At 45.6% G+C, this 559897-nt stretch overlaps 13 protein-coding genes and 6 long non-coding RNA genes across 33 annotated transcripts; 8 read left to right on the top strand and 11 right to left on the bottom strand.

Annotated features, from left to right (window-relative positions):
• Positions 1-13012: 13012 nt before the first annotated feature.
• On the bottom strand, positions 13013-16826 carry LOC310700366. Its single transcript, XR_014522581.1, has 2 exons — positions 16713-16826; positions 13013-14177 (listed from the first exon to the last, which is right to left on the bottom strand). It is a non-coding gene; the product is annotated as an uncharacterized lncRNA (long non-coding RNA).
• Positions 16827-17426: 600 nt separating this feature from the next.
• Positions 17427-56772, top strand: PBX4 (PBX homeobox 4). Of its 4 annotated transcripts, XM_083486721.1 has the most exons (10): positions 17427-17635; positions 30813-30886; positions 47434-47675; positions 48360-48550; positions 49792-49927; positions 52404-52560; positions 53811-53917; positions 54976-55062; positions 55649-55822; positions 55947-56772. In XM_083486721.1, the coding sequence occupies exons 1-9, from the start codon at positions 17442-17444 to the stop codon at positions 55655-55657; spliced, it is 1197 nt and encodes a 398-aa protein (XP_083342847.1). In that variant the 5' UTR covers positions 17427-17441; the 3' UTR covers positions 55658-55822; positions 55947-56772. The 4 variants fall into 4 exon arrangements, with proteins under 4 accessions (XP_083342847.1, XP_083342846.1, XP_083342849.1 ...); XM_083486720.1 differs by lacking the exon at positions 55649-55822; XM_083486723.1 differs by lacking the exon at positions 53811-53917.
• LOC310699161 lies at positions 55907-64288 on the bottom strand. The gene is made up of 2 exons (XR_014521951.1): positions 64107-64288; positions 55907-58524 (listed from the first exon to the last, which is right to left on the bottom strand). It is a non-coding gene; the product is annotated as an uncharacterized lncRNA (long non-coding RNA).
• Positions 64289-64490: 202 nt separating this feature from the next.
• On the top strand, positions 64491-83216 carry DSN1 (DSN1 component of MIS12 kinetochore complex). Of its 2 annotated transcripts, none has more exons than XM_083486727.1 (12): positions 64491-64590; positions 65572-65608; positions 66952-67009; positions 68187-68549; positions 70026-70099; positions 75677-75749; positions 76878-76965; positions 77517-77576; positions 79356-79427; positions 80083-80230; positions 80702-80789; positions 81759-83216. In XM_083486727.1, exons 1-12 carry the CDS (start codon positions 64565-64567, stop codon positions 81854-81856), a joined length of 1185 nt encoding a protein of 394 aa, XP_083342853.1. In that variant the 5' UTR covers positions 64491-64564; the 3' UTR covers positions 81857-83216. The 2 variants fall into 2 exon arrangements, with proteins under 2 accessions (XP_083342853.1, XP_083342854.1); XM_083486728.1 differs by having other exon boundaries at positions 64528-64799.
• A 4331-nt stretch (positions 83217-87547) lies between these two features.
• On the bottom strand, positions 87548-89207 carry LOC310699167. 2 transcript variants are annotated; one of them, XR_014521957.1, is made up of 3 exons: positions 89117-89207; positions 88676-88762; positions 87548-87638 (listed from the first exon to the last, which is right to left on the bottom strand). It is a non-coding gene; the product is annotated as an uncharacterized lncRNA (long non-coding RNA). The 2 variants fall into 2 exon arrangements; XR_014521958.1 differs by having other exon boundaries at positions 87556-87676.
• Positions 89208-89356: 149 nt separating this feature from the next.
• MVB12A (multivesicular body subunit 12A) lies at positions 89357-103177 on the top strand. Its single transcript, XM_083486763.1, has 9 exons — positions 89357-89732; positions 91015-91113; positions 91634-91730; positions 95497-95623; positions 95710-95826; positions 101602-101711; positions 101981-102045; positions 102254-102310; positions 102449-103177. The coding sequence occupies exons 1-9, from the start codon at positions 89667-89669 to the stop codon at positions 102509-102511; spliced, it is 801 nt and encodes a 266-aa protein (XP_083342889.1). The 5' UTR covers positions 89357-89666; the 3' UTR covers positions 102512-103177.
• ATP13A1 (ATPase 13A1) lies at positions 102938-133649 on the bottom strand. 2 transcript variants are annotated; one of them, XM_083486200.1, is made up of 27 exons: positions 133587-133649; positions 133309-133409; positions 128837-128926; positions 127978-128168; positions 125879-125951; positions 123944-124099; positions 123098-123167; positions 122763-122869; positions 121052-121181; positions 119006-119061; positions 118233-118359; positions 117661-117798; positions 116436-116556; positions 115805-115962; positions 115276-115451; positions 114333-114443; positions 113098-113223; positions 111784-111892; positions 111107-111306; positions 110332-110428; positions 109734-109921; positions 109249-109363; positions 108563-108759; positions 106585-106727; positions 105093-105204; positions 103908-104051; positions 102938-103331 (listed from the first exon to the last, which is right to left on the bottom strand). In XM_083486200.1, exons 1-27 carry the CDS (start codon positions 133624-133626, stop codon positions 103221-103223), a joined length of 3387 nt encoding a protein of 1128 aa, XP_083342326.1. In that variant the 5' UTR covers positions 133627-133649; the 3' UTR covers positions 102938-103220. The 2 variants fall into 2 exon arrangements, with proteins under 2 accessions (XP_083342326.1, XP_083342325.1); XM_083486199.1 differs by having other exon boundaries at positions 133309-133641.
• A 153-nt stretch (positions 133650-133802) lies between these two features.
• CHCHD5 (coiled-coil-helix-coiled-coil-helix domain containing 5) lies at positions 133803-138453 on the top strand. Its single transcript, XM_083486804.1, has 4 exons — positions 133803-133917; positions 134742-134882; positions 137108-137259; positions 138130-138453. The coding sequence occupies exons 1-3, from the start codon at positions 133844-133846 to the stop codon at positions 137256-137258; spliced, it is 366 nt and encodes a 121-aa protein (XP_083342930.1). The 5' UTR covers positions 133803-133843; the 3' UTR covers position 137259; positions 138130-138453.
• Positions 138454-141003: 2550 nt separating this feature from the next.
• On the bottom strand, positions 141004-228363 carry LOC310699117 (LIM homeobox transcription factor 1-alpha-like). 2 transcript variants are annotated; one of them, XM_083486729.1, is made up of 9 exons: positions 228335-228363; positions 220020-220106; positions 213762-213948; positions 154991-155223; positions 153051-153208; positions 149893-149970; positions 148372-148522; positions 146966-147124; positions 141004-144556 (listed from the first exon to the last, which is right to left on the bottom strand). In XM_083486729.1, exons 2-9 carry the CDS (start codon positions 220075-220077, stop codon positions 144402-144404), a joined length of 1179 nt encoding a protein of 392 aa, XP_083342855.1. In that variant the 5' UTR covers positions 220078-220106; positions 228335-228363; the 3' UTR covers positions 141004-144401. The 2 variants fall into 2 exon arrangements, with proteins under 2 accessions (XP_083342855.1, XP_083342856.1); XM_083486730.1 differs by lacking the exons at positions 213762-213948; positions 220020-220106; positions 228335-228363 and adding an exon at positions 202284-202579.
• Positions 208230-210559, top strand: LOC310699166. The gene is made up of 2 exons (XR_014521956.1): positions 208230-208494; positions 210398-210559. It is a non-coding gene; the product is annotated as an uncharacterized lncRNA (long non-coding RNA).
• Positions 228364-241572: 13209 nt separating the features above from the next.
• Positions 241573-248948, bottom strand: LOC310699138 (hepatic lectin-like). Of its 2 annotated transcripts, XM_083486771.1 has the most exons (6): positions 248790-248948; positions 246342-246449; positions 245668-245727; positions 244812-244963; positions 243335-243447; positions 241573-242193 (listed from the first exon to the last, which is right to left on the bottom strand). In XM_083486771.1, exons 1-6 carry the CDS (start codon positions 248878-248880, stop codon positions 242058-242060), a joined length of 660 nt encoding a protein of 219 aa, XP_083342897.1. In that variant the 5' UTR covers positions 248881-248948; the 3' UTR covers positions 241573-242057. The 2 variants fall into 2 exon arrangements, with proteins under 2 accessions (XP_083342897.1, XP_083342898.1); XM_083486772.1 differs by lacking the exon at positions 245668-245727.
• Positions 248949-253311: 4363 nt separating this feature from the next.
• LOC310699137 (hepatic lectin-like) lies at positions 253312-265778 on the bottom strand. The gene is made up of 7 exons (XM_083486770.1): positions 262941-265778; positions 261321-261736; positions 259231-259338; positions 258042-258101; positions 257186-257337; positions 254989-255101; positions 253312-253650 (listed from the first exon to the last, which is right to left on the bottom strand). The coding sequence occupies exons 2-7, from the start codon at positions 261409-261411 to the stop codon at positions 253515-253517; spliced, it is 660 nt and encodes a 219-aa protein (XP_083342896.1). The 5' UTR covers positions 261412-261736; positions 262941-265778; the 3' UTR covers positions 253312-253514.
• LOC310700888 (uncharacterized protein) lies at positions 265291-298704 on the bottom strand. The gene is made up of 13 exons (XM_083490843.1): positions 298560-298704; positions 294633-294731; positions 291432-291506; positions 289746-289897; positions 289254-289366; positions 288554-288715; positions 287863-287917; positions 283571-283769; positions 281968-282075; positions 269885-269959; positions 268087-268238; positions 266509-266621; positions 265291-265778 (listed from the first exon to the last, which is right to left on the bottom strand). The coding sequence occupies exons 1-13, from the start codon at positions 298600-298602 to the stop codon at positions 265625-265627; spliced, it is 1500 nt and encodes a 499-aa protein (XP_083346969.1). The 5' UTR covers positions 298603-298704; the 3' UTR covers positions 265291-265624.
• A 2289-nt stretch (positions 298705-300993) lies between these two features.
• FBXL12 (F-box and leucine rich repeat protein 12) lies at positions 300994-304768 on the bottom strand. 2 transcript variants are annotated; one of them, XM_083486753.1, is made up of 3 exons: positions 304644-304768; positions 303496-303568; positions 300994-302142 (listed from the first exon to the last, which is right to left on the bottom strand). In XM_083486753.1, exons 1-3 carry the CDS (start codon positions 304733-304735, stop codon positions 301324-301326), a joined length of 984 nt encoding a protein of 327 aa, XP_083342879.1. In that variant the 5' UTR covers positions 304736-304768; the 3' UTR covers positions 300994-301323. The 2 variants fall into 2 exon arrangements, with proteins under 2 accessions (XP_083342879.1, XP_083342880.1); XM_083486754.1 differs by lacking the exon at positions 304644-304768 and adding an exon at positions 304372-304542.
• UBL5 (ubiquitin like 5) lies at positions 304769-310927 on the top strand. Of its 3 annotated transcripts, none has more exons than XM_083486797.1 (5): positions 304769-304886; positions 305718-305846; positions 309009-309092; positions 309909-309946; positions 310655-310927. In XM_083486797.1, the coding sequence occupies exons 2-5, from the start codon at positions 305791-305793 to the stop codon at positions 310696-310698; spliced, it is 222 nt and encodes a 73-aa protein (XP_083342923.1). In that variant the 5' UTR covers positions 304769-304886; positions 305718-305790; the 3' UTR covers positions 310699-310927. The 3 variants fall into 3 exon arrangements, with proteins under 3 accessions (XP_083342923.1, XP_083342922.1, XP_083342924.1); XM_083486796.1 differs by having other exon boundaries at positions 304885-305124; XM_083486798.1 differs by lacking the exon at positions 304769-304886 and adding an exon at positions 305171-305287.
• Positions 310928-311629: 702 nt separating this feature from the next.
• Positions 311630-348802, top strand: PIN1 (peptidylprolyl cis/trans isomerase, NIMA-interacting 1). 2 transcript variants are annotated; one of them, XM_083486799.1, is made up of 4 exons: positions 311630-311774; positions 324871-325071; positions 338960-339067; positions 347279-348802. In XM_083486799.1, exons 1-4 carry the CDS (start codon positions 311717-311719, stop codon positions 347386-347388), a joined length of 477 nt encoding a protein of 158 aa, XP_083342925.1. In that variant the 5' UTR covers positions 311630-311716; the 3' UTR covers positions 347389-348802. The 2 variants fall into 2 exon arrangements, with proteins under 2 accessions (XP_083342925.1, XP_083342926.1); XM_083486800.1 differs by lacking the exon at positions 311630-311774 and adding an exon at positions 315955-315991.
• A 68396-nt stretch (positions 348803-417198) lies between these two features.
• LOC310699177 lies at positions 417199-419107 on the top strand. The gene is made up of 2 exons (XR_014521970.1): positions 417199-417479; positions 418877-419107. It is a non-coding gene; the product is annotated as an uncharacterized lncRNA (long non-coding RNA).
• A 17454-nt stretch (positions 419108-436561) lies between these two features.
• Positions 436562-440016, bottom strand: LOC310699148 (microtubule-associated protein 1 light chain 3 gamma-like). 2 transcript variants are annotated; one of them, XM_083486802.1, is made up of 4 exons: positions 439945-440016; positions 438171-438226; positions 437469-437575; positions 436562-437289 (listed from the first exon to the last, which is right to left on the bottom strand). In XM_083486802.1, the coding sequence occupies exons 2-4, from the start codon at positions 438216-438218 to the stop codon at positions 437118-437120; spliced, it is 327 nt and encodes a 108-aa protein (XP_083342928.1). In that variant the 5' UTR covers positions 438219-438226; positions 439945-440016; the 3' UTR covers positions 436562-437117. The 2 variants fall into 2 exon arrangements, with proteins under 2 accessions (XP_083342928.1, XP_083342927.1); XM_083486801.1 differs by lacking the exon at positions 439945-440016 and adding an exon at positions 438606-438688.
• Positions 440017-484795: 44779 nt separating this feature from the next.
• LOC310699156 lies at positions 484796-493354 on the bottom strand. 2 transcript variants are annotated; one of them, XR_014521944.1, is made up of 4 exons: positions 493256-493354; positions 485335-485452; positions 485126-485234; positions 484796-484979 (listed from the first exon to the last, which is right to left on the bottom strand). It is a non-coding gene; the product is annotated as an uncharacterized lncRNA (long non-coding RNA). The 2 variants fall into 2 exon arrangements; XR_014521945.1 differs by having other exon boundaries at positions 493148-493335.
• Positions 493355-559897: the final 66543 nt, after the last annotated feature.

Raw genomic sequence — 559897 nt, forward strand, 5'->3', positions numbered from 1 at the left:
TGCCAGTCCTCCAGTGTGGGTAAATCTTGTGTCTTCCAGTGCTTTGCGATAAGAATTCTTGCTGCTGTAGTTGTATACATAAACAAGGTTCTATCCTTTTTTAACACCTTCCGGTCCACCATGCCCAGGAGGAAGGCCTCCGGTTTCTTGGGAAAGGTATATTTAAATACCTTTTTCAATTCATTATATATCATTTCCCAGAAGGCCTTCACTTTCGGGCAGGTCCACCAGAGGTGAAAGAATGTCCCTTCTGCCTCCTTACATTTCCAACATTTATTGTCAGACAGGTGGTATATCTTAGCTAACTTGACTGGGGTCATGTACCACCGGTATACCATTTTCATAATGTTCTCTTTCAGGGCAGTACATGCCGTAAACTTCATACCGGTGTTCCACAACCTTTCCCAGTCCTCAGACATAATGTTATGTCCAACATCCTGTGCCCATTTTATCATAGCAGATTTAACTGTTTCATCCTGTGTATTCCATTTAAGCAGCAAGTTATACATTCTCGAAAGTACCTTGGTCTTTGGTTCTAGCAATTCCGTCTCCAATTTCGATTTTTCCACCTGAAAACCAACTTTTTTGTCCATTTTAAAAACCTCTTGAATTTGAGCATAATGTAGCCAGTCTCGCACCTTGCTTTTTAATTTATCCTGGCTCTGCAGCTTCCAATTATCTCCAGATCTCTCAATTAATTCCCAATATTTTGGCCAGTAGGCCTCCATATTGGGTCTTTTTTTTGGAGCCTTGGCTTCCATCGGTGATAACCACCTCGGGGTCTTGCCTTCTAGTAAATCCTTATACTTCAACCAGACGGCAAAAATTGTTTTCCTGACAATATGGTTTTTGAACAGTTTATGAACTTTCGCCTTGTCATACCACAAATATGCATGCCAACCAAAGGCATTGTCAAACCCTTCCAGATCTAGGACATCAGTGTTCTCCAACCGGAACCAATCCTTCAACCAACAGAAGGCTGCAGCTTCATAATACAACCTCAAGTCCGGCAGGGCAAACCCCCCTCTTTCTTTCGAGTCAGTTAGTATTTTAAATTTTATTCGGGGCTTTTTGCCCTGCCAGACAAACCTAGATATGTCCTTCTGCCACTTTCCAAAGCATTCCACTCTGTCCACGATCTGTAGGGTTTGAAACAAGAATAACATTTTCGGCAAGACACACATCTTTATAGCTGCAATTCGACCTGACAAGGTAAGTTTCAATCTTGACCAAATTTCCAAGTCCTTTTTAATTTCCAACCAACATTTTTCATAATTATCTTTAAATAGATTCAAGTTTTTGGTGGACAAAAATACCCCCAGGTATCTCACTTTTTTAACCACACTTAATTCTGTTTCTTTCTGGTACCCATCTGTTTCTGTAGATGTCAAATTTTTAACCAAAACCTTAGTTTTTTGCTTATTTAACTTAAATCCCGCCACCCGACCAAACTCCGAGATAAGTTCGAGCACTCTTTTTGTACTAGATTCTGGCTCCTGTAATGTTAAAACTAGGTCATCTGCAAAAGCTTTCAGTTTATATTGTTTTACTCCGACCTCCTCAGCCAGCTGCTTTATGCCTGGCATGAAACATACAAACATTTGCAAATACAGTATATCTTTAAGCTCATTTTAAAATACAGGCCTTGATCAGATGCCTCAAGCTCAGCATGCAGAAGGTCCCAGGTTCAGTCTCTGGAGATTCCAGGTAGGAGTTGGGCGAGGCCCCTGCCTGAATCTATGGAAAGCCACTACCAGTCAGAGTAGGCAGTACTGACCTAGATGGACAATCTCAGGCCCCATCTGCACTGTACAGTTAAAGCAGTATTATACAGTGGTACTTCCGGTTGCAGATGGGATCCCTTCCAGAGGTCCAGCCGGATCCTGGAGAGACTGCTTCTGTGCACGCATGCACGCACAGCGGTAGAGTGCTTCTGCACATGCATGTGCGGCAAAAACCTGGAAATATACTTCCGGGTTTGCGGCTTACATATCCCAAAGTTTATGTAACCAAGGAGGTACGACTGTACTGCTTTAAGCAGCCATCATGGCTTCCCCCCAAAGATCCTGGGAACTGTGGTTGTTTGTTAAGGTTGTTGAGAGTCGCTAGGAGGACCCCTCGCCATTCCCCTCACATTTCCAGAGTGGTTTAACCATCTGTCCCCAGCAAACTCTGAGAGATAAAGCTGTATGAGGAGAATAAGCATCTCATAACAATTCTCAGCAACACTTTCACAAACTGCAGTTCCCAGGAAGCCATGGGTGTTAAAATGGGATAATAGTGCTTTAAATGTCACATGCAGATGTGGCCAGATGGATAACAATATTCAAGAACTACATACGCCAGAGATGTAATGGAACAATTTTATCTCATTTGGTGTTCGATAGAAAGGGCGGCCCAATGGAGCAGTCTAAGCCTGTCCGATGAATGTGTTTCTGTGCAATTATAGAATCATAGAATCATAGAATCATAGAGTTGGAGGAGACCACAAGGGCCATCGAGTCCAACCCCCTGCCAAGCAGGAAACACCATCAGAGCACTCCTGACATATGGTTGTCAAGCCTCTGCTTAAAGACCTCCAAAGAAGGAGACTCCACCACACTCCTTGGCAGCAAATTCCACTGTCGAACAGCTCTTACGGTCAGGAAGGAATGTGGATTCCTTCCATCCACATCTCAGATGGAGGGAGGCTTTGCAAAAATGACTCTCCAACTGATCTAAGACACCTCAGCCGTTCTGTTCACCCCACAGAAGGGGTGGGGAGGTCTCCACCCTATGCCCAGTACCTGGCTAGTTTTCCAGCACCAAACTGCAATTCACTGATGCTGTCAACAGCTTCACAACAGCTGCCCTGAAATGGATGCATCTCAGTTTAGCTGCAGCTTCCAAAGTGGTACTACTCTGTACGCAGCCACACTGGATGGGCAGAATCCTAAGGGAGGAGACGATTCTTTAACAATCCTGTTCCTAAACAGCATTTTGAATTGAGCCTGGAAACAATCCAACATCCAGTGGTGTTGGTATAAAAGAGGAGTAGCTCCATTCAGAACTATATATATATAACTTAACCTCCATTTATGAGAGCAAGGATGGCCAAAATTAGTACAGCATAGGCCTAACTAGCCATTACGGGGAAATGCGTGGCTTCCGCTGCCCTGCATGTCTTCTGCATGGTCCCTTGGCAATGTCTAGTGAAATAATCATGTGCTATATGACACAGCAAGGCATCTTGTATTTCCCTTGCCCTGTGCAAGTGGGAAGCCATGAACTGGAGTCAAGAAATGCAAAACACAATGACATCACAGCATGCATTTTTGTTGCTAGACTTATTGAGGAGGCGCTGCTCCTTGTCAGCCATGTCTGTCCCCATAACATTTTGTTAGCCTCTAGGAGTGTGTGCCATGGACGAGGAAGTCCTCAAATATCACCTCTGTCATGAATGAAATAAGTCGCCTTAGGCAAGCTAGTATCCTATCACACTTCCACCTGCAATAATGGCAATAATAAGACCAACCTACTTTGCATTGCTGCTGTAAGGAATAGGGAGATAATGACCATGCTCACACACCGTGAGGTGTCCGCTCCAGTCAGTCTGTGCCCTAAGCTTAAACACTCCCACTTTGCTCCTTCCTCCAGCAGGACAATTCGCAAAGTGTCTAGCTTGGTGTCGCATCCAAGCTCCTGATTTGTTTCTCCCAAACCTTGGCTCCAGTTCATGGTTTGTTTGATATGAAACTGTCTCAAATTCTACAATATAGTCGGTGTTGCTTAGCTGGAAGAGTATTACAGTTCAGTAAGCATATGAATTTGGCCACAAAGAGAGATGCACCACTAATTTGGAATATCTTCAGCTATCAACTTTTGCAAAATGGTTTTTTTATTCGAAGTAAAGCTGAAACAGACATTTTTATTTAAACAAAACAAAGCTGTAGGCAAACGTTAATGTTGATTACAATTTGGAAGGATTGCCAGAGGCTGGGCAAATTTGCTTCATGGGCTGGATCCAGCCTGCATTCACCCTGCTGGCCTTCCCTGTGCTAGCATCTAAGCATGCATAGTAGTAAACAAGAACTATAATACCAGTTGGGGGAACAATTACTTTTGGCAGCTGTTATCTTTCCATACTTTATGGGGAACGTAATGATACCCTGTTGGTAGATAAGGTAGTCAAGTACTGTTGAACTATAAACCAGAGGCAGCTGCCTTTATTCTCTCAGGGTGGATAGGATAGATTAGAAACAATGTTTAGGATTTGCTCTCCTTTACTTTTGGTCATAATAATCCATTCTTGCTCCAGTAGCAGGTGGATAACCATAGTGCCAAATGGAAGAGTCACACAATACAAGTCTCTCAGTTTTTTCCAAAATTGAAAATGTAAACCTTAAATTCAGATTTCTCTTCAGGTAGCTTCAGTTCCCCCGATTGCAAAATCTGCATTTCATTGGGAAGGATTACATAACTACATTTTGGATGGATGATAGTAAAGCTTGCTTTTATGCATTGTTTGACTTGCAGGATAAAAATTTATGATCCAATTCATTGTTTCTCCAAATTCAGTTTCGGTTCTACTTCACATATCGATTCCAGATTAAGACTTGGGGTTGAATCCAGCACTGCCCATGTGCAAGTGCAATGTACCTTTCTTTGTGTGACACAACTATCCCTTCTTGCCCCCGCCCCGTGCACCCACAAATTTGGTCCTCCAACCCTCCAGATCAGATTTTGGGGGCACAGAGGAGGAATTCATGAGGAAGTGAAGAGGAAGATCCATTGCACTTGGAAATGTTTCCCAGTTGTGTGTGGCCCCAGGTAATTGCAGTGTTGCTAGTCTAGGGGTGGGGAACCACCAGATGTTGCTGGACCACTAGTTGTGACTCTGAAAAAGTGTAAATACTTCACTTAATTTTTCTCATCTTACAGCAACTACCAATGCAGGGGTGTCTGCCATATTTTTAGGGACAAGCTGGGGACTAGTTTGTGGGAGTGAAGCAGAGGGTAAAGACTATTATTAGGGGAGTAAATTCATTCAGGGGTGCATGGAATGTTAGCAGAGGGGACAGGCAGTACCTTTGGTGGGGGGCACATTGTGCTCCTTCTGGGGCAGTTTGTCTGACTTTGGTACTCCCCGCCCTGCACTCAGCTCTCACCTGTCAGCATGAGATAGCAGCCACAGTTCCGGGAAATGGCTTTGACTGGCTGGCTAAACCAGGTTAGGGTAGCCAATGGGTCTGAAACCCTCAGTGAGTTAGGGACGTTTCCTGTGTGCAAAGACAAGCTCTGGCGGTCTGAGCAGATGAGACCAAGAGTGGGTCCAAGGGTCAAGAAGGCGGTTTCTGCACTTGCTGTAGAGGGAAGTGAGGGGCACATGGGGTTCATGAAGCTGGGAAGGCAGCCCGTCTAGGAGAAGGAAAACTCTGATCCTAAACCTCTGCTGCCTTGTGGGACATCTTCAGGAGAAGAAAAGACTAACCTACACATATCCAGGGTGGAGTCCCTAAGGCGGTTGGGTGACACCTTGTGTGCCTCCTTCTGGCAACTCCTGCAGCCAAGCTGGTGCCCAACATCTTGCTTTGCTTTCCTCTGGACCACATTTAGGAGGCCAAGAGGAGAGCCTTGTCGTTTAGGCGGCCCACGAGCTCCATACACACTGCCCAGGTTTGTGCCCCAGGGCAGTCACTTTGGTGCTGCTAACATAGCAGTTCAACTTCACCCCCAGAGTGTGATGGCCTGGGAATCTGATTCGGAGGCTGAACCTGAGGAATCCCAGCCTGCACAGGATTCCCCACCTCCAGAACCAGCTGAGCCGGGGCTGGGGCATGAGCCTGAAGGGTCCTCACCTGTGCTGGATCCTCAGGTGCAGGCACCAGCTGAGTCTGCTCTGGCTCCTGAGGGGATGGAGGACCCATTGCCTGCAGGTTCTCCACCCTCAGCCCTGTCAGAGGAAGTTGAGGTTGCCTCTGGGTCTAGTAACCCTCCAGCCTCTCCTGAGCTGCAGAGGCTCAAGGCAGAGAGGCGGAGGGAGCTAAGTTCCCGCAGGAGGAGTGCTCGCCTCCAGGCCAGGGGAGGCGAGTCACCTGAGGATCGGGTCCGCCCTATGCCTCGGGGGAGATAAAAGCCAGCCAGCCCCAGTCCCAAGTTGTGGGCAACATCGTTGGTTGTTGGTTCCAGCCTGATCCCTGACTTGCTTCCCTGCCGGAGCTCCTGACCTCACCCGACACCCTGCCCTGCACCCAGCTTCAACTTCTACAGACTGCCTTCATATTGCACCATCAACCTCGGACTGGACTCGGACCTCGCCTCTCGGTTAGCCCCCAGGACCAGCACACAGAGGCTCACTCCACTGTTTGTCGAGACAGACAGATACCAACATCAACATTCAATATTGCTTGACTGAAAGCTAGGGTGGCAAATTGGGTGGTGGGTCTCCTGTGGGGACACTCCTCCTCTCTGCCTCCTGGAGCCATCTCTGTCCCTCAGTCTCCTCACGTAAATAGCTTGGAAGGGATCATTAAGTATATTCTTTTATTCTGAGCTCAAAGTCTCCAGCTTGTTTCGCGCATGCATCTGGAAACCTCTGACTTCAAAGCTGCAAACCAGGCAGTATTTTTTCTGTGCAATCAGTTCTATTTGCTAGCCAGTGCTGGGATCTGAAAAGCCAGGAAGCTCCACCCTGACTTCCCAGATTGTGCTGGGCTCCACCCCCAGGTTCTCCCCATTTCTGCCCTCAACCCACCAGATTCCATATTGGCTTCACCTGACTTGACAGGTTCTGGGCACTTCCAGGACTGTTGGTATTTCGGGTGGGATTCAATCACATACTGTACTGGTACGTTCAGGTTGCACAGCTGAAAGTAGTTTGGGCACAACAAGCAAACACAACTTTTTCCAATGAGAAAGTGAGGGGCCAAAGCACTGAAAGCTACAGGATAACAACTGGGTGACACAGCATCGTAATGGCTCTCCTCAAACAAATCAGTAATCAGGCTGCAGCATCAACCTCCCTGCAAACATTGTGTAAATAATTAAATGCGAAGCCTCAGTAAACAGGTCATCTGGAGGCTATCTCAGTTATACTTCTTCCTGTCCTTTCTCTGCCTCCAGTTCCTGCCTAAGGGACAGTGTTTTTCGCATCAAATGTTGGCAGTTCTGCTCTGGGCAGCTATGACTGGACCAGTTCAGGGTATGATGGCTTTAGATCATAGAATTTTCTGGTGAATGTGTGTTTCTTCTTTTGCTGTCTTGCCAGTGATTGTCCCTAACCCATCCCCTGTTAAGAAACAGAGAAGTTGAAGCTAAGAGCTGTCGTGCATTACTTAAAATAAAAATAAAAATCCTTTGACCTTACTTGATTTTTCTTTCAATAAATGACGCTTTTGTCTTACCATAATCTGGGAAGGGCACACAGAACTAGATTTCTTTGCTTCTAAAGCCAGACACTCATCCAGTAATTAAAGAGAGTTTGTGGATGCTTTAGCTGAACCCTTCATCACATTCTTGAGGATGAGTACATGGGAAAGATGTGGTCATTCTTTTATCAGTTCTGGGCACCAAAGCGAAGGATCCATAGAGCCTTCCCAGAGGATTGCTTTCTAACCGTTGTCCCCGTTATGCTGCGATAGTGCTACCCCTGATTCTGCAACATGAGTTTGAAAACCCTGCAAACATTGTCACAGTGGGGATGGCATCTTGGCCCTTTAGGAACTATCTGTATACAGAAAGTCCCAAGCTCAGCTCCTGACATCTTCAGTTAAAAGGACCAGGTAGTATGAAAGGTGGTATGAAAGACCTCTCGCAGAAACCTTTGAGAGTCGCTGCCAAGACAGAGCAGACAATATTGGACGAGATGAAGAACTATAGGCTGACTTGGTATAAGGCAGCTTCAGATAGGTTCAGCCCTAAAGGTAGAGAGAAGAAGTCCCCCCAAGAAAGTCTGAACACACAACGCACATTTAAAGTACATGGGGATGGGGTCAACTACTTAGTCCTGCCAACAGAAGCCCATGCAAGGACTTCTGCTAGTGCACAGCACCTTTCCCCATTTCCCCGTGCACATCTCCCAAATTGGCTCTGGAAGGGGTCAACAGAACAAGGGAGGAGAAGGCAGATTTTTTTTGTCAGGCGAGCAGAAATGATTGCGCTGATGGGGCCATCTGCTGAGCGCTACATTGAACTCCCCCCATGAATTTCTCCAAATAATCCTGACAGAGGTTAAGGGTGCTGGAAATTGTAACTCTGTGAGGGGAAAACTAGAGTTACCAGGATTCTTGGAGGAAATAATTTGCTTTAAACGTATGCCGTGTACACTTTGTAATGTAAGAAAAGTTTATTTGAATAGTTAAGCATTGTCATTGTGGGAATATGTCGGCTTTAAAGTTCTGGATCTTATTTTATTTTTTAGTTTCATGAACATTCTCAAAAGCACAGGTATTCCTGCTTTGCTGAATTTCACTCTCTCTGTGCTTTGATCCACCTCTAGTTGCAAGTTGTTGCAGGCACCTAGTGGCCTTGAATGGGAAATGACAAGCCCATCTGCATCCAATGTGCTCATTACGTCCAGTGGGATTGGATGAGCATTAATTTATGCAGCTGCATCTGATCAGATATGTCTGGTATCTTCCTTAGCCAGACGGGGAGAGACATTTTCAGAAGACATTCCCAAACTGCCCAGGGAGCTCCTGCATCCCATCATCTCTGATGATGTTAAGCCCCTATTCAATAGTGACACTAACACTGCCTGCGTGGAACAGGAGCATACAAAAGGAACTAGAGAAAGTGGGCAATTAAGCAGCAGGTAGTATTTATTTATTTTTTAAAAAATAAGAATGAGTCCCATGGCCCAGCACAAAGCCATGGACTACTGGAATAATCCAAGTACACTCATTTTCTGCATCAAAAATCAGTACATGTGAAAAGGATCTAGGAGTCTTGGTTGACCACAAACTTGACATGAGCCAACAGTGTGACGCGGCAGCTAAAAAAGCCAATGCAATTCTGGGCTGCATCAATAGGAGTATAGCATCTAGATCAAGGGAAGTAATAGTGCCACTGTATTCTGCTGTGGTCATGTTATGTACTAAAGTTTCACCCTGGGCCAGTTTTCACTCAGGTCCACGTCAGTTATTTTAGGCGGGAAACCCTGGGTGGTTGTTGCTACAATGTTGACAGCCGGCTGCCTATAAAAGCAGGCCGGCTGAGCTGTTTGCTGTTCAGTTCTGTCCAGCTTACAATAAAGAGCTCCTCTGGAGAAATCACTGTGTCATCTGCTATGTTCGCCCACAACTTAACAGGTCAGACCTCACCTGGAGTACTGTGTCCAGTTCTGGGCACCACAGTACAAGAAGGACACTGACAAACTGGAACGTGTCCAGAGGAGGGCAACCAAAATGGTCAAAGGCCTGGAAACGATGCCTTATGAGGAACGGCTAAGGGAGCTGGACATGTTTAGCCTGGAGAAGAGGAGGTTAAGGGGTGATATGATAGCCATGTTCAAATATATAAAAGGATGTCACATAAGAGGAGGGAGAAAGGTTGTTTTCTGCTGCTCCAGAGAAGCGGACACCGAGCAATGGATCCAAACTACAAGAAAGAAGATTCCACCTAAACATTAGGAAGAACTTCCTGACAGTAATAATAATAATAATAATAATAATAATAATAATAATAAATTTTATTTATATCCCGCCCTCCCCAGCCGAAGCTGGGCTCAGGGCGGCTAACAACAATCAAAATAGTCCAACATTCTAAAACATTCATTATAAAATTAATTAAATCAAATTAAAATCAAATTAATGGCAACCAAATTAAAATCAAATTAATGGCAACCATCAAGCAAAATTTTGTGCAGATTGCCAGAGGAGGGGGTCAGGCTGCGCCCTGACAAAAGGCCTGGTGGAACAGCTCTGTCTTGCAGGCCCTGCGGAAGGATGTCAGGTCCTGCAGGGCCCTAGTCTCTTGTGACAGAGCGTTCCACCAGATTGGAGCCGCGGCCGAGAAAGCCCTGGCTCTAGTTGAGGCCAACCTAACCTCTCTGTGGCCTGGGATCTTTAGGGTGTTTTTATTTGCAGACCGTAAATTTCTCTGTGGGACATACCAGGAGAGGCGGTCCCGTAGGTACGAGGGTCCTAGGCCGTATAGGGCTTTAAAGGTTAAAACCAGCACCTTAAACCTGATCCTGTACTCCACCGGGAGCCAGTGCAGCTGGTATAATACCGGATGGATATGATCTCGCAGCGAAGACCCCATAAGGAGTCTCGCTGCAGCATTCTGCACCCGCTGGAGTTTCTGGGTCAGTCTCAAGGGCAGCCCCACGTAGAGTGAGTTACAATAATCCAGTCTGGAGGTGACCGTCGCGTGGATCACAGTGGCTAGGTCAGGGCGAGAGAGATAAGGAGCCAACTGCTTAGCTTGGCGGAGATGAAAAAATGCCGCCTTTGTTATAGCTGTAATCTGCGCCTCCATAGAGAGGGAGGTATCGAAGATTACACCCAAACTCTTAACGGACGATGCTGGCACTAATTGCACCCCCGCAAGAGATGGGAGTTGCCCCCTCAATCCCATATCGCTCCGTCCCAGCCAGAGGACCTCTGTCTTCGAAGGATTTAACTTCAACCGGCTCCCACGTAACCATCCAGCCACAGCTTCCAGACATCTGGTCAGTGTATCTGGGGCCGAGTCAGGATGGCCATCCATCAACAGATAGAGTTGGGTGTCATCGGCATACTGATGGCAACCCAGCCCAAAACTCCGGACAAGCTGGGCGAGGGGGCGCATAAAGATGTTAAAAAGCATCGGGGAGAGAATCGCACCCTGAGGCACTCCACACACCAAGGAGTGGTGCGATGACAATTCCCCCCCAAGCGCCACCCTCTGTCCCCGACCGGAGAGAAACGAGTGCAGCCATTGAAGGACTGTGCCCTGGATCCCCACGTCGGCTGTTTGACAGTGGAATTTGCTGCCAAGGAGTGTGGTGGAGTCTCCTTCTTTGGAGGTCTTTAAGCAGAGGCTTGACAACCATATGTCAGGAGTGCTCTGATGGTGTTTCCTGCTTGGCAGGGGGTTGAACTCGATGGCCCTTGTAGTCTCTTCCAACTCTATGATTCTATGATTCTAAATATTAATTCAATTTATAGAGGTTTTTGGAGGAAAGGTGTGGTCCCACAAGGAAAGAGGGTGGATCTGCATTCAAGATGTACAGGTTTGTGTACTTCGGTCAGTTGCCTGCTTCCGGCTTCAGCTTGAGAATGAACTTTCTTCTGTTGTGCTGACATGCAAGAATTCACTTGTTAATTATACCCCTGTCCATTTTGTATAAGCGCAGGTGATTCATCACAGGACTAGAAGATAGGTCTCCCTGCTCCCTCAGCAGTATCCATGTGAACTAGTGCCCTACAATTTAATTCCTTTTCATTTCATTATCCAGTAGAGACATGATTATCTGTGAGCAGGGAAAAGGTGGTTTATGTATATCATCCCCACTCCACTATGTGAAAAGGGTATAGCATTTAAAAAAATATGAAAAAACTGCTGCACTTATTTAAAAGGAAATGTTATATGAGTGTAGACAAAATGTTACTGGACCAGGAAAGGGACTAAGTACTTGGCCATCTTGGGGAGTGTGCCTGTATCTCCCTCTTTTCTGAGTCTGCACGCCCCCCCCGATCCTCTGGGGTCCATGCAGCCTGCTCACAGGAACCCCCACTGTCACAGAGCCAGCAATAAATCACACCGCTCAAAGTTGGACTCAACTCTTTATTAGCAAAACCAGGATCTTCACAGATTTTGCAGAGTGACAGGCCTAATGAGCATAGCAGCTCATCCCTGGTAGGTCTTACTCCATGCATCAGTTGCTGAGACTAAAAGTCGCTGCCTCTGCACAGCTGCCTAAGTCCCCTCCTCTCCAGAGCTTTTTCCAAGCGATTGGAGACTGTGTCTGTGTTCAGCCTGTCATTGCTCCGCTCATTTCAGCTCTCTTCTGGTTCTGGGAGACAGGGCAAGGGGCACTTGTCACAGTAGGAGGTGGAGACACCTGTGACTCTTCCCCAGCCAGACTCATCTCTGCCTCTTGACCTCCCTCCTCTCCTGCTTCAGCTTTTGCCTCTGAGTCTGAACTTCTCTCTGCCAGTCTCTCCAGCTCATTAAGGCCTGTTCACTCTTCAGCTTCTGACACTGTCTCTTCCCAGTCTTCTCCCTCTTTTCCCTCTGGCCACTCATTATTGTCCCACCATCACTCCCTGGGCTCTGAACCTTCTTACCTTAGAGGAGGTTATGATACATTTTAACAGAGCAAGTCATTGCTGCAATCAAGTTTTGATCTTCCGCTTAACAGTGTGCTGTTCTGTTAGATGTGAAAACAGCTAGATTTTTTCTTCCCCTCCCTCCCTAGCCCAAGGGTAGGAATGGGCTCACAGCCTGCATGGGTTTCTGAAATATCTACACAGAGTTCATAGGATCAGATATCTGTGCTGGCACAGCAGCGGGTGCTCAGGCAATGTGCCAGCAACCTCCCCCAACCACAGCAATCTGGTTGAAACCTAAAATGTATTGCTTCATGCTCTCCCCCCCCCGGCCCCAGCGACTTCCCCCAAGTGTTAAGAAGAGGCAGGGTAGAGCAGCCTTCTTCTTGCCAGCTAGCTCCAAAACCTCCTGGTTCTTTCTCTCGCTCTCCCTGGCCAGATTCTTCTTCCATGGACACATCCAGGCAGGCAGGGCCGGATTTAGGTTTGATGAGGGCCTAAGCCAGGCTTCCTCAACCTCAGCCCTCCAGGTGTTTTGAGACTACAATTCCCATCATCCCTGACCACTGGTCCTGCTAGCTAGGGATCATGGGAGTTGTAGGCCAAAAACATCTGGAGGGCCGAGGTTGAGGAAGCCTGCTTCAGCTACTGAAGGTAATGGGGCCCTTTATATGTCCAGCTGTCCTTTATCAACAACAAACCAGCGGTATTTTAGGGAGCCGGCTAGCAGGTGGGGCCCATTACTTACATCACAGGAGCCTACACAACACAAAACACTGTTGCTGTATGTAGGTTTTATTTTATTTTTATCTCATATTTTGGAAATGTACATCCAGTTTTGTTTTCTTTTCTGAGTTTTTTGGGGGGGCCCAAGTGAGTGGGGCCCTAAGCTATAGCTTGTTTAGCTTATCCGTAAATCTGGTATTGCAGGCAGGCAGGTGTCTTTGTGGGTCTAGCACAGCCTTCTCCAGCCTGGTGACCTCTCTCTCTCTCTCTCTCTCTCTCTCTCTCACACACACACACACACACAGCATTGGCCATGCTGGCTGGGACAGATGAGAGTTGTAGTCCAACAATATCTGGAAGGCACCAGGTTGGGGAAGGCAGGGCATGGACTGATCACCAGTGAGCATTATGTATCCTCAGCTATCCAAAATATAGAGAGCAGGTCCTATTTTCACTTGCAGAATATTATTCTCCCAAACAACAGGCAAGCAGCTTCTGATCTAGAAATGGTTTCAGCATAGGTATTATATAAATGAACCTTTTGGCATTTTTAACATTGACTGTCCAGCCTGTCATCAAGCTTACGAAACATCTTTGAAGAATATACTTTTAAGAGTTGTTCTGTGACAGAACCCATCTGATTACCCCTATCAGACAGCTAAACACCCTGCCTGGTTCACGATTCCTGTATCTCTTGGCAGTGTTGCGGCTGCTACTTCATATTGCCTTAATATCAGGTGCTGTAATGCACAGAGGAGTGTCAGGTTCTCTGCTTATATCCAGTGAGCACAACTGAATATATACATTTAGTTTGAAATTATGGCTATTGCTCTCTCTCCTCCTCCCATGTAAAAAGCAATTTAACTCAGAATGTTTCCTCTTTGTGATACTCATAAATCTTATATATGGAGTACTTTTGCTGAATCACTGTAACATTCATTGTCTAAATATGAACACAGCCTTCTTAACTTCCATTTTCAGTGGGATGTCAGCAGCCTGTGTGCAGGACTGCCGCTGTGGCCTTTACCATTTTGAGCTAAAAATCTGTGAATATTCATCTGTGGAAATTTCAAGGAATCAGCAGATGCAGTTGTTGAGCGAGTTCCCAGCACTCCCCAGGCTTCCTTGCAGAGGATAATGTTTGGTTTCCAGGCAGAGCGCTGTGCCTTCCTATTAATATTGGTGCATTTATTGATTGAACTGACTCAAGCTTCAAATCTACAGGGAAAACAATAACCACAAGTAATGTTCTCAATCAATCAAACCTTCATGTATGTAGTAGTTAGCTTTTTCCATTTCTACTATAATAACTGGGTCTGAGTTGGTATGAATGGATAGGAAAACGAGCAAGCTTCTGTGTATTTATAAATGGGGATGGGGGACTGAATTCAAATGTTACTGAACCACACTGAACAGCAAAATGTACAAAATTTAATTCAGCACAGAATTAATAGGTTGAAAATCGTGAGAGCTGTAAAACATGGTTCAAATTTGCACCGACTAGGCAAAATGGAGGAAGGGAAGAAAGAGAGGAAACAAGAAGACAGAAGTTGAGAGTCAATGAAAACAAGCAAGCCTTCATTGGAACTACAAAGAGCAGCACATTAATAAATAATGGTACTAGAAAATCTTTACAATTCTATATTTGTATAATTTTGCTTCTTTATGAAAATAAAAATTATCCCACCTCTGCTGCCCAAATATGACACTCAAATGACTTACAACAGGTATCTGAAGAAGTGTGTATGTACACAAAAGCTTATACCAGAACAAACTTAGTTGGTCTATAAGGAGCTACTAACTGGACAATTTATTATTATTATTTTATTTTTATTTCAACCATAACAATATGCTAAAATAATTGAACAAAATGAACTAACGGCTCAAATCTTCCATTCTTGGGCAAGGTGATTGAGCGGGTGGTTGCTGAACCGGCGGGTGGTTGCTCATACCTGGAGGATGTGGACCATTTGGATCCCTTCTAATCAGGATTCAGGCCTCACTATGGGACTGAAACTGCCTTGGTCGCGCTGGTCGATGATCTTCGGTGGGCTAGGGACAAAGATGAAAGCTGTTTCCTAGTTCTGCAAGATCTCTCAGCAACTTTTGATACCATCAACCATGACATCCTTCTGGACTGTCTAGAGGGGCTGAGGACACTGTTATATAGTGGTTCTGCTCCTTCCTCCTGGGCCGTGTTCAGAAAGTGGTATTGGGGGATGAGTGTTCAGACTCCTGGGCTCTCACTTGTGGGGTGCCTCAGGGTTCTGTCCTCCCCCTGAGCCATTGGGGTGGCTAAAGCTGCAGAAGACAGAATCAGAATTCAAAATGACCTTAACAGATTGGAGAACTGGGCTCAGGCTAACAAAATGCATTTCTGAAGGGACAAATGTCAGGTTCTGCGCAAATGTAAAATGGGGGACACCTGGCTTACTAGCAGTACATGTGAAAAGGATCTAGAGGTCTTGGTGGACCACAAGCTTAACATGAGTCAACAGCAGGGGTAGGCAACCTAAGGCCCATGGGCCACAAGCGGCCCATGGGGGTCATTTAACTGGCCCACACGCCACCCCCAAACCTCCCTCTTGGCGAGGTCCCACATGGTATGCTAAACCGGCACAGCGCGGCACAGGGACTTGCTTCCGCAGTGCCGGAAATCGTGTCTGCGCAGACGCAGTTGCTGGAAATCGGGGGCATGCACGCGCATGATCCGGCCCACGGAGGGATCTCCGCTGAAGTGAATTGGCCCAGGCGAGGTAAGCCTTGCCAACCCCTGGTTAACAGTGTGATGCAGCAGCAAAAAAAGCCAATGCTGTTCTAGGCTGCATCAACAGAAGTCTAGTGTCCAGATCAAGGGAAGTCATAGAACTGCTCTCTTCTGCCTGGGTCAGACCACACTTGGAACACTGTGTCCAAATCTGGGCACCACAATTTAAGAGGGATGTTGACAGGTTGGAAAGTGTAAATAGGGCAACCAAGATGATCAAAGGTCTGGAAACTAAGTCTTATGAGGAGCCCTTGAAGGAGCTGGGTATGTTTAGCCCAGAAAAGAGGAGACTGGGCGGAGATATGATGGTCATCTTCAGATATCTTAAGGGCTCTCACATGGGGGAGGGAGCATGCTTGTTTTCTCCTGCTCTGGAAGGTAGGATTCGAACCAATGGCTTCAAGTTGCAAGGAGATTCTGACTAAATGTTTGGAAAAAACTTTCTGACTCTAAGAGTTATTCAGCAGTGGAACAGATTCCCATGAGAGGGGGTGGACTCTCCTTCCTTGGAGGTTTTTAAGCAGAGGTTGGATGGTCACTTTAGCTCAGATCCCTGCATTGCAGGGGGTTGGGCTAGATGACCCTTGGGGTCCCTTCCAACTTGAAGATTCAATGTTTCTGTGACCAGCATGGGAGGTGAAATACCATGTGCAGAGAAGAATGTAACTGAAGCTTAGAATGATGGAAACTCTGTATGTGTTTTGTGAATAAAGGCAGAGAGAAAAATGTGGTGCATGGGTCAAAGCATGGATTCCCAGAATCTATATGCATGCACACAAATGCTGACTTTATTTATTTTAGGGAGCACAACTTCCATTGTGATGGTCACAACCTGGTTGCAGAAGTGGTTGCATGAATCTCTGTGATTGTGCAAGAGATGCTAAGACGGGCCACGATGGCTTTCTTCTGTGGAGCCACCTGTCACAGGGCGAGGAAGGCAGAGTAATAGAGAGGGAGTATCAAATCATCCAGAATGTGGCACATGCCTATCAAACATCTTCCATTATGAGGAGCATTTCCCATTTGTTTTCATTTTCAAAAAGTTACCCTGCCTTCCCTCACTGGGCACGGAAAGTTCTCTCATTCGTGCAGAGTTCTGGAGGAGGACAGGAGAGCAGCGTCCTGCCTGGATCGGCGCCTTCGGGCCAGGCGGAGCGAGGGCTGGCTCGGCCTCCCGCCGCCAGGGACTTCGGGGCCGCTGCTTCCCCTCCTCGCTCGCCCGCCCGCCGGCCGCCTCCACGAAGCACAGGCCGGAGACCAGCCGGGCGGAGAAGCGCCCGAGGGAGGGCCAAGACGGGCGGGGGCGGGGCCGCGGGGGGGCGGGCAGCCAGTCAGCGACGGCGTCTTGGGCGCGGCCCCGCCCCTTCTCCCTGGGAGGCGGCGATGGCGCTGCGGCCGCCGAGAGACTGGCTTTGTCCCCGAAGGGGGCGGGACGCGCGAGGGGAGGGGGAGGGGGCGCGGGAGGAGGCGCCGCTGCCGCTGCTGCTGCTGGGGCTGCTGGGGCTGCCGCTTGGCGGGGCGACGGGCGAGGCGGAGGCGGCGGAGGCGGAGCCCGTGCGCGGCGGGGCGGGGCGCGCGCCAGGAGCCAGGGTCGCGGGGCCTGCTCGACGCCAGTCGCGCGTCCGCCAGAGCCAGCGCCGCCGCCGCCGCCGGGGGGGACCGGGCCGCGCTACCGCCGGCCTGAGGCGCCTGCGCTCGCCGCCCGCCCGCCGGCCATGGAGGAGGCGTCGCGGCTCCTGGCGGGTCTGCAGCCCCCTCCGGGAGGCGCCGGAGAGCCCCCTCCGCACCGGCTGCCCGCCCCGCCGGGCCCGCCCCCGCCGCAGGCGCCCCCGGGGCTCCAGGACACGGGCGACATCTTGCAGCAGATCATGGCCATCACCGACCAGAGCCTGGACGAGGCGCAGGCCAGGTGAGCGGGGGGGGGGGGGGCGCCGCCGCCTTGGCCTGAGGGAAGAAGGATTGCCGGGCTTGGGACGGGCGCCGGGGGGGGGGGCGCGGGAGATGGGGCGGGCCCAGGCCGGGGGGGGGGAGCGAGGCGGAAACTTTGCCTTTGCGCGAGGACCCCCTCGAGATCCAGCGGGGAATCCATAGACAAAAGGGCTGGGAAGCCCCCCTCCCGGCGGGGGGGGAAAGGTTATGGCAGGAGCACCTGAGCTCCGAGGAAAGCAGGAGAAGCCCCGCGGCCCCGAAGCCCCCCAACTCCTCGGGCAGCTTGTGTCTCCGCCTGTTCCGTTCCTGCTCTGCATCTGTAGGTGCCCACCTGAAAATGTCTTGGGCTGCTGACTAGCCGGGTCTGGTGACAGATGGCCTTTCCCTTGGGATCTGGTCAAGGATCCCATAATCTGTGATGGTCTCCCATGGTAGGTTGATCACCAGGTGACCTAAGAGCCCCAGTGCCCCGAACAATGTGTAAATGAGTTTCCCAGGCAAGATGGGAACTAAATGGGACTTGGCAAAATGGTATAAGAGAGAGAGAATAATTCTTTGTCGGGGAAGAGTGTAGTCTAGTTAGGGAGGAGTCAGACCCCAAGTTACAGAGGATTGGTGCTATTTCTCCATTGCTCACTAAGGCAGAAGCAATTCTAGCATAATATATTGCGGTGGGGGAAGAGAGTTTTGCTATTTAAACGGTACCATGGTCAGTACCTGCAGTGGGCAGGCCATGAGGCATCACAGCAAAGGCTAATAGTGAACTTGTAGCAAGTCTGGGCAGGTCTGCAAGGAACAGGGACTCTGTGTAAGTGCAAACAAGCCTATGGTATGTTCAAGAAGGAAAAGATTGATAGCTTTGGTATCTTTGGATCAGATCCTTATATTGTGCTTCTTACTTGAGATATCCGCTAATGAAAAATCTGGTCAGGGATTTGATGCAGCCTACTGGTTGCATTTATTTTGTTGTTCTTTTTGCCTTTGTTGAGTGAGGAACCAAAATAAGATGGTGGATTATCTGTGGCCCCACATTTGTGAAGAATTTGTGGCCAGACAGCTATTAATTGGCAACTTGTTGAAGAGTCATCCCAGGAGAATGGTTTTTACTTAGTTAATGCCTGTGGTGCATTGATATTGAGGAACATACTGTATTTGCATCCATTTTACAGATTACCTGCATTTTTTTGCAAATGGCTGGCAGTATAAGGTAGGGAGAATAGTGACTGATTTCTTTTTATACCTATGTTTATTTCAATACGTTACTTTGATTTCTGCATTGGTCATGTAGGTCATGTGCTGGGGTGCTGCACAGGACCATGAAGTTGTGTGGTCTTTGCCTTAAGAGTTTGCAGAAAATTATTTTGCAGTTCCATTGATTTAAGTGAAATTTATGTCTAATAATGAGTTTAAAAACATAAATTATAATTTTTCTGCTTAGTAAAGACACACAAATAGACTGGTCTGAAAGAGGAGAGGGAGGAACCCTTGCATCTTCTTGGACTCCTGCTTAGTTCCTCTGTGCAGTGTTTGATCTGTAACCCCAAGCAAAATTGTGGCTCTTAAACACAAACATTGCTCCACTCTGCTAAGACCCACTTCATGTAGCCAACTTGGCGCATTGAGAATGTGAATTGGGTAGAACTATACAGCTGCCTTGCAAGTAAGTTTACAAAAGTTACTAGGCTCAAAACATGTTTACTAACTTCCTTGTCTGCACTTGCCTATGTGAGTCATTTGTGGCCAAATGGCAACAAGAAACAGCTTCTCATCCTGGTAGCCTGCAGTTGATTCTTAACTTGCTGTAGGTGACTGGGCAAGTGGCTACTTACAAGTGCTGTAAAGTGGCATCTGCTGACTATCAACTATTTGTCCATCCTGGATTGAGTTGTGGCATTGTAAATGTGGGTTGAGTTGTAACCATGTACAATTCATTCAGTGCATATAAAAGTCAGCAATCCACTTTTGTCTGTCAGAATTGGTCTTCTCTGTGGTGGCAATTCATATAAATTGTCCTGCAGCTTCAAAAGAACATTTTTGCCCCATCATGTGTTTCCTTGCAATTTGATACAAATACCAAATTCCTGTTTACTCACCACAGAAAATGCTGTGGGGGCTAAAATAAGCATATTGCTAAGTTATACCTAACATTTTTACTTTGAAACAGCAATTCACAATTCCTTCAGGTGGCCCATATTTGTTGGACAGTTTTAGCAATGTACATTCAATAGGACAAACTCATAATACAGTTTTATCTTGCATTAGTTTTGTTGACAGAGAAATTAAAAGAAATCAGGGAGCAGGACTGCAAGCTGCTATTTATATAGGTGTGCACCTGCCCTCCACTCCTGGCTATTCCAGGATGAAACTCTTTACCCAAGAGTTGGTTTGTAAGTGCTGTAGCTACTTCCTTGGTAGCCTTTGGTGAGTCAGATTAATCTTCTAACAAGACTAAACTGAACATCTCCCTTGCGGGGGGGGGGAGTGGAGGGTGTACTTCTGTATATGAAGATCATATAAACAATACAAAAGTAAGGCACTTGTTCCTTAGTTATTCCTAGAGAACTACCTAAACCTATCTGCTCACGGGAACATCACCCTTAAAGTCACTGGCTACAAGCCAGCACAGAATTAGTTGCCCTTAAGCTATCTGAGATTGATGAGCTTAAGGCTGAATCCCTAAGAACACTTACTAGGATGTGAGCGCAATGGAAGAGGGCAACACACTTTGGAATAAACACACACAGGACTGAGCTTAAAGGTAAAGGGACCCCTGACCATTAGGTCCAGTCGTGGCTGACTCTGGGGTTGCGGCGCTCATCTCGCTTTATTTATTGGCCAAGGGAGCCGGCGTACAGCTTCCGGGTCATGTGGCCAGCAGGACTAAGCCGCTTCTGGCGAACCAGAGCAGCGCAAGGAAATGCCGTTTACCTTCCCGGCGGAGCGGTACCTATTTATCTACTTGCACTTTGATGTGCTTTCGAACTGCTAGGTTGGCAGGAGCTGTAAGTGTGTCTAATTCTGTGTTGAATTGAGGCATTAATGGCCAACAGAGACATGAGGTACATATAAAAATCTCAACGGCTGCCCTATAGAAGAGGGAGCCAGCTTGTTTTCTCCTGCTCTGGAGGGTAGGACCTGAACCAATGGCTTCAAGTTTCAAGAAAGGAGATTCCAACTAAACTTTAGGAAGAACTTTCTGACAGTAAGAGCTGCTGGACAGTGGAAGGGACTCCCTCGGGAGGTGATGGATACGCCTTCCTTGGAAGTTTTTAAGCAGAGGTTGGTTGGCCATCTGTCAGGGATGCTTTAGTTGAGATTCTTGCATTGTGGACTAGATGGCCCTTAGGGATCCCTTCCAGTTCTATGGTTCTAAGCATTTATGCCACTGAATTTTCAACAGAATGCCATGTTCTGCAATAATGGTCTAGTATTGTTATCCCTCTAAGTCAGTGGTAGGCAACCTAAGGCCCGTGGGCCAGATGCGGCCCAATCGCCTTCTCAACCCGGCCCGCGGACGGTCCAGGAATCAGCGTGTTTTTACATGAGTAGAATGCGTCCTTTTATTTAAAATGCCTCTCTGGGTTATTTGTGGGGCCTGCCTGGTGTTTTGACATGAGTAGAATGTGTGCTTTTATTTAAAATGCATCTCTGGGTTATTTGTAGGGCATAGGAATTTGTTCATTCCCTCCTAAAAAAATATAGTCCAGCCCACCACATGGTCTGAGGGACGGTGGACCGGCCCACGGCTGAAAAAGGTTGCTGACCCCTGCTCTAAATAGTAATATAGGGCTGGATTACTGCATTACTGCTTAGAACCTATTGTCTTTACTCATGCCATTGTTATGAACACAAGAAAACCAAGGTGATTCTGTTTAATGAGATGCTGGCTTGAGAATCCTTTTTAGGAGCGCAGTGGCCTCTCTTGTGTTTTTCTCATGGGACTAAAATTAATTATGGGAGGCAACAAGCTTGATATAGGAAGAGCACAGCAAAAGGAATTAGCATCATTCCAGTTACTCACTCTGCCCTGATGCTGCATGTGATTTGGTAGTAATTCTTCTGCATTGATAATAAAATAGAATACATTAATTATTTAAGCAAAAGGTGCCAAAATTCCAATTGAGTTTGAGAGTTTGCTGCAAGAAACATCAGTGCATAAGAAGCAAAATATTTGCTCTATGCAGTGTGCAGCTCCATCATGAATTGAATTCTGTGGAAGTGTGTTGCTTGAACCCAAGAATAAATTCCCATCCTGTTGATGTGGTGGAATCATCCAATGATAGGAGGACCCATAAACAAAAACGCATACATTCAACTGTGGACCCAGGCTGGGTTAGGATGCCTAGGTGTATATATGTGTGTACATCTCCGTGTGTAATTTGTTCTTTTGGTGTAACCCTCTGCCATGCTTACTCAGAAGTAAACTATTGAACTTAGTATGCCTTATGGCCTAATAAGTGGCCTTAGGACTGAAGCCTTTATGCATTTGCAGCAGTAGCTCTGGGGTAATGCCAGTGTACAGCAGATACATTTGAGGTATAAGTATTGGCTTATGTTAATATTTCCGTTCATGTAGAAACATGAAAAGAGAACCTCTAAGGTACACTAAATTTTAATTTATTCATATTGACACCTTAGAATCTTCGTTGTGGCACCGTAAAACAAAGTAGCACTCTGTATATTTGCTCTCTCAAACGATTTCCCAGTTTACATTCTAAATTATCCGTGGATACATATTTAGATGTTCTCTCCTCCTTCGTGCAGTGCTGTGTTCCTTCTTTTTCTCCTCATTTCATTCATGTGCCAGTTTCCACATTCCTTTGATTTGCTGTGCATGGCGAAATGCAGAAAGGATTAACTGCAAGGTGCAGCACCATGAGTCGTAGTCTACACTTGTGCAGCAACACACCAGGATGCTCAACTAGTGCAGTAACTTGGAAAGCTACATGAGCAGGTGCATGCGGACAGGTACCTGTCCTCAAGGATTGCTTTTAAAGATTTTTACAGGCATATACTTTATTCTTAGTTGTGCAAGGAAAACTTCAGCCTGGCTGGTCAAAGGAGAGCCATGTACTGGCCTGAAGTTTGCAGTGCTGGGCGTAAAGGGTACCTATGGAACAAAATCCAAGCACTCTATGTAATGTGGGCTGACCACACTACTACAAGTCTCAGTGTTACTAGAACACTCCAGTGCTGCTATATCTCATAACAGTTTGTTACTGTTCCCTATGAAGTATTGTGAGTACAGTGGTATCTTGGGTTAAGTACTTAATTCATTCCTGAGGTCCGTTCTTAACCTGAAACTGTTCTTAACCTGAAGCACCACTTTAGCTAATGGGGCCTCCTGCTGCCGCCGCGCCGCCGGAACACGATTTCTGTTCTTATCCTGAAGCAAAGTTTTTAACCTGAAGCACTATTTCTGGGTTAGCAGAGTCTGTAACCTGAAGCGTATGTAACCTGAAGCGTATGTAACCCGAGGTGCCACTGTATTAGCAATAAGAAATTCAGCACTTAAAACAAAGCAAGAAATCTACTGTTATTGGTTCTTGCACTTCCTGGTCAGTAGCAACTCTCCTACTTGGGGGGGGGGGCATCTTTATGTTCCACTTGGCAGCCTTATTGCCTCTTTGACAGCAGTCAAGGCCAGTCTTATTAATCTGAGTCTTGGAGCGAACCTTGCTTGGTAGCAGTCTGAACCCTCTGCTTGTATTCAGAATGTTGCTGCTTGTGTTGCCCTTGGAGACCTGCACTTTGCCAGAGGAAGTAAAGTTATGTTGTGTACTTGGATCTTTGCATTTGACTTTTTGTGCAATCACAAACTACTACCTTTCGTGTTCAGCAGGGTGCCACCTCTTTGAGGAACAGAATGTCAATAGAAGCAGGCAATTTGTGCCATGTTTTGTTAAGTCTGTTAGGTTAAACTGGGCTGGATGACTGCTGTGAGCTGTGGAATGTTGAATGAATTTACTCTAATGTAAGGTTCTTTCTTTTTCTTGTTTAAAGAGTCTGCCTTCCAGGGTGGCAGATACCTAAGTATTCTGGTGTATAATATTTTAAAAAACATCATTAAATTTCAAAAGTCCCTATACACAAAAATCAAGCATGGATTTGACATTGAACTAAAGCTTAGGTGGCTGTTGCCCCCCCCCCCCCCCGTTGCAACGTGCATTTGTTTAAAATGTTTAAAATCTGTTGATTAAGAAGCCTAACTTACTCAACCGTTTAAAGAAAATAGTAGGACAGGTTTCAGAAGAAGGGCAGATAAAACCACAATAAAGCAATAAACTCTAAAAGCAGTAGATAAAAAGACCAGCATAAAACCAATAATCAGGGGTACAGTTTCACATTTGAAAGACCTGTGAAAATAAAAAGATATTCAGTGCAGAAATTATATCAAGGTAGGTGTCAGTCAAACCTCCCTGGTTGAGGTGGTCCCTGCTTGCAAGTGCTGCAGAAGGGTCCCAAAATATCAGTCATTGTACTGTATCAGCAGACTTGGCTGGAGATACAGTGGTACCTCGGGTTACAGACGCTTCAGGTTACAGACTCCGCTAACCCAGAAATAAGAACTTTGCTTCAGGATGAGAACAGAAATCGTGTGGCGGTGGCGCAGCGGCAGCGGGAGGCCCCATTAGCTAAAGTGGTACCTCAGGTTAAGAACAGTTTCAGGTTCAGAACAGACCTCCAGAACGAATTAAGTTCTTAATCCGAGGTACCACTGTAGATGATTCTTCTGTAGTCCTAAACCATGAAGGCCTTAAAAGCTAAGAACTGGCATCATGGATTGTGCCTAGAACTGAGTTGGAAGCCAATGCAGCTGTTTAATCACTAATGAGAGATGTTCTGCCGCCTAATTCCAGTTGACAGTCTTGCAGCTGTGTTTTGAATTAACTGTAGTTTGCAGACGATCTTCGAAAGCAGCCCTGCATGCAGTGCATTTAGAAATTTTGAACAGGAGTAAGTGGGCTGGCTTCTATAGAGTCTTTCTGCTATGGAAATTGTAGAACTATGGGATTAATGTAGAAGTCCTGAAAGAGTATTGTCCCAAGAATGAGTAATGAACTTTGGCTACCATTGAGTATTTAAGCAAGTTCTGGAGAGTTTAATTTATGAGCTCAATATTATTCATTGACGGATCTCTATACTGAGTTTGAACTTTATGAAATCTGATAGCGATGGTTTATTTGTATTTGTCATTGCTTGCTAAGGCAACATTTAATGTCATAATTTTATTTAGCCAAATGATTTTGGGGATGGACCATGTAGCATGAAGGCCCACTGTTTCTCCTTTGTATTTTCAAAGTGAAATTCTATACATGTCTGCTCAGAAGAAGCCCCCATTGAGTTGAGTTCAGTAGGACTTGCTTCCAGATAAGTGTGTATAAGATTGCAGCCTCAGCTGCTCTGACTGTTGTGTCTCTTCTTCCAAGAGTCTTGGGGCCAATTTATATATTCAGAGTGTTGGTGGAGGGGTACCTGCTTAAATGCCCCCACTTTCCCTATCTTCTGTACATATAGAAATAAATCCTAGAGAAAGCTTTGCTGAATCCATCCTCCTGGCATGCTAGATTTGTTTGTATAGGAAGCTCTTGGGAGGGGGACATGAAAAACACAAATTTCAGCCTGAAGTAGTGCTGCCCATGAAAAGTATCAGCATATGATTTTGTTAAATATATCCACACTGGTGGTACAACTGGACTCCACCACTTCAAACTTTCTATGTAAGAAGCTCCCTGCCAATGGGGAACTACTAGACCAAGGAGAGGAATTCTACGCTAAAACATTCTCACTGCTGTGCTAGTTTCCCATACAGAGAACATACTCTACATGAGAAACTTCAGAAATATCACTCCCTTGCTCTTCTGCAGTCTCATGTGGTGCAGTCTGAAATTCTTACCCTGCATAAAAGAGAGGCTGGCTTTCAATTGCATTGATTTTGGTGCATTGTCACTGATCTGCTGTGACTGCTCCAACTTGGGAAATTTTTTAATGAGATGCGCAAGGCTGCACTTAGAGCTACAATCTGACATATCCTGAAGGTTGTGGTGCCAGTTAAATATTAATCCTCCCACCCCATGACGACCCGCTTCCTGGTTTGAAAATGTATGATGTATTCTAAGTGCAAGGAGATTTGGAGCAGAACAGCTAGACTGGGACATAGTAACACCCCTTGCTTATTCAGTATGAATGGTGCCCACCTGAAGTGGTGCTTAAAACAAAAGGGCTGTCAGGCAGCAGACTACATCTGCTTGTATTTGCACATGATATATAGTTTTGGCCTTAATAGAAAAGCAATATAAAAATAAGGTGGTGTATTGCCGTTTGTTGCATTATTATATTCATGGAATATGGTGAAGCCCAATATTTAATGTAGTAGTAGTAGTAGTAGTAATAATAATAATAATAATAATAATAATAATAATAATATTTTCCCCTGTCCATCTGGCTGGGTTTCCCCAGCCACTCCCCATGTCCATCAATTAGGTTAGGCAATTTAATTATCATAGATAATATTTGCTACCTGTTCTTCACAAAAAGTCCCAGAGTGTTGTGCAATAAGAATACAAACGTACCGGTTTCTAAAACCAAAAAGCATGAAATACCAAGCAAAAGTAAAGAATGCAACATCAGATAACAGAAGAGAAACCTCACATTCCATCCACGAGAGCCTGGAGATTAAGTTAGATTCTTAGCAGAAATAGCTACAGTGGTACCTCAGGTTACATACACTTCAGATTACATACGCTTCAGGTTACAGACTCCGCTAACCCGGAAATAGTACCTCAGGTTAAGATCTTTGCTTCAGGATGAGAACAGAAATCATGCTGTGGCGGCAGCGGGAGGCCCCATTAGCTAAAGTGGTACTTCCGGTTAAGAAAAGTTTCAGGTTAAGAACATACCTCTGGAACGAATTAAGTACTTCATCCGAGGTACCACTGTGCAGTCTGTGGACAAGACAGTATGATGAAGGTGACCCTAAATGCACTGGATTCTTGGGGGCTGGACATTACTGACAGCGAAGCAGCAGAAGAGCCACAGCCACATGTGCCTCTGAGTGCTCGTGGTATTCCAAATCTAAAATTGTGATGGCAGTATAATTTTATTATTATGAGCTACTTTGAGAATCCGCATGATTGAAAAGTAGTCCACAAATATTGTATAGCAAAATAAAAATTGACCTGTTTGTTCTGTAGCATTATATTTTAAAGCCCTCTCTGCTGGCTTACTGTTGGAGATAAGACATTTAGCAGTGGGCTGTTGGTTTGACCTGAAATTTGTGTACCCAATAATCCAGTGATTTTCAAACTGTTTTCTGGGCAACCTTGAGATTTCTTTTCCAGAATCTTATCTGGGGTTCCTCAATGAAATGTTCAGTAACAGAAAAGACAGTTTGCCCATCGCTAATGTTTCCCTGTAATTAAGGGTCGGTTACGGAGCATGCACTTGCTCTGGAGGTGACCATGAGGCCCCATGGACTTGGCCGGTATCTCAGAAGCAATGTCTGCCCTAGGAAATGTCCCAGAATCCTCTGCAAGTGTAGTGGTTAGGCAGACCATGGCAGAAATGTGGAGTTCTTTGACAGACAAGCTGTTTCTTGAAAGTTTGAAAACACTGCAGTAAGCTATTGCCTGTTTCCCACATGCCAATAGATAACAAGATTCCAGGAGCCTGTGAGGTCTGGCCAATGACCAGGGCAGGAAGTTGTATTTATCACCCATGCAAATGGAGCACCTGCAGTTTCTCTGGGGACTCTGGTGTTCCAAGGAAATGAAACTCCTGCTTGCTGGTCTGTGGAGTTGACCTCAAAAGAGAGCTGCTTTGAGCTGATGCTGAAGTTGCCAGGTACCAGGTGGAGCGAGGTGCTTTGTGAAGCATTTGTCAAAAAATGGCACATACAGGGTATGAGAAAGGGCATTTTAATATGGGGGAAGCACTTTTGTAACCATCAGAGACCAATCAATTGCTTGTCTGTCCTCTTGGCTGCTTTTGTTCTTGCGTGGCTTTTGCATGGGGAATGAATCTTTGGAGAAAACATTACAATGCTAACTTGTATCTAGAGATGTGAAGGCCTGGGGAAAACAGGAAACCCCCCCCCCATTTTTTCTAGATTTTCCCCTCCCCCCTAGGTCTTCACATGTCTATTTGTAACTCTTGGATACTCTGTTTTGAAGGAACGTGATCCATGTACAGTTTAATTTTGTATTTGAAGAAATTTTTCATAGCTTGTGCTTAGACAGGTGGTTGTTTCATTAGAATCCATGTCTTCTCACCTTGCCTATGGATATAAATAGAAGTACCTGTATATGCCATGACTAATATATAAAAAGCCTCCATTTATATCTTAGGATGTTGTATATTGATATGAATGCAGAAGTTCCTGCAGCCAGGAGCTCAGCTGTAGTGATGGTAGATATCATCAGAACAGTGCGTTTTGGTTTCTGATTTCTTTGTCCAGGGAAGCGGAAAGCAAATATTAATGATTGCTTCAGAAGAAAACTTGCATTTGGATGTAGCTTAAGACAGTGATGGGAAACTGGTTGCCACATGCTGCTGGACCACAACTCCCATAATCCCTAAGCATTGACCATGCTGTCTGGGACTGGTGGTAGCTGTAGTACAACAACCTTTAAATGGCTACAGGTTCCTCGTTTCTGTTGGGCAGATAAGGGTGGTGGCAGCGTTCAAAACCAACCAGGCGCCAGTCACATTTCATGACCGGCAATTGGCCTTTTGCAAGCAAGTGGAGTTGTCTGGTAGCACCTAACATCTCCATCTGGCAGGCTGGCACTGCTGTGATGCCGAAGACATGCCTCTTTTGCTGCTGCTCTGCCCCATGAATCAGCTGAGTCATGCAGCAGCAGAAGACGCTCACATGTACAGAAGCTGTTTGCTGGCTGCTTCCTTCCACGGGCTGCTTTGCCTCCCCTTCCCACCCCAAACATGTAAGTTCTTATCTAGCACACTACTTTGCATAACAGATTTATTATTCTTTCTTATTTCTTTCTTTTTTTTAAATAGTGTTACCAGCTGGGTGGATCAGGGGAATGCTGTGGACATAGTGTACCTTGATTTCAGTAAGGATTTTGACGAAGTCCGCCATGATATTCTTGTGAGGATGCTGGTAAAATGTGGGTTGAAAGAGGTAACGGTTAGGTGAATTTGTAGCTGACCCAACCCAAAGAGGACTCATTAATGGTTCCTTGTCACCCTGGAAAAAAGTGACAAGTGGGGTGCCACAGGGTTCAGTCCTGGGCCTGTTGTTGTTCAACATCTTTATAAATGACTTGGATGAAGGAATTGAGGGGATGCTAATCAACTTTGCAGATGACACCAATCTGGGAGGGGTGGCTTATGCTGCAGAAGATAGAATCAGAATTCAAAATGACCTAAACAGACTGGAGAACTGGGCTCAGGCTAACAAAATGAATTTCAGTAGGGACAAATGTACGGTTCTGCGCTTAGGCAGAAAGAACCAGATGCACAAATATAGGATAGGGGACACTTGGTTTAGCAGCAGTACATGTGAGAAGGATCTAGGGGTCTTGGTGGACTACAAGCTTAACATGAGTCAGCTGTGTGATGCAGCAGCAAAAAAAGAGCTAACACTATTCTAGGCAGCATCAACAGAAGTCTAGTGTCCACATCAAGGGAAGTCATAGTCCCACTCTCTTCTGCCATGGTCAGACCACACTTGGAATACTGTGTCCAATTCTGGGCACCACAATTTAAGAGGGATGTTGACAAGCTGGAAGGTGTGCAGAGGAGAGCAAACAAAATGATTAAGGCTTATGAGGAACAGTTGAGGGAGCTGGATATGTTTAGCCTGTATAAGAGGAGACTGAGAGGAGATATGAGAGCCATTTTTCAATATCTGAAGGGCTGTTCACATGGAGGCGGGAAAATGCTTGTTTTCTTCAGCTCTGGATAGGAGGACCCAAACCAATGGAGTCAAGTTGCAAGAAAGGAGATTCCGACTAAACACCAGGAATAACTTTCTGACAGTAAGAGCTATTTGACAATGGAACAGACTACCACAAGAGGCAGTGAACCCTCCTTTCTTGGGGGTTTATAGCAGTGGTTGGATGGTCATCTGTCATGGATGATGTAGATAAGATTCCTGCATTGCAGGGCATTGGGCTACATGACCTTTGTTTTTTTGCCAGTGTGGTGGTTGAGTGAGTTATTTTGTAGTTTGTGTATGAGCGTCAGCTCAGAGACATCGTCAGGCCCTTCAGAGACTAACAGTGCAGGAGGCCACCACTTCATAAGAGCCTGTGCCTGGTGATAGGTGCTTACATCCTTGTTTAATAGAAAACACTTTGCAGGTAAGAAGGCTGTTCATAGCCCAATGGTCTGACTCCATGTAAGACAGTTTCATATATTCATTTGCTCCTGGGGTCTCCAGGACACAGCATGGCAAAATAGAACACCTTTGTGCTCTCATATTCAGGTTATAAATGCTGTGTAAGTTGCCAGAACTGCTGACACAACTTCTGATTTTACTGATTTTGGTGAAGAACATTGGTGAAATTGGGGACTCGGGTGGAAGTGACATTTATTAGTGAAGAACTAATAGCAGGCCTCCTGGGCACCCCCTGAACGTGGAATTTGTCCCCCCTGCCCATTGAATTTGACACCCTTGAGTTAGAGGGTCTGTGAAGACTTTAGCCGCTGTATATCAATTGTAGTGTTTGTTTTTAAGACTGGTAGAGCGATCTTTCACTCTTGTGTTTTGTGAGTGAATAATAGATTGGGATTCTGACAGTTCTGTGGCTTTGCTGGTGCAGAGTTAAGCAGCAGGATGCTTAAATATTCCTTTTGTGGTTTTACATAGCGTTCCTCATTTTGAAGCAGGCTGCCTTGTTAAAGGAAGTGCAAGAATGCTAATGTGGAATACAGCCTTGAGGCTTCCCATATGCTCTTAAAATACACAAGCATCTGTATAATTATGCAAGTTTAACTTTCCTTGTGCTTAGCTAGTATAGGCAATAGGGCATTTCAGACTGTAAATGAACCTTGCAGAGCAATTTTCTGGTGCAATGTGGACTGTGGCTTTTGAATGGAATGTTTTGCCTGTTTCTTTGTTATACCTTTTTCTTTTTCTTATCTGTTATATTCCTTTGCCATTCATCCTGTTTCCCCCTCCTCCTTTTCAGGAAACATGCCTTGAATTGCCACCGAATGAAACCTGCTCTCTTCAGCGTGCTATGCGATATTAAAGAAAAAACAGGTGTGTTGGTATTTTTATACAAAATTCATTTCTGAAAAGTAATCTTTCTGGCACATGGGCTGCTGCAACTGTCTTTAAGTGCTAAATTTACCATTAATGCACTGTAGCCTTCCAGCCACAAGCTGATATCAGTGAGACTTCAGGGTACATGTCCTTTCTTTATGGAAAGATAAAAAATACATAATTACAAGTGCACAGTGTTAAGATGACACACAAATAAGAAGAAAAGAGAAAAGAAATAGGAGCAATTTAGAAAACAAAACAGAACAGACTTTGGGGTACATTTCTTCAGAGAGTCGCTGTTTAAACCCATTGGCTTCATTAGGATTTTAGCAGCCAAACTTTCTGTGTAGGCTTGTGACCTAAATTAGTAAATTGAAAATATCCAGGCATTCTTGTAAAATACTTGTATGTTGTTTGAACTAGTGTATGTACTAAAAAAAGATGAAGGATGGCTGTTTGACTATTTAAACACATACACCCCCCATGCTACATGTATGCTACATTTCTCATTAGCCAAGATATCAAGGGCTAACATCATCCTCCCTTCATGCTAACTTTCTAGAAGTGAATGGCTTTTGCTTGAAGCCACCCAGTGTTATCAGCTATTTGGTGACAAACACCATTCATTTCTCAATATTTCTTTCTACTTTGATGACCTCCGTATTGCATTTATTCTTCCGAGTTGATTGTAGACAAACCTCTTTTATGGGATAGGCAACTTGTTGAACACGGAAGACCACAGTGGAAATGTCTTGCTCTAGAGAGCTGTGGCTAATTTGTATAATTTAATTTCTGCATAATGAATGTAATTTGCATAATATTCAGAATAACATAATCAGCTTGGTAATGGCAGGTGATGCTTTTTATGCTGGGTCTGGCATGCAACCATTACAGCAATCGTAGATGTCATGACACAAAGATCTGTGAATGGCAGATAATGTTGACTGTCAGCCTGGACTGGCGGGCAGTCTTCTAAAATTCATGTGAACTATACACTGTTCTTTGCCTTTTCAGTAAATAATTCATGCATGCTTGCAGATGAGTACAACATATTTTCCAGCCTGTCTCCATATTCCTGTATGCCAGAGCGAGGCATGAGCAGTAGATCTGGCAAACTCTTCACCTAGAAGAAATTTTTGTTTGCCCGCAAGCAAGTGGCTACCTGCAGGGTTAGGACTGTGGTTGGGATCGTCTCCCATCTGTACAGGATTAACATGCAAGTGATCTTGGTATATGGACCAAATGCAAAAGTAGCCAGGGCTTCTTTACTTCAAATAATTGTGTCGAAGAGGGGATGTTAGCAGGAGCGTTTAGTAAAGCAGGAGTGAGAGAAGCTGTACCTTCTGAAACTCTCACTTTTGCACAATGGCCAAAGGTACAGGGCCTTTGTCCTTCTTTGCACCTGCTCACCCAATAATGGATATAGTTTCTGATTTTGACTCTTTAGTCTCTTGGACCCACAGACACTACATCCTTGTGTTTCAGTGTTGCACAAGCCTCCCTCAGATGAACAGGAGTGGTATCCTTACCTGGCAGGGGAGCTTCCTTGATCATGAAGGAGGTTTTCCCAGGGTGAGGCTCCTCCACTGCACTGTGGGTGTGCTGACCCCTGCGATTTCCCCAAATGCGGGAAACTCGACTGCCTTTATTTGTGGGGAGTGGTGAAAGGGTATGGCTGAGCTCTTCTTGCTCAGGCGCTGTTCATTTCAGTGTAATTTGCATGGGTGCAAACTGATGGTGCCTAGTGGGTCAGCTCTCTCTGTCTCACACTCTGTCACACTCAGTGAATCCCCAAATGGGTTGTCTCAGGCGATTGTCTTGTGGTCATGATGGGGTTGTGCTGTCTGGTTGTGTTTTGAGATTTTTTTTACAATCAAAGCAAAGGAGAGGATTAGGTGGAAAGTTCTGTGGGAAGGCAGAAGTCTGTGATAATCTCCACTCAATGGTGACAGTTTTACTGCCCAGTTTAACCATTTCTTTGTCCACACACCTTTTTTTAGTTGAAGTGGGGAAGCTTTTCCTTTCTTCAGTGCAGCTTAAAGTTCGATGAAGCCACACCTATTTACATGATAATAGTGGAGAAAACAATAATAAAGACATAATATTTAAAGAGGTCTTTCCCTAACAATAATTAATAATAGCACTGTGTTCATTCTACATTACACGGTAATTCATTAATCCTTACACAAGCTACGTAAAGTAAGCCAGCCTTATTATCCCTATATTACAGAGGCTGTGAGAGAGAGTAACTTGCCTGATACTGTTGACTCCGGCTGGGGTGAGATGGGACACAGCAGCTTCTCAGCTGACAGTTTATTCTTTTAGGCTGGAGTGTATGTGTTAGTTGTATTATTCCCTCTGTTAGAACACTCATCCTTCTGTCCTCCCAGTTGATAGGTTTTGCAGGTTGTTTAAGTTCTTCAAAGCCTGTTTGACCATAGACAGCAAGGGGATAAAAGAAAACAGTGTAATGGAAAATGAAGAATTATACCTCCTTCAGCCCTTTTGAAAGCTAGTGTCTGTCTCTATCCTTGGTTACATTTGCTTTCTGTATATGATACGAATTAGAAACACATCCCTGATGCTCAGAAATCAATTGCTCATTCAAGGTTTTAGTGACTAGATTTTCAGTAACTTAAGATTTTTTATTTTTTTTATGTCGCATAACCCAGGCCTGTAACTATACGTGTTCAAAGTAATGGAAAGACTAGGAGAAGAGGCTGCTCTTTGTGGGTTTTACTCTAGTAACTACAGATATATGCTATTGGTTACAGTGATATTTCCTGGGCTAGAAAAGGCTTAGGAAACATTGCAAAGAGCAACCTGGGCACGCTTGCTCTATGGGTAGCATATTCTGTTTTCTTTTAACAGCAGTTGGCCTTTATTGTAACATAGCTTTACAGAACTGGGAGAATGCTGCCTGTTTTATCTTTTACTGGGTTTGTTCTCTCCCTTTCTGCAGCTGAAAGAGCATGGATTCGCAAACTCTGCTTAATGAAATGTGTTTCCTGGTGGGATTTGCCTTTCTGGGTGTGCAGTTTGCATCTTTTAAAATGTGCAAGTTGAAATTCATTTCAAGTTGAACATATTTGTACCAAGGGATTGCAGCCCCATAGTTACGTCGGATTTATTTAGGTCTCATAGGTTTTTGAATGTCTGATGGCCTGTCTGTTCCTTATTTAAATTATGGGGAGCAGATGTTACTGCTTCAAGCAAACAAAGACCTGGTCATTGTGTAGCATCAGGGTTGAGGCTCTGTTTTAACGATCAAGGGTCACAAGCTTGTTCTCAGTTCTGAATTAGTTTCAAATATTGGACCTTCTGTTTGTGCTCTCCTCTTCCCTTTTCTCTTCAGTCAAGTGCCCGCATGCTTGCAAGAACCAATGGTAAACTATGAGAAAAACTGGTGTTTCTCTCACTAAATGTGGTGATTCTCTGCCACTATGTGCAGAGTATATATTCTAGTATATATTCTAGGCCACCTCTTGTGTTTTGACTTTTTTCTAATTTTAAGACAGACTGCTGATCAACAAGGGCACTTGACATTATTCACGTTTGTTGGAGGGGTCCTAAGAGTGCCCTGATCCTTGAATATAAAGGTTCTTGGCATCCCCCTTTGCCCTCAGACCACTGCCTTTATTGAAGAGGAAGAGTTCTGGAATAATTGCAGAAGTTGGTGCTAAGGCAGAAATGGCAACATGAACCTTACCAGAACTACTGGGTTTTAAACCAAGTACTGTATGGTAATGTTTGTCATTGGTTTAGAATCATAGAATCATAGAGTTGGAAGAGACCACAAGGGCCATCGAGTCCAACCCCCTGCCAAGCAGGAAACACCATCAGAGCACTCCTGACATATGGTTGTCAAGCCTCTGCTTAAAGACCTCCAAAGAAGGAGACTCCACCACACTCCTTGGCAGCAAATTCCATGTTTAGGTGGAATCTTCTTTCTTGCAGTTTGGATCCATTGCTCCGTGTCCGCTTCTCTGGAGCAGCAGAAAACAACCTTTCTCCCTCCTCTATATGACATCCTTTTATATATTTGAACATGGCTATCATATCACCCCTTAACCTCCACTTCTCCAGGCTAAACATGCCCAGCTCCCTTAGCCGTTCCTCATAAGGCATCGTTTCCAGGCCTTTTACCATTTTGGTTGCCCTCCTCTGGACACGTTCCAGTTTGTCAGTGTCCTTCTTGAACTGTGGTGCCCAGAACTGGACACAGTACTCCAGGTGAGGTCTGACCAGAGCAGAATACAGTGGCACTATTACTTCCCTTGATCTAGATGCTATACTCTTATTGATGCAGCCCGGAATTGCATTGGCTTTTTTAGCTGCCGCGTCACACTGTTGGCTCATGTCAAGTTTGTGGTCAACCAAGACTCCTAGATCCTTTTCACATGTCAGTCATCTCAAAAAAGGTTAACTTCAAGATACTATAGATCTTTGAAAAACTGGATAATACAACCACTAAAGGAAGTTTGTAATGAAATTTTGGAAGGGAAAAAAGCACCAGAGTCGGGGGAAGAAGCTTACATTACACTTATACCGAAAACTGAGTCTGAGAAGACACAGCTTAAGAATTACCGCCCCATAGCTCTACTTAATGTGGATTATAAAATTTTTGCAGATCTTTTGGCTAAAAGGTTAAAAAAAGTACTAGTGGAAGAGATACATAAAGATAAAGCAGGCTTTCTCCCGGGTAGACACTTGTCTGATAATACGAGAAATATAATTAAAATTTTAGAAAAATTACAAGTGAATATTAATACCAAGGCAGTTTTGATATTTGTGGACGCGGAGAAAGCTTTTGACAGTATTTCCTGGAGTTTTATGAATAAGAACCTACAGGGGATGGGGGTTGGTCAAGGTTTTGGAAATGGTATAAGTGCAATATATTCTGAACAAAAGGCCACACTAATTGTTAACAATGTGGTGATGGAGGAATTTAAGATAGAGAAAGGGACACGACAAGGTTGCCCAATTTCCCCATTGCTTTTTATATCGGTCCTGGAGGTCCTCTTAAATATGATTAGAAGGGACCAATTGGTTAAGGGTATACAAGTCGGAGCCAAACAGTACAAATTGAAAGCATTTGCAGACTGACTTAGTATTGAGCCAGAATCTAGTACTAAAAGAGTATTGGAACTGATTCAAGAATTTGGTCAGGTCGCAGGATTTAAGCTGAATAAGTTAAAAACCAAGGTTTTAGAGAAAAATCTAATAGTGATTGAGAGAGAGAGGTTTCAGAAGGAGACAGGTTTAACATTGGTTAAGAAAGTGAAATACCTGGGGGTTAATATGACAGCTAAGAATGTGAATTTATTTAAAGATAACTGAAAAAGGCTGGACGGAAGTGAAAAAAGATTTAGAAATTTGGTCAAATTTGAAGCTTTCATTGCTAGGCCGTATCACTGCGATAAAAATGAATGTATTGCCAAGAATGTTGCTTTTGTTTCAAACACTGCAAACTTTGGATAAAATGGACTGTTTCAAGAAGTGGCAGAGAGATATTTCTAGATTTGTCTGGCAGGGCAAGAAGCCTAGAATAAAATTTAAAATACTAACGGATGCAAAAGAAAGAGGTGGATTTGCCCTGCCAGACCTTAAACTTTATTATGAATCAGCAGCGTTTTGCTGGCTGAGAGAATGGGTACTTCTTGAAAACACAGACATTTTGAATCTAAAAGGTTTCAACAATGTATTTGGGTGGCATGCATATTTGTGGTATGATAAGGTCAAAGCACATAAAGCATTTAAAAACCATATTGTCAGGAAAGTATTGTTTAATGTCTGGATAAGATATAAGGACCTACTTGAAAATAAAACCCCAAGGTGGTTGTCACCGATGGAAGTGAAGGCTCAGAAAAAGCTCAATATGGAGGCCAAATGGCCGAAATATTGGGAAATTCTGGAACAAGAGGGAGATAAATTGAAATTGCAGAGCTTTGAAAAACTAAAAAACAAAGTGCGAGATTGGCTTCATTATTATCAAATAATGGAGGCATACAATTTGGACAAGAAAATTGGCTTCCAGGTGGAAAAATCAAAATTGGAAACAGAACTGTTAGATCCCAAAACTAAGACTCTGTCAAAGATGTATAACTTTCTGTTGAAATGGAATACTCAGGATGAAACAGTGAAATCTGCTATGATTAAATGGGCACAAGATGTTGGACATAACATTATGATGGCTGACTGGGAACGGTTATGGACCACAGGTATGAAGTTCACGGCATGTAATGCCTTAAGAGAGAATATTATGAAAATGATTTACAGGTGGTACATGACACCAGTCAAGCTTGCAAAAATCTATCATTTGCCCGATAATAAATGTTGGAAATGTAAAGAAACTGAAGGTACATTCCTTCACCTTTGGTGGACGTGCCCAAATATTGAGGCTTTCTGGGAGATGATCTATAATGAAATGAAAAAGGTATTTAAATATACCTTTCTGAAGAAACCAGAGGCCTTTCTCCTGGGCATGGTCGGCCAATTGGTGCCAAAGAAGGATACAGTGGTGCCTCGCAAGACGAAATTAATTCGTTCCGCAAGTTTTTTCTTCTTGCGAGTTTTTCGTCTTGCGATGCACAGTTTCCCATAGGAATGCATTGAAAATCAATTAATGCGTTCCTAGGGAAACCGACTTCAGACCAGGTCCAGGGACAGTCTGTCCCCCGACCTCTTCTGAAGGCTGGGGGGGGGCAAGGGCTTTTCTTCCCACCCCCAGCATTTTAAAAAACCCCGGGACAGCGGAGGGCTTCTCCGCTGTCCGGGGCTATCTTAAAATGCTGGCGGGCGGCATTTTAAAATCGCCCCGGGACAGCGGAGGACTTCTCCGCTGTCCAGGGCGATTTAAAAGCCACTGGGAAGGCAGGCAGGGGGGACAAAGACTTTTGCCCCCCGCCAGCCTTCAGAAGAGGTCCTGGACCTCTTCTGAAGGCTGGCGGGGGCGAAAGTCTTTGCTCCCCCCCGCCTGTCTTCAAAAGCTGTCCGGCCAAGGCTTCGCGGACCTCTCCGCCAGCAGCGGCAGCGCTGCCGCTGCTGGCGGAGAGTTGCCGGCACGCCGAAGCCTGCGCGCGCTGACATCAGCGCGCCCAGGCTTCGCGGATCTCTCCTGCCTTCAAAAGCCGTCCGGGATAGCGGGAAGCGCTTCCCTGCTATCCCGGACTGCTTTTAAAATGCTGGCGCTGGGGAGCAAAGCCTTTCGGCCCCCGCCAGCCTTCCTGGACCTCTTCTGAAGGCCGGAGGGGGGGGAAAGGCTTTGCTCCCCACCGCTAGCATTTAAAAGAGGTCCCCGGAGATTTCCCTATGAGCTTTCGTCTTGCGAAGCAAGCCCATAGGGAAATTCGTTTTGCGAAGCGCCTCCAAAACGGAAAACCCTTTCGTCTAGCGGGTTTTCCGTCTTGCGAGGCGTTCGTCTTGCGGGGTACCACTGTAGAACTTTCTTTATGTATGCTACAACAGCAGCAAGAATACTTATTGCAAAGTATTGGAAGACACAGGATCTACCCACCCTGGAAGAATGGCAGATGAAGGTGATGGACTATATGGAACTGGCGGAAATGACTGGCAGAATCTGAGACCAGGGAGAAGAGTTGGTGGAAGAAGATTGGAAGAAATTTAAAGACTATTTACAGAAATACTGCAAAATTAATGAATGTTAAAATGATGTCGGAATGTAGTTAAGTGGTTTTAGTAGCAATGTTACAAAGGAGTATGTAAAAATGGATTGTTAACAAGTGAGAATCTAAAGTTATAATATATTAAGATAAAGGATTAAGATAAAAACAAAGAGGGAAAGGATTTGATGAATTAACTAACTGAACTGGAATACAAAAAAGGGAGTTGTGAGGAGGTCAGGGAAACAAGTAAATGAAAGACAAGACATGGAAAGATTGATTTGTTTTAATTGTTTTTATTTTTCTGTATTTTGTATTTTCTCTTTTCTTTTTCTTATTTTTGTAACCTTTTCTGAAACTTTAATAAATATCATTTAAAAAATAATAATCAATAACTAATGGTACGGAGATGGGTCAGGGATTTTCAGTAATTATTGCTATGTTCAATAGTGTGCCCCTTTTGAAATTCTGCTCCATTTTTAATTGCAGTGGTGTAGGTAATGTTTTTCCTTGACATAAAATGTGCATTAGCAGAAAATTTGTCAAAGCAGTGTAACAATGCTTTTAGCTGCCCGCCCCCTGTCCCCCCAAAACAGTACTTCTGTCTTGTCAGGATTCATCCTCAATCTGTTAGCCGCCATCCATCCTCCAACTGCCTCCAGGCACTCACACAGGACATTCACCGCCTTCACTGGTTCTGATTTAAAAGAGAGATAGAGCTGGGTGTCATCTGCATACTGATGAACACCCAGCCCAAACCCCCTGATGATCTCTCCCAGCAGCTTCATATAGATATTAAAAAGCATGGGGGAGAGGACTGAGCCCTGAGGCACCCCAGAAGTGAGAGCCCAGGGGTCTGAACACTCATCCCCCAACACCACTTTCTGGACATGGCCCAGGAGGAAGGAGCGGAACCACTGTATGACAGTGCCCCCAGCTCCCAGCCCCTCTAGACAGTCCAGAAGGATGTTATGGTTGATGGTGTCAAAGGCTGCTGAGAGATCCAGCAGAACTAGGAAACAGCTTTCACCTTTGTCCCTAGCCCACCGGAGATCATCAACCAGCGCAACCAAGGTAGTTTCAGTCCCATGGTGAGGCCTGAATCCCGATTGGAAGGGATCCAAGTGGTCTGCATCCTCCAGGCATGCTTGGAGTTGTTCAGCAACCACCCGCTCAATCACCTTGCCCAAGAATGGTAGATTTGAGACTGGACGATAGTTGGCCATATTGGCCGGATCTAAAGATGTTTTTTAAGAAGCTGTTTAATGACCGCCTCTTTCAGCGGGTCTGGGAAGTCTCCCTCGCAGAGGGAAGCATTCACCACCCCGCAGAGCCCATTGCCCAGCCCTCCCCAGCTCGCTTTTATTACCCAGGATGGGCAAGGATTAAGGAGACAGATGGTTGGTTTCACTTGTCCAAGCAAGCCTGTCCACATCCTCGGAGGTGACAGATTGGAATTGATCCCATGTAACATGACTAGAAGGGACACGGGTGGCGCTGTGGGTTAAACCACAGAGGCTAGGACTTGCCGATCAGAAGGTTAGCGGTTCGAATCCCCGCAACGGGATGAGCTCCCATTGCTTGGTCCCTGCTCCTGCCAACCTAGCAGTTTGAAAGCATGTTAAAGTACAAGTAGATAAATAGGTACCACTTCAGCGGGAAGGTAAACGGCGTCTCCATGCGCTGCTCTGGTTCGCCAGAAGCGGCTTAGTCATGCTGACCACATGACCTGGAAGCTGTATGCCAGCTCCCTCGGCCAATAAAGCGAGATGAGCGCCGCAACCCCAGAGTCGGCCATGACTGGACCTAACGGTCAGGGGTCCCTTTACCTTTAACATGACTAGTCAGGATTCTAGCACTCTTCCGCCCCGGCCCTGCTCCCACAGTGGAGTCTACCTCCTTCTGAATCCGAGCGACTTGATATCTGCAAAAAACTTTGCAAAAGCATTGCAGGAGATCTTGGGGTCCCTACCAGGCCCCGGTGACGAAGGTGGTTCCGATAGATTTCGAACCACCTGAAAGAGTCTCCTGCTGCTGTTTTCTGCAGATGCAATGGAGGCGGTGAAGAAGGTCTTCTTCGCCGGTGCCATTGCCACTTGGTAGACTTGACATTGAGCTCTAGCCCATGCCCAGTCCAATTCGGAATGAGTTTTCCACCACCGGTGCTCTAGCCATCTCAACTATTGTTTCATCACCCTCGGCTCCAGGGAAACCATGGGGCTGTCCAGGCCCCATGCAACCGGAGAGGGCGCTTCGGAGCCAGATAGTCAATAGCCCTGGTTAACTCCGCATTCCAGCGGGAATCAGCTGAAAGGCCATCAACTTGGGATAAAACATCCCCTACCACTCTCTGGAAGCCAATTGGATCCATTAAGTGGCGGGGCCGACCATCCGAATCGGTCCCACCTCCCTGCAGAGGGGAAGGGTCGCAGAGAAGTTTAGAACTTGTTTTGTACACATTAGCAATTTTACTCGGTGTTAGATACCAACGATATATCATTTTCATATTACTTTCTTTCAACGAACAGCATGTAGTAAATTTTATTTCCTCTTTCTGTAACTTTTCCCAGGATGAAAGTTGGATATTATATCCAAAGTCTCTAGCCGAATGTATCATCACTGGCTTAACTTCTTCATCTTTTTTTATTCCATTCTAAAATTAATTTGTACATTTTTGATAAAACTTTCACATTATTTTCCAACAGATCTATTTCAAACCTCGATCTCGTATTGAAACCTTTTTTTGTCAACCTTGAAAACATCATTTAATTGATGATACTGCATCCAGTTGTTAACAATTCACTAATATCCTATTTTTTTCAATTTTAATTGGTCTCCTGCCTCTTTTAACAAGTCTTTATAGGTGGCCCACTTGCTTCTCATATTTACTTTTTTAACTGAGATTGCTTCCAATGGAGAAATCCACCATGGTGTTCTTTGTTCTAATATATTCTTGTACCTATCCCATACCTCGTAGATTGACTTTCTTATCAAATGGTTAAATAATTTCTAAACTGCAATCAATAAAACAATGGCAAGCCACAGTGCATAAAATAATACAATACAAATTGAGAAGCAGAGACTGGAGGGTGGAGCAAGGCAGGTGGAAGAAGGCCTTGCCTGATGAAGTCTCTCCCCTCACATTCATTTTTGCAGCAGATATTCTACCCCAAAATGATAATTTCATCCTTCCCCATACTTCAAAATCCTTCTTAATTTCTTTCCATGTAGGTATGTAATAGTCTTTGAATACATTTATATTTTTGGCAGTTAACCATACCCTAAATATTCAATTTTCTTCCCCACACGTATTTCTGTGATCTGTAGTAATTTTTCTTTTAATTGTACATTCATATTTTTCACCGACATTTTAGTTTTTACTTTATTGAGTTTAAAACGAGCCACTTGGTTTTATACTTTTATACTTTCCTCTGCTCTTATAATGTTCACCAGAACTTCAAGGAACCAGTATAAACAATAATGGTGACAGGGGACATCCCTGTCTTGTTCCTTTTGTAACATCATACTTTTCAGCTACAATTCCCAACACTGGTTGCGTTGTGGTCTAAACCTCTGAGCCTCTTGGGCTTGCTGGTCAGAAGGTCAGCAGTTTGAATCCCCACGATGGGGTGAACTCCTCTTTCTCTGTCCCACCTCCTTCCAATCTAGCCATTCGAAAGCACACCAGTGAAAGTAGATAAATAGGTACCACTGCAGCAGGAAGGTAAACGACATTTCTGTGGACAAACAGGGAGATGAGCGCCGCAACCCCAGAGTCGCCTTTGACTGGGCTTAACCGTCCAGGGCTCCTTTACCTTTACCTTTTACCTACAATTCCCAGCACCATTAACTACAATTCCCAGGGTTCTTTGGGGGAAGTCACGTGCTTTAACTGTATTGTGTGTTTGCATTCTAGATTTGACCTGAGAGCATCTTTCTGTTCTTCTTTTTTTAATGCTGAAAGTATCTTTGAACGTATGCCCATGCACTTTGAGGAGCAGCAGCACATATTAGTGTTTCTAGTTGCTTTTGCATGTGCAGCCTGATCCTATGCTTTCTTACTCCCAAGCAAGTAGGCATAGGAATATATTCCAGTAAAATCTTAGTTGGCAGCTCCTTTAGCTGTGGTCATATTCTGAACTGAGCCAGGACAACACTGAGTCATTGGATGGAGCCAGAATACTTGAGCTGCTGATATGGAAATTAGCTCATTAAACTGTCTTCTTCTCAGTGTTAATAGCAGCAGCTGAGGTTTATAAGGAAGGGAAGACTCTGCCAAAGCTGCTGCTGCTGCTGCTGCTGCTGCTTAGTAGCACTAAGGATGAGGAATCAGAAGGGATGCTTCCCTGTCTCTCATCCTCCTTGATTTTAATGGAGTTGCATGGCCAAAATATTTCATCTTGCATCTGAGGGTAGATTATAAGGTCCTTGGGATCAGAGGGTGTGTTGCGGTGCAAAGTAAGTGGGGTTGGGCGCTCAGGCCTGTAGAGGCCTCGACTTGTTCTACATGAGCAAATTAAGGATTGCCATTCAAATACTTAGATCAGGCTTCCTCAGCCTTGGCCCTCCAGATGTTTTGAGACTACAATTCCCATCATCCCTGACCACTGGTCCTGCCAGCTAGGGATCATGGGAGTTGTAGGCCAAAAACATCTGGAGGGCCGAGGTTGAGGAAGCCTGACTTAAATATTAGCATTGTCACTTAAGCTCAACCGCTGAGCTCCCTCTCTCCTTCCAGTTTCTCTTGAGTGAAACCTTTAACCACTGTTTGCCAGTGCTGCTGTTTTTGTTGACATTTGTTGCCTTTTCCCTAACACTAGTTGAACTTTATCTTCCTTGGTCCCTGAAGAGAACTGGACATTTCAGCCGAGGCTTAACTTCAGTTGGCTGAATCAGCTTGATCATCCTCTGTCTGCTTCTTGAATATTTCAGTTAATCAATAGATATGTTTTTCCTCTCTAGTAGCACAAATGTTCCATCATAAGAGAGGACTATGAGCCCTGCTGCTCTGTTGCTACATGGAAGAGAAAAATCTGGATTGGAAAACAAGCCTAACAAATGGCATATCATTCTTGTTTTGGCACCGGTGCTCTCGTACAGTTCATTACAGCACCGCAGCATGTTAATTAATGATATGTAAATATATTGCAATGATTGCATTTGCATATTGAGTGAGGCCTCAGTACCTTAGGTTGTGATGTGTTTTAATTAAGGGCTAATTAGAAATGATGGGAATTTCACTTGGCTCAGTCTAATTATTTTCCATTTTGATGAATATGTAGAGAGTGTTATGATTAGCTATCAGAACAAACCATGGCATGTTAGTGGATGTGGCTGCCCAGGTTCTCAGGGGTTTATGGGGCTGAGAATTGTCCATTAAAAGCATTCATAAAAATTAGGGCTGCCAACCAATGGAAAGGTTTCTTTTAGTCAATTTATTGTTGTACTATTACTCATTTAATTGATTAATTAACTGATAAATATTAAAGTAATTTGGTTCAAGTGATTTTTTGAGGCTATTTAATGAAGATAACAGTTCTCTCAGCTAATTAACAGAGACAAATCCATTCTTTCCTTGGAAAATAAAGTGCTTTGTCTGAATGAAGGAAGCTCTTTTACATGGGAACTTAAGTTACCATGCAATTAAAAGCCCACACTATAACCTGTGACTAATTTTTGAATCCTGTTAAATCTTTTGGATTTAATAAAAATTATTTATGAGTTTCTGAGAGCTTCTTTCAGGTCTGGTGAGATGAATTTAGCATTTAGGATGCAGGTGTGTACACACTGGGTGCTTTGCTGCAACAGGTGGCATTGCAAATGCTCACAGCCATTCAACTCCTACAACCTGCCAGTTGATGTTCTGGGCAGAGCTATTCCTGAGTCCCAGGTGATCTGCATTATCTGAGATCCTGTCATTGCTCAGCCGCTGTGCTCTGCTCTGCCTGGGCTAGGAAAGATGGATTGTGGAAAAGGCGGGAAGTGTGTTGAGGCCCTGCCTCTCTTGCAGCCCAATTCCACCTCCCAGAGAGTAAGGGTGGGAAGTGTGTGGGGCTGCAGGAGAGGCATAGGGACTAAATGAGAAATATGAAGCAGCAACCTTGGCCTGCACACACATGAAAGAAAGCAACCAATGTGGGATGACGCTTTTTCAAACCTCTGTCCTTTTTTTAGTAACATTTTATTAATTTTCCAAAAATAACAGACATAAAAAACAGTAACAATACAAAAACAAAACAAATTAACTTCCCTCTAATCCCTTCCTTGGTTCAATTATTTATCAAAATACTGCATGTCCATTATTAAGTTTCTAACATATTTAAATCATCTATTATCCATTTATTACAATATTACAAGTATTCTTAAAACCCTGCTAACATTAACCTGTGTACATTGCTTCTGTATAGATGCAATAAACATCTTCCATTTTTCCTTAAATTCATTATCGTCTCTTCCTCTTAATTTCATCGTCATTTTTGCCATTTCAGCATATTCCATTAGTTTAACATGCCAATCTTCTTTAGATGGGACACCTTCTTCTTTCCAATGTTGGGCTAGTAAAATTTGTGTGGCCGTTGTTGGATACGTAAACAGATTCTTTTGTGCTCTTGGTAGATCCACTCCTATTATAACTATTAAAAAAGCTTCTGGCTTTTTAAATAAAGGTTATCCTAAACATTTTCTTCATTTCATTATAAATCATTTCCCAATATTTCTTTATAATATAGTAATTAAAAAATGTCCCCTCTGCTACTTTACATTTGTAACACTTGCTTTCCTTAGTTTTATACGTTTTTTGCTAATTTAACTTGAGTTAGATACCATCTATACATCATTTTCATGTAATTTTCTTTAACCGCCACACATGCTGTAAATTTTATATCATTCTTCCATAATTTTTCCCATTCCATCATCTGACTATTATGTCCCACACCTTGTGCCCATTTAATCATGACTGACTTAACCTCTTCATCCTTCGTTTCCCATTCCAACAACAGATTTCACATTTTAGAAATTAATTTCATTTCATTTTCTATTATTTCTCTCTGAAAAGTTGAGATTTCATACGCAAATCCTATCTTTTTATCATTGTTAAACATTTCATTTAACTGAAAATATTGCAACTAATCTGTTACATTCTCTCAGATTTCATTAAAGTATTTCCATTTTAATTGGTTCTCTGTTTCCATTAACAACTCTCTGTTGGGTCACCTTAGACCAGGCATAGGCAAACTCAGCCCTCCAGATGTTTTGAGACTATAATTCCCATCATCCCTGACCACTGGTCCTGTTAGCTAGGGATGATGGGAGTTGTAGTCCCAAAACATCTGGAGGGCTGAGTTTGCCTATGCCTGCCTTAAACTACTGAAGATAAATTGGAACGAGGGAGAATCTTGTATACTACTTGGAGGAAAGGGGCAATGAAAATGTAACCCCTTCCCCCTCCTCAGCATCTACCATATTTTTCGCTCCATAAGACACACCTGACCATAAGACGCACCTAGTTTTTAGAGGGGGAATGCAAGAAAAAAAAATATTCTTTAAAGGGAGCGCTGAGCAGAGCCTGCATGCATCCCGGAGCGTGTGTGTGGCGCTCCCTTTCACGAGCCGCTTAGAGCGTGTGCTTAGAGCGCTTGCAGGCTTTTCTCCAAGGAGGGAGAAGGGCAGCCCGTCAGTGACGGTTGCCCTTCTCCCTCCTCGGGGAAAAGCCCCCAAGAGCTGCACACATGCGCCGCTCTTTAAAGGGAGCGTGGTTCTTGGGGGCTTTTCCGGGAGGTGGGGCTAAGCCAGAAGCTAGAGCTGCGCAGCGATTCCTCTTGCTGTTCTGGCTTCTGCGATAGCTGCGCAGCCTGCATTCGCTCCATAAGACGCACACACATTTCCCCTTACTTTTTAGGAGGGGAAAAGTGCGCCTTATAGAGTGAAAAATACGGTATTTTCCAGGCTCATTTTTTTAAAGGCTCCAGGGTCTACTGGGCATATGGGTTTTTCCACCCATGGAAGAAGCTGTCAGTTTGTACTACATAGCAGTCAACGGCTGCTACAGGTTTCTTCTGGCCGAGGAAATGGCACAAAACTGCTCTACACCACTTCCATTTTAAAAAGTGAACCTCTGAGACACTTGGCTTTAGAGAGGACTTCAGATATCAAGAAGGAAGCTTAGGAAGGAGTTCCAAATGACAATATAAAATAGTCAAGAATTTGTTGCACATGCTGAAGTTTGCATTAATGCTCTCCCTTGGCCTTTGAATGTGTTCGATGTGTGCTTCTGTATGGAAAATGCAAATAGTTTGGGATGCTATTGACCATATGTGTCTTCCTGCTTTTTTGTTGTTTTTCTGGAGATGTGCCATCACTTCTGTAGCCTCAGCTCGCTCCTTTGAGTGCAATTGCATATGAAGCATAAATAAATTATTCAATCTTTGTTAGCCTTTTGTTTGGGTGCTATGCATTCTGAGGTCATGGTTGTTACTGTATGTGCAAAGAGATCATGGGGCAAATAAACTCCTACAGTGGTGCCTCGCAAGACGAAATTAATTCGTTCCGCGAGTTTTTTCGTCTAGCGAATTTTTCGTCTTGCGAAGCACGGTGTCGGAAAAGTTTTGGAAAAGCTTCAAAAATCACCAAAAAGCTCAAAAAAGGCTACCACACCGTGTTCTGTGAGTTGCTCCTCGAAGTCAAGTCGCAACTGTATTAACGGTGTTAAGAAAAAGGAAACAAACTTGCAAAAAACGCAAGACGTTTTCGTCTTGCGAAGCAAGCCCATAGGGAAATTTGTCTTGCGAAGCAGCTCAAAAACCGCAAAACCCTTTCGTCTAGCAAGTTTTTCGTCTTGCGAGGCATTCGTCTTGCAGGGCACCACTGTACTTTGTTTTCTCTGCTTCTGAAATAATCCTCTGCTCCCTATTTATATTTATCCAGTGTTAAGTATACGCGGTATTCAGGAAGAAGATCCCCCTGATGCTCAGCTAATGAGACTTGATAACATGTTGCTGGCAGAGGGTGTCTCCGGGCCGGAGAAGCGGGGAAGAGGAGGACCTGCGGCCATAGCAGCAACTTCAGGTGGCTGTCCAAATGACAATAGCATTGAGCACTCTGACTACAGGGCCAAGCTGTCACAGATCCGACAGATATACCACTCTGAGCTAGAGAAATATGAACAGGTGATCTTTCTGCATGGAAGAGTTTTTATCCTCTCAGTTAAAAACAATTGTTTTTCCTTTGCGATCACAGAGCAGGGAGTATACACCCAACTTTTGACTGGGCTGAAGTAAAAGTAGACTATGGAGAATAGACTGATATGTAGTTGTAAATATTGGTACAAGGAACCATGTAGGGGATGGAGGGAAGTCTGGAGATTCAGAGAATCTCAGAGTATGGTTAGTTAAACAATTTTGTTATAAATTTGTACTTGTAAAAACAAATAAAAATATTAGATGGGGAGGAAAGAAGAAGTAAAAGTGTTTGGGGGCATAAATTCATTTAGGCTGCAGTCTTGTGTCCTTTTGTGAGCTTTTATGTAGCTTCAGGATTATGACCTTTTCTAGTTCTTGGTTGCATTAAATGTGGCTGAGTCTATAGCGTTGGGTGGGCATTCCTCTTTGCCACAGACCAGTGTAACATAGACTACAGAATATGCTGTTTCTACATATTAAATCTCACAAAGACACTTAAAGTATATTTTTACATATTATAATCTTGTATTAATATTTAGACTGCATGTGATGCCAAGTTATCTGCCCCTTGTCTAGTCTGTTGTGTAATTATCACTCCCATTTATTTATAAGTTTTGAATTAAATGTGACCGTTGCTTGAGTACAATATGCCTCTCTGCTTCTTATTTCCAGGCTTGCAGTGAGTTCACCACCCATGTGATGAACCTGCTCCGAGAACAGAGCAGGACGAGGCCAATTTCACCCAAAGAAATTGAGCGCATGGTGAATATAATTCATGGAAAGTTCAGCACCATTCAGATGCAGCTGAAACAGAGCACTTGTGAGGCTGTGATGATCCTGCGCTCACGGTTTCTGGATGCAAGGTAATACATGATCAAGCCTCAAGGGAGAGCCTTCTTTTGTCCAGGGTCTTGGTGGCATAGAAGGCTGTACAAAGTGTGACACTGGGCACAATGGGAAAATACAATATTGAACCTGATACAATGCGTAGACAATAAACACTGGCAGCTATTAGCATCTATGGTTTAGGTAAAGGTAAAAAGGTAAAGGACTCCTGGACGGTAGAGTCAAAGGTTATGGGGCTGTGGCGCCTATCTTGCTTCAGGCTGAGGGAGCTGGCGTGTGTCCACCCACAGTTTTCCAGGTCATGTGGTCAGCATCGCTAAACCACTTCTGGCGCAGTGGGACACCGTGACAGAAACCAGAGTGCATGGAAACACTGTTTACCTTCCTGCCACAGCGGTACCTATTTATCTACTTGCACTGGCATGCTTTCGAACTGCTAGGTTGGCAGGTGCTGGGACATCTATGGTTTAACAATATCCTGTTTGGGGTGCAATCCAGCAAATTCACCCATGAACTGTGGTGTTTGCTATTTTTAATTATGCGAGTTGCATTTATATACCTTGCATTGGAAACATCAAGTTTAGGCCCAGTTTTATGATTTCCTGGGATCTGCCTCCTGTATGGAGAGCCACCTTTTGCCAGATGCTTCTGCAGTAGGAAGAGTCATCCTCTTTCTCCAGACTGACCCATCTAACCCAGCATTATCTATTTTAGTAGCAGATTTCCACGGTCTTCGTTGGGGCCATTTCTCAGCACCAGTTAACTGATTGTTTTCACTGCCACCCTGGGAGTTTTATTCAAGGGTAGAATCGAAATAAATAAACTGGAATTGCGAGGGCCAGAGCCTAGGAACTTCTGTATGTAAAGGATGTGTTCGGCCACTGAGATATGGTTCCTTGTTCTTTGTGTATTCCTGCTCTCAAATGTATTATCTGTTATCTGAAAATTTTCTGTCTTGAATTTCAGGAAAGTGTGCTTTAGGTTTGGGGGGTAATCAGTGATTTAATCTGTCATATCACTTTGTAAGTATTTTTAATTGTATTTAGAGCAGTCTACTTAATCTTGGCTGCCCTTTCAGTCCAGATATAGATATATATACACACACACCTCATGCCATGCTCACTCCGTCTTCCCATTTGGATAAAATCTTTCCACCGTGTGCTTTCCTGCAGCCCTCCTTGGCTCTTCCTTAAGCCCTTGGGCCAGCACACAGTGTGCTCTGACATCAACTGTATGAATAATTTCAATGTGTTCCCAGGCGTAAGCGGCGGAACTTCAGCAAGCAGGCAACAGAAGTCTTGAATGAGTATTTTTATTCTCACCTGAGTAACCCTTACCCCAGTGAAGAAGCCAAAGAAGAACTAGCAAAGAAAGGAGGCATCACAGTCTCACAGGTGGGTGGTCCATCTCCAGTGAATGTGGTTGCCTGTTTTTCAAACATTTGTGTAGGCAGATGCTTGTTTCTGACCATTGCATCCTGTAGACTTTAAACAAAGGTTTTCAAAATTTTGCAGAATTCCATGTAAGTTTTCTTCTTTTTGAAAACGTTTAATCATTGTATAAAAGACTAAAACAACAGTTAAAAATTGTAAAAAACCATGGTCTAGATTCAAGTAACCCAGTGCACTACCAGAAGCCAGTGCAAGGGCTTCCTCTTGCCGCCCCACCCCTAAATCCACTCAGGGGTGGGGGGTGGGGGTGGGAGAACCTTGAACATGGTGCCAGGGAGGAAAGGGGAGATTGTTCCATCAGGGATGCATTTCTGCTTGCCAGATAGAACAGTCATGCTGGCACAATGTTGAGTTCCACCCTACATGGAATGTACCTATGAAGTGTAAATTCTATTTGTAAAGCAATATATTTAATTACCTAATATAGGTAATTAGTTTGATTTTTGTTTTCATTTAAAGAAATATCTGATGTAAACACCGGAAGCTTGATTTTGTAAGTCTTTTCTCTTGGTGTTAGGCTTTAATTCTTGATTAAATCATATTGATTTAAATCAATTCACTGTTGACAGAAGAAATCCTTAAAATCTCTTAGTGAGCAAAATAAAACTTTGGATTCCCTTTCAGTCATTCTTACAGTATTACCAAATCCAGTTCTTTCAAGCCTTTTCTGTTTTCTTTTTTTACTTTAATGAAAAATCAAACCTGACCAGGATGTTTTTATAGAGTCAGTCTTTGCCACTCAACCTTCTGTCCTTTGGAAATTTTCTTCTGCTCTGGCCGGCTATCCTGTAGTTTCACCATTTTGCAAAGCTTGGTAGCAGCATGCAGACTGAGTCAATCTCTGCTTGACATCCATCAGGTTTCAGGGTTGAAATTTTCTGCCACAAAAATTAAGCTGTATTTGGTTAAGAACAACTTTTGGAGCCTATACAGATTGAAATAAAAATTGTTGGCTTACAGAGTGACCTATGCCAATCATTTGTCATTTCGGTTAGTAGGAAAGTTTTTCTTAAAAGATTTTATTAAGACTTTTCATAATACTTTACAATAAAAGAACAAACTAATCTAAACAAAAACAAAGAATCAAAAGAGAAAGAGAGGAAAATAATAATATAAAGTCTTCCTTCTTAGGTTGTTCTACCCAGAGAAAGGTGAGCCCTCCCAGCTCTCACCTGGGAGCTTTCCTTTCTTCTCCCACCCTGAGAGATCTTCCCTTCTCTGCCAGATATAAATGTATCAAATAAAATAAGTAAACTTGCCAAAGAAGTTGGCTGCCTCAGCTTTTAGCATCCGATTCCACAAAGGAATTGTATAAAACAGTGTTTCTCTACCTTGGGTCTCCAGCTGTTTTTGGACTACAACTTCCATCATCCCAAGCTAGCAGGACCAGTGCTCAGGGATGATGGGAATTGTAGTCCAAAAACAGCTGTAGATCCAAGGCTGGGAAACACTGGTATAAAGCACTATTCGTGCTGGTCCCAAAGTATTTGCAATTCTGCAGATGGACCAATGTCAGCAGCTGGTGTGGGCACCCAGAGACTGGAATTATGGCTTTATTTTGAGTTACAGATAGGTAGCCGTGTTGGTCTGCCATAGTCAAAACAAAAAAAAATCCTTCCAGTGGCACCTTAAAGACCAACTAAGTTAGTTCTTGGTATGAGCTTTTGTGTGCAAGCACACTTCTTCAGATACACTGAAACAGAAGTTGCCAGATCCTTCTATATAGTGAGAAGGTGGGGAGGGGTATTACTCAGAAGGGTGGTGGGAATGGGTGATTGGCAGACAGCTGAGATGAGCCTGTTGACGACTCTTAACGACTGCAATAGGTCTTACAGGAAAAAGCAAGGGGTGAGAAGGTGAGAAATGGCTTTGTCATGTATAATGAGATAAGAACCCAATGTCTTTGTTCAGGCCAGGTCTCTCCATGGTTTTAAGTTTGGTAATGAGTTGTAATTCAGCAGCTTCTCTTGAATTACAACTCATTACCAAACTTAAAACCATGGAGAGACCTGGCCTGAACAAAGACATTGGGTTCTTATCTCATTATACATGACAAAGCCATTTCTCACCTTCTCACCCCTTGCTTTTTCCTGTAAGACCTATTGCAGTCGTTAAGAGTCGTCAACAGGTTCATCTCAGCTGTCTGCCAATCACCACCCTTCTGAGTAATACCCCTCCCCACCTTCTCACTATATAGAAGGATCTGGCAACTTCTGTTTCAGTGTATCTGAAGAAGTGTGCATGCACACGAAAGCTCATACCAAGAACTAACTTAGTTGGTCTTTAAGGTGCCACTGGAAGGATTTTTTTTGTTTTGGCTTTATTTGGCACACTCTGGGAACAATCTTTGTCTCCTCTCTTCTGTTGATAGCTGCCTATACACTAATTTGTTCACACATTAACTTAGTTATTGTTGCAGGTCTCAAACTGGTTTGGTAACAAGAGAATCCGGTACAAGAAAAACATGGGGAAGTTCCAGGAGGAGGCTAACATTTATGCAGCCAAGACAGCGGTGGATGCAACCAATGTGGTGGCCCAGGGCAACCAGACAAGTTCTCCACCCACCCCAAATTCTGGTAAGTGCAGAAAGCCTGCCTCTAGAACAGGATTTCCCTGGACACCTGCCTGGGAAACATGTGTGCAGTTGGAAGAGCCTCTTCTGTGCTGTTCTGAAGTAAAAAAAAGCTACAGAAACGTGAATAGACCTCATTGGCCTTGTTTGGAAAGTTGCTTAGAACTGCAGTGCATGTCTAAATCCTTTGGGTCCCCCCCCCACAAGTTTTGCCTTTTCCTGCCTTCCAAGAACCATTCAGGGTGCTATATATAAGTGCAACTTCTTGAATAGCAGTAAACTTCTGAGTGAACCAAGATGGACTGGAGCATTTCCAGTTCCCAATATGTTTTGATCCAGTTGTTCTTCAGGTTGTGTTACAAATAGAAAGCGCTAGAGAAAATACTTAACAAGCATTTCTGTTTCTTCTTTGACAAGCTTGATTGCCATCTAGACACAATAAGGCTTGTCAAAGGGCAAGTCAATGTATTTTTAGAGTTATTTTTGCTCACTGAAGAACAACTTGTTTGAAGCATCTTGGGAACTGGAATAGCTTCATGAAATCTTCGTACACCCACTGGGTTGTTTGAGGAGTTGTCTGCACATTGCTCTGTATTACATTTAATTTCACTTCAGTTTTGTCCCTCATCATCCCAGTACTAATTTTCATGTCTTTCCCATGCCTGCCCCTGAATTGTAGCCAGTCTACCTTTCTGGATGAGACAGCCACATTTCTAGGTGGTCCTTCAAAGAAATAAATGGGAAAGCAATGATTTCTTCAGAACCACCATAAACATATAAGTGTCAGTTCACCAAGTCCAAGACCGTGTCACATTTTCTATCTAATAGTAAAGTTCATAAATTGTTAGTAGCACAAGCATATATATGAATCATGTTGTGGGTGTGTGGTATTTGTTAGGAGAACAGTGCGGGGGGAACTCTCCCTCCCTTCATTCTGTGGTTCCAATCTGAAATGGAAAGGATGCTTGGGCTGCCTGCTATATCTTTGTCCAAACAAGGTTAGTTTATGGGGAGAGGGTTCTCTACCACAGTTTGTGTAGGGAGATCTTTGCTTTTGCCAGTCAGGGTTTTACGTGTTTGATGGACTGTTTCCATCTGTATGTGTGCAGTCACCCTTTTCTATCCCTGGGGATAGAAAGTTAATCATGGGATCAGGTGCAAAACATAGCAGCTCCTTGTGCTAATGTCTTGATAAAATTGCGCAAAAATGAGCAGGTGCAGACATACCATTAGGTAACTTCTTTTCCTCTTCAGGTTCCTCTGGGTCATTTAAAATGACAAATTCTGGAGATTCCTTTATAAACCTGCAATCACTCACTTCCTACCAGAACTCGCCAGTGGGAGCCAATGTGCAGTCACAGGTGGGTGTGCAGAGAAAACTGTGTGACAAATCCCCTGCGGTCTTCAGCAGGCAGACACTTACATCTAAGTGCTCAAAGCACCACATTTATGAATTACTGGATTTTAAGATCTCCTGGGAATTTTGCAATAATATGGTCTCCTGTAGAAGTGACTTAATAGGAGAAAGATTATTTCATAAAAATTTTTTTTGCTCCTTGGGCCAAGTCTATTTTTTCCAGTCTTTGCTAAGGCAAGGAAAGATTTGCTTGTTCTGTTCTAAGATGGAGTCGGCAACATGAGCTCCGATAGTGGGGCAGAAGGGGTTGGGTTGGGATTGGCCCATAGTATATGTAGGAATGTCATGCATGAGAGGGTAGGGCTAGTCACACACACATTTGTACAGGAGGACTTGCATGTAAAGCTTAGAAAGACTTGAGCAGAACTTTTTTTGTGCAGCAGAGTTGAAAAATACTTGAATATAGCACATTCCTGCTTTGGGACTATTGTATCTGAACAGAGGTGAAGCCAAACAGCTGCCAAGAAATGATGGTACTCTGTAACATCACCGGTAGCATGTGTGGCAGGAGAGTAACAGTACTTCCAGATAGTTCACTACTATAATTATACACACCCTGGGTTTAGAGCTCCTAATAAATTAGATTTGAGATTAAAAGGCAGCACTCATGTAATGCAAGTGTGAGGTACTTTGTGAGGCTGTGTCATACATTTCTAGAGCAGGGGCACTGGAGGACTTGAGTCCCGGGCCCAGAGGTTCATCCATCATCATTTTTTTTATCTGCCCAGTCTGAAAGCAGTCTCCGTGCTCTGAGCATAGCACACAATTGTGTCACAGTGCTGGAGAGATGACATCTGCTGCAGAAGGTGGACACAAATAAAGTTAGAAACAGAGATTTAACTTGCAGCCATTGCCCCAGCTGGATATGGTAACATTTCAAGCATTCCATTGGAGGCCACATAAATGGCGTTGGGATGGTGGTGCTTTAGGTGGCGACTGAAGTATCTGCATAACTGTTTGAGCTATTTTATCTCTTTTGCCAAATTGGTTGTATTGTTACAGATGGATTCCTTACACCATGTCATACATCAGGCAGGAAGATATGACAGCATTGTGGGGAACCCTCTATATTCAACGCAGCGTATTGATGTAAGGAACTTCTGATTTTGAAAGTGAATATCTTAAGCTTCAGAAGTCTGACTGGGCAACGAAGGGTAATGTGCCCAGCTCTGCAGGTGTATTTAAAATAATACTGTACTTTGCTGAGACCTTAACCATGGTGTTGCTAACACCCTGCCACAATGCAGTACTGCTCCAAAGAGAAGCGGAAACAGGTAGCCTCCTTCCAGTCCTTGTCCAGCCCTTGTCATTCAGGGGATCGGGGGGGACGGGACCTGCCCCTTTTTTATTTTATCCCGTTTCTGTGTCATTCATGGTACAGTGAAGACCAGGATCCCAAGTGGTATGGGGATGGTCAGAGAGAGAAGATGGCTTACCTACCAAGCCAGATTGTCCCAGTGGATTAGAAGACCCATGTCCCCTCCCATTGGAAGAGAGAGCTGTCAGTTGGAGGAAGAGACTGCAAGCGACAGTGAACTCCACCCTTGGCCATGGATTGCTTCTGCTTGTGGGAACGGAAATGTGGGAGTGGCTGTCACTGCACATAATGTTCCAACCTTTGCTCTGAATTCTGTTTGATAATACAGTCATAAGCAGTAAAATTTTATCCATTTAGGTAAGTTAGCTGGAGAAGTTGAGCAAGAGCAAAGGAATCCCATTTGGGGAACAGGAAAAGCCGTGAAACAAATGCAGCGGAAGCAGCATTCACACAGTACTTTGCCTTCTGTGCTCCAGAAAGTGAACTGCAGTGTCAAGACTTCTGTTCTGAGGTTAAGTCTTATGGAACAAAGTATGTGTCTTGTACATGGCACAGTGATCTCCCACTGTGATGTGGGAAATCAGAATCAGAATGGTTTAGGATGCAAGTAACACCTTGTGGACTTAACAACAAAATGCATTTATTCCCTCTTCAGGCTAATGGCAGCTGGCAGGATGCTACTACCCCTTCATCAATCACTTCACCTGCTGGAGATCCCGGAAGCATTAATTCAGATGCGTCTAATTAAATTTTTTAGGACCTGTTGAGGAGAGGAAAGAGGTCGTTAGTGTAACTTGTCAATGTTGCTCTTTTTTTGCCAATACTTTTGATTCTACAACTTGACACACACAGCTAATTACCTCAGACAAAAGAAAAAGAAAAAAGAAAACCAATAGAAGATTGTGATTATATATGGACACCTCTCTACCTCTCGGCATGATGTGCTTGAGTCTTCTGGCTTCTGCCCTTTGGATTTTAAAGGAACTGGCTTCATTTACCAAACCAAATTCCTTTTTTAAAAAGAAATATCACTTTTATGCTTACAAGTCTGAAAGTGTTTCTCCAATGAACTTTGGAATTTGTCTCCATTTTTCCAATTTAAAAAAATAGCAACTGATTTTAATTTCTATGTGTTTTTATTATAAAAATTCTGTTCTAGATGCTAGTTACTAACAAATAGCCCCTCTTGTATTGTAATTGTATGCGTTCTCTGTATTGTAATTTTGTATAGGAAGGCTTTTTCTTTGAACTCATTAACCAGGACAGGCCATTGCTTTACCAAAATGATTGTTGGACTTTGCTCTCGAATAGAAATTTCATCTTCTGTGTCACTCTCATGTAGTTCTAATTTAATGTCTTAGAGTAAACACAGACTTCCTTGTGAATAGATTTTTGTGCATTTAGAAAAATGTTAATAGCAAAGTCCACCACTTTCAGTTGAAATTTTATCAAAGAATAAACTTCCAAAGTCCTTTTTTTCCTTTCTGCCTCTTTCGAAGCCTTCCTTCATGTTTGTCAGCTAACAGCTTCCTGGCAGGTGGATGAAGAAAAGAAGGAAATATTTTGCCCTATAAACAAATATAGTTACCTATGAAGGTGCTTGGACAGATGAAGGTACCGTTGTTCCTGTGTTGTGACATATGGGCGAAGACAGAAGCAACATTTGGTAGAGCAGTAGAGCGTTTGCTTCAAACCTCTCTTTCTTTTGGAAACTGAGCTCTCGGGGTGCTTGTGGGGAAATGATTCTGATTCTGTAGCAGAAGCTCACTGGATGGTGCTGTTTAGCTGGCACCCAGAAGCCTCCCCTATATCTGTAGCAGAATCCTGCATGTAACTTTATAAAGAGATGTTTTATGAATGTGATGAAAGCCTAGATAAACATCTCTGCGATGATTAAAAAAATTAAGAGCCAGTCTGCCTAAAACTAGTAATCATGGTTTTCTAGTTAGGCCAAAATGGGAAAACGTGGTTAATTAGGTAACTTCCTGGTTTAATCATGAGTCATACAAAGGCTCTCACTCAGTTTGCAGGTAAAAGGCTTGTTCATATCTCTACTTACTAAGCTGAGATATGATTGTCCAGACTGCAGACTATATATGACACCCATTTTTACCCTATGACCAGTCAGTCTTAAAAGAAGCATATGCTACCAGGGAGAGACTAAATTGTTATGTCTTCATGTGATGTTTTATTGTTACTGTTCATTGTGTTTCTTAAAACACCTTATGCTAAGGCAGCTTGCAGAAAATAATGCAAAATTTAAAATGCAGAAACAAGGAACAACGTAATAGTAAAAAAGCATCCATCCCATAAATGCCTATATCTCGGCACAGCAGCCAGCCAACAGTGCCAAACAGAAAGATAACACATAAAAGCCAACAGATACTGTCATGTTTCGTCAAATGCCTGGGACCAGAGAAAGGTCTTGTATCTGCACCCAAAAGTTGTTAACGCTGGTGCCAGACAGCCTCACCATGGCAAGCGTTCCATAGAGTGCACCACCAAAAGAGCTCTTCTCCCTTGTCACCTCCCTGTGAGCATCTCTTAGGACACTCAGAGGCTCTTTCTTGGCTGACCACTGCAAGGCTACATGTAGGATCATATCTGGAGAGGTGCTCCAGGAAACACGGAGGGCCTGAGCCATGCAAGTTTCTCCCAAGTTAAAATCAGCACATTGAATTAGGCCTGGAAACATGTGCAGAGCTAGTGCAGCCGGACCAGAGCCAGGGTAACATGATCATACTATTTGGCCCCTGCATTCTGCACTAGCTGCGGTTTCTGAATTCTTCAGAGGCAGCTCCAGACATGGTGCATTGTAGAAGTTACTAGAGAGTAATCATTGAAATCCAGTTATCCTTAAGAGACTAACTGGACCACCAGCTGAAGCGTGTGGGATGCATTCTACATTGTGAAGCTGCCTGTATCTTCGTTGACAACCTTGGATTTAGGAGAACTCCCAAGCCATGAACACCTTTCTTTCAAGGTAGTGCAACCCCATCAGGAAGTGGCTGATGTTAAAGTATGTCTTGCCCCACCCCTGAAGTAGCTCCCTGCAAATGGGAGGGTGCTGAGTCTCAGCAAATGTATAGTCCTCAGCCTCAGAAGTTGAACTACCTGGACCAGTTGTCAATCACAAAGGTGCTTAAGGTGGAGCAGAAGCAAGATGGAATTCAGGTCACAGAATCATAGAATTGCAGAGTTGCAAGGGACCCAGGGGTCATCTCAGCTTTCCTCTAAGGGGCACAAAAAAGATACAAGTTTGATTGGGATTGTACTTCAATTGCAACAAAATGTTTTCTTTCAGGGATTGGCTTTTTGTTTGCGTGCTCAATTAGAATCTTGATCTCTTAAAATTTTCTTGAAAACTGGGTGTGGCAGAAAGCCTGTGTTTTCATCTTGTTAAAACATATTTGTTCTACAGGACTCTCTGATGTTGTGCATCTTGATCTCCTCTACAGCCAGTGTGGTGTAGTGGTTAAGAGCGGTAGACTCCTAATCTGGTGAACTGGGTTTGCTTCCCCGCTCCTCCACATGCAGCTGCTGGGTGACCTTGGGCCAGTCACACTTCTCTGAAGTCTCTCAGCCCCACTCACCTCACAGGGTGTTTGTTGTGGGGGAGGAAGGGAAAGGAGATTGTTAGCCGCTTTGAGACTCCTTAGGGTAGTGATAAAGCGGGATATCAAATCCAAACTCCTCCTCCTCCTCTTCTTCTTCTTCTTCTTCGCATGTGATAGTTGTCATACAGGTCATGGTTACGTTTTAGGATTACATGGACTTACATCTTTCAAGGCTACGACCAGCAGAGATTCCTTCATCCATAGAATGTGTTGCAACTACACAGCCTCCAACAGGCCCCATGGACCAGATATATAGACTAGATGCATCTAGTCACTGATGCCAATCTATAGCTACTGGGACATGGAGATATGAAAATGTTTCTTTACTGCATAAGCTTCTAATGAGAAGCTAATGAGAAAAATGAAAATTGGATGAAGGAAATCTTAATTGTTTTCTGACCCTGAGTCCTATAAGTTTAAACTCTTAGGGTAGCTGTTTCTTTCTTTGAGTCATATTTAGTTTCTTATTACAAAGAGCTCTTTTAATACATCCTTCAAAATACAGAATACACTGATGATTGATTAAAAAGATGCCCAAGAACAGCTGTGAATACAGCTCATATTGCAGTTGTGAAATTATTTTAAAATCAAGCATGAGTGTAAGCTGTGTGATCTGATATACTTGGAAACTGCCACCTTAATTTCAAGGAGGGGTTCTTAGCTAGCTGAAAGTGGATTTTCAATTGTGTAAAAGCCAGGATGTATTATTTAACACTGTGTTTGGCATTGTTTATAGAGACAGACAAGCAATATTTTAGAACTGGAAGTATTCCAATATTATAATTGCATTAACCCCTTTATACCTAGAAACCGCCCGACACAACAGGACAACTTCAAAGCTATCCAAATCAACAAAATATATTGGTGACATGTTTCTAGATGAAATTTATGTAGAAAGTCCAGAGTCTATGTTCTGATACCACTTTCAGAAAAATGGCCTGGAGTACCAACTTCTGAGATTTCCAGACCATCCAAATTCACTAGCCATGCAAAGCTAGATTGGATTGAAGCACTAAATGATATAACTCTCACATAAACCTTGTTCCAGGAAATTTATATTTACAGAAAAATGGCCCAGAAAGCTAACTTCCAAGCTATCAAAATGAACCCAATTGAAATCACATTGGACCAGATGGGAGTGATGTAGTAAGCCACAAAATCTACAGAAACCATGTTCTGTTTCCAGGCAAATAGTGTATTTCAGGAAAGGAACCTGGAATGCAAATTTACAAGCCATTCAAATAACTCTTACGTTGGAGCAAGTGGGGATGATGCAAATCCCGCAAAACTTCAACAGAATCCACATTCAAGCACCTATTCCAGGCAATAAACTTTTTGATTATGGCTGCAACCCCAACTTCTGAGCTAACCCTGCCAACCCATTTGAGACATCACAGCTGTGAAGCTCCCTGGGTGACCTTGGGCTGGTCACTCACTCTTAGCCTAGCCTACCTCACAGAGTTGTTGCAAGGATGAAATGGAGAGGGGACACTCTAAGCCACGGGTGTCAAACACAAGGCCCGCGGGCCGAATCATGTGGCCCGTGTAGCCGCTGGCGGCCGCCAGCCTTCACCTTTTATTCTCGCTTTTTTTTATTGACACAAGAAAGCCGCCTCTTCAGCGCATGCACGGCAGCCTACAAGCCAGAGAACGTCTGCCCTCTAGCGGCTGATACGGCCCCCGATGAATTTGACACCCCTGCTCTAAGCCATCTTGAGCGCCTTGCAGGAAAAGGTGGGATACAAAGACAGACAAGAATACAGTGGTCCCTTGGTTCTCAAACGCCTTGGTACTCAAACAATGAGGAACCCAAACTCTGCAAACTGTAAGTGTTCTGGTTTACGAACTTTTTTTCAGAAGCCGAACATGCTCCGTTTTGAGTGCCACACTTCCAGTTTGAGTGTTACGCTTCTGATTTGAGTGCCATGCTTCCATTTTGAGAGTTGCGCTGAGGTCTGTCTGTCTTTGCTATTTATTTTGCATTTTTATTTCTGCGGCTCTTTTTGTTTTTGTGACACTGTGGAGCCCAGTTCAACTACTGATTGATTGATTGTGTGACTGTATTACACAATCAATCAATGTATTATTGCTTTAATTTTATGGATCAGTGGTCTCATTAGATAGTAAAATTCATGTTAAATTGCTGTTTTAGGAGTTGTCTTTAAAAGTCTGGAACTGGTTAATCCATTTTGCATTACTTTCTATGGGAAAGCACGCCTTGGTTTTGGAACGGACTTGTGGAATGGATTAAGTCTGAGAACCAAGGTACCACTGTAGCTGGTGGGATTGGTGCAGTAAGATCCCAAACTTTCACAAAATCCAGGCTTGCTATCCATTGTAGTTAAAGGATGAATCCAGAAAAATTGGCCAAAACAACAATGTGACTTGAATTTGGGGCGGTATTCTGCTAACAAGCTATGCTACTGAATGACCTTTACCTGCGTAATGTGATTTACGCAGCCTCTCCCTGCGTCCCTCCTGAGGGTTGGGGGGATCCCCCTCCAGGCGCACAAGGCAGGGAAGTTACATTGTGCAGCTGAAAGCTGCACTGTTATAATTCATTAGGAATAGCACCCTGGTTTGGGTTTCTTAGATGTTGCCATTCCAGGCATTTCCCCCGGAAAAACCTTTAGGCCCAGAACAGGTATTGGAATGTGGTTTTTGTGGAAGTTTTGTGGTTCACTGCATCCATCCTGGCCAGTGATGTGTGGCTGGTGAACTTGGCTGGTTTGGATAGCACCAAAATAGGCAGGCTGGACCCAGGAGGCAAACTGAGGCAGCTGCCTCAGGTGGCGGAATCCAAGGGGGTCCTGCTACCATGGATGAACAGAGATATCTGGGGAGATTTCTCAGGGCTCTCTCAAGATCTCCTCTGAACCTGGAAGGTGCAGTGGAAGCTGCACAACCCAGGTAAGTGAGGGGGGTGGTACCCTTTCACCTCAGGTGGTGAAATGGGACACCCTGTCCCTGGCCAGGCCCTTCTGCTCTGTTCTGGTTCAGCTCGGGTGTGATGGAGTTGATAAAAGAATACTGGAATGGTTCAGATTTAGGCTGAGAGGGAAGTGTAAGTAGATCAACCTGAGGTGTGTTTTATATGAGAGCCTCAACCATTCCTCTAACCTGTACAGTGGTACCTCTGGTTATGAACTTAATTTGTTCTGGAGGTCCGTTCTTCACCTGAAACCGTTCTTAACTTAGAATCATAGAGTTGGAAGAGACCACAAGGGCCATTGAGTCCAACCCCCTGCCAAGCAGGAAACACCATCAGAGCACTCCTGACATAAGGTTGTCAAGCCTCTGCTTAAAGACCTCCAAAGCAGGAGACTCCACCACACTCCTTGACAGCAAATTCCACTGTCAAACAGCTCTTACTGTCAGGAAGTTCTTCCTAATGTTTAGGTGGAATCTTCTTTCTTGTAGTTTGGATCCATTGCTCCGTGTCCGCTTCTCTGGAGCAGCAGAAAACAACCTTTCTCCCTCCTCTATGTGACATCCTTTTATATATTTGAACATGGCTATCATATCACCCCTTAACCTCCTCTTCTCCAGGCTAAACATGCCCAGCTCCCTTAGCCGTTCCTCATAAGGCATTGTTTCCAGGCCTTTGACCATTTTGGTTGCCCTCCTCTGGACACGTTCCAGTTTGTCAGTGTCCTTCTTGAATTGTGGTGCCCAGAACTGGACACAGTACTCCAGGTGAGGTCTGACCAGAGCAGAATATCAGTGGCACTATTACTTCCCTTGATCTAGATGCTATACTCCTATTGATGAGGCCCAGAATTGCATTGGCTTTTTTAGCAGCCGCGTCACTCTGTTGGCTCATGTCAGGTTTGTGGTCAACCAAGACTCCTAGATCCTTTTCACATGTACTGCTCTCAAGCCAGGTGTCCCCCATCTTGTATTTGTGCCTCTCATTTTTTTTTGCCCAAGTGCAATACTTTACATTTCTCCTTGTTAAAATTCATCTTGCTTGTTTTTGCCCAGTTCTCTAATCTGTCAAGGTCGTTTTGAAGTGTGATCCTGTCCTCTGGGGTGTTAGCCACCCCTCCCAGTTTGGTGTCATCTGCAAATTTGATCAGGATGCCCTTGAGTCCATCGTCCAAGTCGTTGATAAAGATGTTGAATAAGACCGGGCCCAAGACAGAACCCTGTGGCACCCCACAATTTGTGCATTTAGTTGCTTCAATTTCCTGCCGAGAGCCTCGTAGTCTCTTTTGATCTTCTGGAGGCTATTGCTTGCAGTGTCATTGGTTCCCACATGAACCAAGAAGAAGGGGTATTTGTCAGTGGGTTTTATGATTCCTTGCAGTCGTTCAGTTACATCTTGGATCTTAGCCCCGGGGAGACAGCACACCTCCCACTTGAGGCACCACTTTATCTAATGGGGCCTCCCGCTGCTGCTGTGCCGCCGCCACCGCACGATTTCTGTTCTCATCTGAGGTAAAGTTCTTAATCCGAGGTACTACTTCCGGGTTGGCGGAGTCTCTAACCTGAGGTGTTTGTAACCTGAGGTACCACTGTACTGTTCATGATTGGCTGCGGTGATCTTTGTTTTCGTGTGAGCAAACAATCACACCCTAGGCCAACCCCAACCTCTCTCACTACCAAAGGAACACAAGTGAACAACACAAGCACGCTGACACCAAACTCTACATACATTAAACATAATAGAAACACCGCCACCCAATCCCACCCTTATCCATCTTCCCTCTCTCCACCCCCCTCTCTTTTTTCTCTCCTTTTTTATTTTTATTTTTATTTTCTTCTCCCCCTAATGCCTCAACAAATGAAACGGATTTGTAAAAATGTTACATGGGGAAAAAATATATATGAGGCACTACACTTCTGTAAAACAAGAAAATCCTTAATAAAATATTTAAAAAAAAAAAAAACCACTGTACTGTTCATATTGGAATGCACTGCAAGGCTGTTGTCTTTCCCTTAAATTCTGACCACTTCTGTGTCTGTTGCTCTGTTTTGTTTCTGGGGGTGGGGGCAGGGGAGGAAGGGCAACGTGCATGACAACTACACTGACACCCTCAATTTCTCATTTTCTGTTGGGAGCTCTTTATTTCCTCTGTTGGGCAAAGTGTTGACTTGTGGGGCACTTTGCAAGACACTCTGTTGGCAGAAGGGGGAAAAGGTCGCCCAAAGTCATCCTGCTGTCAGTTGATTGACAGGTCTGCTGCTTTGCCCACCTGTCAAACTTCGGGTGCCCACCTGGCTCCCGGCTGCCGGAAGTTCCTTTGCCCTGGGCGCGTCTGCCAGAGGCGGCGTGCGAACCTGCGCCTCGTGGGGCTGCACAGCCCTGGCCTCCGGGGGGCCGGGGGGCGCCTGAGACTGTCTGGGAGCCCGGAGGCTCCTCTCCCTCCTCTGCCGCTCAGTCGGGGGGGCGGGCTAGATGCCCCGGGCTCGGCGACTGATTCCACTGGAGCCCAGGCCCCGCCCCCTGCTGGCGGGGGCCCCGCCTCCTCTCGCCTCGCCGCGCCTCGCGCCTTTCTAGCTCTACGAGGGGGCGGGGAAGAGGAAGAGGCGCATGCGTCGGGGTAAGCCAACAGCACCTTCCCAGAAGGCTCTGAGGCCGAGGGCGGGCGGGCGCCGGCGCGCATGCGTGGCGGCGGGCTACTTTGATTCTGGCGGCAGCGGAGACGTCGAAATGGCGGCGGCGCCTCGTCCCGGCAGGTGACGGAAGGCAGCGCGAGGGAGCCCGGCCGGGGGCAGCTTCTGCGCCTCGGTCTTTCGGGCGGCGGGGGCGGGGCGCTGTTCGACGGAGTCAATCCCCGGGCGGCGAAGGCCGTGGCCTCTCAGGGCAAAGCCCGCCGCGCCTTTCGGGGGGGGATCCCAGAAGGTCATCCAGCCCAACCCCGAGCGATGCAGAGGGAGGCGCACAAGTAGGCAGGCGAAGCAGAGAAACGGGCGGGGCGCCATTCTGTACTTGCCGCTGCTGTTCTGAGTGAAGCCGGTTATGACCCTCTTTCTTTGGGAAATGTTCCATTTTAAGCAAGGGTTTGCTTGGGGCCTCGATTGCGAGCGCTGCTCTTGGCGTTCTTGCTTTTCTTGATGCTGTTTTTAATTCTGTTTGTGTTATTTTATCTACAAATGTAGATAAAACCTACACTTTCATAGATATATTGTATAGCAAGATGGGCTACAACACAAATAATAAAAACAACAGCAGTCGCCTTAAAAGCAAAATAAAAGCATCAATAAATACTGATTGGATTTTTTAAAAAAACAAAAAACCACCCATATTGTAAAAACCTGTCTAAACAAAAAAAAGTTTTCAAGGGGATGATTCCTGCGGAACTGCTACTGGTAAGGAATTGCAGAGGACAGGGCTTGCCACGGGAAAGGGTCGCTCCCAACCTCAGGGGTTGCATTGCTGCTGTTTTTTGTTTCCTTGGCTTTATAAGGTGCTGACCATCCTTTTGGAGGGGAAGAATGGGGTTGAATAATTAAAAATAAAATTTACTACAGGAAATGCTAATGATAACACAGGTGTGTAACATGTAGGTGCTTTGCAAAAGTTAAGTGGAAGGTGAATTGGTCCTAGTTGTGGGAGAAGAATGGGGTGTGGGAGAAACGCAAGGTGCAGTGCATGAGGTATTGGAGCAATGGGGTAGCAGCCCAAGGCTTAATTTTTGTTGTTGTTGAACTTTTCAGTACAGAAGACCGTCTTCCAAAGGGCATCACCCAACAGGTAACACAAGTGTTCTTTACCAGCTATAAAGTGCATAAAACTTAATGCCGCAATAACAAATTCCAAGCAATCCATACTTAGGGTTGCTACCTTGCTTTCCTGATGAATTATTCGTTTAAATAGTTGCAAGAAAATTGGAAACCCAACAGGCACAGCATTTTTGAGAATGCTGCACCTGTTCAGTTGCTGCAGCTGTTAAAAGACATTAAGCTATGCTAAAAACATACACGGTGGCAGTCCGATTTCTACTATAATAATAGGCCAATGTGTGAGAGCCAGTTAATAAAATAAGTATCTGTACATGACAAAAAGACAATACTGTGCCCATTTCTTTGTAGCAGAAAAGTGGGGTGTTTAGTGTGAAGTATATCTGTAACACAAGTGACGGGTCTGGCTATGCATTTCCCTTTTTTGAAAAAAAAAAAGCATGGCCTAATACCTTCTAGAGCAATTGGGTACATGTGTATATTATGTGAAATTGGGGCACTAATCATGTTTGAGGTCACGACTGATTTTGGACAGTGTTGCAGGGAGGCATTTCTAATCTTTTCTTCAAGGGTAGCCTTACTTTTCTTTTTTAACTTATAGTGGGTATTTCCTATTATTTGAGGTAATTTTAAAATGCTCACTTTTTGCTCCAGATGTGGATCACATTACAGAATGTAGTTTAATGGGAATGTGATGCATTTATAACCATACTGGAATATAAACACTGTTTGAAACACTGTGTTTCTTTTCTAGTTTCTTGTCACAATGGCTGCCTAAATCTCCAGGCATTGGTTATTTTTTCCATAGGTATGGATTATTAGCTGCTGTTTGTTACTGGTTTTTGCTTTTTTCAGTGGATGGATCATTGTTGCTTTTGGATTTGCCTTCACATTTGTAAACCATAATCTGAGGCTTTAATTCTGTGCAAATTTTACTGGGTTGTATCCAGTGAATTTGTCCCATAAGGACTTCATTTTACACAATGGGACTTACCTCTCTCTCCTCTCCCCACCCTCCCATTCTGTTTTGCCCCTGCCCGGGAGGAGATTTTGGAGCTGTGGACATGCAAGGAAAGGAAGTCATGTTGCTCAGAGGAAGGGAGGCCCTTGCACTAATGGGACGTCATCGGATACAACACACTGAATTTGATGGGACTGCTTCCATGTAAAAAGTGTGCAGGATTAGGCTTTAAATGATTTAACAAGTTATTACATTGAGCATTGAAGGTTGGGCTGAAATTTAGGAAGAAAATAATAAATCTTGCAAGATTACATCATTGCAAAACCTGTAGAATCCTGTGAGGAGGAAAAAAATGTCTGATAACATGTAATGAGAAATATTCATTTTTTGTTTAGAACTCTTCTAAAGAAAATCAGCCTGGCTTTGAAGATAGAAAAAATGTTGCAACATTAGGTAAAGGAATTGATAGTTTTTGAATTGTTTTACATGGTTAATGTATGCATGGATGCTCTGTTGCCGAGGCAGGAGAAACTGAACAGTTCATTTCCAGTTATTAAAAAATAAAATTGTGATTGAAGGGGGAAATGTAATATTTTGATAGCTCAAAAGTATGCCAACTAAACTCTGCTAACAGGTAAGAAGCTTTAATCTATGCAGCGAATTCATACTTCCCATCTGTATCCTCTGTATACACCACAGGACTTCTTAGAATCTCACTGCCCTTGAATTGCAGTTTAGGTTGCAGTCCTCTGCAACCTAGGAATAAACTCCACTGATGGTAATGGGGAGATCAGTAAATAAAAACAAATAAATTGATGATTGAAATTGTTTGCCTTAAACTTGTACAGCTTCAGCTCATAAGCATTGCTTTCCCAGTTGAGGCTCTTCCCTCAACTGGGATGCTTTGGAATTAAAAGCACTAAACCAGACAACAATGCTGTCAGGATGGTAATCTGACAGGTTACTATTAAGCAAGCAGGGATACCATTTAGTGATTTTTATTTTCCAACCTCCCATCTTCCTGGGGAGGCCCACCTGGCCATTCCATAGAGTCCTTTTGCAAACCCTTTTTTGTACACCTAGACATTTACAACTGTAGGTTCATTTTACATAGCCATTGCTGCTGCTGATCCTGCAATTCTATTTTTAGAAAAAGTTGTTTTGGCTTTTTAAATCTGATACATAGTTTTGATTGGGTTGCCTTTGCATTGTATTCTCTTGTGAGCTGCCTTCACTGCCCCTGGTAGGTTGAAAGGCATGTTCTATTTGCAGTAATAAATTTGATGTGCCTGTGGAAGAAGGAACTAGAACTAGTGTGCCTACACATTACATGCCATGGTGCTACAACATGAACTTTGGCACCGATTGGCTTAGAAGCTGTTCTCAGGTAGTCGAAGTTCTCCTCTTCACCCTCTTGATCATTCAAACTGGTGGATCCACAGTGTATTCCTATGGCACCTTCAAGCCCTTTGTTATGCAAAATAAATTCATGCATTTATTAAATTCATGCATTAATTTAAATGTCAACTGCCATTGTTGTATACTTTGTTGCCATTGTGTATACTTGGATCTGCACTTCATAGTATTTCAAGTTTTTTGTTTAGTGTTTCCTCTTTTCCCTTCTTTCTAGAAAATGTGTGCAGTCAGGAGAAAACGGAGGCAGGATGTTCTTCTGAGCCAGATAACATTAGATTCAGCTGTGGTATCCAGAGTGACCCAGGAGCCAGTCACACTCAGGTGTTAGCAGAAATTGGCAAGAGAAAATGCAATCTAAGCCCCAGTCCAAACGAAGGGGATGCCCACGGCCCCAGCCCTAAGAAAGGACCTCTGCAGAATCTTGGTCCTGGATCAGGACAGGCTTCTACTTCATTTAACCAATCCTTTGGCCATCTCCCTAACCCACGAGTCATGCGTCATTCCTTGAATCGCTACAGTTTGAAGCTGGGCACTAATCGCCGGAAGTCTTTGCCTCCTCTCCACATGGATGTTTCTGGTATGTTTTCAGCATAATGTCACGACTAAGCTGGGGCTAGGTTAATAATAATAATAATAATAATAATAATATATTTGTACCCCGCCCGTCTGGCTGGGCTCTCCCTGTCACTCTGGGCGGCTTCCAACAAAGATTAAAAATACATTAAAATGTCACTCATAAACAGGGCTGCCTTCAGATGTCTTCTGAATGTCAGGTAGTTGTTTATCTCTTTGACATCTGATGGGAGGGCGTTCCACAGGGCGGACTCCATTACCGAGAATTCCCTCTGCCTGGTTCCCTGTAGCTTTGCTTCTCACAGTGAGGGAACCGCTAGAAGGCCCTCAGAGCTGGACCTCAGCATCCGGGCAGAATGATGGAGGTGGACCTCTGTGGAATGATTTCCCTTCCTCCTTCCTGGTGTTTATAATGGTTTTATGTTACATGTGTACTATTGCAAACAATACTTAACAAACCAGGTCCCCAGAAGGCACAACCACTTCAAATCATGGTTTCATTTGATCTCAGGAAAATCTGGCTTGCAGTGGTGCACTTGGGCTTCCACTGTAGGTGACTCATAGGGACACACTGCCCATTGTTGATCTTTATTTACTTCCTAGATGAGTATTGTAGTTTTTCCTTAAAAATCCATGATATTGTGGAGGTGTGCCCCCCCTCCCGAAAAACAGGAGAAAAAAAATAATATTTTGTAGGTTTTGACTGAAGATAGTGGATTGTGTGCAGTTGATGACCATTTCGCGTGAGGATTCTGTTCCCTGTCACCTCACACGTTGGTGGAACACACATACATCTTACCCTGCCCCATTACGCCCTTTTAATGACATTTTTGGTGACGTTTACGGCCACTTCCGGGTTCAGTGCTGCACGTGATTGTGAGTCTTTTGGACTGGCATTAATCGGTTATCACTTGTAGTGTGTTCTGGATGGTAGCTGGAAGTGGCTTGTTTCTCCATAAGGTGGTGGTTATGGATGCACTGTGATGTCCAAAAAGTGCACTTCCTGCATGGACTAGTAGAGACTTGTGTTAATGGCAGGATGAAATCCATTGTGGGAAATCTCTTTCAGGCCTCCTCCTCATTGGTCCAGAAGATGATTCAGTTTCTCTAATTTGTGTTAAGGAAAGGCATATGTGTTACTCTTAATGGTGCAATGCTATTATACGCGTCTGGAAGTAAGTATACCTGTGATTACTCCCAGGCAAGTGTGTGTAGGATTGCAGGCCAGGTCAGTCACAAATGTTGGGCATAATGGGGAGCCAGATATCTGTAGTAGTGTTATTGATGTGAAGAAACAATCTGTATCCACGTATGATAAAATTGTGGTGGATGGCAAATGGTTACAGCTTAGCAATCAGGTATGCTTTCATTACACAACTATTTAATGTACTGTACAGTACTGAAAAGATGTTAAAAATGCACAATTGAATTATCTGGCTAGTGTTATTGGACTTTAAGTGGTATTGTGCTTAACTTTCAGAACTGAGTAAAGCAATCAGCCTGGACTTGCCAGAGACAGACAGAATGGTGCAACTTCTCCACTCCAGCTTCCGGGTAAGGCTGTCTGTCTCACAAAAACGCTCTCCTTTCTACTCTTTATTAGTTCTTGTTGCTGACCTTTAAAGCCCTAAACAGCCTCAGCCTTGTGTACCTGAAGGAGTGTCTCCACTCTGGACACCGGGGTCCATCTCCCGAGGGCCTTCTGGTGGTTCCCTCACTGCGAGAAGCGAAGTTACAGAGAACCAGGCAGAGGGCCTTCTCGGTAGTGGCACCCACACCGAAGGCAACCCTGTTTAGGGAAGCCTTTTAATGTGTAATGTTTATTATTCTTTTATATTTGTTGTAAGTATTAATAATAATAATTTATTATTCAAACCCCGTCCATCTGGGTGGGTTTCTCCAGCCCAACAGAATTGATGATGATGATGATAATGATAATAATAAGCGATCAAACATCAGACATTAAAAACTTCCCTAAACAGGGCTGCCTTCATGTGTCTTCTGAAAGTCAGATAGTTGTTTATTTCCTTGACATCTGATGGGAGGGCATCTCACAGGGCGGGTGCAGCCTAGTTCGCTGTAACCTCACATTTTGTAGTGAGGGACCTGCCAGAAGGCCCTCAGCACTGTACTGGGCTGAACGATGGGAATGGAGATGCTTCTTCAGGTATACTTGGCTGAAGCCGTTTAGAGCTTTGAAGGTCAGTACCAATACTTGAATTGTGCTCAGAAACATACTATGAGCCAATGAAAGTCTTTCAGGACCGGTGTTACGTGGCCTCGGCGGCCACTCCCAGTCACAAGTCTAGCTGCCACATTCTGGATTAGTTGTAGTTTCTGGGTCATCTTCAGAGGTAGCCCCACGTAGAGCGCCTTGCAGTAGTCCAAGCGGGAGATAACCAGAGCATGTTCCACTCTGGTAAGACAGTCTGCGGGGAGGTAGGGTCTCAGCCTGTGTACCAGATGGAGCTAGTAGCAGCCCTGAACATACGCCTCCATGGATAACTGAGTCCAAAATGACTCCTAGGCTGCGTACCTGGTCCTTCAGAGACACAGTTACTCCATTCAGAACCAGGGAGTCCTCCACACCTGCTTGTCCCCTGTCCCCAAAAAACAGTACTTCTGTCTTGTCAGGATTCAACCTCAATCTGTTAGCCATCATCCATCCTCCAACTGCCTCCAGGCACTCACACAGGACATTCACCGCCTTCACTGGTTCTGATTTAAAAGAGAGGTAGAGCTGGGTATCATCCGCATATTGATGAACACCCAGCCCAAACCCCTGATGATCTCTCCCAGAGGCTTCATATAGTTAGATAGGCAGGGCACAAAGAGTAAAAATGTCATTATTATATTCTGCAACATGTTTCTGTAGCTTCCCCAGCTTAAAACCAAACTACCATATTTTTCGCCCTATAGGACGCACTTTTTCCCTTCCAAAAATGAAGGGGAAATGTGTGTGCGTCCTATGGGGCGAATGCAGGCTTTCGCTGAAGCCTGGAGAGTGAGCCCCACAAGCTCGGGGGGCCACCCCGCTATTCCCCGACCTGATCTGGAGGCTGGCGGGGGGGAGAAGCAAGCTTACTTCTCCCCCCCACCAGCCCCACAAACTCGGGGGATAGCGGGGTGGCGGAGCGCCGCCACCCCGCTATTCCCCGACCTGATCTGGAGGCTGGGGGGGGGGGGGGAGAAGCAAGCTTGCTTCTCCCCTCGCCAGCCCCACAAACTCAGGGGACAGCGGGGCAAGCTGTCCTTGAAGGCAGAAGAGGGAGACGGAGCGCTCCGTCTCCCTCTTCCTCTTCTAGCTTGGGGATGGCTGTGCAAACCTGGGGGGGAAATAAAAAATTTCCCCTTGAATTCCCCCCCAAAAAACTAGGTGCGTCCTATGGGCCGGTGTGTCCTATAGGGCGAAAAATACGGTAATGTGTGTGAAACTGCATTCCGCAGTCACACGTACTGTTACGACACACACTACATGGAATGCTCTCCCTAGAGAGGCTAACCTGACACCCACTTTACTGTATTTTTGGCATCAGGTGAAGATCTTGTAACATTGCTGATACTATTTTATTATTGTCTCTGCAAAATAAGAGTAGTTTGGCAGTTCTTCAGCTTTTATGCCTGGGTTTTAGTTTCCATCTTGTCTATCTATACCCAGCCAGAGGGTGGGGTATAAATAATAAATTATAATTAAATTATTTTTATTATTTTACAGATGGATTTGATCTATTGCTGGCTTTTAGTTATTTATAGTTTTGCTGAGTCATGATTTTAAATTTGCCTGTTTTACTGTCTGTCACAGAAAAAATTAGGTGACCCAAATTGCATAGAATAAAATTGGCTTTATTACTGTTTATTCATTTTTATGTTAGTGTATGAGGCTTTAATTTTGGCTTTACAGGACTTCTGGGTTAGTGCCTCCGGTAATGGCTGAATTCCTCTGATCGGGAGGAATTCGCTTCGTGGAAATTAGGGTCTGGCCGCCACGGCAAAGGCAGGGACCCACAAAAAATCACAGGCGGGAGAAGCCTGTGAACGTGGGATTCGGCTGCCACCTTCTGCGCCTCCCCTACTCGCGGGGAAACCGGGTTTCGGGGATCCAGAGTGACGGGTGAGTGGCGCGGTGCTTTGAATTGACTGCTTCTTTCACGGAGTGAAGCCGCATTGCTGTTGCCGGAGAGCGCTGACTTTTTCCTGTGGACAATTTGATTTTAAAACAACTACCCGTGAGTAGAACGGAAAATTGGATTTTTAAACATCTTAATTTGGTACCGAAACGGGGAGGTTTCAAACAGGAAGTCCACCTTCCCCTTTTGTAAATAGACTGAAGCAAAAAAGGCTGCAAGCTAAAGTCTTGGAAAGCTTTTCATAAAGGACTAAACTTCCATCGGCTAAAATCATCAAACCCCCCTTGGAAGCAGGAGGAGAGGGGGGAATTTTTAGACCTCGTAAGCCTACAGGAAAGAGTGAAGAAAGTCAAATTACCACCGCTCTGAACCTGGAAACGGGCTGCTAGTAAGACTGAAGTTTTGGATATGCTCATTGACTGTGAATAGATCGTTTGTTGACAGTAAGTTAAAGAAGAGAAATACATTGTTTCCATTGTCTCCTTCTGCGTTTAAAAAGGAGTAAATGTAATTGAAAATTGAAACTAGCTTTATTGTTGAAACTGTGCTTAAAAGAAATTGTTGCCCCCTAGAGGAAGCCTTTGAAATTGTTACATGAGTGGAGCTGGGGGAATTTCCAGCTGTAAGACAAGACCGTGAGAATCTAGGATTGACCTTGGACCGTTAAGAATGTTGACAGAAGAAGCCTTAGTTGGTTGCATTATGTAAGATTAATGACTCACTGGAACAGCTCCATAGGAAGACGGATGTGATGATTATAAAAATTGATAACTTGGAACAAAAAGTGAATATTAATACAGAAACTACTCAGGAATCGATACAGGGATCTACTTTGACATGGCAAATTGAGGAGAAGGTGGGGGAGAAAGTTGTTAGAGCCCCAGCCTCGCGTATGCAATTTGATGACTATAGGTTGATGCCTGTTACAACTGAATTTAGAGAAAGCCAGACTGTGAGGATTGGAGCCCCGCTTGGACTGGAGAAGGAAAGTTGGATAGATCCCTTCATGCAGGGATTTATTGACCTTTGGGACCTGGACTTGGGTCAGGAGGAGACTGGAGTTGTGGGGACTGCCAGACTTGGAGGAACTTTGAAATACGACTGGAAATATCTTGTGAATTTTACTTTTAACTATGGAGATTTGGCTGATTTGTTGAGAAGGAATAAAAACATTGTCAGGTGGGAATTTCCCCAAGATTTACCTTTCAGCATCAAAGGAAGGAAAATAAGAACAAGATCAGGAGAAGACAAAGTAAAGTGCATGTATAAACATGAAGAAGACTCACAGAAGGGACTTGGAAAAGAGTTAAGAGCCTCGGACAGAAGATCACCAGGTTGATGGACTATATGGAATTGACGGAAAGGACTGGCAGAATCCGAGACCAGGGAGAAGAGACGGTGGAAGAATATTGGAAAAAGTTCAAAATTTATATATGGAAATAATGTAAAATTAATGAGTGTTAGAAAAATGTTGGAAGGAAATTTTATGGCTTAAGTAGAAATGTTTTAAGGAATTAAGCATAAATAAGTATTATAGTTTTAATGGAAAATAAGGTTAAAATATGTTAAGATAACCATATGACAGAAAATAGAGAAAGATGGAAAGGATTTGCTGAAATAATTAATAGAAATGGAATACAAAAAGGGAGGTGAGAGGAGGTCAATGAAACAAGGGAATGAAAGAGAGGATATTGAGATGGTATGATGTGTGTTTTTTGAACTGTTTTTGCTTTTGTTTTGTTTAATGTGTTAATGTTGTGTTGTGTATTGTTTATATATTGTACTGTATGTTTTTTCTTCTTTTTTTTGCTTTTCTTCTTTTTGTAAGGTTTAAAAGTAATAAATATTATTTTTTATTAAAAAAAATTAATTGTGGCTTTACAGTGTCGTTTTTACCATATCTACTCAGAAGTGAGTCCTATTTAATTTAGTGGATTTTCTCCCAGATAAGGGATTTTAAGTTTGCAGTTGTAAGCTGCTCTGTATTTTTGGTGGGATGACTTAAGAAAAGCAGTAAACTAAAAAATCACTGGTCTTATTCATTCCTTGCCCCCACCCCCTTTCAATGTCTTTCAGTCTACCTTGTGGTCTCCACTCCCAAATTTTAGATTGTAAGATTCCTGGGACACAAACGTAGCTGTTGTGTTGTGCCTGTCTTTTTTGCCACTGCTGTAAATGCCATGTATGTTGCTGATGTTGTCCTAATTATCCATTTCTGTCATGCTTTCCCCCCATCATTGGAGTGGATTTCCTCTTCCAACTGGCAGGTGCAATGTATTAAAATTAGCTTTAGAGCCTCGGTCTCCGCAGTTGGAGGCTCCAACTGCCCTCTTAAAGTTCTTTGACCTGTCACTTCATATGCCTGTGGAGCTCTGGCTCAGATCCCAACTTCACTTGAGTTTCTACACCCAAACTTGGGCACTGTGAACTCTTTAGAGCTTGGCATTCCTTGCATCTGAAAGCTTTTTGTCTGCTGTCTCATATTTTTTAAAAATTGCCCAGTAATGTGCTGAGTGTGGTGCCTCAGCCAGCAGTCTTCATCTGAGGCTTGGTGGAAATGCAGCAGCAGGTAGAGGCAGGGTCAGAGCCCCAGAGAGAGATGTGCCAGACACAGGAGCTGTTACCTAGCATTGACTAAGAAGGCTAACTTGCTTGAGGGCCTCCAAACCAATTTTATGTGGGTCCTCATGGCCCAACTGATGTTTTATCTTAACAAAAAAACACTCTAAGCAGTTTGCAACAGTATCAGCATGCAACACCATCTGGAGAATCACAGGTTGCTCATTCCTGGTATAGAGAATAAAAGGGCATTTGTGAGTAAAGACGCTGCCTTGGCCACAATACTGAAAAGCCTGCATTGATTTTTTTGCTTGTGGCTCCTCTTTTCTTGTGCTATTTGATATCTGCCTTGTTCCCTTCTAGTAGTTCTCTATCTGAATGCTATGAACACTATGGAAGCAAATGCCCCCCGCTTACAAATATTTTTCTTTCCCCTCCTTCCTAGTACTCTGCCCGGAAACTTGAGTGCTCATTAAAGCAGACTGAAGGTTTTGATCCTGAAACATTTGAACAGAAAGGTGGGTCTTAACATCAGTTGACTTAAACAAAGAAGAAGTGTGGCATAACTGAAGGATGCATGGAAGTCAGTTGTATTGAGGGCCTAAAAATTATTCATGACTGCCTCGGAACTGAAGTAGCTTTGCAAAAGACGCAGGCCAGTAATACACTGTTGCTGTTATACACCTTTGCTTTCCCTATAACCCCATTGCTTTAAATTGTTGAGCTTCAATTCTGGTGAAGTAATTGCGAAAGCTAGGACCATCTGTTAAGGATCTACCATAGGTGCAAAAGAAATCCTGTGCAATACACTAAGTCCACAACTTATGTGCATTTAGCTTGGGTGCATTCAGCTTTAGCTCTGTGGCAAAAAAGAAAAAAAGGGGGCAGGCTTCTGGGAAGAATGACTTTGGCAACCCACCTGCCATTGAACCCATTGAGTTTTGACTATACATGATTTTGGCTTTAGGTGTGATCCTTGGAACCTAACCCCCATGTTGTTGTAGGCTTACTGTACTCCCATGTCAGTCTTTAGAATGCACTGGCTATCTTACTCTTCACCTTCAGTGAACACTTTTCCATGTTGACCTGTCTGTGGAGAAAAGCCTCAAGAGAAAAGGCCCTGACTCCGAGGGAGAGGCCCTGCTTGGCATGCAGAAGGTCTAAGTCTCAATCCCCAACGGGGAGAGATGCCAGAAACTTTCTGTATTCCTGTGTGCCTTGGAACCTCTGTTCATTGCAGGGAATTCTGAGGTATATTCTGGGGTGCATAACTGGTTCACACAATGCTCTAGCTAGGAATATGAAATGAACTTAAGCTAGGTGACCATGGTTCCGTTTGCCTGGTACTGTTTACTCCAGGGGTGGGGAGCCTTCAGCACTCTGTAAGTTGCTGAACTACAACACCCATCAGCCTCAGCCAGTAGGGCCATATAAGGCTGATAGGAGTTGTAGTCATGCAAGGAGAGAGAGCCAGAGGTTCAAATTGAGCTATTGACCCTGCTGTCACATTATGTGAACATAGAACATAGAACACACTGACTTGCTCCCTGGAACAGAGATGAAAAACAACTGTTTCAGCCCATATTAAGTTGGCACATCACATGGAATTTTTGTTTACTATGATTTCTCTTTATCTCTACCTTCAGTGAACCTACTTTTGGAAGATCTGAACCACTGTACAAAGAAACTCAAACTAGATGGAACTCTGCAAAAATGCCTTGAGGACTCCCAGGGGTAATGGCTACTTGCCCTTCGTCCCAATCGTGCACTTAACACAATCCTGGGTTGATTGCCTTCTTGGTTTTCACCTCATCACATGAAGCTGTCACTCAGGCTAGTAAAATCTCAGCTAAGCTTCAGGCAATGGCCTGTGAGCAGCACCAGAAACTGCTTTTTTAAACAGGAGAGCGAGATACAGTAAACCCACAATTTGCACACATTTAATTTGTGTGCATTCAGCTTTACACACATGGTAATCATCAAACTTTATGAAGGTTGCAGACCAGCATAAGATAAAAACATGTGAATAAAATACGCACATGGTAATTAAAAACAACAACAAAAATAGAAAGGGAGCAGGCTTCCAGGAAAAATGACTTTGGCAATGCTACCCTTCATTGAACCCAATGGGTTTTGACTAAACATGATTTTGACTTGAGGTGCGATCCCCGGAACGTAACCCTCGCGTTAGTTGTGGGCCCACAGTACAACACCGCAGAATTACACTGAAGTTACGAGGAGTCCCTCTGCCACACTTCATAACCATTTAAGTCTTTCTACTTTAGGGGCTTAGCAGATCCAGTGCTGAATTCCATGGTGGCTGCCTTAAAGGAGACGACAGTCAGGTAAGACCTATCTAGGCTGGGGGCTATGATTTTATTTTGAATATTTTATTCATATATCTTGGAACTTCTCAATAACTTGTGGAGGAGTATAATTTATGTGCAATCTTGTCCCATCAGAGCAAAGCTACTCAGTCCTGCCCTGCTTGTGGGGCGTACTAGAGGCTGAATAAAAGAAAGTCCTTCACACGGCACATAGTTAAAATATGCAGCTCTCTTCCGCTGGAGGCAGTGATGGCCGCTCACTCAGAGGGCTTTGAAAGAGGATTACCATATTTTTCGCTCGATAACACGCACCTGACCATAACATGCACATAGTTTTTAGAGGAGGAAAACAAGAAAAAAAATTCTGAATGAAACAGTGGATGTATCATTTTTGTGCTTCATGCTGTGGCCACAGACATGTGATTTGACGGTGAGTTTGGGGAAGCCCAATGCAAAAATCCTGAGAATCCATGTGGATCCATGCTTTGTAACCACGTTTTTGAACCATTGCAACCCCAGGCAACAGTGGGTACGTGATTTTTTTGGTGCAGGCTGTAGCCATGGATATACTATGTGATCTGATGGCGAATTTGGGGTGACCCAATGCAAAGATCCTGAGGATCCATGTGGATCCGTGTGGATCCCCACGTTTAAGTGGGGAGGGAAGGAAAAACATAGAAGGGACAAGGAGCACCGAGAGGCAGCTGGCTAATAATGCAGGAGAGGGGTTTTACCGGAGGGAGGAAAGGAAGGCAAAAGTTCCCCCACCCACCCACCCACCCAAGAGAACCAGCCAGCTCTCTCTCTCTCTCTCACCTGCATGTTGCCTGCAAGTCCCTAGACGCAGCAGCAGCAGCACTGGAGCATGGAGAGGAATTAGAAGGAAGGACGCTCTGCTTTCCCCTCTGCTTGCCTGGAGGGGAGGGGTTTTCTCTGCTCTTTGTTCCGTTTGAGCAAACACAGTAACGAAACAGAAGAGGGTGGGCAGTAAGACCCTGAGGCAGAATGCAGGAAAGCAACAGCTTTCTCGGGAGGCTTGAAGGCACGTGTGGCTGCCTGCAATCAGTTTACCACACCAAGAATGAAGATAAACTGGTAAAATAAGGGAGCTGGGTTAAAGCTAAAGGGAAAACCTCAAAGATCCCTCAAGAACAAGGCAGGGGTTCAGGGCTCCCAAAACCGAGCTGCAGCCTTAGAAGGGAAAAATGGGGCTTTCGGAGGTGGTTTTTACTGCCCCGCTGCTTCCAATTTTTTAAAAGGCAAATTGCAGAAGAAGATGCAGCAGTCAGTCACTCTCTCACTCCCTCCAAGCACCCACGCTAGCGAACAAACACACAGGCAACCACACACTCACAAAGCACACACACTAGCAAACACACAGTCGCGCTGCATACACAATCAAGCGATCAGAGTGGCCAAACCTCCTAGCAAGCACTTCCCTGGCTTCTGCTGACCGCAACGAAGACGACCCTCGAAGAAAATGTGTGATGCACTCGGGCCAGTCGGCTCCAGGGACCACACATTCGCTCAATAACACGCATAGACATTTCCCCTTACTTTTTTGGAGAAAAAATCTGTGTGTTATACAGGGAAAAATACGGTAGATCTATGAAAGAGGTTGTGTTCTGCCTTCACGGACTGGAGGCAATGTTCTTCCTCCACAGTTGGAAGAAGTGTGCTTCTGAATATTAGTTGCTGGAAACCACAGGAGGGGGAGGGCAGGGCAGGGCAGGGCTCTTGTGCTCAGGCCTTGGCATTAAAGGAAACAGTCTGTTGTCTTTTCTCTTCATTCTCCAGGTTCTCTGCAGAGGATCAAGCCTGGGAGGAACTGCTTCTGTCTTACCAGAAAAATGCAGAGGATATATCCAGGTTAGAGCGACCATCTTCCCTTTGACAAGGAACTGGAGGTGGTCACTAAATTGAACGTTGAGCAGAGCACAAGTAACCCAGAGGCTGTAAAATTAACTCAGTGAAAAGAAACTTGAGAAGCTTAAGGGGTGTGTGTGCAAAAAGAGAACTAAATACGGACAGAGGTCCACAATATATGCCTGACTTTGGTACCCAGGTCAAATTTTGTGGTTGCCAGGGCCCTGACTCTCTAGTTGTTCCTGACCTTATGCCTCCTTGCTTCATTTCCTAGTTCCAAGTTTGTAGCTAGAAAAAGGTGGTGGGGAGGCAGGGGAGGTACAGGACAATTATAGTGCCTCAGCAACACTCTGACCAAGCAATTCAGCTGTGAAGCCAGCGAAGGGGCAGGGATTATCATGCAATTGCATGGACTATTCTTACCATGATGAAAGCAGGCTCATCATGTTTGCCAGAAGGCAGTTACACACTTATATATGTGAACTTCTCAGCATGCTCACAGTGCTAATACAAATGTGGATGCTAGATCAGTCTATTGGGCTGTATTGTCTTGCCTTGCCTGTATTGCCTTGCCCCCAGATATGAGCCTATAAACTTGCTTCCTGATGTTAGTATGCTGGATGGCATCAGCTATTAAGCACTGAAACTTGACTTTTAGGCAACTACAGGAGTACAAGTTGAAGCAAGTGCCAGAGGAGCCTTATAGCTATACTGGGACATCCCAGGCCCATGTACTTCAAACCAAGCCAGACTACCAGAAAATACTGGATTCTCAAGGAGAGGTCTTTGACTACATGGAGCTAGTGGTGAGTCATGTTTGAAGATCCAGGGCAAACAAAAGGAAGACCTTGTTCACAGTTAAATCATGGAAATTGTCACCACAAGCTGTAGTGATGGCCATAACGGGGATTAGCAGAATTCACAGAGGATAAGGCTATCCGTGGCTCCTAGCCCCAATTACTGTGGTGGTGTTATAGTTATATATTTATTTTATATATTTATTTATACCCCGCCCTTTTTCCTGACAGGGCTCAAGGCAGCTTAAAGGTAAAAACTGCTAAAAACATAGTCAGATAGAATTAAGGTTTAAATGGAGCAGAAGGTGACAGGGTCCAATCGCCATTGAAAGGTGGCTTCTGATTTCTGTTGCTTAATAGATCTGGATGTTCTTATGAAAAGCAAATCCTAGGAATATCCAGATGAAACTGAAGGGGAAGGCTGTCCTTTCTTGGGATCCCATTGTTGGGTTCTGACCTTTAAAATGTTTGTTTCCTTAGTTGGATGAAGTCCATCAGATGGTGAAGGTTTGTCAAAGTTATATAGAAGACGTTACATGGTATCTTCAGAAGCTATCAGTGCAACTTGGTAAGCATTTATTTTTAGCCATGCATTGATTATGGCTGCTTAACCAGCAAATGTAAAATAGTGCCTTAAAAAAACCCTCTTCTCCCCATTAAGAGCATGTTCACTCGGCATTTTTCTGATGCATGGGGGTGCACCCCCCTTCCATTAGAGAGTTGTGCAAGGGTGTATTTTGCTACATCTGCAGCATTTGGAAGACACTGCATATCCTATGTGAACTTTGTCTCAATTCCTGGATAAGTAGAAAACTGAAAGTGATAATTTGTTCTCACATCTTACAAATTCAGTTCAGATTTGATCTTTTCAGCCCTACCTGTAGTTGTTTATTACTGGGGTTTTTTAAATATCCCTGGCTTGTAGGTCTGTTCTAATTAATATTTTTGAAGTTGCCAGGATTGTTGGATCTATGTAATAAAGGTCTCTCATTTTCCTAAGGTGCTAATGCAGAGTCCTGGGCTGTTCTTTCCTATACTGCGAATTTCCATGTGCTTACACATCCCCTAATTTTCAAAGCTGATAGCTATTTGTCTTACACATGAAATGGTGTAATGCTCCTTGACCATTATTTTTTAATGTATATTTTAATTGCTATTTTTATTTTGTATATTTAGGTAAGCTGTATTTTAATTTTTGACTTTAACGGTTTTTATGATTAGGTGCTTTACAGACTCTGATAAATAGAAGTCTAGAAGGCAAATTATATTTGGGAGAGACTGAATACATTATTTGTCCAATTTACAGAAACAGATAATTGGGGCTGAGGAGAGAGAGGATTTTGACTTAATCCGCAGAGACTATGTGGCAGTTCCCACAACTTAGGCTAGTCAAAAAGCTAGTTATTCCTCTTACAAACATGAAGCCTTGCAAATAAATAATTAGCCATAAATGTGCAATCTGATGGTCTCTGTTTTTGCTGTATTCTAACCATGAGAAGCATCTGGAGGCAACTAAGGATTCTTGTTTCAATTTCAGCATCAGGGACTTTCCAGAACTTAGAAAATTCACCAGCCCGGAAACTGCTCAGACTTCCCCCAACAATCCCATCTGTGATCCAGCCTCCAGAGGGGTAGAGCTGCATTCTTCTTCCATTTGCAAGCTTGGGGTGCAACTCCGCAGCTGCCCACGTCTCAGCACTATGGCCCGCTTTGGGTTTGATCTACACTTTAGGGACGGTGGCATTCTTGCCCTGCAGCGCAAAAGGATGGGGCAGATGAAAATAATGTTCTATCCTATTGGACAGATCCTTGCTGGACAGTAATACTTCCATTCTTCCAACTAAATAAGAAAATGCTCCCCACCCCCAATTGCATTGAAGCACAGGACACTCATCGTTCCACAAACTTAAAAGAAGATGACAATGGATTTTCTAATCACAATCCTAACTGCAGCTGTAAAATGGTACTGGCTTTTATTTTATCTTTTCTAACTCACAGGTTTGACCTGATAGGTAATAGGAGTCTAGCTTGAAACACTTGGTAATGGCTGCAGATCACAGCTTCGTGTGTGTGTGTATAATATGATGCCAAGGTTTTAGTCACAGAGCTAAAATCAGATAAAACTGTCCAGTGCTCTTTCCCTCTCCATTCAGTTTTTTAAATCCACAGGTGCAAGTATATATGTAGTCCATAACCAGCAGGGGCGTCTTACCCATAGAGGCTAGTGTCGCGGGGCCCAAGGCACCAAGTTCTGAAGGGCGCCAGGGAAGAGGTGGAGGCTAGACGCAGTTACCACCCAGCATCAGCTCGCTGCCCTCGCCTGCTTCTGCCATGCCAAAGCAGTGCCGCACCCAGAGCCTCCATCTGCTGTGGCCACCGCAGCACGAAGCGGCCAGCTGAGCCAGGGGGCACCGCGTCCAGCCTCCGCCTCTTCCCCACCGGAGGAACCGACCTCCAGCCGCTGCCCGCCTCCTCCAGCAGTGCCGTCCTCCCTAAAAGAAGGTGGACAACTCTGGGAAATGGGTGTGTGTGTGTGCCGGAGGGACCACGGCGCCGGATATACTTAAGATGGCCCTGATGACCAGCGCCAACTTAAAAATTTGTCCTAGGTCATAAGTTGCTGAGGACTGCAGGAAAATTTCTCCTCCTGTGTATACTGGTGATAGGAAAGAAGAGAAGAACAAACACACAGCGGCAATAGGACCTTTTCTCTGCATTTGGGGCTGAAGTTGGCTCCCATGCTTTGTAAACATTTTTGCACCTTTGTCTAATTCCACTCTCTTGAGGTATTGATTTGCTATTGCCTGGTAGCTGGTCTTTTACAGCCTTGTCCAGTTATTCTAGCACTTAAGTAAACAGGCTGACTGTATATCCTTGAATTGCTAGTATTGTCAGTGGCTTGTCATGCAGAGTATGATTTCCTTTTATTTGTTTATTTTTAAAGGAATGAAACTGATAAACAGTTTTCTCAGTTACAATTAAAAATGGAGCAAAACCCTTTGGTGCAAAGATAATATGAAATATTTTGCAGATCTATCCATAGCTCTTAGAAGCTATGCTTTTATAGTGTTGCTCTTTTGTCTCAAGCATTTTTTAAATATATTTTTTATTAACAAACCAATCAAATCACATTAATTCCAAATTACAAAGCCAATTTTTTTAAATTTTTGTTGGGGGTACCCATACTTCAAGCTCAGAAAGGGATCCAAACATCTCTCTTGCTGCTGCTTTAATATTCACAATTCTGTCCAAATAGTATTCACAGTTCTGTCCAATCTTCTCTTTATTATTTTCCTCACCTTCTTGTTGTTATCATATATTCCTTTCTTTGTGACCTCTGATAGTCTCCACAAGCGGGTTAAAAACAAACGTTGTTATATCCTGTGTGAATTTTCCATTCCTCCAAGAGTCATATTCAAACAGACAGACGCCATTTCAGCACTTCCGTACAAAACATTCTTAAAGTCTGCCCATTAATACTTGCAGGCCTGTCACTCTCTTCTTAGGGGGTTCTACCAGGTCAAACTCACAGTCCGATATAATAACAAAGCCATGGTCTCCTCCCCCTCGATCGTAAATCCTGCCACCAGGCCTGCTTCCTAACGAGTCCCTTTTTGTAACTGCGTCATTCCAAAGGCCTTTCATTCCTTTCCAAATATTCCACAAGCCAAGTCTTTGATTAGTAATTCATTTCCACACAGTTCTTAATTCTCCCGCTTATAATTATTAATTGCAACGATTCTTCCGGGGGGGGGGATTGTTAGGTAATCACATAAGATAAAAAAAGAAAAGCCCCCCCCCATTCCGTCCCATTCCAGCATACCAACCCTTTGATGTGTCTTCTTCTTGCTTTATTTTCCTGTTGAATCCAACCCGTTGCTCCACTTCACAGAGGTCACTTCAATTAGCAATCTTAACTCCCGTTCTTCACTCGAAATATGTGCATTTGCTTCTCTCTAATTGTTTATTTTGAGCTGCTGCAACCAGGCCGCGCGATAAGAGACAGCGTCCGGGAGAGCCATCCCACACGAGTGCTGTGTGCCTTGTGCCCTCACCCCCTTCTTTCGAACTCGGGGGTGATTTATGGCAACCGCAGGCTAGGCAGTGTTCCCCATTCCCTTGAGGTAACAAGGGAGGCTGCATACTCCCATATCAGCCTCTTAATTACCTCGTGTGAGCCAGAGAGATGGTATTGTCGACCATCTTCCAATGCACCCCTAGCGGGCCCCCCTGTCTCAAGCATTTTGTTTGGTGTTCTAGCTGCTATTTAAAAATGCTCACTCACTGGATCATCACCTTGTCATGGTGAGTGGGCTTGCATGTTCCTATGATCCTGTATGGGATAATTATTCCAGAACAATTTTGAGTAGACAGGAGGAGTTGACCATGTCAGATCACTGTCTATCTCTTCCTGGCTCTGCTTATCTATGTTTTATTACTTTCTCTATCCATTGTAAAAACACCATCACTGGACCCAACAACATCAAACATACCATCTCTGGACTATTTAATTGCTCATCTTCTAACAATGTGTATGCTATCAAATGCCAGCAGTGCCCTTCAGCTCTCTATATTAGACAAACAGACCAAACCCTACGCCAAGGATAAATGGACATAAACCTGACATCAGGAATCACTAGACAGAGAAACCAGTAGGAGAACACTTCAATCTCCAAGGACATTCTATACAAGATCTCAAAGTAGCTGTCATATTACAAAAGAATTTCAGAAATAGACTGGAAAGAAGTTGCTGAATTACAACTTATTACCAAACTTAAAACCATGGAGAGATCTGATCTGAATAGAGACATTAGATTCTTATTTCATTATACATGATAAAGCTATTTTTGGCCATCTCATCCCTTGCTTTTTTCCTGTAAGACCAACTGCAGTTGTTAACAGTCAACAGGTTTACCACACCTATTAGCCAATCACTCATTCCCACCACCCTTCTGAGTAATATCCCTCCCCACCCTCTCACTACATATAAAGGTCTGGTGACTTCTGTTTCAGTTGTTGTAAACAAAATCTGCCCTTCCTGTCAGGACTGGTCGTTGTCCTCTTCAGATCACCACACAAACGCTACTTGTTCTTTTATAACTTTTTATTGTGTATTAACAAAAAAACTTTTAAACGCTCCTTATCTTTAACTATTCTTCCTCAGAGTCACTTATTTCAGCTACCTTCTGAGCTCTGCTTCTTGGTGACCAGCCACTCTCAAAATGGCGAAGGTGCCCTTTCCTTCGCTTTCCTGCTCTTTTTCCTACCCTCCTGGCTAGAGCTGGCTTGTATCTCCCCTCATCCCAATCTGAGCTAGAACTGAACCCTTGCCTTTCCTGGGAACAGCCGGTCCCTCCCTGTTGTTCCTCTTGCTCTCTTCTATTAGATTCACTGCTCTCCTTCCCCCCTTGGGGAATGCTTTCTCCCTCTGAGAAACTGGAAACTTCTAACTCTTCCCTGACACTTCCCTTATGGGGTATCCAAGAGCCTGTATAGAGTCCTTAAGTGGGTTCTCTATCGGTAAGAGAAAATAACAGAGGCCAACCAGAGAATATTGAGAAGCAAAGCAGCTAGTAAGTCTGATCTTTATTAAAGCTGTTGCAACAGGGTGCTCCCCTCACACGCAGGAAAGGTGGAGGACCCAGAACAAAGGGGTGCCTGCCTTTATATAGATATTTTTAATTCCCTGCCCTGGAGCTCAAGACCACTCCTCCATACATCATACATACATCACAGAAGGGGTGTAACCCAAGACTAGCCCCCACAAAAATACCTACAACACAGAAAAGGCGGTCTACAACAGAAATTTGAATGTTGTTGTTTTTCCTGTCTGCCAGGTTTTCTGATAATGTGTTATCTGATTGCCTTTCCTGGTAGTCTGGCCATTCCTTTGAAATGGTGATTACTAAATTCCTGAGACAAAGGGAAGCTTCCCTCACCCCCTCCCTCCTTGGGGAGAAAACATTTGGTCAGTTTGGGAGTCAAAATGGTTTCAGGACAGTCTTCCTGTCCTGCTCCAGACATGTGGTCCACATATCTGTACGTGCTTGGTGGGTACATTTATGAACATTTATTATATATATAAGACCTTTGATTTTTTATTACACAGTGTATCTGAAGAAGTGCATGCACATGAAAGCTCATACCAAAAACAAACTTAGTTTGTCTCTAAGGTGCTACTGGACAATTTCTTTCTTTCTCTTTTTCTTTCTTTCTTTCTACATTGTAAAAAAGGTCTGACACTGGAACTTGGAAGTGGAGCCCAGTGAGCTTGCCCAGGGGTGAGATCCTGGCGGGGGGGGGGGGGACTCAGAAGTGGAGCCCAGTGAGCCTGTTCAGGGAAGATCTGTTGGGGGAAAGTGTTGTTTTAAAAAGGCAGCTAGGTGATGTGCAGGAAGATGGGGCTGCCAGACCCCCAGCATGTGCTGCGAGGGGGAAAAGAGAGCAAGCAAGCTCTTGGAATTTAGAGCAGAAGGTGAACAGGAGGCAGATGAATTAATTGCTAGGGGTGGGGGTGCCAAAAGTAGAGACAGAAGGCATTTCCACTGAAGAGGTGTTTAAGCTTTGGAAAAAGGAGTGTGCTAACAGCAAAGAAGAGGAAGGGGGCTTCCCCCACAGCACTCCCATCACATCACTGTATCCCTCATTGCGACACTTTGGGGCAGTGATTGGAAAATTCCCCAGCAAACAGATGGGGGGGGGGAGGCATAGCTCCAGAGGTGAGGCTACTGAAGACAGCTATCTCTGTAAACCACTGCCCATGTCTGTCACCGACTATTTTGCATGGAAATGTTCAGAGAGTTTTGAATTTGCTATATAATGAATCTGAAGGGTCATGGAGTGTTGAATGTAATTGGGACACTGCAAGCCCCCACCTCTGAGGAGGCTCAGCAGTTAGTGGGGCCAGTGGGCTTTTGGAAGCAGCACATAACCCATCTAGCCCAGATCCTGAGACCAATCTATCAGGTTATCAGAAACAAAACACAGTTTGGGTGGGGGGGAGCAGCAACCAAAAGTGTTATCTGAGGCTAAATCTGTTGCAGCTGCACCTATGCCTTTTGGACCTTACATCAAAGAACAGCCTTTTGAGTTACAAGTGTCTGCAAATGAGGAAGGGGCTGTTTGGAGTTTGCAGCAAAAGGGACCTACAGGGAAAAGAGTGTGTCTGCCTAACACAGAGTACTCTCCATTTGAGAGGCAGCTTTTGGCATGTTACTGGGCTCCAGTTGGAGAATAGCCTTTACCAAAGGTGTCATGGACATTGAAGATGCTCAAACACAGGATGAAAAAGAGAAACGTGTTAAGAGGAAGGTACACTTGGCAAACTCACCAGGATCAACTTCTGCCCGGAAACCTATTTCCCCACTGGAAGGATGTGTGGATCCAGAATTAGCCTCCACAGTCACTCATGGATTCACTGTTAAGACCACGTTCATGGAAACAAATCTTACTTGGCTACAGGTGATCGTCAAAGAAGAAAAAAGATTTAACTTTCTTTTTCTTTTTCTGCAGATGTTGTTAAGCTTTCAGCTGGGTTGCATCCTGGCCTTTCTTAAAGTGCTAGAAACAGCCTTGTTTGCTTAATTGGAAAACAGAGCTCCGGAGAGGGGCTGCTTCAAATGGTGGTCGCTCAAGTGCTGCTGCTGCTGCTCCTGGCACCGACAAAGCCCAGCCCCCTTCCTCCTCTAGTCAGGGCGGGGAGAAGCCAGGAGGGAGGGAGGAGGCGCTGCTGCCGCCACTGTGTGAGGGAGAGGGAAAGAACACGCGCACTGGCAATCCACACGGCGATTCCCGGACTGTCTGCGGGCCAGATCCAGAAGGCAATTGGGCCTGATCCACCCCAGGGCCTTAGTTTACTGACCCATGGCTTAATTGATAGACTCGCACAGCCTGACTTGGGTATGTGCCAGTGATCTAGGAAGGCCATGTGCCCTACTTTACGAAAGACAGTCCTCTGTTAAAAGGGCTGCCCAGACCTAGTCTTAACATCAGAGGCATGGTTGGTGGTGACAGAAGAAAGAGCTTTCTTGGTGGCTGCTCCCATATTGTGGAATTTCTTCCTTTTTGTCTTTCCACTAAGACTTTCCTATTCAGATAGGCCTTTGAAAACTGTGTGAAGACAATGTGGAGCAATCAGTATTTTACTGCTGGTTCTAAATGTGTTTTAGCTGTTATTCTTAACTAGTTTGTTTTTATTGCTTTGTATTTTAGAATGATGCTTTTAAAATGTTGTAGGCTGCCTTGAATCCCAGCTTGAGAGGATATAGATACACTAAGTAATAAACCTTACAGATTTAGAACTGGGAGAAGAGGCCCTGAGCTGGCTCGTGCATAGTTGGCACTTGAAGAATGAGCAGGCACATGGGTCAAACTCCCCTCCCCCCCCCCACTGTATTTATTTGTTTGCATTACAGCCAGTGCTTTTCTTCTAGAAAAAGAGGTTTGAGTACTCACCACGAAGTTGTTAACAGGAAGTTGCCACATTTTAACCAGTGCTTTTCTTGGGGGTGGAAAGCTGGTGCTGCATGCTTTAAATACCCCCTGAAAAAAAGCACTGATTACTGCCATAATTTATAAATGCATCTATACATATCAATTAGCATATGCAGTTTTTTCTTTTTATTGTTGATGTGCAAGTGGCCACCCTACAACTATATATATGTGTGTGTGTGTGTGTGTGCGCGTGCAAGGCTGCAACTGAGTACCCTGGACTCTTCAAAATAATTCTTAACAGTTTGAATGACGTAACTTTATCTGTGTAAAAATACATTAAAACCACAATATTCTATTTTAAAGTACGGCTATTTAAAAAGGTAACCAACTCTATGAGGTGACTATTAATAGTTTGAAGAATGGAAGCGAGTCACGTGCATGTGAAAACCTCACATTCCCCACCTCCACAGCTGCTCCTCGGCGAAGGCGCTGCCCAGCTCTGGCTCCGGGAGTTTGCTCATTTAGTTATTTCATAAAACTTAGGCGCCGCTTGATTGTAACAAACAAACTAACTTACTTCCAAGCGGCTGACAAAAAGTTCTCTGCGCCGGGATGGGCGGAGCTGCCTCTCATTGGCTGGCCGTGACTCCTCCTCCCGGGACGGGGGACGAGGAGGCAGGGCGCCTGCGCGCTTCTTCCCCCTTTCCCGAAATGTCCGGAGGAGAGCGAACTTTCCATTGGCTGCGCCAAGGCGTCCAATCGGAAGAGGCCCGCTGTGAGCGAACCGGCGGACGAGCCAACGGCTTTTTCTTTTGAATCGGGGGGGGGGGGCAGAGCGAGAGGCGCCTCCCGGGACGGACGGACAGACAGACAGACGCCCTTGCGCTCGCTCGCTCGCTCTCCAGCGGACGCCCGCGCGGGAGTTGGCGCGCCTCTCTTCCGTTCTACCGAAGGCCGTCGCCGCCGCCGCCTCGCCCTCCGGGGCGGAAGAGCGTCCGAGGCCGCGGGCGCCATGAGCCCTCCGCTCACCGGCCTGGGGTGGAGCTCCGCCGCCGCGGCCCCCGCGGGATGGACTCCGGTGAGGGACGAGACCCCCAGGGCGGCCCCGGGTGACCCCGTCCCCCCCCCCCGCGCGCGCGCTTCCTCGGGGCTCACTCCGTCGCTGCCTCAGAGGGGCCGCCCTTCGCCTTCCCGGCGCGTCCCGAAAGGACGTCGAAGCAGAAGGGAGGGAAAACCACCCTAACGCGCCTTTTATTTTTACCTCCATCTTGAGGTTGGTTAATTCTAGCTAGAGACGCGCCCAAATTTTCACTACCAGGTGAGCTAGAAGGAAGAGGAAATGCAGAAGGAGCGACAGAAGATGGAGCGCCGCCCGCCTGTTGGGCGTCGAGGGAGCCAGGCATGGGGGGCGGGGAACAGCCCAAGCCCTCTTGGTTTGAGAGATTAAGCTCTGCGTCTTTAGGGAAGAGATAATAGTGGCCTGCTTTGCAGGGCTGTTGTGAGGACCATTCATAATAAAATTCGATCCGAAGTGCTTTTGAACAGGAATTCAAAATATTATTGTTCTGCTGGGGGCATCTGGAGGAGCCCAGGGCTGAATGGAGCTTTGGAGTGGGCAGCTGCTAGAGGCCGTACTTAGACGTGACAGTGCTGCTATACTATTTTATACCAATGAATTGCTAGGTCCTCTGGTATTTTAGACTGAATAAGAACCTGAGGCTCCACTATCGGACATTATAGCCCCTCTTTCTAGCATATGTATAGTTCTCTTCTGCATCTCTGCTGGCTATCTCGCAGCCCTGAATACAAAGACCAGGTGAACATAGCTCACCTGTCAACCAAGCTAAGCAGATGATAATTAAAGGTCATCTGACAGTTTGGCAACAGATTCCTGACTTGGTTTCAGTTAGTCAGCAACATGTATGTGCCCTTCAGCATTGTTGCAGTGTTGACGTTTCACTCCACGCACATTAAACTGGTTTGGCTACAGTGTGGCCTGGCTTGTTCATTCAGTAACTTCTTGCTTCCTGGTGTTCTGAGCTGTAGTCCAAAGGTTACAAAACCATGGACTGGTTTGCTTTCTGCCCCACCCACGCCACTGTGTCCATCCTTCACACCTGCTTGTGTTATTGTTCTATTTAATGAGCAGCACCTGTTCTGCAGGAGAGTTCCTGTGGCACAATTTCTTTAAAACATGGCTTTTTAAGACTCTGTAGATTTATTATTATTGTTATAAGGCTCTGTGGATATTAACTTGCAAAATCTATTTTCTCCCTGTGACCCTTTGTCAAGCAAATAGATCAAGACGGTCCTTTTGCCTGTCGCTTCATAGATGTTTTGATCTCTCCTGCTGTCTCTAGATCACATCCACTGTAGAAGGAGCACCTGCAAACTTTGGAAAGGGATTTGCACAGAAATCTGGTTACTTCCTATGCTCTACATCAGCTATAAACAGTGAGGTAAGGAGGATGCCAGGGTTGCGGAGAGAAGCTTGGTGCCAGTAATGTCAGGACTGGTCATTGTCCGCTTCCGATCACCACACAAACGCTTCTTGTTCTTTTATAACTTTTTATTGTGTATTAACAAACAAACTTTTAAACGCTCCTTATCTTTAATTATTCTTCCTCAGAGTCACTTATTTCAGATACCTTCTGAGCTCTGCTTCTCCATGACCAGCCACCTTCAAAATGGCGAAGGTGCCCTTCCCTTCGCTTTCCTGCTCTTTTTCCTACCCTCCTGGCTAGAGCTGGCTTGTATCTCCCCTCCTCCCAGTCTGAGCTAGAACTGAACCCTTGCCTTTCCTGGGAACAGCCGGTCCCTCCCTCTTGTTCCTCTTGCTCTCTTCTGTTAGATTCACTGCTCTCCCCCCCCCCTTGGGGAAAACATTCTCCCTCTGGGAAACTGGAAATTTTTAACTCTAACTCTTCCCTGACAAGTAACTCAGTGCTGGTGGACTTTATGAATTCTGCTTCTTTTCAGAACCCCACAGGAGATGTACTTTATGATGTCATAATCCTGAGTGAGAAAACCCCACTGCCTTACGGATACACTTACGCTAAGGAATTTTTGGATCCCAGTAAGTCTGCCTATTCATTGATACTGTTTTGGTATAAATCTGTTTATAACAACAGGTCTTCAGCACAAACTAACCATGAATAGCTTACATTTCCATGTATGTACCTAAGATACTTTGTGGTCCTGGGCTACAACAGCTATCCTGTAGGGTTAGCTTGTATCCCTTTGACCAGGCATAGGCAAGCTCAGGCCCTCCAGATGTTTGGGATTACAATTCCCATCATCCCTGACCACTGGTCCTGTTAGCTAGGGATGATGGGAATTGTAGTCCCAAACATCTGGAGAGCTGGAGTTTGCCTATGCCTGCCTATGACTTATTACATAAGTGTGTGTTGCTGTTATAACAGTGTAACAAAACCTTTGTTGCTTCCCTCTGTGAAGGAGCCTTCCCAGACCTGCTGAAAGGCAGTTATTTAAACTGCTTTAAACAACATATTTGGACCTGGCCAATATGGCCAACTATTGCCCAGTCTCAAATCTTCCATTCTTGGGCAAGGTGATTGAGCAAGTGGTTGCTGAACAACTCCAGGCACACCTGCAGGATGTGGGCCATTTGGATCCCTTCCAGTGCGGATTCAGGCCTCATCATGGGACTGAAACCGCCTTGGTCGACGATCTCTGGCAGGCTAGGGACAAAGGTGAAAGCTGTTTCCTAGTTCTTCTGGTTTTCTGAGCGGCCTTTAATACCATTGACCATGACATCCTTCTGGACCATGTAGAGGAGCTGGGGGCACTGTTATACAGTGATTCCGCTCCTTCCTCCTGGGCCGTGTTCAGAAAGTGGTGTGGGGGATGAGTGTTCAGACCCTTGGGCTCTCACTTGTGGGGTGCCTCAGGATTCCGTCCTATCCCCCATGCTTTTTAACATCTACATGCAGCCGCTGGGAGAGATTATCAGGGGGTTTGGGCTGGGTGTTCATCAATATGCAGATGATACCCAGTTTTACCTTTCTTTTAAATTGGAACCAGTGAAGGCGGTGAAGGTCCTGTGTGAGTGTCTGGAGGCGGTTGGAGGATGGATGGCGGCTAACAGATTGAGGTTAAATCCAGACAAGACAGAAGTACTGTTTTGCGGGGACAGGAGGCGGGCTGGTGTGGAGGACTCCCTGGTCCTGAATGGGGTAACTGTGCCCCTGAAGGACCAGGTGCGTAGCATGGGAGTCATTCTGGACTCACAGCTGTCCACGGAGGCGCGGGTCAATTCTGTGTCCAGGGCAGTTGTCTTCCAGCTCCATCTGGTTTGCAGGCTGAAACCCTATCTGCCCGCGGACTGTCTCACCAGAGTGGTGCATGCTCTAGTTATCTCCTGCTTGGAGTACTGCAATGCGTTCTATGTGGGGCTACCTTTGAAGGTGACCCAGAAACTACAACTAATCCAGAATGTGGCAGCTAGACTGGTGACTGGGAGTGGCTGCCGAGATCATATAACACCGGTCTTGAAAGACCTACATTGGCTCCCAGTACATTTCTGGGCACATTTCAAAGTGTTGGTGCTGACCTTTAAAGCCCCAAATGGCCTTGGTCCAGTATACCTGAAGGAGCATCTCCACCTCCATCGTTCTGCCCAGAGACTGAGGTCCAGCTCCGTGGGCCTTCTGGCGGTTCCTTCGCAACGAGAAGCCAGGTTACAGGGAACCAGGCAGAGGGCCTTCTCGGTAGTGGCACCTGCCTTGTGGAACGCCCTCCCACCAGATGTCAAAGAGAAAAACATCTACCAAACTTTTAGAAGGCAGCCCTGTTTAGGGAAGCTTTTAATGTTTAAGTGGCTTTCTGATTGTTGAAGCTATTTTTCTACATCTCTTTTTAAAGCTATTAAGACTTCTGTCTCTTAACAGCTTTGGTCACTTTAGCAGTATCACAGCTTACAGCTTTGAGATAACAAAATTCCATTCCTGTGGATACAGTGTCAGCTAGCAAAGTAGCTTTTAATTTCTTATACACATTTTTGTCAAAGGGGGGAAAATCCACTTAAAGCTTCACAGAGGTTCCCCTTGTCTGTTTAAAACTTTCTCATTTCACACCATAAATCCTGCTTTTTGTCACTTTTTCTCAACGCCTTAAACAGTAGCTTTCTTTCCTTTATTATGAAAAGCAGTTAACTCACCAGGTGTCAGTTTTCACTGACAGACACAGAAACTCTTTTAGGTTGTAAATTATCCCATTCTGAAGAAAATTAGGAAAGGGAGGCATTTGTATGGCTTTGTAGTGTGGTTTGGGCAAGATGATGGTCCTCTGCTTCCAGTCACTTGACCCACAGGGCAGGAAAACAACCCTCTGGCAGAGAGGAAAAACTTTTCAAAGCAAGAGGGTAATCCCTTTATTTCAACTTTTCGGAGGGAAAGCTGCCAGCCAAATGTGTGTGCAATACCTATCTCCATAGGTAAGGAGCCAATGAAAGACCTTCAATCCACCATGAAGAGGAGGTTAAGGGGTGATATGATAGCCATGTTCAAATATATAAAAGGATGTCACATAGAGGAGGGAGAAAGGTTGTTTTCTGCTGCTCCAGAGAAGCGGACACGGAGCAATGGATCCAAACTACAAGAAAGAAGATTCCACCTAAACATTAGGAAGAACTTCCTGACAGTAAGAGCTGTTCGACAGTGGAATTTGCTGCCAAGGAGTGTGGTGGAGTCTCCTACTTTGGAGGTCTTTAAGCAGAGGCTTGACAACCATATGTCAGGAGTGCTCTGATGGTGTTTCCTGCTTGGCAGGGGGTTGGACTCGATGGCCCTTGTGGTCTCTTCCAACTCTATGATTCCTTCCTTGGAAGTCCATTCTTGTTACAGCTTTGGTTGGTCATTTAGTGCTTTTCTTGATCCTCCATGGGGGTACTTTGTACTGCCTCTCATTTTTTAATTGGTTATGATGATAAGGGATAATGGAACAATTAACCTACTTCTTGAGGATATTTTTCTTTTTTGCCCTCGGGCACAGATGAACTTTACACATGTAAATGGGAACCAAATCATTTTCTCATGTTCCACATGGCCTTGTGACTTGGAAAAGGCAGAACTGTGCAAGTTTGTTCAGCTTAGTTTTGACTCATATATAGCTGCCCAAACTCAAAACTACTGCATTTGTGAACCTATTATTTATTTAACAATATTTGAATACTGTTTCCTTAGGCTAAGTGGCTCCTATACCTGAAGTATCCCTTAAAGATGCTGACCTTTCTGCTGAGGCAGAAGATGCTATAAAGATATTTGATCATAATCTTTGTATATTTCTTTATAAACCCTAATAAAAACATATTTATTTATTTTAAATAATCTAAAAGAAGACACACAGGAAAAGGGAGGAAGAATGTTCATCTCATAATCGAGATATATCAAAAGTTAGGTCTGAGGACAGAATCTGTTCTAAGTTTATTTTGTAATTATTGAAAGTAACTGATTTCCAGCAGATTAAATTACTACAGCATGTTTACCCATGAGCAGGTATTTCAGGCATCATAAAACTAGCCAAGCACTGTTGTGCGAGAAAGCAAACGGAGCCTGATTTTTCTGATCCTGGAATCTGTGGCTCTTGTCTTAACTGTGAGAACAAATATGGAAAAACACCTGCTCCACATAAGAACAGTGTTCAAATAAAATCAAGTCGTAATTGAATCTCTCTCTGTGGGGAAGGACTTCTATATGCAATTTGCATAGTCTTTTACTTCCCCTCCACCTTTGGATGCATAAGCCCATCTAAGGAAGGCAAGGTGTTGGTGTTATTCTGATGTCATTTGGGTGTAATCTCCTCTTCCTGCTTCCCTGCTGCAGAAACCTCCCTCTCCAAGAAGAAGAGACTGTGCGTCAAGCTGATTCCATTGACTGCAGCTGAAACAGCTGTGTTTGACATCTTGCTGAGTAGCAAAAATAAAGTGATCCCAAATTATATGCGGATAGGGTGAGGCACTCAATCTATAGTCATTGTTCTCATGTTGTAGCTCCTGGGAGACATACTTTTGTTCTAACCATATTCTTCTCATCTAGGGAAATGAGTGGATTTGCACTTTGGTGTAAAAAGGAGCACATTCTCAAGCCCAAGCCCCTTCCCAAGCCACGGAAAGTGAGCCTAGAAATGAAGCGCCTTTCATTAGAACCAGATGGGTAAGTTTTGGACTTGCTGTAGATTATGTCCAACTTTTGTCACAAGCACATCATTCTTGATGTTATGTGAGCCACCATGATTTCCCATCTTCACTGGGATAGGCTCTATCCTATAGAAAGTAAAGCGCTAGGCCAGATTCTTGAACCATCCAAATGCTAATTGTTCTCACCTGCTTTTCTCAGTTTATTCATTCACAAAAAGAGATCAACTAAATTGCCAGACCAGATTGCCACCTGTTGGTTCAGGGTGTTTGAGCTTTCAGCACATGCGTTCCAGCTTCCAGGCTTCTGTGGGAGGCAAATTGCTGGTGAGGATAAGCATGAACTGTGGGGCAGAGAGCCTGTTACCTCTTGTCCCCTTTATTTGCATAGGGTGGGCAGCAGATGGAAATTTTACCAGCACCATAACAACTGTCTTAATGTTTCTAAAACTGGATGTATGGCTTCTTTTATTAACAACAAAAAATAATCTCTGGAAGGAGAGGTGTAGCTGTTAATCTAGTTTTGTGTGTAAACTAAATTGAAACCCCTAATTTACTCATCTTACCATTACAGCTGTCATGAATCTTTGCCAATAAGTACACGGCACCACTGAATTAGTGGGGCAGACCAGTGACCAATGCTATTTGTTATCCTTTTTTAAGTAGAGCTGATTTATGGTGGTAGAGGCAGGACTATGATGATGTTGATGGTGATAATATTTATGTAACCCATCTGGCTGGGTTTCCCAACATTGGCTTTTCATCCCACTTTAGCTCATTGACTAAAAATAGTTGGGTGCACTTAGCTTCTGCCCTTATAAATTTATACCCCCGTTTCATTTTGCATTATTACTTTGTTTTTGTTTTTTATAATATTTTTATTAAGTTTTCAACAAAAGTAACAAAAAATAAAAATAAAACACAAACAGTAACAAATGCAATAACATCCATAAACAAAGAAAATTATACAACAACAACAACAATCTTTATTACGGTCCAGAGACCCAACAAAACATTACAAATCATTACAGAGTTCATACAGCCTACCTCCAGGTTAATTAAGCATTTTGTTTAGAATATAGGGCTCGTTTGTTCTTGCAACCACCGATAAAAACTTTGCCACTGCCAACGTTCTAGCTTTTGTCCGGTCTTCCAGTAGGAACCTGACATAGTGAGCCTCTGATTTTCCTGGGAAAGGCACCAGCAAGGGTAGTATCAGTTCAGCCCTGGCCTGCTCATACTTCGCACAATGCAACAAAATATGATTTATGGAATCGATGTCTTGAGCACACGAGCAAAGTCTGTCCCGGTCTTGGCCTTTTGGCTAAGATCAAGTGTAGAAAATTATACATAAAACCATATCAATTCCATAAAGTGGGATTCTCTGAATCCCCTGCCTCCCCTCCCCTCCCCCATTCCTCGTTCGCTACATTTCTTATCAACTATATTTCATTTCTACTCCAATTTTTTTCTAGCCTCAAATTTCCCATACTATTTCTAAAATTACAAGTGTTCTTAAAATCCTGACAATGTATTTATCAGTTTACAATACTTTTGCAATACAAAATAAACATTTCCCATTATTTTTTAAATTTCCTGTCATCTTGATTTCTGAAGCTTTCCAGTTAGTTTCGCCATTTCAGCATAATCTATTAACTTGGTTTGCCACTCTTCTTTAGATGGGACTGCTCCTTCTTTCCATCTTTGGGCTAACAGCATTTGAGCAGCCTTTCATAGCATACATAAACAATTTTTTTCTGATCTTTTGAAATTTCTGCTCCTACAATACCTAATAGAAAGGCTTCTGGTTTTTTTAATAAAGGTTATTCTAAACATTTTTTTTCATTTCATTATATATCATTTCCCCAAAATTTTTAACCTTCCTACATTCCCACATCTGATAAAACGTACCCTCTTTTTCTTTACATTTCCAACACTTACTAGATCCTGTTCTTTTCATTGCATATTAACAACCAATCTTATAAATGGTTCTATTATTCCTCAGAAGGGACGTGGGCTAAACCACAGAGCCTAGGACGTGGGTTAAACCACAGAGCCTAGGACTTGCCGATCTGAAGGTTGGCGGTTCGAATCCCCCCGACGGGGTGAGCTCCCGTTGCTCGGTCCCTGCTCCTGCCAACCTAGCAGTTCGAAAGCATGTCAAAGTGCAAGTAGATAAATAGGTACCGCTCCAGCGGGAAGGTAAACGACGTTTCCATGCGCTGCTCTGGTTCACCAGAAGCAGCTTAGTCCTGCTGGCCACATGACCCAGAAGCTGTACGCAGGCTCCCTCGGCCAGTAAAGCAAGATGAGTGCCGCAACCCCAGAGTCGGCCACGCCTGGACCTAATGGTCAGGGGTCCCTTTACCTTTACCTTTTTATTCTTCCTCAGAGTCACTTATTTCAGATACCTTCTGAGCTCTGCTTCTCCGTGACCAGCCACCTTCAAAATGGCGAAGGTGCCCTTTCCTTCGCTTTCCTGCTCTTTTTCCTACCCTCCTGGCTAGAGCTGGCTTGTACCTCCCCTCATCCCAATCTGAGCTAGAACTGAACCCTTTCCTTTCCTGGGAACAGCTGGTCCCTCCCTGTTGTTCCTCTTGCTCTCTTCTGTTAGATTCACTGCTTTCCTCCCCCCCCCCCCGGGGAAAACATTCTCCCTCTGGGAAACTGGAAACTTCTAACTCTAACTCTTCCCTGACATGACCTTCCAGATCCAACAGGTCATCATTTTTTAAAATTATCCAATCCCAGCTCCAGGAAATGCAGGATGCCTCCTCTGTCTTTAACATCTATCAATAATTTATGTTTTATTCTTTCTTCCCTCTCCAGATGAATCTTGAAATATGTCTTTGCCATTCTTTGTAGCAGCTCACATTGCTTATCACCAGGACTATAAATAAATAAATGAAATAAAAACAGCAATTTTGGCAATACGTTCATCTTGATCACTGATATTCTGCCTAGTAATGACAAATTAATCTTTCCCCAGATTTCCATTTTCCTTTTTATTTCTTTCCATAATTTTTCATAATTATCTTTAAATATATTCTTAGCTGTCAACTGTATTCCCAGGTATTTGACTTTTTAACATATATTTATCTCTGTCTTCTGCTGTATCTCCTTTTTATGTTGTTCTGAAACATTCTTCACAAAGAGTTTGGTCTTATTCTTACTCAGTTTAAAACCTGATAATTGTACAAATTCCTGTATTTTTTCTAATACTTTCAATAATGAATTTATGGGGCCCTCAACCATTATTACAAGGTCACCTGCAAATGCTTTCAACTTGTATGCTTTATTTCCTACTGTTATTCCTCTTATAGTTTCATCTTCTCTTACGTTTCTCACCAGGACTTCCAATATTAAAATAAACGAAAATGGTGACAAGGGGCACCCTTGTTTTGTCCCTTTCATGATACTACATTTTTCAGTAGTAACATTATTCACAATCTTGCTTGTTGCTCTGAGTAAATTGCATCTATTCCTCTTCTAACCCTTTCTTCTAATTCCATCTTTTCTAAAACCTTATGCATAAATGACCAAGAAATATTATCAAATGCCTTTTTGGCATCAATAAACATGAATGTTGCTTGTTTTTCATTTCTTACTTCCAGGTATTCTGTGACATCAATCATATTCCTTATATTATCCTTCATCTGACTTCCTGGAAGAAATCCTGCCTGGTCATATATAACAAGATTCCTTTCAATCTATTGGCCATAATATTTTACAAATAATTTATAATCGTTATTTAATAATGAAATTGACCTATAATTCTTAGTTAATAACAAATCAGTCTCTTGCTTCAGAATTAATGTAATAAAGGCCTCTTTCCAAGTCTCTGATACTTTTCCTACTTTTAAAATTCTGTTCATTAAATTTGGCAATGGTTGCAATAAACAATCCTGTAATTTTTTATAATATTTTGATGTTAATCCATTCTGTCCTGGTGACTTCCCTATATTTGCTTATTTGATTGCATCGGCTACCTCAGAGATATTTAATATAATTTTGGTTTAATACAGTGGTACCTCGGGTTACAAACACCTCTGGTTACAAACACTTCATGTTATAGACTCTGCTAACCTGGAAGTAGTACCTCAGGTTGAGAACTTTGCCCCAGGATGAGAACAGAAATCATGTGCTGGCAGCGCGGCAGCAGCAGGAGGCCCCATTAGCTAAAGTGGTACCTCAGGTTAAGAACGGACCTCCAGAACGAATTAAGTTCGTAACCAGAGGCATCACTGTATATAAAACCACTCCTCACTTCTTAGTTTTGTCTGAAGTTATAAATTCCATTCCAATTCTTTTATTTATCAAGACCCTTCTATGTCTCTTGGCCACATGAGTTTCTTGTCAACAAACTATATCTAGATTTTGTTTCAGTATTACGTGTTCAATTTTATTCCTTTTTACTTTGCTATTTAATCCATTTACATTCCAGTTTAATATCTTCCTATCAGCCATTTTAATTGTCAATTATTAACGCCTTGTTTTTTCTTTTCTTTCTTCTTGCTTATCTATACTATGCTTTTCTTCCTCACCTCCTACCACTCCCTCTGGTTCTGTCAACGGTTTAGTCTCTCCTAACTCCTTTCACTATGTCCTCAAAAATTTCTGGGCCTCCTCTATGTCAGTGAATCTACATTTCTTGTTTTTGTATGTGAAGGAAATCCCTTCTGGAAATTTCCATCGATACGGTATTATGTAGTTTCTCAGGGCATGTCAGAAATGTATAATTATTGTGTTTTTTTAAGAAGGCATGCAGGACTTTCCTTCAGGATAATAACATTTTTACCTCCAATTTGCAATCTGTTCATATAATTGGTTTGTATTATTCTATCCTTAATAGATCTTGAGTTAAAGGTCACCAGACAATCTCCTGGCAATTTTTTAATCTGCAAATTTTGAATTCACCTGTCAATTGAACCATCCAAGAATTCTTGTTCAATTTGTAGCCATATTGCTAACACCTCAGTTAAATATTCTCTTAAATCCTGTTTGCCTTCTTCTGGGACACCTCCCAGCCTAAGAACCAATTCCCTCTGTTTCATTTCCAAATTGATTTTTTGCAGGTTTGCATTATCACTGTGTAACAATTTCCTCTGATTGCCATATTGATTTTAACTGTATTTGAATATTTCAAAATATTGATGGTTTTTATAAAGGAACAATAGTAATGCCAGTCAGAAAATTTTAGATGACTAGGTGGAAGCTGACTGCATCGCCACCCCCAAGTTAAGGCAAAGAAGTTGTTTCCCATTCCCTGGAGCCTTCTGTAGGTATATGGTTGTATCCGTTGCTACTTCAGCTCAAAAAATCAGGTCCATTAATTTCACTGGGTTTACGCTGAGTTTTTAAGTTAGTTTGCTACAACCCTTAGCCTTTTGTTGTATTAGCCAGTCAGAGCTGGTGACACCCCCCCCCCCCCGTTTCCGGATGGTGAGCAGTAGCCTTGATTATGACATGCTGTGCTTTGAAGAAGCTGCAGGTATCGCCAAGGCTCAGGACGACAAAGAACCAACCCATGGTCTCATTAGCTGTGGATGGGGGCACATCCTATCATACTGAGTCACTGAGTGAGTGAATCTTGCCAGAATAAAAAAAAAAAGTAATTTGCTGTCTGCATTTGTTCAGAACATGCAACCCCAAACAAATTGGAAAAATACTACAGAGAAAGCTAGCATAGAAGATGAGAAATCCATTGTGTGGCACTTTTGAGAGAGTCTGGCTTGTAATTTATCAGGAGTCTTTATAAGATTGCTGTGAACAACTTTCTAATCTAATCCTGCAGTGTAGTCCTTCCATCAGAAAAGCCTGTGGTTCCACCTGGTCCCAAAAGGCAACCTACCCTGAAGCGGCATGAGTCTATATATGACACTTCAAACGTCTATGGCATCTCAGGTAGGTATCCAGAATTCTAGGGGCTGAGGCACTAAAACTGAGTTTGCTTTGTGTGAGTTGCTTTTTCCTTGAGAGCTCTCTCGCTACTTTGCTTAGGAGCAGAGATTGCTACTTTTTCAGACTCTTGGGCTGCTCTTGCTTTCATAGGAAAATGGCAAAACAGCATTGTGATTGAGTGGAGCATTTTGCCCTGTAGATGAGGGGTGGCAAATGTTTCCTTGGCCTTTACGCTGTCACATGAATAACCTAACTCTTTTTCTCCCTCTTAGCCATGGATGGAGTGCCCTTCACCCTGCATCCCAAGTTTGAGAGCAGCATCTCCAAGGGCACAAATGTAAGAATTAGTCTCGATTCCAAGTGTGTTGTCAGTACTGTAGGATCTGCCTTTAAGGGAAGATGGGGATGGTAATCAGAACTTGTTTTCCAGAGGGAATGGTGGTAAGAGTTTTTAGTTGTGCCAATATTGGTTTTGAGGTGAGGTCTTGGGAAATTAAGATGTGGTGAGGCAAAAATAATTGCTTTGTTTGCTCTTTATTTTCTAGGCCTATTCTCTCTTTAAAAGCTTGCATATCAAATCTCTTGCCGATATTGAGAAAGAGGTAAGCAGCAGTTGAGGCTTTTCAATGTACTTATTAAGCTGTCCTTAAGAGAAATTTTGAGACTATCATTCCTGTGTTGTCTACTCTAGATAGAGTTGTGTGATGTGATTTATAAAGGCTGTTTTGTTTTGCTTTCAGTACAACTATGGCTTTGTCGTCGAAAGAACTGCTGCTGCTAGACTCCCCCCCAGCATCTCCTAGCATCAGTAATTTGTTTGACAGTGTGCCTTTTTGCTATCGGGACTCCTAGCCCATTCACCACATAGGTGTTCTTTAAAAGATTACTTTAGCAGCTCAAGTTTGTAAATATAATCTTGCCTGATGGCAGCTAATGCTACCCCCTGCACTGTATTTCTTGCTGATAAGTATCAAACTTCTGTACAGTGTATATGTTTTACTTTCTATGCAAAGCACTACTTTTATGAGCAGATTTTAGCTTTACCTTTAAAAATATTAATGGCCTTTCTGAGTAGGCTGCCTCGTATATAATGAAAGTATGACTTCCATAGAAATACAACACTAATTTTAACTGAAAGTGAAATGAGAAGACTTCCAGCCCCAAACTCCCAGGATGTTGAATTGGGCACAATAGGAAAGGATTTTACCACAAAGAAAACTCCAGCCATATTTCAAAATGCATTGATTGCCATTTAATTACCAAATCCCATGACCACCTTTTGAGGAGTGTAGGGGTAGTATAAAAGTCAGCAGGTGCTGTCATGTCTGGGAAACAGATGGAGCTTGGTGTAGCCCCCGGGGCATCGCCTTTGTTGTGGTTTCCAAAACAGCACAATGGGGAAGTCGCCTGCCAGTACCAAACTGGAGTAAGAGAGGGCTGTCCAAAGAATAAATATTCTTCTTGCAAAACTGTACAGTGGCTGTTCCTTTTTTGGCCAGGGATCTGTTCATCTCAAGAAGGCACTCTGAGCTTTGTGCTGCCAAGAAGAAACTGTAGGATTCTGTCTACAAGTAGGGCAGTGACAAAGTTTGCCAGAAGAACTTGAGTGATCACCATCTTGAACTACAATAGAAGGATAAAAAACCATGAATGTTCCCCAATAGCAACATTTATTCCACTACACTTTTTGGTGACTCGCCAAAAATAATTATCTTGAGCTGAACTGAAATTGTGCCATTATCACAGTAACGTAAGGAAGCAACTTAAATGAGCTGGATTTGTGAACATATTCGTGACTGGTTGGAAATATTGCATTGAGACCAAGTACAAAGTACATGTTTGCCACTTAATAGCTCACAATAGGGACACCAGTTCTTCAGCTATTGCTGAACTACAACACTGCCAACATCACTATTTTGCGGGGGGGGGGGCACAAAAAGGTACATGTTCAGTTCTAGTTGTTATTCCTTTTGAGTACAGTTACCAGAGATCACATTTTAAGATATATGCATTTCCTTGAGTCACTCAGGGATGATGAGAGTTGCAGCCCAAACATCCGGAGGGCACCAGGTCAGAGAAGGCTGATCTGGGCTCTCCCGGGTTAAGATGCACACTGCTACTTGCCAGCTGAACACACATTTCTGAAACCCCTAAACACATTCCCCAAGTAAAGACCGAGGAAGGCTCCTGCCTACTCACCTCTGTTGGGATGTCTACCAGTCCAAACTGTTCATTGAACTCGGGAGAGGAACCTGTCAAAAGGGCTACAATGGCCAGCCCAGAGAGAATGATGCTCCACAGCAGAGGTTTGTTTTCCCGCAGGCTTTCCATGAATGGATGGCCCTTGAGCAACAAAGACAAGGATGGAAAGGGCAGTCAAGAACCAGATTGCAGGTATCACCAACCCAAATACTATCACCCCAAATAGTCCTTTTTTGTCTTCATCATACATGCATCTGGAGACTGGTTGCATGTTGCAGGCCAAAATATCAATGTCTATTGGCTAGCCATTTATTTCTTTAGCAAGATTTTTGTGAGGCTGAAGTTGATTGTAATCTCTCCTAGGCTGAGTGGTGGTGGGATTGGAACCAAAGACATGGTCTGCTCAATCCAGTGCCCTGCAGATGGTGGGTAGAAGAGCACTTGCACGCCTGTTCTTTTTTTTAAAAAAAAAAACACAACAGCAACCACAACTATTTCCCTCTCATCAGGGAGGAAAATGAATGGTAATAATGCTAGCTCCTGGGCTGAGTTTATTTCTTGCTCCAGGGGCATGTTGGAAGACTGGGAAGGCAATAGATCCTTTGGATTCATTGCCTCCCCCTGGTACATCCACTTTTATTTCCAGGGACAAGAGGGTTGCAGGAAATATGTGTATGTCAGAAAGCAGTCCTGGTATTTATTGGAACACACAGTCGATCTCAAGTAATTGATTTCACAGGACTTAAATGCCAATTTTTGGCTTAAGTAGTTTCCTTTGTACTCAAGCTTATCCCAGCCATATGAGCAATTGCCAAAAAAGGTCTGGCTCTCTTTGAACCTCTCTTCTGCCCCCACCAATAAAATGAAAACATTTAGTACTTCTCATAGTAGGGCACCCTGAAGAACTCAAATTAGAGCATCAGCTCATCTAATCCGCTTGCAACATGCAGACTATTCAAACTAATCTACACAGACAAAGAGTTTCAGTACTTGGCCTGGCAAAACTTTCTAGCACTCCTTGTTCCACATGGCTTCACACTCCCTTTGAGATCCCTGGCCACCAGCATCTTGCAGAATGGCCTTCAAATGGAGAATTAGGCTCTAGCACGACAGGTACCAAGTGAAGCAGGGAAATAAATTACAGCACACCCTAGAGAGCTAAAAAAACTGAGCACACCTCACCTTATAGTTGATGGCAAATGTTGCCATCTGCATGGCCATGGACATGATGTAAACCGTGCTGTTCACCAAACTGGGTTCAAACTCTTTATAGAGATCTACAAAATCATCTTTCCTTAAAAGAAACAGAGAAAGGCCCTTGACAATTTGACTCCTTAAAATTCAAGTTATTGTCCTAGGAAGTGTAGGGTCACATGGTAAACCAAACAGCAGCACCAGCTGGCTACTGAGCCTCCACCTCCCATTTCCTTCCCTGCCTTGACTTGGGACACAGTATTTCTACACTTCTGCTTCTCATTTCCTTGGCTTTTCATTCTTATTTTGTCAGCTCTTGGGTTTCTTGCTATTCCGTTTTCGTCTCCAAACAGAACTATTCTGTCCTTTCTCCCTCTGGTGTGTTGGATGCTGTTCATGGGAAAGACTTGTGGGAGGAGAAGACCACCATTGTTAGAAATAAAACAGAGACCAGCTCCCAGGCCTTCCTCAGCAGCCTCCTTCGCCAATTCCCCAGCAGAACAGGTGACTTTGCCCTTTGCCCCCTGAGCGCGCCTGGGCATGCAGCACATCCCCATTTTTAAAACATGTCCTGTCTGACAGTGGCTATGGCACTGACTCTCTTGGGGAAGGGGAGCGTCCCTATACAGTGCCACTTGATACACAGAGAGGTTTGTGGCAAGTCTGGGGAGGGAGTGGCTATTCTGTAACCATTTTCTGTGTGCCAACAATACACGCCTCCATCGTGGATGAACTATTTACTGGCACCTCCTGCCACCAGAGGGTGCAGCTGTGGCCCACCTCCGAAAGTGCTCAAGAGTTGAGCAACAGTTGGGCCCAGACCTAGAAGGCTGTTCCTAAGCCTGACAGCTGTTCACCCAACAACGCAGTCATCCTTACTGGCGCACAGAGATAGGTGCCAGTTTTATCTTCATCAAGGAGTTTTGGTCCACTTCAGCCCTACATCTGTCCACTCAGACCAGAGGGGTAAACAAGCTCATGAGTTGGCATCCCACCCCCCACCCCCTGCCACTCTAAAAAAAACCAAGGAAAACAAAAACCTGCTTTGTGTAGTAAGACACCTACAAGCATGCTACAAGTCCCAGAACTATCTGGCCACTCCTCAGGAGACTTAATGGAGGACTCCCCTAACCCTCGTGTTCTCCCAGGGGCCGGTTGTGCAAGGTGGAAGGACTGGGGCTGATGGAACCCTTTGGCTATCTCTCCTCCTCCTTTACAGGACCCTTTTCCAGGGCTTCTCTGAGGAAGGACCATGGATGGATGCAAGGGGACAGCTCTGATTGTCCTAGGACAGTGATCGTGTTAACCCACAGTTTCATGGATGTCTCTTGCATTCACACCTGCCCTGGGAAGAGTGTTCATGTTAAGGGAGCAACATTCCTTCTGGCCCATATATTCCAGCCTGCCGATACCAATTCCACTGTGAGCAATATCCTTTCACATTTTCATAGTTCCAAGCTTAAATCCAAGCAGCACTCACTTGGGGTCACTGCGGGCCTGTGCACCTCGATACAGATAAACCAAGCTGACAAAGTGAACCATGAACTGCAGCAGCACTGTAAGAACTGTGTAGAGGTTGAAGATATTAGGGAGTGGACGCTCCCGGGAGAGGGTCTTCAGAGGCTGGAAATAGGAAGAAAAGGGGTAAGGACCAGGCAGCCACAAGCCGCCCCGAACGGCTGGGGCAACCCAATCAGAAGGGTGGGGTACAAATAATAAATGTTATTAGCAGCAGCAGCTGTCCTGGGTTTGTGAGCCAGCTGCATTCTCTTGCAAATATTTGGGAAGCAGTCCATGTTGAACCCTGCACACACCAACCGCTTTGGAAAGTGGTCTCAAAGAAAGAAAAAAGTATGTCAATGTGGCAAGGCAGACCAATTTTGAAAGTTGCTTTAAAACAGGGGTGTCAAACTCAAATTCATCGGGGGCCGCATCAGCAGTTTGGTCACCCTCAAAGGGCCGGTTGTATCTGTAGGGAGGGCTGTAGAGCGAGTTTTTCTTTGCTTTGAACTAAAGACACCCTTTATCAAAGTTATTTTTCCTTAGGCACTGGTGTGTGTTGTCTTGAACCTATACACTATTTAATATACCTATTCCAGTACGATTTTAAATAAGAATAGAAGAAATAATAATGATTTTTTAAAAAGATGACGAGAAGGGCTTCCAGGCAGACTGGAGCTCCAATGGGGAGGAGACAGGAGCCTGTCCCAACAGAGCAGAGCAGAAGCAAATGTTGCCTCCTCCTGCCCTGCCGCCGCACTCAGGAGTCGGAGGATACGGAGCTGCAGTTTGGACAGCAGCAGTTTCTTCCTTGCAAGGGAGCCCCAGCGGCACTGTGGGCGCGGGCGGCCAGGATGTCCTGCTGGGGCCCCGAGCTGCTGCAGTTGCTCCGGGGGGGGGGGCTATCCGCCAAGTCCTCCGGCCCGGAGAAATCCGAAGTTTTGGCGTGGGGAGGGGGGCGGTGTTTTGTAGCCAGGCTCCCACAGCCAAGTTGCTGGCAGGCTCCCACTTTGCTGCAGTCACCCAGATGCCGGCGCGGTCCTCTTCGGGGTGGGAGGCGCCCCTGCTTTGCGGTGTGGCACACCGCCCGCCCAGCTCCCTCCACCCCACTCTGCGCAGCTGAACCAGCAGCAGCTTCGCCTCTCCCAGCCCAGCCAGGGTGCACCGCCTGCGGCAGGACCTGCGCCGGGTCCCCACTCTCCACTCGCCTCCGCCGTTCCCTTCCCCGCCTGCTGGCCCCGCTACTTACCCACCAGGGTGACCCCCAGCCAGCCCCTGGCCCCGCACCCCTGGCCATCTCCTCGCCAGCTGCAGCGCCGCAGTGGCCTCTTCTTGCGGCCCGAGCGAGTGAGTGAGCGGCGCCCCAAGCGTGGCTCTCGCTCCCTGCCCTCGCTGCCAGACTCCACGGCTCTCTCGGGCTCCAAAAGTTGCCGCATGTGCGACCCGCCCCATCGAGCAGCCGCGCCTGGGAGGCTCCGAGGGGCGGAGGCAGACGGCTTGGAGCTCGGCTTTGCGGGACCGCCTCCTCCGCAGCGAGCCCCGGACTGGACCGAGCGAGCAGAAAGCCTCTTTGCCCGGCCCGTGAGGCAGGCGAAAGTTGCGGGACTGGCCGGTAGGCAGCGCCGACGGGGCGCGTCGGTTGGAGCCCTGTCTGCAAGCAGGCAGGGAAGGCTGTTCGCGTGGGTCACTTTTTAGAAAGGCAGAGAGCCTCCGCCGGAGTGCGGACCCTAAAATCTGGGTCGGGACCAGTAAAAAGGACGAGAAGTTTGCTTCCTCGCCCTTGATGCCACGGGCCACATGACGAGGTCTGGCAGGCCGGATTCGGCCCGCGGGCCTTGTGTTTGACACCCGTGCTTTAAAACATGGAAGGGCTGTAAGGAAAGAGTGCAAATGATGAACAGGGTAGAACGGCCTTTTCTGGGCAGAGGAAGTGATGGTCACCTCATCACCTTTCTTACCTTCGACCGGGAGATGAAAAGGAAGCAGCCAGCCAGCAGCAGCCCCTGCAATGTAGCCTGGAAATCACTGAACTTGACCCCTTCCAAGTAAAGGACACTCTGGCTGTAGGCCAAGATTAGTGCGTTCAGAGCCAAGATCTTGAACATCTGGAGCGTGGTGACCAGAGTGCAGCGGCCCTGCTTGATCACATGGCAGACTGGAGGAGCAAATAACATTTTGCTTGCATGAGATGTACTAGTTGCCCTTCCCTCTTTAGATCTACACGGCTGGAGTATCTGTGAAGGAAAAGCCCAGAAAGGCTGGCAGAAGGCCAGTTCCAGCCCTGCTCTGGGCACTCAGTCAATGAAACCTTCTCTAGTGGATTGGCTTGGGTTGCTCTGGAGGCCACAAACTGGAAATCAAATTAAAAAACTGGGTGGGGCAGGACTCAGAAGAGCTGTTTCATGCTTTCCCAGCCCCTTCCCATACACAGTGCCAGACTAATATTGCACTTCACCTCTTACAGTGCAAACATAAAACGTGCATAGTTTAAAGATTCCAAGTTAGTCACATGCATACAAACAGTGCAAAAAAAGAGGCTCAATGGTTGCATTTACATGCAAAACATGCCTGGAGGTGTCCCCATCCTTCAGAGTTGGTCCAAGTACTTCCTTGCCCAAACAAGTTCTCTCCCCTCCCTACTTACTGCACTGAATTGAGGACAGCTTGGAAGTGAAAGGAGCCGCAATGCTGGCATCACCCAACTTCACAATGGGGACTTGCTCCTCCTCCAGATCCTTCAGCACCTGGCTAATTCTCTCCTGTTAGGAAGAAGGGGGGGGGGGGGGACAGAAGACATGCGGTTTAATCCACAGCAAAGCTATCCTCAGAGATACATTCCAAATGCCAACCTTACAAAGCCAGTCACTAGGAAAAGGAAAGAGGACACGAAGAGGACAGAGTTGCTTGGTTCATGGTCACTGGAATTTCATTATTTTTAAAATCTAGGTCAGACTTAAGGACAAGGCCAGCTTCCATTCACCCTAGTGACTTTTCTTCCAGCATACAATGGGTGCAGGAGCAGAGCCAAGTGTGTCTCTCCCTGTAACCTCTTGGAATTTCACAAAGGAAAAGGTCCTGAAGCACAAGGGAGTCCAATATGGGGGGAGGAAGGAGAACCCAGCAACTTACCCGCTGCATGGCAAGCTGCTCTTCTCTGTGCAACATAACCCTGTGCTTGGCAGCCCGGGAGGTGGGCCTCATGTTGCTCCCAACCAGGGAGGGGGGCAAAGCAGGTCTCCCGTCAGCAGGGCCATCGCGGGGCGGCCTCTTCCTGCGCTCAGGAATTCGTTCAGGTGCATTGGCCAGGAGAGCCACTCCTGCAAGAACAAGTCAGATCACAGAAGATATTGGGAGGTGTCTGGCAAGCTGCTTTCAGAACAGAAAAGTTTAGGCAGTTCCCTTGTTCCGCATCCCAACTGGATAGGAAGGCGGCTTTTTAGAGGAGAGGGTAGCAAGAAAAGTTTTACTATGACACCTGCAAAATTGATCAGTAGGCTGAGTATATGTTGCTCAAAGCACACAGAAGCTGTAAGATGAAGAGGTAGCCAGAGTACAGGAAAAACTTGTTAAAGAGGCATTTTCTTTTGTAAGAGGTGGGAGAAATGCCTCATAAACTGAAGATTGCCATCCATGCCTGGCTTATGTAAGCTTGCCCATTAAATATTCATTTTTAAAAATCCAAAATTCAATTAATCAGTGGCACTTTTTGAACAGAATAAAGACTCACCCACATCAGCATGCTTCAGAGCTCCCACATCATTGGTCCCATCCCCACACATCAGCGTCACGTAGCCAAGCCCCTTCAGTGTTGTGATAACAAACTCCTGCAATGAGAAAACAGAGTGAGGAAGAGGGCCTGCCACCCTCTGCTCAAATTGCTTCTCTTCACCCAAACATGTAGACTCTTGTGAGTTGACTACATGTCAGCATCCTCATTCAATGGGAAGGGAAGGGAGCCCATTTGGCAGCAGACAAAATCCTTTCCATGACTCCACTAAGCTTATGCATTTGATGGCAAGAGTCAAGTGATAAAAAACAAGTACAGGGACACCTGGTGCTTGTGGTAAAAGAGGCAGCCCACTTCTAGTTAGACCAAAGAGGCAAGTGAAAGTCTGCATGTTCTTATACTAGCAGAAGTTGCTCTGATAAAAGGATATTATTATTTCCATTTAATTTTTTATCTGTACAGCTGTGCCCAGGATTTTGACTCCAAGGCACTTGCTACTCCTGCAACATTCCACCTCTGAGGTAGATTTGACTGTGACTGGGCTCCAGGCCACTCCAAGAGCACAATGGCAGACACAGGATGCAGCAAACTCTTCAAAGATGGTGCTATGTGCCAGATTGTAGGCTGTCCATTTGTTCCACTGAGCCAGGGACAACCCAAACACCTGCTGCTCTTTTACTACTAGTGGATGAGAGAAACATGCCCCCCCCCCGGACCCTTGGGCTCGCTGGCCACAAGGGCCTGAAGAACGTTGCGGTGAGGAAGCACCTCTCACCTTCTGCTTGGGTGCAACTCGCGCGAAGACCTGCACATGTGGAATGAGCCGAAGCAGCAGCTGGGCATCTGTGGCCTGCAGCTGAGAGAGCCCCTCTCCTGTGACACACAGGTTGTGGTCCCTGGTCAGCTCCTGTAGGGAATCTGGGACGATGGGGAGAGTGACGGTGCCGCTGATGGACTGCCACTGCCAGCTGCAATCTGGAACAGAGGGTTTGATTAAGGGGGAGGCAAGCATGGTTTGATTAAGGGGGAGCATGAGGAGGGGCTGCCTGCTTTGCAGAACCAGCCCAGGGAAGAGAGCTATCCTGGGCTCCACCATCCCAAATTCCCCCCCTCCATGTACACTCAACAAGCCTCCCCCCCCCCGCACACGTCCCTTCCACTCCCTATCAACCATTTGCAGCTGCTTCCAGAGTCTCCATCACATTTCTCACACTGCATTTCTACACCATACATAGCTCGTAGTAGTAAACTGACCCCCCTGTGCTAACCAGGGCAAGACCTTTCACCAGCACCTTCAGAAAGCTGAATTATACACTGTGTACCATGTTCTGTACTATTCCTATGCTTTTGCAGCATCACAGAATCCTAGCCATGTGCTGCTGCCTTGTGGGGCTCTGGATGATTATCTGCTCCACCCTGACCACGTCCACCTGCCTCCCTCAGCCTCTCTACCTTTGTCACAGGGCGGCTGCAGGATGAGTGTCTGCTCCTTCTGGGTGAAGTGCAGCTCTTGGGCCACGTGGCAGGCAGTCAAGGGGTTGTCGCCTGTTATCATCACTACCTGAGAAAAGTAAATGGCAGCATCAAGGGACATTTTCCTAAGCAGGGACTGGAGATGCAATGCACATGTGCCACACAGACCTGGATCAGAGGGGCTGGAAAAAGCTTTAGAAAACTGTTTTGCATATCACAAAATTAGTGCTACATTGTACCTCAAAGCATGTTCTCTTCTAAAATGTCTGTGCGTGTGTGGTTTCTGAAACATCTTTTGCTGGAGGAAACAAACCTCCAGCAAAATATGGAGGAAACAAATATTTTGCTGGAGGAAAGAAACCTCTTTCTGTACAATAGGGAAGATCATAGCACATTCCCTTGTCTTGGCCAACTTTCCACCACCAGCAATATCGCAAGCTCAACAACCGTTACAATAAGAGCCATTTGACACATCCCTCCATGTTTCAAACCTCTCCACTGTCCCCCTCAGCCCCAATAATTATCTCTATTCCATCCCCAGAAGTGCAGTATACCTTCCCACCTGATGGGGGTGGGTTGGGGAATACTTCATTTGCATGAACGCCTCTCTAGCCTACCCCCTCCCCCAAAACACAGTGGGGAGCTCTCTCATCCTGGAATGGTCCTTTAGCTACAAGCACTAAATGAAACCTTCCAGGATGTCTTGGGGAGCAACTGGCAGGGGTGTCTCCTGCCATCTCAGCCAGCCTAGAGGGGTGCCAGAGGCATCTAAGAGGCTCAGGTGAAACAGGATGCTGCGCTAGTCAGGCTTTTGATCTAACCCACCCAGGCTCTTATTGTGTTTCAGATTCTTATCTTTTCTGCAGCAGTGCCTCTCTGGAGCACCATCCTAGCTTATCAACTTATGTGAACATGAGTGTGAAGAGTTTTCCCCCCTGCAAGCATAGGACATCTCCAATCTCCCAAGCAGAGGATTCTTAAAGAGTGTGGAGGAGGGAAACATCATTCTTGTACACCTTGGCATTATGCTCAAATCTTTGCCTTGGGATTTGCTGTGCATGGGGAAGGGCTGATCACAATGAGACAAGAGGACTTTTGTTCAAAACGGCAGCAAATGGGAAACAAAGACTCTGGACAAGTGGGGGGAGGAGGAGGAGGAGGAGGAGGAGGAGGGGGGGGGACAGAAATAGGAAAGCAGGTGGGACTGTGCAGGCCAGTTCCTCAGCTTGCCTAGGACTCCCATGTCTCCGTCTTCCACTACATCTCAGCCAGCAGGCATGCTTTTTCACTCACATGATGCGAGGCATTGAGGATTTCACGGATGACGGGCTTGGAGTCCACTTTAAGGGGGCACGAGACCACGATGAAGCCCATGAATCGCAGGTCACACTCAAGCAACTCTCGTTTCATCTCTCGTGCCTTCAGATGAGAGGGAGAACAAAGATCAGCGCTTTGTCCAACCGAATATTTAGATGCCCCACATGAAGAATCTCCCACAGAAATTCACACCCTGATTCTAGGGGCAACCCTCAGACTGCGGACAACATTGGGATTGCTTGGTAAACTTTCTAGTCCATACCTCACATGGCAATCCGACATGTCAAGGAGCATCCAGGTCTCACCTGGAATCCTGCTTTGCGAAGGTGGTGTGCTGGAGACCATTGACTAAGTTTGTGCTAAGTCAGAAATCCTTGCCCACTTAAATAGCACCTGCTCTGGCACAGATGAGCGTCATGGAAAATCCAGTCCCCCTGCCCAGGGCAGCCCATTCCAACCAACTTGCCAACCAGTCAGCAGACTTCCTTTTCCACTGGGCTTGATCAGTTTACTCCGCCCAAATCTTTTTGCTCACCCCTTCTCACTCTGCATAACCACAAACTCTCCAGTCCAATCGTCATCTTCTCTCACATCAACTCTCTCCACCACACACAGAAACTCATTCATTGTCCACCAACTCCCTGAGTTCCTTCCCATCTCTCTGCCTTCTGCCCTGGTGGCCAGCTATGCCCCTTCCTCTAAAGTCATAAAGGCTTTTCCCTTCCACATTGCAGTTACTGGGCTGGGGGGGTGTCTTTGCTAAAAAACCCACATTGACATGGCCTTCCACTCATCCTCATCTGTCAGTTTCTAACTTCTCCCTCTAGGCTGCCTTGTGCATTTATTTTGGACTGTAAACCCTTTGGCCAGGTCACTTGTGCACTCAGAACAGTGTGGCAGCTGCCACACTTCAGAAGCAGACTTCTAGCCAGGCTGCACAGATTGACCTTGCCATGTGAAAATCAACCCTCTTGTGCTTTGTCGGAACTCTGAATGCTCCTCTCTACCCCGCAAAAGGAAGGAAGAGGCGTTCAAGGCCAACCATGAGCAAGGGGCCAGTGTGGGCTGGTTTTATCCTTCAGTTTATCTCTAGCACAACTAACTTTACCCATAAGAGAGGCCACAATCTGGCACATACAGAGGCACCTCCCACAGCCAGAGGGTTCCGACACAGCATGTGGAAGGTGTTGCCTGTGCAGGCCAAAGCCTACCTGCTGATGCGTGAGGTGTCCCAATTCCTTGTAGCCGAGTGCCAGGACCCTGGCTCCCTCGCGTGAGATCTCTGTGTGGATACTGTTGTAGCTACTGGGGCACTGAGAGAACTGCACGAGAAAAGAGAGGGGCAAAGAGGGACAGTCACAAAAGAATGTGAAGGCAGAGGAAAGAAGCCCCCCGCCCTGAGCATGTCTCCTTGTGAGCCACAAAGCACCAGAACAGCAGAGGCTCTGGCAGCCTTGGAGGGTGAAGCTGAAGGTTACCAGGTCCAGGAGAGACATTGCATTCATTCCCACAAGCTGTAGTAGAGGCTGCCAACTCAGACGGCTTCAACAGAGCCTTAGCTACATGCAGGTAAGGCTGCTAGTTATGGTGGCTCAGCATATCAGTTGCTGGGGAACCTAAGTGGGAACAGCACAGCTGCACTCATCCTGCCCTGCTTGCCATCTTCCCAGAGGCATCTGGTTCGCCAAGGTGAACACAGAATGCGGGACTAGATGGGCTTTTTGACTGATCCAGAAGGGTTCTTATGTTCTAGCAAAAAAACCCCAACTAAAGTTTAACAACAGCATTGTCAAGCTGCCAAAGATTGTTTTGATAATAGAGCACTTCACGAAATCAAAGGCACTCTGGGTATCACGCTTTCAGCTCTGGCCATTTGGCTCCCCACCCCCGACCCCGCTTAGCTGCATGGGCCTTGCTGCCACGCCCTCCTATCTTTGGCATGTTATCTGGCCTCCCCACAGTCCAGGGCATAAAATGCTCATCTGCCACTAGGCCAATGTGTGGAAGATTCAAGTACTTCTTTGGGGAAGGTCTTCCAGTCTGTGTCCAATCCTGCTCAGTTCCTAAGCATTCCCTGCCTTGGCACCAGCCCATTTCATGGCTATAACAATAAACCAAGAGATGAAGTCACACCCATCTCCCTTTGCTCCTCACCATTTTGTGCAGCGTCTCCGGGGCCCCCTTCACAGTTGCAATGTAACACAGATCAGTGGAGCCGACCTTCTCGTAGGAAGCCAAGACCGACATTCTTTTCAGGGCACTGGCAAAATGAAAGCGCTGGTGAATTTTCAGTCCCTGAGTTTTAATACTTCGGGAGAAAACTTTCTCATCTGGAAACAAAGAGATCGGGAAATCCTGAAAGGGTTCAACAGCACCACAAGCAGTAACCCTCCCCTTGGGCTCCTGGGAGTTGACAAAGGGGCCCTGAGCCCACAGGATGCATTCCTCAGCAGACCAAGGAAGCCCTGGCTCCCCCAGCGCACAGTCACAGAACACAAAAGGGGTTTCTGGAAACACTGAAGCAGCCTCAGAGTCAGACCGGCTGGCTAGTCAGATGCTGATTCACACCTAGTTCCAAATATTGTAAAAGAAAGTTGCAGGCAAGCTTCGCTCACTCTAGTAGAATTGAAAGGTAAGGGAGCCATGGAAAAAGGCAGGCAGCTCAGAAATGAAGCAAGCCTACCTTTGGTCAGAGTCCATTCCACAGCCGTTAGCATGGCTTTCTCCAGAGGGTCACCCACCAGAGTCCCATCATCCAGCTGCATAAGGGAGTGGCATGTGGCGATGACTCGATGTGTTTCAATAGGAATGTCAGACACAGGGGTCACCTCTTTCCCATCTCTGCAATAGTGGAGATTACACAGAGATCAATTACTCCAGCTGAAGGACAACTACTGACATTAGTATGACAGAGGACTTGAGAAGGATGCAGATTATTATTACAGTGAACATATAGCAGTTCCAATAACCAATGTGGAAATGAGAATTTGCTAGCGGCTACATGCAAACATTACTTTTACAATCTTCTCTGCCAGGGATGGGGAAGCTGTGGCCCTCCCATCAGCCCAAGCCCGAATGACCAATGGTCAGGGGGCTTGGAAGCGAAGCTGAAGGTAGATATCCTGGCTGGATAACTCTATTATTGCCTGAGAATACAGGTGAGGCTTTTGTTTGTTTGTAAGTCTCTTTGGGTGGCCCTGGGCAAGATAAAGTGACTCACAAACAAAATAAAATAATAGTAATAATTTAAAAAGTGAAGAGATCCCATGATAGCTCTGAACAGCCTCCTTTGGCTTACCCCACCAAGGACCTACCTGAGCCCAGCCACACCTCTCACCACTAGGCTGTCACTGGTCAGGGTGCCCGTTTTATCAAAGCAGCAAATCTGGACCTTCCCTGCAAAGGGGATGCGGAATGGCTCGGTGCAGTAAACATCTTCAAGAAAAGAAAGAGAGAGGGAGAGGTCAGCGATCACTACCCCCCTTTTTTCTACTGGGCCCCACTCATGGTGGTCAGAAATTTAAAATAGACCTTCCTTTTTGTGTGAAGGCCTCCTCCATCACTGCCCTCTCTCCACGCAGAGGAGGAGGAGGAGGCATGTGTGCACGCTCCTGCACACACATTCACAATTCAAGTGAGGAAAACGACACGGGGGTCTGTACCCAGTGAAGTCACTTTGCTTGTGCAACAGAACTTCCCCTCTCCTTGCATGCCCACTGCCAAATCTGTTCTGGAGGCTTGAGAAAACCCCAAAAACAGTTCTGGGGGGGCATATGGGGGGGAGGAGAGGGATGGGCAATTCTGTTGCACAAGCATAAGTCTTTGTGGCTACTACCCAGTAAGTTTAACAAAAGGACAAACTTGCTTGTGTTCATTTGCTATGCAATTACAAGATAAAGGGTATACCCACCTCTCAGATGGTAAACATGAAACAGTTCTGTTTGGGCATGGACTGAGTGGCCACGGAAGAGAAAGGGTTTATTTTAGTAATGAGTTTTTACAAATGCATCCTTCTAGGAGGAATAGGGCAACAAAGCCAGTGGTTCTAAGAACTATGGGCTGCTTCACCATGGCAAGAGGGATTCTGCTCTCGGGCCAATGGTCCCAGACATCTCATAGGAGGACACTCAAGTCCATGAGACAGGGTGGTAGGCATTCTAAATCAAAACGTGGGGATGGAAACTTATGGTGGGGAGGGGGGAGAGAAGGGAAAGATTAAGCCCCTTGTTCATGTGACCTGAGGTCTATGGGAATCTGAGGGGGGATAAGTGCTGGACAAGACCCCTACATCTAGCCAACTATTATATAAGCAACTTCTTATGTTGCGCTTTGTTTATAAGGCCATAATAGTCAAATATTGTAGAACACAGTATCCTGCAATAAAAATAAAGTTAGCAAACTGCTCAGAACCTGAGGGTAGAACAAGTTGTGAAATAAATAAAACAGGGACACTTCCTAGAAATGCAGTCAGGTCAGCAGTTTCACCCCCTGCAATTTCAAAGCCTGCAGCTTCATTTCTTGGTGAGGCTTGGTACTTACACAATTTGGCGAGAGCAATGAGTGAGGTGTTGACGGCCAGAGAGAGCTCGATGGGGAGTTCAGGTGGGACAACTGAGGTGAGGATTAAAGTGCATTCCAGAAAGAGCTTGTAACGGTTCCTGCTGGGGTCCTTGGTGCCTTGGGAAGGGGAGCAGACACATATTTATGCCATTTTACTGCTGCAAAGTCCACCAATACAATCCGAACAATGTTTCCCAAACCACATGCTGCGGAATGCCTATGGGCTACAAGAGAACTGCTAGTGTGCCAAGAGAAATGATTTCTTTTTTTTTAAAAAAAAAAGAGAGTTAAGTTTCTTGTGATCTCAGCATCTCCACCCACAGAAAAGGCTGCCAAATCATGTGTACAGGATTTACTGTTCTAGGGGGCAATGGATACATAGCAGGACAGCCCATCATCAAGGAAAAAACCATCTAGGTGAGGCTGCATCCCCGTCAACACTCAGGCAGCCGTATCAAATGTATGCTCCTTCTATGAAACCCCAACCTGTGCCCTTACTGATACTACTTTCTGATCTGTAAGAAACATAGGTTCCAGAAATAAAAAATCACCTTCAACCCACACATACGCTGCCGCTGCAATGGCAAAGACGAGCAGGAAGAGGATGAAGATGAAGGTCTCCAAGTTGTTGGCTGTCACCCGCTTCACACCAAACAGGATGGTACGCAGAAGCTTCCCCTGGGAGGGAGGAAGAGTTGTCAGGGGGAGGCAGCAATAACCTCCCTCAGGAGAAGTGGCAGGAAATGTTTTTAGTTAACTTGAGACTAGGGGCAGTGAGAGAGCAATAAAACAAGACTTTTAAGAACTTCTTATTGAGATTCACCTGCCCACTGCAGTTCAGTAAGAAGGACCCTGCTGGCTAAACAGTTTACTCCCTGAAAAATCAGACTGATATATAAAACAGTTGTAGCAAGACTGAAAGCGCCATCTGCTCTTAGGACAGTAGCAAATGGTTCCCAGGGCTTGCTTCCAAGATTAGCTCTCCTAAGTCCTCAGCTCAACACAACCCCCAGTTTACTTAGGAGAGCTTCAAGGGTTATCAGAAGCTTCAGGAAGGCAAACAGAAGTCCCTTGATAATCAAGGGCTCCTGAAGGTGGAGCTAAATATCCAGACAAGTCTTTGTCTCTTTACGTGCCAAGTCAGGTGGATTACTCCCAAGGGTAAAATAAACATGAAAACAGGTTTCTACTATCTCATGTTAAGTACAGTGGTCTGCCCCCTCCTCCCTCGAAGTGTTGTTCTGAGAGTTCTCCTGACACAAAACCCAAACCAATTTTGGGTGACAGTTGTGCAAGCAGAAGCCCAGTGGGTCTCGTTTCTTACCTGAGATGTATTGAAGCCTGTCCTTAGAACATAGGCCACACACCCGTTATCAACCGCTGTGAAGAGGTATAAAGGAAATGGATTACGCAACATGTTGGTATGAAAAAATGAGCAGATGAATAGGTCAAGTTGTGCAGTTCTTCCAAAGAAGTCCTTCGGACATGAAGACTTTGGCTTCAGCTGCTACATGGCGCCAGGACAGACCATCAAGAAATGCAGAAGAGCTAAAGCGAAGGAAGGAAGCTGCAACATGCAGAAACCAGTCTAAGCGTACACAGCGCAGAAGACGCAAAGGTGTTGGTAGATCTGTGGTGAATCATAGTGCCTCTCCCTCTCTTCCAGGCTCAGGCAGTTTCTCTTGGATCATGTTTTGAAGGAGTTGTATCTGACTTATAGGGACGCAGGTGGTGCTGTGGGTTAAACCACAGAGCCTAGGACTTGCCGATCAGAAGGTTGGTGGTACGAATCCCCGCGACGGGGTGAGCTCCCGTTGCTCAGTCCTAGCTCCTGCCAACCTAGCAGCGGGAAGGTAAACGGTGTTTCCGTGCGTTGCTCTGGTTTGCCAGAAGCGGCTTAGTCATGCTGGCCACATGACCCGGAAGCTGTACGCTGGCTCCCTCGGCCAACAAAGCGAGATGAGCGCCGCAACCCCAGAGTCGGTCACGACTGGACCTAATGGTCAGGAGTCCCTTTACCTTTACCTGACTTATAGCATTTTCAGCAAACGTTTCCACTGTCTCCCTTTGAAATTGTGTTTTTTAAAAGAATTTTTTATTTATTCTATATTTTTAAATGCCTTCCCAATCTGCATCATACTATAATGAAATCCTATTATTGTCAGAAATGCATATTATTCAAAAGGAATAAATAATATACAATTCTGTAATTAAGGAGTATTTGAGCTACCCCTAATTGTGTAATTTATCCAAGCTTGGCTCTTTTGCCTGTATGCTTTTTTATAATGCAAGTTTAATTCTGTCACGTGAATCACTCAGGAAGCTTCTGTTGGAGAAACTGGACCCTTTTGCTTTTTTCTAGCACTAGCTGCTTCACTACCAATGTCTGCATGTCTACTTGATCTCAAAGTTTCACAGTTTCTGAACAGGTATATATCCTCATCTCACAGCTAAAAGTGACGACTTTAAATTCTGCCAGAGAAAAAAGGGGAAAGGACAGGTTTCCATGGGTCTTTCCTACTGAGAGATTACCGTATATACTCAGGTATAAGCCAACTTTTTCACCACATTTTTTACGCTGAAAAAGCCCCCTTCAGTTTATACTTGAGTGAGGTGGGCAGCGCGACGGAGGGACGAGCAATCCAAAAGGAGCCCTTTCTCGCTGCTGGTCCCACCGCCGCCGCCTGCCTCTTGCCAGGGCGGGCACAGGAGCCGCAGTTGGGAGAGGCGCTGCACTGCGCCTCTCCCAACTGAAGCTCCTATGCCTGCTCTTGCGAGCAGCGGAGGGACGAGCGGCCCAAAAGGAGCCCTTTTGGGCTGCTCCTTCCTCTTCCTCCGCCTTTGCCACTGTCGGCGGAGGAGGAACGAGCAGCCCAAAAGCAGCCCTTTTGGGCTGCTTGTTCTCCCTCCACTGCTGCTGCCACCACCAGGTTTGTGGTGTGGTGAACCAGGTTATACTCGAGTCAATAATGCGATGAGGCTACATTGTAATATTTTAATGTTTCAATATTTTAATGTTGTATTTTAATTTTGTTTTTAAGTTGTAATCATTCAACTTGTTTTTATTATTGCTTGTAAGCCGCCCTGAGCCCGGCCTTGGCTAGGGAGGGCGGGGTATAAATAAAAATTATTATTATTATTATTATTATTATTATTATTATTATTATTATTAAGTTTTCCCTTTTTTGTGCTAAAATTAGGTGCCTTGGCTTATATTCGGGTCTGCTTATACTCAAGTATATACGGTACCCTTAGTGCCAAAGTTAGCGGGTTTATTATATCAGCAATCAAGCAGCAACTAAACTGTTCAGGGAATGACATTTTAAGAGCTTCCCTGCCATTGATTCAAGCTAGATAGGCATGTACATACGTTTCAGGCCTGTGCTTGCTTTTTGCGGTGGGATGTGCTGTACAACTTTCGTTCCCCCAAAAATTATGTGCAATCTGGAATCGGCCTTCATGTCCAAGACATATTCTGGGTCTAACTCTTCGATTGGCTCCTACAATAAAAGAAGAAAAAAGCACATTTGGGAACTGATAACAGATGTCCAATATGCCTGGCCCAACTATTCCGCCTACATTAGGCAGGTACAAATGTAGTCAGACATCAACAACCTGCTCTGCACCTGCCTGCATTCTTGGTCACAAGGGAGCAAGCTATATGTAGTGATTTTTTAACACAAAAGACTCTAAAATCCAGGGACTGAGAATCTCCCTCATTCCTCAACTTTGGAAATCAGCAGCTGCTTCTACAGTTGGAGGGAGCACATCAGGTATGTGATTCAGAACTGCTTCCCATATTTTGTCTGAGGGCTTCCTTGTGGGCTTCCCATAGGGGCATCTGATTGGCCACTGTGAGAACAGAATGACGGGTGCTCTTATGTTCTTAATATAATTTAAAATAAAATATAAAGCATCTAAAAACAGTATTTTTCGGTGTGAAGTTGACATTCCTCTACTCCCAGATATTTGATGGGATGAGTTTTATATCAGCCTTTGGCCGCCCCTGATGTTTCATTATACTGTTGGGGGAGTGCAGTTTTACTATTTTATGGTGACTGTTTCTATTGTTTCATTTTATATAAATGTTTGTATATTTTAACTGCTCCAAGACAACTTGAGTCTTCTTTTAGAAAAATGCATCTAATAAATTCAACAAACAAAACTAAGTGTTGTTGTGCTTTGATGCTTTGTATAACTGGATTGCTTTGCCAGTTTGTTTTTAAATAAATATAAGCATTGTGCTATTTGCAATTTGAATTTGGAACTACAAAAGCACCACCAGCATAAAACAAGACACTTCCTGTTCCTTCTCTTGTTCAGTAAGTCAGAGGACTCCACACTGGGGACCATGGGAGGGAGCACCACCCATTACCAAGGCAAGGGATCCAACAAGCTGTGCTGGATACACACACAAGCTGCCCTTGTTTTGGGGTGGTTGTTTTTTTAGATTCATTAACCAACCAAAACCAGTGAATCCTGAACTCAGCTGGAGTTCACTCTGCTACCTAAAGCCAATGACTTCCCACAGATGAAGCTGCCTTGCCAGATCAGGCCAAATTGATCTAGTCCAGCAACGGCCACTCACAGGACACTGGCAGCAAGCAGGCAGAATGAGATGGTCCCACTACCCGAGGCTCTAAAATGCGCCACCTCTGAATATGGAGGTTCCATATTGCTCATAGTAATTGCCAAACCTCTCCTCCAAAATTTTGGCTTTGCCTCTTGTTGCCATGGCAATCTCTCCCTCTGCATAAGCGAACACATCCCTGCCATTCCCCCCCCCCCCCCGCCGTCAGCTTCATGTTTCTCTTCCTTATTATTCAAAGCTACACGTCCTCTCTCCTTGTCCTCCTTCACTTTCACTCCTTACTCCCCAGGGGTCCCCTTTTGATCCCTTCCACTATGTCGACTTTCATGCAGCCCCACCCCGCAGCATCTATATGGCCCGTTTCCCCATTTCACATTCACTGTGTCCGTTTTCCTGGGTCAGCACTGTCTTCTGCAGATTGTATAGCTGCCAAGCATCCTGCTAACACTAAATAAATTGTGACTAAATTAGCAGAAGTCATCAGGCAAACCTTCATTTGAGGCACTGACTCTCCAGTCAACATGGCTTCATCTACGATGCACCTTCCCCGCAGCAGCAGCACATCGCACGGCACAAGGTTCTCATGGGGGGAGCGGCCTGGAAGTGAGAGTTGGATGCTCAGAAGGACTGGGGGGAAGGTGGGGCCTTTGCTCATAAGGTCTCAGGACTCTTGAAAGAGGGACTGTGTCAGGTATGGAAAAGACTCAGGTTTCAGGCCCATTGACACAAAGTTGCATGAAATATGCACATGCTAATTTATACACATAGTTGAGCCAATTAAGACTGTGGGTGGCAGGGCTCTCACCAGCGCAACACTGATCTTACCAATGGACACAATGTCCCCCGGAATTATCTCGTCGCTGGAAATTGGACGCCACTTCCTGTTTCTGTAAACCTGCAAGAGGAAGAGATATTATTAGTACTATTGTTCTTTATTAATTTAATCTTTATCCACAGATCTCAGGGTGGTTCACAGAAGGGTGGCATTTAGGATGCTAGAGGAAGAGGAGCTGGAGCTGTCCACAGACCAACTTCCCCAAATTCACCTAGTCATACCTGCAACTCATATCAGCGTGGGCTCAAGGACTCCTGAATGGAGACGGTTGGACCAAATATCCATCACAGGTTAATCTATCAAACAGCAACCCTGGTCTAATACTTTGGAAACTCAGGCCTGGTCAGGTCAAGAGCCTCCTGCACTCCCTTGATCAACTACAGCACCACCTGACAGAATGATACAGACAACTGTCTTCCCAATGCCCTTGCATGAACAGGGGAGATGGGGAAGCCATGGGGATTGGTGCAAGAGAAGAATCGCCATGGGTTTGGGAGTATTGTTGATAACAAACCCTGTAGGCAGGTGAGGAGCAGCTGAATGACAAGATAATTCTCCTAACTCCCATCTGGGGCTGGCACAATCCCTGCGGCTCTGGCAGCACCTCCAAGTTCACCCCAACAGCCTTGGCTTTATTCTCCTGACTGCTCTCCTTCCAGCAACTGCCATTACTGTTCCCTTCTGCATTCTACATTCTACACAGTGATCAGCCCTCTAGGGTCACCCTGAGCAATGGGGATTCAGCGTTCCGGAATCCATGCACCTCATCAGATTGTCTCCAAGTGGGAAGGACCAGTGACTCACAGCATAGCTCACCACTTCCTGCCTTGGCTCACCTGGATCATGTAGGGTTTGTTGCCCATTTTTCGAATCTCTGACATGTTCCTCATTTGCTGCTGGACAAGAGATGCTTCAAAAGCCACCAGCATGGAAAGGGTGAAGACACTGTAATACCAGTATTCATCCAGGCACCACAACCCCACGCAGAAGACCTACATGTAGGAAACAGACACAAAGCACTCCCAATACTGGTACAGAGCAACAATCCCATTTGGGCCTATGACGAAGACTTGGTTAGCACAGTGGCTAAAAGCATTTAAGTTTCACCTCAGCCTCAAATGCATGAGGTAGCCTTGGACAAGCTTCTAGCCTTGCTGCTTGGTCTGCAACAGAGGGATAAATAATACTGGACCATCTTATAAGATTGTTGCAACGGTTGCTGAAATAGTGGCCAAGTTCCAAAGAACCATGGAAACCAGTTCTGGGCACCCAAGTGGACTTTAGCTTTGTTTTTCTTGAACCACAAATTATTGTGTGGTTTGAAAGCATTTTGAAACGGGTGTGTGTTAAATGACCGAAGAGAGAAGACAAAAACTGCAACAGCCTAACGCAAACCTTTTGTTACTAGACTCATCAGGCCCTCCAAGAACGTCCATGTGGGACACGAGGGTAGAGGCTGGGCCTGTATAAATTTGTTATTCACATAAACATCTGATATTTTATACACACTGAAAACTTTTAAGAAAACATTGCAGTGCTGCCCCGCAAGACGAATGCCTCGCAAGACGGAAAACTCGCTAGACGAAAGAGTTTTCCGTTTTGGAGGTGCTTCGCAAAACGAATTTCCTATGGGCTTGCTTGGCAAGATGACAATGTCTTGCGAGTTCCTGCTGTTTTTTCCCCTCCCCCCCTTTTCTAAGCCGCTAAGCCGCTTATCAGCTGATCCGATCAGCAGATAAGCCGCTAAAAGCGCTAATCCGTCAATGGGCTTGCTTCGCAAGAGGAAAAAACTGCTAGACGAAGAGAATCACAGAAGGGATTCTTTTCGTCTTGCGAGGCACCACTGTGATTTTAACTTAAGAACAGTAAGCTGAATCAGGCCAATGCCCCATCTGGTCCAGCGCCCTGTTCTCATAGTGGCCACCCAGAGGACCGTAGGGGGAAGCCCTCTTGCCGGCTGCAGTTTCAGCGGCTGGTAATCCGAAGAGAACTGCTTCCAGCTGTGGAGGCAGAGCACAGCAACCACAGCAGGCGGCCCCAGATACCCTTATCCTCCATGATGAAGACAAGAGGTCTGTCTAATCTGCTTCTAAAGTCAGCTAAGCTGGTGGCTGTGACTGCCTCTGAGGGGAGCAAGTTCCAGAGTTTAAGTATGTGCAGCATGAAGAAGTCCTGAATCTTCCAATATTCAGTTTCACTGGATGTCCACGAGTTCTAGCATTATGAGGGCAGGAAATTTTTCCTCTTTCTCCATGTCATGCATAATTTGACAAACGTCTATCATGTCGACTCTTAGCACCTTTTCTGTAAACTCAAATATTCCCAAATGCTGCAACCTTTCTTTCTAGCTTCTGTGCCAAGAATGGCTGAGCAGCATCTAAGTCCATACCAGCCTGGTAAATATGTATGGCAGGAGTGTGTGGTTCAAAGTACAGTGGTACCTCGGGTTACACACGCTTCAGGTTACAGACTCCGCTAACCCAGAAATAGTACCTCAGGTTAAGAACTTTGCTTCAGGATGAGAACAGAAATCGTGCTCCACTGGCGCGGCAGCAGCAGCAGCAGGAGCAGGAGGCCCCATTAGCTAAAGTGGTGCTTCAGGTTAAGAACAGTTTCAGGTTAAGAACGAATTAAGTACTTAACCTGAGGTGCCACTGTACAATAGAAGGTGACAATTTTTAAATATACGTAAGAGATTTTGCCTGTGGAATTCTGGGTTTAAGGAACAGAAACTCAAAAAGAGGCTGATGCTGCATATCCTTTTTGATTACCTGAAAGACGAAGAAAGGGGCAGTGGCTCTTTCTTTGAAGAGTTCGAGGAATTCTGGCACAACCATCTCTGCCCTGTGTGAAAAACAGAACCCTGATTTATTTTGGCATTGTGTTGTGACATTCTATCCTGCTTGCAATCCCTAAAACCCTGGAGGTTTGATTCCACACACACACACACACACACACACACACACCAATCCCACATGAGACACCTCACCATCTTTCTGCTTGCTGTTTCCACTTGGAAACACTTTTGCAATGTTTGTTTCCAAGTGGAAACAAAGCCGGATGCTCTAAGACATTGCAAAAGTGCTTGTTCTGAGAAGTTGGCGGGTAGCAATCCCTCAGACAAAGCTCTTCATAAAACAGGGCTTATGTGGAAGGTTTCAAAATCTTGGATTCCATTGTCTGTCCTAGAGTTACTTCAACTGTGTATATTTAATAACTAGAGAAACAAGAATTACCATTGCAGCCATTGTCATTTTTATGAAAGTGAACCTCTAACATTTGGCTGAAAACTGGAGAGTGAAAACTCTCTCTTGCTGGTTGACATGATTTGCTTGTTCTTCCAGATACTGTTAGAGAAGCTGCAGCTATTAACTTGGGTTTTCATTGTGTTGCCCACCTTTCCTGATAGTTCTGCTGTCATCTTACAGGCCCTAAAATTTTATCAGGCCTTTAAGACAAAGTTGCATTATTCAAGGGGGTATTCTGTTCCTTCAGACACAATTGCAGTAGATGCCTGCATCTTTCGTGGTTGATCTATCACTTTGAAGGCTACATAACTTTGCCTCAAAACACTAAGAGTTTAAGACTGAGAAGCTTAGGTGGGTGGACGATGGGAGAAGAAAAGAATTCTCCCCCCACCATAATTGCCCAAGAATAAATAGGAGCTGGGGCAGTGATGGCTAGAATGTGAGTGAAAGGAGAGGCCATGAAAAATGTGTGCAATCTGATGCATGTGTTGAGTCTTAATTGTGTTCCTTGTTGCAGACAGCATCCTTCTGGGATGGAAGCCAGAACAAGGGTTTAGAGCTAGGAAGTTGTATTTCAACTGTGAAGAAGAGAGGAAGGTGTTGAGTAGGTTAATCTTCCTTGCCTCCACTTGCTGGCTCAATCCTGGAGGCCCTTCAGTTAAGGGCTAAGAGAGGTACCAGAGAGATTTGGGTCAGGGCTTGAATTCAGGTGATGACTGTAAAAAGGGAGGGGCTGTTTGCTCTACTATCCCTACCCCTAAATGCATGTGGAAAGACTGCAGTGCTCAGCCTAGGACACAGGACTGATCTAGGTAGGGGATTTTCTAGATGTGCCCTATGAGTTTTCAGCTTCCATTAATGAGCAATGTGCAGGCAACATGGGCACAAAAGTTGTAGAACAATGACCAAAGAACCCCTACTTTTATTCAAAAAGGTCTGGAGATTTATGCTTTCCTCTACCCATATCTACTTAGAAGTAAGCCCTATTGATGCATACAGTGCATACTCAGGAGCCAAATCAGAATAAAATTGCTTGCCTGTGGAAGGACAGAATCACCAGGTAGTAAACTGTAAAAAATAGTTACACAGAAATGAGAAACCATTTCTGTAAAATTCTTCCTATAGTTACTCATTAACCTGATAGTACTACCCATCCATTGCTCTGCTTTCCTTTGCACCACACCAGGGAGGCAGGCAGGTGTGCGTCTTGTGGTCTGGGCAGCCCAGGACTGCTATACACACTGCCGAGGCTCGCACCCTGGGAGGCCACTTCGGTGCTGGTAATGCGGCAGTTTGACTTCACCTCAAGAGGCACACTCCATTGTCTCTCGAGGCAGGTGGATGCTGCCAACACCTACCTACCCACAGGTGGCTTGACCCACACTGAGCACAGCGCATGACACTAAGCACTATGTTTTGTCAGCGGTTATTTTTTGCTAGAGTATCCCCCAGAGAACCCTTAACTCATACTATGTTACCCCACATGCTGGATTCAAAGTACTGCCAACTAATAGTTGTAAGTTAATTAGTCATGAATTCAGGCATCCTGTGGGCTGAAGTCTGAGTGCTCCAATTCCTGGAAATGCCCCCAAAGCAGCTGGATCCAAGTTTGCCCCACTTACTTGTTGGTGCCATAGGTCTTCTCTGCTGCTTTGATCTCCTTGTCTTCCTGGTAGCCACGTGCATTCTGATAAAATTGCAATGGATGTTCCACAGGGAATAGCACAGGAAGGAATTTTTTTCTCTCATTTAGCTCGTAGAAATATTTGATTTTCTGAAATTCGAAGGAAAGGACCTCCTGTCCATCCTCCCCCTAGAAGAAATAAAGAAAGCTACAGCAAACAGGTTTCCACATGCAAGAGGCAAGCTTAGCAAGTAAAATTTTAGAGACTTCCACTGTCATGTTTAAAAGGACTCCCTGCCACAAGGTAGGCGCAATCACCAGCCCCTCCACCCCAACAGGGAAGGGCCAAAGCTCAGTGGCAAAGCGGTTGCTTGGCATGCAGAAGGTCCCAGATCCTATCCCTGGCATCTCCAGGTAGGGCTGGGACAGGATCCTGTCTGATACCCCGGAGAGCAGCTGCCAATCAGTGTCAACAATACTGAGCTAAATGAACCAGTAGCCCAACTCAGAATAAGGCAGTTTCCTGTGTTCCAAACTGAACAAAGTAAACCCAAGCATCAATAAAGTACCACAATAAAAGGACAGCTCCAAAGCTGTAAGTCACAATATGCAAAAAAATGTCTGAAGTAGACAAGAGTCACAAATCAATTTAACCCACCCTCTCGAACATGCGCTGCCTGCATGCTTCCTACCTTTATTTGGCTGCCAAGTCTGCTTTTCTGTGGCTTTTTACAAGGTGCCAAATCAATAGGCCAGATCCAGACTTAGTCAAAAGTGCCACTGAAGCAACAAGTCAAGTCATGACTAGCGTAGTCACATGGGGGAGCTGCTGTGAACCACAGCCATGAATTTCTTACCTGGTCTCGATGGATGGGCACCAATTCTGCAGAGCCGTTATTGGGGGTTGGCACAACTTTAGCCAATGTTGCTTTCCTTGGACTGCGCACCTGAAGACACACAATTAGGGAAGAAAACAGTCTTTAGAGTTAGGACCAAAAGAGCCGGCATAGCATTACGTCTGAATCTGAGCTTTTGGTTTGTCTTTCCTAAATCAACCAAGAGTAGTAAACCAAGGCTTGCGGTTGTGATCTTTGCTCTGGAAATTCACATCTGCTTAGCATTATGTACAAACCAGGTCAGCATCTGAGATGGATACACAGCTAGCCTCTGTTCCTTTGAACCTTTTGTACAGGACTGACCCTACTATGAGACAGAATACAGTGGCTGCCTCAAGCAGCTAATTTTGAGTATGATTAACAGGTGGCAAAACACGAACAACTGATGGTAAATAACTATCAGTTACTTAAATTAATTCACTATTAAGAGCTTTAACAAGTAAGTTTTAAAATAAATATTGTCTGTGCCCTTCCACTGTATTCTCTAAAACAGTGGTTCTCAACCTTCCTAATGCCGTGACCCTTTAATACAGTTCCTCATGTTGTGGTGACCCCCAACCATAAAACTATTTTCGCTGCTACTTCATAACTGTAATTTTGCTACTGTTATGAATCGTAATGTAAATATCTGATAGGCAGGATGTATTTTCATTGTTACAAATTGAACATAATTAAAGCATAGTGATTAATCACAAAAACAATATGTAATTATATATTGCAAAATATTTATTTCTAATTACAAATAAATGAAATTTTGTCATGAAGCATGGTGTAGCATGGGTAACAGTCTTAATATAACAACAGTAAACTACATTGCTCCATTTTGCAACAGTATGCGTAAAAAGCCAAAGTCAGCGTGAAGGTCGAGATTGCTTCTTTCTCACCAGATCAGAAATTCTTGGGGCAGTCTTTGTAAGAGCACAACGAAGATCATCTTCTACAACAAGTCTACTTCTGTAGACCTGATAACCAACAAGCTGGAAAACTCTGTTTCACAAAGATATGTTGTTGGAAATGGAAGAAGAAGGCACAACACATTCTCAGACAGAACAGGATATGAGTGCAAACACTTGATCCAGAATTTTGTAACTGGCCTTGTAATCAGTTCTCGCTGCATCACTGTTAATAAATTCAATGAACTCCTCTTGTGCTGTCTCAGGAACATCTTCAACTTTGACTGTGAATGGGCTTCTGGCAAGTGCAAATGGGGTGTCAGGTAGATTTGGAAAGTATGATGAAATTTCGCCTGCAATCATGTGCAAGTGTTCTTTCACAGAAATTATCATGGCAATCCTTTGGTCTGGTTCAATGTCATGTTCCTCAAAGAAAGCACATAAGGGAGGCAACACCTAAATTTTACAGTGGTACCTCGGGTTACATACGCTTCAAGTTACATACGCTTCAGGTTACAGACTCCGGCTAATCCAGAAATTGTGCTTCAGGTTAAGAACTTTGCTTCAGGATGAGAAAAGAAATCGTGTTCCGGTGGCGCGGTGGCATTAGCTAAAGTGGTGCTTCAGGTTAAGAACAGTTTCAGGCTAAGTACGGACCTCCGGAACAAATTAAGTACTTAACCCGAGGTACCACTGTATTTTGATCCAATTTTTTTTGCCAAAGCTGAAGTTTCATTTGGAATGATCGAATCTTTTCAGACAAATCAAGACATGTTGCATTTGGTCCTTGCAGTGATAAATTTAACCATTCAAGATGGCAAAGATGTCAATCAAGTAAGCTATTTTCTGCAGTTCACTTTTATTGCTGAAAAGTGCTTCAAACTGCGGTCTTGTTTTCTGATTAAAAAAGGTTTTGAGTTCATCACGAAACTCAAAAAGACATTTTAAAACTTCTCTAGACAACCATCTCACTTCAGTGTGAAATAGCAGAGCATTGTTCAGCGCATCCAACTTGTTGCACACTTGCAAAAACAGGCGACTGTTTAAAGTGCTCGCCTTTACAAAATTGACAGAATTTATGACGCTTTCCCCCGCTGACATTTCCCCCCCTCTCCCTCACCGCGGTGGAACCTCCCCCTCCTCCCAGTGTAGCAAATCGCCAGCCAAGGTTTGAGGCCCTGGCCAATGGGCAAGCGGCGGCTGCGCGTGGCTGAGAGGGAGGAAGGGGGCTGGGTTGAGCTGGCCGAGCGCATTTCCAGCAGTCCCTCATCTGAGCAAGCTGTTTGCTGCCACTGCTCATACTGCCGCTGCCACCCTGCTAAGCGCGGCTCCTGTGCCTGCCCTTGCGAGAGGCAGAGGCTGTCATCAGCGGAGGAGCCCACCCCCCAAAAGCTTGCTGACCTCTGGTCTTAGGTGACCCCTGTGAAAGGGTCGTTCAACCCCCCAAAGGGGTCGCGACCCACAGGTTGAGAACTGCTGCTCTAAAACAAAGATAAACACACACACACCTTTGCTTCCCCCTTCCCTGTCATGCGATGGTTAAACACAGAAGTAGAAAGCTTGAATCAAGCTAGTGTCTTCCATATTGACACTGGGGCTTGTGCTTAGTGTCATAAAGAATTCTACACCTAATGGTTTGGATTCTCTCTGTGGGAGTCTCTCCATAAAATCAGGAGGGATGGGGCATGAAATCACCAAAAACTGGGCAGAGGGTATGGAAAACTCTTCTTCCCCAAGCTTCCTTAAGTCACCTGACCTTAGGATCCAAGCCACTGCTTGCCACATTCTAACCATATTTGCTCAGAGGTAAGAAAGATCCTCCAACTACATTGGGATTTACTTTTCAGTAAGTTTAGTTATGACAGCAGCTTAGATTTATAGTCCAGCCCCTAAATTTTACATACACTTGCCTTTTGTGTAGCAGGAAGAGAAGATTATTTTTGTATGTAAGAAACTTCCTTATACTGCTGTCAGACCGCTGGTCCATCTAGCCCACAGTACTGTCTACTCTGACTGGCTGTAGCACCCCTCAACAGTTTCAGAAAGAGCTCTCACTTAGCACTGCTACCGGCAGTCGTTTAACTGGGAGTTGAACCTGGGACCTTCTTCATGCAGATCATGTGCTCCCCTCAACTATGCTTATTACTTGCTTGAAAGGGAGCAAAGGAAATGAAGCTTATGCAATTAAAGTTTAGGAATCTAAAAAGACAAAAAAACAACAACCCCAAAACATTTTCTTGCATTTTAGAGAAATGAGGAAGCCCAGTGGTTTAAAGAAAGCAAACTTAGCAGGGGTTAAATGTAGCTGTGAGAACCAGACAGCCTGCCATTTTCAAGGCCTTGGAAAGAGACGACTGAGCAAAGGTCACCAGATTACCACCCTTCCAACAAAGTTTTGACGCTGTGCCCAACAATACCACAAGCAGCAAAAAGTTATTTACAGCTTTGTCTCCCAGCTTAAAAATATGAAATAAAAAAGGATAAGTATTTTGATTTTCTTCTTCATCACCAGCATCCTAACTGAGACATACAGGTATGGCTGACAGAGGCTGTTGTTGGTCTCAGTCTGTGGTACTCAAATCAAGCAAGTCCCAACCAACATTGATTCTTGAGGAAGTGCATACAGAATATCCTGATGCAGCTTGCCCTACTGGTGACAGACACAGGACAATCCTAGAAGTGTCACCATTGCCCAGAAACCAGTGTGCCATTGCAAGGAGAAAGCCTGGCCACTTCATAAAAACTTCAGGGCAGCAAAAATATTCAGAGTGGATCATTATACATTTACTTATTTGCTATTGCCCACCTTTGAAATCAGCCAGACTTAACAATTAACAGATAAATACACGCCACTCCAGAGCCTGCATATCAAACTGCAAGTTTTGAAATAAGGGAACATCCTGTCCTCCAGCTGTCTGAGTACCTCAACTGTGACAGTAACACATGTGGATCCAACTTGCATGCAGGGTAGATGTATGTTGGTAACATGTACATCACCATGTTACATGTATTTCATCATGCATGCAGTTTTTGTCATGGTGAAAAACTGAAAGTGGCCTTGACTGTCCAAATAATCACACACCAATTAAATTAATGGTCTATTTTGTCATGCAGCCAATTTTGCAAGCACAAATATTTTTCCTGCAAAACAGGTTCGATTACAAATTTTCTGTGCAACAGGGATACTCATGTAGGAAATTGTTTCTTTCAAGACACCCCTAACTATGACCTGGAATAAGCACAATCCACCATGTATGGCAGTATAACAAAGGGCAGGTTTTTAGACCGACCAACCAACCACTTTAAAATTAGACAGCTGCCAGCCCTAGCTTAAATACCCCCCAATTTACAGCAGAGCCTCCAAACACAGATTCTGGTCTGGTAAAATGAAACGTGCGTGAAGAGGATATAGACTTCCAACTGGTCCCATGAACAGCCTCGCCCCCGGTCCCCCCCCCGGTTCCCCCCCTTCATTCCCGCCTCGAGGTCTCCTCGCTCCCTCCGCCAGGAGTTCCGGGGCCCTGGGGAGGCCCGACTCACCGCGCAGCAGTAGAGCAGGCAGTGGACGTGGACGCTCCAGAGGCCGGCCAGGGCGGTGAGCAGGTGGGCGGCGCCGATGGCGGCCAGGTAGAGCAGCGCGGCTTCGGGCGCCTCGGCGGCGGCGGCGGCGCCCCAGGCCCAGTCGCGGGCGCTGCGCCCCCAGAACCACAGCCAGAGCGGGTAGAGCACGCAGAAGGGCAGCACCGTCCCCCACAGCAGCCGAGAGCGGCGCCGGTACGGAACCACGTCCTGCACCAGCTCGTCCCCGGGGCCCGGACCGGACCCCGCCGCACCCGCCGCACCCGCCGCCGCCGCCATCCTTCTCCCAGGACCCCGCGCCGCCACCGGCCAGCTCCGCGCGCGCCGCTTCCGCTTCCGGGGCAGCCGGCCCCGCCGCGAGCCCGGCAGGCGCGCAGCCCCCGCGCGTGCGCAGACCCTCCCGCGGCGGTGGCGGGGCAGCGATACAACGTGGTCTTAGCGCGTCTTACGCCTCCAGTGTCATGGCTGCCCGAGAGAGCCGGGCACGCATGCGCAGATGGGGACACTCCCTCGGGAGGGAGCATGCGCGCCAGAGGTCGGGATCCGGCCTCGGCGCTGCAGGAGCGACATGTGAGTGGGGCGTCTGAGCGGTGGGAGGGAGGGAGGGAGAGCGCGGCCTAGTGGCTAGGGCGCTTGGCTTGGGAGACCCCCAGGGCTCCAACACAAAGGCATCTTGCGTCTTGATGCGGTGACATTTTTATGCCCCGAGACTACGGACAATTAAGACATTAAACAAACAAGCCCACGGTCTGGTTGAAGAAGAATCTTTTCGCCTGGCACCTAAAGGCGTGTAATGGAGGTGCCAGGCAAGTCTCCCTGGGGAGAGCATTTCGCAAAGGGGGGGCCAGCACAGAGAAGGCCCGTTCTCCTGCTGCCACCCCCCAGGCCTCACAAAGAAGGATGGTCAGAGGGGGACCTCAGGGTCTAGGTAGGCTCATATGGGGCAGTCCTTGAGGTATTGCGGTCCTGAGCCATTTATAATTCTGTGGTAAGCCAAGTTATGCACTTCATGTTTCTAATGTTACAAAATGACTTGTAAAGAGCACTTAAAAAGAAAAGAGCATTGCATTTCCCCCATTTTCGAAAAAAATTCTAGAAATTTTACATTTACATCCTGATGTTAGCAATGCACTCCAAAGCAGTTCTTCCTACGTGTTGGGTGTGATTTTGCCAGGAGCATGTGGAATAATGGCAAAGTCTGTGCATGGGAGAATGCACAGAGGGCCTCCAGCGATAACCACGAATGTCTGTCAGGGATTAGGGAGCATGACTAATCTTTGAGGAGGGGGCAGAGACTCTGTAAATTACAGGGCTCTCCATGTACCTGCACTGGAATCCTACCCATGTTGGATCAGATGACTCTAATGAATGCTGTTGTGCTTCCATCCCGACAGGCAGGCGGCCCTGGAGGTGACCGCCCGGCATTGCCGAAAAGAAGCAGAGCAGTATGGCCAGTGTGTGGCTGCCAACCCTTCCTCCTGGCAGCAGGACTGTCACCAGCTCAAGCTTGAAATGGCCAAGTGCACGTCATCCCAGTAAGTTTCCAAGCAGGGCACCATTCCGTAGTTGATGCGTCCTTGTTGGGGGGGCCCTCTGATGCGTGTCCCCCCCCCCCCCTGCTTGGGGTTCTACTTTCAAAGCAATGACTGAATGGCTGGATTTATACAGGATGCATAACACCAGGAAAGCCTGACTTTGAATGCCGTGCTTAAATCACACATTAAACTGATGTGACTAGTAGCCTTCTAAGCATGGCTTTTTCTAGTTCTGGCTCCTCTCAGGGGGGCACCATTGCCTTTGTAAGAGAACGAGGCGAGTTCCGGCACCTCTTTTTCTAGAAAAATAGCACTGCTTCTAAGCCACTGTGTGAGGGGGCCAGTGCATGTTGGAAGCCTACACAGGTAATAATTTATCTGTGGTCTGCATTGTGTATAAATTACCGTATTTTTTGCTCTATAAGACTCACTTTTTCCCTCCTAAAAAGTAAGGGGAAATGTGTGTGCGTCTTATGGGGCGAATGCAGGCTGCGCAGCTATCCCAGAAGCCAGAACAGCAAGAGGGATTGCTGCTTTTGCTGCACAGCGATCCCTCTTGCTGTTCTGGCTTCTGAGATTCAGAATATTTTTTTTCTTGTTTTCCTCCTCCAAAAACTAGGTGCATCTTGTGGTCTGGTGCGTCTTATAGAGCGAAAAATACGGTAGGCCTGTGTCTGGGGAATGTCTATCCTGTACTCTGCCCCCAGCTAGAGAAAGGAAGTGATGTCTAAATTACTCCAATAATCCTCCTGTGGTTCTAATGTAGACACTGGGAACCTCAGGCCTCCAGATCTCACCCCCCACTGGATCTGGTCTATGCCATATTTGCTTTTGCCTGGATTTAATGTGTTCTTAATTGTGATATTGCAGAGGATGTAGTAGCCTATGGCTTTGTTGAAAGGGTAAGCTCCACCCACTTTTGCTTCTGGCCCTGCCCACTACTTGCATGCAGCCCCTGGAAGGTTCCCCATGAGGGAGCATGTATTTCAGGACTACCTTTTGTTTGCAAGCCTTCTAGGATGGATGAGCTATTTCTGCACTTGTACTGGTCAGGCAGAGTGCTTTTGAGTTACAAGAAGGGGCCAAAGTGTTGGCAAAGGGCTAAAGAAGATGAGTGGAAATGAGCTCGTAGGAAACTTGGGAGAGCTCTATGAGTTCAGGGGAAACCATAATGGGAGTTGGGGGGAATTATTGAAGACATGTCTAGTGACAGAATGGATAGGAGGCATTTGTGGAGGGGATCTGGGTCCATGACAATGTCCAAAGTGCTCAGTGTTCATTATCCCAGTAATCCATAAGTATAATTCATATTATCCCCATTTTGCAAGTGTGGGGACAAAGACTGAGATAAAGTAGTTTGCCAAAGGCTACTAAGTAAGTTGGGACGCGGGTGGCGCTGTGGGTAAAACCTCAGCGCCTAGGACTTGCCGATCGTATGGTCGGCGGTTCGAATCCCCATGGCGGGGTGAGCTCCCGTCATTCGGTCCCAGCTCCTGCCCACCTAGCAGTTCGAAAGCACTCCTAAGTGCAAGTAGATAAATAGGTACCACTTTCTAGTGGGAAGGTAAACGGTGTTTCCGTGTGCTGCGCTGGTGCAGGCTCGCCAGAGCAGCTTCGTCACGCTGGCCACGTGACCCGGAAGTGTCTCCGGACAGCGCTGGCCCCCGGCCTCTTAAGCGACATGGGCGCGCAACCCCAGAGTCGGTCACGACTGGCCCATACGGGCAGGGGTACCTTTACCTTTACCTTACTAAGTAAGTTCAGGGCCAAGTGAGAATTGAAGATGTTTTGGCTCACTCTCTTAGCAACTACAATGCACTAGCACTCAGAGACGCAGCTTGAGTGACACGCTAGGTGCACCATGAATGAACAAGCATACTGGTGCATTCTGCTACAGTGGTGCCTGCCTGTCCCTCTCTTTGCAAAGCTGGAAGGGAACAAACTCAAGTACTGGCTTAGTGTGACCCGATGGTCATGGTTTGCTTCTCTCTGAACAAATCATGAGCAGAAGCCACAAGTGCTGCTTGCTAATTGCTAATGCTAATTCTGTGCTTTGCTTTCTCTCAGCTTTGGGAAGGAGGGGAAGGCATGATTTTAGCACACTTGCTTATGAATGGTACAGCTGAACTTACTGCGATGTATGTGCCAGGCCAAAGTGAGATCTTTCTCCCACCATTCAAACAAGAGTATCTGTCAACTTCTCACCTGTGCGGCTTCCATTGCAGCCCAATTGTACAGAAAATCCGCCACGATTGCGCTGAACCATTTGCTGCATTCGAACAGTGTCTTAAACTGAACCAGACATCTGTAGTCAACTGCACTGAACATGTCCAGAAATTCCTGCTCTGTGCTGACCAGGTGAAACTGGCTACATAAGGTTGGTGTCCCAAACTGATATGTAAGAGGGCGCCCCCCCCCCCGCTCTCCATGTGCATGCGTGTGTCATTCTTGGGAGGCCACTCTTATTTCCCCAGCAGTGATCCAGGAGTGTGTTTTGCCAAACAAGCTAACCCACTAATCCAGTTGTGGCCATTGTTAGAGTAAACACGTCTCTGTTTAAGCCATGCATGCTCGAGCCTGGAACTACAAAAATACACTTACATAGCTGTTCTTTAGAAACAATTCCAAAGGGGGAAATATATCTCTCACTTGAGCCTTTGTTCTTCCTCTCCTATAAGCAGCACTCAATTACTGCTTAGTCGGCCTGCCAGGGACCAGATAAAATTGCACTGGCAGGGACTTCTTCTCACCTCTCGGTTGCCAAACAGCTCTCCTGTCCTAAGTTAGGCTTGGTAACAGTGTGCAAGCCTCCATCAGCCTTGAAAATAGAGAGTCCCCTGAGGCCTCCTGTTCCCCTGCTGTCTCCATCTTCTCTTCTAGGCACATATTTGGAAAACAGGCAGCCAGGATGTTTGCTGCCATTCTATTTCCAAGGAGTCTTGTGGCACTGTAAAAGATGAACCACTTTATGATGGACTACACTTGCTCCACTTCCACAATGCATTTGTTAGCCTCCTCCACACCCATTAAATCTGCTCTGGAGGGTTGGAGGGATCTCCAGAACAGTTTAGGGGGCATGTGGTGGAGAGGAGAGGGAGGGAAAGTCTCATTGTGCAAATGGACCTCCTTCCAGGGACACATCCCCCATTTTGCACTACGTTGAATTCCACCTGTTGTGATGTACTGTTTTGATAGGCCTTTCATTTGTGCTGTGTTTGTTCTTTGTCCCTCTCTCCTTCTCCTTCAGTACCAAAAAAGGTGATCCACTGGATTAAAGGTTCCTGGTTCCAGGAATGGCAACAACGTCATCCTCAAGATCTACTAGGTCACAAGAATTGCTTCCCGGTCCTGGAAGTCCATTTCTGCAGCCATGCCTGCCAATGCCATCTCAGTGTGGCACATTGAAGTGCAGCTTCTGATCAATAAACCATGGGAAGCACATAGGCATGGCCATGGTAGTCTCAGCTCCATCTGCAAAGCCAGCCCTGCCTCTTGGAGCCCAGTGTGTGTGTTTTCCTGAGCCTGGAGCTCATCCAGGCACAGTGCAATAAACTGCAGTCAAAGACCAGAACAGTCTCTTGTGGTTCTTTCAGTCTAATCGTCCAGTTTAGCAGCTGGTGCATGAAGTCTACCTACACATAACCTGAACCAGTTTCAAGGTGATCAGCAGGAGTTTGCAGGGAAAATACATGGATGGGAACAGAAAGGAGTCTGGTTTTCTGCTTGTGGATCTTCCCTGCAAAATCCATGCAGCCTAAATTGTCATTTCTCCTTGAGCAGGGGACAGGAGGTAGATGTTTGCATTGTGTTTGCCCAGAGCCAGTAGAGGGCACTATCTCAGCAGGAGAACCATCTTGGTTCATGTGAAATAACTACCACCTTCTGGGTGGATTAGCATCCCCACTGCACCTATAACCAGGCTGGAACAAGAGGAAAACAATCCCCTCTTTAGTCAAACGCATTGCATGACCTGCATGGCTTGCTTCTCCTGTGCTGGGGGTGTACCATCAAGATTGCAAACAAAAGCACTTCCTGGCCAGAACAATCTGGTGTGCCAGGGAAAATCATTCCCTTCCTTGCCTAGAGTCTGATGTGGTTCAGCTGAAACAAAGGTTGACTGTGTCCCTACGAACTAAGTTATGGTTAAAGGGTGCTGGTTAAAAGATTTTGAGTGTGACAGGTGCTACCATTGCTTGATGCTGTTGCAAGTTTGTTTGTTGGCAAAATGTGGGTAGGGGAGCCGGTAGTGATAAAAGGAAAGTGTGCTTGTTTTCAGAGGAATGGATCAGAGTCTAAGCTTAGAATAACAATAGAAGGGTCCAAAGTCTTCTCCCCCCACTAGGAAGGGGGCTGGGAGCAGGGGCTTCGAGGATATTCTCCCAGCTCTCTGAGCATTTTAGGAAGACCACACTGCTTTCCTAAGGGTCTGGAAGCTGACTTTTCCATTTTCTTTTGAGAAAATTATTTTCCCACTTCTAACTGGGACTGGCTATAATATTGCTGATCACATAAGTGGTTGCATAGTGCAAGGTGCTTAAGTCGTATTTTGCTTGCAACATTTCTTCCAGGTGGCCACTCCGAGTTCTGTTTAAGAGGATGTGATGACCAAAATCCAGAGCTGGCAACAGACACAGGAGTTGGCATGTTTAAATTACCAGCATAGTCTGCTAACTACCTTAGTGCTGTAGTGCTAAATTGGGGCAATTTGCATCAAAGGTGAGATTTGTCCAGTGTGGAAGTGGTCCACAATTCCTTGATCAGACTGTGCTTTTACCCTGATTCTTTCTAGCCTACCATGATCAAGAACAGATCAGCAGCGTCCCTGTGCAGCTTTCAGGCATCAGCACGTTGAACACTAAAAATATACCAACCTCCATTTTGAAGCACCCTCGTCTAAGATGATTTCCTCTTGGGTTGCATTGGAGGTAATTGCTTCAGTCTACAGGAAATTAGCTGTACAAATTGCAACTTCATGTTGACTTATAACTAGCTTGTTCTGTTCTGTTGATTTCCACGGGGCACGAGAAACCATCTCTGGACTGGCTTCATTTAGTGTTCAAAAGTTCTGGAAAGAAGCCATACAGAAATGTTCTAAGGGCTACAAAAGGTCTTTGGGTTGTTGTTTTGCCTCTGTTTTCTCCTTTGTGTGACATAAATAATAGTTTTGTTTCCCCAGAGCAGTGAAATGAAAGGTAATTTGTTTTTTAAAAAAACAGAACTCGGTGGTGTGATTCTTGCACTTGCATATGCAGTCATGTATGTCAATCCCACTCCCTTCTGCCCCAAAATTTCAGCCCCCCATCCCTTCTGCCCCAAAGTTGTGGAGTCAGACTGGATGAGAACATGGCACCAAGCGGCTTTGTCAGTTGTCACCTCTTCCCCGAGTGGAACTTTGCATGCAGACGCAGCCCAGATCAGAGTAAGTTCATGGCCAGCTCTGCCTTTAATTCCTCATCCAGAAAAATGTCCTCATTTTACACCCCGCTTCTCGCTCGCTATTGAGCATGCCCATTAATCAGCACCACAGCCTTTGGTGTCGACGGGCTCCTCGGGGGAGATGAATGCCTCTCTGTGAGACGGGCCCAGGGCGCTGGGGGAACGGCATTCCATGCACGTTGGTTTTGACTGGCTGACGTCCAGCCAAAAGCAAGACAAGGCTCTTGGGTGTGAGCGTAGGAGAGCGGAGGAGCTGGACAGAGCAAAGAATCAAAGCCAGGAGTTCCAAGATGTTTCCCGAGGATGAAATTTATCGGGGGGTTGTGGGCTGCTCACACTCTTACCTAGCCTAATCAATGATCCACTCTGAGGATCCTGCACAACTTGTGCCTCATCAAGGCAAGTGCAGCCGTATGATGCAGCTGGCTGGGGGCCTGTCAACTCCCCTGTGGTACTGCCTCACCTTTTAAAAGCAGGTCCCTGGAGGGCAACCATTGTTGCCTGGTGGCCTGCAGTCGGCTTTCTGGGACCCAGGTTGTGCAGGCCGGATCTGAGGGAAAGAGCTTAGATGGGGCATCATCTCTGTGTTTTAGTAGGCTGGCCCATGCCAGTGAGATAGCGCAACAAGTACGGTCGTTGAAGAGCACAATTATTTGTTCTTTTACACACACACACACACACACACACACACACACACACACACCCCCCTGGGATTTCACCAATTGGCTTGAATCTCAAAAGAGCTGAAAGTGCAGACAGTTTATGTAGGCAAGCTTGGCTTTGAGTTTTTGTTCTTGTTTAATTTCCAAATGCACATGCAAAGACACCCGCACAGCACAACACAACACTAGATTACAACGGGTATGAAAATGTAAGGGTCTCCCCTATCCCTCCCCAACCAGGCCTTGTATATGGAGAACACTGGCCAATGTGTGCTTTGGATGGATAGAAACTCTTTCAAAAGCTCATTCTGGACCCAAAATCTAGAGCAAATGCCTCTGCTGGAGGGGAACACTACAGAGAGGGTGTCACTCAGCAGGGTGTTCTGTGTTGACCTTCAACCATTCATTCTGGTGGGGTTTGCAAGGCTCTCCTGCTGCCCCACTGGATTGTGGCCCTGCAAATGTTGCTGGACTCTCAACTCCCATCAGCTCCAGCCAGCATGGTCATTGGTGACAGGGATAATGGGAGTTGTAGTCCACCTGGAGGTCCACAGCTTCCTGACCCATGAAAGAAAGCTTTCTGTTTTGGTTACACCATGTGTGCTGCAACCCTGCAACTTCCATTGAAGACAGGGAGACCACTGTGTGTAACAGGATGCAAACTGCAACTTTAGCACACGTCCAAGCAGAAATAATTAGATTGTGGGCTGCAGAATGGAACCACAGTTAGGCAACAGGTTCTGAGAAGCTCTTCTGTGGCTCCCAGCCGCAGTTAGAGCCTTTCTGGAGGGATTAATTGTCCTGGGCCTCACAGTTGGTGGGGGCACATCAAGCAGCGCATGAACTCAACTGAGCAGGGAGTGGGGACTCCAAGGAACCTCTGGCTTCCAGTTTTTAAAAGGCCCTTGCTCAAGCACTGTCAGTACAAGGTCTCTCTGCCCAAAGACAAAATAGAATATGTAGAGCGCAGTAGGGCCCATCTGGAAGTGTTATCGCCACATTCATGCTAAATGTGCTGGTTGTTTCTGCAGTTAGGCTTTGGGGGTAAATGTTCTGGAAGTTTCCAGCAGAAGCTTGCTGTGCGATCTCAAAACCCCACTTGCACTTGCAGTTTTTGCAACAGATTTTGCAACTTTTCAAACAAGATGATGATGGAAGGTGTAAATACATGAATTAATTAAAACAAAACACCAAGAATGTGGTCAGACTGCTGGAAGCGTTGGGAGATGGTCAAAACAGGCAGCTGAGCTGGCATTTGGTGAGCCAAAATGCACATCTTGGTGGCGAAGCTAGGCTCCCCAGGCAGCCCAGGGACAGGCTAGGAGCCCTCTTTCTCTGTAGTCTCCCTCTCAAGCTCAACTTAGAGTAATGTGTGACAAGTGGTGGTTCAACAAGTAGATATATTCAGAGCTCACAACAACCAAATTGCTTTTCCCACTGTCCATTGGGAGCACAATCCTACATCTTGGCTACAGTGAACCATTACAGATTGAACTGCTGTCCTGGACACACCTGAAGGAAAGCCCATTTAGCTCAGTGGCTAATACACTGCACAGGATTCACTCACTCAGAGGACCAGGGGTGCCTGGGAGAATGAAGTTGTGCTTCCACCCCCCACCCCACTTCCACCCTGCACATAACAACCACACACTTTCTGTTGTGGGCGGGGGGTGGGGATGGAAGCCCTTCCAACATGCCCACGCATAGGTCACTCAGACTGGGGAACGTTCCTTCTCCCAAAACCCTCCCCCCTCGTCAAAATGTATTTAAACCAGGGCTGATTACTTGCATTTAAATGGGCACCTGCCTTAAAAAAACAACCAGATGACTTTGACAGAAGATCATCTCAGCGGCCACTGCATGTCTAATGATGCTCTTTTCACCTTTGTTTTTGTTGAAACACTGATCTGCAGATAAATATGAACTATATACATAGACCTGTTTATAAAGCAGCATTGATGTTGGTGGCCAGTCTAGAAGAGAGGTCTGGTTTTGTACTGGACATTTCTATACAAGATCATTTGCCTCCTGGCACATTCCAGATATTTGCTTTGCCCTGGCACATCACAGGTCATCTGCAACAAAAGGGGCTTCCCTCCATATAATGATTTTGTAACCTGCAATGGATCATCGTGAATCACAGAGGAGATACATGGGGCATCTTCAAATATCTAAAGGACTGCCACAGGGAAGAAGAGCAATCTTGTTTTCTCCTGCTCTGGATTCAAGGTACAAGAAAGGAGATTTCTACTAAACATCAAGAAGAACTTTCTGACAGTCAGAGCTGTTCAACAGTGGGACAGTCTCCCTTGGGAGGTGGTAGACTTTCCTTCCTTGGAGGTTTTTAAACAGGACAAGAGGATCCAGATTTTTTTTGCTGCTATGATGATGGAAGGAACTGTTCTGAGGTCTGCTGTGCTGCCTTGGCTAATGAAACCACCCTGCAGGGAATATATTGTGTGAAATCTCCAGCAAGCATCAAGTGGCCAATGGAAAGTATTTGGGGCAGAGCTTAAAGAGAAGATGGAGGTGTTCAAGAGCAAGGGAGTCGAAGGATGAACAGAGAGCAAAACTGCCTTCCATCTACAGCAAGGTTGGGGAACTAGTGGCTCTCCGGCAATTGCTGGATTCTGGCTGCCATCATCCTTGATCATTGGGCCATGCTGGCAAGAGCTGATGAGAATTGCAGCCTGGCAGCCTCTGAAGGGCCACAGATTCCCCACCCCTGCTCTAGACCCTCTCTGAGATGCTTGGAACACTTTGAATCTAAGAGCATGTTTTCACTATAATCATATCTAGTTTAACATTCATTTCCCCTCTCTGGAGGGGGGTTTAAGTAGCTCTAGTGGGGAACTCTCAGGACCTTCTGCAAACTACATTTCCCATAATTCTTTAGAGTGGCATAATAGTTAAAGTATAAAACTAACCTAATGTTTCTAAAGCACCTCTCAGACTCCTCATGTTCCTGAAAAGGAAGCTCTTAGTTGTGCCAAGGTTGCAGAGTATTAACAAGGAACAACAAGCTGGATGAAAAGCAGCCCAGTGGCCCTGGAAACCTTGTTCCCAGCATGAGCCAGGTCTCCCGTCCCTGCTGGTGATGCATCAAATTAGCCTTAATGCCCTAAACAGATTAAGCACAAAAACACACTGCTAGAAATACAAGCTACACAATGTGAAATTGTCCATCTCTAGGACTCTGGGTGAAGGGCAAGGGGAGAGGCAGTGCAGCAAAGTCCTCTGAGACTCAACTTCAGCACCTAAGGCTTGGCCCTCAAATGCCCGGCAGCCTTGCATGCCTCCTTCACTTTGCAGGGTCCAAAGAGTCCTTCCAAATGCAACGGGCTTGCTCCTCCGTGCCGTTCCACACTTCTAAGCCCAGAGTGGCATACATCAGGTGGAAGAGCCAGGAACGTCCCCACGGTCAGGAGGTGAAATAGGAGCTTTGCATGGAGTAGAGCCGGTCAATGGGGTTGCCCACTCGGGTCTGCAGGAGGTTGGCTTCAGCCGCTGACAGCAGGCAGTCACCCAAATGGCCAATGGTGTCACTGTCCATGTCATGGAAGACGCCTTCTGAATCTAGGGTGCGGAAAGAGAAGGAAAGTTGCTTATGAGCATTTCACAAGGAAGCGGGCAGAGGGCTTGCGGCAAAAGGCCAGCCTCCTCTCCCTTCGGTGGGGGGGGGGGAAAGATGCCACAAAAACAGGAACTATTCTGGATTTTGGTGTGTCTTTGGGACCTGCACCCCAGTGGGCCTCTGGGTCAGATGGTAAATGAACCAGCCATCTATGGGCAAAGAAGGGGGAAGGAGACCCCCTCCCCTTTGGCAGTGGCCATGGTCGTGGGGCTGCTACCACCTCTTCCTGCTGGTACCAACTGAGCCCACAGAGAGAGGAGGATTAAATTTCTACGCCACATTTCCTCCCAAAAGAGCCCAGGATGACAAACATCAGCAAGTTAAAGCAATATACCGTATTTTTCGCTCTATAACACGCACCAGACCATAACACGCACATAGTTTTTAGAGGAGGAAAACAAGAAAAAAAATATTCTAAACGAAATAGTGGATATATGATTTTTGTGGTTCATGCTGTGGCCACAGACATGTGATCTGACAGTGAGTTTGGAGTAGCCCAATGCAAAAATCCTGAGGATTCATGTGGATCCATGCTTTGTAACCACGGAGGAGGGAAGGAAGGGGAACCATGGATCCTCTGCTCACGACTGCAGCAGATCCCCCCCCCCCCCGCCACCTGCAGGCATTCGCTCCATAACACGCACAGACATTTCCCATTACTTTCTAGGAGGAAAAAAGTGACTGTTATGGTGCAAAAAATACGGTAATTGAATATATATATTTAAAGATATTTTAAAGACCAACTAAAACATGTCAAAACACCCAGCACATCTAAAAACATTTCTAAGCAATATGAGCAAAAGGTCCAGTCAAAAGCCTTGTGATTATCTGTACACTCTTCTCGCTCCTCTAAAACCATTATGGCTTTGCCTGTTGGCTAATTTATTCCTCAGCTCCCCTTTCACAGGCAAACGCCAATGGCAAACAAAGCACAGCGGCATTTACACCATCACCATCAATCCCATTTAACGCCACCACTGGAATGAACCAGGATATAACTTGAAACAAAATGTGTGTTGGTTATTTTGAAAGCCACATGGACATCATTCGGTGAATGGCGACATTCTCACAAAAATGGTAAGTAGAAACAAGAGGCCAACACTCAGTTTGGCCCTCAGGGAATCTTACTTTGGCCCCATCACTTTTAAAGAGGCACTTTAAGCCGTCATGGATTTCCCCAAAGGCCACATCTGCAATATACCTTTAAAGCAGTATCACGCCACTTTAAACAGACATGGCCTTCCCCAAAGAATTCTGGGAACTGGAGTTTGCTAAGAGTTGTTAGGAGACCCCTTTTCTCCTCACAGAGCTACAGTTCTCAGAGTGGTTGAAAAATCAATCTCTCTTCCCAGGGGAACTCTGGAAATTGTAGCTCTGTGAGGGGAAAAGGGGTCTCCTAATAACTCTTGGCAAACTCCAGTTCCCAGAATTCTCTGGGGAAGGCCATGACTGTTTAAAGTGGCATGATACTGTTTTAAATGTCTGGTGTGGCCTTCGGAAGCAAGAAAGATGAGGAACAGCAACAGGCACAGCCAGGGCCATTTCCATCTTTGGTCTTTCATTTTGAGGGCCACTGTAAAAATAATTATTTAACTTTCACAGGTCACATACACCCTGTGTCATGAACATCCTGTGGGATAACCAGCCTCATATAACCAACATGTTTAATGCAAGAAAGGGCTAGGACTATAGAGTAAGCTGCCCTGACAGGCTTAGCTCACCTTAGGAGGAACTAAGTGTCAAGCCTTTGTTCCCTTCCATCTACCTAAGAAGCTCAGTGTGCGAGGAGGTCTGAGCTGGTTGTTGCAGCTCAGACCACATGGCTCTTACAAGCCTCTCTTGAGTTCCTATACCCAATAATTTAGGAACTTTCACCACTGTAACTAAACTAAGTTTTACTGCCTGTGCAACTTTTTTTGAATGCTGTATGGAAAAGAACATGAATATGACCTTTGGAGAGTTTGTAAGTAAACCATTTTTCACTTACCAAATGTGTGTGTTTTTTAATCTATGCTAGGGGAAGAAGGAAGCTTTGGAACTTCTAAGGGCTTATTTTAAAGGTCTAACAGTCTATATTCCCATGCTTTGCTGCATATTTTGTGATTTTAAATTTCTGCCTAGGTTCTCTCATCAAAGAGTACTTGCCCCAGACTTGGATCTTGGCATCCAGGGAATTCTCCTTTTATGCCTATTCTTTTCCTTGCCACCAACATCTATGGAGGGAGATTTTTACTTCTGCTATGCACCCACTGGCAGAAAAAACTGTGCAGGAGCATTATGTCTCTGTAGGAAAAGTGTGACAGAGGGGTCTGGTGCACATGCTCATAGCAGATTCCTCTGGAGAAGCTCACCATAGGGGTGGAGATGGTCCCCTGGCAGCTGGGGTGGGGTGAGTCCTTGCCGGTACAAGTCTGTGCTGTAGCTGTTCTGATCCAGGGGAAGCAGCTGCTGTTGGGCAATCCTGGAGTATGGCACCATCAGACCCTCGATTCCATGCACACTGGCACCATCTGTTGAAGCAAAGAAGGGGGAAGCCTATCAGCGAACACTTTGGATTTAGTAATAACACTCTCTGTGTGTTTAAGTAACAACTAAGTTACTGAAACTACTCTGTCCTCTCAAAAGCTGTTTTATTTTTGAAATACTTGGCTCTCACATCCTCTCTGAAACAGCACTTAAAACAGCCAAGCCTGGGGAAAAGACAGACATTGGGGAATGCAAGTTTGCTGCTATGATCAATAATTGCTGTTCCAGGCATATCTTTGTTGTGAATAGACAACTTGGAAGGCCATGTATAGCCATCTCCTGATAACCAGTATTTCATTTTAATTTATTTTAAAACAAGTTTCTGTTCCTCACAGCTGCAGAGTGTGAGTGGAGACTGCTGATTCCTCAGAAGTCAAATGAAGCTTTTGACAGGACTTCAGAGCTCTGTGTGCCTGTCCACACTTTACTTTCACTCCAGGGAATCTTAGGGATTGTAGCTCTCTCTAACACTGGGGTGGGTGGGGGAGGAACCACTGACCCTCGGGTGCTGTGGGACTCTAACTTCCATCAGCACCGGCCACCAGCAGGGCCAGCAGAAAGATGATGGGATGCAGTCAGGGATGCAGTTCACCAACATCTGAAGGGCCACAGATTCTCCTGAGGCGCCAGTATCCTCACAATGCCACACTCACAATCCCAAATGTAAACTGGTGAGTTAAAGCCGTTTCTATTTTGTGCACAGACTCCTACTCTTCTACAGTAACCCAATCCTGGGGTGGGGGTGGGGTGGCGGACGGGACGGGACCCAGAGCTGTTTAATTACAATACACTATTTTGATGGCATAATCCAGGACCAAAATATAGACTGCAAGTTACAAAAATGGTATGTTTGCTCTCCCACTGAATGTGCAACAAAGGTTACTGTTCTGTAACTGAGCAGATGCACACAGAGGCACTCACCTGTTCATGGTCTCATGGTGAGATGCACTGTATTTCTCTTTCGTTTATAGTAATTACTAACGGAGCCTTTGGCTGCTGGGGAAGGAGCCTCAGAGAGGGAAGGCAGGGACCTTCAGTCCTTGCAATGGCTTCTTTGGGGCAAGACCTGCTGGGAAGCGTTGCTGTGACCACTAGCCCTGAGATGTTTTGTTTCTTTGAGTTAACTTCACCGACATCGGTGCTTTATTGTTTTGTTGCTGACCTCCGCCTGACTCCAGCTCCTGACACCAAGGGACTCAGGTGCCCTCGAGTTTCCGCCAGAGATTCTCACCTTCGCTGTCTTCATTGCTTTGCCTGCTGCTCCTTCCGGTCCCCCTTCCGGTGCCCAGGCGTGGATTGCCCAGCTGCTCCTGCTCCTGCTGCTGCTGCTGCTGTTGCCTGCGGGCGATCTTCTTCATCTGCAAGGAGGAGGACGGATGCTCCTGGGCAGGGGTGCAACAAAAGGGGGAAGGGAGGACAGAATCCCCCTCCTAAATTGGGGCGAGGGGGTCTGTCCCCTTCCGAGGCCAGTGCCACACACCTGCCCCTGCCTTGCATCGGGTGCTCTCCTCCCCTCCTGCCACTGCTGCACCAACTAAGGTTGCCAGCTGACAAGAAGAAAAGGAAGGAAGGAAGGAAGGAAGGAAGGAAGGAAGGAAGGAAGGAAGGAAGGAAGAAAGACGGCCCCTTAAGATAGACTACTTAAGTTTTAACCGTGGTTTAAGCTGAGGAAGTCAGCAGGCATGATGCTGCTCTGTAAAGTTGCTCAGAGAACTTTGGCTGAAGTGTAATGAATTATCTTCGATAATAGCAAAAGATGTGGTTTTCCACAACAGGGAGATAAATATTGTTCTCTGGCTACTTCCTGCAGACCAGAAACCACAGCTCAAGGCATTGCTGCTGGGCCAGTGAATAAAACTGGCACTGATTCATATTGCGCCCACATTTAAAAGCAACTCTAAAACACCAGACTCAGCAAGGGTTGCCACTTCTTTTTTGCTGGGTTTTTGTACAGTTCCTGTGCCCTTAATAGCTTCATGACAGGCAGAAATTCAACAAGTGCAGGAATCCCAGCTTGAATAAGTAGGAATGCTGAGAGGAAGACCTGGTGAATTTCTGCCTGGCACAGGAGCCCTGCCAAGGCAAAAGCATAGGCAGTTCTGCTCTGGGAATGGAGAGAGCTCAGATGCAATTGCCAAAAGTGTGTGCTCTTGGTTTGTTTCAGCATTTATAGCCCACCTTGCTAAACGTTTAGGGGCCTATTTGGGATAAGAGCCAGAATTTGCCAGCCAAAGGTGTTCCTCCTCTCAATAATGGTCAGGGATTGTGTGTTGCTCAGAAGCCTGAGAGTTCCAGCCTCACAGCCCTGGATAACTTTGGCCAGCGGCGGAGCAAGCCGATCGGGCGCCTGGGAGGCGTGCCCTGTGCCCAGGGGCGGGACAAGCTGCCCACGGGGGCAGGGCGAGCTGGGGCAGGACGCTCCAAGGGGTCTGCCTGCCTCCTCCCACTCGGCCGCCCTACAGCTGTGGGGGAGGCGCCGTCAGACCGTTTGGGGTAGCATGGAGCCTGCGGGCGCCCAAGCCACTGTGTCACCCCCAGGAGAGACGCATGGCTTGGGTGCACTGCAGGCCCCGCGGTGAGTGCTGCCCGACATTTTGTCACCCCCTTCAGTGGTGACACCTGGGGTGGCCCGTCCCCACTGCACCCCCTTCCCCTGCCCGACTCTGGCAGAGAGAGATGCCCCTTCTCCTTCCTCCTGTTTAGTCAGAGATAGGTTGCCACTCAAATGTAAAGCTCTGAGGCCGTCACTCACCTTGGCTCTTTGATTCTGGAACCAAACTTGCACCACCCGAACAGTCAAGCCTGTTTCAGCTGCCAACGTCTCCCTCACCTGCCCAGCGTGGAGAGTGGAAAAGCGTCTGGTTAAAAAGAGTTCCATCCCTCTCAGGTTGGGGCTAAGAGACGCTATGCGCTGCCAAAGGATTTGCAGGTTCTCCTCTCCCCACACCTGAGTGCTAAAAGAAAGCAATCTACCCGCCTCCAACTCCTCAGGGCTGAAAGTGGGGCTTGTTCAGCCTACAACAGGGGTCAGCAAACTTTTTCAGCAGGGGCTGGTCCACTGTCCCTCTGACCTTGTGGGGGGCCGGACTATATTTTGAAGAAGAAAAATGCATGAATTCCTATGCCCCACAAATAACCCAGAGATGCATTTTAAATACATAAAAGCACACATTCTACTCATGTAAAAACATGCTGATTCCCGGACCGTCCACAGGCTGGATTTAAAAGGTGATTGGGCTGGATCAGGCCCCCGATCCTTAGTTTGCCTACCCATGGCCTACAACATTGTCTGTGAGTAGGGATCGACAAAACTAATGTTGATCTCTCACCCTTTATTTTTATCTTCCAGTCTTAAATTCAGTTCTCCACATTTCCAGCTTGTGATTTGTTTAAAAATGCACAAAGTTCCCATGAAATTTTGATGAATAGCTGCATTTCAGTTCATGTAATATTTTGCATTAAAATGAGGTTTGCATTAAAAGATAGGTTGATATCAAAATGTGAACTAAAAAAAAAAGGGACACGACAAGGCTGTCCAATTTCCCCATTGCTTTTTATTTCGGTCCTGGAGGTTCTGCTAAACATGATCAGAAGGGACCGTTTGATCAAAGGCATACAGGTCGGAGCCAAACAGTACAAATTGAAAGCTTTTGCAGATGACTTAGTATTGAAGTTACAGGAGCCAGAATCTAGTACTAAAAGAGTATTAGAATTGATTCAGGAATTTGGTCATGTGGCAGGATTCAAGTTGAACAAGTTAAAAACTAAGGTGCTTGAGAAAAATTTAGCACCGATTGAGAAAGAGAGGTTTCAGAAGGAGACAGGTTTAACATTGGTCAATAAAGTAAAATACCTGGGAGTTAATATGACCGCTAAGAACTTAAACCTATTTAAAGACAATTATGAGAAATGTTGGTCAGAAGTGAAAAAGGACTTAGAGATATGGTCAAATTTGAAGCTTTCCTTGTTAGGTCGAATTGCTGTTATAAAGATGAATGTATTGCCAAGAATGTTATTTCTGTTTCAATCATTGCAAATTTTGGACAAAATGGACTGTTTCAAGAAGTGGCAGAGAAACATTTCTAGATTTGTCTGGCAGGGCAAGAAGCCCAGAATAAAATTTAAAATATTAACTGATGCAAAGGACAGAGGTGGATTTGCCCTGCCAGACCTTAAACTTTACCATGAATCAGCAGCATTTTGCTGGCTGAAAGAATGGCTGCTTCTTGAGAACACAGACATTTTGGATTTAGAAGGTTTTAATAATGTTTTTGGTTGGCATGCATATTTGTTGTATGACAAGGTTAAAGCACATAAAGCATTCAAAAACCATATTGTCAGAAGAGCATTGTTTAATGTTTGGACAAGATATAAAGACTTACTTGAAAACAAAACCCCAAGGTGGCTATCACCGATGGAGGCGAAGGCTCAGAAAAAACTTAACATGGAGGCTAAATGGCCAAAATATTGGGAAATTTTGGAACAAGAAGGAGATAAATTGAAATTGCAGAGTTTTGAGAAATTAAAAGATAAAGTGCGAGACTGGCTACATTACTATCAGATAATGGAGGCATATAACTTGGATAAGAAAATTGGCTTCCAGGTGGAAAAATCAAAATTAGAAACAGAACTGTTAGAACCCAAAACTAAGATTTTGTCAAAGATGTGTAACTTGCTGTTGAAATGGAATACTCAGGATGAAACGGTGAAATCTGCTATGATTAAATGGGCACAAGATGTTGGACATAACATTATGTTTGATGACTGGGAACAGTTGTGGACCACAGGTATGAAATTTACGGCATGTAATGCCCTAAGAGAGAATATTATGAAAATGATATACAGGTGGTACATGACACCAGTCAAGCTTGCAAAAATCTATCATTTGCCCGATAATAAATGTTGGAAATGTAAAGAAACTGAAGGTACATTCTTTCACCTTTGGTGGACGTGCCCAAGGATTAAGGCTTTCTGGGAGATGATATATAATGAATTGAAAAAGGTATTTAAATATACCTTCTTGAAGAAACCAGAGGCCTTTCTCCTGGGCATAGTCGGCCAATTGGTGCCAAAGAAAGATAGAACTTTTTTATGTATGCCACAACAGCAGCAAGAATACTCATTGCAAAGTATTGGAAGACACAAGATCTACCCACCCTGGAAGAATGGCAGATGAAGGTGATGGACTATATGGAACTGGCGGAAATGACTGGCAGAATCCGAGACCAGGGAGAAGAGTCGGTGGAAGAAGATTGGAAGAAATTTAAAGACTATCTACAGAAATATTGTAAAATTAATGAATGTTAGAATGATGTTGGATAGAAACTAAGTGGTCTTTAGCTGTAATGCTATAAGAGAATATGAGAAAATGGTTATTAATAGGTAAAAACTTAATGTTATAATATTTTAAAATTGAAGATTAAGATGATTGAAGAGGGGAGGGATTTGCTGAATTAACAATTTGAATTGGAACACAGAAAAGGGAGGCGTGAGGAGGTCCGGGAAATAAGCAAATGAAAAATATGTGACGGAAAGACTGAATTGTTTTTAACTATTTTTATTTTGTATTTTTATTTTGTATTTTTCTTTTTCTTTTGTAATTTTTTGAAAATCTCAATAAATATTTTATTAAAAAACAAAAAAACAAAAACAAAATGTGAACTAAAATTAATCTCTCCCCAAGCCTATGGGAAGAATTCAGGATATTGCTAAGCCACTTTTTCCATCAGTGCAAACATCACTGCTTGCCTAAGGCAACAATCTGCCGTCTTCTCCCCTGACCCCCCCCCCGCCCCGGATTTTCTGGGGGTTCTCCCACCCCCAACAGCCAATGGGGAGGAGGGACAGGAGGAGAGGGTGGGGAAACTCTCTTATCCCCCCCCCACAAAGGGGTCTTCTGTGATACTGGACCTTCCGGCAGGGCTTGGAGGAGACTTCGAAGGAGGCCTTGAAGGCCCGGCGCTGCTGTGTGGTGAGGATGGTCCGTGGCCGCTTGGAGCGCTTGTGGTCCTTGGCTTCCTCGCTGCCTTTGCCCTGCGGGTGGCTCCCATCCTCATCCTCACTCTTCACTATGAAGGGAAATGGAAAACACCGGACTCAGGATCCCCCCACATTGGGTGCCCAGTGGGAGACAGCTTCTCTGTCCTGCAGGCGCTCCTCATGGTCACTTCTCTCATGGGAGCCCCTGCCACAGGGATCTGTGCTGTGGACGCGGAACCTGCATCTCCCCAGTTGTTGCCAAAATATGTCTCCCCTTATCCTTCGGTTGGCCAAGCTGGGTGGGACTGAAGGGAGTTGGAGTCCAACAACATCTGGAAGCCCCCCAGGGAAAATATACCGGTAAATTAGCATTGCTAGCACGTATACTGGCTAGGTCTCCTGTTTCTTTCATCTTAATGAGAAGCCTTACAAATGAGAATTAAGACGGCACCTTAAATGCCACCAGCCTTTGTGGACCAGAGTCTATTCCATCAGATGCTGCAAAAGCTTATGGCATTAAAAAACTGATTCATCTTTAAGGGGCCGCAAGCCTTTTTGTTGCTTTTGCTGCAACGAACAAGCATGGCCTCTTTGGGGCACAAACCTGGGCAGTGTGGATGGAGGTCTTGGACTGTCCAGATGACAAGACCCCCTCTTGGCCTTGCTGAGGTGGTCCAAAGGAAAGCAGGGCAACACATTTGGCACCAGCTTGGTGGCAGGAGTTGCCGGAAGGGACTCCACTCCAGATTGGTGTCAGGTTTACTCCTGAGCCTTCTCCTGAAGATGTCAGGCTGAGGTGGCATTGAGCTCACAGAAGCGCTGGGTTGGCAGCCTTGAGCCAGCTGCTGCCACCAGAGGCTCAATGTTGCATTTTGCTACTTGTGGCCAAAGGGGAACATGCTGCCCCACTGCAGCTCTGCAACTGCCCCCCCCCCGCCGAAGCCTGCCTTGCCTGGGTTGCATGGCAGCAACTGCAAAACAGCCGTGCCTGCTTCTAGTGAGAGCTCACAAAAATCTCACGACATCCCATGCTCTGCACAAGATCTCATGAGATTTCAGAGCACTCTTTTGAGATCTCACCAAACTCTGCTGCCACTGTTGGTTCTGCTTCCCTGGCGGGTGTGTTTGTGCCGGGGGACACTGCCTGGTGGGCTTCTGCTGCCTGAGGCAGTCGGTTCACCTTGGCTCATTGGAGGGTCGGCTGCGACAGCCCCCTTGCCCCATTCTGAGGAGCTGAGCACTGCCTCCACTGGGAGGATGCCACGGCCCCTGCCTCTCCTGTGAGCCAGTGCTGCATGCAAGCAGTGAGATGGGTGCAGAGATGGTGCAGCGGAGGAGGCCTGGACCGAGTGCGAGTGGAGACACGGCATGCCCCTCAGGCTCCTGCTGCATGGATAGGAATATGTTAGAACATAGGTTCATTCATTTCAGTGGGTCTACTCTAAGTAGGACTAGCTCTGGGTACAACCCTCTGTCTTTTAAGGTTGCACCTGTTCATTCTAGCCCCTTATCTAAGGTCAGCAGCTTCACAGGAGGATGCCACAAAGCCTTGTTGTTCCTGGTTGAAACAGGAACTTGTGCATTGCATTCTTAAGCATGGCTATTCAGAAGTAAATCATCCTGAATTTGTTGGGTTTCCCCTGCCCTGCCCCACAGAAGTGTGATTTGGATTGCAGATGGGGGCTCTGTGGATGGCAGATTTGGAACTAGAGTGGGAGGGCATGGTATCCATTTTCCTACATAGGACTGTGCTTATGTGGCCTCAGATGCCCGAGAGCTGGTGATAGGACTCTGGAGTGGTGACTCTGCCCATGCTCAGAGACATTTGCCTCCATCCCTACAAAGAAGGTCTCACTGCTCTTGTCTCTCACCTGACTCGGTGGGAGCGGGGCTGATGGCACTCAGCATGTCTCTCTCCTTCTCATAGTCACTGCGGCAAAGCAGCTGCCCTTCTTTGAGTACAAACTCATCACCACGCTGCAGCCGCCTCTCGCACTCACAGCAGGAGAAACAGTGGACGTGATAGACGTTTTCCAGCACCCGCATGATGAACTCTGAGGGAGCCACTGCTTTGAGGCAACCACTGCATTTAGTCTGGAAGAGCCTGAGAAAAAAGGGGAGCCAGACATTGAGGCAAAGCAAATATGGTGGAAAGAGACCACCCTTGCAAGGAAGTCCACCTAAGTCACTAGTCCATTTTTGCTAGGCTTGGTGTACCTACCTGTGTGCAGCTACATTTGCTTGGTGAACCTACATACATTCCTGGGTGTGTTAATAAGGTGTGGCACGTCAGCAGCCTGGAATCTGGAACTCTTTTCCAATTTATGAAGATTTTCCTATCTGATCAGCCATGAGTGAGTCTGACTTACCTCAAGCCAGACGGACAGACTTGGCCATTTGTTAAGGAAGGATCTCGGGTGATAGATGTCAACTCAGCCTGGCCAACTACCAGGAAGGCAAGAGGCAAAGCTAGTTCCTGCTTCCCCACCACTCTCTGCTGGGGTGGCTTTGCCCCCAGAGCCTGCAAACATACCAACCATTTTGTTTTCATGGTTCATTCAGATGTGCCAGGTCTGTTCTCCCAGGTGGACAACAAGGCTATGCAAGCCCTCAGCCAAAAAGAAAAAGAAATCCAAATCCCAAGCTAGGATTTACCTGCCCTGCTCTTCGTCTAAGAAGCTCAGAGCTGCTTATATATATTTCCCCCCAGAGCGTCTCTCATCCATTGTGACCACAAGATGCTGGATTAGATCCCGTAGGGCTCTTTGTACCACTTCCATGGGTTTGTAGGGGAGAATCAGCAAGAAAGCAATGGGCTGACCATCTTCCCTGCCAGCTGATTCTCTTGAGCAGATGCTTCATCCATACTCACACCTGTTATCTCAGCAAACACAGGTGTGGGGAAATACATTTGCCAAGGCAACTTCTTGTTCCATCTTTACTTCACTGTAAGGTGGCAAGGCCTATGGCTTTCCCTTTATTTTACTTTGATTTATCTGTATGTTTTAGAAATAATAAATAGTTAACTGTTTATTGTTGGCTTTTGCTTTGATTTAGGCAAATCCAGATTGCTGGACACATAATAATTTTCTTACTGAGGTTCCTAAACATAAACAAAAACAAATCCTGATTGACGATTATGAGAGAAATGATGGGGCAAGTTCTCTGCTTGGAACTCCTTGCAAGGGTTTAGCTCCTCCAATTTAAGGGAAGTGTAACACTGGGCAACAATTTTTTACTTTTTGAATGTTGTCTAGATTTCTACAACTGATTTAGGGTATTTTTGCACTGCTGAATCAGGAAATGGCATCCGTTTCTCGCCATCAGGTCAGGTTTACTGTAAACTGAATGGTGGGCATTGATAAAGATAAGTACACGTAAATTGCATGTTGCTTCACCATTTTTCAAACTTCAGGGCTTGAACTTGAGCTAGCAGGGCAGCAGTTGAAGAAGGAGCAAAAAGGGTTTTCTCTTGTGTGTTTGTGTTTCTTTGTGGCTGATTAGCTGTTCTCCCGGTGCAAAGGTCAGAGGGGGCAAGGTTTCTGTTGAGGCAGGGGATTAGCTGTGGGAGGAGCTTATCAGAGCTAGCAGGGCAGCGGGGCACAGTTTGATCCAACTTTTAGATTTAGGGGAGCAAGTCTCAAACGTTTGTTGGGGGAGACCTAGGTTTTTTGTGCGGGGAGTTATTTGTCCTGTCTTCACGCTTTTTATGATGGAGGACCGCTGTAGCCACCCCCAATGACACATTCTCAAGATGGAGGGGGAGGGAACAGCTGCTGTCGCCTGCGGTTCCTGCGCAATGTTTGCCATCTTGCCAAAGGTTGCAGGCAGCTTTACCTGCAGCAATTGCATGTTGATTGCCCTTTTAAAAGACAAAGTCCAGCAACTGGAGGAACGTGTAGCTACGCTCCAAAGAATTAGAGAGCTGGAGCTCTTCTTGGAAGCAACAGACCACACCGTCTCCATCAAGGAGGAGACAGGGGAGTCCCCTGAGAAGGAGGCTAGTTCACCAACACAGGAGCCAGATATATGGAGAAACGTGACTCAAAGAAGTAGGAGGCCCAGGGTTCGTTCTGATTGTTTAGAATTACACAATCGCTTTGAGGTCCTCTCCCCTAGCATGGAAGACGAAGAGCAGACTCCATTTGAGGATCTCTCCCTCATTTCATTCGATCAGGTAAATGAAGACGAGCAGCAAAGTCAGTCCTCAGGGAATGTGCAGGCGACCTTGGAACGGACAGCTCACGGAAGAACCCCGACCAAACCTAAGAGGAGGCGTGTAGTGGTGATAGGGGATTCCCTACTGAGGGGAACAGAAGCAGTGATTTGTGGGCCTGACAAGATGTCTCGGGAAGTGTGCTGTCTCCCCGGGGTTAAGATCCAAGATGTAACTGAACGACTGCAAGGAATCATAAAACCCACTGACAAATACCCCTTCCTCTTGGTTCATGTGGGAACCAATGACACTGCAAGCAATAGCCTCCAGAAGATCAAAAGAGACTACGAGGCTCTCGGCAGAAAATTGAAGCAACTAAATGCACAAATTGTCATCTCATCTGTCCTCCCAGTTGAACGACGTGGCCCAGGGAGAGAGGGAAAAATAGTGGAAGTGAACAGCTGGCTTCGCAGATGGTGTAAACAGGAACGGTTTGGATTCTTAGATCACGGACTGCAGTTTCTTGAAGATGGACTTCTGGCAAGCGATGGGCTGCACCTCACAACGGTTGGGAGAAATGTTTTTGCCAAAAATCTCAGAAACCTCATCAGGAGGGCTTTAAACTGACTAATGTGGGGGAGGGAGACAGTGCTCCTGAAGGTAGGAGCCTATCAACTGATGAAGATGATCATCCAAATGTCATAGACCAAATGGAGCAAACAGCACGCAGACCTAGTGGTGGGAGGAAAAAATCCTTAAATAAGAGACACGGGGGAATGATTAATGGACTTCAATGTCTGTACACTAATACACAAAGCATGGGAAATAAACAAGATGAGCTTGAGCTCTTGGTACAGCAAACTAAATATGACATAATAGGCATCACTGAAACCTGGTGGGATAAGTCCCACGATTGGAATGTGTTAGGGATTGATTAGCTGCTTGTGCGTAAAACGTGCTCCCTCAGAGTTTGTGCGACCCCACAAACCTCCGTGTGTGACGGAGCTCCTCAGACATGTCTGCTCTAGTCACTAGTAGAGTCCGACAGTGGCTGTCTGCGGAAGCGTTTCCAGCAAAGGAGCTCCTTAACGGAAACGCGTCTCCTGGACTCACGGCGTGACAGTTTCCGGCGAGGTGTGGGTCTCCCTATGGGAGACTCAGATACCTCCCCACTGTTCTCGCTGGAAGCGTCCCTGAGCCCTCCCTCCTGCTCGCATTCCCTCAGAGATCCACTCCTCCCCCTGCTGGTCCCTGCTTCAGCTGTTGAGTCTCTTTCTTCCTCCCTGAGCCCCTCCACCACCTGATGCTCCGATGGCAGTTCCCTGACATCCACCTCCCCTCCAGGGCCCCCCTCACCCCCTCCCATTTCCTCTCCCCTGGGAGGTGAAGGGCTAAAACCCCGAAAAGAATCTTCCTCCTCTTCCGACGTCTCGAACAATTCCCTCCATCGATCGTCGTCCTGGCTCGCTGAATCCTCTTCCTCTTCAGAATCTGGGAACCCCTCCAACTCCTCTTCCTCGTCGGTGGTGGCAAAGTATTCCCTTCGGAACCTCGCTACAGGCTGAGGTTTACGTGGGAACCTCTGATGAAAAGTCTCTATTAAAACTTCGTCATTGACATCCTCTGCCCTAACCCAGGTGTTTTCCGACTCCGGTTCCCCTTCCCACATTACCAAATACTCTACTTGATCTCCCTTCCACCTGGAATCGAGGATCTCCGCTACATAGTAGCTGTGTTCCTTCTCCTCCATTGCTGGTCCCCTAGTGACCCTCCCTTCACTGTCTCCTCTATACGGTGACAGCAACGACCTGTGAAAAACTGGGTGCAGCTTCATGTGGTTCGGTAACCGGAGCCTGAAAGCCACTGGATTGACCTGCTGCATGACTTCAAACGGACCCAGCCTTTTGGGTCTTAATTTCTTACAACCTCCTTTGAACGGCAACCCTTGGGTTGACAGCCACACCTGGTCCCCCACCCTGATGCTTTCACCTTCCCTTCTGTTTTTGTCTGCCTGCCTCTTATATTCCTCCTTAGCCCTGTTTAAGTTGAGTTGGAGCTGGCGATGGATCGCTTCCATTTCTTCAACGAACTGTTCAGCAGCTGGAACGCTCCAGTTCTCCCCCTCCCCCCCTGGGAAGGCTCTGGGATGGCACCCGTGATTAGCCAAAAAGGGGCTCATCCCCGTGGACACGTTCTCTGCATTGTTGTAGGCAAATTCTGCCAACGCCAGCTTCTCCACCCAATCATTCTCTCTGTCATTAACATAACACCGCAAATATTGTTGGAGAACCCCATTTGCTCTTTCCGCCTGCCCGTTGGTTTCTGGATGACGGGCCGTTGAAAAATTAACCTCTACATGCAGTAAGCTCATGAGCTTCCTCCAGAACCTGGAAGTAAATTGTTTCCCTCGGTCTGAAACCACCCTCAAGGGGGCGCCATGCAACCGAAACACATTCTCTACAAACAATTTGGCTGTTTCTTCTGCTGTGACCGCATGTGAGCAGGCTATAAAGTGGGCCATTTTAGTTAACAGGTCTACTACAACCATGATGGCTGTTTTCCCTCTAGACCTTGGCAGATCAGTCATGAAATCTATTGCCACTGCTTCCCACGGTCTTTCAGGTGTGGGCAGTGGTTCTAATAAACCAGCCGGCGCCCGCCTCTCCCCCTTGGCTCTTTGGCATTGTTCACACCCTCTCACATACTCCCGCACATCTTCCCTGACCTTGGGCCACCAAAATTCCCTGGTAACCAGCCACATGGTCTTGTGTTGCCCAAAATGCCCTGCTGTGGGGCTATCGTGCAGCTGCTTGAGTACCTTCTCCCTCAATTCCCCTTCAGGTATATATAACGCTCCCTTATAATACAATGTCCCGTTTCTCTCCTCAAAACCACCGGATTTGTCTTCCTCCCTCCTGAGAACCCTGAGTTTGTCCTGGGCGTATGCATCATGCACCGTACCCTCTACCAATTCCCTTTGCCCCACCAAAGTCGCCCCACACACCCAGCGGTCCTCTGGAATGATATGGGTTTCTTCGGGTGCTCCCTCCCCCTCCAAATATTCAGGTTTGCGTGAGAGAGCGTCCGCCCTAACATTCTCTGGGCCTGGCACGTAACAAATCTCAAAGTTAAATTTGGAGAACTCCTGGGCCCATCTCAACTGCCTTTGGTTGAGCACTCGCGCAGTTCTCCAGTACTCTAGATTTTTATGGTCCGTGCACACTTGCACCTTATGTTGTGCACCAACTAGCAGATGCCTCCATCTCCGGAACGCCTCATGAATAGCAAGAAGTTCTCGGTCGTACACCGTGTAGTTCCTCTCGGATTTGTTCAGCTTTCGCGAAAAGAAGGCACACGGTCGCCACTCTGACTCCTCCTTCCCCGGCTGCAGAAGAAGCACCGCCCCTATGGCTCTGTCAGATGCGTCTGTTTCAACCCTTAGCTTCTTTCGTAAATCCACATGCAGAAGTTGTTCTTCAGAGGCGAAGGCCCTTTTCAGCTCCTCAAACGCTCGCTCCGCCTCCGCCGTCCATACAAACTTCTTTTTACTGCTGAGACAGTCAGTGATGGGCGCCGTCAGATGGGCGAAGTTGCGGATGAACTTACGATAAAAGTTTCCAAACCCTAGGAACCTCTGCACATCCTTCTTGGTTTTGGGTGTTTTCCATTCCAGCACTGCCTGTACCTTGCCGGGATCCATGGCCAATCCCTTGTCTGACAGGCGGTACCCCAGGAATTCCACCTCCTTGGTATGGAACCGACACTTCTCCAGTTTCACCCACAGCCTGTTGGCTTGCAGTCTGCTCAACACTTCTCTGACGTCTCTCACATGTTGCTCCTCATTCTCCGAATACACCAACACATCATCTAGGAAAGCAACGCAATTCTTGTAGAGCAAAGGGCCCAGTACGTGGTTCATAAAAGATTGAAAACACGCTGAGCCTGCTTGTAATCCAAATGGCATAACGAGGTATTCAAATGCCCCCAAAGGGGTAAACATGGTGGTTTTCCATTCATCCCCTTTCCTTATGCGTATCAGGTTGTACGCCCCCCTTAGATCCAGCTTTGTAAAAATCTTTCCCTTCCTCACCCTGGTCAAAATATCATCAATCCTGGGCATAGGGAAAGCCACTGGTTCAGTCACTGCATTTAACCTCCTAAAATCACATACAAGTCTCGGCTTGTCCGCGTTTTTTTTGTCCACAAAAAACACTGGGCTACCCCCTGCTGCTTTGGACTCTCTGATGAAGCCTCTCTTCAGGTTCTTGTCAATAAACCCTCGCAACTCCTGCATTTCTCTGTCTGACATGGCATACAACTTGCCCACGGGAAGCTGTGCTCCAGGGAGTAAATTGATCTGGCAATCAAAGGGCCTATGAGGTGGTAGTTGGTCAGCTTCCTTCTCGCTGAACACGTCGCTGAGATCTGCATACTGTGGTGGTACCTTCACCTTCTCCATTACTTCCGTCCCTGCTAGGGTGGCTTGGGCCCCTGCTGAACCCTTTTCCCCTTTGCAGTGTTCTAAGCAATGTGCTGAACCAAAGGACACCACTCTTTGATGCCAGCCCACCAGCGGATCATGTAGAGCTAGCCAGCTCATTCCCAAAATAATGGGAGCGCCTCCCAGGGTGGCCACATTAAACGCTATCAGTTCTGTGTGCCTTGCCACCCTCATTATCATTGGGACAGTCTGCAAGCTGACTCCTCCTCCCAACAACTCCCTGCCATCGATCGTGGTCACCTGCAGGGGGTTGCTTAAAGGGATAGTCTGTATCTGGTGTTCAGCAGCAAACTCCTTGCTCATAAAATTGCAGGAGCTGCCTGAGTCCAATAGCGCCTTTATTTTTAGGGGGTGCCCATTTTGCAGCTCTAGCGACACTTCAATCACTAGAGCAGGTCGAGGAGCTTCTGGTACGGGCACTTTCACTGCTCTTTGGCCTGGCTGCAGTGCCCCGATTGTGGCAACCAGGCGTTGGCTTTTACCTGCTCCGTTCCCCCCTGTTCTCCCCCCTCAACAGCTCCCACCATCCCTTGCCATTCCTTCCTCTGGGGGCAGACTCTGGCAAAGTGGCCTGGCTGTTGGCAGAGATAGCATTTCCGGGCGCCCTTTCCCTCCTTCTTAGCCCCCTCGCTGGTTTTTGAAAATGCGCGCGCGCGCGCTGTTCCGATTTCCATCGGCTCTGCCGGCGGGAAAGCTGGCTCAGGAATGTCTGGAATGCGGAACTCCTTCCAACGTTCCCCTCTCCCTTCCCGCCTCTCCAAGGCTCTTGCCTCCTGCCGCGCTCCTATGGTCAGCGCAGATTTGGTCAGCTGATCCATAGACCCCGCCCTGGGGCTCCGTGACAGCTCGTCTTTCACCGCCGAAGAAAGACCTTCCTCAAATAGCATCTGAATGGGTGGCGCCGATAAATCCCAACCCAGTCTGTGAATCAGCATGGTAAACTCAGTCCAGTACTCACGGACAGATCGACTTCCCTGCTTGCAAGCCATTAGCTGTCTGCGCACCACCCCTTCCTCAATATCGCTGGAAAACATGATATCCATTGCCCGAAAGAACTTCATCGTGTCCTTTAGTACGTCATTGTGCGTTGCCATTAGGGGTCGAACCCAGTCTCTCGCCCCTTTCTCAAGATGCCCAATTACGAAAGCAACTCGCGATTCCTCATCAGGGAACTCATCGAACTGCACATTAATGGCATATTGCATCTCTGTCCTAAAGGCATGGTAATCCTTGGGGTCCCCCCCAAATTTCTGCACCAATCCTGGTACCTTTCTGGGGAACTGAGTGGCTCTCCCCTTCTTGTCTGCATCCTGAGCCCTTCTCTCCTCCAGCCTCGCCGTCTGCAGCGCCAGTTGGACCTCCAACGCTCGGTATCTATATTCCAAGCTTGGACCAGCTCCAGCCCCCGCTCCTCCGGTTCCGGTTGGTTCGCTCATGATGCTTTCTCTTGCACAGGCAGCGTACAGAGACTGTCGGACTGCTGTTAGGGATTGATTAGCTGCTTGTGCGTAAAACGTGCTCCCTCAGAGTTTGTGCGACCCCACAAACCTCCGTGTGTGACGGAGCTCCTCAGACATGTCTGCTCTAGTCACTAGTAGAGTCCGACAGTGGCTGTCTGCGGAAGCGTTTCCAGCAAAGGAGCTCCTTAACGGAAACGCGTCTCCTGGACTCACGGCGTGACAGTTTCCGGCGAGGTGTGGGTCTCCCTATGGGAGACTCAGATACCTCCCCACTGTTCTCGCTGGAAGCGTCCCTGAGCCCTCCCTCCTGCTCGCATTCCCTCAGAGATCCACTCCTCCCCCTGCTGGTCCCTGCTTCAGCTGTTGAGTCTCTTTCTTCCTCCCTGAGCCCCTCCACCACCTGATGCTCCGATGGCAGTTCCCTGACAGAATGTAATAATGGGGGGATACAATCTATTTCAGAGAAACAGACCAGACAAGAAAGGAGGAGGAGTGGCGTTATATGTCAAGGATGTGTATACCTGTGAAGAGATCCAAGATTTAGAACCTCAAAGCCAAAGTGAGAGCATTTGGGTCAAAATTAAGGGAGAGAAGAATAACAGAGATCTCATTGTGGGAGTTTACTATAGATCCCCAAGCCAAACGGAGGACATAGATGATGCCTTCCTGGAACAGATGGCCAAGCATGCAAAAGGAAGGGTGATAGTAGTAATGGGGGACTTCAATTACCCGGATATTTGTTGGATGTCAAACTCAGCCAAGAGCATAAGGTCAAACAGATTCCTTACTGGCCTTGCAGACAACTTCATTGTCCAGAAAGTGGGAGAAGCAACAAGAGGAACAGCCATTTTAGATCTGGTCCTAACCAATGTTGATGATCTGGTTAGTGGGGTAGAAGTGGAAGGATCATTAGGCGCGAGTGATCATGCTCTTCTGAAGTTTACTATACAGCGGAAAGGAGCAGCCAAGCATACTAGGACTCAATTTCTTGACTTTAAGAAAGCCGACTTCATAAAACTTAGGGAAGTGCTGGGTGAGATCCCATGGACAGTAATACTAAAAGGAAAGGGAGTTCATGATGGCTGGGAGTTTGTTAAGAGGGAGATAGTAAAAGCACAACGTCAGGCAATACCAATGAGACGGAAACATGGAAGGTGGCTAAAGAAGCCAGGGTGGCTATGTAAAGAACTTTTAACTGAGTTAAGATTAAAAAAGGATGTGTACAAAAAATGGAAAAGGGGGGGAAACCACCAAAGAGGAATTCAAACAAATAGCCAGCACGTGTAGACACAAAGTCAGAAAAGCTAAAGCACAGAATGAACTCAGGCTTGCTAGAGAGGTTAAAAGCAACAAAAAAGGCTTTTATGGGTATGTTCGTAGCAAAAGGAAGAACAAAGAAACAGTGGGGTCACTCAGAGGAGAAGATGGTGAAATGCAAACAGGGGACACAGAAAGGGCTGAACTCCTCAATGCCTTCTTTGCCTCAGTCTTCTCCGATAAGGAAAACAATGCCCGACCTGAAGAATTTGGAGCAAATGATTCCGCAAAGGAAACACAGCCCAGAATAAGTAAGGAGATAGTACAAGAATACTTGGCCAGTTTAGATGTATTCAAGTCTCCAGGGCCAGATGAACTGCATCCAAGAGTATTAAAACAACTGGCAGATGTGATCTCAGAACTACTGGCAGTCATCTTTGAGAATTCCTGGAGAACAGGCGAAGTCCCGGCAGACTGGAGGAGGGCAAATGTTGTCCCTATTTTCAAAAAGGGGAAAAGAGAGGACCCAAATAATTACCGCCCAGTCAGTCTGACATCAATACCAGGGAAGATTCTGGAGCAGATCATTAAGCAAACAGTCTGTGCGCACCTAGAAAGGAATGCTGTGATCACCAATAGTCAGCATGGATTTCTGAAAAATAAGTCATGTCAGACTAACCTGATCTCGTTTTTTGACAGAATTACAAGCCTGGTAGATGAAGGGAACGCAGTGGATGTAGCCTACCTTGATTTCAGCAAGGCATTTGACAAGGTGCCCCATGATATTCTTGTAAAGAAACTGGTAAAATGTGGTCTTGACTATGCTACCACTCAGTGGATTTGTAACTGGCTGACTGACCGAACCCAAAGGGTGCTCATCAATGGTTCCTCTTCATCCTGGAGAAGAGTGACTAGTGGGGTGCCACAGGGTTCTGTCTTGGGCCCGGTCTTATTCAACATCTTTATCAACGACTTGGATGATGGACTCAAGGGCATCCTGATCAAATTTGCAGATGACACCAAACTGGGAGGGGTGGCTAACACCCCAGAGGACAGGATCACACTTCAAAACGACCTTGACAGATTAGAGAACTGGGCCAAAACAAACAAGATGAATTTTAACAGGGAGAAATGTAAAGTATTGCACTTGGGCAAAAAAAATGAGAGGCACAAATACAAGATGGGTGACACCTGGCTTGAGAGCAGTACATGTGAAAAGGATCTAGGAGTCTTGGTTGACCACAAACTTGACATGAGCCAACAGTGTGATGCGGCAGCTAAAAAAGCGAATGCAATTCTGGGCTGCATCAATAGGAGTATAGCATCTAGATCAAGGGAAGTAATAGTGCCACTGTATTCTGCTCTGGTCAGACCTCACCTGGAGTACTGTGTCCAGTTCTGGGCACCACAATTCAAGAAGGACACTGACAAACTGGAACGTGTCCAGAGGAGGGCAACCAAAATGGTCAAAGGCCTGGAAACGATGCCTTATGAGGAATGGTTAAGGGAGCTGGGCATGTTTAGCCTGGAGAAGAGGAGGTTAAGGGGTGATATGATAGCCATGTTCAAATATATAAAAGGATGTCACATAGAGGAGGGAGAAAGGTTGTTTTCTGCTGCTCCAGAGAAGCGGACACGGAGCAATGGAGCCAAACTACAAGAAAGAAGATTCCACCTTAACATCAGGAAGAACTTCCTGACAGTTAGAGCTGTTCGACAGTGGAATTTGCTGCCAAGGAGTGTGGTGGAGTCTCCTTCTTTGGAGGTCTTTAAGCAGAGGCTTGACAACCATATGTCAGGAGTGCTCTGATGGTGTTTCCTGCTTGGCAGGGGGTTGGACTCGATGGCCCTTGTGGTCTCTTCCAACTCTATGATTCTATGATTCTATTCTATGATTCTATGAACTTCCGTTTCTTGGAACTCCTGGAATGCTCAGCAGCAGGGAGGTCTCTCTTCAGAGTCCAACAGTAGTCAGCCATCATGACTGCATCCCAGCGACCCTGATACCTGGTCTCCATCTCTTTCATGTCCTGATGGAATCTCTCCCCCTGCTCGTCACTCATTGAACCCAGGTTCTCAGGAAACCGGTCCATATGTGAAAATAGGTAGTGCATCTTGACGCTCATGTTGCAGCCCAGGTTTCTGAAAGCAGTCAGCATGTTGTTGACAAGTTCTGCGTAGTTTCTGGCCTTATTGTTGCCAAGAAAGTTCTTCACTACCAGAACAAATGCCTTCCACGCTTCCAGTTTCACTTCGTTCATTGACTATCTGAACTCTAGATCTCTGATGAGCTGACAGATCTGAGGACCGTCAAAGATGCCAGCTTTCAACTTCTCCATGGTCAATCCTGGAAAAGCCTGGCACAAGTAAGTGAAGCAGTCACCATCCTTGTCCAGAGCCTTGGTGAACTGCTTGATTAAGCCGAGCTTGATGTGCAGCGGTGGGAAGAGTATTCTGTCTCTGTCCACCAGAGGGTCGTTGATGACGTTCCTTTTTTTGAAAGGCACCAATTCCTCCTGCACAGGCCAGTCCTTCTTCGTGTAAGGCTGAGCACGGTCCCTACTATCCCACATGCACAGAAAACATGGGTACTTGGTGAAGCCAGACTGTTGTCCCAACAAAAAGTTCACCATCTTCAGGTCAACACAAATAACCACTTATGCTGATCATAACCAATTTTCTCCAGCACATACTTCACCGCTTCATAGTTCTCCTTCAGTGTACTCGAGTGAGCCAGGGGTTTAGAGGCAAACTGGTTGCCGTTGTGTAGCAGAACACATTTCAGTGATCGCTTGCTGCTGTCAATGAACAGTCTCCAATCTTTGGGTTCATACTGTGGCACTCCAAGCTTGAGCAGAAGCTGTGCAATATCTGCACAGTACACCAAGTCCTTCTCTTCCGAGAAAAAACGGAGGTACTCTTGATGCCTGTTGAAGAAGCTGATGCGAGCACTGTCAGAGAGCAGGTTTTTTCCTTCAATCTGGATGCCAACAGTTTGGCAGAGTCCTTTAACAAGCTGAGGTCATGAACTAGATCATTCAACTCCTATTGGGAAAATGGATGTGGAGCATCATCTTCAAGAACCACTTCTTCTTCATGTCCTTCAACACTGGAGGCATCTTCGTCACTAATGTCAGGAAGTTCTCCGAAGATAGGCACTGGAATTTCATCACAATGAGCTACAGGACGACGTGCTGATTGAAGATCAGGATATTTGAGGCTGCTCCGGTTCTTTCTGTTGATCCCAGCCGCACCAATTTATGGAAGATTTCGAGGTTTTATGACTTCAAACTGATCCCTTTTCGACATAATCACCCAGAACTATCGGACCTGAATACTTCTTGTCATTAAAATGATCATTTCCAATCAAAACAATTATTCAACATGGCATTTTACCCCCACAAACTTCTTCTAAAATGCTCCACACAAGCGTACATGTGAACAAAAACGTTTAAAAACGACATGTGGCCATAGCTCAAAAACTTGACCTGATTGAGCAATACCAATGTGATTTTTTGATTCAGCGCATCAGATTCATCCTAAATCAACTGAAAAAACACAGACAACAAATTTGTGTTGACCAGTGTAATGCCCTCCATAAAATGATGGTGGCATTATGGCATTTCACCCTGACCAACAGGAGGGCAAGCCCTGGGCAGAGAAGGAGGAATGTTGAGGAATTCTAAGCAAACTCAGGGCAGCAATGGGGCACAGCAGATTACCCCAAACAGCAGGGGATGAGAAACAAATAGAGGGATGGGAACAGTTTGCCTCTTGGATTTCTGGAGGTTGGGCTGCTGTTACAGGCACAGGAGCAGAGCCTTTAGAAAAAGCTGGCAAACCTAGGTATCACTTGCATCATCAGGCGGTGGTGGGGAGGACAAAAGGCAAGGAATGGATCTCTCTAGCTGGCACACCAATTCTGATGGAACAGGTTAGAAATGGAAAAGTACCAGAGCTCAGATTTCCCCTCCCAAGAGTCAGAAGCCTTTTTCTAACCTTCCAGCTAGGTGCAGCATCTCACTAAGATCTCACTTTGAAACAGTGAGAGGAACTCCTTGAGTATTTTGTACTTTCACAGTGTGGAAAGCAACATTTTAAATGTGCAAATTATTTTTCAGTCAGGGATGGGGAGCCTGTGGCCCTACAAGTGTTGCTAAACTGCAGCCCCCATCAGCCCCCATCTGCATGATCAGTATTAGGGTGATGGGAGTCGTAGTTCAGCAATGGCTGGGGTGGGGCAAGCTCCCCATCCCAGTTTGAAATGCCAATTAATTTTTAATGTGTGTTTTGTTGTTATGTCTGTGGGTCCCCCCCTTGTAAGCTGCTTGGGGGGGAATAGTTTTTTTAAATGGGGTGTAAATTATTCAAAATAAATGACATCTAATTATTATTACAGTTGAATCAGCATGAAGCAACACATTGTAGAAGAACAAGAGGCTACCATGGAAAACTGCACCCCAATGCCATATTATTTGTGACACAGAGTTTCACGTACCCTGCAATGGGATGATGCTATACTGAAAGTTTCTGCCCTGCCAGACCACATCCTGGCCTCTAACAGAAAGAAGCAGGAGTTGGAGAACCACATACAACACACGAGAGAGCCAGAAAGGTGTCGTGGGTAGAGAACTGCACTCCAAACTGATGAAATCCACGTTCAATTCCTCACTCAGTCATGAAGATCAGTGGGTGAACTTATCCTACCTCACAGGATTGCTGTGAGAAGACAGGGGAGACCCAAGCATGCTGTGTTGAGCTCAGGAGGAAGGAATGGCAGGAGATTCGTGTAATAAACCAGCCAAAATGATATTGTCAAAGGGTGAGTGAAATGATTCAGCCCAGGAAGAATGCCACAGAGAGGATGCCATTCTCAATGGAAGATCGGTGAACAATGCAATCTTGCATTTCACCTTCCAGTGCAGCAGGATTTTCAAGGGATGCTAATGGAGACTGGGAAATGCCCCCCCCCCAGCCAACACCAGTGCAATGGCATGACATGCTTAGAATGACTGAGGCAGGAAGGCCTCCACCCCCCCCCCGCCCCACTGTTCAGCCTTCTGCTGTGAGGCAAGATCATCCATCTATCAAGCGATATTATCCTGATCAGAGTGGGCCACAAACAGCAAGCAGAAGAAACGCAGAGAAAAATCACCCTCAAGGGCTTGCAAAAAAACTTGAACCAGTGTTTATTTACTCCTCCAAAGCCGTCAGTTTTGGTCACTTATTCTGTTAACTGGTGGAATAAATCTGCACAAGTCTGCATGCGAGAAAAACACTTTCAAAGACAAAAAGAAGAATACTTCCTTAGGTTTGAGATAATGCCTGCAATGACACACACCAGTATCATCTCAGAAGACGCATTTTTTTACCTCTTGCACACAGGAAAAGAGACCCCTGCAGCTTCGTAAATTATAATAATCTTCTGTCTGATCAATTGGGGCTCACATACTGTATGTATTTATTGTTGTTGTTTAGATATTTTGTATCACCCTTAATTCTAGATCCCTAATCACCTGTTCTAGCAGATTGAATAAATGTTGCAGCTTTAAGGAACAGTGAGCTTTGGAAAAAGTGGGATAGAAATTTATAAAATAAAAACAGTTTCAATGATTTGCAAGCATTACATACTGCAAATGCAGTAGGGGCTAGTGTCTTTTTCCAGATGTCAACACAGATAAACTGTAAATCTCCCATTGCATTTTTCCCTTGCTGTGTCAGAGGAATCCTTCAGTTTAAGTGAAATCTACCTGAATTGTCCAGCTCTGTCTCTTCTAATTTTTTGCAGATCCCATTTTCTTCCCTACCTGTAGCATCACCTGCCAATTTGACAGCCACTCCTTCCACTGAAGACTCATCCCCCCCCCCCCATTCATGACCCTCAGACTTCCTTTAACATCTTCTGCCCCTGGAAGGAGAGGCGTTTGAAGGGAGGAATAAATAAGCCCAGCAATGGCGTTTGCAGCAGATGGTTCTGATGAAGTAATTTGGGAGCTACGCAAACGTGTGTGGGGCGGCTCACTGGGCTGACAGCTTCTCTTTAGACACTTGACAAGAGAAAGTAATAAAATGAGGATTAATTAGGCTGTTGTTTAAACACACACGATCCTCCTAGCCAGCAGGGAAACTCATAAACCAGGATTGAGAACAAGACGTGGGTTAATCCTCCCAGCAAACTCTTGCCGAGCGCGGGATGGAGAGGATTTACCCGGGAGGGCCACTCATCCCTTCCGAGCGCCGCCCTGCCTGGATTTGCACTTTGGCTTGAATAGGCTGGGGCTGCTCTGATTGCAGGATTCCTGCCCGCCTTTTTCTTCCTTGTGGGCTGAGAACGAGGCAGGCATATAGATGCAGACGAACAGAAGCAGAGCCTGAGCGCCAGAGAGAAACAAGGCAGACAAGGATGTATGGAAAGCCAGGGTGGGGGAAGCAGCGCATGGGTAGGCAAGCTAAGGCCCGGGGGCCGGATCCAGCCCAGTCGCCTTCTCAGTCTGGCCCGCGGACGGGCCGGGAATCAGCGTGTTTTTACATGAGGAGAATGTGTCTTTTTATTTAAAATGCATCTCTGGGTTATTTGTGGGGATAGGAATTTGTTGACTCCCCCCCCCCCGCACTAAATATAGTCCGGTCCCCCACAAGGTCTGAGGGACAGTGGACCAGTCCCCTGCGGCTGAAAAGGTTTGCTGGCCCCTGGAGTAGCGGGAAGATTGTGTTGGGCTGGAATCTAAGAGACCTGGGTTCAAATCCTCAATCAGGCCAGAAGCTGAAGGCTGGGTGGTCTTGAGCCAGTTGGCCTGATCTACTTGACAGGGTTGTTGTGCAAATAAAATGGAGGGGAGGGGGAGAGAACCATGTGAGTTCCTGGGGAGGATATAGATGCAACACATATACGGGGAGGAAAAGACAGGTAGTCCTGCGGTGGCATTTCAAAACTGATCTCAAAACCTAACATTCAGAATTTTAAAAATGTATCATCAAATTGTACAGTTTTGATGATGGGTGAAATGAGGTTTGACCAAATAATATTGCAAGTGCTGGCAAGTGTTGACTGCTGCTGGTCAGATACGGACGGCTGCTGCAGAATATTTGGATCACTATGGCCCCTCATTTTGAGGGGACCTGGGATGTTGAGAGGGCATTCCTTTAAACTCTGAAAGACACATAGTTGTAGATTATTGCAAAGAGCTCAGTGTGGGTTTCCCCTTGGGCCCGGACAAGAGGCTCCAGATGGTGCAAAGGGCTGCGGCTGGACTGTTGATGGGGACAGACATTCACCAGCTCATAGCTCTGGGGCTCAACAGCCTGCAATGGTTGCCACCTGTTGCCAGGCCAGGCTCAAGGTTCTTGCATGATTTACAACTGGGGTACAGGATACCTGGGACCACTTGGCTCTTTGTATCCCTGCCTGATCACTGAGGTCTTTGGGGGATTCATGGCTAGTGCTCCCCCATGGCTCATGTGATTGTTCTCTTTCCTGAGTGAAATGGTCACAGCAGGCTTTGCAGTGGCACTTTTCCTTTGGCGGGTGAGGGATGGAGGGCGGCAGTGTCTTTATGAAGATTATATGAAGAGTACGGCTTGCAAGTGAGCAGAGGCACACAGGAGCTCAGGCAGCCATAGGACATGCATCATAATGCATCTATTTACTTACCTCTGCGTACTGTTTTGTCACTTCAGCTTTTTTACATTTTGTTTTAATCTCTGTGCATTACACACACACACACACACACACACACACACACACCAGGTTTTGCCACACTGCTTGGTTTTTGTTTTTTAAATAATAATATTTCTTAATCAAGTTTCCAGTTTTAAATCACATGTACAACGACAACACAACACACCAACTGCCTACCCTCCAAGATTCCTCAGATGCCAATGCCCCTATTTTCATCTGAGGAATTTTGGAGGGTGTGGAATGTGGTGGAGTGGACTGCACCACTGCAGGCTGTAGGGGTTGGAGGTCACTTTTAAATGCTTCTCCGTGTAAACAATTCCCTGCAATGGAAAAGAAGAACAGCAGGGGATGCAAGTTCCAATCCTGGTTCTTTGCTGGGCCAATACTTGCAGGGAGTTTTTGATGCACAGGAGCATCCCAAAATGTGATACACGCCCACCCTTCCATCTTCTCTGGAGAGAAGAGGCAGAGTGGAGATGCTAGAACTCTTCACATGTTGGCTTGGTGTTTCTGGGCGGGGGACCCACATGGGCGGTGCACTCGGCTTAGGTGGAAGGAGCTTCTCTCTGTGTGCTCTCTGCTCTGTCTGCAGTCTGAACTGGCACAGTCCATTTCCCGACCTCCTTCTGCAACAACCTGTCTATAGACCAGACCTTAGTGGGGCTCTGGAGTTGGTCCCTTTCTCCTTGCCTCACGGTAGGGCTGTCTTGACAGAAGCAGTATGCCACACATTCTTAACATCTGGGATTCCAGGCATGTCCTATGGCTGCCTGAGCTCCTGTGTGCCTCTGCTCACTTGCAAGCCATACTCTTCATATAATCTTCATAAAGACACTGCCGCCCTCCATCCCTCACCCGCCAAAGGAAAAGTGCCACTGCAAAGCCTGCTCTGACCATTTCACTCAGGAAAGAGAACAATCACATCCAGGCTTACCTTTTCTAAGTTGTCCATGTATCAAGGATCATGTAATAAGTTAGAAGTTGTTGGAAGAATAGTTTTCATCTTGGAGTAATTGAACCTGGTAAATGCCAAGCCAGATGTTAGCTAGGTCAGAGGCTTATTAAGGGCAGCAGGCCTGGAAGAGCAGTTGTGCTTGCTACCTAACAAAGCAAATGTCCCCACACCATATCATTTATATGCCACCTTTTCTACCCAATAATAATAATAATAATAATAAATTTTATTTATATCCCGCCCTCCCCAGCCGAAGCCGGGCTCAGGGCGGCTAACAACAATAAAACAGTATAAAAGTATAACATAAACAACACTCTAAAATCATTCATTGTAAAATTAATTAATTCAGGCCACTGGCAACCATTGGGCCAGAGCTCCGCGAAGATTGCCGAGGGAGGGAGTCAGGCTGTGCCCTGGCCAAAGGCCTGGCGGAACAACTCTGTCTTGCAGGCCCTGCGGAAAGATGTCAAGTCCCGCAGGGCCCTGGTCTCTTGTGACAGAGTGTTCCACCAGATCGGAGCCACAGCCGAAAAAGCCCTGGCTCTAGTTGAGGCCAGCCTAACTTCTCTGTGGCCTGGGACCTTCAAGATGTTTTTATTTGAAGACCGTAAGTTTCTCTGTGGGGCATACCAGGCACCCAAGCAGACCTCCCTCGTGTGGCACCACCCTGAGAGGAGAGGCTCAGCAGCCTGGTGCAACCATGACCAGACAGGAGGAAGGTTTTCCTCTGGGTGGGTGGGGGAGCTGACAATTTCACTCACATCTCGTCTTTCTGGTGCAGCCTCTTCCCCAGACCGGCCTCAAGTTTAGACACTAGTTTAGTTTTTGGCATTTGATCAGTCTCACAACTTGTTTTTATGCAGAGTGGAGCAAAAGTTACACATTCTCTCATCTAGAAAAGGCTAGAAAAGCATTTGTTAAACACGCACACGGATATTCAAATTCTACTTTTTGTGCTGTAGTTTGTTTTGCAGGTGTTGTCATTTTAATTTTTATAATGCCTAGGGGTCTCACGGACGGCTAGAAGCGGCCAGGACATGGTGGGAGGTACACAGGAGAAGCAAGTTGTGTTTTGCCACCAGTCTGTGTCTTCTCCTCATGTGCAGAGCTGCCTTCTCTGTTGTGAAGCGTTCCTTCAGCTCACACAGACACAGACCGGCCTATTGCTAGTCCTCACTTCTTAGGAGGAGGCTGTTATCTTCCAAGGCCTAAAAATCACAGCATTTACCAGAAATCCCCCCTGAATTTACATCTTAGGGGATTGATGGCTACGCCAGGGTGACCTGCCTTCATCGGCTCCCCTCCTCACTCCATAACTCAATAATGCCTCCCCCTTAAGCCCCGAAAACAAATCCACGCCTCTCTGCACTAATTGAAGAAAACAGGCAGCGAGGCCTCATAAACACGGTGTCAGCTCGCATTACGCAAAATTAAAATTCTCAGCACTAGGAATTCCTAAAGAGGCTGCTTTTTAATATCGTCCGAATCCGTTTAAGCCTGGGTAATATTGTTTAGGTTGCCATGGGAACAGAAGGCAACTCTGTTAGCCACTGGTGGATTGAAAACTAGTTTATTATTGGTGCCGGATTGACAGACACGGTAACTGGGGGAGTCTGTGCGATACCTGTAAGATGGGACAGCTGCCATTTGGGGCAGCACAAAGGGGTTGCTTTCACACTGGGGCACTTCAGCGCAGCTCAGGAATTATTTCCCTGCAATTAGCTGGCAGCAGGATTAAAACAGAGATTCCACACAAGCACTTAATGGAGCGCCATATTCTCCAGCAGCCCCCTTCCCCACGGTCTTATAATGTTTACTCACAAGTAAGTCCTGCTCAGCAAAGGTTTCCAGCAATGTTCCAGCTTCTTCCTTGTGGGTTCAAGTTTGCTTTTTTGATTCTTGATGAACATTGGTGGGGGGATTAAATATAAATAGCCTATCATTTGTCCTTTGAATAGCCACTCTGATTACCCCCAATATTGGTTTTGGTTCCCACAAGAGGGTGGGGGAGGATTTAACTACTGATTTCAGATCATTTTCTCCTTTCCATTTGTAATAGTGAAATAATGCTATTTCTCTATAAAATTGGAGGGGGGAATAGAAGAAAGTAATTAAAGACAACAATTGTATTTTTCTTTCCCCATAGAAACAGAAATTGAAACTGGAACAAAACAAGGACTTTTCAAGGGACACTCCATCACTCATCAGGATGAAACAAACCTGCAAACAGGAAATGTCTAATTAAAGGCACAAGAGCCACGAGGTGCCTCAAAGGCTGCAACTACGTTCTATTACAAAAATAAATAAATACTGCGACAAATCATGTCGGAAAAGAAAGGGAGAGCACACCACCGAAAACATTGAAATGGAAAGGGCTGATGCCATTGTCATTGGAACGCTCTCTAAGAAGGAAGTGAGCAAAGAACAGTAAGTCCAGAGGAAATGGCTAGGGCAGAATTTTAAAAAGGCCAGTGTTTAAACAGGCAGATTTCACAGGGCCAAAGACTAGATTGCCACCCTCTCAGGGAGCCAGCTGCCCTCAGACAGCAAAAGGTCTCAAGCCACCCTCATGCCTCAACCCTTTCGTCCTGAGCCCTACAGAAACTAGGCCTATGTGAAAGTAAAGGCATTTGCAACTATTCTTCCCTTGTGATCTGCCCTTCCTCACTCTGCTGTCTTGCCCCTGCCAATAGCTAGTCTGTTCACTCCTCTGGGCAAGAAACGAATGCTTGCTCCACTTCTAAGCACTCAGCTGCAGTGCACCAGTACACCCAAGCCCGCTCCCATCAAAGACTTAGGGCGTGCTTATGAATGGGAAGCTTGGGTGGGACCATGAAGTAGCAACTTTTTAGCTTTGCTTAGCAAGCAAAACTCAGCAAGGTGCAGGGGCACAGCGTGGCGGGGGCAGAGGGGCGGCAGCCCCAGGTGCACCATTTTTAGGGGGCACAAGCAAGGCATTCCCACACAGGGGATCCCACCCTGCCTGCTACCAGGGGTCTCTGGGTCCCTGAGCCTGGCCTTGCTGCCGCATTCCTGGCCCCCTCACTGAATGGCTGCCTGGCCAGTGTTTGGGTGGGGGTGGAGTTGCCTGCCAAGGGCTGTGTCTACTGGCCAGGCTCCTCCCTGCATGGGCAGGCGGGGGCACAACGCAGCCCCGCTTGGCTCTGGTGGCCACGGCTGAACTGTGCACAGGCTCTGTGAACCGTTTGCGCCCCGTGCTTATGCGCCCAGCTGTGTTGGTGGCCAGAGTCCAAGGGTGCAATGATGCAATTTCCCTTGATAATGAAAGCAAAAAGGCTAGCCAGTGGTCCATCGTGACCTCTGGATGGGGTGAATTCTGTGGGGGAAAGGCACAGAAGGGGCAGTCTGCATTTGGGGACACAGAAAAGCTTTTTCCCACAAGTTAGATTTCTGAATGAGAAATAACAGTACATTTCACATTAACACTGTTGTTCTCAAAATCCTTCCTCTGAAATAAGGACAACCTTTTTTTGATAATGTTCAAGTGAACATTCTTAACATTGCAGCCGTATTTTAATGCCCAGTATAAAAGGGCCTTTCCTTTAAGAAACCACAAGGATAAAAAAATATGGGAGTTGAGGGGCAGCCCCCTGAGATGCGGGTGGTTGTTGCCTTCATTCCCCCCCCCCTCACTCCCCTGACTCCGCCTCTGACACTCACTACATGAAACTTGATCCAGACTAATTTTGCAAAAGGTTGCCTTTAATTTTTTTTTTTAATGATACAATGTTTTGTGCCAGAAAACTAGAGTTTGTGGCACACAGTCCAATTACTGAACCCCCTTCATGTATGTTGTGTTCTTTGGGTGAGGGGCAGTATACAAATGTAATAAATAAAAAAATAAATAAATGTATGCATAGTGACAACCAAAAATGTTTGCAAACCGCCTCCCTTTCCTATTGAATTCTCTCATCCCCCTCCCCCCCATCCACTAACGTCTGGGTGTTCCTGTACCCAGATATGATCCAATCAGGAGAGCTGAGCCGCATTCCCTGCATTTTGAATCAAACCTGGATCCAAGGAGCCTAAACGAAAAAACTCTCCTCAAGTGCCTGTAAGAGGCCTTATGAAGTCCTGTGGTAACAGCATGGAGAGCCCTGACCTGAGCCTGGGAAGGCTAATTTGGAGAATATAAAACTGTACCAGTGGGATTAAAAGGTGTTAATGAAGCAGGACTTGAGGCCACCTCAAAGGCGACTGGGTCCCCTGCTTCATGAAGCCGCTGTGTTTAGTTAGGGTTTAGTCAAAATGAAGCGGTCCCTGGCTTAAGAGCGGGTCTGTTTACTCAGCGCTGAGCCCCCAAATCCATCCTTAGCTGCCTGAAATATTGAAGTGGAAGGTTTAAAGCTGCTTTCCAGATTGCCAGGCCAGAGCCAGGAGCAAGGGATGAAGGAACCCTGGAAATACAACAATACTCCCCTTTCATTACTAGGAGTTTTGATTTGAGTCCTACTAACAATGGCAGTGTGATGAGCAAAGTTTGAAGAGGGAAATCTCTCCTTCTCTCTGCCTTTCCTCCCTCCTCCAACTTGGCCTTGTTTCCTTAATGCCACAGAGAAGCAGAGATTAAAAAGCTGTGTCTGAATCGTCTGTGGCTCCAGGTCTGATTCAGCAGGAGGTGAAAGGCAGGGCTCCAAGGTGTCTTTGGGCCTCTCAGAACAGATGGGCATCTGAACGGGATGCCCAACACATCAACTTTGCCGGTGGAAGGGTCTTACGAAGGCTGACTGATCAATCAATTGGAAGTTGATTGGTGGCTTCATCTGGTGTGTATTGGTTGGATGGACAAGAAACGCGGATGAGCCCTTTGTTTGGGACCATGACCACTAGGATGCCAAGTGTACCCGATACATAATGTATACATACACAATTGTTGTTGTTTAGTCGTTTAGTCGTGTCCGACTCTTCGTACCCCATGGACCAGAGCATGCCAGGCACTCCACTGCCTCCCACTGCCACTGCCTTCCACTGCTTCCCACAGTTTAGTGAAACTCATTTTAGTAGCTTCTAGAGCACTGTCCAACCGTCTCGTCCTCTGTCGTCCCCTTCTCCTTGTGCCCTCCATCTTTCCCAACATCAGGGTCTTTCCCAGGGAGTCTTCTCTTCTCATGAGGTGGCCAAAGTATTGGAGCCTCAGCTTCAGGATCTGTCCTTCCAGTGAGCACTCAGGGCTGATTTCCTTAAGAGTGGAGAGGTTTGATCTTCTTGCAGTCCATGGGACCTTCAAGAGTCTCCTCCAGCACCATAATTCAAAAGCATCAATTCTTTGGCAATCAGCCTTCTTTATGGTCCAGTTTTCACATCCATACATCACTACTGGGAAAACCATAGCTTTAATTATACGGATCTTTGTTGGCAAGGTGATGTCTCTGCTTTATAAGATGCTGTCTAGGTTTGTCATTGCTTTTCTCCCAAGAAGCAGGCGTCCTTTAATTTCATGACTGCTGTCACCATCTGCAGTGATCATGGAACCCAAGAAAGTAAAATCTCTCACTGCTTCCATTTCTTCCCCTTCTATTTGCCAGGAGGTGATGGGACCAGTGGCCATGATCTTCGTTTTTTTGATGTTGAGCTTCAAACCATATTTTGCGCTCTCCTCTTTCACCCTCATTAAGAGGTTCTTTAATTCCTCCTCACTTTCTGCCATCAAGGTTGTGTCATCTGAGGTATCTGAGGTAGACGATATTTCTTCCAGCAATCTTAATTCCGACTTGGTATTAATCCAGTCCAGCCTTTTGCATGATGAATTCTGCATATAAGTTAAATAAGCAGGGAGACAATATACAGCCTTGTCGTACTCCTTTCCCAATTTTGAACCAATCCAGTTCTAACTGTAGCTTCTTGTCCCACATAGAGATTTCTCAGGAGACAGATGAGGTGATCAGGCACTCCCATTTCTTTAAGAGCTTGCCATAGTTTGCTGTGGTCGACACAGTCAAAGGTTTTTGCGTAGTCAATGAAGCAGAAGTAGATGTCTTTCTGGAACTCTCTAGCTTTCTCCATAATCCAGCGCATGTTTGCAATTTGGTCTCTGGTTCCTTTGCCCCTTTGAAATCCAGCTTGCACTTCTGGGAGTTCTCGGTCCACATACTGCTTAAGCCTGCCTCGTAGAATTTTAAGCATGACCTTGCTGGTGTGTGAAATGAGTGCAGTTGTGCTGTAGTTGGAGCATTCTTTGGCACTGCCCTTCTTTGGGATTGGGATGTAGACTGATCTTCTCTAATCCTCTGGCCACTGCTGAGTTTTCCAAACTTGCTGGCATATTGAGTGTAGCACCTTAACAGCATCATCTTTTAAAAATTTTAATAGTTCAGGACTTCCGGGGTGGCGCCACCGGCAATGGCGGACTCCCTCTGAACCGGAGGGACCAGCTCCCCAAGAAATGGGTCTTTTCCGCTGCGGCGTAGCGGGGACCCTTCTGAAAATCACAGGCGGGTGAAGCCTGTGACCGTGGGACCTTTAGCGCCCCCCCCAACACACAAAGGAACTCACAAACGGGCTCCGAAGTGAAGAGGGGGAAGCGGCGCGGTGCTGTGAGTTTACTGCTTTTTCTGTGGAGCGAAGCCGCATAGCCGTTGCCAGAGAGCGCTGCCTTTTTCCTGGGACAATTTGGCATCTAAAATAACTAACCGTGAGTACTGGAACAGTAAATATTTGGACTTCAGATAAGAATTGGCGAAAGAAGAAGGAATTTGGACTTTAAAACGAACCCTAATTTGGTACTGAAACAGGAAGAATAAACAGGAAGTCACCCTTCCGTTTCTTTGTAGTTAGAACAAAGCAAAGACAATACAAACTAGAGCCTTAAAAATTACTCTTAAAGGATCGACTTTCATCATTTTAAACCGCTCAACCCCTCTTTGGCAGCAGGAGAAGAAGGGGGATTTTTCCTGAGCCGTTTAAACCTGCAGAAGTGAAGTTAAAGTAATTTTTCCACCGTCCTGACCCTGGAGCGCGGTGTCAGATTTGACGTTTGAAGGTCATTGACCAGAAATAAATGTCTTGACAGATAGTTAAAAGAAGAGAAACATTGTGACTCCATTGTTTCCTTTCGTCTTTTAAAAGAACAAATATGGACAAAATATCTTAAAAATGAAACTGTGTTGTTAGTGTTTCTAAGGAAAAGAACCACCAGAAGCTTTCCCCCTAGAGGGGAACTGTGAAATTGTAACTAAATCCTGGGAACTTGCAGCTGTTATTGATTACAACTGTGGGAAAGAATTTGTGACCTTGCAGAACAATGCCTTCAGAAGCACTGTTGGGTGCTTTCTGTAAAATAAGTGCCCTATTGGATCAGTTAAGCCAGAAGATGGATGTTATGACTAATGCGGCCAGAACCTTTGAACAGGTAGTGGGAAATCATATGGAGCCCACCGAGGAACCAAAACAGGAGCGTGCCATGACAGAACAACTGAAAGGGATGGAGGGACTTTTGGCCCAGCAAGAAAATGAGTCTCTAGATTTGATAAATGAACTTGGAAAAAACCAGATTCTGAAAGATAAAGTTTGGTTGGAAATGGGGGCAGGGATGTTTGGACTCTCAGAATCAGGCAATCGGCCGTCAGAGGTTTGGAGCTGATGGGATTTATCTTGGAGGGAATTGGAAACATGTTTACTACCTGAAACATGTTTTAAAATACTACATGGAACTTAGTTTGGACTATGAGAAAGGGGCTGATCTATCGAAAAGGGTCAAAAACATTATTAAGCTGGAGTTCCCACGAGTGAAAGGAAAATATGAAGAAGAACTGCGGAAGGGACATAGAAGAGATTTGATGGCCTCGGATATAAGATCACCAGGTTGAATGGGCCAGACTAAAGTGACAAAAAGGTCTGATAATCCCGGGACCGGGGGGAGGGGATGCTGGAAGAAGATTGGATTGTTTTTATTCTCTTTTTTCTTTTATCGTCAGAAATGTTTTTATGAAAGTTGCAAAAATGTTGAAATGGATTTACTAGGCTCTTGTAAGAATGCTTAAAGAATCAAGTAAAAAGGTAGTGGTTATGAGAAGCTGGAATAAATAAGATTTAAATTTTAAGTTTTAAGGTTTAATATAAGATAAGTTGAAAATAGAGCAAGAATATTGACAGAATATTATGAATTATGGAAAGGATTTGCTGTGACAATTATCAATCAAGATACAAGAGACGGGAGGAGGAGGAGGTCAGGGAAAGAAGGTAAAGAAAGTGGAGAATTTGAAAAGGATGGTTTTATTTTTTATTTCTGTTATTGTCTTTTTTAATGTAATTTTGTTTTTCTTTTTTCTCTGTGATTTAAAAAAATTCTTTTTTCAATAAATATCATTTAAAAAAATTTTTTAATAGTTCAGCTGGAATATCATCACTTCCACTGGCGTTGTTATTAGCAGTGCTTTCTAAGGCCTTTTTGACTTCACTCTCCAGGATGTCTGGCTCAAGGTCAGCAACCACACAGTCTGGGGTATACGAAACATCCATATCTTTCTGGTATAATTCCTCTGTGTATTCTTGCCACCTCTTCTTGATATCTTCTGCTTCTGTTAGGTCCTTACCACTTTTGTCCTTTATTATGGTAATCTTTGTACGAAATGTTCCTTTCATATCTCCAATATTCTTGAACAGATCTCTGGTTTTTCCCATTCTGTTGTTTTTCTCTATTTCTTTGCATTGCTCATTTAAGAAGGCCCTCTTGTCTCTCCTTGCTATTTTGTGGAAATCTGCATTCAATTTCCTGTATCTTTCACTATCTCCCTCGCATTTTGCTTGCCTTCTCCCCCCCCCCCCTATTTGTAAGGCCTTGTCAGACAGCCACTTTGCTTTCTTGCATTTCCTTTTCATTGGGATGGTTTTTGCTGCTGCCTCCTGTATTATGAGCCTCCATCCATAGTTCTTCAGGCACTCTGTCCACCAAATCTAAATCCTTAAATCTGTTCCTCACTTCCACTGTGTATTCAGAAGCTGATGATCTGAGCCACAGTCAGCTCCAGGTCTTGTTTTTGCTGGCTGTATAGATCTTCTCCAACTTTGGCTGCAGAGAATATAATCAATCTGATTTCGATGCTGCCCATCTGGGGGTGTCCATGGATCACTGCCTTGTCGTGGCGAAGGGGCTTGAATAACTCAGAGAAGCTATGAGCTATGCCGTGCAGGGCCACCCAAGACAGACAAGTCATAGTGGAGAGTTTTGACTAAATGTGATCCACCTGGAGCAGGAACCAGCAAGCCTCACCCTGCCAAGAAAACTCCATGGACAAAGACATACACAATACTGAGTAATTATACTACAGTGTTCTTTCTTTTACTGTATTGTTCCTGGCTATTCTTATTCGTTTTTCTTTTTGGAGTTTTAATTGTTTATCTACTTCTGTAAAAGAAAATGAAATAAAGAAATATTTGATGCCATATCTCATAGATAAGTTATTATACTATATTATTATGATGCCCTGTCCTCAGTGGGAGCTAAGTGCAAAATAGCAACTTTAGAAAGAGGAGTGCATACAGAATTAAGAAAAATAGCATTCCAGCCCAGCAATTTGTTTTCAGTACCAGATCTTGAGTTCACAGTTACATTGGAGAGGCCAAACCGGGGGGGGGGGGAGTTGCTATTGTTTAAACAATTGGAGTCAGAAATCCTCCAGAAATCTACCAGTAGAGCCTTTTCTACCTTTTGCCTTTTACTGTTGTAAATTGATCCTTTTGGAGGTCAGGTACTGGCACCCAGTAGGGCTTAATCTGTCACCCTTTAGCACTGGAGTCAAGGAAGTCCTTGACCAGTTGACCCTCAGCAACCATCAGGCTAGGGAAGCAAGGGGCGGGTCTCAAATAATAGAGATGGTGACAGAAAACTGGTTACATTCAGAAACTGCAGGACCTGGGAGAGCTCCTGAGGAGAGCAGGCGTTGTTACAATGACATCAGCCAACCCCCTCAGAACTCGCTGAAGGGAAAAACCCACCCATTATTCTGGATCTGGACCGTGGGGCCAATTCTGTAGTTCAGATGGAAGCATCCAGCTGAAGTAAATCCAATGCACCAATGCTGAAAAAGGCTTTCCAACACCAGGAGTTCCCCCCAGTTATGATTGGGTGAAATTTGAACTATGGAGTAGGACAATGACCTCTCCTTTCTAAGAGTGCTCAGTCTTGGTTAGGTGAAGCTCTCTTTCAGCATGGTTAGGAGGGGAAGCCTGAGCAAGTCATCAACCTAAGACCCCAGAGATGTCCAGCAGAAAACCAGCCTGCAACACAACCGAGAGAAGAGCAAAAGACCAGGTCATGTGACATGTCTGACCATCTGCAATGGCTTCCAAGGTGATGCCCTCCAGAAGTTGTTGGACAACAACTCCCATCAGCCCCAGCCAGCATGGCCAATGACTGAGGGTGCTGGGAGGGCACCACATTGGTCAGCCTTGCCTTACCCCATAGCACTAAGACCAAGGGATACAGCGGGAGGCAATACTGGAAGAGTGTGATGAAACCTGAGGAGGTTGGATGTGTAGGGCAAGAGGCAGGGAGGAGGAAGCAAATTTAGAGTAATGATTTCTGACTGGCCAGTTGTATGATTTTTGCAGCAACAAAATTTTTACCCAAACTTTCCCAGGAAATACTACTAGTAGCTTGCATAGTCTGCACTGAAGCTCTTGTCCTGTCCCAAACAGTGGTTGACTTCTGTGTTATCCTTTGCTGGAGTTAGTACTGTAAAAGAAACAACAACCAGGTACTAACCTTATGGAGATATTCCTAAGTGATGTGAATGACTTACACTCGCTTTTCTGGACATTGTCTCACTCGTAGTTTTGCTTGCGTCACCTAACCACCCTCATGACTTTTGACAGTTCATGCCTGTGAAATAGTTCACCCTGTCTACCTGATCTCAGGCTATAGAACCAGGATTGGAACTGGAAGCCAAGGTGATGTGGTGGTTTTTATGGCGGCTGACTAGGACCTGGAAGACCAGGAGTCAAGTCTCCACTCAGCCATTGGGTGACCTTGGTCCAGTCGCTGCCTCTCAGCCCAACCTTCCTCACAGGGTTGTTGTAGGGATTAGGAGAGGAGGGGGAGAACCATGTATGCCACCTTGCGCCTTTTGGAGAAAATGCAATAAATAAATCTGGACAATAAAATATAATGTATTTTAGACAGATAATCAGACACGTTAAATATGTGGGAAAGGTTTTGGAAATTAAGTACCATGACACTCTGGCTGAGAGTTATTATCCTCCCCTGAAGTGAGAGAGGTCAGGTGGAAGACTGAGTAACCCAAATATTTACAATGCAGCTAAGGAGCATTTTCAAACTGCCTTTGGCTCACCGAGGAAGAAGATGATGAAGAAGAAAAACAAGAAGAACCCTTCCCTCGTGCACACAAACAAACTGCTGGTCTTGTGTTCCCAAAGCTGATGAGATTCATAAATATTAAAGCACCGTGAGCTGAACACTGGCGAAAGATTTAATACAGCGCTGCCATGCCGCCCCTCAAGGGGTTAAAGCCCCCCTGCTGCGTGGATATTATTGCCGGTGCGGTGGCACGGAGCCATCGCAGTATAATCTGATGAACTCTTTTATTAAATTTCACAGGCCTGTCTTCTTTATTAAAATCTCCCAGAATGCATAGGGTTCCTGTCATATCAAACACAGAAAGCAGGGGTGGGAGAAAGTGGGTGTGCATTTCCTCCCTCTCTTTCTGGGTCTTGCAAGAGACGTGATCCATGTCAGGAAAAGTTGCCCAGGCTGCAAGAAGGCAGAGGGGCTGGATTAGAATATTTTTGGCCTGGGAATTGGAGCTGTAGTCCAGGGCCCGGGTTTATTCTAAAAGGAGTAGGCACAATTGTCACACACCTAGGACTTGTCCACACATCTGCTTGTCTCAGGCCCAGAGAACACAGCTCTGAGTGGTTGCCTGTTTGCCCCATGGCTTTCCCCAGGAAAACTCGCTCTTTACAGCTGAATTGGAGGAGACCTCAATCCATGGAAAATCTGATTGACATTTGCTCCAGTTCAGCAACAAAGAGTGGCCTTTCCCAGGGAAAATGGCAGGGCAAGCAGAAGTTTTGATGAGCCTCTCAAAAACTTTCTCCTCCATCCCCATCTGCTCTGCATTCTGAAAAATGGCTGCTCAGAATATTCTGGCCCACATGCCACTAGTGACAAACTGTGGAGAACTATGCTTAGAGTTGGGTGTTTTCACACCTTATGTGCATGTCCAAAAGGGCAGTGCCCAGAATTCTTTGAGGGGAAGAATGTGCTTTGAATGTGCTTTAAAGGCATAGTGTTGACACAGCCCACAGTATATAAACCACGTGTCTGAAATAGTACAGGAGAGTAATCCTGAAGCCATTTTGGCTCTCCCAAATTGACCTCAAATATTTCTCTGCAAGGAGGAAGGAAATGGGAAAGCCTCTCCATTGTCTTTTGCTTACCTCTCTTAAGGGTGCATTTGCATATGAATAGGGTGAGCCTGTGACCTGGATTCGGGAATCCAGTATTTACCATCACAAAAGTATTTACCATCACAAAAGAATGGTCAGGCTGCTCAGGTAAAGCAATCAGTGACCATTAACAGATATCTGATTTCTGCTGTAGACTGCCTCCTGTGATGTATTTCTGCTGTAGACCGCCCTCCTTCTGTGATGTATGTATGTATGATGTTTTTTGGGGGGACGGTCTTGAGCTCCAGGGTGGGTACCATTGTTCTGGGTTCCTCCTCTCTCCTGCTTGTGGGGGAGCACCCTGTTGCAACAGTTTAATACAGATCAGGCTTACTAGCTGCTTTGCTTCTCATATTCTCTGGTTGGCCTCTGTTATTTTCTCCTACCAATAGGGAACCCACTTAAGGACTCTATATGGGCTCTTGCAGGGAAAAGGAGCAGGTTTTTTTCTTATAACACATGCATAATAGAAATAATATTTAGAAGGAGCCTTTGGCATGATATTTAAAAGGATCCCAGAACGAGAACCAACACAGACAACATGCTGAGAAATCCCCAGATTTATATATTCCACTTCCACTTCTGATATGGCAAGGCTTTACTACTTATATCGTGAATTCATGGTGATTTCTAATGATGGCTTTGGGGAGGTCACACGTGATCCCAATTTCAATATTGTTTGTGTCTGCTAAAGCTTTGGGGTGAACACAATAATTCAGTTCTAATCCGTGCATGTTCTGTAACTTTCTGCTGAAATTCTCTAACTTTTTTATACCACAAATATTCTGGGGTGGGGTTTTTTTTTTGTCCTCCTTCTGTTGTGTCACAGGACAAGGGGCCCCTCTAGAGATCAGCCATGGGGAAACTCTGGGAAAGCACTGCAGAAGAACTGATGAAGTGGAATGATGTATGGATGGTCCAGTATAAATCCACAACTCACTGCTTCAATGGCATGTTGCAGAATAAACCTGGGGGAAATTATAGCTGCGGCCGGCAAAATTATTGTAAGGATCTTAGCAAACCGTCTCCTAACTACGGTATATCCGAGGATACCCTTCCCAAATCCCAAAATAGTTTTTGACCTTTTAGGAGACAGAGGATATGATTTTCACTGCTTGACAGCTTCCAGAAAAATGCTGAGAGCAAAACCAACCCCTGTATATGGCATTTATTGACCTGACTAAGGCCTTCAACACTGTAAATAGTAATACCCTGTGGACTGTCCTTCTGAAAATCGGCTGCCCAGATATATTTGTGAATATTTTTTGGCTCCTCCATGATAACATTATGGCAACAATCGCGGATAACAATTGCTCTCAAAGTGAACCATTCACAGTAGAATTGGGCATTTTAAACAGGGATGTGTTATCGCCCAACTCTATTTATTATCTTCATTCCCATGATCCCACACATCATTGAAGGGAAACTCCCAACTGGGGTAGAAATCATTTATTGAACAGACGGAAAGCCCTTTAATCTGAGTAGGCTGAAAGCAAAGAGTAAGGTCACTGTAACTTCCTTCGTAGAGCTTCAGTATGCTGATGACAATGTAGTGTGCGCACACTCGGAGGATGACCTCCAAACCATCCTAAATATCTTTGCGGAAGCTTATGGAAAACTTTGCTCAACATCCCAAAAACCAAAGTGCTGCACCAACAATCACAAAACATCCCCTCTGCAGCACCACAAACCCAACTTAATGGTGTAATGTTGTAAAGGGTCAATCACTTTCCCTACCTGGGGAAAGGGCTGACATAGATGCCAAAATCCAGCATTGCCTGAGCTCTGCGAGTGCAGCTTTCTCCCGATTGAAGTGCAGAGTGTTTGAGGACTGGGACATTCGCAGGGAAACCAAAATGCTTGTTTACAAAGCTATTGTACTATCAACTTTACTGTATTCTTGTGAAACATAGACCACTTATAAATGCCATCTCCAACTCCTCAAAAGATTCCTTTAATGGTGTCTCTGAAAAATGTTACACATCACTTGGGAAGTCAGGCAAACAAATGCCAGTGTCCTGGAAGAAGCAAAGATCACCAGTCTCAAAGCAATGATTCTTCAACATCAATTTCGCTGAACTGGTCATGTTGTCTGGATGCCTCATTATCATCTTCCAAAGCAACTACTCTATTCCCAACTCAAGAATGGAAAGTAGAATACCAGTGGACAACAAAAGAGGTTTAAAGATGCTCTCAAGGCAAATCTAAAAGAATGTAACATAAACACTGATAACTGGGAAACGCTGGCCTGTGAGCCTTTACTGAGAGCCAGTGTGGTGTAGTGGTTAAGAGCGGTAGTCACGTAATCTGGGAAACCGGGTTCGCGTCTCCGCTCCTCCACTTGCAGCTGCTGGGTGACCTTGGGCCAGTCACACTTCTGTGAAGTCTCTCAGCCCCACTCACCTCACAGAGTGTTTGTTGTGGGGGAGGAAGGGAAAGGAGAATGTTAGCCGCTTTGAGACTCCTGAAGGGGAGTGAAAGGCGGGATATCAAATCCAAACTCTTCTTCTTCTTCTTCTTCTTCTTTACCAAAGGTGTCATGGGCTTTGAAGAAGCATGAATTCAGGACAAAAGGGAGAAATGAGCTAAAAGGAAGGCACGTTTGGCAAGCCCTCACCTTGACTGACTCCTACCTGGAAACCTATGTCCCCACTGTGGAAGGACGTGTGGATCCAGAATTGGCCTCCACAGTCACTTACAGGCTCACTGTTAAGGTAGTTTCCATGGAAGACAATCTTACTTGGCTACAGAGAAGAAAGCAGAATACACCTGAGGAAAACCACCAGTCTGAATAGGGCCCTGCTGTCTGCCAGGTGTTTTGGACTAGATGAGTCTTTGGTCTGATCCACAAGAGCACTTGGGATTAAGGGTTCAGGGGAATCATTAAAACACACACTCCACTTTGTAACCATTGTGTAGAAGAGGGAGTTTCAGCAGGTGCTTCTTCGTTGTGCTGTGCAACCCCAGGGACTGACTGCACATGCTGAAATTCCCTCTTTAACATTATGTTTTTAATATTTATATCCTTTAAACTTTGCAATTAACATATCATACCCCTCACCCTGTCTTTGTGTGATTAAAGGTGGTAAGCAGGAAAGTGTTAAAATCCTGTATCACAATCATGAACTCGGGTGCTAAGTCATGATGGCTAAGCTGCCCCAATGGGACTATGGAGAAGCAGGAGGGAGGCATCAGCAGGCTGGGAGTGTGTGTGGGGGGGGGGGGACTCCAAGGTTTGCAGAAGCAGAAGCAAAATATTTAAGAGAGACCCCCCACCTACAAATAGCCCAAGGATGACTGAGCAGATGCAGCAGCCTTAGAATGCAGAACATTTGGAGGTTGAGGGGTGGGGTGGGGAATGGGGCATCCTGTGAAAAAACATGGCTGGTTAGCTGGAATTATGAACAGGAGCACCTCCACTGTAATATTTTGTTTCAGGTCCCCTTTGCACCTTCAGAATGTCAACAGTTTGGTGCAAAATGATTAAAAGAGAGAATGTACAGGGTGAGAGGGCTCCAGGTAGGGGGCATTCCAGACAACAGTGGTTCCCCTCACTTTAACAGCAAGAGACGCTGGCATTGCCGCCAACCTCCCTAACTGTTTAGCAGTAAGAGGAAGACCACACTCACCCAGAGTCCAGTGAACTTTCTGGGAGAGGATGCCATCGGCTTGAAAGCAACTCTTCCTCCAGGCAGGCTGCCCGCTAATCCAGCGAAAGAGCTCCTACTCTTCCTCCCTGATGGTCCCCTGAGTGTCAAGGGGGAGCAGCAGGGAGGATGGATTAGAGGTCATTGGTCTGGGACTTGGCTTAGCATCACCCCCCATGCCTGACCTTTTGAGCCCTAGTGCCAAGTAGGGGAATGCAGGTGGTGTGGAAAGGCTGAACTATGGTTCCGCTAGAAGAACGCAGACCCACTATTTGTGTGGTCTGTAAACCTTGAAGGCAAATTTCAGAATGGCTGTCAGAATATTCTGCAGGGGATTAGGGGGGACTTGATTCTGTTGTTGTTGTTTTGTTAAATAGAAGTGACTCTAGGGAAAAGGTGGTTGAAAGAAGTGGAGGGGGGGAGTGTTTGTGTGCAAGTGTTTTGGGATCAGATGCTTGGATAAGGGCAGCATCACTGTTGAGGCTGGAATTTTTCAACATAATATTAAGCTGTAAAGTGCTCTGCTGCCTTCATCTTCTCCCCCCCCCCCCACTTTGTGAGGGAGATTGCTACTGTTCCCATTTTACAGACATGCATGAGAGAGAGAGAGAGAGAGAGGCCAGTCCATGGTGTTCTGCCATCATCTCAGCCAATCCTGGCTGCTGAGCAGTGCACCTCTGTGACGCATGCATTTGCAAACATGTGTTTTGCTGGTGTCACATTTACTCTTTCCAACATTGTTAGAGGTGCATCTAAAAGCATAATGTGTGAGCAGGCCTTGAGGTAGGTCTTGAACCCAGGTCAAGAACATCAACACGCTTGTCTGGAGCTTAGACCAAACTAGAGATCTAATTAATAATAAGAATTGTACCCGGAGCTTAGGGAGACATGTCTATTATTTTCCAACTACAAAGCAACTTCCTTCCTTCCTTGCTGTGCATCCAAAGAGAAACCAGTTTGCTCTATGAGGACATAAGGAAAGCCCTGCAGCTGCCAGGGTCAGGCCAAAGGGGACCCCTCTAGTCCAGCATCCTATTCTCGCCAACAGATACCCGGGGGGGGGGTGCCTGCAGGAGGGACCTGAGGCAACGGCACTCTCCTCACTTGTGATTTCCAGTTGTGGCTCCCACGCTGGAGGTGTAACAAATAACCTTCACTGCAAACCATGATGGTTTTAAAGATCTGTTCCTTCTCAGGCAATGCTGTCCATCAGACTTCCCTCTCCAGTCAACAGGGGGGAGGGAAAAGAATTGATCTCACTGAGTGAAACCTCCAAGGCTGATTTTCTCCCCAACCCCCAACCCAAATGTATGAATTGCCAGTTCTTGGCTATGGGGTCGTCAGAGCCAGCCTAGGATTGTCCTCCAAGGTATGAGAATTTCTGTTTCAGCTAATCAATTCCTATTGATTTCTCTGCTGCTTTGTGCCAAGCCACGGTGGGCTATATTAATATTCTCGGCATGGGGAAAAGCCTCCTTCCCCCTAGTAGCTAGGGGTGATATTACTGATCCAGATAGTATTCAAACTCAATATCCTGTTTCTCTTTTTCTCATTTCCTGTTTGCGGGCCTGAATGCCAGCCGTTGTCAGAGAGAGGACAGCGTGAGAGGGGGAGATTATATAAAGAAAGGGGTGGCAAGACTCCGGCTTCTTCTCCTTTTTTATATTACAGATTTAATAATGACAAAAGAACATCATTAAACATTCATTAGAATTATTTAATTAAATTTTGCTTTGGAAGGGGAGAAGAAGGGGGGGAAATAGAGAGAGATTAGATATGATGCAAAAAAAAAAAAGCAATATTGATTGAGAAAAGAACAAGTGGGAGAAAAGGGGTTTAAATTAAACTCTATGCTCTTTTTCGTCTTCTCTTTTTGACAGTGTTTCCCCCCCTTTTTAAATGCTGCAAAAGTGTCAGAAGGTAACTAGGGAGAGTGCAGCTTGCCAAGGAGCCTGTGCAGGTCCCCCTTTGCTGGTGAATCTGGAGTGGCAGAAAGGCTGAGAGAACCGGGGATGTTCAGCCTGCAAACAAGGAAACAGAAGGAGCGGCAGAGCCCCAGAGCTCCTATGGGGAAGGTCGCCGCTTTGCTTCTCTTTGCTTTGGAGGAGCGCGCACTGCACGGAAGCCTCATTTGCACTGCACGGAAGCCTCATTTGCAGTGTCTCTACACACAGGGAACATGCTGCCCTCAGGACTCCAGCTCCCATCAGCCCAAGAGAGCATGGCTGTGGTCAGGAATGATGGGAGCTGCAGTCCAACAACACCCAAAGGGGAGATAATTAATGGTGGTTCCAAAGGCAGACTCGGGGCAGGGCTAGAATTTTTAAGAAACTTAGGCTGCAATCTTATACCCTCTTGCCAAGCAGCAAGTCCTACTGGGCTCAACAGGGCTCACTTCTGATAGACATGTGCAGAATTGCACTGCCAGGACACTAAGTGCCTCTGCCAAGTTCTTCGTTTTCAACATCCCAAAAATACATGTATAATAATCAGTACTCAGTTTTTTTCTCCATGATGCACTTCTGGAATTCTCTATATTTCTAATAAATATGGAATTGCATGCTTTAAAATTGCATGTCGTATAGGAGCAGAGCAAGGCCTTTTCTGGCAATATCCCCCAAACTTTGGGTCTTCCTTCTTAAGCAAAACCTATGTTTATGTTAGGATTCAGAAAAGGCTGCCAAACTTTTATTTTTCAGCAGCCTTTGGTTAATTTTCTTTTTGTTTTGTTAGCCTTCCAATATTTTGTTTGGTTTTTATTTTTGTTATTGTTTTAACCAAATTATCTATTTTGCTTTTGCTTTTCTTTTTAAATTATTCACAGACTACTTTGAATTCCCTAGAACAATCTCAGATTAATTACAAATACAGAATGTTTATAAATATAAATAAATATAAATATAAAATATAATCCTTTAAAACTAGAGATGTGGCAAACCTGTGCATCCCTAGATGTGGCTGGACTCCAACTCCCATTGGCCAGCACAGCCAGTGACCAGCGATGATGGGAACTGGAACCCCAAAACATCTGCAGGTGGGGAGGCACCTGCTTTCAAACGGGGAAGTGAATACCATCACTGGGCTAGCTGGGTGCAGGGCAAATGGGGCACAGCTGCAGCCACCAGCTCCCCAGGCTCCTTGCTTACAACCAGCCCATAAGATGGTCCTGGCTGACAGCTTCCTCCTCCTCAATCTCAGTTTTGTTCTGGTCAAACTCAGCAGGAAGGAGGATAGGGGCAAAACCCGAATTAGTCTGTTCAGGCTGTCATTGGTTCTGGCTTCCCTGCCTTCTACCCTCCCAGTCCCAATGGGCACCGGCTGCTGCTGCTGCTTGTTATGACATGAACTGGGTCAGAATAAAGAAGGGTGCAGCCATGGCTTCTGTCTGCCCATCACCAAATGGGGGCTGTCCCAGCAGGCAGAAGAGGAGGGTGGGCAATGGAACGGAAGAAGCTGTAGAGCTTATCTCTCATGGCTGCAGAAGAGGGAGGATGAGTCTTCCTGGGGTGCAGTGTGGTAGCCTTATCCATAATTCCTTTCTTAATCCTTTCCTCTATTTACTGGATTGTTTGTCCACAACAATATTTTGCACAGCAGTCGCACTGAGCATGTCTTCTCACGAAGAGGGCAGGGATACACCTGGAACAATGCCAGGCACAGGCAATCCTTAGTTTGCACCACGTCCTGGGAGGGCCTGGGGCTGATTTAAGATGAGCATCTCCCCCCTAATAATAAGGGTTACTTGGTAACCTTAATCCAAGAGTTGAAAATCTGAAGGGTTAAGACAGCTAGCATTTGCATTTGTGTACTTGTTCAAAGTTATGATATGTGTGTGTGTATTTGGGGCATTAACAAATTTCTGCAAGTTACATGGTCTCCAGAGAATGCAAATGACTCCTACTAGATTCTCTTGACTGGAAAGGCATAGCCCATTCATACATCTCTAATGGCTCCTCAGGTCATTCATATTTATTTTCCTTACAGGAGCATCTATGGCAGGCTGTGTGTTAATCCTGACATTTCAAATGTTACAGGAGTTGTGTGCTTGTTTACACAGCTCTCAGAAATTGGAGGTTAGCCCCACTGACTTCTTCATTTGGTGGGGGAACATCTGGGAGCACAGACCACGTGTGCATTTTATTGGGATCTGCCTTTTCTCTTCTTTCGGTATCACCCAACATTTGCAAGTTTTGATACACTACTTTGGGGAAAGGCGCATTGAAGTGTCCATAGTCTGTACTTCTGGAAAAGCACTAAGCAAAACTGATCAATGCTCTTAAATTTCCCAAGAGACTTTTGAATGATGAAAAACTGCAAGTCCCCCCCCCCCCCGAGAGTCACCACTTTGGATACAAAGTTGAATGTGGAATTGGGTGTTCTGGGCTCAGGCTCAGGGCGGCTCAACCAAATATGAATTACAATAAAACATAATAAATACAACAAACAAACAAACAAACAAACAAACAAACAAACAAACAATTCATTAAAATACATCTTAAAATGCAGCCTCATTTTAGTAGTAGCCCATAGATTTAAAGGGAGGAAACATCAGATATTCTGCAGAGCCTGCTATCCATGCTGGTCCTACATGGACCAGCAAAAAAGCCAAGGGAAAATTGATATGCCAAATCTGAGTCTAAGCCAGAGGCAAGGCAGAACAGCTCCGTCTTGCAGGCCCTGTGGAAAGATGTCAACTCCCGCAGGGCCCTGGTCTCTTGTGACAGAGCGTTCCACCATGTCGGGGCCAGTGCTGAAAAGGCCCTGGCCCTAGTTGAAACCAATCTAACCTCCTTGAGGCTTGGGACCTCCAAAGTGTTGTTATTTGTGGACCTTAAGGTCCTCCGTGGGGCATACCGGGACAGGCGGTCCCGTAGGTACGAGGGTCCTAGGCCACATAGGGCTTTAAAGGTCAAAACCAGCACCTTAAACCTGACCCTGTACTCCACCGGGAGCCAGTGCAGCTGGTAAAGCACTGGATGAATGTGATCCCGCAGCAAGGACCCCGTAAGGAGCCTCGCCATGGCATTCTGCACCCGCTGGAGTTTCTGGGTCAGCTTCAAGGGCAGCCCCGCATAGAGCGAGTTACAATAATCAAGCCTGGAGGTGACCTTTGCATGGATCACAGTGGCCAGATCAGGGCGAGAAAGGTAAGGGACCAACTGCTTAATACAGCAGAGATAGAAAAATGCCACCTTTGCTGTGGCTGCAACCTGCGCCTCCATAGAAAGGTTACACCCAAACTCTTGACAGAAGGCGCTGGCACTAATTGAGCCCCTGCAAGAGATGGGAGTTGGCCCCCCAATCCCATGTCATCCCGACCCAGCCAGAGGACCTCTGTCTTCGAATGATTTAACTTCAACCGGCTACCACACAGCCATCCAGTCACAGCTTCCAAGCATCTGGTCAGCGTGTTCGGGGCCAAGTCAGGATGGCCATCCATCAACAAATAAAGCTGGGTGTCATCAGCATATCGATGACAACCCAGCCCCAAACTCCAGACAATCTGGGCAAGGGGGTACATAAAGATATTGAAAAGCATTGGGGAAAGGATTGCACCCTGCGGAACTCCACACACCGAGGAGTGCTGCAACAACTCCTTCCTTAGCGTCACCCTCTGTCCTTGGCCTGAGATAAAGGAGTGCAGCCATTGGTACAGCACAAATTTGTATGCATAAATTTCAGCTGCAGCAAAGCTAGACTTGCTTTGGTGTCAAGAGGAGACCAGAGCCCTCATCCCAAGTACCTTGCAGGGAGTTCTGCACACATGAGATAGTACTCAACAAGGCTTGGAAGGGAACAGAGCAGGCTCTTCAGTACCTTGGCAAGCTCCCAGGGAAAGTAGATATTGTTTCAACAATCATCAGAGCCCAACTGGACTCTTAAGACAAAGTTGGGGAACCTGTTGCCCCCCAGAAGTTCTTGGGCTCCAGCTCCCATCTTTTCTGAACTTTAGGCCATGTTGGCTTGGCCTGATGCAACAACTGGAAGGTCACAGGTTACCCAACCCTGTCTTTTGCAATGATTCTCCCCTGATGACCTGTGAAGTCTCGAGTCATCATCCACCATGGAAAGGTGGCATTGCCAGGGAGTCTCCTGGCATATCATCTCACCCAGGAGCTGATGTGGGAGTAAGAAGCCTTGGGTTGTGAACAACATGTCAGAGCAGCAGATTCAAATTCCTCACATGAGTAGTATGAGATTCTGACTTCAAGGTCCAAGTTCAGTTTCAAGTCTTCTCCTTCAGAATTGCATCCCCTTAGAGTGGGGCAATGGGCGGATCTGGGGAATGTAAGCTCCTTGAAGCAGACTATTACTGACCCACAACTGGGCAGGGAGAGCTTTGCCTTGGAGTCACCATGGCAAGGTGTGTAAGGACTGGGACATGATACATGAACAGTACAGCTCATCAGATTTTTTTTATATATAGAAAACCCTATTAACTAAAAGTGCCCATGCTGTTATAACATAAGGAGGATGCATCCTGCCCCACCCAACTTAAAAATGAACATCAATTAAGAGTGAAATGCCTGAATGAATAGGAATGTGTTGCGAATGGCTGAAATGTTTTATGGCTTCTGCCATTTCTGATGCCAAATATCTATGCCATGCATAATTGTTTCTTGTTAATGGTTCTCTACAGGTGTTAATACTATTAGCCCAGCAATGCTGAGTAAATTAACACCAATCTGCTACTGTAAAAGGTGTGCCTATTTAACACACATTTAAGTTCTACAATTGTTGACTGTAATTTTTGCATCCTGTTGCCTTTCAACTCCCGCCTGACACCTTTCTCCTTTCTATACCTGCCAACTACCGGTAAGTTTTCTTTTCATACAATTGACATTGGGCTTGATTCCATGAAAGCTTAGGACCACAATAAATAAATGTGTTAGTCTTTAAAATGCCACAAGACACTTGTTTGTTTCTGAGATATAAATGGGCCACAGATTTTGCATACCCCCCCATTTGCAAACTTAAGCATACAAAGTTTAACCCTCAGTTAACTTGGCTGCCCTGTGTATCTACTGCCAGTGGGGACCTTGAATGTAAGTCCTTAATTAGAGGCCTGTTATTCAACTTCATGCAAAAATAAACTACATAATATACACATACAGTGGTACCTCGGGTTACATATGCTTCAGGTTACATACGCTTCAGGTTACAGACTCCACTAACCCAGAAATAGTACCTCAAGTTAAGATCTTTGCTTCAGGATGAGAACAGAAATTGTGCAGCGGTGGCGCGGTGGCAGCAGGAGGCCCCATTAGCTAAAGTGGTGCTTCAGGTTAAGAACAGTTTCAGGTTAAGAACAGACCTCAGGAATGAATTAAGTACTTAACCCGAGGTTCCACTGTACAGTCTTTATGGTTGGGCTTTATTCTGAGCACAGTATTGGAACATATATTTCTGATCTCCCTGGCATGTTAAAGTATTTCACCAGCTACTGATTATATCTCCTTGCATTTTCATACTTGTTTTGTAAGCTGCCATGAGCATTTTAATAGAAAGGTAGGGTAGAATATTTTAAAACAATAAATACGTAATCAAATGCTCTTGGCATATCTTTTTGATTTATTTTAGGGACAGAGTATGAAAAATCCAGTCTGAAATTCCACCTCCCTAACACCCTAATACCTGATTATTATTACCATTATTGTGCAAAAGTTAAGTTTTTAGTTCCTGATCTGCAGATTGGAAGTCCTCCACTCCAGTCTAGAGAAAACACTGATGAAAGGTGACTGCACAGAGCAAAACAAACAAATGAGATAAAGAGCAGCTTCAACAAGGCAGTGATGGATAGGGGGTGCCTTCCACCTTGCCCAAAGCAGAACAGTACAATCAGCATTGCAGCAGACAGGAGAAAAGAAGAAACCTTGCATTTGATGGAAAACCCTTGGGTCTGAGCACAACCCGGGTCCCATCTTTGACAAGCACCAGTTTGGGGAGCAAACTGGGTTCAACAGTGCTGGTTATATTTACGGGGTTGCCTGGTGACTTCTCACTTTAAGGTGCAATCCTATACAGAGTTGAATTTCTGAACCTGGGAAGTTAAGAGATTGTATATCCCAGCCTTGAAATCAGTACCTGGAAGGAAGACCCACTGAACTCAACAAGTCTGATTTACGAGTCGATGGATATAGGAAGACCTCTGAAGGCAGCCCTGTTTAGGGAAGCTTTTAATGATTGATGTTTTATTGTGTTTTTAATATTCTGTTGGGAGCCACCCAGAGTGGCTGGGGAAACCCAGCCAGATGGGTGAGGTAATAATAATAATAATAATAATAATAATAATAATAATAATAATAGGGCTCTGTTGCCCCAGTGCAACAAATCAGCTCTGAAAAAGAATTGGACTTTTTATGGTTTGGAAAGTGATGGGCGATGCCTGGGAAAGTGTGGGATGAAGGAAAGGCCACCTGGAAGACTTGTAAACATCTTGCAAGCAGATCAGGATTGTCGTGCAAGTGCCCCACAAACAAATCAGAACAACCATTCAATAAAGACTGGATGCGATTGAACCTTTGTAAAAGCAAAGCAGGATGAATGCTCCATAAACAAGTCATCTGGAGGAGCCCTCAGTTGTGGGATGCAGCCAGAGGTTTTCTCTACCCAGGTTCTGGCCCAGATGCCCTCCTGGGCTCCAGACATGGCTACAAGTAGGGGCAATCCGCCCAAAGTCTGATCTGCAAATGTCCCACAGTTCCTAGACTATGTGAATTCTCTAAATCTCCATGGGGCATTTGCAAAATGAACCTCAGCTTCATAGCAGGTCTGATCTGGTTGTCTCTAGGCAATGTTGTGAATTACAGTGGTACCTCGGGTTAAGTACTTAATTCGTTCCGGAGGTCCGTTCTTAACTGAAGCTGTTCTTAACCTGAAGCACCACTTTAGCTAATGGGGCCTCCTGCTGCTGCCGCTGCGCCACCGGAGCATGATTTCTGTTCTCATCCTGAAGCAAAGTTCTTAACCCGAGGTACTATTTCTGGGTTAGCGGAGTCTGTAACCTGAAGCATATGTAACCCGAGGTACCACTGTAATAAAACAATGGTGTGTGTTTTTAATCTCACCCTTTCTCCCCACAGTTCAATGTGGGACATACGGTCTTCTCCTGTTTCCTCACAACATCCTTGTGCTATTGTAGGTTAGGCTAATAGAGAATACCTGAACCAAGACCAGCCTGTTAACTTTTCAGATGAGCAAGGATTTGAACCTGGCCCACCCCCTAAAAGGTGTACATTTTCTGTCCCAGTAAGGAATAAACAGCCACCAGTTTTCCTGTAAATACCTGAATAGGATTCTGCCTTCTCTGATGCACGCGTGCTACTGCATTGATTTTACACATAAGCAAGGTGTGCCAAGCCTTCTGAATCCAGCCCCTCAGCAAAGGGGTTTTTTCCTCCCTTCTTGGCCAATGGCTTTCCATGAATACATTTGCTGCACAACAATATTTTCTCAGTAACTCCCTGATCTCCTTTCACCAAAATGCAGTGCTACACCAGCACATAAATGTGTCCCTATTGTCAGCTGTGAAATGACGGCACCAGTGGAGCCACTCATTGTGACATGCTGCACTGTGCAGATCTGGGATCGAGTTGTACATCTTGACTTGTGCAAGTGCATGTGCGCAGTGCCGTATGCATGGAATTAGCACCTTTGGGGACAGAGGCTGGGCTGGGCTGCCTTTTGGTGATGACTTCTGAGGCTTCGAGTGACTTCTGTTTAGCCCCATACAGATTCCGGAGAACTTGAGACATTTGCTGCTTTGCTGCATTATAATGTGCAATTATTAGCTGACATGGAACATGGAACTTATGGCCACTCGTGCATGCACAGCTGATTTGAGCCGGGACTAGCTTGCTATGCTCTGGACAGCAGTGGGAAAGTGTTATGATGCTCTGGTGCGCTGACAACAAGGCACCAGTGGCTTCACAGGGTGGGGGACTCCTTGGTTGTGGCTGCTGCTGCTTTTAACTTTAACAAGGGACCCATTGAGCCAGTGAATCTGCTCGTATTGCCAACTCCCTTTACCAGATAGTAATAATCCAGATCTTCTCATGTCTCAGACCGTCTTCCTTTCACATTGACACAAGAGGGGGGAAATACATCTCCCCCACCCCTCCACCCAGCTTATGATTAATGATGTTAATTAGGCAAGCTTTATCCCTCTCTTTGTTCACACCATTCCCCAAACTGACACAGCCCAGAACATTAAAACACAAACTTCATAATCATGGCAAAAAATAAAAGAAAATAAACAGAATATTCAGATGGGCCCAGAGTACAATTAAAAAGAATGCTGTTGCCACGAAATGCCCTCTGCTCCCATTTTGACTGAGCCAAGAGGCAAACAGTGCCTTGTGCTTGCTAACAAAGTGTATCGCTTCATGCTTCTCCATTCCCTGCCAAGCATTAGGGAAGTCTGTGGTCAGCTTTTTGTGGTCAGCTTTTTGTGAGTACAGGAGTTGTATGGGTCCCAATGCAGCGCACAGTTAAGGGCAATTAACGCCAATAGTTCAATGGGCTTAAGTGTGCTTAACTTTCTGGATTGTGGTCACAGAAGGTTCCTGAGAGGCAGTGTGGTGCAGTGGTGAGAGAGTAGGACTCGGACTTGGGAGACCAGGGTTCAAATCCCCACTCAGCCATGAAGCTTGCTGGGTGATCTTGGGCCAGGATTGCAGCCTAACCTACCTCCCAGGATTGTTGTGAGGATGAAATAGGAAGGAGAACAATGTTCCTTTGAGGAAAGAAGGAAGGGCGAGCGAGGGAAGAGGGGGGGAGTTGAGCAGGCGCGCTATTTGCAGGTTGAGCAGGCAGCAAAGCTCCTCCAGAGAGGGAGAAACAGTCTTCAAATAGTCCCCAAACGTGGCAGCAGGTAGGGATGGGGGAGAATTCAGCTAACCTCCAAAGGTGAACCTGCTTAATTCACAATTTCTGAAGCAGTAAGTGAACTGAAATACAGCTGGCTTTGGAAATCTGCACTTCTCTAAATTTTGCAGTGGTTTTCCAGCTGGGCCATGTGTACAAAATGCATATACTGGGGTAAAGCATACATAAGAATGCATACCCTGGTGAAAATAACTTACAAAAATGCATAATATTGCATTGCAAAAATGTCTAAATTAGGCAAAATTACATACAGAAATGTGTACTTTAGGATAAATTTACTCTAAAACACTGGTGATTTTTTACAAGGAATGTAAAAAGAAAAGAAAATTTGATTACTGATATGTAAATGAAGAGAAATGAACTGATGGCTGGAAAAAACGAGACACTGAGAGAAACCAATGTGGACAGATTTGCCCTCTCCAGCAGCAGTTTCCCCAACCTCTCCAAGGCTGCTGCTTGGCAGGCAGCTCAAAACATCCAGAATTCTTTTGCTTTCTCTGGTTGAATTCAAATTGCCCCTCTCTCTCTCTCTCTCTCTCTCTCTCTCTCTCTCTCTCTCTCCCCCCCCCAGCTGGGAATGCACATACCTGTTCAGGTGGACCCACACACCTGCACCTGCAACCATGACAGCGGCCCCTTCCATGGGGTTCCCAGGCTCTAGCAATGTTGGGTGCGAGTCAATGCTTAGTAAACAAGCATCTTCAGCTCTTCAGGTAGAACAAAAGCCTAGGGAGATGGTCCTATCTTCACTTGGCATGGTTAGGTAGATTTGAAGTCTCTGCGCTAGATCTTTCCCAATGTAGGCAAGCACGCCCCAGGAGGTGGGCGGAGGAAGCGCCACTGCCTTTGCAGGAGTCCTTGTGCTGGCTTCCGCTAATAGAACCCCAAAGCTGAATCCAGACCATGCTCCCTATACAAGCTCAAAACTAACATCATCAAACTGTGTTATCTGTTTACAGTGGTGCCCCGCAAGACAAATGCCTCGCAAGACGAAAAACCTGCTAGACGAAAGGGTTTTCCGTTTTTCGATGCGCTTCACAAGATGAATTTCCCTATGGGCTTGCTTCGCAAAACGAAAAAGTCTTGCGAGTCTTGCGATTTTTTTCCCGCTCCCCCCTTTTTCTAAGCCGCTAAGCCGCTAATAGCCTTTTAGCTGCTAAGCCGCTAAGCCTTTAATAGCCGCTAAACCGCTAAACCGCTAATAGCGCTAATCCGCTAAGCCGCTAATAGGGTTGCTTTGCAAGACGAAAAAACCGCTAGACAAAGAGACTCACGGAACCGATTAATTTCGTCTTGCGAGGCACCACTGTAGCTGTTTCACTCTGGAGCCTCCCTTTCACTGTTGGAGAAAGTTGCCACAATAAATGCACCAATCTTAAAGGTGCCACAATATTCTTCATATGTAGTAGAAGGTTGTGTGCAATGTAGCTTATTGTGCTAGAGTAATAATGTTTCTGAAAGCGGAATTTGATGTATTTCCCACCCATATGAGAAGACCAAGACAAGGGCCCCGTCCTCCTCCGCCTATCATTATCCTGGTTAAGGACACAGGAAGCTGCCTGGTGCTGAGTCAGACCATTTAGACCAGGTGTGGGGAGCCTTGGGCCTCTCAGATGCTGCTGGACCACATATCTCACCATCCCTGGCCATTGGCCTGCTTGCTGGGTCTGACGGCAGCCGTAGTTCAGCAACATCTGCAGGGCCAAAGGTTCCTTGCACTGGATCTCGGTGGCACTATGGGGAAGAGATCCCCAGGGTTTTGGAGAGAGAGAGGGTGTCTTTGCCCCCTTACCTGGGGACTGAACTGGGGACTTCCTCTGTGAAAAGCCTGTGCTCTGTCATGGATCCACAGCCTCTCCTCATGAAAGGAGTGCAGCTCCACAAACCATTTGTTTTTAAAAGGCTTTCTTTGTAAGGCGAGGGAAATGTTTTAGGGGGAGAGATAAGCTGACAGCTGCAGCTGGTTGCGGGGGAAGGAGAAGCCTGTTGCTGCAGAGATGAAATGTTAAGAAAGAAGATGGATGTTGTTCTCCGGTCCTGCACTTCCAAAGCTTTGGGTGCCTCTGACTCCCCCCCTGCCCTGCCCCCTGCCTTCAAGTCCACCCGGCCTCCCTGCTCTGCTCACAACAATCCTGGCCACTGCCTCTGGGCACCTGCCCCGTAAATCCTGATTCAGAAGGGGAGGAAATGTGCTTGCCTGGCCCCATGATAAAGTGATTGCAGCTCCTCCATCCTGGACGCCCTTGCTTGGCTTTGAAGTCTGTTTTCATGGCATGGCAGGCAGAGGCGGGGGAAGCTGAGGAGCTGTCAGGAAGGGCCTGAATGGCGGCCTCTGCTGCCAAGGAGCCTCCTCCCTTCCCGCCTGTCCCATGTGGAGATGATTTGCTCATCCAGGGTGAACTTGGCTCGAACCTGGTTCATCCTGGCTAGCGCATGAGCAGCGTAGGGAAACATCTTGTGGATGAATATATTTGTGTGTGTGCGCGCACACACCCCCACACCAAAAACTGGTATCCAAGCCAAGAGCTGTGAGGGACTATAATAGCTCAGAGGTAGAGCACATGCTTTGAGTGCAGAAGAGCCCAGGCATATAGAGATATACTAGAGAGTTAGAAGGACCAGTGAGCAGATGGAGGAAAAAGACATCTCTAGGCCTGAAAGTCCAGAGAGCAGCTTGCAAATGCAAGCATACACAGTTCTGCAATTCCACTTAACAAGCAAGAGGGAGAAAGTAGTTATAGAATGACTGGATTTTCCACATGATGGAATCATTGTTTCCCCCCGTGGAGTAAAGCAGCACCGCACACCACATATTCTTCAGTTCACAATTTGTATCCAAATTCAAGTCAATCCACAAGAAAAGCAACATAAGGCCACCCCCCCCCCAATAATCTATAGGCATCATGTAATTGGTATGATATCTAGAATAAGTTTGTACGAGAGACATATCTAGCAGTGCATAGCAGACAAATGCTTTCTCCTGGAAACAGACACTGAAGCCCCAGTACCTGATCCTGCACATGCCTTGCCCCATAGCATACTCAGCTCTGGTCATTGGCATGAGCACTAGGAATCTCTTCCAGGGGCAGAAGGAGGGAGCAGGTGCACCAAATCCCTCTTGTTCCCCCCCAAGCAGATGATCAGCATGATAAGTTGAGGAAAATGGCAAGTCATGGGAGGACGTGACGGAGGTCTGCACAATTATGCATGGCGTAGGGAAAGCAGACAGCAACTTCTTCCCCCTCATAACACCAGCCATCCAATGCAGCTGGTTGGCAGCAAACCCAGGACAGACAAAGGGAAACACTTCTTCACAGAGGACATGTGTAAACCATGGAACGCACTGCCTCAAGATGTGATGATGACAGCAGTAGCAGCTGGAGGGCCTCTGCCACCACATTCAGCACCTCCAACCTCCTCTTGGTAAGTGGCAGTGACCTTGGGAAGATGGGACAGCAACAGACCCACACCAGTGCCTCCCCACTGGCTGCTACTGGGTGACAGCCACCAGTTTAGGTGGAGATGGTGTCAAAGGTAATTTGACCAATTCACTGAGGAGAGAGGGCTATTATTCATGGTGCTGATATGCCACACACCTGCCAGGACTGGAGCCCTCTGGAAAGAGGGCTGTTGCCCTCCTGCCCTGTTGTGGGCTCCCCAGAGGAATCTGCTTGCGCAAGACTTGGACGATGAAGGTGGCACCCAGTTCCCTGCAGCCCAAAGGGTCCCCAGGCAACACCAGAAAGGTGGCAGTGGCAAGGCAAAGCACAGGCAGCTGGGAAGCACTGAGCGATTTCATTTGGCTATAAAACAGGTCTCCACTTTTCCACAAACATTTCATATTTTGGCCTCTTATTTTTGCTAGTTGTAAAACTTTCTCCTCATAAACAAATTTTATGAAATTTTGTCTAAAATGCACATTTTTGCAAAGCAATTCCCCCCATAATGCCTTTCTGCATATTATTTTTGCATTTCTGCATTTCTATGCACACGTTCCCTCAGCATATGGATTTTTGTTCCCATTACTTTGCTTGAGAACTGCATTGCAATATTCAGAGAAGTGAGAATTTCTAAGGAATGTTGCGTTGTGGTTCTTGTCTTGTTTCAGAAATTGTGAATTAGGGAGGTTCACCTTTAAACATGATCTGAATATAATTTCTTCCCCATCCCCAGCAGCCACTCATAATTTTCATTTCAACAATTTCCTCAAAGTGAGAGTGGCAGAGACCCTCTTCACCCGCCACGGTCAGAATCCTTTGAAGCCCCAGCAGCACTTTCTGTTTTCTGTGAATGAATGCTATAATTGTAGAATGTTTGCAATGCAAGTAATTGTACATTTAGGCTGCAATCCTATATCTCCACCTACCTTTAAGCACAAGGGCTATAGCATTTAAACTGCCCCTAACACTGTTGCAGGCACACGCTAATACATTTGCACTAGGAAACTGAGGAAGTCTTCAAAAACCAAACCTACAAGTGAGCCAAATGTGGTGACCTAACAGCAAAATTACTGCCAACCTAGCAGTTTGAAAGCACATCAAAGTGCAAGTAGGAACCATTCTGGTGGAAAGGTAAACGGCATTTCTGTGTGATGCTCTGATTCGCCAGAAGCGGCTTAGTCATGCTGGCCACATGACCCGGAAAAACTCTCTGCGGAGAAACACTGGCTCCCTCAGTCAGTAAAGTGAGATAAATGCCGCAACCCCAGAGTCGTTTGCGACTGGACCTAACGGTCAGGGGTACCTTTACCTTTAACAGCAAAATGCACTAAAGAGAACACAACCTTTAATACGAACAAAGAGCAGCATTCATAGGTGGAGGAGGAGAAGGGAAAATTCTGTTGCACAAGCAGAAGTCTGTTGCATGAGTATAGGATACAACCCACAGTTTGAGGGCCAGTTCACACAACTCCTTCTAACATAGAAGGCTCAAGGCAAATTGGCTTTTGCTGTAGATTTTGGCACATCAAATTTGCTTGGTTGAATATGGTAACATAACCTATGCCCAGTGCTTTTCTTGGAGGGGGAAAAGGTGCCAGTACTCACCATGACGTTGTTACCGTAAGTGCCACATTTGTAATATTTTTTTTGGGGGGGGGGAGATGCTGGTACAGCATACCCTTGAGTCCCCCCAGAAAACAGCACTGCCTTTGCTTCCTTAACCATGTCCTCACTGGACATTTTCCCTAACAATTTTTGTTAAGAATGCAATGAGCCACATTACAGTCACTTGCCGTACCACTGAGAAATATCAGTTCAATAATCTGAACGTTCCTAGAAACCCAACTTCAATTTAATGCAGTACATTTCTTTAAGGTTGTTGTATGAATCAGTGGAGGGGACAAGAGAATCACGTATTAGCTTGGGAAAGACTACTGGTACCTATGAATCCTAGGGGGATCAGCAATGGCAATTCCATACTAGACAAAGTTAATGTGCAAATCCAGGTCCAGCTTCCTTCAAAAGTCTCTCTTTAGCAGCCTAAACCTTGTTATCGCCTTTGTTGCTTCCGCACCCAATCTGTCTACATCTTTCTTAAAGTGTGCAGCCCAAGACACTAGTCAGTCTGGAGCTTGAATGAAACACCCCTAGAACATCCCCTGCATTTTCTTTCATCAACATCACAGACTTGTATTCGATTTATGACCCATTACAACTCCCAACTCCTTTCCTGCAAAGGCTACTTTAAACAGGGAGGCAGCCCAAGCCCTGTTCCTTGCTTGCTTATAGGTCTCTCTCTCTCTCTCTCTCGACCTCTGGCAATGCATCACTAGGAAATGGGCAAATGCTGGTATTTTTATTACTCCCGTCCAGCTCTGCTGACAAAGCTTTGCGTCAGTGGCTGGGGAGGAGGTTGTTCTCTCTTTCTCTCCCTTCAGAAGAAAGAGATAAGATTTGGACCGTTAAGGGGAAACTTTTCAAGGAGACTGCCAAGACTCGGAAAGCTCTCCTGAATAATGTAACATGATGTCTTCCCAAAAACTTCCCCAAAGTCTCGTGTCTACTATGTCTACATTTCCGTTCCCAGCAGGGCCTGCTGCCAAAGGAGGACCTCAGCTCTTCCCCTTTCAAAACAACTGTTATTGTCCCCTTCAGAAGGCTCTTCTGCACTTTTCAGCTTCAGTGAGCACATGCTATGGGTTGAATCCGTGGTCTTGTTGGAACTTCCCTGCAATGGAGTGTTCATATGTGAAACCATGGCCAGTCATGGCACTCCAAGGTCATTACTGTACAAAACAGGCTGTGGAGCAGGGGGTAGGGAGCCTGTGGCCTTCCAGAAGTTCATAATATTGTGGAGTTGGAAGGTACCCCAAGGGTCATCTAGTCTAACCCCCTGCAATGCAGGAACCTCAACTAAAGTATCCATGACAGATGGCCATCCAACTGCTGCTTAAACACCTCCAATGAAGGAGAGTCCACCACATCCCACTGTTGAACCACTCTTATGATCAGAAAATTATTCCTGATGTTAAGTTGGAATCTCCTTTCTTGTAGCTTGAATCCACTGGTTTGGGTTCTACCCTCTGAAGCAGCAGAAAACAAGCTTGCTCCATCTTCCACATGATAGCCCTTTAGATATTGGAAGATGGCTCTCATATCTCCTCCCGGTCTCCTCTTATCCAGGCTAAACATACTCAACACCCTCAACCATTCTTCATAAGGTTTGGTTTCCAGACCTCGATCCTCTGCACACATTCCAGCTTCTCAATATTCCAGGTGTGGTCTGACAAAGGCAGAATAGAGGCAGGTGCCAGGGTCAGGTAAGTAATAACTCACAAGGTGCCAGTGAAGTTAACTCCTTATTCAAAGAAACAAAACAGCTCAGGCCCATTGAGCCCAGTAACTCTCCACAGTAGGTCTTGCCCCAATGATGCAATTGTGAGGACTGAAGGTCTCCTCCTTCCCACAGTTCCCTAACTCTCCCACCCCCAGGTCCTTTGTCTTGTCTCTCTTTGCTCCATCCTCTTCATGTTCTGGGAGATGGGGGGGGGGGAGCTGGTTACAGCAGGAGGGGGACACCCCCTGGTTTCTTCAGCCTTAAACAGGTCAGGACCACAGTACCTCAAGGACTGAATCTCCCCATATGAACTGACCATATGAGACTGTTCTTTGTGTGCCTCCTCCATGAGAGGTCCAGAAGGCAGCAAGATGAGAGCAGGTCTTAGTGCTTTGGCTCCCCACTTGTGGAATGGCTCCTTTGCTACACATCTTTAGATGCCAGGCAAAGACGTTCCTCTTCTCTCAGGCCTTTGGCTAATAAAACAATCGTGGGCTTTTAAACTGGGGGCGGGGGAGTGAGGGTCTTTCTTTGTAACTATGTTATGTATTTTTGTGTTTTTATATTGTAAACTGCCCTGTGATCCTTGGATGAAGGGCACATTAAATAAACAAACAAACAAACAGCTACCCCTCCCAGTTTGGTGTCATCTGCAAATGCAATGAGGATCCCCTCAATTCCTTCATCCAAGCCATTTTTAAACATGTTGAACAACAACAGGCCCAGGACAGAACCCTATGGCCCCCCCACTCGTCTCTTTTTCCCAGGATGGGCATGTTGGACTCCAACTCCCACATCCCTGACCATTGGCCAGGCGGGCTGAGGAGGTGAGCGCTGGAGTCCAATCCCAATAAAATTGGGATTAAGAGGTTTTCTCAGGTTGGCTGTGTCCTGTTGGTGAAGTGGTGGTGAAAATGCTTGCGGGTGGGGGTGGGGACTGACAAAAAATGGGAGGTCAAGGAGGGTCAGTTGGGGGAGAGAAATGTCTCTATTTTCATCTAAGGAATGTTGGAGGGCTGGCTTAATTAAATACAGTGGTACCTCAGGTTAAGTACTTAATTCGTTCCAGAGGTCCGTTCTTAACCTGAAACTGTTCTTAACCTGAAGCACCATTTTAGCTAATGGGGCCTCCTGCTGCCGCTGTGCTGCCTGAGCACGATTTCTGTTCTCATCCTGAAGCAAAGTTCTTAACCTGAAGCACTATTTCTGGGTTAGCGGACTCTGTAACCTGAAGCGTATGTAACCCGAGGTACCACTGTACTTAAATTGTGGGCCCATGTGGCCACGCCGCATTTGTGGCATCACCAGTAGCCATGGGGACAGGTGCTGACATCATCATAACACAGCTGAAAGGATCAGAGACATTCTCAGGTCTACTGGTGGCAATCTGCCTGGGTAGCCTGCATATAGCACTCAGCTAGAGTGTGCACCTTCTACAACTGCCCCACCCCTCCAAAACATCCCCCCGAGAGGGTGACTAGGCTTGGAAACTGCCTCCCATTGACTTACAGGCCAGAGGTTCCTCACCCCTGCTCTACGCTGTAAAGGAGATGAATTTCCCACACTTGCTGTGCTTTGGATGAGTTCCTGGGACACCAGGAGAAGATGGAAGAGGCATTCCTCGGAAGCAGGTGAGTAGCCCTTTCTCTATGACTGATAGTTATCTGTTTGGGGCTGCCAGATGGAAATCCAGAGACTTTGCCTGTCAGCTCAAGAGGTCTTGTCAGACCCATTAAGCAACATACCAACCACACCATGTAGTTTGCAGAGTACTCCAGCCAATCCTTATAGGATGATAGCTTGTCCTGGTGGGATAGACAGCAGAGAGAAGGGGAAGGAGACCTAGGAGGCATCTAGCCTTGAGCAGAGGATTCATGAGGGTTGTTGATCTGCTGGAGCTCGAATATTTGCTCTTTAGTTTGTACATAATCAATAGATCGAAGAGAGAAACAAAACTGCCACAGCTTCTCTGGATTAGTCTTGCCCCCATCTCCTTTTAGTCTGTCTCCTGACTGTGAGGCTTCCCTGAAGCCACCCTTCTCACAGCAGCCAAAGGAGCCGTCAACAGAAGAGTGGATGGCACAAATCAGCAGGAGAAGCTGCGGCTGCCAACCCCCGGCAGAACTGGATTCCCAGATTTGTTTCAATGATACCCCATTGTTTTCCCCCTCCCTCCCTGGTCGTGGTTGCATCTGGGAACTGACAAAGATGGGCTGCCAATTTCCTGTTAAATAATGTTAAATATTCCTGTTAAATAATGAAAATAATAGTCTGGAAAGACCCTCAAACAAAGCTAACAAACATAAAGGGGGGTGCACAGCAATGTGTGAGTGTTTATCAGGCCTTCTAGGGGTCCTCGGTGCATTTCACGGCATCCCTGTCACACTTGATGCAAGCTACTACTTAACATTCTTCCAATGTGCTTAATAGAGAGGTAAAGAGGTCAGCTCTCTCCAATGGCTGCTTGCATCTCTATCTGCATGAGCCTCCTCTCCCACTATGGCCTGTAAATGTGCAGTTAATCAAGAAACTCTCCATGCGATTTGTTTGTGCTGAAGATGGAATGATCTGTTGCTGTGTGCACAGGTCAGGCTATGCACCCTCCCCCTCCACCATGTGTTGGGAATGGCAGGGGTGGGCATGAGAGATCTGTCAACTGAGAGGCCTTTTACTGTGAAGAAGAAAGGAACAAGTATTGGCTGGGGAGGGAGCTTGGTTCTCCAGCCCAGGGGTGTATTAAAATAAATGGCAGAGAACGGCCGTTGGGATGCATTGCTTTTCATATGTTCCTTTCAACCCATATGAGTCTGGCACCCCTAAACCGAACAGGCATATCCGGCTCCGACGGCTATGACTGGGACATCCATTTATTCACTGACACTTTGGCTGGAGTGAAGCAGTGTTTTAATTTTGTGCCTTTTGCTGTTGTGCTGCTTTTGGCAGCGGCTGCTCACACCCGGCAGCTCCCACCTCTCCCAAGTGCATTGGACCACTTCTGAAAGCTGTGTCTCAGTGAAAGACAACCCACTGAAAAGGAGGACTCGGGAAGACAATCTCGCAATTCTTCCTGAAGCTAGGACTGCAAGGGGCAACTCAGGAGCTCAGCGCACTCCCGATTCTTCTTTTGCCATTTCAGTCACCTGACATTGCAGGATGTCATGTGACTGTCAGGTGGAATGTTCTGCCCCCTTGCCAAAGTTGCCTGCTTCTGAATCTGCCCCTTTGGCCAGATCCAACCCCCCACTCCTGCCTTAAGGTCCAGCTTTCTCTTCCCCCACCACAGTCTGCAGAAGATGTCTGGAGAATTCTTTCTCTTAGTGGTATCCTTATTTATTATTATCATCCCTGATAATATCATTGTTTGTTGTTGATTTTATTTAGATTTTATGTATCTATTTGCTTGATTTGGTCTGTTTTTAACACTTTAGTGTTGGAACTTTATTTTGTACAGGAGTTTAGGATCCTTGGATGGGCAGCTGTCTATAAATGATTCCAGCTCACTGACGCTTAATATTACTCTCCTGTTCCATTCAGTTCTCATGGGTGCAGCTGCAGAGCAATGTACCTGAATAAGGGAAGGGCCTAAGCTCATTGGCAGAGACCAGGGGTTGTGCACAAAACGTCCCAGATTCAACCCTAGACATTTCCGGCTGGAGCTGGAGATTTGTTGCCAGTAAACTAGGGAGATGGGACGATGGTCTGACTCGGTATAAGGCAACTTCCTGTGTTCTAAAATTCTGGTTTTGGTGGGAGAGTTCATGGCAGGTCTTGCTGAGCAAGCTTTGGAGAAGCTCTTGAAGCAGAAAGCCCAAAGTATGTACCCTCTCTGAGATACTCCTCTGTAACGGACAGGAGTGTGGAGCTCGGTGGACCAAGAGGCTTTGTTTGGTTTGGTTGCTTTCTGATTTCTGCAGCTGCGATCAAAGCTCGGTGTTGTTGGGAGATCTACTCCTCCCCCTCTAATCCTCCAGGCTTGTATGCTCAGGCCTGACACTTGGCCCAGCAGCAGAAGGTAATGGGTCTGGAGGGCTGGTTAATCATTCCAAAACATGCTAAGCGTGAGCACTCAGCACAGGCTTCCCCCAGCTTATCGCTATTGCTAAAGTGTTGAAGGAAATGCAACGGGGCAGAGGGAGTTTTTGAAGTTGCTATCTAAAAGTCCTCCATTAGGAATCCATAAAAACAGAGTTTTTGCAAGGCCGTTTGCAAAACGGGCTGGTTTTATTAACTGGTTGGCAAAGGTCTTCCTGCAGGGAACAGGGAAAAGAAATATCAATAATTTTTAATGATTGTAAATGCTCATTGCACTTTACAGATAATGTGAAGGGGGAAGAAAACGAGAGGTCCTTTCTCCAAACAGCACTTAATCTAAACTCAGGGTGGGAGAAGAGATCATGTCCACACCATACATTCAATGCATATTTAAACTACACGGCTTCTCCCCAAGAGTCCTGGGAACTGTAGTTTGTTAAGGGTGCAATAGCCCTGTGGGGGGTGAACTACAATTCCTATAATGCTTTGGGGGGGAATAAGTACTTTAAATGTGTATTGAATATGCGTTAAATGTATAGTTGAGAATGGGGCCAGAAAAGGGAGAAGAAGGGAAGGCCAGTGTAAAAAGGGAGAGGAAGGGAAGGCAAAGGGTCCTCCCCTTCCTCATACAGTCCCCACAACGACCCCTTGAGGTGGGTTTTAGTCATATATACGTTGGGCCTGTACATCCTCCCAGTAGCACTAGCTTCCTCTGTACCTGAGATCAATGGTCCTGTTTATTACAGTGTTTTGTTGCTCCTGCCCTGCTGCCTGTGCAGAAGGAATTATGGGCCTGGTAATTCTTGAGAGGAAATGTCATACAGTGGTACCTCTGGATACAAATGGGATCCGTTCCGGAGCCCCATTTGCATCCTGAAGCGAACGCAACCCGTGTCTGCGCGTGCGCGGGTCGCGATTTGCCACTTCTGCACATGCGCATGATGTCTTTTCGACCGTCTGCGCATGTGCGAGCGACGAAACCCAGAAGTAACACGTTCCACGGAGCACAACCCGAAAGCGCTCAACCTGAAGCAACTTCAACCTGAGGTATGACTGTATAGGGAAGCACAAGTATTGCTTGTTCTCAAATTCACACCCTTTTTCAAATGTGCAAGGTGTACAGCCTCCAACATTGCTCAGATGAAAATAGGGGCATTGCTCACTCCCCGCCAACTGGCCTTTCTGTACCCCCCCCCCCCTTTTTGGGGCATCTCCTGCAGAGCGTTTCCTATCAGAAGAAGGGCAAGGGCCACCATTGCGGCACCAGCAGGACACAGCACACACAGCAGCAGCATCCTATTATAATAATTTATTATTTATACCCCACCCATCTGGCTGGGTTTCCCCAGTCATTCTGGGTGGCTCCCAACAGAATATAAAAAATACAATAAGCCTCCACTGTCCTGAGAAAACCCCTTAATCCTGATTATATTTTATGTTATTCTTTGGTAGATTTACAAAAAAGAAAACACACACAGAGCGAGACATATATATATAGGGGAAGAGTCGACATACAAAGCTTTTAAAAATAATAATAATAATAATAATAATAATAATAATAATAATAATAATAATAATAGACTCCTTGTGCTCCACTGTGCTCCCCCTTCCCTCCCTCCCATAAAGGAAAAACAACCCCAGGATTCCTGCTATGAATATTGCTGATTGCTCCACCCCAGAGTCTGGGCACCTTAAGCTGTTGCACCGCAGCTGCTGCCTTTCTCCGAGCTGCAGTAGCATCACTCTGGTGCTGACTCATGTTCCAGCATTGTGTCCTGGCAATAATAACTCACCCTACCTATGCAGTGCTACCGCTTAGCTAGCTATCATCAACCCTGTATATATTTAATGAATCCAGGGGTTTGCTGTGCAAGCACAGGCTCTCTGTGTGTCTGACATGGAATCATGCTACTTTAGCCTTTTCATTTTTGTTAATGAAAGGGGGTGTTTCTGGCTCTCCTGGGCAGGCAGTGAAGCCTGGGGGTGTCTCCTTGCCCTCCTGCTGTCCACATGCACATTATTCCCCAGTGTGCCAAACTGTTCCTTAAAAACCATGTTCAGGGCAGCAGAATAAATTATCCAAAAATAAGGTTTTTAAAAAAGCAATTATATTCAACATGCATGACTTATTTTCTGTTTGCAGAATTTAGATTTATTTTGCAGCTGAATACACAGTTGTTCTTTAATCCTGATCTCATAATGGATTTTAGCAACCTGTTCACAGTCTATTCACCTATCACATGGCAATAAGATCATGCCACTAGATAAGAAGCCTACATGTGATACAAACTTTAACCACACCATAAAATAGCTGACAAAAACTCTCCACAATAAATAAACTGATTTGCACCAACAATTCAATGAAACATATTACTTGGCTCTAGAATTCCAGTGCTGAGATCTTTCATGTCCCCCTTAGATGCCCAACTCTGGACTATTCTGACCTGACCTGACTATCCTGACAGTAAGAGCTGTTCGACAGTGGAATTTGCTGCCAAGGAGTGTGGTGGAGTCTCCTTCTTTGGAGGTCTTTAAGCAGAGGCTTGACAACCATATGTCAGGAGTGCTCTGATGGTGTTTCCTGCTTGGCAGGGGGTTGGACTCGATGGCCCTTGTGGTCTATTCCAACTCTATGATTCTATGATTCTATGATTCTGTGACATCACAGCAATGTTCATGGTAGCCAATAGGACGACAATGCCTGCCCAGTTCCACTATGACGGTGGACATTTAACTAACTAGTGACTACAGAAATGACCGCCCAGGTAACAAAGTTATTTGGTCCCATCTTTCCCTTGACCATTCCCCACCTCAGCCTGCTCTGCCAAGCCACAGGGGTAGAAATCAAAAGGTTCCAGGCACTTACTTTTCATAGTCATGCTTGCAATACAGCTGCCGGTTGCGACAGTAGCAAGTGCCGGAGAGAGCCTGCAGGCAAGCGGCGCACTTCAAGCAGCCTTCGTGCCACGAACGCTCATTCACCCTCAGGAGGAAGCGGTCGGAGATCGGGGTGTTGCAGCCAGCACAAACCTCCCGCATTTTGGACTCTGAGCCTTGATGGCAGGGAACAACAACAACAACAATGAATTGCAAAACTCAGAGGTCCTCCTCATCAATGAGAACAGCTTACAAAGAAACAGGGAGGCCTGGTGTGTTGCGGGTCTGTGGCGTGACCTGCTGGGATACCCTGCCTGGCGATGCTTTTGCAACAGAACACTCGGGTGGTTCATGTCCCAGGAACTCATTGCTGAAAAGAACCCACAATCTGCATGCAAATGGTGCAACTTGTATAATTGTACTCCGCCCCGCACTATAGTTGGAGCTTATATGTTGCAGTTTGGTTCATACTTGGATTCTGTGACTTTGAAGTCATTCCATTGTTTCGAACATTCAGTACTTCTCAATAGTGGTAACCCAACTGTGGAGTGACCTTCATAGGGACGGTAGTTCAACTCCCTCATCATTAACTTAGGAAAAATCTAGAAATATTCATTTTTACCCAGGCAATTGGAGGCTGAAAGATCTGTTCCTGGCAACTCTTAAATTATTAGCTGTGAGAGTAGGTGGTTTTAAAAAACAAAAAAAACCCAGTTTTTGTTTAGTTTTTAAGTGTTGTTTTAAAAGGTTTAATCTGTTTTTAGAATATTGTTTAAAACTGTTTTTAGACATTTTAATTGTACTGTATTCTGTTATTTACATGTTTGCCACCTTTGGGAGGAAGCAAGGAATATAAATTTAGCAAACAAACAATATTTGTACATTAATGATTAATTTTTTTAACCTGCCTCATCCCAAAAGCACTCAACAGGTAACAGAGCATTTAAAATATTTTATCCATATAATATGTGTTTTATACTGCTGTCACTACAATGGGAAATATTCCATAGTCCTACATGAAGTAAGTTTTTCATCTACAGTTCTTCTTTCTGTAAAATGGGTATAATACCAATTGCCCTCATAGCTCATTCCACTATTTATAAAATTTTACTTATATTAGTAATCAATCTGATTATTTTTTGAATCCCAAATATCATTTTTAAGAAGTTTCCCCTTATCCTGAAAACATACATCCCTTCATAGTTTAGAAAACTTTTTAAAAAACCAATCCCAAGAATATAAATAAAAATGTCCTCCTGCTTCTTGAAGCTCAGAGAATGTCCTTGCAGATTCCCCACACTCCATTCTTTACAATGCTCTTGCTTGTGTAAGAGTCACTACTGCGCATCTTTGACCCTGCTTCATCCATTCGGTCAGTTTCCAGCCCTCTCTACTGTGGCTTAAGCAGGACATACCTCACTTCAAATAGGAGATAACTTTTTAAATGTCTTGCTTGAGTTGATCAGGATTATCTGTGCATCAATCTATGGCAGCCGTTCAAAGACTTCCTAGCATGGACTGCAACAGATAAGGAAGTAAGTGCAGGTGGGTCATAAACACCCTCTCCAGCGTGTTGGACGTGGCTTGGGGCTGAGGCAGTGAGGGAGTCTAAGCTGCTGCCAAGTGCATGTCATCTTCAGTGCGGAGGTTGCTGGGTCTTGTTGGCGCACTTCCTTTCCTTTCGGGCTTCCCTGCTTGTATGTGTGAGTGCATGTTCGCGCTCGATTGATGACGTGTGCTGCCCTCTCGGTGCTGGAGAGGAGCCATGGCTCTGTAGTAAGGCTTTGCACACCGGAGGCACCTGCTTCAGTGCCTGGCATCTCCTGGGAGGAGGGCTGGGGGAGAAGCCTGCCTGGAACCCCAGAGAGACTCTGCCTAACCTGCAGTTGCTGTTGTTACTGTTATCATTAATTCCCTTCTAAACTGCAGTTCATCTGAAGACCACAGTATATGACATAATATAAAATGATACAGTAAAATTACAAAAAACCTTTAAAGCGTTACAAAAAAATAACATTAAAATAAAATAAACTGACAGTGGAAAACAGCCTCCAAGATGCTGATGTCTTTGATGTTTCCTTTCCACTGAAATGTATTGAAACTGATTGAGTAATTAATGATGATAGTTTTGGCCATAGTGGATAGCAAGACAGATTTCAGTGGAATCTGAACTGCAGTGGAACAGAAGCAGTGCTGATTGTGGTGAACATAGGACGGGATGGAAATGGCTGCCTCCTTACATTCCTAGTCTCTTGTTCCACAATTGGATACCACAGTGGGGAAGGTCTGTGTCCCTTGTCATCAGCAGCTGGGCAATGCTGCTGCCAGCGCTACTAGCAGAGCCTCCCCGGCTCATTTTCAAGGCCCAAGGGAAAGATGCTCTTTCAAGTTTTTGGGTCCTGTGCTGTATAAGGCTTTGTAGACCAAAATAAAAACCATAGCATATAGACAGCCAGGGCAACTCCCTAAGGGTTGGTGTCACATGGCCCACAGAGCCACGTTTGATATTAGCTGCAGCATCCTGACTGTCTTCAAGGGACAGAAGGTTGCAATAATCTAGTTGGATGGTTATTAGGGTGGAGATAAGATGTAGTTTATGGAGGAAGTGAGGAGGGACCAGAACACACCAACAGCATAGGATCTGCTCCCTCCCTTCATAGAATCATAGAATTGCAGAGTTGGAAGGGACCCTGGGGATCATCTGGTCCAACCCCTGCAATGCAGGAATCTTAAAGCATTCATGGCAGGTGGCCCTCCAACCTCTGCTTAAAAACCTCCAAGGAAGGAGAGCCCACAACCTCCCAGGGGAGACCATTCCTTGGTCAAACAGCTCCTTCTGCCAGGAAGTTTTTCCAAATGTTTAATCTCCTTTCTGTAGCTTGAAGCCATTAGTTCAAGTCCTACCCTCCAGAGCAGGAGAAAACAAGCATATTCTGTCTCCCATGTCACACCCCTTAAGATATTTGAAGATGGCTATCACATCTACTCTCAGTCTCCTCTTTTCCAGGCTATAATTTAAATGTATCTTTTTAAAAAAATAAAAATTAAGCCTTGAAAAAACCCTTACCAGGCTAAAAAGAGGGGATTTCAAATTCAGATGAAAACTTCATGGTTATTTTATCTAGAAAAGCAAACTTAACAATGTAATTCTACACATGTCTACTCAGACATTAGCTCCATTACTCTCAGGTAAGTGATTGTAGGATTGCAGTTTTGGTCTGCTTAAACCCTGAGACGTGCATGTTTTCTAAGAAGGGCACACTCAGTATAGTGTGATTTGCTGAAATTTTGAAAGATGTTTAAGGGTTAACATAGCACCAGAATACATAAAATATGACAAATAAGTTGCTCTGAACATATGATAGATTTATCCAAAGATTGGTGACTGTTATAATCCCATGAATTTTTGGAGCAAAAGGACAAACTCCTGAATCGCAATGTTCAGCTTAATTTTTTTCTGGTTTGATTGCAGTCTCTTGATAATCGTATTGCGGCGAGTGGTAGCACCTTTCAAAATTCCCTCTTCTATGCAACTCTTAAAAGTGTGGGGAGCACTGTTTTCCTTTGCATTATATCAGTCCCCGTCTCCATTTCTAGACTTCTGATTTCTCCACACACATCAATTCATAAAACAATTCAAGTTGCAGTGAATCAAGAGCTTGGGATTCCAGCACAACCCAAGTATCACCACCAGTTATACTAAAAGGCCCTTTACAATTCCTTGCAGGCTCACTTGGGCAGCACTTGCAGCAGATCTCTCTTCCTTGGATTGGCATGCTGAACACACACACACAATCAGGGCAGGTCGGGGGCCAATGTAATATCTGGGAGCAAGGACTTTTGTTCTCATTCTTCTCATTGCCTTTACACCCACATCTTCCGCCTGCACATGTCTATAATCATACTGAAATTAAAAGTCATAAAGAAATGGAGCTGGTTTGAGCTCAAGAAAACAACCCTCACTTACGCAGCATTATTCCAGTTTATTTAACGGCAAAATGCCGAGGTTTGCTGCTTTAGTGGAAACTCTCTGGCATAATTGTCCCAGAGATGCCATTTCAAAGGTCTCTGTACTCCCTTCCATGCATTATTTGCTTCACTTTGTTTGTATGAAAGTTACTGAGAGGGATATATTTTTCCCCCAGACTTCATCAGTGCTTGCATAGGCAAGCCAAGCTTGCAGTATGAGCTGGAGTTCTGTGCACACTTACTCAGGAGTAAGCCCCACTTCAGAGTAAAGATGCATAGGCTGCATGGGGGTAGTTGCCCTCTCTGTATATTTTGCACATGAGAGTGGAAAGGTCAGCGTTCCTGTACTGTTAAGAATGGGGGATAATAAAGGATGAATGAATTGCATTTTCCCCACAACTCCTTAACATTATAAAAGACCTTGTTATCCAATATAGAACAGAAGCAGTATCTGGCAGGAGAGGTGCTAGAAGATCCTTCTTATTTAGCACAAGATGTCAGTCTAAAATGATATCAATGTAAATTGGGGAAGGAGTACGACAAGGCTGTATATTGTCTCCCTGCTTATTTAGGTAACTTTTATGCAGAATTTATCATGGCAGAATTTATCATGGCACCCCTTTCATGAGGGTGAAAGAGGAGAGCGCAAAATATGGTCTGAAGCTCAACATCAAAAAAACTAAGATCATGGCCACTGGTCCCATCACCTCCAGGCAAATCGAAGGGGAAGAAATGGAGGCAGTGAGAGATTTTACTTTTTTGGGTTCCATGATCACTGCAGATGGTGATAGCCTGCTTCTTGGGAGAAAAGCAATGACAAACCTAGACAGCATCTTAAAAAGCAGAGACATCACCTTGCCAACAAAGGTCTGTATAGTTAAAGCTATGGTTTTCCCATTAGTGATGTATGGAAGTGAGAGCTGGACCATAAAGAAGGCTGATCGCCGAAGAATTGATGCTTTTGAATTATGATGCTGGAAGAGACTCTTGAGAGTCCCATGGACTGCAACAAGATCAAACCTATCCATTCTGAAGGAAATCAGCCCTGAGTGCTCACTGGAAGGACAGATCCTGAAGCTGAGGCTCTAATACTTTGGCCACCTCATGAGAAGAGAAGACTCCCTGGGAAAGACCCTGATACTGGGAAAGATGGAGGGCACAAGGAGAAGGGGATGACAGAGGACGAGATGGTTGGATAGTGTTCTCAAAGCTACCAGCATGAGTTTGACCAAACTGTGTGAGGCAGTGGAAGACAGGAGTGCCTGGCGTGCTCTGGTCCATGGGGTCACAAAGAGTCGGACATGAATAAACAACTAAACAACAACAAATCAATGTAAATGCACCACTTTTGTTTTCCAAAGGAATTAGAAGTGCTCCAAAAGTCAAGCTATGGTTTTCAGAATGCTGATGTTTCCCCATCCTCAGAATACTTTTAGCCATCATGATTATTAAGAAAAACATTGAAACATGTTGGTTGTGCCAGCAGGAACTTAGGAAACTGTGTAGGACTACGCCATTTGAAATAAGAAAACCCATCTATTGCCTTTAAAAAATCCTGGCTTATGTAAACTTAGACGTTAATGAGCAGGTTATATCAGGATGTCAGTGATAAACAGCCTGTGTTGTTATCCATTATAAACATAATTACATTCACCACTGGTATTTTATTGTCCTTATGGGTCTAAAAGCTTCATTAAGGTTACACATTCATTTCTTGACATTCCTTTTTTTGAATTTGTTATAGGCATTGTATTTCTACTGTGGTCATGTGTTTGCTGAGTATTAATTCTAATAGTAGATTCTCTATATATAAGGTGCTATATTCCTCAAGGCAATGAAAAATAATTTCATGAAAATAATTCAAAAGTGCAATAAAACAGTGTGTGTGTGTGTGTGTGTGTGTGTGTTTGCACAAAACAGTCAGCATAATACTGTACATCTAAGGAGAACTCTACATATACTCAAGTTCACTGTCCTGACGTTGCTTTTCAAAAATAACCTTTCTGCATTTTGCATCAGTGAGCTTTAATTCACATTAAGTAGCAGGTTTGCTTCTAGATTAGCAAAGGGCATCCTAGTCTGGGTTGTTATTGTTCCCTTAACCAGAGTCTAGAGAACCAAGAAAGATTTTCTGAAGCTGATGCTATACTAGGGCCCGTCTAGCACTTACTTGGAGCCTGAGTATCACTGCAGACATTCAGCCAAGACCACTGGATTGTGGGGCATTTGCCCCCCACCTGTGGAGCTGCACACACGCTTCCCTAGATCAGAAACTCACCATAGCCCAGGACGGGTGTGGCCTCCTGGAGACAAGATGGCGCCTCTTCCGTCTTCATCCTCCAGGTCTGGCAAGCATAGGATGGACCTGCCATGGAGGAGGAGAGACTTAGTCATAAAAAAGAGAGAGAGATAAGGGCAAGGGAGGCTGGCAGGCAACAGCTGGACTCAAGCAGGATGAAGGAGAATTGGGAATCCAACTTCTGCCTTCTCAAGTGCTTGCCAACAAAGTAACTCCAAAAAGGGCTAGGTACTCTCAGTGTATTTTACTGGATACTGTTCTGGATTTGGGAGTGGGGCTGCTATTTTTAATTTTTTCTGGCAGTGGGACATCTGTGCCTCTGATGACACACAAGAGTGTTTACAGCTCCCCATGTATGCCATCTCACTATAGGGTTGCCAACTGTTTCAGTGGCTGCTGCTTCTGTGCTATCAGCCATCAATATTAACCGTAGGTAGTATTAATCACTGTGCTCTGAAAAGCATCACCTGCTGACTTCTGCACCTTAAAAGCACAAGAGCAGACCAGCTATGCCCCCCCGACTCCATCTGTTGGTAGATATGATCACACCCGGGCTTCATCATCTACATTGTCTTCCAGTTCTTTTCTAAGCCCTCCAATGTTTAAACGAAGCCCTAAACAAGTTACCTGAAGGATTATCTCTTGCATATACATACTCAAGACTTTCACCAGAGGCCCTCCTTGAGGTTCCCCTGCCTGGTGGTGTGTGGGCATGGGGACAGGGCCTTTGGGGTGGTGGCACTGATGCACAAATTGATGGTTTTAGATGCTAGGCTTCATGGACTTCTGGGGTCCTCCTTTGTATTATTTCAGTACATAATTAACATTTATTGTTTTGCCTTCCTCCAGTTACCCCATGCTTTGTAACTGCTCCTATATTCCTGGTATGATTAGGACCCCCCCCCCATGGTTTGCCAACCCTGATGAAAAATGAATTCTCTCTGAGCTTATGCTTATGCAGTTTCCCATTTTAAACTCACTTAACAGCACCATCTTTTAGACTAAAGGAATAAATTAGAGTTGTGCATATTTACTTGGGAGTATACATCATTTTAGGGACACGGGTGGCACTGTGGGTTAAACCACAGAGCCTAGGGCTTGCTGATCAGAAGGTCGGCGGTTCAAATCCCCCAATAGGGTGAGCTCCCATTGCTCAGTCCCTGCTCCTGCCCACCTAGCAGTTCAAAAGCATGTCAAAGTGCAAGTAGATAAATAGGTACCGCTCCGGCAGGAAGGTAAATGGCATTTCCGTGCGCTGTTCTGGTTCGCCAGAAGCGGCTTAGTCATGCTGGCCACATGACCCAGAAGCTGTACGCTGGCTCCCTTGGCCAATAAAGCGAGATGAGCACCACAACCCCAGAGTCGGTCACAACTGGACCTAATAGTCCCTTTACCTTTACCTTTACCTTTACCAAGCAAGCTACTTTCTCCTAGCCTAAGGTGTGTGTCTGGTACAATAAATTGTAATATGAGGTTATAATTAGATTATTTGTCAACATTTCAGACAAGCTTTTTAGGTGTGCCAGCAGCAGCTTGATCAGCAGGAACTAGCTGGAGATGATTTTCAGAGCAAAGAGAAACATATTGCCTGCTCATTTCCACAGACTGAGCTGCTATTAAAAACATAGCTACAGGAGCTAGTTGAAAAGTTGGGAACCCTAATTATTATAACGGCCTACTTTACAGCCTTGGGAATTCCTGAGAGTGGGATGCAAAAGCAGATGACAATCTGGTAGGTAAGAGATAAGGGCATAAATCAGGCTTTCTGAGGTAAAACCAAGGAAGTAAAACAGACCTAACAAATGAATTGAGCGTTATACAATATCTTCTTTATCCATGCTCTTGTTCTTCCCTTCCTAACATTACAGTCTCTTCAAAATGTCAGCCACGGCAAATGGCACAAGCATAAGGGCTGCCAAAATGAAAATATTGTTATAGGTGTGGGGGGGGGGCGCTAAACCCTAGAAATTAATAAATCCTAATTGGGGTGGCACATAACAATATGAAGCTATTCTAAAAGCGGAATGCTGCTGGGATTTCAGCCTGCCTGAAAATCAGTCCCCTAACCCCACGTGCGAAGGAGCTGCTTTTAGTCAGCCATCAGCAGTAAGGGTGACTCTCTGCACATGCTCAGTGACTTAAGGCATTCAAAGTGGATTCTATCTGAGGGTTAAGGTCTGGACACCCATGGCAACACCAAAGCCTCTAAGACAAAACTGCTTCCGTCTATGACAAATGAAAGTAAGCCAAGGTGAGCCCTCAGGCTATAGGAGAAGTTGCCCAGTCAGGCTGGAGTTGTAGGTGAGGATTGCTGGTGTCTCCACTAGAAGCAGGAGATGCATTACGTTGTGAGTGCCAAGCTGTGCCTATGTGGATGGATGACTGGAGAAATAAGAGCACAACCATCTGATCTGGTCATAGGGCAAACCTTCCAAGGGGGGGGGGGTGTTCCTTTCCCTAGATCAGGTTCTCTAGCTTCTGAGAAATGAGGGACACCCCCTGGGTCTCTGTGCTAGGAAGGATTGGAAGTTCCTGTGTGACACCTGATGCAGGGAAAGGACAGCAGAGCCTAACTGGAAGGAGCCTGGCCTGAACAGTATATCACACAGAGATACCGTGGGGCGGCCTTCTCTGTGAGTGGAGCTGCTTGCAGGAGTTTATCCTAATTTGATTAGCTTGTTCTTCACTGATGTTCTTAATTCTCATTACTCTCAGGAGTAGCTCATCCCAGCACTCAAGCTGCAAATTCCTGCTCCAAGACCAAGAGCAGGGCATGGGAAACATAGCAGGGTGGGGGGCTCCAGATTTTGCCATTGTCATTCCTGCTGGCTGCCTAGTCCCTAGAAATCACTTCCGCAGTTAAGCAGTGTGCATAGATATCATTGGCAGGGCCAATGGGAGAAAAGTTCAGGAGTGCAACTAGGAACTCTTAACACCCCAATTTAGAGAGATGCTAGAAGTAGGGATTTCCTTAATTGCAGCAGGAGCCTGTGACCCTTTAGACGCTGTTGCACCAGCAGGACCAAAGGTCAGCGATGATGGGTGCTGGAGTCCAGAAACATCTGGCCAGCCACAGTTTCTCCATCCCGACATTAATTCTACTGCATGGAGACAAGAAGGAGAGGTCTCTCTCCATTTGCAGTCCAAGTTAAAACAAAACAAAACCCTTTCCCACCTTTTTTATCAAATAGGCCTGGTTAGGATTGTGTCCTTAGACTATAATCCTCTGCGGGTTTACTTCTCAGTAAATATACTTATATCATCAGATTCTTCTACCTGTCATTCAGTACCTGGTAGGGTATCCTACTTTGCTCCTCCTCTGCTTTGGACAGGAAGAAGCAAGAGCTGTGGGGATCAAGGGGTCTCAGGAAGACGGCAGAGGAGGAGGAGGAGTTGGAAAAGGGATTGGGACACGGAGAGCGGGGCGGGGGGGGGGGCGGGTGTCCCAGGCAGGTACCTTGGTCGTGATCTAGAAACTGTGATCTAGGGCCGCTCGCCTGCCGCTTCGACCTGTGGGACCCCCGCGCACCTGTCCGGATCCTGACTCCTTTTTGTCAGTTCGAGAGGGCGGAAGCTAGAAGGGGAGGCGGCCGGGGAGGGGAGGGGGGCGGCCAAGGAAGGCTCTTGCATTCCGCCGACTCGCCGCGATGGCCCGGCGCCTGCCCGGACCAAGCGGAAGAGAGTTCTCGCTCCGGGCGAGAAGCCGCGTTTCCTCCGAGGCGGCGAGGAGTCGAATTCCGAGACGGGCGGCGGCGGCCGAGGCGCTACTACGCGGGTCTCATCAATGCTCGACTTTGGGGCGCAATTTAATCTCCCCCTCTCTCTTTGGTCCGCCTGTTTTTAAAAGGTATTTTATTTGGAAAGGGGCTTGGTAAATTCCACCCTCCCCAGCAAACCCAACCAACAATAATTGGAACAACTCTGTGATCTATTCGCCCCCAAAGGACGACTGGAGAAGAGAATGGATTCTGTTCCAAGGCTTTTGCGCTAACAGGCGCTTCGGCCAAAGGGAAGCGATGCGAGATCTTGAACGTCAATTGTTGCGTTTGTGAGTCTTTAGGAAAACGAGAAGCTTTCCTCTGTTTCCTTTCTCGTCTCCTCTCCAGTTTTTCTGAGGCGGAGGTCATATTTAAAGAGTATATATATATATATATATATATATATATATATACTTTAAAAGTAACTTCTCCTGAGTTCAGTGGGTCTTACTTCTGAGTAGACGTTGACACTAGACAGGTTGCGTCGTACATTTCAATTAGATGGGCATTTTCTGTCATGAATAGGGGGAAATTGCCGCTAGGTTCCTTTTCATTTTGTATTAGTTATCCAGCCCGCTTTATACGTTGTATTAAGCACCAACTTTTTGAATCCGATGTTTGTTTTGGGTTTTAAAAGTTACTTCTCATCTTCGACGCGGGTTACACTTTGTAGGTTATTATTTTGAGATGCGGCATTACAACATTTTTATGTATTTCCTCGAAAGGGCTGACGGATCTCGTTTATTTTTTTAAAGTAACAGTTCGGATTCGACAACCTTAACTTAAGACATGCTGTGAAAAATATAATGCTTAAAGTGGCACCTTAAAAGACTAATACATTTGTGAGTCTGTCTACGCTACATAAAGCACGTTGTTGTTTTCAAATTGTCCGTGCCCACAATGAACTTAAAGGAAAATACAGATTCCCCCCCCCCCGCCTTTGTATATATACATATTTTTCACATTTATAAAATCGCCTTTCAGCAAAGGCTCCAGAGGTGGAGGAAGGAAAAATAAAATAGCTTAGTGCAGCGGTTAGCGTGGTGCATTGAAGCGGGTGCGGGGGGGTGTGATCTGGGTTCAAATCTCCATTGGGCCATGGAGCTCACCGGGTGACTTTGGGACAGTCTCAATCTCTCCGCCTAAACTATCTCACAGGATTGATGTGATCGCGTGAGGATAAAATGGAGGAGGAGAACCTTGAGTTTCTTGTAAGATACAAATAACTAAATTTCACTTTACAAACATTAATATAGAACACAACAGCAAGCAAAAGATAATTACAATAAATCAAAACCTCATGCAAAATACAAGAACAAGCAAATAAATTAATAATAAGAAAAACAATAATAACAGTTTATTAAATTTATATACCGCTTTTCATTCAAAGATCACATTCCAAACCTTGACCTGTCGACTTTCCTAGCGGCTTGCCAAAATTAATTGACCAATGCACTCTAAAACCATTGTATATTTTTAAACCTAGCGGAGTCAAAAGGCATCAATGCATAGCTGTCAACTTTTCCCTTTTTTTGCGAGGAATCCTATTCGGAATAAGGGAATTTCCCTTAAAAAAGGGGAAAGTTGACAGCTGTGCATCAGTGGCGGCACTGCTTTAAGCTGCTACACATCCGGATGCTAAATATATTTCGCACAAGGCCGATGGATTTCAATTGCGTCTAACACCGAAGTTATTAAGTTTTAATAAGTCTAACGAGCCGGTCATTTACATTTAGTTGCAAGTAAATTCCATTTATCTCAATAGCCGCCTGATGACTTTAAGACTTCCAGAACTCAGATCACACAACAAAACGGTTAACAGGATAAGCATCTGCATGTTTTACCAGATGTAAATCCCATTGGGTTCGGGGTTTACTCGCAGGTAAGTACGTATCAGATCGCCGCGAAGGTCTTCAGAATTGTTCTCCCCAGAGCAGACGCGCACAATGTATTGTTCTGGAATCTGCCTACACGTTTATCAAGGGAGGGGCGGAGGCCGGAAAGAGTGCGTGGCTTTTAAAAAATCACACTTGACTAGAGTTTACTTACAAGTAAAACAATGTGTTTAGAATTGAGATGTCTCTTGAAAATAAATTCCTTTTCGATCACTGGATCTTCCAGAGACAATATCGATGGGGCTTGAGACATAACATTCCCTATAGAATACCAGGAAATCGTGGCAAACTTTTATCCACATATTGAAGCTTCCCAATTTTTACGCGCGCCGAGCGCAGGAGAAGCCTTCTTTTTGCATGTTGGGACGCTATGAAAGCCCGTTGACGCGGACGCTGTGTGAACAATAGGTGATATATGTGAGCCCGCCTATGCTTCTTCAAATATGAAATCATAATAGCCAGGCCATTCTCAGTTGTTTCAAGGAGATTTTTAAAATGCCTCCGGGTCGTGCAGCTGGCTGTGCATAAGCCGAAAAAAGCACCGCCGAGTTCTCTGGGACTTACTCCGAGGCAAGTATGCTTAGGAGCAGGCATAAATTTGGCTGGATCATGCCCTGATTTTGTTTTTACCAGCACTCTAGAAGGTGCGTCATAAAGGTATAGCAGTATGTATTTTGCATGGTACATAACTTTACTAGGGTCCTATTTGGCGACGCAGCGAGGAAGTCGGAAGTCGAAGCGCACGCAGCGTCCTCAACCTCGAGGAGTTCAGGGTTTGTCCTCAACATGCGCCTCAAATCTAAGTTAAAAGAACTATAACCGACATCGCAGGAGCCCGTCCGACAAGGAGTCTGGCGCGCTGCAACTTCCCTGTTTGTCCCGATGCGCATCCAGGGACCGACCAACCCAGGAAGCGAAGGAACGTGGAGAAGCGCCCTGCCATAGAAAATAGGGCACAGGGATGCGCGCTGCTATACGATATTTTTCATCGTTTATAATATATCGGATTTCTCTCTCACACCCTTGCGCCAGCAGAACTCTTTGGATGATGACTGAAGGGTCGTAGCGCCAAGTCTCACCTTCCTTACCTAAAGACACTGGCAGCTTAGTAGCCGGTCCGTAAGAACAGTAGCGACACGCAAACAAGTCACGCAACAACACACACACACACACACACACACACACACACACGGTATACTATATATCGAAATGCTTGCGTTATTTGCGAGAATGAAAAGCAAGTCCCATCTTTCTCTCTCTCTCTCTCTCTCTCTCCCTCTCGATTTCATTCCCCAAGTAGTCTCGACCTCATGCGGATGGTACTCAGTCCTCCTTCCCCGCAGCTTCTCACACAAATCACCCTCGGCGTTTAGCAGACGCTCAGCAGGCTGAGTCCACTGTAGCCGACCCCTTTCCGTCCCAAACCGGGGGCACGATCCACCCGAACGGAAGCATTTCCCACGTCCTCGTGCTTTGCCAGACGAGAGGCTGAAGCGCTCGCCTCCCCAACCCCTTGAAACCGACGGGACTTGGGACGCGCCAAGCTATGGGGTAGATGGCGCCCCTTGCTTGGAAGCTGATGCTCACCTGGATGGAAGGCAGACTTAAAGTGAAATCCCAACCAAGCCTAGGCGAGCCTCATTCGCTAAATGGACAGGTCGGGAAGGCTGCGCTCCTTGGCGCGCTTCCTCCAGAAAAAGTCCCACTGAAAAGTGCAGGGTTTCCTTCCGAGGAAGCGTGCTTAGGGTTGTGCTGCAACTCTCCCCTGCCTCCCCACGCCCACCCTGCCAAATAGGACGCCCCAAACTCCATAACCGCCGCACAGAAGAAGAGGCCCAAAGGTCCGTCTAGCGCAGCGTCGCAGAGCCCAACCAGGCGCCTCTGGGCAGCTCCCCGCGGGCAAGAGCCCAGCGCAAAAGCCCCTTCCTGCAGCTGCCTCCCCCCCCCCCGCCCGCCTGCAACTCAGTGAGACGCGGCCTCTGATCCTGGTGACAACCTAGAAGCCATGCTGAATAGCAGCCGACGAGACGCCTCATACTCCACGAATCAGTCCTCTAAAAGCCACCCGAGCTTGTGCGTGGCTGTCGCCGGACCTTGTGGTGGTGAGTCCCACAGCGAATTCTGCCGGCGCGCGCTCCTCTGCCTGGAGCCTCTTGCCAGTCCGCCGCTTTGGATCACCCCCAGACCCTGCGCTAGGAGAGGAGGCGCACACGGTTCAGCGGGATCCCCTTTCAACGAAAGGTGCAGTCCCTGCCCAGCCTTAAGAAAACTTCCCGTCGATCATTGAAGGGGTCCCTCTTGGGAGGTGGCGGGGAGAGACCCAGAGCCTGTGCACACTCTGGGGTGGGTGAGGACTTAGTTTAGGGGTGGAAGCCAGATCAATCCCCCACCGCTCTTCTAAAGGACCAGGCCGGCGACGCGACTCGAACCCTCGCCCCGTTCTTAGGGAAGGATTTCCAAGGCTCTCTCGTAAGGAACCGCTCCAGTGGCAGGGGCGGGGGGTGAAAGGGAAGCGAGCAACAGCCTGGAGGCGAAAGCGCGGGAGAGCCTCTCTCTTTCTGCGCCCCCACCCCGGTTTTCCGTATTTCGGAGCCCCCACCCGGACGCGAAGCTCTCGATCTCGGCCAAACGCGCGACCTACCCGGTTCCGGCGCTGGTTTCCCTCTCTGCTCGTCCGCTCTGCCTTCGGCTGCGAAGGAGAGGAGGAGGGGGAGAGGGAGGAGGGGGAAGATGATGGGGTGGGGGTCCCCCTATTGTCTAAAGCTTGCAAGGGGGTGGAAATGAAAGTGAATACTCCAGACACATCCAGGAGCGCGCCAGGAGGGATGGATGGGCGACCTCCACCCACTTGAACCTGCCCCCCCCCCGCGCTACTTGTCATTCCTAGGAATCAGGAAGGGAGGGCAGTCCTTCAAAGCCGCTGCTTGCTGCTTCAGGCTGAAGAGCAGTGGACGCTTACTTAGGAGTAAGTCCCCTGGAGAGCAGGGATAAATATTCCCTTTATGGCTGCACGGTGTGTTTGGAATCAGCAGCCACAGTTTAAGGACTGGGCTTCCACCCTCCTCAGCTGGGACCGTTTCAAACAAGTAAAGACTGTTCTATTATTTTATTGTATTAATTGCATTTGTATCTCAGCCTTTTCTCCAAGGAGCTCCAGGTGGCGCACGTGGTTCTCTGCCTCCTCCTTTAACCCCCACAACAACCCTGCAAAGTAGGTTAGGCTGAGATGCAGTGCCTGGCCCAAGGTCCCTCTGGGAGCCCCCTGGCTGAGTGGGGGTGGTTGCCCCTTGTCCCCTACAAGGCACAAGCCCATTAGTTTAGTATTGTTCTCGCTTTGATATTCTGACAGATGGGGGTATTGTTTTTATGACTAGGAGGAAAAGAATACGGTGGAAAACTCTGGTACCTGGAGCTGTGCCTCCTGATCGCACACAGAGTTATTTCCTTTCCTTCGTGGTGCAGTGGTGAAAGCATTGGACTAGCACTTGGAAGGCCAGTGTTCATCTATGGAACTTGCTGGGTGACCTTGGACTAGTCGCTGCCTCTCAGCCTCACCTACCTCACAAAGTTCTTCTGAGGATAAAAATGAGGAGGAAGAGATGCATGTACACTGATTTGAGTGCCTTGGAGTGGCACGTGAATGTAGTAAATAAATAGATACTCATTACTTTGGCAGACGATGCTTCCTGATACAATGTGTTGCTCCTAAAATAATCTCTGTGTAGGGAAAGAAACCACATGCATGCACAACTGTCCTGCAATGTGCACAGCAACCACAATAGCTCTCCCACCTGCTTAAAATTGTGGAACTTCTAGGCTGTGGCAGGAAGGAACTCCCTCCCCCTAGAGGGGCGTCCAGCATATTTATTGTATCTTTTTTCATAGATGCTCTTTACCCTTGACAGTTAAGGTGTTTGTTTTGTGGAAGATACCTTTCTATTGAATCAATTCTGTTCTGTTCCAGTTGGAAGGTTTTGCACTTTTTGGAATTGCAGCTGTTTGGTTTTCACGACTGTATAATATATTATAAGCAGCCCCAGGTCAAAGTTGGGAAAGAAATATTACTTATTTATTTATACTAGGGGCTGCAGCTTTGGTCTACTCTGCTTGCCAGCTTTGCCTACCTGCCAGTCCCTTTGCAAAGCACCCTTCCTCCACACCTGACTAACTCTACTCTACCCCCCCCCCCAGGAGACGACTAAGAGATCAATTTTGGATCAGGATTTGATAGTTTGGGGGGAAATTCCCCAAAGAGAATATATGGGCCATGCCACCACATGTGCAGTATGGACCCGGGTAAATTACACTCCCACCAGCAAATTATTGAAGTATTATAAATACTTTTGTTTAAAGTGACTGGGCAAATAAAACAGTGGTGTGCTACTTTTAAAGCATTTTCTCAGGTCTTAACTTAGAACCAAATGACAAAGTGTTCTGTCCCCCCACCCCAAGTTGTTCATTCAGATTCTGTTCTTTTTATGTACTTCCTTTACAAATAAATAACCATAAAAATGCTGCTGCCTGTTTAGAGGCATCTTTCTAATTGTTCAAAATATTTCTGATTTATCAGTCAAACCGCAGTGCTATAAAATTATTCAAATGTCCACCTATGTGCTTGCGCATCCCATTCATCCCCAGGAATACTTGTCTAAATATAATACAGGAAAGTGCAGATGAGAGATTTACAACATCTGCTTAAAGAAAACCCACTGAGAAGATTATAGACAATTCACCATATGGGCAGTTGATGCATACTAGGATGGGATCGTGGGTGTAGCCAGGATTTTTGTTGGGGGGGGGTAAGAACCTCAGTTTGCTATGTATTTTTATTGATTTTTATTGACAGGGGCAGTGGCCCCCCGGCTACGCCCATGGATGGGGTAGTGATAGCACCACCATCTCAGATTTTAATTCTGAGACAAAGTTAACTTTACTTTCAGTGGCTACCTAAGAACTATAGTGAGGGCCGTGCAAAGGACAATCAGAGGAAGAAGGATTTATTGGCACTGAGAGACCAGATGAAAAGTTCTCAGGAGATCAACACATAGCTGTCCTTTTGATAATGTTAACAGTGCTGTGAAAATGACATATTTTGTAAGCATTCGTCCTCTGATTAGACATCCATGGCAGCCTATCAGAAACCTGCTTCTCTGAAAAAATGTGTATGTATGTATTTGTATGTATTTTGCTTGTATTTTGTAATAATTATGTTAAATAAAATTTAATAAAAAAAATTTAAAAAGAAAAGAAAATTCAGAACCTGAAGGGTTTGCATTAGGCCATTAAGCTCCTTCTTTCAGAGAAAATAAAAGCAAGTGGAAGTATTGACTGGAGTAATTCCTCCCCAGGGCGAATTTTCATGTTGGAATTGTGTGCACTACTGTCAATTAACCTGTAAAGCGACATATTTACTAATCTTGTAGCCAGCACAGGATAAAAATTGAGGCTGCAATCCGAAACACTTCTGCAAGTGAGTAAGCTCCATTGAGTATACAAGAGCTCAGTTCTGCGTGAACCCGCCTAGGCCTGCACTGCCTGGCATTTTCCACCTGCCACTCAGCATGTGGAGTTTATTTCATGTGACCCCTGGTATGTAGGGGAAATAAGGAGACCTCTCAAAGCAATAATGGGGAACATAAGAGTAAGATTTAAAAACAAGGACAGGAGCTCCAGACATCAGAAAAGCAGTTTTTGGGAGGAATACCACCACAAGGTACTGAAGTTGAAATCTGACACATGCTTGTCTGGGAGTTTAGTCCAACCTCAGCGGGACTAACATCTCAGCAGACATGCACACGTTGTGACTTTACTATTTGAGCATTTGAAAAGCTAAATAATGAGAGTGAGCAATTGCTACTCGGGAGATGAGCCTAGCAGGCCATTAGGCCTTTCTGCATGGTATCCAGAAGGTGTAAACAAAGAAATCATACATATTTTTTGTCTTTAGCTTAGAAATAGACATGTCCATTGCATCAGTTTTGAATGAAACTGAGGACTCTATAAAGTAGTATTTGGGAGACTCTTATACTTTTAGACAGTGCTATATTTCTAGAAAAAGAAGTACTGGAGCTCACCCCGAACTTCTCCCTTGTTCTGTTAGAATGGGAATGGCCCTCACCTGAGAGGTGCCGGAGCTGAGCTCTGGTGAGCTCCAGCTGGAAAAAAGCCCTGCTTTCAGAAATCATTAGCTATGTAATTACTGTATTTGGAAGGGCATTAAGAGAAGGGAGTACATTAGAAAGCGCGGGGGGGGGAGGAGTGGTGGCAATCTTATATATGCCTCCCAAAGAGAAGCAATCTCTACGGTGCTTTCTGGCGCTTCCTCTGCGGTGAGTGTGCCCAGGGTTGAAGCCTAACTTGTATATGAAACTACAAGAGCTAAGATACTGGGTCTGAGACTGTATAATAAAACCTGTATTTGTGTTTTTGTAAAATAATCCAATTAATGTAAGACAATCCGATATGATAGTTTTCCTGTTTATGTGCTGTGTCCTTTTAAAAAGTCACCTGGTTTTATTCTCTCTGCTGGAAAAGTTTAGGTTAAAAGTTATTTTATGAAGTTGAATTTTACTATTTACTGTTTGTGTCTCACTCAGAGAACATTATCAGGCAGCCTGATACCAATATAGTAATTACATGCATAATACAAAACTAAAACATAGAAGCTGTTCAATTAGCCCCTTTGTAAAGGGCTGCATTTGACGTGTGTGCTTGATTGATGGGGTGGAATGAATGGCAGGGCTACTTTGAGAGAACGTTGGAGGAGAAAAGAGAGAAATGAACCTGGAACTCTGTGCTTGCTTGAAAGGATGCCAGCAGATAACCAGAGAAAAATACCATTTTGTTCAGGACTAATAACACAAGCTGCAAAACAGCAGTTTTCTAGACTAGAAGGAGATAGTTATGATGAAGACTGGTTTTTTAAATAATAAGTAAGACTTAAAAAACCCCAAACATTTATTCATACATGACATTGGGTTAAGCATGTTTCACACCATAATTGTAAAGCACATTTGAAGCACATTCTTTCCCTTAAAGAATTCTGGGAACTGTAGTTTGTTAAGCCTTGATGGGAACTGTAACTCTGTGAGGCGTAAACTAAGAGTGCCCATATGAGTAAAATAATGTGCTTTAAAAGTATAGTGTACGCACAGCCTGCCTCTTTGCATACCCCCGAGCTCACAATTGATCTGACATAACCCCTGGAGTTAAGGGTGAGCAATGAAGGAGCCAAGTTTGCTGATGATCCCAAATACAGTGGTACCTCTGGTTACATACACTTCAGGTTACAGACACTTCAGGTTACAGACTCCGCTAACCCGGAAATAGTACCTCGAGTTAAGATCTTTAACTGGCTTGAGAGCAGTACATGTGAAAAGGATCTAGGAGTCTTGGTTGACCACAAACTTGACATGAGCCAACAGTGTGACGCAGCAGCTAAAAAAGCCAATGCAATTCTGGGCTGCATCAATAGGAGTATAGCATCTAGATCAAGGGAAGTAATAGTGCCACTGTATTCTGCTCTGGTCAGACCTCACCTGGAGTACTGTGTCCAGTTCTGGGCACCACAGTTCAAGAAGGACACTGACAAACTGGAACGTGTCCAGAGGAGGGCAACCAAAATGGTCAAAGGCCTGGAAATGATGCCTTATGAGGAATGGTTAAGGGAGCTGGGCATGTTTAGCCTGGAGAAGAGGAGGTTAAGGGGTGATATGATAGCCCTGTTCAAATATATAAAAGGATGTCATATAGAGTAGGGAGAAAGGTTGTTTTCTGCTGCTCCAGAGAAGCGGACACGGAGCAATGGATCCAAACTACAAGAAAGAAGATTCCACCTAAACATTAGGAAGAACTTCCTGACAGTAAGAGCTGTTTGACAGTGGAATTTGCTGCCAAGGAGTGTGGTGGAGTCTCCTACTTTGGAGGTCTTTAAGCAGAGGCTTGACAACTATATGTCAGGAGTGCTCTGATGGTGTTTCCTGCTTGGCAGGGGGTTGGACTCGATGGCCCTTGTGGTCCCTTCCAACTCTATGATTCTTTGCTTCAGGATGAGAACAGAAATCGCAGCAGCAGGAGGCCCCCATTAGCTAAAGGGATTCTTCAGGTTAAGAACAGTTTCAGGTTAAGAACGGACCTCCGGAATGAATTAAGTACTTAACAGGAGGTATCACTGTAGTTCAAGTTAGTTGAAAACCAAAAACAGGATTTCAAAGAGCTGCCATTCAATGTAAGCAGGTGTAAAAGAGAATGCAATTTTAAAAAGAAATACTGTCGTTTAAATATAAATACAAAGTATCTCACCACCCGGTGATTAGTGAGTCTGTTCCGTCTACAGTCCAGTTGCTGCTAACTTTGGTGGGCAAATTCTTGCTCTCTCTTCCTAGGATTATTTTTCCTTCCAGCTGACTTTGAGCAGACAGCTCTTTCCGACAGTTGTCTGACAGCCTTTCAAGGTAGAGGGCTGTCCTCTGTAAAGTGGGACACACAGGGCCACCCTAGCATGGCCAGGAGTGAAGCATGACACATGGATGGTCTCAGATCATGGGTCACCCCATAGCAAACAGGGTGACATCACAATGCTTCACTACTCAGGGCACCTGAGACCAGTCATGTGAGAGAGAGGGCAGAGAGGCTGGGAGGCAAGGTCAAGGCAAAGGTTTGCATTTCCATCTGTAATGTCAAAAAACCACTTTTTATGCTACTGAAAATATGTTACTGGTATTTTCAGTAGCATAAAAAGTGGTGTGTTTTTTACAACCCTATAAAGAACATGCTGCTGCTGCTGCTTTATTGCTGTACTATGTATATGTGCTAATATTTCATGAAGTTTAAAGTAGTATGTTTTCAGCTGCACAAAGCACTGAAGAAAGGTGTAGGAAACTGCCTAAAATGGGCAATAGGAGATTATAGATTCAGGTGTGGCCTCTTCTCACAAGACTGAGGCGAAGCTAGCTCCCAAACCAGAAGATCAAATTAAAATGTTGCCTGCACAAGCTTGCTAGTGGCTTCTGAATGCACAGGAGATTGTGGCTGTTTCTTTCAGTTGCCTGGGTGTGTGTGTGGGGGGGGGGTGATTCAGATGGAAACCACTTGGGGATGGAACTTTAAGCCATTCCCATTGGTGCTTCCCCCAAAAGGTGCTTTTTGCACTAGTGGACAAAACCTGCAGGTAATGTATGGCTGGCTACCTTTAAGTCTTCTGCCTGAGACACAAAAGATATCAGGGTGAGCGGCTGGTTAATTAATCAAGAAAATGTTGTAAAGTGGGCAGGGTGGGGGGAATGAGATTGTATATGGCACAACCTTTGTGCAAAATACTTGCTCATGGACCACATACCTACTGTGAAATAGTCTCCACCTCCCTGAATGTAAGTGAAACAGCTGGTTGTTGTTGGCATCAGCAGCGAGCCATTGGCCATCTCTTCCAGGGGTTCCCAAACGCTGGCCTATGAGCTTCATATAGATGACCCATGGCAGGCCTGCAAAAAACACAACCCAAATTCTATTCAAATTGTAAAACAATTAAGTGCAGTATAAGAAATTAAAGGAGCAATAAATATGCAAGTAAAATCATATAGCTTCTAGCAGAGTGCTTTACAATTGCCACAATAGGCAGAAAAAACCCCCTGAAGTGGTCCACCAAGACCCACAGCAATTTTCAAGGCGTCTGTGGGGGAAGATGTTTGGGAATCACTAGGTTTAATCCATGATTCCAGGCGGAGGGCCTCTGGATTTTCACCATTCCATATACAAATTCAAATATAAGTATCTGTTTAGAGAAAAACATCCTCCCTGAAATCTTCTCAAAGGAATTTGATTTGTGCAGCACAAGCCCAAATACTATGAACTGGCAGATAAGACGGAATCACCAGGAAGGTTGACCTTGATTTCCTCATTTTGCCTTTCAAAAGAAGGCATTCTCTCAAGTACTGACTTAATTATTTTTAAAACGTGCCAGACACTTCTTCGGACATTGGGTCCACAAGCGTACACTAACTACTTTGAAATATAAGCAGTGGATTATTGAAAGATTTTATGGTAGTGAAGTTTAGATAATAAAATAATATGTACAGTATTGTAAAACAGCTAATAAAAAGAAGTAAAAAAAACAAACATCAGGGAAGGAGGGGTGGGAAGAAATTTTTGTTGGGGATTTTTTTTGGTATATGATGATAAATGTTTTGGAATATTTTTGGAGATGTAATAAAAAATATTTTTAAAAAAGAATGCCTGCATTCTGCCCCTGAGCTAAGTCTTTTCCTCACCCTCCTCTGGCAGTGGAAACTCAAGAGATCTCCCCAATTTAGCTCTGTTCCTGTCCCCCAGACAATTAGATCCAAAAGCTCCCAGTGGATCTTGGAGAGACATTTACTTTCCTTGCTCATTTGAAGCTGTTTCTGCAACCTGCTCACTTTCAAAGAAATCTTCAACCCTAAAATTGTAAGAAGAGATATAATAAGCACCTGGTATTATGTGTTAATATTAAAATTAATATTAAAAGGGTAATTTGTGGCAAAATGGCACATTTCCTATTGGGGCACAATCCTAGCATGCAGAAGTTTTACTCAACAAAAGTTGGTTATAACTTATATCTTAGAATTAGGCAGCAATGCACAATTCTAGGCACACTTTCAGTCCTCTCACCAAGAAACCTCCCTCCAATGTCTGGAGTACATTCACGCAGTACTTAAATTAAGGTGTTCTTTTTTTTAAAGTTACCTTTCAGATTTTTGATTAGGGATGAAGACCTGTGGCCCTCCAGATGTTGTTGAACTCCCATCATCCTTGACTGTTGGTTTTGCTTCCTCGGGCTGATGGGAGTTGGAGTCTAACAACTGGATGGCCACACATTCCCAGTCCCTCATCTAAATGAACAGAGCACCACTCTGATCTGCAGCCAACGGGCTTTTGCTTGTATCATGCCACTATTTCATGCTCACCTTCTCATAGATTACTCTGGTTCTGTTGGGTTAAACACCAGTAGTGAGCGTACTCTTCGTTTTGCACATTTCTTACCCAATATAGATCTGGCTCATCAGGGATAGACGTTGGTAATCTTTTGTAATATGGTGCCCCCCAAGTGGATCCTCTCAGTTATGGATCTTCTCCATGTGACACACTCTGGGCAGGGAAACCGCCTGCACCTCCTTAAATCTGGCTTATTGTGGGAAGAAAGCCTGACAATCTCCTGCCTGCTTTGAGAGGCATTGCTGTTAGGCATCAGGATTGGTCTTGGAGCACAATCTGCTGCCAGTTATGGTGCTGCCTCGGGGTTCTTCTGCCCCCTGCAGGCCTCAACGTAGTACTGCACCAAGGTGGCAGAAGGAAGGCAACTGAGGTGTCGCTCATCTTGCAACTTGCTCAGTGGTGAGTCTTCTTTCACTACCAATGTGGTCATGGAGAAATGTGCAGTGTTGCTGGTTCAGAAGGGACAAGAGGGCCACAGAGATGTTCAAGAATGCCCCCCTCCTTTGCAGTGGGGTGATCTATGTCAGAGCCAAGGTTCAAAGGGAAAGGATTCACCCCCCCTGTGTCATGGTCCCAAATCCAAAGCAGCCCCCTCTGCAGTTGCTATTCAGATAACCAAACCAGACAGGTGAAGTTAGGGCTGCCGGACGTCCAGATCTTCCCGCACATTAACGGGTTTTCAAAGGAATTGACGTCCTGGAGGGAATTTCCGAAAGGTGGCGCGCTTTGTCCTGGATCTTAGGCAAGTCAATTGAAAAATCACATTTTGGGGGGCATTTTTGGCTCCTCAACTTCCGGGTTTTCCTTAAAACTTTTTGAAATGTGGCAGCCCTATAAGTGCCTTCCTGGGTTTGAGGCACCTCATTGTCTCGCTCTTTTTTGCTACCAGACGCTACTCCGGTTAGAACCAGTCTCTGGCCATTGGCTGTGCTTCTGCTGCCCCCTAGTGGAGGAAAACGCTCTGTCGTGGATGGATAGCTCTCCTGCAATCAAGCGTTGAAATGAGCATTCAGAGCATGAATAGCCAGGAAGGCAGATCTCCATTTCCACTGGGGGGGGGGGGGCAATGGAATCTATCTTTCAAAAGAGGAAAAGGAGAGGAATACAGAGGGAAAGAGGGGTCCATGTTACAAGTTTGTATGAGGCTCAGAGGAGTCATGCCTTGGCATTGCCCATTATTTACTGTATTTGGCAGCTGCCTAATAACAATCATTCTTTGTGTAACATACATGGAATATTGGCACACCCAAAGATGCAGCGTTCCCTCTCCACAGTGGTGTGTCATGTGGAGGAGATGGAGGAGAGATGTGACTTGGCAGGCATTTCAAGACAAATCTATCAAATCCACACTTTCCAAAGTAATATGAGAACCCAAACACGGCTATCTTTCAAAATTTACATTTATCTGGATTTTGTGATTCAGTTCTCCAAACTATGTTTACAAAAGTGTAAGTGTGCATAAAAATGAAGACACTCATGAAAAGAAGCATATAAAAACACATTATATTAGGGAAAATATAATATGCCCAGAAAATAGAAAACTTTATCAGGAGATGAAATGTGCAATAAATCTCTAGTCCCTTGCTGTGGTTGTTTTCTAGAAAAGCTAGGAGAAATCTAGTTGTTTTTCCAGTGGTGTAGCGTGGGGGGTGCAGGGGGGGGCGTCTGCACCGGGCGCAACATCTGGGGGGGGGGCAGAAGAGACTTGAGTGCTAAAATCCACGGGTTAGGGGGCGCAAATTACTTGCCTTGCCCCAGGTGCTGACAACCCATGCTACGCCACTGTGTTTTTCTACCACTGACTTCAGAGGTGACATTCCTTTTAAAAAGAACTTCTAGACAATTCTCTTGCACTGAAATAAATTACATAATGTAACAATGTAAGTTTCAGCCATAGCAGATAGCAAGATGGATAGCATAGGTTTTGGCAGAAGCAAAACTGTAGCTGAATGGAAACAGTGATGCTTGCCATAAACCCAGGATAGGACAGGAATTGCTGCTTCCTTGCACCCTTCGTATACCTACTCAGACTATAGTTCAGCAGTATAAAACAGCACATGGTTTTCTTTAGTTCTCCAGAACTCTTCATCCAGCTAGTTAGTAAACCAAGCAAGGGGATGCAAGAGAAAAAATTGGCTGATGGTAACACCATGGGTTTACATCCAATGCGAGTCTCAAGACAGCGAGTAGAATTCAATGTTTTGCTAAGTTGATCTTTCCATCAGCACAAGAAATTCTGCTTACCAGATGGAACAATTTCTCCTCCCCACCATGTATGTGCTGTTCTGATCTGCAACTATGTGCAGTTTCAACCTGATCACTCCATAGCACCCAGAGGGTCCACCTTGTGTCAGAAAAGCTTTGTTTAATGTCTGGATAAGGTATAAAGACTTTTTGGAGAGTAAAACCCCAAGGTGGCTATCACCTATGGAGGCGAAAGCCTTGAAAAAACTTAACATGGAAGCCAAATGGCCAAAATACTGGGAAATTTTAGAACAGGAAGGTGATAAATTGAAATTGCAGAGTTATGACAAACTTAAAGAGAAGGTGCGAGACTGGTTACACTATTTTCAAATAAGAGAGGTTTATAATTCGGATAAAAAAATTGGTTTCCAGGTGGAAAAATCAAAGTTAGAAACAGAACTGTTAGAACCCAATGCTAAGATACTTTCAAGAATGTACAACCTGCTGTTGAAATGGAATACTGAGGAAGAAACGGTAAAATCTGCAATGATAAAATGGGCACAAGACATAGGTCACAATATTATGTTTGCTGACTGGGAGAAGTTGTGGACCACCGGGATTAAATTTACGGCATGCAATGCCTTAAGAGAGAATATTATGAAAATGATGTATAGGTGGTACATGACCCCAGTCAAGCTGGCAAAAATATATCATTTGCCCGATAACAAATGTTGGAAATGTAAAGAGATTGAAGGTACATTCTTTCACCTTTGGTGGACGTGCCCAAGGATCAAGGCCTTCTGGGAAATGATATATAATGAACTGAAAAAGGTATTTAAATATACTTTCCCGAAGAAACCAGAGGCCTTCCTCCTGGGCATTGTGGACCAATCGGTGTTAAAGAAGGATAGAACCTTTTTTATGTATGCCACAGCAGCAGCAAGAATCCTTATCGCAAAGCATTGGAAAACACAAGATCTACCCACCTTGGAAGACTGGCAGATGCAACTAATAGACTATATGGAGATGGCGGAAATGACTGGCAGAATCCGAGACCAGGGAGAGGAGTCGGTGGAGGAAGATTGGAAGAAATTTAAAATTTATTTGCAGAAATATTGTAAAATTTTTGAATGTTGAGGACATTGAAATGAATCGCAGGGGCTTTAGCAACAAAGTAAAATGTAAGATTGGATTAATAACAGATAAATTAATAGGATATGAATTTGCTGAATTAATTTAAAAAAAGGATACAAGAACGGGAGACATGAGGAAGTCGGGAAAATAAGTTAATTGAAGATGAGAAATTAAGAAAGAGGGAATTTTTGTTTTTTGTTATTATATGTGTTTTTATCTCTTTTCTCTCTTTTTCTCTTTTGATGTGCTTAATGTTTGTATTTTTGTATTGTATTTTGTGATTTTGTATTTTCTTTGTTTTTGTATATTTTCTTGAATGCTTTTTTATTGTGAAAACTTAATAAAATATTATAAAAAAAACAAAAAACAGAGGGTCCACCTTGAATCTGCTGCCGGCTCCCAGACTTGCTCATAATGGCTCAGAGGCTTCTAGCATTACAATACACACACTGTGTGTATTCTGCATGTGAGTAGCCCATTGCAGAGCACATATCCGGGTTGCAACTCCAGTTTATGTATATATGCAGGAATTTGCTTGAGAATGCTCTCCCCACAAATTGTTTCAGCTGTACCCCTATCTGCAATGGCCATGTGAACCAGCTGCAATTAGTTTGATGCTAATTTACACAACACGTTTAAAGGTTTGAGGCTGATTTGAAGCTGAGATTTGCATGTAGCGACTTAATCTTTTTGCTGCAGGGTTATGGGTCTAGACCAGGGGTAGGCAACCTAAGGCCCAGGGGCCGGATGCAGCCCAATCGCCTGCTCAAACCAGCGCACGGATGGTCTGGGAATCAGCGTGTTTCGACATGAGTAGAATGTGTCCTTTTATTTAAAATACATCTCTGGGTTATTTGTGGGGCATAGGAATTTGTTCATCCCCCCCCCCCAATATAGTCCGGCCCCCCACAAGGTCTGAGGGATGGTGGACCGGCCCACGGCTGAAAAGGTCTAGACTGGTCTAGACTGTCACTCACACTGCACTGAAAGCCTTTAGCCGAACCAACTCATGGTGAGTCAGAAAATCTGGGCAGACATGGAAATATTCTCAAGAGTATTTCAGATCTCTCTTTGCCCCAATCAAGACTCAACATCATTGAATAGGAATAGATTAAAAATTGCACTGAGCTGCTGCTTGTCCAACTCACTCCCTTCCAGGGGGTCAGATGTCATCCACACCCTCACACCCCCATCTGCGCACAACAATGCCCCATGGACACCCTGTTCACACACGTCCCTATACCCCGCCCCCAATCTACACTTCCATAATGCACCTTCACACTCACCCATCCCCATTCTCCCACCTTGGTCATATGCAGGCTGCACACTCACTATGCATTTAAAGCTCCCCCCTGCCAAAGAAATCATGGGAACTGCAATTCCCAGCACCCTACACAAACACCAACCCCCAGAATTATTATTTTTTTGGGGGGGGGCTTGCTTTAAATCTATGGTCATGTAAACTTCCTCTCCCCTTATTTTTCTTTCCTTCCTTTTTCTTTCATTCCCTCCCCTGGTGGGAAGTTTTACAAAAGACAGGTCCTGTGACATATAGAGAAACCCTGAAAATAGGAATTTACATTGACTTCAGCCTTATGATTTTGATTGCAAACCTTTATTCAGAATATAGTTCTTATTACATTCAGAATTACTTATTTTTTTTTTAAAAAAAATAAGTTTAGCTTCATTCACGTTGTGCAGAGTCCTGAGGCGGATCTACACACATGGTTTTTAATGTTAGGGAAGGGTTTTGATAACATGACATCCTACTTTTAAATTCCATAATGCGTTATTAAAATGGGACACCAGAGGGCACCGCAGAGCATCCAGCAGCAGGAAGGCAGCGTTTTCACTGGGGGGGGGGGGGAACCAGGGTAAAAATGCTTTAATTAACAAGTATGCCCTGTGATGTTTTAGAACAACATATCTAATAATGTTCTAATAACATTAAACTGGTCAGTGTAGAGCCAGCCCTTGTCACTCTAAAGCAAGTGGTTTGAAGTAGGCAGTCTCTGCAGAAAGAAGATGCCTTTGCAGTCCCGTTCTTGCTGCTTGGTGTGTTTTCTCATGATGGTTCTTCAGGAAGGCAAAGGTTTCTCACATATGTAGAAGTTTGCAGTGGAACAGCTCTCATCATTCCATTCCCCAGAAAAATGGATCTCTGCACAGTCTTCCTTGTTCTGATAGTCACTGGGCTGACCCTGTCTCCAATTCCTGAATGAGGAAGGGAGGTAAGATACATTGAAAAATGCAGAAATGGTTCTTCTCCAGCCACACTATCCTCGACTCGCTTCCCAAATCCAAGTATATCCAAGCTATTCTCTCTAGATTTTCCATTCTGCACTTTGGTGGCTTTGGCGCAGCAGGGGCGCAGGAAGGGAGTGCGGTCCGCCTGGCCTGCAGCCTGCCCAAGCCACCTGCCTCTCTCCTGGGAGTGACGCTGCGCCCCTGTGCGCGGATTGCCCCGCCCCTGCTGCTCCAGGTGCTGGAGCAGCCAGCTGCACCCCTGGGACGCAGTGACTGGCTCATTTGTTTTGTAAAATTTACACATTGCTGGATTGTAAATAACCTCAAAACAGATTACTAAGAGAATAAAACAATAAAATTATTGGTGAAAATAGTTAAAAACAACTTTTTTGCAACATTCAAAAAAGAAATAAAAGCAGCGATAAAGTCAAAACAGATTAAAATGCACATCAACATTTTAGCTATCTGGGTAGGCTTGTCTACCCAGCTGTCTTCCAGGGAGCTCAAGGCATATCCCACCCAAGGAAGGTCTGTGACAAGACCTAGATCTGCTTACTTTCAGCAAACCAATTGCACTGTATGACTTCATATCACATCTTAGCATAAGCTGGGGAACATTTTAGCCCAGCAGGGCAGATCTTTTTCTCACTGGCCCACGGCAGGCCAACTTTGACAGGTGGGTGGGACCATAATGGTAGCAGGTTATTGACACCCATCAAAGTTCACAGAAGTTTGGTGTAGCGCAACCTCCTGTGAATATGTACTCCCTGTGCCAGGGAGGCTCCCTTTAACTAAAAACCAGCTGGTGGTTGGTTAGAAGGAGCCCCTTTGAAGGGGGAAATGCTCCAGTCTTCGGGGCATTGCCGCCTCTGCAGAGAAAGCAGTTTCTATTGAAATCACTGGGAGAAGCACTTCCTTTGGGGGGCAGCAGCATCTGAGGGGGTATGTGAGAGACAGTGGGGCAGAAGAAGGGGGCAAGGGGGCTCACCAGGCCAAGACCTGGTCAGCTACTCCCGTCTCTGTTGCCTTCCCAGGATGGCCAAAGCAGGAGCCTTGCCAAGTTTGGCTTGCTGGGGGAGGTTGCGGCATTCATAGTCCTGTGTCTTACTTGTAGCTGCTTAAGTAATTGGTGCCATCAATCCACCTCCATTCCCCTTCTTCATCGATGTCATTGAGTCCAATCCAATAGCGTTCATTCCTGGTTTGAGACTCGAGGAAATTCTGCAAGGAAACCCCCCCACAGGATAGGGCAGGCACTGACGTTTTGTTTTAAGGATACAAACACACACAACTCATAGAAGTGGCGTTATTCAAGCAGCATTGCCTGCAGGGGTGTGACTGGAGGGTTGAGGGGTTGGGTGGGTGGCTGAAGGTCCCCTCAAAATTCTGTGGCTGTTATGTGTGCACACTGCGCCATGTGTTCATTTCACTCACATGCTCATGTCCCTTGCAACATGTAATGACACAACACGTCAGCACATCGTGGGGTGTGTGCACATTGCGCAGCCCTGGCTCCCTCAGTCATGGGGCAAGCCAGCGCGGAAGGTGCTCCCTGTGTCTCTGCATGAGTCCCTGCTCTGGGCTTGCCTTCTCTAGTCAGGAAGCATCTTGATCAGCACCCTGGATTTCCAGAGCCACACTTGCCACTAAATATCTACAGAGTGTCCACATGGCCTACTTTATAGATAACAGTCCTCTGTTTGAAAGAGTTCTCTATTTTAAGAGCTGGCTAGTTGAAGTCCACACACACACACACACACACACACGAGCATATGCAAATTTTACACATCTCTTTTTTAGTGCTACATTTCATTTTTGTAATGTCCTCAATGTCTGACTGGGCTTTCTCTCTGGGTAAAACTGAAATTTGTGACAATCACCAGCAGCTGAAACATCACATGCAGGACGCATATTGTGCTTTTCTCCTTGCCTGCTCAGCTTGCATTTAAAGGTGATCTTACCTAATTTGCACCTTCCAAAACAATATACTCAGCTATACTCTGTATACTATTTATAGCATATCTTTCCTGTGTTTAGAATGATCCACCCCATCCTTCAAAATTTGAATTTCTCTGACTTTTGCAATGCAGTCTTCCAGCCGAGTAATGTGTGCGGGTGACTTTGCATATAAATGCATATTAGTGAAGATAACATAAAACATGTGTTATGTTAGAGGAGATTGCATTCCAAAGATGTGCATGTTAGGGGAAATTTGCACTGGAAGAGAACGTCTTTTAAAAAAATCTCTAAAACCTGATATGGAAATGTGGAGACGTGAATTTAAGACTGGAAATAATGAGGAACTGAGAGAAACCAAAATGGACATGTTTGCCCATCCCTAGCTGCCCACAAGAGAAGCTGAGCCCTGAAGTCATTTTAAGAGGCTTCCCAGCATCCCTCACCATTGTCATCTCAGAGCGGTTGGGGCCTTGTTTCAATTTCACGTTTGCATCTTATTTCTACTACATTAAATGTAGTTTCCCAACAAAAGACCCTGGGAAATGTAGTTTGAGGTGTCAATAAGAACTCATTTGAGAGGCAACATATCCACACACATACAAGGATCAATATTCTAGCACCTTTACCTGCTTGGCCTCATCATGAATAACCACCAGGCTGGAATTGCGCTCTGCACAAAGTGACTTAGCCGTGTGCCAAGTAGCCTTCCGGAGGGAGAAGTAGTAACACCGACCGTCAAAGTATTCCCATTCCCTGCTTCTGGAACCACATGGGAACACTGGCAAGAGAGAAAAGGCACAGAATGAAAGCCCTGACCGTGGCTTCACCCAATGGACTGCAGGTGGAGCGGGCACACTCCGGCCATCCTTCCACAGCCTTCCCCACCAGGAGGAGAGACGTGCCATCTTTCTGTTTTAATATAGGCATGCTTTCTAAATTGTGAAGAACAGTTACAATGTGGGGCTTTTTAGTGGATAAAGAAAGCCTTTTCTCCCTCTCTCAGCACAGCACTGGATGGGGGCATCTCGTGAAGCTGAAGGCTGGAACATTCAGGAGAGACAAAAGAAAATACTTCTCCACAGAGTAGACAGTTAAGGTGGAATTTGCTCCTCTAGGGGGCAGCGATGCTCATCGAGGCAGCAGCAGCAGACGCCAAGCCCCTTTCATCCCTGTAATCCTGAGGGTTTGCAGCACATCAATGGCACAAGCTCATGAGTTACACCTGTTTCTAAGCTCCTCCAGCTCAAGGGACTCACAGAGTTCCGGGCCCAGGAGGTGCTTAGAGTTCAGGCTTCCCTGGAAGATGCCGCTTTGATGGGGAAGACCTGCCTTCTAAAGCCAGGCATTGGAGGAATGATTGTGGGTGATAAATTATGCCCCTCCTGCAGTGGAAACAGGCCCTCTGGCGTAATGCCAGGCGAGAGCCACCTCCCCCAGGCTATTGCAGCCGCAAGCCCCAGGTGGTTTTGGCAAGACACTTACGCTCCTTGCTCATTTCAAGCTGTTTATGTAACTTTTTCGCTTCTGAGGAAAACTTTGACCCTGAAATTTTAAGAAGAAATACAAGTAAACTCAGAATATTAGAAATTCAGAAGAGAGAAAAAGAGATAGGGTGGGACTTCTTCTCCCATTCCAGCATCACCTGTCACAAACCAGACAGGTAGATTCTGGAAATCCCAAATTAAATTAGTCCCAACACCTAATTGCTATTCCTTTTGGACAGCTTCCATCCTAGGATGAATAGCAGAATTGAGGTGAGGGGAGAATAATTTTTGTTAGAGTAATGACAGAGAACATTAGTAAGAGCACATATCCTGCATGCACCTCTGGATATTTTTTATTTATTTACATGGTGCCTGGGGGAATCCCAATGACCAGGGAAAGAACTCTGAGACCCTGGAGGAGACAGTGCTGGGCTGGTTGGTCCACTGGTCTGACTCAATATCCGGCAGAAATGTATATGGTGCCTCACCCCCCTTGGCCATTCTGGCTGTCTTGACTCACTAGTCAGCCATTGGCCATCCCACCAGCCCAAGTTTGATTTTCTGAACAGTTTTCCAGCAGCTTTCAAAGGTGAGAATCTGAATTGGGGTGGGAACCCCACATTTTGTCATAATGCTACTGAAGCGTTTCAGACTTTGGAGTCCCTTAATTACCACTGGAGATCAGTAGCCCCAGCAAGATGATCATCAGCAGGTAAGCGAGAGCCAGGAGCCCATAAACCAGGAAAGAGGAGCTCCATTTCCACTGGGGGAATGACCTGCCTTTCAAAAGAGAGAAAAAGAAGAAGGTAGAATCTGATGGCCATTTGTCCCTATCATTCCTTTGTGGATAATGGAGGTTAGAGAGGATTTTACTCTATATTTTCAAAGCATAATGTTTCTCCCCCCCACCCCAGTTCCTTTCTCTCTCACACACAGTTCCAATTTTGTTAAATTCCATATTACAGTGGTGCCGCTGGTTATGAATGCTTCTGGTTACGAACGCTTCAGGTTAGGAGCTCTGCTAACCCAGAAGTAGCTGCTCCTGGCTGTGAACTTTGCCCCAGGATGCAAATGGAAATTGCGCGCCAGAGGCGCACACAGCAGGAAGCCCATTAGTGAAAGTGACACCCATTTTTACCCCCAGGATAAAAATGGTTTCAGCTTAAGAACAGACCTCTGGAATGAATTAAGTTTGTAACCAGAGGTACCACTGTATATTGCAATTTCTTCCATTCTCACTAGTGCAGATATTTTTTAATAAAGCTTGCATTCAGGGGAAGATTGCTGTATCATAAATGTAGAGAAAAACTTTAAATAAGCAAACTGTGGGCTCCCCTCATCCCATCCTCTATTTCACCAAATTAAATCCACTCTCATTCCAAACCTTTTAGTTCCTTGTAGCTGGGTTGTTTTCGCAGTTTCTTATCCCATGATCTCTAGCACACACCTGTAGTTTAGTCCAATTAAAATCCAATTAACAAGATGACCTTTGCTTCCAGGAACGGGGTGGGGGGGGGGTCACGGCAGCCGGAGTGCCCCATGCACCCAGTGCCGTTGCCTGCCCTCCCATTCCAGACTGCCAGAGCCTGCTTCCTCTTCCAACCAAAGAGGAATGCAGATAATGAAATCCCTCCTTCATTATCTGATTACCTCCATCTGTCTCTCTCCCGCAGTGTTGGGAGGGACGCCAATTCTGGAAACAGGAAACAGGAAGGCCCTTGATTAGAATATCTGATCCTGCTTCTCTCAGACACTCAAGTCATTTTTTACAATTTTCACGTGCCGTACTTTGATGATTACGTAGTATATAAATATCTTACAAAGATAAATTAAACACTAGAGCAGATGCAACTAGACCCTCTAGGTCCATTCACCCTTCTTTGTGAGCAGGCCCCAAGCTGTTCTTGTGAACTGGCAAATAACAGGCCAAATTGTCTGCCTGCCACCAAATCGACCCTTGGCAACAGTGTGTGTTCCCTGGGGCACGGGATCAACTGCCCAATGGTTACGCCTGGCCATTTGGCCTCTTCTTTCTTTGCAGGTTCTCCCACCCTCCCTCACTTCAGGATGTTGCTGATGGTACAACCTTGTTATTGACTATGTCAGCTGTCATATTTGGGGCCAGGAAGGAATTTTTCCATTTGGCAAATTGGCATCAGCCATTGGGTTTTTGCCTACCTTGTAGCAATCACCACAACTTTCTAAAGTGGATTGGCATTGGGTAAGCTTAGATCTTGGATGGAGGGGAGGTTGTAGCCTCTGACTGCCCCTCCAGGTAAGGGTATCCTGTTAAAAGGATCCAGGAGTAGTGACTTCTGTCCAACACCTAGAGGGGGGCTAGGGCCACTGCACTCCTCCATCAGGGACCACTTTTGGGGTGCCCCGATTTGATGGAGGTCATAGGGCATTATTCCCTGTCGGTTGGCTTCAACCTTAGAGGCCCTTCCAGCAGACGGGCTGGAGTGATATTTGTGTGGCTTATCCCAATGCCTATGGCCAAAACCTACACATCTGTAACCAATAAAGTTGTGGCCTTATTGGATCCCATACTTATTTAATCCCCAGGGAACGGGGTGGTCATGGGGCCTCAACATGCAAGTCAGGGAAGAGAAGAAGTCAATTAATTCCAGCTTCAACACTGGCAGTGAATTGCTGGTAGGAACTGAGTTGGTCAAAGAAAGTTTGACCAACATTGCCAGCCTGCTAACCTTCCTTCGAACAGTATATTGCTGGCATCTCCATACACCTGCCAGGGCCAACTTCCTGTCCAAACATCTCCTCTTCCTGACACCAGGTACTGGAAGTAGGCCTAATTCTCAGGTCTGAAGCTGCTTTGTGCAGTTCCACTTTGGGTGCTTATTGTGGTGACCACTCCAAAGCCACAGGAAGGAAAGCAAATCTTTCTATTTTTCCTCTACCCCAAGTAAACTGGAAAGACTCCTAGCACAAAGACAAAGGTCCTGTTAATCTGGAATTTGGAAGGTTGCTTACCCCTTAGATGCAATTTTGAGTCCCCTTCAGATCTGGATCCAGTATTGGAATAGGTTTACCACAAAGGGCTTCCTGACTTGTTGGATCTGGATCCAAACCTTGAGGCCACTGCATGCCACAAATACTTACCTGTTTTTCTTGGAGCCATGGCTTTCCCCATCTTGGCCAGATATCCGTGGTCTCCATCTTCCACTTGCTCATGGACACCAACAATACCCATCTTGCTTTTGTCTTCAAATTTCTCCTCTCAATGCATTTATAATAGGGGCAACAAATTGAGGAACTAAGCATCTATTTCTTTCCTTCCCCCCTCCTCCTCCTATTTCTTTGGAAGAATGGGGGAAGTTAAAACATGTGCCACCCACTGGTTTCAGGAATTAAGCTCCTTTTAAGAGGAACTTTTAGACTTTTATAATGGCACTTTAAGAAATGGTCCCTTCCTCTGAGAAAACCAGACATTGCAGCATGATATCTCCATGACCCATTTTATCTGATCTTGGCTGGATCTAGAGACATCAAAAAAGCATTTCAGGAAAACGCATTGTAAACTTCATAGTGGGAAATCACATTGGCGAAATAAGGAACTCCATAGTGCGAGTAGATAAATAGGTACTGCTGTGGCAGGAAGGTAAATCGCGTTTCTGTGTGCTCTGGTTTCCGTCACGGTGTTCCATTGTGCCAGAAGTGGTTTAGTCCTGCTGGCCACATGACCTGGAAAGCCGTCTGTGGAGAAACACTGGCTCCCTCAGCCTGAAAGCGAGATGAGCGCTGCAACCCCAGAGTCACCTTTGACTGGACTTAACTGTCCAGGGGTCCTTTACCTTTCTTTTTTAACCCTTTATGGATGCTGGTAGAGCAGTGTGGAAACAGAAGCTGAGTTTATGTGAATGGAGGCGAACTTCCACAGACCATGTGTGGCTGTTTACTTTTACCCTACTTTTCTCTTTCTCTCCATTGTAGGTATTGCCATACCAGATACACGGCCCAAGAATCCTGGGAACTGAAGGGCCCTGGGAAATGTAGCCGTGAGGGGTATAATATAGTTCCCAGGATTCAGTGGGGATGTGCTTTAAATGTATGTTGTGCACACAGCCATCACCTCCTCTTTCTGTGTTTCCTCCCTTCTCTTAGCATTAATTACTCAAATGCTATAATTAATTCCTAGACTCCTCATGCCGGATACATAATCTTGTTATTCTGAATTAAAATTAAAGGATCACTTCAAGCCAAAGTGTTTACTGTTAAAATATGTGTGAGAATTCCTCACCCCGAGAGGAGCCCATTCTGTGTGAATTACCTGCCCTGTAGAATCTGCCTTAGGAGTGGCAGGAGATAAGTCCAGAGCAGAGACTCATGCAGAGACATCGCTGTAACTGAGCCCATTGTGTGAGCTGTCCATATGCTTGGCAATGGCTGTTACCGGGGAGGGGGCTTGACCCCTGCAGCAGCAGCACCCCAAAGTTTATACATGCCTCCAACTATGTGTCTTCTCCACTCTTCTGTTGCAACACCTTCATGGGACTCTTGTGTTCACTTCCCTGAAAAATTATTTGGAAAACGCTGACTCCAAAAGTTGCTCAATCTAAAACAAGCAACAGTTCTGAGTTCAAGAAAGCATTCCTTAGCATTCCTTATAGAACTACTCATTCTGTCCTTATTTTTAAATTATTCCTCCCAGTTTATCAAAATCCCAAAGCTTTGATCAGCTTAACGTTGCAGCCACTATAAACTTTTCCCACCAAGAACCGTAGTATCATTGGGCAGCTCCTGGGGGAGCTCGACTGAATTGAGGGGCCTCCATTTGGGGCATTGCCCTTTAAGAAAGCACTCTGACTCCAGGGGAATTATCTGGTATAACAGGGATCAGATCTTTCAGAAACCCAAAATTTTGCATTCCTCATACAGTGCATCAAGCTGTGAGGTGTTCTCTGCTGCTATTCTGGAGAAGTGAATTTAAAGAGTCCCATGTAAGCATTGCAGTGAAAGTGTGTCAAAAGAAAAGAGAGATGTAGTCATAGAGTTGCCTGCATGGTAGGAGGGAAGGAAGCCTCTGCACATGCACAGAAGGCTGCATCCAATGTTCATCACACTCGGAGTACACCTATTGAAATTACTAGACTGAGTACAATATAGCCCACGGATCCTGGCTTCCTGAACAAAACCCCAGAGGGAAAATCATAACCAGAGTGGAATGCAACCTAGCCTGAACAAATAAACTCTGCCAGCCATGTTTTAATGACAAAGGGACATGTAAAAACTTTCTTTTGCCTGTGTGAGACAGATGTTGAGACAATGTGTGATTGACAAGGGCATGTCTGGATCTCAGATTTCTGCCGACACCACTCTTCTTCTGTGACATATCCATGATGTTTTGATGACACTGTAAGAAATGTATTGTGGGAAACTGTGAGAACTTTTAAAAACTCGTGTAACCTTTCTTCTGGGCTTCTTCTTCCTTGTTCACTTTACACATCAAAACCTTTGTTGCAACAAATAAACGATTTGCTCCTTCATTGCTTGGCTGAAGTCTCTCATTTTCTGACCAAGCCAGGACCCGCAGGGCTAGACTCTAGCAAAGATTGGAGATGTCTTAAGTAGCACACCCCAAGACTTGTCCTTTTCATGTACAGATGGCAGTGATGTAACAACTGCTTACGCTGCCCGCATAGCATGCAGGTGTGGAGGCTTGCAAAGCAAGGTCTACAAAAGTGCTGTTCAAAATCCCTAAACTGCAGAAGTTCAATGGCGTGTGTGAAGTGACCCTAATTCACCTATGGGACTGTGTTGAGATGTCTGTTGGCTGAGGTTTTGGGACATGGGTGTAGTCAAGGGAGGGGGTCAGCTGCCCCCATTAAATCAAGTAAATCAATACTCAACTAAATGAGGTTCTGCCCCCCAACATAAATCCTGGCTATGCCCATGTTTTGGGGTTCATTCTCTGGGAAGCAAGTTTCGACTCATGGCTGTCAACTGGTCTCAAATTAGGAGCTTTGAATCTTTGGGTAAAGCAGTTTTGCAGAAATGATTATGAAACCCTTTTATGAAGAAAAACTACTCATCATTTTTTGGGGAAAAATAAGTATAGTATATTGCATAAGATGCTGCTGGAATTGCTTACTATGTCAAAATACCAAAAAAAGGAAGGAAATATCCTATGTTCCTAAAAACCAAAGTAAAGTTTATGGGCCATATTCAACTACTCTATTTTGCTAGCACAACGGGGCTTCCCCTCCTCCAAAGATGCCGGGTGGCTGGGCTCCCAGAACTGAAAAGGATATATCAAGAACTTACCATTACTTTAAAACTATCGTACTTACACGTTGTGTTTAAATTTACTACTAGCTTCAAACTGTTATTCTTAGCAGAATACACACGTTTTTCATTTCAACTCTTGAGTAGGAATTATTCCTTATATTGAAACTTTTGGCCAGAGTTCTTGATATATCCTTTTCTGGGCTCCCAGAACAGCATGTGGCACAGGGAAATTGCTCCACTGGGCAAGCAAAAGTGCTATGCTGGATTCTATCCTAGATGTCCCTGAACCCCATGATGAGGGGACTCCCTCCTTTATGCCCAAGAATATGGTAGTTTATTCCGTCCAAATTACCATGCCCCTGCTGTATTTGCACATCAGAGAGTGGGAGGGAGATGCCCTCACCTGATGCAGATAACCTTTTGGTGTGTGTCCCCCCCTACACCCCCAACTCCTATTCACCAAGCTGTTATCTGCCCATGTGTGTTCAGATGGCTGTTAGGGTCTCTTCACATTACTGCCCACTCTGCATCCAGTTTTCTGATCAGACTCAAGCTGGTTTGAAAAAAGAGACTAACTGAACAGCAGTCTTTGTCAAGAAACCACAGGATCAACATGCATTGTGGCTAATGTCATGTGAATGTGGCTTAAAAAAATAGCAGTGAGGTGCAGAGTCAGTGGTATTGCGCCAGGGAGGCAAATCTGGCATTTGAGGCTTAAAAAAAACACCCCAGACCCCCACCTTCCAACCAGCTGATGTCACTCTGATGGACAAGAGGATGGGTTTGATTTTGTCTTAGTTGTGCGCCCACTTCTCTAGAAGAGTAGTGCTGCTTGCAAAGGGCCTTTCAAACAGCCTCTCACTGCATTGAAGTCCCAACACCTGGGGCATCAAAGTGCAGCATGAGCTGATGTCCCTATGATTTCCCTACGATTTCAGGTGTTTGTCAGGTGGGTGGTCCCAGTGACTTGCAAAATTTGGCACTCCAGGGGTGAGGGAGATAACACACTCACACCCCACTTTCACATACCATCCATGCCCCAAATTCATCAACTTTCCATTCAGGCTCATCTATATACAGTTACACCCCATTCATAAACACCCACACAATCCTATTCTACCCCTATACACACCATACATTTAAAGCATGCCCCAAGAATCCTGGGAGCTGCAGTCTTCCCCTCACAAAGCTATAATTCCTAGCACTCTTAAAAACTACAGCTCCCAGAACTGCCTTTAAATGTATGGTGCATATACAGCCATAGCCATTTAAACCACTACTGGCCTTATTCTTTCTCTCCTTCCCTCCCCAGGTGTGGCAACTGGGACTACGTCTCATGGCATACAGAAACAACCTGGAAAGAGGAATTGACATTGACTCCAGCCTCCAGACATGATTCTGATTACAAAACTTTACTTAGAGTATAATATGGTTCTTATTAAATTGCTTAGAAACATAAAGATCTTTATATAAAAATTCTAGCTACATTCAAGTTGTGCAGAGTCTTTGTCACTCTAAAGCAGATAGTTTGAAGTGGAGAAATGGCCTGCTCTTGCAGCCCTGTTCCTGCTAGTTGGTGCCTTTTTTCATGGTTCTTCCTCAGGAAGGCAAAGGTTTCTCACATGCATAGAAGCTTTGAAAGTTACAGGGCACATCATTCCATTCCCCAGCCTCATGGATCTGGGCACAGTCTTCCTTGGTTTCATGGTCGTTGGGCTCGCCTTGTCTCCATTTCCTAAAAGAGGAAGGCAGTTAAGATACCCTGAAGAACCTGGCAAGAGTTCTTCTCTAGCCACACCATCCTCTGCTCCCCCTCTGCCCCCAACACTAGAACTGCCAAGCGATTCCTTCTCTATTTTCCATTCTTCACTTGGACGGCTTTGGACACAGTCACTAGCTGATTTGTGTTGCTTATCTCGCTCCCTTCTTCCATGCAATTCAAGGCATCCCACCCAGGCACAACCAATCAAAGAGGCTCCCTTTAACTGACAAGCAGCTGGTGGTTGGTTAGAAGGAGCCTCTGCGCAGGAAACAATGCTCCAAAGCAGCAGCACCCCCCCCCCCCCCCGCAGAGAAAGCAGCTTGTATTGAGACCACTGCCAGCAGCACCTGGAATACAAACCTCTTCCTTTGGAAATAACAAAAATGCTCCTTTTAGAAATGGAGCTTTCCCCCCCTTTCCAAAGGAACTTGCAAAGCCCCTTTTTGCAGTGCTTCCGAAAGTGCTATGCAAAGGGCTTTGCAGGTCCTGTGCTTGGGAAACACTGAACCCTGGGCTTGCTAAGCACTTTGTCCAGAGCGCCCCAAACACCTGATGATCTGCATGCTTAGGAAGTGTTGCCCAAGGGACTTTGCAGGCATGGCCAGTGCTTAGTGCTTTCAAAGCCCCCTTCAGCCAAGGTTTGCCCCTTATGTGCCCCACACCTGAAACTGTCTACAGGCTGCTGGTTCCCTGCTCCCACCTCAGCCATTGTTGTTTCTCTTCCCACCCATGGCTGGTGGCAGCTGCTCCTATTCTGTCAAGCTGGAGCAGGCTAACCAACGTGGTGCATTCCAGATGTGATTGGCCGCCAGCTCCCATCAGCTGGGGTTGGACTAGATGGCCCTTGGGGTCCCTTCCAACTCTACAATTCTATGATTCCCCATTTACAATTCCCTGAGTCTGTCCAGTTCTATGAATTTGGGTTCCTACACATGAACAAATACATGAGAGAAGTTATGGGGATGGGGAGATCCTGATCCAGAGTAAAAATCTGGACTGAGGTTGCTTGGAGGAGTCTGCTATGATGGTGGTATAAATCAGGAAGGGTGAGCCTCTCAGAAAGGTCTGCCAACTCTCAAGGCAATTTGTGGGTGGTGTGAGAGAGAGTGGGGTGCAGCAGAAGGGGGGTCAAGCAGTCAAGGGGGGTCACCAGGCCAAGGACTGTTTAGCTACCCCTGGGATAAAGAAAATATTGTAGACCAGGGGCTCAGCAAAGCTCCCGTCTCTGTTGTCTTCCCAGGATGGCCAAAGCAGGAGCCTTGCCAAGTGCTTGCTGGGTCACAGGACACAGTTCATGGTCTTCTGTCTTACTTGTAGTTGTTTAAGTAACTGGTGCCATCAATCCACCTCCATTGCCCTTCTTCATTGATATCAGTGAGTCCAATCCAAAAACGCTCATTCTTGGTTCGAGACTCTAGGAAATTCTGCAAGACCAAAAAGGAGAAGATGGTATCAAGCTGGAGAGGCTGCTCTGGTTCCATATTCACAATCATCAACACAAATTAGAAGAGTAATTTCATTCACAAATTGTAGGCTCAGTACAGCAGCAGGTTATGTAAAATCAAGAATGGTTCCTGTGAGCTGGGATCAGTAAATCCAGGCAAAAAATAAGGATCCCTCTGTACCTCAGCACCCATCTGTACCTCAGCATTCCACTGCAGTCCTAGACATGTCTACTCAGAAGTCAGTCCTACTGAGTTCAGAGTGGGGCTTACCCCCAATGATGAGGGTATAGGATTGCGGAGTGCATGATTCAGTACTAAGATGTACTTCCAACCAATCTGCTTTCACTGGGGGTGGGGCCACATCTCGTCAAATCAATCCCAATGAAGAAAAACAGAAAAGCTCCCTGCCTCTGAGGAAGATGCTCCCTGTGTCTCTGCATGAGTCCCTGCTCTGGGCTTGCCTTCTCTAGTCAGGAAGCATCTTGATCAGCAAACCTGGATTTCCAGAGCCACACTTGCCACTAAATAGCTACAGAGTGTCCACATGGCCTACTTTACAGATATCAGTCCTCTGTTTGAAAGAGTTCTCTATTTTAAGAGCTGGCTAGTTGAAGTCCAGGTTAAAGATGCAGAAGGGAGAGCAGAGATCTTCAAGCTGCCCACCCACATTTAGCAGCACTGTGATAGAGGACTGAGCAGGCACACACAGGAGAGAGGGTATTGCATTCCTATTTAAACTGAAGCCATTATATCTATATTTGTGTTTATCTATATAGCTACATATTAATATGTAAATTTTATGTAACTCTCCTCTTTTTTGATACTTTGTTTCATTTTTGTAGTCAAAACAAAAAAATTCCTTCCAGTAGCACCTTAAAGACCAACTAAGTTAGTTCTTGGTATGAGCTTTCGTGTGCATGCACACTTCTTCAGATACACTGAAACAGAAGTTGCCAGATCCTTCTATATAGTGAGAAGGTGGGGAGGGGTATTACTCAGAAGGGTGGTGGGAATGGGTGATTGGCAGATAGCTGAGATGAGCCTGTTGACGACTCTTAACGACTGCAATAGGTCTTACAGGAAAAAGCAAGAGGTGAGAAGGTGAGAAATGGCTTTGTCATGTATAATGAGATAAGAATCCAATGTCTTTGTTCAGGCCAGGTCTCTCCATGGTTTTAAGTTTGGTAATGAGTTGTAATTCAGCAGCTTCTCTTTCCAGTCTATTTCTGAAATTCCTTTGTAGTAAAACAGCTACTTTGAGATCTTGTATAGAATGTCCTGGGAGATTGAAGTGTTCTCCTACTGGTTTCTCTGTCTTGTGATTCTTGATGTCAGATTTGTGTCCGTTTATTCTTTGGCGTAAGGTTTGGCCTGTTTGTCCAATATAGAGAGCTGAAGGACACTGTTGGCATTTGATGGCATACACAATGTTAGATGATGAGCAATTAAACAGTCCCGAGATGGTATGTGTGATGTTGTTGGGGCCAGTAATGGTGTTGTCTGGGTGTATGTGGCAGCAAAGTTGGCATCTGGGTTTATTGCAGGCTCTGGTGCCAGTGTCCGTGTTAGGTCTGGTTGTAGTATTATTGTGGGTTAGGAGTTGTTTAAGATTGGGTGGCTGTCTGTAGGAAATGAAAGGTCTTCCTCCCATTTTTGTAGGTGATTCATAAGTGGCCACCATCACTGTCTGGCTGGTCTTTCACTCAGGGTGAAACTGAAATCGCTGACAATCACCAGCAGCTGAAACATCACATGCAGGAAGTGTTTTGTACTGTTTTCTCTGCCTGTTCAGCTTGCATTTAAAGGTGATCTTACCTAATTTGCACCTTCCAAAACAATATGTGAACCTGAGCAAAGCCATCATTCAACATTTTAATTTCTCTGAATTTTGCAATGCAGTTCTCCGACCAAGTACAAAAAAGCATCTATTAGGGTAATATTTGCACATAAATGCACCTATTAGTAAAAATAGCATAACAAAATGCATTATAGCTTTCCAAAAATTCACTGAAAAGGCAACAAATCCCCACCACCCACCCCAGCCAATACTCCAGCACCTTTACCTGCTTGGCCTCATCATGAATAACCACCAGGCTGGAATTGCGCTCTGCACAAAGTGACTTAGCCGTGTGCCAAGTAGCCTTCCGGAGGGAGAAGTAGTAACACCGACCGTCAAAGTATTCCCATTCCCTGCTTCTGGAACCACATGGGAACACTGGCAAGAGAGAAAAGGCACAGAATGAAAGCCCTGACCGTGGCTTCACCCAATGGACTGCAGGTGGAGCGGGCACACTCCGGCCATCCTTCCACAGCCTTCCCCACCAGGAGGAGAGACGTGCCATCTTTCTGTTTTAATATAGGCATGCTTTCTAAATTGTGAAGAACAGTTACAATGTGGGGCTTTTTAGTGGATAAAGAAAGCCTTTTCTCCCTCTCTCAGCACAGCACTGGATGGGGGCATCTCGTGAAGCTGAAGGCTGGAACATTCAGGAGAGACAAAAGAAAATACTTCTCCACAGAGTAGACAGTTAAGGTGGAATTTGCTCCTCTAGGGGGCAGCGATGCTCATCGAGGCAGCAGCAGCAGACGCCAAGCCCCTTTCATCCCTGTAATCCTGAGGGTTTGCAGCACATCAATGGCACAAGCTCATGAGTTACACCTGTTTCTAAGCTCCTCCAGCTCAAGGGACTCACAGAGTTCCGGGCCCAGGAGGTGCTTAGAGTTCAGGCTTCCCTGGAAGATGCCGCTTTGATGGGGAAGACCTGCCTTCTAAAGCCAGGCATTGGAGGAATGATTGTGGGTGATAAATTATGCCCCTCCTGCAGTGGAAACAGGCCCTCTGGCATAATGCCAGGCGAGAGCCACCTCCCCCAGGCTATTGCAGCCGCAAGCCCCAGGTGGTTTTGGCAAGACACTTACGCTCCTTGCTCATTTCAAGCTGTTTATGTAACTTTTTCGCTTCTGAGGAAAACTTTGATTCTGAAATTGTAAGAAGAAATACAAACACATACAATGTTACCAGTTCATATGAGGCAAAAAGAGATATGGTGGAGAGACCTCTTCTCTCATTCCATTTGAACTAACCCAGAATAAGCCAGACTCTGGCAAGCTGGAAGCCACATTTGTTAGAACATGAACCCTGCTGAGAATCCCACTGGGAACTCAAATGGCAAAGTAATTTGAGGGGAAAACACTCTGTACATGCTCAGATTTAGACACACTGGCCACTTTCCATGTTCCAAGTTTACCAAGTTTCATTCCCTCCTTTCCCCAGCTCATCAGGAAAAATACGAAAGTCATCATGTGTGATCAACTAGAAGAGCCATTTTGAGTAAAACCTTTTTAAAAAAACAGTGGTGGGCCTGATATAACAGTGCAGTCACTTCATCAAGTGAAAACCTAACTCTCCTTCGCCCGACTATACTGCGAAATATAGTTCTGCAACTTTGCAGCCGTACGCCGTACTGAACGGCTTCCCAGCCCATGATGTCACCAAGAGACTTCCTGCTAGTCCCCAGAACTGTCCATATATAAGGACATGAACATCATGCAGCACTTAAAATATTCTCTGTGGGATTTCCAGCACTTATTAGATTCTTGATCAGGGATACAGACTGTGTGGCCCTTCAAAGGCTGCCCTTCACAAAGCACATCTGCAGATATGCACGTTTCTTCTTCAGTTGAATTCTGCATCCTTGTCTGCCATCAGAGGCCTTGCTTCTAGGCAGCAAGAGGGGCCTTCAACCACATCTGTGGCTAGTTATGGCATTGCCGTCTCAATGAAGTCCTCATCCCTACAGCAGGCCTCCCCACAGCACTGCTCCAAGAAGGCCAAAAGCAAGAAGGGAGACCCTGAAGGAAACAGGGCTGGGCTGGGCGGGTAGCCCAACAGCCTGAATCAAGGTCAGGGAGAAATGAACAGGTTGTCCACAGACCAGCCTTGGGCTCTGACTCAGTAGTCAGTCGGTGGCTACAAGTCCAATCTGGTTATTTTAAACTGTTTTCAAACTGGGCTTAAATGTGACAGTCTGAATTGGGGGGTGGGATCGCTCCCACATTTTGTCATAATGCTACTGAAGCGTTTCAGACTTTGGAGTCCCTTAATTACCATTAGAGAGCAGAAGCCCCAGCAAGATGATGATCAGCAGGTAAGCGAGCGCCAGGAGCCCATAAACCAGGAAAGAGGAGCTCCATTTCCACCGGAGGAAGAATCTGTCTTCAAGAAGAAAGATAGCAATGAATTTCAAGCAAAATTGTATGAAGTTGGCTATCAAGTAACATCCAGTGGGGTCACTCTGGGTGTCTAAAATTACGAGAAGTGTAAGGGATGGACCATGTTGGTTTTTGTTGCTTTAAAGGTTGGTTCTCCCCCCCCCCCCCCCAGTTTATGGTGGACGGTGAATTAAGCAGAGCAGTTCTGGATTGATGTGTTTGAGGGCTGTTGGCAGGAGGGAGGTACATGTGTTCCGGGCCCCCGGCCAGCAAGGGCCCCAGACTCTTAGCTATCATTTAAGAAATGTAAATGAATCAGACATTTCTAAAGGAAATTATGAAACAGAGTGTGGAAACAACTTTAAAGCTTTGGCACCTGGGAAGCAGCAGCGTTGCTTTGGGAGCACTGACATCCCAACCAGCAATGGAAGAACAGCTCAATTTCAGTCGCCCACTTTCTCGTTCCAAACTTAAAGTCACACCCCCACATTTCTGCAGCATTTCACATTTATATGTAAAAACCCCGCATGAAGATTCATGAGCATAATATTGTGAATTTATCCTATTAAATATATTTTTAAATGCAGTTTTCACTAATGTATGTATTTTACAACAATTTCCCTCAATAATGTATCTTGTATGTTGTTTTCACAAATATATTCATTTTTATGCACACTCTCCTCAGATAGATGCATTTTTGTAAATACTGGTTGGAGAACTGCGCCACAAAATTCAGGGGCGTTTAAATTTTGTAGGGTGGCTGTGCTTTGATTCTCATATATGTTGTCTCCAGTCCCAGCTGGCTTTTCTAGCCGCCTTGGGTCCTGACCCAGTAGTCAGTTGGAGGCTATTCTACAAGTCCAAGTTGGTTATTTTAAAGAGTTTTCATGCAGTACTTAAATGTGAGAATCTGAATGAGGTGGAAATGAATTAGGCAAATTTGCCTTTAAACATGAACAAAATTGAGTTCCTCATCCCTACCTGTGACTAAACACAGCAGCAGGGACCCAGGAGCTGGGTCTGCTGGTACAGGTCCCAGAACATAGCAGTGCAATCCACCATTTGTTTTCTTGGAATAAGTCCCATTGTGTTCAATAGAGCTTACTCCCAGGAAAGTGAGAATATAAATGAATTAGACCTCCTATCTTCAGGTCAAGTGAAGTGCAAAGTAGTAAACTGTTGTTAGAGACCGGGTTGGTCAAAGAAAGTTTGACAAAAGTCATGAGCATGTAAATTTTCCTTCCAGCTGTATCTTAAAATACCTGCCACTGCCAGTCTCCTGCCCTAGCATCTCCTCTACCTGGCACTAGCTGTACCAGGTACCTGAAGCCAGGTGAACACTTTGCTGCTCAGTGTGCAGTTTCACTGTGGCTGCTTATTGAAGTGGTGCCCACTCTAAAGCCATTGGAAGGAAAGAAAACCCCTTTACTTCTCCCCTATCCCAAATCAGCTGTAGACTCCCATCATAAAAGCCAATGGACATATTTATCTGAAATTTGGCAGGTTTTTCACCCTGAGGAATTCTGATTCCTCTGTGATATCTACTATTTTCCAACCATTTGCTCAGTAATATCATCTATTTTCTAACCATTTGCCCATAAAACACTATGGGATTAAGTGATCCCCCCTAATGATACAGTCTTCCCTTACGGGAGAACCACTGCAGCTATTTGGCAGGCATCTCTCCCTCGGAAAGGAGGACAATGTCCGCAAATTTTATCAACTTCTGCCCAGAAATTTAAGTTATGCACATTTCTGAGCCCCTGGATATATATGCCTGTACTTTAGCAGGGGGACTAGGCCTGCCAGTTTGGTAAGCTTCTGTCCAAAGCAAGTGGACCACTTAGATCCATCTTTGAGTCCCCCTAAAGGTGAATTCAGATCTGAACTCTGTTACCACAAAGTGCTTCCAGATGAGAGAAAGTGCTTCTGAATTGCCAAATCTGGATCTAAATCTTGAGGCCAGGGCACACCCCAAATATTTACCTGCTGTTCTGGGTGCCTTGGCTTCTTCCGTCTCTGCCAGGTATACACGGTCTCCATATTCCTCTTGCTCATAAACACCAAGTAGAACCATCTTGCTCTTGTTTTCAAATTTCTCCTCTTGCTGGGTTATAATATGAGTGGCAAATTGAGGAACTTTATCAAGAAATATAAAGATCTATTTCCTTCCCTCTCCTCCCCCTATTTCTTAGGAAGATCAGGGGAAATTCAGACACGCGCAGTCCTCGTTTCAGGGGATAAATTTTCTTAAGAAGGAACATCAGTTTCTGACCCCTCCTCCTCCCAGTCTGCTCCCTCTTCTCCCTCTGACCACTCATCATCACCATCCCACCAAAAGCTGTAGCCATAAATAAAATAATTGTTTAAGCCCCACACTTTGTTAATGTTTTCTATGGTGACTTACAGAATTACAAGCCTGGTAGATGAAGGGAACGCAGTGGATGTAGCCTACCTTGATTTCAGCAAGGCATTTGACAAGGTGCCCCATGATATTCTTGTAAAGAAGCTGGTAATATGCGGTCTTGACTATGCTACCACTCAGTGGATTTGTAACTGGCTGACTTACCAAACCAAAAGGGTGCTCATCAATGGTTCCTCTTCATCCTGGAGAAGAGTGACTAGTGGGGTGCCACAGGGTTCTGTCTTGGGCCCGGTCTTATTCAACATCTTTATCAACGACTTGGATGATGGACTCAAGGGCATCCTGATCAAATTTGCAGATGACACCAAACTGGGAGGGGGGGCTAACACCCCAGAGGACAGGATCACACTTCAAAACGACCTTGACAGATTAGAGAACTGGGCAAAAACAAACAAGATGAATTTTAACAGGGAGAAATGTAAAGTATTGCACTTGGGCAAAAAAAATGAGAGGCACAAATACAAGATGGGTGACACCTGGCTTGAGAGCAGTACATGTGAAAAGGATCTAGGAGTCTTGGTTGACCACAAACTTGACATGAGCCAACAGTGTGACGCGGCAGCTAAAAAAGCCAATGCAATTCTGGGCCTCATCAATAGGAGTATAGCATCTAGATCAAGGGAAGTAATAGTGCCACTGTATTCTGCTCTGGTCAGACCTCACCTGGAGTACTGTGTCCAGTTCTGGGCACCACAATTCAAGAAGGACACTGACAAACTGGAACGTGTCCAGAGGAGGGCAACCAAAATGGTCAAAGGCCTGGAAACGATGCCTTATGAGGAACAGCTAAGGGAGCTGGGCATGTTTAGCCTGGAGAAGAGGAGGTTAAGGGGTGATATGATAGCCATGTTCAAATATATAAAAGGATGTCACATAGAGGAGGGAGAAAGGTTGTTTTCTGCTGCTCCAGAGAAGCGGACACGGAGCAATGGATCCAAACTACAAGAAAGAAGATTCCACCTAAACATTAGGAAGAACTTCCTGACAGTAAGAGCTGTTCGACAGTGGAATTTGCTGCCAAGGAGTGTGGTGGAGTCTCCTACTTTGGAGGTCTTTAAGCAGAGGCTTGACAACCATATGTCAGGAGTGCTCTGATGGTGTTTCCTGCTTGGCAGGGGGTTGGACTCGATGGCCCTTGTGGTCTCTTCCAACTCTATGATTCTAGGATTCTATTCTATGACTTAGACACATGAGTGTGTGCATGCACGTGCGAGTATCTCAAAGAGATGGGGCACTCGTGTACTACAGCTGCTGTTGTAACAATGGCTGCTGCCTGGGCAGGGGAGGGGGTGTTGAGCCCTGCAGCCCCCTCCCCAAAGTTTCAACCTGTGCCCCCAACCATGCATCTTCTCCACTCTTCCCTTACGATGCCTGCATTGGAATCACATGTTCACTTCCCCATAACTGCAGCATGAAAATTTATTTGGAAAGTGCTGACTCCAAAAGTGCAAACACCCAAGAACGTCTTACTCATCCTTTCCTTATAAAATGGCTTGTTCTCTTTGCCTTTTAAGGCCCTGCCCCAGTTTATCAAAATCACAAAGCTTTGATTAACTGAACATTGAAACCACTATAAATCCCCCCCCCAAAAAACTGTATTGCCTGCCTGCTAATGATGGAAGTTTGAATGACTTGAGGTGTATTGCTCTTTCAGAAAGCACAGTGACTCAGGTGGAATGAAGTGGGCACAGAGCCAGGGGGTGAAATGACCCTCATTCCCTCACTGGATGTGCAGAGATGTCTGTTGCCTCTTTAGGATTGTTAGGGCTCAGGAATTGGCTCTAGTACTGAGGTTTGGGGTTCATTCTCTGGGTAGCAAGTTAAATCTCACGGCAGTCAGCTAGTCTCAGATCAGGACCTTTGAATCTTTGGATAAAAATCCTGCTTTAAAAGAAAGACCACTCAATGTATCATTAGGATTTTACCTGCTCATCCTTTGTCTCCCATTCCAATAATATTTTATACCTTTAGACAGCACTTTTACATTCCATTCCAACAGGTCTCTCTCCAGTTGTGATATGTATTCCCCAAATCCTCATATCCTATCTTTCTTAAATACTTCATTCAAATGATATTGTATCCATGTTGTTAATTTCCCTGATAATTCCTTAAATTATTTTAATTTATACTCTCCTCCCTCGTTTTAATAAATTTCTATAAGTTGTCCACCCTTCTATCATGTTCTATTTCTTTACTGCTATAGCTTCCAATGGTGAGAGCCAAAGTGGTGTTTTTACCTCTAATAAATTCTTGTATTTATCCCATACTCTATAGAATTTTTTCCTAATTATATGATTTGTAAATCCTTTATGAACTTTCACCTTTTCATACCATAAATATGCGTGCCAACCAAAAATATTGTCATGACCAGTGCTTTTTTTTCTGGGGGGATGCAGGAGTACGCATACCCCTAAACATTTTGTGAATCTAAGTTTGGCCTCATTGAGGGGCAGGATTTCAATATGAGTAGGAAAGTGAGAGTACTCCTAAACTTTTTTTTTTAAGAAAAAAAAGCACTGATCATGACTTTCTAAGTCTAGAACAGTGGTACCTTGGTACTTGAACGGCTTGGCTCCAGAAACTGTGTCTGTGGTATTTGAAATGAGGAAGAGACATCGGCTTCATGGGTTACCATGTGGAGCTTTGGAACAGAGAGAGCAAGTTCCAGGACACACAATGGACTCCTCTGGGGTCCTGTTCTCATCACACACTGCCTTGGCATAATGGGAAGGAAAAGGAGATTCAAATCCTGTTGTCCTTGTAAAAAGCAGGTGGTAGGGCAATCAGGATTGTCCTTCTTAAAGCTGCTCTAATGGGATGATGGGCTGCTGGTCAGTGAGAGAGGATTTGCCTGTTCAATCCCCAGCATCTTCAGGTAGTGCAGTGAATGTCCCCTGTCTAAAACCCTCCCAAAGACACCACTGAAGGACAGAATGGGGGGTGTTTGTGTGAGAGGGATCCTCTCCCTTCCCCCACTGAGATCTTGATCTAAATCAGCCCTCTCAGTGTCTTCTCATAAAGGTAAATCTGTGCAGAGTCCCAAGCAAAGGATCCAGTGTTGCCAGGATTTTGTACACAGACAGTTTAAAGTGGATCTGGTGTATTCCAGGTATACTTGTTTTTCACATTGCCCACACAATGTTATACTCATCCAAGTGGCAGCCTGCATTCTCCCCTCCCATATTTAATTCAGGTTTTTGATCAGTGGATAATGCAGTAGGGTAAGAAAATCCCCTATAAAATCAAATATTAGCTAACTGTGGATCTTTTTAAAAAAAGAAAAAGAAAAAAGGATGTGTAGTGATGTTTTGCTGGGTGCCACCTGTCACCACACACTGCTGACAGGGCCCTTTGTGACACACATGGTGGTGCTTCGGGCTGCTATTGTTGTTTTTTCCCCACTGGACTGGTCTACTGGTGATCACACACATTTAAAGGCTGCTAAACAAATACCTTCCCACAGTGGCCCTCAGTGTTCCAGAACTCAGGCAGAGTGAGGGACCAACATCACGTGGTGTGAAAGCATCTCACCAAGCATCACCCACTTGGGGTTTTATTTCAGTGTTCAAATTTCAGTTTATTTCAAGCTTCAAGGTATACAAACTGAAAGCCTATCAAATCCATTTGGCATAGCTGCTGCTGAGGTGCCAAAATAATTAAAGAGAAGAAATCTTGAATACAGTAGTCAGCAGGGATCTTCAGCGTCAGCCAGGAGTTAACCAAAAAGCAGTCAAATGGTTTTTAAACTCAAGTTATCTTTAGAGCACCTCTTTGATTATATTAGGGAAGTGACATTTCTGTGTGGGGAAATCCCACAGCGCCTGGCCATTGAGCCTCAGAGGCCTGCCTGGGCGAGGTTCCGTGCTTAGGTCTCCCTGCCCTGCTTCCCGCTCGGCATGGGCTTCTCACAGATGTAGTAGCACAGGTAGCTGCAGTAGACGTCGTTCCATTCCCCAGAACCCCAGAGATGCGCACAGTCTTCGTTCCCACTGTTATTCGGTTCCCCTGGCTTCCAGTACCTGCATTGAATGTTAAATACTTTGAAAAATATCAAAAATCCAAGATATACAGAATTTGATAGACTTCCCTCTTGATGTCTTTTTCATGGCCAAAAAGCAGTTTGGGTGGGGTGCAGGAAGAGAGATTTGGACGGGGGTCATAGTGCCTGAGAGGTCTAATCATGCAACAGAAGTGATCCAAGTCCTCTGGCTATTAGTCATAAATATATTGGGGTAGTGGTGTTCTTGCATTGTGCCCCTGTGTTTGAACAGGATTGCAGTGCTCCACTCTTCCCCCTTATGCCATTTTCTCACTGAAATCATCTCCACTGCCATATCTTGCTGTAGGCAGTCCACGAGGACTATTTTTCAGAGTGTCTATGGTGGATTTCAGTTCAAAAATGAAAAAAAGGATCCAAGGACATACTTAAGGGGATGTAGAGTTTGACCCTTTAGAAAAGCATTTCCCAACCTTGAGTCTCTATGTTGTTGGACTACAAATCCCATCAGCCTGGATCATTGTCTATGCTGGCTGGGGATGATGGGGACAGTAGTCCAACATTTGGGGTCCCAAGGCTGGGAACAGTCACTGTAGAAGGAAGCTTTTGGTGAGGTTATGCTTGAAAGAACATCAGTCATGTGAGAATTCCTGCTGGCAGAATTTGAGAGGAGAATGCCATTTCCAAATTTGTTTTGACCGCACTTGATACCAGCTGCATAACAAAAGGGATGACAACTGCTCAGTGCTTACGTGAAGCCCGAGGAGTAACTGCTGCCATCAATCCATCTCCACAGTCCTTCAGTATCTCTGTCCGTGAGGCCCATCCAATAACGGTCATTCCTGGTCCGGGTCATAAGGAAATTCTGCATGAGAAAGAAAAATCAGATAAGTGTGGCCATGAGAGTACATGGACTTTCTGTTGGAAGATGACGTTTAGGAGGATCCAGAATCAGTTTCTCGGCCATTGCTGTGTTGGGTTCCACAGGGCTCAGTTCTGCCATGGGTACTGCATCAGCGTAGAGCTTTATGCAGCCAGAGTAGTATGACCCATGTGCAAGAAGGAGGCATCAACAGACTGGTGGTGGTCCCTAAGGTTAGCAGAAGTACATTTTGTCGGGGGGCGGGGGAGAAAACCAAAACAGCTCAATGAGATCTGAGAATGCTCAGTGAAACACTGCCTGGCTGTTTGTGTGCAGGAAATGAAAGCTGGGTGTCAGGGAGTATTGGACTGGAGGCTCCTGGCAGAGGGTGCAGTTTCCTGGCTGGCTGGCCCTCTGAAAGCACGCCATGTGGCAACCTTTTGTGGTGAGCATGGCTGGCCACTCAAGGCCCCTCCAGCACAGAACCTGGCGGGAGGAGTTGCAGCTCAGCGGCAGAGCATCTGCATTGCTTCCTGAAGGTCCTGGGATCCATCACCTGGCAGCTTCAGGTCGAGCTGGAGAAAGACTCCTGCCTGAGAGTCAATGTAGACAATCCTGAACTAGATGGATCATTGGTCTGACGTGATCTAAGGCTGCTTCCTAGGTTTCTATGTTGAAAAGCACAGTACAGCACAAAGCACAAGTAGCCGGTTTATCAAGGAAGAGGCAAATCCTCCCAAGTTGAATTCACTGGAAAATCTTGAAGGCATTCAGAGCCAGGTACAGATGTACAGAAATGTGAAGAGATTCAGAACTTACAGGGTTAACAGTTCTGAGTGACGTCTCACATCATGAGGCATGGTTATGTTTCACATACGGGAATCTTACTGTGTGTGTTAGTTCTCTTTCTGTTCTGTTCAAGAGAGGAGAGATGTGCGCGTTGTCGCCGGGTGTTTGAAGCTGAATTTACGATGATATGTGCTACACAATTAAAGACTGTTGGAGATAAGAGAACAGCTTGTGTGCATTCTGATTTATTACCCCCACAGCGCAGCAGCTTCTACCGCTGTGTATACTCTGCTAAAAGGGCCAAAGAGGCTGGAGGATTTTTCGACCGGCACAGACAGCTCAGTGGCGCAGCTAAGAAGAGTGCTGGGCACCACTGGGCCAACAATGGACAGTATGTTGATACAGGGGAACATCCATAGTGGCGGTCAAACTGACTTTCAGAGATGTTTGTCCACAATTTTCTTTTTGAGGAACCCCTGATAAGCATTCAGGAAAACCCCAGGTTCTCTGGAGCCCAGTTTGGAAACTATAGCCTGGCTGTGATCAGGAGATGCATGCCAAGTAAGTTGGAATAAGGCAACTAAGCCCCCCAATCTCTCTGGGTGCAATGGTTTCCCCCAACTTTCCCTGATTCCTCCAACTCCAGCACACCAGCCCTGGCGGTTTCCTTTCTTTTTACCTGTTCAGGCATACTATCAATGACAACCAGCTTTGAATTTCTGACAGCGCAATCATCCCTGGCCTGCATCCAGTTAGTTTTCTGCAGGGAGAAGTAGTAGCATTTTCCATTGTGGTATTCCCATTCTCTAGTGTCAGGACTGCATGGGAACACTGAGCAAAGGAAAGAGAGACAACATTAGCCAATGGCTTGAAAAGTAAAGTAAAGCTTAGAGATGTCTGAGAGCACAGAAAGTGCAGTAGGCTGTATCTAGCTATGCAGTCGTCCATCTATTTAAAGGAGGAGGAGCTGGCAAAGTGGTGTTTGAATGCAGCTCCTACGTTCCTAAGAAGAGCTCTGTTGGATCAGGACCAGGGCCCAACTAGTTCAGCATCCTGGTCTCACAGTGGTAAGCAGATGCCTATGGGAAGCCCACAAACAGTCCTCTCTGCACTGGTGGTTTCCCAGAAAATGGAAGTTCAGAAGTTGGCTGCCTCCAAAAATGAACATTCTGGCTGGGACTGGTGGTAATCAGCCTGCTTTCACATGGCAGTTAATTCTGTTTTAACAACTGTTCCAGACCCTCCAACATGTCATGACAAAAAACTGGGGCACCATCTTCCGGGGCTGCAAGTCTGCACAAGTTACATGACCTGTGCAAGATTGCAGTCCTGAAAAAACACTTTATTAGGGCACAGTGCCCCAAAGAGATTGCCTCCCCCCCCCCAAATAAAAACTTTTCTTAGGGGAAAATTGCAGTGCGAAATCAAGCAATATTGCAGCACCCAAAATGTTTGCCATGCTCTCATGAGAAAAAACAGGATTTCTCATTTCCTGGGACGGTTGAGGGCTATGCTGTCCCCTAACTGTAAAGTTCTGTATTATATGTGAGCTTTCACAAAAGCCACTTCTGGAACTGTAGAGGAGTATAGTGCAAGTTTAGTGCCCATTTCTGTCTTATTTGCTTCCAGAAAAAAATCTGTTTGCAAATAATATGGAAACAAATGCTAAACTTGCACCATATTCCACTATAACTCTGGAAGTGGCTTTTAGATCACGTGAAAGCTCAAATATAACATGAATTGCAAGTGGAGAGTGCTGTTCTGGACTCAAAGGGTCTTTGGACAGGTTCAGCAAGGCGCTTCTGATATTCCTTTTATACTTGAGATCAATTAGGAGAGGTTTGAAAGCTCATAAGAGAAAATCACTGAGGGCCACCATGGCTATGTGAGGCACCACTCCCTAGCTTTCAAGCTCTGCTCCCTGATGTTTAGGGTCTGAGATTCAGGAGAACTGATCACCCTAGAGAAGAATATAAGTTTGGGGTGGGGGGAAGTAGGCTGTAAGCAGAGACCTTTCTAACCCCTGGATCCAGCAAGTGTTAAAATATAAGTCCGGCTTGTTGAGGTGATAGTCCAGGTGATGGGCCATTAAGGAAAACAAAGTGGATCTGTGAGAGGGTATTTAGGAAAAAGACAAAGGCAAGAGTTGAGAGTTCAGTGAGTGAGCCAGAGGGAAAAGGAGCAAGCTGGAGAGAGAGTCAGAGCAACAATTGAGAACATTGTTTGTTTTTTCTGTTTGGAATCCAAGGCTGTGGTTATGCGAGAAACCAGACCTTCTTGGGTTTTTAATGCTGTGATCCCCTCCATTGTAGGATCGGGTTGCGTATGTATTTGTAAATAAATCATAGAGATACCACAGTCTCCGCTAAGCCTCATTCCCAAAGGAAACATGAACCTTGGGTGAGAATCTGGAACACCTTGGATCTCACACCGTGCAGGGATTGGAGTGGCAGGCAACAATATGTTACAAGACTTACATTCATAATCATGTCCCGTTCGCGGCTTTGGACTCTCATCAATCAATTCACTCAGTTCTGATGAAAGTGTTGTTGCTTAAAATTTTAAAAGAGGAAAAGGGGGAAATGTTAGAAATTTAGAGCTGAAATGAAACATATTAAATGGCAGGCGTTATGATGCACGGAGGTGTGATATGGTTTATTATTCTTGAGAGACAGCAAATCAGGAGAGGTTTAGCGATGAAATGCTTAGTAATAACTTTGAATGTCAGTGTCGTGCTAATCAATCAATTAACTTTGAAACAATGCATCCCTTTCCCACACCCCTCCAAACATCACAAAGTGGTTTGAAGTTGGCATTACGCTAATTGTATAACAAATTATCTCCTAATATAAGAGGGGGCAGGGTTTCTGTTGAGTCAGGTGATTAGCTGTGGGAGGAGTTTATCAGAGCTTGCAGGGCAGCGGGGCGCAGTTTGATCCATCTTTTAGATTTAGGGGAGCTAGTCTCAAACATTTGTTGGGGGAGACCTAGGTTTTTTTTGGAGGGGTTATTTGTCCTGTCTTCATGCTTTTTAAGATGGAGGACCACTGTAGCCACCCCCAACGACACGTTTTCAAGATGGAGGGTGAGGGAACAGCTGCAGTCGCCTGCGGTTCCTGTGCAATGTTTGCCATCTTGCCAAAGGTCGCAGGCAGCTTTACCTGCAGCAATTGTATGTTGATTGCCCTCTTAGAAGACAAAGTCCAACAACTGGAGGAACGTGTAGCTATGCTCCAAAGAATTAGAGAGCTGGAGCTCTTCTTGGAAGCAACAGAGAACACCGTCTCCACCAAGGAGGAGACAGGGGACACCCCTGAGAAGGAGGCTAGTTCACCAACACAGGTGCCAGATATATGGAGAAAGGTGACTCAAAGAAATAGGAGGCCCAGGGTTCGCTCTGATTGTTTAGAAATACACAATCGCTTTGAAGTCCTCTCCCCTAGCATGGAAGACGAAGAACAGACTCCATTTGAGGATCTCTCCCTCATTACAGTCGATCAGGTATATGAAGACGAGCAGCAAAGTCAGTCCTCAGGGAATGTGCAGGTGACCTTGGAACGGACAGCTCACGGAAGAACCCCGACCAAACTTAAGAGGAGGCATGTAGTGCTGATAGGGGATTCCCTACTGAGGGGAACAGAAGCAGTGATCTGTGGGCCTGACAAGATGTCTCGGGAGGTGTGCTGTCTCCCCGGGGCTAAGATCCAAGATGTAACTGAACGACTGCAAGGAATCATAAAACCCACTGACAAATACCCCTTCCTCTGTCAGCATCACCCTTGAGCCAGTGCCACCAACTGGACTCATCCACTTCAGCCCCGACTGGACTAGGCGAGCTGGGTAGCACTTCCAGAGACCACCTTCTGCACAGGAACAGGTCAAAGTGCTGTGGACTCACAGCTTAGAGTTGTGAGCACCGGATTTAAGTTGAATAAGTCAAAGACCAAGGTTTTAGAGAAAAATTTAACACCAATGGAGAGAGAGAGGTTTCAGAACGAGACAGGTTTAACAGTGGTTAAGAAAGTTAAATATTTGGGGATCAACATGACAGCAAAAAATGGGAATTTATTCAAAGACAACTATGAAAAATGCTGGGTTGAAGTGAAAAAAGATTTAGAAATTTGGTCAAATTTGAAGCTTTCACTGCTGGGCCGTATTGCTGCGGTAAAAATGAATGTATTGCCTAGAATGTTGTTTTTGTTTCAAACATTGCAAATTGTGGACAAAATGGACTGTTTCAAGAGGTGGCAGAGAGATATTTCTAAATTTGTCTGGCAGGGCAAGAAGCCTAGAATAAAATTTAAAATACTAACAGATGCAAAGGAAAGAGGTGGATTTGCCCTGCCAGACTTTAAACTTTACTATGAATCAGCAGCTTTTTGCTGGTTGAAAGAATGGTTGCTTCTTGAAAACACTGACATTTTGGATTTAGAAGGTTTTAACAATGTATTTGGATGGCATGCATATCTGTGGTATGATAAGGTCAAAGCACATAAAGCATTTAAAAATCACATTGTCAGGAAAGCATTGTTTAATGTCTGGATAAGATATAAGGACTTATTGGAAAATAAAACTCCAAGGTGGCTGTCACCGATGGAAGCAAAAGCTCTGAAAAAGCTCAATATGGAGGTCAGATGGCCGAAATATTGGGAAATTTTGGAACAAGAGGGAGATAGACTGAAATTGCAGAGTTTTGAGAAATTAAAAAACTGGCTTCATTATTATCAGATAATGGAGACATATAATTTGGATAAGAAATTGGTTTCCAGGTGGAAAAATCAAAATTAGAAACAGAACTGTTAGAACCTAAAACTAAGATTTTGTCAAAAATGTATAACTTGCTGTTGAAATGGAATACTCAGGATGAAACGGTGAAATCTGCTATGATTAAATGGGCACAAGATGTTGGATATAACATTATGTTTGCTGACTGGGAACAGTTGTGGACTACAGGTATGAAGTTTACGGCATGTAATGCCTTGAGAGAGAATATTATGAAAATGATATACAGGTGGTACATGACACCACTCAAGCTTGCAAAATCTATCATTTGCCCGATAATAAATGTTGGAAATGTAAAGAAACTGAAGGTACATTCTTTCACCTTTGGTGGACGTACCCAAGGATTAAGGCTTTCTGGGAAATGATATATAATGAACTGGAAAAGGTATTTAAATATACCTTCTTGAAGAAACCAGAGGCCTTCCTCCTGGGCATAGTCGGCCAATTGGTGCCAAAGAAGGATAGAACTTTTTTTATGTACGCTACAACAGCAGCAAGAATACTCATTGCAAAGTATTGGAAGACACAAGATTTACCCACTCTGGAAGAATGGCAGATGAAGCTGATGGACTATATGGAACTGGCAGAAATGACTGGCAGAATCCGAGACCAGGGAGAAGAGTCAGTGGAAGAAGATTGGAAGAAATTTAAATACTATCTACAGAAATATTGTAAAATTAATGAATGTTAGAATGATGTTGGATAGAAATTAAGTGGTTTCCAGCTGTAATGCTTTAAGGGAATATGAAAAATGGGTTGTTAATAGGGAAAAATCTAATGTTACTATTTTAAGACCAAAGATTAGGATAAACAAAGAGGGTAAGGATTTGCTGAGCCAACAAATTGAACTGGAATACAAAAAAGGGAGGTATGAGGAGGTCCGGGAAACAAGCTAAGGAAGAAAAGTAATAGAAAAATGGAGTGGTTTTTAATCATTTTTATTTTGTATTTTTTTTCTTTTTCATTTTGTATTGTAATATCTTAAAAAAATCTTAATAAATATCTTATAAAAAACAACAACAAAGTGCTGTGGACTCACAGCTTAGAGTTGTGAGCACCGGATTCACTCCCACAAGAAGACAGTCGTTGCACAGCAGAGTCTAGCAGAGTCTAGCAGAGTATATCAACAACTCGGAGAGCAGCTCTGTAGAATATCTTCTTTATTCTATCTACAACTATTATACAACTATATACAGAGCTAAATAGGTCTAAGCATAAATGAATGCTGAACCGCACTGAGTGCCTGCAGCTGCTCTTAGCAGCAACCTTATCTCTACACACGATCTCTAACACTCAATCTCTCTCTCTCTCCGAAACAGACTGACTCTTTGATGTGGTGCTGGAGCAGAATAAGTAGAGAGCAGAACACGCCTCCTCCTCTCTGGAGAATCAGCAGACTCCTCAGGAGATTCTTGGATATGGGAGGGGTGAAATCTCCTCATCCTCCCCCATTTCATCTGACCATTTCAAGAATCTTTAACATAACTGCAATTTACACACACTCCAAAAGTTGTTCTCTTTGGTTACAACTTTGGTTAATACATTTGCAGGTACCTCTCTCCCCCTTTATCTAAGACACTTTAACACATCATTAAACAGTTACTACAATCACTCTGTGTCTATTAGGAAAGAGTTAAAACATAAACCTCAATCTGTAGTTCACACAAAATACACATTGTAAATACTCAAATGAATAAGCAGCTCCTAGAAAAATCTTCATACACATTTCTCTTTCTCACATGCAAATTAACATTGCTCATTTGGGCAGATTTAAACAAAACACTTTTTGTACTCAAACACACTTGCTCCTTCAATCCTGATCCTTTAAACATACCACTTTAGGTCAGGTAAGGAAATAAATAAAGCTTTTGTACTATTACTCTCAGCACACTTCATGCCTGGTTTAAAAACCGCACCAGAGTTGCATGTGACCGCAGTCTTGGCGAACTCTTCAGAAAACCTTTTGGTGGTACACCCTTGGTTGTTCTCTCGGATCTGCGCAAAACTCTCTGATCCTCTTGTTCTGGTGCTTCCTCCTCTTTGGGAGAATGGGGAGCTAAAGTATATGAAGCTGCTAAGTCTGAATCTGCGTCAGACTCTCCTGAGGCTTTTGGGCTCTGATAATCTGTGCCACCATCCAAATTTACATCGGCATCAGGATTATCAATCACATCAGAACTTGCCTCCCTCTTAACTGTCTTTGCCCCTTTTGCACCATCATCACAAATGGGATAGCACTGAAAAACGCCAACTCTGTCCCATTGTGGATTGTCCTCAATACTCCTGGTCAGCCTGATGGTTTTCGTGTCTGTGATCAGGACACGATAAGACCCTTTCTCATATCCTAGGAAAACACCATGTTCTCCACGCTTGCTCAGTTTGTCACCCTGCGAGGTGTGCACCCAAACCTCTGACCCAAAAATTTTAAAATGCTTTACACATGGCTTTCTTTTGTGAAGCATCTCATATGGGGTGCAATTTACAGCAGACTGGTACCTCCTGTTATACACGTGACAAAAAAACAAAAGAGCTTCGGCCCAAAAGGGATTGGGCAGCCCCAATCATGTAACAGTATTCTGATTCCTTGCTGCAGGGTCTGGTTTATTCTCTCACATAAACCATTCTGCCAGGGTGATCTGGGCATGGCAGTCCTATGCTCAATGCCCTGTTCAGAAAGAAAAACCTCAAACTCCTCTGAACAAAACTCACCTCCCCTGTCAGTGAAAAGACAACGTACGTTCTCATTATGTACATTTCTGAGCCATTTACAAAACTGACGAAACTTGGTAAAAGCTTTGGACTTTTTCTGCAACATATAGACCCATACATATCTTGAATAGGAGTCTATCAACACCATAAAAAACCTTGAATTGCCTCTAGAGAGCGCTAGAGGCCCCACTAAGTCTGCATGAATGACTTCGTATGGTTTCTTGGCCTCTCTCCCAGACTCTGTACCTTTGGGAGCTTGCCTTGCCTTACTCTCAGCACAAGAAACACATTTCATGTGGTAGGGACATTCTTTCAACTTCATACCCTGAACCATATCAGGCATTTTTGCCGCAGCCTGGAAATTCAAATGACCATAAACACGGTGGTAATAATGAATACATTGGTCATGCAACTTCTCATTCTTATCAACAGACAAACTGCAACACTCTTTCTCAGTTGCTTCTGCAGTACCTGTACCTGAAACAAAAGGCAATTGGTACAGACCATTAACACATTTTGCATATAGAATGAGCTTGCCATCTCAACGAATTTCACAGCGAGATTTAGCAAACACCACCTTAAACCCTTGACGATCAAGCTGGGAAACACTCAACAAATTGTCCTGAATATCAGGCGCATACAGGACATTCTTAATTGTTGCATTCAGGCTCTTTAAAAACACAGTTCCCTGAGCCAAACTCGTGAGAACAGTCCCATCTGCTTGATGAATTTCTTTCTCTTGCTTCTCAAGATGAACAAAGAGACCCTTATCTTTGCCCACGTGGTTTGAACAGCCAGAGTCGACCACGAAGAAACTCCACCCACGTTGATTGGAGCAGCAAGAGATCAAAGCCTTTGAAGTAGCAGGTGCTTGGGGATTTCTTCCTCCTCCCCCTCTGCCTCTGAAGTTTCCTTTCTTTTTTGAAGTTTTCTTGCTGCACTGAAAACTCAAATGGCCTTGTGCTCCACACGAAAAGCACCGCCTCAACTTTAGTGCTTTAACAGCAGCAGTTTCACTTTCCCCTGCTGAAGATTCAGGCACATTTTCAAGCACATTTTTAACAGCACCATTTTCCCAGCTTTCTCTAACAGCCTGTCTGTGATCCCACTCATTCAGGAGCACGCTAGACACATAATCTTCCGTTAGCCGGTCAGAAGGCATGGTAGAAATCTGGGCAGCTACTCCATCGTAAGAATCGTCTAGGCTATTTATCATCAGCATTGCAAACACAGCCTCTGAAATAGCCAGGTCTCACTGAACAAGGTCCTGTCTGAGACGCTTTAACTGAGATAGATGGCTAGGCAAATCACGACCTTTCTCCAACTGCAGCCTGCACAGCTTCTTGACGAAAATCACACTGGAACCAGCATTCTGCCGCAAATGCATATCTCTTAGCTTCTGCCAAACAGCTCATGCAGTCTCTTGACCCTCTAAGTTCACCAACAAGTGGTCTGAAACACTCAAAACAATTGTCCCCCGGGCTCTCATGTCTGCAGCATGCCACTCAGGCCAATCATCTACATCCTCATCGGGAGAGTCATCTTCTATCGTGTGAAATAGCTTTTCCCTCTGTAAAAGCGCTTTCATCTTGACCTGCCAAACTGCATAGGTCTCAGGTGTGAGGAGAGGAAAGGACAGAGCCATCTGGCCAGTATGTGCACAGGCCATGTCTGATATTACTTAGAGCAAGACACTTCCCTCGTGCAACACAGATAAAGCCTTGGACTCCTTCAGCCACTCTCTCTCCCACTCAGAGCGCAATTAACAGGCAAACAGGGATGCTATCTTCTTTCTTTTGCAGTCAGCAACATACCTCCATAAATCAAGCAACAGCAACAGCGGCAGCTTGAACACTCTTCTCCAAAACAGCTCAGCTTCTGGGCACCACAAATCAGTCCAGCATGCAGCCTCCGTTCCGCCGTCCGGCAATCAGCAACAGAAACCTCTGGCAACTGGGACGACTGGTACAACTGGAACAACGACTGGTCAGACGACTGGGCCCATAACTGATGTCAGCATCGCCCTTGAGCCAGTGCCACCAACTGGACTCATCCACTTCAGCCCCGACTGGGCTAGGCGAGCTGGGTAGCACTTCCAGAGACCACCTTCTGTACAGGAACAGGTCAAAGTGCTGTGGACTCACAGCTTAGAGTTGTGAGCACCGGATTCCCTCCAACAAGAAGACAGTCGTCGCACAGCAGAGTCTAGCAGAGTCTAGCAGAGTATATAAACAACTCGGGGAGCAGCTCTGTAGAATATCTTCTTTAACTCATTGTGGGAGTTTACTATAGATCCCCAAGCCAAACGGAGGACATAGATGATGCCTTCCTGGAACAGATGGCCAAGCATGCAAAAGGAAGGGAGATAGTAGTAATGGGGGACTTCAATTACCCGGATATTTGTTGGATGTCAAACTCAGCCAAGAGCATAAGGTCAAACAGATTCCTCACTGGCCTTGCAGACAACTTCATTGTCCAGAAAGTGGGAGAAGCAAGAAGAGGAACAGCCATTTTAGATCTGGTCCTAACCAATGTTGATGACCTGGTTAGTGGGGTAGAAGTGGAAGGATCATTAGGCGCGAGTGATCATGCTCTTCTGAAGTTTACTATACAGCGGAAATGAGCAGCCAAGCATACTAGGACTCTTGACTTTAAGAAAGCCGACTTCATAAAACTTAGGGAAGTGCTGGGTGAGATCCCATGGACAGTAATACTAAAAGGAAAGGGAGTTCATGATGGCTGGGAGTTTGTTAAGAGGGAGATAGTAAAAGCACAACTTCAGGCAATACCAATGAGACGGAAACATGGAAGGTGCCTAAAGAAGCCAGGGTGGCTATCTAAAGAACTTTTAACTGAGTTAAGATTTAAAAAGGATGTGTACAAAAAATGGAAAAGGGGGGAAACCACCAAAGAGGAATTCAAACAAATAGCCAGCACGTGTAGACACCAAGTCAGAAAAGCTAAAGCACAGAATGAACTCAGGCTTGCTAGAGAGGTTAAAAGCAACAAAAAAGGCTTTTATGGGTATGTCCGTAGCAAAAGGAAGAACAAAGAAACAGCGGGGTCACTCAGAGGAGAAGATGGTGAAATGTAAACAGGGGACACAGAAAGGGCTGAACTCCTCAATGCCTTCTTTGCCTCAGTCTTCTCCGATAAAGAAAACAATGCCCGACCTGAAGAATTTGGAGCAAATGATTCAGCAGAGGAAACACAGCCCAGAATAACTAAGGAGATAGTACAAGAATACATGGCTAGTTTAGATGTATTCAAGTCTCCAGGGCCAGACGAACTGCATCCAAGAGTATTAAAAGAACTGGCAGATGTGATCTCAGAACCACTGGCAGTCATCTTTGAGAATTCCTGGAGAACAGGCGAGGTCCCGGCAGACTGGAGGAGGGCAAATGTTGTCCCTATTTTCAAAAAGGGGAAAAGAGAGGACCCAAATAATTACCGCCCAGTCAGGCTGACATCAATACCAGGGAAGGTTCTGGAGCAGATCATTAAGCAAACAGTCTGTGAGCACCTAGAAAGGAATGCTGTGATCACCAATAGTCAGCATGGATTTCTGAAAAATAAGTCATGTCAGACTAACCTGATCTCGTTTTTTGACAGAATTACAAGCCTGGTAGATGAAGGGAACGCAGTGGATGTAGCCTACCTTGATTTCAGCAAGGCATTTGACAAGGTGCCCCATGATATTCTTGTAAAGAAGCTGGTAAAATGCGGTCTCGACTATGCTACCACTCAGTGCTGACCGAACCCAAAGGGTGCTCATCAATGGTTCCTCTTCATCCTGGAGAAGAGTGACTAGTGGGGTGCCACAGGGTTCTGTCTTGGGCCCGGTCTTATTCAACATCTTTATCAACGACTTGGCTGATGGACTCAAGGGCATCCTGATCAAATTTGCAGATGACACCAAACTGGGAGGGGTGGCTAACACCCCAGAGGACAGGATCACACTTCAAAATGACCTTGACAGATTAGAGAACTGGGCCAAAACAAACAAGATGAACTTTAACAGAGAGAAATGTAAAGTATTGCACTTGGGCAAAAAAAATGAGAGGCACAAATACAAGATGGGTGACACCTGGCTTGAGAGCAGTACATGTGAAAAGGATCTAGGAGTCTTGGTTGACCACAAACTTGACATGAGCCAACAGTGTGATGCGGCAGCTAAAAAAGTCAATGCAATTCTGGGCTGCATCAATAGGAGTATAGCATCTAGATCAAGGGAAGTAATAGTGCCACTGTATTCTGCTCTGGTCAGACCTCACCTGGAGTACTGTGTCCAGTTCTGGGCACCACAGTTCAAGAAGGACATTGACAAACTGGAACGTGTCCAGAGGAGGGCAACCAAAATGGTCAAAGGCCTGGAAACGATGCCTTATGAGGAACAGCTAAGGGAGCTGGGCATGTTTAGCCTGGAGAAGAGGAGGTTAAGGGGTGATATGATAGCCATGTTCAAATATATAAAAGGATGGCATATAGAAGAGGGAGAAAGGTTGTTTTCTGCTGCTCCAGAGAAGCGGACACGGAGCAATGGATCCAAACTACAAGAAAGAAGATTCCACCTAAACATTAGGAAGAACTTCCTGACAGTAAGAGCTGTTCGACAGTGGAATTTGCTGCCAAGGAGTGTGGTGGAGTCTCCTACTTTGGAGGTCTTTAAGCAGAGGCTTGACAACCATATGTCAGGAGTGCTCTGATGGTGTTTCCTGCTTGGCAGGGGGTTGGACTCGATGGCCCTTGTGGTCTATTCCAACTCTATGATTCTATGATTCTATGATTCTATGATAAGGGTGGGAAACCTGTGGCCCTGCAGATGTGGACTGCAACTCCTGTTATAGACGCCCCCATATATAAGATTTCCCCTATTTTGGGGGACTCTGATTTAAGAAAATGGGGGATGGTCCCCGTGTATAAGACACCCCCAAATTTTGGACATTATTTTCAGGGGAAAACCTACACATGGAAAAATACAGTATTTTATTTCATAAAACCACTTGATTGCAAACCTCAAAGTGCTTTACAAAAAGATAAAACAATAAAATTAAGAAAAAAGTCACAACCCTAGTTTAAAATCATTGAGTAGACTTATCTAAACAAGAATATTTTAGCAGGTGCCAAAAAGAGTACAGTGAAGCCTGCTTGATCTCAATAGGCTGGGAGTTCCAAAGTGCAGGTGAAGACCCAGTTCTTATAAATGTGGAACGGGCATTATGTGACGCCTGTTGTAGTGCCAGTTCTGTCAGTCAATGTGGTTGAGTGGCGCATGTGCAGTAATCTATTGACCATGTTTGCTTGGGTTGATGGGCGATGGATACCAGAAACACGAGTAACAATGGGAACATTATATTAGACCTTTTATGGGCCTCTACACAGACCAGAACCCTTGCCGGTTGTGTTTCGGCCGCTTCACCGCCAGGATCTACCATGGGATGAGGCAGCTTTCCCTTCCCAGATGTCTGCTTCTGCTCTGTGGGTCCTGGACTCTCCCAGCTCTGTCCTTTGGGGCCTCTCGACTCTTCCAGCCAAGGTTCCCTCACGCAAGAGTTGTCTGGGTTCCTCTTACCCTGCTCTTAGCTCCAGCCAGGCCTTAGGGATCCAGCCCCTGGTCATCCAATAAAGTTTCACTTGAGGATCCCGGATATTTCTCCCCTGCTGCCCCATTTCTGGCACCGCAAACTAGAAGTTTGCACCCCACAGCATCCTTGTTCTCGCCATCCCTTTCCAGCCTAGCAGAACATGGACAGTTACTCTCCCAGGCCATTGCTTAGCAACTTGGTGAGATGGGGTGGATGCTTCAGAGAAGAGAGTGTGGACTTCCTCACTGACCAGTCTAACCAGGAGACATGCACGAAAACCCACCCTGCTCCTCCTGGCTTGGGAAGTCAGGAGATAAGAGAACTTCAATAATGTGCCACCTGCATGCAATATACCCCCTTTTTCAGTCTGGGCAATTTCGCTGGCTTTCCATCCCTACCTCTGCCCCTCTTACATCAGGTGGTAAAAGCCCTCAAGGAAAGCAGGAAAGAACCTGCCTTTGGGATTCAGCTCTCTCACCAGGAGAAACTTCAACTCGAGGCCCTCAGACCACCACTAGGGTAATGGGAAACGTAGTCCAGAAACTTATGGGGACCATAGTTTGAAGAACCCTGAGTTAGTGGATGGGGGCCAGCCAACATGCCACCCACTTCATAAGGATGTTGTACTGGGACATTTTGGGGAGAAAAGTGACAGATGATGGCAGACTGCTGCTTCCTCACCCCCACCAGTGGCAAGTCTGTCTCCAATCCCCCAATTGCCAAAACAGGACCCCCATCAAATCATCACCTGTGAATGGAGTGGTAAATGTTGGCAGTGGATTTTTGGCTCCCGCTAGACTCCATTTACCCTCCCCTGGAGACCCTGAGGCAAGGACTCTTGGCGCTTCAGGTCAGATTTCCAAAAGTTGGCAGCACTACAACTGAGCACAAATCAGCTTTCAATTCCCTTCATTTAGTGATTTTGCTCATTTTTGTTTAGGTGGGTATTGATAGTTATTTTTCTATCTAGTTTAGTCAGATTGATTCACACCCTATGCCATTATGAGCAGGGCTGATTATTGTTGTGCCAGTTGTGCTAGAAATATTTATATTGAGGGGCAGCATAGAAATCTTTAAAATAAATACAGTGGTGCCCCGCAAGACGAATGCCTCGCAAGACGAAAAACTCGCTAGACGAAAGAGTTTTCCGTTTTTTGAGTTGTTCCGCAAGACGAATTTCCCTATGGGCTTGCGAGTTCTTGCGAGTTTGTTTCCTTTTTCTTAAAGCCGCTAAGCCGTTAATAGCCGCTAAGCCGCTAATAGCCGTGCTTCGCAAGACGAAAAAACCGCAAGACGAAGAGACTCGCGAAACGGATTAATTTCGTCTTACGAGGCACCACTGTATATAAATTCATTCATAGTTATTAAAGAATAATAAACCAATACATACACCTCCCTTTGTTTCTGATGGAGACAAAGCCAAGAAACAATGTCCTTTATAGATGAAATGTTTTGAACGATAAAGAGGAAAATGGTCAAAGTACCTTTGGAAAGAGCCACGATGCAGAAAACAGCAGCTCCCAGGACAGAGACCATCAGCAGGATGCAGACGTGGAAGACCGGCCTCCGGGCGAAATTAAGGTAACTTCTTTCTTTAAATAAAGAAAAGAAAAAGAAGAAAAAGAAAAAGATATAGCCATTGTTCCATGACTGCTGGAATCATGCAAGAACCTTTATTCCAACAGAGTTTCCAGCAAGTGCTTTGAGTTGAGGATATGCACCCACTGTGAGCGCATTGTGATGAGTGTGCCAGGCCCCTGTAATCCCTGAATGGTGCAAGTGTGCTAGATGGCAAATGGGTGGGGCCCCTCACTCAGCTCAGAGATACCGTAGTTGGAAGGATAAAGCCTGAATTGAGAGTTGAGAGTTGCTCTGATGTGAGCTAGAAGCAAAACAGCAAATGGGAAGCGAGAGAGACAGAGCAATGATTGATTTCTGTTGGAATCCAAGGTTGTGGCTACCGGAGAAACAAGACCTTTGCTGTGAACTCCTCCATCGTAGGCTCAGGTTGTATATAGGAGTAAATAAACCATATATCATAAAGACACCAGAGTCTCCGCTGCGCCTCATTTCCAAAAGGAAACGCAAGCCCCTGGTAAGTGCCTGGGATCCCTGGAATCTTGCACCCCCCCCCCCCGGAGACTGGGGTGGTGTGCAGCGGTATCACACTTGCCTTGGTGCAGCCTTTCTTGCTATCTTACTGCGCTTGCATGATGTCTTGGAACTTTCTTGAAGTATCAGCTGTGCTGCTTGCTGTGCGGCTGCAGCCTTGTGTTGGTTTTGTGGGGGGAGGGGTTATTATTATGAACTAATAAAGCAGAATAAATCTTGCACTATGGTGGGGTTAAGAAACAAACATGCCCACAATAAAGCAGCAGTTTTGGAAGGGCCCCTGGAGTCACTTTCGCCCCTCCACCTCTGATTTCCTTAGCTTACAGGTCTTTATTTAGCAGGCATCCTTTGTTTGCAGGGAGGTTCAGTGACAAAAGAGGGACAAAGGATTTGCTTGCAGGTCTTCCCATTAGCCATTTGCTCACTGCACATTTTTCAGTGCATTTCCACCTGTCACTTTCCTAACTGTAAAAAAATGTTTTTTATAAAAAGTGAATTTGTTGCAGTAAGTTGACTAGAGTGCTTTAATTCACATTATTTGTGCAAACCTCAATTTCCAGTAATATATGTGGAACCAGGAAGTGCTCAGCTCCCTAAAGTAGAATAGTGAAAGCAATTATTTCTTGGCCCGTTAACTCCATCTTGTCTAACAGCCCCCTCCCGCCCTGCCTTGCATATTTTCAACATAGACTTAATAAGCATCTTTGAAAGCCTGTTGGCTGAAAAATAAATCTGTCTTGTGGCATTAGACAAGCACATATGTTGCAGCACAGAAAACAGGGGGGGGGGGGAAACACAAGACAGAACAAGCAAGCAAACAAACAAACAAACAAATACATAAATGAACTATTGGACAAGGTACAATAGTGTCAAATTGAGATCTGAGCCAGAGACTTCCTTGCCACAGTCAACTCTCTTAACTGCGACAGAATTAAGCTTGTGCTTAAGTGCCAAAGAGGAGGAGAAAATATTTACCTTTATATGTCCGGAAGTCATCTTGCATTTTTTCTTCCTCCATCTTGCAGAAGTCCTTTCCCCCCTCCAGATCTTGACTTTCCAAAATGAGGACTTTACAGTTTACCTTGGCTATTCCATGAGAAGAGTTAATCTGTAACTTGCAGGGATGGCAGAGACCACACCTCTGCCCCTCTGCCCTCAGCCTGCCTGCCAGTTTTTAAAATGCAGTGGCAGCTGAAACATCCTTCATTGAACTGTGGTCCAGAGAGTTCTTAGACAACATGGTAATGAATTTAGTGCCTGTTCAAAATCTTTGTGGGTGGAAATCAGTGCTATAGTCTCCTTCCATGAAGTATCAGCCTTGATCCGAATGGGCAGTGTGTGTGTGTATGTATATACAGTATGTATAAATAAATAAATAAATAAATAAATAAATAAATAAACAAAGAGTTGGAAGGGACCCCAAGGGTCATCTAGCCCAATCCCCTGCAATGCAGGAAACTCAACTCAAGCATCCATGGCAGATGGCTACCCAAGCTCTGATTAAAAACCTCCAAGAAAGGAGAGTCCACCACCCTCTGTGGGGGACTGTTCCAGCTTTGTCAGAAAGTTCTTCCTGATGTTTAGTTGGAATCTCCTTTCTTGTCACTTGAAGCCATGGGTTCGAGTCCTACCCTCCAGAGCAGGAGAAAACCAGTGTGACCCATCTTCCATGTCACAGCCCTTGAGATACTTGAAGACGGCTCTCATATGTCCTCTCAGTCTCCTCTTCTCCAGGCTAAACATTCCCAACTCCCTCAACCGTTTCTCATAAGGCTGGTTTCCAGACCCTTGATCATCTTGGTTGCCCTCCTCTGCACACCTTTCAGCTGGTCAGTGCAGGTAGCGACCATTTTTCACGTGTCCACTTGATGCACTTCACATACATGCTTGCTTCTGGCGACCCTGAAGTGGCCCCCAAATGGAGCTGGGGGCGGAATGGGACGGGGTGGTCTTATGCATGCTCTGCTGATGCATGCAGGGGTCAGGAACAGAACCCCTGTGCAAAATGGTTGCTGCCTGAATCCTTCTTAAATTGTGGTGCCCAGAACTGGACACAGTATTCCAGGTGTGGTCTCACCAAGGCAGAAGGGAGTGGCGCCACTTCTTCCTTTGACCTGGACACTCGACATCCATTGATGCAGCCTAGAATGGTGTTTTTTTGCTGTTGCATCACACTGTTGACTCATGTTGGGCCTGGGAGTAAAGAGGCAGTGCCCAGGGGTTAAAAACCAGAGCTAGAAATCTGATGCCCCCCCTAATGTTTGGTGGGTGATGGGAGTTGTAGTTCAGCAGCAACTAGAAGGACAAAAGTTCTCCATATCTGAGCAAAAACAAGGAAACTGGAGGAGGAAACTGTGACTCTCTACAGGTTGGATTGATTGATTGATTTCATAAAATTTATACACCACTTTACAAAGAAAAAAAATCACAAATTTGAAACATTCGAAAGTTTAAATACTAAAATAGATTAATGTTACCTCAACATTCTAAGCACCTGGCTAGGCTTGTCTAAACAGGAAAATAGTATAGTGAAGGCACCTGATCTCAACAGGCCAGGATGTCCAAAGTGTAGATGCTTCAACACTGGTCCTCCTCTCCTGCTTCTCTCTCTCTCTCTGATTTCTGGCCATTGGCAGAAATCAAGGTTAGGAGGCAAACACAGTTGAAATCAATAGTCCTTGTTAGTTTAGGCTGCAATAAGTGTAAATATTATTACACTTTCTAATCAGGGAACAGATCACTGTTACACACACACACACACACACACACACACAGGTACCTCAGTTTATGAACTTAATCCCTTCTGGAAGTCCATTCTTAAACCAAAACCGTTCTTAAACCGAGCTGTGGTTTCCCTAATGAGGCCTCCCACTGCCGGTGCCCTTTCACCATTTAGATTCCGTTCTTAGTCCGAGGTAAAGTTCACAAACCGGGACACTACTTCCGGTTTTGTGCAGTTCATAAACCAAATCGTTCTTAAACAGGACTGTTCTTAAGCCAAGGTGTGTGTGTGTGTGTGTGTGTGTGTGTGAGAGAGAGAGAGAGAGAGAGAGAGATGTTTAGCTTTCCACTGATTGCATTTTTTGGTCAGTAAGTCCACTCTGAAAAGTTCATAGAAAGGGGTGGTGTAATAAATCCTGAAAATAATCACGTAATAAATGAAAGGTGCCATCCTATACTTGCGAAACCCTGGTATGCCAGAGGAACTCAGGATACACGACAGCAGAGTGACAAGGATTGCCAGAAAAAGCCCAGTGAGATGGGGGAGGATCACCCCCCAGACTGCACTGGTGTGTGAGGCAGTCAGTTGCAGGTGGAAGTCAAGGAGGGAGAGGACAGATGACGGCCAATGGCTCCTTCTGGGATCTACCCAGCAGGGCAAGCCTCTCTGGCCAAAATGCAGGAAGGGGGGCGCTCTGCATGCTGATTTTTGTCCTGGCTCTATTCTTTGGTGACTTGACAAAATGAGTCGCCTCTGATTCTTGTGCTCTCCACATGTTATGAGTCTTGAGGCATCACCAAGCTCAGGAGAGGCATGGCAGCTGGATGACATAAGGGGGTGGGGGTGGGGGGAGGCTGAGACTGGAGACCAGAGACTGGAGGAGATGGGCACTTTGCCCCAGGCTGGGGAAGCAGGATGCCCATCTCTCTTCTTTCCTCCATGGGGATGGGGATGCCACAGAGTCAGAAGGGGAGGGCACAGCCCGGTCACCCAGCACCCGATGGCACTCCCACTGGGGGGAACACTTGCATCCTCCCCAACTCATGCTCAGGGATCTTGCGAGGCACACGAGTTGTGAGTAGCTCTGCCTTGCTCTATAGCCCTGCTGCCTCTATAGATTTGGAACGGGTGCCGAAGCAGCAAGCAGTCGTCATGACTTGTCTGTGCGGTGCTCATATGATAAACATTACTTATGCACATAGCAAGCTACATAAACTGGCGCCCACAGCCCAGTTAACTCACCCCTGACTTAGAGGCCCTTTCCCAACTCTCACCCATCTCTCAGATAAGGAAGCAGCTGACAGGCAGTCAGCGTGAAAAGACTCCCTTTTCCCAGCTAGCTATGAGCCCAGGCAGGGGCGCCAACTTGGACCCCAGATTGTTACGCCATGCGCCGCAGCAGTGCCTGGGGACCCTGGAAGTCACATCCAAGGCCCTGTGAGGCCTTGGACAGCACCTCCACGTGACTTCAGGTGCTTTGCGAGGCACCGGAAGTCGCATCAGAGACCCTGCACGGTGTGGGTGCTGAACACTCAAAACATTTTTTTTGTGGGTGCTCAGGCCCTCAGGGCCCCCTTTAGTTGGCGCCAGTGGTCCCAGGCCCACAGCTGAACATAGTATCAAAGCCAGCCAATTAGCATATATAAAAGCAAATGCATAAACAAACGTGAGCTTATTCTTTTAACAACTAACAATTAACCCCAGAGTTATCTTGACTAGCAAGATGGCATCCACAGGCCTTCCAGAGCATTTGCACCACTTGATTCTCTGCTCATGCTGATGGGGCAGAGGGCAGTTGGAGTCCAGAAGATCTGCAGGGCCACAGATTTCCCACTGCTGACCTCCGGCCTTATGCCAGCAGAGCAGTGGCATTTCTCCCTTCCAACCAGTGTCCCATGAGGATATGTCTCCTCTGTTGGGAGACATAGTTTCCTGGATGATATGTATTCCTACCTATCGGCTCAAGGGCCAGGCATCCTTTGAAAGTCCTGCCTCAGGCTCAGAGAGCTCCTGACCATCAGCCTCAGGTTCTGCAGGTTCCTGGCCACCAACCCCAGGGCTTAGTGTCAGGAACATGGAAGACCAGTTCCCCAGCTGGTGGTAGAGCAGGCCTAGAGCTCAAGGCTAGGGCTAAGCCATACACAGAGTTCAAGACTGTTAGCTGTGGTTTTTTTTAAGACTTAGGTGTGAGAAGGTGAAGCAGTAATGGGCAGCATCTAATGAAGTTCCAGAGTCCAGAGACAGGCTGAGCTAAATCCCAGTGGTTAAGGGAGAAGCATCAAGACAACACTTCCATCCTACCCTAAAGGTTGGTACCATATGGTCAGGGACTGGTCAGATGAGGAGGAGGGGTGGACACCAACCACCACCCCAGGAGGCTTCTGGGCAGGAGGCAGGTGCAGTTAGCATGGACCCAGATGCGTGGTGGCGGCACGCTGGGAAATAATGGAGGAACAGGAGCAAGCTAGCAGATGCTCCAGTCCTACACAGAGACAGGAGTCTGAAGTGGGAGAAACAGCACAGCAGGCAGTGGACACAATATCACTTGAAAGCCTGGTAGAACCTCCTCCTCCTCCTTGAACCAGGCGTTCCCTGCGTATCTTAGAGCGGAAAGTCAAAGAGAGACAGAAAGATTCCTTTGCTGGCCACCGCAGGCAGCAGGAGGGGTTGGGAAGCTAGGAAGTACCGCAAGGGGGGTGGAGCAGGCATTCTGAGCAAAGTCTCAAGATTGGGGGAGCATAATTCATGGCCTCTCTGTGTATTTCTGTTGATTTAAATAAAAGAACTGAAAGAAGCTCTCTGTGTCTCTGATTTCACTAGGCTCACGGCACATACCTGCTGTGCAAATACGTATCAATATTGAGGGGTATCTTTTATGTGAAATTTCATGTGGGTGTTTTCAAAAGGGCCAGTCACTAAAATAACAAAACAACACATGTAGCAGCTGCATTTATATAATACTTTATAATGTTGAAAGTGCTTTTCTTACATCACCTCAGGAACCCTGTAAGGAAGGACAGAATTATTTCCCACAGTTTGGAAGAAACAATTGCTTAAGAATTTCTATGTCAGCAGTAAATCTGCCATTTTCCTTAAATAATTGGGTTTTTAAATGAAATCTTGAAAGTTTGTTTGATATTTTAAAAATAATAATGACATTGCTTTTTTTGGAGCTGTCACCAGGTTAGAGTTTGAAGTGGCTCATATTAAGCATGAAGATCAAGGCAGGTTGTCAGGTTCTCCTGGATGCAGATGTCGGCTTCTCTGGTAAGGCTTTCTCACAGACATAGAAGGATTCAGAACTGCAGGTGTAGTCATTCCATTCCCCGTTGATCCAAAGTTGGCCACAGTCCTCATCCTGGTTTTGATAACTGTTGGGTTCTCCTTGCTTCCAGTTCCTGTGATGGAAGCAAGATGTCTCTGTCTCTCTCTGAGCATCATCAGCATAATCATCATCACCAAAAATTCACTAAACCTATTTATGTTCACCCACTAGGAATTCTAGGCCACTGTTTCCCAAACCTCTAACAGATTAATATTTTCCTCCCTAAATTAAAATTGAAATCCTATTTACTTTTACAACTAAAAGTATTTATTCCCTGTACACGTCTACTCAGAGATGAGTTTCACACTGTGTCTGTTGGGGCTCAAGTGGGCATAGGATTGCAGCCTATAATATATTATTATTTGTTAATAATATTATTATAGGGTTATTTTATTATTGTTCCATAGGGTTGCAGCCTTCCAAACACAGGACCGGTGTGACCAAGTTGCTTCCCATACGAAAAACTGGCAGTGACACTGTCACCCCTTGTGACCTCCAGTCACTGAGAAACAGCCGTGAGGGGGCCGTGGCCTCGGGAGTGGGGGGTGCAGGACTAGGTGGGCCTTTGGCCTAGTCCCACAATGACCCCAGAGGAGTTGCCCAGTGCTTACTTGAAGCCTGTCCTGTAATTGCTGCCGTCCAGCCATTTCCACTCGCCTTCTGAGTGTTGGTCATGGAGTCCAATCCAATAGCGCTCATTCCTGGTCCGTGTCTGTATGAAATTCTGCAAGAGGCAAATCCAAAATACAGAAATATGGGGCCGTGTCAAGCCAAGGCATCCCGTTAGCGCAAGCACTTCCATCTTCCTCTCCTTTTCCTCACCCTCCCTCCCAATTTTTTCCTGGGGTTCTCCAGTGTCCAGAGCAGACTTGGAGTGTGTGTGGGGGGGGGGGGTACAGGGACAGGAATTCCACTGTGTCGATGGGGCCAGTTCTCTTCTCACAACCATTGCTTCTGTGTTTGCATGAAGATGAAGATTCTGGGCTGCCTACTTTGCAGAGAAGGAGAAGAGTTGCTCCGCTGCAACCAATGGGCAAGAGCACTTTGCCTGCCTTAGGCAAGTGAGTGAGTGATCAAGGAAAATATGTTTCACATCTTGTTACCTGTTTGGCCAAATTGTTAATGATGACCAGCTGAGAGTGCTGCTGTTCACACTGCGCTTTGGCCATGTGCCAGGACACGGCCTTCAGGGAGAAGTAGTAGCATTTCCCACTGAAATATTCCCATTGTCTGGTGTCAGCACCACACGGAAACACTGAGCAAAGGAAAAAGACGAGAGAGAGAGAGAGAGAACTTGGCACTAGCCTAGCTTGTTAATTTAGCAGGGTCTAAAAAGTACCAGAGAACAGCGGCTGGGTGAAGGGACTGCTCTAGTGACCCAGCGTTGTGTGTTCAATGCTGCAGATGTAGTGCTGAACTGTAACCGTAACAAACTACAGCTCCCAGGATTCTTGGGGAGGGGGCAAGCCATGTACTTTGAATGTGCTGTGTTCAATGTGCTCTAGATGGTGCATAGGCAGCATAAATGAAATACATCTATCCTTTTTAAACTGACTTATTTATTATTACATTTTTATTCCACCTTTCTTCCAAGGATCTCAAGGTAGCATAGGTGGTTCCCCACCCCCCTGTTTTATCCTCACAACAGTCCTGTGAGGTCGGTTGGGCTGAGAGATATTGCAGGGCTCAGTGCTTCATGCCTGGTTTCTCAGGTTCAAGTCCAACACTGCAGACACCTCTCCGCATGGCTTCCCATCTATAAATTTTAATTTGCACAGTTTATTCTGCAATGTATTTACATGACTAATGTGACTCCAGGTAAGGACACGTAACACTAATCTCAAAAAAGAAAACTTTTTAATTTTAAGTCATTAAGTAAATAAGTTACAGGATGCATAGGTCAGAAGTACTGTCTTGCCGATTATGATCACTTCACAAGGAGAGGCTGAAATCAGTTCATTTATAAAAAGCAGAAACGGGTAGTTTTTAGAAACAACTCTCTTACTTTGAGCTTCTTGTGGGATCACCTAAAAGGACTTGGAGCAGAATTTGGGTGGAGGCTGGGAAGGCAGCCCCTCCCTGCAAAGGGGAATACAGTGTTATAAGCTTGGGGCTGGTTTGGGTGGTGTTTTGGGGTCCCCTCCAAGCCTGTAGTTTTCCATCTGTAAGATGAGATTCTGTAGCAGAAGGAACCACTTTGTTAATGGCCAAGCTTGTTAAGGGTCAAGAACACTAGCTAACCAAAGAGAAGCCTTCCTCCCTTACCCGGCTGAAGCCACGTCATCCCTAGGGGGTAGGAGAACAACTGGCCAGAGGCTGGTCTCATCTTGCTCTCTGTGCTGAACCAAAGCTATCGCTTTGTGTGTGGCCAGATGTCAGGGACTGGCTAGATGAGGAGGAGCGGTGGAATCACCTGACCAAGATCTCCCCCGGAAATCCCAGAAGAGGATTTGGATCCTAGATCCTGGTGGTGGACAACCAGGCACACCCCAGAGGAAGGAAAGAGCTTTAATAGAGATCTGTGATGGAGCTGTTCTCTTGGTCAGCAACCTTGACCCAGAGGTGGGGGAAGGTCTGGAAGCCTAATGGGGGAGCAAATCTGTTAATGCTGTGAGTCTTTCCATCTTATGCTTGGGATGTATATATGTGTAAATAGAACCCTATATCAAAAACACACCAGTCTCTCCTGTGACCTTCATTTCAGGGAAACTGAACCTGAGGTAAATGCCGACACCCCTGAAGTCTCTCAACACTTGGAGACTGAGGTCTTTGTAGCAACAGAAACTTACAGTGAAAATCATGTCCGTAGGGATCCTTCGCAAGGGCTGTGCGGAGCTTGCTGATTTCTGAGGATGCTAATGCAACTGGCGTGATAAAGAGGGGGAGAAAAATATATGTCAGAATCTTCCTTCATCCTGCTACCCATTTCCAGTTACATAAGAGTAGGAATGCCAAGCCACCATGAAAAGGTCATCCTTGTTACGGGTGTTTTTTTAACCTTTGAACCTTTTGGCAGCTTTTTTTGTATAACAGGCAAAGGGCAGAATCAACCTTGTGCTCACAGAATGGCTTTGGATCCACCTCTGGTGGCTGAAAAGGAGGGAAGAGGACTTTCCCTCTCACCCATCACACCATCTCCCTCCTAATTCTGAAGGGGCCCCAAATCTGGAGCCCATTGCGAGGAAGGCATTGTAGGGCAGAGTGGGGCTCCAGGGACACCATTTCTCCTCTTCTGGCATGAGTGGAGAGGCATCCACAGAATGTGAAATCAAATCATGCGGCTTCCTGCAGAGAATCCTGGAAACTGCAGCTCACCTCTCACAGAGCTACAATTCCCAGCACTGTTAACAAACAACAGTTCCCAGGATTCTTTGGGGGAAAGAAATGTGCTTGAAATTTATGGTATGGATAAGTCACCTCCTGCCATCTCCGACCATGCAAAAAAACCAACAAAAACCATCCCAATGAAAAGGAAATGCAAGAAAGCAAAGTGGCTGTCCAATGAGGCCTTACAAATAGCGGGGGAGGGAAGGCAAGCAAAATGCGAGGCAGATAGTGAAAGATACAGTAAAACTGAATGCAGATTTCCAAAAAATAGCAAGGAGAGACAAGAAGGCCTTCTTAAATGAGCAATGCAAAGAAATAGAGGAAAACAATAGAATGGGAAAAACCAGAGATCTGTTCAAGAAAATTGGAGATATGAAAGGAACATTTCATACAAAGATTACTATAATAAAGGACAAAAGTGGTAAGGACCTAACAGAAGCAGAAGACATCAAGAAGAGGTGGCAAGAATACACAGAGGAATTATACCAGAAAGATATGGATGTCTCGTACACCCCAGGTAGTGTGGTTGCTGACCTTGAGCCAGACATCCTGGAGAGTGAAGTCAAATGGGCCTTAGAAAGCACTGCAAATAACAAGGCCAGTGGAAGGGATGGTATTCCAGCTGAACTACTTAAAATTTTAAAAGATGATGCTGTTAAGGTGCTACACTCATTATGCCAGCAAGTTTGGAAAACTCAGCAGTGGCCAGAGGATTGGAGAAGATCAGTCTACATCCCAATCCCAAAGAAGGGCAGTGCCAAAGAATGCTCCAACTACTGCACAATTGCACTCATTTCACACGCTAGCAAGGTTATGCTTAAAATTCTGCAAGGCAGGCTTAAGCAGTATGTGGACCGAGAACTCCCAGAAGTACAAGCTGGATTTCAAAGGGGCAGAGGAACCAGAGACCAAATTGCAAACATGTGCTGGATTATGGAGAAAGCTAGAGAGTTCCAGAAAGGCATCTACTTCTCCTTCATTGACTACGCAAAAGCCTTTGACTGTGTCGACCACAGCAAACTATGACAAGTTCTTAAAGAAATGGGAGTGCCTGATGACCTCATCTGTCTCCTGAGAAATCTCTATGTGGGACAAGAAGCTACAGTTAGAACTGGATATGGAACAACTGATTGGTTCAAAATTGGGAAAGGAGTACGACAAGGCTGTATATTGTCTCCCTGCTTATTTAACTTATATGCAGAATTCATCATGCAAAAGGCTGGGCTGAATGAATCCAAAGATGGAATTAAGATTGCCGGAAGAAATATCAACAACCTCAGATATGCAGATGACACAACCTTGATGGCAGAAAGTGAGGAGGAATTAAAGAACCTTTTAATGAGGGTGAAAGAGGAGAGCACAACATATGGTCTGAAGCTCAACATCAGAAAAACTAAGATCATGGCCACTGGTCCCATCACCTCCAGGCAAATCGAAGGGGAAGAAATGGAGGCAGTGAGAGATTTTACTTTCTTGGGCTCCATTATCACTGCAGATGGTGACAGCAGTCACAAAATCAAAAGACGCCTGTTTCTTGGGAGAAAAGCGATGACAAACCTAGACAGCATCTTAAAAAGCAGAGACATCACCTTTCCAACAAAGGTCCATAAAATTAAAGCCATGGTTTTCCCAGTAGTGATGTATGGAAGTGAGAGCTAGACCATAAAGAAGGCTGATCGCCGAAGAATTTATGCTTTTGAATTATGGTGCTGGAGGAGACTTGAGAGTCCCATGGACTGCAAGAAGATCAAACCTCTCCATTCTGAAGGAAATCAGCCCTGAGTGCTCACTGGAAGGACAGATTGTGAAGCTGAGGCTCCAATACTTTGGCCACCTCATGAGAAGAGAAGACTCCCTGGAAAAGACCCTGATGTTGGGAAAGATGGTGGGCACAAGGTGAAGGGGACGACAGAGGATGAGATGGTTGGACAGTGTTCTCGAAGCTACCAGCATGAGTTTGACCAAACTGCGGGAGGCAGTGAAAGACAGGAGTGCCTGGCGTGCTCTGGTCCAGGGGGTCACGAAGAGTCGGACACGACTAAACAACAACAACAACGAGCACAGGAGCTCATTCCTGGTGGTCTTACTCCATGAAAACCAGTTGCTGAGACCCTACCCCCTCACAGCCATCTAAAATTCCCTCCTCTCTAGGGCTTTCCCCAAGCAGTCAGAGACTGCACCCACATGCAGCCAACCTCTCCTCTGCCCTTTTCATGCCTTTCTTGCTTCTGGGAGACAGGGGGGAGGGGAGCTTGTCACAACAGGTGGGGGAGATACCTGTGACTCTTCCCCAGTTGGACTCATCTCTACCTTTTGACTTCCCTCCTCTCACTCACCTGCTTCAGCTTCTGATCTTCTCTCTGCCACAGGCTCTCCAGTTCACTATGCCCTATAGCCCCTTCGGTTCCTGACACCTCCTCTACCCAGTCTTCCCCAACTTCTCCCTGCAACCACACATTGTCCCACTGCCACTTCCTGGGCTCTGAGCCTTCTTTCTATGGTGGTTTCCCAGCTGGTTCTTCCCACCGTTCCTCTATGTCTAACCAGTCCATGACAAGAGTGTTTGCTGCAGGCTCTGCTGCTACCTGAGCCCATAAACTCCACCCAAAACAGTTCTCTGATTTACAGATGACATGATGTAGGCAGTAAAGGAGAAAACGTACCTTTGGAGAGGGCCACCACAAAGCCAATGACAATCAGCAGGTAGGAGACACCCAACAGTGCATAGATCAGGAGAAATGGCCTCTGAATAAGATTTCTCCCTTCAGAAGAGGAAAATGAGATGATGGGAACTTGACCCTATGCAGACTTCTCTTTGGTAAAAAGTAAGGTAAAAAGTATTGGCCTTCAAGAAAGGATTATGGCTGGTGCATTTTCCCTTCATAGGAGCTTCTAATCACTTTTACATGCATACAGAGATGGAGGAGAATTTTGTTAGGTCTGCATGTTAAAGCTAACCAACCTAATCTGCACCTATGGGACAAATACCTGGATCCAAACCAGAGATGGATAAATCCACTAAGCTCAGTTTCTCTTGGTTTCTCATTTTTCCATTCTTAAATTCAATTTTCCACATTTCACACTGCATCAGTGTGCAATTTTTTAAAAAGTCCTCACAAAAATTTGTGTGAACTGAACATAATTTCTCCACCATTCCTAATCAGAACATAATTCTTCCCTACACTGAATTTTGAGATAACAGTTCTTGACAATATATATATATATATATGCAGGTTTTGGTGTCCTCGGGTGTCTTCCCGTGTAAAAGTTGGGGTGTCTAGGCGACGTTTCGACGAGGTCTCACTCGTCATCTTCAGGCTGGTGCTTTCGGCTTCTTGTTACTGGAACAGAGCGGGATCTCAGTGTTTGAGTTCCTATAAATACTGTTGAGGGGGTGTGGTGTATTGCCTCAAAAGTTCTGGGCAGAGGGGAAGTTCCCAGGCTAGTGTTCTTTTCTTCTTTTGTTCCTTAATTACTTGAGGGATATCTTGAGTGATTACTTGAGTGATATTCTGAGTACCACTTAGGTGGGTCATTAGGTGTGGATTAGTTGCTAAAGCCTTCGTGTCTTGACCTCTTGAATTTGTGAAGAGTTTTTCTGGGAAGATGGCTGTACTGCACTTAGTTGTGCTTTGGCTTGGCTTCGTGTATAGGGGCGAGCTGTGGTTTTGTGCCCTGTGCCAGCCAGATCCCTCTCCACAGATAAATTACAGACACCATCCAGTAACCAAACCATAGTGGCACCTCCGGATGCTGCACCCCCCTGCAATCCCTACACAGATCTGGCTGGCACAGGGCACAAAACCACAGCTCGCCCCTATACACGAAGCCAAGCCAAAGCACAACTAAGTGCAGTACAGCCATCTTCCCAGAAAAACTCTTCACAAATTCAAGAGGTCAAGACACGAAGGCTTTAGCAACTAATCCACACCTAATGACCCACCTAAGTGGTACTCAGAATATCACTCAAGTAATCACTCAAGATATCCCTCAAGTAATTAAGGAACAAAAGAAGAAAAGAACACTAGCCTGGGAACTTCCCCTCTGCCCAGAACTTTTGAGGCAATACACCACACCCCCTCAACAGTATTTATAGGAACTCAAACACTGAGATCCCGCTCTGTTCCAGTAACAAGAAGCCGAAAGCACCAGCCTGAAGATGACGAGTGAGACCTCGTCGAAACGTCGCCTAGACACCCCAACTTTTACACGGGAAGACACCCGAGGACACCAAAACCTGCATTCCTGTACCCGTGAAAATCTACGAAAACATATATATATATATATATATATATATATATATATATATATATATACTGTATGCAGGTTTTGGTGTCTTCGGGTGTCTTCCCGTGTAAGAGTTGGGGTGTCTAGGCGACGTTTCGACGAGGTCTCACTCGTCATCTTCAGGCTGGTGCTTTCGGCTTCTTGTTACTGGAACAGAGCAGGATCTCAGTGTTTGAGTTCCTATAAATACTGTTGAGGGGGTGTGGTGTATAGCCTCCAACGTTCTGGGCAGAGAGGAAGTTCCCAGGTTAGTGTGCCTTTTCTTCTTTTGTTCCTTAATTACTTGAGGGATATCTTGAGTGATTTCTTGAGTGATATTCTGAGTACCACTTAGGTGGGTCATTAAGTGTGGATTAGTTGCTAAAGCTTTCGTGTCTTGACCTCTTGAGCTTGTGAAGAGTTTTTCTGAGAAGATGGCTGTACTGCACTTAGTTGTGCTCTCAAGATATCCCTCAAGTAATTAAGGAACAAAAGAAGAAAAGGCACACTAACCTGGGAACTTCCTCTCTGCCCAGAACGTTGGAGGCTATACACCACACCCCCTCAACAGTATTTATAGGAACTCAAACACTGAGATTCTGCTCTGTTCCAGTAACAAGAAGCCGAAAGCACCAGCCTGAAGATGACGAGTGAGACCTCGTCGAAACGTCGCCTAGACACCCCAACTCTTACACGGGAAGACACCCGAAGACACCAAAACCTGCATTCCTGTACCCGTGAAAATCTACGAAAGCAAATATATATATATATATATATACACACACACACACGCACACACACACACACATACATGCAAAAGGGAGGTGCCGTGGGTTAAACCACAGAGCCTAGGACTTGCCGATTGGAAGGTCGGCAGTTCGAATCCCCATGACGGGGTGAGCTCCCGTTGCTCAGTCCCTGCTCCTGCCGACCTAACAGTTCGAAAGCACGTCAAAGTGCAAGTAGATAAATAGGTACTGCTCTGGCGGGAAGGTAAACTGTGTTTCCGTGCGCTGCTCTGGTTCCCCAGGAGCGGCTTTGTTATGCTGGCCACATGACCTGGAAGCTGTACACTGGCTCCCTCGGCTAGTAAAACGAGATGAGCGCAGCAACCCCAGAGTCGGTCCCTTTATGTTTAGAAATGTGTACACTGAGAAATGTGTATTTAAATACTATCCTGTGACAAAGTATCTAAATACAATTCTTATTTGATTGATGCACGCATTGTATTTATACCCCATCTTTTTCTTCCAACCAGCTTAAGGTGACATACATGGTTCCCTCCTCCTTATTCCATCGACACAACAACCGTGTGAGGCAGGTTTGTCTGAGAGGCAGTGATTGGCCCAAGGTCACCCATCCAATTTTTTGTATGGATTAAAAAAAAAGATGAAAGTGGAAGCTGGATAGAAGGGACTTATGAATGCAGAATTGACAGAGCCTGGAAGTAGACTAATCCATCCCTCGCTCTGAGCATCTGGAGATATGCTCCCACCGCCTCATTTGGACTCTTCTAATTTATTTTGTTGAGAGGGTAAATAGAGAGACTAACCATTTGTGGCTAATGATTTAGAAATGTGGCATTCAACCTTTTTAGGCCATCAAAAAAAATTGCCTCATTAACCACAAATGGTTAGTCACTAATTTTGATGGGCAAAAAATGTAGCAAGCAAATATGTTCTGCGTGTGGCACAGAAGTCGCAGCTCAGTGAGTGGGGACGGAATGAAGTTCTTTTGTGCTCATTGAGGCTGCCTGCCAAAGCAGCGGGCCTAAGACGACCACTTTTGTGGTTTCAGCATCTGCTCCTTGGCTCTTCAGGCTGGGGTGAGGATTTCCACACACACTCACTGGGGCTGCCAAAATGAATGTATTCTATAGGGCAAGGAATAATTAGCAAGCCTAACTGCAAGGGTCCACTTAAGTGTTTTAAGGCAACTGACTGCCACCCACACTTCAAATGAAAAAGAAATAGCAAATCAATATAGTAGTATTCAGTTCAAAATGCAAAATCCAAGAAACATTAAAAGCATCCGAAAAAAGCAGCAAACTCAGCAGCATTCCAAGTTGAAAGTGACTTTAAAAACAGGTTAAATTCAAAGATCTTTGCTTGGGGCTGAACAAAGCTCCAAACAAGCATAACTTGTTCCAGAGATCGTGGGCTCCACCACCATCCCTAGACTTCCTGCACTTCCAGCGGATTTAGCCACCTGGAGAGGATCCTTCCCAAGAGCTGATGGATCTCACCGATTGGCCGATCCTTCAGGAAAAAGCTACAAAGCCTTTGGCAAATGCCAAACAAGGGGAACAGGGAGATCATCTTTACCTTTAGAAGTTCGAAAGTTATCTGCATACTTTTCTTCATCCATCTCAGGAAGCTGTGTGAGGGAAAGGTGTTGTTTGCCTTTGGTGTTGTTTTGAAACACTTTTGAAAATAGGGACTTTTGTCATTTTACTGGGGTTGCTCTGCATAGATGGTTAATGATTAATTTAGGAGAAACCCCTGTTCTCCTATCCTCAGGCTACCTCTTTCCAGAACATACCTCCCCCCGGGAAGCATGCCCATTGCACACAAATCCAGCAAGGTTCATGGGCAACTCGTCTTTTGATGAATCTGTAGCAGAATTTTGCAATTGTACCAGATTAGCAGAAGCCGGGTCATTGTTCCCTGTTCTCAGCTATGTAATTTCGGGAAATGGGATCACCCTAAGGCAGACGTCTGAAGGTGATTTTACTAGCTGCACGGGTTGATATGGGAGAACACAATCCTATCATTTTCCTGGGCTCAAGCTGTGAAGACTCGAATGTTAAAAGCAGTACTTTGAACTGTGTCTGGGAATAAAACTACAACTGGCGTAGTCATGAAAAGATACTCTAATTATTTTGGGGTGTTAAGCAGGATGCCAGACCTGGATCTGGCAAGCGCTAGAATTTAATCAAGGCTTCCATTCTTGGAACAGCCAGGCTAGTTTTCTGGGGAGTTGACAGCCTGGGTGATGAGCCATTAAGGGGGATTCAGGGGCAAATGGGCAAGATAGCAAAAGGGTGGGGTCCCCTCTCTCAACTGATAAAAGTCAGAGTTTGGAGCAGTGATGTGACCTAGAAGCAAAGCAGTGAGCTGGAATCAGAGCAACGCAGAAAGCAATGAGTGATTTCTGTCTGAATCTAAGGCTGTGGCTGTGGGGGAAGCAAGGCACTTTTGGGGTGCTGTGAACCCCTCCAGCATAGGCTCAGGTTGTATATATGTGTAAATAAACCATACATCATTAATACAGTGGTACCTCAGGTTAAGAACTTAATTTGTTCTGGAGGTCCATTCTTAACCTGAAACTGTTCTTAACCTGAGGTACCACTTTAGCTAATGGGGCCTCCCGCTGCCGTGCTGCCGGAGCCCGATTTCTGTTCTCATCCTGAAGCAAAGTTCTTAACCTGAGGTACTATTTCTGCATTAGCGGAGTCTGTAACCTGAAGCGTCTGTAACCCGAGGTACCACTGTGCAACACAGACTCCACTGTGCCTCAAAAGTAAACACAAACTGGGTGATGTGGCACCCTGAGGACAAAATTTGGCACCCCCTAAATGTTTATTATTTTTTATGGATCTTCTCAGTAGGTATTATTATTATTATTATTTTGCACCCCCTCAGCTTGAGGTTCTTTGTGGGGGAGCCACCTGCACCTCTCCCAACAAACTGAGGTTGATGTTCAATAGCTTGGGGGAAAAGATGCTTTTCTTGCCTTTATTTTGTACACGAGTAATGTGCAGGTGGCTAAGACTTTAAGATCAGAAGGACCCTAAATCTCTCTTTTGGCATTCCAGCAGTTAGCAGACAGCAACAGCAGTCTAAATCAATAGCTACTGTTGGTTTAGGCTACTTGCCAATATTATAATGCTTTCTAACCCAGGGAACAGTTAAGGAAGCTGTTTCCTGGATGATACATTATGTGTGCACACAGGATTTTTCAGAAGTGTAGAATCTTATCTATGGCATAGAATTTAGGTTAAAATGCATGTTACACAAGAGCATAGTCTGGAGAAATTATTCGAAGTTGAGCTGATAGGGGGGTGCTTGGATACAGCACTTCCTTGCTCCTCTGCTAATTTCCCTAATATTTCTTCTTGTGCATAAAAATGTTTTTTGTTTTTTTAAGAACCTCTTTCAGTCTTGAATGTTTCCTCTATTTATTCCATCCAGACATTTAGACGCTTCTGTTACCATCTTTCATTAAACACAGCTTGTTGTGTTGGCTGAACTCAGTCTCAACAACGGCCTGTTTAATACAAACCAATGTAAAACCATGGGTTGTGAAGCTGGCTTGTTTCAACAAAGCACAGTTAAGATTAACCAGAGGTGTGGATGTAACCCTAAACTGCAGTTAATAAAAAAATGGAAGCAAATGCTTTCAGTCACCTCATTCACACCATAGGAGAGGAATCCATGAGAGGCTTATTCTCATAATGGCAAACCACCATTTATCATTATGTCTATTATGCCTTCCAGTTGATGAATACCAGATTCCTGCCCTAACCAGGAAGTGAGGGCATCTTCTGAGTGGATTACCACTGGCTTTTCCCTAAAACAACATGAGATCTTTCTTGTGAACTTTCTTGATGTATAAGGCAAATAGGAAGTTAGACTACATTTTACTAAAAGCAGGCCCACTGCAATGAATGGACTCAAGTCTGCTACGCTTTGCTCTGAGTGGGACTTACATTGAAAAGGATGATCAACTGTAAAGCCAATGGACTTCAGTTCAGTATGCTGTGCAATGGATGTTTATTTTTTTAGGTAAATAAACTGATATGATAACACTCTTGAAGTTTAGGCATGTTTCCTTTCAGAGGTGCAATCATCTTGCCAGTTGGATCTACTCTGAGTAGAATTAGCACTGGATACAACCCTCGGCTTTTCTGCTGTGACGACGTTCCAGAGCACATGCAGCCACACTTTGAAAGTCATGTTGTCAATGAGTGTGCAGCTCCTTGCCATTTCTCTCTGGGTTGCCATCAACTTAAATGAGATCAAGACTATGCATGTGATGGTTTCATTGCCTCTTGCTCCCCAGAGCTTCTCCACAACGTGCACAGGATCACGGTGTAGACACCACATTGGAATCTCCAAGGGAGACAGCACTTGTCACAACACAGCCTGGCAAATCCGCCTGGATTTTGTGGATGACCTGGTCTTGGAACTCTAACCCCCTTATATCAAGATGTCTGAGCCGGGGCAATTTCTGGCAAACGGCCACAATGGCTTCTGAGGAAAGCTTGCAGCAGGCCTCCAGGCAGAGGTCCTCCAAGTCTAGCAAGCTGCTTAAACAAGGAAGACCTCTGTTTTCCAGAGAAGGATTGTCCCCGAGGTCCAAACTTTGCAGGTGCCTCATGTGGAATGCAATGACATGTGTGAGTAAATTGCCAATGCTACAGCGACGCAGGGTGAGGTGTTCTAGACCTCCCAGGTGTGGTGCTGCTGCCTGGAAACCTGCAACAGTTATCCGGTACGCCTCGGACAGGACCAGAGTCTTGAGATTGCCCTGGATGGAGATGTTCAGCAGGTGCTGGCTGGAGAAGGCAGGGACATTCTGGATTACAAGGTGCTGAATCTGTGGAAAGGCAGGGCAGGTCTTCGAGGCTTCAGACACTTTGAACCACAGAGAAGGGATCTCACAGGAGCTCAGTTCCAGGGTCGTGACAGAGGAAGGGATGCAATCATAGGAGAGTGAGCGAAGGTCCGTCTCTGTCAGGCACAGGCGGTGGAGATTGGGGCATTGCCTGCCCAAGGCCTGCATTAGTGCTGGGGTAAAAACTTCTTGCTTGCGAATGGAGTGGAGGCATCCCCGTGCCTTCAGCGTCCGCAGGCTGCCTCGAAGATTGTTCCGCAGCAAGTGCCATAGGGCCTTGGAGGACATCTAAGTACAGGGAAGTGAAGTTTGCATGCATATCAAAAGCCACATGGGCACACGAGGAAGAGAGCACTACAACTGCCAAATCACTGCCAGACCAACTAACGCAAGGCTGCAAGGCTGTCCTCATTTAGCTGGAGACAGGCCCATGCAACTCTGTGGGTCTCGCACCTTGGGGCAACAGATAAAGGGCAACAGATGGCGGAACATGCACAGTTTGCAGCCAATTTCCTAATGTCACATCCACACTGCATATTTAGTTTCCCCTACCCCCGAAATCCCAGGAACTAGAGTTTGTTAACGGTGCTTGGAATTATGGTTCTGTGAAGGGTAAACTACAGCTTCCATTGTTCTTTAGGAGGAAGCCATGTGCTTTATAGTGTGGATGTCAAATGTACTGGCAAAATGTTGAAGTTTCCAAAATGTTGTTTTATTTTCTGTTTGGGAACTCAGGAAAAGGATGGAAATGTTTCATTTTAATTTAGATGCATGCAGGGAGAAGGCGGTGGGACCTCAGAAGCAAATCTCACTGTGCTCAATGAGGCTGACGTCTTAGAAATTTTAGGATTATAGCCTAAGATTCCAGTGACTAAGGACAGAGCCTGCCCTCATCCTCCCCTGACTAATAAACCTAAAATAAATTGTACAAAATAGTGTACAATTGTACAATTGTACAAAATTAAATTTACAGAATTTTGTACATTAAGTACATTACTTTAATTTGCATAATTTATACAGGTTGGCAGAAAGTCTCATGCCTGCTGTCCGCTGGATCATTTTGCTCCAGGATATTGGATATCTGGCTAAAGTCATCCTCTAGCGTTTTTGCACTGACTCTGATCTGGCACAGCCTGCTCCTCACACGGGGGAAGGGCCAGAGGTCAGTGGCACAACACTTGCTTTGCCTGAAGAAGGTCCCAGTTTCCGTTCCTGGCATCTCCAGGTGGAAACCCTGGAAAGCTGCAGCCAATCATTGTACAGTGGTACCTCTGGTTGCGAACAGGATCTGTTCTGGAGGCCCGTTTGCAACATGAAAAGAACGCAACCCGCGTCTGCGCACGCGCGGGTTGAGATTCACCTCTTCTGCGCATGCACGTGACATCATTTTGCATGTCTGTGCATGCGTGAGTGGCGAAACCCGGAAGTAACCCTTCCGGTAGTTCCGGGTTGCCGTGGGACGTATCCTGAAAGAACATAACATGAAGCGGATGTAACATGAGGTATGACTGTACATAGTACTTGGCTAGATGGGCCTCTTCTCTGACTTGGTGTAGGGCAGCTCCCTATGGGCCTACCTACCCATGCCTGTTGCCACAACTACCCAGCAACTAGTTTAAGACGGAGGGCAGGCATTTTTACCTTGTAAGGAGTTAGGTCCAAGTATCTCCACAGCAATTTGTCCCGCACCAAGCGACGCCATCGTCTGCAGACTCTGCAGAAAGACGAGAATAGCTGAGTCATTGTCATGGGCCTGAGATGAAACAGCCAGTTTGATCATCTGGCATCCTGCCATACCTGGGGTTGCCATATTTCAAAAAGTGAAAATTGGGACAGAAAAGTTGTTGGGCTTTTTTGGTTTTGCCCAAATCTTGAACAATTGAACAAACTGTAAGTTTTTGAACCAATTTTAAGGGAAATCACCAAAAACAACACTGCCAACATGGGTTGCCATACACCCATATTGTCCCAGATGTTTCAATGATTTCCACCTGAATGCTGTTTCCAGCTGTTTCTGATTGCCAGCTATATCAAGGAAATTCCGGACATATGGTAAGCCTAGCCAAACGGCACAGAACCAAGGGGGGCAACCATACTGCTTGAATAATTACATTGCCTGGAATCTGTACAGCAGATAACTGCTTCTTAGACTCCTCTTTGCTCTGATGTGGCCGTGAGAGGAGAACAGCTGTGTGATAAGGGAGAAAGGCTGAAGGAGGTTGAGGAGGAGGCTTGGAGCTGAGCAGGCAGAAGGTAAAAAGTGTGTATTAAACTGAAGTTAATAGAGTAATTTAGTTTATAGAGATTTTTTGCACTGATATTTTGGATATGGCTGGGGCTAGAAATGGGATTGATCTTAACGTTGTGTGGTTTTTGGAACCGTTAGCCATTTTGAGTTTCTTTTGCAAAATATGAAGTATATAAACTTTTAAAATAATATGGGGGGGAATAAACACATGAATAACCGCGTCCGATAATTTCACATTCGATAATGATGGCATAAAGTGAACAGCTCACTGGGCAGAGCACGAGACTTAATCTGCGGGTCGTGGGTTCGATTCCTGCCTTGCAGGGCGTTGGACCAGAGGGCCCTCGCGGCCCCGCCCCGCCCTAGTTCCAGCGTTCCAACCACAACGCCCCTGCAGGCGAGCCTGGGCATTGCAGCCCCGCCCTGGCCAGGAAGCGGCTCGAGAGGACGGAGAGCGGCAGCCGCAGGATGGACCGAACCACTCTGTGGAAGTGGGGGGGGAGGGAACCATGAAGCCGGGAGAAGGGAAGGAAACACCCACCGGGCCCCGCCCAGCCGGTCGCGTGGCGGCAGGCACTCCAGAATCCGGAGCAGGAGCGAGTCCGGGAGGGCGCAGAGGCCTGGCCGCTCCATTCCGCCGCCGTTGGTTCCTTCCGGCTGCTCCGGCCTCGCTTCCGCTTCCTCTGGGAGAGAGTCCCCCGGAAGTAGCTCTCGTGATTCCTCTTCCGGGGCGTCGCTTCCGTTTCCGCCTGGTCTCCGGCTGTCAAGAGTCCGCTGAATTCAGGTAGGTCCGGGGCGGCAAGCGGGGATCCTCCGGGGCCGGAGATGGGGCGGGCCTCCCGTCGCCCCACCCCAGGCCTCTGGCCCTGCTGGCGGGGGCGGGTGGGGGCTGGAGGGCAACCCGCGCGGCCTCTCCCGGGGCCGCCCAGGCGCTGCGCTGAGTTGCTCTGCCCGCGAGTCTCTTGCGTTGAGAGGCCAAGGCCAATGCCCTGGAAAACGAGCCTTTCTTTTGTATGCTTCCGGTGCGGTTCATTTCGAGCTCTTTGCTATGTCGCTTTAAATGTGCTCGTGCCTGGTGGGGTTATTGGTTCGTTTCGTTAGTGTGCTTGTTTTTATTGTGTTCTCTGTGGTTTTATTCTGCATGTTTATACTGTGAACCACCCTGAGATCTTCAGATGAAGGGCGGTATGCAAATTTAATAAATGATAGTAATAATAATAATTGTTTGGAATCCATCTGAGGATAAATGTACAGAATGTGAATCCATCCCTTTACAGTTGGATTGTTGAAAGAGTGGTTATTGTGTAACTGTAAAATATTGGGGGACAACTAGAAGTGTATTCCTGTGTTTTATCCTAGTTATGTGCCTTTGAGAGTTGTGAATAAAGACAACATGTCCCATGATGTTAACGTTCTGGCGGGAGAAGTTGTACTGGTAACACTTCTCTATCTTAATTTTCTTTAATCATCAGTATTCCCTGTCAGTTGAGAAATCATCCCCCCATTTTCTTTCGATTCTGCTTTTAAAAACTGTATGCCTCAAGTATACAGGACCAAGTAGCATAAGACATACACTTTTAAGCAAATGAATCATCCTGTCTTTTCTTCCCAACAGAGCCTCAGAAGGCAGGAGGCCAAAGGTCTCCTTGCTCAGCAGTTTCTTGGGGTTGTTCTGGTACCTGATCGGGATGATTGAAGTGGTTTGCAACGATCGGCTGGGCAAGAAAGTGAGAGTGAAGTGCAAGTATCCAAAGCTCAAAAAAAGTAGCTTCTGCTGGAGGTTCGAATGGCATCTTCCTGCCCTATATGCAGCAATTGTGTTTTATTTGAGGCTCTGGTGTATGAAAAAAGAGGAGGCAAGGTAGTGATCACTTGGGATGTGAACATGGTTTAAATGGAGGTTCCATTTTTTAATTGTGTAGCTGTTGTTTAGTCGTTTAGTCATGTCCGACTCTTCATGACCCCATGGACCAGAGCACACCAGGCACTCCTGTCTTCCACTGCCTCCTGCAGTTTGGTCAAACTCATGCTGGTAGCTTCGAGAACACTGTCCCACCATCTTGTCCTCTGTCGTCCCCTTCTCCTTTCCCAACATCAGGGTCTTTTCCAGGGAGTCTTCTCTTCTCATGAGGTGGCCAAAGTATTGGAGCCTCAGCTTCAGGATCAGTCCTTCCAGTGAGCACTCAGGGCTGATTTCCTTCAGAATGCATAGGTTTGATCTTCTTGCAGTCCATGGGACTCTCAAGAGTCTCCTCCAGCACCAAAATTCAAAAGTATCAATTCTTCGGCGATCAGCCTTCTTTATGGTCCAGCTCTCACTTCCATACATCACTACTGGGAAAACCATAGCTTTAACTATACAGACCTTTGTTGGCAATGTGATGTCTCTGCTTTTTAAGATGCTGTCTAGGTTTGTCATCACTTATCTCCCAAGATGCAGGCGTCTTTTAATTTGGTGACTGCTGTCACCATCTGCAGTGATCATGGAGCCCAAGAAAGTAAAATCTCTCAATGCCTCCATTTCTTCCCCTTCGATTTGCCTGGAGGTGATGGGACCAGTGGCCATGATCTTAGTTTTTTTGATGTTGAGCTTCAGACCATATGTTGTGCTCTCCTCTTTCACCCTCATTAAAAGGTTCTTTAATTCCTCCTCACTTTCTGCCATCAAGGTTGTGTCATCTGCATATCTGAGGTTGTTGATATTTCTTCCGGCAATCTTAATTCCATCTTTGGATTCATTCAGCCCAGCCTTTTGCATGATGAATTCTGCATATAAGTTAAATAAGCAGGGAGACAACATACAGCCTTGTCGTACTCCTTTCCCAATTTTGAACCAATCAGTTGTTCCATATCCAGTTCTAACTGTAGCTTCTTGTCCCACATAGAGATTTCTCAGGAGACAGATGAGGTCATCAGGCACTCCCATTTCTTTAAGAACTTGTCATAGTTTGCTGTGGTCGACACAGTCAAAGGCTTTTGCGTAGTCAATGAAGGAGAAGTAGATGCCTTTCTGGAACTCTCTAGCTTTCTCCATAATCCAGCACATGTTTGCAATTTGGTCTCTGGTTCCTCTGCCCCTTTGAAATCCAGCTTGTACTTCTGGGAGTTCTCGGTCCACATACTGCTTAAGCCTGCCTTGTAGAATTTTAAGCATAACCTTGCTAGCGTGTGAAATGAGTGCAATTGTGCAGTAGTTGGAGCATTCTTTGGCACTGCCCTTCTTTGGGATTGGGATGTAGACTGATCTTCTCCAATCCTCTGGCCACTGCTGAGTTTTCCAAACTTGCTGGCATAATGAGTGTAGCACCTTAACAGCATCATCTTTTAAAATTTTAAGTAGTTCAGCTGGAATACCATCCCTTCCACTGGCCTTGTTATTTGCAGTGCTTTCTAAGGCCCATTTGACTTCACTCTCCAGGATGTCTGGCTCAAGGTCAGCAACCACACTACCTGGGGTGTACGAGACATCCATATCTTTCTGGTATAATTCCTCTGTGTATTCTTGCCACCTCTTCTTGATGTCTTCTGCTTCTGTTAGGTCCTTACCACTTTTGTCCTTTATTATGGTAATCCTTGTACTAAATGTTCCTTTCATATCTCCAATTTTCTTGAACAGATCTCTGGTTTTTCCCATTCTATTGTTTTCCTCTCTTTCTTTGCATTGCTCCTTTAAGGGGGCCCCTTGTCTCTCCTTGCTATTTTTTGGAAATCTGCATTCAGTTTTACTGTATCTTTCACTATCTCCCTCGCATTTTGCTTGCCTTCTCTCCCCCGCTATAGCCACAGTCAGCTCCAGATCTTGTTTTTGCTTCTCCATGTTTGGCTGCAGAATTGTGTAGCTAGCAAGAAGAAATAATAAGATATCTCTTACTTTGAGTGCAGGGTTTATGGGAGGGGTGGTACCTTTGGTTGGGGAACACGTTGTGCTCCTTCTGGGGTAGTTTATTCATCTTTGGTCCCCACACTGCACTCTGCTCTCGCCTGTGGCTGCTAGAAGCTGTCAGCATGTGGAATCAGCCACACCCCAGGAAACAGCTTAGACTGGCTGGGGAAACCTGGCTAGGGTAGCCAACAGGAGAGGCAATGGGTATGTGAAAAAGTGCAGCTATAAGTACCCAGGCTTCAGCTCAGTTGGGATTGAGTATTTAAGATCTCACAGAAGAGCTGGGGAGTAAAGAGAAAGGGAGAACTGGCACTGTTTAGGGAGAAGATTTCAGGTTTAAGGCAGGCATCCCCAAACTTAGCCCTCCAGATGTTTTGGGACACAGTTCCCATCATCCCTGACCACTGGTCCTGTTAGCTAGGGATGATGGAAGTTGTAGTCCCAACGCATCTGGAGGGCCAAGTTTGGGGGTGCCTGGTCTAAGGGAATGGGTGGTTTATGGGTGCAGGAAACCTTTGGGTGACTGAAGCAGCACAATCATGCCTTTTCGTAAATTGTGACACACATTTTATGGTTGGAGATGAGGAAAGGGTTCTGTCATAAGTGTATGGATTGTGCATATGTGTTTGTTTGGATCGTACATGTCTAACTCAGGAGTGGGAAAGCTGTGGCCCTCCAGGCGGTGCTGGACTGAAATCTTCCTCCTCTCTATGTATCGGCAATTCTGCCTGGGGCTGATGGGAGCTGGAGTCCAAAAACATTTGAAGGGTCAGAGGTTAGTCACCCTTTGTTTATGTGGTATCCACCCTGAGCTTGTAACATCCAAATATGTTTCTTCTCCCATGTATTTGCAAGCATAACTCGAGGCCACTGTGTGTGATATACATGTGTACACAGCCCCAATTGTGTTGGGCATCCAGGTACTAAATTGCTTGGGACTGGTAGATGGTGCACAATGAACACATAGTCTGCTTACTGCTTTTGATTTAAGACATCCTTTCCTTAACTCGTACCACCACTCAGCTCTGACGACACCATTAGGGACTTGAAAAAGCTCATTGCTGCGCAGACTGGCACGCGGTGGGACAAGATTGTGTTGAAGAAATGGTGAGTAGAAATGAGCAAAGCATCAGGGCCCCTCAGGCAGTTCCCTCAGCTTGTTCTTAGCACTAACAATGCAATAGCACAGTGCATGCTTTCAGTACAAGAAGCCCAGATCTCCAGGTTTCCACACATGATTACAGACCTGCGTGCATCTTGTACTGCTTAGTATTGATCTTCGTAAACCACTTACAGTATTTGTATAGTTCCTTTCAACCGTAGTGGTTCTTCAAAGCAATTACCATCATCAAAAACAGCAATTGATAATATCAATTAAAAGCAATTAATTTTAAAGTATAATGAGCAATACCAAAACAAGGAAAATATGGAAGTGGCACAAAGTTCCAAAATTGCCAGGTAAAAATCAAACAGAAGAGCCGTGATAAAATAAATAAGTCTTTCTTGCCCTCTGAGAGGAATAGAAAGAATGTGCCAACCATACTCTGAGGAAGGGAGAATCTCATAGCTTAGGGGCAGGCCGCTGAAAAGGCCTTACTCTTCATTGATGATAGGCTAAACTCCATAGCTGCAATGTGGAGTGGGCCTGATGGATAGTTTTTAATGTCTAGGGTGGGTGTGCCTCATATAGAAAGAGGCTGGGAAACCCAGCCAGATGAAATTGTTGTTGTTGTTAAGGACCCATTCCATTTAGGACTTTCAAGGCCAAATCCTTCAACCTGAGTTGCAGTAAGAAACAAATCTCTTAAAAATCCATCATGTTAGTTGTCAAAATTTTAACAATGTCATAATTGCCGTATTTTATTGAGCTGTGTACTGTAACAAATTACGGTTGACTAACTGCCTTTCTTGTTAATGTTTTAGGTATACAATTTTCAAGGACCATGTTTCACTGGCAGACTGTATCCTTAAAAAATCTTGGTGATTTGCGGTAAATTAATAGGCTGGCCAGGTGGGTCCAGAGGGGGTGGGGGCAGGGAAAGGAAAGAAGGGGGTAATACTTTTCAGTTTGAACTGAGCAGATTTCGATCATGGTTAATTTATTTCTTTTTTACTCCAGTTGAGTGGGGTATAAATAATAACAATAAAAAATAATAAATAATTTACATAAATAAATTTATGTAAACTATTTCTCTACTACTTTATATCTATAAAATAATAATAATCACTTTCCCATCATGCACATAGACAGAAACTTGCTAGATGATCTCTGGAATCATTGTGCGTAGTAATTTTCATACGTATCCAAGTGCGTAATGAACAACTTTTAAAGATGTGTAGATTGGTTTCTATTTATGAATGCTTTCCATAAAATATTGAAGTGAATTCACAGTAAAGACAACAATAAAACAATTAAAAACAGTACCATAAGTTTTAAAATTATATGACTACTCTGTGCAGTTGGGCAGCATTTAGAGCGAATCTGTTGGGATGTATATGTGCTTGGATAATTCATAAATTAAGTATGAATTTCAGCACCTAGGATAAATTTCAAAAGTATCATTATTCTGGCATTGTGGTAGATTTTCCCCATCATATACATCAAGCCCAATTTATAAAAATGCAGAAATATTTTTCAGTGGAATTTCACCTTAACTCCTCACTTCCAGATGAAATTCATGATGGCATGAACCTAGAACTATATTATCAGTAGTTTCGTTGTGGCAGATGCTGCCTTTTCTATGTCTGTTTTTTTCCATTCTTTGTTTCTCATTTGACAAACTCTTGATTATCTGGTTGCATGAGGTTTAGTTAAGAGTATTTTATCCCTGAGCGCAATATACCATGAATGAATACCAGGAAACTTGTATTCAGACTGTCTTTTATTGTTTTGGTTTTTAAAAAATCTTTATAATAAACGTGACCCGATATGTGTGACCTGACTCTGTGTGCAGTGTATCTTTAAAACACAGAAACCTTAAGTGAAAACGATATCTATAATACGTGGTGCATGGGTGGGCAGGCCTGAGTGGAGAGAGAGTTGGAAGGGGGCCCATAGGGCCATCTAGTCCACCCCTGCAATGCAGGAATCTTTTTGTCCAAAGTGGGGCTCGAACCTGCGACCCTGAGATGAAGAGTCTGGACTATCCAGACTCTCATGAGTTATTTAGAAATTAACCCGGGATAGTGGAAGATGGGGGAATCGAGAGCGGGTGTGCAGGCAGTGGGCGCCTGGCAAAAGGAACCAAATATTCTCCACCTTTTTGGTCTCTAGGCATAGCTGCCAACGTTTCCCTTTTTTTAAGGGAAATTCCCTTATTCCGAATAGGATTCCTCGCAAGAAAAGGGAAAAGTTGACAGCTATGTCTCTAGGCCTCAACCTTCTCAACCTCCGCCCTCCAGATGCTTTTGGCCTACAACTCCCATGATCCCTAGCTAGCAGACCCAGTGGTCAGGGATGCTGGGAATTGTAGTCAAACCAAGTGGCGGGCCGAGGTTGAGGCAGCCTATAGGCCACCATCCCGACGGGCCGCGGGCGGATTGGGCGCCTCTTTCTCTGGTGGGCGGGGCTTTCTCTCCTCCCTCCCAACTCACTGCGACCAATAGCGGGTGCGGAGCTCTGTGGCCGAGAGGGCGAGAGCGCGTGCGCGTTGGGCGCGTGCGCCGCCGCCGTTGCTAGGCGAAGGTGGGCGTGGCCGGCTCTGCGCTTGTGCTCTGTGAGGCGAGGCAAGATGGCGGAGGAGGAGAAGCTCCCCGCGGGCTGGGAGAAGCGCATGAGCCGCAGCTCCGGTACCGCCGCGGAAGAGGGAAAGGGGCGGCGAGCGGGCGGGCGGAGGGCGAGGGCCCGGCAGGAGGGTGGATGGGCCTCGGGGGAGAGTCGGGGAGAAGGAGGGCGGAGAGGCGCCCTTCGCGGTCGGGGCCGGTCGCCTCGGAGGCCCTTTCGCGCCCCGGAGGGGAGGCGGGAGAGGGGCTGCGGGGAGGTGTCTCTTCCAGGGGGCGGGGGCGGGGATAACGGGGCTGCTGGGGATTGCGGGGGAGGGGGGAGAAGCTTTGGGACACAAGAATAAGAATAGCAACAGCGACGCTGTCGTAGAACCACAGAAGTGTAGCGTTGGAAGTGTCCCCAGGGTCATCTAGTCCAGCCCCCTGCAATGCAAGAATCCTGCCCAACGTGGGGCTTGAACCCATGACCCCGGCATTAAAGGTCTCGTGCTCTGCTGACTGAGCTGGCTCATGCAGAACAATCGTGGTTTCTCACGGCTTTTCATAGAATCGTAGAGTTGGAAGGGATCCCAGGATCATCTAGTCCAACTCCCCCCCCCCCCCCCGCAATTCAGGAATCTCATCCATGACAGATGGCAAGCCAACCTCTGATTAAAAACCTCCAAGGAAGGAGAGTCCACCACCACCCTCCATCCTGAAGTCAAACAGCTCTTGTCGTCAGAAACTTTTTTCTGATGTTTTGTTGGAATCTCCTTTCTTGTAACTTGAAGCCATGGGTTCAAGTGTTACCCTCCAGAGCAGGAGAAAACAAGCTTGCTCCATGTTCCACATGGCAGCCCTTCAGATACTGCAACATGGCTTCTTCCTTCCTACATCCTATTCCCTCCCCCCCATTTATTTCTCCCCCTGCCCCATTTCCATCCACCAAAAAAATATCCTGAGGGCTCAGGACCACTTACACTGTTCTGATTATAAAAATAAATAACACAGCCCCATGGAAAAGTATGGTGGTTTCTTCCTCCCTACTTCCACATCCCCCCCCAATTATTTTTCTTCTTTTTCCCTACCCCACAAAAAACCATACCCTGAAGGTCAAGGACTGTAATACAGTGCCCCCAGTTCCTGTTCCCCGGAGCCAGTCCAGGAGAGTACCATGGTCAATGGTATCAAATGCCAATGAGAGATCAAGAATCAGGAGCAAGATCACACTCCCCCTGTACCGCTCTCTGCAAAGGTGACCGTCAGGGGGACCAAGGCTGACTCAGTTCTATAGCCAGGCCTGAACCCAGATTGGAATGGATCTGAATAATTATGTCATCCAAGAATGCTGCCTCACCACCACCTCTCTCTCCCCCCACTCCTGTGGGTATGGGCATCTGGGTTGTATTTAAGCATTGGCTTTATCAGCAGCTATCTTTCATGAGTTTATCCAATGCCTTGGAAAGCCATTCTGAGTCAGTGACCATCAACATCCCATAAGTGAAGCATTGTGCAAAATACTTGCTTCTGTTGTCTTGAATTTCCAGCTAGTCAGTATAACTGGGTCACTGTACATTCTATTATTATGAGAAACACAATATCTTTTTAAGTTTTCTTAATATTAGGCCTGTTATCACACCAGTAATTTGTTTTTGAAAGTAAAATAATAATAATAATAATAATACTGTAATAAAAATTTTGATTTATACCCACCCTCCCCAACCGAGACCGGGCTCAGGGTGGCTAACACCAAATATATAAAGTACATTAAAAACAAAATTAAACACTCAGGTGTAGCCGTTACATATAGAGAAAGTAGTCCAATCACTTCAATGTATTTCCTACACCTTTTCCAACTCTACAATATATTTTTTGAGATGTGGGGGATTAGAACTTCATTAGGTGAATATATTGCAGCATTCTCCCAATCTGATGCCCTACAGATGTGCTGAGCGACAAATTTTATAAGCTCCAGCCAGTAGTGAGGACATGTGCTGGCTGGGGCTGATTTGAGTTGAAGTCCAAAGTATTTGGAGAGCACCAGGTTTGTGGAAATGTATACCAAATTGCACATGTCCTCAGTATTGGGGACATAAGAATAGCCCCCGTTAGAGAAGTCCAAAGGCCCACCTAGTCCAACATCTTACTCGTTCAGTGGCCAACTAGATGCATATGAGAAGCCTGCAAGCAGAGCCTGAAGGCAGTGGCCCCTCTCCTTAGTTGTGATTTGCCACAACTGGTATTCTGAAGTACACTGCCTCTGAAAATGGAGGTAAAACATAGGTATCATGGCTAGTAGCCAGAATCCCTTCTATGAATTCTAAGGGTTTGATGCCAGCTTTCTATGTTCACTTCCTTTCCTAATCCCAACATGAAAGTCACCCTTTCCCCACTGCTGCTGCACATAGAGTTCATTATTTTTAACCATGTACCATGATACAACAACATCTTTCCTGGATAGTCACATTGCTGTATGTATGATGGCTTTGTTACTGTTGCTCCAGTTTGTTTCATTTTAAAATGACATTAAACCTCATTTGCCGTTTTCTTGCCATTCACCCATTTGTAAAGACTTCCAAAAGGATCGCTCCATTTCGCTCAAGCCTTTGCCATCCTAAATAGTCTGTCTGCAAACTTGGCAAAGTTTGCTCACCTCTGTTTCTGTGTCATGCAGATCCTCCAAGAAGCATCTGTTCCAGTACAGATCCTCACTGCTTATTTCCTTCCATTGTGAATATTGGCGTGTTCCTGTCCTCTGTTTCCCATTATTTTACTAGTTTTTGTTCTGTAAGGGCACTTGCCCTTTTACTCAGTGACTACTAAGGGTTTCTTCACTGGTGTTTTTGTTAAGAGACCTTTTGAAAAGCATTTTGGAACTCCAGGTATGATTATCCCTGGCTGCACATGATTTCCAACACTCAGAGAATTCTAAAAGGTTGTTGAGGCAGGACTGCACTGTAGAAGCTATGCTGATTCTTCTTAGTGATGCTTGTTCTATGTTAACTTGTACTTTTAATTGTGTTTTCTACCAGTTTATATAGGACAGAAGCTAGGCCAATAGGGTTGTTAGTTATGGACTCCCCTCTGCTTCTCCTTTCTCCCTTTATTTATTTATTTTCTTACATGACCTTCACCATAAGGTCTCAGGCAGTTTAGAATATAATAAAACAGTATTAAAATCAATTAAGCAATTTGCACCAGAAGAATAGGGTGGATCCTAAAAATGGATGTTGTATTGGCTACCTCAGAAAGGTGGGCTGATGGTTGTGACGAGTTTCCTATTAGTGAGTGTGTGTTAACTGACCAGGTAACATCTTAATTTGTCAGATCTAGAACATCATCTCCTGCCACTTCTATTTGACTTAGTTCTTCAGATGCCTACTCAGGGAAAAAGTGGTGAAGGCACAGTTATCTGCAGCAGGTTCCACAGTGAGAATGAATACAAATAATAAATTCAGCTTCTCTCCTCCTCCTTTAGCAATCCTTTTACTCTTCTGTTGTCTAGCTGTTCAGCCATCTCCCTGCTTGTCTTTTCTGCTTCTGATAAATGATACTGGATTGTTATAGATCATAGAATAATAGAATTGTAGAGTTGGAAGGGCCCCTAAGCATAATCTAGTCCAACTCCCTGCAATGCTGGAATATGCAGCTGTTCCATATGGGGATTGAACCTGCAATCTTGGCATCATCAGCACTATATTTCCAGGGCCTTTTTACAGTAGGTCCATTGAAATTAATATGCCTAAGTTAGTCATGTTTGCTAATTTCAATGGGTGGTATTATTGTGGAAGTGGAATATTTTCCGCTTGTGCAACGGGACTTCTCCCTTCTGGCCCTATGCATGCCTTGAGACCCCCAGAGCAGATTTAGGGGCATGCAAGGGAAGAATGTTTCATTGTGCAAGGGTAAATTCCACCCAGTGGGTCTGCGCTGAGTATTACTAACATTGTTGACTATATTTTTACCAATTTCATTCCATAGTTGAGGGTGCATGCCATGGATTTTTTAGTCAAAGTGAACCAGCCAAGAAGAAGAGGGAAGTATTAGTATGTTTGAGAGATCCCCAGAGTTTGCAGAAATAGAAGAAAAAACCCCTCCAGGAAATGACACAAAAGAAAACCTGAAGCAAAAAAAAAAAAATGACAAGACTGCGCATGCATGTAGTCACATTGAGGAAAGGAGAGGGAAGAAAAAGCAGAGCTTGGATCCAGAAGTGTGACACTACTAAGCCACACTTACGAGCTGGATTCAAACTGTACAGGGACGTTGATTGTGTTGGCTGATGGCAGAGGAGGAAGGAAAAGGTAGGAGATGGAAGATGGAGGGAGAAAGCTCCCCCCCCCCCCCAAAAAAAAATACCACCACCCAGATGGTGGAGAGGGGATGATGAATGGAAACCATGGATGAAGTGAGGGGGATGTAGGCTGCACAATATCTTAAGAGAGAAATTTAAAAGGTGGCACCCCAGAGAAACAGCCAAGTGAAGACTTGGCATGCTTAAAATGTCAGTTGGAAAAGATAAACAGAAAACTTTGGGGGGAGTTGGGAAAGTAGTGTCCTGGAGGAGCACTGGGTGAGTTTGCAAGGAGCTGGCTAGAACCCTGAGCCAGGGATTTTTACAGATAAACATTTTGTTTCAGGTCTGACTTGTGCTCTAAATTCTTTTTCATTTTTCTTATTGTCGGTTCATATTTATTTTGTTAGGGTTTATGCTTCTTTTTGTTCTCCTAATTCGGGTTAGACTTCCACTTTTTAAAGGAAACCTTGCATTTGCTTCTGCGACTGCTTGTCAACCACAGACATCCTCTTGAACTTGTTTGTTCCTTTCGTAATCTGAGTATATTTTATCTGATACTGTATTTAGTAAGTGACCATGTTGCACTTTCAGAGCAACTTCTATCTATCTATATCTATCTATCTATCTATCTATCTATCTATCTATCTATCTATCTATCCTGCCATCACATGAGAGCCCAGGACAGTTAACAAATACAGTGGTACCTCTGTTTTCTAGTGTCTTGGAAGCTGAATGTTTCAGAACCTGAACGCCAAAAACCCGGAAGTAATTGCTTCCGTTTTCAAACACGTCTTGGAAGTGGCACAGCTTCTGCTGCATTTTTTTCTTTTTTCTCCATTGACTTTGCCATCCACCCTTTGTGCCTTGGTTGTCAAACATTGAGGAAGTCTAACGTTCTTCCAGAACAGATCACATTTGACAACCGAGGTACATATATATAATTAAAATGAGAGAGACAGAGTTTTCAGCAGGAAAACTCACTAAATACAAAGCTCACAGTTAAAATTATTAACCCCACATTGATAAATACAACAACACAAGTGACAACAGTTGAGAACATAATTATGTTAAACAGAAACAGTTTAATCAGTCCAAAGGTCCTGATTAAAACAGGTGTTTCTTCAAACCTTGCCTTTAAAACTCAGTAGATGGGGTGGAACAACTGCATTTCTGGGGAGAAGGAATTCCACAACCAACCTGCCATGATCAGGAAGGCCCTTCCCCGCATCACTCCCCAATGAGTAATGCTTGTGGGGATCCCAAGAAGGGGATCCCAGCAGATTAGAAAACACCAACATGGAGCATTTTATAGTGGCAACCTTTGTATTTTGCGACCGCTATCTAGGAGTGCAGCTAATAACTGAGTTAAACGTCAGCAGCTTCCATTGTGTCCTTTGCTGGTCTAAGGCACAGTTCCCCTAACATAGCTAGAAATATCATCTCTTTGCTGTAATCTGAATGTATATGTGCCCAGATAATGGGAGGTTAATTGAAGCCATCCAGCACTTTCTCATTTGGGCTGCCTTCTTGAGTTTTTGCCAGCTTTAAGTTTCATCCCAACCTTCAGTTTGGGTCGTGGACAGTTACAGTACAGGGAACATGAGCCTGATATTTCCACACTCTGTGATTCTAGGGACCTCATCCACACATTGAGACCCTGCAATCCTTCCTGCCTAGCTAGCTCTATGTGAAACATTATCATTTTTGAAATTGCCCCCTCAGAGTGCTTGACTTAAGCTTCCTACACAACAACCTATCTCATAACTATTTTTTAATGTTGGTGCTGTTGCCTGTGTGCCTAACAACTTCTCCAGATCTTTCACTTTTACCTCAAGGGAATAGATTTCCAAAGAGCCCCAAACTTGCTGCATGGAGCATGCACTCATAGCTTCTGTGAGCAGGCGGATAAGCAAAGTATTGTTTTAGAGGTTTGTGGGTCAGGTGTGAGGCCTTTTCTTGGCCTTTATTTCATTGTTCACTCTCACCTTATTCTTGATAGCTTTTTTGCACTTGCAGATTTCCCTAAATAAATAAACTGTTCCTGTTTGTTTGTTTGTTTGGTGTGTTTTTTTGGGTGGTGGTTATCTTAAATACGTTGGTGTAGGAATGGGTGAGGTAGTATGGATCTGTTGTCTATAGCAAGTGTTTCAGTTTGAGCACCACTTTTCCTATCCCCTTATCTTCTCTTTTACATTTGTGGAGGGACTTTGTGGAAAGTAACCTAATGACTCAGTGAACACAAGGAACCCTGTACTCAAAATTTTAAAATAGAATTAACTGCCTTCAACATTTGGATTCATTTTTCCAGTTGCTGCAGGTGGCAGTGAGAGTAGTATGCTTTGTCTGCAGTTCTCAAGTGACTTCCTATGAAGTTGTTGCATGTGTGTAGGTTGTTTGAGGACTGCATACATTCAGGGTGGTCTTTTCTTGTTTATTTGCTTCTTGGTATGAATGGAGCATGCAATTAAATGTTAGTGGTTGGTATTGCAGGACTCAAACACAGGAAAACGAAGGCTATGGCTCCATTTCCTAGCAAGTGGAATAAGACAGTGGCTGATAATAAAAGTCATACCATCATTAAATCATGCAAATAGTACATGCTTTTCTGCATTACGTTAGTGGGGCTGTGCCACAGTATGACTGACTGGCTTTTGATTTCATCCCAACATTACAGGATGCAATTAAGTCACAGCATGGTTCTCATGGTTTATAAGCTTTCCCCAGCCTAATGTCCTCCAGATGTTGTTGGGCTAAAGCTCCCATCAGCCCCCACCAGCTTGGCCAAAGGTCACGGGGTGGTGGCAGTTATGGGCAAAACATCTGGAGGGCACCATGTTAGAGAAGGCAGGAATTGGGTGGCCTTCATTATAATTCTCCCCTATTCTTCTTGCCATGCTCAAATTTTACTTTCTGCAAAAGGAGGTGTCTGTCTGGTTGATGAGGAATGTGAAGCCATCAAGAGAGGTCACTGGGAAGATCTGTGGGTCTTGCATGTTATTGTTAAGGGTGGATACCTGGTTGTGACACTTCCACTCTACTTAGCAATCAAACCTAGTTCAGATACTCCAGGCTTCTGGCACCTTTTCTCCTTCAGGTGGCTCATGACCACTGCATCACTAAAAAGGTTGAAAGGCTCCAGCTGGGGAAGACTTGGTCAGGTCACAGTCTTGAGCGGTGTTAGAAACTCAGATATATTAGCTAATTGCCAAATAGCATCTTAAACCTAGGTTATAGTCGCCATAGTGGAATGGCTAGGTGCCATTTCCCCCCTACTTAATTTATAGAGCTGCCCCATAACAGAAGTGCTCTAGGAAGCCAGGATGGTGTAGTGGTGACATTATTGGACTAGGACCTGGGAGATCAGGGTTCAAATCCCCACTCCGCCATGAAGCTCACCAGGTGACCTTGGGCCAGCCACAGGCTCTTCAGCTACCTCACAGGGTCATTGTAGGGATTAACTGAGGGGAGGGAGGTGAACAATGTACTCCTTAGAGAAAAAGATGGGAGATAAAGGCAATAAGTAAGCTCTTCTGCTGACCTGCTTAAGAAAGCTGGAGAGACCACCCGGATGGAGATGTCCGTCACCAACCTGGTGCCCAGAGATTTCCACAGGGTTGCAACTGGATCTGCGCCAGTCACAAAATGCTCTGGCACAGGTCCAATTAAAGTGGTATAGAAATGAAATGAAAATAATAATAATAACAAATTCCATTGCAAAAACAGGAGAAAAAATGGCTCCTAGACATTATGTTGTGGCAACTGCAACCTAGGTTTAAGGTGCCATTTGGTGACTAGTTTATGTATCTGGGCTCCAAACGCTGGTGACTATCCCTAAATGAGAGGAGAGAAAATGTGTCAGGTTGCCATTCTGTAGTTGGTCTTCTCTCCAGTTGTCAGTTGCAGATTACATGACTACCCTACCAGAGGAAGTAGCTTTGCATTTAAGAGGAAACTAGTATTTTGAGATCTTCTGATTCCGTTGAAACTATTTTCCCCCAACAAAAGCCCTATGAATTTCACAAAAGTTACTCGCTCACAAATTATTAATAGCCGTCTGCCCCCCAAACAGTCATTTATAGTACAGTGGTACCTTGGGTTACATACGCTTCAGGTTACAGACTTTGCTAACCCAGAAATAGTACCTTGGGTTAATAACTTTGCTTCAGGATGAGAACAGAAATCGGGCTCCAGCGGCGCGGCAGCAACAGGAGGCCCCATTAGCTAAAAAGGTGCTTCAGGTTAAGAACAGTTTCAGGTTAAGAATGGACCTCCAGAACGAATTAAGTACTTAACCCGAGGTACCACTGTACACTGACATCCTATTAAGAAAATGAACAAGCAAACACTACAGACTCCGGTTTACAAATCCTTCCTTGCCTGAGGACAATTTCTACGGGTCACAAGCAGCCACGCAAGTTACTGTTTTACAAGCCCAGTTTAATATCCGGGTTAGACTAAGCAGGTGTGTGGGGTTCTTGCACTTGAGGCAGCAAAGTGTTCAAAACAGCATTTTTCTCCTGCTTCAGGAACAGGAAGTGCTGAAGGAAAGAGAGATACTATAGGATGGCTGCTACAGACTTGGCAAACAATTGCAAGTACAGAGCAAGCAAGTTGTTCTGTGGGTTCTGGACTAGGAATGAAACATAAGTGACTAAGCAGCCTTTTCATTGGGGGTGTTGACAGAGGGCAGCTGTAAATATAAGGGGAAGGAACCCATCTTGGAGCTTTACAAGTTTAGACGGAAGAGAGTGCAAGTGGGGGACTGCAGGACTTGGTGTGTGTGTCTGTGTGATTTTAATAATACACTTAAATCAGATTTCAGCAGGAAATCATCTGCTAGTAGTGGAAAATTACTTCAAATTCCTCACGAATGGGCTTTCCCTAGCTTCTATCAGGCAACCCAGTGTATTTCTTTTAAGATCTGCAGATGACTGCAATGCGTTTAAAACAGCAGCACCAGACCCTGCAATATCCAGGCTTTCCATCCTCCCTTCATATGGATTTCTTTGTGACTGATTTCTTTGGGCAAAGGGAAATGTATTCTTCCACAGCTCTGTGCCAAGAAGACCCAGCATCATTTTCAGTATAGGCCTAAAACAGTCTTTTCTGAAAAAATGCACACACTCTTGTTTTTTCTCGCTGGTCGAGTAGGGACAGGGCTGTTGAATTCAGAAGCTAAAGTGGAGCTAAAGGCTGCTTTTTCCAACCATCTCTTCTAATAATTCATTAGGACCTTCAAGTACAGCATACCTGCTACAGGACAACTTTATGGTTTCTTCTAACAACCAGGTTTGAGTAGCTCATGCTTTGCATGAAGCTGATATATGTGTGTTAATTTTGTAGCAGCTGACCAGCAATTGGTACTTTGGGCTAAATTAGTGGATTTTAGGCTTTGTTTTGGAGCAAGAAGTAGTTGTGCCCGGGCAGAGGGGTGAAGCATCCTAAGTGCACACATCTGTGTATTTTCTTGTACAGTGAGGGAAAAAAGTATTTGATCCCCTGCTAAATTTGCCCGTTTGCCCTCTGACGAAGAAATGACCAGTCCATAATTTTAATGGTAGTTTTATTGTAGCTGTGAGAGACAGAATAACAACAGGAAAATCCCCAGAAACCCAGAAGACAAAAGTCAGAGATTGATGTGCATTATAATGAGTGAAATAAGTATTTGATCCCCTATCAATCAGCCAGATGTCAGGCTACCTGTTATCTTCACTGTGTGTAACGAGCTGAGATTAGAAGCACCTGCTGTAAGGAAGAGGTCTTACCTGTAATCCCAGCTCGTTACAGTACCTGTACAAAAGACACTGTCGACAGAAGCAATCAATCCAGCAGATTCCAAAGTAGCCACCATGACCAAGACCAAAGAGCTGTCCAAGGATGTCAGGGACAAGATTGTAGACCTGCACGAGGCTGGACTGGGCTACAAGACTATTGCCAAGCAGCTTGGTGAGAAGGTGACAACAGTTGGTGCAGTAATTTGCAAATAGAAGAAACACAAAATAACTCTCAACCTCCCTCGGTCTGGGGCTCCATTGCAAGATCCATCTCATGGCGTTGCAGTGATCAGGAGAACTGTGATGAAGCAGCCTAGAACTACAGGGGAGAACTTGTCAATGATCTCAGGGCAGCTGGGACCATAGTCACCATGAAAATAGTTGGGAACACACTACGCAGTGAAGGACTGAGATCTTGCAGAGTCTGCAAGGTCCCCTTGCTCAAGACAGCACATGTACAGGCCCGTCTGCAGTTTGCCAATCCACATCTGAATGACCAGAGGAGAAGTGGGTGAAAGTGTTGTGGTCAGATGAGACCAAAATCAAGCTCTTTGACATCAACTCAACTCGCCGTGTTTGGAGGAGGAGGAATGCTGCCTACGACCCCAAGAACGCCATCCCCACCGTCAAACATGGAGGGGAACATAATATGCTTTGGGGGTGTTTTTCTGCTAAGGGGACAGGACACCTTCACTGCATCGAAGGGATGATGGACGGGACCATGTATCGTCAAATCTTGGGTGAGCACCTCCTTCCCTCAGCCAGGGCATTGAAAATGGGTCGAGGATGGGTATTCCAGCATGACAATGACCCAAAACACACGGCCAAGGCAACAAAGTAGGGGCTCAAAAAGAAGCACATTAAGGTCCTGGAGTGGCCTAGCCAGTCTCTAGACCTTAATCCCATCGAAAATCTGGAGGAGCTAAAGGTTCAAGTAGCTAAACATCAGCCTTGAAATCTTACTGACTTGGAGAGGATCTGCAAAGAGGAGTGGGACAAAATACCTCCTGGGATGAGTGCAAACCTGGTGGCCACCCTTTGACTCATGTATGCATATTTGTGCAGGAAATATAAGCTGATGCAACCATTAAACATACGTTTGCAGCTAAAACTTTATTGGTCATTTTGACACTTTGATGATTTTGCCATTTTGCATTCTAGAATTGTATCTTTGTAATATGTGGGAACATTGTGAAACTGTTGAGTTACTCTTTGGCCTTCTCTATCCCTATTCAACGACAATCTGCAAGATCACTTTCCTGAAAGAAAGTTACCCAGAACTTTTCAGAGATGAGGGTCTGTATTTTTTGGCAGAACAGTGTGTTTCTATGAGATGTAAAGTTAATGCATGTAGTTTGCTTGGCAGAGTCCTGAATATTTGAGAATGGAACATGCTGCACAGCTTGGGCAGTTAAGAGAAAGTGATAAATTACTGTCATGTGGGGTTGCTTTAAATACAATTTCGAAACATCAGTTGTTCCAGAATATGGCAGCAGTGCTAGCTGTGCAGAGCATATCACCTAATACTGCAAGAACTTTGTTGGTTACTAGGATAAATGCAAGGTGTTGAGGGAATTTGAGGGAACACTTTCTCCTTTACATACCTCCATACATGGAGGACTAGTGATGAGATCTCCTTGTAGGTATTTTGAGAGAATAAAATTGGATTTCTTGTTTTAGTGTTGTGTTCTCAATCCCCATTTTTATCTGGTGAATTTAAAAATTTCTGTATTTTTATATTTCTGATGCAGTGGAAGGTCACACGCCCCACCAGTTTTCCACACCAATTATTTGAGAAATTTCAAATCAAGTGATTTATTTATTTGGCCATGACAACAGTTGAAATAAGTTTAGTGCCTTTCCCACCCAGTCACTACAAAGTTGACTGATTGGTACTGGACGTTCAAATTGCAGAGAATGGATAGGATCTCATCTTGGACACCATGTACCGGTATTTTTATGAATTGTGTTGTTACCTGATGCTTGAAGAGCTGTAGCAATTGAAAAGCAGGGGATACATTTGCATTTGAAACAGAAAATAAAAACCCTTGCCCAGTCCTAAATGTGTTTACTTTGAAGTAAGTCCTACACAGTTCAGTTGGGCTTAAGTCCTGGGAAAGTATGCTTAGCAGTTGCAATTTGGCTTACATCTATGCTTCGTCACAATCAGTTTTATTCTTTGGTGGCTCTTTTGCATATGAAAATTAGGCTTTTAACTGTGCCTTACAAAGATGAGTTTACTTTTAGGAAATTGCAAATGTAAGCTTAATAGGTTTCACATTTTCTTTTTAAACCAGGCTTTTTTTAAACAGTCATGTTAAATTAAAAGTTGGTTTAATGTCTGTGTCTCTGTGTGTAATGCCTATTTGATTATAGTAATTCAAAGGTAAGGGAGAAAATCAAAGCAATTATCTTTTTTTAAATGAACTTTTATGCACCCTGATGGTTTATATTGTTGTTGGGGTGTATTTTTAAGTGTGTTAAGGCGGGGGGACGGAGGCTGAATCTTCCTGATTTACTGGCAGTCACTCTAAAGCTGCCAGAGATTACATTTAGCATTGCTTATAATCATGGCTGAGCTTACCAAAGCCAAAAAATACTCTGAGCTTTTTCACCCGTGTAGTGTTTCACATCACGTGTGTTTTGGCTCTTTCCGAAGAGTGACCATGCAGTTGGGCTTTCCCCCGAGAAACTGGTATCAGTTTGGCAGGGCTCTTCTGATTCTTGCTTGGAGTTCCTGTTGCTGCGACCCTGCAGTGAAATGTACACAGGAAGGTTTGCCATCAGATCTATATTGTTCTTTCATAGTCATTTTCATCTTGTGCATGTTACTGACATCACAAAGGAGCTATAATAGTGCTTTGCCTGAGTTGGTATCACATAGTCCTGGGAGGTACTTGCCCTTAGCTTGGTTGCCGCAGTTGGGGATTGAGCAGAAACACTACAAACTGGTAATTTTGAAGGAGGTAAGTGAGAGGGAATGGGCTGAATTTCAGGTAGGCTGTAAGCTAAAATAATTGGGTGGGATGGGTCATAGGAGAATGCTTCTTAGAAAGAAGCTGATATGTTGTGCCCTACAACTAAAGTCTTTTTCTCCTGTTTTATCTCACAGGGCGTGTGTATTATTTCAACCATATTACAAATGCCAGCCAATGGGAACGCCCCACTGGAAACAGCAAGAATGGACAGGGAGAGCCGACTAAAGTGCGATGCTCACATCTCTTGGTGAAACATAACCAGTCTAGGAGACCTTCATCATGGAGGGAGGATAAGATCACCCGGAGCAAGGAGGAGGCCCTGGAGCTAATTAATGGCAAGTAAAAGCAAAGGAAAGTGAGAGCTCAATGTACTGAAGCCCTGCTTTCCACACCAGACAGTCCAGCCCCCAATGCAGTGCTTTCCTTTCAAAATTGTGATGAAGCCAGCAGCCTCTGGACAAAAGGAACCTGTTGACTCACTTCACTCCTCTTGATTGGGGCATTTCAGTTGCCAGTTAGGGCCATTTTTTCTACAAATTGTCTGTGCACCATATAAATTAAATTTATATGCCTCCCTTCATCTGTGTATCACAGGGCAGTTTACAGTATAAAAACACAAAAGTACGTAACATAGTAACAAACAAAAACAATACTCCCTGCTCTCCCAGTTTAAAAGGCCAGAGATTGCTTCAGTAGCCAAAGGTCTAGGTAGAAGAGCAAAGTTTTTACCTAGCTCCTAAAGATATGTAATGAAGGTGCCAGGTGAGCTTCCTTGGGGAGAAGATTGCACAAGCGCAGGGCCGCCACAGAAAAGGCCCTCTGTCATGTGCAAATGAGGCACACAAAGAAGGGCCTTAGATGATGATTGCATGGTCTGGGTCAGTTCATATGGTTCACATATAAAGTCTCCAGCTCTTAAGATTGTGGAGAAACATATGGAAGTGGGAACTGCCTCTGAAAGGCTGCCCTTTTCAAACCCTGCATGGCTAAGTGTCCTTCCTTCATTGCCATCTGTAGCAGCCTAGTCCATAGAAGCTGGCTGCCTCATCCATCCCACCTTGCCAAGAATTTCCAGTGCTGCAAAACATTCCTCAGTTATCATGTTCAGTATAAAGTAGGCGGACGGAGTGCGATAATGCAAAATTAATTTGCATAAGGTGGGGTTGGTGGCATGCGATGTAGATAGCTTTTTGTCTGATGCATGAACAGCATAATCAGAAGAGGGTTCAGTTGGGCTTTATATCTAGAGCCTTAGGACCTATTTCATACAAACAGCTGATGAGGTGACAAAATTTGCTCCTTGACTTTCATCCTGTGATGGAGAAGTTTCTAAAAGTTTTATTCTGTCCTGTAATATGTGAGTATATATATCCATGTCTGTCTAAATATATAGAATCATAGAATTGTAGTGTTGGACCTTCTACCATTATTAATGAAATGTATCTACTACTTGCCAGGGCTGAAATCACTGCCAAGACTCAAATTTGACTCAGCCACTCCTGTTTTCTTCTGCATGTGGAATAGAGTTTTGCAGGGCTGCAATAGAATCTTAGAATTCGAAGGGACCCCAAGGGTCATCTAGTCCAACCTCCTGCTATGCAGGAATCTTAGCTAAATAATCCCTGACAGATGGCTATCCAACCTCTGCCTAAAAACTTCCAAGGAAGGGGAGTCTACCACCTCCCAAGGGAGTCCCTTCCACTGTCTAGCAGCCCCTACTGTCAGAAAGTTCTTCATGAAGTTTAATCTGAATCTCCTTTCTTGTAACATGCCCCCCATGCCCCGCAGAGAATGAGCAAACAAGCTTGCTCCATCCATCACGTGACAGCCCTTAAGATGGCTATCATATCTCCTCTGTCTCCTCTTTTCTAGGCTAAACATACCCAGCTCTTTCAACCGCTCCTCATAAGGCTTAGTTTCCAGACTCTTGATCATCTTGGTCACCCTATTCTGCACACCTTCCAGCTTGTCAACATCCCTCTTAAATTGTGCTGCCCAGAATTGGACACAGTATTCCAGGTGTGGTCTGACCATGGCAGAAAAGAGTGGGACTATGACTTCCCTTGATCTGGACACTAGATGTCTGTTGATGCAGCCTAGAACTTCATTGGCTTTTTTCTGCTTCTGCTTCACACTGTTGACTCATGCTAAGCTTGTGGTCCACCAAGTCCCCTAGATCCCTTTCAAATGTACTGCTAGCAAGTCAGGTGTCCCCCATCCTATATTTGTGCATCTGGATCTTTTTGCCTAAGTTCAGAACCTTACATTTGTCCCGACTGAAATGCATTTTGTTAGATTAGGTCCAGTTCTCCAATCTGTTAAGGTAATTTTAAACTCTGATTCTGTCTTCTGTGACATTAGCTACCCCTCCCAGTTTGGTGTCATCTGCAAATTTGCATCCCCTCAGTTCCTTCATCCAAATCGTTTATAAAGACATTGAACAACAGTGGGCCCAGGACAGAACCCTGTGGCACCCAACTTGTCACTTCTCCCCAGGATGACAAGGAACCATTTGGGTTTGGTCAGTCAACCAGCTGCAAATCCACTTAGCAGTTACTTTGTTCAGCCCACATTTTACCAGTTTCCTCGTGAGAATATCATGGAGGACTTCGTCAAAAGCTTTTCTGAAATCAAGATACACTATGTCCACAGCATTCCCCTGATTCACCAAGTGTGTGTGTGTGTGTGTATATCTATATAATCTTTGCATGTACAAATGTGTGTAAAGCCTTGGTGACAAGCACTTTTTAAAATGTGCAACAAGGTATATGGAGGAGTGTTCAGTCCTGTCAACATTCCCCTTCCCAGTCTGCAGTCTGAAATTCTACTGTCTACAAACCCATGACCATCTCATCTGGTGTATGTGCGATATATGCCCCAAAGGGCAAAATAGAGTTGGAGGTGCTGCCCAGCACACCCTGTTCTGAGAACACAGTGCCAGATTGTGGTCATAGTAATGCATTGCGGGTGGAATGAGCAGAAAATAGGTGGAGCTGTATCAAACTTTGGCAAACCTCTGGACAAGGTAAGATGCTTGGTAGGAGAAGGAAGAATGTCTGCCAGTTTGCATCGTTTGTCCTTGTTCTAGAGTCTGTAGAGCTCCAGGAAAGGACAAGCATTGTCAAAGTTGCCAGACTTCTTTTTAGCTCAGTTCATCAAACCAGAACCGGGGCAACCCTGACTTGCTAGTATTTTGAATCATTTTGGAGCTGAGGGTTTCAAATGCATTTCTCATGTAGCACAGACACTTGGGGGAAAGGTCTAAAATCGCTCTTGTATGATTTGGTGCCTCAAATACCAGTTGCCACAATTTTGAGCTTGTTCCTTATCTATTTTCCCATCTAGCACTTTCCTTTGTAAAGCCACCTGAGAGGTTTGCTTGTATTTTCTTTGTAAAAATGTGTATTTTTATATTGAAAATAAAATTTGTATTTTAAGCAAAAATCAATGTTCTTTAACACATTTTCATGTATGTTGAATGTTCGTTTCACTGGTGGGAGGGAGGCAAGAGGGCAGCATAACTGTGGGTGGGAGAATAAGATACCACCTGCATATCTCCCACATGAAATCTGGTGCAGTGCTTGTTCGTTGGCCACCCTTGGCTTCAGCTGAATTGGATTAAGCTAATTTAAAAATACTAACATGTTCTTCTGGAAACACCGGACTCCTGATTTTTTTTGTCCTTGACAGTAATAAAAGTTCAGCTCCTAGCAGGGCGGGAAGAACCTTAGGTGCCAGTATGGGTAAGTAGAAAGAAAAAATAAAAAAAATCCTTCCAGTAGCTCCTTAGAGACCAACTAATTTGTTATTGGTATCTGAAGAAGTGTGCATGCACATGAAAGCTCGTACCAATAACAAACTTAGTCGGTCTCTAAGGTGCTACTGGAAGGAATTTTTTATTTTGTTTCGACTACAGCAGACCAACACGGCTACCTACCTGTAACTAGAAAGAAAAATGTTAGGGTCTAGGAATCCTTTGGCATCTGAGCTCCATGTTTCTGGCATCCATGAAGCCATCTGTTGTGGCAGGCACAGAACAGTGATTCCTACTTAGACATTCTTTAGTGTTTGCTATTGTAAGCAATGAGTAGAGCGTGAAGAGTGGGTTCCTTCGATTGCTCCGTGGCTCCTCTCTTTTTGAGCCGCAGGGGTGGCAACAACAGAACCTTTCTCTGCGAGGGTTTGAGTTATTTGTTTCCAGGCATGGCCTCCTCACGCAGCAGCAGTTTTGTATTTGTGATCTGGAGACCCATTCTGTGGTTTGCATGCACGTTGCTAGGAAATGAACCCTTCCACATGCTTTCCTACCCAAATTGTGCAGCAGGAGAACTGGCCTGTCTGGGTTTAGAAGAGGGATGGGGAGAACTATGCCTTCATGGAATCTCATCTTTTTTAGTGCCTTTGGGGAGTTCTCTCTTTTTGGAATTGTAGCTTCTGGTTCAGTCAAGGAATGAGGCTATGCAGTATTGGCAGCCATGGCCTCTGGCATTTCTAGCAGAATTTCCCTCCAGGTTTCACGTTGTTAGAGAAGCGCAAGAGGAACTTGATGCTGGAACTGTGGATTAGCAACATAGGTGGTACAACCGGTGTAGTTTCCAAGCTAACAGCAGTTGAGTCGCCCTCCCCACACTAGCCCACAAGTGTCAGGTGGGATTTGGACATAACCCAGCAGAAGAAAATCTGATCGCAGTTGGGGAAAGTTTAAATGGGTGCTTAATTCCCCCATTGAAATCAAGACACAAACTTCAGGTAGATCGTACCTTTATTTCTTTCCTCCCTTGCTTTTAAGGACAGGTTCTCTTATGAGACCTTGAATTCATTCAATCTGGGATGTACTGTAATGTACTGTATACACTTCTTGTTCTGAGTAGAATCTTTTTTTAAACACTTTCCCATCCTAGAAAACATAACCTTAAAATAAAATAAGAAAAGAAAAGAAAAGAAGGATGCATATTTCTTGCCACTTAAAAGAATTCTTATGTCTACCCAGGGGTCCACAAAATGTATTTGCCAGATCACTGGAGGGAGTCATATATTTTTGTCCAGCAAACATATCTTGTTCTTGATTCTGTGCTGGACTTCAGAAATCCAACATGATGCCCAAAATGAGATCCTATCCGTTCTTCCAATACCAGTCAGTATTTGTAGAGCCTGTGGTAGAAAAGGCACTAGACTTATTTCAGCTGTTGTCAGTGACCAAATAAATAAATCACTTGGTTTGGAATTGCCCAGATAATTGGAGGGAAAATTTATTGGACTGTATGACTTTCCATCCTTAGGACTGAATCAGAAATATAAGATGGGTTGAAAAACTGCAGTGAACCTGTATTTAGTCAAAGCCATTTGCACTCTTTTAATAAGTGCAGAACATGGCTCTCCTCAGCTGGATGCATTGTGCATTGCTATTCTTAGATTGGAGGGGGAAACCCTTCAAGTGTGTAGTTATGAGAGTGGGAAAAGAAATTAACTTCTAAAAAAATGGCCTTTTTGTTTTTGGCATTGACTGCACACAGACACAGACACACAGACACAGTTTCAGCTGAGCAGTTTTTCACTTCATCTTGTGGGATGGTGCTCTGTGGGTTAGATATACTTGCATGTGAAAAGTCTGCATGTTAAGGAGAAAGGCAGACTTGACACCTGCCCGGTGCTTTCTGTGTGTGGTTTGGGGACAGCCATCCTACATGCAATTGCCCCTCCTGCAGTCTGACTTGGTGTCCTCGCTGCATATTTGGAGCAGTCTTACAATTGTTAAAAGGGAGAACATCATACCTGTAATTAACTGAGGATGTTACCAAAATTTTACAAGACATGTTCCGTCAGGTGGCAAAAGCTGCTAATAAGGGGAGTAGAAAAAATTATGACAAAATATAGCTTAAAAATAAATAAATTGAACCTAGATATTAAAAAAAAACCTGGGAGCATGTATGTTAATCATAAAGTGCTTAAAATCTGATTTTAATGCAAATGTATTAAAAGTACATCTCTAGTTGAATCCATTTGCCTATAAAATGCAGCACTGAAGAAGGCTTTTAAAATAGCAAATAGGGGTGAGGAAATTTTCTTTTGAGGTTAGCATTGTAGATCAGATGTTACAGGCTTTGAGGGGGTTAGAATCCATGAGATGTCATCCATGCCAGGTTCATCTACTGAACCCACCTGGATAACTTTGTAATTCTTATGCCTTCTAAATTTGTTGTAGTAGCATACATGGGGTAGATAGAAATTGGTATTGTGAAGGTATTGTTTTGTAAATATACAACGAAATACCTCCTACTGATACATCCTTCTAAGATTCCCACTTCTATCTTCAAATAACACCCTCCATGGGTACAAAAATCAGGACTGTTCTTTATTTAAGGTTCACAGCATGCAGTGGAGTGGGATCTACCAGTTCTCAGTCCAAGAGAATCGGAGGCAAATACAGTGGTACCTCAGGTTACAGACGCTTCAGGTTACAGACCCCGCTAACCCAGAAATAGAACCTCAGGTTAAGAACTATGCTTCAGGATGAGAACAGATTGTGCAGCGGCAGTGGGAGGCCCCATTAGCTTAAGTGGTGCTTCAGGTTAAGAACAGTTTCAGGTTAAGAACGGACCTCCGGAACGAATTAAGTTCTTATCCCGAGTTACCAACGTAGTGTGGTTGAGGACTGCTTTGGGTCTAAATTCCAGAAGCAGCAGCTAATGTTCAGAGCATTTTCTGGCAACTAATGTAGTCTAGGACAGGCAATGAAGACAGTCCCACAGGCAGCAGCAAAAGCCAAGAGGTAGGTAGCATAACCCGAGAGGCAGAGGCAAGGGATCAGGTTCTGGAAAAGGAGTTGGATCTTAGCCAGGCAAAGTCTTCTCGGGTGAGCTTTCTCTGACAAGTGAGCAGATCCCAGGGTTAGGACTTTCTGGGCTGGGATGGTTGGTTGATGGCACACTAAACTGATTGCTGGGGCCAGTGCAGCAGCCGGGATGGTGCTTTTAACCCTCTTCAAGGTTTGTGTTCAGCACACAGTATGGGTGGCAAAAGTGAGCTCTGGTTTGATACCTCTTTCTACGCCCACCCCTCCAGGGAAAAATATTTCAGATTGTTTTTCTTATTCCCTTCTCTTCCTCTTTGGTCACGTAAATGCTGGCCTGTTAAGTTAGTTCTAGGTGAAGTACCTGCAGAGTCATAGAATCACAAAATTGCAGAGTTGGAAGAGACCATGAGGGTCATCTAGGCCAACCTCCTGCAGTGCAGGAATCTTTCCCCCAACTTGGGACTGTAACCCATGACCCTGAGATCAAGTGTCTCATGTTCTATCAACTGAGCTATTCCAGACGTCCCTTGTGCCCCTAGACATGCCTTCCCAGGTGCAATTAAAAATCATTTAAGTAAATAATATTTCCCATTCTAGAACCCTCCATCACTCTAATATACAACATTCCCTCTGCTCCCTGTTCTAGGTGATAATAACTCACCTTAATTGCTTCTAGGAAACTCGTTCGCCTTCTGTGAAACAAAATACTGCAAATTGATAGTATGTGAGCAAAATCAACATTTAATAGGAATTGGGCCATTTCATTCGAAAATAAAACCAAGAAATTATTTCTCAATGTTTTTCTTATGCCCTGTATACAAGCCATTCTTCCATTATGTGTTTCTGAAGAGACCAGATTTATTTCCAAATTTGGGTCCAAGGAGATGGCTGTCTTCATTGTCCCCATGAACATCACCATCAGAGAAGCATGTGAAACAGGAAAACTGGAATCTTATTCTCACTTAAAAAATCTTCCACACCTCAGTAGGACCCTTTATGGCATGGGACCAAGAATGCCTTATAAGTCATATTAACTGCAAGAAGCAGAGCTCATGAAAAGCCTGTTTGGAAAGCGAGTTTTAGGATGAATTCTTCCATGCTAATGATTCACTATGCTGATGATCCAAACAGCCCTTAAAATAGTTCTAAAGGGTAAGTGTTAGCAGTTGGCTGTTTGATGTAACCAGGATGGTTAAGGCAGAAATCTGTTTTGCTTTCCAAGTGAGAGTTGTAATTCTCTCCCCATCCCCTCTTAAACAAAGGAAAGGAAACTGAACTTTTACACCAAGTAACCATGCCCAACAGATTGTATCCAACAAAGTTGTTCTGTTGGTGCAAGGACTTCCCACAACTTTCCCTGCCTCTCCAACAGTCTGGAGCAGATTTGTGGGGGAGCCTGGGGTGTGCGCAGGGAGAGGGAGCACAAGAGCCCCCCTGTTGTGCAAGCAGCGCAATTGTGTGAAATGCAACCCCGTGTGTGTGAAGATTCACCACAGCTCCCAAAAGCTGGGGCAACCTTCCTTCTAGTCGGGCTGCTACTCAGCTTGGCTTTTCTTGAACTCCTAGAGCATACAAGATGGTATGCTGTTGTAGAGGAGGAACACATTGCCATTGTTTCCTTTACCTTGAGCAAACTGTGGCATCTTGGGATTGTTGAGAAGTTCCGTTTGGATGCAGACCATGAGAGGTTTATCGGCCAAGCGCTGTCCCAGAACCACATCTTTCATTAGAAGTTCCGATAACCAGCTTTTTCTGTGCATGTTATCTTTCTCGGGTAGAAGGCTAAGCCAATGAAAATTTGTTGCTGGGTGCAGGAGCAGAAGGCTTCCATCATCTGATAACATTATGGAGAGAGACATTTTAATCTTGTTTTGTATGGGATTCTGATGTAATTCTTATATTCAAGTGATGTTTAAAATGTATTAAAGTACCGGTTTGATAGCCCCAGAGACGGGAGTCCTTTTGCTATCAGATAATTTTTGTGTTAGAGCAATCTTCTGTGTCACCTTAAGGACAGAGGGAAAGGCGTGATTAAAACTTATTTCATCTAGCTCTCCTGCTGTGAGGTTGATAAAACCCATTAGGAATTCATTCATTTGTCTCTTTTATTATCATTGTTTCTTTTTTTATATGAAATGCCATGATCAGGAGAGCTAGGCATGGGGAGAATCTATTTTCTGTCAACAGCTGCATCTGTCCTTGATAAACACCATTTGTGGTAAAGGTCATAGGAGCTTGCATATAATTGTTTAAAAATGGTGGTGTGCATTTTGGCTTGATAACGGTATAAAGGGAGATTGATACTGTTGACTTGGGAAGAGCAGTCTGTTATTATCTTCCTAAAAATGAGCAGGTGAAATTATGAACAACAACAAATATCTCACTAAAGAATTTATTGCATGAATGCCCACCTTAGCCGCAATCAAACAGCTGAGCCTCATTGAATTTCTCTGAACAAGTTTACCATACCTGATGAACATAATTATAGCCTAGAATTGTTAAAATAGATCCCCTGGGAAGCATCAGTTTGACAGGCATATCATCGTCGTCTTTGATGTTATTGTTTAGAGAATTTTAACTCTGATATTGCCATGTTTTTCTTAAACACTGTGGAGGTTGAGAGTTGTCAAAGGGCTTGTGAGTGTGTGTCAGATTTTTGTTGTGTTTAAATCTGGGCTTGTAAATAGCCTCTTACCTGATCTCCTACGGCGAGTAAGAATCTGGTGGAGGTGACCACACACAGGTGTGTCCCCCCCCCCATATATGTGAGCAGGAGGCTGATGTAGAAAATGTTTGTGGGCTACTGATTTTTCTTTGGTGGACTTCTTTCCAAAACTGTATCACTGGGCAGATTAGCCTTAATGTGTTGTTCCCCGGGGGTCCTGTTGAAAAAAATGGTCTGCTTTCCTGCATACTCCTTCAGAACTCCAGCAAGAGTGACCTGCTCTGCCTTAGCGGCTGGGGCAGGGGGCAGGGAGAGAGCGATGGGGAAGAAAGCCTGGGTCCTTCTCACCACCAGCATGCAGACTTCAACCACTAATGCCGAGGGAAGTTGGACCTCAACAGAAGAATGAGGTCTTCATTTATAGGCGGCATCTCATAGAAGGACTTCTGTGGGTGGTTTTGTTTGGTTTTGTTTTAGTATATAGAATTAAACAAATAATGAGAGAATACTAGATAACACACTGAAATAATGTAGCATCTATTGGATGCATAGTATTGGATGCACAATTAGAAAAAATGCCTCAGAGATATTGAAGAGTTGCTGATAGCTGCGCTAGAGCTACAAACACCCTGGCTTGGTAGTAGCTTCCTCTTCTGCTCATGTTTCAGAAGGGATATTTTGGACTGTTAGCAATGTTTGCTTTGGCCCAAACATCCCATTGGGTGGGAATTCTGTGTGCCAGAAAAACCAGAATTATCCACAGGAAGGCAGTCAGGTGAGAGTCGAACAACTCCTCCTTAGATAGCAGGGTTGGAAAACACGACCACTTTCTCAAAGAGGACCTGCTCTTCCAGATGGCAGCAGGGCTCTAGAGTGGTTCCTGCTGAACGGGGCTGCACGGCAGCCAGCTTGGCTGCCTCGAGACAAACCAAGCAGTCATTAGCCCCGGTAACAGCTGCCCTTTTCCTGAGTTTGCTGCACTGCTTGCTCTTGCAAGTGTTTCCTCCTCTCCTCTGACTCTCCTGCTATGTTAAGTGGGAGGCAAATCAAACCACATGGCTCAGCTGTGAACTAGGGACTCAGCATTATCTCTTCTGCCTTCTTCCCTGCCCAAGTATAGAGGGGTGGTGCTTCTGAGAGGCCGCAACCCTGCGTTCCTCATTTGCTGTGCTACATAAAACCAGCATCCTGTGTCCAGGCCCATGAAGCCACCGGTCTGGAAGGCAACAGGGCAGATTGCCTGTGAAGCAAAGTGTTTGGCATCTAGGTTGTTGCAGCTGACATCTGAGTGCTGGGCACGGCCTTCCCCAAACCATGGTGGGTGGTGGCCCTGCTGGAACTGTATAATGGAACAAGTGAAAACTGGCAAGAGGGAATGAGCATGAGCAAAGGAGCCTTCTGACTTCCCGTTACTGAATGGGACAGGGAGCAGGGGAAGAGAATTCATCCAGTATCTTGGTCAAGGCAGGGCTAGGTGAGGCAAGGTGAGGCAACTGCCTCAAGTGGCAGGATCCACAGGGGCAGCAGATTCGGCCTCCAAGGAATACATTGCCCACTGCTGCTACTGTTTCTGAGGTGGCAGCCATGGCTGTGGCACATCCTTGGAGGCTTGGTCTGCTGCCTCCTTGGCAGCCCCCCCCCCCAGCCCTGGGGGTGGGTGGAGACCAGCAGTGTGTCCGATTTGCCCAGAGGCTGCTGTGCAATGTCTTCTCCACAGCTGTCTCTAGCTGAGTAAGAGGCTCTGGTCTCCTTCCACCCCTAGGGAGGAAATGGCCGGGGCTGCCCTGGGAGGTCTCCAGGGCCCTGCAGTTGCCTGGCATGATTCTCAGTGGGCCTCTTTTCTCCCCATGGCTGCCTTTGATTTCTACTTTGACCAATGGGTAATGTTGATTTGACACCCCTGCTCCCCCATTTCCGATGTAGATCTTCTTCCTTGCTTGTTTCTGATAAGATCTTCATTCACCCCTTTTTCCCTGGCAGGAAGAGGGTGCCATTTGGTGGTTCAACTCAGGTGTCCAAATGTCTTGGGCTGACGCTGGGTAAAGGCTAATGGGAGAACAGGGAGGCAAGGGAGGAAGACACACCTCTGATCATTCCCCAGGGACTCTTGCTTCTTCTGCCCTTCCCTTCCCATTCTGCCTTCTGCTTTAAGGCAGCTGCGGGCGAGGCCAGCGCTGGAGCTGAAGATGTCCAGAATCCTAGAATTGTAGAACAGTAGAGATGGGACCCCGAGAGTCATCTAGTCCACCCCCTTCAATGCAGGAACCGAGGACAGGTCACAAGTTAGAACTGAAGGTCATCTCAGGAGAGCTTGGGGCATGGATGGCTCTGGGTGAAACACTCATAATTTCTGCAACCCATGGCAGGCTGCACCAGAGTAGCCTGCCAGCCCCAGGCCCTCTGCAGCTTGGTGCAAAGGGGAATCAAACCCAGGGACCTGGCTCTGCCCTGGCTGGGTTAATCTGGTTCTCTCTTAAGCTTGTGTGAAAAATCTATCCAACATGTAATTCAAATTTGCTGCAGTGAAGAAGCAGGTGGCTCCTCAGTCCTTGCTCACGTGAGTGTCTCCCCTCTCCCCTCTCCCGCCTTCAAAATAACTGTTTTTAGTCAACCCAAAATATCACAGAGGCATTTGGCTTCTACGCAGGTGCTGCTGATCTGCATAAACAGTTTTCACTGTAGGGAAGCAAACAGGGAGTGATTCCAGACTCCACTTCTAGAATAGATGGTTGTAAAATCCAACTCAGAAACCTCCGTTCATCTTTTGGGACAGTAGCATGTTTTGTATTTTCAGTCTTCTGCATATTATTCCACTTCTACAGCTTATGCTCTAGTAACATCATCTCAACTCCCTTGCAGGTCACAAGCAGCAGGGTGAAATTTTTAGATGGCCCGGGAGGAGAAATTGGAGGCCCCGTGGTGTTCTGATCCTCGTGTGCTGTGATTCCCCTTTTGAGGATTGCATACAATGTTGGGCAGATGATAAAACACAGTTCTGTCCACTTTTGTAGCTAGCCCTGTCTGTGGTTTATAAAAGGCTGGCAAGAGTGAGCAGGGCTACAGCTGTTTTGCTGTAGTGATTTCCCTGTTTCTGAAAGGAATCTTCTACAGCACAATCCTGGGCATCTCTACACGAAAGCCAGTCCCCTTAAGTTCAGTGGGGCTTCCTGCCAGCTAACTGTATAGCAGACTTTGCCAACTGAGTGTCCTGCACTAGAAGTTTCATCAGCCCCAGTGAGTGCTACCCTCACCCCAGGAGCTCCTCACGTGGAGGTGGCTTGGATCTGTTCCTCTCAGTCCCGCAGCTGGGTGGTTCTATCCAGGCACAGAGCCCCTGCGGAATCTGTTTCCTGTGTTCTGCTCATGGCTCCTATTAGCCACACATTGCATAGATGTGCATGGCAGAGGTCCCAGATTCAACCTTTGGAGAGCAACTGCCAATCAGTGTGGTCTTCCCTAGCTTGGTGCCCTCCAGATGTTGGAGTACAGCTGCTCTGGTGGGTGAAGTTAGGAGCAGAAGTCCAGAACACCAACCAGGTCGAAGAAGGCTGGTGTATAGGATTGCAGTCCTAAGTCTATGCAGAGGCAGTGTAGTGCACTGGTTGGAGTGTTGGGCTTGAAGCTGGGAAATCTGTGTTCAAATCCCCAGGGCTGGGCCACCCATGAGGCCAGGTGAGGCTACTGCCTCAGGCAGCAGGATCCACCAGGGCAGCAGATCTGAATGTTCTTCCTTCCCTCTGGTTCCTGGTGTAGATCTTCCCTCATCCCTTCTTCCCTGGCACCATTTTGGGGTCTGCCTCAAAATCCCTACCAAAGCCCTTCAAATCCCTACTCTTTGGGTGACCATGGGCCAGTTACCCTCTCTCAGGCTATAATCCAACTACACAGGCTTGCTGTGAGAATAACCTTGTGCACTGTCCTGAGCTCCTTGAAGGAGCAGAAGGATGCAAATGGTTTCTACAGCTAACACAGGGACAGTGTAGTAATTTTAATGTGGTTAAAAAAACTGATTTATGGTCTAATGTTTTACAATTTTTTATGTGCTGTAAGCAGCCCAGAGTGGCTGGGGAAGCCCCGCCAGATGGGCGGTGTATAAATATCATCATCATCATCATCATCATCATCATCAAGGTATACTTAGAAAATGCAGAAGCCAGTATCCAAACCCCCCTGAGCCATTGCTTTTGTGCTCCCAAGAAAAGTAGAGTTTCTTGAGAAGTTTTGCCATTGCTTCTGGATTGCTTCTGAAACATAGAGTGAAACAGGTATGTGTCTCTGCTGTTCAAAAGGAGGGAGCATTTCCAAGGGTGGAATGAAGCCTTTGGGCATGCCTGAAGTAGCTCTTTCGGTCTCGCTTTTGTATCTTCGTCATATCTTCTAACAAAGGTTGAACACCATTGGGTGGAAAGACAAAAGCAAATCAACACAAACTAGGGATTTCATCAGGACAAGACGATTTGTGCTTACGTGTAAACTATGTGCAAACTTTAAAAACACAAAAAATTGTCAGAACTCAGCAACTTCGGCAGAACTTGATCAGTTGCTGCCCTAGAGTCCTTTTGGATATACATTAAATGATGATGATGATATAGTTAAATTGTGCCATTATTAACTGGACACAGGAACCTTGTACACTAACACTGTTGTAATACACACTGAGATGGTAAACCACTTCTCTGGGCTTTACCCCTTTTGGACAGCAGGTGGGAGCTTTCATGACTGTCTGTTGCCTTGCCTTAGTCTCAAATTGCTCTCTTGTCCACAGGCTACATCCAGAAGATTAAATCTGGGGAAGACTTTGAATCCTTAGCATCACAATTCAGTGACTGCAGCTCAGCCAAGGCAGGAGGAGACCTGGGTGCTTTTGGAAGGGGTGAGTAGAGCAAGGGTTTCACGTGGTGCATTGTGTGAACTGCCCTGAGATACTACTGTAAAACTTAATCAGTCAACAAATGATAAATACCACTCCCCCAGCAGAGGGAGGTGTTAGAAGGAGGACTGCAAGCCTGCCTCTCTCTGATGAGAGGTTTCTTTCTGCACACACCTTACAAGAACTGGAGCTGGATGCCTTGGAAGACAGTGAATCATGAAGTCAGTGATGGGGCTTCAAATCTCTCACGTTGTACGCAAGCACTGGGTTATTGGCTCTCCGGTTTGAAGAGGCACACACTGATTGAAAATAGCTCTGTGCTGAGCCTCAGCCGCCTTGGTTAATAACAGTGCAGACCTTGCTGGACAGATGGTGCATTAGGAAGCAGGTTCCCCAGCACAATTGATGTGGCCTTGATGATAGCCTGCTTGATGATAGCCACTTGATAATAGCCTGCTTCCCCCCCCCCCCCTGTATGAAATGTGAGGGCCCCTCTCCATTCTCTTGTCCTCAGCCACCGTGGAGGAGGCAGCCTCAGTCCCGGGTGTCCTGAGAGTCCTGGCACGCTGACAGGGAGAGACTTTCCTCAGCACCAGCCGCAGCTCTTTTATAGCCTTCAGGGCTGCTGTTGTTGAGGGCCACATGCCCATGGCAGGGACTGCATACAGGTGTTGTGCAGAGCTGATGATGAGCAGAGACAAAAGTGTTCTGGATTAACGCATCTGGAATAAAGATTGCCCTCTTTCAACTGTCAACTTAGATTAGAATTCCCAATCCTATGCTGGCCTACTTGGGTTTGATGGGACTACTTTCAAACAAGCATACAGGGGGATTTTATATTTTTCCTACAACAGACGAATACATCCATTGCCATGGAATTCAAGTGAAAGTAATTCTTAGTGAGAGTAATTCTGACCCTCGTGTGCTGCCCCCACCCACAAGCACATGGCAGAAGTCTCTCAAGTTGTTCTTAAAATTACTGGGGGACAGTGATATACTGCCCCTTCCAATTGTTCTGAAGTTGTATTGCTGGGGGCACATTTTAAAAGCCACACCTTGGCCCATAGCTGTCTGTTTTTCCACTGCTGTGGTTGCCCTGCGCCATGGCTGGCCTTGCCTTCTTAGGCTCTCCAGTCTGACTTACTAAGGGTTCCCCCTTACCTTGGGGGAAATGCTGCCACTCTCTTTGGCTTGAGTGTCCTCAGAGTAGTTAGCTCTGCATGCCTGCTGGAAGCCAACCTTGGACACGGTGAGGCTGTTTACATCCTCCTCTTGCCTGTGCTTGACTTGCTGTGACTATAACAAAGAGAAATGCGCAGAGAGGGCACGGTGGTGCTGTGTGCGCATGCTGCTCCAAGTCTCTTATCTGGACTGTGTTGTGGTCATGCTGTGTTGCTGTGCTCTTGAAAGGAATTTGGAGCAGGTTCAGAAGAGAAGGATCCTGGTTAAGTGAACTGGGGTCTCTGGCCTCAAACAAGCCGCTCACAGAAGTTCTTTTGCTATTATTGTGGTGTTCCAGGGCATTGTAGGCTGAGCACTGCATCGTCTGCCCTCTTGCTCCCCAAAGGATCACAGGGAATTGACTGGTCTTTCCCATCTGTTACAACTTAAGGCCTTTCTCTACTTTGTTCCATATGATTAAGCTTTCTGTCTACAGCATCACACCAGCCGAGGCATGGCTTCTTTTCTTCAGCAGGCTTCCGCTGTGTGTTTTGTATTAAAGGATACCTGCTCTTTAACGATTTTGCCACGTGGAGGTTGTTCCTCCTCTGTATCGCACCCCCCCCCGCTGTGTTATACATTTCATTGATCATCTGCCTTTGGCCCAGCATCATAGAGCTGGAAGGGATACGATGGGCTATCTAACTTTGCCCCTAGGCATGTGGCCTAAGGCTGGTGGGTCCTGTATTTCTGCAGTTTCATCCTGAAACTGAAGAAATGAGATCTCCTCGGTGGGCTGCTTCTGCTATTTCCCCAAATTCTTCAAGTTTGCCAAAAGAAGCTTGGGGGGAAACGAAGTAGTGCTCAGAGGTGACTGGGCAGCTTCTGTTGTTCAGAGGTAGATCTTCAATGCCTTGCACAGCTCTCCTGTCTTTCACGTTTAATATTACTTATTTTCAGACCTGAGTATGCCATGGATTGTATCCCATGGTGCTGACAAAAGGCACTTTAATTCACTGGAGCAGGAAGACTGGCTGTTTTTTTTAATTCCCCTGACCCCACCCCCACCCCCTGGAGCCCTCCAAAGAGCCCCACAGGTCTCTTAACCATCAATGTGCCTCCAGTCCGCGGATGCAGCTCCCCTTAGGCTTCACACTAAAAGGGGCTGTAGCTCAGGAAGAGGGTACGTTGTTTCTGTGGGGATGTCCCTCCCCCACCCCCGCAACCTGCAGCATCTTCCATGAGAAAGGACCACAGGGAGCAGGCAATGGGACGTACAGGGCCAGGTAGACCAAGAGTTGCCCCTTCAGCACCTGCATCTTCATGTATGCGCCAGGAGCAAGGGAAGCGGGTGCATAGACGTTTGCTTCTTGTAAATGGTACGTTCTGCTCTGCTCATAATGGGGAAGAGGAGAGACCAATCCTGAGTGCCGGAGCCCTCCAGTTTGCCAGTTCTGTTGCAGCCTGAGCTTCTGAAGTCATGCTTACAGGCTTAAAGGCCTGAAATTGGCTTTAAAAAATGGGTGTTGTGACTGGTGCGATTTTCTGTTCTTGCATTGGCACAGTTTCTGGATATTGGGTGGGGAATGACATTGGATTACACTGGACAAGTGAGAGGGATTTAGGATTAAAGAGCAACACTATTGAAAGTGATGTAGACAGTGGACCTCATCTATCTATCTATCTATCTATCTATCTATCTATCTATCTATCTATCTCTTGGGCAAAAAAAAATGAGAGGCACAAATACAAGATGGGTGACACCTGGCTTGAGAGCAGTACATGTGAAAAGGATCTAGGAGTCTTGGTTGACCACAAACTTGACATGAGCCAACAGTGTGACGTGGCAGCTAAAAAAGCCAATGCAATTCTGGGCTGCATCAATAGGAGTATAGCATCTAGATCAAGGGAAGTAATAGTGCCACTGTATTCTGCTCTGGTCAGACCTCACCTGGAGTACTGTGTCCAGTTCTGGGCACCACAATTCAAGAAGGACACAATTCAAGAAGGACACCACCTAAACATTAGGAAGAACTTCCTGACAGTAAGAGCTGTTTGACAGTGGAATTTGCTGCCAAGGAGTGTGGTGGAGTCTCCTTCTTTGGAGGTCGTTAAGCAGAGGCTTGACAACCATATGTCAGGAGTGCTCTGATGGTGTTTCCTGCTTGGCAGGGGGTTGGACTCGATGGCCCTTGTGGTCTATTCCAGCTCTATGATTCTATCTATGGTGCTTTTGTGTTCGTATCTTGAAACTGTCCTGCTACTTTTTAAACTTGAAAGATAAGGCTCTGAGAGTCTCAGTGAGCAAGACGAGCCTGTCCGTAGGGTCGCTTGTCCTCAAGGGGCAACTGAACCACCAACACAATAAAATAAATTGTATGAAATTTGTTTTGTGTGTCTGTGCATTATTCTGGGGAGTGAGTCCCCAGATTTCAGCAGATTTTCCAAGGGGTCCAGGACCCCCACTGATTTCAGAACAGTGAGTCAGTAGACCTTGGCATTCTCCCAGTGATAGCTTTTCAGGAGCACAGCGGGGTGTAAAAGTGTCTCCACAGCAAGTGACCAAGTGACCTCAGAGCGGGAGGGTGGGTTTCTGTCGGGAGCCTGATGGGAGATGGGTGGCAAGTTATGAGGTCCCTCTGGCCCTGTGTGTTGCCAGTGTCATTTGTGGAAGCACTTCAAGGCCAAGAGGCTGTTTCAGACTCTCTCAGCCCCATTTTGGGAACTGTAACTTTGATGAACTGGGGGAAGCGTTCTCTGGCTTTTGACAAAGTTGAAAGAAAAATGCCCAGCTCCAAGACTTTGGTGGCTATGGAAAGGAGCCCATCTTTGAATAGTTCCAATTTACAGGATGGTGGGGGGGGGGGAGCCCCTGGCTTCTCCCAGGATACATTGACATAGCCAAAGCTCTTGTGGGCATCTCCCAATGCCATAATCCCTAATAGGGTTGAAAAATGCCTTGGAAAATCTGGGTGTATGGCAGCCCACGTTGCTAAAAAAGAGCATTTTTTGTGATTTTTGTCTAACAAGCTCAACAACTTCTTTTTGGCCTTGCCTGTCTAGCATTGGTTTGTGTTTGTCTAGCTGCTAGGCAAGGCACTGCTAACTTTATCTAGCCAAAACTTATTGTCAGGAATCCGAAGTCTTGATTTGCATGGAGACACTGCTTTATGTGCTCTTCATCTTCATTTCCATGCAGGGCGCTGTTTTGACGACAAATGGCAAGAATTTCTTCCTCAGTCAAATATTTCCTGTTTTTTAAAAAAGAAAAAGAAAAAAAGGATGGTTACTAATATTGGCACATTATGGTTGGGAAGTAATGAAACAGCCATTAATCTTGGGCTGCTGGTGACGGGTTGTTTGGTCTCATTTAGGAACTGTCAGCTCAGGCATAATCCTGGGTGACTTACAGAGGAAGATGCTTTTAGATATGCAGCAAAGCTGCTGGAGTCCCTTTTGTCCACTGGGTGGCACTAATGGCACAAGCAGCTGGTCTGCTCTTCCCAGGCAACACTGCCAGTCTCCTTCTCCTTATTCATTTTGGGGGGCTGCAAACCATAATTTATGAGAGCTATGAATTCTGGTTACGTTTAGAGATGGAATGGCTCAAGCATTCCAATTTATCTTCTTCAAAAAATATTCCAGGTAATTGACGTTTCCTCTTTTGGCTTTATTGAAGCCCAGGCTGGGAGGCTAAACCTGTTTTTCCTCATTCTGAAATGAAGATTTCTTGGCTTGAGAGTGAAAAGATCAAGTTGGGGAAGGGTTGGAATGGGGCAGAGGAATGTGCATTCTTAGAGGCAAAAGGAATCTCTCTCTCTCTCTCTCTCTCTCTCTCTCTCTCACACACACACACACACACACACACACACACACACACACCAGACTTGCTTGTCCATGGGTATGCAGCACCCTGGAAGCAGTCTAAGGATCACCTCCTTGCCAGCCAACCATGATCCCCCATGTCTTGCACTTGGGCTCCACCCTCCCCACCTGTTAGAGGAGCACCACTTCTTCCTGACAATTCTGTTGCATCCTCTGGCTATGCTACTTCATTTCTCGGTGCCACCAGCAGTCTGAGACCCCAGCCTGGCACCATAGCCTTTCCATAAGCCTTTTGCTGGTAAAACATCTTCTAACTGCATTAACCCAACTCTTGTGATATCCTAGGCCCCTGCCCACCCTGGCAAATGTTGGATTTTTATTGTGTGAAATTTCATCTTAGCTCTGCGGGTCCTCTTTCTATTGTGTTGTGGAGGGCTTCCTGGGTGTGGTTACTGCTTACAGTGTTGGGCTGTGATCTGGGAGACCAGGGTTCAAATCTCCGCTCACCTGGTAGCCTTGGGCCAGTCACTGGCTCTCAGCCTAACCCACCTCACAGGGCTGTTGTGGGTATTAAATGAGGAGGGGGAGAACCATGAACCTCGAGCTCCTTGGAAGAAAAGGCAGTATAAAAGTGCAATAAATAATCCCTATCTTTCTTCTGCCCACCTGCTCTATATGACTGTTTCGGGGGTGGGATCACCTTTTTGGAGGTGGCCCATCCTGTGCACCCATGCAACTATGTACCTCTGGGTTTTAGAGTCTTGGATAGATTGCTGTCTCTCTCTCTCTCTCTCCACACCACCCCAGCCCTCTCATGAATGACACTTGTGGAAGACAAGGGGCCAAAGTTGTAATGACTAATCCTGGAAGAGGAAGTTCGGAGCTGCAGCTGGAAGAAAAGGCTGTGGATTTAAAGCCTAAAGTAAAATATATAAATTGCACCCAGCCACCTCAGAGGCATGATGCGTCCGCAATGCATGGCCTGTGCAGAGCCTGCAAAGACATTAGTATATCACCCAAATGTCTTCCATCTCAAAAAAAAAGAAGAAAAAAAAGGGACAAACAAGAAAAAAGCCCTTCAAAGATTCATCTGTCAGATGGTCATTAAGCTTTCTGTGCCCATCTCATTCCTTCTGCAGTGGACTTACAAGGGTCGTAAACTTACATGAGATTTACTTGGCCTTTTCTGACCTGATCCCTGTCACGTTGGGCATCTCAAAACAGCAAGTGTTCATGAAGGCTGTTGGTGCTGAGATCAGGCAACAGAACATCCTCCTCCCTGCCCTCTCCTTCTTCTTGACTCTGGGCATGCAAGTCTGCTGTGAGCGGTGCTCTTTTCTGTAGTTAAAAGCCTCATTGTTTTGAGCTGGGAGCTGCAGACTTCTGGGCTGCCTTAAATTGGATGCAGAAGACGCTTGCTCTTCTGGTCTGCTGCATCAGCTTGGGAGCTGGCTCTTACCCAAGCATTTCTTGAGCTGTTGCTGTAAAATGAACCCCGTGGCATCTGGGTTGTTGCAGGGCAGCATTTGCAGAAGTTGGGTCCAAAAAGCAGGCCTGGTGCCTGATCTGGGGCTGTTCACAGAGAGGCCTACAAGAGAAATTGGACAGGGAGGAGCAGTTGTCAAGGAAGGTGGAAGCACAGAATGGTTAGTCCTGCGACTATCCTGGGACCAGTCTTGGCCCTCCTTCCTTTTTTCTGCTGTCAAATGGGGACCAATGGGGGTCTGGGCAAGCAGGAGACTCTCAAGTAAGATCATTTCTCCCTGGAATCCATTGAACAGCTGTCATGGCTACGTCCAGGGCACCCAGTTTCCAAGGGCACTTGAGCAGAGTGGCATTCTGACTCAAATGCTCCATCTGTACAGCAGAGGGGCACCCTCTTCCAGGCTGCTGTTGCAACCTAGCAGTTTGAGTCAACCCTGTGCAAGGAGCTGTACAGGGTTAAGAGTCCTTTGTCTAGAGGGCTTGTTGCACAACGCAGGGGTGTGTGAGAGGGAGGGGGGGAGGCATGGCCTACAAGAGGTACATCTGGCGCCTTAATTGTCCAGGTTTTGTCATATGTTGACGACTCACCTCTTTACCCTTTCCTTCGATACTTGAGAGAAGTATTTTTGAGACCCACCCTGTTCTTGTGATTGCAGTTTGTTTCCAACTGTTAGTAATGTTTTATATGGTTGCGACCCTCCTGGGATGTTATGGTGAAGAGCTGGTAATAAATCAAATGGTTGATTTTTATATATAAATGTTGCTGAATGAGGTGGTAGGATAAACTGTGGAAGGGGAGGGGGTAAATCAATTTTTAAGATCCTCTCCTATTAAAACAAAAACAAAAAAACCACACCTCTGCAGCTAATTGGCACAACAGGAAGAAGATGAGATTAGAAGCTTCTTACCTAATGTACTAGTTTTCTACTTGTAGGAAGCCTTGTTCATTGGCAAGTTTTTATGAAGGGAGAGCATTCAAACAAAGAATTGCCCACCTGCCACCCCATTTGGTGCACTCCATTCTGACCCATTATCTCCCCCTCATTTTGCTCTCTTTGTGGACCAACCTGACTGTGAGTAACAAGGAGAGATTGGGTAGCAAAGGAGGTGCAAATAAAGGAGGACAGGAGCAACTCGGACTTGGAGTGCTTGATTTAGAAGTTGTTTGCTCATATCTCAGATATTTGAGTCTTGGCTGAGGATGCACATAGCACTATACCCCCCCCCCTTTTTGCCGGTGAGCTCATTTAAGTCTGGCCTGTTCAGTGTGTGTGCATTTATGTATCACCCACCATGTCAAACGTTGGACCGTTTTTGCAGAGTGGAGTGTGTGTTTGTGTGCCTAGTATCAGAGACATGGCAAGCTGGAGACTTGCCAAGAGAGAGAACATGCATATGTATTCAATAATGAAGAATTAATTATTTTATGTTAGCCCTGATGAAGATCTTTTAGATTATCCCCAAACTTTCAGGCCCGTTTATAAGATCAGAGCAAAGGTCACATCCAAATCCTAGACTAGGGACCTGTTGTCACTGGCACACATTGGCCACCCAAATACTTGAGCTCATGTAATTGCTTGTCTGCTTTATTTTCTTACCTTGTTCTGGTCTCTTGAGGAGCCAACAATGACAAAATTTGCTATCCCTTATATGTGTTCTTGTGGCTTGTTTCAAAGTAACACTTGATCTGATGTCTTTTGTCCTCTTCCAGTGTTTAATTGAAATCTCTTTTCCATCTGACAGGTCAAATGCAGAAACCTTTTGAAGATGCCTCGTTTGCACTGAGGCCTGGCGAGATGAGCGGACCAGTATTCACAGATTCAGGGATCCATATCATCCTGCGTACAGAGTGAAAGTGCCTTGGCGCGACACACTTGGAAAGGAAAGGGTGGTGGGGAAAAGGAACAAGAGAACCTTTATTCCAACCCCTCTGTGCGCTCTCTATCCCCGAACAAACTCCATATCTAGCTTTTCAATTTTTTTTTATTTTATATATGGAAAAACACACCCTTTGTTTTCATATCTCAGTGCCTCCTTTGGCACCTCAATGCAATGTCTTTCCCCACCTGTAGAGATGCATGGTTAGCCGAGGCAGAAAATGCATTTGAAACTAAGAGACAGCAGCATCTTTCCTAGGCACAGTGAGGAGGATGTTTTAAAGGAAATAAATAAATAAACCCACAGCCACTTGAGTCTGATATTGACGATTTCTCCAGTTCAGGAGACGCGCCTGTGCTGCAGGGTCATACTTCAACGCTTTCTCTCCACATCCAACTTGTAATAGAGTTATTTATTACAGGGCTCCACTGATGGTGGCAAAACTTAGCTCTTGGTGTTTTAGATAGAAAGAAAATATATTCCACTAGTGTCCGCCCTTGTTTAGGTTAAAATGTAATGCCTCCTCCCCTACCCCACCCCTGTCCTCTTCTCTCGCTTGGAATTCAGGGCATTGAGTTTTCCAGTTGACCAATCATTGCTAAATTGCTCTTGGATCCGTAATGAAAGCCATTATTCTACAGTATGGCCTGGCAGATTCTCTTTGAATTGTGAATTCAAATAATATATATAGTGCCCTAACTGAGCAATGATAATCCATGCATGGAGCCCACCAGGCTTCTCCATTCACTTCCATAGGGGGGGATTTTCCATGTGTGCAAAGGGATGTGCAGGCGGCATTGCCCCTCCATGGAAGTGCATGGAAGAGAACTGCTTGGGGGGGGGGGGAATTTGGAGCGGGTGTCTGAGCATGCCCAGGGCTCTGGATCCGGAGGCCCAGCTTTTAACCTGTCGTGTTGGCTTCCAGTATGTTTTCATGTTGACTTAAAACTTGAAGATGCCTTTTAAGGACAAGCAAAGACTTTAGCCATTGATGCCCTTCCCATTCAGCTCTTCCCCCTCCCCAAATTTATACCTGTGTAAAATTATATTACAATTAATTGTATGTTAACCATTCCTGTGTGCAGTTCTTGCTGTTGAAATGCCATCCCAAAGGAAGACCGTTAGACATAGACTTCCAGGCCCCCCCTTTCCCTTTTTTCCAGAGAGGCAGGTCATGATCCATTTGTGGTTTAAGAATACTGTAAAGTCACCCTTTCAGTTATGCTACGTTGCTTTCTGTTTACTAAGATCAGTAAGATTCCTACCAATTTCCTTGCTTTTGGTCTGATGCAAGCAAGCTTTGTGTGTGTATATAGCTGTATAGAGAGAGTGTGTTCGAGTTCTCTTATGCAAGAAGAATTAAAAAAAACCCTCACCTGTTAAACATCATAGGTTTGACCTTGTCCTTTTCTTTCTTGACATCTCCTTGTATGTATCTCATTTTGTTGTTTCTCTTGCAAGGTTTGATCATAAGCTGGAATTATTCAGGTATAAATAAATAAAGTTTTTAGTGCAGGCCCCTGCAGCTTGTGAACCACCAATCCCAAATGCCGTTTGCCTAGCCATTCATGGCGACTCCTTTATTACTTGCCAACCTTGTGTGCATGGTGTATGTTGGATTTGCAGTGCTGAGCAACCTGGGGGGCGGAGAAGGCTGGTGGGCAACTGCATGTATCTGCTGTGTGGTGTTTGGTTTGGTCACACGCTGGATGGGCAGGCCTGCACTAAAAACCAGATTTGAAGTGTTTATTGGAACAAAACCTTTCTGAGTTGGAAGAGTCCGTGGAAAAGATCAGGCATTTGTTCCAGGTGTCAAGGAGCCGGTTCACCCAAGGCTGCATGTTGGTAGAGCTGGAGAGGGCTGCTGAGCGGGAGACAGGGTGAGTGGCAAGGGAAAGCTCATGTTTTCCAAGGTGGCCAAATGCCTTGGACTATTATTATTATTATTATCATTATTATTAGAATTTGAATTTATATACCACCCTATACCTGGAGGTCTCAGGGCGGTTCACAGAACAAAAATCTCTTGGACTTGTTCACATTTAGTGGGATTTTTCTCCAAGTCCATTTTAAACAGGAGGCCCTGCCTTCAGCTGCGTGACTAATTTGGTTTGTGTGTGAGAGAGATACATACCAATTCCAATTTGGCAAATTGGGATCTAAGTTTTAATCTTGCTTTGACACCTTCTAAATGTTCCATATTGGAGGTTGGGTGTACATTTAACCTCGAGAGCGCAAATTTTTGAAACAAAACTTGGTCTTTTTGATCTTGCATAAATTAGGAATAATTAAATGGGACAATTATGTGCTCCAGACAGAATATATTACCCCCAACACCACAGAAAAACCCACACAATTTAGGCAGTGGGATGCCATAAACAGCACAAGCAGCGCATTGGATCTGGCTGGGTCCCAAACCAAACTGGTTAGTTTAGGGTTGACCTGGGATGTGTCTCTTGGTTGAGGCAGCCCTGGGTCACCTGGGGTTGGGTTGAGAGGGGTGGTGTGGTGGCTTGAAAGGGTGACAGGAAATGTGCAGGAAGCCTGTGTAATCTTCCCCCACTCCCAGGGCCACATGTTTAATTTGATTTTAAAACTGTAATTAAACATTGCAAGGCCTCCAGATCAGATCAGGGCCTGGGTTGGAGCAGGGCTGCTCTGAAGCACTGGATCAGGCCTCAAATTGGATTGGGGGAACAGTGTACAGCCCTAACATAGACCCATTACACCAGTGTCAGCAGCACCCAAGATTTGACACTGGCTGTTAACCAAACAACAACAAGAAGAAATTGAATTTTGGGCAATTGACCATTTTAAAGTTGTACACCTTTCTATTTCAATTCAAGTGAAGAAAGACAATTTTTATGTGCGCTGTGATTTCTGTGAACCCTGGTTCTGAAGCAGCCTGGTATTTACCAGTAATCCAATGATAGGATTAAATAGAAACATTCAGCGGGCCCTTGTCTTCAGTTTAAGAAGCTTCTGCAGAACTGAAACTCATGGAAATAAGTCTCCTGAAATCGTACTCAGTTTCTAACTTGTGCCAGTTGGCTGAAGTCCTGCACTATAATGGAATTTATGTTTGCAAGGTAGTGTCAGCGGGGATTTGGTGGACCAGATGCAGGCCAGTTGCCATGCAGGGGCTTGCTGTGTAGCAACCTTCCCCATCCTGGTACCCTCCAGAAGTTTGGGATTTCACCTCCCATCTCCCCTGGCTGGGGCTGATGAGAGGTCAACAGCATCTGGGGGGCAGCAGGTTGGGGAAAGTTGTGGGGAGGAAGTTGCCCGAACCATCCCACCCCACGGGCACTCAGTGAGATCATTATTGCATGATCCCTAGCATTCACTTGGCTGCCTGCATTGGGGGGTCTTAAATTAAGTCTTTCTGAAAACTTACCTCTTTCCTGTGGCATTCTCGGGAATGCTTGGAGACTCCTCTGCAGTGTGGTTGGTGGGGACGAGGTAGCATCTCCTTTCCCTGCTCCCACCAGACTCTATAAATTTTAAAACTAGCCCAATTGATTCGGGGCCAGATCCAGGTCAGGTGTTCCTTGGGTTGGCCTGATGTGCGGGGTTGATGTGCTCAGCTAACAAATGACCTTATCGCCTTTTAAATCTTAAATCTCTCAGAATTTCTGAAGAACAGGTGCTTCCTGCTAGTAAATAGAGAGTAGCTGTTCTTGTTTTACAGGAGCAACTGAGCCTATGTGTGTCTTGCCAAAGGGCCCACTGAGTTTTTTACAGGTTTTTTACAAGGGGAGATGTACCTTGCCCAATATCACCACTGCAATTTGCCTCACCATCTAAATTTCTTGTGGCGAGGATATTGGAGCATTGGATGGAAGTTTGTATCCATGGCAACTCATTGATTTCTTTATTTTTCTGTATAAATCTCCGAGTAGCAGAGTGACAAGCAGGTGAAATTAGAGGAGTGGAAGCAAATTTACCCCAAATGACCATGATGAGCCCAGGATGAAAGGAGGAGAAAGGGAAATGTGGGTAGCATCATTGATAAATATTGGCAAATGGGTAACTCCTGAAGCAGAGCTTGAGCATGACCTTCCTTTCTGCAACACAGTGCAGTCTTCAACTAATTCTACCCTGTGGGCTGACTAATCAGGATTAACCTCAGTCAAAGATAGCTGTTTAAGCCTTTCTCAGTCTCAAATAGGGAGCACAATCCCCACTGAAATAGAGGGAGAGCTGTGCTTTTTGCATAGCTCATTGATTTCCATGTAGGTTGGGTAGGAGAAGTTCCCCTCTGGTTTGCATCCTAGATGGCCGCTATTGTCTCTCAAACAGGAACAAAACATCTCCAAAGTATTGCCTACAGTGCCTGCAGTGTCCACATTGACACACAATGCTAAACCAAATAATGGCTTGGAGTAAACTCTGCTCTTTCCCGGTGCTTTTGCTCCTGCCCTGCCCTGAGTTAAGCTGTGTTTTGGCTTAGTGTGGCATCCTGGCCCAGGCTTGTAATTTAGTGTGCCCAAACAAGCCACAAGTTGTGAACCATACAACAAATCGTGGTAGCAATTTGCAAGCAAAACCATGAGCCTGGGTTTGTACAGCACGCTAAGCCCAACCATTGCTTGGCATGGAACAGCTGGAGAAGGAGGAGCATCAAAGTAGTGTCAGCCTCTCTAGGAGGTTTGGCTTAGCTTTCCTTGTGATCTGGTCTGGTATGTTAGCAGTGTCTCATCTGGGCAGCAGACAGGCCTAGACTTGCTGAGCTTCAGTCAGATTTACATCATCTAGAAGGGACAAACACTATGGAAGTCTTTATAGGAAACTGCTGCAGTCAGAGCAGCCAATATTGGGGCTAGATCAACTCATGTCCTATGTAAAATAATAATAATAATAATAATAATAATAATAATAATAAGAAGAAGAAGAAGAAGAAGAAGAAGAAGAAGAAGAAGAAGAAGAAGAAGAAGAAGAAGAAGAAGAAGAAGCAGCAGCAGCAGCAGCAGCAGCAGCATCCTACTCTGTTCACTGTTCTCTGGGCCCTTCTGTCTTTTAAGTATTGAAGAGCTTTCTAAAGATGAGAATTCTGACACATGTTCAGAATTTAAAAGGTGAATGAGCTTATCCCTGCTCTATTTGGCTTGAGCCTAGGTAAAAATTTGGAACTCAGTGTTTTAGGGAGCTCTGTGCAAATTTTATATCTGGCTTGTGAGTGAAAACATTTGGCCCCCAATGCTTTTGCCTCCAGCAGGTGTCTAGTTTCTAGGCCTAATTTTAACTGCAGGACAGGATGAAAGCATTTGCTATCTGTTTCGTCCAATAATGTTTCTGACTCTTCCGAAGACTGTTGGGCAGCTTTCTGGCAACTGTTCATAATTTATTTTTGGGGAGTTCCTGCATCAAGACTGTAGGAAGGTCACCTGGAAATCAGCAGAGGAATTCTCTGTTTCTTTATAGTCACCGTCTTCCAATACTCGTCAAGAGGCATTGACCAGTGGCAGGATTATTTCTGTGTTTCAAGCAGAATTGCAGTTAGGGGAATAGTACAGTTTCCTGCATAACTATTTTCTGGGTCACTTCCATCCAAAGCATGGGTTGGCATACTAAGGCCCGTGGGCCGGATCAGGCCCAATTGCCTTCTAAATCCGGCCTGCGGGCGGTCCGGGAATCGGCGCATGGATCGCCAGCTCGCGGATCACCAGCGTGTGCGTTCTTTCCCCCTCTCTCTCCCTCACACGGCGGCGGGGCTCCTCTCTCCCTCCTCCTGGCTTCTCCCCGCCTGCCTAGAGGGGGAAGGGGGCTGGGCTTTGTTGGTGCCAGCCCCTCTCTAGAGCCCTTTCACACACCGCTCATCGTCCCTCCGCCACCACCAGCAACCCCTGCTGCTCGCAAGACAGAGGAGCCACAGTTGGCTGAGCGCCCCTCTCGAGCAACCACCATCTAAAGCAGCCCCTTTCCGGAGCCCTTTCACGCACCGCTCATTCCGCCGCCACCAGCCTCTGCTGCTCACAAGACACAGGAGCGGTGGTTGGCTGAGCGCCCTCTCGAGTGGCCATTTAAAGCAGCCCCTCTCCGGAGCCCTTTCGTGTACTGCTCATCGTCCCTCGTTCTTCACCCCCCCAAAAAAAATATAGTCTGGCCCCCCACAAGGTCTGAGGGACAGTGGACCAGCCCCTGCTGAAAATGTTTGAGGACCCCTGATCCAAAGGTTCTCCGAATCCACACTGAAAAAGGCTAGAAGATGAAGATGTTGAATCCACACTGAAAAAGGCTAGAAGATATAGAACCACCACCTGGGGGTTCTTACAGGATTGTGACCTCTGTCCACAGGATTAAGGTGAAACATCATTTGTGCTTTCATTTTCCTTATGATGATCTATAAAAGGGCTGTGCTTTGAGAAAATGGCAAATTCTGAATGTAAGATTCATCCTGGAACTCTGGGTTTCGTTTTAGTTGTACTAAAGGACTGGGGCTTTCTTAGTTCATGTAGATTTAGGCTGGGAGATGTAACAGCAGTAAATGATAGGTGTTAGGTCAAAGGAGAAGGGGTGGTAGCTCAGTAGCAGAACACATGTTTTCCATATAGATCACAGATTTTATCTGTGATACCTCTGAATTTTTATTTTTTTATGGACCGAAGAGCAAATAATGTGAAAGTGGGTTGGAACAGGTGTAGAGAACTGTTGAACTACAACTCCCATCAGTCCAGCCATCATGGTCAATGACCAGGGATGATGGGAATTATCATTCAGCAACATCTGATGGGCCAAAGGTTCCCCATACCTGGGCCAGAATCTAGTCCCTAGAGGAGGGGTGGGGGACCTACAGAGCCCATCATCCCTGGCCATTGGCCTTGCTGGAGTCCAGCCATATCTGGAGGGCCACAGGTTCCCAATACCTGTGCTAGATGGATAAATAGTCTGACCTGAAATAAGACAGCTCCTTCATATGTTCCCTGATATGTGACCATGTTGCAAGCACCACTCTCAGTCTTTGCAATTGTTTGCTTGGTTTCTTCTAATCCAGTGTTTTCTGGCTGCTTGACTTCACAGTCTTCACGGATTTCCCCTGCACTTGTCTGCGTGCAACATGCAAAGTAGAGTTGCCAACTGATTGGGGGAAACTGGCCTGGCCTGCTTTTAAGCCTCTAACAACCTCTTGACCTGCAGAAATATACAGGTGAGGCTATTCAGAGCATGGAAATGAGCAATGTGCCATCCTGCTAATATCAGCACATCATGCTGCCATCAAGGCCTCTTGAGGGCAGTTACTGGTAACGAGGTTGGTAAGCTCAGCAGCAAGGCTTCCAAGTGGGAGGAAGATTAAGATGGTGAGCTTTAATTTTAGAGGAGTCTGCCTGAGAGAGAGAAGGCAGAGACTCTTAAAGACTTACATATCTTTAGAAGACAAGCCAATGTTTAGGTTATACGTTAAAAGGCTATATATACAATCTGTGTTTCTGCTAGGCTACGAGAGACAAATTGAACTAGCTTTCTGGGAGAACAGTAATTAAACACAAATGAAAAATACTCTCCTTGCTCAAGCTAACTCCCAGAAAACAATCTTTAAAGAATGGAAAGAGCTGCTCTAGAAGAGCAATATGATTTCACATGGTTTTGTGGCAAATAGCTTGGTGGCTGGCCTAAGGCAGAAATTCCCAAACGCTTTTCTCCCGAGCAGACTTTTAGTGCATTTTAAAATAATCCAAGTCTCCTGTGAGCCCAAAGTCTCCCCTCACAGAGAAGGCAGCCATTTGTGGCCATTTGTGCCCTGATTCCTACCAGCTGGTAGAAGGCAACTGTGCTGTGGCTCCGCATTGGGCGCCCATCACCTCAGCGACTCCTGAAGTGGAGAAAAGCAGCAGGACGAGCTGTTCTCCAAGGAAGTTCCCCACCTAGTCTGCTTTTAGATGGTTAAAGGGTGGGGGTGGGGGTGATCCCGTCGCTCTGGGCAAATCTAGCCCATCCATCAGTGTTGACACAGCCTAAAAGAGCAGTCCTTTGGGGAGTGTAAGAAATGAATGTTCCCCCAAACAATTTTAATAAAAGAAAAAAGTGCTCCAGGTATCAGAAGTCACCACCCCAAGGAAACATTCTGGATTTTTTCACAACAGTAGCTTTTTCAAGAGCAGGTGGGATAAGCTCCCTTTAGCAAATTGTATCCCCATCTCAAGTTACTTTTGGTTAGGCAAGATATTAGAACCTTGTTTTCTTGAAAACAAACTTCAAATTTCTTGAAAACTGTTCCACAAAACCCAGTAACTTCTGGCTTTTGGTGTCTGAAAAAGTGTGCATGCACACGAAAGCTTATACCCAGAACAAACTTAGTTGGTCTCTAAGGTGCTATTGAACATTTTTAAAATTTTTTTATATTCTGGCTTTTAGTCTGTTTTAGGTCATAGGCATTGATATCAATCATAATAGGATAATCATAACCCCAAAGGTTAACATTTACCCAAAGGTGAAATGTCATCTGCATTTTTAAAGCTGTATTTAGGTAAAACACAACAACCAGCTAGAATCTGAAGAACAGAAAATAAAGTAAAAGTTAGAACTTGAATAATGGAGGCTGTGCTTGATTCACTGCCTTCCGGCTTACCGCCACCTTGTGCAAGATTCATGGCTCACAAGTACAGCAGGAAAGGCATCTGTGTGTTGCTATCACACCCACAGGCCTTCTGCTCTCAGGAAAACAGTCCATTTGTTCCCCGTGAAGGGCACTTGGGTTCAAATCTCTGCCATGAACTTCCTGGATGATTTCTCAGCCGCAAAGCCCATTCTTAAATATGCAATAGAGAGACAATACTGCTCGCCTACCTCAGAGAGCTGTGACAACTGGGGATGGACGGCTGTGTCAATTTCAGTTCCCTCAGTATCTCATTTTTGCCAAATTTAAATACAGTTCATATTTCTGCAGCAATTCACTTTTTAAAAAGTTCATGAAAATGTACAGTGGTACCTCGGTTTACGAACTTAAGCTGTTCTGGAAGTCCGTTCTTAAACCGAAACCATTCTTAAACCAAGGCATGCTTTCCCTAATAAGGCCTCCCGCAGCCGGTGCCCTTCCACCATTCGGTTTCTGTTTACCTCGGATTAGTCCGAGGTAAAGTTTGCAAACCAGGACACTACTTCTGGTTTTGTGGAGTTCGTAAACTGAATAGTTTGTAAACAGGGCTGTTCTTAAACCAAGGTACCACTGTACCAGCATTTTAGTAAGTTTCTCCTAATAAATAGATGTTTATATGCAGTTTTGACTAATGTGCACATTTTGTGAGCAATTTCCCCTAATATACAATGCATTCTTGTAAGTTATTTTCACCATTATATTATTATTTATTAAATTTCTATACTGCCCTTCATCTTAGGATCATATATCTTCATTTTTATTCCCACTTTTTGTAAACACTGGAGAACTGCATCACACAAATTGGATGTGCGAAATTCAAAGGATTCAGTTTGCATATTGATTCAGAAAACTTGAATTTAATAGAATCACCTTTAAATGCAAGCTGAATTGAATTTATTCCCCATCCTTAGTGGCAACATAATGTAAGCAAATCACCTTCAAAACTCTAAAGTAAATGCTGCCTGGTGTTCTTGAGTTTCTTATTATAGGATCTTTCCTATATAATGAGATGTAAAATAAGTTTTTAGACTAACACAACAAGAAGGATCCAAACAGCCACTTTAGGTGCATCCAAGATCTTGGTTGCATTCTGTGGCATATTGAAAATTCCTTTCCTGATTTGCCTCATTTAAATTTTACTGTAGTTATCCTTCATTTCATTCTACACCATTTGACTATTGATATTCAGTCTGTCTTGGCAACACTAAGGATATGGCATTCCCCCACCCAGTACTCTTCAAAACCTCATACATCTGAAAAGAAAATTATTTTGTTTGTACGGTCACATCCATTCTTGAGAAACAGCTTTTGCTTCTTTGAGGTTTCAATAATCTTTGTTATGAAACTCACTGAGGCATGGGTTGGAATACTAAGGCCCGTGGGCTGGATCAGGCCCAATTGCCTTCTAAATCCAGCCAGATGGTTTGGGAATTGCCATGTGGATTGCCAGCGCGTGGATCACCACACACATGTTCTTTCCCTCTCCCTCCCTCTCCCTCACAGGGCGACAGCGGTGGCGCCTCCTCCCTCCCTCCTCCTGGCTTCTCCTCACCCTGCCTAGAGGAAGAAGGGGGCCGGGCTTTGTTGGTGCCAGCCCCTCTCCGGAGCCCTTTCATGCACCGCTCATCATCCCTTGTTCACCCCCCCCCAAGGTCTGAGGAACAGTGGACCGGCCCCCTGCTGAAAACGTTTGAGGACCCTGGCGAGGGATGGATGCTAGACACCTTCCAGCTCAGTGCAGGGCTGCTTCTTTGGGGTGTGTGTGTGGGGGGGGGGTTGTATGTGTGTGAAATGGAGTGTCTTTCTCAGTTCACCCTTTATTAGCTCAAATTTAAAGATAGCTCTGGTGCTTCATTGGAGACTTGTCCATTAGGGCAAATAGGGGTCCTGCCCAACCAACCCCAATCTGCCCTCAGTCAGCTCCTGCCCGCCTGCCCTCTTCCAAGTGTGTTCCTTTATCCTCCTTTGTCCTCTGAGACTGAGTTGATATTGTAGAACTCAGCAGGGAGAAGGATGGAGATGTTGCACATGTGTGTCATCATGCACCTGACATGTGTTGTGTGGACGATGTTGTATTGCTGAGAGGAGGCAGAGCATGGAGCCCAGTGCAACACAACTTCAGTGGCCGGTGGCTCCTCTCTTAAACTCAGGAGGAGCCAGCCATTGAAGCAATGCTCTGCTTCATGCTCAGCCTCCTCCACCCCTTCCCAACAGATAATGGGGGCCCCAAAGACACCTCGTCCCCATAGAGTTGGTGCCCCTAGTTGGTGCCCCTATGGAGCTCTGGATGTGTCCTGTGCTGTGTGGCATAGTCATGACCGTACACATTTCTGGAACCACCACCCGCAGCTCTAGAATTAATGTTAAATGATAGCTATATTGGATGGCATTCAATTAATGCAGATGTCCACATTTCTGGGATGTATGCCCACCTTTTCACAAATGTGTGCGAGCCAAGGTCTTGCTCTTCACCAATTGAGAGTTTTCTTTCCTAATGGCTTGTGACCAGCCACAGTCCAGTGATTGATCTCTCTGGATGTGACAGTCTGTTCCTTGGGGGGTGGGGGCTTGGATGAAAACCAGAAGAAATTCTGTAAATGATCTTTCCAGGGAAGTGAATGCTGCAGATCTGATGTGGTCAGAAAGTGTTATGGTGGCTGTCAACCAAACGACTTTCAAGGGCTTTCTGTGATCTCTGCACTGCAGAGCCCACAGCTCAGCGAAGCTGGACTGCGGCCCTGGGAAGAAGGCCAGAAAACAGCTGAGAGGAAGTGATGTCATATCGACCCAGCATGCCGGAAAGGGAGGAGTGGGCAGGCTTGTGCAATGAACCCCAATTTGTTTTTGTTTTGCTGCTTGCTCTGGGTACAAATTTTAATCAGAGTGTGTGTGACTCTCCATTACCCCATACAGAAGTTGCTGCAGAAACTTGGAACTGGTGGGTTTTGTTTTGGCTTCAGCCTGTTTTCCAAAATAGTTACCCTGATAAACACCATGAAAGTTTTTTGTTTTGATTCCCAGAGCACAGGAAAGCCCCCAAAGTAAATTTAAATTTTCAATTTCAATTTATTTCATAGAAGATGAGTCCATCTGGGCTATAGAAGAATATACATGTTACACAAGTCGAGGAGAAACTAATGAGGAATTTGATAAAACAAACACCAATTAAAATAATTTTGGCAACCCACCTTACCCTAAAATGCCCCTTCCCGTCATAGAGCCTCCCTAATTTTCTTTACAATAAAAATTAGCAGCCATCAGGGTGACTTGGGTTCTTATCCTGGAGAAACCAGAAAAAATACTTTTCTGGAGCTCTCATATGGGAGTGCGGGCAGTAGAGTTGAAGCTGACAGACATCAGCTGGGGATCCCTGCCCACCTGCCCACCTGCGTTTCTCATAGGTACTGCTATTATATTGTTCCACAAAAGAGTTTGAAGCCTAGGAGCTGTAAAGGCCCTTCTGTGATGTAGGATTATTTTAAGATCAAAGAGCCTGAAGTCAAGATCTTGAGGCCCTTCTTCACATGTCCAGATGGTGGCAACACGAGAATGGGCCTTTTCTGTAGTGGCTCCCTGCTTGTGAAAAGCTTTCCCAGGCTCACCTGGCACCTTCATTACACTGAGGGGCAATTCTGCAACCCATGAAGACTAACCCAGAACTAGAAGAATCATTCCAAAAGGCAAAAGCATGACAAAATTTATTTTTGTGTGTGCAATCCCACTACCACACACACACACACACACACACACACACACACGATAAGAACCTCTGCTCACTTGATTTTAGGTCCCACGAAAGTGGTGGTGGTGGGTGTCCAACCCAGACTTACCTGACTCCTTTGTTTAAAAATGAACGTGGCCTGCAAAAACCTTAGACTTAATTAATAGAAATTCCACGCTGATGAACTGTTTCCTGTACCATGTGCTGGGCCGGCCCTATCATTACATCAAGTAGGGCGGCCATCTGAAGTGGGAAATGCAGCTGGGAGGAGAATGGTAGCAAGATGGTAGAGGACACACAACCCCCTCCTGTACCCCCCAAGCTAGTCATCTGCTCTCTAGTGCAGCAGAGGATGCTGTTCCATTGCCGGAGTGGAAATGAGACTCAGCAGCCAGTTCATCCAGAATCTGTACCAGGCATGAGGGAGATGCCAGCTTGTCCTTTGCAGAATGCATTGAGCCATCCCTAATCCTGTGGAACCAAGAATTTATCTGCTATGGATGGAATTCCCTAAGCAGTCCTGCACAATGGGGCTTCCCTCATCTCTTCTCCACACACCCTCTGAAACTGGCTTTGGGAACGGGTCAAGAGAATCCCCAGAGCATTGTGGAGTGGGAGGAGAGGGAGTATTGTTCCCTCTGGCAATGGCTACCATCCCCAATGGCTTCCTCTGAATCCCAGTTGCTGAGAATCCCAAGTTGCGCTCAGGTCCTCCTTGCAGGATGGCCACTGTGAGAGCAGGGCCATTGTCCTGATCCAGCAGAGCTCTTCTTATGCTCTTAATTCTTGGAGGGAAAAAATGATATTACTGGATAGTGTTCTCATGTTAGTCTCCAGTCTCATCCAAGTGCTTGGAGTTGAAGGAAAGGCAGCTAAAAGTGAAGTCTATGGGGCCATCAGTTGCAATGGGGCATCACATCCTGATGTCTCTTCCTCCTCCACATCATCATGTCACATTGTGTCATATAAATTTGATAGATTCCACAATATCTGCATGACTGGGCTGGAACTCACATGGGTAGATGCAACTGGGAATAATTTGTGAATGAGAATATTCTGGCTCTCAAATATATATACCATCTGGGTTCCTGATAAGGGAACACTTTCTTCTTTGAATGACACCTGGGATCCTGCCTTTTGCCAGGTCAGACTATCTGTCTTTGTACTTCAGGGAATGGAGTTTGGGACCCTTTGGAAGCCCACTGTGAGGGGAATGTCGCTATTTTGACATGACATTTACTGCAGTTTCCATTGAAGTGCCCAGTGAAATGTCCGCTGTGACATCAGTTTTACTTGATGCAAGAGGTGATGTGGACAATATGCTTTCAGTGATGCTCCCAACCATGCTATTCTTCTAGAAAAAGAGGCGACAGAACTCAGCATGAATGCCTTCCTTGTTCTCTTATAGGGTAATGGCACCCACCTGAGAGGGGCCGGAACGGAGTTCCACTGATTTCTGGCTGAAAAAAGGCCCTGCTCCGAAGCACATGTTCTCTAGCTCCCTGCCCCTCTTGGCTCATTAATGCATGCTGAGGGGGTAGGAATCCAAGGTGTGGTCAATGCATCCTTGAGGGAGGGAGTGGTTCTGGCCATCTTGAAAGAGGTGGGGATTTGACCACTCCAGACAAAGTTTGCCCTGGACCCACCGGTTTGTGACAACTACACACACGGAAGGTTCTTGAGAGGGTCATGGTGGGACAGTTGCAAGCACTCTTGGATGGAACCAATTATTTTGACCCATTTCAGTCCAGGTTCAGTCCTGCCTATTAAACTGAATCAGCTTTGTTCTCCCTTTATTTAAAGGTGAATGAGACTCTGCTACTCTTATTTGATCTCTCAGCGGCTTTTGATACCATTAACCATGGTATCATCCTGCTACCTGACACTTTAAAGCAAAACAAAACTAGAGAGGAGGAATGGGCAAGTCTGTTCACCACACACACACACACAGAGAGAGAGAGAGAGAGAGAGAGAGAGAGAGAGAGAGAGAGAGAGACACTTACATTCAGTTCTCCACATTTCCATGTCAGTTTGCAATTAAAAACAAACTCCTGATGAAAATTTTGCTGTGATGTGAAGTGCTCCTAATCTATACATTTTTGCAAAGCAACATCCCCTAACCTCATGTACATTTTAGTATGCTATTTTCACTATTATATTCATTTATATGCCTACATTAGCCCAATATATGCATTGTCTGTACACATAACTCGGCTGGAGAACTGCATTGCAAAATTCAGAGAAGTGTGAATTCTGAAGGCTGGCTGCTTTTTGATCTCCGTATTCTTTCGAAAGATGTGCGTCACATTGTGCTTCCTTTACATGTGCCTTGAATTGAATCCTCCCCCCTCCCTGTCAGAGATGGGGACGGTTGCATTGGAGGCGTAACATTCTTTCCTGCTGTCATAGACCTCTGCTCAATAGCCGCCCCACAAAATGAAAGCCTTTCTTCAGTTTATTGAGGTTGGGTTTGGGGCGGCGGTGGAGGGAGTTTATTTTTGCTCCTTTCTGCTTTGCACTGCAGCAGCTGTTGTGATGCTGCCATTTAACCCAATTCACAGGCGTTTGCAAACCTTTGGAAACTGTTCGCAGCTCGCTGGCCCTGTCAGCACAACCACCCAGTAGCCTCCCTCCAAATGTGTTGTTAGTTAATGGAGCCATCTTGGGAGCTTAAATGAACAACATTAAGATGTACTTAGGGGTTATTATTTCTTTAACTGTCGGTCAGCAGAGCCATCACCAGTGGAGGGATTTATGACATCCAATTAATCCCTTTTGAGTTCAGATTCGGAGACAGGAGCAATCAAAACTGAGGCTGAGTATAGAACAGAATGTATTAGACTGGTATAAAAGGAAAAGGAAACAAGCACATTTGTAAAAACATCTCTCTTTTTGAAGAAGTGCAGAGCAAGGAGGAAAGAGCTGCCAATGGGCAGGAAACAGATATGTGTAACCTGACTTTCTTAACATCAAGATACGGGATTCAAAAATGAATTTATGTGCAACCACAGTTGTGAGAATGTTATTTGCCCCAAATTGGAAAGTTGAAGGAATCCTGATGAAAGAAGAATGGATACAAAAACTTATGGACTATACAGAAATGGTGAAACTTACTGGAAGAACAAGAATTCAGGATAACAAACTTTTTATAAAGGAATAGAAATGGTATATTGAATATTTACAAACAAATTGCAAACAGATAAAAACATTGGCAGGGCTATTGTAATAACCTGCAGTTTTCAAAATATAGATATATGAAAATAGATGAATAAAAGAATGATTTAATATAATTTAATATACGCAGGGAATGATGATAAAAAAATTAATGAACTGCAGAAAAAGGAGGAAGAGAGCCAAATTTTAAACTACTATTGAAATGTATATAAATGAAAATCATAAATAAAATTATTTTTTAAAAGTTAAATAAATGAAGGGGATTAGTACGTGGGGTTCCTGCTCTCTTTGCCTGGAGCGCCATTTGATCTAATGCCAGCCCTGAGGGTGGATCTCAACCATGGTACTAGGCACCCTCCTATGACAACCACCAAAAGATCCATTGTGAGATCAAATTGTGAGATAAAGAGCTCATTCTCTGAGTGTGGAACCTTATGCGCTCAAAACTCCACCATCTGCATGCATAAGGCAGGTATCAGCAGGTTGGGGATATCTTGGGGGAGGAAAATGCATGAGGGTGATGCCTGTGAAATGGGCAGAGAATGCTGGAGAGAAAGAATGGAGGCTCCTGACGGGAGACCTGGCTGGCCAGGACTCCAAACAAGAGGATTCCACACAACCCCCTCTTGCTACAGGTCCTGCTTGCATTCTAGAGGGTTAATTTTTAATTTCTTTATTTCACAACATTTATATACCACTTCATTGTGATAAAAGCCCCAAACACCTCACCCCTTCCCACATTTTTTAAAAAAACACAAAATGTTTCTAAGCTTGTAAATTCCTTTTTCCCCTTCAAATTTTTATTGATTTTCACAAAATTATAAACAAAGAAACAAACATCATAACCTTAATAACATTAAATTTATTAACATTGTTAAGTGACTTCCTTGCTTCCCCTTGGTTGAATTTCAATGTATATCCTTTTAATAGTTTTCCAAATCAGAGTTCTTATAAACTTAACTTAATCGTTTAATATCCTTATATCTTTTCATTTTGAAATTAAACATATTAATTCAACACTTAACTTATATAAAATTCTAAGCCAATCTAATACCTGCAAGCTGTTTCCAATTAATTTAACTTAACAAATTTAACAAAATAATCATTAAATAAGCTTGTAAATTCTTGTCAGCTCCGTTCCTTCACTGACAGGGAATGAGAAGGCAGGCCGAGAGAGAGGACGGGCAAGAGTGGGAGGGGAAGCAGCTGGAACTGGATCTCTGGACACAGGGAGAAGGAGAGGGCAGCTTGTCAGCTCAGACACGGGTGCAGGGAGTGCCCCCTCCAAAATCTCGCAGACTCACGAGAGTGTCCGAGAGGCACAAACAGGGCAGGAAGAGAAGGTGGGGGTTTTTCTGTCGGGGGGAAAGGGGGCAACTGTGCTTTCTGAGGATGACGGAGATTAGTGGAGCTCCGAATGGGACCTTTTGATTTGACTAAGAAATCTGGAATAATTAACTGCCGGAGTCGTCTTGCGTGTGTGGGAGAGACCCAAGCCATTACGATTCAGCTGAGGGCTGAATTCTCTTTGGAATAATCTGTCAGGGACATTGCTGGCAGTGGGTGGGGAGAGGCCACTGCGGCGGGGGGGACGGGACCCTTTTCTTTCCTCCTCCTCCTCTACTTCCCTCTTCCTCTGCACCCAGCAGGCTGCTCAGTGTGGCTTGGATTCCTCTTGCCCGCATCTGAATGGATTCCTTGCATCCATAGGAGGTGATGCCAAGGTCCCTCTGTGGCCCCCAGCCTGCCCATTCCTGCTAAAGAGGTCGAAAGAGCTGGGCTATTCAGTCTAACAGCAAAGAAGTAAACAAGCAGGCTGGGTGTGAAAAGCCTGCTAGGACATGCTAAATTCCTATGTGAATTTTGTACAGCAGCTGGTGAAGCACCTCTGGCAATATGCAGTGGTGGAGCTGGCAGTGATCCTGGGGGGGAGGGGTGAAGCTCAGGGTACAACATCCACAGAGGTCAAGCGCGCCTTTTCCATCTGTGAAATTCTGGGAGCTATTCCTGCATGTCTGGGTGGTTGTGTAGCTTAGCCATGCCTGCCCTTGAATGAAACCTTGCCTTGGGCCAGGGTGGGGAAGGGTTTGGCCCCCTCAGGCAGGGGAACAGATGGGTCAGCCAGAGAGAGTGAGCGCCCAGCCATGGCCGGCCCTCTCCTTGGCTCTTCCTTCATTAGGCGGGCACTCGCTGCTTGCCTCCTCGGCTCTAAGCTGTGTTTTCTAGAGGGAGGCTGGATTTGCACAGGCAGGGAACACAGTCATGCTGTGGTTTGGGGAAGGTAATTGCAGACTTATAATGAAAAGAAAGTCTCTTTGAGCCCTGCTGCTTCCTACCAGGGTGGGAAGCCTGCATAGTGAACACAGCAGGGAGGGCTCAAGGCTTAAGTCATCGCGGCAGGTGGAGTGTTGCTATTGCAAGCAAATGGGACTCCCGAGGGTATAAACACCAGGCTAAGTCACCTCTACGCCATCCATGCAAACAGTTTTCTATGTCTCACAGGATGTTCATCTCTCTCTCTCTCTCTCCTTCCTGCCCATCATTTCTCCAAGTTCCCAGGGAGCTTTTGGAGATTTCAAACAGGGAAGAGAAGGGTAGAGTGTGTGTGTATCTGAAATCATAGCCTTACTGCTGCAGATATTTTCTCACAGTCTTTCAAAGTATCTGATGCTTCTGCAGGTGACACTGCAGCCAAACTGCTGTGACAGGCAATTAAAAGAGTTTGCTTTGCTCTGGGATGAAACATCTTTCTCTGAGTAGCAACAGGGACATGCTGCCTTGAAGATCAGCGAAAGGCACGCATGATGCCTATCCAACCTTCCATGAGCTCCATTCAGCCAAAATGCTGTACTTGCAAGCAAGGTGGTCAAAGGCCCTTGTGCCCTGGGACCTCGGCAAAGGATTTTTCAAAAAAACAACAACACCACAAATCTAAGCCAAACCACGGCTCAGAGTGCATGTGGGTTCCTGGAGCAAAGGTCACCCCCTGTGCACTTCTCCTTATGCTGATGACTAAGATGGCTTAAGCCATTATTTGGCTTAGCATTACGTCCAGACCAGGGCTTGCAATTTGTCTTGCTCTAGACAAACCACAGACATAAGAATATAAGAAGATCCTGCTGGATCTGGCCAGTAGCCCATTTAGTCTAGCATCCTGTTCCACAAGCAGGATTCGCGCACCTGTCCTGTGGTTTCCAGCAACTGGTAACAAGGCTTCCTATTCCTGATTTGTCTCTGAGGAACAAATGCCATTGACACTATTCACCCCACTCTGGTTTCATCGTGGAGGAGTGTGTGTGTGTGTGTGGGGGGGATCTACACATCCTATAGCTAAAGCCCATCCCCCTGCCTCTGAGCTCCAGTTCACAGCCCTCTTAACAAACTTCGGTTCCCAGGATTATCAGGGTACAGGAAATGCACTTTAAATGTATGGAGTGTGCTCAGTCTTAGGCAGAGTGCAAATCTCACAAGATGGATGGGAGCACATTTTACCTTTGGGAGGTGCGTGCTGCATGCACACACACACACAGCCTCAGCAGAAACTGGAGGTGAAAGAGTGTCTTGTTCTCTTGCCATCTATAAGAGGGGTTTTGTAGCATGGAGGCTGCCGTTCTCAATGCCATTGGTGGGTTCCGGTGCCTCTGCAAGTGCAGATATAATTGGATCATCAGCCAGGTCTAATTTACCAAGCTGGCTTCTCCCTGTGTGGTTCATTAAGGATGGAGCCTAGATCAGCCAGCTGGACTGCAGAGCACCAGGCTCATCTGTAATGAACTTGGATGCTAATTATTTTGTATTGACTCCCCTGCTTTCCTCACGCCCGCTCAGCCTTTGTAAATCTTCCTAACTGGGAGTTGTGGTGGTCTTCACTATTTCAACAGAGGAGCATGGAGGGTACTGGAGAGGAGTGAAGGCAAGGGACCACCCAGAAGAGCAAAAAAGCAGCAAAACCACAAAGCAACAGAACCCCCCATCCTCCCAAAAGGCTGGCTGCTGCTGCATCTTTGCTCTGGGCTGGTCTCCTTCCAGGCAGGAGGGGAAGGAGGCCAGAGCTCGGTGGTAGAGCATCTTCTTCTCATGCACAGGGTCTCAGGTTCAACCCCTGCCGTCTTCAGGGAGGATTTGGAGAGACCCTGCCTGAAACCCCAGAGAGCTGCTGCCACTGCATGCAGGCAGTATGGAGTCGGATGGGTCTGACACAATATAAGGCAGCTTCTTTTCTTCCAGTCAAGATGCAGGCTCAGGAGAATGTCTCCTGAAGGGCCAAAGTGGGCTGACTGCCTCCAGCTGAGGGTCCTTCCTACTTTTTCAATACTCTAAAAGTAGCTGCTTTTAGATTGCAACCTAATTGCAACCTCTCCACTGAACCCGCCTCACAGGGTTGTTGTAACGGAAAATGTGTGAGGGAAGGAATCATGTAGAACACCTTCAATAGATAAATGGAATGAAATAAAATTTTGCTGCCAGCTGCCTTGAGTCCCCATGAAGGAAAAAGGTGGTCTCAAAGAACAACAGTAACAGAAACTGTAAGAATAATCAGGAACATGCAAGGAAGAAAATCCTATTGAACTCGGTGGAACTTACTTCTGAGTAAAAATGCTTAGAAATGCAGTGTAAGGCTGCCCAATCTTTACCCAGTTGCCTGGGACTAAGCTCCATTGAACACACTGGGACATACTTCTCAGTAGGGAGTGTAAGGCACCATTCACGATAAACACTACACACGTTTCCTAAAAAATGGCTGGCTGGCTACTGAAGCATTGCAATTAAAGGATTTAAAGTGGATTGGTGACATTTACCTTCTAAATTCTAGGAAGGGCTTTGTAGGCCAGCTTCACCATTTTCTTCATTTGGTGCAGGAATTTCATTTTCAGTATAAAGAGGACTCTGGTTTTGCACAGCACTTTTAATTGTTCTCCGAGACATGAAATGGGGAGAAAAGCAAAACCGGGACATTCTGAGACAAATCAGAAACTAGGACAGCTTCTGTAATTCTGGGACTGTCCCTGGAAAATAGGGACACTTGGAAGGGTATGTCACAGAAGCCTTTAATTATTTATTTAATCAATCTATTTGTGGCACCCCACTAGTAGCACCCTGGTGGTGCAGTCTTGTCACCCAATGCACAGTTTGGGAATGGCTGAGAGAGAAGAGCCACAATTAAGTCTGCAATCCTAAGCATATTTACTCGGAGAGATGTGGTACCTCCTGAGTAAACAGGCACAGGAGGTGGGGCCAGAAATCTCTGATCTGTATGGTAATGAAGAATTTGCCTGAATGAAGTAATGCCTTGAGTACTGAGAAGGAGGAGAGTGTTAAACACCCCACAAACTGGCTTGCACCAGGATGTTCTGACCAGTGACCCATGGATTAGGCCATGAGCCCACTGCGGCTCTGGGACACAACTCAAGGTCGCCTTCTCATCTCCAGCTTCTCTCCTCTCCTCCCAAGGATCCCTGGCTGTGCCTGCCTTGAATGTGCTGCTGCTCAGTCTCCATTGATCATGGCAGAGGCCGCATCAGCAGCGGGAAGAGGCAGACTGCCAGCACGTTGTGTCTGTGGGATCATATTGCCTTTCATGCTCAGGAGGGGCAGGCAGATAATTTTATTTATATACTTATCTTTTCCTTTTCTACCAGGCTCAGCAGCATCTGTGGCCACCACACCCTACCCCACCGGAACAGGCCTCAAACATGACTCTCGGGGGACAACGCTTGCTTTGTAAGGTACAACAACCCAGAGAGGACATTGAAGTTTCCTCCCCCTGCCACATTTCTCACACGTTTTGCACAAGCATGCCTCCAAGGCACCCCCCTCCCCAAGGCTTGGGGACATATGGAGATAGGAACCTACTTTGGGCTGTGAAATATACTCGGCCCGCCATCTGGAAAAGGTGCAGGACGATGCGGAGGCAGTCCTTGAACTCCTCTGGCATGGGCCCGGTGATCAACACATCATCAAAGAAGGGGGTGATGCCAGGAATCCCTTTAAGGAGAGAGTCCATTAGATTCTGGAATATGCCTGGCGCCACACTGACGCCAAATTGCAGCCGCTTTACCCTGAACGCTCCTCTGTGCGTCACAATCGTCTGTGCCTCTGCTGTGGCCTCATCCACCGGCAACTGCTGATAGGCTTGGGCCAAGTCCAGCTTGCCAAAACGAATTGACCCAGCCAGGGTGGTGAGGACATGGCTGACCACTGGCACTGTGTATGCATGGGCCATGAGGGCCTTGTTTATGGTACATCTGTAGTCTGTGCAGATGTGGACCGAACCATTAGGCTTGATGGGTGTGACAATCGGGGTTTCCCAGGGGCATTAGTCGCTGACTCCAGCACTCCTTGCTCCACGAGCCAGTGCAATTCCTCGTTTGTGCGGGGTTTCAGGGCGAACGGGTCCTGGTGGGCCTTGAGCCTGACGGGTTGTACGGTGGGGTCTAGCTGTAGGGCAATGGGGGAGGCGTATATCATCCCAATGCCCCATCGAAAACCCCCAGAAACTCTTTGCATATGGCGTCCACATCCACTAGTAAGATAGTGCGGTTCACCCCGATAACGGCTAGCCCCAGTGGTCCAAACCATGCCAATCCCAGTAAACTAATGTAGGGGCCCTTGACCACAAGCAAGTCCAATTGCCGCTTCCACCCTCAATATTGCATCCTGAAGGTTCCCATCCCCATTGTGGGGACCTTGTTTCTGGAAGTCCCGAAGGGTGAATGGGGCTAGCCTGAGTTTGGGACTCCCACTAGGGCACAGTTTCCTTAAGGTCCTTGCCAAGATTATGGATAGAGTTGAACCCGTGTCAAGCTCCATGTGGCATGGGCCCCCCTCTATCTGTAAAAAGGTAAAGGGACCCCTGACCATTAGGTTAGTCGTGGCTGACTCTGGGGTTGCGGCACTCATCTCGCTTTATTGGCCAAGGGAGCCAGCATACAGCTTCTGGGTCATGTGGCCAGCATGACTAAGTTCTGGCGAAACAGAGCACTATCTGTACCTCTGTAAATTTTCTCTGTGTTGGAATGTGCAAGTGGTATACCTGGCAGTCCGTGATCTCTATTGAGTTGCCTTGGTGCGTTGGGCCCTGGGACCTGGGGCTCTTGGATTGGTCATCTGATGCCTGGCGTAGGGCGGGCTGAGCCTGACACACCCAGGCGATGTGTCCTGATTTTCTGCACTGCCTGCACTCTGCATTGCGGAAACGGCAGGTCCTCCTCTTGTGGCTCTCCCCGCAGCTTGCGCAGTTCCCTCCTTCTGGCCGAGGCAGAAGTGGTGTGTGTGCTGCTTGAGTGCGCTGCTGTACTCGGTGCACCTCCTCCCTGTCAGATTCTGAGTTGTCGGTGAGGTCTTTGTGGTGGACCCTCGGTTGGGATGGCAGGCTCGGCCGTGCCTCTTGCACCAACCTCTCAGCAGCTTCGGTTGCCAGGGCCTCCTCCAGAGCAACCTGAATGTTAGGTCCTTCTTGGTGTAGAGGCATTGTTGCAGCTTCTTGTCCTTCAGGCCACCGACGAGGCGGTCACAAAGCATGTTCTCCAACTCTGAGAAGTTGCAGAGCCGGGCGGCTTGGCGGAGGGAGGTCACAAACCCAGTTATGGTTTCCCTGGGGGCTTGCCGCTTTGCATAGAAGGCATTTCGGCAAGTTAACACTGAGGGCTGCGGCAAGAAGTGCCCCTTTTGTAAGAAACAATAGCGACGTTTTCAGATGCAAGGAGAGCCCGGGCAATTTTGAACATCTCCTCTCTGCAGACGCTGAAGAATGTCGCCCTCTTCTTGGCGTTGTTGGTGACCTCTTTAGCTTCTAGGAGGAAGGTGAAACAGGAGACGTACCCTTCCCAGTCTCCTGATGCTGGGTTGAATGGTGAGAAGCTGCTGTCAGTTGCCATTCTGACTTCCTTGGGTCCCAGAGCTGAAGCCTGGATGCACGGTGTGATGCAGCAGTATTTCATGCACTTTATTCAGCTCATAGCAGCAATGAATGAAACTTTCCCCAAAACGTCTATTTACACAATGGGTCCCGTGTGATTGGCTAATTCCGGGCTGCTCCTGTAGGCCAATCAGGTTGTGGATTCACCTCATCCAGAAACCTGATTGGCTGCTCCTGCAGGCCAATCAGGCCGCTGATTCACTTCCACCTGGAGCTGGATTGGGTGGCTCCTGCGGACCAATCAAACTCCTGCATTCTGGATCCTATTGTTCTAGGATTCAGCTCAGTACATAAGAGGCTGAGTCTGGTCATGGGCCTTTTAAAGCTCAGAACTGCCTAACCAGCCTTTCCCCTGCTTGGTGCCTTCCAGATGTTGTTGGACTCCAGCTTCCATGAGCCCCGGCCAGTAAGCTCTTACAGTGGCCAGCCAGATGCCAAGGGGAATCCCACAAGCAGAACCCGAGTGCAAGAGCTCTTCCTGTCACCTGATTCCAAAGCACATGGCCTCTGTCAGCGGAGGTGGAGCCTAGCTGTTGTAGCGAGTGACCACGGATGATGCCCTGCTTGGGGCTTCCTCCCACCATCTGGTTGCCACTGTGAGAACAAGATGCTTCACTAGATAAGCCTTTGGCCTGAACCAGAAGAGCTCTTCTTGTGAACTTATGACCAAGGGAAGAGTAGCGGGGTCCTCGGCATTAGGTCAAGTTTGAAATTCCCTAAGGTAAGTCTGCATTTTCCCACCATCAGATGATGGGACACCATGAGAAGAGGACTACAGGGTGGGTGGTGGATTTGGAAGCCCTCTTTCCTCTCCCCTGGCCTCACCTAATGCATGTGCCAGAGTGGGTGCCTGGAGTTTCCTTCTCTTGGAATGTGAAGCCACGCTCGGAGGAGAGCTCAGCGTCCCCCTTCCATGGAGGAGGCTGCTTTCTAAATTCTCCAGCCTCAGCCTAAGAAGGAGAATCATCATCTCCCATGTCTGCTTGAAACGGTGGCAGGTAGGTGACAACAGAATCCAAACGGCTGTGGTTCATGCCTCACGTGAGACAGACTCAGTGACAGCCGCACTGCTGAACTGATGCTGAGCTCCATCTTTTAAATGTCAGGAGAATCAAGTCTGAGTTTGGAAGTGTCAGAAGAATATCGAGGTGACATTCCTGCCCACCCCCATCAGTGAGCAGGAGCGGTCTATATGTGCTGCACAGCACCTCCAAAGCCCAGCTCCTCAATGAGAGAGTTTGTGCCACCAAGACTGCCATTGTGGGACCAGCATAGGGTTGCCATGTTTCAAAAAGTAAAATTGGTGAGCACCCTGCGCCCTTCGTATTGGCACCATAAACAGAGGGTGTCTTTGAGTCCAGTCACTGTTTCTCAGTCCAAACAAGGTTGTTGTGGAGATGAAATGATGGGGAGGGAGAACTAGATCACTGTCTTGAGATGCTTGGAGGAAAGGTGGTGTGTGTGTGTGTGTGTGTGTAATGAAATAATGATAAAAAAATTCCTTCCAGTAGCACCTTAAAGACCAACTAAGTTAGTTCTTGGTATGAGCTTTCGTGTGCATGCACACTTCTTCAGATACACTTCTTCAGGTATCTGAAGAAGTGTGCATGCACACGAAAGCTCATACCAAGAACTAACTTAGTTGGTCTTTAAGGTGCTACTGGAAGGAATTTTTTTATTTTGACTATGGCAGACCAACACGGCTACCTATCTGTAACTGAAATAATGATGTCTCCTAAAAATGCAATTGGATTAAATTTTGGAGAGATGTCTGAAAGCCAGGAGGGAAACCTAGAATATAATGGAGAGCTGGAACCATTATGGAGAAAAGCAGTGTCAGCCATGGGGCGGGGGGCTGTCTCTCTCCATAGCTATCAGTCACTTTTCTGCCACTCCTTTAGATGCAGGGCCAAGGGAAGGGGAAGGGGTCGCCAGTCACAGGGTCTTGAGACAATAAACAGGCAGCAGCTTTGAAAAGGATGCATTCAAGAGGTTTTCCACACACTTGACAATTTGTCTTTGTTGAGATAGATGTTCACACTGTGAATATACAGCTCAGGTGGTACTTGTTGCGTGCATATAAAGTTGCCTCATGCTGTGCAAGACCATTGAACTATTTATCCTGACAGGCAATGGCTCTTCAGGGTCTAAGGCAAACAATCTTTTTCAGTCCAGCAATCTGGAATCCTTTTAATTGGAGAGCCTGTGCAGCAGGCTGTGGAACTTTCTGCATTCAAAGCATATGCTCTAGCCGTGATCAAGGTATAGACTAAGGTTACCAGATTTTTTTCAATGAATCCGGGGACACTTTCCAACTTCCTACTAAATAGATGGATTTTGTCAGGGGACTGATTTGTAAATCTGGGGACTGTCCCTGGGAAATGGGGACGTCTGGTAACCTTAGTGTAGACCCCATATCCTCCTGGGCAAGGCTGGTCTAGAATTTGAACCCAGGACACAAGAGGAGCCTGCTGGATCAAACCAAGGGCACATCCAAGCCAGCATCCTGTTCTTTCAGCAGCCAGACGGATACCGCTGGGAAACGCACTAGAGCCCCCTCCCCTCCTGTGGTTTGGACATCACAGCTGCTTTTTCTTCAAAATAAAAGCTTTAGAAACACCGTTTGGGCTTCAGATGTCAGGATTTGGGGGCTTGGCTTCTTCCCCCCCACCATAAGGAGCACAAAGTCTCTTACCAGTAACAAAAATGTTTAATGAACGCAGCAAAAGAACAAGTGAGCCTTCTTGAAGTGCAGGTCTCCCAGTTAAGGTTTCTCCCGCTTCCCTCCAGTCACTTCCGTCCTCTTGTCTCCTAGCCACCTGATCTCTCAACCACTGAGCCTTTTACGTGCACAGTCCGTAAGGACGTTGCACATGCGCCACCAGGCGGTTTGCCCCACCCCTTGGCATCCTGCCCTGGGTGCCAGAGAGGGTTCCTCCACCACTGGCCTTGGGACTGAGAGGCTGCACATCTTCCAGTGAGAGAGAGTTGGCCAGCTTACTCTCTTCCCTTTCTTCTTCTTGCTGTTCACCTCCCAGTTCTGCCCAACTATTATCTTCCAAACTGTGACCCTCAGCAAACCATTGTTCCAAATCAACACTACTCCACTGCTCCTGTGGAGTTTCAGGATCCTGGCCATGAGCAGGGGGAGAGGTAGGCTCCCACCATTCCTCATGAGAGTTGCACTCCTCAGTCTGTTTAAAAACCTCCAAGGAAGGAGAGTCCACCACCTCTCATGGGAGTCTGTTCCACTGCTGAACAGCTCTTACTGTCAGAAAGTTTTTCCGAATATTTAGTTGGAATCTCCTTTCTTGCAACTTGAAGCCAGTGGTTTGAGTCCTACCTTCCAGAGCAGGAGAAAACAAGCATGCTCCCAGCTCCATGTGACAGCCCTTAAGATATCTCCTCTCAGTCCCTTCTTTTCCAGGCTAAACAAATCCAGCTACTTCAAGGGCTACTCATAAGGCTTGGTTTCCAGACCCTTGATCATCTTGGTTGCCCTCCTCTGCACACATTTCAGCTTGTCAACATCCATCTTAAATTGTGGTGCCCAGAATTGGACACAGTATTCCAAGTGTGGTCTGACTATGGCAGAAGAGAGTGGGACTGTGACTTCCCTTGATCTGGACACTAGACTTCTGTTGATGCAGCCAAGAATAGCATTAGCATTAGCATGCTGTTGACTCATGCTAATAGAATTAGCATTAGCATGCTGTTGACTCATATTAAGCTTGTAGTCCACCAAGACCCTTAGATCCTTTTCACATGGACTGCTAGCAAGTCAGATGTCCCCCATCTTATATTGTGCATCTGGTTCTTCCTGCCTAAGTACAGAACCTTACATTTGTCCCTATTAAAATGCATTTTGTTAGCTTGTGCCCAGTTCTCCAGTCTGTTTAGGTCATTTTGAATTCTGATTCTGTCTTCTGCAGCATTAGCCACTGATCCTGGTGTCATCTGCAAATTTGACAAGCATCCCCTCAATTACTTCACCCAAGTCACTTATAAAGATGATGAACAACAACAGGCCCAGGACAGAACCCTGTGGCACCCCACTTGTCACTTTTTTCCAGGATGACAAAGAACCATTCATGAGTCCTCTTTGGGTTTGGTCAGGCAACCAGCTACACAGTTACCTTGTTCAACCCACATTTTACCAGCTTCCTCACAAGAATATAATGGGGGAATTTATCAAAAGCCTTACTGAAGTCAAGATACGCTATATCCACAGCATTTCCCTGATCCACCAAGTTTGTAATTCCATCAAAAAAAGAAATCAGATTGGTCTGGCATGACTTTTGAGAAACCCATGCTGGGTCTTAGTAATCACAGTATTATTTTCTAAATGCTCACAGACCGACTGTTGAATTATCTTAACCTTTAGCTCAGACAGCAAATTGTCTTTGGCCCTGGAAGAAAGAGGAGTCCACAGTGGTTGCTTAGCAGCCACAGGTCATCAAACCTTCTCTTCCAGCTGCTTCGTAACTACAAAGTTCTCCACATCTCCCTCTCAGAGCTGAAGTCAACCACAGGCCTTAGACTGAGTCAGACCATATTGTCCATCTAGCTCAGCCTTGTCTACACTGACTGGCAGCAGCTGTCAAGGATTTCAGACAGGGAGCCTCTCCTAGAGACTCTGGGGGTTGAAACTTGGACCTTCTGCAGATGCTCTACTACTGCTCTATGGCTTCTCCTCCAGTGCTGGATTCCTCTGGGTAAGGCAAGAGAATTGCAGGACCTTCTCACAGAGAGCTCATTTATCCTCCCTGACCTGGTGGATAATGGGGACAGCTCATTCTGCTTGGCTGCTAGGACTGAAAGAGATGAGAAAGCAAGGAGGTACTTCATCATGTTGTCATGCAGCCAGTCAATGGAAGGTGGGCATTGAAGGCTGGAAGACTTACCTACCTCTCTTAGCAACCCTCACTCCCACTCCCCAGTTATTGAACTGTGAGATCAGCCAGCCCCCCCCCCAGAGTAACAGCAAGCATTTTCATGCCCACTCTGCATTGCACTCTTGGGGAGGGGCTTTGTGCTTTGGATCTGGTTGCCTGTTAACCCATTTGAAATACCATCTCTCTAGGACAAAGCTTGTGATCCATTAAGGTAGATTGGTGAGCACCCCAAAACACCACGGCGAGGGGGAAGAGATCTTCCCAAGAATGGGGTCTCAGGGTCTACTTATTTGCCTTGAGGGAATAGGGGGCAAGCCCTGTATGTGGGCTTCTGCAACAGGCAGGGGCATAGCATGGGGGTGCTAGGGGGCCCTGGCACCAGGTGAACCAGGTGCCCTCCACAGGCGCTGGCTTCCACGGGGACCCCCGTCCCATCCAAGCATGTCCTGGCGGGCCCCATCCCTGGCTCCCTGTCCTTCCCTGTCTGCTGCTGCAAGTCTCTGGGCCCTGGAGCCCTTCACTGCACTGCCTCACTGACATGCCCCCGCACGGAATGGCTGCCCAGCCAACGCTTCCCAGACAGAGAGCAGGTGTAGACAGAGGGAGGCGACCCCAGCATAGCCCAGGTACTTGCAAACCATGCTACGCCACTGACAACAGGGCTTTCTTCACCTCTGCCTGTGCCCCCCCCCCAATTTGTTCTGACGGTTCTTTCAACCACCCCCAGAACAGCACACAGGGGGTTTGCTTTGTCTGGCAAGTAGCAATGCTTGTGCTGCTGGGACATTCGCCACAGTTCAGCATTAAATTCTACTCTAGGATGAAGTCCCCTAGCCCTGCCCAGCTCACCTACCCAAGGCATTTCAGCTCAGGGATGGTGGGGTCAGGCAGACTTCCCTCTGCACATCTGGGATATGTGAGCCACGTAGCTCAGGGGCTGCTTTGTATGCAGAAGGTCCCAGGTTTACCCCCTGGGATCTCCAGGCAGGGCTGGAAACGCCCCCTACCTGAAACCCTGGAGTCAGTGTAGACCAGTGTTTCTCTAACTTGGGTCTGCAGCTGTTATTGGACTACAACTCCCATCACCCCTGACCACTGGTCCTGCTAGCTAGGGATGATGGGAGTTGTAATCCAACAACAGCTGGGGATCTGAGTTTGAGAAGCACTGGTGTAGACAATACTGAGGTAGATGAACCAATGGTCTGATTCGTTTTAAGGGGGCTTCCTGTGCTGGGCCACCTAGATAAGGGATGGAGATGGGCAGAGACTAAGTTGCTGTCTTATCAGGAGCTGCTGGGTTAGAACTGGGAATGCTGAGCGACCACTACTTTAGCTGAGTCTGTAAAGGGCTTCAAGCTGCTTGAGAGGCTTCACTCAAGCCGGCCATTGCCTCTCCTGAACAGGAAGGAAGAGACACATCCTGTCTAGGCTGAGCCACTGACATGGCAGCAATAGTATTTCCTGGTTCTACCTTGTTTTCTGCTTGGACTTCTTCCTTGACCTCTAAGCTCTGGCCCCTTGGCTTCTGGTTCCCCCTTGGGGGCTGCCCAAGCTCTGAGCCATCATCACATCTCCCCAAACTGGGGAGGGGAGATACCTAAACAATTTAGAATAAGGAGTCTCTGATAGTTAATTTAATTCTGACCCCAACTTAACCCAAGAAGAACCTGTGTCTCATTGCTAAATTCCTGCACCCACATGCAGTAAATACTTCCAGATGAGGCTTGGGTCTTTGCCTGAGCAGATCTTAGGCAGCTTTTAGGAGCAGCTCTTCTCTCCCTTGCAGTTGCAAGATCTCCACAGCAAAACAACCCTTCCCACAATTGATTCAGTGCCTTGCCTGGTAGAATGCTAAGCTGTCATGTCTGATAATTAGATTAGATCAGGAAGTGTCGATTTCCACACACCCGAACTGATGAGAAAAAAAGATCCATTAGTTATAGAATTTGAAGGAGAGATTGGGCAATGAATGCTGAACAAACGTATTTAGAAGCCTGCCAAGGCAAAATGAACTGTGCAAACATTCCAGGTGGGTTTTGTTTAAGTTTAAATTTATTTTTGAGAACAGGGATACTTCTGTGTCCTCCCCCCCCCCCCGCTGGAGCGTGAACAGCATTTCCATTTCAGAACTGTTTGAGGTTCCTCTGTGCCTCTCTTGACAACTTCTCTGACGTTTTCCTTTCTTTTGCTGACCCTGATTCATCTCTGGGGAAAAAATGCTATGTGCCTTCACGTGAGCTGGCAAAGTATTAATGTAACAACCAATGGAAAGCTCTACTTCATTGTGTTTGGTGTGCTTCCCTCACCTATTTGCTTGGCAAGATTGTTCAGGAATTTTGGCAAGCTTATGCAGGCAGTGTTTCCCTCAAAAAACTCATTATCCTTGAAAATGCTGCTTATGACATGTGCTGTGAAGTGGCGATTGTCCTTGCATTGTGGGTCTCTGACTCCCATTCAGCAACATCACACAAATGGAGCCAACGTCCTGCATGGATCCTGCATTTCTGCCAAGCTCCAATCCTTTTGCATTCTAAGTAGTGATGGACAAATCTGTCAATTTCAGTTTTTTTCTGCTTTTCATTTTTTCCAGACTCAAGTTCACAATGCCAGACCAGTTCTTAATTTTTTTAGCTGAAGTCCTCATTCACCAGCATTTTAGTCTGAAGACTTACCTACCTCTCTTAGCAACCCTCACCCCCACTCCCCAGTTATTTCCCTGGGAGATTAGCCTGAATCTTCTTTTAGTATGGAATTTTGCCCAATGTACATGTCTGTGCAAGCCATTTCCCCTAATACTGGCTAAACTTATGCACTTTTTGGATGTTATTTTTAACAACATATGTGTTTTATGTATTCTAGCCTAATACACAGTGTGCATACATTTTTGTGCACAGCGTTTGCAAAATTCAGCTAAGTGCAAATTTTGCAGGCCTGCATTTCAGCTTATTTGAGCAAGGGCAGTTTAGATAGGTTTAAATCCAAACAGAACTGGATTCCGCCCCCCCCACCCCTTATTATAACATGAATTAGTGAAGTCAGTGGACTCTTATGTATTAAACAGGAGGCTAGAGGCCATGATTTATCATCTGCTGTCTGTTTTCTTTTTATATCACTGAAACCATGTTCCACTTACCAAATATATCACAATTTTGTTTAATCAATACCTTATTTTGCCCTGGCTATTTTGCCCTGCTAAGGCCAGTTCTGCATGTTGCTCTTGATATTGTAAGAAAAGGGTTAAGGGAGCCTGAGATACAGGGACTGTATCTGAGCCAAAGTAATAGTCCAGGAAGGAGAGCTAAAAGGATACGATGCAGCCCTGATTTCTAGTGAAGGATACCCAGTGGTGCAGGTTGGATAATATTCCACTCTGGACTTAATGGGCATGGGCACCCACCATATATGGTAAAGTCATGTATATGATGTAACTTACTTTAGATAAAATAAAAAAATTCCTTCCAGTAGCACCTTAAAGACCAACTAAGTTAGTTCTTGGTATGAGCTTTCATGTGCATGCACACGAAAGGTGCTTTAAGGTGCTACTGGAAGGAATTTTTTTATTTTGACTATGGCAGACCAACACAGCTACCTATCTGTTACTTTAGATAGTAATTTGTAAGTCATTCACCAGTGTGGTGTAGTGGTTAGAGTAGAGTGTTGGACTAGGACGTCATAGACCAGGGCTCAAGTCCCCACTTGGCCAGCAATCTCACTGGATAACTTACTGTGTTGTCCCCCCCCCCCGCTAATAAAGAGTGAATTGCACCCCATGCCTTCAGTGTGTGTGCCTGCTTTGTAGCTGACCTGGCTTCCTGACAGCTCCTTGACACTATCTAGCTCAGCATTGTCTACCTTGAGTGGCAGTGGCTCTCCAGGATTTTAGACAGGCGGACTCCCTACCAGGAGATGCTCTGCCACTGAGCTATGTGCCTCCTCCCATAAATTCAGCTAGAGCCAGCCCTGCTGTGCTTGGGGGCCACTCCTGCTTATTCTGCTAAGTGAAGCCCTGGACTCCTGCTGTAAATTCCCACCCTGATGGCACTGGTGAGAATGCCTAAATGGTCCTTTCCCTAGGAGGACCTATTTGACTCCTGCTCCTTCCTCCCATGTTTCTGTCAACAGAGCAGTATCAGCAGCAGATGAACCGAGAACATTCATGTGCCAGGAAAAAAAGGACTCCAGCCCCTGGCCCCTCCCTGCACTTCCGCAGGTGAGGATAGACGCCACCTTCACCGACAGAGAAATAAGTCATAACGTTTCTCGCTTTCCTGCAGATCCTTCTGATGGGCCCTTCCTGGCATTTGTGAATTCAGCAAGCGCTATGATTAATAGCCATCCGTGCCTCAAATCATCCTTTGCTGTCAGCTCCAGCAAATTGATAAGAATGATGGGGCCCAGTACTGAAAACCCTGCCTGGGTTTTTGCTTTCCGCTAAGCCAATTAGCGCCTCTTCTTATAAGTTTTCAATTGGCCCATTAAACCTGGGCAGCCTTCAAACAAATAATTCAGCATTGCATATGATGGAGGCTGATCGAGGAAAGGGGGCCATGCCCCTCTAGGCTGGCTGCAAATAAATATGCATTCTTAGAGATCAGGGGAAAATATCATCAGAGGGGAAGGCTGGAACACATTTACTTACTGACGTGATTACTAAGATAGCGGCGTGTTTCAAGGAAAACACGCCTGATGGGATTGTTAGACTTCAAGCATGAAGACTGATCCCTTGGATGGCGGAGGGCGATTTGTGAGAAATGATCTATGCTTTCAGAATAAGCTTGTGACTCCCCCGCTCCTCTCATTAGCAACTTAGAGCATAATAGAAAAATACGCCTAAGTTCTTGCTCACTGGTTCTGTGTATGTGTTTTGTTTCTGCTCGATTCCCTTTTGGCCTGTAAATTAAAAGAGCTGCTTGTGCATTGTTTTTAACATTGATATTATGAATATTTTAAAGTGGCAAATCATTAACTTATACATCTTAAATAAATGATGTGCATGCCCATTGTCACAGATTTCCTTTGATCACACACACACTGCCTGGCTGGATCACGCACATGCCAATGATGATCACCCAAAGGGTGCTCATCAATGGTTCCTCTTCATCCTGGAGAAGAGTGACTAGTGGGGTGCCACAGGGTTCTGTCTTGGGCCCGGTCTTATTCAACATCTTTATCAACGACTTGGATGATGGACTCAAGGGCATCCTGATCAAATTTGCAGATGACACCAAACTGGGAGGGGTGGCTAACACCCCAGAGGACAGGATCACACTTCAAAACGACCTTGACAGATTAGAGAACTGGGCAAAAGCAAACAAGATGAATTTTAACAGGGAGAAATGTAAAGTATTGCACTTGGGCAAAAAAAATGAGAGGCACAAATACAAGATGGGTGACACCTGGCTTGAGAGCAGTACATGTGAAAAGGATCTAGGAGTCTTGGTTGACCACAAACTTGACATGAGCCAACAGTGTGACGCGGCAGCTAAAAAAGCCAATGCAATTCTGGGCTGCATCAATAGGAGTATAGCATCTAGATCAAGGGAAGTAATAGTGCCACTGTATTCTGCTCTGGTCAGACCACACCTGGAGTACTGTGTCCAGTTCTGGGCACCACAATTCAAGAAGGACACTGACAAACTGGAACGTGTCCAGAGGAGGGCAACCAAAATGGTCAAAGGCCTGGAAACGATGCCTTATGAGGAACGGCTAAGGGAGCTGGGCATGTTTAGCCTGGAGAAGAGGAGGTTAAGGGGTGATATGATAGCCATGTTCAAATATATAAAAGGATGTCACATAGAGGAGGGAGAAAGGTTGTTTTCTGCTGCTCCAGAGAAGCGGACACGGAGCAATGGATCCAAACTACAAGAAAGAAGATTCCACCTAAACATTAGGAAGAACTTCCTGACAGTAAGAGCTGTTCGACAGTGGAATTTGCTGCCAAGGAGTGTGGTGGAGTCTCCTACTTTGGAGGTCTTTAAGCAGAGGCTTGACAACCATATGTCAGGAGTGCTCTGATGGTGTTTCCTGCTTGGCAGGGGGTTGGACTCGATGGCCCTTGTGGTCTCTTCCAACTCTATGATTCTATGATTCTATGATTCATCTAGTCGAGCAACCTGTTCTTAGGGTGGCCAACCGGATGCTTGTGAGATGCAGGTGGTAGATATGTTTTTTAATTAATTAATTAATTAAAATAGACAAGCAGTAGAAGGAGTTCAGCTATGCTTCCAGCTCCTTCTGGAATCCAAGAACAAAGCTGTGACTTTGCATGTCCACTCAGTCATGTCCAGGATGGAGGTGATGTGGGCTGTGACTGTGAAAAGGGCCCTGTGCAAGTGTGTGACTGGTTGTGGATCAGACGACCTGCACTGTGAAGGGGGGAATGTGGCTTGGATGTGTGTGTGTGTGTGTGTGTGTGTGAGAGAGAGAGAGAGAGAGAGAGAGAATTACAGCAAGGCATTCGACAAGGTGCCCCATGATATTCTTGTAAAGAAGCTGGTAAAATGCGGTCTTGACTATGCTACCACTCAGTGGATTTGTAACTGGCTGACTGACCGAACCCAAAGGGTGCTCATCAATGGTTCCTCTTCATCCTGGAGAAGAGTGACTAGTGGGGTGCCACAGGGTTCTGTCTTGGGCCCGGTCTTATTCAACATCTTTATCAACGACTTGGATGATGGACTCAAGGGCATCCTGACCAAATTTGTGGATGACACCAAACTGGGAGGGGTGGCTAACACCCCAGAGGACAGGATCACACTTCAAAATGACCTTGACAGATTAGAGAACTGGGCCAAAACAAACAAGATGAACTTTAACAAGGAGAAATGTAAAGTATTGCACTTGGGCAAAAAAAAAACCGAGAGGCACAAATACAAGATGGGTGACACCTGGCTTGAGAGCAGTACATGTGAAAAGGATCTAGGAGTCTTGGTTGACCACAAACTTGACATGAGCCAACAGTGTGACGCGGCAGCTAAAAAAGCCAATGCAATTCTGGGCTGCATCAATAGGAGTATAGCATCTAGATCAAGGGAAGTAATAGTGCCACTGTATTCTGCTCTGGTCAGACCTCACCTGGAGTACTGTGTCCAGTTCTGGGCACCACAATTCAAGAAGGACACTGACAAACTGGAACGTGTCCAGTTCTGGGCACCACAATTCAAGAAGGACACTGACAAACTGGAACGTGTCCAGAGGAGGGCAACCAAAATGGTCAAAGGCCTGGAAACGATGCCTTATGAGGAACGGCTAAGGGAGCTGGGCATGTTTAGCCTGGAGAAGAGGAGGTTAAGGGGTGATATGATAGCCATGTTCACATATATAAAAGGATGTCACATAGAGGAGGGAGAAAGGTTGTTTTCTGCTGCTCCAGAGAAGCGGACACGGAGCAATGGATCCAAACTACAAGAAAGAAGATTCCACCTAAACATTAGGAAGAACTTCCTGACAGTAAGAGCTGTTCGACAGTGGAATTTGCTGCCAAGGAGTGTGGTGGAGTCTCCTTCTTTGGAGGTCTTTAAGCCTTGAGGGAATGGGGAGCAAAATGTTCCCTCCTTTTCCTTACACTTCCAACATATATTTGAACTAGTTTTGTACATTTCCCCCTCTGATACTTTCTTCTGGCATTTTTAGTAGGCTAACTGGATCCTGCAATTGATCCTACAATTTGATCCTAATAAGATGGTCTTAATTTTGCAGATTTCATGATGGCAAAAGCCCCGAATACTATGAATCAAATACCCTCCATATCATTTTAAAGCAAAGACATCACTTTGTGCTTTTTTATGCTGTTAGGATACTTCTGAGCATGGATTTAGTTGGTGTTAAAGAGTGACTTTTTAATTGGTGGTGTTAGTAACTTGGAACATTGTTTAAATTTAATTGCTTGCTCCACTACTCAGGGGTCGCTTAGTTCAGGCAGTTATGATGAAATGCAAAATAAGACAGTAATTTGATTTGGTCTCCTTTACATTGGACGTGGCACCAGAAGTCTTCCCAGCTTTGATTAAGTTAGCACCAAAACCTAAACATTGAAACTGAAAACTAAAATTGCATATGTAAAGACTAAAGGGAACAGTGTGCTGCTTGTATCTGTGTTTGTGCATGCCAGTCCTAGTCTAAACCCATTTTCATCCAGGGTGCTCTGCTTATGAAGGGCATCGTGGGACTGGCTGGCTGGTAGTTTATTTTAGACTTTTACTCAGATTTCTTAAACAAGAATTGAGGAACTACTTTTCTCCTGAGGGCCAGATCTGAATATGGTCAACATTTGGGGGCTCTATTCCAATGATCGGTAGAGCCAGAAGCAGAAATGGGAGGGGCAAATAGGGCCTGCACAAAATTGCTGTGCTATTATGGGTACAAAACAGCAGTGGCATGGGAATTAATAGTAGAATCATAGAATCATAGAGTTGGAAGAGACCACAAGGGCCATCGAGTCCAACCCCCTGCCAAGCAGGAAACACCATCAGAGCACTCCTGACATATGGTTGTCAAGCCTCTGCTTAAAGACCTCCAAAGAAGGAGACTCCACCACACTCCTTGCAGCAAATTCCACTGCCGAACAGCTCTTACTGACAGGAAGTTCTTCCTAATGTTTAGGTGGAATCTTCTTTCTTGTAGTTTGGATCCATTGCTCTGTGTCCGCTTCAGAAAATTCCTAGCAGGACTGACCATGCCTACCTTAACCAATGAGGAACAGGAATTCATGGACAGTCCTATCACCTTAGAGGAAATAGATACGGTCCTCAAAAACCTGAAACCACACAAAGCCCCAGGCCCAGACGGCTTCACAGCAGAATTCTATAGGAAATTCAAAGAACCCTTGATGCCCTACATGACCCGCCTATTCAATGACATCATAAAAGGGGGGCCTATCCCTCAAACCTGGACCTACTCCAAAATAGTCTCCATCCCCAAAACACTGAAAGACCTCAAAGTAGAATCATACAACCCAATCTCATTAATAAACCAAGACTATGAGATATTCACATCGATCTTGGCTATCGCCTTAAAAAATTCCTACACAAGTTAATAGCCCCAGACCAGACTGGCTTTGTCCCTGGCCGCAATATAACAGACCCCGTCAGGAAACTACTGAACCTGATCGAACACAGCAAGGCAACCAAACTCCCATTGACAATTATGTACCTAGACATCCTCAAAGCCCTTGATTGCTTAGAGTGGAAATACATATTAGCAGTACTAACTAACATGAAATTTGGCCCCAACTTCCTACAAATCCTCAAACAAATATACTCCCAAGCCTCAGCAAAATGCAGAACTAACAATATGGATTCTAATACTATAGCTATCCAAAGAGGCACGAAACAAGGATGCCCACTGTCTCCCTTCTTATTTATCCTGGCTCTGTTAACCCTTAGCAATCCAAATCCGAGCAGCCACAGACATCAAGGGAGTGGAAATAAAAGGCAGAACCTATAAATTAGGGCTTTTTGCATACGACCTAATGGTCACAACACCAGACCCCATAAGCACAGCAACCTCCCTAATCAGAGAACTCAACACATTTGCAATGGTGTCGGGCCTACAGGTAAATTTTACAAAGTCAGAAGCTATGTGCTTCAACACCCCTCCTCACACCCAAAAAGAACTCACGAAGGTCACCAAAATAAAACTTTGCCGCACCAAGTTCAGATACCTAGGGGTACAAATAACCAGAAACCTCAATAAATTGTACTTCCACAACTACAAGCCCCTGTGGCGACAAATTAACAAAGACCTAAAGAGATGGAACAACATGAATTTCACTCTCTCAGACAAAATATCATTTTGATCATGACTACATGATCAAAATGACCACCCTCCCAAAACTAACCTACCTATTCCAAACCCTCCCAATCTGGATCCCCCCCAACCCAACTCCACAGTTGGCAGAGAAAACTACACTCTTTTATCTTCTCACATAAAAAACCAAGAATAAGCCCCAAATACCTGCACCTCCCCACCTCAGAAGGAGGATGGGGAATCCCCAACATAGAAGCATATTACAATGCCAACCAAATACGCCATATAATCCCATATATACTAGAAGATGAGACAAAACAATGGGTACACCTAGAGAGGGACACAATTGAAAATATCTGCACCACAGCATACCCACTCCTCCCAGACAAATTAAAGAAAATTCCCACAACACTTAACAGGTACACACAGACCATGCTCAAAGCATGGAAAACAGAAATAGGCAAACTATCCCCAACCCCATCCCCACAAATCCCCCTAGCGTACCACCCATTATTCCACCATGCAACACAAAACCTCCAGATAAAAACCTGGCAAACCAAAGGCTTATATTGCCTAATAGACTTCTATAAAAACAACAAACCTTTGTCAACACAAGAAATACAAGACAAAATAGAAGACACCCAAATGCCCTGGTTAACACAACACCAATTACATGCCCTCTTAAACAAAATCAGCAGCAACTAGGCCCCTGGCAACCTTTGAAAACCTCCTCCTAACAACAAAGGGACGCGGTAAAGGGATGGTATCTGCAATATACAAAATACTACTCCAAAATCCCACAAACGCCCTAGACTCAATCAAAAAACAATGGGAGAATGACATAGGCTATGAGATTAACCCCACTCAATGGACCAGAATGTGGTCTAAACCCCCCTTTAAATCCATATCAACAAAAAGAAAAGAACTCACTCTGAAACACCTACAAGTGGTACCTAACACCAAGAAAACTAGTGCTAATACGCCCAGGAACCTCACCAAAATGCTGGAGAGGGTGCACCTCCACAGGCACATACCTCCACATGTGGTGGGAGTGCCCCCAAATCCAACTATTCTGGACAACAGCCATATAAGAAATATGTATAATAACTAAGCAGGTATTAGCCACCACCCCAGAATTGGCCCTACTAAACATCTTCCAAGACAACAATGCCCATTTACACCACAAAGAACTCATAACCCACCTACTTTCAGCAGCCAGAAGCACCATAACCAGACACTGGAAAGACCTGTCAGGAGTAAGCATGGACCAATGGTACCAAATAGTATGGGAAACAGCCTTACTAGGAAAAATTAACCAATAAACTGAAACTGACACGGGGACAAACAGAAGAAGACGCCTTCACCCTGGTATGGCTCCCTTTATCACATACACAGCCCAACAAGACAATGACAAGAATCCACCAACAGCATACAAATCAATAGGCTAACCTGATGCAAAACACCCGCCCACCCCACTCACACACGAAAACAAAGACCACCACAGCCAATCACAAACAAACTACCACACCCTAGGCCAACCCCCACCTCTCTCACCACCAAAGGAACACAAATGAACAGCAAAGAACCGGCATGAGCAACGCTGACATCAAACCTATATACATTAAACAAAATAGAAACATCGCCACCTGACCCCCCCCATCTTCCCCCCTCCCCCCCAATGTCTCAACAAATGAAACTGATTTGTAAAAATGTTACATGGAAAAAATACAAGAGACATTACACATATTTCTGTAAAACAAGAAAATATATTTTTAAAAAATACTAGAGAAATTAACCAATAAACTGAAACTGACACGGGGACAAATAGAAGAATTCTTCTTCACCCTGGTATGGCTCCCCTTTATCACATACACAGCCCAACAAAACAATGACAAGAATCCATGAAAAGCATATGAATCAATATGGCTAACCTGATTCAAAACACCCACCCAACCCACTCACACACGAAAACATAGTTCATCACAGCCAAACAAGCAATCACACCCTAGGCCAACCCCAACTTCTCTCACCACCAAGGAACACAAGCAAATAGCAAAGAGAACGACGCTGACACAAAACCCCACACATACCGGTACATTAAGTAAAATAGAAGCCTTGCCACCTGACCCCACCCCCACTCGCCTTTCCCCCTTCACCTCTTCCCCCCTTTCTTCCTAATGTAACACTAATGTCTCAACAAATGAAACTGACCTGTAGAAAAGGAGCTTGAAAAAAGAGACATTGCACATACTGTTGTAAACCAATAAATATTTAATAAAAAATACTTTTAAAAAAAATCAGCTCCATTTCTGTTCTGCAATCATTTGTCTTTTGCTTAAACCTATTTCTCTGGCTCTCTGCTATGGCTGAGATTTACATAATTACCGGTAATTAAATCATTAATTTCAATGGAAGGGAAACACTGAAAATAATGTGAAAAAGAAAGTAATTATTTATGTAGTTTGTGGACTAAAAAAAAGAAGCAAATACTTGTCAGTCTTTGCTTGCATGTTTTCTGTTACAGTGGTAACCCGAGGGGGTTAAGAACTTAATTCGTTCTGGAGGTACCACTTTAGCTAATGGGGCCTCCCACTGCCTCCGTGCCACCGCTGCACGATTTCTGTTCTCATCCTGAAGCAAAGTTCTTAACCCGAGGAGCTATTTCTGAATTAGTGGAGTCTGTTACCTGAAGCGTCTGTAACCTGAAGCGTCTGTAACCCGAGGTACCACTGTACTGAACTTTAAGGAACATGTGAATTGTGGGAATTTCTGCTCCTGTTTCCATTTCTGGCAAAATTTCCCAATATCCCTAATGACAACAGCGGCATTCCCTTGCTACCCACCTGGTATTCAGTGGAACAGAAGAACAGTAACCAGCATTTATAGAGCACATTGCAAATGTTCTATTCTCAGGAAGGGTTACAGCAACATTATCACCCATATACTGCAGATGGGGCAGAGGTCGAAAGAAAGTGCCTTGACCAAGGCTACTGAGAGAGTTTCTTACTACAATCGGATTTGATCTGTGAACAGCATCTGTGAGCCACGAGCCCTCCAGCCTGCCCCCCACTACAAAAAAGGAGAAATTTGGGGAATTTAGATCAAAACCTGGATACCAGATGCTCCAGCTATTCACTTGTTTTGTCATTCCATATTCTGCCAAACAATGCTATTCAAATTCCTCAAAATCTACCTGAAGGCTAGAAAAATAATGTTGGAGCCCTTAGCTCAAGTGTGGGGAATCTTCAGCCCTCCAGATGTTGCCAAACTATAACTTTCATCATCCCTGGCCATGAGCCATTCAGGCTGCAGCTGACTGGAGCTGGAACCTAGCAACATCTGGAGGGTCACGTGTACCTGAAGGAGTGTCTCCACCCCCATTGTTCAGCCGGGACACTGAGGTCCAGCTCTGAGGGCCTTTTGGCAGTTCCCTCACTGCAAGAAGTAAGGTGAGCCCACCCTGTGGAACGCCCTCCCATCAGATGTGAAGGATATAAACAACTATCTGACTTTTAGAAGACATCTGAAGGCAGCCCTGTTTAGGGAAGTTTTTAATGTTTAATGTTTTATTGTGTTTTTAATATAGTGTTGGGAGCCGCCCAGAGTGGCTGGGGAATGAATGAATGAATGAAGATTCCTCATGCCTTAGCTAACCCTATATGAGCTTCACTATGGCCTCCAACATAAGAATGGATTGAGCCTTTGCTCTGGTGACTCCTTCTGTGGGGAGGAGTTCTCTAAGCAAGGGTTACCCACTGAGGACACCTCTACATACATCCTGTATGAGCAAAAGGGCCAAATATGTACCACTCTGATCACCAGCCTCTAAATCTGTGGTTTCCTACGTATGGATCACTCTGCATTTTCCCAGCGCTGTGCAGATGGGCTTTCTTCTGGTGCCTCATGAAGCCTGCTGCCTGACTCTTCAGTTTCCTGAAGGACAATTGCTGCCTCTGCCTCCCTGTCCAACAGCATCTCTCTGTTTCCTCCCTAATTGGTGAGGATGAATGATCCGGAACCACCAGCTAGAAGAAAATAGCATGCAATTAGCTCCTGCAGATGAAGAGCCGGTGTCCTTTGTTGTACGCTGTGAGCTGGCAGCTAGGGACTTGGAGGCAGCCACCTGGCTTCTCCTAGCAGCACATTCTGAGCCTCCTTTCTGCCTGATTAGACCTCAAAGGCAAATGAGGAGCCCTTTCTGGCTTGGTGTTGGCAAACAGTGTGGTTCAGAGCCCTGTCAGGTACAAACATGATTAATCAGGGCCTATTTGTGGCAGCTTATTCATCAGAAAGGAAGGAAGTCTCTGCGGTGCAATGGCCTTAGATAGTGAAGGGAGGATCAGAAGCAGAGTGAGGCACTCCTGAAACTGTTGACCTTGTTGTATTGGCTTCCTTGTTGGCTGCTCCACATGGCAGGGCAATGTTGGGCCCAGCTCAGGCAGGCCACCAGGGGTGGACTTTGGTCTTTCAAATCTCAGCGGTGCCCTCTGCGAGGCCAAAATTCAGCACCCCCTGCCCCTCACCTTCCATTCTGCTCAGTTCACTGCATCATAGTTGCAACGGCTATGGCACCTCCTAGACTTGGCACTTTGTGTGGCAGAACCAGTCTTGTTGCCCTAAATCTGCCTCCAAGGCCTTGCTGCCCAGGAAGCTCCTGCAGCCAATCGGAAGCTGCAGAAGTCCCGTCAGATGTTCGGCTTCCAAAAGAACGTTCGATAACTGGAACAGTCACTTCTGGGGTTTGATTGTTCAGGAGCCAAAAAGTTTGAGAATTAGGCTGTTCGAAAAGTAAGGTACGGCTGTATAAAGAGCTTCCTATTACAGATTAGATTTGCTGGAAAAATATGGTCTTTCCAAGACCAACTGTTCTAGTGCACAGTCATTTAGTTTATCTAGAAATGTAACCTCTTTGTCATGACTGGAACACATATGTCTACATGAGGGTAGTGAGTTTTTTTTAATAAACTGTATTACAAAAGTAACTATAAACATAGATTACTCCCTCCCCCCATGAACAGTGTTTCAGGATTCAAATTACATTTTTAAAATTATAATACATTCCACAAGTAGAATAGCAGATCGTAGAATTGCAGAGTTGAAAAGGACCAGAAGGGTGATCTGATCCAATCCCCTGTAAGGAAGGAATATTTTTGCCCAATGTGGGGCTCAGACCCACGACCCTGAGAAGAGAGTCTCATGCTTTACTGATGGAACTATCCAGGTTTAAGAATTTTCTATTCAACGTAATATTCAGTCTACTGCAATGCATAATAATAAATTTTCATTTAAAGCGTTCGTTTACAATGAGGGTAGTTGAAGTCACCCATTAATACAACATCTCCTCTTTGGGAAATTCTTCATTAATTTACAGAGGCTGATTTTCAGTCCTTGGCTACTTCAGGGTTTAAGTTGACTCCAAGATGGAGAAGCAGACTCATGGTAGGTGGTGGAGCCTCTGGCTTGAGTGGAAGCAAAATAATACACAATGCAAACATGGAACCAGAAGCTATTTTCTGATGAGAAAGCACAGAGTTAAGCCCAAATCCTCAGAAACATAATTTAAATATTTATTATTATTATTGTTAATAATACCTCGCCCATCTGGCTGGGTTTCCCCAGCCACTCTGGGCAGCTTCCAACAAAGACCCAAAAATACACTAAAATGTCACACATTAAGAACTTCCCTGAACAGGGCTACCTTCAGATGTCTTCTGAATGTCAGGTTGTTGTTTATCTCTTTGACATCTGATGGGAGGGCATCCCACAGGGTGGGCGCCACTACCAAGAAGGCCCTCTGCCTGGTTCCCTGTAGCTTTGCTTCTCGCAACAAGGGAACTGCCAGAAGGCCCTCAGCACTGGTCCTCAGAACGATGGGGGTGGAGATGCTCCTTCAGGTAAACTGGGCCCAGGCTATTTAGGGCTTTAAAGGTCAACACCAACACTTTGAATTGTGCTTGGAAACGTACTGGGAGCCAATGTAGGTCTTTCAAGACCGGTGTTATGTGGTCTCAGCGGCTGCCTCCAGTCACCAGTCTAGCTACCGCATTCTGTATTAGTTGTAGTTTCCGGTCACCTTCAAAGTTAGCCCCACATAGAGCGCATTGCAGTAGTCCAAGCGGGAGATAACTAGAGCATGCGCCACTCTGGCGAGACAGTCTGCGGGCAGGTAAGGTCTCAGACTGCGTACCAGGTGGAGCTGGTAGACAGCTGCCCTGGATACAGAATTGACCTGCGCCTCCATGGACAGCTGTGAGTCCAAAATGATTCCCAGGCTGCGCACCTGGTCCTTCAGGGGCACAGTTACCCCATTCAGGATCAGGGAGTCCTCCACACCAGCCCGCCTCCTGTCCCCCAAAAACAGTACTTCTGTCTTGTCAGGATTTAACCTCAATCTGTTAGCCGCCATCCATCCTCCAACCGCCTCCAGGCACTCACACAGGACCTTCACCGCCTTCACTGGTTCTGATTTGAAAGAGCGGTAGAGCTGGGTAGCATCTGCATATTGTTGGCCACCCAGTCCAAGCCCCCTGATGATCTCTCCCAGCGGCTGCATGTAAATGTTGAAAAGCATGGGGGAGAGGACAGAACCCTGAGGCACCCCACAAGAGAGGGCCCAAGGGTCTGAACACTCATCCCCCACCACCACTCTCTGAACACGGCCCAGGAGGAAGGAGCGGAACCACTGTATAACAGTGCCCCAGCTCCCAGCCCCTCTAGACAGTCCAGAAGGATGATATGGTCAGTTGTATCAAAGGCCGCTGGGAGATCCAGCAGAACTAGGAAACAGCTCTCACCTTTGTCCCTAGCCCGCCGGAGATCATCAACCAGTGCGACCAAGGCAGTTTCAGTCCCATGATGAGGCCTGAATCCCGACTGGAAGGGATCCAAATGGTCCGCTTCTTCCAGGCGTGCCTGGAGTTGTTCGGCAACCGCTCGCTCAATCACCTTGCCCAGGAATGGAAGATTTGAGACTGGGCGATAGTTGGCCATCGTGGCCGCATCTAAAGATGGTTTTTTAAGAAGCGGTTTAATAACCGCCTCTTTCAGCGGGTCTGGAAAGTCTCCCTCTGGCATCTTCCACGCAGGGAGATGTCGCCTATCAAGATCTTCCTGGACTGCGAAGATGCCAGTCAGAATAGATCACCGGCCAACAAGCCCCGGGAGCCTGGGAGAGGGGCCAGCCTCTCCCGAGGGGCAAGTTTTCCAACTGGCTGCTTTGGAATTGTGGAGGTGAATTTGGATAGGTTTTTTAAAAGGTTATTTCATAACCCCAGAGTCTAGCCCTGACGTGGGCACTGAATCAGATGTTACAATGTCACTAGGAAAGGAACTGAGCCAGGTTCCTGGTTTTGAGCCTGATTCTAGTGATTGGGGAGGCGGGGGGGGGGGGCAGGAATAATGAATCTGAGGTTGACAAGCTGGAAGGAACCTGTGGAACCTGATCCCCCACCCCCATGGCACTGTAGCAGCCGGTGTCTTTAAAAAGCACAAAAGTCCTAGACTTGTAGAATCTGGAATGCTGTAAAGTTCTAGCTCTTGCATTTCATCCATTTTCCTGTGACTCAGTAAAAGGCAGCTTCCTGTGTCCTTGGCTGATGTTGCCCAGCAGCCCCATCTGGGCCAGGAGGCAAGACTGGGCATGAGCAGCATCAAACCTAGGGGGGCTCTTGGTGGGGCAAGGGACTCTCCTTCCAGAGCACGGGCCTCAGCTATTGCCCACCCATCCCTGTCTGTGTCATCAGTGCTGCTGGGTTCTGGTTTGCTGATTTGATTCCGGTGCCAGGAGCATAGCAAGTGCAAATATAATGATATATTAATGACCAATATAATTTCAAATTAATTAAGAAGCTACTAATTTTCTCAGCAGGGGAGCCTCCTGGAAGAGATTGCTGTTTTAGTAATGGCACCAGTGAATCCTTTTTCATTACATTATCCTTTTTCCAGACAGCATGATATTGTTCCATTAATCTGTTTGCCCAAAGTGGAATGATGGGAGGTGTGTGTGAGAGAGAGAAAGGGCAGGCACAGGACTGCGAGATGAGAGCAGACTGTGAACAAGGGGAGGAGGACTGCTGTCGCACCGCAGCAGAGCATCAGCTTTGCCTGCAGAAGGCCCCCGTTCAACCCCAGACTCCCTGCCTGAAACTTTGAAGAGCTGCTCCCAGCCAGGGACCAAAGGCTGTTCCCTAGATGCTGTTGCCTAGTGCTGCTGTGTGCATAAAGGCACGAGACTGGGATTGTGTAAGAAAGGGCAGAGTGTGCCAGTTTGTGACACGTGTGCCTCAGGGTAGCCAAGGTGCTCCTGCATGTTTAAAAGCTGTGAAAAGGGAGAAGGGATTTCAGCTGGAGTGGCACAGCTGCAGGTAGAGCAATCATTCAAGATGCAGGACCAGCCTAATAAGCCTCTGTGTGCAGATGTTTCTCAGTGCAGGCAAATGGGTGCTCTCAGAGTTGCCAGCTGATGGGCAAAACCATGGATTTTACTTTTTAAAATTGCAATTACAAGAAAAAGGAAGGGGTGGAGGGAGGGCACCATCCCATAAGCATCAGCAGCCCCCATTAACAGTAAAAATAATCTGTTCAAAAAGAGAAGAACAATTCATCAAACCTAACAAGCAAATATATCAATACAAGAAGTTAATCTGTCCAAGTAAGTATCCCAGTGAGATTGCTGATTTTAAGATAGGTGTTCAAAAGTGGAAAGTCCACTGGGTAATAGGTGGTGGGTCTTTAGCCTTCTGACCTTGAAGTATCCGGCCACATTCACACAGCACATTGAAAGCACAACGAGGCCGCTTTAAACAGGGGTGGCTTCCCCACCCCAAGAACCCTGTGAAGTGCAGTTTGTTAAGAGTGCTGAGTGTTCCTCATAGAGCTACAAGTTGCAGAGTTCACTGTGAAGTGGGATTGACTGCTAAACTGCTCTGTAAACTGCAGCTCTAAGAGGAGAATAGGGATCTCCTAACAGCTCTCAGCACCCTCCATCAACTACAACCATGACTCTTTAAGGTGGTACCGTATTATGGTGTGGATGTGGCCTCGGCCTCTTTCAGGGCTTGTGGGGTTCATCTGTTGGTCACCCACAACACAGGGATATATTGCAGGAAGCGGTGAACATTCCAAAGTACCAATTTCCTCCAAAACACAGTTTATACAGGCGACAATTTCTGACCACAGGTCATGGAGCTAAGGATTATCAACATAGCTCTTATACATCTGGGAAATTCTGGACATGTACAGAAATTGGATGCCTAAAATGGTGTCTGGGGTGGGGGTGGGGCAGGGAGTTTTTAATGTTAAGAGATATCCTGTATTTCCTAAACATATGGTGACCTGGGTTTTTTCAGTTTTCTGTTTCCCCCCTGGTTTTTTATTTTTCTAGGGGAGGCGGTGTCCTGGTGGCAGTGACAAGAGGTCACTTCCCTTGGCGGGGGGGGGGGGGAGGGAGAGGGAGGAAGGCAACGCAGCGGCCTAGCTGCCCCTAGCATGCCAGGGGCATCCCACGGGTGGCTCAGTCACAGCAGCAGTGAGAAAGGGTCTGTAGCTGGATGTTTGGGAGCTGCTGGCATGTTCACCTTGCCCGAGGGGGTTGAGGTGGTGGTGCTGGTTCGGCTTGCCCGCTGGGTACATGGCGGCAGGCACCTCCTCGTGTTGCCAGGGCCACTGCCCTCTTCCAGCTGCAGCATTGTCAGGGCAGAGATGGGGGCCAGGCAGGTAATGGGGTATGTGCGCAGGAAAGAGTTTAAACAAGATCTGGATAGCTAGGGAAGGAAACTGTGAGGAAGGGGAACAAAACCCACTGTGGTAAGTTCGAGGTCGTGGGGGGAGAAAGGTAGCCGTGTCTCAGTACATGTTTCTAGGGGCTGTTGGGGGGCTGTGTAGCTGGGTAGAGAGGAAAGTAAGGTGGGGGCCATGTGGGAGAAAGGGGTGCATTAGGGTCTGGCTGGCTTTTCTAGGGGGGTTCCAGGTCCCCCCAGGCTTTTGTAGCAGCTGTGGTCCAGGTCCAGATGGAGCAGCCATCCTGGTATTTGCAAAAAGTCGGGGTGGGTGGGAAGCAGGTTTGTTGCACAGAAATGCCAGAATTGGTTTTAACTGTGGAACCTGAGTTTGTGGGTATGTGATTGAACCCTACCCCCAAACTGCCAGAATCTGAAAGCGTCCCAGGTCTCTAGCTATGCCAGCCTGCAGGCGGGGAAGGAAAACAGATGGCAGGACATGGAAGGAAAGAGGAGGCACAGCTGCCTTCCCTCCTGCGTCATTTTGAGAGTCTTGGCAGAAGGGGGTGTCCCGTTTCCTACGCATGAAACATGCTAAAAACACGTGATTGGCAGTTCTGTTCTCCCAAAGTCATTGGCTGCACTGCTGTGATGTCATGGAATGTTCAGGGCAATTCTAACTGATCCGAGGGAAAACCTTTGGTATAACAGCATGTTGACAAAAGTACAATTACTGCAAGGGAAGAAAGCAGTAATTCGCCTTACAAATTTCAAGACCAGAAGCAACCAAGTCAAAATGACCTAGTACTCTCGCCTGGAGCTTTGCTGTTAAAATGCCACACATGCGGAGCAATTAGAGGCAGGAAAATATAAGGCCTCCTTCTCCCGCAGTCGCTGCCTGAAGATGCTGCTTAACATTGAACTGAACTGAACTCAGCTGCTCCGCATTACTTCATCATAAAGCCAGCAGTGAAGGCCAGGTTTGACTAGGAAAAACTCTTAAATGAATAAGCGATGACAAAGAGGACTGCAAGAGATTGCAAGCTGAAAGATGCAGGAGACAAAAAGAGGCACTGGAGGCAGCCTAGGGGAACAGGGAAGAGCATTGTGCTTTTGGCTGGAGGGGAGCAGATAGGGAAAGGAGTTTGGTGGGCTGGCTGTGTGCTTGTGGGTCAGGGAGCACCAAAGCAGCAGTGAGCCTGAATTTCCCATACTGGATTGAACTAGCCAACTGCTTCTTGGCCTTTAGTCCTTGCTTTATCAGAGCTGCAATGGTATAGAGGCCCCCAAACAGTAACACATGGTGATGGCTGGGCCCCTTAGGAATCTGCTAATGGAAGTCAGATGAGGAAATAATTCCGGGAAGGAAATAATTCCGGGAAGTTCAGACACTTTTCTCAGAAAATACAAGGGCTGCCTCATGCAGTCCCTGTTCCACCTTTTCTGCCCATCCCTTGCCTGCCTAATTCAAAACCCAGAATAGAATAGATAGAATAGAATAGATATTTATTACGGCCATAGGCCCATACAGATAAAAAACAAGACATAAATAACAGCTTGTGCACGTGGGGAAAAACAGCCGCTAAAACATCACTATAACAATAAAATACTGTAAGATGGAATGACATACTGCGCCTTAATTAGCTTGTAGTGCACCTTGGCAGCGCTTTTGGGTAAGGACAGCGACCAGAAACCTAGCCACTCTCAGGGTCGTATGGATATCCTTATCCTGCAGGATTTGGGCAAGGTGGAATTTTGGTGGGGTACCCTCTAGCTTCTGTATGATTGATCCCAACAAATTTGCCCGTGGCACATTAAACAAGGGGCAAGTAAACATAATGTGCTGAAGCGACTCCGGCGTCTCCTTATCACATACACACATGGCGGAGGCTTGGCCCTTTGAGAATCTATGTCTCAGGACATTGGAGGGAAAAACGTTAAACCTCGCTTTGGTGAAGGCCAGCCTATGGGCAACAGTCGAAAGGGAGGAGAGGTATGATGGAACGCAGTAAGTTAAAGTGATACCAATGTTCTGGGGCGAACAAACACCTCCCCCCAGCGAATAATTTCGCTGTAAATCGATGTCATCCAGTCTTTGGCGAATCAGTCTGTGCTGGCCCCGGGGGTAAGGTACCATGAATGTAGCAGAGTCCACACGAAGCGGGGCGAGGTCCGATGCAGAGAGACGGGCGGGGAACAGGAACGCTGGAACAGAAGGCTGAGCAGGTAACAGGAACACCGGATGGTCGGGAACAGGAGGCCGAGCAGGAAACAGGAGTACTGGATAGTCAGGAACATGAAGCCGAGCAGGGATCAGGAGTACCGGTTAGTCACGAACAGGAGGCCGAGCAAGGATCAGGATCACAGGAAGGTCCGAAGCCAACAACGACGTTGCTCCCGCAACCTGGGGCCGGGATGAGTGGGCTTTTATCCTCTTCTAAGGTCAGGGGCGGTCCCGACCCCCAGGAGCCCCGCCTACCTTGGCCTTAAGGCGAGCACTCCTCCTGGGGGCAACTAGTTCCCTTCGCCTCTCTGCCCTAAGCCTCTGCAGATCAGGAGAGGCCGAAGGGTTACTGGGCCCTGGAGGAGGCTCACCTGTGGCCACTGAGTCATCAGGCTCCTCTGGGGCCAGGAGGACTTCACCTGGGGCCAGCTCCTGCTGCACTGCCACAGGTGCAAGCTCTTCAGCCTCTAGGCCTTGCCCCAGTTCAGCCGGCCCTGGGGGCGGGGACTCCTGTGCAGGCTGGGATTCCTCTGTTTCATCCTCCGAATCGGAATCCCAGGCCATCACACCATCCCCCCTCCCAGGCCCCCCCCTCAACCGAGGGTCCGGACCCGGCTTGCCGGGGTACGTCGCATGGAACTCTCGGAGGCAGGCAGGTGCGTGGACGTTGGCCGCTGGTTCCCAGGAACGGTCCTCCGGTCCGTACCCCTTCCAGTCAATGAGATACTGTAGCTTTCCCCTGCGGTATCGGGAGTCCAGGATGCGTTCCACCTCGTACTCAGGCTCTCCCCGAACCAACACTGGCTGCGGTTGGGGACGGTTCGGGTGGAACTCGTCGGGTGGGGCCACAGGACTCAAAAGGGACCTGTGGAAGACCGGGTGAACCTTCAGGGTTGCGGGTAACCGGAGACGGAATGCCACAGGAGAGACTTGGTCCACGATAGGGAACGGGCCGGTGAAGCGGGCGTCCAACTTCCGCGAAGGTCGAGAGGGGTGGAGATGGCGAGTAGAGAGCCAAACCAGGTCACCGACGCGAAGTTCCGGCCCCACCTGGCGGTGGCGGTCGGCCTGGGCTTTGTACGCTTCCTTGGCCTGGTGCAGTTGCTCCACCAAAAGCTGTTGCTGGGACTGGAGCTCTTGAAGCCACTCCGTCACTGCCGGGACCGCGGATGCCGGCAGCACCTCTGGAAACAGCCGTGGATGATAACCATAGCTGGCCTGGAACGGGGTCTGCTGGGTGGACGCATTCACCGCGTTGTTATAGGCGAACTCCGCCAATGCCAGGTGGTCGACCCAGTCATCCTGCTGGTAGCTGCAGTAACACCGGAGGTACTGCTCTAGCACAGCGTTCGCCCGTTCCGTCTGGCCATCGGTCTGTGGGTGGTAGGCTGACGAGAGGCAGACCTCTGTCCCAAGGGTCTGGTGTAATGTTCGCCAGAACCGGGATGTGAACTGAACGCCCCGGTCGGACACCACGCGCTCAGGTAGTCCATGCAGGCGGAAGACATGCTGAAGGTACAGCTGCGCAGTTTCCTTGGCTGTGGGTACAGATGGACAGGGAGCGCAGTGTACCATCTTGGTGAAATGGTCGGAGAAAACCAGAAGGCAGGTACAGCCACGAGACGAGGGTAATTCCACTATAAAGTCCAACGAAACCGTGTGCCAAGGGCGCGGTGGAACTGGCAATGGCTGAAGTAGGCCGGGGGGTCGCCCGGTAGGACCCTTGGCGCGACGGCAGACATCACAACCAGCAACGTAGCGAGCCACGTCAGCCTTCAGGCGGGGCCACCAAAACTCCCGACTGACCAAATGGGTGGTCCGATACCATCCAAAGTGCCCTGCTGCTGGGGCATCATGGGCCATCCGGAGAACCTCCAGCCGTAGTGGCCCTGGCGGGACGTACAGACGACCGTGGTGCAGCAGCAGGCCCTGATGCAGGACCAGCCCCGGATATTGTGGACTGGACCCTTCAGCCAGCTCCCGAAGACGATCCTGGGCCCAAGCGTCGACCTGCTGCTGTTCCCGCACCCGAACCTGCAGTGGCTGCGCCTCCTGGGTGGCCAGGAATGCAGCCGGAGGTAGAATCGTGGTGGGTTCTGCTTGCTGTACCGTGTCTGCGTTGTCTTCAGGTTTCCGGGACAGAGCATCCGCCTTCTGATTCTGAGAGCTAGGGATGTAGCGGATCCGAAACTGGAACCGGGAAAAGAACAACGCCCACCGGATCTGTCTTTGGTTCAGCTTGCGGGTGGTCTGGAGGTACTCCAGGTTCCGGTGGTCGGTTCTCACCTCCACCGGATGTCGTGCCCCCTCAAGATGGTGGCGCCAGACCTCGAAGGCTACCTTGATAGCCAGTAGTTCCCGCTCCCACACAGTATAGTTACGCTCCGCTGGGAGGAGCTGGCGGGAATAGAAGGCGCAGGGTAAAAGTGGCGCTTCCGGTCCGTGCTGCTGAGACAAGACGGCACCGAGAGCCGTACTGGAGGCGTCAGTCTCTACCACAAAGGGTCGAGAAGGATCCGGATGCTGCAAGATTGGCGCTCTCTGGAAACAGGCCTTCAACCCTTGAAACGCCTCCTCCGCCTCCTTGTCCCAGGAAAACGGCGTCTTGGGGCGCAGTAGTCGGGTCAACGGGGTGGTGCGGTGAGCATAGTCCGCAATGAAGGTTCGGTAATAGTTGGCGAACCCCAGGAAACGCTGTAGGTCCTTGCGGTTCCGAGGTGCCGCCCATTCTCGAACCGCTGCCACCTTCCCAGGATCCATCTGCACCCCACCTGGTGAGAGTCGGTGACCCAGGAAGTCCACTGACCGCTGATGAAACTCGCACTTGCTGAGCTTTGCATACAGACGATGCTCGCGCAAGCGCTGCAGCACGGTCCGGACATGGCCTTCGTGGCACGCCGGGTCACGGGAGTAAACCAGAATGTCATCCAAGTACACCACCACATACTTGTCTAGCAAGTCCTGGAACACGTGGTTGATGTACCGTTGGAACACAGCAGGCGCGTTGCACAAACCAAAGGGCATAACCAGGTATTCGAACTGTCCGTAGCGGGTCCCAAATGCGGTCTTCCACTCATCCCCGGCGCGGATCCGAATCAAATTGTAGGCACCCCGGAGGTCTAGCTTGGTGAACACCTGCGCCCCTTGCACCCGCTCCAGTAACTCCGAAATAAGGGGCAAAGGGTACCGGTCCGGGATGGTGATCTTGTTCAGGGCCCGGTAATCATGGCAAAGGCGGAGCTCCCCACATTTCTTTTTAACAAAGAGCACTGGCGCAGCAGTGGGCGAGGTAGAAGGCCTAATGAACCCACGCTCCAGGTTCTTGCGCAAGAAGTCCTGTAAAGCCTCGCGCTCTGGCTCGGTTAACGAGTATAAGCGACTCACCGGTAGAGGCGCTCCGGGCTGGAGGTCTATGCCACAGTCAAAGGACCGATGCGGCGGTAGCTGGTCTGCCCCCCGTTCCTCAAACACGTCGTGATAGTCCCGGTATTCAGCGGGGAGCGTTGCAGCAACCTCCTCAGTGGGCGCAGCTGCTAGCATCTCAGTCTCAGCCGGAGAACTGGGGTCTGGGAAGTGTACAGTCCGTTTGACCCAGTCAATCCGCACATTGTGAGCCTCCAGCCAGTCCATCCCAAGCACCAGGGGGAACCGGGGCATGGAGGCAATATCCAGAGTTCGCATCTCACGGTGCTGCTGGAGGCACAGGACCAGGGGCTGGGTCTCCCGAGTGACGGCACCCGAACGCAGGGGCCGTCCGTCGATTGCCTCCACCTGCACCGGTTCTGGCTTGTTCCGCAGTGGCACCCGATGCTGGGCAGCAAAAGCAGCGTCCATATAAGAGCGGGTTGCGCCCGAATCCACCAGCGCATGGGTAAGAATCCATGGCCCTCCTGGAGGGTATAGATGTACCGGAACCATAAGGTGTTGTAATTCAATTGGTGCGGCCCCATTCTGTGCTGTTTGGGACCCCCGGTAGCCAGGGCCATCAGCTACTGGGGTTTGGTGGTTTCCCTGCGGCTGGTGTTTCTCAGGACAGGACCTTGCATAGTGTCCACTTCCGCCACAATAGAGACAAAGATTCCCCTCCCGACGCCGCGACTTCTCTGCGGGGGAGAGGCGTGGCCGCACTGCCCCAAGCTGCATAGGTTCCTCCAATGACTTAGCTGGGCCCGTGGGGCTGCTGGTCGACACTGGGGCCAAGAACTGGAGGTGCCGGCGGTCCCGAGCCTGACGCCGGTCCTCTAGCCGATCGTCAATCTGTAGACTCCATTGGATAAGGGTGTCTAGCGTGGTGGGGCGTTCCATCGTGGCCAGCTGGTCCAGTATCTCATCTGAAAGCCCCTCGAGATACTGGTCCCGGAGAGCCGAGTCGTTCCAGGTCAAGTCCTGTGCCAGCAGCCGGAATTCTGTGGTGTATGCGGCCACCGTGGACTTGCCCTGTCTCAACCGCCGAATCGCCCGGTTGGCTTGACTCCCTTTCTGGGGGTTGCCGAACGCGGCCTCCAAACGATTGCAAAACCCCGTATAGTCTGCCAGCAAGGGGGAGTCTTGCCTGAGTAGCGGCAACGCCCACTTGGCCGCCTGGTCCTTTAACAAACTAATCAAAAAGTGCACCTTGGTGCGGTCGTCAGGAAAGTTCCGGGCTCGCCCCTGAATATATAGCTTGGCCTGGGCCAGGAACATAGGAAAGCTGGCCGGGGCTCCATCAAATTTCTCAGGCAAAGCCACTGGGTACTTGCCAGGAGTCGGGGCGTCGGCCCCAGGAGCCGGTAGGGCTTCTAAGCGTTGCTGAAGTGCCACGACCGCGTCACTGAGCTGCTGCACGGTGTGAGTTAAGGCCTGGTTCTCCTGGGCCAAAGTCACCAGTGCAGCCGCCTGGTCCTCCATGGCCTCTGGCTCTTCCCGAACGCACCCCTACGAAGGGGGAGTGCGGGTGTGGCGGGAGCAAACTGTGCTGGCCCCGGGGGTAAGGTACCATGAATGTAGCAGAGTCCACACGAAGCGGGGCGAGGTCCGATGCAGAGAGACGGGCGGGGAACAGGAACGCTGGAACAGAAGGCTGAGCAGGTAACAGGAACACCGGATGGTCGGGAACAGGAGGCCGAGCAGGAAACAGGAGTACTGGATAGTCAGGAACATGAAGCCGAGCAGGGATCAGGAGTACCGGTTAGTCACGAACAGGAGGCCGAGCAAGGATCAGGATCACAGGAAGGTCCGAAGCCAACAACGACGTTGCTCCCGCAACCTGGGGCCGGGATGAGTGGGCTTTTATCCTCTTCTAAGGTCAGGGGCGGTCCCGACCCCCAGGAGCCCCGCCTACCTTGGCCTTAAGGCGAGCACTCCTCCTGGGGGCAACTAGTTCCCTTCGCCTCTCTGCCCTAAGCCTCTGCAGATCAGGAGAGGCCGAAGGGTTACTGGGCCCTGGAGGAGGCTCACCTGTGGCCACTGAGTCATCAGGCTCCTCTGGGGCCAGGAGGACTTCACCTGGGGCCAGCTCCTGCTGCACTGCCACAGGTGCAAGCTCTTCAGCCTCTAGGCCTTGCCCCAGTTCAGCCGGCCCTGGGGGCGGGGACTCCTGTGCAGGCTGGGATTCCTCTGTTTCATCCTCCGAATCGGAATCCCAGGCCATCACACAGTCTTTGAGCAGTGATTTGATCTAGTTTTAGGGAATCTAAGGGAGAGATTCCATAGCTCAAGAGTTTGGCATGAATTCTACTAGTCCAAAGGCTGGAGAATTCATCTCGCCATAAGCATTGGACAAGATAATGGTCTGGTAATCTATGCCACAATGATAACCAATAATTGAAGACTTGCTTCCACAGGCAAGTTTCTAAGGATGCGATCTTCAATTCTAGTCGCATGGCTGCGTTGCTTACGCACAGGGGGAGCATTAGGAGCCGACGTAGGAATTGGTTTTGCAGAGTCTCAAGAGGAGCAAGATCTGTCATCACGGCCCAGAGCGGGGCAGCATAAGCTAGCACGGGAACCACTTTTGCCTTGAACACCTTTAGGGCCGAGGGAACATGCAAAGCTCCATCCGAAAAGAAAAATCGGAGGAGCGCATATGACAGAGTTTTGGCCTTGTTAAGTAGGTGTTGAATTTGTGCTTTCCACCCCAAATTGTATTGAAAAATAACTCCTAAGTATTGAAATTTTAGGACTTGCTCTATTTTTGCTCCACCAAGCTTCCATTCGTATAATCTCCGACTTCTGGCGAAAATCAGAATCTTAGATTTAGCATGGTTGATGGTTAATTGGTTGAGTTGACAATACGTGGCAAAGATCTTCAGAGCTCTGGTTAGTCCAACACGTGTATAAGATAGAATTACCGCGTCATCCGCGTATAAAAGGAGTGGACAGCGGTAATCCGCTAGTCTAGGCGCATGTGTACTTGGAGATGAGTTGACTAGGGATGCTCGCATGTCGCTAATGAATAGATTGAATAGACAGGGAGCCAATATACATCCTTGGCGCACTCCCTTGTTTATTGGTATCGAATTTGTGAGGTCGCCCGCAGGAGTAAGTCTCACTCTGGCAAGGGTACCTTCGTGGAGCTGACTTATAAGCCATAAGAGTCTTCTATCGATGCCCTGTTTCGCAAGTTTCTCCCAAAGAATATTTCTAGGAACACTGTCAAAGGCTGCCTTAAGATCTAAGAAGGCAGCACACAGGTAGCCCCGGGGAGGGGAGGAGTACTTCCGTGCCAGATGGTAAAGAACTATCGCATGATCAGTTGTAGAGCGTTTAATTCTGAACCCTGCTTGTTCGTGGCCAATCTGGTTAGTCTCATCTACCCATCGCAATAGTTTTGTCAGCAAAAAGCTGGCATAGATTTTCCCTATGATCGAAAGGAGGCTGATGTTACGGTAATTTTCCGGCTCCATTGGAGAACCTTTTTTATGAATTGGTACTATAATGGCCTCCTTCCATATTTTGGGGATGAGTCCAGAAGCATTGATTGCGTCGAAGGTTTTGGCCAAGATGCCAGCCCACCATTTTGGGTGTAGTTTGATGGCTTCAGCAGGGATCAGGTCGGGCCCTGGGGCTTTGCCCGATTTCAGCTGGGCTATTAGCTTGGCTATCTCGTCAGGATCGGTGGGAGGCCAAATAGGTAGGTGGGAAAACAGATGCATCAGATGGTCGGAGGGAGCATCTGCCTGTGAGAAACATTTCTTCAGGAACAATTCCCATGTCGGTGCAGGGATGACTGCCCTTGGGTATTTCCTCGCCCTTCTGTTAATCAGCGACCAGAATTCCCTGGATCTGTGTGATTTTGAAGCAGTAATCAAGGCCTGCCAGCGATTGTGTTGCCACTCGCGTTTGGCAGTTTTCTGCATGCGTTTGTAAACTTGCTTGGCTTGTGCATAACTAGCTGGCAGAGTAGATGCATCGGAGGTCTTATATGCATCATATATAGCATGAAGGCGCTGTCTTGCTTGTCTGCACTGAGAATTATACCAGGGGGCACCGTAAGTATACTCGTTTCGATTTAATATTTTGGGTGGTAACCTGAAGAAGGACGTAAGTTCAGTCGTATGATGGTGAAAGCGTTTCAACACTATGCTATACTCGTCTGAGGCAGAGCCTATGTTGGAATGAGGCCCGAGGATTTCTTTTTGAAAGAATTCCTGATACTTTTGAGCCTGGGTCTCCGACCATTTGATTCAAAACCCAGGATTTTTAATACTGCCACAGAGGCTTAGGGGGGTTTATCTGACTCGAACACAGCAGAGCCTTTTGTACTTGGGCAATGACAGCCCCGTAGAGCTCGTTATCTGCAGATCTGGAGTTAATTGCCTGGTGGGAGTGGGGAGGAAGGTGACTCATTCCAAAGCTGTTTATTAATACTCATTCGGCCAGCACTGAGCAGAAATCCTGAGAGAGGGAGGTGGGCCATAGAATGTCAGCATCAGGGGAACTGGAGGAGGGGCTGGTGGGGATCCATATGCTTAGAAAATGAGGACAGGGAACGTGCAGTACAGCTTGCCCATGGGGCAGGTGGGATATTTGTCCCAAGTACCAAACATGAAGGGGATGCTGTGTAGGCATCCCTACTGATGTGACTACAAACCTTTGCAGTTGCATCCCTTGGCAAAGGTGCTGATATGTCCAGTAGGTGTAAAGGCTTTTGGAGGAGTTGCAGTGTAGATGAAACATTGGGGTGTGGGGGTGTGAAACATGGCATATTAAGTTCCAACTTTAGGTTTTCAGAAAAGGACTACCCCCTCCCCTGATGTGTTAATGAGGTGGAACAAGGGCAGGTTGAGCAAGAATAATTATTTGCTGAGTGAGGGGTGGAGGCAGGGCATCTCACCCAGTGGATTATAGAATCATAGAATCATAGAGTTGGAAGAGACCACAAGGGCCATCGAGTCCAACCCCCTGCCAAGCAGGAAACACCATCAGAGCACTCCTGACATATGGTTGTCAAGCCTCTGCTTAAAGACCTCCAAAGTAGGAGACTCCACCACACTCCTTGGCAGCAAATTCCACTGTCGAACAGCTCTTACTGTCAGGAAGTTCTTCCTAATGTTTAGGTGGAATCTTCTTTCTTGTAGTTTGGATCCATTGCTCCATGTCCACTTCTCTGGAGCAGCAGAAAACAACCTTTCTCCCTCCTCTATGTGACATCCTTTTATATATTTGAACATGGTTATCATATCACCCCTTAACCTCCTCTTCTCCAGGCTAAACATGCCCAGCTCCCTTAGCCGTTCCTCATAAGGCATTATCATGGTTAGGACCTGGCAGAAGTGTGGTGTAGTGGTTAAGAGCGGTAGACTCGTAATCTGGGGAACTGGGTTCGATTCCTCGCTCCTTCACATGCAGCTGCTGGGTGACCTTGGGCTAGTCACACTTCTTTGATTTCTCTCAGCCCCACTCACCTCACAGAGTGTTTGATGTGGGGGAGGAAGGGAAAGGAGATTGTTAGCCGCTTTGAGACTCCTTTGGGTAGTGATAAAGCGGGATATCAAATCCAAACTCCTCCTCCTCCTCCTCCTCCTCCTCCTCCTCTTCTTCTTCCATAGGTTTCACTCTGGGTCCTCCCCGCCCCCCGTAAAGTCCAGCAAATCCCTGTAAGTTGCCCATTGTCTATCCAAATCTACTCTCTTGATTGTAATTGCTTCAATGGGAGATAGTCATAAGGGTGTTTTCTTTTCTAACAGATTTTTCTATTTCCCTCCAGACTCTGTACAAATTCTTCCTAATAATGTGGTTCATAAAACGCATACCAAAGGCATGCATGCCAGCCAAATTTTAAATCTTGGCCTTCCAGATCTAATATGTCTGCATTTTTATTTATTTATTGGGTTTTATAAACAGGAATAATGTTATACAAATAAGTATACCAAGTTTTCTCATATCATATGTATATCACAAAAATAGCATAATAAATGTGGAAAAATATCTACAACATATATTTCATTATTAGTGGTCAATGTATAAGTTATTGGTTCATGAATTGGTTTAAACAACTAGGAAGAAGAAGAAGAAAGGGAGGAGGGGAGGGGGAGGGGGGAGGGTAGTTATGCTTCTATTGTTCCTTTTGGGGGGGGTGTTGTGTCAGCATCACTTGTATGGCTTCTCTTACTATTCACTTGTATTTCCTTGGTGGTGAGAGAGGTTCGGGGTGGTGTGGTTGGTTGTCTTTGGTTGGTTGTAGTGAGAATTGTTTTTGTGTGTGAGTGGGGTGTGAATGTGTATTTTTTAATCAGGCTAGCCAGATTGATTTGTACAGTGGTGCCCTGCAAGACGAATGCCTTACATGACGGAAAACTCGCTAGACGAAAGAGTTTTCTGTTTTGGAGGTGCTTCGCAAAACGAATCTCCTATGGGCTTGCTTCGCAAGACGACAATGTCTTGCGAGTTCCTGCTGGTTTTTTCCCCCTCCCCCCTTTTTCTAAGCCGCTAAGCCGCTTATCAGCTGATCCGATCAGCAGATAAGCCGCTAAAAGCAGCTAAAAGCCACTAATAGTGCTAATCCGCTAATCCTTCAATGGGCTTGCTTTGCAAGACGAAAAAAACCGTTAGACGAAGAGAATCACAGAACGGATTCTTTTCGTCTTGCGAGGCACCACTGTATGCTGTTGATGGATTCTTGTCGTTGTCTTGTTGGGCTGCGTATGTAATAAAGGGGAGCCATACGGGGGTGAAGGCGTCTTCTTCTATTTGTCCCCATGTCAGTTTCAGTTTGTTGGTTGGTTTTTCTAGTAGGGCTGTTTCCCATACTATTTGATACCTTTAGTCTATGCTTACTCCTGACAGGTCCAGTTACTCTGTGTCCAGTTCTGGGCACCACAATTCAAGACGGACACTGACAAACTGGAACATGTCCAGAGGAGGGCAACCAAAATGGTCAAAGGCCTGGAAACGATGCCTTATGAGGAACGGTTAAGGGAGCTGGGCATGTTTAGCCTGAAGAAGAGGAGGTTAAGGGGTGATATGATAGCCGTGTTCAAATATATAAAAGGATGTCACATAGAGGAGGGAGAAAGGTTGTTTTCTGCTGCTCCAGAGAAGCGGACATGGAGCAATGGATCCAAACTACAAGAAAGAAGATTCCACCTAAACATTAGGAAGAACTTCGTGACAGTAAGAGCTGTTCGACAGTGGAATTTGCTGCCAAGGAGTGTGGTGGAGTCTCCTACTTTGGAGGTCTTTAAGCAGAGGCTTGACAACCATATGTCAGGAGTGCTCTGATGGTGTTTCCTGCTTGGCAGGGGGTTGGACTCGATGGCCCTTGTGGTCTCTTCCAACTCTAGGATTCTATGATTCTAGGTCTCTCCAGTGTCTGGCTATGGTGCTTCTGGCTGCTGAGAGTAGGTGGATTATGAGCTCTTTGTATTGTGAGTGGGCATTATTGTCTTGAAAGATATTCAGTAGGGCCAGTTCTGGGGTGACTTCTAATACTTGCTTAATTATTTTGCATATTTCTTGTATTCATAGAATCATAGAATCATAGAATCATAGAGTATTGCTGTCCAGAAGAAATATATGCATTTTCATGCACACTCCCTCCAAATTTATGTATTTTTGTACCATTTAGCTGTAGAATGACATTGCAAAATTCAAAGAGATGCAAATTTCAAAAAAGGTGTGGTTTAGTTTGCATATTGGTTTGAGAAGTGTGAATTAGATAGCTTTTTGCTACAATGCAAGCAAAAAACAACTTCCTCCATCCACTCACATAGTCCATCATCATCATATGTACATTTGATCTCACGCGGGTGCCTGCTTTTGGCCCACTGAATTTTCTAAAGCACTCTCTGGACGTTGGCTGCCCCAGGGACCTTCCATTCTTCACTGTAGGATGCTGCAGAGTGTCAGCCATGGGGCACCCCAGTTTGCACAGAGATTCAGCATTCATTCATGGGTCACAGCAGGAGATGTGCCCCAGAAAGTTCACCTTAATGAGTATTGTAAACCACAAAAAGTTCTTTTTTGTTTATTACTCATCTGCATTTTTAAAAAAAGAATTGGTTAATTAATCCATTACATTTAAATAAGTTTGCAGAACATCAATAGTGTTTGCCTGTATTGGAGTAAGAGAGAACTTTATATCAAAAAGCCCTCACCCTTTGTTACATGGAAAGGCCATCTGGAATTTTTTCTTTTTCCCCCTCTGTTATTTGACATGTCAGAACCCAAATAGCTTCAAAAATACTTTAAAATAGTCCTCACTGATTAAAATTGCAACCTGGCCAATCCATCAGTGAAAGCTTTTAGTTCATTAATCTACCAATTAAAGTGATTAAAATCTGCAGTGCCACATTTAAAACAGGCATGAGAATAGGGACACCCAAGCTTCTGTTGCCAGTTGAGAAAGGACCATACTCTCCCTTGGAGTCTGGTTTCAATGCCTGGCTGAGTGCCTAGAAAGAGATAAATGCTCCCTGGGATCAGGGCTGGATCACCCGTGAGACAAGTCTGCCTTGGGTGGCAAGATCCACAGGGGCAGCAGATCCCAGCATAGATCTTTCTCCCCCCCCTCTCTCTGATGTAGATCTTCACTCACCTTTTATTCTCTGGTGATGAGGGGGTACCATTTTGTGGTTTTCCCAGGCACCAAAATGTCTTGGGTTGGCCCTGTCTGGGATCCTGAAGCAAAGTACATGCAAACTTACATACCAATGAGGGTTGGGGGCTCATGGAACAAATCAAATCTCCCATCCATGTCTCCTGCACCCACCAACCCTGGTGCTGAGACCAATGCATCTTCAATAAAATAGGCTGGATTGCAAGGCAACTAATATTTCATCCCTTCATTTAGACTCTTCTTGACTAGCTCAGTAGCAGGTTCTTACAGTGGCTTTTAGTGTAAGATCAATATCATAACAAAAAACCCCATGAAATTAGACCATAAACTTCTTGCTAAACTCCAGTGGCCAAGGGGAACAGTCAAGGCAGCAAGAGAAGCAGGGCTCCCTAAAGTTCTGCTAAAAGGATGGCTTCTACAAGTCTTTTATAAACCTGATAGGAAGGGAGCCAGGCAGACTTCCTGAGTTGCTCCTTCATAGATCTGGACCCAAGTCATTTGGGGATTTAAAGAAAAACCAAACCAAAACTCTACACAAATAATTGAAAACTGCCACCAATGTCATAAGATGCATCAAACAGTATATTCAAATGCCCTAACTGGGTGCTGCATGGAGGCTGGTGGTGGGGCAGGGAAGAACTTCATATCCTGTTGCCACTGGATTCCTTACCGGTCACTTCTTGCAACAGGGAGTTTCTGACACATTGCTTGACCTCTCCTCTCCTCTATGAAGCACTAGACCAGCCACCCTTCACCTGTCCCTTCCTGTGGTTCTTGACCTGAACAAGCTCAGTGAAAGCTGTTAGACTCAAACTTTTCTCTCCCAACTGCCTTTACTTCCCAGTATGTGACCCTTTTGTTTATCGTGTCACCACAGCAGCAGAGTCTTCACTATTCCAGAAGCTGGGCACTTCATCAGAATGTCTGCTCTCGGACAGCTCAAGCATCTCTGGAGTCAATGCTGGAATTTCACTGGCATGTCCAAGTCTCAGAGACAGGAGTTGTGATTGAGATAGAAGCCACTTTGGGTTATTCACCAATCTGCACAATTTATGGGCGTGTGGTTTTTCCATTTTAAAGGGTGCAAGAAATCCACTTCCGAGCTAGGGAGGAGGTGGGGTTGAGGGCTTCACACCCCTCCCCACACTCGCGGGGGCTGGCTCCAGCCCCACGCGATAGCAGGGAATCCTCGGCCACGTCATACCCCGTGCCAGCCAATCGGCTGGCGGGGGGGCGTGGCCTCACCTACTTAGGTCTGGCGTGGCCGAGGACCTCTCTCTTTCCTGCGCCGCATCTGACCTGGTTTTCCCATCCCTCCCACCCATTAGGATAGGTTCTCTGACGTTGCTATGAACCTCGGTTGGTTGCCGTCAAGGGGCCTGGTAGGAATTTTTCCATCTGGCAGATTGGCTCCAGCCATTTGTTTTTCGCCTACCTTGTAGCCAACTGTCACAACTCCTCGGTATTGGCGGTAGGCATTGGTGGGGGTACAGTCTATTGTTATGCAGATGAATGGGGAGAAGGAGCGCCATCACCTTCTCCCAAATAAAGGGTAGTCCGGTAAAGGATTCCGGGGGGTGTGGCCTCGTCCTAAGCCTATGGAGGTGTGGGCCCACGGCATGCCCCCACGCGGTGACCCCGGGGGAGGTCCTAGTTGACGTGCCTCAGCAGGACTCCTCCCCTGGTGGTTAACCCTCACCGGCCAGGCCGGTTAGTTGTAGGACCAATGCCTAGGCCAATACCGCTCAATTCCTGTAATCAATAAAGTTGTGCCCTAATCTGACCCATTAACTCAAATTCTTGTGTCCTGTGTCTTTATTTCTATGGGGGGAGGCGGTAACTCGCCACGCAATGAGGGGAGCTCAATGTTTCCTCTCCTCTGTGCTCTACTATTATTTCCAGTGCTTTTTTTTCCTTAAAAAAATGTTTATGGGTACTCTCATTTTCCTACTCATACTGACATACTGCCCCTCAATGAGGCCAAACTTAGATTCACAAAATGTTTAGGGGTATGCGTACCCCTGCATCCCCCCAGAAAAAAGCACTGATTATTTCCATGCCACCGTTCTCCACAAACCTCAGGTTGTTGGCATCCATCTGTCCCGAGAGACAAAGGAGTGTGCCTCCAGGGATGAAGTAAAACTGCAGCTTTTGCAGCACCAAAATGACCTCCCTGGGGCACAAGCCTGGGCAGTGTGTCTGGAGGTCCTAGGCTGCCCAGATGACAAGATCCCCTCTCTCGGTCTCACTGATGGGGTCCAAAGCAATATATTTGGCACCTGCTTGGCTGCAGGAGTTGCTGGAAGGAGGTGTATAAGGTGCCATCCAACCACCTTAGGGACTCCACTCCGTGTTTGTGTAGGGTTTTCTCCTTAGCCTTTCCTTTTCCTGAAGATATCCCTCAAGGCAGAGGAGGGTTAGGATAAGAGTTTTCCTTCTCCTGGATGGGCTCCCTTCCCAGGGGACAAGCCTCACCTGCCCCTCATTTCCATCTTCAGCACATGCAGAAACCACTTGCTGGACCCACTCTTGGTCTCCAGTGCCTAATTAAACCCTGCGGAGGCCCCTAGGCAATCAAAATATGGGGGGGGGGGCGTTTGCAAATTATGTCCGAATAAGTTTTTGTAATTTGCTGTCAAGATTATGTCAATATTATTTTGAATTGTTGTTGCGGGGTAATCTGGCACTGTTGGTCTTATCCACTCCATCTGCCAGGGCTTGTCTTCACATGCAGGGGAATTCTCTAAGTCACCAGTGGTTTGAGGCCCACTGGCTATCCCCACCTGGTTTAGCCAGCCAGTCAAAGCCATTCCTGGATTGCAACTGCTGTACCATGCCGTCAGCTTCTAGGAGCCACAGGTGAGGGCTCAGTGTTGTGTGGGAACCAAAGGTGGGCCAACTACTTCAGAAGGAGCATGACATGCCTGTCACCAGAGGTAGTCCTCCTCCCCTAACACTCCATACACCACAAAGTTCAGCATACCCACTTAATTCTCACAACAGCCTTGCAAGATAGGCTACGCCAAGAGAATGTGACTATGGCCCTAGATAACCCAGTGAGCTGCAGAGCTCTGCAAAGACCTCAACTTCGGGCTTCCTGGTTCTAGTCTCCAGCCCAGCCTATCCTGCTGGCCTCCTGAATTTCCCTGACCACTGGCCATGTTGGTGCTGATTGGAGTTGGATTCCAAAAGAACTGGAGGGCCCTAACCATGCCCCACACTGGGCCTCTTCTACATCACACAACAACTTATTGCACGCCTTGTTGCTTTGCTTGCAGCATGCAAGAGAGCAGCTGGGGCAGGTCATTTGGTACCCACAGCTCTGTTCTCCAACAATTGGTCAAAGGGCTCGGGATGAATGGCAGATGTTGCTGTCACTCCCTCCCAGTACCATCCAGTGTCTGTGACTTGAGGCAATTGCCTCACTCTGAGTTCTAAACTCCCTGATGTTCTAAGCACTTCACATGCATTACCTAGCTGTAATCCATTAAAACAGCCCTGTAAGGTACACCAGCACTATTCTCCCCATATCACAGGGTAGGGGTGAGGCAAAGAAAGAGGTGGTGACCTGCCTAAGATCACCTAGTTAGTTTACGGCAAAGCTAAGATTTAAAACGGGAACATCCTGATTTGTGGGCCAGTCGTTTAGCTGCTATACTAAACTAGCACAGGTAAAAATTTAGCTGTTCTGTGATGTCTGAGTCCTTTCCTTAATTCCCAGTAACTGACCAGGTAACATGTCTCAGACTAAAGCTTGGCGCATTAAATCAGGGATAGGGAATCTGTAGCCCTCCATATACTGTTGGACTGCAACTCTCTGACCTTTGGCCATGACAGATGGGGATGTGAAACAGATATCACAACATAAACACAATGACTTTATCGTATTTTGTCCTACCTTGGTGTTTTAGGGCTGCACCGGAAGAGGGTTTCCCTGTCTGTGAAATAGGCCACCTCCCCCCTTTAGGGAAAGCCCCCCTCCCATATTGCAGTGGTCTTTCAGGGAGGCATACAACTGTGAAGAAAATGTTCTCCTTCAAAGCAGCAGCTGCCCCTTTAAAGGAACCCACAACACTATGCTTACCATAATCCCTAATGGATTACTTTATGATTTTGTGGGTGGTATTGATAAAGCCTTGAAATATTATTCCCGCTGCCTCTGTCTTCCTTGGTATTCTAATTTTAATAACCTGCGATTAAGCGACAGACAGGGATGTCGCTTATCAAATAGAGAACAACAGTTGTAGGTTGCCGTGGAAGAGAGAGACTTATTTCCCACTGTCACTCACTCTCCCTTCCCTGCGCCAGGCACTCCAGCACCTTTGGCTCCCATATCAGCCATCTTTTGGATCTTGCCCCATGGGAACACACAGCAAAAGCACATTGCGACTGTCAGAGGGAAGAAGGGAAGCTGCCTGCTACTGAGTGAGACCCTTGGGTCCATTGAGCCCAGTATTGTCAACACTGACTGGCAGTGGCTCTCCAGGGAGCACAGGGAAGAAGATCCGCACTCATGGCTCCACCCAGTCAAAACTTCAGACATTTTCATTTATTTAGGCCTACAGCAAAGCCTGCTTTTGTTAGGTGAAGTTCTCTTTTGTGGCTCTTGACATGGGAGCCATCCCTTTCTAGTCCACGCAACACCAACAACTGCATGGGCTGAGCGCTGCTTTCCGCACAGAGTCAGGGGGCTCTTTCTTCAAAGGCTAGTTTCTGGATCTCTGGGGGTCCTCCATTTCACCTCTGAACTCGAAAGCCCTCTGAAGGACTTAGAATCATAGAATCATAGAATTGGAAGAGACCACAAGGGCCATCAAGTCCAACCCCCTGCCAAGCAGGAAACACCATCAGAGCACTCCTGACATATGGTTGTCAAGCCTCTGCTTAAAGACCTCCAAAAGACTCCACCACACTCCTTGGCAGCAAATTCCACTGTCAAACAGCTCTTACTGTCAGGAAGTTCTTCCTAATGTTTAGGTGGAATCTTCTTTCTTGTAGTTTGGATCCATTGCTCCGTGTCCGCTTCTCTGGAGCAGCAGAAAACAACCTTTCTCCCTCCTCTATGTGACATCCTTTTATATATTTGAACATGGCTATCATATCACCCCTTAACCTCCTCTTCTCCAGGCTTGCTCTTTCTTTTTCTTTGATCTGTGGCTGAGGACCCGCAAGGCATTTCCTGTTTTGTTTGGACTATTTCCTTGGTCGAGGGTAAGGTTCCACAATGACACTTATGTGGCATGCACTTAAATTGCATTCTGAATGCCCCCCGCCCGCTTGATGATGTTGTAATTGCTGTGCTGACTTCAGGACGCAGGGACCGCAGCTTGGCCTTTCTCTACCACTGATGTTGGACTGCAGTTCCCCTCACCCCTCACCAGCATGGCCAAAGATCTGGAGGGCCCCTGGTTTCCCAGCCACATGTAGATAATGCTGACCTAAATAGAACAAGAGCCTGGCTGGGTGAAAGCAGCTTCCTGTGTTGGTCGCTGTCACCAGGAGCATCTTTCTTACTTCTCACCTGTGGCTTGCTGTGCAGGCCAGAATATGTTTGGCTTCCCCCAGAACCTTTGAGATGTTACTCAAGTCCACACCCAGGGGCGAAACTAGGCTTTATTTCACCCCGGTCAAAGGCCCGTTTGGCACCCCACCCAGACACATTTGCACGTGCACACACACAGGCTGGGAGCCTCAAGGGCGCCCCTCTGGAGGCTTCACCTGGGGCAAAAAACCCAGCTAGCCACTGCCGCCACTCCCCGTAGCCATGGCACTGCCACACCAGGCAGTGGCGTAGCATGGGGGTGCAGGGGGGCCCGGGCGCAACATCTGGGGGTTAGGGTTAGGGTGCGCAAATCCACGGGTTAGGGGGCGCAAATTACTTGCCTTGCCCCGGGTGCTGACAACCCACGCTACGCCACTGACACCAGGGACTTACCTGCATGCGATACATGTGTTCGGAGCAATTTGAATTAGTACCCCACCCTTTGCCAAATGCCTGGGTGTTTCCTTTTTGTCTCATTGTGAAACTATCCCCAATCAATGAGGAAGTTAGAGATGTGCAAATATTTAAGCCAGCACATGCAGATGGGAAATGGTGGCTTTGCATTCATTCCCAGGAGAAGGGTGGGGGCCTCAAATCTAGAATCAGACATAATATCAGCTCCTTACATCATGAGCAGGGTGGGGGGTGGGGACCCTACTCCATCAACTACAGAAGTGGTGATTATCAGAAGAAGGTGCAGCCAAATATATAACTTGGCAAGGAATGAATTAAGGGGAAATTGGCAGTTTGAGAGCCTTTTCATGACGCTCCTGCAAAACAGGCTATTTAAATCATTTAGCTACCTTCTTAATCACGCACTTAACAAGCCTTGAAGATGAAGTTTCCAGATGGTAGCAGAAGGAGAATAAAAGCTGGACAGCTCTCCTGACAAGCACCAGCCGATCTCTCCAATCTGGGAGAGAAAAAGGTAGTGGAGAGAGGGTGAGAGGAGGATTAAAACAGGAGCCTTATTATCACCTCAATCAAGATGGATTCATTACGAGAAAATAAATGCCATGGGGGATGCAGCTATTCAGGGCCCCAGACAAAAGGCGATGAAGATAATCAGGCTCCACTGTGTTGAGCTGAGCACAGTTCAAAAAAGGCATCAGCCTCTTTGGGAGAGGAAAGTACCATTTGCACAACAAAGATGCAACACGGCTTTTGTCTGAGAAGGGCCCCTGGATGGTCATTTATCCCTCTAATGAGCCCAGGCCTGCGAAGGCAATTGAGAAGAGAAAGCAGGCAGGTGGAAGCCACCAGCTCACCCAGCCACTCGGCAGGCAGCTGGCAAGAGGTTAATGACCGTTTCAGAGCTTTCTCTAGAGATGTGCATGCATCTGTCTTGGGCTGCTGAGGGTCAGAAATCTCACTAAAGTCTTAAAGCCATATATTGCATTTTTAAAAAATTGTACTTCTAAGGTGTTTGTCTTTAATATACCTCAGGAGTGGGAAGCTTCAGATGTTCTCAAACTGCAGCTCCCATCATCTTAGAGCATTGGCCGTGCTACCTGAGGCTGAGGAATTTGAGGTCCAACAATATCTGGAAGGCCACAGGTGCCCCATTCCCATTAAAGGGTGAAGGGTGAATGGAGCTTCATACTTTTGTCAGATGACTAGGACTGACTGCAAATCCCTATCTGGTAAACATAAGAAACATCCTTTTAATGAGGTAGACTACTGGTCTATCTAGCCTTGTCTTACCTTACCAAGCCCAATTTGCATAAGGTCTTTTAAATGAGAATTGCCAGGAACTATACCTGGGACCTTCTGAATGCTAGGTTTCCTACACTCAAGTGTCCTCTCCATGGCAGGGGTGCAAAAATCTAGATGCCCAACCACTATTGATGACATAGAAAACACACACCATGGTTTGGCAACTGGTGTTCAGTTGCTAATGAGCATGGTAGACAAGATTTCTTTGCTTCCTGTGTGCACCGCAGTGAGTAAAATTGGGTGGCAGCTCCCCTTAATCCCAACCCCCTTTGATTTGAGCCAGAGCTTCCTCAGACACAGCTCCATAACTTCTTTAGCAACCAGGATGGGGAACTTGTGGGCCCTCCAGATGTTGCTGGACCAGAGTTAGGGCTCTGGCTTCCCAGAGCTATTTGTTGAACTGCTCCATTCCATAGAATGTTCATAGATACTCCAGCTTCTCCAGAACATTTCAGCACAAAGGAACTAGAGGCAGAAGTGTCTGCTTGCTATTGGCGAAAAGCTATGAGGAAAAGTGTAAATGTTAAGTGCTTCCTCAGTGACATTTGTGCCATCTCCTGCCAGTGTTGTTCATCTGGCCATTGCAGTTGAGCTTGTAGCAGCAGGTCAATGTGCAAACTGTGAAGTGCTTCCTTCGTTGATTTCTGCTGATCAAGCTGCTGTGGAAGGCATAAGAACTGGTTGGGCCATTTGTTTTTCTGGTCAATTGGCAAACCTCTTGCCCTAGCGGTCAAAGAAACTTCATATACTAATTTTAACAAAAATCTACATCTCTGGTGATAGGTTAATTTATAATAATGAATCCCAGTAGTCTATTGTAACAGCATTGCAACCAACAATTATTTCATACAAAATGCCATTGTGACTGCATTGCGACATGCAATTTCCCTCCCTCTTTCATAATACAGTGGTACCTCAGGTTAAGTACTTAATTCATTCCGGAGGTCCATACTTAACCTGAAACTGTTCTTAACCTGAAGCACCACTTTAGCTAATGGGGCCTCCTGCTGCTGCCGTGCTGCTGGAGCACAATTTCTGTTCTCACCCTGAAGCAAAGTTCTTAACCCGAGGTAATATTTCTGGGTTAGCGGAATCTGTAACCTGAAGCGTCTGTAACCCGAGGTACCACTGTACTAGCATGAATTCAGGGTCACCCAATGAAAATGATTAGGCCTTGATTCAGGACAAACAAAGGGAAATATGTATTCACACAATGCATAATTAAGCTGTGGACTTTGCTGCCATGATAATTTTAGATGGCTTTAAAAGGGAATTAGATAATTCCAAGGAGGACAGGTAGTGACTATGATAGCTGAAAAGAACAGCACAACTCTGAATGCCAGATGCTAAAGAGTCAAGGAGGGTCACGGTTTCATTAGCCTGCTTCTGATTGCCATGGGGCATCTGACTAGCCATTCTTCTCAATGGCATGCTGGACTAGAGAGATTCTTGGTCTGATCCCAAAGAGCTCCTTTTTCAGTCTGCTTGACAGCAAACTCAGGTGATGAGTGCCAACATGACTGGCATCCAAGCAGGGCCACTGAGAAAGAAGAGGCAAGGTATTAGCACACATGTGGAAACCCTAAGATTTGCAAAATCTCATTTTTAGAAACCATAATGGAGCAGCCTCCCCAACAGCATAGTGAGGAAGACAGGGCATGTTGAGCAGCCATGGAATTCTGAATGGCAATTGGAAGCAAAAAATGGGAAACCTGGGCATTGGGGGTGATGGCAGCGGGATGGAGTATCCCAGAGAGGGCATGGCTGGCTGGCTGTGACACTGGACAGGAGCACTCCTTTTAGGAGGTGAGGTGTTGTTGCAGGCCCCACTTCTGTTTGTATGTTCCCAATCCTTTGTTTGATTGTGCATAATTTTATAGTCAGGAAGCCAGAGAGGTTATCACAGAAGTCATCTAGTCATTACTCCTCGCTCCCCCTTTCAGAAATAAAAAAATAACCTTCCACAATAATCTATTACTATATTTTCCTGTTTCTCCCTCAGCCCTTGACTCTCCAAGACTGAGACCCTATATCTAGGGCAAATCAATTGTTAAATCTTCCCCATTCGGTTCTGTCACAAGTTTAGACCAAACACCACTTTGAAGGTTGCATTTGAATTTCTGCCTCCAAGTCCAATGAAAACCCTCACTCCATATCTGAGTTTTTACTTTTGTGGGGAGAAGAGCAAAGAGAAGCAGAAGATAAAAGATAAAAGAACAAAAATATACTTTAAAAAAATGAGAATGGATCTAGGGAAACAAGGCACAACAAAATGAGAAAACAAAACAAGGGAGGCTGACATCAAAAGTCTAGTTAAAACTACTGAAATAAAGTCCAATGAAACAACAACCCCAAAAGCATGAACTGAATATAAAAAGCAAGAATTGAAATAAAGAAGCTATAGATCAAAAGACCAACAAAGCTGATGACAAGAATGAACCAACGGGTGGGGGAACATGTAAAGGAGAGAGTGAAGAACAAAAGGAAAAATAATGAAGAAAAATCCCTGATTCCCACTGAGAAATTCCTTCCCCACAACCAGGGCTGAAGGGAAGATGATCAAACACTGACATTACATCCAGAAATTGGTTGGCCACAGCAACTGGGGCTTAAAAAAAAAGCTAATGGGAACGTAGGAAACTGCCCAGACCACTGACCCATCCAGTTCCATTTTGTTTACATGGGAGCAGGGGCAATTGCTCCCCAGGGTTTCAGATAGTGGTTTCTCCCAGACCTCCCTGGGGATTGAACCAGAGACCTTCTGCACACAAAGCAGATGCTCTATTACTAAGCTATGGCCACTCCCCTAAGAATATAACTTTTGTTAATTTATATAGCTCCATCACTGTGCATTTCTCAGAAGTGTAGCCATAGTATGCAGCTACAGCGAACAAGTTGCACCAACTTGCAGAACCTTTAAGACCAGCAGATTTATTACAGCAGAGGTTTTCACACAGGAACATAGGAAGCTGCCTTATACTTAGTGAGACCACTGGTCCATCAAGGTCTGTATTGTTTGCACTGACTGACAGCAACTCTGCAGGGCTTCAGACAGAGGACACTCCCAGCTGTACCTGGAAGTGCCAGGGATTGAATCTGGGACCTTCTGCAAGCAAAGCAGTTGCTCTGCCACCTGAGCCATGGCTCTTCTTCATACAGTGTGACTAATTGGTTATGAAGAGCTGGGTTCTATGTAGGGCTGAACTGAAAGGCTGCACTGATTTTCATGCACATTTTGGGCAGCCTTGAACAGTGCTTCACTTGGGGCGATTTTCTGTGTGTGATTACTTCTAAAGCAAAGATAGAGAACCTGTTGTTCAGTTCACAATTCCTATCAGCCAGTGGTCAGGGATGATGAGAGTAGAGAGTGTAGATGGGTACATTAATTGCATGCTTCTAGAATGCACATATGAACACTCCTATATTTAGGTTCATTAGCTATCATTCTTACCCCAAAATGTCATGTCAGTGTGGGGAGATTTAGTTCAATATAAATCAGACACTGATTCATGTAATTTATTTCTAGCTGAATTTGTTGTTGTTGTTTAGTCGTTTAGTCGTGTCCGACTCTTCGTGACCCCATGGACCAGAGCACGCCAGGCACTCCTGTCTTCCACTGTCTCCCGCAGTTTGGTCAGACTCATGTTTGTAGCTTCGACAACACTGTCTAACCATCTCGTCCTCTGTCGTCCCCTTCTCCTTGTGCCCTCATCATCCTTGTGACCCAACATCAGGGTCTTTTCCAGGGAGTCTTCTCTTCTCATGAGGTGGCCAAAGTATTGGAGCCTCAGCTTCACGATCTGTCCTTCCAGTGAGCACTCAGGGCTGATTTCCTTAAGAATGGATGCGTTTGATCTTCCTGCAGTCCATGGAACTCTCAAGAGTCTCCTCCAGCACCATAATTCAAAAGCATCAATTCTTCGGCGATCAGCCTTCTTTATGGTCCAGCTCTCACTTCCATACATCACTACTGGGAAAACCATGGCTTTAACTATACAGACCTTTGCTGGCAAGGTGATGTCTCTGCTTTTTAAGATGCTGTCTAGGTTTGCCATCGCCTTTCTCCCAAGGAGCAGGCGTCTTTTAATTTCGTGACTGCTGTCACCATCTGCAGTGATCATGGAGCCCAAGAAAGTAAAATCTCTCACTGCCTCCATTTCTTCCCCTTCTATTTGCCAGGAGGTGATAGGACCAGTGGCCATGATCTTGTTTTTTTGATGTTGAGCTTCAGACCATATTTTGCGCTCTCCTCTTTCACCCTCATTAAAAGGTTCTTTAATTCCTCCTCACTTTCTGCCATCAAGGTTGTGTCAGCTGCATATCTGAGGTTGTTGATATTTCTTCCAGCGATCTTAATTCCGGCTTGGGATTCATCCAGCCCAGCCTTTCGCATGATGAATTCTGCATATAAGTTAAATAAGCAGGGAGACAATATACAGCCTTGCCGTACTCCTTTCCCAATCTTGAACCAATCAGTTGTTCCATATCCAGTTCTAACTGAAGCTTCTTGTCCCACATAGAGATTTCTCAGGAGACAGATGAGGTGATCAGGCACTCCCATTTCTTTAAGAACTTGCCATAGTTTGCTGTGGTCGACACAATCAAAGGCTTTTGCATAGTCAATGAAGCAGAAGTAGATGCCTTTCTGGAACTCTCTAGCTTTCTCCATAATCCAGCGCATGTTTGCAATTTGGTCTCTGGTTCCTCTGCCTCTTCTAAATCCAGCTTGCACTTCTGGGAGTTCTCGGTCCACATACTGCTTGAGCCTTCCTTGTAGAATTTTAAGCATAACCTTGCTAGCGTGTGAAATGAGTGCAATTGTGCGGTAGTTGGAGCATTCTTTGGCACTGCCCTTCTTTGGGATTGGGATGTAGACTGATTTTCTCCAATCCTCTGGCCACTGCTGAGTTTTCCAAACTTGCTGGCATATTGAGTGTAGCACCTTAACAGCATCATCTTTTAAAATTTTAAGTAGTTCAGCTGGAATACCATCACTTCCACTGGCCTTGTTATTTGCAGTGCTTTCTAAGGCCCATTTGACTTCACTCTCCAGGATGTCTGGCTCAAGGTCAGCAACCACACTACCTGGGGTGTATGAGACATCCATATCTTTCTGGTATAATTCCTCTGTGTATTCTTGCCACCTCTTCTTGATGTCTTCTGCTTCTGTTAGGTCCTTACCACTTTTGTCCTTTATTATGGTAATCTTTTTACGAAATGTCCCTTTCATATCTCCAATTTTCTTGAACAGATCTCTGGTTCTTCCCATTCTGTTGTTTTCCTCTATTTCTTTGCATTGCTCATTTAAGAAGGCCTTCTTGTCTCTCCTTGCTATTTTTTGGAAATCTTCAAAATAGCTGAATTTACATCCTGCCTTATTTCTGAAGCTTCAAGGTGATGAATAACAATAAATATATATAAGTGGTACCTCGGGTTACAGACTCTTCAGGTTACAGACTCCGCTAACCCAGAAATAGTACCTCAGATTAAGAACTTTGCTTCAGGATGAGAACAGAAATCACGTGGTGGCAGCGGGAGGCCCCATTAGCTAAAGTGGTACCTCAGGTTAAGAACAGTTTCAGGTTAAGAATGGACCTCCAGAACAACTTAAGTTCTTAACCTGAGGTACCACTGTATAAAAAACATTGACGTATCAAGGAACAGTAAGTATGTCTTCAACAAAGTATCACACAGGGCTGGGTATATGTTGTGATGCTGCAAGAGTATGGACAACCTCACAGAATGTGGTATTATTTGGCTGTTCCCTTTTTGTTTTTAAAGAGCAGATTTCTGGCCCTTATGAAAGTGTAAGGGGAATGCCTGCTGAAACCGCAGAAGCCAGAATGCCATTGAATTCTAAGCTCAGATGTTTCAGTGCCTCAGACAGCTCTTTTGGGTGGAGTGGGATATTTTCTGAAACTCTGTAAACATTACAAAGTAAAATATGCAAAACCAGAGAGAGCATGCTTAAGCTGCATGTTTTGCACTGGCAGCAGAATCCAGCGTTTCACTTCAGAGAAATCCAGGTTGCTGTGACACAGAATTCTGATTTATTTTTTTTAAGTGCAGGGTAGACTGTGAAAATGAAGGTCTAATGAGAAACACATTTGGGATTGACTGCACAAGATTTTCCTAAGGCATAACCTGGAGCAGTTCATGTGTGTATGCAATAGGAATGGAAACCAGGAGGAAGTCCTAGGGGCAACCACTGAAGGGCAAGTTTACTTGAAGGGCGAGAAGAATGGAGACTGATGGTGCCTTTTGCAATAGCGGTTTGTTTTCAAAGTTACAGTTTGGGGGTGGGAGAAATAGATAGGCAATGCTAGTTTTAAGGCAGCATCAGTCTCCAAAAGCAAAAGCAGCCCCTCTCCCAAAGCTACTTCTCTTGCAAAACATGGACTTCTTCCTACAGCTGCATGCCAACTGCCTTTTCATCTCCTGCTAGGCAGAGCATTGGTCTCAGCTGAGCTGTTACCTTGGCAGCTCTGGCTGACTTGCATCCCTACCTGTCAGAACATGAACCTGACATCAAGCTACAGTAGGCAAGCAAGTTACGCACATTTAACTTCAGCTTTATGCACTTGACAAAATAATAATAAAAAAAATTAAAAGGGCAGAAAGTGGGTAGGCATCTGGGAAAACCTGCTTTGGCAGTCCCACCCACCATTGCACCCAGTGTGTTCTGACTATGTGTGATTTTGGATTTCGGCACAGTGTCTGGAATATAACCCCCACTTAAATGCTTACTGTATACCTAAGCCTATAGAGCAGGAATAGGGAACCTGTGGCCCTCCAGAAGTTGTTGGACCATAGCTGAGAATAATTTCCCATTATTCTCAGCTATGGCCAATGGGAAAAGACAATGGGAGCTGTAGTCCAGCAACATCTGCAGGGCCACAGTCTCCCCACCTGTGTATAAAGAACGTCACCCCACACTTTGCATAACGGAGCAGCCTGTTTTCTATGCAACAAACCATTTTTCTGATTGAGGCCCCAGAGTTTTGATTTTGGTCCCCTTTGTTGAGAGTAAGACATTCAATCTCCATCCCCCTTTTCTTCTCTTCCTCTCATGTTTTCCTTCACCCCTTGACATGTCTCTTACTCTTTTTACTAGTTTCTATTTTTGTGCTGTTCTGACACTTTTAAAATCCGGAACTCTACATGTACAGAGGTCTCCAAATGGAGACATCATTAGAATGTGAATCTTCACCCTGCAGACAAACACTTCACAAAATCCAAAGGCTCTAAATCCCTTTGGAGATGCTTTCAAGCCTCTGGGCCACACACCACAAAGCTGTGCTGATGCCACCAAATGAAAAATAAAATTCTCAGGCATATTTCAGCATAAACCCTAGAAAACCACCTTCAAGATTAATTATCAAGAAGATCCATCTTCATTTTTGTATGAGATGTTAAACAGGTCTTTATTTATTTTGAACTGTCTCTCTCTCCATGTTTACCTATATTGTAATGCACTAAGAGATGGTGTAGGTGAATCTTTACAGATGTGGGAACAGTTCCTAGAGGTGGTAATGGGCTGGATAAGGGCCAACAAACTAAAGCTGAATCCTGAAAAGAGAAAGGCACTGTTGGTTGGTGGTTTTCATGTCTGGAAATTCAGGGGACATCCTGTTCTAGGTGGAGTCTCACTTCCCCTGAAGGAGCAAGTACAGGTATTCCTGGAGTCATTTTTGTCATGTGGTTCAGGTGGCATCAATGGCGAGGAGTGCCTGTTTCCATTTCTGGATGGTACCTCAGCTATGACCATTCCTGGACTGGGATAGCCTCACCACAGTGGCTCAGGCTCTGGTAATCTCAACTTTAGACTAATATGATGTGCTCTAAGTGGGGTTACCCTTGAAGATGGTCTTGTGGTTGTCCAAGTGCTGCTAAGTGGTGTATTTTATTTTTATTGATTGATTAAATTTGTATACTGCCCTATACTAGTCAATCTCAAGGCATTTCACAACATAAAATAACAATATAAAAAAGAAAATGCATAATAAAAAACAAAGAAAACCCAATCATTCCCCCTTCCCCAACACACTGGGTGTCAGTCAGTGAAAGAGGTCTGGTGAAAGAGGTCTACACATTATAGAGTATAATGAAGGACCTCTTGTGGAGGAGGCACAGAAAGAAGGGCCTCAGAAGATGATCTCAGAGTCTAGGTAGGTTCATATGGGAAGAGCAGGCATTGCAGTCCTGAGCTGCAATCTATCTAGAATCACATTTCACAGGTTATGAGCAAGCAGCCATCTAAATAAAATAATTAAAAACAATAAAAATATATTTCTATAAATATTTTTTAAAACAAACTTTCTTAAATAGTATGCTTAACTACAGTGCAGAAATCTGCTCCTGGGAGCAGTCTGGCTGTTGCATTCTACACTTAGCTATAGCTGACAGACCAGATACAATGGCAGCCCCACATAAAATACATTACAAGAACTGAGTGTTGAGGTTACCAATGCATGGACCACTGTGGTCAGGTTGTCACAGTCCAGGAATGGTCACAAACAGCATTCAAACAGGAGCAAATCAAAAGCACTCCTTGTCCAAGGACATTTGGGACTCTAGTGACAGAGATGGATGAAGGAATAGCCCCAGACTCAGGTAGGTAGCCGTGTTGGTCTGACGCAGTTGAAACAAACAAACAAACGAACGAACGAACGAATGAATGAATGAATGAATGAATAAATAAATAAATAAATAAATTGTCCCTATAGCACCTCAGAGACCAACTAAGTTTGTTCTGGATATAAGCTTTTGTGTGTATCTGAAGAAGTGTGCATGCACACGAAAGCTTGGCTCCAGAATGCTTACCTGCTCCTTCAGATAGAGTGCAACCCAGTTCAGAACAGGCAATTGACCTATCTCATGAAGATGAGAACCACCTACCCACAATGCCTCCAACTTTCTAGGATTCAGGCTTGGCTCATTGACCCTCATCCAGTTCATCCTTGCATCCACCCCTGCAAGTCCAGGGCTTCCACAGCCTCCCCTGACTTAGATGTAGTGGAGAAATAGAGTTGGGTATCATCAGAGTACTGATGACACCTTGCTCCAAAACTTCTCATGACTGCTCCCAAACGGTGCTATATAGATGTTGAATAGCATCGGGGACAAAATAGTGTCCTGTGGCACCCCATAGTATAAATACAGGGGGCTGAAGAGGACTTGCAATGTCACTTTGGATACAACCCTGCAGGCAGGAAGGGATCCAATGCAGCACAGTGCCACTGAAAGCAATTCTGCACTCATTCCAGAAGGATCCCATGGTCAATGGCACTGAAGGGACCTGAGAGAGTGAGCAAAAGGAGCAGGGTGACCCAGACTTGATTCAAACCCAGGCTAGACCCTAGACTGGCAAAACTCTAGAGGATCAGTCCCATCCAAGAATGTCTTCAGTTGTTTTGTCACAACCCCTTCAATAACTTTTCCCAGGAAGGAAGGGTGTGCAACCAGATGATAGTTGCTGGGTCCATTGGCCTGGCTTTTTCAATAGCGGTCATACTACAGCTTGTTTTAAGGCAACAGACATGGCTCTTTCATGCAAGGAAGCATTGACCACTCCCTGTACCCATCCAATCACCTCTCCCCAGCCCAATTTCACCAGCCATGGTGGGCAGGGATCAAGAGGGCATGTGGCAATATGCACCCCTGCAAGCATCCTGTCTGCATTGGCAGGCCTCATAATCTGAAATGGATCCCACAAAGTTGGAGAAGACATAGCAATAGACAGGTCAGCTAGAACTGTAGCCACAAAGGTAACATCTAAATCACTGCAGAGTCGAGTGACTTTATCCTCAAAATGATGGGCTAAATGATCACAGGAGGGCTGTCCCCACCAACAGATGAGACCAGATTCTTTGCTGCCCTTACTGTCTCATGGTGGTTGTGATTATACACTCTAGCTAATATTTGTTTGGCCTCAGAGCAAGTTCTATTCCACTGGTGCTCTAGCTGTCCTCCCTCCTGTTTCACACATAGCTCTCTAGAAACCAAGGGACATTGTGGGTTCCATAGCTGCAGAGAGGGCACCCAGAAGTAACCATGCCAATAGCTCTTCACATCTAAGCATTTCACAGTAAGACAAGAGCATTAAAAAGATCAGCACTTCTGCCCACTGGAATGTCACTCAGAGTATTGAATAATAATAATAATTTATTATTTGTACCCCGCCCATCTGGCTGGGTTTCCCCAGCCACTCTGGGCGGCTTCCATAGAAACAAAAAATACAGTAAAATGAAGAATCCATAAGTCTCTGAAAGGCAATTTTATTAATCAGTCCCCCATCCTTGCAGAGGGGGATGGCCGCTGTGAGTTCAAACTTGACCAACAAGTGGTTTGATCATGACAACACAGCCCGCCCCCCAATTTTCAGATCACTCCTGTCCACACGAGAAATGAAGACCAAGTCAAGGGTATGTCCTACTCTGTGCGCCAGGCAGATGACAACCTGAAACAGCCCATGGTTACCAGGGAGGCCATGAAATCCCGTGTGGTACAATAGTGGGCTCACCATGGATGTTGAGGTCACCCAGAATTATTGCCAAAGATTCCTTCAGCACTGTACTTAAGACTACCGCAGCCAGTTTGATCAGGGAGGCTGTTGAGCAGCTGGATGGGCAGCACACCAACAGCATTCCTAGTCTGTCTCTTAAGTCCCAACATCAGATGAAGGCACTCTAGTCTCACTTCAAGGCAATGACGTTCCCCAGAGAGGGAGAAAGAGCTCTGGTGAACCACAGCAGCCCCACCTCACTGGCACTGGAGCCTGGGTTGGTGCTGCGCTAATCATCCAGGGGAGAAACCCACTTAACCTACACTTTCTGAAACAATACAGAAACCAAGATAAAATTCAAAATCCACACTTCTCTGAATTTTGCAGCACAGTTCTCCAGCCTAGTAATGTCTACAAAACTTCTATGCTAGGATAGAGGGTGGGTAGAAATGTACTTTTTGTGAAAATAACATAGAAAAATGCATTGATAAAATTGCATACAAAAATGTGCATGTGAGGAGGAATTTATACAAAAGTGCTGATGTATTTTCATGATGTCTTAAAGAAAAATATAAATCGATGCGGAAATTTAGAGAACTTAAGACTGGGGGGAAATGAGAAAGTAAGAGGATCCAAAATCTCTGTCTCTCTCCCATTCTTCTTTGGAGTCCTAGGGATCAATCACAGCCCATATCTGGAGAATAACAGAACCAAATGTAAGGCCCCCACCTCAAGGAAGGAGGGGGGAGAAATCTGCCCTCGTCTCTCTCCACTTCAAAACCATACTTTACATATAGATTCTTTATGGTAAACTCCCTCTGCCTGCCCTATGAATGGCATATGAAGGATGTGCTTTCATCTTGCAAATGCCAGTTCCATTTATCCTCATGTGCCTAAACTTTATGGCTTTTGGAGAAAGGATGGGATTGATTGATTGCAATCTTGAAGCTTTCTCCTCCTCCCCCGTCTCCTCCACCCCTGCAACCACCTACTCATCTTGCAACTCAGGCAACAGATCCTGTTCAAACAGCCCGAGTATAAGGCAGGGTGGGATCTTGTGAGGGTGTTTAGCCTCATTGCCCATGGCTTTGCTGGACTATCTCTGCCTTAACTCTTCTGGACATTGGGGGCATTGACCCTACAGCATTTGCTGCCTGAGGTGAAGGATGAGAGAGCACCCTTCCCCATTCCATGAACAAAAGTCGGCCGGGCTGGAAGTTGAACCTGCTTTGACACCAACAATGGGGCAGCCTCCTTCACTGCACCTGAGGTCAGCAGGATAGGTTAGGAGGTGCAGGGCAGGACAAGTGGCACACACAGTTGTGCTCCCACTGCACCCCTCTGCGGTGCCACTCGGCTTGTGATAGGGCCAGGCTTGGTCCTTGGTTTGAAATCTTTGCTCAGCCGCAGACTATGTTATGCCCTTGATTCCCCTGCTCCAGTGATTTAATTTGCCCATTCCATGTTCTTGTCTCCAGGATGACTTAAGCAATGTACCCCATTGCCTTCAAGGACCATGAAAGCAGTTGGGAATGCTGCCGCATATAGCACATGCACATGGCCAATTTGCTCAGCACCTGAGGGCCCCAGTCCTGTCACTCACCACCTGGCCCAGGGTGGGGCCTGACAGACCCATAAGAACTGCTGCAGCTGCTACCACCCAGGAGGACTCCCCTGCTCAGCACCTGAGGGCCCCAGTCCTGCCACTCACCACCTGGCCCAGGGTGGGGCCTGACAGACCCATAAGAACTGCTGCAGCTGCTACCACCCAGGAGGACTCCCCTGCTCAGCGCCTGAGGGCCCCAGTCCTGCCACTCACCACCTGGCCCAGGGCGGGGCCTGATGGGCTCTAAAGGACTGCTGCTGCTGCTGCTGCTGCTGCTGCTGCTGCTGGGCAGAGAGGGCTCCGTTTTGTTTTGTTTTTGTTTAAATTGCTGTCATTTTTTACCTATGTCATTTTAAACTGTGATATTAATGCTGTATACTTAGTTTTAGATTTTGATTTATGTGGAAATTGTTTCCCATTTGGTTGTGTATTTTTAAATGTGGTTTATTTATTATTTATGACTTTTGTAATTATGTAAATCTTGTTATGCTGTAAGCCGCCTTGAACATTGTTTTTTTAACTGTGGAAAGGTAGCATACAAATAAAAAACAATGATGATGTTGGTGAAAGCACATGCTCCATAGGGCTCTAGCCCCAGGAACTGATAGCGCATTTGCATAAAAAGAAACACTCTGGATAAACAAATCTCATTTTGTTGCCTCCTGATCCCAACTTGTACAGTCCTTTAAGGCCCCTAACACATCACCCAGCAGGATTTATCAGACAGTATTGACTGAAAAGTGAGTTAAAGTTTTACCACACTAAGCTGCCAGAAGAGTTCAGGGACTGCTTCCGCACCGTCCTGCACCGTTTCCAGGTGGTGGGTCTCAAGGTGAAGCGGGAAAAGTGTCAGGTGGACTTTCTGGGATTTACGGTGGATGCAGAAGGGGTCCACCCGACCGGTGACAAGGTACGGGCTGGGCCATTTGTGATGCCCCAGCGCCCAAGGGCAAGACTGAACTTCAGGCCTTCTTGGGACTACTGAACTTTTGCCATGCCTTCCTTCCCCATAAGGTGGTGGTAATGGAGCCCCTACACAGACTCCTAGACAAGTGGGCCCCTTGGGTGTGGGGCAGCGCTAGGAGGCTGCATTCCAGGCAGTCAAGGACTTGCTCATCTCGAACTCGGTCTTGGCACACTTCGATGAGAGGCTGCCGGTGGTGCTAGCATGCGACGCATCGCTCTACGGCATCAGCGCTGTCCTGGGACACCAACTCCCAGATGGAAGAGAGGTGCCGGTGGCATATTTTTCCCAGACGCTCACCGCAGCTGAGCGGAACTACTCTCAAATCGACAAGGAGGGTCTGGCAATCATGAAGGGAGTAAAAAAATCCCACAATTTCTTGTACAGGCAGCTCTTTACCGTGGTGACTGATCACAAGCTGTTGCTCGGCCTGTTTACCCCTGAGAAGCAGATCTCCCAAGTGCTGTCTCCCCACATCCTCAGGTGGTCAATTTTCCTTGCCAGCTACCAGTATGCACTGATCTACCACCCAGAGAAGGCGATGGGCCATGTGGATGCCCTCAGCAGGCTACCACTACCAGAAACAGGCCCCGACCCAGCGCCCACGCAAGAGGTTATGAGCCTGGAGCTGCTTCCCAACCGCCCCATTCAGGCACAAGAAGTTGCGCACCATTCCACGAAAGATAGGGTCATCTCCTGGGTCCTGGACTGGGTGTGGAGGGGATGGCCCAACAGCAGCCCCAGGCCAGAATTAGCTGGCTACACAACCTGCAAACATAAACCTGCAAACATAAACCTACACAACCTGCAAACATAAACCTGCAAACATAAACTGCCTATTATGGGGAAGCAGGGTCATCATTCCCCAGCCCCTCTGATTGTGGGCTGAGCCAAATCCAATGGAGGGTCAAATCAGAAACAAAAATGGATGGAGTTTGGAAGAGTCTCTCCCTCCCTCTCCTCCACAGTCATCTCTCTCTCTCTCTGAGCTTCCCCGTCATTCGTCTCTCCTTCTATTTCAGTCCCCTCCTCCCATTTCCCCCTTCCATTAACACAAGTCTGACCTGATTCCCTGCTGAGGACTCGTGAATTCAGGCTGGGGGGTTCCAAAGGTTCCCATCACAGTATGAAAGGAGGCACTTGGGTCTCCCCTCAACAGCAGGTATCAAAATCACCCCCACAGGACACTTTAGTGTTTGTCTTGGGCCCTCATGAACTATTTGGGGAAATTCTACTTCTTCTCATCCCCTTTCTACCCCCACCTCCTTTTTTTTTGATAGGTGTGTGAGAAAGTAAATTTTAAGTTGCTTTGAGCCTTAGGGTTGGAGCAGGATATAAATCAAAGGAAATAATAAATAAATTGAAAACAAACCATGCATCATGTAATAAGAAGATGGGAGGAATTTCCAGCAGATAATGGCCTATTGGAACCAGCCCTAACCAGCCCCTATATCATCTTCTGAAGCAGACAAAGGCAAAACTAGCTTTCCTCGTCCTGGCTTTTTAAATCCAAAGGAGAAGAGCTTGAGATAGAAATGGATGAGCTGCAGGCTGACAGGTTAAATATATGTTTATCAAAACCCCGACCAAGCAGACACCCGCATGGGAAGCCTCCCAACATCTGCCTGGGAAAGAAGGCAGCAATTGCTGAGGTAAACACTGCCGACAGGATGATAGATAGCTAAGCTGTTGGGCAGGAGAGCTGAACCAATGCAGGTGGACGGGGCGGGGTGGGGGAGGCAGTGAGGGAAAAGGCGTATGGAACACCCCCCTCCCCCCAAAAAAGATAGGGCTATGAATGAGGTTGCTGGGTGGGCCACGATCTGAACCCTTGGGAAATTAAAGATGTAAATCCTACAAGATCTATAATTCAACACAATACACCCACGGTCTACCAGCCAGGCACGTGCACTGCATGGAGATTTGGCAGGGCTCAGTCTTGTGAAGATTGTCTTTTGCTCGCTCTTCAGTTTCAAGGCATTACAGCAGGTCTGAGCAACTTCACAGGCATCCTGCTGAACCCAGACCAGCCATGCATTGGCAGAGCCTACTGGGAACTTGAGTAGACCCCAGTTTCCAGGTTGACTGAGCTCCCCCATCTGCAAATGGACCACCAAGCATGGCTCAGGGGACAGCCAACAGCTTGGTGGGTCACATCCTGTAAGAGGGAGAGTGTCCCACTCCCCCCCCCCCCCATCGTAACACTAGAATTCAGGGCAGTCCAATAAAGCTGGATGATGGAAGTGTCAGGGCAGACAAAAGAAGGCACTTCTCCACACAGGGCACAGCTAAACTATGGAATGTGTTCCAACAGGAGACAGTGATGGCCACCAACTTGGATGGCTTTGAAAGACAAATTCAAGCAGAATAAGACTAACAATGGCTGCTAGCGATGTGGCTCTGCTCTACCTCTACTGTTGGAGGTGGTAGGTCTCTATATACTAGTTTCTGGGAATCACAAGTTGGAAGAGGGTTTTTCTTGCATTTGTATAATTGATAACGGTCGTGAACACTGTTTGGTGGAAAGGTGGCATACAAATTTAATGCAGAAACCAAAGAAAAACCACCACAAGTCACCACCACTGTAGTTTCTATTGTTGGCATCCATCTGTTTCAAAAGGCAATGGAGTTTGCCTCGGGGGGGGGGGAGTCAAACTACTAGAGAATCACAACACCTGCTGTAGCTGAAGAGACTGGAAACTCACAGCTGCTGCCTCCAGCATTCTTTTTGCTCTCTTTGCAGCACCAAAGTGACCTCCCTGGGGCACAAGCCTGGGAAGTGTGTCTGGAGGTCCTTGGATGCCCAGTTCACAATACCCCCCCTTCCCAGCCTCCCTGATGTGGTCCAAAGGAAAGCAGAGCAAAATGTTTGGCACTAGCTGGGTTGCAGGAGGTGCCATCCAGCTGCCTTAGGGACTCCAGATTCACTCCTGAGCCTTTTCTTCTCCCAGAGATATCCCACAAGGCAGTGGGGATGCAGAGTTTACTCCGAAAACCTTTACCACAGTTTTCTTTCTCCTAGATGGGCTGCCTCCCCAGGTTGATGAACTCCATCTGCCCCTCCTCTACAGCATGTGCAGAAACTGCCTTCTTGACTGTTGGGCCCACTCTTGGTCTTGTCCGCTCAACCTGATGGAGCCCGTCTTCACATTCAGGGAAAGGGTTTGAGACGCATTGGTTACCCAAAGCCATATTCTGGGGTGTGGCTGCTGTCCCATGCTGGCAGCTTCTAGGAGCCACAGGTGAGAACTGAGTGTAGGGTGGGGACCAAAGCTGGACAAACTGCTGCAGAAGGAGCACAACGTGCCCCCCACCAGAGGCACTGCCCCTCCCTTAACACCCTATACACCTGCCACCCCCACCATCACCGATGGAAGTCAGCACTAGAAGATATGATGATAGCTCCCAGCTTACATACCTTTTGAAAAGAATTAGGTACATTAACATGAAGGACAAGTCTATTGATCACTGTTAGCCATAATAGCTAAATAGAGCTTCCATGTTCAGAGGCTGTATATCTCCAATTACAAAGTGTTGGGGGGAAACAGGAAGGGGTGACTGTTCCTTCCAGGCCTTTCTTAGCTGCCAGAGGCAGCTTTGAAGATGTAGGGATCACACCTGGGACCTGCTGCATGCAGATCAGATGCTGTACTTCTGAGCCATGATCCATTCCTGTGGCTGCTGGACTTCAGCCCCCATCAGGCCCAGGCAGTGCAGCCAGTGGTCAGGGATGATGGGAGCTGTAGTCCAGCAAATTCTGGAGGGCCACAGATGCCCTGCTCCTGGACTGAATAGGCTCTTTGTCTCATCTAATCAGTCTGTGTTATGTTCTTAAAAAAATGTTAACACACTTTGTAATTTGTCTCTCAGCCAGGCATGCCAGCAAAAACCGCCTCCTCTCTTCCTATTAGTTTTCACACTTCAGGCTAATTTTAGAGTAATATTTACGAATGAACATGAAATATTTACCCCCACTCAGCGTGCTGTGGCACTCGAGTGCAACAGAAGCGTGAAACAGGGAGGAGGTGTTCCACCACATCACTGTCAGCTGGGAAAATTGTTCTCAACCTCCTCATGATGAATGCATCACACTTAGCTTCTTTTTTAAAAAAAACAAATGGATGATTTTTGGATGCAAGTTCAGTTGTGCCTTCTCCCCATAGCAATTTGAGACAGAGTTTAATTTGAGGCATGGTTCTTTTTAAGTGGCAGAACAGAGGGTTAACAATGAGCTCCTCTGAGCATGTGCAGAGAACACCAAGAGGCCATCAAAGTTGTATGTTCAGATCAAAGCCTGTCTCAGGTTTCCATGCAGGCTTGAGGTTTAGCTGTGCCTGCCTGCCTGCCTGCCTGCCTCTCTCTTCTAAATGTAGGAAGAACTCTGCAGGATCCGACCACAGGTCCTTTGAAGTCCAGCCTCCTGTTTCCCAGATCTGCCAATCAGATGCTTCTGGGAAGTCCACAAGCAGAGTAGAAAAGCACCCACCACCATTCCCATTCAACTGGCATTCAGCCATTGGCCAAGGCTCTTTGGGCCCCTCCATCTCTTTTTTGAGGCCCCCCCTTGTTCAGGCTGAATGCAAAGCTGGGTGCAGAGCAACGTCTGGATGTCGCATCAGGCTCCCTCAATATTCTTCGGAAGATGGAGCCTCTGCATTCAGTGGTACACTATCTCTGAACACCGAGGCTCTTTTTAATCCACCATTGCCAAAAACCATAGATAGATAGATACCCTCCATGCAGTTTTCTGATTCCCTTTAAAAGCCAGCTATGGTGTGTGTGTGTGTGTGTGTGTGTGTGTATGTGTGTGTGAAATGAATTACTAATCAGAGTTCATTAGGAGACTACAGCAGATATCACCCACATTTAACTTCTCTTCCAAGGGGCTACTTTACAAAATGGAGGCTTGCGTCCCAAGTAGCACTAACTCTCTTGTTCCGTTAGTGAAAGGATTTACTCTTGCACAATGGAACATTCCTTTGTCTCCTCCCCCTTCCTCCAAATATGTTCTTAGGCTTCCCTCAACCTCTGGACCAGATTTAGGGAGGCCATGGGATGCGGGGGGGGGGGGGTTCATTGCACAAGCTTAAATGCTTGCATTAACAGAATAAAGGCATCATTTACTGCCCTCATTCAAAACGAGTGATGCTGCTGCAACTTACAATTGGTCAATTGGTTAGTGAAATCCAGCAGATTCATAATTATCGAATATATCACATCCTGATTTCATTCCAACAAACAGTCACATTTTCACAATCAAACTGAGGTTGTTTATGAATTAATTTGATGTTCTGCCCTTGTTTTTAATAAAGTTTAGTAAAGTTACAGCAATATGCAGAGGTGTGAGGGATTTAAAATAATTCCCCCCCTCAACTTCCTTAGAGGTAAAGGCATCTGTCAGGGGTAGGAAAGGCCACACACTTTCTGACCAGGACTAGAAATGTCCCTGGAAATGGTACTGAGTAGGGGGCGAGGAGGAGATGGCTGCCTTGCAAAATGAGCGCTTGGACTATGTCATATTCCTATAGACTTAAACTGAAACCTAGTTCAAAATCTTGGGAACCATTCTATCAGTGCAAGCACTTCAGTTTGCCAGATGAACTAATCCCCCTTTTCTCTCCCTCTCCTGACTCTTCCCCAGAGCCAAATGGGGTAGGAGGGCAGGGAGAAGAAAGCAGGGAAAGCCCCATTGTGCTAATGGAAGTTCTCGCATGAACTACTGGGGCTCATTTGTTCAAAACGGCCCCTTGAAGAATCACAGAATAAAAAACTGTAGAGTTGAAAGGGGCCATGAGAGCCATCTAGTCCAACTCCTTGCAATGCAGGAATCTTTTGCCAATGTGGGGCTCAAACCCACGACCTTGAGATTAAGAGTCTCCTACTCTACTGATTCCGTGCGCTGCTCTGGTTCGCCAGAAGTGGCTTAGTCATGCTGGCCACATGACCCGGAAGCTGTACGCAGGCTCCCTTGGCCAATAAGCAAGATGAGCACCACAACCCCAGAGTCAGCCACGACTGGACCTAATGGTCAGGGGTCCCTTTACCTTTACTCTACTGATGGAGCTACCTGAGTAACAGAATTTCCAAATGAATTTATAAATGCTAGATTTGTACCTCACTGAGCAAATGACAAACTGTGATGGAATCATTTTGCCCATCGCTGCTCATGCTGCTATAGAACAGAGATGGGCAACCTGTGGGTCCTCCAAATGTACCTGGAGTACAGTTCCCATTATCCCTGGCCACTGGCCATTCTGACTGGGGCTGATGGGAGTTGGAGTCCAAGGACACCTGGAGGGCCACAGGTTCTGTCAGTCTTGTTTTAGCCCCACAAAGATGAAAGAGACCTCTCCAAGGGCTTGCTCACAGGACCCAGGGACGAAAGAACCCCTCATCACCATCACCAAAATTTGGGAGGAAAGAGATGCAGAAAGAATACTTCTAAGGGAATTTTTCACTTCTCTTTTATGCTAGGATATATGTTCATATCCACTGAAGCATTTGATTGGAACTGCCCTTCAAAATACTCTGCCCCCCCCCCATTTTTGTCAGACATAAAAGCCCTCTCCACCCTATGCCAAAGTAAGGGCTCTGAGGAAGGTCAGCTTTTCTGTGCTTCAGCCCCTCCCCTTTTGTGCCCAGATTCTTCTTGCTTGCTTAGCAAGGAGAGCAAAAATCAAGACACCTTTACCTCTTTTTTTGAAAACAAGAGAAAGAGAGAGAAAAGACTCAGTGTCTTTAATAACCACTCACTTCTCCTGTGGGGAAGAAAGAGCCATACTCGGAACAGGTGAGTGTAATTGTGCCCATTTATTTCTTTATTGCAGTCTTGTCAGAAGGCTTTTTTTAAAAAGGGGAAGAAAGAGATGAAGTAACAAAAACAGCTGTGCAGTTAAAATTTCCACTTGTGGAACCCTCCAGATTCCCATTAGGCCAATCAGCTTTGTTTAAAATAAGAAAGAAAACCAGACAAAAGTTTCCTGTGCAATGGTAGTGATGCTCTTTTTATATCTATGTCTATATCCGTCTGAAGAGATAAGGGAACAAATTATTTTAAAAGAATAAGCTGGCAGTGGGTTAAAGTAGTGGCCCTGCAGAGTTGGTTAAGAAAGTACACGACCCTAAAATACACCCTGTCATCTGGGCATCTTTTCAGACACATACAACATAGAAGGTAGTTCAGTTGCTTCAGGGACAATGACAATAAAGCAGAGCCTGCCTGGTGGTGAATACTCTTCTCCCATGCCACTCTTACACAAAAGCAGTTTAAAAATCCATGTTGTGATAACTATGCCTCAGAGAGAAAGGGAGGAGGGGGAGACTGCAGAGGCCTTCCTTGGAATGGGCTCATGGGCCAATATCACCAAACGTATCTTGAGATGCGTAGGTAATGTAGAGGAAGCCGTCGTCATCTTTGTTGGCTTCGTAGACTTCCGCAACAGTCAGGCTCAGGCAGGGCAGGCTCTTGTTGTCCACCAGCAGGTAGAAGGCTTGAGTGGCTGTCAGGGACAGGCGGGCCCTGGGGAGGGGAAGGGAGAGGATCAGTCCAAAGGCCAGTGGAAGGCTGCATTTTGGCTATGTATTGTTTCAAAAGGGGCGAGGTGGGTAAGCAGGGGTACCTTTAAGTGCAAATGGAATTAATTGTCTTTCCCATCTCTCTCTCCCACATTACCACAGTATGTGAAAACTCCTCCCTACCTCAGACTGTAGACAAACTGAGACATAGATAGATCCCCTGAAACCAGGAATTTGACCCGGCTCAACTGAGGGAGTGTCTTCTCCTTCTGGTAACGCTCAAGCACCACCTGTGTGTGAGGAAAGCATTGGACAATGTCAAGGCACATGATGGGAGCTCCATTGCTGGATAAGCAGGTGTGCTCTTAAGAATGGGAGCCTCTTTGGGAACCATATATAAGTTCCTCCAAGTTCCTCAGAGTAGCATTGAGGGTACTATGTTCAATAAATGGAAACTTGCAATAACTGTGGGAGCCCCAAGCTCGCATCTCTCAGAGTCTCTTTTGCTCTTAGAGTCTTAGAATGGCTTTTGAGGATTTAGCAAAGCCTCAGTCCAGATTATGCATTCTCAACAGCTTCATGTGATCAGGAAAGACTAAGCAGCCCATGAATTCCATACTCAGTTCAGACAAGGCCACACTTGTACCACACACTTAAAGCACCGAGATACCACTTAAGAGACCCATGGCTTTCCTCAAAGAATTATGGGAGCTGCCATTAAGGGTATTGAGAGCTGCCATTAAGGGTATTGAGGCTCCTATTGCCCTCAAAGCTACAGGTCCTAGAGTTCTCTGTGAAGAGGGATTTATTACCAAACTGTTGTGGGAATGATAGCTCTGTGAGGGAATTCCCCCTAGAATCTAGGTAGAAAGAGAGGAGGTTTACCGGAATCTTGCTTGGATACTTTGTCCTGATATCAGTTGTTTCCTGCATCCGAGAGGCTAAAAATGAGATTATGACAGATAAAAGTCATCAGAAAGAGTTTTGGAAGTTTCAGCTCTACCAAGAGGAAGACTATCACATTTAACACTTAAATGCCACTTTGAGCTTCTTGAATGAGAAGCCGATTAGAAATAGGGTAGTTTAAAAGTCGACCAGTGGAAAGAAAGTGGAAAGACAGACAAGCAGGTGTCATTCACAGGGAAGACAAGAGAATCCAGAGACAATGAGATATGCTGGGGAAATGCTAGAAGGGTGTTATATTAAGCTTAAAAGGAAATAGTCAGAAAGATGCAAGTGGAAAATTAGTAGACATTCCAATTTATAATCCAGAATCATATCTCCCACCTCATCATTCAAGTTCATCCCTCAGTTTTTTACCTAAACTTTTCCTCTGCTTGAATGGACGGTCGTCACTCTGGAACCTCAACATCTTTCTTTAAAAACACAAAAGACCCCTTTCTCCCCCTCACCGGCCCTTTCCACTTCCACTCTACGGCACTAACTCAACAGAAATCACCATGGCTTGCCTTCATTTAAGAGAAGGCTGAGCAGCCCAGGTGGGGCTGGAGCCTGCCTCAGACCTAATGATTGTCACCTGCTGGTGGAAGGAAAGATGAGTAAAACAGAAGAGAGGGGAAGCCTAGAGTAGTGCAAGGAGTATTGGTGCACACTTGAGCAATAACCCTGCCAGTTCCTCCTTTAGGATGGAGACAGCCCTATTTTCTGGTAAAAACACTGTCTCTGCCTTGCCTTTTGGAAAGATGCTGGAGATGCTTCTCCACCCCACAACACTAGTATGCATTACTTATACGTCTGCTACATTTCTTTAAATTTCAGCTCTTCCCTCTTTGGAGAATCTGCAGAGTTTACATTTTGTGGGTGGGGCTTCCCATGCCCATATGCATGCAAATAAATTACTGTACATGAAACCCGGAGGCTCCTTGCTCCCACCTAGTGCCCCAGAAGGTGGTAGAATGCGTTTGAGTTGCAGGTTGCAACTGTTGAAGAGTAAGTGCAACCTGTGTGATTTTCATTCATAGAATTGTAGAGTTGGGAGGGACCCTAAGGGTCATCTAGGCCAACCCCATGTAATGCAGCTATCTTGTCCACAGCTGTCCTTGGGTGGGCTTGAATCACCAACCTCCTGGTTAACAGCCAGACACACTGGCCCATTGTACCACAGGAGTGCACCGTATTCTCACAGAGGCCAAGCAGATCCCTGTGGGAAGCCCATGAGCAGGACCTGGGTGCAAATTCACTCTCCCCACTTGTGATTCCCAGCAACTGGTCCTCAGGCCCATACTGCCTCCAACAGTGGAGGTGGAACATAGCCATTGCGGCTGGTACCCAACGAAAGCCTTATCCACAGTCAACACATCACACACATATATATATATAGACACCCAAGAAAACACAAGGAGAGCCTTGCAGTTGCAACAAGGAGGTATGTGTCCCAATAAACTTGCACAGGGTTGGGCAGTAAGGTTGTGGCTGAACTTTTGAGGGGGGCAGAGGCCCCTGCACCTTTAATACTTTTGTGAAAGAGGGAATTTCTACCAGTGTAGCTTACATGACAAGATGCACCTGCTGAAATTTTCTCTTCTACACCACTGTTAAAGGAGCAGGAGTGCCCCCTCTCCTGTTTTCCATCTGACTACCCTAGCACAGGTTGTGCACATTTTAAAGACTCTTGTGGCCTGATCCTGTGCATACTTACTTGGAAGTAAATGCTGTTGAATTCAGTGGGTCTTACTCCTTTAATTTGCCATAACACTCTGGAAACTAATCTGTGGTGAAAACTGGTTATATTTGGCTGTTACAGAATGGTGAATCTGGGCCAATGTGCCTTGAATGGGCTTTAAAGATATAATAGCTCCAGGTTGCAAACTTGTTCCTTCAGTGCAGCCCTCCACCTAGTTCCTGGAGAAAGGAACCTCCCACCCACAGCACCTCCATCTCATTAGGATTCAGCCTCAGTTAATTGGAACCCATTCAGCCCAGCATTGCTTCTAGGTGCCAGTCCAACCCTTTCACAGCCTCCCCTGATTCAAATGGAAGGGAGAGAAACAGCTGCGTATCATCGGCATTCTGATGACACTGCGCTCCAAGCCCCTGAATGGCAGCTCCCAATAGTTTAATATAGATGTTAAATAGTATAGGAGACAAAGTAGACCCTTGCAAGACCCCAAAGCCCTGCGGTTCAATCCTACAACCAGTGCAAAGTATCTGTCTTCCACTGTAGCCAAGGCTAACAGAGATCAGGTGAGACTTTCTGCTCCTATTCCAACCTGACTGGCCATGAAATGGGGCTTTCCACTGGGCAAATGGGTTAGATGTTGGTGATCACTCATGTTTTATCAATGTAACCTTCCCCAAGATGGTGTTCACCAGATGATTTGGACAACTCCCATCAGCCCCAACCAGCATGGCCAATGGTTAAGAATTATAGGAGTTGTACTCTGAAACAAATGATGGGTACTAAATTGGAGTAGGCTGCATCAGTGCAATGTACTGCTCATGGTACAGGATTGCACCCAACCCACAGCTGCATTGGTTTTCCTCCTGCCTGCCCATGCTCTGTCCAAACACCCCCAAATGCCTAATAGTCTTCTCAAGTTCCTAACAAACAGCAGTGCTTGAATTATGAGGGGAAAGGAAGGACCTAATGAAATCCACAACCTCATGGGGTGGGCACCTTTTTAGCCTGAGGGACACATTTCTTTCTGTGCAACCTTCCAGGGGCCACATGGCAGTGGTGGGTGGGACCAGAGACAAAAGTGGGTTGAGGTGGATTTTACTGCTGTACAGTAGACTAGTTCCTACACATGTTCACATACCCTTTTCTGTCCACCATCCCACTCTGGTCAGTGACCAAAATAAATGGATTCATTCATCCTCCATCCAGACAAGGAAGAAGCATGACCAAAGCTCTAGGAGACATTTCAGTTAGGTAAAAATGCTCAAGTGGGGTACAAAAAGGTGTGACTTGGGGAGAACCTAGAGGGTCATAGTGAGAAGTTAAGAGGGCTGTATGCTGCCTCCAGACCTGAGGTTCCCCACCTCTCCTGTAGCTAATGGTACGTCTCCCAATTTTAGCCAAAATGAAGACCTCCTCCTAGCCTTCTAAAAAGAGCAGGTGTGTTTGGGGGGAGTAATCTTGGTCTCCCTGCAATCTGAGTACAGCAAAACATGCAGCTGAGCCAGGTATCTATTGTTCTCCCTTCACTATTAATTTCTGAGTCTCCTTTGAGGATTTCTGAGAGTTATTAAGAGGCAGAGACAAGGGTGGTAGAAGATTGCAGGGGAAACACGCAAGGGTCCCCAGATGTGGATGAGGGTTCTGTATTCTACAGCATTTCATAGGCCCTTGAATCAATGCAAAGAAAATTGGGCGGAAGGTGGAAGGAGGAGATGATAGCAAGAGCGAGGGTGGTTGCCACAGCAACAGCACAAGCTCATTAACAGATTGGATAACCAAAAAAAAAAAAAAAGGATTGGGAAATAAAAGATTCAGAGTTGCTCTGAGAGGAAGAGAAGATGGGGAGGTGTGTTGCTCTTCTCCTGTGAAACAGCTTGTTCTCCAAAGCGAGTGTACCTGTATGTTTGTCTTGCAAATCCATGAAAACTCTTTAAAACTAGGCACTAGGACGGAGTCAAAAGGCTCTTTTAAAGAGTTTTTACTTATCTACTTCTTCCACTCCTATGATATATTTTGGAAAGATGTTGGTCTGTCTGTTTTTTATAACTCTAGGCACCTCTTAAGATATTGTAACTCAATTTTGCATGGTGTTTCCTGGGATGAAGGAGCAGATTTTTTTAGTCTATATCTAGATACAAAGTGATGTCATTTTGAATTAGGATGGCAGACTGAATCTTTCAAAACTGCACTGATTTTATTTGGTTTCTTAGAATTCCTGAGTGATGCCAGGTGTGAGACTGCTAGTCTTTTATAGATATCAATTCACAAGGGAAGCACAACATGGCTAGTAAGTTTTATCTTTCTATTTGTACAGTAGATGTTTGCATCTGGACTGACTGGGTACCAAACCGGGATGGGAGGGAGAGAGCCTCAACTAATGAGAGAGATTCACCAAAATACAGAAGTTGGAATGACAGTCTCTCTTCATTTAAACAAGGTGAGGATTTGAACTCTGGTCACCAGGATTAGCATCAGTACCCAGTACCCAGGCAGTTCCCAGTGCCCTTCCTTTTCTGACTACTGAATCCCATTGAAACCAATAGAATGTAGTTCTATGTGGACATGCATAAGATCAAGCTGCAAATCTGGAAGCAAGAAGGGCACACTCTTTTTTCATCATTAAACTGCCTAAAGTTGCCGCCTCTTCATAATTCTTCATAGTTTAGAGGTTTACCCATATTTTGTTATGAGAAATGAAATCCCAATGGGCAACACATAAATATTGCATGAATGATGAATCACTGATTATGTATCCGCTGCTGTGATGAATTGAATTAAATGGAACATCTTCTGTGGATATTGCTGTGCCAATGTGATGCCAGGCAGGGACATCTCCCCTGATGCAGGGAAATCTGAGCACAAGCTCATGCAAAGCGGGAGATTTTCTAGAAAGAAACTCCCACCCAAATTATAGGGGAAATTGAGTCTGGACTTCCCAAGAGCCTTTACACGTGTCTACACTATAGACTTAAAGTGGCTCATCTGTCATTCTCCCCCCGCCCTGAATGGTAATGCTGTGAGTGGGGCTAGCTACAAGACAGCAGCTGTGAATGCAGTGCTCTCCTGACTTTCATCATCCTCAACCATTGATCCTGCTGGCTGAGACTGATGGGAACCAGAGTCTAACAAAAATCTGGAAAATACAACATGGGTTAATAAGGTACCTGGCGCCTTGAAGCAAAGCAACCTTTCCCAACTTTATGCATATCGTCCAGACATCGCCGAACTCCAGCTCCTTTCAGCCCCAGTCAGCATGGCCAATGGTCAGGAATGATGGGAGTTGTAGTCTAAAACATCCAAAGGGAACCAGATTGGGGGAGGCTGAACCAGAGACCCAAACAGGAGCAAGCCTTGTTCCAGATTATACTATTTCCCCATCTAGCTCTGCATTGCCTACTCCGATGGGCAGGAGCTCTCTAGGGTCCCAGATAGAGGCCTTCCCTGTAATGGTTGTCTGATCCCTTTAACTGGGACCTTCTGGAGTGAATGAGGGAACTGTCTGAGGCTCCTCCCTAGACCAAAGCACTTTTCATCCAGAGTTTTCTCCCCCGGCTGATGTCACAGGAAATACTAGATCAAAGGTGGCTACCTGAGCCAGGACCCGTCTCCAAGGCTAACTGTAAACCACTGTTATCCTGACATTTGAATTCTGTTCCTTTCGGTCTTGTGATTTAATGAGGAGCTGATGTCAAAGCAGGCTCCATAAACCTCCTCAGAAACCTCTTCATTCAAATGCCACAGGTATAATTCACCCACTGCAAGTTCACAAGACAAGTGGCCTTTTGGAAAACAAATGAGGGCCCATTATGCTAACAAACTTCCTCCCTCTCCTGAGCATTATTGATCTGAGGATTTTCTACCCAACTTCAATTCAAGGCTGGGTAAAACTGGCTGGCTGGAGCAACCTGAGATTCTCCAGAGACTTGAACTTGTGTCATTAGCCCCATTTATGTGCTACTTGCATTCATGTGCAGCGTGGCTACGTGGACAGCAGAGCAGGGCCAGCCTTTCCATTTGTGTGTGTGTGTGTGTGTACGCGCGCGCTGTTTTGCTGCTTGAAGTGAAATGGGAAGTGCTGCCCTGCCCTGCCCTGCCCTGCCACCCCTGCCACCTGCATCACCCACCCTGCTGCCTACTCTACCAGCATTGATGCTGATTTCAGGTGAGACCTCAAGTGCTCTGCAAGATCTTGGACGACTTTGCTTAAACCTCACACAAAATCAGCAAGATCTCGCCCAAAATTAGTGCCAGTGCCATTTCTTTGCCAGTGGAATCCATGGGGGCACTGTGTGAGGAGGTGTGGCACTCCTGCAACAATGGATGTTGTTGCTCCTTCCTGCAACAATGTCTTGCTTGTGGCCGATTGCAGAGAGATTCTGCTCAAACACCCACTTGTGCAACACTCTGGGGGTTGTTGGTCTACAACTCCCATAATCTCTGATCAGGTTGGCCAGGAATGATGGGAGCTGGTGTCTTGCAACATCTGGGGTGGGGCAGAGGTTCCCTGCCCCTGGTGTAGGGGCACCCAGTTTCCCAGCTGTTCCAAATGTATGAAGTGCCTACATTGAAGGAGGTGCTTGAGTGCTGGAATTTCTCTGTAGGCCTCTGTACACAAGATGTGGTTGTTTCAGGATGGAGTCATGACATCAGGGTGGGGTGAAAAGGGTGACCCTGCTCTGTTGTCAACATGGCTAAGTCCTACATATGAATAATGTGTGAATTGGGCTATTGGGAAAACCCTTTTCAGAAACTATGTTTCCATTCTGGGACATGGTAGCTGGGTTTGTTGAGAGAACCAGTGCCTTTGCAGGACACTTGGTTGGATTGTAGACTCCTGAGAGACACAAAGGGTGGTATGCAATGTTAGTCATACTCAGTGTAAATGCACTGGGCTGGATTCAACTAACCAGTCCCACTAGCAGAAGCCCTGCACAAGGACTTCTGTTCATGCAATGGGGCTCTCTCACTGGCCTGTGTCCCCCCAAACTAGTTCAGGGGGTTGGTGTTGGGAGAATGATCAGAAGATTGTGACATCCCGTTGAAATAAATCCTCCCGTTGAAATAAATCAAATTGTTACTGGAGTTAATAGACAAAGTCCCACAGTTCTCTATCCCGATCTCACCACTACCCCACTTTCCAGTCTGCATCTAGCCTTTCCTCTTGGTGCCGCCTGAAGTAGCACAAGGTAATGTATGGCAAATAAGGCTTAAAAACACAACCCTGAGCTATTTTTAGAAATGATGGGATGAAAATGTTGCCAGTGAAATAAATAAAAGTCTTGGAGCCTTTGGCTTGGTATTAGCTTCAACTGTCAATTATGCCTAACAGCATCCTGGGGAGAATGTTGATCCAACTTATTCTTAATAAAACCCAAGGGAAGCAATTCACTCCATGAAGTTTGGAGGTCCTTTTGCCTTGTAATAGAGGGTGTCTTCCTCCTTGACACTTCTTCACCCTGATCTTATTTCCTGTAGTGTAGGGCTCCTCCAGACGACCTGTTTATTCAGCATTCATCCTGATCTGCTTGCACAAAGCTTTTGCAGTGGTTTGACCATGTCTGGCCTTTATTAAGCATTCGTTCTGACTTGTTTAGGGGCAGTTATAGGACAATGAGAATTCATCCTAATTTGATTGTAGGGTGTCATTAATTATTCATGCACCCTAGTCAATGCAATTCCTCATCACTTTCCAAATCACAGAAAGGCCAGTCTTTTTTAAAAAGTGGCTTTGTCATCCTAGGGCAGCAGAGCTCTTCAATACCACTTTGACTGCACAAAGCTAAAGTTCCAGCCTGCACCTGAATCCCTTCCACAAAATAGCGACACTCTGCAGGCATCCTTAAACCCTCTCAGGCTTGTCCCCTTGCCACAAAGTGTTCCTCCTGTCTTACATCACAGCAGGCTTGTGAAGACGGGCGGAAATACATTCCCTCTTTCTGCTTCAGCCTCTTCTTCTAGAAGCTTAAGAGGCCAATTCTCCATGCACATTTACTAATAGATTTGCTTTCACAACTTGTTATTGACTCACTTGCCTGCCTATAAACCACAGCTGATGGATTTGTGGACTTTGCTCCTTCCAGTCCTCTGGTCAGAGAACAGCTCAGTCTTGAGGCATGAAGGAAGGGATATGCCTAGCTATTTGGTGGCAGAGAGCCAACTTTGAATATTTTGAGTTATTTCCCACCATCTCTCCTATGTTTGATTTGTCTTAGTTATGAATCAGTGAAATGCAATAGCTTCAAGTGGGCAAGGGAGATCTGAGCATTGACGTATCCTTCCCTGTGAACATTACAGATGCAGCCTTAGCCTCAGGCAGGGCCTGCTGCAGCCATTTTACTGCCTGAAGCAGAGCCCAAATGGTACTCCTCCCCCGTAGGACCAACATTTTCCAATCTTGCTGCACTATTTGGACACCAATTACTGCCACCATATGTCCCCTTCATGGTGCCATCTGAAGCAAGTAACTTCACTCGGCTGCATGGCAGGGCCAGCCCTGAGGGGTGGAGGAATGGCTAGCCAATCAGGCCAATAGCTTTGTGCAAGGCAGAAATTCAACAGGCAAAGCTTCCTTAATTCCTGCACCACCATGTTGTGGGGAGAAACAATACTTGCTGAATTTCTGACTGCCATGTGGTTGCTTAAGACGGATTATTAAGATTTTGGAATGCAGAAAATTAAAAAATATATAAAAAAGAGAGAGCCATCAAATCTAGCACATGAGGAGGCCACTTTAGCTAAACTGTATAATTTAGTATATTAATAATTGGTTTTAATAATTGTATTAATTGGATAAAATTGGCATTGTTATAATAAGGCTGTTATTGGAATGATGACAAAGGATCTTCCAGGCAGCCTGTTTATTGAGCATTCATGCTGATTGGTTTGCAGGGCAAAAGCGACAAGGCTGGGTATTTATTCTTACTTGTTTGTGGAGAAGTTAGATGATGATGTGTCAAGGCAAGTGTTAAGTTGTGGGCGAACATAGCAGATGACACAGTGATTTCTCCAGAGGAGCTCTTTATTGTAAGCTGGACAGAACTGAACAGCAAACAGCTCAGCCGGCCTGCTTTTATAGGCAGCCGGCTATCAACATTGTAGCAACAACAACGCAGGGTTTCCCACCTAAAATAACTGACGTGGACCTGAGTGAAAACTATATACACAATACCCCTGCTGGCCCAGGGTGAGAACTTCAGTACATAACAGCAAATGTTTCTTTGCACTTTCCAGTGAAATTTCCCATCACTCTCCTCACCACAAAAAGCCTGGCCTTTAGGGGACGGAGGTTTGTTGCACAAGACCTCCCAATTGACTGTAATTGTATGACCTGAATTTGCCAGCATGTAGCTGAATCCCACCTGAAAACAGTGAGAGTCTGGATGTACCCATAATATTTTAATTTTATTTTATTTTGCCAGAAAAGGGTATCATCTCTAACAAACATAACAGCTCATATAGGAATCGTACACCTGCTTTCATTTTGGCATACAGCTCAGTCATTCTTGCAGGGAGCACTTGACTGCCTCTTTCCTTGTCCTCTTCATCTAAACTATCCCAGAATACATAGACTATGACTCACCCTCCAGTATAATTTACTCTGTTTGACCCCTTGGAAAGCACAGGGCAAGGAATTCCTTCCAGCAACTAGTAGATCAAGCCCATTAAAATGTTCTGCAGTTGAGAGAGCTCCGTGCCACGTGCCCTTGGTTTGGGCCCTGTGGATGAAGGAGAATCGACATCTGCCTGGAGCAATGACCAAAGGGGCAAGCATAGAACTGTGGATCTGGAAGGGGCCACAAGCGTCATCTAGTCCAACCCCCTGCAAAGCAGGATCTGTTTTGCACAGCGTGGGGCTCGAACCCACAACCCTGAGAGAATAACAATTATTTTTATATCTTAGATTTGATGCTAGTGAAACAGAAGTGCTCAGAAGGAAAAATACAAAATAGATGAAATGAGCACTCCTAACATAGCAGCCATCACTGGTTCTCTGAAAACAAACTCTTAGCCACTGAGTAATGAACACAGACACTTGCCTTTTCTTTTACTCTACCAACATAGGATAAAGAAAAGTGCTTTTTAAACAAACAAACAAACCACACACTAGATTTCGAAATACCCTTTTCTTTTGTGTATTGAAATCTAAGCAAACTGATTTCCCGGGAATAAACCTATTTTCATTATTTCTGTTCCAAATTGCCTCTGGATTTCAATCTTCTGCACCAAGTTATGTGCCTAAATGCTGCTGTATGCTATATATTTTTGGTAAACGAATCTCTTGGGTTTATGGGAAAGTACCAAAAACCAATGTCTGAGAGGAAAGTGAGGCAACTCCAAGTGACTTTCTGTATGTGATTTTTTAAAAGAATTTAACAGAGGATCTTAGGGCGCGAACAAAGAAATTGTGTAAAAGCAACCCTGGAATACCCTTCAACTTTCAAAACCTGTAGGGTTGCTGGAGGTGTCCTCTTTTGGGGGCAAACATACATATCCAGGTGGATTTTTTCATTTTAAAGGAAATGTCCATGGGGGGGGGGCTCGGGCTGCTCTGCACGCTGTGGCCACTGCCAGCCCGAGCTGGGCAAAGAGGCACATGGGCTCAGGGGCTGCCCCCGCCCCTGCCTGCCTGCCTCTTTCCCCACCTTGGGCTGTCCTCTTTTTTGCTCTTCAAGATATGGCAACCTTAAAACCAGTCAACTAAGGCAGTGTTTTTCGGCAAAGGCACACTTGTTTCATGAAAAAAAATCACGAGGCACACCACCATTAGAAAATGTTAAAAAATTTAACTCTGTGCCTATATTGACTATATATAAAGTAATTCTCTTGAATAGGAATCAAATAAACACAAAGAAAGTATTTTATAATTACTTTATTATGAAATAGTAAGTAAACAGAAATGTGAAAAATTATAAAATACTTTATTTTAAAATCTTTCGAATTTTTCAATTTTTCCCACGGCACACCAGGCAACATCTCGCGGCACACTAGTGTGCCGCGGAACAGTGGTTGAAAAACACTGAACTAAGACACTGAGAAGATGGTATGTTTACTATGGGATTTCTCCTCCAGCATTTTTAGAAGAAGCCACAAGGGAGCAGCTGATCCATATTGTGACCCAGAGCTGACCCAGGACTTTTTGCTGCTGGAGGCCTGACGGAAAATGCTGCCCCTCTGCCTCCTCCTGCTCTGAGCGCTTGCTGCCTGCCTGCTGCCTCTTCCTCCTCCTCCTCCGCTTGCACACCCTCCACCTGCTGCCACCTGCTGGTGGGTGGGCTGGCAGGCACGGGGAGGAGGGGGCGGGAGCAGCCATCAAGTGCAGGGCATACTCCATGGAGGCCAGATCTGTCGCCCCTCTCAGTTATCTGGAATCTGCCACCCTGAGGCAACTGCCTCACCTCGCCTCACTGCTGGGCCAGCCCTGATGGGACTACTGTGTGTGTGTGTGTGGGGGGGTTGACACTTCCTTTACATTAATTTTCTACCTTAAATCCCCTCCCCGCACTGCTACTTGATACCAAAGGTACAAAAGATACCATTTCCTGCAACGATGCGTTCAGCAAATAACAGCTGGGGGGGGGGGAGTTTTCCATGGAGCAACACTGCCAAGATGGAAGAGCGACTTCTCCTCTGGGTGCACCACAGACCCAACCTAGACTCCTCATCAGAGCATCTAGATCAGGCTTCCTCAACCTCGGCCCTCCAGATGTTTTTGGCCTACAACTCCCACGATCCCTAGCTAGCAGGACCAGTGGTCAGGGATGATGGGAATTGTAGTCTCAAAACATCTGGAGGGCCAAGGCTGAGGAAGGCTGATCTAGATAGATATATTCAGTGCTTTTTTCTGGGGGGACACAAGGGGAAGCATACCCCTAAACATTTTGTGATCTAAGTTTGGCCTCATTGAGGGGCAGTATTTCAATATGAGCAGGAAAGTGAGAGTACCCCTAAACATTTTTAAAGGAAAAAAAGCACTGGATATATTGATCAGTGGCAGCCGGTGTAGTGTCAGAAACGTGCCCCCCCCCCCCCTGGGCCCAGCAGAAGGTTCAGAATTGGAAACTGAGCTGAGTGAACGAGAGGCTGACTCTGCAGATGAGGGAGAACTGCTAGATTCAAGACAGGACAGCCCCGGCCCCCTTCTTCCCAGGGAAGAGGAAAAAGCAGTTAGCTCACAAGGAGTGGAAGAGTTGGAAGCCGGCCAAAGTCTTGCCACACAAGCATCAGATAAGCTAGAGGCTGAGCCTGTCTCTTCTTCTGGGGAAAAGGCAGGCCAAATGACCAGTCCTCACATGAGGAGATGGGAGGAGGAGGAAGGCAGGGTTCTGGCGTCCTTCCTGGTGGGGGAGGGATTCTGATTTAGACTGAGCAACTCCTTTGCTGAGAGAGACCAGATATGTTTTTTGCTGTGGATATGTTTTTTTCTTTGTAAATAAATGCAAAAAGCTTATGAAGACTCATTACTGCTTATCTGACTGGTTGCATGCCAGGCATCATTAGATGTGGTGGGCCAGTGGCAAGGAGGCTGGCGTGGTGCACACTCACTGGCAAGAGCTCCCACTCTACTGGGTGGCCTGCACCACCTCAAGCTCCTTGCTGCTTCCCACTCTCCTTCCCAGCAAGGAGCAGGGACTCACCACTCGGGAGGTCAGGTGACTACTGCCACACCCCCATGCCGTCTGCAGATATATAGGCAGATATAGGCAGATATATAGATAAGGAAAGTGCGCCAGGAGACACAAGCATGTAGTAAACAAATTCAAGGCCCAGGCTACTGGCCATAACACATCAGTATGTACTCAATTACATAAATTGTTATGTCCTAAGTGGTGGGATTTATGCTCTCACTTTAAATTTGATCACTTTGGCTAGACTACTTAATGGAGGAGAATGGAAGACTTTATAGCATCCCATATAAGAAGAATGAATAGCAAAAACTGTAGATATGCTTGGAGTTGAACCAGGAAAAAATGGGCTTGATTGGGTTTGTCTGTTTTGGGATAGTCTCCAGAAAAACAATGGAGGAGAACAGGGTCTTCCCCAGGGCTGAATGAACATGTCCCTGCTCATATTTGCCACCCTGTTCACAGCCCAACTGCTCTGGGCGTTGCTCCCCTGAATTAGAGAGGTCTGTCCAATGGAGAAATCCCATGTAGCAGAATGCTCGATTCCTGGCATCTCTGGATATCTCTCAGTTATTTGGCTAAGTTGATTTCATTTAGCTGAGTATTAGAAACATACACTTGATTTGAGTTGAAAAATGATTTTCATTGATGTCACCTACAAATGCAGCAGTATAAACTGCATATTATGTATCTTCTGTAACTGCCCTGTTAATGATGCATGTCTTCGAAATAATATGTGTAAGCCAGAAGGAAGAATTCAGCAGCAGGAACTGTGGTGATAGAAATCCCCCCCCTTTGGGGAGATCCCCCCCCCCCGTCTCAGCTCTGGGAATTAATAGGAACAGAAGTATTTTTAGATGAGAAGACATTACTAAAAATATAATCTCGGAGTGGAACTACACATTCTGTGTTGTTCAATGATTCTTTTTTTGGACCTCTATATTCAGCTGCCAAAGCTGCAGTTTGAAGCAGAAAAGCACCGGGGGGCGGGGGGCGGGCGAGGGGCTAGCTTGGCTATTGCAGGAATTAGAAGGTGGCCCAGGCCTCTGCCCCCAAGCACATAACAGTATTTTTTTCTGCTGAAATTTCCCCCTTCAAACTTTCCATTTTTGTTTTTTGTTTTGCAATGTAGGAGAAAGCAATATGAAGGAAACACATTTAAGCAGAAAAAACAACACGGGGTGTGTGTGTGTGTGACTCAAGAAGACCCTCTCTGCTCACATCAGGGGGGGACTTCAAATGGCAGTCTCAGCAGCTATGTTGTCTAAAAGAGGGGGAGCCCCTCCAGAAATCATGAAACTATACATAATTGCTTGAATCCATAGAGATCTTTCTTGTGTGAGCAGGAATGTACTTCCATCTGCACAAATCTCTCCAGTTTCTCCATTCTGCTGCAACCTCTGTTCCATTCCAGACAATGGGAGCTGGGGCTCATTTGGACTTGTAGGAAAGAAGTCAGGGAGTCCAACAGGATGGGGAGCCAGATTTGAGGACAGGCAAACCAGCTATTTCAGGTTTTGTCTCCATCCTGCTCCCTGCTGACTTGCACAAGGGGTAGCCCTGAGACTAAGGAGGAAGACCCTTCAACATTCATCAGGTGGAAACAGGGACGTTCTATTCCACACCAATATCACTGCTAGTTGGTTGCCTTTATTGATTCGGGCTCTACCCCCCCCCTCCCGGCTTCTCTAAATGCAATACATAAATGCAAAAAAATTCTGTGCTTAAAATACTGCCATTCTGTGTGTTTCCTTTAATAACCTTTGCACTTGACCAGGAGGAAATGCTCAGAAGTGATGCTGATGTAGAATAGCATGTGCCTATTTTCATCAGAGGAATGTTGGAGGGTATGAGAAGCTGCCAGACAGAGCCATTGCCTGGACTGGTTATAAGTAAGAAGGCAGTTCAGTTGGGTGGGGGGCTAGGTGAGGGCAGGCGAGATTAGTAGGGTAGCACCCTATTCCCCCCCCCAATAGACTAGTCTCCACTGATCCATCTTTTAGTGAGGTGGGTGGGACTTGGTCTTTATTAATTTGTAGCTGGATGAGTATTTTATATATCTTGTAATGCTAGCATTTTAAATGTTTATTTGGTTTTAAATTGTTTTTATATGCTATGCTTTATTTTTGTCAAGACACTTAGAAAATCCTTACTGTAAAAAGTGACTGATAAATGCAATGATAATCAATCAATCATTCAATCAATCAATCAATCAATCAATCAATCCAGATCATCACGAGTAGCTTTGGGCAGGGGCACAACAAGAGCTTTATATAATGGGGGTGGGCGGTTTGAAGGAACCAGAAAATCCCCATTGCACAAGTGAAGTTCTGCTCAATCTGCTCTGGATCCAACCCATGTTTTCAAGGATGGGGAACCTGATGCCCTTCAGATGTTGCTGGGCTCCAGCTCCCATCAACCTCAGCCAGTGTGGCCAAAGGTGAGGGTTGGGGATGATGGGATTGAGAGTCCAGCAACATATGGAGGTTCTCGGTTCTCTGCCCTTTCAATATATCATCCCACCCTCAGCACCAATTCTCACATCTCAGGAACTCTTGACACCCTTTGCTCACTTACGAAGCTCTGAGCCAGTCATCCTCTCTCAGACCAGCCTTCCTCAGACTGGTGCCGGCCAGATGGTTTGGACCACAATTTCTACCTGCTGGAGTTGATGGGAATTGGACTCCTCCAAAGTCTGGAGGGCACCAGGTCGGGGAAGCCTGTCTCCAGCCAAGCTTATTGTAAGACTAAATCAGGGCAACCCGATTTAACAAAATATAGATAACAATTCTCTCCCTATCTGCAATCTCTCGATACCAACATTTACACCAATGTACCAAGTCAAAACTTTCTATTTTCTGTTTATTGCTAAGAAATGTACAGATAATCTCCAAGTGGTACTGTTCCCTCCCTACTCCTGACTTTTCTTTTGTTTACATCATATTTCTGTATTACACTTTTATGAACTTTTTATGCCTCCTGATGAGTTGTAAACTATGTTGTATGATTATTTTAAATCATTGTATTTTCTTAAAATCAATATAATTACTTTAAGAACAAAAACAAATACAGGACAACCCCATGTAGATTCCGAGTTCCTGACCTCAGAGGAAGGGTGGGATGCAGAAGTGACAAATAAACCCAGAAACTTGTTCTCCTGTTACCTGACTGCTATCCATAGGCACTGGCCTTTGAGAAAACAACTGCCTTCATTAGAACAAATGTCTAGCATGAGGTTCTTGTGTGTCATTAATGGAGAGGTCAAGTTATACTTGGGTGGATGCACATATCTGAGTGGATTCTAATGCTGTGCATTAGGAATGTGTGCCTTTTGCTTGGGGTGAGAATACCGCGGGGCTTGTTTCTGACTCTCTCTTAGACAATTACACTGTAAAACTCAGGTGGGCAACTGGAGAGCAGCCCTGACCGCATATTACCTGGCCCAGGATGCCTCCTGAAGCTGCTTCATTCTTCCATTCCATTGGTGTCCCTTCTTTTCTTCTCCTTCCTGGCTTGTTTGTCTGGCTTTTAAAAGTGGCTCCCACCCCCCTCTTCAATTAGAAGTGCAGTATTTTATTTGATAAAAGTAGGTTTTTTTATTTGAAAACCCCCATTTCCCCCCAGTTGTGTGGCTTGAGGAAAAAGACGTTTCCTTGGCAGGGATGTAAGGACACTTGTAATGTGGAATTATTTATGATAATTACAGTTAATCAATAGATAGATACTGTGGTACCTCAGGTTAAGAACTTAATTTGTTCTGGAGGTCTATTCTTAACCTGAAACTGTTCTTAACTTGAGGCACCACTTTAGCTAATAGGGCCTCCCGCTGCCGCTGCACCGCCGGAGCACGATTTCTGTTCTCATCCTGAAGCAAAGTTCTTAACCCGAGGTACTGTAACCTGAAGCGTCTGTAACCTGAAGCGTCTGTAACCTGAAGCGTCTGTAAGCCAAGGTACCTCTGTAATGGTAAAAGATGCGACAAACTTAAATTTAAGTATGGAATCCATGGAGGGAGGGAAGGAGGTCCAAGGTTCAAAAGAAGATTGTAACTGAATGTTTGAAAAGTTTATTTTATATGTATAAAATAATTTAAAACCTAATAAAATAAACAAAGAAACAAACAAACAAACAAATAAATAAATAAGAAAAAAGACGTTTCTTCCCCATGCAGCTGAGAACATATGAGCAGGCTTCTGGTGTGTGTGTGTGTGTGTGTGTGCGCGCACTTCTCAGAAAGGAAGTAGCTTTCACTTGCTTTCTAGAGGAGTGGCTGTATTGGTCACAGGGGAAGGGGCATTGCTAAGTGGCAGAAGGTCCCAGACACAACCCTAGGAGTGCCTGCTTCTGTCAGTCAGGGTCGACAGTGCAGAGCTCGATGGACCATCCATGTGAGGCAGCTTCCTGTGTCCCTATGGTGTGTTGTACTTAAAAAAATAAATCCCTTGGGTAACATCCAGTTGCGACAACTGACTTTCACAACAACCTTCCGCTTGCACAAATGGGACTTAGCCATTCTCTCCTCACGCTGAAGGAGAACCAAGGAATCTTGCTTAGGACTGATTTTGCCACTGAAAGGAACTGAAATAATAGAATCATAGAATTGTTGGGTTGGAATAAATGCCATGGGCCATCTAGTCCAACCCCCTGCAATGCAACTGGGGTGGGGAAAGCAGTGGGTCTTCAAGACCTTCATCTTTAGGATATGCCTGGGGGAGGTGGTGGGCAATTTTCCTGGGGAAAGAAAAGCAGGCCTTAAGGGTTCTGTATGTATTAGAGACAGCGTGGGATTTAGGGCAGTGTGGGCGGTTGTCCTGCACAGGGCACTGAGCTGGGGGGGGGGGAGGCTGCAAAATTGAGATGATCCATCAGCAAAATTTTGGCCTTGCACGGGGCTCCATATTAGGAAAGATTACCAAAGTCCCTGGAGAGAGAGAGAGAGACAGAGAGAGAGTTAAATTTTGTTTATATACTTGAATATTTATGACCTGCTCTCCTAAAATAAATCAAGGCACCTTAAAGCATAAAATACAAAAAAATCAACCGAGATCTTTAAAATATAATAAAAAACATTCATAAACAGCATTAGATACTGGTTGCTAAAGGTTGCCATCCTAGACTACAATTCACTAACTACTGGTCATGCTGCTACCTTCTGGGAGGAGCTAGTAGCTCCAGCGGAGCAGAGCCCCTTTGCCACAGCAACCTGGCGCCCACTTCCAGTCTTGCCACGTCAGCGTAGCCATCCTGAGCAGTGATGGATTCCTCCAGATTGGAAGAAGGGGCTTCCATGTTGTTGCACTCGGGTGGTGGTCCCTCTCCCCCTGAGAACATGCCAAAGCCTTCATTCCTAGAAAGGAGGCCCTCAATTCTTGCACATGCCCAAGAATTTTCCCCTCGTCTGACAGCGATGGAAATGAGTGTTGCTAAAGAACTTGCACTTGAAAAGTAAACTGTCTTCTGAAAGTCTGGAGGTATGAATGGTGTCCCTTAGGAAGCAACAGGGTGATGTAGGGGAGAGCCTCGTGACAGATTATCAAATGACAGAGATGATCATTCTGCATCAAGACATCTGAACTAAGCAACTTTCTCTTTGACGGATTGAACAGCTCCCTTTCTGTCCCCTTGCCGCTGTATATAACACAGCGAAAGGACAATCTGTCATCCCCCCCCCGATGTGTTTCATATACATATTTAATATATTTTGCTGTTCGGCGATATATTAGACTATATTACTTAGCCATAAAAATCTCCAGGAGACATGCTCGTCACTGGTTTGGAAAATTACATTAGCAATATATATTCCATCTGTGTAGCGACTTGGCCCATTACAAATTTATGCCCTTAATAAATTTTGTTCTTGAAACGGAACTGGTTTCATAGGGGAGGCTTGAAGGAGTGGGGGGAGGGGCAAGGGGAATTCTGATCTCCGAACAATAAGCCAATAAATATTAAGTGTGCCTCTCAAGTTTGCTAATAAAACAAATTGATTATGCATTTGCCACCTTAATTCTTTATCAGAGCAAATGCTAATTGGTTTCTTGAAGAGTGACAAAACTTCTCATTATTTTTTTCAGTTTTCAATCTCTTCCTCCATTGCAAATTAGTTCATTAGAAACATACATCTATTATTTATTGGTTTAATTTCCAAATATTGCCATGATAACCAGGCCTAATGTGGAATTCTCAGGTCGGTTTAGAAACCTGCCAACGATTTCATTAGCAGGGCTAATTAATTAAAGATGAAGGGAAAAATAGTTCTCTCTTAAGAGAGACGGAAAGGAGGGGATAGGGAAAGGCAGTGTCAATGAAAAATCTTAATTGTGTGACATATTAAACTTCAGTCTAATGCAGGTTTCATTCTTTGTCCAATTACATTTAAAAAACCCAGATTTTCAGTGGCTAAAAGCAGCCAGCAGGAACAAGGTGTATAGTAGTGAAGATGAGCAACACCTAAGGGTTTCACACAATGGCACACAACAGATTTTAACTGAATTAAGAGTCATTCTCTTTTCATAGGGAATTCTGAGAATTGAAGTTCGTCACTGAGGGCTGTGGATCTCCAGGAGGGAATTCTCACCACTTCATTCAACTACATTTCCCAAGATTCCTTGGTGAAAGCGATGACATTTAACGTGTTGTAAATCTGTCTGTTATACTTCTGTGGAGTAAATAAGGCCTGAGCTAAGATGTTTAAAAATAATTTACTTGTTTTATTTCTAAAAACACACACACAAAGCAAAATCCCAGTCTGGACTTCCCATTTAAAGAAGGCAGCCTCCACAACTTAGAAGACTGAGGTATCTGGTAAGATTATGGGAGACAGCTAGGTACAAAAGGGTTCAGGGGAAAAGAATAATGTCAGAGAGAAATCCTGATTAGTTTTACTAATGCAAAACACTCATTTTGATTTGTTTTTATTCTCACCGCCACAGCATCCTACAAATATTACTTTGTGTGTCTGCTTTCCAACACAACGTGCCCTTTTAAAGCCAGAAATGTGAAACTGACTAAAGTCTTCCCCTGCTATAAAAAAAAAAAAAGGTAAAAAGGGAAGGGACCCCTGGATGGTTAAGTCCAGTCAAAGGCGACTGGGGTTGCGGCGCTCATCTTGCTTTCAGGCCGAGAGAGCCGGCGTTTGTCCACAGACAACTTTCCGGATCGTGACTAAACTGCTTCTGGTGCAACGGAACACCATGATGGAAACCAGAGCGCATGGAAATGCTGTTTACCTTCCCACCGCAGCAGTATCTATTTACCGGTATCTACTTGCACTGGTACGCTTTCAAACTGTTAGGTTGGCAGTTCCAACTCCATAGGCAACCATAGTATTGCAAGCCACCCCGGTTTCTGAGAGGTGTGAGATTCCAGGGGTTCCAGGTGCGCTCCTTTAGGAATAAGGCACAGCAGAGACCACAGTCTTCCCTTGATATAAATTTCATAAATGTCCATAGCCAATGCTATTTTTTTCTAGAAAGAGGTGTCAGAACTCTCCATGAACGCTTCCCTTGTTCTCTTATAATGGCAATGGTGCCCACCTGAGAGGGGCCAGAATTGAGTTCCAGCAAATTCCGGCTGCATATAAGCCCTGTCGATAGCAAGACACTAGTGAAACTGATAAGGCCTGGATCTTCTGCATGCAAATTGTATTCTCTACCAATGAGCTATAGCAGTTCATTCGAATGCAGCTGATTGTTGTGGCAAGGGCAATCTGGGAGAAGACCTTGCAAGAGGGGTTATTCCAGCTGCTGAGCCCCCCATGCACCTGGCTAGCCAGCAAACAAGACAGGTTAATGTTCTTGCCTATGGCCAGGAAGAGAGAGGGTCAGTTAGGGGATAGTGGGGGGTGGGGGGTGGGGAGAACTGCTCCAAGGACATGTTGTTTGCTTTGGGGTGAACTGATGTTACTTTAAACAGCGCCCCCACCACCACCCTTGAGCCATTGTGAACAAACAACAAATAACACAAAACACTCCAAATCGCCATCATTTTCCTTCCCCGAAAACTGATGCTATATGATGCTGTTCTTCCAAAGCTTCCTAGTGCTTGGATCAATAACTGAAATCCAGTGAGTCAGGGAGGTCTGGGGGTGGGATAGTTCTTCTTTAAGTCTGAATACCAATATTCACAACCAAATACTGAGCCTGGATACAGTTCTGGGGCAGATCCCCAGGAATCTCTGGCTGAGATTAAGCCCCACATTTTATTTATTCCTGGGGTGGGCAGGTGATTTGAAGCTTTAATCTTTAACATTTCAGATAAAAGATAAATCTGGAGGGACCCCCTTTTTTTTAATTCCAGCATATCACAAAATGAGCAATGAATAAAACTTTAACTGGTGCAGGGAGAGGGCTTATTTATGAGTTTCAGCTGAAATTTGCTCGGCGAGGACCCAGAGGGGGAAATTGGCACTGCATACAGATGAGACTCCAGTTTGGCTTGATGGAGACAGGACTATAAATTGCAACTGCCAGACCCTCTTCTCTCCTCCCTTTCCCAGTTCTGCATTTATTTTACATTTTATATCATTTTATTTTTTCCTCTTATTTGCACCAATGTTATTGATTCCCAAAGGAAATTAAAATTCCTGGAGTCTCCAAGTGACTCCATCATTTTCCATGTGGGGATTTTAAGCATCCTCAAAGGGGCTGGTGGTAAATCTACACCTTTTGTACACAGCAATGTAGGCATTTTCCAGAGATTTTGGTGTGGGTCGTTCATTCTATCTGAGCTTACAGTGCTTGAGATATAAAATGCACACAGACTACGGGAGAGAAAATTCCCAGAAACATTGTAATACTTCTTGCTATGTGTCTGGACTGGAGATTGTGTAAAAGATTGTGCTTTGTGGTCTCTTTCCATAAGCAATAGCTTTTATAGGGTAAATTTTCTTGGGAAGAAAAAGCATTGGAGATTTATAGTGTCTTTGTAGTCATTTGTTTACTTACAAGCGTACAAGCTGAGCCGGCAATTTGAGGACACAGAGGCAGGTGGAGGCAGTAGCAGCACTTCGAAATCTAATCACACCGGCAGTGGCGTAGTGTGGGTTGTCAGCACCTGGGGCAAGGCAAGTAATTTGCGCCCCCTAACCTGTGGATTTGCGCCCCCTAACCCGTGGATTTGTGCCCCCTAACCCTAACCCCCAGATGTTGCGCCCGGTGCGGCCGGCCCCCCCTGCACCCCCCACGCTACGCCACTGCACACCGGTTCTCCCCCTACTCTACCAGACAAAGCAAAATTAATTTCACTAATTTTGCCCCACTTCAAACTCATTTGGACCATTTCAGACCACAGTGGGGTGATCCCATGACTGAATACAACCCATGGAAAAGAAAGGCACTCAGCGCCAGCAGATCAAGGCTGGGCTGCAAACTGATCTGTTTATTGAGCATTTGTCCTGATTTGTTCGCAGAAAAAATTCACAGAGGTTATATGACACTGAACATTCATTCTGATCTGTTTGTGTAGTTGCCATAATAACATGCAGTTCCCTGTCATTTTTCTTACCACAACAATTTGGGGGTTTGGGGGGTTTGTCAGAGCAGAACCCTCAGAGCTGATTGCACTTTAGCTCGGTCCTTGGAGACAGAGCTGGCATCAGAATAATCCTCTCCCAGGGCTCAGTGGGAGAGCATTGGATTTGCATGCAGAAGATCCCAGATTCAATATCCGGCAGGGGTGCCAACTTGAATAAAATATTGCAGGGGCACAGGTAAGCCCCACCCCACATAATGAATCACATGAAGCAGTGCACCATTTGAATGGAAATGTCCATCAACTTGGTGGGGGCCTGGTCCCCTCAAATATTTTATTGTGGTAGCCGAAGCCCCCATAGCCCCTAGGAGTTGGCTCCTATGATCCCTGGCATCTCTAGGTAGGGCTGAGAACAGACCCTGCAGAGAAGCTGCCAGTTAGGGTGGGTAGTACTGAGCCAGATGGAGCAGTGGTCCGACTAGGTGTAAGGCTGCTTCATATGTTCTTCTTATGGGTGTCAAGTCCACTTAACTGCACAACATAAATTTGCCCGCATATGATTGAATCAAAATAGTGACAGTCTGGAAGCAGCCTGGAACAGATCTACTGGAAAGTATCTACCATGTTAATAACTGCCCCTGGAGCAGTTCCCTGACTCTTAAATCGCCCTCACTCTCCACTGGTATTAGTTAGAGGGGTAGACTTGGGTTCTGAATGGCCAAATAATATTTGGTCAATTGAACGATCAGTTGTTGTTGTTGTTTAGTCATTTAGTCGTGTCTGAACACCCACCAATATTTAATAATCAACAAATTTGATACTTAATGCTAATTACAAAGCCTGTTGTTGCGAAGTGGTAACATTTATTTTTAGAATTCAAAATCTATCAATCAGTTTGTAATTATTATTCTATATACTGATATTATCCAATTTGCTAAAAGCAAGCTTTCTGAGTGTGAATTCCTTTGAGGCTGGGCTCCCCTTTGGCCCGGACAAGAGGCTCCAGATGGTGCAAAGGGCTGCGGCTGGACTGTTGATGGGGACAGACCTTCACCAGCTCATAGCTCTGGTGCTCAACAGCCTGCAATGGCTGCCCACCTGCTGCCAGGCCAGGCTCAAGGTTCCTGTATGATTTACAAGGCCCTTAACAACTTGGGTGCAGCATTCCTTATATCCCTGCCTGATCACTGAGATCTTCAGGGAGTGACAAAGACCTTTTGATTAAAGCAGGTATTTGAAGGAAGTTTTCTGTTTTTATTATTAATTTTATCCACTGCATGCTTCCTGTAATGTTTATATGAACTGCTTAGCAACTTTGTTAAAAAAAGAAGCAGCAGAGAGTAAATGCACCCTTTTTTTAAAAAGAGCTGTTTCACAGTGGAACAGTCTCCCTTGGGAGGTTGGGGGGGGAGAAAAGAAATTTAGCTGTATATAAATAACAGGTAGGTGGGCTCTAGGATCCTGTCAGAATCCTCATGCCTCCTTCCTGGAGCTGCGTAAGCACTTGCCGGGCTTTGAGAAGGCACCCTCCTCAGTTGTGTGCCTGGTGCAACCGCACTGCTTGCACTGCCCCAAATCCATCTCTGGAATTTGTCTAATCATCTTTTAAAGAAGTGAAAACTGCATCTTGAATGGTGTGTGCAGGAAGCAATTGGGCCCAGGTGTTCTGTATGTATTAGTCTATAAGGTGAGTGAGCTCTTGGGGCAGAACTTCAGGATGCAGAACTTACCAGACCCAGGCTTCTTATCTCATCCACCTTTTGCAAACTGGCACAAGGCCTTTAAGTTGCAGCACATTTTCACAGGACTGGCTGAATTGAGCTGTGACACAGCTACAGTTAGAATTTCTTATGATCTCAGGCAACCAATTCAATCTTGGCTTTAACCTTCAGTTCTGTTCTCTCCAGAGACCTCCTTGGAGAAAGGCACAGGGAGAGAATGACAAGGGGAGAGATGGGCAGATGGAGATGGCAGTGAATAAACAAATGCTTCTCCCACTTGCCTTCTTCACGCCGCCGCCCCGTTTCTCTCCTTTCTTCTCCCCTTTCCCCCTTTTTTCTTCCCCGTGTTGCCGCCACTGATCTATGCTAATCAAAGCCCTTTGATCACCAGCAGCCTCCTTTGGGGCATCGAGTGGATTGTCACTTCCAATCTTCTCCCCTCCCCGTATCAAAGGAGCCTTCTGTGCTGCTACTGGGGAGGATGGAAGAGATGGTTTGAGGAGGGAGGTGGAGGCAGAGGCACCTTCTTTGAAATGAGAATCTCTCCCTGTGCTAACACTGTGGCTCTCCTGGGTGTCGGCAGCAGCGCAGGAGTCCGTATGCACAGGAGTGCTGCCCTGTGGGGGGAACGGCTGAGGTGCAGGTGCTGGCAGGCTTCTCCGGGGATGCCTCAGTCTGGTTCCATGATCAGGAGAAGGAGTGGCCTAGCAATCCCTCTGGAGTCAAGTGGGTGTAACAAGATCTCTGTGTCTCACAAGAGGACCAGAACAAACAAAGAATGATTAACATTACCACTTAAGAAGCCAAATGTTTTAGAGTCACCCAACCCAAACTGCTGCTGGTTACCTGGCAACAGTGAATTTATTGAATAAATGAATAAAAGATATCAGTTAACTGTTGCTGGCTAAATGGCAGTATTTCCATCGATCAGAGTCCACGTTGGCTTTCTCCTTTCTCCTTGCTCCTGCATCGGCTTTCTCTGCTTCTTCTCTCTCGCTGCTCCCACAGCTTCCTCAGATCTCTTTGAGACCAATCTGGAGGGCAATAGGTTCCTCATTCCTAGTCACAGGGAAGAGTGGGCAGAGAAATTATTATTTTTATTTTTACTCTTCCATTGTTTCCCATGACTGGCAGATGCCAACCAAATATTATTTATTATTTTTTTATACTCCCCTCTGAAGATCACGGGGTGGTCCATGACATCAAAATACAAAGTGAGAACACAAAATACACAGCAAATGACAACAAAAACAACCAAACCAATACGCTTCCCCCTTCTAGAAACACATTTTAAAGGCCATAGATTGGTTGATCAGCCAAAGGTCTGGTTATAGAGAAACTTTTTGCCTGGCGCCTACAGAGATGTAATGAAGGCACCAGGCAAGCCTCCTTAGAGAGATTATTTCACAAATGGGGAGTCACCACAGAAAAGGCTCGTTCTCATGTTGCTACCCTCCAGACTTGACATGGAGGGGACACATGAAGAAGGGCCTCAGAGGATGGCAAAGACGGGGTGGTTATGGCAGGTGGTGTGGGGTAAGATCTAAATATGAGTCTCAGTTTTAGGTAGTTAGAAAGGCTTGGTCCTCAAACCCAAATGTGAACTTTTTGGCAGTAGATGGGTCTTCTCCCAATTCCACAAGCACAGTTTTAACCCAGGACAACAACAACAACAACAACAACAACAACAACAACAATAATAATTTATTTATACCCCACTCTGGGCGGCTTCCAACAAAAGATTAAAAATACATTAAAACATCAGTCATTAAAAACTTCCCTAAACAGAATAAAAAAATTCCTTCCAGTAGCACCTTAAAGACCAACTAAGTTAGTTCTTGGTATGAGCTTTCGTGTGCATGCACACTTCTTCAGATACACTGAAACAGAACTGCCTGTTTGTCCTGTGATTTTCAGGTACAGGTCTGGGAGGTTTTCTTTTGCTCTGCCACTTTCCCCAGGAAAACACTCTGTTTACTGCTGCATTGGAACAAACATCTATTGGGTTTTCTATGGAGTGACCTGTGTTCTGATTCAGCAGTAATCAGCAGGTTTTCCCAGGGGAAGTGGAAGGACACAAGAGAAATGATAGGAAATGAAAGAATGGCCGTTGACCTGGGGCTCCAGTGAAGTGGCCATCTGCTGCCTGGCAGGCTGTGGCATGGGCATGGGGTGGGAGCTATATTCTCCCTCTGGAATTGGCATGAAAGGCCCATTTAAATGGGCCAACCAGAAGACAGCTGGGTGTGTGTCAACTGGGTCTGCCCAGTCCCTATAAAGTGAAGCCACACCAGGATTCCTCACCCTCCCGACCTGTGGTCCTGTCCAAGGTCAGTGTGTGGACCTTGCTATGGAATATTTGGTCACTGTACTGAGGACCAGGGAGGAATTCTCCCCGCAGAAATTTTCCCCCTCTGTGGGTTTTCGCCTGCCTCATAACAGATGTCACAACTCTGGTGGAAAAAGCATTGGGTTGGGTTAGTATAGCCCATTAAAGGAGTCCAGGAAGGAGTATTGTTGTCGAGGAGCGAACATGGGGCCCAATGGGCCATAGCATCCCTTCTGAGTGGTGGCCTTGGCGGGATTGTCAACTTGGTACACATCAGGGGGCATCCCTCTATCCAGGGTTGACCCATCAGCCTTTGATCAACCAGTAAGCAGGCTGCTTGATCCCAGATACATACCCAAATGCATTAGTCGAAACCTACTTACACCTCTAACTAATAAAAGCTGGTATCCTGTGTCTCATTTCACCCCTGGCCAGCCTCATACTGCACTGCGTGCTTCCTGTGCCTGGGCATGCAACTCACGGGACCAGGGGAAGCGTGGGTGAGCCTATGGCGGAATGCTGCCCCCTCCCCAAGCTGTGTTGGTGCCATTGCTATGGGGGCACATGTAGGAGGAGACAAAGCTTTCAGGTTGGAGACAAATCCTGGGGAAGGTAAGGATGGCACACACTCTTCCAAGCACATCATTTGCAATCTGCAAAATATGAGGTTGTGCCGACCTTCTCAATCACTGAAACCTTGTGAAGGGTTCCAAGGTTAGTCAGAAATGTGTGAAAAGCCCATTTCATCTGTTGCTGGCTTACGCCACTCTTCTTGCATTGATAAAAATAAAGCAGCTCGTCCCCTGCTCATCTGCTGCCGGAACAGCGCGTCTGTCTGACATGGATCGATAGAGGACCACATGCGCTAATCTGCTGGGCAGCCCTCCAGATCACAAACACAGCCCCCAGATTAGAAACATCAAATGTAATATCCCCTAACCTTTGCCATTCCCCCAGCTCCATGCTCAGTCATCACCTCTTTCTTGATCTAGCTTCTCAAATTGGATTTTTAGAAAGTAAAATAACATTAAGATTGGAGCTGTCAGAGAAGCACAAGGGAAACTGTGTTTTAACGCTCAGGAACTTGGCAAAGTCGTTTTTATATTATGGATTTTTATATTATGGATGTACGCTATATATTATTTTATTAATACTATTGCCTAATACAAATTTGTCATGGCCTTTGGCTAGAACAATAAGCTTATGAACTTGAACTTGGTCTAGTTTATAGATAATCTCATATCTAGTTCATTATGTGGGATGTAAACACAGGAGCAGTCAATGACAACATTCCTAGAGTGTACATGTTAGAACATGGGGAGGGATGTCTGTCCAGCAAGCAGGTAAACTTCCTGGGGACGGACTTCCTCCGCATGTGACCAGAGGTAGGTGTGGCCTCCCCTGTGCAGGTAATGACAAAAGCACAGGGCAGGCAGCCCATTCTCTCTCTCTGCCATTTTCCTTCGATGAGGAAGCATCTAAGGATGCTCTCTTGGCTCCCAGCCAAGAGAGGAGGAAAGGACTATCTTGCTACAAGATAGATTCTAAATCTTTTTTACACATTATAAATCAGTGATATCCTCAGCACCAGAACTCAGGGACCTGAAAATATTTTTGGACACCTGAAAAACAGAAGACAACCCAACATTCATAGTTCTGTACTAAACTAGCATTGGTCCTTAGTCTCATGGTAGTAGCCCACGATGTTTTACAAGCCTGACAATGATCATCCACATATCTGTGCCCCAAATGTCAAGTCTATGCACACCATTTGTGTACTTGTGCAACATTTCTCTGTGTGGAAATGAGTGCTACCCATCAAGCTAGCTTTGATCAGATGTGAATCCTAATGCAGAAGAAAAACAATTCAGCTGTAGTTGCTGCAGAGCACCAATCCCAAGGACTCAGGCAAAGTTTCAGAAGATCTGCATGGCACTAGCTGCTAGGTACACAACATCAAGCAAATGATTTCTGCAAAAAGGGTGTGGCTCCCTCAAACTTTCCTTTGTGCACTTTAAGGGTCAAACTGGATGTGAAGCTGAACATGTCCTTACAAATCCAGCAAAGCCGTTTCACTAGCAGAAGCACTTTGGACTGAAGAATGACTCTTCCCCTCTCTCCCTCTTCCTAAATTTGCTCTGGAGGGTTACAGGAAAACCCAGAACATATTTAAGGGATCTGTTACCCAGGCAAAAGTGGACAGCGTCCCAGATTTCCCACCATGCTCCTGTCAAAAATCCCCCCCCCCCCGCTATTAGGGTTAGAAAAAAACTCCTATTGGACATCTCTCCCCCTCCTTCTTGCTCACATGGGACAGCTCTTATTGGACCACATCAAATTCAAGCAAGTGAGTACAATTTTCTTAATTCTGCTTCCTTGTAAAATAAGCACCGGAATGTAGAAAACAAGCATGGCAGGTAGAAACTTGCTAGTTTTCTACAGACGAGAAAGGCTGAAATTCTTTCCACTGACTCTAGCAGGATGGGCTAAGGTTAGGGTTATCAAAGTCCCTTTTCGCCCCTATAAGGGAGGTGGGCTGGGTGGGGGGAGACTAGAAAGTCCTGCTTCAACTGGCAGGAGTGTAAGACTGTCAACTTTTGATTTCAAACGTTATGGGAGCTGGATAGGGTTGGGCTAGTGGTGGAGCCCCAAACAGAACCAGGTTGCACAGGAAAGCCAACATGAGAGCCATCTCTGCTGCAGCTGCAGCTGCCCCCTTGTGGGTATGTAGCTCTAATCACAAAGCCCTTGGCTCAACAGAGAAGGCAGCTATGGACGAACTACTCATGTGTAATGTGCAACTGTGAATTGGGGCCCTGGAACCAAGCTTCCTCCAATGGGAGAGGGAGCATAGTTCCATGGCAGGGCACATGCTTTGTGTGCAGGTGCAATCCCTGGCCTCTACAGGTAGGACTGGGCACACATCCTGTCTGGAGCACTGGAGAGCCACGGCCAGTCTGTGAGTAGAGCAGACCAGCCATCGCCAACCTGGTAGCCTCCCAATGTTTTGGACTTACAACTCCTATCAGCCCCAGTTGGCAGTGATGAGAATTGTTGCCCACAAGCAACAAGATGGAGCCATAAAGCAGCTACAATTTCATTTTCTTTTGCTATTCGCAGTTGTCACAGGTTGGTGGTGGTTTGGGGATGGATGCATGGATAGATGAACAATACCAAGCAAGATGGACCAAGGGTCAAAGTTAGTGTAAGGCAACTTCCTTTGTTCCTAAGCAGACACAGTCCATGGCCTGATGCTCATGTCCATGCATTGGATTGAGCATGCTTTGAGCATGCAGACAGAGTAAAGATGCTGCTACTGTCTGGTTTGGATTTCAAAAATCCCAACTTTGCTCATAAGAAGCTTCTCATAAAAAGCTTCTGGCCTATACATGCAGGCACATGGATGCATGCACATGCACACGCGCGCACACCCCCCCCCCACACCCACACACAGAGGAGGACCAGAACCTGGAGGACAGATAGGCATAACCCCTGTCAGAGCCCTTGATTTTTTGGAAATTTTTATACTGCTTGTCTCTTACATTTTAAATTGCAGGCTGTTCAGCAGGGGGAAGAAAGGGGAGTGGGGAAGACTGTTCTGTGTCTTAATTCAGTGAGATTGACAGCTACATCGGGCTTGCTCTTTCTTCTTCATTTTCAGCCCAATTAAGTTGAAGTGCTACAGATATTACAGCCTTGCATCCCTGCTTAATGGAGGGAAGCCCCCTTCCCACTGGGCCATTGCAGCTTATGATTCTTGGCCAATGCCAGCTGCAATTGGGAGAGAGATTGTATATAGAGGTGTGTGGGAGAGTGCAGCCTAGTGCTTAGAGCCTTCCCACCAAGGTGCTGGTTCAAGCTTGGTAAAATAGACTTGGAGGCCCCCAGCCTAGTCTTAGGGACTTTTGTACCAATTGTAGGGACAATCATCAAAGAGTAGAGGACAGTGCCTCTTTCTGTGGACAGGCAGCTTTAATAACCTAGTTATTAAAGCTAGAAGTTAGCTAGAAATTATTTTGGCCGTATATTGCAATATGTGCTTACTGGCCATAATTCCTCCATTCGCTGGAGACCTCAGCTATTGCTTTCCCTCACCTGTAGATTGAAATGCATTCAATTTATAACTTGTCCCCCAAACACTCTCCTACGCCTGACAGCCCACGACAAGGATTGAATGCTGAGCAGATGGGGTCCCCGAACTATTCGCCAAACAATCAAGGCAGAGAGGGGGGTAGAAAGACAAGCAGCAAGACGGAGGCATAAAGCAGCTACAATTTCATTTTCTTTTGCTATTTGGGGTTGTCACAGGTTGGTGGGAGTTTGGGGATGGATGGATGGATGGATGCAGAGGGTGGGTGACGGCAGAAGAATGCACCACATGATACAAGCAGAGAAATCCACCCAAAATCACATAAATCTTGGCTACTCACCTGGTGTGGGATAACTCCTAAAATGCTGATGGGGTGCAGCTGAAGCAGGGGCAAACACTGTCTTTTGGAGTGTGCCCCAGATCTCCTGCTTTTCCTTCTTTTTAAGCAATTTCTACTCCTCCTCCTCTTAAAGGGCAATTGGGTGCACTGCCAAGCCATAGCCTTCAACTGTCTCAAGTTGGAACATCCCGTTTTGGGGTGCTGTGCTCTCAGCACAATGCCAATAAACACATGAGATCATGTGACTCTCATGGGAGTGTGGCTGGGAAGATGAGCGTCCAGGTTTTGGGCCCCAACAGTTTATGCAAAGCACAGTGTTAGTTAGATCCGCCCCCATCACTGTAATTTCCCAGGGACATTCTACTTATAAATTAGCAAATGTTTCAATCCTTTAGCAGGGCCTGAGGGTCAGCCTCTGGAGAAGACAGAGTCTGGGGTTGCATTAGGCTAAGGTCAGATCCAATGGTGAGGGTAGAGGTCAATAGAAAACTGAGGTCCTTTGGGTGGGAGCCAAAGGACAGGAAGGGAGGGGGTGAGCCTGATGTGAGAGAGGGGGCTCTGTGTATGTTCTATCAACATCCATGAGGAGGGAAGATGAGGAACTGGATTGTTGTGGAGAAGCCTTGACTTCATAAAATCACTTTGTTAAGATCTAAATAGGCACATTTAAGAACCAGTTTGGCTCAAGATATGTCCATTATTTAATATAATCCAACTTTACTATCATTTTGTATTTGAGTGTTCATGTTTTGATACTTGTATTCCTGTTATTAGTACATTCAGACTGTGAGCACATTTAATCTAGTGCCCTGCTTTGAAGATCTTCTGCTGACAAGGGTATTTGATGTGTTTGGGTGATGGAATGGTGGGGAGCAAGGAGAGAGAGAGAAGACGAGGAAGGAGCTGCCCTTTAAGTAGTGAGATGCTGAGGGAGGTATGGCAATGGGGGCTGGCCATGCCAGGTTAGGAGAAGGGGTGATCAATGGACGAAGGCTGTCCCCTCTTCTGGACTGCTTTCCAACCATCACCGTCAGTTGACCCCCTCAGCCTGGTGCTTCTGCTATTAAGTGCCAGTTTGATTCAGAATAAATAACCTACTCTTTATGACTTAATTGAAAGACCTCACGGGGATGGGCCTATCCTGCAAGGAGTGAACTTGTGCCCAACTGAATAAAAAGATTGTGCTCTCTCTCTGAATTATGGTCCCTGCCAGCAATTGGTGGAATATGTGTCTTTTAAGGGAATTGATGCTTTTGAATTATGGTGCTGGAGGAGACTCTTGAGAGTCCCATGGACTGCAAGAAGATCAAACCTATTCATTCTGAAGGAAATCAGCCCTGAGCGCTCACTGGAAGGACAGATCTTGAAGCTGAGGCGCCAATACTTTGGCCACCTCGTGAGAGGAGAAGACTCCCTGGAAAAGACCCTAATGCTGGGAAAGATTGAGGCCACTAGGAGAAGGGGATGACAGAGGACGATATGGTTGGACAGTGTTCTCGAAGCTACCAGCATGAGTTTGACCAAACTGCGGGAGGCAGTGGAAGACTGGAGTGCTTGGCGTGCTCTGGTCCAGGGGGTCACGAAGAGTCGGACATGACTAATTGTCTAAACAACAACAACAACAAAAAGGCAAGCAGGAAGCATCATGGTTCTGAGCAGCAGGAAAGAAGCTCGGGGAACAATATTGGGGACTAATGAAGATTGCTGCCCCAGCCATGGTCTTATTGCAAAAACGATGCAATTCATACAGGTGTTTTTCTTCATTTGGGTCTATTTTAAAAGCTGGCTATTCCATAATGCTTTTAATCACTTGCTTGCCATAAATAATCACCAATTATCACATAAGCTCCACTTTCAGGGTAGACTGAATTATCTGGTGGGCCTTGGAGGGAATTGTGGCTGGCTGTGAACAGCCTAATAAGTTCCCATCGTAAATGGGATTTGTGTTGCTCCCCAAGGCAGGTGTGGGATGCTCTGCAGATGCTGTCAATGGTGCAGTGGTTTATTGATCAGAGGTGAGAAGCAGAAGCTGGTGACTTTCATGCAGTGGTAGTAAACAATGTAGCTAATGCCCACAGATATGCTATGCATATTCCAGATTGGGTGTACTAACTCCCCCCCCCCGCCCGCTCAGTCAGCAGCCATCAAGATTGAGGCAAGGCAAGATGGCTTAGTGGCCTCATAAACAAGAGGGGAAATCCATGCCCCACTGAGAATGTCATGGAGTTGCTACCCTGACTGGCTAGTAACAGTAAGACTCCTTTCAGCCAGGACACAGCAGGGTGAGTGGATAAATGAATGAGTGGTGCAGTGCATTACCCGATTCCTAAAGATTTAAAATCTTCTGGCTTACACAACTCCCTTCCCTCCCTCTAATATTTATCATTTTATCGTATTATGCTTCCAAGAGAAAAAGGAACAAGGTAATCGGACAATTGTACATGTGCAATAAGTCAGTGGGAATGATACATGGTGTTCCTTGCCTGCCTCTCAGACAGCTCACCTGGCATAATTGGGCCTCATTTCTGGCTCGTTAGGGTGTGTGCAAAGAATCTGAGATAACGGGAGGAGAATTGGTGATTCACTCAGTGTCCCAGAATGGGTGTTAGGGAGGCAGGATGGAGAGGAGAGAGAGAGAGAGAGAGAGAGAGCAGGGTGGGTGGGGTGGGGTGGGGAGAGAGAGTGTTCTGGAGGAATAGAACAACTGGGGTGCGGGAGAGCAAAATCCTCCCGGCAGAGTTTGGAGGCTTGGCGATGGCATCAATCACTGTGGACGCAGAGGCCGGTCAGATGAGAAAGATGAAGACGTTTTCAGTATGGTTGGAACACAGAAAGAATCTCTGTCTCATTGGATGCTGCTGCAGCCTCGTTCTGCATAAATTAAGAGTTTGCTTTCTCCTGGTTGCGCACACACAGAATATGTCAAAGCTTCATTCCTGGGTTGGAAGAATGCCTGTTTTGTTTTTTGTCCCAACTTGGGAATGGAAAAATGGAGCTTTTCGCAAGGATGGGCAAGATGGATGGTTGTTGGGGAAGCATAACCAATGCATTGTAAGAGAAAGAAGAATCTCTCACAGCACTTGTTTGGGCTTTCAAATTTCAGTGGTGCCCTGTGCGACGCCAAAATTCGGTGCCCCCTCCCGCTTCTCACCTTCTGTTGTTTGTCATTGTTGCAGTGCTCCTTGTGGGATCCTCTCAGTTCTGTGCCCAATGCAGGCAAACTTGTTGTGCTCCCCTAAATCTGCCTCTGTTCAAAGCTTGGACACTTGGGAGGATCCACAAGGGTTGGGCGAAGGTCCAGGGGTGGGGTAGATGTGGCCCTCTAGTTGCAGCTGGACTCCAAATCCCATCCACCCCCAAGAAGAGGAGTTGAGAAAGAAACAGTTTATTAAGTATACAACCAGACCCGTGTTGAGGAGGAAGGAAGTCAAATAGAAATGAATAAGAATTGAAATAGGGATGTATGTGTATCATTTATTCTATATGTGTAGTTATATCTTTTTGTAAGTTTGTCTTGTGAGTGACGTCTGTGTTGGTATAATAAGTGAATAAAAGCATTTAAAACAAACAAACAAACAAACAAACAAAAAACACAAATCCCAACCGCCCCAGCCAGCAAGAGCAGTGGTCAGGAATGATGGGAGTTGACTCCCTTTCAGGAACATTTGTTTTTAATTTGCTTGGCAACTGCAATTCCATCATGGGTGTCACCCCTCCAGCAACTGCATCATCATTACCATCTTCACCATCATTTTAGTATGCTGATGACAACGTAGTGTGTGCACGCTCAGAGGATGACCTCCAAACCATCCTAAATATCTCCGCAGAAGCTTACGAAAAGCTTGGCCTATCAATCAACATCCAAAAAACCAAAGTTCTACACCAACAAGTACAAAATAACCCTTCTGCAGTGCCACAAATCCAACTCAATGGTGTAATGTTGGAAAGTGTTGATCACTTCTCCTACCTGGGAAATTATCTTTCCACAAGGGCCAACACTGATGCCAAAATCCAGCATTGCCTAAGCTCTGCGAGTGCAGCTTTCTCCTGACTGAAGTGCAGAGTGTTTGAGGACTGGGACATTCGCAGGGAAACCAAAATGCTTGTTTACAAAGCTATTGTACTACCAACCTTACTGTATGCTTGTGAAACGTGGACCACCAATGAATGCCATCTCCAACTCCTCAAAAGATTGTATCAATGGTGTCTCCGAAAAATTTCACACATCGCTTGGGAAGCCAGGCAAACTAATGCCAGTGTACTGGAAGCAGCAAAGATCACCAGTGTTGAAGCAATGATTCTTCAACATCAACTTCGCTGAACTAGTCCTGTTTTGCGGATGCCTGATGACCGTCTTCCAAAGCAACTACTCTATTCCGAACTTAAAAATGGAAAGCGTAATGCTGGTGGTCAACAAAAGAGGTTCAAAGACTCTCTGAAGACAAATATAAAAAAATGTAGTATAAACACCAACAATTGGGAAACACTTGCCTGTGAATGCTCCAATTGGAGAACAATCTTTACCGAAGGTGTCATGGGCTTTGAAGACACTCTAACTCAGGACTCAAAGGAGAATCACAGAATCACAGAATCACAGAACTGTAGAGTTGGAAGGGACCCTGAGGATCATCTAGTCCAACCCCCTGCAATGCAGGAATATGCAGCTGGTCCATACAGGGATTGAACCTGCAACCTTGGTGTTATCATGTGCTAAGAGGAAGGCACGCTTGGCAAATCCACACTGTCATCAACTCCCACCTGGAAACCACTGTGGAAGGACGTGTGGATTCAGAATTGACCTCCACAGTCACTTACGGACTCATTGTTAAAACCATGTTTATGGAAGACAGACGTACTCGGCTACGAGTGATCGCCAAAGAAGAAGAAGAAGAAGAAGAAAAAGAAAAAGAAAAAGAAGAAGAAGAGACTTAGGACAAGGCATTCTGACATTTCAAATATTGAAAATGACATTTGGAAAGTAAGGTGGTTTCTTTGGAAAATTAAGTGCAGTGATTTCCTCTGCAAAATCCATCAGCCACTTTTCCCTCCTCCTTTCCAAACACTCAAGCACTTGCGGAGGGGAGGGGTGCTGGCATTTTTCCCCGAGTCCTCCAACAGAGCCACTGCAAAGCTGATGATGGTCATTGATGCATTTGGGTAATTTGCTGCGGCTCATAAGGTGATATGAACGGAATTACGACTCACCAGGGCATGGAGCCAGATAGCAGGCGACTGGCCTGTGAGCACTGCCAAAATACAATTGTATCTGTCAGAAATTAATCCTCTCTTCTTTAATTTCAAATGCAGGGATACGAGAAGAAGTTGGTTTCAAAGCACCCCTGATTGAGGGTTATCAAAATTGGACACACACACAAACATCCAGTATTCAGTGGTAATTGTTATACACAGGGTCTAGAATTTATGGGGTAACTGGAGAAGCAGGATCCCTGTGAAGAGAGACAATATTAGTTACATAATCCTGTGTGTATTTATGTGGGAGGTAAAGCCTACAACAGTGCTTTTTCCGTGTGTGTGTGGGGGGGGGGGTACACATAACCCTAAACATTTTGTGAATCTTTGTACTTTTGTCCATTTACTGTATTTATTTTCATAGAATCATAGAGTTGGAAGAGACCACAAGGGCCATCGAGTCCGACCCCCTGCCAAGCAGGAAACACCATCAGAGCACTCCTGACATATGGTTGTCAGGCCTCTGCTTAAAGACCTCCAAAGAAGGAGACTCCACCACACTCCTTGGCAGCAAATTCCACTGTCAAACAGCTCTTACTGTCAGGAAGTTCTTCCTAATGTTTAGGTGGAATCTTCTTTCTTGTAGTTTGTAGTAATGTTTTTTATTGCTTTTTTCCAAGGTCAGATAGATCATCAATAACACAACAAAAGCGATTTTACAGAAAGAAAAAAGAGCTTAAAGAAGAAAAAGAAAATTCACATTTCCAGATCGTTTTTCATAATCTACTGGACTTCCCCACATCTTCCACCCCCTGCATTCTTTACAATAAAAAATAAACAGCAAATTAGTACCTTGTTTCATGCGTATTTGTACTTTCATCTAATTATATACTCTAAAATTTAGACTTTTCCCGATCATAACTTAATTTCCACCATTTTCAAATTTCAATACTGAAGCATGTTTTTCCCAAAAACTTAGCAAATTCTCAACATTCATATAACTTATAGTGTTTTTGTAGATAGTCCTTAAATTTTTTCCAATCCTCTTCCACTGCCTCTTCTCCCAGGTCTCGGATTCTGCCAGTCATTTCAGCTAATTCCATATAGTCCATCAGTTGCGTATGCCACTCTTCCAGCGTGGGTAACTCCTGTGCCTTCCAATATTTGGCTATAAGGATTCTTGCTGCTGTAGTTGCATATAAAAAGAAAGTTCTATCCTTTTTTAGCACTCTCTGGCCCACAATGCTCAGGAGGAAGGCCTCTGGTTTCTTGTGAAAGGTATACTTAAATACCTTTTTCAACTCATTATAAATCATTTCCCAAAAGGCCTTCACCCTCGGGCATGTCCACCAGAGGTGAAAGAATGTTCCTTCAGCCTCCTTACATTTCCAACATTTATTGTCAGACAAATGATATATCTTTGCAAGTTTGACTGGGGTCATGTACCACCTGTATATCATTTTCATAATATTTTCTTTCAAGGCACTGCATGCCATGAATTTCATACCGGTGGTCCATAACCTTTCCCAGTCTTCAAACATAATGTTATACCCAATGTCTTGTGCCCATTTTATCATGGCTGATTTAACTCATCTTGAGTGTTCCATTTAAGCAACAAGTTGTACATTCTTGAAAGCACTTTCGTCTTAGGATCAAGTAGTTCTGTCTCTAATTTCGATTTTTCCACCTGGAAGCCAATTTTTTTTTGTCCTTTTTAAAAATCTCTTGAATTTGGGCATAGTGGAACCAGTCTCGCACCTTGCCTTTCAATTTTTCAAAACTCTGCAACCTCCAATTATCTCCAACTCTTTCTATTATCTCACAGTATTTTGCCCAGCCACCCTCCATATTAAGTATTTTTGTGGCCTTAGCCTCCATTGGTGATAACCACCTCGGAGTCTTATTTTCAAGTAAGTCCTTGTATTTGGTCCAGACAATGAATAAAGCTTTCCTGACAATATGGTTTTTAAACAATTTATGGAACTTTACCTTGTCGTACCACAAATATGCATGCCACCCAAAAGCGTTGTTAAACCCTTCCAGATCTAGGACATCAGTGTTTTCTAACAAGAACCAATCCTTCATCCAGCAGAAGGATGCAGCTTCATAGTATAACCTTAAGTCCGGCAGGGCAAATCCCCCTCTTTCTTTTGCGTCTGTTAGTATTTTAAATTTTATCCGGGGCTTTTTGCCCTGCCAGACAAACTTCATGATGTCCTTCTGCCACTTTCCAAAACATTCTACTCTGTCCACGATCTGCAGGGTTTGGAACAAAAACAACATCCTTGGCAATACATTCATCTTAACAGCTGCAATTCTTCCCAACAAGGAAAGTTTCAATCTTGACCAAGTTTCTAAGTCCTTTTTAATTTCAGACCAACATTTTTCATAATTATCTTTGAACAAATTCAGATTTCTCCCAAATTGACCCCCAGGTATTTCATTTTTTAACCACATTTAATTCCGTTTCCTTCTGGAACCCATCTATTTCTGAAGATGTCAAGTTTTTAGCCAAAACCTTAGTTTTTTGTTTGTTCAACTTGAATCCCGCCACCCGACCAAACTCATGGATTAATTCTAAAGCTCTTTTTGTACTGGGTTCTGGCTCCTGTAATGTTAAAACCAAATCATCTGCGAAAGCCTTCAGTTTATATTGTTTTCCTCCGACCTCTTCTTTCTTGTAGTTTGGATCCATTGCTCCGTGTCCGCTTCTCTGGAGCAGCAGAAAACAACCTTTCTCCCTCCTCTATATGACTTCCTTTTATATATTTGAACATGGCTATCATATCACCCCTTAACCTCCTCTTCTCCAGGCTAAACATGCCCAGCTCCCTTAGCCATTCCTCATAAGGCATCGTTTCCAAGACAGAACCCTGTGGCACCCCACTAATCACTCTTCTCCAGGATGAAGAGGAACCATTGATGAGCACCCTTTGGGTTCGGTCAGTCAGCCAGTTACAAATCCACTGAGTGGTAGCATAGTCAAGACCGCATTTTACCAGCTTCTTTACAAGAATATCATGGGGCACCTTGTCAAATGCCTTGCTGAAATCAAGGTAGGCTACATCCACTGCGTTCCCTTCATCTACCAGGCTTGTAATTCTGTCAAAAAACGAGATCAGGTTAGTCTGACATGACTTATTTTTCAGAAATCCATGCTGACTATTGGTGATCACAGCATTCCTTTCTAGGTGCTCACAGACTGTTTGCTTAATGATCTGCTCCAGAATTTCCCCTGGTGTTGATGTCAGACTGACTGGGTGGAATTATTTGGGTCCTCTCTTTCCCCCCTTTTGAAAATAGGGACAACATTTTTCCCAATTAGAACTATAAAATGGTGATTTTCTGGAGTCAAACTTTTTTTTAGGAAAAAAAGCACTGCTTCCACATAAATGTGCACAGGATTGCAGTCCAACAGCAGAATCCTATGGACATTTATTTGGAATTAAACCACATGATTTCTTCCCAGGAAGTGGGCAGCCTAGAAACATTTGCTGCAATCCTAAACTCCAGAGATTGCAGTAGGACTAACTTTGCAGCAGGACTAACAATAGCACAGTCCTGCTGCTCCTTCTGGCTGGGGGAAGGCAGGGGCAGACAAATGCTCCTTGATACACCAGACTGAATCCCAATGCCACCAAATGATAGCTATTATGCTGGCTTGGATTCCAGAAGAGTATCACTCTGTAACACACACACTATGTGGGGCTGCTCTTGAAGATGGTGCAGAAATTGCAATTATGCAGCAGCCAGAGTGCTTATGAGAGCAGTGCAGCTGACTACGTGTGGGCCCCATCTACACTATACATTTAAAGAGACAGTCCTGGCTTCCCTCAAAGAATCCTGGGAATTGCCATTTCTTAAGGGAGCTGAGAGCTGTTAGAAGATCCGTATTCTCCTCCCAGAGCTACAGTTCTCAGAATGGTTTAACAGTCAATTCCTCTTTCCAAGGAACTCTGCAAATTGTAGTTCTGTGACTGTTTAAAGTGCTATGATACTGCTTTAACTGTATTAACATAATTTTCCATCTTAAAACAACACTGGTTGCCCGTTGTTTTCTGGGTCCAATAAAATTCACATGCAGATTTTTCTTCCATAAAACTGCTTACAAATATATGTTTATTAGGAGAAACATGCACTAAAATGCTGAAGAATATTCATGAGCAGTTTTTAAAGATTCAAATTGCTGCAGAAATATGGAGAACCAAATTTAAGGTTTGAAAAATCTCGGAGAGATTGGAGAGAGCCAGTGTGGTGCAGTGGTGAGTGTCCAACTAGGACCAGGGAGACCAGGGTCCAAAGCCCCTCTTGGGATACCAATGCATTAAATAAATAAAACTTAGAAACCGAGAGAACTGAAATTTGACAGATCAGTGCATCCGCACTGTTTGTTTTTAAGGGTAGTACTTCCATTTAGGAAATTTCCATTTAGGAACTTTCCTCACCTTCCCTTGTTTATAAGAGAGTTCAGCCAAGGACCTTGTCCTTGTAGTTTTCAGGAAGCAGAGGCAAAAGAAAGGCTGTAGAGTACTGGTTTGTAGAATGAAAGAAGGGTCCTCCTAGACACCTCAAAACACCACATGCCACAGCCTCACCCATGCAAATTTCACCTTAGTTGTCTGTCTCCCTTGGTAATTTCCAAATGCAATTTCTTTTCTCATTAATTGTTGGAGACTCTTTTTTTAAAAGTGGGAGAACTTATCAGCAGAGCCCTAACAGATAAGCATTTGCATTTCGTTTTTCATCGTTCAGAAGATGTGCAAGACCAGCATTTTCAGGAGAGCACATGAGGTTACCCAAGGTAATGCTGATAGATTTTATCATGCCTGCTCTAGTGCTCTGTTTTGAGATGATAATATGACTTTTATTGTTGTTTTTATGGTTTTATGGATGTGTGGTTTTAATGTTACAAGCTTCCTTGAGCGTATGGAGAAGCGGGATAGAAATTAATTTTGAAAAGGAAAGAAAAATCTCTCAGGTCTCTGTCTCCTCTCCATAACTTATGAGACAGAGAGAGAGAGAGAGAGAGAGAGAGAGAGAATAATAATAATAATGGTCTACCAAGGAGGGCTGTTGTATGTACCATTGGAATACTTACTGGAAGGCTTGCCAGCAGTTCATAATTTTTATGAACAGTTAATAATTTAGGATCTTTGCTGTCAAGGGCAGTGAAGCAGTTTCCCAGTAGGACCATCAGCTGCTGCTTTTGGGTCACTGAGGAAGGATGCAAATTCTTGCCCTCATTGAAAAAGATAAGGAGACCTTGGTGGAGGCAAGGCATGCCTCAGCACTATGCAGGTGAATGGTTGCTAGTTGGCTGCCCACCTTTGTTGATGCCATCATCCCATGCCCACACCTGGGGCTGCTAGCCAATCAGCAAGCACACACTTCCACCATGCTGACTGAAGGACCCTCCATTGCCTTCACCTATGCCTCCCAATAGCTTTAGTGAGGCAGAAAAGCCCCTCTGCCCTAGACGGCTCTGTGCGGGTCAGTACTTCCCACTAGGGATCCATTTTGCCATCTGCCACTGGGATGCCATGATAATTGCTCCGACACCTGGAATAAGGAGGCACGAGACTTGTCTTGTTGCGTTAACTAGGGCCATGACCACAACTATCTGAATGTCTAGGGAAAGATCTAAAACTGTTGCCTGTGAATGAACAGTGTCTGAAGAGTTCTGGGTTTGTTGGTGCTGCTGCTGTTAAAGCACAGCAGATTATATATATATATAGAGAGAGAGAGAGAGAGAGAGAGAGAGAGAATGAAAGGTTCATTAAAAAAAAAATCCTACATTGCTCTGTTTTAATAGCAAAACAACCCCAAACTCTTCAGACATCCAATGAAGCTGAATTTTGGAAGATTCGGAACAGATAAAAGAAAGTACTTCTTCACACATCACATAAAATATGGAACTCCCTCCCACAGGAAGCAGTGATGGCCACCAGCCTAGAGGGCTTTAAAAGAAGATGAGGCAAATTCATGGAGGACAAGACTAGGGATGGCTATCAGCCAGGATGGTTCTGCTCTGCCTCCACAGTCGGAGTCAGCCATGCTTCTGAAGACCAGCTGCTGGAAACCACAGGAGGGGAGAGGGGCTCTTGTGTTCGGTTGCCGCCTGCTGGTTTCTCACAGGCCCCTGGTTGGCCCCTGTGGGAACAGGATCCTGGGCTAGATGGGTCATTGGCCTGATCCAGCAGGGCACTTCTTCTGTTCTTGACTCTGCAGGGAGGTTCCTATACAGATCTACATCGTAGTGGGTGGGCCAGAGGGAAAGATTGGGGTGCAATGTATGGGACTTTTACCTTCCACAGAAGACTATATTCCATCCCCACAGAAGGTTCTATAGACACACACATCCTTCTCTTTGTCCTCCATCCAAGCAGAAAGACACATTGTCAAGAAGCCAGGCAGAAGCACTCAAGGTGGCTGGAGGGGGAGGGGTGTGGCCTGAGGAGGGATGTGGCCTGAAGAGCCTAGAGGGCTGCATCTGGCCCCAAGGGAAGACGTTCCCCACCGCACTGCTATCAACAAACAGAATTCAGTGTGAACCAAGCACTGTATACAATTTTAGCATTAAGATGGACACACGTTTCAGCCGGGGTGTGATAAAGTCTAGGCTTGGCACAAGCATCTGCTGTGCTATGGAGCAGACATGAAGCCTTTCTGGCCAATCATTCAGTTCGATGCCTCTATGCCCTCAGGTGAGATGGAGATGTCATACATGCATCCTTCTGACACTGGCAAACCCTCCAGGGGACAGAGGCACTTCCTAACAGCTATTGCCAAGTAGCGCTCAGCGATCTCCCCTGCGTACACACATACAGCATTTCCTGTTTTCTGCACACAGCATTTTGTGGGACATTGACTCTTGGGTGAGACCTTTAGCTGTACAGTTCATGCTTGTGCCTTCAGCGTGGCTTCCTTGGTTGGCTGATCAGGTCCCTTTGGGGAATTCAGTGGAAGTTTTGTTTTTTGTTTTTTTAAAGACAGTACTTTGATGCAGTCTCTTAGGCCTGCCAACCTGGCAGCTGAAGGAGAGGAAAGGTCCCTTTCTTGCAGCTCTAGCAAGAAGGACTTGTTCTTCTTTGGGGTGCAGCCCTGCAGCAGAGGGAGGAGGTAGAATCCTTGCTAGTGGGTGTTGTTGAATGGACATTTCATGCGGGTGGTGTGGTTTTAGAATGCTACTCTGTTGGGGGCAACCCCACCACCACCACCTTGCAAATAAACAACTAGAGCACATAAGTAATAGATGGAGAACCTCTGGCCCTCCAAGACCCTCTGTCTGGTCCTTGACACTTCCCACAGGCCTTTCCTCTCCCCAGCCATATATGCTACTGGCCCTTGTGTGTTTTTGCATGGCTAAAATTTCTCCATGACTTTTGTTTCTGTCCCTGCCCCAATGACATGTGGACCTAAGAAAGTTGCCTAGAAGACAAATTGGCCCTCAGGTCAGAAAAATGTCCCTGGCCAAAGGGAAAGGGCTTGTAGTGCAGGTTGCTACCTGCTCTTTGGACACTAGTGAGGCAGGGGGAATGAGGTCAGCAGGTGACCCCCTGATCAAGTAAAACAATAGGAATACTTAACTAACTGGCCAATCATGTTGGTTCTAACAAAAGCCCTGCCCCCACCACAAAGTCCTGCCCCCCCAACAAAACTCCTGGCTACGCCCATGGAATTAGTTCTCATTATTGAGATTTCTACTTCACCTTTCAGGCTTTGTGAAGTTTTGCAGTATCTTCCCAAGACTGGGTGGGAGATACTAAGAGGACAAATCAGTTCCCTGCAAAAGCAAGCAATTAGCTACCAGGACAGTTGTGGATGTGACACAAGGAGTGACTCAAAATCTATCCGTGTGGGGCTGGCAGTCTCATCAGCTTAGTGACAATCTCCCCAAAGAATGATTTTCTGTCCAATTTAGTCTCATCATCCAACTGTGACCTGTGTCCTCCCAACCTGGGAACAAACTGATTTGTGAGTTGAATTCCTAAGTCAAGAGTGGGGGGAAACATTTTCTAGAAGGTGGAGGAACAAAAAAAGAAGCCAAGATGGAATTAAAATCAGGCACAGTCACTGTTGGAAACTCTGGATGGAGTTTGTATATTGCCATTTCATGTTCCCCTTCTCTGAAAGTGTGTGGGCAAAACGTAGGGTCATTGATATAGGGTGGATTCCCAAAGAGTAGCAAAGGGAGTCTTACAGCATCTTAAAGATGAACAGATTGCCCAAGGCACAAATATTTCTGGACTAGAATCCATTTCAAAAAAACAGTCTTGCAGGATAGAGCACATTTCCTTTGTCCAGTCCAGGAGGCGCTCCTTATTTATTTAGTTAGATTTGCATCCCACTTTTCTTCTGTCATGGAACTCAAAGTCAGGTAGGTGAGAATTCCCAGGCAGTCTCCCATCCAAACATTGACCAGGTCTGAGCCAGCTTAGCTTCAGCCAGAGGACAGGACCATGCACCCTGGTGCTGTGGTTAACAACATGGGCAATCACACCAACAGACAGTGTGCGTTGTAAGGCCCCTATAAAAACATCCTCATCCATCCTATCTTTGCCTTTCCCTGGAAATATCAGTCCTGATATTCCAACTGAAGCCCCAGGAGCAGTCTAACCGCCCTCCTCCAAAGCAAGCCTCTCAATTCCCTGGACTAAACTTTTGAGTCCTTGAGCAACTTCATCTCAAATCCCTTCTTGCTGACTGAGTCCCTGAAATGCAGAAGAGGCAGGCAGGAGGTGGGGAATGAGAGGGCACCAAAGCCAGCAATTAAAAGCTATTTATAGCAGTTGAGAGACAGGAGCTAATGAGAGAGAGGGGGGAGTATGCTAATAGAATAGCGATTCAATCAACACCCAAAATGTATTAGCAGCATGTTTCTTTAGCTGCCTGCCAAAAGTACGCCCACATCACAGGGAAACAGAAAATGTTAGGAAAGCGAGTGACTGATAACTTCACAACTCATGAACTGCTCTTGGGTTTGTGGGATCCCAGAGTTGTTCACAACATCTGTGATGTGTGGATCCAGATTTTAATGTACACCCAATCCATAGGGCAGTTGTGGGGAACATTTGGCCCTCCAGAGGTTGCTGAAATGCAACTCTCACCAGCCCCAGCAAGCATGGCCAATGGCCAAGGATGACAGGAGTGTGTGTGCTGCCCTTCATCTGAGGATGCCAGGGTGGTTTATAGTATAAAAACACAGAATTATGTAACATAATAAAAAACAAAACAATGTTTTTGCCTGGAGCCTAAATATATGTAATGAAGTCTCTGAGAGCATTCCACAATCCATGCCACTCGCTCTAGGGTTGCAAACTGTAATCTGGGCCCGTTCTGTTCCTGCCAGCAGGGTGAAAAGAGAGCAGAAGTCGGAAGCTGCCTTCTGCCCATCTGCCCATCTAGCTCAGCTTTGTCTACTATGACTGGCAGAAACTCTCTAAGGCTTCCTGATCTTCTTAACTAGAGATAGGTAAAGGTAAAGGTACCCCTGCACGTACGGGACAGTCTTGACAGACTCTAGGGTTGTGCGCTCATCTCACTCTATAGGCCGGGAGCCAGCGCTGTCCGAAGACACTTCCGGGTCACGTGGCCAGCGTGACAAGCTGCCTCTGGCGAGCCAGCGCAGCACACGGAACGCCGTTTACCTTCCCGCTGGTAAGTGGTCCCTATTTATCTACTTGCACCCAGTGCTTTCGAACTGCTAGGTTGGCAGGCGCTGGGACTGAACGACGGGAGCGCACCCTGCTGCAGGGATTCGAATCGCCGATCATGCAATTGGCAAGTCCTAGGCGCTGAGGTTTTACCCACAGCGCCACCCGCCAGTGGCGTAGTGTGGGGGGTGCAGAGGGGGCCGGCCGCACCGGGTGCAACACCTGGGGGTTAGGGTTAGGGGGTGCAAATCCACGGGTTAGGGGGCGCAAATCCACAGGTTAGGGGGCGCAAATTACTTGCCTTGCCCCGGGTGCTGACAACCCACACTACGCCACTGCCACCCGCGTAACTATATCAGGGTGAGTATGTCTAAGGCCACAATGAAAGCATTTAAAAAGAAAGAAAAGCAGAAAAGCAAACAACAAAGTAGCAGGAAATTAATCATCTTCAGCAACCAACCATTGCTACAAATGCCCATGGGGGGGGGGGGACTTTTAACAAGTGCAATGACTTGTATCAGGAAGTGGCATGGTAGGAGTTGAGAGCCTGGGGTTTCTTTGGAAAGGAGTCCAAAAGACTTGGTGGCATCACAATGAAAAGGCTTTCCTGTTCACCCTCACAGATCTTACCACGGTGAAAGAAGAAATGCTCAATAAACTTATCTCAGTAGGTTTCAGGGAGATGATGAGGTCTATCTTTTCCCCTACTAAGCAGCCTGGGAGAAGAAACCTAAACCTAACCCTGGCAAACATTACATTGAACAGGTCCCAATACTGAATTGACAGATTTGTCCATCCCTAGCCCTTGGTGAGCAGGAAAGCAGTGCATAAATGCTATGATCAAACAAATAACTGAGTTTGATTAAATAATCATAGAATCATAGAATCATAGAGTTGGAATAGACCACAAGGGCCATCGAGTCCAACCCCCTGCCAAGCAGGAAACACCACCAGAGCACTCCTGACATATAGTTGTCAAGACTCTGCTTAAAGACCTCCAAAGTAGGAGACTCCACCACACTCCTTGGCAGCAAATTCCACTGTCAAACAGCTCTTTCTGTCAGGAAGTTCTTCCTAATGTTTAGGTGGAATCTTCTTTCTTGTAGTTTGGATCCATTGCTCCGTGTCTGCTTCTCTGGAGCAGCAGAAAAAACCTTTCTCCCTCCTCTATGTGACATCCTTTTATATATTTGAACATGGCTATCATATCACCCCTTAACCTCCTCTTCTCCAGGCTAAACATGCCCAGCTCCCTTAGCCGTTCCTCATAAGGCATCGTTTCCAGGCCTTTGACCATTTTGGTTGCCCTCCTCTGGACACGTTCCAGTTTGTCAGTGTCCTTCTTGAATTGTGGTGCCCAGAACTGGACACAGTACTCCAGGTGAGGTCTGACCAGAGCAGAATACAGTGGCACTATTACTTCCCTTGATCTAGATGCTATACTCCATAATAATGCAGAATGGAAAATCAGGAATAATTTTATACTGTACTGAGAAACAAGTGAGCCCTTGCAGCACAATTGTTGCAGGGTGGACTGTTGCTGTTCAGGTTTTGGAGGCATGAAGACCCTGTCTCCAGTAGCCATCTGGCAAAGCTCAGAGGATGGGTACATCCAAAGCTGTACCTCCAGTTGTGATCTAAGTGAAAGGAGAGGTGATTATGGGAGAAAGGGGTCCTTCAAATACCCCTGGGTCCAGCCTGTTAAGGACTGATTGAAACACCCCCTGTGACTTGATGGTCAACTACACAGAAACAGGGGGAAGCAATGAGGAAAGGATTGCACCTCAAGGAATTGCCTGCTTGTTATCATTTCTCCTTTGGGTGTCCTCTTTGTCCTCTTTGTAATTGCTTCTCAGGCATCTTGCCTGCCCAGTCAAACAGATCACTGAAACCTACATATTTAATCAACATATCAAATTCAACCTCCTTCTTCTTCCCAACTTCTATCCTCTTCCCTCCCGCTGCCACCCCCACCTCAAAGTCAAAGCATACATTTTTATCTCTGCTTGATCAATCTTCATTATCGAATCTCCAAATCTGGAAGCCACAGCAGGGGAGATATGGCATTTTGTGACAATTGTTGGATTAATCCGTCCTTGGTCAGGATCAGCTACAATCAAAGGAACAAGGTAACACAAGCAGCAGACAGAAAAGGTTTTTATCCTGATTACTGGCAGACACAGGGGTCAGGAGGGACCCTGTATAACAAACATGTAGGGTAGAAAAACTCTTTGTGAGGTTACTGTTGCTCACACCCCAATCTTTGTGGTTTTTTAAAAAAAGATATTTATTAAAATTTTCAAAATGTTCCATAAAGAAAAAAAACAAAGAAAATAGCAACAAAAGAAAATACAAAGAATCCCCTTCCCACCGTGTAAAAAAGAAAAAAGAAGAAAATTCCAAATAAAAAACAAAAAAGTGACAAAATTTCAAAAATCCCAAACTTTACAAAAAACATTTAAAAACAAATTCATTATCTTTAGACCCTTGACTGTCATTACCTTCTTTCTTAGACCTCCTCCTCCTCCCTTCCTTTGTATCCTAGTTGTTAATTATCCCAGCAAATCCTTTCCTTTCCATGTTTCATAAAATTCTATCATTACATTATCCTAGACTATTTTAATCCTATCTTTCTATAATAAGATAAACCTTAAAATTTAAAGCTTAAGTCTTAACCTTGCCAGCTTCTTATAATCATAATATTCTTTAATAATTCTTTAAGCATCTTTGCTAAAGCCAGGTGATTTCTTCCAACATTTTTCTAACATTCATCAACTTTATAAAACATTCCAATAATGGTAAAAAAAGGAAAGGTATAAACAAGTCCAATCTTTATCCAACGCCCCTTCCTCCTGGTTCCGGGATTTGTCAGTCCTTAATCCCATCAGTCTAGCCCGGTAACCTTATGTCCGAGGCCCTCAAGTCGCTTCCATGGCCCTTCCGCGGCTCTTCTTCATATTTGTAGTTGTAATTTCCCTTATCTCCTGCTCATGGTAACTCCAGCTTAACAATATCTCTTGCTCGTGGTAGCTCCAACTTAACAATGTTTTTAACTCTTCTCGGCAGATCAGACCCTTTTCCGTGTTCATCGCTGCATTCCATGTGGTATTTAAAAGCATGTTTCAAGGGCCCTCCAAAATTGAGAGCCCCGACAGTCCCAAACATTTCGCAGCCTATTACCATATTTGAAAAGTCCAGACATCCCAACATAGGGGGGTCAATCCAGCCCCCCATTTCCAAACCACACCAAACTTTTCCTTTCCAAATCTGGCTTTTTCCAAATTCATTTGTCCAATCCGAAAGATCATACTCCTGTTCGGTCTGTTCTGTCAAAACACACTCCTGATTTAATGCCACAAACTCCTGTTCTGTCAAAACACGGAATCATAGAATCATAGAATCATAGAATCATAGAGTTGGAAGAGACCACAAGGGCCATCGAGTCCAACCCCCTGCCAAGCAGGAAACACCATCAGAGCACTCCTGACATATGGTTGTCAAGCCTCTGCTTAAAGACCTCCAAAGCAGGAGACTCCACCACACTCCTTGGCAGCAAATTCCACTGTCAAACAGCTCTTACTGTCAGGAAGTTCTTCCTAATGTTTAGGTGGAATCTTCTTTCTTGTAGTTTGGATCCATTGCTCCGTGTCCGCTTCTCTGGAGCAGCAGAAAACAACCTTTCTCCCTCCTCCATGTGACATCCTTTTATATATTTGAACATGGCTATCATATCACCCCTTAACCTCCTCTTCTCCAGGCTAAACATGCCCAGCTCCCTTAACCGTTCCTCATAAGGCATCGTTTCCAGGCCTTTGACCATTTTGGTTGCCCTCCTCTGGACACGTTCCAGTTTGTCAGTGTCCTTCTTGAATTGTGGTGCCCAGAACTGGACACAGTACTCCAGGTGAGGTCTGAGCAGAACACATTGGCACTATTACTTCCCTTGATCTAGATGCTATACTCCTATTGATGCAGCCCAGAATTGCATTGGCTTTTTTAGCTGCCACGTCACACTGTTGGCTCATGTCAAGTTTGTGGTCAACCAAGACTCCTAGATCCTTTTCACATGTACTGCTCTCAAGCCAGGTGTCCCCCATCTTGTATTTGTGCCTCTCATTTTTTTGCCCTGGTGTCATCTGCAAATTTGATCAGGATGCCCTTGAGTCCATCATCCAAGTCGTTGATAAAGATGTTGAATAAGACCGGGCCCAAGACAGAACCCTGTGGCACCCCACTAGTCACTCTTCTCCAGGATGAAGAGGAACCATTGATGAGCACCCTTTGGGTTCAGTCAGCCAGTTACAAATCCACTGAGTGGTAGCATAGTCAAGACCGCATTTTACCAGCTTCTTTACAAGAATATCATGGGGCACCTTGTCAAATGCCTTGCTGAAATCAAGGTAGGCTATATCCACTGCGTTCCCTTCATCTACCAGGCTTGTAATTCTGTCAAAAAACGAGATCAGGTTAGTCTGACATGACTTATTTTTCAGAAATCCATGCTGACTATTGGTGATCACAGCATTCCTTTCTAGGTGCTCACAGACTGTTTGCTTAATGATCTGCTCCAGAATCTTCCCTGGTATTGATGTCAGACTGACTGGGCGGTAATTATTTGGGTCCTCTCTTTTCCCCTTTTTGAAAATAGGGACAACATTTGCCCTCCTCCAGTCTGCCGGGACTTCGCCTGTTCTCCAGGAATTCTCAAAGATGACTGCCAGTGGTTCTGAGATCACATCTGCCAGTTCTTTTAATACTCTTGGATGCAGTTCATTTGGCCCTGGAGACTTGAATACATCTAAACTAGCCAAGTATTCTTGTACTATCTCCTTAGTTATTCTGGGCTGTGTTTCCTTTGCTGAATCATTTGCTCCAAATTCTTCAGGTCGGGCATTGTTTTCTTTGTCGGAGAAGACTGTGGCAAAGAAGGCATTGAGGAGTTCAGCCCTTTCTGTGTCCCCTGTTTGCATTTCACCATCTTCTCCTCTGAGTGACCCCACTGTTTCTTTGTTCTTCCTTTTGCAACGAACATACCCATAAAAGCCTTTTTTGTTGCTTTTTACCTCTTTAGCAAGCCTGAGTTCATTCTGTGCTTTAGCTTTTCTGACTTTGTGTCTACACGTGCTGGCTATTTGTTTGAATTCCTCTTTGGTGGTTTCCCCCCTTTTCCATTTTTTGTACACATCCTTTTTTAATCTTAACTCAGTTAAAAGTTCTTTAGATAGCCACCCTGGTTTCTTTAGGCACCTTCCATGTTTCCGTCTCATTGGTATTGCCTGACGTTGTGCTTTTACTATCTCCCTCTTAACAAACTCCCAGCCATCATGAACTCCCTTTCCTTTTAGTATTACTGTCCATGGGATCTCACCCAGCACTTCCCTAAGTTTTATGAAGTCGGCTTTCTTAAAGTCAAGAAATTGAGTCCTAGTATGCTTGGCTGCTCCTTTCCGCTGTATAGTAAACTTCAGAAGAGCATGATCACTCGCACCTAATGATCCTTCCACTTCTACCCCACTAACCAGGTCATCAACATTGGTTAGGACCAGATCTAAAATGGCTGTTCCTCATGTTGCTTCTTCCACTTTCTGGACAATGAAGTTGTCTGCAAGGCCAGTGAGGAATCTGTTTGACCTTATGCTCTTGGCTGAGTTTGACATCCAACAAATATCTGGGTAATTGAAGTCCCCCATTACTACTATCTCCCTTCCTTTTGCATGCTTGGCCATCTGTTCCAGGAAGGCATCATCTATGTCCTCTGTTTGGCTTGGGGATGTATAGTAAACTCCCACAATGAGGTCTCTGTTATTCTTCTCTCCCTTAATTTTGACCCAAATGCTCTCACTTTGGCTTTGAGGTTCTAAATCTTGGATCTCTTCACAGGTATACACATCCCTGACATATAACGCCACTCCTCCTCCTTTCTTGTCTGGTCTGTTTCTCTGAAATAGATTGTATCCCCCCATTATTACATTCCAATCATGGGACTTATCCCACCAGGTTTCAGTGATGCCTATTATGTCATATTTAGTTTGCTGTACCAAGAGCTCAAGCTCATCTTGTTTATTTCCCATGCTTTGCGCATTAGTGTACAGACATTGAAGTCCATTAATCATTCCCCCGTGTCTCTTATTTAAGGATTTTTTCCTCCCACCACTAGGTCTGCGTACTGTTTGCTCCATTTGGTCTATGACATTTGGATGATCATCTTCATCAATTGATAGACTCCTACCTTCAGGAGCACTGTCTCCCTCCCCCACATTAGTCAGTTTAAAGCCCTCCTGATGAGGTTTCTGAGATTTTTGGCAAAAACATTTCTCCCAACCGTTGTGAGGTGCAGCCCATCGCTTGCCAGAAGTCCATCTTCAAGAAACTGCAGTCCGTGATCTAAGAATCCAAACCGTTCCTGTTTACACCATCAGCGAAGCCAGCTGTTCACTTCCACTATTTTTCCCTCTCTCCCTGGGCCACGTCGTTCAACTGGGAGGACAGATGAGATGACAATTTGTGCATTTAGTTGCTTCAATTTCCTGCCGAGAGCCTCGTAGTCTCTTTTGATCTTCTGGAGGCTATTGCTTGCAGTGTCATTGGTTCCCACATGAACCAAGAGGAAGGGGTATTTGTCAGTGGGTTTTATGATTCCTTGCAGTCGTTCAGTTACATCTTGGATCTTAGCCCCGGGGAGACAGCACACCTCCCGAGACATCTTGTCAGGCCCACAGATCACTGCTTTTGTTCCCCTCAGTAGGGAATCCCCTATCACCACTACACGCCTCCTCTTAGGTTTGGTCAGGGGTCTTCCATGAGCTATCCGTTCCAAGGTCGCCTGCACATTCCCTGAGGACTGACTTTGCTGCTCGTCTTCATATACCTGATTGACTGTAATGAGGGAGAGATCCTCAAATGGAGTCTGCTCTTCGTCTTCCATGCTAGGGGAGAGGACCTCAAAGCGATTGTGTATTTCTAAACAATCAGAACGAACCCTGGGCCTCCTACTTCTTTGAGTCACGTTTCTCCATATATCTGGCTCCTGTGTTGGTGAACTAGCCTCCTTCTCAGGGGAGTCCCCTGTCTCCTCCTTGGTGGAGACGGTGTGCTCTGTTGCTTCCAAGAAGAGCTCCAGCTCTCTAATTCTTTGGAGCGTAGCTACACGTTCCTCCAGTTGCTGGACTTTGTCTTTTAAGAGGGCAATCAACATGCAATTGCTTCAGGTAAAGCTGCCTGCAACCTTTGGCAAGATGGCAAACATTGCGAAGGAACCGCAGGCGACTGCAGCTGTTCCCTCCCCCTCCACCTTGAGAACGTGTCGTTGGGGGTGGCTACAGCGGTCCTCCATCATAAAAAGCGTGAAGACAGGACAAATAACTCCCCCTACAAAAAAACCTAGGTCTCCACCAACAAACGTTTGAGACTAGCTCCCCTAAATCTAAAAGTTGGATCAAACTGCGTGCGCCACTAGGAAACCCTGCCCCCTCTGACCTTTGCACAGGGAGAACAGCTAATCAGACACAAAGAAAGAAACACACACACACACACACACACACACACACGAAAACCCTTTTTGCTCCTCCTTCAACTGCTGCCCTGCTAGCTCTGATAAGCTCCTCTCACAGCTAATCACCTGCTTCAACAGAAACCCTGCCCCCTCTGACCTTTGCACAGGGAGAACAGCTAATCAGCCACAAAGACACACACACACACACACACACACACAAGAAAACCCTTTTTGCTCCTTCTTCAACTGCTGCCCTGCTAGCTCTGACACACTCCTGGTTTGAATCCTGAGTGGGCTCCACATATATTCCCACTGTCTGGTCAAAACATTCCACTTCCTGTTTAAGATTTCTAGTCGAAATGACCATCCAGTTCACCTTTTCGTGTAATTCTTCCAGTAGAGCATTTGTTTTGTAAAAAGCACACACCAAGGCTTCTGGATACATTGTCCTGCAAGGTCAAATACTTTCCCACGATTATTCTGTAACAGCTGTCAGTTCCCTGGAGTTAGTTACAGTTTCATAAGCTCCCCCTAGGGGGAAGACTTATGTTTATTCTTGCTACAGAGTTTCCTTTTTTAAAAATGCTTTAGATACTTTGTCCATATATATTCCTTTAAAATGCGAAAGGGAACAGTGGAATCGCAAAATTTCTCTTCTTTTAGCTATCTGTCAAAAAGCGATTGTCTTAGTGAACTTCCACGTCAGTCCTGACACCCCGCTCCAGGATCAGGACGGAGGAAAGTTACTTCCCTTTAAAGTCACTTCAAACAGGCCAAAAAAAAAAGGTTCACAATTTAAAATGTTGAAATCCAATCTTTTAAAGACAATTTTCTGAGCTCTAGTATAAATTGCCTTTGCTTTATTCTGTTTACAAAAGAACGGAAGGGTGACTTCCTGTTTAGCCCTTCCCGTTCCGTACCCAATTCAATAGATTTTTTTTTTAATAGTCTGATTCTGTCCTTCTCACAAAATCTTTGTTTAATATCCAATTGTTCAAATTCTAAGTACTCACGGGTGCTTATTTTTAAAGTCCAAATTGTCCCAGGAAAAAAGGCAGCACTCTCCGGCAACAGCTATGCGGCTTCGCTCCACGGAAATAGCGATTGACTCACAGCACCGTACCACTTCCCCCTCCTCACTTCGGAGCCCGTTGGTGGGTTCCTTAGCAGATTGGGGGGGGCGCTAAAGGTGCCCGCCGAGTCCCACGGTCACAGGCTTCATCCGCCTGCGATTTTAAAAGGGTCCCCGCTTCGCTGTAGCGGAGAAGACCCTGTTTACCGCGGAGCCAGTCCCTCCAGTTCAGAGGGAGTCTGCCATTGCCGGTGGCGCCACCCCGGAAGTTGCTCACACCCCAATCTCTGAGTGGCGAGAGACTCTGGGATGCCTGCGCTTACTCAGGGTTTGGTTTCCTTGGGATGGAGACTGTTGTGCCTTTTAGGATATATAGTTTTCTTTACACATCTATACAACCTGAGCATAGGATGGAGGGGTTCCCAGCATTAACACTCCAGCAGATCCTGATACACCATTAGGTCTCCAGGGAAGCCCCGAGCCACAGCTTTGGGTCCAGACTCCAGCACAAAGGAGGACATGCTTTTGTGTCTACAACTTCTGGCATCAGCCAAAACTCTCCCTTGCCCTATTGCTCTCCATCCTAGGATGGAATAGCCTCCAGGCATGTGGAGGAAGTGGTTAAATGCCTACTGTCTTCCTGGAGAGCATAATCACTTAGTTGCTACTATGTCCACAAAGTTCACTCTTTGAGATGCCAATGAAATTACTTAATTGGCCAGCTAAGACCATTACCTTACAAAAAGACTAATGGGTTCAGCAGTTTCTTCTACTAGATTCAAAACCTCACTGGGTACAGAATCACAGGCCTGCAAGGGACCCACAGATATCATCCAGACCAACCCCACAAACCTATAACAGTATGAAGTCCACCCTTCCCAAAGAGAATTGTGTGAGGACATAAGGTTGCTTGCTGTCTAATTTTTGAGGTCACAGATCTGAGAACTAACAGTGCTTCCAGATGACCTGTCTATTGAGCATCCTGATTTCTTTGCAGGAAGATTAGACATCATTGGTTCCTTAATGAGCATTTTCATTTGTTTGCAGGGAGGTTGGCTCAGAAGGAAGTCTCTTCATTAAGCTTGCTGGGGCTTATCTCCAAGTAAGTATGCTAAGAAGGATTGCAACCTCAGGCTATAATCATGGTCACTCATAAGCAATACTCACAGGCTACTTTTTCTAACCTCCCCACCCCCTCTCTTTCCCCATGTATAACTTTTATAATTATTTCTTAAGCTCACCTTTCTTGCCAGCTCCATTTCTCACACTCCATTCTCTGTAAATTAAGTTATTCCCAACGAGTCTCAGCGCTCTTTAAGACTCAACCTCTTTCCTTTCTTTCCACCTACCATATCCTGGCTCTCAACCCTCTGGCTGCTGCCTTCCTTCGGAAATCCAGTTCTAGGCTCCTGGTCCCTACTGAGCTTAGTCTCTTTGTGATGTCTTTGCTGCTCAGGCAATGCACTCCTCATTGTTCTTTGCCTCATTGTGACGTCAGCACTGCCCAGCCAATGGGCACAAGAAACTTCATTACAACCACAAAGAAATCCTTTAACACAGGCCCATCTGCACTGTACATTGAAAGCAGCAGTATACCACTGTGGAGTATAGTTTGTTAAAGATGCCAAGAATTGCTAGAAGACCCCTAGGCCCCTAAAGGGCTGCAATTCCCAGAGTTCCCTGAGAAGAAAAATTGATGGTTAAACCACATTATTGATCGTTGGGGATTTATTTATATGGCATACAACTCATCTCCTCCCATGCATGCTGTTGTGTGCCCCTGAAAAGCTGTTCATGTGTGGGAGGGGGTCCCCAAAGAAGCATAAAATCGACCCTTCTCATTTTCAGCCTTGACCAATTTAGTTCACAGGAAAAGGATCCAACAGGCCCACTCCTCTTCATAAGCTCCTGTGTGATCTCACTTGGAGCATGAGTAGCTGCCGGATCATTCAATAAATGCAGGTCACGTCAAAGCAACTGTGCACACCTCAGAAAGGCTGGCCTGACAGTTTGAGAACCCTGGATTTAGGAAGAAGCTGGTTGTGGAATAACTATTTCACCAGCTCAAAAATAAAAGACTCATGAAAGGCAACTGGAATCATTTGATGTGCTCATGCCAGCCCACTGCATTAACACCAGGGGGCTGATTGCTAGTGCCTTCTGAGAATGGGATGCTGAGCCATTTTAACCTTGCCCTGGAGCCCATAATGATGGGTGTGATGAGTTGAAGAATAAGAAAAGGAGGCCAACAACAGGGAAAGGGCCCTGAGACCAGAGAGCAGGAGGGAGCCAGAGGCTGCCTATAGCTGGCTGGGACAGGCAAGAGGATTGAGCTGAAAACCATATGAAGCATAGTCCATTGATGAAATGGGCTGAGTTGTGTAGCTGTGCATTTGATTGAAGGTGGAATCAATGGAATCTCATTGGAAAAAAATGCACGGCTTTCAGACAAAAATCAGAACCACCTTCTTTGTGTAGCAGCAGGTAGTTCAGGGGAGAATAGGCAATTCCAGGCTCCTTTGCAACAGAAAGCACTGGATGCAAAAGAAGGTTGCAGAAAAGAATAATCTTGCTTTCAAATTCTTAGGCTGCACACATTTTTGTCCAAGCTGTGTTCAGCCTAGGCATGAGGAGCTCATTGCATTTGTTGTTGTTGTTGTGTTTTTACTGATTCTGAGCCTTTATCAATGCCATTTTGGGAAACAATGTTGACTGTTCCTTGCCCAGAATTCCTTCCAAATCTCCACAGTACTTCAGGGAAAAGATAGTTGCCCCTGTACTTGGCTGTTATTGAGAGGGATCCGGACTGGGACATTTGTATCTTACTCCCCCCAACATTACAGCATTCCCAGGATGGCTTACAATTAGAGTCAAAAAGAGATGAGGACCTTTGAGCATGCTCAAATAGTCTTTTCCAGTGCTTTTCCGTGCCACATTTTCTTTACTTGCACGCAGACAGCTGCAGAAACAAATCTATGTATTGTTGGCATCCATTTGTCTTGGGAGACAGTGGAGGAGTGCACCTTTGGGTTAGGTTACCAGACATCCCCATTTCCCGGGAACAGCAACATTAGGTCACACCAGGCCCTGTTAATGGTCTGGAAGCATCTGATACTGCATCATTGTTGAAGCTGAGAACCCGTGGACCAGATCTGACCCACAGAAGTCGACAAGTAAGAAAGAACAAGCTGAAAATTTAGCAATAATTTTTCATGAAGAAGAAGAAGAAGAGTAGTAGTTTGGATTTGATATCCCACTTCATCACTACCCGAGGGAGTCTCAAAGCGGCTAACATTCTCCTTTCCTTTCCTCCCCCACAACAAACACTCTGTGAGGTGAGTGGGGCTGAGAGACTTCAGAGAAGTGTGACTGGCCCAAGGTCACCCAGCAGCTGCATGTGGAGGAGCGGAGACGCAAACCCGGTTCACCAGATTACGAGTCTCTTAACCACTACACCACACTGGCCAAACCAATTACTCTTTCCCACAGTTTTCTTCTTTCTCTCTTCTTTCTGTTCACTTACTGGGAGGCTAGATGATGGTGGATATTTTATGAGCGTTCACTCCCACCCCCAAGAGCTGAGATGACATTGCATCCACAACCAAGTGGCACCCCACTTTCCTTATTGCAAAAATGCTGATCTTTTCAGGAAACAGGTTTGTTCTGCAAGACCTCCCAATCAACTATAATGGCATCATATGAATTTGTTGATATGTGACTGACTGCCACCTGAAAGGAGCAACAGTCTGGAAGCACCCTTAGTTGATCAATATGGGATGGCCAAAGTTACTGTGGACACCTGCATGAGAGCCAGGAATTTGGAAGCGATAGGTCCCACCACAGTTCAGCTCCCTCTGAGATCTTACACTTATATACTAATGGCAAATTCATTTTCTGATCCTTTGTCCTTATGTAGCTAAAACAGTACCACCCCCACACAAGAGGGAGGTTTCAGCAGGCTTGGGGGAACCCCAATGTTTGCTAAGGTACTGACAACTTTTTTGGGGGGGGACCTAAGATGGAGAGCCCCAAGCAGCCGAATAAGGGCTAATCATGCTCAGGGGCCACAGGAATGGAGTGGCATGGAATACCCTGGAAAAAGTTTTGCCTGGCTGGAAGCCTGAACAAGAGCACCCCTCTCTACAACATCACGTTGCTGGTCACACTTCTTGTTGCCGGTAGGAATCCTGAAGGAGCCTGAGCTTCGCCAATACCACTTCAGGATTTCAATTTATTATCAATTCCACTCTCAGCAGGTTGAGTGTCTGTCACCTTCCCCCCACCCCTGTAGAAGAGGCTCCAGAATGAAATCAATAAAATTTAATCATTCTAAAGTGGCATTGACATGGATCTCTTTTAAAGTCAATATGTTTAGTGTCATTTTCTTTTCCAGGAATGCTTCTCCAAGCCTTCACCCCACCCACAACAACCAGATAAGAATACACATAGCAGCCTTCCCAACTCCCCAATAAATTGATCACTGAAAAGAAAGTTCTCACTCCACACATCTCCATTCTCTCCATATGCCATGTTCCCAGTGCCCTTCTCTTGGGTCTATCTAGGGATGTTAAGAAAGCAGAGATTTCCATTCCAACCTGTATTCATCACAATCAGTGATGTTCCTGTCCCACTGTAGTTCAGTTTCTGCAAATTACTACATGATTCATCTCACCGTCCACTGTTTAACATCATTCACATCAGTTACTTAACTATTTATGTAACTTACATAACATCAAAACAATGTTAAAAAGAATCATAGAATCATAGAGTTGGAAGAGACCACAAGGGCCATCGAGTCCAACCCCCTGCCAAGCAGGAAACACCATCAGTGCACTCCTGACATATGGTTGTCAAGCCTCTGCTTAAAGACTTCCAAAGAAGGAGACTCCACCACACTCCTTGGCAGCAAATTCCACTGTCGAACAGCTCTTACTGTCAGGAAGTTCTTCCTAATGTTTAGGGGGAATCTTCTTTCTTGTAGTTTGGATCCATTGCTCCGTCATTAATTATGTTTCCAGACTGAAAAACAAGACTGATGTGAATGAATACTGATCATATTCCATTTTTTATTAATAGTTTTTATTGACTTTTCCAAAAAGGAAGACCAATACAGTCAATACAAACTAAATGATAATAAATGGAGACCTGTTCCAAGCATACAAGTAAGAGGGAGAAGGGAGGGTTCAGCCAAGTCTGCAGATCCTAAAACAAATAGATATATCTTTTTTTTTATAAAAAAATTTATTGGTTTTACAAAATTTTTAAAACAATACAAACATGTAAAAAGACATACAAACACGTATAGTTTCATAGCCTTTTTTTCATAAACCTTGTTTCTCAGACTCCCCCATACCTCCCCTTTCTGCATCCCACTGTCCAAATTTTTTTAGCAACTTCTAAATATTTCTGTCAAGCCTCTATCCTCTTAGTCTTTTCTTCAGTCTAATCTTATATCACTGTAACCCTTTCTTTCTCAAAACCTCAACATTCTAACATTCATCGAGTTTATAGTAGTCCTTAAGATAGATTTTAAATTTCTTCCATTCTTTTTCCGCCGTCTCCTTCCCCTGATCGCGGATTCTGCCAGTCATCTCAGCCAGTGTCATATAGTCCATCACTTTCATCTGCCACTCTTCCAGAGTGGGTAGATCTTGTGTCTTCCAGTACTTTGCGATGAGTATTCTTGCTGCTGTCGTAGCATACATAAAGAAAATTCTATCTTTCTTTGACACCAATTGGCCGACTATGCCCAGGAGAAAGGCCTCTGGTTTTTTAAGGAAAGTACATTTAAGTACCTTTTTCATTTCATTGTATATCATATCCCAGAAAGCCTTAATCTTTGGGCACGTCCACCAAAGGTGATAGAAAGTACCTTCAGTTTCTTTACACTTCCAACACTTATTGTCAGGCAGGTGATAAATTTTTGCTAGCTTGACTGGGGTCATGTACCACCTATAGATCATTTTCATGATATTTTCCTTTAAAACATTACAGGCCGTAAATTTTATACCAGTGTTCCACAACCATTCCCAGTCAGCAAACATAATGTTATGACCAATGTCCTGTGCCCACTTAATCATAGCCGATTTGACTGTTTCATCTTGCGTATTCCATTTCAGCAGCAAATTATACATTCTTGACAAGTTCTTAGTATTGGGTTCTAACAATTCGGTTTCTAGTTTTGATTTCTCCACCTGGAAGCCAATTTTCCTATCTTGTTTGTAAACCTCCATTATTTGATAATAATGGAGCCAATCACGTACTTTAGGTTTCAGTTTCTCATGACTCTGTAATTTCAATTTGTCTCCATCTTGTTCCAAAATTTCCCAATACTTTGGCCATTCGGCCTCCATATTGGGCTTTTTGAATGCCTTAGCCTCCAAGGGTGACAACCATCTAGGGGTTTTATTTTCCAACAAATCTTTATATCTTGTCCAAACATTAAACAGTGCTTTTCTGACAATATGATTCTTAAAGGCCCTATGCACCTTAATTTTGTCATACCATAGATATGCATGCCAACCAAATGTATTATTAAAACCTTCCAAGTCCAAAATGTCTGTATTCTCGAGAATAAAACAAATAGATATATCAGAGAATGTCCCATCTACTGAGCACATTCCCTTATCTGATTTCTGTTCCTGATCACATACGAAAACATAAAATACAGCAGCAATTTCCACTTCCTTTCCCCATTTTTTGTTGGAATTCTGCACCATCCCCCAGCCTGTCCCATGTGTTGTCGTTAGAGTCCAGTCTCTCAGTTACCTCAATGAGTCCTGACTTCTTAAAAGGGGGCATGGAAAAATTCCAGACTGAGGGCCACATTCCCTTCCGGACAAAACTCCACAGGCTGCATGCCTGTGGCAGCTGAATCAGAGGCAAAAGTATGTCTCCTCTTAGCCCCCTGAACAGACTATGGTTCTCAGGATAGCTTGGGAGGAGCCATGACTGTTTAAAGTGGTAGGATATTGCTTTAAATGTCTAGTGCAGATGGAGCTTAACAGTCATTTCCCAATTGCCAATCTCTCCTGGGCCCCCCTCTGCCTCTGCGCAACATGCCATTTCCCCACTACCAGCTGTCCTCCTCCTTGGATAAACTGTTGCGCTCTCAAGGCAGGTGGAGTGGATGGCTGGAGTCAAACTGGAAAAGTAAATATGGGGACAAGCAATGCTTTTTTTTCTGATCACCTATTCATGCCTGTCATTTTGTGTTGGCACCCACGGCTGTTTTCTCAAGGTATGAGTACTGGCACTAAAAAGGTCAGTGGGAAAGGCTTCCCATGCTGTTGCAGCTGGTCTTAAATAAATGCAAACTCGGCTTCTTTACAACAAGTATATAAGGCAGCTTTGATAAAATAAATAAACTACAAGGTAAGATAAAAAAGATCTTGCAAAAACAAACATGTATGTGAAACTAACGTCAATTTCAGGGGAACAACAATGGAAATCACCAGCATATTCTAAAAAGGTGCATTTTCAGTTAGATAATCTTCCCTGCCTTGCCCAGAAGCAGGCACGGGGAGGGCCAAGCCCCACCACAACCTGGGTGCCCAATCCCCTTGAGTACTTTATCTCAGAGGATGGTGGGATCTGAAGGAGAAACTCTGAATCAGCACTATATGGCCCCAGGAATGGGATGTGGTTCCTGAGATCACAACTTGATCTGGTGTCTGGCCACAACTTGAAAGGCCAAAGCCATCGCCTGTTTTACAAAGAGCTGCTTTATCAAGCCAAGGTCCACCCAGTCAGTACTATTCTGATTCCAGAAAACTGACAAGCAGGGCCACAAAGGGGGGGGGGGGCAACTCCCAACAGTGGTGCCATCAGAGCAGGGGACAATGCAGATGCCACCCCCTCCCAAAACAGCAGGGCTATCATGCAGCTTTGAGACTTGCCATAAAATGCAAACTGGATCTGCCCTATCCTTAGGCAGAGGGATCTTCTTGCTGAAACAAAAAGCTGTCCCTAGTGTCTCTGCCCTTGTGCCAAACTCTCCCGGGACGCAGGTAACTGCTGCTTCTCCGCTAGAGCATCATTCACAATGTCATTCATGTTTTGTCACTTTGATCACTTCGCTCATCAACTTCATCGTGTTCAATTCAAGCTTCTCCAGTTTGCCATTAGCCATCACTGTTCTCTCATTACTTTTTTCTTATCTGTTTTGCTACCACATTCTCTGCCCCTGCCTCTTTGAGCATCTGCCAGCAATCTCCATCTCTTGCTTCCATATGTTTCTCTTAGCTCTTCCCTTTGAAACTCCCTCTCCCCCGACATTTACCTGGCTCCATCCATCATCACTGTCAATAACAGGGACGGAGGGGAAATTTGATGCTATTTGCATTCTAATGAGAATAGAACAAATTTGTGCCTCTCAAAGCAATTATATGAACCAAAGTGTAGCCATCTTGGAAAGGGAATTTCTCTGCTTCCTGCAGTGCAGTCCTCTAGCCAGGTAAAATGTACCCCAAAATGCATATATTTGTAAAAATAGCATACAAAAGTGCATTGTGTTATGGAAAATAATCAGAAAAATGTGTTTCTTAGACAAAGATGGATGTGAGGAAAAATTCACACTAAATGCCAATGAATTTATGTGATGTGAAAATCTGGAGCATTGAACTGCAAATAGGAAAAAAATTAGAAATTGAAACACACAAATCTGCCCACCCTTCTGTCCAGGCCACTGTCACCTGATCCCTTTTCCATTTTGCAGCCCCTTCCCTTGTGGGTTGCACCTCCTCTCTGACTCTTGGCTTGACACATTTTGGGGGCTGTCCTTTTTCAGTCTCTGTAAGGTGCCTTAATGAGGCACTCAGCCAAGCCCTGAATAGTGTTCTTTCTGTTTCTGATGTTGAGCTAAGAGTGCCCAACTGGCTGCATTCATGCACAAGAGGGAGGTATCAGAAGGCTATGGGGAGTGGGGACTCCAAAGTTTGCAAAACAAAAAATCAGGGCGAGGTGGGGGGTAGGGGGTGGGGTAGGTGAAGGAACCATGAAAACAATGCAATTATGACTGAGCATGCTCAGTGGCCATGGAACACTAATGGAATGGGAAATATGGGGAAGGAGAGGAGTGGAATAGAGAGATTTAGAATCCCAAACAGCAGCACTCCACACTGCAACATTTTGCTACAGTTCTCCCATGATATATATTATCAGAGAAGTTAAGTCTCAGCTCTGACATAGCTCAGCCCACAGACTGCTCCTGCAGCCCTGTCTCATGTCCCATATGTAGACTGGAAGCTCTCTGGGCAGGCTTCCTCTTCCTAGAGCCTCACCTTGCAGCACTTTATGCAAAGTGGCCTAATTTACATATAAATCACATAAGGTGGACAAGGAGCCTTGGCAGGATTTTAATCAGACTCCAGACATTTTGACTAGCTGTGATGGGAAGCAGCAAATCTCGCCAGAGTCATTAGGACTTTCATTACCAACAACATAAAAAAAAGACAAGTAGAAGATGGAAGAGAATGTGTCAAGCAGGAATAGCTCAGGACTTTCCAATCCATTCCTCCTTGGCATATGTCCCAAAGCGGCTCCTAAGGAGACAACGAAGGGTATAGATTCCTCTCCAATGTGGATGAGCTAGGGAGGCTGCATGGGATTGTCAGATCAGGCCCAGCTCTTGGGTAGGTGGAGGCTTTGGCCTGTGCTTTACCTCTGCAGAGTAAGCGGCTGCAGGTCAGAATGCTGCAATGGGGCATTTTCATGACTCAGAGAAAGGGAAGCCCAAGGAGAACTGGAGGCTGCCTGGTGTGGGCAGGTGGGCAGGCAGCTAGGTGTTATGTACTGAGTTGAATAGAATTCAGAATGCAGCAGTCTGATTGGTCCTCAAACAATAGGGTCCAGAATGGAGCAGTCTGGTCCACAGGAGCCACCCAATCCAGCTCCAGGTGGAAGTGAATCTGCAACCTGATTGGCCTACAGGAGAATCCCGGAAGTAGCCAATCACGTGGGGCCCATTGTCTGAATAATGTATATAAAGCAGACATTCTGGGGGGACTTCCATTCCTCCTCACCACTATAAGCTGAATAATGAGCATGAAATCCACTCTCGACTCCAAGTATATTTCACTAGTCACAAGGCCAAGGAGCAAAATGTCTTTCTTTGGAGAGAGCCTGGAAGTGGCACAGAAACTGAATCCCCAGCTGACACATCCCAGGTTTTGCTCCAGCTGCAGACTCAAGCCCTCACTGGATCTAGAGATTCGTGGCATGGGGAATGGGGGTGGCAGTGGTAGAGGCAAGGAAGACATGAATCAAAAGGAGCAACACATCTCTTGTAATGTGCACTGAACCCCAAATTGTTTATGAAGAAAAGTGTAGGATGACTGTGTTGAAGTTCAGTGGGTGCAAAATGTGGTGGCCCCTTTGTTGGCAAGTAGAGGCAGAAGAGGACAGGTCCCATTGATTCTGTAGCATTTGCACTGTCTACCTGTTTGTATTCCAGTTCAGTTCAAAATGCTGGGGTGTAATAATTTTCTGGCAGGCTTCCAAGCCCAGATAAGAAGTAACAAGTCTCTGGCAGTTTTTTTATGATTTCATTTATTCACAATACATCAGAGTGTGGCTACAGCCCTCTGCTCCATAGATATCAGTTGGTCACTCTGAGAAATCACTTGTGTCACAACAGGAAAAACGCCACTGTCCTGCCTTTCCCCTTTTGCACTTCCATTGCAATCTGGCCTCTTCAGCTCTTTGGACAAGCGGGGGCGGGGGGAATCTACACTTTCCAAGGAAGAGCTCTCAGTCCTCTGCTATCTGATTGTTGCTTAGTAACTCCTCCCGTGCCATCTATCTCTTCCCCTCCCTCGTCTTGCGAGCTTTCTGTGTCTGCTCTAACTCAATGAACTCTTGAATAAGGGGGGCTGGGCCCACTTCGTCCTACTCCAATTGTAGATTGTCATATTCAGAGTCAGACCCTGTTTCTCTTCCATCTCCTTTGTCACTTGGCTTGGCTACGCTCCCAACACCACCACCCCATCCATAACTCTCCTCCTCTTCTTCGTCTTCCTCCCTCTACCCTCTGGGTCTAGGTCTGTTGGGGTGGCTATGGTGAAACTCCCTCCAGAGCTCTGGGGCATGAACTGTCATGAGCTCATCCTACACTCGAGTAGGACCCTGGCAGAGACATATGCCTGACTGGCATGTTCCCTCCCTCCTGGTTGATCGTTTGGGAGCTTCAAAAGCTTTTTTCAGCCCGAACATCACAGTGACCAATGCCAACAGACATTGGCACACTTAGGGATCCACAGCGTCTTCGCAGCTTGTGTGACAGACCTCAGCAACTCAGCATTTTGGCTAATCTACTTTATTTACATCTAAACACACTGAGCACTGCAACATGGCTCCCTCTCTCTCTCTCTAGCATCAGACAGCAAAGAGAAAGAACAAAGGACAATAGTCCCACTTCACGGAACACAGGAACACAAACATCCTGTCTCTGTCACTTCCCACTCTGTGGAGTCAAAACATACACCATCATATGATGGACAAAAATCCCATGACTGCAATCATGGAGCAGGTATTCTAACATGAACATTCTGTGTGTATTCCCAGGATCTATCCTCTGGGCCAGATCCCTTCCACACTATCAGATACTGCAGCTTCCAACACCTCCAGCATGAGTCCAAAATCTGCTCCAGTCTGAACTCCTCTTGTTCCTCTGCCATTACAGGAGGAGGAGGTGCCTCCCTAGGGATCTGTAAGGGATGTGCAGGAACCACCAGGGATAACAGAGCTCTATGATTCCACAGGATGTATCATCATAGAAACTTGATTGATCTGCTATATTACTTCAAAGGGCACCACCCACTAAGGGTCCAACTTCCTGTATCTGCCTTTCTGGGGCAAATCTCTTGTGGATAGTCACACCTTGTCCCCCACCCTTATCTTTCTAAAAGGCTGCCTGCACTTAGTGCCCCCTTTTTGTACGACTCCTTGGCCAAGTCCAATTGTTCCTTCAACAAATTATGCATAGCTTCCATCTCTTTAGCGAACCCCTCCGCTGCTGGCACTGACAGGCTGTTCACTTCTGAAGGAAAGGTGTGTGGATGATGCCTGTGGCAGGCAAAAAAGGGTGTTTGTTGTGTAGACACATGAAGGGCATTATTGTACACAAAAACTCTGCCAAGGGCAACTTGGACATCCGGTCATTCTGCTGATAGTTCACGTAGCACCTGAGGTACTGCTGCATCATGGCATTAATCCTTTCTGCCTCTCCGTTAGTCTCTGGGTGCCTTGACGAGGTGAGTCATACCTCTACCTCGAGTAGCTGCATGAGCTTCTTCCAGAATTGTGAGGTGAACTGCATTCCACAATCTGAAATAACTCTAAGAGGCAGTCATGAAGCTTAGAATCATAGAATCATAGAGTTGGAAGAGACCACAAGGGCCATCGAGTCCAACCCCCTGCCAAGCAGGAAACACCATCAGAGCACTCCTGACATATGGTTGTCAAGCCTCTGCTTAAAGACCTCCAAAGCAGGAGACTCCACCACACTCCTTGGCAGCAAATTCCACTGTCGAACAGCTCTTACTGTCAGGAAGTTCTTCCTAATGTTTAGGTGGAATCTTCTTTCTTGTAGTTTGGATCCATTGCTCCGTGTCCGCTTCTCTGGAGCAGCGGAAAACAACCTTTCTCCCTCCTCCATGTGACATCCTTTTATATATTTGAACATGGCTATCATATCACCCCTTAACCTCCTCTTCTCCAGGCTAAACATGCCCAGCTCCCTTAGCCGTTCCTCATAAGGCATCGTTTCCAGGCCTTTGACCATTTTGGTTGCCCTCCTCTGGACATGTTCCAGTTTGTCAGTGTCCTTCTTGAACTGTGGTGCCCAGAATTGGACACAGTACTCCAGGTGAGGTCTGACCAGAGCAGAATACAGTGGCACTATTACTTCCCTTGATCTAGATGCTATACTCCTATCGATGCAGCCCAGAATTGCATTGGCTTTTTTAGCTGCCGCGTCACACTGTTGGCTCATGTCAAGTTTGTGGTCAACCAAGACTCCTAGATCCTTTTCACATGTACTGCTCTCAAGCCAGGTGTCATCCATCTTGTATTTGTGCCTCTCATTTTTTTTTGCCCAAGTGCAATACTTTACATTTCTCCCTGTTAAAATTCATCTTGTTTGTTTTGGCCCAGTTCTCTAATCTGTCAAGGTCGTTTTGAAGTGTGATCCTGTCCTCTGGGGTGTTAGCCACCCCTCCCAGTTTGGTGTCATCTGCAAATTTGATCAGGATGCCCTTGAGTCCATCATCCAAGTCGTTGATAAAGAACACATGATTCACAAGAGCTGCGCTGTCTCTTGTGTTGTCGGCAGCCCCTTAAAGGGCATGAAATGTGCCATCTTTGTGAACAGGTCCACCACTACCCGGATCACCGACTGACATTGCAACTCTGGTAGATCGGTGATAAAATCCATAGCTATCACTTCCCAAGGCCTAGGCCCTCAAGGCCTAGACAATGGAGATGACAATAAGCTTAAAGAAACCTTATGGACTGCTGCCCCCATGCTATCACTGGATCATGTTTGGATAACCACGTCATTCCCAACACCAGAGGGTAGGTGGCTAATTTCATGACATGGAGCGTGGCTTGCTCTCAGTGGCCAGGTAGTTGTAAACTCAGTGGCACAATTGCATACATGACTCTCCCTGATGCTAGAGGTGACTGTGCCGGGGGGGGGGGATGGCAGGGATTGAAACCCAACAGCATCTGAAGGGCCACAAGTTCCCCATCTGTGTAGAAAACCCTCAATAGTTAGTCTAGGTTTGCATATGGGAGGAGCACCACTTACCATATTTGTCTCCAAGCACCTTTACATCTTCAAGTGGTTCCAGTAGTAGATAGGTAGCCGTGTTGGTCTGCCATAGTCAAAATAAAAAAATTCCTTCCAGTAGCACCTTAAAGACCAACTAAGTTAGTTCTTGGTATGAGCTTTCGTGTGCATGCACACTTCTTCAGATACACTGAAACAGAAGTTGCCAGATCCTTCTCACTATATAGAAGGATCTGGCAACTTCTGTTTCAGTGTATCTGAAGAAGTGTGCATGCACACGAAAGCTCATACCAAGAACTAACTTAGTTGGTCTTTAAGGTGCTACTGGAAGGAATTTTTTTATCTTCAAGTGGGTTTCTGCTGGATGTTCCACCATTGAGCCACCTCAGGCAGAGCCTTTTCAGGGGTGGCACTAATGATTTTGATTCATTACACGCAGTGCAGTGAAGTGGACACCAGTGACGAGGACACAAATCCTCAGCCATGAATCCCCCTCGGTGACCTTGGGCCAGTCACCACCTCTCATCAGAGCATTGTTGTGAGGATAATATGGAGACACAGGGAGAGCCCCCTTCAGCTTCTTGGAGGATGGGGGGGGGTATACAAACAAACATTTTAAAAAAGAAACATTGAACTCTGTTCATGTGAAGCAGGGCAGGTGAGAACCCAGTAGCCCTCTATATATTGTTGGACTACAACTCCTATCATCCCTGATCAATGGCTATGCCAGCTGGGGCTGATGGGAGTTGGAGTCGGCATCTGGAGGGCCATGGCCTCCCCATCCCTGCCATAAATATGAATGGATGTCTAAAACATAGGCAAAGGGCTAATAAAAATGTAAAAATTGGACTTCTGCTGGTGTAATTTTCACAGGGTATCCATGTCTATCTGTGCTGTGATCTCAGCCAGAGGTCCATTGGGATCTAACAGCAAGACACTCATCTGGCACTCTCACACCTCAAAAATTCTTCCCATCCTTCCCCTGTTAGCCTCCTGATTTCTTTTGCAGCACAGAAGTAAAGACAGAGAGCATATTCTTTTAACACAAGGGCAAATCTCTGTGCTTCAGAGCATCTAGAGGACCCTACAAATAACAGATAAAAGAAGACGGAACTCCGATTAGGGAGAATTTCAATTACGGCTATATTGATCGGGGAGAGATGAAACAAATGCTACAAAGGAGTGCAGCTGCTTCCTCCAACTCTGAAGTAAAGTCCATATGTATCCAGCCATCATGGAAAAATAAGACTGGAGATCAGTGGATCCAGAAAACTGTTTTCTTCATCAGATGGCGGATGCTGGTCAGAGCAGAACAGCAGGGATGGGGAACCTGGTGCCTTCCAGAGGTTTGTGGGACACTAACTTCCTACCCTGTATAGGGAAGCTTTTAATTTGTTGGAAGCTGCTCAGAGTGGCTGGAGTAACACAGTCAGATGGGCAGTATATAAATAATAAATTATTATTATTTTTATCAGCCCACAGCAGCATGGTCAGCAGTCAAGAGATTATGGAAGGCATCATCCAACAACATCTGGAGGCTGACTAGCTCCCCATTCCTGCTGTGCAACACAGAGAGAAGTGAACAGCTGTGTCTTAGGGCTGTGTCATGTGCTACTCTCAGGATTGGCATGTGCACGTGTGCACACACACACACACACAAGTTCTTACCAGGCTATCCCTAGAAATGGCTAACCCCAGGGTGAAAGCAGCTGTGAGCTCTGTCAATCAGTCTCCAGCTTGGGGGGGGGGTCGGGTCACAGGGCCAATAGCTGCAAACAGTAAGATGTAAAATAAGTCAGCAGAGTGGGGGGGGGGTGGCAGGCAGAGGGCACCTGTTCCAGGTCACCCTCAAATCTGGCAGTGCCTCTGTGCGTGGCAGAACTTCCAGTTTTGGAGCAGGCAGGAGTGTATTGGAGGAGTTCGTTTGATTGCTGAAACAAGCAACATTTAAGTGACATCGCCTGCTTGGGCTGCAAAGGTATTGGCTTTTTTAAAGAGGGAGAGAAACATGGGGAGGGATTGAAATGCCTAACTTTTCTCTTCCTCTCATCTAACTTCTCTATTTATTAGATTTATTTATACTTCTGTAAGGAGATTTGTGTTTTCTATAGAGGTTTTGAGATAATCATTAAATATTGGCCAATCCGTTAACTTTGTGTGGTGTTTCCTCTTGATCTCACAGATAATTTTGCAAGCTGTATTCAATCATTTTTTCTAACCAGTCAGTTTTCATGGGAATATTGTTACTTTTCTAATTTTTTGCTATTTACATCCTCGCTGCGGTGGTCATGTACATAAATATAGGTCAGGCAGTTTTTGTAATTTCTTGTGACATAATACCAAGTAAAAAAGCCTCAGCTTTTTTGCTGAATGAAAATTTAAACATTTTAAAAATTTCATTATAAATAACCTCCCAGAATTCTCTTATTTTCTTGCACTTCCACCACATGTGGATAAATGTGCCTATTCCTTCTTTACACCTCCAACAAATGTTCATGTTCTTTTTATATATCTTTGCCAATTTGACTGGGGTTAAATACCACCTGTATTGCATTTTCAGTACGTTTTCTCTTAAATTATAACATAGAGTGAATCAAATATCTTTTTCCCATAATCATTCCCAATCACTCATATGATACTGTAATAAGGAGCAAAGGAAACATTTGTGAGAAAGATGGCCTTTCCTTGTAATGAGATTTTAAGTACAGCCTTACAAAGCCTCCCAGTGAAAAAGGCTAATTGAATGGAATGGGATTTCCTCCTGAGTAAACATGGTCATATGGTCATATGTCCCCTCAGTGGAGAGGGGAATACATAATGTACATTTTTTTTCCTGCTTAGTACCAGTCTAACTGGGACGTGGGTGGGCTGTGGTCTAAACCACTGAGCCTAGGGCTTGCCGATCGGAAGGTTGGTGGTTCGAATCCCCACGACGGGGTGAGCTCCCGTTACTCAGTCCCAGCTCCTGCCAACCTAGCAGTCTGAAAGCTCGGCAAAAAGTGCGAGTAGATAAATAGATACCGCTCTGGTGGGAAGGTAATTGGCGTTTCCGTGCGCTGATCTGGTTACACCAGAAGTGGCTTAGTCATGCTGGCCACATGACCCGGAAAAGCTGTCTGGCTCCCTCAGCCAGTAAAGTGAGATGAGCGCCACAACCCCAGAGTTGTTCGCGACTGGACTTAACTGTCAGGAGTCCTTTACCTTTACCTTTTAAACATGGTCATACTGTCTTTGTATTAAACTGCAAATTGTCTTCAAACTGTGACTATGAGGTTTTGGTCATATGCACCATTATTAAAATTGATTAAGCAATTAATCCATGGAAAGGCAGATGATTTATCAACTAGAAATGGTTTAATTGGTTGACAGCCCTTGTCACAACACACACATTGCATAAAGAAACCATGGCACAGATGTGGTTTGCATTGCACTCCACAAGAGGGCCATAACACATCAGTCATCTCTTAGTTTCCTCTTGGGAGAAGTGAGCTGAGTGAATGTGTGTGTTTGTACAAGAAGGGGGTCATGTTCTAGTCTGGCTACCTTTCCAAATTCCTGGATTGATTCTGGCTGAAATACAGCCCCATTGATCCAGGTAGTAAAATCTCCCATGGAAATTGGTCTGCGGACTCCCTTTCCCTTCACAAGGGCAAGGCTCATCTGCAGTGGAATTGGCAGGATGCCTTAATTGGCACTTTGAATCTCTTCCGCTTAGGAGTTGCGACCATACATCTCTGAACAGGTTTCTGCCTTCTCTACAATTGGAAAAGAAGCGATCAATAGAATCAAGTAATCCAAAGAAAGCAAAGGGACGGCCCGTCTGCTGGAGTCCTGAGACACTCCCTGTTCTGGGACACCTGCCTCCAATGAATCCAGAGGTCTGTAATATATCTTCATGTGCGATCCTGGTGACACTTCTTTTTAAGTTGTTGGGTGTACTCAGGATTATTTTTTAATTAATTACTTATATATCCTGCCTTTGCCTCCAAGGAGCTGAAGGTGAGACACATGGTTCTTCCTCCTGCACCTGAGAGACTGTGATTAGCTTTGTGGCTGAGTGAAGATTTGAACCCTGGTCTCCCAGGTCCTTGCCCCAAACCTGGATCTTGGCATCCAGGAACTATCCTTTCTATATATTATTTATTATTTTTATTTATTAAGTTTGTATTCCGTCCTTCATCCGAAGACCACAGGGCAGTTCATAACATAACAATAGAAACTAAGAACACAAAATTCACAATAAAGCAAAAACAAACCAATAGCCCACCCCCTTATAAACACATTTAAAAGGAATGTTAATTAGCCAAAGGCCTGGTTATAGAGAGATATTTTCACCTGGCACTTAAAGATATCTAACAAAGGTGCCAGGTGAGTCTCCCTGGGGAAAGTATTCCAGAAGCAGGGAGCCACTGCAAAAAAGGCCCATTCTTCTCTTACAACTTTCTGGACCTCTCAAGGAGGGGGAACATGAAGAAGGACCTCAGGTGATGATCACAGGGTCCAGGCAAGCTCATATGGAGAGAGGTCCCCCCTTTTTGCAGCAACGTTTTGCACCCTTTAATGACAGTTTGTTTACTTATTCATTCCATTTATATCCCACCTCTTTCTCCAAGGAGCTCAAGGTGGCATGGATGGTTTTCCTCACATCTCCTTTTATCCCCATAACAACCACTACACCACACTGGCTCTCAAAAATATCAGGAACTTTCTTCACAGATAGCCAGCCATGAAGGGACTCACATCCTTAGTCTTCTAGTCTGAATTCAGACACCTTATCCATTAGGCCACGTGATCATTATTTAGCCGTAGTGCTTTCCGAATGTGTTGGAACTGAATCATACAAGCGGATCCATTGTGGGAGGAAACATTTAATTAAACCAGCTTAAAATGACAACAACAGAAAACTGTTGTGTGTTCAGTTTACTAACACATGCTATCTTCCAAGTTAGTGTAGGTGGAGCAAATGAATGCAACATTCAGCAGGTGGCATATGCCGTGCTGTTGGTGTTGTAACAGGAGAGCCACTACACAACAATGCCCATTTCCTTCCTTGAAATGTTGCAAGGCATATTAGCTCTGGCCCGCAAAACCATATGCTATAACCACGTTCCTGGCTCCAGACTCCAAAGTCACTGTCAGGGGGTGTTAATCAGGATATAGGAGCAAAGAGAAAAGGGAAACAGTACACATTTGAAAGATTTGTAATTATGTGCTTAATTTGCATGAATTTGATGGTTTTGTGCAAACATTTGACATGTTTTATTTATCCATTACTATGCCAGTTTACTGCTGCTGCAGAACCCAAAAAAATCCAACAACCTCGATTCTGAAAATTTGCTGGGAGGAGAAGAATGTATTATGCATATTATACCACTTATGTAAATGATATTGGATTATTTGCACTAAGAATTGAATCAAATGTGATTTATTAGACATAAACTCCTTTGCAGCATCAGCAGAACTGATAGCTTTCTTTGAGATCTCAATATATCCCTCACTTGGTTAGATACTTCATCCTCGCTCTGTAAGTCAGGAGGAAGGGTGAAAGCGCCACTGGGAAGACTGGCAAACAGCAGGCAAGGGCAGAGGGCAAGGGCACTGAGGGTTAATGGAGAGCAACATTGAGAGGAGAATGAAGAGCACAAAAACGTATTTCCATTATGTTCTAGTGATTTTCACTATCTAAAGGATCTACTTCCATCACAGCTGCTGGAAATCTCTCCCTGAGCCTTCCCAATTGCAAAGCTTTAGAAGATTGATGCCCCACTTTGATAGCTATCCTCTACCACAATGAGGTCTAGAAGCTTCTCCTTTTGAGAGAGCTGAGACTCGTGAATAAGCACTTGGTGCAATAGAGCCTTTTCCCCATATAGTCTGCCCAGGTAGCTGTGATTTGTGGAAGGAGTCTGCCTGACTTTCCTGTCATTTGGCTAGGGTTGGAGCAGGGCATTTTGCACTATGGTGCCCATTTTGTGGAATGAGCTCCCTATGGAGATCAGGGGAGCATTGGAGGGGGTGTCAAACTGGGTCTTTGACCAGGGTAAAATAAAGCCTAGTTTCACCCCTACTGTCTGGATGCTTTAAAAGTATTTATTTAAATGATTCTGCATTTATTGTGTTTCTAAATTTAGACATAGATAAATGAGTGTGTGTGAGAGAGGTATTCATTCAGGGGACCAGAGACAACACATATCACACTTCTGCACAACAGAGCAGGCTGTTTCAATAAACTTTTTCTCTCCCTTACTTCCATTTGTTGGATCCTTAAGACCTATGCTTAATATTATTGTTGCTGAATCTGCTGTTAGCTTTGATCGAAGAAAGCAGTAAGAGTGGCACCAGCTTAGGTGCTCTGATAGGGAGTCCCAGACATAATGAAAAGAAAGGGGGAAATGGCCCTTTTTTAGAGTGCAGGGGGCCTTCAGGTGGCTGAAGCCGAAGAGATGGCGGGAAGATCAGGAGTGCAGGATATAATGGGAAGTGAGACAAGATCATTTAAAGAGAAGGCTGTGAGGAATCAGAAAACGGCTTTTGCAAAACCAGTTTATGCCACACATGTCTCTTTACCTTCCAGTTAACTGGAAGTACATTTGGCCTGAATGTTCTCCAGCAAAATTATTACTCATTTAGTTCAAGCATTGTTATCCCACTCTTCAGTCAAAAAAGGCTTTCAAAAGTGGCTTACAATATCTATATAAAAAAGACAGTCACTACCCAACCCACTGACTTACAAGCTAAGAAAAACAACACAAAAGGAAAGGTCATTAGGAGGGAAGAGGAAAGCAACAAACAGACATTAGTTCTTAGTTCCAAAGTTCGCACTTGTATTCTTTCTGGCACACAAGAGGGAGGCAATCCCCATGTAGTTGAATGGGCCAGTTAGTGTCCCTCCCTTGGTCCACTTCAGCAGTCCCAGGGAAACTGGTAGTTAAAAGCGAAGGTTCTACCTGGTAGGGAAGGGGATGGAAGCCTCTTTTAGCTGTTCCTTCTTTGGCCAGTGGGTGGGGTCTGGTTGTGTGCCTTGCTTGCCTGATGGTCCTCCCCAGTATCATTAGCTTTAATTGTTGGGAAGCTGCCTCCAAGACTGGGCTCAGGACACTGCCATGTCTGGTGCTGTGGGACAAGGAGGGGATCCCACAGGTCTTATTTTCTGGCTGTAAAACCAGCACATTTACAAGATGCCTCTGGTAACCTAGCACAAATTTGTTCCAAATGGCATTGTGCAAAACTGTGGCCTGATTTGTGCCAATCCGAAAGTGAGGGCTCGCTTTATGACTTGGAGAGAGAGTGAGGAGGGGCACTTTGATCATGCCATGCTCCCAGCATCAAATTTTAAACGCTTGCTGACCCTTGTCACAGAAAGCTTTTTGACACATGGCCTGTTGGCGTCTTTGGGCAGCAGCAAGCATTTCCTTGGGCTGGCTTGGTCAGATTAGGCATTCTGAGCAAGTTTGACAGAGCACAGCGCTGCAGTGCCATTAGAGAATGAGAGCACTTCACCTAAGTGCCGCTCCCAGATTCTAGGTCAGAAGGAACACCTGAGGTCATCTAGCCTGAGAGGTCTCTTCGCAGCTGAAGGAAACAGTGGGGAATTACTACTGGTTTTCTAGCATACACACTTTTCAAACTGATGTATATACTGTAGCTCACACCCTCTTTTTGGCGTGCAGAATGCCCTTCTTCGGAGAAGACTTTGGTACAGTTTGATTTGAAAGATGGCTCAACGGCCTTTGATAGTTGGTGGCCTCTCACAGCTGGGCCCACTCCTGACAGCTAAACAAAAGAGTTTGAATGCAGCTTTGCAGCTGGCTGGTAAGATGACACTGGGATGGGAGGGAGGCTCCCAAGGCAGGCTGCTATTCAGACTCACACTGTATGTCTGGATGCTGAAGAAACAGATAATGCAAAACACCATCAATCTCCAGCCTTCTGTTTTTTGTGGGAAAACTGTCTCTCTAAAATGTTCCTTCTGGAACATCCTACCATGTGGGGGTGGGGGGAAGAGTGAGGATCACAAAACTAATCTTGATTTTCCAAAGTTTTCCTTTCAGAAAGCTCCAAATGACTTACTAGGGGCCTCCAGTGCTCCTGTGGTTTGACCAAGGCAGAACAGAGTGAGACTATTAGTTCCCTTGATCCAGACGCTAGACTTCTGTTGATGCAGCCTAAAATAGCATTAGCTTTTTTTGCTGCTGCATCACACTGTTGACTCATGCTAAGCTTGTGCTCCACCAAGACCCCTAGATCCTTTTCACATGTACTGCTAGTAAGCCAGATGTCTCCCATCTTAGATTTGTGCATCTGGTTCTTCCTGCCTAAGTGCAGAATATTACATTTGTCCCTAATGAAATTCATTTTGTTAGCTTGCGCCCAGTTCTCCAATCTGTTAAGGTCATCTTGAACTCTGATTCTGTTTTCTGAGGCATTAGCTACCCCTCCCAGTTTGGTGTCATGTGCAAAATTTGATGAGCATCCTCTCAATTCCTTCATCCAAGTCATTTATAAAGACAACGGGCCAAGGACAGAACCCTCTGGCACCCCACTTATCACTTTTTCCTGGATGATGAGGAACCATCAATGAGTATTCTTTGCATTCAGTCAGTCAACCAGCCACAAATCCACCTAACAGTTATCTCTTTCAACCCATATTTTACTTTCTCGCAAGAATATAATGGGCTAGTTTCTCAAAAGCCTTACTGAAATCAAGATACATTATGTCCACAGCATTCCCCTGATCCATCAAGCTTGTAACTCCATCAAAAAAAGAAATGAGATTTGTCTGACATGACCTATTTTTGAGAAACCTATGTTGGGTCTTGGTAATCACAGCATCCTTTTCTAAGTGCTAAGTTCAATTGCTGAATTATCTTTTCTAGGACCTTTCCTGGTATTGATGTCAAGTTCACTGGTCAGTAGTTACCTTGGTCTTCTCTCCCCCCCCCACCTTTTGAAGATGAGGACACCATTTGTTCACCTCCAGTCTCCAATAATTCTCAAAGATCATAGACAAAGGCTCTGAGATTACATCCGCAAGCTCCTTTAGTACCCTTGGATGCAGTTCAACGGGTCCTGGAAATCTGAATTTATTTAAACTAGTTAGGGGTTCCCTTACTACCTTTTTTGGTATCTTGGGCTGCAGCTCCCTCCTTTCGTCATTTATTCTGTTATCACCCAGTCGGGCATCACTTTCCTTTTGGGTGAAGACAGAGGCAAAGTAGGTGTTGAGTAGTTCTGCCTTCTCTCTGTCACCCAGTTCTATACATGTCTTCTCAGACATGCCCCATTAAGTTACTCTCCCCAGAAGTGCCTTTAGGGTGGCAGCTGCAGTGAACTTTTAGATGCTTTGATGATGGCAATGGCATTAGATTTTTTAGTGCATAGTCAAGATGTCATGCCAATAATAAATGAAGAACAACCAGGGAAGAATTGTAGCCAGATGGCAGCTGCTTGGGTTTTCCTCCTAGCCCGCCTATTTTATCAAGCTGCGTTTTCTTACATACTCTGAATAATATGTTATCTGAAAAATGAAGAGCTTGCTTTTTGATGGGGATGGAGCAGTTCTGATACTCATGTGCAATTAAAAGAAATGACTTGAACTTTTGCCAAGATGCTGATGGCACAGATGGCAGCGGATCCCAACCTCAGAGGGCCACAGAGGATTGTCTGGAGTGCACAACTGAATCCTCCTGGCTTTGCTCACGGGAGAGGGAAAGCAGCTGACACACACTCAGAGAGGAGCTTAGCACACTCCAAGCTGACCTCAGAGCTCTAATGCCCAGCTTCCTGCCTAATTCTGCAGTCTGCAGTCTTTTCAGATACTGTCTTTGGATCTGCCTTGCTCACCATTTCCTTCCTAAATAACTTTTCTCTTGCATTCCTCTCTTATGGCATTAATTTCCCAATCTATGAGCCATGAGCAAACAATCTATGAGAAAGGGATTAGATAATTACACTGGTCAACAACAAATTTGTTGTCTGCATTTTTTTTCAGTTGATTTAGGACGAATTTGATGTGCTGAATCCAAAACTCACATTGGTTTTGCTCAATCAGGTCAAGTTTTTGAGCTATGGCCACATGTCGTTTTGTTCACATGTACGTACGCTTGGGTGGAGCATTTTAGAAGAAGTTGGTGGGGGTAAAATGCCATGTCGAATAATTGTTTTGATTGGAAATGATTATTTTAATGACAAGAAGTATTCAGGTCCGATAGTTCTGGGTGATTATGTCGAAAAGGGATCAGTCTGAAGTCATAAAACCTCGAAATCTTCCATAGAGGCCAAAATGCCAAAATAACATAACACAAAAACCTGACCTGATGAAGAGAAATGGATGCCATTTCCTGATTCAGCAGTGCAAAAATACCCTAAATCAGTTGTAGAAATCTAGACAAAATTCAAAAAGTAAAAAATTGTTGCCCAGTGTTATTGTTACACACCACCCCAATTTCTGCTGAGTGGCTACACAAGATTGCAAGGGTTCCAGGCGCTCATGCAGAGCTGTGTTTCTGTTCAGAAGTCAAGGCACAGCAGAGACTAGTGTCTTTAAGAAATGTAGTTTATTGTACACATATTGACACCTGGGTCTAACTTTGGAGAGGGTTCCATCTCAAGAGAGGCTCCCAACAGCAGTGCAGCAGTGGGGTCCATGACTCTGTCCCAGCCTCCAATATGGTTCTGCCCCACATGGCCTCTGCCTGGAGTTCTGGCTCCACCCTTCTCCATCCCAAAGACCCTTGCCAGGAAAAAACAAACCAAGCCTTGTGAAATGAAACATTTTTCCTATGAGCACAGCCTGCCTCTCCCCTGTTATCCTAGTCATGGAAACTGAAATCCTAAACCTTTCTCCACCCATGATAACCATGGGAACTCCCGCCTCTGCCCTGGGTTAATGGCTTGCTTCTGGCACCTTTAGTCATTCTTAATTACCTCTATCCCATATCCTCCAACATCCCCCAAGCAATGGAAACCCCATTGAACTAAATGAGGGCTCTTTACGTCCATGCCCTCCAAGTGTCCCGATTTTCCAGGGACAGTCCTGGAATTACAAAAGCCACCCATGCTTCTGATTTGATCCTGGAATATTCCTATTTCCTCCACCAGTGGAGTCAGCCCTTGTCCTGAGCTGCGGCGGCAGCAGCAACAGTGGGGGATGCAAGGGAGCACCCTGTGGCCTCTCTGTGGCCTCTCCAAGCTTAGCCTGTATTTTCCACTGGCCTGACACCTTCCCTCCAGCATTCCAAATATTATTTAAATTCTGCCATTTATTAATTTAAAACATTCACCAACTCTAGTATTTATGGGTGCCCTTGTGCCCCAAATTTTGCTACCCTAGATTTGTAACATTATGCTTCTCCTCCAAGTGAACCCCAAAGTAACTGAAGGCACAGAAGGCACAGAAGAGGTTGCTCAGAGTGTTGCAGCATGGCTGATCCACTGCTCTGAGTTTTGTCTGCTTCTAGCTTGCGTCTGGTGACAGTAAATCACTCTATCCCATTTCTGCATTGGGGGCAGTTGAAACATTTGATCACTCTTGCTTTGGAGAACAGCAAAATCTCCTGATTCCAGGCAAGGAATGAGCGCCTGCTATGGGCATCACTCTTTTTAACCAGGTGACATACCCAGGACAGTTCATGCAGAAGGGCGAGGGGGGCTGCTCTATGGGTGGGGAGCTCTCTCCACTTTCCTCCCTCTTTCCTAGCAAGCCTTTAGCACAGAAAGCCACATAATTTCATACTGGCTGCAGTTTGGTTTGGGTTTTTTTAGATCTAAACTTTATCTCTAAAAACCTCTTTTTAAAAAATGAAAGAGCAAGCTTCACTAGAGCTGCTGAAATTTCAGAAGACAGAGGGTTGGCTGAAATAGATCTCCATTGATAGAAGTGGGGCTTCAATATCCCACCTAGCTCCCATAACTATCCAAAACAAGAGAAATAGTGATAGCATTCATGATTTACACAGGTTGCAGAACTCAGTGTTTGTTAGTGGAGAATTTCCTCTTTAGTGTGTGCACATGCTGTATGAAACACCACACAGCACATCAAGCATTTAAATGCACATGACCATCAAGCAGGGAAGTCCTGCCTTGGATATTCTACCACACCATTACAAACAGGAAAGGAATCAGCACAGAGTAAAACACTTCCCTTCTTGCTTCCTGAAACCATGACCTACTGCAGAAAAGAAACGTCTGTATGTCACTCCCAGAGCTGCCTGGAGCACGGCTCTGCTGAATCACTACCTGCTGAAAAGAAAAAGTGTCCCTGTTTTATCTTCCTCCTTTGGTGGTTTCTATAGCAACATCCCTGCAATGCCTCCTTCCAGAGTGCTTGTCTCATTGATCACATTAGAAGCCAAAAACTTTCAAGCCAATATTTGCCATCAAGGAGGTGTGGGATGGAGAGAGAAAGAAAGAGAGGGAGGAAGAGTTTTTGCACATATTATATATATCTGGTGTGACATTTACCTCGGGTGGCTAAGTCCTAAAAAGAAAGACACGAGGCATCTAAAGCTGCAAAGCAAGACACAGGAAGCATCCATGGTAGGATTAGCAACTGGTGGCCTCTGAGTCTCCCTGATAGGGGGATTATCTGGCCTCCCACAAAATTCTGACAGTCTGGAGGCAACCACAGTCACGTCCTGTCATTTCCCAACCCCAACACCTGAACAGCATTGTTGGTACAGACTCTCTTCTTCCATGTATGAACAGAACTGTAGGTAATTGCTTTCATTTGGTCAGTCTTGATCCACAACTGCATCACCCATCCTTTTCTAAGGTGGGTTGTGCTGTATCACTAACACAATTTTTTTGCTGACCAAAGAACAGCAACAACAATGTGGCAGCAAAGAGAGGAGAAAAACAAATACAGAAGGTCAGCTACATAAATAATTAAAAAGGGATCCTGTTGTGGTCCAGGGGAAAGGTGGGCCCTGGGTCTGAAAAGGTTGGGAATTACTTGCCTTTGAAAGGAAAGAGATGATATTCTCCAGAATCTAAGGAATATCGGTATTGTTATGAGATGGGGAGGGCAGGTTATATGTCTAGACTCTTCTAATCCCTGGATCCAGCAGGTGTTAAAATCTAAGCAAGGGTTCAAATTCCTGAAATAGCCAGGCTGGCTTCCTGGTGAGGTAATGGTAAGGTAACAAAAGGAATGTTAAGGTAACAAAGGAAGTAGATCTGTGCCAGAAAACAAATGGGTGGGCTTCTCTCCCTCAACTCACTGGTAGTTAGAAAGACAAAATTCAGGGTGGAGAGTGGAGTTATGTGAGGTGGAAGCTTGAAGCAAGGCTGCAGGCTGGGAAGGCAGAAAGTCAGAGCCATGCCTGATTTCTGCTGAAATCCAATGCTGTGGCTGTGGGAGAAGCAAGACCCTCTTGCGGTGCGAATGCTGTGAACCCCTCCAGTATAGGTTCAGGTTGTATATATGTGTAATTAACTATGTGTCATAAGGACACCACAGCCTCTGCTGTACCTCATTCCAAAGGAAACACAAACCCCTGGTAAGCTCCTGGAACCCCGCAAATCCTACACTGCTCAGAGATTGGGGTGACGTGGAACAGAATGAATGAATGAAATCTAGTGAATGAAAGGGCAAATGTATGCATATTCTCTAGAATCCAGTGGATGTGTGGAGAATGACTGTAGCTCCGTGGTAGCACACATGCTTTGCAAGCCAAGTATTGGCTCCTGATGCATAGCCATGCGGTCAAGTGGGTCCCTGCACATATAACATGATTTTTGTACACTGGTAAATTATGGACTGTGATGCCTTGTGTGGTGTGTTGAGTTGGCATTCCCTCTTGCACATGCTGGGAGCTGATTCATTTAGCTCCATTGCCTGCCAGTGGCTCTCCAGGATTTTAGACAGTCCAGGTCTACTTGGAGAAACTGGCCATTGCACCCAGGGTCATCTACATGCAAAGAATGTACTCTACCATAAAGCAGCAACTCTTTCCTGAGCACCACAATGCCAAAAGTTTTCCATAAAACATCAATTGAAACTCTTATATGAAACACAGAAGTGTTTCAAATTATTGCTGCATGACTACCAGAAAGTCAAGTTTAGATTTACAAAGCACAAATCTGTTTTCTCAAGAATGATAAAGTACATGCCTGTCAACTGGAAGTTGATACGGATGAAATTGCCCATACATAATTCCCACTAGAACAAAAATTGAGTTTACAAAGCACCACCAGAATGCTGGTGCAAAAATAATTCAATAGATGTTTGTTGGATGCATTTCAATGTGCTGGTTGTTCTCAATGGTACTAAATTATATAGGTTTAAGTTAAAATGGATCCAGGTGGACCAACAAGCATCAGTCTTCTGTGCTTTTGAGGGCAGGGGGCATATTCAGCGGATATGCCTGTATGAGCCTACCCTTATGAGCTGGATATTTCCTGGATGATTTTGCCCCTTTCTTTTTGTGGTTTAAACAGAGGCAGCTCCAGTGTCAGTTGCATCCACTTGAGCCCCAGACTCTTTGCTCTACCTTCTCTTATTTGGGCCACACCTTTTCCTTTCCCATTCAACCATATTCATTTACTTACCATATTCTTCACACCCCTTTCACCTTCATCCAATGGGTGAAAAAATAATCCCATTAATGGTTTCTGTGGTGTATTTTGTACCCCAAATGGATTTCTAGTATGTGGTAGAAATTCAAACACAAATCATTACAAACAACAAAAAATATCTTTTAAAGGGGAAATCATTTATTTATTTCATAAAATTTATACACTGATTGATTGTAAAAACCTCAAAGTGGTTTGCAAGAGATAAAATCATAAAATCAAGTAAAATTCACAAGCCTACTTTAATGATATTATATTATTATTATTATTATTATTATTATTATTATTATTATTATTATTAATAATTTGTTTATAGCCCACCCATCTGGCTGGGTTTCCCCAGCCACTCTGGGTGGCTCTCAACAGAATATTAAAAACATAATAAAACGTCAAAAATTAAAAATTTCCCTAAAACAGGGCTGCCTTCAGATGTCTTTTAAAGGTAAGATAGCTGCTTATTTCCCTCACATCTGAAGGGAGGGCGTTCCACAGGGTGGGCGCCACTACCGAAAAGGCCCTCTGTCTGGTTCCCTGTAACCTCACTTCTCGCAATCAGGGAACTGCCAGAAGGCCCTCAGTGCTGGATCTCAGTGATGGCTGAATGATGGGTGGAGACGCTCCTTCAGGTATACAGGACCGAGGCCATTTAAGGCTTTAAAGATCAGCACCAACACTTTGAATTGTGCTCGGAAATGTATTGGGAGCTAATGCAGATCTCTCAGGACTGGTGTTATGTGGTCCAGGCAGCCATTCCTAGTCACCAGTCTAGCTGCCGCATTCTGGATTAATTGCAGTTTCCGGGTCACCTTCAAAGGTAGCCCCACGTAGAGCGCATTGCAGTAGTCCAAGAGGGAGATAACTAGAGCATGCACCACTCTGGCGAGACAGTCTGCGGGCAGGTAGGGTCTCAGCCTGAGTACCAGGTGGAGCTGGTAGACAGCTGCCCTGGGCACAGAATTAACCTGTGCCTCCATGGACAGCTGTGAATCCAAAATGACTCCCAGGCTGCGCACCTGGTCCTTCAGGGGCACAGTTACCCCATTCGGGACCAGGGAGTCCCCCACACCCGCCCGCCCCCTGTCCCCCAGAAACAGTACTTCTGTCTTGTCAGGATTCAACCTCAATCTGTTAGCCGCCATCCATCCTCCAACCACCTCCAGGCACTCACACAGGACCTTCACCGCCTTCACTGGTTCTGATTTGAAAGAGAGGTAGAGCTGGGTATCATCTGCATACTGATGAACACCCAGCCCAAACCCCCTGGTTATCTCTCCCAGCGGCTTCATATAGATATTAAAAAGCATGGGGGAGAGGACGGAACCCTGAGACACCCCACAAGTGAGAGCCCAGGGGTCTGAACACTCATCCCCCAACACCACTTTCTGGACACGGCCCAGGAGGAAGGAGCAGAACCACTGTATAACAGTGCTCCCAGCCCCTCTAGATGGTTCAGAAGGATGTTATGGTCGATGGTGTCAAAAGCTGCTGAGAGATCCAGCAGAACTAGGAAACAGCTCTCACCTTTGTCCCTAGCCCGCCGGAGATCATCGACCAGCGCGACCAAGGCAGTTTCAGTCCCTTGGTGAGGCCTGATTCCCGATTGGAAGGGATCCAAATGGTCCGCATCCTCCAGGCATGCTTGGAGTTGCTCAGCAACCACCTGCTCAATCACCTTGCCCAAGAATGGAAGATTTGAGACTGGACGATAGTTGGCCATATTGGCCGGGTCTAAAGATGTTTTTTAAGAAGCTGTTCAATGTCCGCCTCTTTCAGCGGGTCTGGGAAGGCTCCTTCACACAGGAAAGCATTCACCACCCCACAGAGCCCATCGCCCAGCCCTTCCCGGCTTGATTTTATGGACAAGGATGGACAAGGATCAAGAAGACAGGTGGTCGGTTTCACTCGTCCAAGCAGCCTGTCCACATCCTCGGATATAACAGACTGAAATTGATCCCATATAATATGACTAGACAGGACTCTAGCACTCTCCCACCCTGGCCCTGCTCCCACGGTGGAGTCTACCTCTTTCTGATTCTGAGCGACTTTATCTGCAAAAAACTTTGCAAAAGCATTGCAGGAGATCTTGGGGTCCCCACCAGGCCCCGGTGGTGCAGGTGGTTCCAATAGATTGTGAACCACCTGAAAGAGTCTCCTGCTGCTGTTTTCCGAAGATGCAATAGAGGCGGCAAAGAAGGTCCTCTTCGCCATTGCCATCACCACTTGGTAGGCTCGACGTTGAGCTCTAACCCGTAAGTGAGTTTTCCGCCGGCATTCTAGCCATCTCAGCGATTGTTTCCTTGCCCTCAGCTCCAAAGAAAACCATGGGGCTGTCCGGGTTCCATGCAATTGGAGAGGGCGCTTCGGAGCCAGTCAGTCAATAACCCTGGTTAACTCTGCATTCCAGCGGGCCACCAGGGAATCAGCTGAAAGGCCATCAACGTGGGATAAAACATCCCCTACCACTCTCTGGAAACCATTTGGATCCATTAAGCAGCGGGGGCGGACCATCCAAATCGGTCTCACCTCCCTGCAGAGGGGAAGGGTCATGGAGAAGTCCAGTTCCACCAGGAAGTGATCTGACCATGGCACTTCTTTTGTTTCACTTTTACCTAATGTCAGATCACCAACATCCATAGAGATGAACACCAAGTCTAAGGCATGTCCGCAGCTATGAGTTGGGCCAAACTTATTCAGGGACAGCCGCATGGAGGCCATGCTTTCCACAAAGTCCCGAGTGGCCCCTTGTAAGGTCGTGTCAGCATGGATGTTAAAATCCCCTAGGACAATCAAGCTAGGTGTCTCCAGGATAACATCTGCCATGACCTGAATCACCTGGGGCAGGGAATCCTTGGTGCAGCGGGGAGGTTGGTACACCAAAAGGAATCCTGTACTGCCCCTATTGCCCAACTTCCAGAACATGCACTCAGAAAACTGGGTCTTCCCAATAGGACGCCTGGTGCAAACTAGTGACTTCCTAAAAATCACTGCAACCCCCCCTCCCCGCCCACATGACCTGGGTTGCTGTGCGTAAGAGAAACCTGGTGGACAAGCAGCAGCAAGGACAGGCCCATCTGCTTCATCCAACCAGGTCTCTGTCACACATGCCAGGTCAAATTCTTCATCCACAATCAGGTCTTGGATGGCAGTGGTCTTATTCATCATTGACCTGGCATTGCACAGCAACACTTTCAGGTCATGTGGGTTTCCCTTGCTGATTCCAGTATCCTTATGGTCAGGAGCAGACCTGGAGGCAGGAATAGTCCTTAGACAACAACTAAACCTGCCTCCTCGGTAATGACATGGTCTGGTCTTAGCATAGCTCCTCTTCCTGCCCATGATCACTGAGATCGGGTGTCCTGGTGCTTCTGCCCCTGTGGAACCTCCCCCAGCCATTCTGTTGGCTGAGACCCACTCCCAGGCAGCCCCGACCCTTTCCCTTTAAAAAGCAAAATACAAACTATACAGTAGCCTAACAAAATAGTAAAAGTAAAAACAAAGCCAAAAATAATTATACTAAAATAAAACTAATCCCTACCCCAAGTCAACATTTATCCCACACCAAACAAAAATAACATAAAATAAAAATATATAAATAAAAACCACTGTTCACAGTGCAACAAAGTAAAAATGCTTTTAAAACATTTTAAAATATGTAAAACCATTTTTGACATTTGCTGCAGCAGTAGCAGCAGCAGCAGTGTCCTGAGGCCTCGCTGGAGCCTCTTAGAGCTGTGGTGGTGAGTGTGGGCCCCGCCCCCTAGGCCCGGTGGAATTGGCCTTCCCCAACACTCACAATGGCGGCAGCAGCAGCAGTGTCCCAAGGCCTCGCTTACACTTACAGTGGTTTGCTTCTTCCATGGCCAGTCAAACAAACAGTTGTTGTACATACAGCACACACCAGAAGTGCTTTTACCATCTATGGGGTCACTTCCCAAACTTGCATCAGCATATATTTCAAGTCCTCCAGACAACCGTTTTATCATACTCATCAGCAAAACACCGCCTCCATGCACAAATACCTCAAATGGATCAAACAAGGCAGTATTATTGAAGGAGAGAAGCAGCAGCTTAATATTCATCTCCACAACTGCCTTTGACGCCACAGTTACTGAGCGGGGAGCTTGAGCTGGGCTCTAATTGCTAAACAAGTATCTGGAGGCATCTGGTTTCCCTGGGAACAGCCACAGCTTTTTGATTGCTCTGATTCATAACATTTTATTTACCCCTTTAGGAGGAGCCAGGCCTGAGCCCAACAGAAAAGGAGATGGAATTGGGGAAAGGGTTGCTACAGAAGGGTCAATTTCTGCCTGGCTTTTAGAATGGCTCTCTCACAAAACCATATCCACCTGCAAGCTTCTAGGAAGCAGATACCAAATGAATGTATTGGCTGAGATACAGAGGGACTGTCATTCAAGCCATTTGCAGAGTTGAGGGGGAGAACAAAAGAAAGCAATCCATTAAGGTTGTGCAGAAAAGCTGGAGGACAAGGAGTCACTTCAGCAAATGTCAAATGTCAGTGCTTTGTGGAAAGACCCTGGAAAACAAGGAACCTGGAATTGCCTGTCTCAGCATCTAACTCTGTAGAAGGAAAGTGAAATATTTGCGTAGTGATTTCATGCTCTTTATTGCAGCTCGAAAAACAGTGAATGGATTTCCCCCCAAACCTCAGGCTTTATATACATTATTTACACAATGAGTCACGTCTGATTGGTTGATTCTGTTTCCCTCCTGGAGCCTGATTGGGTTACTGCAGGCCAATCAGTTGTTGCATTCTAGGATCCTACAGGCCTAATAGGCTGCTTAACTTCCTCCTGGGGTCTGGTTGGTCTGCTCCTACAGGCCAATCAGGTTGTTGCATTCTAGGATCCTACCTGCATTCTAGGATCCAAGCTTAGTACATAACAGAAAGGTTGAAATGAATTTTGGATATCCCCCCTGCCCCAACACACACATACACAAATAAATCAATGGACTCATGTTTTGGCACTGATCGTTTCCCATTCCTGGCAAACACTCACCATCTCTGCTGGAAACACTAACAATTATCAGGTGTGTATGAAGAGAGCACCGTAAATTGGTGCCAAATTTGAGGAATTGTTAAATGTCTGCACTGCAGATATTTAGGATTGGTGCAGACATGGTGCGATGTAAGTCCAGTTCATGCATTACTCACATGTAGAATTTGCTCATGTCTAATTGGAGTGGAGCTGTACTTTTAGCTCTGCCCCAGCATCATGCCTCCTTTCTCAAATGACCACATTACCCTTGGTTGTTTGAAAAGTAGCTCCAACCCACAAGCTCCTGTTAACATGTAGGGCCTCCTCATGATCAGGCCACATGGATGTGTGGGTGTCCCATTCTTTCAGAGACCCTGTATGTGAGCCCCTGAGGTTTCTCTTTGTTTTTGGAAGGAGACCCCATATCAGGAGTGGGACTAAAAATGTGGCCCCACTCACAACAAACATGATCATGTCCTCTCTGAAATCCTGGAGAGCTGCTTTGGTCTGTGTGGCCAATACAGAGCTAGAGAGACCAGTGGTCTAAGTCTAGGGCAACTTCCTTTGTAGCTAGAGCCCATGACACTGAATAGAGCACTTGCATTCTGAAAAGACTGTGGGACATGTAATAGGTCTCCACACCCAGAGACACATGGTGCCTCCCATACAATACCAATCAGCAAGATCTAGGCTAGTGATTTTTCACTTTTCAGAACTGAGACCCACACATGCATCTGGGAACCTCTTTCTTTCTTTCTTTCTTTCTTTCTTTCTTTCTTTCTTTCTTTCTTTCTTCCTGTCTTTCTTTCTTTCTTTCTTTCTTTCTTTCTTTCTTTCTTTCTTTCCCTCTCATATAGCTCTATGGTGGCAGTGTTGCTGTTGCAACCCACCTTGGTTCAGGCTGTGACCCAATAGTGGGTCTCCTGACTCACCACCTGAAGACCAATGGGTCTAATCTATCCCATTTCAGGAATGGCTTTCCCACACAGAAAAAAAATAGCCACACTTGCAGTGCACTGCTTCTCCTGCCCTTGCCGTGAATAGTAAGACTTTCCCTGTATGGAAGAAACTAAAGGGGTGCACTCAAGGAACCACTTAGGTAGAAATTAAACTTCTCTCATGTGACCTCAAGCTATTGGGAATCAGGCCTGCTCCCGTATTGCAAAAACAAGCTTCATCTGGAGGCCAGCTGGATACCTCATAAGCAAGCCATAAAGGTGATGACCAATCCTTTTATTTCTTTCATTAATGTGTCTCCAGCAGCTTCCTTGGATGGAGGTTGCATTTGATCATGCAAGGCGTGATTCCCAATATCTTTGGGTAGGAATTCCAAAGGTCAAAGGAGCAGATCAGGACACACACCTGGACTGCCACCTCCAACTGATTGGATAGCTCCGTGCATTCTGCGGTTGTGACGTGCTTCTTTGCCGAGTGAGCCAAGGAAAGGCAGAAGGCGACCCAAGCTGGAACAAGCTCTTCAGCACCTTAGACAGAGCTCCGCGGCCCAATGAAGAGCGCCGAGCTGAAATGCTTCAGCCTACGAGCATGACATCTCCCTGTGCGTCTTGACCTACCTACCTGCCCCGCCTACCTCCCGGAGACCCCTTCTGCAGGCATCGTTTTCTGCTTGCTGTCGCAGGCATCAAAAAGGGTGGGGTAGGGGGGGGTGAGTACTCATTCATTTGCAGTGTGCAATGAAGGAAGGGAGCGAGGGCGTCAAAAACAGCGGAGGCGTCACAATGCAGATGTCTGTTCCCTGGACAGCAGCCTGCGTAGGAAGTGCCAGAGCAAAAACAGACAGAGCCACCACAGCAGAGGCGAAGAATCTCCCCTTTCAAATAAATAACCGGTTGATGGTCTCCCTCCTCCTCCTCCTCTGCTTGCTCCAGCCTACGCAAGTTCCTTGCCAGAAAATTAAACTCCCTCCTTGGGGAGGCCACCTGCGGGGGAGGAAAACTGAGAGATGACTGCGAAAGAGCAATTTTCACCCACAGGTGACTGGAAACATAAGCCTGGCATAGCCAGCCAGCCAACCTCCCCTCCCAGCCCCCAACCACCACTAGCAGGGCTGCCAGCTGATCAGAAAACAAGCACTCTGGCTCATTTCCTGCCTTTAACAGCAGACTGTTACATACAGGAATCAGGAGGGGAAGCTTTTCAGGGCATGGAGATAAGAATGGTGGCCTGTTGGGGTCTGTACCAGCTCTTTGCACCAACCACTGGCCTCTGATTTTATTTATCAGAGGCCAGTGGTTGGTGCAAAGAGCTGGTAACCCTCACTGTCCATCCCCAAACTTTAAACCTTTCCTCTCAAGTCTTCAGCCTTCTAAAACCAGGGGTAGCACAGGTGTGCCTTCAACAGATAATGCCCATATCAGTGCATCACTATGGCTATAAAGCTTTACCTGTTGATTTTCTACCTGTCACACAATTGTTAGGCATAGATGCTCTGCTAGGAAAGGTTGCATGCTACCTTAGCCTTACCTCCTGATCATCCTTCTTTCCCATCCTGCATCTTGCCCATAAGCCCTTAAGGCCACCTCCAGAAATTCAAAATCTAAACCATCTCCTCCCTCCCACATTACCAGCATCATGCAGTAACCGCAAACTCCTACTGAGGAGTGGCAATACTGGAGGGCAGCAGAAGCAGTCACAAACACACAGGATTTCAAACCACATGCAACTATTCCTTGATAATCTGAGTATTCATATGATTTTTTGCTATTTTAATCTTGAATATATCAAAACATGAACCTCTGAGCCTTGAGGCGGACCCCCCTGCAGTGGAATCCCACCCTAACTCTAAATGCAGCCTCTGCTGCTCTTGGGCCATGCAGCACCAGACATCAGGTATGGAATGGGTCAACTCACAGTAGGTTCACCTGGCAATATAGGACCAGGACTGTTACAAGGTGCCCTCAACCATCATGTCACTGGCCAATATGATCTTAGTATGGACTTCTTTTTCAATCCCCTTAATAGAGTATTCCCAGAGGGAATAGGAAAGGTAAGATGGAAAGTAGGACGCTGAAGAATATTTGGAGGATGGGTGTGAATGCCTGTGTCCATTCTGGGTGCCACAATTTAAGAAGGATATTGACAAGTTAGAACATGTGTAGAGGAGGGTGACCAAGATGATCAAGGGTCTGGAACCTCCCATTGAGGGAAACGGTTGAGGGAGTTGGGCATGTTTAGTCTGGAAAAGAGGAGTCTGAGAGGAGATATGATAGCTGTCTTCAAGTATCTAAAGGGCTGTCCCATGAAAGATGAAGCAGGCTTGTTTTCTCCTGCTCTGGAGGGTAGGACCTGTGGGATGTATTATTACTAGAGCAGTCAAGTACAACATTTTTCTGTTGCCTAGAATGGACACACAGGGCAATGTGGCTCCAGACAGGGAGGACTTCCTGTCATACGTTCTCTGGAGCTTCCTCCCTCTGTGTGTGACCCTAGCTGACCAGATAAAAGCACTGGCCACACAACCATCTTTCTCTTGGATTCTTACTCTTACTCTTACTCTTAGGCTCTCCCTCTCCTGGCTCTTAGCCAGCACATGGCTCAACCTTCACAGAAAGTCTGAGATGTAGCTCACACTTCTTTTCACTGTAACCATAAGATAAAGCCTGCCTTCAGATTACTGCTGTGAACTGACTAAATATCAAGAAGAACTTTCTGATTGGGAGAGTCTTTTTTTTTTTAGAAGATATTTATTAAGGTTTTTAAAGTATAACAGTAAAAATAAAAATAGACAAAATACAAAACACAACATAAAAACAGTTAAAAAAACAAATAATTTCCTGTCACATATCTTCCTTACGCTTATTTCCCTGGACCTCCTCATACCTCCCTTCTTTGTATTCCACTTCAATTTGTTAGTTCAGCAAATCCTTACCATTAAGCTTTTACCCATTTATAAACCTTTTTTCATGTCTCCTAAAGCATTACAGCTGGAAACCACTTAGTTTCTATCCAACATCCTTCTGATCGGGAGAGTCTTTTGATGGTGGAATATGGACTCCTTTGGAATAAGGTGGATTCTCCTTCCTTGGATGTTTTTAATCAGATGGCCATCTATCATGGGTGCTTTAGTTGAGATCCCTGCATTGCAGGGGGTTGGACTAGATGACCCTCAGGCACCCCTCCACTCTACAGTTCTATGATTCTATGTCTCCTTTATATTTTCTGGATATGTTCACAATATTTGGAAATTAATTAGCATCCTGCTGCCTTGCACTTGCACCACCATACTTTGTTGTGAGACTGAGCCCAACAGGCTACCATTAATATCATACACTTCCCATTGACAGAGCATCAATATGATTCAGCAACCACTCCACATATTTCAATAGTAAATGGAACATGATTTACAACCCATGCTTCAGCTCAATTTAAACTCCCTTCCTGGTACTTAAGGGAGGTGGAGCTCAGAAAGGCTCATTAAGGGGGAGATGATTAATGAGGGCCCATGACACCACAGTGATGCCTGGGTCACATGCATTTCATGCTTGCACCACTCCCCCCCTTCTCACTGCCCTGGCAGTAGCCACACACAAACATCTCCTTCTCCAAATCCCCTGATTTCCAAACCACTGGCTATCAGTACAATACTTGGGCTGCAATCCTGTTTCCTTACTTGGGCATAAGTTCCACTGAATGCAGTGAGAGTTATTTCAGAGTAAACATTCCTAGGAAATGTGCCCTTTTGGTCCTGTTACACTATCCCCACACCATTCCCTTTTTATATCCCATTTTAAAGGTCCAATTTTCCTACTCTGGAACAGGAGCCCAGAACTCAAGTCCTGACTCTGCCACCAACCTTCCAAGTTGTGTTTAGAATAGTGATGGTGAGCCTCTGGCCCTCCAGGTGTTGTTAGACTCTGAACGCCCACTGGGGTTGAAGGGAGCTGGAGTCCTGCAATAGCTGAAGGGCCACAGGTTCCCCATCTCTAAAGAACACATCCCTGCATCTTTTTCATAAAGTTAAATGTAAGACAAGCTGTAAAGCACTTTGCACTGCCATTGGAATGGCCCCAGAAGCACATACTTTGCTGCTTGCTCGCTATATATTGATTATAGATCATTCATATATATAATGGATGATATATTTCTAAAAGGAATGATTATCTTACATTAACAGGCCAATTAACAAGCATACATTTAAGTATAGATTTGTCATTAATAGCTATTATTTAAACTTAAAGGCACCACTTCTGTGCTTTCTTTAGATGCTACTTTCTTTTTGTTATTATTGGTGTTACAATATGTAAAGGGGAGGAAATTAAGATCAAGAGGGAGAGAAGAAGAGGGTCACCCTTTGGCTTCAATTGTGGGGTTTCTCTGGTTAATTTGCTGTGCCCTCTTCCTACCTCTGGGCTCTGCAGGCTGTTTCTATGCCCCCCCACCCTCGTATGCCCCAGCAGCTCCATAAAAGGCTCTCTCATCCACCCCCCACCTCCAAATGCAATCAATTTCTGTCACCCATGCACAGGTCTGGAAAATTAATAAGGAATGGAAAATGAAGAGTCATCCTGTTTCAAAACGCCAGAAGATAATGTGTGCAGGGAAGGATGTCTGTGTAAAAAAAGATGATGAAAAAATGCCAGTGCACAGCTCTGAAGAAATGGTGTGCTGTTGTTGCAGCCGCAACAGCAGTGGGATTGCACTCCAGACATATCTAGCATAAAGAATGCAAAGGTTCATTTAGATCAGCATCCTGCTCCTCACAGAAGCCAGCCTCTTACTCCTGAGAAGTTTATAAGCAGAAACAGCCTTGCCATTTGCTTGCCATTTGCTCCCAGCTGGTATTCAGAGGTATCGTGCCTCTGGGCTGGAGTTGGGCTACAATTCCTACCATCTCTGACTATTGGGCCATGCTGGGTGGGGCTGGTGGGAACTGGAGTGGCAACATCTAAAGGGCCAAAGGTTTCCCACCCCTCACTTAAAGCTTCCATTTAGCAATCATAGCTAATGGCCATTGGCTGAATTTGTCTGACAAAACCTTCCATTTCAGCAAGCCTGTCCAGACACATGATGGAGTTACCTAATATCTATATTTGTTTTACAAGTGCTATTGATTTTATCGTTGTTTCTAAAGAGTGATGTAGTTTAGGAACTGGCTCCCTCAGTCATGTGTATTTAACTCATAAGCCTTAACCCATCTTTACTACCTTTTATTTCACTAAAATTCTGGATACAAGCATTTGTGCTACTCTTCATCAGGGTGATATTGTGAATTTGCAGATAGGACAATAGCTAGGGAAGCGTCCTATTGACCTGCCTCTGAATATCAGAATGTTTTGTGCATCCCATTTCTCCCTTCCACCCCCACCTCCAAACACAGATGCAAGTTCTGTCTAATTCATCCACTTCTATCTAGACTCTTTTAACATTAACAAAATGAAAGGTTTCAATGATGCTGGATGTTTATAAGTTTATAAGTCACATTACACAAAACCGTTGATGGAGGACATCCACTCTGCACAGCAGGCTATGCCTTTAGGTAAACTTAATTGGCCTGCAAGCCAGGGGGAGCTGCATCATAAGCAAGGCAGCTGGTGTTTCTTAGGTGCCTTTCACAGCATCACAATAGGATGTTGGGGCACAATACACTGGGATCCTACTTCTTTGGCTGCGTATTCACTAAGACTTTAAAGCACATTGGAAGTACATATCTGGGCACTGCAGTTTCTTGGGGGCTGCTGGCAACTGCAACTCTGTGAAGTGTAAACTGCAGCACCCAGAACCCTTCAAGGGAAAGAATATGCTTCAAAAGAGTATTCAAAGGTATAGTGTGCACACAGCCTTGGTGGATTGTACACCATGTTAGGGTGGAACTACCCATGACACTTGACACACAGCTGCCACTCAAACTGGCATCCCAGAGTCAAGCTTGTCTTTTCTGCCATATTTTGTAGCACCCCTTTTGCTTTTTTTAATTTTTTTATTTTCAATGCAGAATCATAACAAAAATTACAAACATTGAATCCAAAATAATACTATACAAAAAAAGGAACATACAAAACAAAACAAAACAGAAAAAGGAAAAAAAACAAAGGAAACAAAACTAAACTAAACATAAACGAAAAAGCACACATCTATAGAAAAAAACCATACAATTACGTACATAAACACGTATTGACTTCCTTCCTTTGTTCTAAGACCTCAAAAAATTTACTCTTACTATATTGTTGTGTCTAATTAGATTACTTCCACCTTTGTACTTTTTTTTAACACCATTTTCTTTTTCTTTAACCCTGCAAAGCATCATTCATTACATACCAATATACTTACACCAGAAAAATGTTTTTTCATATACTCTTTAGCACAACCCCATTCTTTTAATAATTTCTGGTCCGATTGTCCCCTTATGTATGCTGTGAGTCTTGCCAGATTTATGTATTCACAAAATTTAATTTGCCAATCTTTCACTGATGGAATTTTTCTCCCTTTCCAGTTTTTTGCTATAAGCATCCTGGCTGTTGCTGGATGCTTATAGCTGTTGTTGCATAAAGGAATACTTTCCTTTGATTTTCGGGAATATCATTTGTAATTAAACCTAAAAGGAATGCCTCCGGTTTTTTACTGAAAGATATTTTAAACATCTTTTTGAGTTCTTCATAGATTTCATTCCAGAATTGTTTAATAGGTCGGCATTCCCACCACATGTGAAACATTGTTCCTATTTCTTTTTTACATCTCCAACAGGTATTCAATTTTAATTTGTAAATTTTAGCCAATTTTACAGGAGTTAAGTACCATTGGTACACCATTTTCATAAAATTTTCTCTTATTGTATAACATGCCGTGAATTTAATATCTTTCCATAATTTCTCCCATTGTTCCAGCAGAATTACATATCCTATATCACATGCCCATTTAATCATAACTTCTTTTACTTCTTCATCCTTTAATTCCCATTCTAATAATAAATTATACATTTTAGATATATTCTTTTTTGAGTTTTGTAATTATACTTTTTGTAATTTTGATTCTTCTTTTTCAAATCCAATTACTTTATCCTGGTTGAATATTTGTGCAATTTGGTGATATTGTAGCCATGTGGTACAGTATTGGGTCACCTCTTCGTATGGTCTTAGTTTTAATTGGCCCTGTTCTTCCTTTGGGAGCTGCTGGTATGTTGCCATTCTTCCTATAGTATTTTTCTTTTTAACCGAAATTACTTCTAACGATGAGACCCACCATGGGGTTTTCGGTTCTAACAACCTTCTGTGTCTCACCCAGACCTTGTATAATGCATTTCTAATTACGTGGCTTAGAAATTCTTTATGTACTGCCACTTTGTTATAAATTAGATAGGCATGCCAACCATATCTGTTGTTCCATCCCACCAAATCCAAAATGTCACTGTTATCCAATTTGATCCAATCCTTGATCCAAGTAAAGCATGCCGCATCGTAATATAGTCTCAGGTCTGGGAGTCCAAAACCTCCCCAGTCTTTTATGTCGGTTAATAATTTATGTTTGATCCGTGGCATTTTGCCTTGCCATATAAACTTTGTTAGGTCCGTTTTCCATTTTTTAAAACAATCATCTTTACCTATTATGGGAATCATTTGGAAAAGGAACAGAAGTTTTGGTAAGATATTCATTTTAATAACCGAAATTCTACCCCAGAGTGTTAAATTCAATCTTGTCCAAGTTTCCATTTCTCTTTTTGTTTCTTCCCATTTTTTTTAATAATTATCTTCAAACAAATTTATATTTTTCATTGTTATTTGTATTCCTAAATATTTCACTTTTTTTACAATTTGTAATCCAAATTTTTCTAGCAGGTCCTTTTTCTCTTGATCTCCCATGTTTTTAACCATTAGTTTCGTTTTTTCTTTATTCAAAGCAAAACCTGATACCCTTCCAAAGTTTCCCATTTTTTCTAGAGCCTTTGCTATGCTTTCCTTTGGATTTTCAACCATTAAGACTAAATCATCTGCAAATGCCCTTATTTTGTATATTTTCTCTCCTAGGGATATTCCATTTATTTCTTGATCCAATCTGATTTCTTGATTTAATATTTCCAAAACCAAAATGAATAATAAAGGTGAGAGTGGGCACCCTTGTCTGGTGCCCTTCTGTATTTTAAAATAATCAGTCGTGCCATTATTTATTATTATATTTGCTTCTTGTTGTTCATAAATTGCTTTTAGCCCTCTTGTAATTTGGTCTCCCATGTCCATCTGGTCTAATAATATTTTTAGAAATTTCCATGATACTTTGTCAAACGCCTTTTCCGCGTCCACAAAAACAAAGGCTACCTTCTTACTCGGTTTCATGTCTAAATACTCGATCATATCAATCACTGTTCTTATATTATCACTCATTTTCCTGCCCGGCAAGAACCCTGCCTGCTCTTTATTTATACAATCCTGCAAAACTGTCTTTAATCTTGTTGCCAATATTTGTGCATAGATCTTGTAATCATTATTTAGTAATGATATTGGTCTATAACTGGTTATAAACTCTTTATTTCGACCTTGTTTTGGGATTACTGCTATGTGAGCCTGTTTCCAGGTGTTGGGAATTTTCCCGTCTTCTAGTATTCTATTTAAAAGTGTCTTCATAGGTGATAATAGTGGTTCCTCTAATTTTTTGTAATGTATTGCGGTAAGACCATCTGGACCTGGGGATTTTCCCAGCTTCATCTTAATTATTGCTTGATGAAGCTCTGTCGTGGTTATTGGGGAGTTTAGAATCATAGAATCATAGAGTTGGAAGAGACCACAAGGGCCATCGAGTCCAACCCCCTGCCAAGCAGGAAACACCATCAGAGCACTCCTGACATATGGTTGCCAAGCCTCTGCTTAAAGACCTCCAAAGTAGGAGACTCCACCACACTCCTTGGCAGCAAATTCCACTGTCAAACAGCTCTTACTGTCAGGAAGTTCTTCCTAATGTTGAATCTTTTCACTGTTTGGCGGCACAAAAGCTCTTACTGTCAGGAAGTTCTTCCTAATGTTGAATCTTGAATCTTTTCTTTCTTAATTTTGGGTATATCCTTTCCACCCCTTTTAGCACCCCTTTTGCTTGAGATTTTCCCATCCTTGCTAGTGAATGACATAAGTGAGGAATATCACATGGTGACCATGTTATAGCATGGGGTAGGTGACCTTTTCCATTATGGGGAACGTTACCTTCTGTAGCACAGGGTGGTGTGTCATTTTCTGCTGTGGACCCATGCCAAGCACAATGTGTCGTTCCACTCTGAATTAGCAGCCAGTGATAGGTAGTGTGCTGTCATTTGTACTGACAGCCCATTGGAGCACTGGTCAGGGCTGTTTGACTGCTCGGAACTGAAGCATATCCATCAAAGCTGAAGAAACAGAAAACTTAGGTAGAGTAATGCCAGGGAAAGTTATTTTCAGGAAACCATTTATAAAAAATTACTAGTAAAAAAATAAAATAAAAAAGAAGCATATGGCAGTGCCTCTTTAGTCCCTTTTCTCAGAGGCAGACTGGGTTCCCCTAGTGTTCTAGAAATCGAAAAACTTTGACCCCTCCACACTGGTGGGCATTAAGGCAGGTGTTCTCTTCAGCATGTCTTTGTCCACATGCCATTCCACTTTATTTGATGTTAGCAATGCTTCTCCAGAGTAAACACATTGTTGTCATCCGGAGGGGTACTCTTGTGCTATAGCTCGACAGAACAGGACACACAGAGGGGGGGGGAGTGTTTGTCGTATCAAAAGTTACAAGATTTCAGCAGGAAGATATGGGACATGCACTGATTGAAAACAATGTGGTATGTCCACCCTGCACTGTTTGGCGGCACAAACAGTATTGAAAGCGGGATCACACACAGCCACACCAATGCCATCATGAACACACTGCCTCTCACCACCCCTGTTTTTGTTTTCTAAGGAATTAATTGAAGCTGACCTAGGAAATACTTGAGAGGATACAGAGGTGGGGGAGCATCTTTTGTTTTGATGCACAGCACTAGCTAAATTTTAATCACAGTGAAACATTTCCCCAGTGCTCTCCAATCAGTGATTTCGGTGTTAAGTAAATACACAGCGTTGTTCATACATGGCCCATTTTTCTCCTCTGAATTTCATTTTGAAAGCAGGACATAAGTAATGGAGTTTAACTATAGAGGTGACCTGCATCAAAAATCACCTTTGGCAGGAATTTTACCTCCTATATCTCACCATTTTTCTAGAAGAAGAAGAAGAAGAAGAATTCTACTCAAAAGATCACTGAATGGGAGATGTTGTGTTTGGAAGGAGTTAGAGAATTGCTACTTTGTTCAATCCAGGAAACAACGTACTGGGATTGGATCAAAATGGAGAACTATAAAAAGGCATGACATATACTCAAGAGTCCTGCAGTGATTTCATGCTCTTTATTGCAGCTTGTAAAACAGTGATTGAATTGCCCCCCAAACCTCAGGCTTTTATATACATTATTTACACAATGAGTCCCGTCTGATTGACTGATTCTGCTTCCCTCCTGGAGCCTGATTGGTCTTTTCCTGCAGGCCAATCAGCTGTTGCATTCTAGGATCCTACCAGCCTAATAGGCTGATTAACTTCCTGCTGGAGCCTGATTGGTCTTCTCCTGCAAGCCAGTCAGTTGTTGCATTCTAGGACCTGCCTATTATTCTAGGATCCAAGCTTAGTACATAACAAGGCAAAACATTTTTTTTTTAATGCTCATAGAAAATTTAACTCACTAGTAAATTCCAGAGGGTGATTAAGAGAATTCATGTAAGGATTTACCACCAGGTTTTCACTCTCCCATTAATTTGCACAAATAATCAACAGTCTGGCTACAGCTAATATAAAGCATGGATGGAGAACCTGTGTCCACCCCCCCCCCCGATATTGTTGGACTACAACTCCCATCAGCCCAAGGAAAGGAAAGGAGAAAGGGAAGGGAAGGGAAGGGAAGGGAAGGGAAGGAAAGGAAAGGAAAGGAAAGGAAAGGAAAGGAAAGGAAAGGAAAGGAAAGGAACAGGATTTTTCTGATGAGGTTGGAGTTGATTTCTGGGGTAAGCTGGTTGTCCATTTGCAGCTCAGGGAAGATCTATCTGAATGGCAGAAGCGGGAATCTGTGGCCTTGCTGCTGTTGCACACACTTTCCCAATGGCGGCTAATAATGATCCCTGCTTGAGCTTAATTACCTCCCCACTATCATGGAGGGCAAAAATCACTAGAGCTGTGAAGTGAGAAATTTACTAGACTGTGCTGCCTGCTGTGAAAGCAATGACTGTACAGTGCCATCTATGAGTAGATGTGGGGAGAAGGGAGGGAAGGACTGGTCTTCAAGACTTATATGGGAGAAGTGGTGTGCTAGATTCTCTGGCCCCTATTCTTTTAGCGGGATTCTTTGCCTTTTATAACAGCTGTGAAAGTAACCGAAATCCAGCTGCTGAAACCGACATGTTAAAATAGGGAAATGTTCACCTAAAGGCAACGGTGCTCTTGTCGTATATATAAAATTATATAATACACACACACACATGTTACACAGAAACTGGGAAAATGACAAATTGTTCTTTGAACGTCAGCTATTAAGGAATTTTCTCATAGCCGGTCACACAATTTGTGCACCTCTCCCACTATAGGCTATTCTGACTGGGAAGAGCTTTGTAGTGATTCATACAGAGACTCTTCCCCAGTACATGCTACAACCAATGAAGACTATGTTCTACTTCCACTGTCGGGGGGGGATGCCTCTAAATATCAGTTCCTGGGAATCACAAGTGGAGAGAGAGTTCACTGTGCTCCCTCATTCCTGCTTGTGGTCTTCCCATTTTGGGCTTCTGGTTGTCCACTGCGGCAATAGGCTGTTGGACTCAAGGGACCACTGGCTTGATCCAGCAGCCAGGCTCTTCTTGCCTTCTTATGTGCCTATTCCTTCTTTCCTTTCTTCTTTATTGCTGGAGATGCCTGGGATTGAAATTGATATGATCCCCATGCAAAGAACATGACCTGCCACTGAACTATTGACTCTCTCCTACCCAGAAAAGATGCCCAAAGGCTGTCAATGGTTGAAGTCCCTTAACACCTGGAATGTATGTTGGAAGTGTAAGGAAAAGGAAGGGACATTTCATCATATGTGGTGGGATTGTAAGGTAACTAAAAAATTTTGGGAAATGATTTACAACAAATTGAAGAAAATGTTCCATTTAACATTTGTTTAAAAACCCCAGGCATTTTTGTTGGGGATTGTAGGGAAAGACCTGCCAAAAAAGTTGAAAAACATCTTCATGTATGCAAAACAGCCGCGGGAGTTCTGGTAGCACAAGGATGGAAGACTGAAGAAACCCCAACTAAAGAATCATGGCAAGAAAAATTGATGGACTATGCTGAACTGGCAAAACTGACATATAAGCTACGGGACAAGGATAACTGTGACTTTAAGGATGAATGGGAACCCTTTGCAAAGTATCTGAAGACACAACAAAGTGAACTGGACTCCTTGGCAGGTTTTGCATAAACATTCACAAACTTTTTATTGATAATAATCAGCTAAATAGTCTGAGGATCTATACAGCTTTGTAACATGCAGAAAACAGCATTCTTAGAGAAACCAAAGACTGGAACTGAGGGAAGTTGGGGGGTGGGGTGGGGGTGGGGGTGGGGGTGGGTGGGTTTTGTGTGGGAGGGGGGAGGGAAGAAAAATGGGGGGGAGACAAGGATGATATGTTTTTGGATAAAATGTCGTTATAATTTTGAATAAAAAAAACAAAAACAAACAAACAAACAAAACACCGGGAATGAAGAACCTGCTATTGGGTGGCAACTCTCATCAGCCCCAGCTACCAAACACAATTGTCAGGGATGGTGGGAACTGTAGTCCTTGAGCAGCTACAGAGTCTCCATCAACACTTATCCTGGGAATACATGGAGTTACTTTAAATTGACTGAAGCCTTTGTTCATTCCTTGGGCCCGGTCTTATTCAACATCTTTATCAATGACTTGGATGATGGACTCAAGGGCATCCTGATCAAATTTGCAGATGACACCAAACTGGGAGGGGTGGCTAACACCCCAGAGGACAGGATCACACTTCAAAACAGATTAGACAGATTAGAGAACTGGGCCAAAACAAACAAGATGAACTTTAACAGGGAGAAATGTAAAGTATTGCACTTGGACAAAAAAAATGAGAGGCACAAATACAAGATGGGTGATACCTGGCTTGAGAGCAGTACATGTGAAAAGGATCTAGGAGTCTTGGTTGACCACAAACTTGACATGAGCCAACAGTGTGACGCGGCAGCTAAAAAAGCCAATGCAATTCTGGGCTGCATCAATAGGAGTATAGCATCTAGATCAAGGGAAGTAATAGTGCCACTGTATTCTGCTCTGGTCAGACCTCACCTGGAGTACTGTGTCCAGTTCTGGGCACCACAGTTCAAGAAGGACACTGACAAACTGGAACGTGTCCAGAGGAGGGCAACCAAAATGGTCAAAGGCCTGGAAACGATGCCTTATGAGGAACGGCTAAGGGAGCTGGGCATGTTTAGCCTGGAGAAGAGGAGGTTAAGGGGTGATATGATAGCCATGTTCAAATATATAAAAGGATGTCACATAGAGGAGGGAGAAAGGTTGTTTTCTGCTGCTCCAGAGAAGTGGACACGGAGCAATGGAGCCAAACTACAAGAAAGAAGATTCCACCTAAACATTAGGAAGAACTTCCTGACAGTAAGAGCTGTTCGACAGTGGAATTTGCTGCCAGGGAGTGTGGTGGAGTCTCCTACTTTGGAGGTCTTTAAGCAGAGGCTTGACAACCATATGTCAGGAGTGCTCTGATGGTGTTTCCTGCTTGGCAGGGGGTTGGACTCGATGGCCCTTGTGGTCTCTTCCAACTCTATGATTCTATGATTCAGTCAAATCAGTTTTCACCCAGGCGGGGGCACAAGAACCAGGAGTAGTCCAGAGACGCACCGTCAGACTCCCCATGTCTCTTATTCCAGTGCCAGGATCTGGATGGTGAACTACTTCTGCACAACAAAAATGCACTGAGCAACACTTTGGAAACTGATGTTGCATTTGACAGGTGGCAATTAAGTGCTGCCACCACCACAACAAAGGACTCCCCCCCCCCCAAAAAAAATGAAAGTTTACAATAAGGAACTGGGGAGAGGGAAGTGGCAGGGCAGACTTTTGCCCCCTATGGCAAATTTTGTAGGTCCAGCACAGCCTTTCAGTAACTTAAATCCTTCCAGGGCCCTGATCTTACTTGCATGTCAAGACTGGGGATGGGACCCAAGATGTATTAATATACTGAAATAAGCAAACTACCACATCATGTTACTTTGGTTACATTTCACATGGGAGGTTGGAGGATCCTTCAAACTCAAATGCTGAAACCCTGCCAATTTCCAGCTCTGCTGTTTCCAGTCTCGCACTAGCACCTATTAGATTCCATCTCCACATTTGTTCCCTCTTGGCACCAAAAGAGGTTTCTCCTGCCATTGTTGTAAAAATCCAGTGACCTGATGCAACCTGTGCTTCATCTCTCAGTCATGGGTCAACGCTTGTTCAGCAAGTCTGAATTCTCCAGTTTGCTGAACAGCACTTGGTCTGTGGCAATGAGCTGGACCCTTTCCACAGCAAAAGCTGGTGCCTCCTATTACAATGGGAGCATGGCAGCCATACATTGCAAATGGTGGCATAAAAGTTGCTCCTCCCTGTGTTGCTGGGGCACCGTAGAAAGCCCCAGCCCATATGCCAGGAATGTAATGGCAGCACCACAGAAGTTCTCTTAGGATCAGTGTTGGCATGGTTTATGGCTCTAACCATAGAGAGGCCTTGGAGGGTCATTTTTGGCCATCTGGCCTGAGATTCCCCACCACTGGCATTAAGTCATGTATAAAATAAAAACATGCCCTGAAGCTGAATCCTGCTTAGCTTGAATTTCCTGCTCATTGTTCTTTACCAACACAGCCTTTGCCAAAATGGTCTGTTGCCGAAATATCAAAGCTGAAACTGGAACAAAACAGTCAGATCAAACAATCACAATGCACATAATTTACATTATATATTGCAAGTATAGATGGTTTAAAGTGGGGAGGACTGAAGCTCCAAATAAAGGAGTGCTCTGTAGCAAAAGTCTTCTGTATTCTTTCCCTAACCAGGGAGGGGGAAGTTGTGGCCCATCAGCCACAGCCAGCATGATGAGCAAGGGGCAGGGATGATGGCCATTGTTGCCACAGTTATTCCGTCCTTGCCTTAAACCTTCAGTTTAAGGTGGAAGGATGGGGACACTACAAAATGGCATCTTAGAGCACAAGTTCATGCAAATGCAAGCAGCACAAGTACAGAACATCCAGCAGAATGGATGGAAGGTACATTTAAATAAGTGCAGAGCCAAGAGGTACCAAAGACTCTGGCACCATCTCAGACTCTGCTCTTGCTCATAAGCAGATAATGGGATTAGTGGGGATTATCCCCTTGTTCCCCTACTGGCTTCTCAAGAGTTGGGGATATAAATGTGACATGATGATGCATCCAACTCGCTTCCACTTAATACTTCATAATCCAAATGTGGCAATTTCCCCCCTTGTCCTTAAGGACTGGGAAAAAGGAGAGAGAGAGAGAGAGAGAGAAAAAAGAGCTGATTTATTGTCAACCATATGAGGCTATTAAAAATAAGACATCATTTCAATTTTGGAGTGAAATATATCTAGCTTCCACTTTTTGTGTCTGCCAGAGGCTGTGTTGTTTTAACTGCTGTGTGGCAGGCAGAAATTTCACCTCCAGCAAGGACTATGACATGTAAGGGAAAACCACACTTGCTGAATCTTTGCATGCCATACAACTATTTGAAGGCACCATATATAGCAAGAGTTAAACTTTAAAATCCTTCCACGCTTACTTAGCACTATCTGAGTGTCCAATCCCTCTCCCTCCTACTAGTGCTTCCCCAGATGTTGTTGCACTTCAACTCCCATCAGCCCCAGTCAGCAAGATCAATCAATCATCAGTATTTACAGGGGCTGTAGCCATGGGCATAGCTGGGGGAGGGGCGGGCAAGGGGAGGCACCTGCCCCGCACATCGTGTTGTTGTTGTTTAGTCGTTTAGTCGTGTCCGACTCTTTGTGACCCCATGGACCAGAGCACGCCAGGCACTTCTGTCCTCCACTGCCTCCCGCAGTTTGATCAAACTCATGCTGGTAGCTTCAAGAACACCATCCAACCATCTCATCCTCTGTCGTCCCCTTCTCCTACACATCAAGTAAATAAATAAAAATACTTAACTAACTGACCAATTTGTAGCAGATAACTCCGTTCTGCCTCCCAGCATAAAGCCTGCCACCCTAAAATAAATCCTGCCTATGGTTGTAGCAACATCTGGAGGGCCACAATTTTTCCGCACTCACTCTATCTATCTATCTATCTATCTATCTATCTATCTATCTATCTATCTATCTCTCAAGCACCCAGAGAGCCGCTATGACAGTGAGCATCCCCTAGTTTAGTGGTGTCCAAACTTTTTTCAAAGAGGGCCAGATTTGATGAAGTGAAGGGCCGTGAGGGCCAACCAAAGTTTTTAATCTTTTTTTAGGATTGAAATGGTTGAGGTTTTTTAGGTTTTTACCCCGGGAAATAAACTGCCACAGGGGCCGGATTAAACTGGCTGGCAGGCCTGCTGTAGTTAGAAGCATCATCTTCCTTCCTTACCTTACCTTCCTTACTGTTGAAATTTAAGTTATATTTTCTTGGAGCAAGGACCTGCCTTTTCTTGTTTTGCTTATATAGCTCTGTAAAAGAGCCTTGATAGGATGATGGTGATGATGACTGCAACAAAAACCACGGCACATCCAGGTGTCTCTCATTTCAGAAATGGGGTTTGCTGTTTCAACATATTTGACCTCACAATCCAGAGAGGCTCTCTCAGCTATCTGCCTATCTCCCATTCCCACCACCCTTCTCAGTAACACCCCTCCCCACCTTCTCACTATATAGAAGGATCTGGCAACTTCTGTTTCAGTGTATCTGAAGAAGTGTGCATGCACACGAAAGCTCATACCAAGAACTAACTTAGTTGGTCTTTAAGGTGCTACTGGAAGGAATTTTTTTATCTCACAATCCAGACATGAGGATGCTTCCGCCTCTTCCTGCCCTGCCTTGGTGATCTACCTTGTTGCTGTATTGATCTATGCAATAGCCTTATTTGGCCATATTTGCTTATTGATGGGTGCACATGGGCCTTCCATGGTCCAATAAGCCCTTTTCAGGAGGAAAATTGGCCGTTTCCCTAATGATAATGCTGGCTCTGTTAAGAATACTGTTGTTTGCCAAAACTGGGCGATCTTGGAAGATTCTTCATACCTGTTTTATCTTACAAGACACTCTCGTTGGGCGGGCCTTCTACGCAGATCCTTAGATCTGCTTTCCAGCTAATGGCTAACATTTACAGATGTTTGTAATGGATAACTGCAATCATAAAGCTGACTCCTGTGTTCCTCACAATGCAATCTCCTACAAATAAATACTTTGGCTGAGACTCTCAGTTTGCTAATGCCACCACTAAAGTTGCAAGATTAAATTAGCATTAACAAAGCTAGGAAGGCTGAGTTAGCCAATTACAGCTTTGCACAGAAATCTGACAGCCCTTGTGTAACTTTAGCATTTGATCACCTTTTAGGCCCACTGATTACACCCCCCTGTAGAGCTAGAGGGAGGCAGTCCCTGGCCCATTATGTCACCTGCCATGGGAGCCAATGAGGAAGAACATTATGAAATGAGAGGGACCAACCTAGCTTCATCTATCGGCCAGAGATGGAACAGCTGCTCCAATGTGTGCTTTGCTCTTCCCACCCCTCCCACCCCTTTATATTATGTATATTAGATTGTTAGCCTCCAGACACATCTGTTGCTCCAGATGTCTTGTAAAGGTAGATATTTTTTACCCCGAAGTAGTTGGGATTTGTGTTTTCATATGATTTTATATTACAGTTTTAGTGGTTTGGTTTTATTTTAATTGTATTTTTTGCTGCATTAATGTTGTACACTAGAGATACAGTATTTTGAAAATAATAAGTGGTGTATAAATGCTTTTAAGTAAATAAACTCCCCCTTTTTGGGTGTGGGGAGTGCAACATAGGGCACACAGTCCCCAAAGCTTATTTCTGGCAATGCTTGTATTTGTCTTTCAATGGGATTGGTGTTAGCCATTACAGAGGAACTTTATTTTGCTTCTGCTTTGGGAGATATGACCAGAAAACTCCATATTTAAGGTGTTTTTTTTAAAAAAAACAGGAAAACTTGATTCTGTGTAAAATATGCAAACATGTCTGGTTTTTGTTTTTTTAAAATGTTTTGCATAATTTATTTTGATTCTACTTGTTGGAAACCTGACAGGATCTGCTAAGTAATATTGCAAGGGTTTTTCTTGAATAGGATTTACCTGTGAGTAAATGAATCTGAAGGATCGTTCCCATGAGGAAGGGCCCTTTTGCATAATACAGTGGTACTTTGGGTTACAGACGCTTCAGGTTACAGATTCCGCTAACCCAGAAATAGTACCTCAGGTTAAGAACTTTGCTTCAGGGTGAGAACAGAAATCGTATGGCGGCGGCGCGGCGGCAGCAGCTGCGGGAAGCCCCATTAGCTTGAAGTGGTGCTTCAGGTTAAGAACAGTTTCAAGGTTAAGAATGGACTTCCAGAACGATTTAAGTTCTTAACCCGAGGTACCACTGTATGGCACTGTGCGAATAGCTGGGTGAAAGCAGCAATTGAATCCAACTTCCATCTGACTGTGGACAAGCAAAGCCTCAGCATCACTAAAACGGCTCTAGTGTGGAAGCAATCTTAACTCAGCTCTGCATGGCATGGAAGAACTTTGAAATCTCTCAGGATAAACAGGGGTCTCCTTGGAAAAAACTGTTTCTTTCTTTTTTAAAAAAAAGAGTCAAGGACAAAGCACGATCAGATTCATCAGTTATAGTAAAAGCTTGCCTCTTGGGAACAGGCCAGGTGAACTAAGTATGGGCCGATAAAGCTTCTTTTATATCAGGACCACCCTTCTCTTAGTGGTTTTGTTCTTAAATCAGTCAAAGTTGGCTATGGAGAAAGAGGACGTTCAAAGGCATCTGCCGTTCCGAGCACCAGTTATGGCCCAGAGATGGTGTGTGCTCTGTGGTCCATGAAGCCTATTCTCTCTGGATTTAATGCAGGAAGCATCAGATACTGCTGTGGGCAGAACCCACGAGGGTGCTAAGAGCAGAGGGACTGCAGATACTTATTTTGTAAAGTTAGAGCTACAAACCTAGGGGTTACTATTTGTAAAAAATTATATATTGCTATTCATGAAGAGCACCACAGGGGTTTACAACAGTTATACATGAAACCATACAATAAAAACATATTTTAAAAGTTAAAACCGTAAATCAACTATTATGGAACTGTGTAGTCTTAATTGCCTGTCTAAGGCTGACAAAATAGTAAAGTTTTAAGCAGGCTTCAAACAGAAGTTGCCTGCTGAATTTATTTATTTGTATACCGCTCTTCATCTGAAGATCACAGGCAGTTCACAACATAAAAATACAAAACACAAAATACATAATAAAAACAAAAACAAACCAATAATTCCCCCCCATCCCACAAACACATTATAAAGGACATAGAATGTTAATCAGCCAAAGACCTGGTTAAAGAGAAACATTTTTAGCTGGTGCTTAAAGATATGTAAGGAAGGCACGGTTTTAAAACCAAGTTTATATATGTCTATAGTTTTAATTCTGTCAGTGTTCAATTGTATTTTAATGGTTGACTTTTTCATGCTTTTAGTGTCAGGTAGGTAGCCGTGTTTTTAGTGGTTCTTGTTCTTCTCTGTAAGTCAACTTGAGTCCCATCAGGTTAAAAGGCAGGGTATAAATATGCCAACAATAATTCCCAAAACCTCCAAAAAATTATTTAAGATTCTCTGGACAATTCCAAGCTACACTAGGCCACCAACAAGAAAGGGGGTGAGATTAGATTTCATCTTGCCAGATAGGAAGATATTTTTGCATGTCTTTTTCACCCCAAGGTAAACTTTCCATCACTGCACCTCCGGGCAGGGCTGGAAAAGGCACCTGCCCCAAACCCTGGAAAGCCACTACCGGTTGGAGTTAACAATACTAAGCTAGATGCAGCGATGCTCTGTTCCAGAGAGATGCATCCTCGACTGACCTTGCTTTCCCATTAATCAGCATTCATCGTTAATGAGCAGCTAAGGCAATGAGGCAGCATTTAGCTCGTCGCCGCCGCTCCTCCTCCTCCTGCACTTAACCCTTCCAGATTTCAAACCCTTTTTCGGAGCTCTTAAGAGGAGCGCGAGAGAAGCAGCGTGAAGCTGGGAGGGAGACTTTCAAGACTCGGCAGCCGTTTCCCCCTCTTTAGCATCCGAATAGCCTTCTCCAAATCGAGCCTGACACTGCAAATCCCAGAGTGCAGGTCTATTCTTAGCTTCGAAAACAGCCATAAAAATCAATACAGCACAAACTGCTCCCTAATGGAGAACAATCAAATCATTGAACTGAGGCCCAGCCAGGGGAAGAGACGGGATGATAGAGATGCATTTGAGAGGGAGAGAGACTGAAGGAAGCCGGTGCTGCTCTGCAGAGGGAAATCAGGCAGAGGACATCCAGGGGAGGGGGCGCCAGGCAGGCTGCAACGGGAAGAGGTTGCAGGGAAGAATTTGCAACTGGGGGGCGGGGGGCGGGGGAGGACAGGACGATTTCAAGAGGAGAGCGCACCCACCAATCTTTGACGTCTCCCCAATGCATTGACTGCATTATCCGCCCAGCTACCAACACCACTCAAAACTCCATCTAAACCAGGAGTTCACCAAGGCCTCATTGATCACATGAGGTCGTAAATACAAATGTCCGATGGAAGTGGCATGGAAGGGGTGGGGGGTGGGGCCGCCATTCAGGGAAGGTGAAATTGGGCCTCCAAGAAATTTTGGAACCTGAGAAGAGGGTGGATGAGCTAGAGACAGCACAACTGGATCCAGAGGAGGTATCAAGCAGGCTGACAAAGAAACATCACCTCCCATGATATTGGATATCTCTAGTCAGACCCCTCCTCTTGTGGAGACACCTCCACAGCACCTAATGAATGAGCCTTCTCCTTCTGGTGAGGCAGCTGAGAGTCCAATCAGATGCTGAGCTGGCATCAACTCCAATCTGCATGGGCACAGAGATGTTGGCCCAACCGACTCGAAGGGGTGCTTGTTTACTTGCCCAGTCCAGGGACTCGGGCCACTTACCTTGCTAAGAGTTGTCGCTTGCTGGATCAACATCTTCACTTGTGCTCAGCCCTGCTTCTTAACTTTTATTATATATGTACTCAAATGTCAGGCGGGAGGCTCAAGGATATTTCTAAATGGCATGTGTAAAAATGGCCAAGACATCCTTGACATCTAGAATGGTGTCTGTTTGATACACACACAGAGGAACATTCCAATATGTGAACCCTGAAGTGGTATGAACCACAAACCTAATCCGAGATGGAGCATGTCAATTCCAAAGATGCCGTCATTCATTTCAGGGGAAATGGACAACATCAGAGAGAAATCCTTATTAATTTCACTAATGCATAGCACTCGGTTTGTTTTGTTTTTACTCCCCCCATACCCCGAATCCTACAAATATTACTTTGTGTGTCTACTTTCCAACACAACGTGCCCTTTTAAAGTCAGAAATGTGAAGCTGACTAAAGTCTTCCCCTCCTATCAATTCCATAGGCGACCATAGTGTTGCAAGTTTCTGAGAGGTGTGAGATTCCAGGGGTTCCAGGCGCTTACCCAGAGTTAGTCCTACCTTAGGAATGAGGCACAGCAAAGACTATGGCGTCTTTAGGATATATGGTTTCTTTATATATCCTTTATATATTCTTGAGCCTACGATGGAGGGGTTCACAGCAGTAACACCCCAAGAGGGCATTGCTTCCCCCATAGCCACAGCCATGGATTGCAACAGAAATCAAGCACCACTTTGTCTTTTTGGCTTCCCATCCTGCTGCCTTGCTTCCAGCTTCTAGTTTACATCATTAAAGGGACGTGGATGGCGCTGTGGTCTAAACCACCAAGCCTCTTGGGCTTGCTGATTGGAAGGTCAGCAGTTTGAATCCCCACGATGGGTCATCCCTGGAACATCCCAAGTCAGTTAGGCGCTGCTCTGAAACACTGAATTGGGCCCTGAATTGAAGGGTGGGCATGCACCGTGCTAGCTTATACCACTACCAACTGATACCAGTTCCCCAACAATGTTTGGGATGGGTCTGTGATAGGAATTTTGAGGTCTTAGATATATGGTAATGTTCATAAGTGTACCAACCAAGCACGTACATACATCAGCACAGGAAGACTGACCTGAAACCATTCTGATTCCCAAACTGACCAAATGTTTTCCCTGCAAGGGGAGGGGGCGGTCAGGGAGCCTTCCCATTGTCTCAGGAATTGAGTAATCAGCATTTTAATGGGTGACAGAATATCAGGAAAGACAATCAGGAAAGGCAGTCAGATAACCTGGAAAACAGGAAAAATAACATTCCAATTTCTGTTTTAGACTGCCTTTTCTGTGATGTAGGTATGATGTTTCTGCGGGGGGTCTGGATCTACAGGGTGGCAATTTCAAAAGTCTGTATAAGGCCTTGCGTGCCATTGTTCTGGGTTCCTCCTTCCTCCTGTGTGTGGTGAGTGAGGACCCTGTTAATTCCTATCACAGGTCCTAATGTATACATAATTTTCATTTCTAGGCAGCTGAACTACAGGGCTCAGCTGTATGATAGTTCTGTGTGGTTTCTCATATGCTACTGAGCCTGAGGAGCTCAAGTTCAAGCACATGGACGTTTTCTTAAAATGTGAGGCTGCAGTCCTGTTCTCAACCATAGAAGGGCTTCCCTCTCTGAGTAAATATGCTTGGGGTGGAATGGCAGGGGCATGTTGACACAGGGCTTCTTTTTCTGTTCCTGCATTTTAAACAAGAAAATACTCCTCAGATTCATTGCATGGAGTAAGAAGGTGTGGACGTGTAAATATATCAAACCTGGGGGTTCCCCTCCAGCAATTGCCAGATCAAACTAATGTGGAGGTGAGGGTGCTTTGCTGGCTTCTCACCTTCACAAATTGTTGCCTTGTCAGTTATGCCTTGTTGATTTCACTTCTGAACAAGGACATCAATTTGCTCTCTGTTATTTCTCCTGGTTTATTACTGACAAACAGGGAGGAGGAAAAGTGGTAACAGCAGGTGAGGGGTCTGTTTCATCTGGGTTTCATTTTTTGACAGGTTGAAGTCTCAGAGTTCTCAGACATATTTCATTAAGGAGATAAGTTACAGATCCATCTCTCTGCCAAATTATATTTTTTTAGTTTATTAAATTATCCAGCACTCTTTCACTTGATATATCCCCAGCCACAGACACCCACATGTTCATAAGCAAAAGTTACATCATGCAAATATGCCCCTCCCCAGACAGCCTTGTGAGGGCAGTAGCTGGCAAAAGTGCATCTCACTTAATAAATCCTGGGAGAAGTTATTAAAGGAAGTGGAGCATTGCCCTGTCATTGCCATCCATCCATATGAATGAATAAGACATTTTGTAAGTGGAGGGGTAATTGAACTTGGAAGCCTGGAACAAGCAATGGAGAACCCAACAGTGTCATCCACGGGCTGCTTATGGGCTTTGTTCTAGGAAGCAACACAGTGGGAAAGTCCAAGATAGTACAGAGACATCTGGAGGAAAGCATGAACCAATAAATGAGATACCAGGAATAATGTATTATTTTTTAAAAAATAGATATTTCATTCTGTCTGGCATCTGTCAGGCTTCAAGGCTTAAAAAGAAGAAGCAGATATGGTGAAAATTCTAAGAATCAAAGAAAAGTGACAGAGACGATAAAATATTTAGAAAGGTGGAGTTATGAAGAAAGCTGGAGGAAAGGGAATCTCAGGAACTTAAGAGATGGATGGTGATGATGGGCAGCTAACTGTGCAATCTTAGAAATGTTGATCAAAAAGTAAGTTTCATTTAGCTCTGTGGGACTCAGTGGAGAGTAGTCCATTAAGACAAGGGGGCACTGCCCCATCAAGGTTGCATTGCCTCCAGCCAGCCCCCACCATACTTATAACCAGCCTGGAGGGTGTCCCTGACCATCAGCTTCCTCCTTCTCAGCCAGGAGGAAGATGAGACAAAACCAGAATTAATTGCCTCTCTCACTGACTCTTGCTCTGCCAGCCACTTGCTTTGGCGCCACCTGCTGCTGGCCAGCTCTACCAATCCCAGACGGGCATCAGCCGCTACAGAGAAGACTTATTCCCAAATAAGCGTGCATCATTGACTGATCAATTACATTTTTAAAGTAACATTAATCTATTCAGATAACAGGATGGTCTACACAGGATTTCAGGCTAGCTTTCTGTCATTCTCTGTGTCTGAAAATTATAATAATCTGAGGCCATGAAATTTTGCAAATTTATACAGGTCATAGGTTTCATGGCACAAAATGTAGGTTCCTCTTTGGCAGAATGTTTATAGCACCACCCTAAGAGCCAGTTATGACACCGAGGCGACAGTTCTGTATAAATTTACCTGCATGTAAGGTGTGTGATGAGCCTGATGGGAGCTGGAGTCCAACAACATCTGGAGGGCCACAAGCCCCCACCTCTCTTGTAGCATCTTTTCTACTCAATGTATACATTTTAAATAAACTAGTTATTTCTAGGATTTCATTGAGTTATCAGGAGGGGAAAATGTTTGAGGTTAATTGGGAAAATGGCATTTAGTGAGCTTGACACATTCTGAGAAAAACCTCCACACATTTCTGCCACCCTTTGCTTCAGCCCCTGTTTGCTCCTCCTTTCAGAAACTGCATCAGCACCACTGAAGAAACAGAAAACAAAAGGAGAAAAAAAATCTTTTTATTTCAGCCAATCATGTTCTAGCCAATAACAGATTACATAGCCAGCATGAGGACATCACAATGCCACTGTCTGAGCTAGGCCATGGTCTGGAGTGAGCCAGGAACTGGTAATCAAAGCTAAAGAGCTATCAGGATCAAAGTGCACATAAGAACGCTGAACGGGAGAACAATCCAGGAATCAGAAATGGCTCAGGTAGACCTTCTTGCCCCACTGAGACAGGAAAGCATTGTTAATTGTTTAATTCACAATGAGGAGAGGAGAATGCCTGTGTGTGTTGATGAAAAGGTTTAACTGGAAGATTCCATTGTAGCTAAAGAAGAGCTAGAAGCTCCTATCTGGTTTGATAACTGTTTTTGTTCTCTGCTCTAACACATAGTGTTTAACCTTAGATCAGGTGATTAAGGTATTGAATTGCAAATAACTATTTTGGGAGTTGGTTCTTTATCTTCTTATTGATATTAGCAACTTCCAATCTCTCACATTTCAGTACTTGTGTGAACTTTACTATTATTGTTTACATCTGAACTATGCCTTATCAACAAAAACAAAAACACACACAAATGAAACACAAAACCAGCAACCGTGCCTTACCAATCAGCTATTTGATCGGGGGAAGCAGCGTGTGTTTGTGTGCGCATGCATGCCCAGGAGGCCACTACCTTACTGAAGCTACCCAGTTCTGGGTATGGTGGCAGCGCCTGAATGAGTGGGCACCTGGGAACTCTGAGTTCCATGATGGGAGAAAGGTGAGATCTAGATGCAAATAAATAAATAAGGAGATGGATTGGAGTGTTGGAGAAAGATTCGGATTGTGGCAACTTTGTACTTTTCTGAATTTCTTTTTGTTTGGACCGCATCATTCCCCTCCTCACAAAGAAGCCCATGCATGTAACACAGACAATGCTTCATGCATCTACTAAGTGGACCATAGTGCACCAAAGCTCGTGCCATACTAAATTTCTTAGTCTTTAATATTACAACACAAGACTCTTTGCTGTTTTTCCTGCAAGGGACCAATGCCAGCTCCAACCCCCTCTAGAAACCGTCTACTTAGAAACCAAGCAATGGCTGCAAATGGCAGGCAGGCAGGCAGCATAGTGGAGGTACACTGGCTCCTTTGCCTGAGGATGCGGCTGTGTTGATGTGGAAAGAGAATTCCCTGCCTCGAAAGGGGACTGCCATTCGAAAGAAGCATTAAAGGGCCAGAGACAGAAGGAGAGGAGGAGGGAGCAGCTCAGGGTCACTGAGCTTAATCAGGTCCAATTGATCCCAGATTCCCAGGCTATAATTCTACTAGCGGCAAGGTCTGGCCAAGGATGGGGGAGGATGCTCTGTTGTGCACCACAGAGCACAAATTGCTGTCTCAAGGACTGTAATCATGGAGGCGGGATAATAAAAAGCTCAAGGAATCAGGCTGCAAACTGAGAGTAGCTGATGGGCACACATGGTCCAAGGTCCATGAAGATGAGTCCCTGACCTAGAGGTCCTGCTGTCTAAACCCAGGCTTTTCAAAGCACATTGCAGTCTCCAGCTGTGAACCATTTGAGAGAGAGAGGGAGTCCTGGGTGGGCAGGAGGGGGGAAGCGAGAGAAATTATTCTGACCTGAAAACCCTGATCTCATCTCAGTTTTATATGTGCTACAAAGTAGCTGTGCTTGTGCTGAGGAGGTCCCTCAGCATGCTCAGAGGCACTTCAATCTTCGTTATAAACTTGGCGCAATCCAGAGCTGATCCTGATGTTAAAAACAATATGGGACAATATCTGGGGGTCGGCAGTGTCAGACCCCGCTGAGGTCCACGCCTCAGCAAGAAGCCCCTGCAAGAGGCCCTCCTGGCTCTCCTGCAATTGCTGCCTGCTGCCTCCCTTTGACCTATAGGAAGAGCGAAGGAGGGTTAGAACACTGAAAAAATGAAATGTCCCAAGTCTCCTGCTATGGGAAAGGGGTTGATATCAGATGTAAGGGTATGTGTGTGTGTGTGTGTGTGTGTGCCTGTGTGCATAGGGACAAAAGGCGCAGTTTGAGGGGACAGAGACCAATGGCCATGCTAGACATGATGGGAGAGGGTGAGAGTCCCTTGAAATGCAAAGAGCACCTTCAGAGAAGAGTTTTTCTCAAGACTGTGTCAAGAAGAGAAAGGGTTAAGCTCTCCCAGTCCAGCTTGCATGGTCTCAAGGCAGGTCAGGCTTCCCCTCAGCTGCAACTTACATGGTCGGTTGGCATCCATCTGTCTCAGGAGACACTGTAAAATCAAACTGTTGGAGAGTTACAACACCTGCTGTGGCTGTAGAGACTGATAGGGGAGAGACATGTTTTGCCACAGGTTGGGCAGATGAAGGTGTCCATTTGTGCTGATGCAGGTGTGTCATGGCATTTCTGTTTTCTGTGATCCTCCCAGCGGTCATTCCTCCTCTGGTCACTGCTGTGGATACATGAGCTGACTGATTGGAGGATGAGCATTTAGACTTGGAATCTTATGAAATGTGGGCATGTTTCAGGGTGTTCAGTGTTAGGAGAAGCTGAGCCAGTGCAAACAGGAATTGTGCAGGGAGAGCAAACATACATGTTGATATTTCCAGAGACCTTTCACAAGCAGCATAGAAGGTCCTGGTGTGCTTGCTGGCCCTTGTGAGCAACATGTTGGTGGCCCATGGTCTCAGTTATTTAAGAAATGATTATTTAGAGAGTGGAAGAGGTTCTGTTCCTTCTTTTGATGTCAACACTTTTGATGCCAACACCCCCAACACTGCAAAACATTAGATGGTTTCCTTGCTTGCACTCACTTGAAGCAGCTTATTTATCTGTTTCCTTCTTAAGCAGATGTGGGGTAAATTAATTTCTATGGGCAGAATTGATCCAAATTTAAATACTTTTTAAGTGCCTAGGATTGCAGAGGGAGAATTGCTATAAATGGGGATTGGAAAAGTGCACATTAGCATAGCCTCCAACATTTCTCTGATGAAAATAGGGATGTCCCTTTCCAGCACAACAATTTTACTATTTATACCCCACACATCTTACTGGGTTGTCCCAGCCACTCTGGGAAGCTTCCAACATATATAAAAACATAATAAAACATTAAAAAAACCTTTGCTATACAGGATTGCCTTCAGGTGGCTCAGTGGTTGCATAACTCCATACCCTCCAACATTTATCCAATGAAAATAGGGATATCCTAAGGAAAAGTGGGACATTCCGGGATCAAATAAAAAACTGGGATGGCTTATCTAAATCAGGGATGTCCCTGTAAATAGAGACACTTGAAGGGTCTGCATTAGGATGCATCACTGGTGTACTGTTGCAGTTTATAACGTTTGCTTTCCTAAACTGTGTTAATAGGGTCAATGTAGGCTAGGGTCATGAGCCATATTGCCCCCACCCCTGCCCCACATACCTGCTGTTTACTTATAAAACACCATTCACTAGAAAGTAATTTCCAGCACAATCCTAGACATTCCTATGCAAAAATGTGCCCCACTGAATTAAAGAGAGCTTACTTCCAGGTAAATGATGTTAAGATCGCAACCTTGGGGTGTGTTGGGACACGGGTATTATTGTGTACTTTTCTTAGTTGGTGCTTTTACACTGCATTGTCTGTAATGTTATGGAACTGTGGATTGATATACCACCAGCGGGTGTGGTGGGACACAACAGCAGGAATGAGGGGATGACCCACGCTGAGAAACTGTTGCCAGAACTTGGAACATAGAAAGCGCCTTAAGCTGAGCCAGATCATTGGTCCATGTAGTTCAGTACTGACTACACTATCTGCTGGCAGATCTCCAGGATTTCAGAGAACCTTACCTGGAGATGCTGGGGATCAAACCTCAGACCTTTGGTATGCACAAAAGATGCTCTACCACAGAGCTATGGCATTTCCCTCAAATTAAATGGTTGGAATGCTTTTGGCATTTAAAAATTAGAAAACTGGGGTTTATGACAAGCCAACTAACACTCCTCCCCCATTCTTTTCCTAGGATGTTTTGTTCAAGGAGGAATCTCCACATTATGCTGTGGGATCAATTCAGTTGTAACTGTAATCAAAGATGCCCTGAAAATGCCTGCTATAAAAGTCTGCTACATCCTTAGAATAGGTCTGAAATAGTGATACAGTGGTACCCCGCAAGACGAACGCCTCGCAAGACGGAAAACCCGCTAGACGAAAGGGTTTTCCGTTTTGGAGGCGCTTCGCAAAACAAATTTCCCTATGGGCTTGCTTCGCAAGACGACAGCCCATAGGGAAATCTCCGGGACAGCCGGGAAGCGCAGCGCGTCTTCCCCACTGTCCTCGGACCTCCTCCCGCCGCCCGGCTTCGGAACGAATCTCCGATGCTGGGCGGGGGGGGGGGGGCGGAACGCCTCCTCCCGCCGCCCGGCATCAGAACGAAGCTCCAATGCCGGGCGGGGGGGGGGAACGCCTTCTCCCGCCACCCGGCATCGGAACGAAGCTCCGATGCCGGGCGGGGGGGGGAATGCCTCCTCCCGCCGCCCGGCATCGGAACGAAGCTCCGATGCCGGGCAGGGGGGCGGGGACACCTTCTCCCGCCGCCCAGCTTCGGATGGCTTTCCTGAAGACTTGGGGTGGGAGGAGGGTTTTCCTTCCCACCGCCAACATTCAGAATGCTGTTCTGAATGTTGGCAGTGGGGAGGAAAAACCCTCCTCCCACGCAAGCCCCGGGAACAGAGGGAAAGCGCTGTGCGCCTTCCCCTCTGTTCCCGTACCTGTCCTGAAGGCTTGCGGTGGGGAGAAAAGCCCTTCTCTGCACCGCCAGCCTGGCAAGCGGTTTCCCTAGGAACGCATTAATTGATTTTCAATGCATTCCTATGGGAAACCGTGCTTCGCAAGACGAAAAACTCGCAAGAAGGAAAAACTTGCGGAACGAATTAATTTCGTCTTGCGAGGCACCACTGTATTGAAATGTGTCAAACAGCACAGTGGTTTCAATCCAGTCTCCTGCCCTGAAACAGCCTCCCTGTTGTTTGACTATAACTTCCACCTTCCTTAGCTAGTAGAACAGGGATGATGGAAGTTGTAGTCCAACAGCAGCTGGGGGCCCAATTTTGAGAAACACTGGACCACATGGTGCTGCTAGAGTAAAACCTATTATCTCTCATAACCCCTGGGAGATGTGAAGGCACATGAATCCTCTCCCCTTGCACAGTATAGAGTAAATGAGTTTGTTGTATCCTCCCAGGCAGAGAATATCTCAGACCTAAGCTCCATTGCAAGATAGACGGTGCCTGCCTTTGATCACTTCTTTGAGTCAATTTGGTGTCAGCCACTGAGACGAGCGATAGGATCTCCGCTGCTTAAACAAATGTCCACTTGGCTATGCCAAGAGCCTTATCTGCGACACACGAAGGCGGATAGCAAGCGCCTAGGTGAGTCCTGCTGTAGATCTCAAAGAATTATCACTAGCCGACAAAGCACAAGATATTCACCCTGCAAAGTAAGTGCTCTCTCATGCTCCCCCCTACAGTTGGCATTCCTCCCTGCATTTCAAAGAGAAAAAGCCACTCCAAATGGCCCCCCACCTTCTGTGCTTCCATTTTGTTGATGTCTGTAACACAGATCCGAATTTTGTTCACAAAACTCAACAGTTGAGGCCATTCTGTCTAGCACCCCACCCTGGGGTAGCCACAATTTATGTTAGGGGAGCAGGCTTTGTGTTGAGGGGGGGGGGGAAGAACCTCAGTTAGTTAAATATTGTTATTGATTTACTTGGTTTACGGGCGGCAGCTCCCCCCCCCCTTGGCTACACTCATGCACCCCAAGGCATTTTGGCACCTGAGGCAAACTACAAAATGGCACCCTCCCAACCAGGTAAGAAGGGGCGAGCGAAGATCTACATCAGGAATCAGGCAGGGGATAGCAAAACAACCTTACTTGATGACTGAAGTGGGAATCAAAGGCCATCTAGGGCTCCCTGCTCTGAATCATGCTGAGCTGGTGTAGAGCCCAGGAGACCTCAAAGGGCAGCTCCTGCCATTTCCTCCTGGGCGGGGGGGGGGGGGAGACCAGCAGTGCTTCCTATTTGCCAAGAGGCCACTGTAGAAGCAGCATTGTGGGGTGGAGTGGGGTGGGCTGATGAAGAGGGTGTGCTGCAGCCATCACTGCTATCAAGGCAGCAGCAGTGGGCAATGGATTCCTTGGAGGCCAAATCTGCTGCCTCTGTGTATCCTGCTGCCCAAGGCAATAGCATAACCTTACCTCCTGAGTGGGCTGGCCCTGGCCACACTTTGAAATTCAGATTGAGGCAAGGAAAGTTTTCCAATCTGAGGGCCACGTTCCTGCCTGAGCAGCCCTCCAGGGACTGCATGCCACTGATGGGAAGAGGTGGAGCCAAAAGTGGGTGGGACCAGAAGAAAAAATAGGGAAGAGCAATGGATGTGACTCTTACTTTAGCAGCAGAATGCATTACAGCAATGGAAAAACCAGCACTTGCACCTCTTTCACCCCATCTCTCGATTCTCCATTCAGGCCAACAAGAGTCATTCAAGGACAAATTCCAGACTAGTGAAAGCACCCAAAAAGGGTGCGTGAAGCGTAGAGCTGATGAGGAGTGTGGCTTTGGGAAAATCCCCAGACCCAGGTTGAGAGGCCTCAAAAGCCACAATTGGCCCCCAAGTTCCAATTTTAAGGAACTCTCTTCTGGTTGAGATCAGAGAAGGCTCCTCCCTATTGAATGTTTGGCACCTTCTGAAATCTTTTAACTGAGGGGACAAGGAGGAATTAGGGGAACAGGGAAGAGGTGTCTTGATGTGTGCTTGGAGTCAGGTGAATGGACTCGATAAGCAGCAGGACTGATACTGTGGAACTGAGACCTACGTTCCAAGATCAGCAAACAGGATTCTAGAAGCAAGAGGTTCTCACACCTCTTGTGATTTGTGAACTCTGTTTTCTTTTGCGTCAGCATTAACAGGCCACAGTGATCACAGCCTCCTGCAACAGTAGCCTCGCTTAACTTCTAATTTTACGTACCTCACATGGGCACCTTTTCAGCTCACTTCACAACTGGAAGGACTCCAGTCGACCTTGGACATTGCACTGTACCAAACATAGTCACCTGGCTAATTCAGCGCTGTTCAGAGCTGCAAGCATAATAGCTATTGAGGGATTCTTAAAGCTGGCTTGTGGGAGGCCTGAAAGTATCCTGGGAGGTGACCTGGTTCTGCCTTTTTAATTGGTGGTGGTGTGGACTTGCCTTCCTCCTGAATGACCTTGTGTGTTTTCCAAAACCCCCAAGATATTTAAAACAAAATCTTTAAACTCACGTTTCTTCAACCTGTAAAATTCTGCCAGGAAGGGAGACAGCTGTTTTGCCCAGGGCATAATAGGACTGTTCTTGCAGCTAAAATATTATTTTCAGTTTCAAGGAAAGTTCACAACATGATTCACTCTGAATAGCAATTTGCTAGGTGCTTTGTTGGGCAACTTGTCAGGAAGGGCCAGAAACCATTGGCTGATGCTCCATCCTGCTGGGCTACAGCAGCTATTTCCTTGCACAAATTATGTGCAAGGGCACTGCTAGGGTGGAGTGGGAGAATGGGGAGTATGCTTGGCACAATCAAATCTCCTGGGAACCCAAGGTCTCTATCCCGTTGTGTCTCTGCCTGTTGTTTCTCTGGCTGTCCCTTCATACAAGCAGCCTCTGCCAAGAAGAACATATTCTGCCTATATTTGCATCAATTTGGATTACTTGATTGCTCCTAACATTAAGATTGAGGAGAATGACCTCTCCTCAGAGGAAGGTGCTTGTGGTGTCTCTGCCTCTGAGCCTGCCTCCTTCATGGGAAGTGGTACACCAGATCAGACTCTCTGTCCATCTTGCCCAATCCTGCTGATTCTTCTGCAGTGCCTCTCCACACTCTCAGGCAAAAAGAGGTATTTCCCATCACCTGCTAAATGACCTGTCAGGAATGGTGATTCATGAAGAAACTCAGGAGGGATGATTCTTCCACAGCAGATCATTTTACCAATTCAGAGGGCTTCTCCGTGGCTTTTCTGACCAGTTCCTGCCCTACTTGTTGTTCCTTCCTCTGCAGCACTCAAGCCATGCCTGTGCACCACCACTAAGCTACTGTCCCTCCCATTACACAGGAGACAATGTTGTTAATCACATGTCATTTTTTCCTGTTCTTTCCTTCCCTGTCTATGAATGGTAGACTGCAGAGCTACCACTGGCAACGACATCTCCCACTGTATTTTCAGCTTAAGAGCAGCAAAACAACTCTCCAGGCTGCAAACTGGGAGTTTTACGGGCGGATGTAGGGCTGGGCCGGTCAGCCTTTTTCAGATCCATCCAACTTTTGAATCTGTTTAGACGCAAGTCTGTTCTGTCCCATTTCTGCATTAATTTGCCTTTTAAAAAATCAACTACTTGCATGGACATTCATATTTAAGGACCCATTTTTTTAAAGCATTTTCAATTTTTAAATTTCTTTCTGTCAAATAATACACATTTTTTTAAAAATGTATTTTGGTATGCAAGGGAGTGGAGACGTAAGTTCTAGCCCACACATTAGTCTAATATGTTCATTTTTGCATGGGATTTTGACTAATAAACACATTTTTGTAAGCTGTTCCCCTAACAGAATGAATTGTTGCACGCTATTTCCCAATAGAAGCTGTGTGTGTGCATGTTTTTGCTTGAAGAACTGCAGTGCAAAATTCAGATAAGTGTCAACTTAGAAACCTAAGAAGAGCCTTGCTGGATGAGGCCAGTGGCCCATCCAAGTCCAGCATCCAGTTCTC

This window comes from Podarcis liolepis (genome assembly GCF_965112155.1).
Source record: "Podarcis liolepis genome assembly, chromosome: 2".
In the NCBI taxonomy this organism is placed as follows: domain Eukaryota; kingdom Metazoa; phylum Chordata; class Lepidosauria; order Squamata; family Lacertidae; genus Podarcis; species Podarcis liolepis.

What these genes read in the sequence shown, in the direction of transcription:
- LOC310700888 (XM_083490843.1), bottom strand. Translation starts at nt 298,602, where the DNA reads ATGGATGAAGAAAAGTATGCAGATAACTTTCGAACTTCTAAAG. An exon ending in ACATCTGCATCCAGGAGAAC is followed by an intron (nt 287,918 to 288,553) that starts CTGACAACCTGC and finishes TTCCGCTCTAAG; the next exon opens with ATACGCAGGGAACGCCTGGT. An exon ending in TTGATAGTATGCCTGAACAG is followed by an intron (nt 266,622 to 268,086) that starts GTAAAAAGAAAG and finishes TTTCTCATGCAG; the next exon opens with AATTTCCTTATGACCCGGAC.
- PIN1 (XM_083486799.1), top strand. Translation starts at nt 311,717, where the DNA reads ATGGCGGAGGAGGAGAAGCTCCCCGCGGGCTGGGAGAAGCGCATGAGC. An exon ending in GGCCCTGGAGCTAATTAATG is followed by an intron (nt 325,072 to 338,959) that starts GCAAGTAAAAGC and finishes TCTTGTCCACAG; the next exon opens with GCTACATCCAGAAGATTAAA. An exon ending in CCTGGGTGCTTTTGGAAGGG is followed by an intron (nt 339,068 to 347,278) that starts GTGAGTAGAGCA and finishes TCCATCTGACAG; the next exon opens with GTCAAATGCAGAAACCTTTT.
- CHCHD5 (XM_083486804.1), top strand. Translation starts at nt 133,844, where the DNA reads ATGGGGACACTCCCTCGGGAGGGAGCATGCGCGCCAGAGGTCGGGATC. An exon ending in CGGCGCTGCAGGAGCGACAT is followed by an intron (nt 133,918 to 134,741) that starts GTGAGTGGGGCG and finishes CCATCCCGACAG; the next exon opens with GCAGGCGGCCCTGGAGGTGA. An exon ending in GCCAAGTGCACGTCATCCCA is followed by an intron (nt 134,883 to 137,107) that starts GTAAGTTTCCAA and finishes CTTCCATTGCAG; the next exon opens with CCCAATTGTACAGAAAATCC.
- LOC310699138 (XM_083486771.1), bottom strand. Translation starts at nt 248,880, where the DNA reads ATGGGTATTGTTGGTGTCCATGAGCAAGTGGAAGATGGAGACCACGGA. An exon ending in GCTTGAAATGAGCAAGGAGC is followed by an intron (nt 244,964 to 245,667) that starts GTAAGTGTCTTG and finishes CTCTCTTGCCAG; the next exon opens with TGTTCCCATGTGGTTCCAGA. An exon ending in TTCATGATGAGGCCAAGCAG is followed by an intron (nt 243,448 to 244,811) that starts GTAAAGGTGCTA and finishes GTTTCCTTGCAG; the next exon opens with AATTTCCTCGAGTCTCAAAC.
- FBXL12 (XM_083486753.1), bottom strand. Translation starts at nt 304,735, where the DNA reads ATGGAGCGGCCAGGCCTCTGCGCCCTCCCGGACTCGCTCCTGCTCCGG. An exon ending in GACCGGCTGGGCGGGGCCCG is followed by an intron (nt 303,569 to 304,643) that starts GTGGGTGTTTCC and finishes GTCTTTCTGCAG; the next exon opens with AGTCTGCAGACGATGGCGTC. An exon ending in TGGACCTAACTCCTTACAAG is followed by an intron (nt 302,143 to 303,495) that starts GTAAAAATGCCT and finishes CCCTGTACTTAG; the next exon opens with ATGTCCTCCAAGGCCCTATG.
- MVB12A (XM_083486763.1), top strand. Translation starts at nt 89,667, where the DNA reads ATGAGCCCTCCGCTCACCGGCCTGGGGTGGAGCTCCGCCGCCGCGGCC. An exon ending in TAAGGAATTTTTGGATCCCA is followed by an intron (nt 91,731 to 95,496) that starts GTAAGTCTGCCT and finishes TCCCTGCTGCAG; the next exon opens with AAACCTCCCTCTCCAAGAAG. An exon ending in GCATCTCCAAGGGCACAAAT is followed by an intron (nt 102,046 to 102,253) that starts GTAAGAATTAGT and finishes TTTATTTTCTAG; the next exon opens with GCCTATTCTCTCTTTAAAAG.
- LOC310699117 (XM_083486729.1), bottom strand. Translation starts at nt 220,077, where the DNA reads ATGAAGACGGAAGAGGCGCCATCTTGTCTCCAGGAGGCCACACCCGTC. An exon ending in CCCCGCTCCCACCGAGTCAG is followed by an intron (nt 153,209 to 154,990) that starts GTGAGAGACAAG and finishes TTCCCTTCATAG; the next exon opens with TGAAGAGTGAGGATGAGGAT. An exon ending in CCTCCAAGCCCTGCCGGAAG is followed by an intron (nt 149,971 to 153,050) that starts GTCCAGTATCAC and finishes CACGCTGGGCAG; the next exon opens with GTGAGGGAGACGTTGGCAGC.
- UBL5 (XM_083486796.1), top strand. Translation starts at nt 304,928, where the DNA reads ATGGGGCGGGCCTCCCGTCGCCCCACCCCAGGCCTCTGGCCCTGCTGG. An exon ending in CTTTCTTTTGTATGCTTCCG is followed by an intron (nt 305,125 to 305,717) that starts GTGCGGTTCATT and finishes TCTTCCCAACAG; the next exon opens with AGCCTCAGAAGGCAGGAGGC. An exon ending in AAGATTGTGTTGAAGAAATG is followed by an intron (nt 309,093 to 309,908) that starts GTGAGTAGAAAT and finishes TTAATGTTTTAG; the next exon opens with GTATACAATTTTCAAGGACC.
- PBX4 (XM_083486720.1), top strand. Translation starts at nt 17,442, where the DNA reads ATGGAGGAGGCGTCGCGGCTCCTGGCGGGTCTGCAGCCCCCTCCGGGA. An exon ending in CTGGACGAGGCGCAGGCCAG is followed by an intron (nt 17,636 to 30,812) that starts GTGAGCGGGGGG and finishes CCTCCTTTTCAG; the next exon opens with GAAACATGCCTTGAATTGCC. An exon ending in CGATATTAAAGAAAAAACAG is followed by an intron (nt 30,887 to 47,433) that starts GTGTGTTGGTAT and finishes ATATTTATCCAG; the next exon opens with TGTTAAGTATACGCGGTATT.
- LOC310699137 (XM_083486770.1), bottom strand. Translation starts at nt 261,411, where the DNA reads ATGGTTCTACTTGGTGTTTATGAGCAAGAGGAATATGGAGACCGTGTA. An exon ending in CAAGGCACCCAGAACAGCAG is followed by an intron (nt 259,339 to 261,320) that starts GTAAATATTTGG and finishes TTCTTCTTGAAG; the next exon opens with ACAGATTCTTCCTCCGGTGG. An exon ending in GCTTGAAATGAGCAAGGAGC is followed by an intron (nt 257,338 to 258,041) that starts GTAAGTGTCTTG and finishes CTCTCTTGCCAG; the next exon opens with TGTTCCCATGTGGTTCCAGA.
- ATP13A1 (XM_083486199.1), bottom strand. Translation starts at nt 133,626, where the DNA reads ATGGCGGCGGCGGCGGGTGCGGCGGGTGCGGCGGGGTCCGGTCCGGGC. An exon ending in GCAGCCGCCCTGTGACAAAG is followed by an intron (nt 111,307 to 111,783) that starts GTAGAGAGGCTG and finishes CCTCTGTTCCAG; the next exon opens with ATTGCAGCTGGCAGTGGCAG. An exon ending in CATTTGCCATCAACTATAAG is followed by an intron (nt 104,052 to 105,092) that starts GTGAGGTGTGCT and finishes TTGTTGCTCAAG; the next exon opens with GGCCATCCATTCATGGAAAG.
- DSN1 (XM_083486727.1), top strand. Translation starts at nt 64,565, where the DNA reads ATGGCGGCGGCGCCTCGTCCCGGCAG. An exon ending in GCGGCGCCTCGTCCCGGCAG is followed by an intron (nt 64,591 to 65,571) that starts GTGACGGAAGGC and finishes TGAACTTTTCAG; the next exon opens with TACAGAAGACCGTCTTCCAA. An exon ending in TCTCCACATGGATGTTTCTG is followed by an intron (nt 68,550 to 70,025) that starts GTATGTTTTCAG and finishes CTTAACTTTCAG; the next exon opens with AACTGAGTAAAGCAATCAGC.
- LOC310699148 (XM_083486801.1), bottom strand. Translation starts at nt 438,657, where the DNA reads ATGTTGAGGTTCCAGAGTGACGACCGTCCATTCAAGCAGAGGAAAAGT. An exon ending in CAAGCAGAGGAAAAGTTTAG is followed by an intron (nt 438,227 to 438,605) that starts GTAAAAAACTGA and finishes TCTCATTTTTAG; the next exon opens with CCTCTCGGATGCAGGAAACA. An exon ending in CAGTTTGTCTACAGTCTGAG is followed by an intron (nt 437,290 to 437,468) that starts GTAGGGAGGAGT and finishes TCCCCTCCCCAG; the next exon opens with GGCCCGCCTGTCCCTGACAG.